The 562390-nt window shown below is 46.1% G+C and overlaps 2 protein-coding genes across 3 annotated transcripts; both read left to right on the forward strand.

Moving 5' to 3' along the window:
- The first annotated feature begins 67918 nt into the window (after positions 1-67918).
- On the forward strand, positions 67919-309983 carry BICC1 (BicC family RNA binding protein 1). 2 transcript variants are annotated; one of them, XM_075934849.2, is made up of 22 exons: positions 68266-68401; positions 68849-69072; positions 149881-149927; positions 187947-188016; positions 258753-258832; positions 263662-263820; positions 264647-264700; positions 265988-266182; positions 268836-269087; positions 276546-276677; positions 279875-280061; positions 283411-283569; positions 283948-284144; positions 284415-284556; positions 287618-287774; positions 289015-289180; positions 292004-292043; positions 292640-292794; positions 295035-295191; positions 303485-303645; positions 304931-305030; positions 307229-309983. In XM_075934849.2, the coding sequence occupies exons 4-22, from the start codon at positions 187950-187952 to the stop codon at positions 307357-307359; spliced, it is 2691 nt and encodes an 896-aa protein (XP_075790964.1). In that variant the 5' UTR covers positions 68266-68401; positions 68849-69072; positions 149881-149927; positions 187947-187949; the 3' UTR covers positions 307360-309983. The 2 variants fall into 2 exon arrangements, with proteins under 2 accessions (XP_075790963.1, XP_075790964.1); XM_075934848.2 differs by lacking the exon at positions 68849-69072 and having other exon boundaries at positions 67919-68401.
- A 5110-nt stretch (positions 309984-315093) lies between these two features.
- LOC142830470 (general transcription factor II-I repeat domain-containing protein 2A-like) lies at positions 315094-316769 on the forward strand. The gene is made up of 2 exons (XM_075935625.2): positions 315094-316104; positions 316734-316769. The coding sequence occupies exons 1-2, from the start codon at positions 315094-315096 to the stop codon at positions 316767-316769; spliced, it is 1047 nt and encodes a 348-aa protein (XP_075791740.2).
- Positions 316770-562390: the final 245621 nt, after the last annotated feature.

Genomic DNA, 562390 nt, shown 5'->3' on the forward strand with positions numbered 1-562390 from the left:
ATTAAATTTCATTTGCCATTTTGTTGCCCAATCACTCAGTTTGGTGAGATCTTTTTGGAGTCCCTCACAGTCTGCTTCTGTCTTGACTATCCTAAACAGTTTGGTATCATCAGCAAACTTTACTACCTCACTGCTTACCCCTTTGTCCAGATCATTTATGAATAAGTTGAAAAGGATCGGTCCCAGGACTGACCCTTGGGGTACACCACTAGTTACCCCTCTCCAATCTGAAAATTTACCATTTATTCCTACCCTTTGTTTCCTGTCTTTTAACCATTTCTCATGTAACCATGGCCATGTAATTTACACAAGAGCCTTTGGTGAGGGACCTTGTCAAAGGCTTTCTGAAAATCTAAGTATACTATATCTACTGGATCACCCTTGTCCGCATGTTTGTTAACCCTTTCAAAGAACTCTAACAGATTAGTAAGACAGGATTTCCCTTTACAGAAACCATGTTGACTTTTGTCTAACAAATTATGTTCTTCTACATGCTTCACAATTTTATTCTTTACTATTGTTTCGACTAATCTGCCTGGTACTGAAGTTAGTCTACAGCCCTTTTTAAATATTGGTGTGACGTTGGCTACCTTCCAGTCATTAGGTATGGAAGCCGATTTAAAGGATAGGTTACAAACCACAGATAATAGCTCAGCAATTTCCCATTTGAGTTCTTTTAGAACCCTTGGATGAATGCTATCCGGTCCCGGAGATTTGTTAACATTAAGTTTTTCTATTTGTTCCAAAACCTCCTCTAATGACACTTCAATCCGGGACAGTTCCTCAGATTCATCACCCACAAAGGACGGTGCAGATTCAGGAATCTCCCCAACGTCCTCAGCCATGAAGACTGAAGCAAAGAAATCATTTAGTTTCTCTGCAATGGCTTCATTGTCCTTGATTGCTCCTTTTATAGCTCGATCATCTAGGGGACCCACAGGATTTTTAGCAGGCTTCGGTGACTCTTTTTTAGGTCTCTTGCTATGCTTTTTAATTTGGGGTATACATTTAAATTGGGCTTCTATTATGGTGTCTTTAAAAAGTTTCCATGCAGCTTTCAGGGATTTGGCTCTAGTCACTGTGCCTTTTAATTTCTGTTTAACTAACCTACTCATTTTTGTGTAATTCCGTTTTTTGAAATTAAATGCCAGGGTGCTGGACTGCTGAGGTGTTCTTCCCACCACAGGAATGTTGAATGTTATTATATTATGGTCACTATTCCCAAGCGGTCCTGTAACGGTTATATCCTGGACCTGATCCTGCGCTTCACTCAGGACTAAATCGAGAATTGCCTCTCTCCTTGTGGGTTCTTGCACCAGCTGCTCCAAGAAGCAGTCATTTAAGTCATTGAGAAATTTTATCTCTGCTTCTCTTCCTGAAGTGACATGTATCCAGTCAATAAGGGGGTAATTAAAATCCCCCATTATTACAGAGTTCTTTATTTTGATAGCCTCTCTAATCTCCCTTAGCATTTCAATGTCAGTATCAATGTCAGTATCGCTGTCCTGGTCAGGTGGTTGGTAATATATCCCTACTGCTAATTTCTTATTATTGGAGCTTGGAATTACTATCCATAGCGATTCTATTGATCATGTTGACTCACTTAATATTTTTATTTCGTTTGATTCTACATTATCTTTCACATACAGTGCCACTCCGCCACCCAGCCGGCCTGCTCTATCCTTTCTATATATTTTATATCCCAGGATGATTGTGTCCCACAGATTTTCCTCATTCCACCAGGTTTCAGTGATGCCTATTATGTCAATCTCCTCATTTAATATGAGGTACTCTAGTTCACCCATTTTATTAGTCAGACTCCTAGCATTTGCATACAAGCACTTTAAAAATTTGCCACTGCTTATTTGTCTGCCCTTCCCTGATGGAACCAGAAGAGTGACTGGGGGGTGGGGAGGAGTGTCCCATCCTTGCAGCAAAACTCAGGGTGACCCTAAGGGTGGCCCGACCACTTCCCCCCCCCCACACTATCCCTCACACAACCCCGGTAGCCCAGGGACATGTGTGGCCACGGTGGGGTCTTCCCTCACGGAGCCAGCCAAGGCACCGGGAGCAGGTGAGGGGCTCAGTGGCGGCCACAGTCACAGGGCTGTGATGCTGCAGTTTACCCAGGAGCAGCTGGCTGTGCCTCTCAGCCAGGCATGGAACAGTGTGCCGTTCTGTGTGCTGCACCCTTAGTGGAGGTGCGGGCTCTGGGCTGAGTCCCTGGGACCCTGGCCGGTTCCAGCTGGCATCCACCCTTCCCCCTGGTCCCGCCGAATGTGTGTGAGCAGCACGGTCCCAGGCATGCCCTGCAGCTGCCTGCCGCAGCCACATGCCACTCAGTCACCAGGCTGCACGTGGTTGCACATGCTGCTAACTGCCTAATGCTACACAGTGTGCAGCTCACGTGGCCTGAGTGACATGCTCTTCCCCTCCCCCCTCCGGGCGCCTGGCTCCCCCCACCGCTCTCCCCCCTTGTGAGTGCAAACTGCAAAGACTCACCGGTGGATCCTTCCCCGGCCTCGGAGGAGCTGCTGGAGGGGGCCTGCTGGGTGGCAATGCTGGCCTCCTCCCCCAAAGCGCTGCTGCTGTCCTCTCCTTCCCCCACCACGGTGGTTCGGATGACGGGGGGGCGCTGGCAGGTGTCCACCGGTACGTCTGGGCTTTGAGGGGCTGGCTGGCCCAGGATGGCAGGCAGCCGGTCATAGTGGGGGCAAGTGTCTGGTCCTGCCCCCTGCCCTCGTTGGCCCCCACCTACCCAAGCTGCAGCTCCTTGACCTTCGCCCGGACTTGGTCAATGTTCCAGGCAGGATGTCCATGGTGGGCCAGAGCCTCGGCCATTCGGCCGAAGATATCGGCGTTGCGGTGCTGGGACTGGGTATCGTGGAGGCCCTCTTCCTCCTGCCAGAGGTCAAGGAGGATCTCTAGCTCCCTGGGGGTCCAGGAGGGAGTCCGTCTTTTGCGGCCCGGGGGGGGGGGCCTCCTGTGCTAGGGGTGCAGATGGCTCAGCACCCAGAGCTGCCATGGCTGGCTCAGATGGCTGCTGGGCAGGACAGGGGCGCCATGACAGACCTCATGTCGCAGGTCTGAGGCACGCTCCTGCCACATGCGCTCAGCAGCCTGCATGTTCTTTTAAGAGCTCGGGTTACCAGAAAGTCTGGGGCTCCTACGGGGTCTCCAGGTGTCCAAACCGCTTTTTTCCGTTTATTCTGCTTTTTCAGAAACGTGTTAGCTAGCTGTCTACACTGGCCCTTTTGCGCAACAGTTTTTCGGAAAAGTCCTTTTTGCCTGAATGGGAGCGGCAAAGCTTTTCCAGAAAAGCAGCTGATTTCGCACAGTAGATCGTCATTGCTTTTGTGGAAAATCAAGCAGCCAGTGTAGACAGCTGGCAAGTTTTTCTGGAAAAGTGGCTGATTTTCCAGAAAATCTTGCCAGTCTAGACACAGCCTTACTGTTTTTAAAGCAATCTCATGGTTTTTGTACATAAAGGGCTCGTCTACATTGGCCCCTTTTCCGGAAGGGGCATGTTAATTTCAGCCATCGTAGTAGGGAAATGCGCGGGGGATTTAAATATCCCCCGCGGCATTTAAATAAAAATGTCCGCCGCTTTTTTCCGGCTTTTAGAAAAGCCGGAAAAAAGCGTCTACACTGGCCCCGATCCTCCGGAAAAAGCGCCCTTTTCTGGAGGATCTTATTCCTACTTTGAAAAAAAAAGCGGCGGACATTTTTATTTAAATGCCGCGGGGGATATTTAAATCCCCCGCGCATTTCCCTACTACGATGGCTGAAATTAACATGCCCCTTCTGGAAAAGGGGCCAGTGTAGATGTAGCCAAGGAGTGGGCAGTGCACATTACTGAATAACGAGTGAGGAGCAGAGATGTAAAGGGCATGAAGGACAGGACAAAGCCTGATTATAGTGAAGATGTGAAAGTTTTAGAGTAGGTGCATGTGTGATAAGAAGTTCTGGTGTAGAAGGTTCTCTGTTCCTTGTATACAGTGGGACCCAACTAAAGTAACCTGGAGGTTTCCATTTTGTAACAGAGACCATAGATCTAGGACATGGTCAGTGTTAATCATTAGCAACACAAGGAAGTGTTTGAGCATGTGCCCTATAGGAGATGTCTCAGAAACAAAAGTCTGACCTTTTCCTTCCACTTCAGAACAGGCACTCAACAGGTTAAAAATGCAGATCCATTTCATAGAGCTGTTGTAAAGTGGTGCAGCCATGAAGAGGGCTTTCCAAAAGACTTTGGGGGCCAGTAATTTAAATGCTCAAAAGTCAAAAGTTGACTAGATATTCATAGAGCTTTGTACCCACTGTTTTGTGTACAGCCAGATTTTCTAATGTGTCTCTGAGTCGTGGAGCTACACTCATTCACACCTGCAGATAATTTGGCCTACTATATCTTCCATTCTACTTCTACCTGTGTGGGCAAAGAAAAGTCAATATATGAACTATCGCCTCATAAACTAGCTATTTTACACATTTTGTTAATGAGTAATAATGCAGAACAGATGCATGCATCTGACGAAGTGGGTCTTTGCCCATGAAAGCTTATGCTCCTACACTTCAGTTAGTCTATAAGGTGCCACAGGACTCCTCGCCGCTCATATAAATAGTTCTTTTTCACATGAGTAGTCTACTGCCCATGGAATTTATTGTGAGTAAGGACTATGAGAAGGTGCTGAGAATTGAATGAAGTGTCTATGATACACACCTGCCTCACAAAAAGTAGATATAATGAAGATTCAACAGCTGATTATATCAAGTAGTTCTGGTCAAATAACTGGCTAATGTAACTGATAGTTAAATTAAATATTTAGCATTATTTCAACACTTTTTAAAACAAAATTCAGAGTTATTGGCAGCAAACATGTATCTCAACTAGTTGGATAAAGCTTTTCCACACCTCTTTGGCAGTGTCTTTTATTTGCCAGGACACTCTAATTTAAACAAAGTATTCAGAAAATGTGTGTTAGCAGGATACTAAACATTCTTTTCTAATGAGAAATAATTCATCTTTTAAAATATCTGTTTTTGTAACATCACTAGGCTCCCTCCTTCCTTGCACTTGTTTCTAACGGGGCTGGCAAATTAAATCAGTTTTTGTTACACTGCAGTTTTGTTATAGAGATTTAAGGAACATATTTGCCTACCATTCTATTCCATTTAATATATTTAAGTAGAAAATGTGATGGTTTCACCATAAAACGTATATAAGCAATCACCATTTTCAATGTTGTACGCTGTTGATGGGAGAACATGGCAGGATGGGAGGGAGGGAGGGAGGAACAGACATAAGGCACAGCTGAGGCAGAAAACATGGAAGTGTTTGAAGAGTCCCTCGAAAACCGGAAACATCTTTTCCCTGAGATGGCTTTCTTGACCTTTGCCCAGAACCAACTCCTTTCCCTGTCAATGGAGTGGTAGTTCTCGGGAGACCTGATGACACACTCCTTCCTTGGTGGTCATTGCACCTTACTGTATAAAAGGAAGGAAGCCGAGATATGGCACTTTTTTACTGGGTTTGTTTACATTTTGTAGAGTCACTCCACTACAGCAATAAAACAATAGTGTTTGCCATGTCATTGTTTGGTTGTCATGCAATTGGACACATGGTCATGTTTTAAACAGTTTGTCTTGCGGTTCTGTAGTTCATAAAAATATTTTGTCAGGCTTTGTAGAACTTATATAAGCAATCATCATTTTCAAGGTTGTACAATAATAAGCTTACTTTACAAAAATAGCTTCAGGGGGTAGCCAAGTCAGTCTATACAGGATAAACTTAAACAACAAATGATCTGATAGAACTTTAGAGACTAACAAAACATGTAGATGGTATCATGAGCTTTCTTGGGAAAAGAGAAAAGAGTTTGGTGGGAAGGAATGGTTGTATCTCTCTCATTAGCACAAGAGGCTCAGCCTCTCTGTCCCAGTCTTTCCACAACTGGAGCAGACTCTGCTTGCTTTAAGGAGTGTGACAGGGTCTGCATGAGCTGAAACATAAGTTACCCTCGCCACAAAATTCTGATCTGGATCTGTATTTTCTACCCCAGATGTCTGGATATGGAGTTTTGGTGTTAGCCTATTACAAAAGTAGAGTTCACTTGCAAAATTCAAAGTTGGTTTCGATTTTGTTCTTGTGTTTTTGTTCTGGCTGGTATACAACCTAAAGATAAACAATTCAAATAAAATAGTTAAAAGAAAGAAATTTAAGGCTTACTGTATTTTTTATTTATAAAAGTAAAATGTTATGACTGGAAGCAATTTGAAGAAGTAATCATTTCCTTGTTGCATGGACAGCATTTAGGACCAATTCTGACTGAGGCATCTAGCATCCTATTATAATAAATTTGATGGATATCACAGTTTTTGATCTCTGCATTTTAAAGTATTTGGACAACATCACCATTTGAGGGCACTGAAGAATACTGTAATATACAACAGTGAAGGACTTGCTGAATTCATGAGTACTGGAGACTAGAATTAATCTTAAATCAGATGTAGGCTTTAAATAAACAGTGATCTATGCTATGCATATAAACTCTAATTGCCTACTTAATAAATTTTAGATCTACAATGCTTACAAACTCTATCAAAATCTATGATTATTCTATTAGCAAGGTTTCTATTTTTAATCAAATTTGAACAAAATTCATTTAATAGTTTGTCATTGTTTAAGTTTAAATGAGATTAATTGCTTTGTATGTTGTTTTCCTTGCTGAAAAAGAAAGCTCTCTCTGCCTTAGCCATTTCAAATATGTTCTAATAAAAACAAGACCTTTCAATATTTCCTGTACATGTTGAACAATTCCAACCAGGTCTATCAATAATTTACCAGCTATCAGATTCTTTTCTGTTTATGAAATAGTACTCTTAAGAGTAGTAAGGAAGGACATAAGCAGTAGCCATATGTTTCTTCTCCAGTTCCAGCAAGACAAATGACCTGAAAATTGCTGTTGCCAGATCTTTTAAATCATATGGCTAAGTACAGGGAATTTGTTAACTTCTTGTATTGGATCCAAGTTTCCAATTATCAACAAAAGATGGCATACCAACCCAATTACTCCTGATATATTCAGTCAAGATATATTCCAAGTAGCCATAGTTGAGTGGGTGTATGTGGTCTGAAATAACAGGGCTCACTGAAATTAATGTAAATAAAAAATGAAGACCATTTACATATCACATACAAACAAATGTGTCCCAGTGTACTGAATGTGCTTTAAACAGGAAGCAACTTTTTGTAGGCATTCTACCAACTTTGATTTCAAGCCATCAAGAACTATTGGAGGTACATTCAGTTGCCAGCTTACTGAAAACTTCTGCAATGGCTTATTTGTCAGAGTAGAACCAATAATATACATTTCTTATATAAGATGATTAAAACGTGCCAAATCAGTTTCAATTACATTTTTGAAAATGATTAATTACAGATGTCTTTTGCATTGCTTTTTCTCATTGCTTTTAAGGAAGAGGCTTTTCCATCATTTGGCCCCATCTAGACGTGGCCAAATGGTGCACATTTGCTCTTCCACAAAAAAAAAAAAACAGCAGAGCAAACTCATTCCCTGGACATGGTGGAGTTTTTCTGGGATACTCCGGTATCCCAGAAAAACCTCCACAGTCTAGATGTACCCTTAAGCTGAAAGGGTCTGTTCAGTGATATATGCCTAAACCAGCTACTATGAGATGGGTGACCAAACTCAGCCCCCTGGAGCTCTTGTTCCCAGCTATTTCCTACTAGCAAGGGCCTTTTCTAGCGCTCTCTCCAATCAATGGAAGCCTTAGCTAAAAAGCAAAGTTTGATTGAATCCTTAACAAAGAGCAGGTGTTAAGCATGACAGAAAAAAATCACAGTTTAACTAAAATCCCTTTTCCCTCTTGATTAACTAAGTTTCACAACTCTTGAGAGCTACAGAAATTGTGAGCTCACCATTTACAACCATGTCCTTAAGGACAGGCAAAATCTGAGTTTCTACTGTGGAAAAAAACAACAACAAACAAAAAAGCCCCAAGCTTTTAATAAACAAAATCTTCTCAGGTCTCCTCTACATATCATAAAGGAGAAAAAAAGTTGGGGGACACCAACCCAATTTTTCTGTAGCTTTGCAGATTATCTTTAAACACAACATGCAGATTTACAAAGGTGAAGGTTGTTCTAATGTCTGTTATCTGCAGTGATTGAATCTGGCTGAATGAGGAAATGAGAAAATCATACTGATGCATTTCTCCTAAACATAAGATAAAAACTAAAGTGTTTTTCCTTATCAGAACGGTGATGTATTTCAGCATAAGAATTACCAATATTAACCTACCTGTAAACCAAGGGAAACATTTTCTCATAGCTCAGGAATCACTGCAATGACAACTCATTTATAAGACAAAGGAATGTTGCTTGCTGAAACTTAACCCTTAATAACAACTATGGAGGGGTCAGATGGAGAAAGTTGTTCAATAATCAGTAGTTCAACTAGTCAGTTCCCCAGTTCATTCTTGTAGTTTGTTTCCATTAGAATATTAATGGCAACTAATCTAGCAAACTGTTTGAACTTTCAATAAACACTCACATATTAGTTTTTCCTTGCCATTCTTACCTTACTGCTGTGGTGCAATAACAATTTGAAAAGATCTTTGTTTACATTTATATGTATATACATGGAAAAAATATTCAAGACTATGAATTAAAATGACCACTTAATCCAAATAAAGCCAGCAGCAACCTTTGCCCACAAACAGTGGTCCATTAAATTAATTTAGGTGGAATTTTAGGGCCAAAAGAGTCAACAGTTTTAATATAACTCACTCACTCTCCACTAATAAACAGTTTCAAACAAAGATTCAGGGTTTGGTATTGTTGGGATTTTGTGTTACCCAATAATAATCAAATGAATCAGATGCCGGGCAGAATCAAGGGTGCTCAATACTTCATTCAATTCAACAAGACTTTATTCAATGTGTACAAAGGGAGAGCCCCTGCTACAAAAATCAGCCAGAGTCCCTAGAGCAAGGAGCTCCTCCCCTTGCTATTTTATATCACATGGCAGACAGGGTGGCTACATCTACACTGGCCCCTTTTCCGGAAGGGGCAAGTGTAGACATACCGGCTACCTCTACACTGGCCCCTTTTCCGGAAGGGGCATGTAAATTTCACCTATCGTAGTAGGGAAATCCGCGGGGGATTTAAATATCCCCCGCGGCATTTAAATAAAAATGTCCGCCGCTTTTTTCCGGCTTTTAAAAAAGCCGGAAAAGAGCGTCTACACTGTCCCCGATCCTCCGGAAAAAGCGCCCTTTTCCGGAGGCTCTTATTCCTACTTTGAATAGGAATAAGAGCCTCCGGAAAAGGGCGCTTTTTCCGGAGGATCGGGGCCAGTGTAGACGCTCTTTTCCGGCTTTTTTAAAAGCCGGAAAAAAGCGGCGGACATTTTTATTTAAATGCCGCGGGGGATATTTAAATCCCCCGCGGATTTCCCTACTACGATAGGTGAAATTTACATGCCCCTTCCGGAAAAGGGGCCAGTGTAGAGGTAGCCGGTATGTCTACACTACCACCCTAGTTCGAACTAGGGTGGTAATGTAGGCATACCGCACTTGCAAATGAAGCCCGGGATTTGAATTTCCTGGGCTTCATTTGCATAAGCCGGCCGGCGCCATTTTTAAATGCCGGCTTGTTCGAACCCCATGCCGCGCGGCTACACGCGGCACGGGCTAGATAGTTCAAACTAGCAAGCCATTCCGAACTATCTGTATGCCTCGTTCCACGGCTTGCTAGTTCGAACTATCTAGCCCGTGCCGTGTGTAGCCGCGCGGCATGGGGTTCGAACAAGCCGGCATTTAAAAATGGCGCCGGCCGGCTTATGCAAATGAAGCCCGGGAAATTCAAATCCCGGGCTTCATTTGCAAGTGCGGTATGCCTACATTACCCCGCTAGTTCTAACTAGCGGGGTAGTGTAGACATACCCTTACATAACAAGTTACATAACATAAACCTCTGGCCAATCATATTTAACATTTCCATAGATGGATTTGTTCATCACATGCTTATACTTCTCCACTCCACATGTTGAGCTCACCTCCCTTCCCTTGGCCTTTTTCTAGAATGTTCCTAGGGTGGTGAGCCACAGCATGCTTCTTTATGCATACATATCTTCTAAATCACATTTTGTTTAAAATGAACACAAGCATACCCTTCAGCTCCCTCATTTGGTTTTAGGGCTAAGAACAATTCTTAGACCCCACTAACACTACTTCCTTGTATTTATTAGGAGCAATAACTGACCTTATCAACACTTAATTAACTGCAATTTTGGTAACAGAATTAAATAATACATTTAACTTTTAATACATGATATCTACAATAAAAATAATAATAATAAGTCCACATACACATTGGCTGTGTCTAGACTGCATCCCTTTTCCGTAAAAGGGATGCAAATTAGACACATCGCAATTACAAATGAAGCAGGGATTTAAATCTCCCCGGTTCATTAGCATAAAAATGGCTGCCGCTTTTTTCCGGCTCGGAGCTTTGCCGGAAAAAAGCGCCAGTCTATTTCTCTTAAAATAAGGAATAAGGGATCTTTCGGAAAAGGCTTTATTTTCCAAAAGATCCGCATCTAGACTGGCGCTTTTTTCTGGCAAAGCACCGAGCCGGAAAAAAGCGGCAGCCATTTTTATGCAAATGAAGCGGGGGGGATTTAAATCCCCGCGTCATTTGCAATTGTGATGTGTCTAATTTGCATCCCTTTTACAGAAAAGGGATGCAGTCTAGACACAGCCATGGTGAGAACACAACCCAAACCCATCCCCATGGAATCTTTCTTCCCGCAATAGCAAACCCTTCTATCCACTGAATCATTGTACCATATTTTCTGGCGTATAAGGCGACTGGGCGTATAAGACGACCCCCTAATTTTCTAGTTAAAACATAGGTTTTTGCCTATACTCGCCGTATAAGACTACCCCTCCCTTAAGAGGCCAACCGGCAGCGCCCCAGCTGCTCTGCCCCAGGGTCCACAACAAAAGCCTGGTCTGCTGGGGGGGGGGGGCACTAGCTCCGCCCCCCCCCCCCCAGCAGACCAGGGACATGGGGAGTAAAGCCGCAGCGGCAGCAGGGTGCCGCGCCTCTGAGGCTTTGCTCTGGCAAAGCCTCAGAGGCGCGGGACCCCTCCGCCTCCCCGTCTTTGCTCCCGGTGCCCCATGTCTGCTGGGGACCGTCTCCAGCAGACCAGGGACACCGCGAGCAAAGACGGGGAGGCGGAGGGGTCCCGCGCCTCTGAGGCTTTGCTCTGGCAAAGCCTCAGAGGCGCGGGACCCCACCGCGGCTGCAGCTTTGCTCCCGGTGTCCCTGGTCTGCTGGGGATCGTCTCCAGCAGACCAGGGACACCGGGAGCAAAGCCTCTGAGGACGCCGGCAGTGGGACAGCCGCGGCGCGTCTGGGCTGTCCCGCTGCCGGCTTCCCCCGAGGCTTTGCTCCACGTCTTCCTGGCCTGCAGACCAGGGAGACGTGGAGCAGCTTTTCTCGCCCCGGAGTACACGGGCGGTGGGACCGCGAGGTCCCGCAGTCCGTGTCCTCCGGGGCGAGAAAAGCCCCGTTCGTACCTGCAAGTCGGGGACTGCCTGTATGTTTATACACGGCGTATAAGACGACCTCCGATTTTTGGGGGATGTTTTTTAGTATAAAAAGTCGTCTTATACGCCAGAAAATACGGTAATTGTCTTACCACTTCTTTTATAATATCTTCCATTAGGCATAACATAATAGGAAGAACGAGATGTTTAAGCAAGGCTTGCCTGCCAAAGTTAATCACCCAAATCCACACCAGGTAGTGGAGTTCTTCCTCACTGTTATAGCATCCATTAAATTAAACATTACATACACCATTAAGTCAGGTCCCAACATTTGAGATAGGGCTTTTCCTGACTCCAGGTTTCCCATACACAAAACCCATCCTTCCAGGATGGAACATTGGTCCCATGGGAAAGCTATATAGTTACCTCTGGCAGAGGCGGCCCTAGACCAGCTGCCAGCAACTGGCGCCCTAGGCAAACCATGCAATTGACACCCCCACCTCCAAACCCCTCAATGATATTGCGCCACCATTTGGTGCCCCATTTAACTTGGTGCCCTAGGTGACTGCCTAGTTCACCTATATGGTTGGGCCGCCCCTGATCTCTGGCCCTTATTAAATACCCAGAATTCTGGATGCTATATAGGTGTCCGCAACATGAATTAACACCCCTCCAAGGATGGAATGACCATCCCAACATGCCCCTGTTATCAATAGGGACCCCTCCCCTGCCATCATCCAAGATGAAGACACTCTGGGTATGTCTACACTACAAAGTTAATTTGAACTAACAGCTGTTAGTTCGAATTAACTTTCATAGGCGCTACACATGCAAACCGCTAGTTCGAACTTAATTCAAACTAGTGGAGCGCTTAATTCGAACTAGGTAAACCTCATTCTACGAGGACTAATGCCTAGTTCGAATTAAGTGCTGTGTAGCCACTTCATTCGAACTAGTGGGAGGCTAGCCCTTCCCAGCTTGCCCTGGGCACAACCAGGGAAATTCTTCTGCCCCCCTTCCATCCCCGGAGCCCTTAAAGGGGCACGGTCTGGCTACAGTGCCTGTGCCAGGTGCAAGCCTGACAGCACCTAGCTAGAAGACCCTGCATCTGGCACGGCACGAACCAGCCACCCACTGCCACCCAGCCCTCCGCCTCTTCCCGGGACTAGGCTGGCAGCTCCCAGGAGCCTGCCTGGGGCTGCAAGAGGTGTGCGCCTGCCTGGTCTAGTGCGGAGATCGTGGACCTCATCGAGGTCTGGGGGGAAGCCTCCAAAGTCCACGACCTCCGCACTAGGCACAGGAAAGTGGCCGTCTAGGGCAGGATAGCTGCCAGCCTGGCCACCAAAGGCCACATGCAAACCCAGGAACAGGTTTGCGTGAAAAATCAAGGTGGTCCAGTAAGACCCCCGACCCTGAGCCCTGAGCTTAGAACAAAAGAACGGCCATACTGGGTCAGACCAAAGGTCCATCTAGCCCAGTAGCCTGTCTGTTGACAGCAGCCAACACCAGCTACCCCGGAGGGGATGGACCAAAGACAATGACGAAGCCATTTGTCTCGTGCCATCCATCTCCAGCCTTCCACAAACAGAGGCCAGGGACACTGTTCCTACCCCCTGGCTAATAGCACTCCATGGACCCAACCTCCATGACTTTATCTAACTTCTCTTTAAACTCTGTTATAGTTCTAGCCTTCACAGCCTCCTCTGGCAAGGAGTTCCACAGGTTGACTATTTGCTTTGTGAAGAAGAACTTTCTGTTATTAGTTTGAAGCCTGCTACCCATTCATTTCATTTGGTGTCCTCTAGTCCTTCTATTATGGGAACTAATGAAGAACTTTTCTTTATGCGCCCTCTCCACACCACTCATGATTTTATAGACCTCTATCATATCCCCCCTCAGTCTCCTCTTTTCCAAACTGAAAAGTCCCAGTCACTTTAGCCTCTCCTCATATGGGACCTGTTCCAAACCCCTGATCATTTTAGTTGCCCTTTTCGGAACCCTTTCCAAGGCCAAAATATCTTTTCGGGGATGAGGAGATCACATCTGTACACAGTACTGAAGATGTGGGCGTACCATAATTTTATACTTCTGCTCCTCCTCCTTCCTCTGGCTTCCCTCTTCCAGCTCCCTTCTCCCAGGTTTTCCCCTCCCCTCTCCCACCTCCTTTTCCCAGTCTCCCCAAAGGTTAATTCCCCCCCCCCCCCAGTTTTGTTAAATAAAGAGAGTTTCTTTTTTTGAACACACCTGTCCTTTATTTTTTACATCAGGAAGGGGGGCTAGGGAGGGGTAAGTGGAAGGAGGTGATGGAGGAATGGGGCACGAGCCACTGGGAAACTCTCCTGCAGCCCCCTGATTGACCCCTCCGGATGGCAGCCTGTGGCAAGTGCAGCCGGGCTGATGGCCGAGTGCTGTGATGTGCTGAGTGTGGGCATTCAGGACACTCCAAGCCAGGACTGCTCTGCTGTCCCTCATCGAGGTAGACAAGTAAGCGGGGAACCCTGAGAACTGTCTGTCCGAGGTGGTGGTCGTGTCCCTTTAAGCACAGCCCTCAGCTAGCCTAAGGCAGGAGCTCCATGCTCTAAGTCCTAATCTGATGCCCTGCCGGCACTGCTTCTGGCTATCCTTAACTTAATTAATGCTGTAGTGTAGACCTACCCTCAGTCTGTATAACAACACAATTCTTCCACACGCCTAGACCAACACTTGCTCATATATTTTAGTAGTTTTTAATAGCTGGCTGAGTATAGCAGTGAGGACCTAACCAATCGTGTTGCTGAGGTAAGGTGATATCTAACTTTGTTTAGACATGAGCCCTACTCTCAACACAATAAACTGTCATCCCTGCTACTAACAAATTCTTTATCCGGTCCCTATTAGATTTGATAACTTGAATAATGGCATTTACAACTGATCAAGTGGCTCTTCCCCAGGCGATTACATCAATAAAACACTAAAAGTCACTGCAACATTATGAAGGTGAGACCTCTGAGAGAATTCTCAAGTCTTAGAAACTGCTGAAAACAATTAGTGGACCACAGAAAATTTCCTACATCAATTTTAAGATGGGAATATCAAATGAAAAACAATATTGGGAATGGCTCTCCAGAAGTCCATTGGGTAAACAGGGATTATTGTGCCCCATGTTGAGTCTCACCCTTTTATACTTTTACTCATGACAGGTGCACCCAACTGGAATTCCAGTGACCCGGGCCACTGAAGGAGTTACCAAGAGAACCGTGTGACGTCCAGTCCAGGCTGATGCAAAGATTTGCTTTCTATAGGCTTTCACCAAGACCTGATCACCAGGCTGCACCTCACATGTGTCCTCTTTGCCAGCCTTTGAGTCTGGTTCAGTTTGGGGGTCCTGTGAGACACACTGAGACAACAATTTGCAATATTCAGCAAGCTGGTCACCCATGACATACAATTCCTCCTGTCCACTGCACAGGTTTCCTGGCGTCCTCATCGCCCGCCCTGTCAGCATTTCAAAAGGAGATAAGGAATGTGGATTAGTAGGACTGGATCTCATAGACATGAGAACCACTGGTAGGTTGGTGACCTAGTCTCTCCCTGTAACAGAAAACATCTGTTTGGTTAGTTTGTTTTTAATGGTTCGGTTAGCTCTTTCTACTAATCCCGAACTCTGGGGATGGTAGGGACAATGGAATTTCTGTTTGATCCCCAGTGCCATGTATACAGTTCATCACCTTCCCTGTAAAGTGGGTACCTTGGTCACTATCAATGAAGCAAGGAAGTCCCCAATGGGGAATTATTTCAGTCATCTGGGCTACGTCTACACTGGTCCCTTTTCCGGAAGGGGCATGTAAATTTCACCAGTCGTCGTAGGGAAATCCGCGGGGGATTTAAATATCCCCCGCGGCATTTAAATAAAAATGTCTGCCGTTTTTTTCCGGCTTTTAAAAAAGCCGGAAAAGAGCGTCTAGACGGGCCCCGATCCTCCGGAAAAAGTAGGAATCGAAGTAGGAATAAGACCCTCTGGAAAAGGGCACTTTTTCCGGAGGATCGGGGCCAGTGTAGACGCTCTTTTCCGGCTTTTTTAAAAGCCGGAAAAAAGCGGCGGACATTTTTATTTAAATGCCGCGGGGGATATTTAAATCCCCCACGGATTTCCCTACGACGATTCATGAAATTTACATGCCCCTTCCAGAAAAGGGGCCAGTGTAGACGTAGCCCAGTATTTTAGCTACATCAGACACAGTGGCCTTGGTCACTGGGAAAACTTCTACTCACTTAGTAAAGTGAGCCACAATCACCAGAACATATTCTTTCTGTCGGCACCTTGGCAGGGGCCCAATGAAATCCATTTATAACTGTGTTAAGGGCTGTGTTGGTCTTGGCTGATGTTGCAGTCTCACTTTCACTGTGGGAGCAGAATTACATTGAGCACACGTTACACACCTCCTCGCATAATCATGCTCGTTCGCATTAAGCTTAGGATGCCACCAGGTGTCTGACATCTGGTGGATAACCCTCCATGCTCCGTCATGTCCCAACATGTGATATGCTTGTATCATAGTTCCCATCAGCACATTTGGTAACATTAATGTGTTCCCTGAACCTCTCCAAGTGTTATCATCACACAGTTTGCCCCCATTATCCATCTATAACCACTTCTCGGTCTTGATGCAGCTTGTTGAATGTCCTGTAATTCAAAAAAATTTGGGGTTTTTATGAGAGGCTGTGTTGCAGCAATCAATTGCGTATCTTTACCTTCCACTGCTGCTTGTTTGGCTAGTCTGTTCCTTTTGTGCGGGCCCTCACTTTTATCACCACTACTTTGATAGGTTTCTGCATGGCTGCATTAAGTTTCTCCACTATCCCCCCATTTTGTATTGGGGATCCTCGATGTACTCGTCAAGAATCCCCGATTTACCCACAAACCCAAATTCATATCTAGAATCGGTATATATGTTTTGTGACAGAGCAGGGGTGCCTATTGGAATCTGAGAGGTGGACGGGCATTAGCCCATCCATATCTAAAGGACCTCCCCCCAGCCTATGGAGAGGGTCCTCTGAGCCCAGGAAACAAAGTAATTACTTGGACAAATAAAAGGAAAACAGGGACGGGTGTGAGGGTCAAAGGGCTAAAACAAGGGAACCGGATGGGGACACCCGAGTAGAGAACACTGGACAGTGCCCACTGCCCCTCGAAGGTCTCGAGAGAGCCAGTGGACGCCGCCCAGTGGAACTCTGCCCAGATAGGTGAGCGGATGCAGCATCGGAAATAGACCCCACAGTCGCAGTTCCCTCCCTCAGCCAACCTCTGCTTCCTGGTCTTATAAATTACCATCTTGGTGATAGCCAGGGAGGAGGTTGACCAGGAGGTCCTGCGACTTTGTGGTGCCTCGGAAGGGGTGTACATAAATTAACAGGTGAGGGTAGAAGTGCAGCCAGAACCTCAACAAAAGGTTCTGGAGGAGCCGAAAGAGGGGCTGTAACCTGGCGCACTCAAGGTACACGTGCGCCAGGTTCTCCCTCTTGCCACAGAAGGGGCAAGTATTTGGAATGGGGGTGAACCACGCCAAATACACACCCGTGCTCACAGCTCCATACAGGATTCTCCAGCTGATGTCCTCGGTGGGCCGCGGAACCAAGGTTGAATAGATACCATCCCACTGGGTCTCCCTACCCTCTATTGATGGTAGGAGGTCCTGCCACTTGGTGTCTGGGTGGGACATGAGGGTGGGGAAATGGAGCGTGTGGAGCACAAGCGTGTACAGGTGACTCTTTGGCGCGGTTCGGAAGGGGACTGGCTGCAACGCGTGTAGCCGGCTCAGGTGACAAGCGGGGAGGCAGTCGGGGAGGTACACAGGGCTTGGGGCTGATGGATAGATCGGGCAGGCCGGGGATGAGGGGCGGGAGGGGTGACCCCTCTCACAGGATCTTGTCGAGATAAACCCAAGCGGTGGGCAGCAAAGCATCCTTTACCTCCTGAAGTATGCACCGGGGAGTACGTAGGGTGGAGAGCCTCATGTGCTGGGCGAGCGCCTGAGGATCCACCCAGTCTCCCCAGCGGTAGTCCAGGAGGTCTCCGACTCTGGTGGTTTCTGCCAGGACAAACCTCCGGCGCACCGAGGGAGACTCCGACACCTACACTTGTAGATGGGGATTGTGTATCAGGGGCTCCGCGAGAAGGTCTGCCCCCACGGTGGCTCCCAAGGACCTGGTCACCTCTAGCAGCTTCCAGGCCCGGAGGAGGTCCTGGTAGAAGTCTGGCAGCCCGGAGGGGTCTCGCAGAAGAACTCTCAAATAAAAGAGCTGCCGGTCATATCGGAGCCCTCAGAAGCGGCGAAGGAAGGCGTGCGCAAACGTGCTCCACGCCGGACTACCTGCATCAAAGAGGAGTCTCTGCAGGGCCCGGAGGCGGAGGACGTGAACCCGCGTGCGCAAACACGTCAGGCCCTGCCCTCCCTCCTCCAGGGGGAGATGGAGAACCCCTGCAGGGACCCAATGCAGTCCTGGCCAGAAGAACCGCTCAACCACCCTGGCCTCTAAACCTTGCCAGTTCTCCGGCGGAGAGGGATGCGTGGCAGAGAGAAAAACGCCGAGATAGAGCAGCGGACCCGCGCTCCACCGGACGGCTTGAAGCGCGGGTGGGAGGAAGCCTGCCTGCCACCCGGCCCCTACCACCAGGCCAGAGCTCTTGACCCAGTTGACCCGGGCGGAAGAGGCCGCCGAGTAAACGACTTGGCAAGCCTCCACCCACGCCAGGTCTCCCGGGTCCTGGACAACGAGGAGCACGTCGTCGGCATACGCCGACAGGACCAGCCTCGTCTCCGGCTCACGGAGCACCAACCCCGTCAACCTCTTGCGAAGGAGACAGAGGAAGGGCTCCATGGCCAGAGCGTAGAGCTGGCCCGACAGCGGACAGCCTTGACGTACTCCCCGCCTGAAGCTGACCGGTGTGGTCAGGGTCCAGTTGAGCTTGACCAAGCACTCTGCAGAGGCATACAGCACCTGGAGAAACCCCACAAAATGGGGCCCGAAGCCGAAGGCCCGCAGGGTGCCCAGGAGGTACCCGTGGTCCATCCGGTCGAACGCCTTCTCCTGATCCAAGGACAGGAGGGCGAACGACAGATCGTCCCTACACCCGAGCTCTAAGAGATCCCGGACCAGAAAGAGGTTGTTGAAGATGGTTCGGCCCGGGACGGTGTAGGTCTGGTCTGGATGAACCACGTCTGCCAGCACAGACTTTAGCCTTAGGGAGATGGCTTTGGCAACGATTTTATAGTCCGTGCTGAGGAGCGAGACGGGACACCAGTTCCTCAGATCGCGGAGGTCCCCCTTCTTGGGCAGCAAGGCAAGCACGGCTCGCCTGCACGATAAAGGGAGGAGCCCGCTCTCCAAGGACTCGGCCCAGACCTTGGTAAGGTCCGGGCCGAGGACATCCCAGAACACGTGGTAGAACTCCACGGTCAGCCCGTCCATGCCCGGGGATTTATTGGTGGGCATGAGACGGAGGGCTTCCGAGAACTCGGCCAGGGAGAGAGGCAGCTCTAGCCGGTCCCGGTCGCCCGCGCCGACCGTCGGGAGTTCGTTCCAGAGAACCCTGCGGGCGTCGGCGTCGGTCGGATCCGGGGAGAAGAGAGAGGCGTAGAAGGCACGAGCCCTCTTGCGCATCTCCACCGGATCTGTGAGGGGGGTGCCGTCCTCTGCCAGAAGGCACACGATGTGTCTTTTAGCCCCCCTCTTTTTCTCCAGGGCATAGAAGAAGAGGGAACCTCGATCCATCTCCCGAAGGAGATGGATACGAGAACGAACAAAGGCACCCCGGGCTCGAAGGTCTTCGAGGGCCCGGAGTTCCTCCCGCTTCTCCCGGTATGCTCCGCAGAGGGGCGGATCCTCGGAGCCGGTGGCAAGCCGCCTCTCTAGCTCTAAAACCTCCCGCTCCAACTGCTCTATGACCGCATCCCTCCGCCGGCTGGCCCCCCGGGTGTAGTCCCGGCAGAAGAGCCGCGTGCGCACCTTGCCCACATCCCACCACTGCCGTGCCGAGGGAAAGGCGCACCGCCACCCGCGCCACGCCAGCCAGAACTCCCGGAAGGACACTACGAAGCCCACATCCTCCAGCAGGCTGTTATTGAAATGCCAGTAGGCCGGCCCCGGCCTCTCCGAAGAAAGAGAGGCCTTCATGGCCACTAAATGGTGGTCCGAGAATGGGGCCGGCCTGATGCCAGAGGAGTGGGCTCGGAAGAGATGATTGCGAGACAGATAAATGCGGTCCAACTGGGATTGGAAAGACCGATGACCCACCACCTGGACGTAGGTAAAAACCGTTTCCTCACCCAGGTGGAGGTCACGCCAGACGTCCACCAGGGAGTGATGGTCTATTATCTCCCTGAGGACGTCCGTGGTGGCCGGGCACTGCTCGGGCCCCGTACGGTCCCGGTCCTCGAGGGTGCAATTGAAGTCCCCGCCCAGAACCAGGCACTCGCCAGGATCCAAAGAGCCGAGGAAGGCAGACGCCCACTGATAGAAGCGGAGCCTCTCCGAGACGGATGATGGGGTGTAGATGTTGACAAGATTTAATATCAGCCCCTCTATCCAAACCCGGAAATGTAGCAGGCGACCCTGCACGACCTCGGCGGTCCCCAGCACCTCGGGCTGCAAGTTTAGGGAGAACAGGGTAGCCACCCCGGCTTGACGGGCCGACAGGTGGCTGAAATAAACCCTGTCCCCCCACTCCAGCTGCCAGCTAGCCTCTGCGGCCAGAGCTGCGTGGGTCTCCTAGAGGAATACGACAGAGTACCTCCCCTTCCGAAGGAAGGAGAGTACCTGACACCTACGGAGGCTGGACCTGCAGCCCCGGGTGTTTAGAGTGGCAATGATGAGCGCCGGCATCGAGAGGGCTGGGGAAGATCCTTCTTGGCGGGAGTGCCAGCGACCCCCGTTGGGCCTCGCAGCAAACCGTGACCGTGCCCAAAGGTAAGAAGGGCGTCACGGAAGCTGCGGACCCGCTGGTAAGCCGCGGCCTCCCGCCGCCCACTCCCTTTACCCTCCCCTAGGAGGGCCCTTACTATTTGTAGGATGAGATGAAAATCTCCCCAGCGCTGAAGGGCGAGAGCGACTTTGTTCTTGGAGCCTCGGATGTCTTCCAAGAAATCACGCATCTCGCCCTTCAGCGCATCTGGCATCGGGGCCTCGGGCCCTCCAATGCCTTGGGGCCAGACTTCTCCCTGAGTCCCGTGACCCATCGACACCAGGTTGCGGGGTGTCTGAGGTCCCTGCTGGGAGGACAGTGGCGGAGGGAGACCGGCCCCAGACGTGCTGGGAGCAGGAGAAATGAAGACCGCCTCCCGGGGGCCAACGTCTAGAGTAAACATGGCAACCCCAGGGGCAGCAGTAACAGAGTAAGGGGAAGAGAAGAGTTCACGCAGGGGATCAGGAAAGGGAGGGAGACGAGTAAGAGGGGTAGGGGGAAGAAGCGGTGGAGGATTGGGGAAGAGACAAGGATGGGGGGGAGGAGGAAGGGGGGCAGGAAGCTCAGTTGGGAGGGGGGTGGAACAGGGATCAGGAGAAGGAGGTGGGCGAGAAGCCTCAGTGAAGGAGGCATCAGGATGCGGTGCCTCCTTGCAGGGCAGAGAATCGGTGGCAACGGTAGGGGTAGTGGTACTCTCTCCAGTGTTGGGCTCCAGTGCCACAGAGAGTGCAGCACCAGAGGCCTCAGCACCGGGGGTGACGGATATTAACGGGACCTCCCTTCCGCTGAGAGCCTCAAGGGTTTCGGCGGCCGCGGCCGAAACGCTGCCGATGGCTGGGCAGACGGTCGCACCGTGGGGCAACTCAGAGGCAGGGAGAAGAGATAGCAACGAGTCGGAAGGGGAAGGAGAGGTCTGTTGTTGTCCTTCCAGGACCTGATGATTCCCCTCTGAGGCAGCCGGGGTCAGCCCCAAAGCCTCCACCTCCTGAGAGAGGAAGGTGAGCCCGCTGCCCGCCACCAGATGGTGATCTTTGTCGGTGGCAAGGTCAGCGGCCACCCCCTCAGCGGAGGTGAGAACAGTGGGAGCATCCCACAGATGCCCCCTCTTGCAGGGACCCCGGGAGGGAGGTGTTCACCTCTCCCGCAACCGCCGCGGTCACCTCAACCGCTTCGCGGTGCTGTGAATCGTTCGAGGGCTCAGAGGGTGGGACGGTTTCAGCGTCCATCCCCATAGGTGCAGGGAGGTTGTCCTCCTCCTCAGTGGGCGGGGTGGAATGCCGAGCACGCTTTCGGCGCCTCCCTGTTGTAAGCTCCCATCCCTCGGAAGAAGGGGGCTGGCCCTGATTGGAGGAAGAGCCAGGGGACAAGGGCGCTGGTAGGAGGGCAAGGGTAGATGAGGGCTGGGCAGCAGGGGAAAGGGATGCCTCCCCCCGAGGTAGGTCCTGCCCGAGTCCCGTCACTGACCCCGCCGCCCTCTCCTCCGCGGGCCCGGCCTTGCCTCTTTTGGCGGTGGCAGCAACAGCACCCGCACGCTCGTCTGGGCCCTGCGGAACCCGAGCGGGATTGACGACGGTCACGGTTGGAGGAGGGGCGACCCCAGGGTTCGGACCGTCAGGGCCACCGGCGATGGTAGGGCCGGTGCCCTCCCGGGCATCGGGGGTCCCGGGTGCCTCTCCAAACCGGGCCAGGGGACAGTCCCTTCGGACGTGCCCCGTCGCCCGACAGCGAAAACACCGGGCCTCCCCCATGGTGTAGTACACCCGGTACCGGGCCCCTTGATGGGGCACCAGAAATGACCCTTCGAGGGCTTCTCCACCACGTCCCGCCGGCAGTAGTTGGATTTGTACCTGCCGGCGAAAGGAGAGGATGTGGCGGAGGGTAGGATCTTTGCAGCCCAGAGGAAGGGGACTCAGGACTGACAGAGGCCTCCCCAGGGTAGAGAGGAAAGGCAGTAGGGCGGCATTGGGGAGGAAGGGAGGAACGGAGGACAAAACCACCCATACGCCCAGGTCCTCCAAAGGCTCGAGGGGAACGTGGACATCCCCCACCGCCAAACCCCTTTCCACCGCCTCCTGGGCGGCGGCCTCGGACGCCAGGAAGAATACCACCTTCCCGAACATCCTAGAGGCCGCCACCACGGCCGCGGGCCCCACCACGCGTGCCAACGCCCGCACGTAGGTTTCCACATGGGGCGAGGCCGCCACCAAGAGACAACGGACCCCGTGCCTCCTGGTCAGGGTGGGAAAGGGGCCGTGGCCGCCGGGGATGGTATTCCGGGAGGCGGCTTGGGAGGCGGCAGGTGGGAGGGTGGCGGCTACCTGGGCGTACGCCCTGGGGCCCGGGACACCGTTGCCCCCAGAGCTGGTGGAAGGAACAGGGGAGCGGGAAGGAGGGGGGGCCGCGGCCAGCAGATGGGTCGCGACCGGGGAGTGAGCCCTCGCCTCAGGAGGTTTTGCCTTCCGGGCGGGGCTCTTGCCCTTCTTGGTCCCCCGGCCCTTCCTACCCCTCAGGGGAAGTTCTTTAGAGGTGACTGGAGGTGCCGCGGCAGAAGCGGTCGAGGCCCTGGGGTCCTCGTCCATTTTCGCCCCCTCTACCATAGTGATGGGGGCCCCGGCAGCCTCAGAGGGGTTCTTGTTTTTAGGGGTGGGCGAGGAAGGTCTGGCAGGGGTGTCGATGGACAACCCCTCCATTGTGGTTATAGGTGGGAAGGAAGGACAAACAAACAAACAATTAGGGGAGGACCAAAAACACCAGGGGAGGGAACAAGGAGGGAGAGGGAGGGGAGGAAGGAGGTTCACCGCTCCCCCCCACTAGGCTGGAAGTGGGGTGGAGGGAGACTGTTCAGAAAGGGGAAAATGTAAGGAGTAAGGAATACAGCTCCCAGCACAGGACGGTAAGAGCGGCTCCTCCAGCTGCACTGGGAATGTGAGAGGGTCATTCATTGAAAGGCATGTGGGAAGTGAAACGGTGTGTGTGTGTGTGTGTGTGTGTGAGAGGCTCAGGCGCCAAATGAGATGACAGAGGGGGCATGGGCACATGGGTAGAGGAGAGGGGATGCAGGCTGTGCGAAGGGGCCTACTCAAGAAAGCAGGAGGGCAGCAAGATACTTCAGGCCGGGGGCGGGGAGAGGAGGGGGGAAGGAAGCTAGTGTGCCCACAGGCACCTGAGTGGCAGGCTCTCTGTACCTGCTGCAGGACCCACCAGAGCAAGGGAGGGGCAGGGAGGCAAGCAGTGGGGCCAAGGAAGAAGATAGCCCCTGCAGCACTTGGGGCTGGGGAGGGAGCAGCAACAGCAGCAGCAGAAATGCAGGGGAGACAGCAAGGAGCAGAGGGAACCACCCCCAGTCCCAGCACCCCACAAAAGCTGTGCCAGCTGCCACCTAGGGGCCCAGATGACAAGAGGCCCCTCACAAACACTCCCTTCCCCCCCCACCAACTTGTGGAGGGGAATTAAGAACCCCAGGAGTTGCTGTAAAGCAGCCCCCTTACCTCCTCCACTCCAGAGGGAGTAGCAGCTGCAGGAACGGTGAAGTTCAGGCCTGCAACTGTGAAAAAGGGGCCAGGCAGTCCCCAAAGAGATGGAAAAAGGGGGTCCCGCTCCCCCCACCAGGGTGAGGCAGCAAAGTCCCCCCTGTCCACTCCCACACCCCCAGCAGCTCCTGCAGCCAGCTGAGGGGTGGGGGATGGGGAAAGGCTGCCTGCAGACAGAGCAGGCAGAAAGAAAGAAGAGGGGACCTGGCCCAGAATGTAGCCAGGGCCTGCCTGCCACAACCCCACTGGCCCCCCCACACACTCCTCCCAAAAAGTGGAGGGAAGGGGTGCAGGGAAGGAAAAAGCACAAGAAGCCCAGACCAGCAGCCTGCTGTGCTCAGTGGAAGAGGGGTTCCTTTTCCACTCCAGTCAGGAGACAGAGCTTGGTGGAAGGGGAAAGAGATGGAGAGAGTCAGCAACCCAGGCTAATTAGGGGCAGCTGGGACAGGGCGGCTGCAAAATCAATTAAGGCCCAGGTGAAACTAATTTGGGCTGCCTGGATGCCTATTTAAGAACTCTCCCTGGGGGCGAGAGCTGAGAAGGTGTTTGGAGAGTTGTGAAAGAGTATGGAGAGAATTGAGAAGGAGTTTGGGAAGCTGTGAAGGAGTTTTTGGAGAGGGGAGGAGTTTGAAAAGAGAAAGACACTGGAGATGCCATGAGAACAGCATCAACCTTGTTAAAGACTACAGAGATACAACAAATCTCAAACAAAGGTGAGTGAGCCATATACTCTGATTCCTAGACTTTGGGACAGTGGGCTGAACAGGGGCCCAGGAATCGGACTGACCCTGCCACAGTTTACAGAATGACCTTTTGCAGCATCATATGCTGCATCTAACACTGTAGTTCTGCTACTTGTGCAGATGCCCCAGGTAAACTGCCATGCACCACCAGCTGCCCTTCTTAAGTACAAACAGCCCATCCTGTGTGTCACTTGCTGCCTACATAGAAGGAAGAACCATCCACATATAAGCAATGGGCGCCAGGTATTTCCGTTTATTTTACCAATGGAAGGTCCATGGACTCTTCCTCAACACAGTAACGATGTGAGTGTCCCTCATCTGGGGTAGGCACGAGAGGGGCAGGGTTTAGCAATGATGCTCATGTACTGAAGGCATTAGCAAGCTTGTTTCCCATTGAGTCCATCTTGCCATGTGGACTGCTGAAGAGTTCTTTCCTGATAAAATAGCAAGGACAGCGTGAGGCATGACAATATTTACATCCTGTGCACCAATAAGTATTGAGGCCTGACTTAGGGCCATAGAAGCTCTTTCCATTTCCTGGAGGCATGGTGGCATTGCCTGAGTGACAGCATCTAGTTTAGAAGAGTAGTATGCTACTGTGCGCTGTTTGTCCCCATGTTTTTGTGTTAACACTGCTGCCATATTTCCCTCACTGACGTGTGTACGATGGAAAAGGCATTAATGGATTAGGAAGTCCCAACCCTGGGGCAGTACTTAGCTTCTGTTTTGATGTGATAAATTAATATTGACATTCAAGTGTCCGTTCAACTGCATCGTGTGGTCCACCAGCACCCTTCAGGAGATCATTAAAGGTCTGGACAATCCTTGAATAATTGGGGATTTGAATTCAGCAGAAATTGAATAGTCCCAACACTTTCCTAACTCCCCTGACCGTAGTTGGTCATGGGCATGCATTAATAGCCTCAGTGCGGTCAACAGTTTAAATGCTTGTACCCTTTCAATATTAGGTACCCCAGATATGATACTTCCTTCTTTGCAATCTGAGCCTTTCTAGCATTACTTTTTACTCCACTGTCTGCCAAGTGCTGCAGGATCACTTTTTAAGTCTTTCATGTGCATTTGGCAATCTGGTGAGGAGGTAAGAAGATCAACATACTATACAACATAAGAAGCCATGTCTGTCAGCTTTGCCAGCACATCAGCTAACGCTCTACGAAACAAAGTAGGTGAATTATGAAAACCCTGGCTTAAGCAAGTAAAGATATATTGCTTCCCTTTAACAGTAAATGCAAACCAAAATTGAATGTTAGAGTGCACAGGAACAGACCAAAAGCCATTGCTAATGTCCAAGGCTGAAAATACTACATGATCACTAGGTACAGTAGAAAGAATAGCACTAGATTCAGCAACTGTGCCTGTCTGCATGAATGTTAATATTTTGATAATCCATGGTAAGCCACCATGATCCATCTGGCCAGATAGGTGAATTACATTTTTGACTGTATTTCTTTTACAACTCCCCTCTTTATCAATTCTTTGACTGTACTTTCTACCGCTACCAGGGCCTCTGGCTTAATCCGATAAGGACATGTGGGAGAGGAGGGTTTCCTGTAATCACCACTGGTGAGACATTCATCAAACCAGAGTCGAGTTTATTGGCTGCCCACATTCCCTGGCAGATCAGGGAGCACCTGCACAATGCACACACGCTCATGTGGAGAAGAATAGATCAGAGGCACGTTAGTACTAGACTCTTGATGGTATTTGCAACAAAGGTGACTCGCCCAAATTTAAATGACACCTCAATTTTCGTAATGTCAGTTCCTATTATTGTACCTTCGGTTTGTTTTGGCACATAATAAAATCACCCCATCCAAAAATGTTCTTCTGCCTCCATCAAAAGGGGCTTTGTCAGGTATGCTTCATACTTGCTCCCCCTAACCCTGTTAAAGTAGTAAATTTAGAAGTCAAAGGTAATCCTGGAATATCAGTTATGGATACTGAAGCTCCCGTATCTATAAGGATTTTACACAACATGCCCCCAACCCTAGCATTTAGATATGGACATGCAGATGAGCCATATTGGCTCACTGCAATGGGGGCTGAAAGCCCCTAATCAGAGGATTTTTTTCATGGCGTTGAGGATTTGTATTAATTGTTCCCAAGACAGTCTCAAGAGGGTCTTTACCCTTGTTACTAGGGTAATTCTTGGACCAATGCCCTGTCTGGTCACATTTCATACACCAATCAGCTCTTCCACCCCCTCTCTTATAACATTCCTTTTTGTGTAGGCCCAAAATTCCACAGTTACTACAATTAACACCTCCTACATTTGCTGCTTTAACTGCAGCAACAAAGCTATCTTCCAAACTCATGTTCAGTTTTCCTTTTCCTGTCTGTCCTCGGGTTTGCATTCTGTGCACCCTGTTCCTGATTGTGTTTGCTAATGTTTGAATCCCATGTTAATAATTTAGCATAACCCGGAGGCTGAAAGCCAGTTTTCAGGGCTGCCTTACACAGGCCACATACCCCGTCAAATATCCCCTCTATGAATACAGCATCTTCACAAGTAGCATTCTGTTGACCCCATACTGTTGATATAACTCAAACTTGTCTTCTACATATTTTTCAAATAGCTCATTTGGATGCTGTTTTCAGTTAGCATATAATGAGTACAAATTAGTACCCGGCCCCAAAGCCACCGTTACAGCCTGTTGGAAATTCCACACTACAGTTTCCTTATCAGCTGAGGAGGCAAAAATAGCAGTTGCCCATGCAGAGTTTTTAAAGCCACCAGCAATTCTACTCCCGGCTGTGCCAGGACACTTTGCTTTTACCATGGTGAAAATATCAAAAGCATGTAAGCCTCCCACTACCATCCACTCGTGTACCTTTTCCCAGAACGGTAGGTTCAGGTTATTAAGCTGCAAAGATGGCAATTCTTTTAACATGCTCCTCAAGTCCGATGGACTCATAGGAGTGTGCTCTAAACAACTAACAGTAGCAGGGTCCCCTTCCCCTTGATTAGGATTAGGAACAGTGTGCATTCCCACTGGAGCAATGAAACCAGATTGGTATCCCCACATTCCGCATGTAGGGGTCCAAGGGTGCTGAAGGACAAGATCTCTTTCCCTGCAAGGCTGCTTCCTTAATACGTTTTTGCTTCTGCTTGCAGTTTTTCTACCTCTGCTACTAACTCTCCCACCCTTCCTTTTAGCATATCACACTTTCTAAGCAGCTGTTCATAATCAACAATTAAACACATACCTGACATTTTGTCATTCTCTTTGCTGTTTTTTTAACCCCATACGCCAACTGGCAACATAATATGGATGTTTAGTTGGGTAATCCTCATGTGTTGGATATCCTTGTTTCAATGCCTTGTCATACCGAGACAGGGCAGATTTTACACCCAACAACCTTACATCTACACTGAGGACATCGTCTTCCTCTGATAAATATTGTGGTTTATAAACAATCAGTATTGTCGACCTATAATGGGGAGTGGTCATCCTTCTTTATTTCAGTCACACAGCCAAAATATCTCAACAAAAAAACTAAAACTTACTACCACAATTATAAAAGCACAAATTATACACTCTTGATACTGTGGATCACTATATCACTTCATCTGTCCACCTTTTTTTAACCTAAATTTTCTCCAATCTCCAAATTTTTAAATACAATTCTGTTTACAGACTAATAACTATTTATTCAAATCAAAACACCCCAGACTGAAATGCCCAATCAGCAGATTAATCTATTTTCCAATTTATTTGAAAAATGAGGAGTAACGTTCATTTGAACCAAGGGGTTTGGGACGAACTAACACGTCCCAGTGTGCACTTCCTGATTTGAAATGGCTGTGATTCAAACTAGTGTGCTGGCGAGATCATGCTAATCAAGCGTGGGATATTTAAATTTTGAATGCTTGCATTTGCATCCTTAGTTCGAACTAGTGCGCAAGTGTAGATATACCTTCTCTTAGACCAGGGGGTTTCAGAGTTTAATAGCAGGCCAACCTGGGTAAGTTTCTGTTGGGCTGTGAGACACTTTGTTGATCTATGGAGTCTTGCAGTTCCTATTGTTTGTGGTTTGCTGTTTTCAGACAATGGGAGCTGTGGGAAATGGTGTGGGCGAGGCTGTTGCTTCCTGTAGCTTCCCTGGGCTGGAAATGGCAAACTGCAGCTAATGGGAGGTCTAGGACTCCATGCCTATGGACACTTAGATAAATACAGTGTCTCGCCAGTGGCTTACTGGGCAGGCCAGTGATCCAACTTTGAAACTCCCTTGCCTTAGATGGTATTAAAGATGGCCAAAATTGTCATTTGGGGGGGGGGGGGGGGGAGGGAGAGGAGAAGTTAGCTAAGATGGGCTGGAGCTGTCATTGCGTTTTTTTTTTTTGTTTTTTTTTAAATAGTCCCATCTTGATTCCTAGAAGACAAATACATGGCAAAAGGGATGAGGAAAAAACAGCAAAGGTAAAAAATGCAAGCTTCTGGCTCTAGTTATAGAATCAGAATTTAAGGCCAGAAGGGGCCATCAAAAGACATCATCTAGCTTCACCTCCTGTGTATCATAGGCCAATAAACTCCCATTAAACCTGACAGCTAAATTAGACCAAAGTACTACAGTCAACAGGACACTAGAGTGTTATGTGCCACAAACAGAGTGTAAGAGGGATCAAGGTGTATTAGTGCCTGATAACTTTGCAATGGCACAAATATTTAAGCATGACATACCCAGATAATCTGGTAAGTAACTGGCACCCAGATGCTGGAGAGGAAGGTGAAAAATCCCCAAGGCCACTGCCACTTTGATCCAAAGGGCACATTGTTCCTGAGCCTACCATAAGATGATCGGTTAGCCCCTGTGCATCTCAGTAAGAACCAGACAGCCAAGCACCTGAGAGAATGCTCACAGCCCTGGCCTTCCCTGCTCAATGTCCCATTTCCAGCCCTGGTCATCCCTAAACCTTGGAAGAAGGAGAGCAAATGAAACCTCCCAGAATACACTGGAGAGGGGGAGGGATATCCCTTCCAGGTCCCTTCAGGTATCATGTTGAAGCATGATCATTTAGGAACATAAGTCAGAAATGAGGTGGATGAGTGCTATTTCCTCTCATTACAAGCCACACCATCATCAAGTTGCACTCATAAACTTGTCTTTTAAAACCAATTAAATTGTTTGTCCACAACTCCAATTGGGAGGCTGGAAATAGTCTTCTAATTTCCAGCCTGAACTTGTGTGCTGCTGGTTTTATCCATTTGTTCTTGTGCCAACACTATCCTTTAGCTCAAGTAGCTCTCCACACTCTGTCATATTTTCCCCTCTTTTTTACAGTCACATGATATTGGTAACTCATAATTATCTTATCAACCCACATATCCAGGTCTCTCTCAGCTCTCACTTCCAGCTGATGAAACTCCAACGTATAACAATCTTCTTGCCCTTCATATCGAATTTCATCCCATTTCTGACTCTCTAGTCTTCACAGTAATCTTGCTGTTGACTCACTAGCAACATTCCTGCTGGAAAAACACAGGCACAACGTACAGTCTTATTTGCCACTGAGACCTCAAACTTGCATCAGACTGTTTAGGGCATTGCTTTTAGCTGCTTGCTTCTGGTCATAGATTTATAGCAGTGTAGCAAAATATGCAGTCTGGGCTGGCTATGCCAGACTCTTCTTAGACCAGAGATAGGCAATAAATGGCAGCAGTTCGCCAGGGTTAGCCCCTATATTTACCTCGACACCCGCAAATACGGACAATTGCAGTTGCCGTTGGCCACTGATTGCTGTTCCTGGACACCTTTTCCTGCATCTCCCATTGGCTGGGAACAGCGATCCACCACCAATGGAAGATGCTATCTACCATATCTGTGGAGGCACAGGTAAATGCAGCAGCAGTGCTCCATCAGGTGCTAACCCTGGGGAACTGGATCTGGCTCATGGGCCTGTATTTGCCCATCCCTGTGTTAAACAGATGGAAAAGGGAGAGAGAAAGGAAAGAAAAAATAAGGCATGGAAAAACAAAAGAATGCACTCGATGGGGCAGAGGAGGAATCATAGGGTTGGAAGAGACCTCAGGAGGTCATTGAGTCCATTCCCCAGCTAAAAGCAGGACCAATCCCAAAAAAATCATCCCAGTCAGGGCTTTGTCAATCTGGGTCTTACAAGCCTCTCAGGATGGAGATTCCACCACCTCCCTAGGGAACCCATTCCAGTGCTTCACCACCCTCCTAGTGAAATAGATTTTCCTAATATCCTGCCTGAATGGCTCAAGATAATGAAGTCCAAAGCAGACTGAAGAGCTTCAAAAGGATCTCACAAAACTGGATAACTGAGCAACAAATGGCAAATGAATTGTAATGTTGAGAAATGGAAAATAATGCATATTGAAAAATATAATCCCAATTATATGTACAAAATTATGGGAAGTAAATTAGCTATTGCCACTCAAGAGCAATATCTTAGAATCATTGTGGATAGTTCTCTGAAAACATCCACTTAATGGGCAGCAGAGATCTAAGAAGCAAATAGAATGTTAGGAATAATATTCTCTCTAATTCTTTAATTTCCTCTATTATATAAATCCATGGTGCACTCACCTCTTGAATACTGTGTGCATATGTGGTTGCCTCATCTCAAAAGATATCTTGGCTTTGAAAAAAGTTCAGAAAAGGGCAGCAAAAATAATTAGGGGTTTGAAACGGATGTCATATGAGGAGGGATTAAACTCAGACTTTTCCACTTAGAAAAGAGGAGACTAAAGGGGGTCTATAAAATCATGATTGATGTGGAGAAAGTGAATAAGGAAAAGGTACCTACTTGTTTCCATAACACAAGAACTAGGAGTCACCAAATGACATTAACATGTAGCAGGTTTAAAACAAACCAAAGGAAGCTTTTCTTCATGCAACACAATCACCTTGTGGAACTCTTTGCCAAAGGACATTATAGCTAGGATGGATAAGAATGGTCTCCATAGCCCTTGTCAGAAGCTGAGAATGGGTGACAGGTGAGGGATCACTTGATTACCTGCTCTGTCAATTCCCTCTGAGGTACCTGGCATTGTCCATTAATGGAAGACAGGATTCTGGGATAGATACAAGGTCAGCCTAACTCAGTATGGCCATTCTTATGTTATTCCCTGTGGTATATCCTAGAAATGTTTAAATTAGATACTAAATCCAATCTTAAATACTCTTTTTAGTATACCAATCTTTATATTGTACTTTTGTGCCTGAGAATAAAGCTTCCAAGATCAGCCTTAAATCTTAAATCTTGCTCTTCCCCTTAAATATGTTTAACGTGTATGTATGTGGGGAGGGTTACTAGAAGACTTTAAATGAAAGGTATTGGGACAAACTCATTCCTCATCGAATCAACAATGCACCCCCAGAATGAATTTGGGCCACTGAATTCAAATGTTACATATGTACAGTAAATTGAAAGATATTTGAATTTGAAATATAAATATAAAATGTCTATTATAAAATGCATAACTAATTTTATTTGCCTAGAATAAGAAACTCCCATGTACTGTTTAAGTTAATAATTAAAAAACCTTTGGGAAAGGTCTTTTAATTATTAACTTAACTGAGTCCAGTTAGTTATTCATCTTAACTTAAAAATTGATTTACCAGGGATAAAGATATGGGAATTTAACTACTTCCTTTCATCTATAAACATCATGGCACTATATCTACAGATAGTAGTATGATGAATCAAGACATGAAAAGTAAAACATCACTAAATGTTATATGATTAAATGCTATGGCTTCATCAAAACTATAACTGTGCTTCATGCCATTAGGCATCAAAGCCTTTAGGCGTCTCTGTGCCCCTTCACTCTATCACATATTTTTGTCAATCAAGTCACATATATACAACTTTTACACATCAGATGAATAATAGTTTTCCAAAACCCTATAGCACTGCTCCAGAGGAAGACTGCAACCTTAGCCATGTCTAGCTGCAAATGCACAAGTGGATTTCTTTCATTGTCTTATACCTCCCTTAAGGTCAGAGATGAGTTGTCAGTGTGAGTCTACACAGCAGCGTTATTTTGGAATAATGGTAATTATTCCAAAATAACAATGCACAGCAATTCCATTATTTTGAAATAACAGATGACTTCTGTAAACCTCACTTCATGAGGAATAATGCCTATTCCAAAATAGCTATCTTGAAATAGCTGTAGTGTGGATGCTCCCCAGGGCTATTTAAAGCAATGACTCCCCAGTACCTCCTTGGGCTCTAAATTGAGGTAGAACATTCACATTAGGTAAGCCTGCATAGACTTCCCTGTAGTGTAGATGTGCTATTTCAGAGTATTTCTTCCAGAATAGCTTATTTCAAACTAAGCGTGCAGTATAGATGTCTACGGTGAGTTTCAGAGTATTTCTTCCAGAATAGCTTATTTCAAACTAAGCGTGCAGTATAGATGTCTACGGTGAGTTTCAGAGTATTTCTTCCAGAATAGCTTATTTCAAACTAAGCGTGCAGTATAGATGTCTACGGTGAGTGTATCAGCCATTAACTGCTCCAACACTAATCTCAGCCACCAAGATAAGAGCAGTGTCAGCAAAATCACTGTTAGCAATCTTGAACAATTAAATTTTGGGGAGATTTTTTGGGGGGGAAGTGACTGGGCAGTAAGATACCTGTTTCCCATTGACTTCGGGAGTTGAATTTGCTCTTTTGAAAATCCCCCTTGAACATACATAGAAACGTACTACAGGCAGTCCCCGACTTACGCGGATCCGACTTATGTCAGATCCGCACTTACGAACGGGGCTTTTCTTGCCCCGGAGCTCACGGGCGGCGGGTCGCCACCTGTGTCCTCCGGGGTGAGAAAAGCTTCTCCCGGTCTCCCTGGTCTGCTGGGGGGGGGGTCCAGCAAAGCCGCTGCCCCCCCCCCCCCAGCAGACCAGGGACACCCGAGCAAAGCCGCCGCCTGGGCGGCTTTGCTCGGGTCTCCCTGGTCTGCTGGGGGGGGGGAGGAGGCGCAGCTAGTGCGCCCCTCCCCCCCCCCAGCAGACCAGGCTTTTGTTGTGGGATGCCTCGGGTAGAGCAGCTGGGGTGCTGCTGGGTTGGTCCAGCTGTTCTGTCCCAGGCTCCAGATTCAGCAGCTGTTGAAACTGATCAGGCTGATTCCAGGAAGCTGGGGGCAGAGCAACTCTGCCTCCGGCTTCCTGTAGTCAGCCCCTGGTCAGTTTCAGTGGCAGCAGCTGAATCTGGAGCCAGTTCCGACTTACATACAAATTCAAATTAAGAACAAACCTATAGTCCCTATCTTGTACGTAACCCGGGGACTTCCTGTATACAAAGCATCACTAAACCTTCACTAAATTTAAAATGAGCTAACTGTATCCTTTGGTATATATGGTTGTGACTATTTTCTTCCACTATTTGATCTGAGGAAGTGGGTCTGGCCCACGAAAGCTCATCATCTAATAAACCCTCTTGTTAGTCTTTAAAGTGCTACATTGTCCTGCATTTTGCTTAAGCCACCTCTAAGGAGCCTGGGATCATGGAAACAGGCATCAGTGCCACATGACAGACTCATGCATGCACTCAGGCAGCATCTGCTCCTGGTCAAGCATGATGATGCAGAGGAGATTGATCCCCTGCATGGGAAGCTGTTGGGGGGGAAGGAGGGAGCCCCAGTAACATTATCTCCAGAAACTGGCCTCTGCCACTCACACCCCTCCTCCGGTGGGCAGGGATAGAATTTCTCTCTTCAGGATGCTGTCAGTGCTGGACTTTGGGCATGTGGAACATGGAAAGAAGCTGAGCTACCCTGTCCCCCTCCCACCAACAGGCTTCTGGCCTGGCCAGCACCTTTCCATGCCTGGTTCTCCCTGTAATATGGAGGTAGTGATGCTCCCCTGGGACACTCATGCCCTGGCAGGAAAGTGCCCTCTGTGTAGGCAACAAATGGTCATGCTCAAAGCACATCACCATTGTGTGAACTGAGACTTTAGGTGTCAGCTTAGTGATTAGGGCCTCATGCTGCATCTCATGGCAAATTACCCACATGCTGATTCAGGACCATGATGAGCAATCCAGACTGGGGACCTCTTTACCCATGCCCTGGAACTCCTAAGAAAGCACAAGATCCTGCCCTCAGCTGACGGGACACCCACATGTGAGCCAGCATCCCCCTCCAGAAGCATGTTGCCATCACTATTTGGAAGCTCATCACAACAGAAAGCGAACCCTCCTTCAGGAACCAGTTCAGTGTGGGGTGATCGACCACTGGGGCCATTCTCATGCAGGTTTGGCTCTCATGCTATTGTCTCAGGAGGGTAGTGAAACAGGTTTGGGGTTCCCTACTGAAGGGGGGGGGAGTTGGACTCTCCATCCCTGTATGTTTTACAATCCTGCCTGCACAAAGCACTGCAGAGACTGGAGTAGTTGGGGGTTGCTCCTGCTATGGGAAGAGACTTAGGTTCAGGGACCTCCCAAGAGCTCTGGCAACCCTATGATTCTGTTTGTATCATCTCACAGGTGGTGAGGGCTATCAATGCCATCCTGCTGCACAGGATTGTCATCCTGGAAGACGCCATCGTCACTGGCTTTGCCACCATGTGCTTCCCCAACTATGGGAGAGGGGGCATCAATGGCACCCATATTCCTATTTGGGCCCCCAACCACTGGGCCTCTGATTACATCAACCAGAAGTGGTACTTTTCAATGATGCTTCATGCCCTCATGGATCACTAAGGATATTTCATCGACATTAAATTTGGGTGGTCAGGGAAGGCACACAATGGCCACATATTCCATAATCCAACCTTTTCAAAAGGATGCATGCCAGCCCTTTTTTCCACAACCACGCTATCAGGGTTGAGGACATGGGCATGCTCATGTGCATCATGAGCAATGCAGCCTATCCCTTGCTTCCCTGGCTTATGAAGCCCTTCAGGGGTCACCTGGACCCCACCAAGAAATGGTTCAACACCAGGCTCAGCAGGGCCTGCATCGTGGTGGAGGGCGTCTTCATCCATTTGAAAGGGAGGTTACAATGTCTCTTCACTCGCATGGACCTCGAAGAATGGAACCTCTCCCAGGTAATGGCAGCCTGCCGTGGCCAGTACAACATGTGAGAGAACAAGGGGGAGATGTTCCTGACAGGGTGGGGGGCAGAGGCAGAGTGGTTGGCCAGGGCCTTTGAGCAGCCATGCACAGCTACTATCTTGCAGGCCCATCAGGGGGCTGTCACATCTTCCCTATAAGGGGACTCTGCATTGCCCCTCTGTGCTTTTCCTCCTCCCACCCCTTTCCCTGTTTCCCTTTCTGCCTTCCTCTCCTCCTCTGTAGATACAATAAACCTGACTTTGTTTGTTTGGAAACAATCAATTTTTTTAAAATTTGGGGTAAATATAACTGGGGTGATACTGGAGAAAGAACCTGAGTGGTGGGAGGAAGAATGGGGAAGATGGTGGAGGAGAGGCCCAGGGCTGGGGCTGGGACTAGTTCCTGCCTTGGGTGCTCCTGCTGCCTGTGCAGGACCCTCAGTGGCCACAGGGTTAGGAGGAGAAGCTGCTAGACTGCTCAGTTGTGGTGAGCAGGCAGTCAATGGCAGCAGTGTATGCCATGCACATGCTATGGTTCTGCTGGGACAGCTGCACTGCACCACCTGGCAGGAGCTCCAAGTTGGCATCCCACCTCTGCTCCTGCCACTTGAGACACTGCTGCAGGGCATGCAGGCAGGCAATGTGTTCCCATTCCAGGCCCTTACAGGGTCATCTGCAGAAGTGGCAGCTCTTAGGAGGATGGTGCGGGAGGTGGTGGATACACCTCATTTTCAGGTGGTCTAGCTGTGAAGGGGTATGTCTACACCACCATCCTAGTTCGAACTAGGGTGGTAATGAAGCCCGGGATTTGAATTTCCCGGGCTTCATTTGCAGAAAGCCGTGTGCCGCCATTTTTAAATGTCCGCTACTGCGGACTCCGTACCACGCGGCTACACGCGGCACGGACTAGGTAGCCTAGTCCGCACTAGTGTCTGCATGGAGTCTGCACTAGTGGACACTTTAAAATGGCGGCGCCCGGCTTTCTGCAAATGAAGCCCGGGAAATTCAAGTCCCGGGCTTCATTTGCAACTCCGGTTGCCTACATTACCACCCTAGTTCAAACTAGGATGGTAGTGTAGACATACCCTAGGAAAGTGAGAAGGCCAGTCATGCCAAGAGACACTGTGCCTGAAGCCTATCATTCCTGTGTGAGCTGATATTGAAAAGTCTTCTATCAGATGATGGCGATGTGCTTTGAGAAAGGTCATCTGTGGGCTGGACAACATGCATTGTCCTGCAGGAGCACAGATGTCCCAGGAAGCCTCATTACCCCCACTCCCCAGGGACAAACAAGCATGGGAAGGTGCCAACCAGGCCAGGAGCCTGTGGATGGGAGGGGGTGAAGGCTGAATACATTCTGCATCTGAGTCATGGCATCCCACAGAGGGAGAACTTATCCCTTACTGCTGGGGGGGAGGGTGTTGTGGGAGGTGTGTGTGAGCAGCAGACACCACTTGCCGTGGAGGGTGGTACTGGAGTCCTCCCCTCTTCTTCCTCCACCCCCAGCAGATTCCTATGCAAGGGCTCAGTGTCCTTCACTTTGTCATACTTGACTGAGAGTGGATGCTGCCACAAGAGTGCAGGCATGAGCCAGTGCTGTGTGTGGCACTACTGAGTGTCCCCATGACCCAGTCTCCTTAGTGGTGGCTTGTGGTCAGAAGGCGTCCCACCACAGAGTTGGGAGTAAGGCAGGGTTTCTAGAAAGCCTGTAAGCAGGAGTGAAAGGCTCATTTGTGGTAGACTCATGGGGCTATCTGCTCCGAGCTGGTGCTCCATGTGGTACAAGTCCCAGGGCAAGAAGGCCAAGTGAGGCACATGCAGCCCTTCATCACCTGCCGCCTCCCCCGATGTGTGTCTAGGGGAAAATAATAGAACTCACCTGATGATCCTTCCCTGGATTTGCCCAAAGTCTAGGAGACATCCTCGGGGTGGAGGGAAGGGGGTACCAGCTCCAGGGACAGGATGACCTCCTGGCTGGCAGGCATCATGTCCTGGCTGACCTCATTTTCATCCTCAACCTCGTCCTCCTGGTGCTCTGCCCAGAAGTCCAGGAGGCTGATGATGGGTGTCTCCAGGCCAGAGTCCATGATGAGGGCAGGGGAAAAGGACTGAACCCCCCCCCCTCCCAGGATGCAGTGCAGCTGACCATAAAAGCAGCATGACTGGGATGCTACCCCTGAGTGGGAACTCCACTCCCTGGCCTTTCTGTAGCCCTGCTTGAACTCTTTGATTTTCATGAGGACCTGTTCCTGGGTGCTCATGTTGCCTTTCTGGCCCCGGGCTTGGAGTCATCCGGCCGTAGACATCTGCATTCCTGATTCTGGTGCAGACATCCTGGAAGTTTGCCTCCTCTCCCCAGACCTCACTGAGATCTAGGATCTCCACTCCAGACCAGGAAAGGATCCTCTTCTGCCCTTGGGCAGGAGCTTCAGAGCTGGCTGGTGGCTCACTAACAGCTCTGGAGGGCTTGGTGAGAGTGCAGGGGTTGGTCATTACTGCAGAATGCAGAAATGGATCCTCAGTGTGGCACAGGGCTGTCAGGGCCTTCCTTGTGCCACAAACTGTTTCTCCTGTGGCTGTACCTTTAAAGGCTGAAGGGTAAGGGAAACTATAGAGGTCTGAGGGGTGTGGACAGAGTGGTCACCAGGGCAGCTGTGAGAAGCCTTGGAGGCCAATTATTTTGAAATATACAGAAGTTCACCATCTACACGCACCCTATTTTGAAATAGGCATTATTCCTTGTGAAATGAGGGTTTATTATCTTGGAATAAGAAGCCTGTTATTTCAAAATAATGAGCGAATGCTATTTCGAAATAACACTGCAGTGAAGCATATCCTCAACCCACTCCCAAGAGCCTGTCAAACAGATATCCTTGTAATATGCCTGGAAGGTAATCAAGTTTCAGCTATCTCAGAACAAGGAAGGGAACAAGTTTCAGAGTCATCACAAAGATTTCCCCCCTCTGCTGTAAGGAGGAGTTCTAGCTTTGATACCTGTGCAGCAGTGGTAGGAAGGAAGATTTGGCTGAAGTTAATGTTACAGATCCAGGCTATGTCTACATTACACTGATTTATCGGAAAAAGGTATTCAAGTTGCACTCTGCAATTTGCATAGGTTTTTCCAATAGTATTTTTGGAAGAGGCTTTTCCGAAATTTGGCCCATCTACACTGGGCCAAATTTCAGAAAAGTCTCCTCTTTCAGAAGAGCCCTTCTTCCTTGTGGGAGAAGGAAGACAGGGCTTCTGAAAGAGCGTGTCTGCTCTTCTGAAAAAAACAAGAAGAGCAGATGCATTCCCTGGATGCGGCGAAGTTTTTCTTTGATACTGGAGGTATCCCAGAAAACTCCCACAGTGTAGATATAGCCTCAGAAGCTGAACCATTATTAAATTGTATTGTTCCTGATTTCAAATAGATGCTAAATAACTGTTGTACCTAATATGCTCTCTTTTTCAAATGGGTTCTATGTCAGATCTTTGGAACAAATTGAGTTCTCTTACATGTGTGCATTCATTTCAATGAGGTCATGTGCATGTAAATGAAAGCAAAATTTGTCCCTTCATAACTACAGATGTTCTTGGCCATTTACAGTCCACAACCTGAAGATAACAATATTTCAGGTTCTTGTCAGGAATGTAATTCAGTCATTTTTCATGCTTCCTGTCTGTCTCTTGTCTCTGAGGACTAGTAACATTTGCTTCAACAGTACAGCTACATTATCCTAGTTTTTTGCCATTACTATACAGTTTCTTCATTAGAGCACGGAGTCATTTCCTTAAGTTTTTGTCTGGCTGCAGCATTTTAGGATAGCATGTAACTGCCAATTATCCTCTTTGATTTGGTTTTAATACTTTTTGGGTACTAGAACCATTTTTGTATCCTTATATCCAAGAGAGCTCATGTAATAAACACTTGGGGCCAGATCTTCAACTGATGTAAATCATCCTAGCATCACTGACAGAGTAACTTTGTAGATTTTATGAAGTTTATATTAGCTGAGGGTCAGGGTTAATCAGAATACAAAGCCTTTGCTGACTACTAGGGCCAAGCTTGCACATCTAAACTCTAAAAAAGAAATGCTAAACGTTGTCTTCTTGAGATGCATTTTGACTGATCAATGATCCTTAGTAAAAAAAGAAATCTCTACTGCTACCTGTCATTGACCTAATTCCTTAGTCCTCTTATCTCTCTCTCTCTCTCTCTGGAGCATGACTTCTTCATTAATCCCTTATGACTGCTTTGGTATAAATTGTTCCTGTTAAATGTATAACACTGGTTCCATACAATATGTTAGTTATATGTTTTTCTCTTAACCTGATCATTATAATCTTTGAACACTGTATCTATCTCTGTACTTGGTCCTGGTGTGACCAGTCTTGGAATACCATGCCCAGTTCAGGTGTCCAGAATTCAAAAATACATTGGGAGGGAAAAAAAGAAAAACTGTAAGAAGGTGCAGTTTTGAAATAACAATGTGAGAATCTACACAGTAATTCCATTATTTCAAAATAATTTAAAAATAGCAGACACCTTATTCCAAACTCCGTAAACCTCATTGCATGAGGAATAATGCCCATTGCAAAATAACTATTTCAAAATAGGACATGTGTGGACACGGCAGCTGAAGTTATTTTGAAATAAGGGGCATCCAGGGAAGCCTACAGCTGCCCTGCTAGCCACTCCATCCACACTCATTAGGACTCTACAGTTTCTCTTTCCCTGCAGCCCTTAAAGCTCGATGATGATAGGTCTGCTGTTGTTACCTGCACAGCGTGTACCATGTTTGTCTTCCTCCCGGAAGAAAGAACGGATTTCATCTGCACGAAGTGCAAGCTGGTTGACATTTTTGAAGAAAAAATTAGAGGACTAGAGGCCCAAGTGTCAACCCTATGCTCGATCAGAGAGGATGACGACTTCCTCGATAGAAAGCAGCGTTTAATCCTTCAAGCATGGCAGGCGGAAGAGCTAGAGAGGGCAATACGTGACCAAGAAGAGAACTGGCAGCATATAAATTCTACAAGGAGAAAAAAGCCAGCATGGGAATCCACCAATGTTATAGAGGTAAGTAATCGCTTTCAGGCTCTCTCCACAGGCTCTGCAGTGCTCAACGCTTTGGAAGGGACCTCACAAGCAAGAAACCGGAAGGGAACACCATCTACTGGAAGGCATGGGAAGCGTAGTCCTAGGGATGGGGGTTCCACGGCCACCACTCCCAAAAGAAAACAACGGGTGGTGGTGGTCGGGGACTCCCACCTAAGAGGGACTGAGCCATCCATCTGCTGTCCGGACCTGGAATCTCGAGAGGTGTGCTGCTTACCGGGAACTCGCATTCAGGATGTGACTGATAGGCTTACCAAACTGATCAAACCTTCGGATCGCTACCCCTTCCTGCTTCTTCACGTGGGAACTAACGATTCGGCCAAGAATGACCTTGAGTGGGTTACTGTGGATTATGTAGCACTGGGAAGAAGGATCCAAGAATTCGGCGCGCAAGTGGTGTTCTCATCCATCCTCCCCATTGAAGGGAAAGGACTGGGCAGGGATCGTCGAATTGACGATGTAAATGCATGGTTGCGCAGGTGTCGCAGAGAGGGCTTTGGTTTCTTCAACCATGGGACTCTGTTCCGGGAACAAGGATTGTTAGGAAGAGATGGGATCTACCCAACGAAGAGAGGAAGGAGCATCTTTGTGGGCAGGCTTGCAAACCTAGTGAGGAGGGCTTTAAACTAGGTTCGTCGGGGGACGGTGACCAAAACCCTGAGGAGAGTGGGAAAATCAGATAACGGGAAGAAATGCAGAGAGGAACAAGCAAGAAAGGAGGACCCCTGATTCGAATGGAGAAGGTAGGTCCATCAACTGGTTACCTGAGGTGTTTGTACACTAATGCGAGAAGCCTGGGCAACAAACAGGAAGAACTAGGGGCCCTGGCCCAGTCCAAGAAATATGATTTTAATTGGGATAACAGAGACTTGGTGGGATGACGCGCATGACTGGAGCGCTGTCATGGAAGGGTATAGACTGTTCAGGAAGAACAGGCAGGGGAGAAAAGGAGGAGTTGCACTATATATAAGGGTGTGTCTAGACTACAGGGTTTTGTCGACAAAAGTGGACTTTTGTCGACAACTATACCTGCGTCCACACTGCCTTTGAGTTATGTCAACATAACGTCAACAGAACTCAGCAGTTTTGTCGACGTATGTAAACCTCATTCTACAAGGAATAACGCCTTTTGTTGACAGAGTTCTGTTGATAGAAGGCATTATTGCATCTACCCTGTCCTTTGCGTCCACACTGTTATGTCGACAAAGCGGCTTGCTTTGTCGACAGAACTGGATGTAGTCTAGACGCTCTTTGTCGACAGAAGCTTTGTCAATAGTATCTGTTGACAAAACTTCTGTCAACAAAAGCCTGTAGTCTAGATGTACCCTAAGAGAGCACTATGATTGCTCTGACCTTGAGTATAAAGAGGGAGAAAAATCTGAGAGTCTATGGGTTAAGCTTAAAGGAGCAAACAGCAGTGATGTTGTGGTTGGTGTCTTCTACAGGCCACCAAATCAGGTGGATGAGGTAGATGAGGCTTTCTTCGGACAACTGAGAGATGCTTCCAGATCGCAGGCCCAGGTTCTCATGGGGGGACTACAATCACCCTGACATCTGTGAGGAAACCAATATGGCAGTACACAGGCAATCCAGGAAGTTTTTGGAGAATCTTGGGGATACCTTCTTGGTACAAGTGCTGAAGGATCCTACAAGGGGCCGTGCGCAGCTTGACCTTCTGCTCACAAACAGGGAGGAACTAATAGGGGAAGTAGAGGTGGGTGACAACCTGGGAAGCTGTGATCATGAGATGGTAGATTTCAGGATCCTGACCAAAGAAAGAAAAGAGAGGAGTAAAATACACACCTTGGACTTCAAAAAACCAGATTTTTTTACTCCCTTACAGTATGTCTATACTGCCACCTAGTTCGAACTAGGGTGGCTAATGTAGGCATTCGAAGTTGCAAATGAAGCCCGGGATTTGCATCTTGCCGAGCGCCGCCATTTTTAAAACCCCGTTAGTGCGGACTCCGTGCCCGCGGCTACACGCGGCACGGAGTAGGTAGTTCGAATTAGGCTCTCGAATTCGACTCCAATTCGAACTACCTACTCCGTGCCGCGTGTAGCCGCGGGCACGGAGTCCGCACTAACAGGGATTTAAAAATGGCAGCGCTCGGCAAGATGCAAATGAAGCCCAGGATATTTAAATCCCGGGCTTCATTTGCAACTTCGAATGCCTACATTAGACACCCTAGTTCGAACTAGGGTGGCAGTGTAGACCTACCCTCAGACACCTGATGGGCAGAATCCCCTGGGATGCTAACATGAAGGGGAAAGGAGTCCAGGACAGCTGGCAGTATTTTAAAGAAGCCTTATTGAAGGCACAGAAAGTAACCATCCCGAAGCGTAGCAAGAGAGGCAAACATGGTAGGAGACCAGACTGGCTTACAGAGGAAATCCCTGGTGAATGTAAGCACAAAAAGTAAGTTTACAAAAAGTGGAAACTTGGACAAATGACCAGGGAGGGCTTTAAATGTATAGCTCGAGAATGTTGTGGGGGTTTTCAGGAAGGCGAAAGCGCAAATGGAATTGCGATTGGCTAAGGATGTGAAGGATAACAAGAAAGGTTTCTACAGGCATGTTACCAAGAAGAAGGTGATCAGAGAGGGTGTGGGGCCTCTACTGAATGAAGGAGGTAACCTAGTGACTGATTATGTGGGGACAGCTGAAGTACTCAATGCTTTCTTTGCCTCTGTATTCATGGACAAGGTGGGCTCCCAGACTAAGGGTACGTCTAGACTACATGCCTCTGTCGCCAGAGGCATGTAGATTAGGCTACCCGACAGAGTAAAATGAAGCGGCGATTTAAATAATCGCCGCTTCATTTAAATTTACATGGCTGCCGCGTTGAGCCGACAAACAGCTGATCAGCTGTTTGTCGGCTCAACGCGGCAGCCATGTAAATTTAAATGAAGCGGCGATTATTTAAATCGCCGCTTCATTTTACTCTGTCGGGTAGCCTAATCTACATGCCTCTGGCGACAGAGGCATGTAGTCTAGACGTACCCTAATGCGATAAGTGACGCAAGATGGGATGAAGATGGACAGCCCTTGGTGGGTAAAGAACAGGTTAGGAACTATTTAGAAAAGCTAAACGTACACAAATCCATGGGTCCGGACTTAATGCATCCGAGGGTACTGAGGGACTTGGCAAATATCATTGAGGAGTCTTTAGCCATTATCTTTGAAAAGTCGTGGAGATCGGGAGAAATCCCGGATGATTGGAAAAAGGCAAATGTAGTTTCCATCTTCAAAAAAGGAAAGGACAATCCAGGGACCTATAGGCTGGTCAGTCTTACCTCAGTTCCTGGAAAAATCATGGAAGGGATCCTTAAATTCATTTTGGAGCACTTGGAAGAGAGGAAAGTGATTAGGAATAGTCAGGATTCACAAAGGGCAAGTCGTGCCTGACCGATCTGATTAGCTTCTATGATGAGGTAACTGGCTCTGTGGACGTGGGAAAGTCAGTGGATGTGATATACCTTAACTTTAGCGAGGCTTTTGGTACGGTCTTCCACAAAATTCTTGCCAGCAAGTTAAGCGAATGTGGATTGGATAAATGGACGGTAAGATGGCTAGAATGCCAGGCCTAGCACGTAGTGATCAACGGTTCAATGTCAGGGTAGAGGTCAGTTTCTAGTTGAGTGCCCCAAGGTTAGGTTCTAGGACCGGTTTTGTTCAATATCTTTATTAATGACCTGGATGAGGGGATGGATTGCACACTCAGCAAGTTTGCGGATGATACTAAGCTAGGGGGAGAGGTAGATACGCTTGAGGGCAGAGATAGGGTCCAGAATGACTTAGACAAATTGGAGGATTGGGCCATAAGAAATCTGAGGTCCAACAAGGACAAGTACAGAGTCCTGCACTTGGGACGGAAGAATAGTTACAAGCTGGGGACCAACCAGTTAAGTAGTAGTTCTGCAGAAAGGGACCTGGGGGTTACAGTGGATGAGAAGCTGGATATGAGTCAACAGTGTGCCCATGTAGCCAAGAAGGCTAATGGTGTATTGGGTTGCATTAAGAGGAGCATTGGCCGCAGATCCAGAGATGTCTAGTCCCCTTTATTTGGCTTTGAGGCCACATCTGGAGTATTGTGTCCAGTTCTGGGGCCCCCCACTACAAAAAGGATGTGGACACATTGGAGAGGGTCCAGCGGAGGGCAACCAAAATGATTAGGGGCCTGGAGCATATGACGTATGAGGAGAGGCTGAGGGAGTTGGGTCTGTTTAGTCTGCAGAAGTGCAGAGTGAGGGGGATTTGATAGCAGCCTTCAACTTCCTGAAGGGAGGTTCCAAAGAGGATGGAGAGAGACTGTTCTCAGTAGTGACAGATGGTAGAACAAGGAGCAATGGTCTCAAGTTGTGGTGGGAGAGGTCCAGGTTGGATATTAGGAAAAACTATTTCACTAGGAGGGTAGTGAAGCACTGGAATGAGTTACCTAGGGAAGTAGTGGAATCTCCATCCCTAGAGGTGTTTAAGTCTCGGCTTGACAAAGCCCTGGCTGAGTTGATTTAGTTGGGATTGGTCCTGCCTTGGGCAGGGGGCTGGACTTGATGACCTTCTGAGGTCTCTTCCAGCTCTATGGTTCTATGATTGTATGAAAGCTGCAGATACAGGAGAGAGGGCATGTGGCAAGAAACTGACCCTGACAATACACATCTCACAGAGCCTCAGACAGAAGCTCCAGGAAGCAACTACTGACCCGATTCCCTGCCTGAACTAGTTCTGAGTGGCCTTAAATGCTAGATAGTGTCCAATCAGTGTGGATGCTATCCTTCAAAATAGCACATCGCAATTTCATTGTGCTTTTTATGTGTAGACGCACTATTTCAAAATATGCTTTTCTGGAAGATCTCTTCTGAAAGAACTTCTTCCCAAAGAAGCATGAAGTGTAGACGTACCCCTGGAAACATTTGTACTGAAATAAACGATTAGACTGTCACCTAATGATCTGATTCAAGAAGCCAGGACTTTAAAGAAACATCCGTGGTGGACTCCTGGTCCCAATGGAATCAAAGACATAGCACTCATGGGCTTCAACTAAGTTATCACCCCAGTGATCATACATCTTATTATAAAAAAAATCACAAGAATTGGCAGAATTGGTATTCACCTGCTGCACCTGAAACAACACAAGCCTCAATTCCCTGTTTATCGTCTCCTCTCACAGCCTTTCGTCTGCTTTGTTCACTGCCTCTCTCTATACGATGTGCCCTTCCTGAACTGGGCTTTATGGCAACCCCTTCAAATACCTCCTCAAGGTTGGCTGTTCCTGTGATGTCCCAGTGAGTGAAATGGAATTTGTGCTTGTGCATAATGTCACATTTGCACACATGCTTACAGATTCAGGCCTTAATCCATATACTATTCAGGGCAAGGATAGCCTTGCCTTATATCTGAAGGTGTGTTTGCACAATTTGGACAGTAGAGTAATACAAATAACAAAATGTAAGGGAAACAGCCTATACTGTGCATGGCTTTCTATGCATTTCTTTACACCATTATCCAAAAGTGAAACTGAGGCAAAGAAAGATGAAGTGTTCAAGGTGACATAGGAAATTTGCAGTCCAGGGAGCTGATCCTAGATCTCCCAAATCATAGACTAGGGCTCAATCATCCTTCTTCACTCAGACATAAGGCTTGGTGCAAATGTTTTATCAGCATGAATGTGGGATGATTGTATAACCAGTAGTGAGCTACACACATCACATTATCATTTTATTTGTATATGAAAATGTGTCCTTGAAAAATGCAGAATTCACAATGATATGGAACTAATGGATTCTTTTTTGTTTTTCGATGGCACCTGTAATACACATCGGGCTTGAAGTGTCTCACTTCAGCCATTTGATTTGTGTGATAAAACTTTCTGCTTGGCTATTTTAGTAGTCATTTTCCCTGCCCTCAACTCAACCATTGGTTAAATCATTGTATTCACACTTGAAAGTAATTCAACTTTGGGCTTAGGAGTGGGTGGAAAGTTTGGAGTAGATTGTTTCTTAAAAAGGAGGGTAATAAAGGAAAGTGTATCCTATTCTCAGCTAAGCCTCAACTACCAGTTAGCTCTGGTCTCTGCAAATGTGATGTAGCATCCAATCAGTGTGGACGCTATCTTTCAAAACAGCTAAGCACTGTTTCAATGTGCTTTTTGTGTAAAGACATGCTATTTTGAAATAAGCTATTTCGGAAAATAAATTCCGGAATAGCTTCTTTCAAAATAAATGTGCAGTGTAGATGTACCCGGAATGATTAAAGGTTTGGGGAAATTATTTCTTATGGAAAGTATGACTCAAGGACCTCTAACTATTTCTCTGAACTCTAAAAATTGACAGAACAGAGGAGAACTGTCTTGGCAGCAGCATGGCTGAGAAGGATCTGGGAGTTGGGCTAGATCACAGCCTCAACATGAGTAAACAATGTGGTGCCACTGCAAAAGAGAAAATGTTAAGTTGCATTGACAAAGGCATACCACAGGAAGTGATATTACTGCTCTAACTGGTGCTGATTAGGCCTTAGAATTGGTGTTGCAGAATGCAAGGAGCTTGCGCAGAAAGCTGAAAATGCACATAGCTGAAATGAGTATATGTATGAAACTTCTTTAAAAAACAAACAATATGTCTGATTCTAAGAGCCCAGTTCTTTAGCTGTGCTGAGGAAGCCATGGTTACATACATTAACAAAACTGAACTGGACAGAGAATGCACACTGTAATCTGAATGGGGAGTACTGCCACTTAACAGGCTGATTCAGAAAATCACTCCTGCATGTGCTCAAGTTCACTCTTTTTCAGGAAAATAAGTAAGCATGTACTTCACTATATACATTGATTGAAATGGGATATAAACAAATGCTTAAGCACCTTTCCTGAACAGAGATGGGTTTCTGAATCAGGGAATAAGAAATGGATTTCCATTACTGTTGTTATACTAATCCACAAAGAGAAGAGTAACAAAATATTTAAAGGTGTAGAAAATATGACCTATGAGGCAAGATTGTGCAGTAAATCAGTTCCCAGTGCTGTAAGTCCAGAGGTGTCCACATTGGTAAGGCACTTACGCTATGTCTACACTCAGGGCTTCTTGCGCAAGAGTTCTTGTGCAAGAAGTCTTGCGCAAGAAAACATCCACACTGCCATGTGCAAGCTGTGCTTTTGCCCAAGAGCGCCCATGGCAGTGTGGACGCTCTCTTGCGCAAGAAAACTCTGGTGGCCATTTTAGCTATAGGGCTTTCTTGCGCAAGAAATCCCTGCTGAGTGTCCACACTGCCCTCTTGAGCAAGAAGAGCTCCTGTGCAAGAGGCTTACACCTATTAAAAAAGAGCGTAGCTCTTGCGCAAGGAGCACTCTCTTACCACGCCGTACTGTACATTTTCTTGCGCAAGAGTGGGAGGGCCATACTTGCACAAGAACCCACAAGTGTAGACATAGCCCTAGTGTGCACTAATTCCACAGTTACTGAATTCTAGGTAAGCCACCTCAAAAAGAAGCACAGAACTTTCTGCACTCTGGATAGAGCACTGGGCCTTTGTCTACACTAGGATGTTATTTCATAATAACCCGCTATAGCCTGTTACAGCTTGCAGAGGGGCTCTTCCTCCTCTAGGCCCATGAGAGTCCCCAAAGTGCTAGGTCTTGGGTCTATACTCAGAAGAGAACTGGGGGAGGAGAGGTTATAAAGTGGTTGCCCTCTTCAAGGCTGGTAGTCATCAGTTCTGGGCCAATGCTCAGACTAAGCCAATAGCCTAACTCTATAAGGCTCTGGCTTGGGGGCAGAGCAGATGGCAACCAAACAGTTAATTAGCAAGGCTCAGGCCCTAGTTGCACAAAAGGACTTTTGCCCGAACGGGAGCAGCACAGTATTTCCACAAGAAGCACTGATTTCTTACATGAGATCGTCAGTGTTCTTGCGGAAATTCAAGCGGCCAGTGTAGACAGCTGGCAAGTTTTTCTGCAAAAGCAGCTGCTTTTGTGGAAAAACTTGCCAGTCTAGATGCAGCCCTGGTGTCTGGGGCCTGATTGAGCTCCTGGGCTGGCTTTTTATAATACTAGCCATGCCTTCTGACTTCTGGTCAGGTGAGTGGGTGAGGCCAGGTTCAGCCTAAGAGGGCTCACAGAGGGGCTCTTTTCCCTCTGGATCAATGGGTGGCCACTTTGCCCCACTACACCCCCCTAATGTCAAATGTATACGTGGAGAATCCATACTTCCAAGCTCATTATTTCAAAGTAACAGGCCACCTAATTTGAAATCTGAACTGCTTTTCTGGAGGAATAATGCTAATTTCAAAATAGCGTGAGTGTGGCTGCACCAGTGCTGTTATTTTGAAATAATTAGCTTCCAGAAGCCTCTCGCAGCTGCAGCTCTGACTGATCTGGCCACACCTGGCATCTCCACTGACGTCCTCTTCCTGCAGAGTTCAAAAAGTCCCAGCAAGAAGAGAAAGGCTTCTCACACGTGGACAGCTTTGCAAGCCCTGTGCAAAAGACCACAACCCAAAGCAAAGATGAATGACCCCAATGCTTCCTTGGGCCCTCCGACGGCTGGTAGCACTTCTGTTGCTCCCATGGCAGCCACTGCCCATGAATGCAGGAGAGCTCCAGCCTGAACTAGGGCAGAGATCCTGGACCTCATCGAAGCCTGGAGGGGAGAGGAGAAGAGACCAACCTCCAGTACCTCTGAACTAGGAAAAGGGATGTACATTCAGGTCACTGCCAGCCTGTCTGAGAGAGGACATACCAGGACCCTTGACCAGTGCCAGATGAAAACTAAGGAGCTGTGACAGGCTTCCCACAAGGCCAGAGAGCAGAGCAGATGCTCTGGGGCAGCAACAAATGCCTGCCATGACTATGACCAGCTTGATGCTATCCTGGGAGTGGGGGATGATCACTTCTCCCTGCCATCATCATCAAGTTCTGCCAGGACACGTCCCAGCATCAGTCTGCAGGAGGGTGGGGAGGCTGAGGACAATGACTAGGAAGAGGAGGCCAGCCAAGAAACCATGCCCACCAGCCAGGAGCTGTTCCTCACTCTGGAGTGGTCCTGCTCCCTCCCCCCCATCCTAGGATGTTTCCCAGGGTTAAAAGGAACCCAACGAAGGTATTTCAGGTGAGCCATATAACTTTTTTCCTGTCTACACACAGAGGCAGGTGATGGGCTACATGGGGCTGTGAAGTCCTCTCAGCCTACTTGGACTGGGGGGTGTAACAGCCTGTACATGCGTGTGCACATGGAGTGCCAGTCTGGAGCACTCAGCTCCATGACTCTTTCACACAGGAACCCCTCAGTCCTTCTTACAAGGTTCTTGGAGAGGCCTGCCTTACTCTGGCCTCTATGGTGGGACCTCTTCCAACAACTAAGGAGGCTGGGATCATGGAAGCAAACAGCAGTGCCGCACATGGCATAGGGTCATGCCTGCACTTAGCATCCACTCCCGGTCAAGCATGGCAATATGGAGGAGACAGATCTCATGAATGGGATCTCTGCTGGGGGCAGGAAGAGAAAGGGAACCCAGTAGCACTTTCTCTGGCAAATGGTGTCTGACACTCACACACACCTCCCGCAACACTTCCCCTCCCTCCAGCAGACAGGGATAGAAATTCTCTCTTTGTGGTGGACCTGATGTGTGTGGAATACAGAAGGAAGTTGAGGTGCTCCTGGCCTGGCTGGCACATTCCCATGCCTGCTTCTCCATGGGCAGTGGCTCTTCTGATGTTCTCGTGGGATATCAGTGCCCCGATAGAAAGGACCCACTTTCTAGGCAACATACGGCCTTGCTCAAAACACATGGCTATCCTTTGAACTGAGACCTTGATTGTCAGCTCAGAGATTAGGGCTGGGCTTCATACACAGTGTCTCCCGTGATGACTGCCCTTGTCACTTTTCTTCATAGCTGGCCTAGCTGTGAGCTTGACATGTCCCTCACCTCTCCTTCCATCTACATGACTGAGCAGGATCCACAAGCAGAAATTCACCAGGGAGGAGCTCAGGCAGGAGGAGATGGCTTGCTTGAAGTCCTTCATCCAGGGGACTTAGGGATGAGCACCAGGCAGACTGGGAGGAGTATTGGGCTGACCAGGAGCAGAAGAAGGCTGCTTGGGACCAGTTGGCATGGCAGCATGATGCCATGTTCTCTACCCTTGCCTTGGTGATGGAACACATGACATTGTGCATGGAGTGGGCCACCAACCACTTCCTTGCCCTCCTCATGGCTTGCCTTCCAAGGTGTCTGAGCCCCAGAACATGGGGTGGTGGGACGTTTAAGGCAGCCAAAGCCTGCAGACCATCCAGAGGTGGATGCCACTTCCAGCCCCATCCCTGAGCCTCCCCCTGGTTCTTTACCCAGTTCCTCCCCTGTTGTATATCCCTCCAATAGAGTCCTGTTTTTTTCACAAAAGATGGCTTTATTGTTTGCTTTGCCGGCGGGAGGAGGGGTGGGGGATGAAAGGCGCACACAGGGAATGCAGGGCCTCTTGTGGAGAGGCATGGGGGAGAGTCTCAGAACTGGCCTTGCATGAAACTCTCTTTCAAGGACTTTTTGATGAGCACAGTCCCTTGCTATGCTCTCTGTATGGCACTGGGATCTAGCCACTCAAATTCCCTGGCCAAATGTTCAGCATCAGCCCCCCACCCTGGCAGAAAAGTCTCCTCCTTTTTTTTTCATGCATTGGGAGTACACAACAGGCCACCATCACGAAGGGGATTTTGTGCTCACTGAGGTCCAGATGGATGAGGAGATTCCTGAACCTCTCCTTTAAATGTCTGAACACATATTCCATGACCATGCGACATCTGCTTAGCCTGGTGTTGAATTGCTCCTTTCTGGAGTCCAGGCTGTCCTTGTAGGGGTTCATGAATTAGGGGACCAAGAGTAGGCTGCATCACCCAGGAATACAATCAGGCTGTGTCTAGACTGGCTGCTTGATTTTCCGCAAAAGCAATGATGATCTACTGTGTGAAATCAGCCGCTTTTCCGAAAAAGCTTTGCTGCTCCCGTTCGGGCAAAAGTCCTTTTTCCAAAACACTGTTGTGGAAAAGGGCCAGTGTGGACAGGTAGCTAACGCTTTTCTGAAAAAGCAGAATAAACAGAAAAAAGTGGTTTGGACGCCTGGAGACCCCGTAGGAGTCCCGGACTTCCTGGTAACCCGAGCTCTTAAAGCAATCGCAGACAGCTGAGCACACGTGGCAGGAGCGTGCTTCAGACCTGTGGCCTGAGGCCTGCCACGGCGCCCCTGTCCCGCCCAGCCAGCATCACAAGCCAGCCATGGCAGCTCCGGGCAGTGAGCCACCTGCACCCCCAGCACAGGAGGAAGATTGAAGATCTCCTCCCCTTCCCTGTCCCAGTTGAAGATCTCCTCCCCCTCCCCCTTGTAAATAAAAAGTCGATTTTCTGTTGATTATTGTGTTACTTATTGTGTTACTCAAGGTAACTGTAAGAAATGATTTGAGATGCCAATTAGCCACCTAAATTTTAAAAAGGGTTAGAAAATGCGGACACCAAATTCTGTATTCTATCACCGGTGGTCCCTTTAAGTGATCATTGGTTTGTGGCGTATAAATAAATACTGAAACTTTTAAGTAAAATTTAAACCACAAACTATATTAACATAGATAACAACAAGCAAGAAGGTTAAAAGATGCACACAAAAGATTATGTAACATAGTCTAGACGCAGGGGGGCGATTGGTAGTGTTGCTGGCAACCTCAATCCTTTGGTCCTTCCGGGCCTCGGGAGAGGAACAGCCAGGAGATCCCTCGAAGATGACTGGAATTGGGTACAATGACTCGAGCCTTCCGCACGAACCATGAATCCTCTTCCCTGTTCTTCGGGACAGCTCAGACAGGCGATGGTGGCCTAAACCCTAGCCTAAACTAAAAAGAAAAACCCTAACTACGTCCGATGCACCCGATGAACAGTCACGATGACGGCCGATGTGCTTGGAACCGACGCTTTACAATTGGGGAGAGATAAGGGGAGGGGGTGGGGAAGGGTAAGGGATGGGAAAGGGTAAGGGATGGGAGGGAGTTGTATGGGGAGACCCAGGCGACCCTACTACGGGGCTTGTGCAAACATGTCCATCAGGGCCTCTCTGATGCGCACCCCATCATGGCACGCCTGGCGGACGGCAGCTGTGTGGGGCTGGTTGAATGTCTGTGCCTCGGCTGCCATCCATGCAGGGAGGAAGGCTTCCCCACTCCGCTCCACAATGTTGTGGAGCATGCAGCACGCGGCCAGTACCTCCGTTGCATTCTGCTCACCCATCTCGAGACGGGTGAGCAAACAACGGAAGCGGGCTTTCAAACGTCCGAAGGCGAGCTCCACCTGATTTCGGGCCCGATTGAGGCAGTCGTTGAACTGGGCCCAGTTCTGGTCCAACTTCCCCGTGTAGGGCCGCATTACCCAGAGTAGCAGGGGGTAGGCCGCATCCCCGATGATGCAGATGGGCATAGGCACATCCCCGACAGTCAAGTCCCACCGGGGGAAGTAGGTGCCCGCCTCCAAACTGCAAAAGAGTCCAGAGTTGTGGAGGATGCGGGCGTCGTGTGCCCGGCCGTACCAGCCCCCATAGATGTCCAGGAAGTGGCCCCGGTGGTCCACGAGGGCCTGCAGAACAATCGAGCAGTACCCCTTCCTGTTCATGAAATGGGCTGCTCGATGCTCCGGGGCCCAGACGGGGATGTGGGTTGCGTCCAGGGCTCCCCCGCAGTTGGGGAACCCGAGGGAAGCGAAGCCGGCCATGGTATCATCCACGTCGCGCAGGCGGATAACTCTTGGGAGCAGGATGTCGGTGATGGTGTGGACGACCTTCAGAAGGGTGCAGAGAAACACAAGGGAACACATCACATACGGCAGGGGTGAGTGTGCGCTCCCTTGGGACCCCCCCCGCCCGTGATTCCCTCTGTCCTCACACATGCACACACACTCACACACAGCAGGGCCCCCCTCACCCTATGGCCCCTCCCCCCACCTGCAGGCCTGTGCAAGGGAGGGATGGCCCACACCACTGGGAGACTCAGCCTGGAGTCTTGGCTGCCCCTGGGGATGGAGTGCAGCACCCTTCCCCCACCCCAGTCCCCCTGGGACTTACCTCCATGATGGTCACACCGACGGTTGATCTTCCCACCCCGAATTGCTGTGCTACCGAGCGGTAGCTATCCGGTGTGGCCATCTTTCACAGCGCGATAGCGACCCTCTTGTCGACGGGAATGGGTGCACGCAGCCGGGTGGTGGCTCTCTGTAGCACGGGGGTGAGCCAGGCACACAGCTCCAGGAAGGTCCGCTTTCGCATGCGGAAATTCCAGAGCCATTGCTGGTCGTCCCATTGTCCGAGGACCACCCGGTCCCACCAGATGGTACTGATGTCCAGTCTCCAGACTGGCCTCACCACCCTGGGGTGCTGATGCCACAGGGACGCCATGGCCTCCCTGGTGAGGGAGTCGAACGCGATCTCTGCCTCCTGGTCCTGGAACACCAGGGCACCGGCCTGCAGCATGAGCTGCAAGCAGTCGGACATGGCCGACAGGGGCCAGAGCAGGCACATGGCCACCCATGGGTCCATGGCAGACAGGGCAGGGCAGAAGAAAGGGTATGTCTACACTACCACCCTAGTTCGAACTAGGGTGGTTAATGTAGGCAACCGAAGTTGCAAATGAAGCCCGGGATTTGAATTTCCCGGGCTTCATTTGCATCTTGCTGGGCGCCGCCATTTTTAAATGTCCGCTAGTTTGGACTCCGTGCCCGCGGCTACATGCGGCATGGACTAGGTTGTTCGGATTAGGCTTCCTATTCCGAACTACTGGTACACCTCGTAGCCGCGGGCACGGAGTCCAAACTAGCGGACATTTAAAAATGGCGGCGCCCAGCAAGATGCAAATGAAGCCCGGGAAATTCAAATCCCGGGCTTCATTTGCAACTTCGGATGCCTACATTAACCACCCTAGTTCGAACTAGGGTGGTAGTGTAGACATAGCCAAAGAAAACTCAGGAAAAAGCAGTTGGGAGCAAAAGGGTGGTGTCCCCAAAAGTCAGAGGGTAACCACCAAACCTGCTATGGCTGTCAGTCCCTGCCAGAGGTCCCAACGCATGGGATCAGGAGACAAACGGCTGTCTGGCAAGACCCTTTAAGCACGTCTCTGAACGGAGCTCCAACCCCGCCCCCGGAAAGGTCTGGTGGCCTTTTGCCCTCTTCAAAATGGTTCCGGGCTTCTGCTTTTGTGAAAAAGTGCATGCCAATCTAGACTCGCTTTTCCACAAAAGCGCATCATTATAACGATAACTCCGGGACCAATCTAGACGCGCTTTTCCAGAAATACTTTTAACGGAAAACCTTTTCCGTTAAAAGTATTTCCAGAAAATCATGCCAGTGTAGACGTAGCCTCATAGAAAACTAGGACTGGAAGGGACCTCAAGAGGTCATCGAGTCCAGTCCCCTGTCCCCATGGCAGGATCAAATACTGTCTAGACCATCCCTGATAGACATTTATCTAACCTACTCTTAAATATCTCCAGACATGGGGATTCTACAACCTCCCTGGGCAATTTATTCTAGTATTTAACTACCCTGACAGTTAGGAACTTTTTCCTAATCTCCAAGGGTATGTCTACACTACCCTCCTAGTTTGAACTAGGAGGGTAATGTAGGCATACCGCACTTGCAAATGAAGCCCGGGATTTGAATTTCCCGGGCTTCATTTGCATAAGCGGGGAGCCACCATTTTTAAAACCCCACTGGTTCGAACCCCGTGCAGCATGGCTACACGGGGCTCGAACTAGGTAGTTCGTACTAGGCTTCCTATTATGAACTACCGGTACACCTCGTTCCACCTCGTTCCACGCTGCACGGGGTTCGAACCAGCGGGGTTTTAAAAATGGCGGCTCCCCGCTTATGCAAATGAAGCCTGGGAAATTCAAATCCCGGGCTTCATTTGCAAGTGCGGTATGCCTACATTACCCTCCTAGTTCGAACTAGGAGGGTAGTGTAGACATACCCCAACCTAAACCTCCTTTGCTGCAGTTTAAGCCCATTGCTTCTTGTTCTAGCCTCAGAGGCCAAGATAAACAAGTTTTCTCCCTCCTCCTTATGATACCCTTTTAGATACCTGAAAACTGCTATCGTCCCGCCTCGGTCTTCTCTTTTCTAAACTAAACAAACCTTATTCTTTCATCCTTCCTTCATAGGTCATGTTCTCTAGACCTTTAATCATTCTTGTTGCTCTTCTCTGGACCCTCTCCAATTTCTCAACATCTTTCTTGAAATGTGGTGCCCAGAACTGGACACAATACTCCAGGTAGTAGTCAGAGGGCCGGATAATCCTTGACAATGCCTCCGTAACATCTCGGATACGGGCCCCCGGCAGATAGCATACCTCCTGAGATGAAATGTCAGGGCGACAGATGGGCGCCTCCATCCCCCTCAGAACAGAGTCTCCGACCACCACTACCCTACGTTTCCTATTCGCAGTGGTGGCAGCAGACCTCCCAGCCTTGGGGGTATGAGGCTTCTCCTTCTCCGTTGTAGGGGGTGATTCCTTATCTCCTGTATAAAGAAGAGTATAACGGTTTCCTAGTACCATGTCGGGAGGGTTCAGAGCAGGGGTGGAGCAGTGCCTGCTGCCAGAAGTAACCAGATGCCAGTGTCCACCCTGAGCCGTGTCCACCAGCGGTGTGCCCACAGTGCTGTGTGGCAGGGCCTGCTCTGTAGGCCACACATGGCCTTGCTCCTGGACATCCCCATCCTCTGGTCTGAGGACTGTTGCTTGCTGCTCACAGAGGAGGGCATGGCCTCCAAGACAGTGTCTGCATGATTGACTGACCCCTCTCCCTCTTTATTCTTCACAGTCGATCCAGCTGTCACAGAGGGGCAATCAACACCATCGGAGGCAGCCGCCCGACCCTGGGGGAGCTGCAAGCACATGAGGGTCCAGGAGGACCTCATGAGGCAGCATGTGAGCGCCCTGCATGACATGCAGCAGACCCTGGTGTAGAAGGTCCAGGAAGATGCTGGGTGGCGGATCTGCATATGGGACCAGCTTGTGCAACGGGGCCATAACATGTGTGCCATCATGCATGAAATGATGGCACACACAGCTGCTGTCCTTGCTCCTGCCTCTCACCCTCCAGTCCCATTCCCGGCACTTCCCATTTTCTTGGTGTAACCTAACCCTCATCTTGCTTTATGTTGTGCTACGGGGAAGCTGCATACCAAATTTGGTGGCACTAGCTCTTAGGCTGTGTCTAGACTGGCCCCTTCTTCGGAAGAGGCATGCTAATTTCTAACTTTGGAATAGGGAAATGCGCGGGGGATTTAAATATCCCCCGCAGGATTTAAATAAACATGGCCGCCGCTTTTTTTCCGGCTTGGGAAAGTAGGAATAAGAGATCCTCCGGAAAAGGGCTTTATTCCGGAGGATCGCGCCAGTCTGGATGCTCTTTTCCGGCTTTTCCCCAAGCTGGAAAAAAAGCTGCAGCCATGTTTATTTAAATCCCGCGGGGGATATTTAAATCCCCCGCGCATTTCCCTATTCCAAAGTTAGAAATTAGCATGCCTCTTCCGAAGAAGGGGCCAGTGTAGACGTAGCCTTACTGTTTAGGAAGAGTTTTTAACAGACTCACAGATAGACAGATGCACATTTCTAAAATGTATAGATTGATGTAGCTATGTTTTTTCTGAGACTTCTAGCTATTATGTATATGTGTGGTGAAGAAAAGAGGCTGAATGAAAAAAGAGAGGAAGGAATGTAGGAAAATAGGAGCAATAAGCCAAAAGGAGAAAATCCTGTTATTCTTTTCTTTGATCAAACTACTAGCCACACAAAAATGGCCATAATAAATTGTATGCCAAAGTCAACTTCAATTGATGTTCTCTCAAGCAATCAGATCCAATATCTACCAACTTCCTCCCATTCTCCCCAGTTGTATCCACATATAATATTATTTTAACCATTAAGAATGTGGTTTTCTACTGAGATTAAGTTCTATGTGTAACTGACATTTTATCCCTCTAGTAAAATATATGGAAGAAATAGAATATTTGTATACAGTACGTGACATTATGCTGTACATACAATTAGTAAAAAAATGATAATCGCCAAAACTATGTGGGTTTGATTTTTTTTTTTGTCAGTTTACATGGTCTTAAATAAAGAAATAAAGGTCTTCATTTTAGTAGAAACTCACAGTATGAAGGGGATTTGCTTCCAATTCATGCAAAATGGTTAAGAACTAAACTGGATAAGTCATTTTGAAAGAAACCCATAAGCTATTTTATTATTTACATGGCTGATGAAAAAATTACTGGTTTATAGAATACTGTGTGATATGTATCAGTTCCAGATATTATTAACTAGCCAATAGCCCGTCATAAAACAGAATTTTTTGGGTCTCTCCTCCATGTCCATCTCTCTCTCTTTCTCTTTTCCTCCACCTCCTGCCTCTCACTCTGGGGACTGTGGAGCCTAAATAGCTGTTTGGGCTCTGCGCTCCCCATGCGGGGGCAAGCAGTACAAGCGGCTATTTGGGCTCCACACTCTCCATGCGACATGGGACCACGAAGCCTAAACGGCGGCTTGCTCCCCTGCGACAGCACGGCTGAGTGGTGCAGGACTCAGCCGACTGCCACAGCGGGAGGGGAAGGAGGGAGGGGAAGGAGGGAGGGGCCGTGACTTACATGGCCAGGGAGCAGGGCTCGGCCGTGTACGTCACCGCCCTGCCCCCCTTCGCCTCCCACCATGGTGCTTGGCTGAGTTCTGCACCGCTCAGCCAGGCCGCCACGGGGGAGCAAGTGGAGCAAGCGGCTGTTTGGGCTTCCCTGCGGTGACCCGGCTGAGTGGCACAGAACTCAGCTGAGCACCATGGAGGGAGGTGAAGGGGAGAGGGCCAGGCCCTACCCCCTGGCCGTGTACGTCACCGCCCCACTCCTCAGCAGAGTTCTGCGCCACTCATCCGGGCCGCCGCAGGGGAGCAAGTGGTGCAAGTGGCTGTTTGGGGTCCGCACTCCCCATGCAGCACGGGGATGCTGCATGGGGTGTGCGGACACCAAACGGCTGCTTACGCCGCTTGCTCCACCATGGCGGCCTGGCTGAGCAGTGCAGAATTCAACCGAGCGCCACGGTGGAAGGCAACAGCGCCCCCCGGAGGCAAGACTTTAACGGTACAGCGTCACAGACATTGGGCTACTATATATATGATAACCTGGAAGAGGGGAAGGATTGCAAAAAGGCTTCTTCCCTGTAGAATGAGGTTTACCAGTTGCGCAAAAACCCCTCTGTTCTTTCAATTTACTGTTGAAAGAACATGCTTGCAGTGTGGATGTAACTCAGATTTTGTCAGAAAAACAGCTGTTTTTCCAACAAAACTCTGTAGTCTAGACATACCCTCAGTCTAACCAAATAGGGCCATTGTTATGTTCTTAAAGGCCTCTATTGCCTGCCTGTACTTCTAGGCATATCTTGGCCTCTATAGCAGCTAAAATGGAGACTGAGATGGAATATCAGAATCTTTTCAACTACAAGCTGATTTGATGTGAGTGTTGACTTCTTCCATATGTGTGGTACAGAGTGGGATTTGGGCAACATCAGAACTTTACACTGGATCACTCCCTTTTTTTATACTGATTTATAAAATATACAGTCAAGTGTGTTTCCCACTCTGGCACTTTGAGTGCAGAAGGTGGGGGCCCACAAAAGACCTTAAAATATCTTGCCACAAAAGGCTTCTGTTTAAAAAACTCCCCAAGATCACAGACTCCTTGACAGCACCTATATACAAAAACCTCTTGAAGCTAGGAAAAAGCATGTGAGAACTTCTCCCTGTAGGGTAACCTCAAGGTCTTTAACCTTCCGTTAGTCGAAAGCTTGAAAACAAACTGTAATTTCTTATTAGCAGATCTTTAGTCTCAGATATGTGCACACAAAAACTATTGGCATTTTTTAGGGCACAGGAATCCTACCATAGTCTTAAAAAAGGTAATTGTATTAACAAAACAAAGAAGCCATACTTGGTAAAGCATACTTGGTTGCTAGGTGTTACAGAGCTACAACAAGAAAAAAAGATTAAAGCACAGATGATTGCTTCCCTGAGATTCAGTTCAGTTACACTGCTCAGGGGGTGGGGGATTTAGCATTGAGGATTTTAACCAAACTAAAAAACAAAGAAAATTACCTGATAGTGTATACAGGCAGTCCCCGGGTTACGTACAAGATAGGGACTGTAGGTTTGTTCTTAAGTTGAATTTGTATGTAAGTCGGAACTGGCGTCCAGATTCAGCCGCTGCTGAAACTGACCAGCGGCTGACTACAGGAAGCCCGAGGCAGAGTTGCTCTGCCCTGGGCTTCCTAGAATCAGCCGCTGATCAGTTTCAACAGTGGCTGAATTTGGACGCCTGGGACAGAGCAGCTGGGGCGCTGCCGGGTAGGTCCCCGCAGTGCCGCACCTCAGCGCTGCGGGGACCAACCCAGCAGCACCCCAGCTGCTCTACCCTAGGTGTCCCCAAGTCAACCGCTGCTGAAACTGATCAGCGGCTGATTCCAGGAAGCCGGGGCAGAGCAACTCTGTCTTGGGCTTCCTGTAGTCAGCTGCTGGTCAGTTTCAGCAGCGGCTGACTTGGGGATGCCTGGGGCAGAGCAGCTGGGGTGCTGCCGGGTTGGTCCAGTAGCGCCGAGGAGCAGCGCTGCGGGACCAACCCGGCAGCGCCCCAGCTGCTTTACCCCAGGCGTCGTCGGCGAGAAAAGCCTGGTCTGCTGGTGGGAGGGTGCACTAGCTGCGCCCCCCCCCCCAGCAGACCAGGGAGATGCGGAGCAAAGCCGCGGAGCACATGGGCAGCGGGACTAGCTGCGCTCCTCCCCACAGCAGACCAGGGAGACGCAGAGCAGCTTTTCTCGCCCCGGAGGATGCGGGTGGCGGGACCGCGATGCATCTGGGCGTCCCGCCGCTCTAGTCCTCCGGGGCAAGAAAAGCCCCGTTCGTAACTGCGGATCTGACATAAGTCGGATCCGTGTAACTCGGGGACTGCCTGTATCTATAAATATTCCCTGTTCTACTAACATCTCTGTTGTTCCAAAATTTAGGTTTCTTTTCTTAGATATAGATATTTCTGGGCAATCAGTGCCTTATTATTGCTTAATCCATTTCTCTCACAGCTCCTGCTCTGACTCTCACACGGAATTTTGTCAGAAAAATGGACATTTTTCTGACAAAACTTGACGAACATCCACACTGCAATAGTGTTCTTCCACAAGAAAATCGAAAGAACAGAGGGGCTTTTCTAATGTTGGTAATCCTCATTCTGCGAGGAAGAAACTTTTTTGTGAAAGCTCTTTCGCAAAAAGGCGTGTGTGGATGGGGAAGAGGGAGTTCTTTCAGGGGAAGAGGAAAGAGGAAAAAAGCACAGGTGGTTGCATTGGAATGGGGGATGAGGGTGCCTGGCTCTGGGGGAGGGGTGCCTGGCATTGGGAGGTACTTATATGTATATATATATTTTAAAAGGTACTTTATAACAAAAGGAAAAATTTAAAAAACAATAGTCTAGTAGCACTTTAAGACTAACAAAACATGTGAATGGAATCATGAGCTTTCATGGGCAAAACCCACTTCTGCCCATGAAAGCTCATGATACCATCTACATGTTTTGTTAGTCTTTGAAGTGCTACTAAACTATTTATTCTTTTTTTTAAGTTTTGCCTGTTACAGACTAACCTGGCTACCCCTCTGAAGCTTATAAAAAAAGGTTGAGAAACACTGCTCTGTACCATTCCTTTTGGCCTTCCTGTTTCCTTTCTCCTTTGGTGAGTTGGGCAGGCAGGAGTTTTGGTAAAAATATATCAGACATGTGCACACAGTACCCGCTCTACCTCAGCTGGTGCTGGATAATCTGAGCCTCAATTTGAAAGGAGTTGGTGTGATGGGCCAGCTGAGGCCCGCACTGGAACCTGCAGCTGGGGCGCCGGCTCCACCGTACACTGCATCAAGTCAGGAGATCTGGCAGCCACCCGACGGGGGATGAAGGGGAGGCCCACAGGCGCCGAGCGAGGATGCCCGTCAGCCACAAGGGGTGGACTGCCACCGATACCCCACCCCCTCACGCCGACGTGTAACCTTGCCCCGGGACCTCGCATCCTCATGTGTGAGGCCACTGAGGAGGAGGGGAAGGACACCGGGATGGCCCTTGGTGCGGTTTTTAAAAAGTGCCGTGAGAGCAGGAGAGGGGGGACGAACTGTGGGGAGATGTTTCCTTCCCCCGCATTGGAGGCAGGAGCCCTCGGACCCGGAGAGATGCAGCGGAGAGGCCAGGACCGACCTCGGAGCGGTAGGCACCCTGGGACCGGAGGCCACCAGGCCAGGGGAGACTAGGAAGCAGCCTGGGCAGAGCGCTTTTGGCACCCGTGGGCTGACGTGTTATGGGGTGGGACCCTGTCATCCGGGTAAGGGTTGTTCCCGAACCCTATAGGGCCCCGGGCTGGGGCCTGATGGAGAGGGTGGGCCCGGGTTCCCCTAGTCCCCCACCCTCATTGTCTCACATATCAACCTTATATCTGACTAAGGAACCTTGGGAGGGGCAGACGCCCCAGTGGTATGTTGTTATGGAAGACGGACCTCCTTGTAGGGGCTGCAGGGCCACAGGGTACCCTGGACAGTAGGCTCGCTGGGCCCTGCTCAACCCAGGAAGGGGGAGTTGGGAACTCACGCCCATATAGCCAGTGTGCCCACGGACTCGGAGGCGGTGGGCTCGCTGGGCCTTACCCCTGTGGTAGGGAGTGGGAGCTCATGCCTGGACAATATCCGCCACAGTTGGCATTATAGAGGTGATAGATCCCCCCATGTTTTGTTGTGGATTTTCCAAAGAAAAATTTCATTGGTCACCCACATCTCCCAGTCATAGCAGACACTTGAGATTAACATGGCTTTCTCAATTTAAAGACTTATACATGTTCGGATTTTGTGATTGTGAACACCTGGTGAGGTAGTCTGCTCAAGGCAAAGCTTGCCTTGAATCTTGACATCTATGGCTTCAGTTGAATGGCTTGAGTGAAATTTGGAAGAGCAACTCAGAGAGACCTCTCTCCGGGTATGTCTACACTACCCCACTAGTTCGAACTAGCGGGGGTAATGTAGTCATCCACAGTTGCAAATGAAGCCCGGGATTTGAATTTCCCGGGCTTCATTTGCATGAAGCCGGCCGGCGCCATTTTTAAATGCCGGCTAGTTCGAACCCCGTGCCGCGCGGCTACACGCGGCACGGAGTAGCTAGTTTGGATTAGGAAGCCTAATCCGAACTAGCTACTCCGTGCCGCGTGTAGCCGCGCGGCACGGGGTTCGAACTAGCCGGCATTTAAAAATGGCGCCGGCCGGCTTCATGCAAATGAAGCCCGGGAAATTCAAATCCCGGGCTTCATTTGCAACTGCGGATGACTACATTACCCCCGCTAGTTCGAACTAGCGAGGTAGTGTAGACATACCCTCCTTTACTTAAGCATAGAATTTCATGGCACCTTGAAGGAAAAAGTCCTCGGGGCAGACAGAAAGCCATGCTTGCAGCGTATCCTCAGCTTTAGGCTGCTTATTGCTTCAAGTGCCTTTAAGAAAGTGATGGTGATTCTCGTGCCATGTGTTAGTTTTATTTAAAAGTTTTTCTGTGTGTTATTTTAACAGGTAAATTAATCTCTTACATTGATAACAATCATGTAGTTTATTGCTGTGTGATAGTATGAAAAATAATTAGGTTATCTAGGTAAGTAAATAGGCAGTTAGGAAGCATTACAGATTGCTTACAATAAATTTGATATGCTTAAAATCTTTTTTACTTTTTATTCATTAAAGCAACAAGTTACTTGTTTGCTATAACAGTGATTTTAAATGCTTGATTGAAATATAGTAATGAAATTCATATTTAGGCTGTATAGCATTTATTTCTGCTGTGTTTTATACAATTTACATATTTTAAGAATTTGATATTTTTATGTAAAAGACATGAACCTAATGAGAATGGGATATGAACAAATTAAAAGAGAAAAAAATATTTAACAGAATGTAAACCACAACAGCTTTATAATTTATATTTGTTTGTAATTAGTAAAATAAGTAATTAATTAAACAATAAATATCCTAAGATGTGGATTATTTACAGTGGTATAGTGAGGAGGGTGTGGGAGCGGAGTTACCCCCAGGTTCCCATGCTAGTGGGGCACCAATTTAGTCCCCTTCCACTCCCCGACGTCTCTCTGCTCATCTGCTCCTCCTCTGCTAGAGGTAGAATAGAGATAGAAATGTAGCCGTGTAGCCCTCTGCTGGAGGGTTAGTGCATGTGGGGCCTGGACCCAAACTGGAGGGGGTGGGGTAAGATGCAGTACAAACTCCCCTTCCCCCCCGCCAGGGTCAGGCTCAGCCATGCACCAGTCAGGGCCCCACCACACAGTGGCGGCCACAAATTTTGCCTCCCCCCAGGTGCATAACAACCTTTCTATGCCTCTGCTGGCATGTCCCTGCAGCCTCTGAGAAAGTCAGAGCAAGGGGTCTCCACATGCTGTCCTTGACAGTGGATACCACTCCTGCAGCTCCTATTGATCAATAATGGAGAACTGTGGCCACTAGAAGCTGTGGGGTCAGTGCCTGGGTCAGTGCCTGTAGACGAGGGGCCTCCTTGGACTCCACTGCTCCGTCCTTGGGGTGGTTGTCTGGCTACTCCCAGGGTACGAGGCAGGATTTGAACCCCATAGCTCTGCACTCCCCTGATAAATGACCTATCTCCTAGGGCCCATTCCACCTCTCTATCTTCAGCAGGTCCTTTATCTTGCCTTTTGAATGTGGGAACCAGCTCCAACCCTGGGGCAACCTGAGCTGGCTGCCAGGATGAGCTTGGAACTCAAGCCCCCAACCCTGTGCTCCCTAGGCAAATGCTGTATCCTCTAGGCCACTACGGAGCCCACACCACCTCCCTCCAGAGGGTCCCTTATCCTGTGTTGGCTCCGGAGTGGCCTAGGGGATTGCTCCCAGGGTGGACGGGGGCGGGGGGGGGGGAGGGGGGGGGGGGGGAGTTGAACCCACACCTATGATCCCTCAGTGCATCCCCTAAGCCACTTCAGAACCTAACCCAAACCACCACCCAGACATCCCTTATCCTGCTTTCCTAATGTGGGAGCCAGCTCCAGTCCTGGAGCAACTAGTGTTGGCTGCCAGGTCACTGGCTGTGTGGGTGGATTGGGGGAGGGGACTCAAGTCCATCACCCTACACTCCCCATGCAGATGCTGTATCCCCTAGGCCACTCCAGAACCCTCCCTCCCTTCAGAAGGTCCCTTATTCTGTGTTGGCTGTCTGGTCACTCCCAGGATAGGCAGAAATGGGACTTGCTGAGAGAAGGTAGGACTCAAGCCCACCACCCTGTGCGCCACAGGTACATGCTATTTCCTCAAAGCAACTCCAATATCCATCCCATCACCCTACATTTAGGGTGTCCCTCCCATACTCTGAACCCTTTGGTCCAAGATCAGAGACTGCACCCCAACTCCCTACCTCAGCCTGGTGAAAGTGAATGAGATTTGGGGAGGAAGAGGAATGGAGTGAGCAGGGTGATGTCTTGGTGTAGGGGTAGGAGCATGGGTAGGGCCTCAGAGAAGGTAGGGAAGGAAGCGGGGTAAGGGTACTTGGGTTTGAGGTAGATCTTACATTGCACTTATGGTTAAAAAGACTGGAGACTACTGTTCTATACAAACAAATAACAAGGAAAACACTCTTGCCCCAAACAGAATACAGATAAGAAAGAAAGGAATGCTAGAGCAGCATTAATGTTCTCTAGACCAGCCAGGGACTATGGACAAAATAACAAAACTCTGCAGCCAGTGGTTTCAAAAGTTACTGTCAGATCTTAAAACATCAAAATGATTGCCAACCACCATTGGGATCTCCCATCATATCATACCCTAGAATCACAGGTGTTAGAGACAGAAAATGTATTTTAAGTCATCCATTTTATCTGCCTACTGGCATATAATGAATTCAGTCCACAACACACATTGTGGAAGAGCAAATACATCAGCTGAAGGCTTGTCCATATGGGAAATGTTTCTAGTTACATTAGCATAATTATAACACTATAGTTAAACCTCTGTAGCTATATCATAGTTTAACCCACTACGTGGATACTTCTATTCTGCAATAAGAATGCCTTTTTTTCCTCAGCTTTGTTTAAACTGCTTTCCAAAGACATATATTAAATCACAATTTACCTTATACTATTAAAACTTTCCCATGTAGACAGGCCCTGAGTATATTATTATATAGCTTTTTTTCTTTTTCCCTTTTTCCCTGATAACCCTTTTAAAATCCTAACTAGCATTCAATCCTAACAGATACATTCTTATTCATAATAATGTATATTATTAAACCTCATTGTATATACTGAACCTTAATAAGCTATTTGCTTAACGGGGCATTTTGAATTTAAAAATCTTGAGCCAGTTTCTTATGCTAATTTGCATCACCTGCTACGTCCCCAGGTGCTGTAAAGAAATATTTTCCTTAATGTACAAGTTACAATAATACTAAAAGTGAAAGGTATTTAAAACTTTAGTTTATGTCCCACTAATAATGTTTTTTGTTTACTTTCTGCATGTGTCTCAGTTTCAACAATGCAAATCCCACCCCAACAGAATGAGGATCCCTTTGCCTCATGATGGGGTTGGTGTCTCCTATGCAGGATAAGTGAAGTCACTTTCAGGGTGTTTGTTATATGTTCTGCACTGTTTGGGTTTTCTAAACTGCAAATGTAAAGTAGGAGTATGTTTTATGAAGGTTGGGTCTTTAATGTTTAGATGGAGGGACCATGCCTTTAATTATATCATTGCTTAATTTGTGTATTTTGGAACAGATTAAGTAAGACCCAGGCAACTAACCTTTTCTCTATTTATCATTGTATATCATCATAATATATGCTCATTTTCTTTTCTTTGATAAACAATATAGTCATTTAAGTCCTGATTCTACAAACATTTAAAATGTGTGTTTACTGCTCAAAAAGACCCAGTCCTGCAATCAGTAATCATATTGACATAGAGTCCTCACTCCCCATGCTCCTAATCCTATTTGCTGACTTATGTGGAGATGTCTATTTCTGCTTGCCCCCATGATGAAGCATCTCCCCAGGTGGGGGTATAGAGTCCCCTCTTTCTTCATAATGGGATGTCTCCACTTTTGCTGGAATCCTCTTGCCCCTTCTTCTGGGATGAAAATCCCTCTAACCCCATGGGTGGCTCCCTCCAGGATAGGGAGCCCTGTGCCATCATGATAGGATATCTCCCCTCTGTGATGGGAATTACCCATATTCTTGTTATGGGGGCTCTTCTCCCCCAACAGGGATTTTTCTATGCCCATTGTGGAGAGTCTCCCTTAAAATAGATACCCCATGATGAAGTGCACCCAGAATTGGAAGCCTATCTGCCTCATGAGAGGAATGTCTTCCCTGGGTTTGGGAAATCCTACTAGCTCATTTTCTCCAAGGGTGGAGCTCACCCTACTCTCCATGACAGACTACTCACCCCAACAGAATGGGGACCCCTTTGCCTCATGATGGAGTTGGTGTCTCCCATGCAGGATAAGAATTCTCATGTTCTGATGAGAGGTCGTTTTGGGATGATACCCCTGACCAATGATGGTGTCTCCCACTCCCTTTTCCAGGGGATCCCCAACTCATGAAGGGGTTTCCCCCCACGATAAGAATATCTCTGCCTTCCCGATAGGGCGTTTCCTCCGGAGGAGGAGATCCGGTACTCCCATTGTAACTTGTTCCCGGCACCCCCATGGAGATGGGGGTCTCTGTGGGATGGTGCTCTCCGTTCCTGCCCCTCATAATGGGGTGACCCGCAGGCTCCAGGAGGGCTGTCTCCCTTCGGGTGGGGATCCATCCGGCTGAGGTGTCTCCGAGTGGTCATCCCCGCCCCACGCCAGTTCCCCCTGCAGGGGTCGCAGACTCGGCATGCCGGCCCCCGTCCGGGGATATCCCCTGCCCCTCCCGGCGGGCCGCGGGCGGCTCCATGGAGGCGGAGATGTTGTGCGGGCTGCGGGCGGGGTGGGGGCGCCGCAGAGCCGAGGCCGGCCCCGAGACTGGCGCACTCGGCAGGGAGCCGGAGGCAGAGGCGGGCGCAGGCAGCAGCGCTGGGACCGAGACTCTGGCAGGCAGCGGCTGGGATGAGGCGCGGAGGAGGCTGTGGGGGCAGATAGCGTCCCGCGGCGGGGAAGCGGCCGAGTGGGGCTCGGCGCTGTGGCAAGGGCGGCCCGGCAGCGCCATGGCAGCGCAGTGCGAGCCGCTGAGCGGCTACCTGCCGCAGGCGCTCTCGGACCCGGGCTCCAACAGCGAGCGCAGCGCCGACTCGCCGCTGCCCGGCTCCGAGGAGGACGCGGCCGGCCCGCGGCCCCTGCGTAGCCCAGAGTGGGGCGAGGAGCGATTCCGGGTGGACAGGAAGAAGCTGGAGGCCATGCTGCAAGGTGAGCGGGGCTCGCGCCGCGGCGTGGCGTGGGGGAGCCGGCTCCCCGCCCAGCCCCCGTTCTGGGGCCGCGAAAGGGGCGCGCTACCTCCCGAGCCCGGGCTGCTGCGGGGGCGGGCACTTGGGCGTCGGGAAAGCCGCGTCCCCGCAGTGGCTCTAGCGGGTCCTCCCGGGGGTGACCAGCGACTGGCCCGGGGCCTGCCGCTTGCTAGACAAGGGCGGGAGGGGCTGTTCCGCTGCGGAGCGCCCGAGGCTCTGCCTCCGCAGGCCCCCCAGTACCCGGGACAATCGCAGTTTGACCCCTGGGGGACAGCATGTCTGCTCTTGCTGGGCTGTCCCGCTCTGCGCTTCTCCTCTAGCGGCCCGGGACGCGAGGAACGGTCCTGAGAGAGGGCGCTTGCAATACCCTGGCTCTGAAACCTATTCCCCACCCCCTGCCCGTTCCCAGCACGTCCCATTCCAGATGTGGATGAGCTCTGCTTTCCGAAGATGTCCGGTCTCGCAGGGGTTGCAAGGGATTCTTTCATGAAGCCGCGGATTGCCTTCATCTGACCCTCGTGCAAAATGGGTTACCCTCAGTTCGTACAAATCTCTCTTAATGCTAATACAGGTGTCAAAGTCTGTCTGACGGTACTACGTCGCAGCTCCGCTGCTTCATCACAAACACCCTAAGTATAAACGCTATTAGAATTACTGGTATTGAAATAAAGCTTTGCTTTACGGTGAACACTGAAGAGTAGGAGGCAATCTTGAATGTTCTGGGCTACTGGAAATACTTAGTCCTTGCAGCTCAGGGAATGCATTTCAGATTTTTTTTTTTTAGAAGTAGGACAGTATTTTGCTGCATAGCAAAGTGGATGTTCATAAAATGGAAGACTTCAGAATTGCACGAAACCATCTAATTTCTGGATTTTTTTTGGAATATCCGAGTCCTTTAAATTGTGATTTGATCTAGATTTTTGTACTGATATGTTATTTATACCATATCACTAAACAATACACCTAAATAATGTAATGCTCTTAAGGCAAACAATTTAAAGGTTAATTAAACAAAAAGATCTTAGTTTTGAAAACAGTAATCTATTAGATTCATGTGACTGTGTTGGATAATGTTAATGTTGGTTTTAGGATTTCTTATGCATTTGACTATTATTTCATGTGATTTTGTTCCAAGATGTTTTGAATTATGTCCCCCCTCTATGAAACTGAAGGAAAAATTTTGAAAAAAATACCATGAATAGAAAGTATTATTTTTAAAGCAGATGTAGCGGGGGTGTCTCCTTCACAGTTGTGTAATATATTTAGTGATTTTGAATATCTTTTGGTCTATTCAAACTGAGCTGCAAACTATACTTACATTTCAGTGAGACTAAAGCATATCTGAATTGAATTAGAGCTATTATGGAAGTTTTAAAAAGTGCTATTTTACTTTCTTAAATATTTAGAACAATACCTACATGATGGTTAATCTAGCTTTTTTTTTTTTTTTTTTTTTTTTTTTTTTAGAGGAGGAACAGGAGTATATTATTAGCATGCACTTATCATGGCCTGTGCAAGCCATGTAATTTTGTGCCACTTATTATTGTGTGATACTCTAAATACTGTATACAGTACTTTATTTTCATTCTTTTTTAACTCTTAAGGCTGCATTTGTCAAAAACCATAACAGAAGACTGAGAGCTTTTCATCATTCATATATTATTTCACAAATGAAAATATTTCTCTTTATGCATGGGATCAGTCATTCTAAGCCTGTAAACATAGTGCTTTTTATTACCTTCTGAATTACTTGAAAGTGCACTGCGTAACTGAGTAAGCAAGGTTAGAAAATGTAATCTTTGACAACAGGAACACAAAATGGAAGGAAAAAAAATCTGGTTTCATACTATTACTGGATTCTGATAATTTATAATCAGTGTACTTGGAATGTTGTAATTTAGAATAATTAAAGATGAAAAATGATAGAACTTGAGGACATGGTAAGGAAGATGTGAATTCCAAATAAATGCACTATATTTCTGGACATGTTTTAGATGAAACATTTTATTTTAGCAAGACTTATGCCAATAGTTAACCAGGTTCTAAATATAAAAGGTGTAGGGTTTTTATTTTTACTTTTTAAAGAATCTGTCAGCTAGAATTGCTCTATTAGTTTCCTGGCAATGTTTTACTCATCATGACTATCACAGAACTTATATTTTAATATTGTTAATACCATTGGTAGTAGTCTGAAGGAGTGGGGTAAGTGAGGGAAAAAGAGGATGCTGAATAAAATAACTGGTGAACTGGATTGTCTGCCCCAAAACTGGGATAACTTGGTGATTATAATGTTTGGAATTTGTTTCAAATGAGATTCTCTCTACAGGGGGTAGGTTAATGTTTAATCAGTTAATATTTTGTTACTAGAAGAGAAATCTCAGTATGTAATAGAGTAACTAGTGCAGAGAAGCATACAATTTTTGTCATAAGTAACTGAACTAATTCTAAATTTGTGCCTATGAAAGATGTCATAAAACATACATTTTGTAAATTGCACAGACACCGAAAAGAGGAAGAATTTGTGAAGAAAGGTCACAAGTTAAAAGTGCTGTACGAAAATTGAAGGTTTTCTTTCACTTTTCCCCACCACATAAACTTCCATTACCTCATCCCACAGCCTGTCTTTTTACTGTCTAAGGTGGTAAGGGTGGGAGGGTAAAACAGATCTCATAAACCTAATCCATACTGACTCTGTAGCTGTCCTATCCAATGGTTAATGCATACGTAAAACTTAACGCAAAAATTGTGATATTTTATGTTGTTTTAGCCTAGCATGCATTTAAATTGTACCTCCACCCATTAGTGTATTGAACAATAGCATATTGAATTCAGAATAACAAGATTTTTTTTGTAAATGTAAAAACTCAGACTTTCATCATATTGAATTAATTTCTAGTAAATTGGTATTGTTGCAGTGGAAAATATTTTTAGGAAATGGAATAGAGACTATAATAAATTATATTTGTCTTCTTCCATCAGATTGCTAGAATTAAGTTTGGTGGAAAAATTCAGAAAAGATGCCATGGAGTAAAGTTGCATCTTAAATTAAAGATGTGTTGATGTTTGTACTCTTTTAATGAGATTCAGTACTTTTAGCTAAGTATCTGAGTACTTTACAAATACAAATAAAATGTCTAGACCCTGCTATGCTACTTTTATAGATGGCTGAGTTAAACACAGACAGTGACTGCCAAAGTGCCATAGCAAGTCAGTGGCAGAGATGAGAATAATACCCAGTAATCTGTGTTCACAGTACTGTGTTTTGGCTTCTAGACATTGATTTTTGTGTGTGTGTTAAAGATGACCATCCATTAAAAGTATAAACTGACTTACCAGGGTATGATATTTGGACCAGAATTACTGTACTGCCTTAGAAACATATCAATAGCCCAATGTTCTTGCTTGATATCCTTAAAATATTTAGAAAAACTCTATTTTATATCCCTGGGGTGGGTGGGTAGGTGTGTGTGTGTGTGTGTGTGTGTGTGTGTGTGTGTGTGTGTGTGTGTGTGTGTGTGTGTGTGTGTGTGTGTGTGTGTGTGTGTGAGAGAGAGAGAGAGAGATTATTTCTGCAGAAAGGAAGTAAGAGTCAAACAGTCTATCAGTGATTCTTTTGGTAGTGACATACCATTGAAAGAAAATCTTTCGTAGTACATTTGATGTAGCTGCAGTTAACTAAATCTTAATGAATGCTTAATTAACGTAATATTTTGGAATGATTTTCTTAATTATTTGTGTGTGTCCATAACAGCTGGACACTAATACAAAAATGAAAAACATTAAACTTACAAAAAGCTGTCCAAAAATTTAGTCTGACCGTAGCTATGAATGCATCTGCAGCCAAGATGGCCTTAAAATTAGTGAATGCAATAAATAAATGAAAAACAAAGCACAAACAAGCAAACTCCAAAATATAGCCTTATATTGGGTGACTTATTTTTTTAGTTTATCATTAATCATTTTGTAATACGATGAAAGGTAAAATGTGCCTTCTATGTCATGCCTCTACACAACTATTGAATGTTGCATACATGTGTACGGTATATAATATATATGTATCTTGTATATTTATGATGTTTTTGAACCGTAGTACCGAGGTCTGATCTGTTCTTATAGTCTGTATAATGTCAAACATGACTTGCCCTCTCTGTGTTGATGATTTCCTAAGTTTGTGGTCTCTCTTGATTAATTTTCAAAAAGGGACGTATACAGACTTTGTAAAAAGTATAACTAAGGTATTCTTAACTCTTGTTTAGGCATTGATTATAACGTTTCATTCAGGAATAATCTGAAATGTTTATATACATCTCTCATACTTCTCTGGTAGTTCTGCTTAGCATTTTTCATTATCTCCTCTCTTACCAAATGCCCAGTGAGCACAATTTTTCTTCTGAGGTTCTCTCATCTGGTTACTTATCCTTGGCTGGTTGGCAGTGTTCGTTGCTCACAAGAATGAATGCTTACAAAATGGGGATACTTTCCTGTAATCTAAATATCAGTTGTTTCTGACTGGTCTACTTTAATAGTGAGACAGCTCTAATATTTCCAACAGTTCAACTTAATAAAGTTACATCTAAATGATCAGATTCCATTTGTATTTTGAATTAATATTTTACTGAAAATAAAATCTGGAGACAGCTTTGTTCAGGATTTACTCTGCATGATTTTGTCTGATATATTGTATACGTCAGCAGCAATTCAAACAAGGTATTTGGTTTTTCTATTCTCTATCTTTCATGTTATAATTAATTAGATAAGGAACATACAGATCTTTGAAAGTTTTCTTCCTATACAGACCACATTCCTATAATAGATGTAGCAGTCAGGTTTTTGCTCTGTCAGTGATGGTAACTGTTCAGCTGTGTGCTTTCATGTTTTTGCTCCCGTTTATTGTGTTGACCCTCCACAATAAGTCAACACAGCAGACTTTAAGGAAGCTCCCAAAGACTACAAAATCAGATAAGGATCGAATGCACCCAGCCAGGTTTATTGTAGACAATGTAAAGTCCTAGCTTCCCCAGACCAAAGGGTCTACAGTTAGGCTAATATATGTATGCCCATTACAATGGACTCAGCTCAGTCAGTGCCAGGGATAACACACTTCCCCCTCGGCTGGACAAAGACAGTTCTTTGGGGTTCACTTTTATACAAAGGTACAAACAAGTTATGCATCACTCCTGACGTATCAGGTTTCTACCTCCTGTTGCTTAGTTGCCTCCCTTACTTCATACAAAGGAGATTTGATCATCATGCTGTCAGTTTAGACCTGGTCATGATCCTGGGTCGGTATGCTGGGGAGGAGGTTGGATGTGTCTTAGTGGAGCCTTCCTTGTGTTAGCATCCTCCTAAAATGTGTTTACAACCTCTAACTGACCTCTATTGTTTTGATACCCTCTATCTTATTTATGCTAATCTTATTAACTAAGCTTTCCTTCCTGCTCGTAACTTGACTTTGATCTGAGCAAAGTCTTGGCTATTGTTCCTAGGCCTCACATCAGACCTGTGATACCTGGGCTTAGTTTCAGGCCCTCATCTTACTAAAATAGTCTGGTTCTGTTTCAGGGATAATACTGTATTCTCTGCTAATACATTTCTATGGTGACCATATATACTAGGAATGTCAGAGTTTAACCAACTGTCAATGGTATCGGTTAAACCAGGGATGGGCAATAATTTTAGATGGGGAGGGGACTTCAGAAATTTTTGAAGTGGCCCCGGACAGGGCCAGCACACTCCTGTGCTTCCTTGCCCACGGACCCTCACTGGCCTGGGGGTAGGAGGAGTGTGTGAAGTCTTCCCCCCCCCCCCCCCAAGAGTTCTGCCAGCAGTTCAGAACAGCTGGTGGTTACCTCTAGGCACCCGCACCCCGGTGGCAGGAAGAGACTTCATGTGCGCTCCCCTCCCCCAGGTCAATCAGGGTCGGGGCGGGAAGCACAGGAAATCTCTTGCTCCCTGCCGTCCAAGAAGCATGCGGTGCTTAGTCAACCACCAATTGAGCAGCAGATGGTGGTTGATTTTAAGCCCTGCATGCCCCTTGCAGGGTGGGAGGAGACTTTGTGCGCTTCCCTCCCTGCCCCCAGGCCTTGGTTGGCTTGGGGGTGGGGAGAGCACACAAAGTCTCTCACACCCTGCCCCCGCCCTGAAAGGGTGCAGGGAACTTAGTTAACTTTGGTGGTTGACTCTAAGCACCATGTGCCACTGATGGGGGGAGGAGATGTTGTGCGCTCCCCCATATCCAGGCCTTGATTGACCTGGAGACAGGGGAGTTGGTAGGGCATTCGCAGGCTGGATAAACCTGCTTAGTGGATCAGATCCGGGTTGCGGAGGCCCTTAACTCAGGGGTGGCAAAAACATAGAGGCAGCTTTCCTGTGGCAGGGCAGCGAAGCGTCCTCCCTGGGATTTGGGTGGGTAAGGGCTACCTGCTGTGCTTCCAGGGAGACTTCGCTACAGCCTGCAGTGCATGTAATCGCTAAGATTTTTAGCAGATACACGGTTACCATATTAAACTGTTTAACAACCCTAATATATACCTATGTTGAATGTGGGACACCTGATAAAATTACTCCTGTTCAAGCAATTCAATGGTAATCAATCAGAATCATGCAGTACAAACATTCAAATTGATTGAGTTCCTGTTTAAAAAAAAAAAAAATACTGCATCATTGGGTTCTTTTCATTTTACCTTCTTATCTTTAGGGTTCACAATGGGATAGGTCACACTCACTCACTCCCATACTCCTCTCACACACAGAAGAGGGATGATTGACTGGCTCGACCCTCTATGTGCTGTGTTCTGGCTGGGCCCATGGGATAGACCCGCCTCTCCTGGTACCTGATGCCGTGTCTTCTTGGGGCAACACATGGTGGGGACTTGCAGGGCCACATGCCTTGCCCCTCCACCTGAGTTCACACCAGAATGTGCCCACAGAAGGCTTAGCAGCCTTTCAGCACTTTGTGGGAGGAATGAACAGGAGCTGCTTCCTGGCCCAAGTCTTTGCAGAGCTCATCAGTTGCCCCCTCCCTTCTCTCTGGCTCCCTTGATATAGGTCAGAGTGCTCAGCTCACCAACAAATGACCAGCAGGTTCTTTGCTTTCCCAACTGCCTCTGGCTGGGCCAGCACCCTGGAAAAGCCCAAGCAAGACTCCAGGCTGAGGCACAGATAAGGAGAAGCCACACCCTGCATGGGCCGAAGCCTCGCACAGAGCTGGCATGTGGAAGCCTCACTGGCCCTCAGCTAATCTCTGGAGAGGCACAGGCAGTAGAAGTGATTTCTCGCCTGTTCACATCCCAACTCTGCAGGCTCCTTTGCAACTCCCCAAGCAGAGGCTTAGCATCCTCTTCACCCACCCCACCCAGGATCCCTTCCTGCTTCCACTGTGTCAAATAGCTACTAACACTACCAGGCTGCTCTGTCCCCAAAAGCACCATTCTCCCTCAGTCACCTCTTTGGCTGGGCTTGCTCAAGCCACTGCAATCAGGTTTAACCCCTTCCTGGTATTATGGACAGGAGGCAGCTGGATTATATCAGTGGTCATCAGCATTTGGAGGTGTCAGTAGCCTTTCGACATTGTGAGAGCAGGAAGGGACAACCTGTTTCCAGTCACATGGGAGCCAGAGAGAAGGGAAGGGGGAACTGATGAGCTCTGCAAAGACTTGGGCCAGGAAGCAGCTCCTGTTCATTCCTCCCACAAAGTGCGGAAAGGCTGACACATTCTCTAGAAATGTATATAGTAAAAGCTGGATTAAAATTGTGCAACAAAATTGATTAACCACCACCCTTTTCAGTATTTTTTTTATCTTGAAATGTTTTAACCTAAGGGGCCAGATGCTTTACTGATTGGCAAAGATAGAAATTTACCACAATTAGAATCTTTTTTTTTTTAAAAAAAAAAAGTATAATAATGAGAGCTACCTAAATTACGCTGTATAAAGGAACAATTTTCCATTCTGGATAAAGATATAATAGTGTGGTAAGCTGAACCTATCCAATAGCATTTACTGTGGTGTTAACATATATGTAGCCAGAAAGGTTTTAGATAATTTTCAAAGCTTTCAAATTCCAAATGTGCTGACTGGACTTTTCTATAAAAAATATATGAAATGATTTTTGGTGACCTGTAGTTTAAAAATGTTCTTGCATTCCGTTGTTAACATTTGTAGTAATATCACTTGCTCAAGTTTCTGTGTGTTTTTTTTTTTTTTTTTAGTAGCACAACAGGCTATCATGGTTTGGCATGAACTGCTGAGTTAAGTATTGCTGGATTGCACATTCCTTTTGGTTATATTATAATCTGTACTTCCATTGGAAAGTGTGCCGTGTTTTGAGTATTTATTTCAGGCTGCTTGGCTCTGTCCCTGTCTGCTGTTTACTAATGAAGCATACTTGTTATTTTCAGACCTTTGTATAGCAGAATTAATTGTGAAGTGCTTCTTAGCAATAGGGAAACATCCACTTTAATGATAAATGGTAGAAAATAGTGAGGGGCATGCTCTGTAGCTCTAAATATCATACAGGCAGTCTCCGGGTTACATGGATCCGACTTACATCGGATCCCTACTTACAAACAGGGTGAGGCAACCCCGCACTAGCTGCTTCCCCCCAGCAGACCAGGGAGACGCGAAGCTAGCGCCCCCCCCAGCAGACCAGGGAGATGCAGAGCGGCTTTTCTCAGCAGACACCTCAGCTTGAGAATAAAGGACTGAGGGAAGTGAGGTGTGGGAGAATAAAACTGAGCTCTGGAGAAATGTTTGGCTAGAGTTTCCCCTACAGTATGTACCAGTTCCGACTTACATACAAATTCAACTTAAGAACAAACCTACAGTCCCTATCTTGTACGTAACCCGGGGACTGCCTGTACTTGAAATATTTTAATTTATTAAAAATAGTTTTTAGTTCTACATATATGAAAGTTATAATGAATATGCTGTCTATAGACTTCCCACTCAGTTAACTGATCTAGTATCAGGAACTGTGTTTGTGATTAAGTGTGCAAGTCAAAAAGATGGATTCTTTGAGACATACCTTCCTTTCCAAAGTTCCCATCTCCTGCATCTAATTCATAGAGTTATGAACATTGATAGTATTCAGAACTACTAGATTGTGATGAAATATCTGAATGAGTTGAAAGAGGAGATGATAATGTATAAGTTTCCTAGAACAGAATCAAATGTTTGTAAGGGTATGTCTACACTTGCAGCCTACTTCGGAATAGGGCTGCAAACGTAGGCATTCAGAATTGCAAATCAAGCCAGGGATTAAAATATCCCACGCTTGATTTGCATCTTCCCGGCTGGGCGCCATTTTTGAAATGTACAAGCCTGGAATAACTGCCTGCGTCTACACGCGGCAGTGAAACGGGCGTTCAAAATAAAGCCCTATTTCGAACTACCTGTTGTTCCTTCTGCAATGAGGTTTAACACGTAGTTCGAAATAGGGCTTTATTTCAAATGCCCACTTCACTTCCGCGTGTAGATGCGGGCAGTTATTCCGGGCTTGTAAATTTCAAAAATGGCGCCTGTCCGGGAAGACGCAAATCAAGCGCGAGATATTTAAATCCCGGGCTTGATTTGCAATTCCGAATGCCTACATTTGCAGCCTTATTCCGAAATAGGCTGCAAGTGTAGACATACCCTTAGGAGGTCATCTAGTCTAATCCCCTGCTTGAAGTAATACCAACCTCAGTTAAATCATTCCAGCCAGGCCTTTGTCAAACCAGGACTTAAAAATCTCTAGGGATGGAGATTCCACCACCATCCTAGGTAACCTATTCCAGCTTCATCACCCTCCTAGTGAAATAGTTTTTCCTACTGTGCAACCTAGACCTACCCCACTGCACTTGAGACCATTGCTCCTCATTCTGTCATCTGTCACCACTGAGACAGCCTCTCTCCATCCTCTTTGGAATCCCCCTTCAAAGCTGCTATCAAATCTCACCTTGCTCTTCTCTTCTGTATACTGAGTAAATCCAAATCCCTCAGCCTCTCCTTGTAAGTTAGGGGGCTGGAGGACATTATAGTTTTTGTTGCCCTCTGCTGGACTTTCTCCACTGTGTCCACATCCTTTCTGTAATGGGGGCCCCAGAATTGGACACACTACTCCAGATGTGGCCTCACTAGTGTTGAATAAAGGGGAATAATCTCTTCTCTAGATCTTCTGGAAATGCTTATCCTAATGCACCCCAATATGCCAGTAGTCCTTTTGACTCATATCCAGCTTCTGTTGACTCATATCCAGCTTCTCATGCACTGTAATCCCCAGGTCCTTTTCTGCTGAACTTCTACTTAGCCAGCCGGTCCCCAGTCTCTGTCAGTGCTTGAGATTCTTCTGTCTCAAGTGAAGAACTTTGCACTTATCCTTATTAAACCTCATCAGATTTCTTTTGGCCCAATCCTCCAATTTGTTTAGGTCACTCTGGACCCTATCCCTACCCTCCAACATAGCTACCTCTCCCCCTTGCTTAGTGTTATCCTCAAACTTGCTGAGGGAACAATCCATCTCCTCATCCAAACCATAATGAAGATGATGAACAATAGCTGCCCTAGGACTGACTTGATGCTGACTGCCAACCAGACATTGAATCATTGAACACTACTAGTTGAACCCGATGATCTCGCCAGTTTCTATCCACCTTCCAGTATCCAAACCATACTTCTTTAACTTGCTGGCAAGACGACTGTGGGAGACTGTGTCAAAAGCTTTGATAATGTCAAGGTATATCACATCCACTGCTTTCCCCATATCAACAGAGCCAGTTATATCACCATAGAACGCAATCAGGTTGGTCAGGCATGATTTACCTGTGGCGAATCGATGTCACCTGTTCCTGATCACCTCTACTTCAAGTGTTTCAAAATGGATTCCTTGCGGACCTACTCCATTGACTAGTCTGTAGTTCCCCAGATCCTCCTCCTTTCCCCTTTTTGAAGATGGGCACTACATTTGCTTTTTTCCTATCATCTGAGACCTCCCCTGATCACCAAGAATTTTCAAACATCCTGTCTGTGGAAAATCTGTGTTGTTCGTTTAGTGTTGTGGTGTCAGATAAACCAATAATGCTTATGCTAGGGTTGTTCACTTTTAAAAATTGTGTGTGTGTGTTTGTGAGAGAGAGACAGAGACCGACCCCTCCCTCCCTCCCTCCCCTCAGGGAGCGGGTTGTAAGGGAATATATATTTGTCACTTTATTAGAGTGGGACGCTGGAAGTAGATGAGCCAATTTGGTTGGTGCTTACCTTAGAGTGTGCAACTGGGTCATATGTTGTTGGGTGGAAAAAGCAGACCAGATATGCCTTTTGGTGGCCTGATAGCAGAACTGCGCTCCCATGGCCATGACACTTTCAGTTCATTGCTTTCATGGCTGAGCCACGCAGGGAGATCAGCTGTTCCTACAGAAGATTTGTAAAAATAGATTGTGAAATATAACTGTTCAGTGTGGCAACTAGGCTTACAAAGAGAAAACCCTTCATTCATTTAAGCAGATACCAACCCTACATTCTTTTCTTGCCTTTTTTCCTCTTGGGAAAATGTGATAACCATGAGCCTTCCATTTTTGCATTAGCTAAGGTTCTTTACAGATCAGACCTAGGAGTCTTCGCAAAGTCTTAATTCACTTTTCCATTAAGAGGATCTGGAAGAAAGACTGTTTTTAAGAATTGAGTTAAATGAAAACTACATAGTAATCAGCACACTAAAGTTCATTCATTAGATTATAATGTATTGAAGGATCTGTTAATTTTTCTACAGTATTTTTCATCAAAAGTAGATGTGTATGCTTCAAAAATGTATCTGTGAAGTTAGTGGATTTCTCTTGAAGTATGCTTTGGTACTGTAAAACATGTTAGACTCTGAAGCTGACCTATTTTTCCTTCATGGCCATTATTGTGTGTGTGTGGTGGGGGAGGGGTGTGTGATACTAAGTGTAAAAATGGAATGGAGCTACTTAAAAATAACTCTTGGCTTTTTTAAAATAAAACCAGTAGTGAAATTACTGGATTAGGAAAAGGTCTTTTTCATTTTTAAAACATTTAAGAAAGAATTAATTTGAGTACATATGTAAACAAAACAGTTCATTCTTTTACTAATCTATAATTCTCTTGTATAAAAATTTGATTCATGTAGTAGTTCAGCTTTCTATTTAATATCTGCTCTTTGTAGCTAGAAGGTGACTTGCCAAAGAAAACAAATGTACCCTTTGCAGATTCTCTATGTTGGCGCCTTGGCAGATCAGGGAAGTCAGGGCACTGGATTCGCCCTGGATTCAACTGATTAAATTTTATCCTTAGAAGGAAGTGATGAGTTTTAACTTTTTGTAAGGAGGTTTTCACTTAACAGTTGAATATGAGGGTTATTTAAACAATTTCATCTGAGATTAAAGGTGATTCTAAGCCTCTGGAATTTAGAAGTATACCAGATAGATCTGGTCTGAATTAAACAGCATTTAAATAATTAAGTAAAACTATCAAGCACAACATGAAATCAGCAAATAGAACTAATTCTGAAATTCCTCTTTTGGTTTAAAATATCCTGCTTGGAGGTACTGTAACAGTCCAGAAAAATATTTCACAAATAATGAAACTATCAAAGATCCAGGTATAGCTACTTAATTTTTATCATCAAGCTTCCAGGGTAGCTGAGTTAGTCTGTACAAGATAAACTTAAAAAACAACAAATGGCTGGTAGCACTTTATAGACGAACAAAACATGTAGATGGTATGATGAGCTTTTGTGAGCCCACTTCTTCAGATGACCGGAGTTTTGAGTTTAGGATGTGCATACCCGAAATAAATAGGGGAGAAGGAAGGAGGGAGGGGAAGGGGGAAAAAAAAGAAGGGCGGGTGGGAAACAAGGAGCAGAAGGTATGGAAATATCAAAGGGAAAAACAGGAAGGCAGAACTGGGAATCAGTAAGCACCTGAAGATTAGGTAGTAAAAATGAAGCAGATAAGAATCAAAGGCAATAACAGGAATCTACACAAAGAACTGTTGGCACCTTCATTGACTGTTAGGTTGATAGTGTCCCAACCATCCCTCATCCTGATGGCCTGTAATTCATCTTTAATTCTACTAGCCAAATACACAGAGAGGCATTGGAATTACAATTCATCCACAAGTTCAGTTCTCATGCTAATGGCCCCAATTGTGATGAGGGATGGTTTGGACACTATCAATCTAACAGTCAATGAACGTGCAAACAGCTCTATGTGTAGATTCCTGTTATTGCCTTTGATTCTTATCCGCTTTGTTTTAACTACCCAATCTTCAGGTACCTTCCTGTTTTTCCCTTTGATATTTCCATACCCTCTACTCCTTGTTTCCTGCCCACCCTCCTTTTTTTCTGTCCCCTCCCCTTCTTCCCTAATTATTTTGGGTCTGCACATCCTAAACTCAAAACTCTGGTCATTTGAAGAAGTGGGCTGTGCTCATGAAAGCTCATGATATCATCTACATGTTTTGTTAGTCTATAAAGTGCTACCAGCCCATTTGTTGGTTTTTAAGTTTAATTTTTGTCACGTTACCTTCCTGTTGTAGAGAAATTTAGGGTTTTCTCTTTATTTTATACTGTATCAGTAGTGAAGTTTAAGATTGCTACTCCAAAATTACTGTTGATACATATTTCTATAGTTTAAAAAAGACTTAAATTGTCTTATTCTTCATAACTTAGAGTTGTGTTGCTTCGATGTTGCTTAATATTTATATTTTTTTCACTCTATTAATCAGGGATCTTTTTCATTATCTGTTGCCAACCACGGTTGATGGCATAATCTAATCTGTCATATCCTACAAATAACATTGTGTGTAGGAGCCTTGAGTATATCTGTTTTTACTGGCTCTATTCTGTTTAGTGTGTAAATATTTATATTACAGTTGAACACAAAGTTTAGCAAGTTAAGGCCAAGTGTCTTAAGAAATGTAAAAAAAAATGTACTTAATTTCAAAGTAAATGGTATTATTTCAATTAAGTGGTGCATTGAAGCATTTTAATATTATGGAAAACCTTAGTCTTCTGAGATGCATTCTGAAGATACTGCATATGACCTGTATGCTAAGATAATTGAGATGCTCTATTGAGCATAAACTGGAATTCTGATATTTGCAAAATAGATGCCCAAACTTAGGCTTGTGAGTGGGTCGCATGAGTGGCCCTCCTTCAGTGCAAGATTGTTGTAACCAAGACTGGATAGAGTAATTTTGTTAACTGCGCGTGCATACCTAAAATTTGCGGGGTTGCCAAATGAAATGTAGCAGTATTTGGGTCCAGAGGGAGCACAGAGTTTCCACAGTCACTGTTGTGTGCAATCAGCATGTGCCTGCCTTCGCATACCCTTGTTTTATGTGTGTGTCACTTTAGTAACATTGGTAGGAAAAAAACCCAATGTGGACAGAAACTAGTGGAATCTGGCAATTGATCAGCATAGGCAACGGTAAAAAAAAAGTCTTGTGGGTCACACGTAGAACCTCGATGGGGATCATTCAGCCTTTGGGCTCCACGCTGCCCACCACTGGTCTAGTGGATATAACATTGGTTGCTAACCAATTCAGTTAAATACTTGTCTAAACTCTAAATAATTTGCTCTAGAGATTAGTTTTGGGGAAGTTCTGTGGCCTTTGTCATACAAGAGGTCAGGTTAGATAATCACAATGGTGTCTTCGGGCCTTTGAATATATGAATGAACATGAGACTGGAAATCAAATTACTTTTACTTTTCTTTGCTGTGTAATCTTGGTGAAAAATGCTGTACAAGGATAAAATATTTGTTGTTTTTGTTAAGTATTTTGTTTGTATGTGTGTAATTAGTGCTGTTTAAAATGTCTGCATATAGGAATTTTGGATATAGACAAAACTTATATAAACACTTTTATGTGGCAGAGGAGAATCTGAAAAAATAGCTTTTCCCATAAATTTTAGATACATGTGGGTACGCTTTTTTTTTTAAAGAAAAGATTTCTTTAGCGTTATATGCACATCAGACATGAGAGAAAAATCTGTTCTTAATCAGATCCATGTGCAAAAACATGAAGTGAACTTTACAAAATCTTTAGGACTTGGTAAACAGACTTTAGAAATACAAATACACACAGGCAGAATTTTTTTGGCATGTTAATTGTGAATAATGAAATATAACTGTGGAGCCTGTAGTGCGGTGTGTGTGTATAACCATATCTGGTAACTTACATTTTGAAATGTCATAAACAATTTAACATACAAGGACTTATTTCTGGGTCCCTTAGAAAGAGCCAGCAAATGCTTTCTTTTGGACTAAGTTTTTTAAAAATGTATTTTGCGACATCCCTAGATAATTGAACAATTTCTTGTAAAAAATGGGAAGTTATTTCAGTAATTGAAACATAATGGATCATTTAAATTTAAAACTATAAAAGTGAGTTCAGCTTATTATGAATGTTTAAATGTAACCAGAATACTTTATTAAAGGATACTTTTAATATACTTTTACCATCAGGATGTAAGGGATAATCAACTAGTCAACTCTTCGATAAGCAAAAGGTTATCGGATAGTTGACACATTAGTTGACTAGTCACTTCCTCCCCCCCTTGCTGCCTCTATCACAAAAAAAGTAGCAAGTGGGGGGAAAATAGGAGGGAGTGCTGAGGGGGAGCCGCTTAAAAGCTGGTTCCCTCCAGCTCCATGGGAAGGAGCAAGGGTGTAGCAGTGGCACTTCCTCTTTGAAATGTACAAGAGCCCTCACTGGGGCTTTTATACATTTCAGAGGTAGAACGTGCACTAGTCCTTATTGACTAATCAAATAGTTGATGGAAATCCCATTGACTATTCAATTAGTTAATCGATATTTAACATCTCTACTTTACAGTTATTCTCTGGTCTTGAAAGCACGAGTGGAAGCACTTGAAACTGTACTCTGTCTTGTGGAATATTATAGTGAATATTGCCTTGTGAGAGATTTAGCGCCAGGAAGATCCAGTGGTGATATCAATACAAGTGCACCTATTTGATGAGTTCCCCTTCTTATGTTTAAATATTAGTGTGATCCCAAGATGAAACTATTTTTCTAATTGGCCTTGTCTCCACTAAAAAAAATTACTGGGCTAAATTTGTTCCTTGGGGCTATTGGATAGCCAGCTTGGGTCCCCACACAAACATTTCAGAATGTGAATTTTTTGATGGCCTGGTCTTTTCATTTTTATTTTGTATGTGCAGAGTATAGCACAGTAGGATCCAGATCAACAGTCTGGGCCTTCTGATATTGTCTGAGAAATAACAGCTCATTTGACAAGAAGCTGAGCATTACTAAAAAGAAACAGTAGACAAGTGAGATATTTTGACATGGCAGAATGACTGTTTTCTTAGCAGAACATAGATGCAAAACCAGAAACGCCACACAAATATAAACGCTTGCTAAGTTTTAAAAACATTTTGACATGGCAGAATGACTGTGTTCTTAGCAGAACATAGATGCAAAACCAGAAACGCCACACAAATATAAACGCTTGCTAAGCTTTAAAAACATAATTGAAAGCTGCTGTTTCTATAAAGTGGTTAGACTTGGGTCTGCTTTCCAGCCAGGCTTATATATCCAGTGAAGAGTTCCTATGAGACTTGTGCTGAGACATTCCTCTTTTCATAGGGTTACACATAGCCAGCTTCCTGCTCATGGCTCAGTGTCTACCTTTGTTTTGGAATACTTCTCTTTCTTATTAATAGGGTGTTTCAACCTCCAGTACTGTCCCAGATGTGAGTAGACCTCTTAACAGTTTCCTTGGAGACCTCTAATCTGGGTGAAGAGAGATGATAGGCTTTCCGTGAAGGAGTTATTTCTTAAAGGGGGGAAAAAGTTGTTCTTTTCTTTTTCCTTTTACAGAGACATCTTGCCTTTCCCTAATCCAAAAATTGGTTTAAGATTTATCCCCCTCCCAATAAATTATACATACATTGGCATATACACATGCATATATATAACCCAAGGTGCCAAGGGGTTTGAAGTAGCAAGGTCCCTTAGCCTTGCTTCCCATGGGTCCTTACCTACCAGCTCCCTGAGTTTACCAAAATCTGCCTTCCTGGATTTCAGGAAGGCAGATTTTGGTAAGCTCAGAGAGCTGGTAGGTAAGGACCCATGGGGAAGAAAGACTAAGGGAAAAAACAGCTGAAGAGAGTTGACAGTTTTTTGAAGGGGCATTAAGGGCCCAAAAGCAAGCTATTCCGCTACATAGGAAAGATAGAAAGTATGGCAAAAGACTGCCTTGGCTTAACCAGGAGATGTTGCATGATCAAAAAATGAAAAAGGAGTCTCATAAAAAGGAAACTAGGACAAATTACAAAGGACATATATAAGCAAGCAATACAGTTATGCAGGGGCAAGATTAGGAAGGCAAAGGCACAAAATGAGCTCAAACTAGCTACAGACATAAAGGGAAACAAGAAGACATTCTATAAATATATTAGAAGCAAGAGGAAGACCAAGGACAGGGTAGGCACACTGCTCGGTGAGGAGGGAGAAACAGTAACAGGATACTTGGAAATGTCAGAGATGCTTAATGACTTCTTTGTTCCAGTCTTCTCAAAAAAGAAGGAATGCCTAGCATTGTGTATGCTAGTGGGAAGGGGATAGGTTTAGAAGATAAAATAATAAAAAAAAAAGTTAAAAATTACTTAGGAAAGTTAGATGTCTGCAAGTCACCAGGGCCTGATAAAATGCATCCTAGAAATCTCAAGGAGCTGAGAGAGGAGGTATCTGAGCCTTTAGCTATCATCTTTGAAAAATTGTGAAAGAAGGGAGATTCCAGAAGACTGGAAAAGGGCAAATACAGTGCCCATCTATAAAAAGGGAAATAAGAACAACGCAGGAAACTACAGACCAGTCAGTTTAACTTCTGTGCCAGGAAAGATAATGGAGCAAATTATTAAGGAATTCATCTGCAAACTCCTGGAAGATATAAGGTGATAGGTAACAGCCAGCATGGATTTGTAAAGAACAAATCATGTCAAACCAATCTGATAGCTTTCTTTGTTAGGATAATGAGTTTTGTGGATAAGGGAGAAGCAGTGGATGTGATATATCTAGACTTTAGTAAGGCATTTGATACGGTTTTGCATGATATTCTTATCAATAAACTAGGCCCGTGGTCACCAACAGGTCAATCGTGATGGACTGGTTGATTGCGAGGCCTCGACCAGTCGATCATGAGGTGTCCTGTCTGCCCCTCCCACCGCTGAGAAGCCCCACTACCTACCTCAAGTAAAAATGGAGGTAGTGTTGGCTTCCCGGGGATGGACAGAAGGTCCCGCAGCTTAGCGCCACATCCGGCGCTTCCGGCAGTGCGGTAGCTGCTCTCCCAGGTGTACTGTGGGAGGGAGCATCAGTGCCCTGAACCACACAGGAGGGGTGAGTCAGCCCCGGGGCAGGTGCGCGCGCTGGGGTGGGGGGTCGGCCCCGGGGCAGGTGCGCGCGGGGCTTCCCTGCACCGGGAAGGTTGGGGCAAGCGCACGTGGGACTTCCATGTGCTGGGGGAGGGGGATCGGCCCCGGGGCAGGCACGCGCGCTGGTTTCCCTCTGGGGGGGGCAATCCTGGGAGGAGGCAGATGCAGGGGACTCTCTGCCTCCACTGGGCTCACAAAAGTATCTCCCCGGACAGCCGTTTCTCTCCTGCTGCGTGCTATAGGACCTCTTGCAGGGACTGACAGCCGTAGCAGTTGTTGTGGTTGCCCTCTGCCTTTTTGGACACCACCGCTTTGTGCCTTTTAGTGCCTTTGGCTGATTTTTTTGATCTAGCTTGTTTTTTGTGCCGTGGAGCCAGAGGTGGCCTTGTGCCTGCTCTGGCCCCTTCTGGTCACTTTGGAGTGCCTGCAGCTTGTGCTCCAGGCTGCTGCACTCCACCACCAGGACCTCGAGGTGCAGATCGCTCTGGACTCCCTCACCAGGGAGGCCATGGCATCCCTGTGGCATCCCCACCCTACCATGGAGAGGCTATTGTGGAGACTGGACACCAGTACGGACTGGTGGGACCGGCTGGTCCTGGGGCAATGGGACGACCAGCAATGGCTCCGGAACTTTCGCATGCGAAAACAGACGTTCCTGGAGCTATGTGCCTGGCTCGCCCCTGTGCTCCAGAAAACGACCACCCGGCTGCGGGCACCCATCCCTATTGACAAGAGGGTCGCCATCGCACTCTGGAAGCTGGCCACCTCGGATAGCTACCGATCGGTGACACACCAGTTCGGGGTGGGCACATCCACCATCGGTGCTGTCATCATGTAGGTAAGTCCCGTGGGGAGTGGGGTGGGGGGAGGGTGTTGCACTCCATGCTCAGGGGCAGGCAAGACTCCAGACTGGGTCATCCAGGGGTTTGGGCCATCTCTCCTTTGCACAGGCCTGCTGGTGGGGGAGGAGGGAGCCATGGGGCAAGGAGGCCATGGTGTGTGTGTGTGTGGGGGGGGGGGGGTGAGCACAGAGGGCATCACAGTGGGGGGGGGGCCAAGGGAGCACACACTCACCCTGCCTTATGTGAATTGTTCCCCTGTGTTTCTCTGCACCCTTCTGCAGGTTGTCCATGCCATCAATGACGTCCTGCTCCCGAGAGTCATTCTCCTGCGCGATGTGGAGGCTACGGTTGCCGGCTTTGCTGCCCTCGGGTTCCCCAACTGCGGGGGAGCCCTGGAAGCAACCCACATCCCCGTCTGTGCTCTGGAGCATCGAGCGGCCCATTTTAGAAACAGAAAGGGGTATAATTGTACTCCAGGTCCTCGTGGACCACCGTGGACGCTTCCTGGACATTTATGCAGGCTGGTCCGGCAGGGCACATGACGCCCGCATCCTACGCAACTCTGGCCTGTTTGGCAGGCTGGAGGTGGGCACTTACTTCCCCCGGCGGGAATTTACTGTCGGGAACATGCCCATGCCTATGCCCACATGTGTTGTGGGAGATGAGGCGTACCCCTTGCTGCCCTGGCTAATGCGGCCCTACACGGGGCGGCTGGACCACAACCGGGCCCGGTTCAACGACCGCCTCAACTGGGCCTGCAACCAAGTGGAGTGCGTCTTCAGGCGTCTGAAAGCCCAGTTCCGTTGCTTGCTCACCAGTCTGGAAATGGGTGAGCAGAATGTCCTGGAGGTAGTGGCCGTATGCTGTGTGCTCCTCAGTCTCGTGGAGCGGAGGGGGGGAGGTCTTCCTCCAGGCATGGATGGCAGGCGAGGGCCAGGCCTATGAACAGCCCCGCACAGCTTCCCTCCGCCAGTTGCACCATGATGGGGTGCACATCTGGGAGGCCCTGACGGCCATGTTCTTCCAGGCCCCATAGTAGGGTCACCTCTGTCTCCCTTTACAACTCCCTCCCATCCCCTACGCTTCCCTCATCCCCTCCCCTTACCTCCCAATAAACAACAACACAGGTTTTTTTTTTTTTTAACACAAACTTGGAACTTTTTATTTACAATGGGGAGGGGGCGATGTAGGATGGGAGGAGGAGGAGGCTTTTAACTGGAAGGGGGAGGAGCTACTGCTGGGAGGGATGGCCCCTGCGACTTCTTCTGCGGGGGTGGACCTGCACATGGGGGTGCGGGCGTGTTGGGGCAGGCAGCACGGGGAGGTGGGCAGGAGCAGGAGGGGCCATTACAGGAGGGGCAGGGGCAGGAGGGGCCATTGCGGGAGCAGGAGGCATTGCTATGGGAGGGATGGTGGGTGCATGGAGGAAGGCCATGCCATAATGAATGGCATGGCCAATGTGTGCGGTGAGTGTGGATATGGCATCCACCATGCGCATGCACTGGGCCTGGAAGGAGCCCCAGGCCTCTGCTGCCACTGCAGGTCCACCTCCACCCACCGCGTGATGGCTGCCTCCACGCGTTCGATGGCCTGCACGTGGCACCGAAGGAGCTGTTCCCGCTGCCAGACCCGCTGCCTTGGTGGTTGGGTGGCTGGGGGCAGGGGTGCTGCTGCTGCTGCTGCCGCAGGGCTGGAGGGTCTCCTGCTTGTGCTTGGTCCTGCTGCAGGGAAGAGAAGAAAGGATGGGTCAGTCGGGCAGCCGAATCATTGTCCCCACACCCCATGCCTTCCACCCCTGAGCCCAGGTGACACCACAGTAGTGTGGCTTGGGCCCACTCGGTTACCCCCCACCTTCCTGTATTGTATGTTTGCATACAGGAGCGCCCCTGGAGTAGGGTCCTCCTCCATGTATTGTAACCACCAGTCTGTGTCCTGACCCCTTGGGGGGTAGGAGGGCACTTGTGTTGTGTTAACCTGTGGAACTCACTGCCAGTGGAGGCTGTGAGGCTTTGGGCTAATCACTGGTGTTTGACAGGGAGCTAGATGAATCCCCACACAGTGCCTGGGAGCACATATGGAAGACGTGGTCTGGGCTCTCATCCCCATCACGTGGGATGTCTCCTGGACGGAACCAGGAGAGTGACTGGGGAGTGTCCCATCCTTGCAGTAAAACTCAGATGGCCCTAGGGCCGGCCCAAGCGCTTTCTCCCTCCCCCTCCTGCTAGCCCTCACACATGTAGCCCAGGAACATGTGTGGCCGCAGTGGGGACTTCCCTCAGGGGGCCAGCCAAGGCACCGGGAGCAGGCAAGGGGCTCAGTGGGGGCCACGCTCACAGGGCTGTGATGCTGCGGTTTTCTCAGGAGCAGCTGGCTGTGCCTCACAGCCAAGCATGGGACAGTGTGCTGTTCTGCGTGCTGCACCCTTGCAGAGGTGCGGGCTCTGGGCTGAGCCCCTGGGGCCCTGGCTGGTTCCAGCCGGCATCCACCCTTTCCCCCTGGTCCCGCCGGATGTGTGAGAGCACCACGGTCCCAGGCTTGCCCTGGAGCTGCCTGCCACGGCCACGTGCCGCTCGGTCACCAGGCTGCACGTGGTTGCACGTGTTGCATACTGCTAATGCTACACAGCGTGTAGCTCATGCGGCCTGAGTGACGCTCTCTCCCCTTCCCCCCTCTGGGCCCCTGGCTCCCCCCCGCCCTTTTGAGTGCCAAGTGCAACACTCACCTGTGGATCCTTCCCCAGCTTCTGAGGACGCACGGGAGACATCGGGGCTGCCAGAGGGGGCCTCTGCGTGTAGGGTCACAGTGCTGGCCTCGTCCTCTGACCTGCTGGCGGTGTCGTCTTCTTCCCCCACCTCGCTGGTCGTGGTGATGGGGCACATGTATGTGTCCACAGGGACGGACTGTCCCTGGGGTGGTGCCTGGCCCAGGATGCGGTGGAGCCGCTGGTAGTGGGGGCAGGTATCGGCTCCTGCCCCCTGGCCCTCGCTGGCCCGGACATAGCCCAGGCGCAGCTCTTTCACCTTAGCCCGGACTTGCTCGAGGGCCTGGGCTAGATGTCCCTGGTGGGCGAGCGCCTGGGCCATGCGGTTGAAGATCTCCACATTGCAGCGACGGGAGCGTGTGTCTTAGAGGGCCTCCTCTTCCTCCCAGAGGTCCAGTAGGGCCTCCAGCTCCCCCTGGGACCAGGATGGGGCCCTCCGTTTTCAGCCCGTGGGGCCTCCTGCACTGGGGGTGTGGGTGACTGTCTCCCCCCCCCCCCCCCCCCCGGAGCTGCCATCCTGCTCTGTTGCCTTTTGGGGATGGCAGGAGCTGCGTGGCAGAGCTCACTGCAGAGGCAGCAGAAAGGCTTCTGCCTCGTGGCCTCTGCAGGCTACGTCTGCCTTTAAGGGGTCTCGGGTTACCAGGAAGTCTGGGAGCTGCCTGCAGGTACGGAGCATCCAAGCGGCCACTAGGGCTTTTTTCCGTTTAGCCTGCTTTTGTGCAAAATGTCTTGGCTGCCTGTCTACACTGGCCTCTTGCGGAAGAACACTTGCACAAGAGCGCTTATTCCTGAGCGGGAGCGTCAGAGTATTTACGCAAGAAACACTGATTTCATACATTAGAACATCAGTGTTCTTGCGCAAATACTCGTGGCCAGTGTAGACAGGAGGCAAGATTTTGCACAAAAGCGGACGCTTTTGCGCAAAATCATGCCAGTCTAGACACAGCTATTACGTTTGCAGATAATATGAAGCTGGGAGGGGTTGCAACTGCTCTGGAGGATAGGGTCATAATTCAAAATGATCTGGACAAACTGGAGAAATGGTCTGAGGTAAATAGGATGAAGTTTAATAAGACAAATGCAAAGTGCTCCACTTAGGAAGGAACAATCAGTCTCATACATACAGAGTGGAAAACGTCTGGGAAGAAGTACTGCAGAAAGGGATCTAGGGGTTATAGTGGACCACAAGTTAAATATGAGTTAACAGTGTGATGCTGTTGCAAAAAAAGCAAACGTGATTCTGGGATGCATTAACTTGTGTGTTGTGAGCAAGACGCAAGAAGTCATTCTTTCGCTCTACTCTGCGCTCATTAAACCTCAGCTGGAGTATTGTGTCCAGTTCTCTCCCATTCTCCCTCCCTTTCACCCAGGCAGGGGCAGAGGGTTGGGGTGCAGGCTCTGGTCTTGGGCTAAGAGATTTGGAGTGTGGGAGGGGCTCTGAGCTGAATCTCAGGCAGGGAGTTGGGGTGTAGGAGGGAGTTCAGGGTACAGGCTTTGTAAGGGAAATTAGGTCCAGGGTGCACAGGGCTAGGGCAGGGGCTTCTAGTGCGGGGGACGAGGGGGTTCGGAGCTGGCTCCTGCTGGACCTTGCTTAGCTCAGGCGGCTCCTGGGTGGCCGTGCAGTGGGTTAAGGTAGGCTCACCTCTGCTCTTGTCCTGCACCACTCTCCAAAGCAGCCAGAAAACTCCCTCCATCCCAAGCCCTGTTGTGCACCCTCCCTCTGCCCCATTCTATGGAGATGGAATACAGGGTGGGAGAGAGGGCACCCTGACATCAGCACTGCTCCTCTTCCTCCCTTGCCCTGCCCAGCACTCAGGAGGCACCCAGAGGACAGGGGGAGCTCTGAGGCAAAGGGCAGGAGGTGCATAGTGGTGGGAGGGGCATCTGAAGTGCTGTGTTTGATAATCTCTTGGCCAAACTAGTCAAGATCACCTGTCAGAGGCTCCATGATCTACCAGTAGATCCCAATCTACTGGTTGGTGACCACTGGTTTAGAACGTATGCAATGGCCTAGCATTCCTTCTCAGAGTCAGAGCAGTGGCTTTCCCTCAGAGTTTTTACTGAGAAACACAACAGGGTGGAATTGTTCATTTGACATCAAAACTGCTCCTACCCCATGCTCGGATTCATCCGTGCTGATGAAGAAAGGTTTATCGTAGTCTGGGGCCCATAATACAGGGTCAGACATAAGAATAGCCTTAAGCTGCTTAAAAGCTTCCTGACACTTCTCCATCTACTTAAGTGCTTTTGGTTGATTTGTTCTTGTTAGGTTTGTCAGTGGAGCAGCAATCTGACTGTAGTGAGGTACAAATTGCCTGTAATATCCTGCAAAACCTATGAGTTACTGGATCTGTTTTTTGATTTAGGGACAGCCAATTTTGGAATGCTTCTACTTTAACCAATAGAGAGTTGATAGTCCCTTTACCCACCTGGTGTCCCAGGTAAGTTACCCTGTATAGGCCTATTTAATACTTTTTAGCCTTAACAATCAGCTGTGTCTCCTTTATGCTCTGGAAAACAGCTTTGAGGTGCTCTAGGTGTTCTGCTCATGAATCTGAGAATACGGCTGTGACAGACACTCCCCTCCCCCCCCGCATGCTTTATGAAATAGACTTATGGACACGAATATACACAGGGCACAACAAACCGCTGATTCTGCTCGCTGGTCGCTCCGTGTGCACCATTTACTGGTGCTGTGTGCATGCGCAGTGCTGGTCTGGTGCATGCACCGTGTGGGGCTGGCGAGTTGCTCTTGCCACAGATTGTCAAGCCCTGAATATACATAACTCAAAGGTGCTTTGAGCAAATTATTTCATGTAACCCATCAATCTTTGTCACGATCTGCTGGTTCTGTTTATCTTTCTTTTATGTATGTATCACTTTTGTGTGTAAAATTAGACACATGGACGGGGGAATACTTTGTGGGTTTCAAATGTGTGAATGAGACACATGGAGGGTGTTACAACTGTTAATCTCTTTTGTCCTTCAGTCTGAGCAGTGGTTGGTAGGGAGTGGTTTCAAGTCCTTAAAAAAAAAATAGGAAAGGAGAGGCCTTGGTCTTTTGGCTGGGCTGCACCTGAAGGAAGGAGCCGAAGACTCCAGGGTGGGGAGACAGCCTTTGTTTGGAGGGGCAGCTGGAAAAGAGGTTTTAGGATGCGTTTGAAGAGTATGTACTGAGGTTTCAGTGTAGAATTAGCCAAGTGTTTTTATTTCTTTTGATTTGTAACTTACTTTGCTCTGCCTGTTCTTGCTTATTACCACTTAAATCCTACTGTTTCCATTGAATAAAATCTTTTTTATTTTCTATCAAACCCAGTGTAAGTAATTATTACCTGGGGCTGGGGGGGGGGGGGACCAGTGTGCACAGTCCTCCTTTCATTGTTAAAGGTGGCTTACCTAATTGTTTGGGGTTTAGTCCCTCTCAGGAGGCTGGGGCCTAAACTGCTCTCTCCTTGGACCTGAAGTGGTTCAGTGTCTGTACTGGTTCTTGGAGCTGGCCCAGCAGCACTGGATGGTTTAGGAGCAGCCCAGCCCATTCCCATTGGCCAGTTTCTAGCAGAAACCGGCCAATGGGAGCTTCTTGTTAGAATAACAGGCAGCTAAAAAAAATCACACCCTCTCTCTTGGGCTCAGTTATTCATGAAGCACATGGCCACGCAAGCAAGCTGGCATGCTGGGAAACATTTTAAGATCTGTAGGTAGGCAGGCCTCTTTGCCAGCTGACAAGTAAGTTTCTTGGCCACAGCCTACTTCTGGCACTCCAGCCCTTTCTTGCCCCAACTCTCTGTCCTCCCCCCACCCCACTCAACATACCCAAATCCTCTGTCCCCCTCTTTCACCCATACCTGCTCTCAGACCTGGCACCCCAATCTCCTTCCCCAGATCACAGTTCCCTCCTACCCTAGGTCACATCCCAAACTCCTGCATTCCAGTCCCTTGCCCTAGGTCACAACCGCCTGCTTCATCCCAACTCCCTCTAAGACTCCAATCTCTCTCCTGCACCCCAAACTCCCTTCTGCACCCAACCTCCATTCCAGACCCAACATCTCCTTTGATATCATGGAAGAGTGCGGCCCTCAATCACTTTCCAAAAGCTTGGTGTGGCCTCCCATCAAACATTATTGTACACCCCTGCCAAAGATAGACGCATCCTTGTCCATCCCCCTCCCAGTGGAATGACTTTCCTAATTGTTCTTTGGTTCTGTTCAGCTTAGCATGGCCACTAAGGTAATCATGAACTAGGCTCAAGAGCTTTACCCTGCTACCAACTGTCTCTGAGGATGCCAGTCCTCCTTGTGCCCACTAGAAAGAGTCTCTTTGTATAAAAGTCCTCTTTCTACCACAAACCTGTTAGAAGAGCTGAGAGGTAGTGAGTTGCTCCAGGCTGCCATACAAGCTCCCTTGAGGCTCTCAGCTGCTTCCTGTTCTGCCTGCAACTGCTCCCTTGATGCTGGAGGTATCAGCTCCCTACTGGATTGTGGGCTTGGGTTTGCTCCTTCTGGAAGTAATGCAGGTGATGTGGGTGTCTCTGCTGACTGTGAACCACTCTCTTCTGGTGCATTGGGTTGTGTTATAGGTTCAACTGCTGCTTTAAACTCTGTGGTGCTTTCTGCTGCTGGTTCCAGTTTTGGCACTGGCTGCTCTGCTAGTCCTGGTTTGGATTCCTGGGATCCACTTTTTTGGATCCGCTGCTGCTGTTGTAGATGCTGGTCTGGGGTCTGGTTCTGCAGCCTGTATCTGGGTCTGTGGCACTGGGATGTCTGTGGATACAGACTGGGTGCCCGTAGAAGGCTCAAGAATGGGGTTAGGTGTGGAGGCCTGCTTAAACTTGCTGCGGTTGAACATTCTCACCCTCTTAGCTTGTCTCATGTGGTTAGCTAATGGTCCTGCAACACCTTGGAGTCTAATAAAAATGTAGATGGTATCATAAGCTTGCCCACGAAAGCTCATGATACTATCTACATTTTTATTAGTCTCTAAGGGTATGTCTACACATCAACATTATTTACTTAGTCCGCATTTACACAGCAGGCAATTATTTTGAAATATCATCAAAATACTGTGAAGCTGGAGGACTTCTTACTCGAACTCCTGTAATCCTCATTGTACAAGGAGTAAGGGAAGTTGGAAGAAGAATGCTTTATTTCAAAATAAGCTCCCATTTTCATAGAATCATTAGAATCCTAGGGCTGGAAGAGACCTCTGGATATCAAGTCCAGCCTCCTGGCCAAAGCAGGACCAGCCCTCACTAAATCATCCCAGCCAGGGCTTTGTCAAGCTCAGACTTAAAAACCTCTAAGGATGGAGATTTCACCACCTCCATAGATAACCCATTCTAGTGCTTTACCACCCTCCTAGTGAAATAGTTTTTCCTAATATCCAACCTAGACCTCCCCCACTGCAACTTGAGGCCATTGGTCTTTGTTCTGCCATCTCTTACTACTGAGAACAGCCTCCCTCCATCTTCTTTGGAACTTCCCTTCAGGAAGTTGAAGGCTGCTATCAAATCCCCTCTCACTCTTCTCTTCTGCAGACTAAATGAGCTGAAATCCCCGAGCCGCTACTCGTAGGTCATGTGCTCCAGACCCCTAATCATTTTGGCTGCCCTTCGCTGGACCCTCTCCAGTGTGTCCACATTCTTTCTATAGTGGGAGAGCTAGAACTGGACTCAGTGGTCTCACCAGTGCTGAGGAAAGGGAAATAATAACTTCTCTAGATCTGCTGGAAATGCTTTTTTTCAAACTGTCATTCTTTTCATACCACCAAACACACAGTCAAACAAATGCTCACAGACAGAAACTTTGATACTCACCCCACCAGCTCACAACACAACCTCCAGAAAGCCACATTTACCTGAGCTCCTCTCAGACGTTTCCCAGGCAAACTCCCCTATTGGCTGCTCATTGCATTTGCTCTGGCTGTCTTTTTATAAAGCTGCTGGCTAGGCCCAGTTCAAAGCCTTGCCTCTAATCCAATCAGCCCCCGAAGGCCCACCTGGAACAAAGCACTCCCAATTCACACTTCAAACATTTCAAACTGCCAAACACACAAAAACAATTTTGAGTTAAGCCCTGCTGTGTAGATGCGCCCTAACATGCTGTAGGACCATTTCTTTTTTATGTTTTTTTTCAGTTACATGCTAACATGGCTGCCCCTCTGAGATGGTATAGGTATCTCTTATCAGTATAGGAATGGGATAATCATCATAGACTGCAAGAGTATCTTTGGATCTCTTCAGGAACACCCTTTTGAACTCCATAGTGTTAGCACTATGCTCCTGATATCCACACATCCCAGTTTTTTCTGTCTGGTAGGAATGCTATGTCTGGTTTCCATCTTAGGGCTCTGAAATGACGACGGATATGTTCAAGGGTAAGCCCCATCCTAATTCTGGCCTCTTGTTTAAAAAGTTCATAACACTGCTCTACAGCCAAAATGCTTCTTAAATAAATGTAGTCAAACTTTATTAATTCTGGGTCACTGAGAACGAAAATGATGCTTAAAATTGTTGATTGGCTCTAGTTTTCAAGATACGCTATTGAGTCCGTATATACGACCCTTGACTTGCGAATGATGGAGGATAAGTGAGTTATAAAGGGAAGGGATCTCAATTTAAACCAGAAATGACTAAAATACATCTTTGACTGGATCTATGAATAAATCCATGACTGGGTTTGGACAGTACTTGCTTTAAGGCAAAACAATGAATGATGCAATCTGAAGCTGGTATTGCATCATACATGATATGAATTGCATCATGTTATTCCTAGAAGTCATGGATGATGCAATCAGAACGAAGCTTACATCACTCCGGTGAAAAAATTTCCCTATATCAGCTCTAGAAATCATACAGTGTCATGCTCTCTTATTTGTCAGTGTTTGATTTTGCAAAGGGACACATTTCTGTTTAGCCAAAGTGAGCAGAGATGCCTCGTACTTGTGTGAACAGTGCAGATAACTTCTGCTATGTTTGTGGTGAAGTGACTTTTGCTTCACAAAAGCGCAGTATAACCACTATGGTTAAGAAAGCCTATCACCTTTATTTTGGCTGCAAAATTGGAGATCAGGACAAGAGGTGGGCCCCACACATATGCTGCAACACTTGTGCAACAAATCTTCGCCAGTGGTTGAACAGGAAAAGGAAATCTATGCCTTCTGCAGTGCCAATGATTTGGAGAGAGCCAACAGATCATACCAGCAATTGTTACTTCTGCATGGTGCCTCCAGTTGGGAAAGGTGTGCCAAAGAAGAAAAAGTGGACTGTGCATTATCCAAACATTCCATCAGCTTACGCCCAGTACCCCACGGAGAAGGACTGCCGGTTCCTGAGGCACCAGAATCATTCTCACTTGAGTCAGACAAGGAAGAGGATGAAACTTCTGGTCCTGAACCATCAATGTCACAGGACCCACATTTTCTCCCATCCTCCTCTGAACCACACCTCATAACACAAGGTGAACTGAATGACCTTGTCAGGTATTTGGAATTACCCAAGAGTAAGGCAGAGCTGTTGGGCTCCAGACTACAGCAGTGGAATCTCCTGGCAGGCGATGTTAGGGTTTCCATGTTCCGTGACCGTCAAAAGGATCTTGTCCTATTCTTCTTCATGGAAGGTGATCTTGTAGCCTGCAACAACATCGATGGTGTGATGGCAGCCCTCAACATCGTTCACAATCCAGATGAGTGGAGACTGTTCATTGATTCATCAAAGACGAGTCTTAAAGCTGTTTTGCTGCATAATGGCAATGTTTTGCCATCAATTCCAGTTGGTCATGCAGTCCATATGAAGGAAACCTATGACAACATGAAACAACTTTTGAAGTGCATAAACTACGACTAACATCAGTGGCAGCTTTGTGGCGATTTGAAGGTTGTTGCTCTCTTGCTTGGTCTGCAGACTGGATACACAAAGTACTGCTGTTTTCTCTGCGAATGGAATAGTCATGCAAGAGATTCCCACTACATCAAGATAGATTGGCCACTCCAACAGTCATTGTTGCATGGGGGGAAAAGTGTTCAGCATCCACCACTTGTTGAATCAAGGAAGATTTTGTTTCCATTCTTACACATCAAGCTGGGTCTGATGAAGAACTTTGTCAAAGCCATGGACAAAACACAAGCAGCTTTCAAGTACCTCCGTGGAAAATGTCCAAGGTTAAGTGAAGCTAAGATAAAGGAGGGTGTCTTTGTTAGTCCTCAGATTCATGAACTTCTTCGAGATGATGCATTTGACCATGCACTGCGTGGCAAGGAAAAGACGTCCTGGAAAGCCTTCCAGTTAGTGGCAATAAATTTTCTCAGGAATAACAAGGCAGACAACTACAGGTTGTTGGTGGAAAACCTCGTCAAGGCATACAAAAGCCTTGGTTGCAACATGTCACTAAAGATACATTTTTTGCACTCTCATCTAGATTTTTTTTCCACCGAACTGCAGAGCAGTGAGCGACGAGCATGGCGAGCGATTTCACCAGGACATTGCAACAATGGAGAAACGCTATCAGGGCAAATGAAGCCCATCAATGGTTGCAGTCTATTGTTGGACAGTGACAAGAGATGCTCCATTTAATGAATACAAGAGACAAGCCAAGAAGCGCCGAGTAGACACTGAATAGGACTAAACTATGTACATAATAGTTTTTTGCCTTTTGTTTCATAATAAATTTTATTTATATAACCCTTTTGCTGATTTTTAAGGTGTTACATAAACAGGACTGGTGAACTATTATCATGTAAAGCAACCATAAACACATGAAAAGACCTAGGTTTACAATTTATGATTAAAACTCTATCATCTACACAATATACATAGACGTAAAATGTAAAAACTTAAATATCTTGGAAACAGTGGCCAATCAGTTGTTTTAATTGTCATATTTGAATTCAGCACATCAAAATACATAATAAATAGTACATTTAGACAACTTCTAAAAAATTGTAGACCACTGTAATCATTCATGTTTCCTCCACGAATTTCAGCTGCCACTTGTGCTAAACATCCACTGAGTTGTGGGCTCTCAACTCCATCATGTACTGATCTGTGAATTTTTTGTACCCTAGACAGGTCCTTTCAAAATTCATTAAGAAGGCCTCTCTATCATCTCCTGTTTTGTACACTGGGTATTTCTTGGATTGGGGAGCATTAGTTGGAGTGGGTGGTTAGTCAGTTTTGCATGGAGTGCCCAGCTTCTTAGCTTTCTCCAGTTGAAATTCCAACTGCTTTGTCTCTACTTCTACTTCCTGATGACTTATTTTTTCTCTCTCCTCTGCTTCTAAGTGCTTCATCTGAAGGAATAACTCTATCTTCTCTTTAGTTAGAGTTTTTCCTATCTTAAAGACATTCTGGTGGTATTGTAAGGGACATGGCCACTATCCTCTGCTCCTGCCCCCACAAGGTTACTCCCCCTTGGCCTCAGAGGGAGATTGTCCTGTTTCTCCTCCTCGTTGTACAGGTCTTCTATGGAGGTGAATGTCTGACCCTCATCTGAGGCTGTTTTCGCCTCTGTGTGTTGCTTAGGGAAGGTTGGTTGCTCCAGGGCTACCCTGCCTGATGCAAACGCACACTCTGGGTTGCTTTCCTGCCCTACTCTAGCTTAGCCATTCAGTTGCCCCAAGAGGTAGGGAAAAAACAAAACAAAAACAGAATAGCTGTTTGGCTTCGCAGATTTAACCTTCTTGCATGCCTTTCTCCCCTCATGTCACAGATTGGTGGGACTGTATCAGCAGTGGATTAAGGTTCCCTCTAAGTTGCGTGGTAGTAAGGCCCTGCAGCTGCTTAAAGAGCCCCTCCTAGACAGGGGCGCAGGGTTCCGTGCATGGAGCTGCCTGGCAGGAGGATAGGCACTTCTCCCTCGGTTGAGGACAGAGCAGCGAGTCTCACCCAGCCTGGAGGAGGGTATTGTCTCCAAAATTATAAAAAGGTCCTGGCTGTGAGTGACATTGGTTGCCCCACTCACTTGCTGACCAGTCTCCTTCTCTTCCTCATCCATACTTTCCTCTATGCTGCTGCACGAGGCTGTCTGAGGAGTGTCCTGGGAGGAACCCATAGACTGGCTAGGGAAGCTGGTCGGGTCACCCCCCCCCCCCAGGGATCCCAGGTAGCCACTCATAGAAGCGGCATGTTTGTGGTGATGATCCAGACTGTTTGCTGCCTTTGTCTTCTGTTATGCCTGCCTCAGCTCCTTTATTTTCATGTGGCACCTGCTGGGTGTCCCTGGTGTGTCCTTACAGAGAACAGTGGAATCCTAAAGCTTGTGACCTTGGTTTCCAGGGAATTGGTGGAAATCTGAGAGGAAGTGGCAAGGAGACTTTTTATATTCAAAGACATTTGAATAATGATACTCACCTTGGATGTTCTGGTTGCCTAATTTTCCTGATAATGGAGTTACTATTGTTGCAGAATTTGTTGAACCTTTCACATTATAAAACTAGTAATTTTTAAGTCTGTATGGGGTTGGAGGTCAGGAGTGATGTAGGATGTGTTAAGAATTCCCCTGGATGAATTTTATATTAACAAGAAAAGTAGTACAGAATGGTAATGTAATTTGAAAAGAAGTGAAGCATGAAGTGTATCTACTTTTCATGAAGTAAAGTATGTTCTTTTTAGTTGTTTTGTACGATGTTCTTTATTTGTAAAAAAGGAACACGTGAAATGATGAAACAGGAAGGTTTGATAGAGAATGAAAACAATTCCTTGAGTATTTCTTTCTCAGATCTGTGTATGAAGTTCACAGAAAAAAATGCAGTACCGTATTTTCCGGCATATAAGGCTACTGGGCGTATAAGACGACCCCCTAATTTTTTAGTTAAAAGATAGGTTTTTGTCTTATACCCCAGTGCCCCTCCGCCTCCCCGGCTTTGCTCCCGGTGTCCCTGGTCTGCTGGAGACGGTCCCCAGCAGACCAGAGGCACCGGGAGCAAAGCCGCAGCAGTGGCGGGGTCCCACGCCTCTGAGGCTTTGCAAACCCGCGGAGGGGCTCGGTCGGTGGGGCATCCCAGGCGCGCCTGGGCTGCCCCGCCGCCTGTATACCCGGCGTATAAGACGACCCGGATTTTTGGTGGATGTTTTTTAGCATCAAAAGTCGTCTTATACGCCGGAAAATACGGTAACAAAGCCGCCAAGGCCAAACATTAAATAATATTTAGGGAGACAGTAACCAAATCCAAACAAATAATAATGGATACAAGTATATAATGTCTAATTCAAACCCTAGTCAGTCAGATAAAATATAAAACAGAGTTCCTTACCATCTATGGCCAGTAAATATCCAAAGACCCTTTCCTCCTTTATCAATTCTGACATTCTAACTATATACATGTTATCTTTGCTGTCCATTGGATATGGATGAAGACATTCTTTTTGGATGAAGACATTTAATGATGCTATATGTGGTTGAATAGTTACAATGTTCCAATGGAGAGCTGGCTTCTTTCCCCAATTGAGGCCCCAATCCAGCACATAAGTATGTATGTAAATAATGCCTTTTGTTCATTGGAGCTATTTATATGATTAAAGTTACTCATGGATATTTTTCAAACATGAGTCCATAGCTTGTAAGATTAAAATCACTACAGCCAGTCCCCGAGTTACGAATGAGTTACGGACCAAACACTTAGCCGTAACTTGACGTGTTTGTAACTCGGATCCCATTGAGTTACATGGTGACTGCACTGTTCATAAGCGAGGATCACGTTCGTACGTCGGCAACCGCATTTACGACTGCTTTGGTCGTAAGTGTGAATGGTCGTAAGTGGAGGTGGTCATAAGTCGGAGACCGGCTGTATACACGTGGGCTACGTCTACGCTGGCCCCTTTTTTGGAAGGGGCATGCTAATTTTGAAAGTGGGAATAGGGAAATCCGCGGGGGATTTAAATATCCCCCGCGGATTTAAATAAACATGTCCGCCGCTTTTTTTCCGGCTTGGGGAAAAGCCGGAAAAAAAGCGTCTAGACTGGCCCGATCCTCTGGAATAAAGCCCTATTCCAGAGGATCTCTTATTCCTACTTCAAAGTTAAAAGATAGATTTTCGTCTTATACCCCAGCGCCCCTCCGCCTCCCCGGCTTTGCTCCCGGTGTCCCTGGTCTGCTGGAGACGGTCCCCAGCAGACCAGAGGCACTGGGAGCAAAGCCCGTGCCTCTGAGGCTTTGCCCGCGCCTCTGAGGCTTTGCCAGAGCATCCTCTGGTCTGCTGGGGACCGTCTCCAGCAGACCAGGGACACCGGGAGCAAAGCCGGGGAGGCGGAGGGGCGCTGGGGTATATGACGAAAATCTATCTTTTAACTTTGAAGTAGGAATAAGAGATCCTCCGGAATAGGGCTTTATTCCGGAGGATCGGGCCAGTCTAGACGCTTTTTTTCCGGCTTTTCCCCAAGCCGGAAAAAAGCGGTGGACATGTTTATTTAAGTCCGCGGGGGATATTTAAATCCCCCGCGGATTTCCCTATTCCCACTTTCAAAATTAGCATGCCCCTTCCGAAAAAGGGGCCAGTGTAGACGTAGCTATGATGTTCTATGTCAATGGTTCCCAACCTTTTTGTACCATGGACCGGCTAACCCATTCACAAACTTTTGATAGACTGGTAATATTCTATTTGCATATTCATTGTGCAAATAAAATGTAACTAGTCCGCCAAAATATGTACTCCTACTCAACCCCCCGTAGCTGCCATGAACAGCTGGCTTCAGCCCGAGAAGCCACCCGCCATACACCCTGGAGTAGCTGGCATGGGCATGGCCTGGCAGTGTGTTACAGTGCGGCACCAGTCAATGGACCAGTGGTTGGGAACCACTGTTTAATGTGAGCTGTGTATCATGCAAGTGATACCAATATGGTTGGTTAGTTAACCATATGTACTGATACAGTTATTTCATAGAGGCATATATCCAGTTATATTGCTTTCAAGAATTTTTCAGAAGTAGAACTTACATCGGGGTCTGCAATAGGATGGTGGCAATTTCCTGGGGTTAGCCAGGGAGGACCATCACTGTTATATTTTCCTTTGCCCACATAGGACTCCCGTTGATTGTGGATTGCCAGTCCTAGCCAATGGAAGCTGTGGGAAGTGATGTTCCAGTCTGCCTCACTTCATATAGCTCTCATTGGCCAGGAGTGGCAATCCATGGCCAATGGGAGCTGCAAGGGCCTGTATATGTAGAGGCACATGTAAATATGGCAATGGCGGCCCACCAGAGGCTATCCCTGACAAGCCGGATCTGGCTCATAGACCAGTATTTGACCATTGCTGACTTACATTGTAAATTAAGCAGAGCTATATTAAGTACTTTGTTACAGGTTTTGGTCGATAACTACTACTAATGGAAATTTACATTATAGGAACATGAAATGGGAAACCCAGCAATGTTGTATTTGACACTACCACATGTTTGTACATTCGATCGTCTCATACATTCTATTATGAAAGGGCAGATAAAACGATCAAAATACACACATTCACTTTTTAAAACAGTTCAAGAATTATACATGCACACGCCTCCCACGAGTTAGAATTGGAATTTTAGGCCCTTGCTCTGAAAGGAACTCCACATTGGCACAAGGGTCCATTATTGGGTAGCCTCATGCAGGACATAGAGGTCCTACTCCATATGTGTGCATGCATGGTGATTGTATATATATGAAAAAACACACAATTTAAACCTGTGACACTGTAGCTTCTTGTGTTGTTCATATTTGATTTGGAGCTTGTTTGTAATGAAGTACTGTACCTAGAAAACTACTGTAAATATTGCCTAATATTGGATCTGTTTCTGGTATGTTCTATGCACTAAATATCAAGTCTGTTATTCTGAATAGCTATAAAATGTTACATATTTAATATTGTCCTGAAGCAAAAAGCACATAATTTATAAACAAAAAGCAAAAACTCAGAAATGTCTATAATGTCTTTGTTTCTCATACAGAAAAATCACAGCTGAAGATTTTTTTGTGGTAGTATAACAGACTTCAATTAGGCCTTTAAAGAGAAAGTACTTCCAGACATAATTTTTTCTTTAAAAGGCTGATTTGAGTCAGTGAAATATTTTCACAAGAACTGCACCTTTAGAATGTTTATGCAAACTTGCATATTATTTTCCAGATACTCTCATTGCTACTCTTGTATGTGAGTGATCACGGATGAGGCAACTCTTGCACACAGTTTCTGAGTTGGTGAAGAAACAGTTGATCAACAGTTTGTAACTATATTGAACTATCGAGTGTCATTTTTTAGTCGGCTGCTTACCTGCATTTTCTTGTAACTTTTGTTTTCAGTGGTGATGTGGCATGGGCATTACTCATTTTAAACTTCCTCACTAGTATGCTATGCCTTTTAAGGTGACAAAGGGATGGAAGAGAAAATGTCATTTTGGTTCTTGAATTGTCTCAGTATTTAGCAGAATAGGTATCCCACAAGTCTTCAGTACTCAGCATTGTACTGAACAGCTCCTCAGTCTTTGGAGCTGGACATCTTAATTTCCAAGACCAGACATGATACGTGGTCATACTTGATCAAACCTGATGTCTGGCTAGTCAAGTATCCTGTCTCCAACGGTGATTAGTATCAGGTGCTTCAGAGGAAAGAGCTAAAAGAATTGTGAGTTGAAAATGTGGGATAATCTCTCCCCAGATTGTCTCACCTCTTAGCTATTAGTGAGTAAGTGGTTTAAGTCATGACGCATGAGTAAGCGTAAAAATTTCAAATTTTTTGTCATTATGATAACTTTGGAACTAAGTTCTTTTCTCTCCCTGTACTTGAGGTATTGCTTCTCTGGGTGGGTGTATCTGTACAATGGTTTTGGGAAATTAAACTCACTTTTCAAAGACTGATGGCATCGATTAGGTGTTCTTGGCTTATCAGCTAAATGTAAGCATGATTTCTAGCTGTTGGTAGTCTACCAATACTAAGCTTTTTCTGCTGGAAATTCATTTCTGTCTTTGCAACCTTCTGAAAAACAGTTGAAAATGTTCGCAACCTCTTTCTTTTGTCTTTGGCTGAAAGTTAGATGTGGTCATGTGTGAGTGTAAAAAATATATATGCATGACAGAAATCTTAAGAGCTACCAGTGAATTAATCAGAGTTACAATTAACTAAAACAGCTCTGCCCATGTATGTGAAATTAACTCTCATTTCTTTGAAGAATATAAATTGGGAGCAATATTGTATGGCAAATTCCATAGTGGTAAAATGTTGTTTTTGGCGTGTGTCATTGGGTTTTTGGCATTCCTTCCAAATCAATGCATTTCCCTGTTTCTTAGAGAAATCAGGCTTTTTTGATAGGCTTTGGGTAGGCATAGAACATATGGAGGCTATTTACCAAGGAATTGTATTTTTCAGGAACCTAAACATATACTGCATGTTTGGTCAAATGTTTTATACTGTCTAAATGTCTATCACTTAATGTAAATTTATCTCTCTAATTTTATCTCTGTTATGTGGTTACACTCCTTTTGTCATGGACTGATCACTACCTGGTCAAATTTAGACTATTGCTAACCTTCCCCTCTGCAGAGGTGAGGGACCGATTAAGATGGTCTGCCCTTGGAGGCTGATGGATCCAGAAGGTTTTCTGAGATCTCTGAGGGATTGTTCGGCCATTATGGCTAGTGATACTGTCAATGCCCTGGTCTACATTATTGAACAGCGAGGTAGCCCAGGTGGTGGATAGAATTGCTCCTAAGCACCCTTTTCGGGATAGTCGAACCAAGTTTGTCCCCTGATTTTCTGGGGAGTTGCAGGCAGCAAAGTGGTCTGTGCGACAGCTGCAACGCTGCTGGAGAACGTGAGCTGAGTCCTATCGATTGCAGGTTAGAGCCAAATTGCAAGCCTATTCTGTGGTGGTGCTGACAGCAAAGAAGAGTTACTTCTCTGCTTGCATCATGTCTGCACAGTGCCATCCAGCAGAATTGTTTCGAGTGGTGCGGGGCCTCTTACAGCCTAGCCCTTGTGAAGAAATGGAGGAGTCTTCAGCAATCCATTGTGACTTGTTTGCAAAGCACTTTGCAGATAAGATTACTCGCATCCAGTCTGATTTGGACTCTGTCATGTAAGCAGGTTATGGATTGTTTTGAGCGCTCTGCGTAGTTGTTTTTCTCTGGATGTTTCAGCTTTTGTGGACCAAGGATATGAACAAAGTGTTTGGGGGAGTGCGACTGACCACATGCTTGTTCAACCCCTGCTTTTTGTGGCTTATTAAATCGAGCCGAGAAGGAATGACTGGTTGGATCCAGGGGATTATTAATTAGTTCCTGCAGTCTTGAAGGAGGCAGTGATAAAACCGTTCCTTAAGAAGCCTTCCTTGGACACACGTGATGTGAATGACTGTCGGCCATTTGCTAATAATCCTTTCTTGAGCAAGGTACTCGAGTGGGCAGTGGCATTTCAACTCCAAGTTTTCTTGGAAGAAACAGATTATCTAGATCCATTTCAGTCTGGTTTCAGGCCTGGTTTTGGAACAGAAATCTCTGTGGTCACCCTGGTAGAGAACCTACGCCAGGAAATAGATAGTGGTGTGTCCCTGTTGATTCTCTTGGACCTCTCAATGGCTTTCAGTACCATTGACCATGGTACCCTTCTGGAGTGACTGGTGGAATTAGGTATCAGAAGCACTGTTTTTTGGTGGTTCTGGTCCTACCTGTTGGGATGCTTTCAGAAGGTGAAGCTAGGGGGCTCCTGCTCAACCCCATGGCGATTGTGCTATGGGGTTCCACAAGGTTCCATCTTGTCCCTTATGCTGTTTAACATACACATGAAGTCACTGGGATAGGTTGTAAGGAGATTTAGAGAGTGGTGCCGTCAATATAAAGATGACACCCAACTCTTTCTCTGTGACATCAGATCCAGGAGTGGTGGCAATCAATCTGAACCAATTTCTGGAGGAGGTGATGAACTGGATGAGATTGAATAGGCTGAAGCTGAATCTTGATAAGACTGAGGTCTCATGGATCACGAAGCCATTTGTCCAGGAATGTGGTGTGTTACCTCTTCTGGACTGGTCATATTTCTCTTGAAAACCGGTACATAGCTAGGAGCCCTCCTGGACCCTTTTTTAACATTTGAAAATCAGATTTCCTTGGTGGTCAGGAGTGCTTTTGGGCATCTTTGGCTGACCTGCCAGCTGTGACCCATCCTGAATAAGAATGACTTGGCTACAGGGATTCATGCTCTTGTCCCATCCCAATTGGATTATTGTAATGCACTCGATGTGGGGCTGCCTTTGAAGAGTCTTCAAAAGCTTCAACTGGTCCAGAATGCAGCTCCTTGAGTTTTAACTGATGCTTGTTATACAGAGCACATTATGCTGGTGCTCTTGGCAGCTGCACTGGCTGCTGCTATGTTTCCGGGCACAAGTCAAGGTCTTGGATATAACTTATAAAGCCTTAAACATGTTGGAACTGAGGTATTTGAGGGACTCTCTTTTCCTATAGAAACCCACCCAGGGACTGAGGTTGGTTGGGGGGAGGCTCTGCTCAGTGTTCCTCCACTTATGGAGATATGTTTGACAGCTCCTGGAGATATGTTTGACACAGAGCAGGGCCTTCTTATCCTTTGCTCCTATGCTATGGAATTCTCTCCCCTAAACCATGCTCCTGGTGCCAGGGTTGGCACTGTTTCGGTCCCAGGCCAAAGTCATTCTTTTTACCTCTTGTTTTATTGGTGTTTAGGTGTGTGTGTTCCTCCTCTTGAGGTGTTCTAGTAGGTTTTACGTCTCTTCCCATTGTGGTCCTGTATCTTCCTTCTATATATAGATTTATTGTGTGTTAATACATTTTGTAAGCCACCTCGAATATTTTAAATAGAGAGGCTAATAATAATTCATTAGCTTTTCTGTTGGAATGGCTTCTTGTGATACATTCATATTTTTATGAGTTTATCTTTAAGATGCATTGGTACGGTATAACCCCTGATTGCCTGGGAGATACTTAGGGCATGTCTTCCCATTGATCTAGCCCATAGTGTTGCAATTGAGCCAATAGAGATCGATTTATTGTGTCAACCACCAAGCACTCTCCAGTTGACTCTTATAATTCACCAAAACAAGAAGACTTAAGTGGAGTTGACATGAGCTTTTGACTTACTCCTGTAACAATAGCACAGTAAGCAGACCTAAGTACGTTTAAGGGTGTCAGACTGTGTTATCTTTAGTGAGTGTAGCTGGTCTTTTCTTTAGCACAGTTTTTTTTGTGTGAATCTTTTAATATACTTTTACCAGATTGATTTATTGGATTTGTCCGTAGTGGGAAATTACATAAAATATGTCAGAACATATTTTTAACCTAACATTATCAATTCTAGTATCCACTCTATGGTTAGTATTGTCATTGAGTAGCTGACATGTTAAACATAAACATCTTTGTGTAAAGAATGATGTTGGGTTTAAATTGGTCTTATAAATTCATGCTCTAATGCAGTAAAATTTTCTAATGTGGACAAGTCCTTAATGTAGCTTGGAGTTTGATGCAGATTCTTATTCATCCTGAGTTCATGTTGTTTTGGTACTGTATTTAGTACTGAAAAAGCATCAATGATACTCATTATTTCCAAAACATGTAGGAAAAAAGTACATGTTCGAGTGAACACCTTTAAAAGATTCTCAGAGTACCTAGTAATAATTGGGTACCATATTGTCTTGACAAGAAAGCAAATTATTTCTAAACTAAATTAAATCATCCACATTAACTTTGCATCTTGCTGTTCAATATTTGTGTGTGAGGAAATGTTATATCATTTGGCTTATAGCTCCCACAGAGGAACTGTGGGCAGAAGTAGTCCAAAACTTAGTTCCTTACTTTATCATTTGTTTTTCCAGCTTTTGGCAGAAATCAGACATTCTTTGTTTTAGTTTTTCACTTCCCTTCACTTGACATTTTATATGGCTTAAGTTTATAATACTTGTTCTAGTTTATTTGGTATGAACTTAATGATTTTGATATATCAGCATTTTAGAGCATTTTTCTTCCTGAAGCTTAAAAATGAAATTATGGACCTCGAATATAAAATTTAACACTAAGGCAGCAAGACAAAGCAAGCAGATAAATCAAAATTAAGATTGACTAGCTTCAAAACTCCGTCTTTTTGTGTACTCACAACCATGAAAGTAGTGAATTCTCATTAAAGTTTGCTATCCTGGTTTGTATTATAGCTTTGTATAAACAGAATTTTATAGTATTTTTGACTTTGTTGTTTTCATGTGATGTATGAAACACAGTTTATTTGATAGATGAATCTGTACAGTTCTTCATTCAACAAAGTTTACTATGTTTACGGAGGGAAAAGGGAAGTAGGATAGTTGGGGAGAAGGAGGCATTGTTACAACATGTTACTGCCTGTGTAGATAGGTCTAAACAAGGTTGTCATGTCCCTGGTCTTATAGCCAAGGAAACAGTTCCCTTGATCAGGTAAAAGATTAGAATTTGGAAGATTGCCTTACTTCAAGGTTTTGAAAAAAAATGTATAATTTGTTTATAGACTTAAAACTGTTACCACAGAAGCATATAGGATATACTTTAAGTTTTATTACACTAAAGAGCCAGTCACATTCCAGAAATGTTACAATGTAGAGCTGGAGTCTGATAATTTAATGACAGCTTTCATTCTAGAATTCTAAATTTGCATTAGTTGCACAGAAGTCATTGTCAAAAAAGGCTTTATGCTCAAATTCTGCTTTGCATTTTAAGAAATAAATTGCTTAAAATGGTTGATTTGTATCTAATGTAATAACATACTGATTAGCACTGGTGACTCCTTAGATCAGGGGTGGGCAATAATTTTTTGTTGGGGGCCACTTCAAAAAAATTCAAAGTTTTGAAGTGGCCCAGGCCGGAAGGGTCAGGGCCAGAATGCTTCTGGGCTTCCCCACCCCCAGACCATAATTGGTCTAGGGGTGGGGAAGCCCCTTTGCCCCACCCTTCCCACTTGGCACCCATGCCTCTGGCAGGGCAGGAAGAGGCTTCACACATTCCCCCACCCCCAGGCCCTGACTAGCCTGAGGGCGGGGGAAGCACGGGAAGCCTCTCACTGCCCTGCGAACAGCGCATGGCACTTTGAACAGAGTGCGACACTTCAAAGTGCTGTGTGCTGCTTACAGGGCGGAAGGAAACTTTGCACGCTTCTCTGCCCCCAGGCCCTATCTGGCCTGGGAGCGGGGGAGCGGCTGGGTCTCTGCGGGCCATATCAACCCACTTAGCAGGCCGGATCCAGCCCACGGAGGCCCTTTTGCCCACCCCTGCCTTAGATCTAAAGTTTAGAATTGTAGGTTTCTGATTGGTATCCCTGCTAAACTATCTTCGGAAACGGATTAACAGACAAAGAACCCATGTTGGTTCAGTTGTTCATATTCCAAACCTTCTAGCTCTTCTTTGGAATAAGTGCTTAATAAACATTGATCTATCCTCTGACCAGCCACCCATCCCTGAAAACTTGAGTTAAGATATGCATTCAAATTGCAAAAAATCCTGTGGCACAAACCCTCTATTATATGAAACAAAAAACAGGACTATGTAGCACTTTAAAGACTAACAAGATGGTTTATTAGGTGATGAGCTTTCGTGGGCCAGACCCACTTCCTCAGATCAAATAGTGGAAGAAAATTGTCACAACCATATATACCAAAGGATACAATTAAAAAAATGAACACACATGAAAAGGGCAAATCACATTTCAGAACAGCAGGGGGGAGGGGGAGAATCTCTATGATAGATGAGACATCTGGAGTGTATCATACCTTCTCTTTCCAATCATTATCTCTGGAATATATTGCATGCTTGTACAATCCTAAATAATTCTCCTCTCTCTGTGGTTTTGACACCTTCAAGAACTGGCTTTTAGATGTAGCCTCATTCTCTTAATCATAGAACACTAGAGCTGGAAGGAACCTTAAGAGGTCATCGAGTCCAGTTGCCTGCCCTCATAATAGAACCAAACACCATTTAGACCAGCGATGGACAGCCTAAGCTAGTGAGTGAGCCACATGAGTGGCTCTCCTTCATCTTACTGGGCAGCAAGAAGATCTCCTGGGATAGGGTAATTTTTCCAGCTGCACTTGTGCACCTTCAATTTGCAGGATATGTTGATTGAAACATAGCAGCACTTTGATTGGATACAGAAGAAGCACATGACTTTCAATGTTGCGTGCAATAGGGATGTAAAATTCCATTTAATTGGTTAACCATGGACAAGGGCTGCTCTGGCTGGCTGGAGCAGCCCTTGCCTGTGGTGGTGGGGAGGAGTGGTGACGGGGGCCACCACACAGAGGGTCTGTTCTGGTGGGCCCCTGCAGGGATGGAACAGCTCTTGCATGCTATGGGTGGTGAGCTGCTCCAGCCCCTATTGATTAACTGGAACCATTAAAGGTGAGATGTACCCATTGATTGGTTAACCATTCACATCCCTAATGTGCAGTAGAGATGTAAACAACTAATTGACTAGTCAACTAGTCACTCCCCCTCTTGTTGCCTCTATCAGAAGGAGGTAGCAAGAGGGGAGAAGAGGAAGCGGAGCCCCGGGCTCCATGTGGCATTTCAACCTTTGAAATGTACAAAGGATTCTTGTACATTTCAAGGGTGGAAAGCCGCACTAGTCCTTATTGACTAATTGAAATTTAACATTCCTAGTGTGCAGTCAGTGCACACTTTAATTAATGTGCTCTTGCTTTACGTGCATGTCATTGCAGTAATACTGGGAGGGGAAAAAAGCTATGCAGCCACAAACTACAAGAATCTAACAATCCTGTGCGTGAGCCGTGGGAAACAAAATGTCTCATGGGCCATATGTAGCCTGAAGGCCACAGGTTGCCCACCACTGATCTACACTGTTCCTCACAGGTGTTTCTCTAAACTGCTCTTAAAGATCTTCAATGATGGAGATTCCACAACATCCGTAGGCAATTTATTCTAGTGCTTAACCACTCTGACAGGAAATTATCCCTAATGTCCAACCTAAACCTTCCTTGCTTTAGTTCAAACTTATTGCTTCTTGTCCTATCAACAGAGATTAAGGAGAATATTTTCCCCTTCCTTTTTTGTAACAACCTTTTAGGTACTTGAAAGCTGTTATCATGTTCCCTCTCAGTCTTTTCTTTTCCAGACTAAACAAACCCAGTTATTTCAATCATCCCTTATAGGTCATATTTTCTAGATGCCATTATCTAAATCATCGATTAAAACAGAACCAATCCACAAACTGATCCTTATGGAACCCCATTTATGTCCTTCCAGTGTTGATAACTGCCCTGGAAATGGTTATCCAATCAGCTATGCATCCAATTTATAGTAAGGATGTTAAGAGCTGATAATTGGCTAATTGTGTCAGATACAATTTTTATCGACTACACGATTAGTTGATAAGGGAAGGTGCTTAGTCCCAGCTTGCACCACGTCCAGGAGCTTCCCCCACTGCACCTCTGAAGTTTAAATGTAGTAGGAGCTGAGCACACAGGCAGCCTGGCTCCTACTACATTTAAACTGCAGAGTTGCAGCAGGGGTAGCTCCCAGCTGCCTGCCCAGCCAGAGTAGCCCCTGTTCATGATGCTCCAGGCTGGCTGTGGGCAGAGGCTGCTCTAGCAGCGTCCCCTGTCCGCTGGGACACCCTATGGACAGGGGCTACTTTGTGGCAGCCTCTCCTACTCCCCCTTCGCTGCTGCCTCTGATAGAGGCAAAAGCATGATGGAGGGGCAGCCATGGTGTAGACAGTGCTGGGGGAACCAGCTTTTAAGCTGACTCCCCCCGCCTCCCAGGATTAGCACCTGCTTCTCCCCGCCCCCCCCCCCCCCCCTTGCTGCCTCTGATACAGGCCTCAAGATAAATTTTTATAATTTTTTCTATGTATGGAATGATTAGATGATTTCCATTTGGGTGATAATTTTAAATACATTTCAAAACAATGGCTTTTTAAACTAATCTTAAGATAGGCCCCTTTTGCATGGGCCAGCTGCACCATATTTGAAACATGTTTAGAGAGAACTGTGTTTAAATAGAATACATACTTGTTTTCAAACATGATTCAAATCCCACTGGTAGACAGAGCCTTACTGTCTGATGTTCTGGAAAAGTCATGTAGCAGATGGACTTGAAATCAGATTGTTTTTGGCTGTTGAAAGTTTACCCTCTACTGCCTCTAAGCCAGCTGTCTGCTTCCTTAAACACAGCTTTTTGAAAAATTCGTTCTTGTTTTGTTAGCTCGAGGAATGTGCTGTCTATTTTCTATATATTTAGTGTTTCTATAATTTTTGTCTTGATATTTTTCTAATTGAAAGGACACTTGGTTCTTTCAAGTTTCAGTCATTTAAGAATTTTTTAAAATTTTAAATTCTTCCTCAATACAAAAGGCAACATATGAGGCTAAATGTTTTTTTTTGAGTTGAAGGATTGGGAGCCAAGACTTAAATAGCTCTCTGTCATAAAATGTCAGAATGCAATTGTATCACTTAAGTGACTACTCTTTGTTTTCTTGTTGGTTTGGCATTCTAGCAAAGTACTATTTTGATGCTTCCCTATTCCAGTCTTTATACAATTGTTTTACACTTTGTAAGTGTGTATAACATTGGTTCAAGGATTTGAACTCTGATTGATAAAACATCCTTTCCTGTTCAGAATTAAAATTCTGTGATTCTTTATTGTGTGAAAATATTGTGATTCGGATGGAGAAGGTAGGACGATCAACTGGTTATCTAAGGTGTTTGTACACAAATGCGAGAAGCCTGGGAAACAAACAGGAAGAATTAGAAACCTTGGCCCAGTCAAAGAACTATGATTTGATTGGAATAAGGGACACTTGGTGGGATGACTCACATGACTGGAGCAGTGTCATAGAAGGGTATAAACTGTTCACGAAGAACAGGAGGGGGAGAAAAGAGGGAGGAGTTCCATTGTATGTAAGAGACCAGTATTTAGAGGGAGAAAAGACCATTGAGATTCTATGGGTTAAGTTTAGAGGTGGAAGCAACAGGGGTAATGTTGTGGTTGGGGTCTGCTATAGACCACCGGATCAGGTGGATGAGGTAGATGGGGCTTTCTTTGGACAACTGAGAGAAGCTTCCAGATCGCAGGCCCTGGTTCTCATGGGCAAATTTAATCACCCTGGACATCTGTTGGGAGACCAATAGAGCAGTACACAGACAATCCAGGAAGTGTTTGGAGAATGTTGGGGATAACTTCTTGGTACAAGAGCTGAAGGAACCGACCAGGGGCCATGCGCAGCTTGACCTGGTGCTCACAAACAGGGAGGAAGTAGTAGGGGAGGTAGAGGTGGGTGACAACCTGGGAAGCAGTGATCATGAGATGGTAGATTTCAGGATCCTGACCAAAGGAAGAAAGGAGAGTAGCAAAATACACACCCTGGACTTCAGAAGAGCAGACTTTGACTCCCTCAGAGAACTGATGGGCAGGATTTCTTGGGATCCTTATATGAAGGGGAAAGGAGTCCAGGAGAGCTGGCAGTATTTTAAAGAAGCCTTATTGAAGGGACCGGAAGAAACCATCCCAATGCGCAACAAGAAAAGCAGATATGGTAGGTGATCAGATTGGCTTACCGGGTGACATCCTTGGTGAGCTTAAACACAAAAAGGGAGCTTACAAGAAGTGGGAATTTGGACAGATGACTAGGGAGGAATATAAATATATTGCTCGAGAATGCAGGGGTGTTATCCAGAAGACAAAAGCACAATTGGAATTGCAGCTAGCAAGGGACGTGAAGGATAACAAGAAAGGTTTTTACAGGCATGTTAGCAATAAGAGGGTGATCAGAGAGGGTGTGGGGCCCTTACTGGATGAGGGAGGTAACCTAGTGACAGATGATGTGGAAAAAGCTGAAGTACTCAATGCTCTCTTTGCCTCTCTTCACGGACAAGGTCAGCTCCCAGACAAATGCACTAGGCAACGCAGCATGGGAAGGAGGTGGACAGCCCTTGGTGGGGAAAGAACAAGTTAGAAACTATTTAGAAAAGCTAAACATACACAAATCCATGGGTCTGGATTTAATGCATCTGAGGGAGTTGGGAAGTGTCATTGCGAAGACTATGGCCATTATTTTTGAAAACTCGTGGATATCAGGACAGATCCCATATGTTTGGAAAAAGGCAAATGTTGTGCATATCTTTAAAAAAGGGAAGGAGGATGATCCAGGGAACTACAGATCACTCAGCTGTACCTCAGTCCCCAGAAAAATCATGGAGGGAATCCTCAAGGAATCCATTTTGAAGCAGCTTGGAAGACGGGAAAGTGATCAGGAATAGTCAACATGAATTCACGAAAGGCAAGTTGTGCCTGACCAATCTGATTAACTTCTATGATGAGGTAACTGGCTCGGTACATATGGGAAGGTCAGTGGATGTGATATACCTTGACTTTAGCAAAGCTTTTGATATGGTCTCCCACAATATTCCTGTCAGAAAGTATGGATTGTATACATGGACTTTAAGATGGATAGAAAGCTGGCTAGACTGTCGGGTCCAATGAGTAGTGATCAGGCTCAATGTCAGGTTGGTGGTCAGTTTGTAGGGGAGTGCCCCAAGGAGTTTTTCTTGGACCGGTTTTGTACAACATCTTTATCAATGACTTGGATGAGGGAATGGATTGCACCCTCAGCAGGTTCGCAGATGACACTAAGTTAGGGGGAGAGGTACATACACCGGAAGGCAGAGTTCAGAGTGACCTAGAAAGATTAGAGGATTGGGCCAAAAGAAATCTGATGATGTTCAACAAGGACATCACCCCATTGTGCAGTATCCTGTACTTGGGATGGAAGAATCCCAAGCATTGTTACGGACTGGGGACCAACTAGCTAAGTAGCAATTCTGCAGAAAGGACCTGGGGATTACAGTGGATGAGAAGCTGGATATGTGTGCTCCTGTAGCCAAGAAGGCTAATGGCATATTAAGATGCATTAGGAGGAGCATTGCCAGCAGATCCAGAGAAGTGATTATTCCTCTTTATTCGGCTCTAGTGAGACCACATCTGGAATATTGTGTCCAGTTCTGAGCCCCCCACTATAGAAAGGATGTGGATGCATGGGAGAGGGTCCAGCGGAGGGTGACCAAAATGTTTAGGGGGTTGGAGCGCATGACCTATGAGGAGAGACTGAGGGATTTGGGATTGTTTATTCTGCAGAAGAGAAGAGTGAGGGGGGATTTGATAGCAGCCTTCAACTTCCTGAACGGAGGTTCCAAAGAGGATGGAGAGAGGCTGTTCACCAGGAGCTGCCTGCGGTGGGCTGCAGCAGCTGCCTGCGGTGGGCTGCAGCAGCTGGCGCCCCACGCAGAATCTGCGATCGGCGCCCTCGCCTGCACGGCCGTCAATGGGCCATCAATGGGGTGATGTCATCATCGAGTGCCCCTGGAGCCTCCTGACGTCATCATTGGGCACCATTGAAGGCGGCGCCGTAGGCGACGGCCAAATCGGCCTATAGCCACGGGCCGCCTCTGCTGTTCACAGTATTGATGTATGGCAGAACAAGGAGCAATGGGCTCAAGTTCCAGTGGGAGAGGTGTAGTTTGGATATTAGGAAAAACTATTTTCCTAGGAGGTTGGAGAAGCACTGGAATGGGTTACCTAGGGAGGTGGTGGAATCTCCATCCCTAGAGGTTTTTAAGTCTCTGCTTGAGAGAGCCCTAGCTGGGTTGATTTAGTTGGGATTGGTCCTGCCTTGGGAGGGCTGGACTTGACCTCCTGAGGTCTCTTCCAGTTCTATGAATCTATGATTCTAGTTAGCTGATTTTTATCCAGACTTGGTTAGATTCTGTAAATCTCAATGAGATCCAGGAATTAACCAGTTTGCAGCTAAATGCTTCCTATATTTTTTTTAAAAATGTTACATATTAAGTCCCAGAGGACTTTAAGCCCCCTTGTTAGTCTGTATCTGCAAAAACAATGAGGACTCCTGTGGTACCTTAAAGACTAACAGGTTTATTTGGACATAAGCTTTCCTGGGTAAAAGCTACTTTGCCAGATGCATTGGAGTGGAAATTAGAGTGTCAGGGATCTGTATGTGTACTAGTATATGAAAAAGTGTATTACTTATTAAGTGTAGGACCAGTGTTAACGAGGCCAGTTCAGTCAGGGTGGATGTGGTTCACTCCCAGCAACTGATGGGGAAGTGTGACTACCAAAGGAGGGGGAAAATTGCCTCTGTAGTGAGAGAGCCATTCTAAATCCTTATTCAGTTCTAACTTGGTTATGTTAGATTTGCAAATGAATTGCAGCTCTTTGTAGTCTGGTTTTGAAGTTTCTTTTGCAGAATGATGACTACTTTTAAATCTATTCCTAGATGACCAAGGAGATTCAAGTGTTCCCCTACTGTTTTTTTCTATGTTACTTTTCTTGATGTCTGATTTGTATCCATCAGAGATGTGTTGCTTATCTGATGATTGTTAGTCAGTAGCAGCCCATGCAGGCTGACAGTCAGCACCTTTGCGTAGGGCTGGAAGCGTCAGCCGAGGGAGGGGACGAGACTGGAAGCCAGCAGCACATCACCGGAAGTGAGTTGATCCAGCAGCTGGAGCAGCCCTCCCTACTCCCACATTTAATCAGTTAACCTGTTAAACTTAATGTTAAACCAGTTAGCGAATTAAATGGGATTTAACATCCCTACTGGCCATTAACCCTTTGGTGCAGAGACTGTTTGGGCAGGCCAATGTAGATGGCAGAGGGGCATTGCTGGCACATCATGGCATATGTCGTGTTAGTAGAGGTGCAGGAGGATGAGCCCTTGATGGCGAAGCTTATGTAGTTAGATCTTTTGATGGTCTTGCTTTGCTTGTTATAGATTGTGGACAGAGTTGGTAACAGAGTTTGTTTCAGGCATAAACTGCAGTGGGGCATGTTGCAGGTTCCTGGGTTAGAGTTTCTGTGGTGTGGTGTGCGGCTGCTGGTGAATATTTGCTTCAGGGTGGGGGGGCTGTATGTAGGCGAGGACTGGTCTGTCTCCCAACATCTGAGAGTGAGGGATCCTTTTAGGTTGTAGAATGATGTGCTAGAGGGGTTTTAGGTGATGGTGTTCTGTTGTTTAACTTGCTGGGCCTGCCCTGTGGTGGGTGACATCTGGGTTCTGTCTGGCTCTGTCAGTCTGTTTCTTCACTTCCCCAGGTGACTATTTAAGTTTTAAGAAATCTTGATAAAGATCTTGCAGGTGTTTCTCTGTCTGGAGGGTTCAAATAGAAGCATTGTATTTTAGGGCTTGGCTGTAGACTGTGGATTGTGTGATTGTGTCCTGGATGGAAGGTAGAGATTTTAGGTAAGAACAGTGGTCAGTTGGCCACTGACTGCCCTCCAGTATGTAAGCTGTGAGCAAGAGGCAGGCCCTGTTCACAGAAGTTAGCAAGAACAGGGCTGATATTACAGAAACACTCCTATCTAAGAGGTACTAGGCACAGGCTGTAAGCACATTCCACAGGGGTTGTAACAGAACACCTTCTTGAGAAACATCTTGATACCAGCACACACCCCACAAATAACATACATACCGACCTAGGTTCAGGACGCGGTCTAAATTGACAGCATGATGGATAGTAGGTGAACCCCTCAAGGTAAGGGGCAGTAACTAGCTAAAAGAGGGTGGTAACCTGATACATCAGGAGTGACGTGTAACTTGTTTGTACCTGTGTATAGAAGTGCACCCCAGAGGGTGATCGTTGTCTTGACTGTGGGGATACGCTAGAATCCAGAGCTTTTCACTGGGCATTAGTCCACTGTCATGGCTTACATAGGTGTAGTGGTGAGTCTGTTCTCTGACAGCTATTATTGTATGATGCTTGGCAATAAACCTTCTTGGGTGCTTTCAATCCTTATCTGATTTGTGGTTGGGGGCGGGAGGAACTTTCTCGGAGTCTGTTGTGTTGACTAATTGCGCATGGTTAATGCATTAGACGGGAGTACACACATGCATGCATGCAGCTGAAAGTTTACCATCATTGACGAAGTAGAGATCTGTCAGGGACTCATCAGGATGACCCTGCCTGACTGACAACAGCATATTAGGGTGCATTTGGAGGAGCATTGCCAGCAGATCTAGAGAAAGTGAGTATTTCCCTTTTTTCAGCACTGGTGAGGCCACATCTGGAGTATTGTGTCCAGTTCTGGGCTCCCCACTATAGAAAGGATGTGGACGCATTGGAGAGGGTCCAGCGGAGGGCGACCAAAATGATTAGGGGGTTGGAGCACATGACCTATGAGGAGAGACTGAGGGATTTGGGTTTGTTTAATAAGAGAAGAGTGAGGGGGAATTTAATAACAGCCTTCAACTTCCTGAACGGAGGTTCCAAAGAGGATGGAGAAAGGCTGTTCACAGGAGTGATGGATGGCAGAACAAGGGGCAATGGTCTCAAGTTACAGTGGGGAAGGTCTAGGTTGGATTTTACGAAAAACTATTTCACTAGGAGGGTAGTGAAGCACTGGAATGGATTGCCTAGGAAGGTGGTGGAATCTCCATCCCTAGAGATTATTCAATTCCAGCTTGACAGAGCCCTGGCTGGGATGATTTATTTGGGGTTGGTAACAGAGTGCATCAGAGCACGTCAGCAGCTCTCACATAGACTTTCAGTGCAGCAGTTTGCTGCATGTTGCTATTCAGGCCCCTGTAATCTGAACTGTTGGGCAGTGTAGTCCTAGCCATAGTTATGCTTTATATAAAAGTAAGGTTTAAAATCTTTTGCCTTTCAACTCAACAACCATTTCCTCACTTGAGTGTATCAGAACATCCCATTTACTTTCTTTGTCATTTATTTTGCATATCTGCTAGAGGGGTCATTGTTTCAGTACGAATTTCCCTTGTCTAATACACTATAAATGAAATCTAGACCAACTGCTGCACTCTACTCCGAGATTAAAATTCCAGTTTATTAATTTATTTCAGAATGTGATACACATGCACGATCAGACATTTCATCTGCTTCAGATTTAGGGAACACAACATAAGTATATCAACATGTGAAAAGATACTATTAAAATGTAGAGCATTAATCAAGAGATGGGGGTGTAAATATATGTATATTTTGAATGTTTGTGTGAGTGTATTACTTTGTACACACAAAATTATAGTAGGTATAGAACACTGAAACTGTATACAGCTGAAATTAGATGGTAAGGAATCCAGTATTTGAAGTAGGATGGAGGCTAGATGATGCATAATATTCTTTTTAATCTATAATTTCTGTGGTTTACTATGTGTGTGAACAATCTCTAGGAAAGAATATATATCTAAGGTGATCCTTTTTTTTTTCAGTCTAGATGAGTAAGGCTAAAAATAAGAGGTCATTGTCCGGAGGTCCCTAGTTACAAATTTAGCATCTGAACTACTTGTACATTCTCTCCTACTAAGGATTGGGGAAATTTATATACCTGCCAAAATAAGAGTTGACATGCTCCATCTTTTAAGGGGAGAGGTTCTAATCTGGAAACGCAAGTTTGGGATTTTTTTGTGGGTGATAAATGAGTGAAATGAATATGTTGGATAAGCAAGTGCTTTCTGAATTTATTGGACAGTAGGGGGCTTGTCAATGTCACTCCACCTCATGGCTTATCAAAGAGCAATATCTAACTTTGTAACCTCAACAAGCTTTCTCTCTGTGTGTCTGTGTTTTGGTTTTGTGCTTCTATTTTATTTGGGATATTAAGATTGTAGATCTTTTTTTTGAGGCAACAGATTTTTTTTTTTAAAGAAAATCTCCCCACATAGATCAAAGTTCACCTCAGATCTGCACAATGTTTGTCCATTTGACAATTGTCCACTCTGACAGTGTCTCAGTGTAGGGACAGAAAGATTTCTTTGTGACATAGAGCATCTAAACTGCAAAAAAACAGACAAACTTGTTGCTGTGTAAGACGTTATCTTTAACCTAAACTTGGCTCCTAACCTTTAACTTCACATCAATGAATGACTCATAACAGGCAAGGCTATCAGAAGAGTATATATTTATCTGAAGCTGTAGCGTTTTTGTTGAATTTTTTTTTTAGAAGCTTGCTACATTTTCTCTTATTAATGTACTATACAGTATCTTTTGGTATGCTTATGTAAGAAAAAGGAGTGGCTAGCTTTGGAAAAGGGTTGACTACTAAACAAATGGAAAGACTCTCTTCAGTCCTCATTCTGTTGCAAGCAGAGCTTTGGTGTGTGACAGTTTATCAAAGTCAAAATTCTTCCTCTCCCCAATCTCATTCTTTCTACCTTGGATACTTATGAATAGAGCGGAACCATGGCCATGAAATACATATCATGGACCAGAGCTGGAGAACCTTTTTTAGTTCAGGAGCTGCTGACCCACAGAAATATCAGTTGGGGGCCGCACACAAATGAGAAGCCCCTCTGAACACTCAAAACCAACTTCACTAATGTAGCCGCTGACTGAGAAGGAGACACTCCCCACATTCCTCTCACACCAGAGCCTAGGGGGGCCCAGGCTAGTAGATTTTGTCTGCTCCAGTCCCACCGTAGGGGCATGCTCCTAAGTGCTAGGTGGGGGAGCCCTGAGTCTCGGGCTCTGGATCCGGGAAAGCAAGGGGCTGCTTCACATCTGACCCCTGCGCCTAAGGTTTCCCACCCCTGTCCTGGACTGTGAAATCTGATTTTGTGTGCGCTTTTTACCCTTTACTAAACAGATTTCACAGTGGAGACAAGTATTTCTCAAATTGGGGGGTTTGAACCAAAAGGGAGTTGGGGGTATCACAAAGTTATTTTAAAGGGGTCACAGTTTTGTCATGTTTACTTCTGTGCTATCTTCAGAGCTGGAGAGCCAGAGAGCTGTGACTACCAGCTGGGCATCCAGCCAGCAGCAGAGTAAGGGTGGTAATACCATACCATGCCATCTTTCCTTTTTTTCTGAGCTGATTAGGCCTTAGTTGGATTATTGCATCGAGTTCTGGGCACCACATTTCAAAAAAGATGTGGAAAAATTGGAGAAGGTCCAGAGAAGAGCAACAAAAATTATTAAAAGTCTAGAAAACATGAGCTATGAGGGAAGACTGAAAGAATTGGATTTGGTAGGTTAGAAAAGAGAAGACTGAGAAGGGACATGATAGCAGTGTTCAAGTATCTAAAAGGGTGTTACAAGGAAGAGGGAGAAAAAATGTTCTCCTGGGCCTCTGAGAATAGGTCAAGAAGCAATGGGTTTAAACTGCAGCAAGGGAGATTTAGGTTGGACGTTAGGAAAAACTTCCTGTCTGTCAGGGTGGTTAAGCACTGGAATAAATTGCTTTGGCGGATTGTGGATATTTAAGAACGGTTTAGACAGACATCTGTCAAGGATAATCTAGACGATGCTTGGTCCTGCCGTGGGGGCAGCAGACTGGATTTGATGAGCTCTTCAGGTACTTTCCAGTTCTAGTGCTCTTAAGATTCTATGATTCTGTGTTGCTGTCTTCCCAGCTGTGCGGCCAGAGAGTGGTGGCTTTTGTCAAAGAGCCAATCTCTGAAGTAGCAGCACAGGAGTAAGGGTGGCAGTACCATACCAAACCATCCTTACTTCTGTGCTGCTACTGATGGTGATTCTGCCCCCAGATATGGGCTCTGGATCAAGCAGCTCCTGCTCAGACAGTAGTGTTGCTGCCAGCAACAGCGTTGAAGTAAGGGTAGCCATATCGCAACCCATTACATAATGGCTCCTCATGGCATTTGAAATCGGCAGCACAACAGAGCCCGGGGTCAGCAGGACCATGAATTTGATAGTGCTACTTAAAAAATAATACATGTTCCTTTGTATCTACCAAGATCCTTTTTCATTATGCTAAGGGACACAGAGCCATGACAATGGGTACTTCAGCCTCTGTCTTCTACCTCTTCCCTTCACTGAGTGTTTTGTTAAGGAGCTCAACCCAGTGTCCTTTCACCTCGCAGGCCATTCTGGCCCTGTAGGAAGAAAGAAGACAGGAAGGGCCAAAAAGGCTATTTCTGCATGTACCATCTGAGCAGCTTAGTCCAGGTGATTTGCTCTGGCCTCTCTCTCTATGCAGGAAAGTAAATGGGCAGAGAAGGAAAAACGGCATGCATGAGGAAATGGTTCCCTCTCTCCTGTATCCATGGAAGAAACAATGGCAGAAGGGCCATGTGCCAGTTGGCAGATCTCATCAAAGTCCCTGGAGCTTCCAGCAGCAGCTAGAATCTTGATTACAGAGCATAGCTTCCTCCTCCCCATCAGCGTCTCTTTGGGACATTAGGCAATGCATGATATACCAGTGTAAGAGAGTGCACTTTCCTGTGCTGCCACCTCAATAGCAGCTTTCTTAGGATTTCTCCTACTGATATCTCAGGCTGCAGCCTCCAAGGAAAACTCAGACCCATGTGTTTGAGGTTTATCCTATGCAGAAGAGGAATAGAGCTTGAGAGTCCATCCTTGAAACCTAGGTCAGTATCTTCCTTGAGAGACCCAGAGTGTGTCAGGAATGGTAGACAATAAGTACAGCCCCTTTAAAATCAGGGAGATAGCTAGTTACTTGGGACTGCTTTGGGACAGTCTTTGAGCCCAGTCTCACCCTGTGTCCAAGGCAGGATAATAGGGATGAACTTAAAAAACAATAGACTAGTAGTGCCTTAAAGACTAACAAAACATGTAGATGGTATCATGAGCTTTCATGGGCACAGCCTGGAATCTTCAGATTCCTAAGTCACAACCTAAATTAAATTAATCATTAGAAGGATCTTGGCCTTTGGAAGCATGGGAACAAGAAGGTACACAGCTTTATTTAATCACTTGGTTATTTTCCTTGATATTATTTCAACTATCATTTTCTCTTCAGCATTCATAAGTGGTTTGTTTAGTATGCGCACAAATATTTCTAAACATTTAGGCACTTAGAATCATAGAGTTGGAAGAGACCTAAGGAGGTCATCAAGTCCAGTCCCCTGCCGAAGGCAGGACCAATCCCAGCTAATTCAACCCAGCCAGGACTTTGTCAAGCCGAGACTGAAAAACCTCTAGAGATGGAGATTCCACCACCTCCCTAGGTAACCCATTCCACTACTTCATCACCCTCCTAATGAAATAGTTTTTCCTAATATTCAACCTAGATCTCTCCCACTGTAACTTGAGCCCATTGCTCCTTGTTCTGCCATCCATCACTACTGTGAACGGCCTTACTCCATCCTCTTTGGAACCTCCCTTCAGGAAGTTGAAGGCTATCAAATCCCCCCTCGCTCTTCTGTTCTGCAGACTAAAAAAACCTAAATCCCTCAGTCTCTCCTCATAGATCATGTGCTCCAGCCCACTAATCATTTTGGTCGCCCTCCGCTGGACCCTCTCCAATGCATCCACATCCTTTCTATAGTGGGGAGCCCAGAACTGGACACAATACTCCAGATGTAGCCTCACCAGAGCCGAATAAAGGGGAATAATCACTTCTCTAGATCTGCTGGTAATGCTTCTCCTAATGCAACCTAATATGCCATTAGCCTTCTTGGCTACAGAGGCACACTGTTGACTCATATCCAGCTTCTCATCCACTGTAATCCCCAGGTCCTTTCTGCAGAATTGCTACTTAGCTAGTTGGTCCCCAGTCCGTAACGATGCTTGGGATTCTTCCATCCCAAGTACAGGATACTGCATTTGTCCTTGTTGAACCTCATCAGATTTCTTTTGGCCCAATCCTCTAATCTTTCTAGGTCACTCTGAACCCTATCTCTGCCTTCCGGTGTATGTACCTCTCCCCCTAACTTAGTGTCATCTGCAAACTAGCTGAGGGTAAAATCCATCTCCTCATCCAGGTCATTAATAAAGATGTTGTACGAAACCGGTCCTAGAACCGATCCTAGGGCATTTTGCAAGAAACAGGCTGCAAACTGGACATTGACCCTTTGATTACTACCTGTTGGACCCAACAATCTAGCCAGATTTCTACCCATCTTACAGTCCATTTATGTTATTTATGCTCCCATAACTTGCTGGCAATAATATTGTGGGAGACCATATCAAAAGCTTTGCCAAAGTCAAGGTATATCACATCCACTGACTTTCCCATATCCACAGAGCCAGTTACCTCATCATAGAAGCTGATCAGATTGGTCAGGCATGACTTACCTTCGTGAATCCATGTTGACTATTCCTGATCACTTTCCCCTCTTCCAAGTGCTTAGAACGGATTCTTTGAGGAGCCCCTCCATAATTTTTCCAGGGATTGAGGTAAGGCTGAGTGGTCTGTAGTTCCCTGTATCGTCATCCTTCCTTTTTTTAAATATGGGCACTATATTTGCCTTTTCCAATCATCCGGGATCATCACGAGTTTTCAAAGATAATGGCCAAAGGCTCTGCAATCACATTTGGCAACTCCCTCTGTGCCCTCGGATGCATTAAATCCAGACCCATGGATTTGTGTATGTTTAGCTTTTCTAAATTGTTCCTAAGCTGTTTTCTCCACCAAGGGCTGTCCACCTTCTTCCTATGCTGCGTTGCCTAGTGCATTAGTGTGGGAGCTGACCTTGTCTGTGAAGACAGAGGCAAACAAATCATTGAGTACTTCAGCTTCTCCCACATCATCTGTCACTAGGTTACCTCCCTTATCCAGTAAGGGCCCCACACCCTCTCTGATCACGGTCTTACTGCTAACATGCCTGTAGAAACCTTTCTTGTTACCCTTCACTTCCCTTGCTAGCTGCAATTCCAATTGCGCTTTCACCTTCCGGATAACTCCCCTGCATTCTTGAGCAGTATATTTATACTCATCCCTTCCACTCCTTTTAAGCATCATTTTTTGTGTTTAAGTTCACCAAGGATTTCCCTGGTAAGCCAATGTGGTCACTTACCATATTTGCTTTTCTTGTTGCGCATTGGGATGGTTTCTTCCTGTGCCTTTAATAAGGGTTCTTTAAAATATTACCAGCACTCCTGGACTCCTTTCCTCTTCGTGTAAGCATCCCAGGGAATCCTGCCCATCAGTTCTCTGAGAGAGTCAGTCTGCTTTTCAGAAATCCAGGGTGTGTGTTTCACTACTCTCCTTTCTTTCTTTCTTTGGTCAGGATTCTGAAATTTGCAATCTCATGATCAGTACTTCCCAGGTTGTCACCCACCTTTACTTTCCCTACTAGTTCCTCGCTGTTTGTGAGCAGCAAGTCAAGCTGCGCACGGCCCCTGCTCGGTTCCTTCAGGACTTGTACCAAGAAGGAATTCCCCAACATTCTCCAAACACTTCCTGGAATGTCTGTATCCTGCTGTTTTGGTCTCCCAACAGATGTCAGGGTGATTCAAGTCCCCCATGAGAGTCAGGGTCTGTGATCTGGAAACTTCTCTCAGTTTTCTGAAGCAAGCCTCATCTACCTCACCCACCTGATCCGGTGGTCTATAGCAGATCCCAGCCACATCATCACCCCTGTTACTTCCGCCTCTAAACTTAACCCATAGACACTCAACATGTTTTCCTTTCTCTATATACTTGGAGCTCTGAGCAATCATACTGCTCTCTTACATATAATGCAACTCCTCCTCCTCTTCTCCCCCGCCTGTTCTTTGTGAACAGTTTATACCCTTCCATGACAGTGCTCCAGTCATGCGAGTCATCCCACCAAGTTTCCATTTTTCCAATCAAATCATAGTTCTTTGACTGTGCCAGGGCTTGTAATTCTTCCTGTTTATTTCCCAGGCTTCTTGCATTTGTGCACAAACACCTCAGCCAACTGATTGCCCTACCATCTCCATTCGAGTCAGGGGTCCTTCTTTGTTGCTCGTTCCTCCATGTGTTTCTTCCCCACATTCGACTTTCTCTGTTACCTCAGGGCTTTGGTTACCATCCCCCAACGAAGGTAGTTTAAAGCCCTCCTCACTACATTTGCAAGCCTGCCTGCAAAGATGCTCTTTCCTCTCTTGGTTAGGTGGATCCCATCTCTTCCTAGCAATCCTTGTTCCCAGAACAGAGTCCCATGGTCGAAGAAACCAAAGCCCTCTCTCCAACACCACCTGCACAACCACGCATTTATTTCCTCAATTTGACGATCCCTACCCGGATCTTTTCCTTCAACAGAGAGGATGGACGAGAATGCCACTTGCCCTTCAAATTCCTTGATCCTTCTTCCCAGTGCTACATAAGCTGCAGTGACCCGCTCCATGTCATTCTTGTCTGAATCATTAGTTCGTATATGAAGAAGCAGGAAGGGGTTCTTGCCTTATTCTGAGTGGACTGAACTACAGATTCAAGCAGTGAAATTAAATTTAATTTCTCATCCAAAAGACATCATGATCAGGAATATCAGTGCTAATTACTTGAGGGAAACATTTAGCCATCTCGGTTTCTACAACAGCTAATTGACGAGCTTTCTTGAATATGTAAATAACTGAGATATTTAATAGGGGCTGTCTATACATTATGTAATGCACAATGGAGTGAGCAGGATCTTATTTTTGTGTTTATTTTAGTTTTACAAGAGTATCTTGACATCAAAAATATTAATTTATGGATAGCCCCAGGTAAGCTATTAAAGCCAGCATGGGTAGGAATGGTGTGTTTCGCCTCTGTATGGTGTGTCTGGACTGTTGGTCTGACCCAGTATGACTGTTCTTATGTTCTTAAGATATCCATTTAGTATGACCGGACTTGTTCTCAATGTGTGAAATGTGCTTTACTAAGTGGTGCTGAAAAATAGCTACAGGTAAATGACTTTTTTTTTTTTTTTTTTTACCTTTTGATATGATGAGAAGGTTGTCGGATGTTCAGCATCACCAATGAAATGCATTGTATGAGCAGCACCTCCATAACCCAGAAGGTGTAGGTACTAAATTATTCACAGAGCTCAAGCAGCTTTCATATTAGCTGTGTTGGTGAGTCACAACCAAAATAACCTGTTAGACTGTAATTTTAAACTAGTCAGCAATATATTGAGTTGTGTGGTGATGCTCAGTTGTATGTTGGAATGAATAACATTTTGTGTTTGGAGTTTGTTTTTATGAAGCTGGTGAAACCCTTATTGTCAATGTTGCTCCATTTAGAGCAGGGTTGGCAAGAAAATGGCAGCAATTCACCAGCATTAGCCCCTAGTGGGCTGCTGTTGGAATATTCTGGGCCTCCAAGGCATGGGTGATTATACCTTTCATTGGCTGGTAACAGTGATCTACAGCCAATGGGAGCTGCGATCCTCTGTACCTGCAGAGGTGCAGGTAAATATGGTGATGTGGGGGTCTTCCAGGGGCCAACCCTGGTTTACTGGATCCAGCCCTCTGGTGAGTATTTGCTCACCCCTACACTAGAGGCATTAAGGCACTTTTGCAATAGGAAAACTACATTGTCAGCTTCTCAAAGCCATTTCTAAACTGGTAAATTGTATACAGCATATGAAAAAAGTCTAGCATATAAGGATTTTGGACTACATGGAATTATGGATTTTGGATACTGCTAGCAAATTTATAGTGAAGTTTGCAGTTCTTACTATTGGATATTTTATTCAAAAACTCCCAGATGACATGGAAGGGATGGGGGTCTGTTATGCCCTTCTCCCTGCAGCTTAAACAACTATTTCATAAGCAGCGGAAGGAGGAGGAAAAGAGCAGGAAGTAATGAGTTGCTACAAAAGCACCTCATTAGCATAACATTTTTGAAATCATCAGCAAGATTTGTTTGGGTATTCTTGTATGTATGAAGAAGATTATTGAAGAGAGGGAAGAAGTGTGAGAGGAGTTATTTGTGTTGGCATGTAATGTGGGCTGTTAGCTTTGTTAATGGTGGGGAAGGTGTTAAAGGGTTCTAATAGCTATGACAGGTTTGCTGTCTGGGAAGAGGTTTAGTGGGTGTGCACCTTTTCTCTTTGTGTTGGGGGAGGGGAATTAATGACTGAACCTTCCTTTTCTTCTCTGGTTCTCTTCTCAATTAATTCGTGTGTGTTGACTTGTAAGTTTATATTGTCAGCTCTTGGGGGCAGAGACCATATCTTTTAAAAGCTTCAGAGGGGTAGGTGAGTTAGTCTGTAACAAGAAAAACTTAAAAAACAACAAATAGTCTAGTTCTCTAGTAGCACTTTAAAGACTAACAAAACATGTAGATGGTATCATGAGCTTTCGTGGGCAAATCCACTGCTGGACTTGTTATACTCCGGTCATCTGAAGAAGTGGGTTTTGCCCATGAAAGCTCATGATACCATTTACATGTTTCATTTGTCTTTAAGGTATTTAATTTGTTGTGTGAACTATGATGTTTGTTGATGGCTTGGTATATGAATAAATCTGTGTATAAAGTTTGTTCTAGAGGATTCCAACTGGTTGAGATGCTCAACTTTCAGTTATTTTACCTTTTTCTGAGCAGATAGTTTATTAGGATCCTTCCTTCTGAGAGTCAGTTAAAGAACTACTGTGACATCAAGTTGGGATTGGTCCTGCCTTGGGCAGGGGGCTGGACTTGATGACCTCCTGAGGTCTCTTCCAGCTCTATGATTCTATGATAGTAACAGTACTCTGTCATTATCATACAGCAGAGTGAGTGATCACACTTACATAGACCTGCGTGGCATTATGATGCAATTGAAAAGGTTCTCCACTGCCTACAACAGGACAGTCTTGCTTGAATATTTGACCAGGATCAAAGAAGTGGACAACTGGTCAGCTTACCCAGCTGAAAGTGTCCAATGGGATTTGTTACCTTGGAGCCACGAGGCCCTCTGGCAGCCCTTATAATGTCTTGTAGAAATGGAACTTTTAAAAACCTTAGCTGACCCACCTTAGATTATAGCTGACTCAGAGGACAGCTACTTCATTTTACAGCAGCTTTTAAATTTTACATTTGATCTGCATTAAAACACAAACAAAACTTTTTGAATGTATAAATAGAATTGTCAAAATGTCTATTTTCAGACTCAAATCTGAGTTTTTTTACTTATAGATGTTACTAGTTCACATACACTGTTTATAGGCCTGCTTTAATCAAGGCCAATTGTTTGTTCATTGAATTGAAACAATTGGTATAGAAGGCTTAACCTTGGAGAGGTTTGGTTTTTTCTAGAGAAATACAATCTGTTTAATGCCAGTGCTTTCTTTTTATCTCCTATATTGCCTACTTATAAGTTATCTTATGTTTATAAAATAACTTAAACTACATTTCCTCAAGGCCATGAAAATATTACAATTAGAAACTAAAATCTTAAGTCAGGGTTTTTAAACCTGAGTCCCTCAAATTCTTACTTATACCCATATTTATGCATATAATAAAATGGAGCATGGAGGAAGAAGCATTAAACATGGACACTACAAAGAGTATGAAAGTGAAAAATGTAAAAGAAGTAACCAGAGATAGTTTGAGGGGTAGCCGAGTTAGTCTGTAACGCAAAAAACGTAGACAACAAATAGTCTGGTAGCACTTTGAAGACTAACAGAACATGTAGATAAAGCTTCAGAGGGCTAGCCAAGTTAGTCTGTAGAGGATAAACTTTAAAAACAACAAATAGTATAGTAGCACGTTAAAGACTAACAAAACACGTAGATGGTCATCTGAAGAAGTGGGCTGTTGTGCCCACAAAGCTCATGATACCATCTACATGCTCTATTAGTTTTTAAAGTGCTACCATACTTTCTTGGGCACAGCCCACTTCTTCAGATGACCAGAGTGTTGGAGGTCCAGAACCAAGAATAAATAAGGGAAGGAGGGGAAGAGAACATTGGGTAGATAAGTTTCAAAGGGTTAGCTGAGCCAGTCTGTCAGACTAAATAGTTAAAAGAGGTTGATAAGAACCATTAGTTTGCATTAGGACAGGAAGAGTACTAATACCAGATTCTACATGGACATCAAGAACCATTGGCACCTTCATTGTCTGGGTGGTTGATAATGGCTCGCACACTATGCCCATGAAAACTCACGTTACCATCTACATGTTTTGTTAATCTTTAAAGTGCTACTGGACTTTTGTTGTTTTTTTTAAGTTTTTCAGAAATAAATAGGTAGTCTATTCATATGTCGGGGAAGAGTCTAACAAATCTCAGGATAAAGTAACAGTTACTTCTTCGAGTACTTGTTCATGTCGATTCCAGTCAGGTGTATGTGTACCACGTGCACGTGTACCACGTGCACAAGCATTAGAAAGTTTTCTCCCCCTAGCAGTTCTCATAGGGTACGTCTAGACTACATGCCTCTGTCGCCAGAGGCATGTAGATTTGGCTACCAGACATAGTAAAATGAAGCGGCGATTTAAATAATTGCCACTTCATTTAAATTTACATGTCTGCTGCGCTGAGCCGACAAACAGCTGATCAGCTGTTTGTTGGCTCAGCGCGATAGTCTGGACGCGCGGGTGTCGACATCAGAGGTATTTGTCTTCTGGGATGAGGTTTACCTGGGTGGTCGACAAATACCTTTGATGTCAACACCCGCGCGTCTGTCTGTTTGCAGAGAACATGATTTCTCACTTGCACAGCCTGAAGGACTCCAGGGCCACTTTTAAATCCTGGGGAATCTACACCCCTGCACCTTAGAGGAAGTTCTTCAAGCTCCAGGTCCCTGCCTGCTGCTGTTCCAGGCAACTAAGGCAGGACTTTTCTAGGCACACAGGGCGGAATCACCGGAGAGGCTAACTTCACTCCTAAATAACCTCCGGGCTTAAAGCCCAACTTTGAGGATGCCTCTGATTATGGAGCACCAGTTTTCAAACAGGATTCTTTCACATTTGTTAACCAGTTTATCCCTTTTCTACCGTGCCTGGGACCAGGTGCTCAGGACCCAGCGGTCTGAGTCATAGTAGGGGCAGGATACTCTATCCAATTCCACTCCCTCCCAGTCCATTTTTAAGGACCCTTCTCACAAACATCTTATGCAGGAGTTGCATACACTCCTTGCACTGGGCACTATAGAGGAGCATACAATGTTTCCTTATTCCCAAGGCCAAGGGCAGGCTCGGCTCAATTCTTGACCTGTGGAACCTCAAAACTCTTATCAAGAAATTCAGGATTTCGATGGTCACCCTAGCCACTATCTTGGGGACTGGTATGCCACTCTCACCTGGAAGGACACACACTTCCATATTTTATTGTCCTAGCCCACAGATGGTTTCTTAAGTTTGTGATCAAAGACTGCCACTATCAGTTTACAGTGCTTTTGTTTGGCTTCTCCACAGTTCCCAGGTATTGGCAAAATACATAGCAGAAGTTGTAGTCTTCCTCCAGCCGTGTCAGGTGTATGTATGTCTACCTACGCCTAGATGACTGGCTTAACAGGGGCAGGTGAAGGGAGCATATTGCCCATATTGCCCTGGTCAGGGCTGTCTTTGTGGACCTATGCCTCATCTTGAATGACCCTGGTTCCAACTCAAGAAATAGACTTTATCGAAGCCCCATTGGACTCCCTCCCCCCCCCATGGCAATGACCTCCCTGCCAGAGGGCTGCTGGCTGCTGCTTCCATGCCATGCTGGACCTCATCCATGCTTTTCAGGGGTTGCACACATCTCCTGGGTCACATGGCAGCCTGCACCTGCACCTAGGTGGGTTCAGCATCTCAAGGTACTCCTGTGCCCACTGCAGTCATGGCTGTGAGTTCAATCCTTGAGGAGGCCATTTAGGGATTTGGGGCAAAAATCTGTCAGGGATAGTACTTGGTCCTGCTGTGAAGGCAGGGGACTGGACACGATGACCTTTCAAGGATTGAACTCACAACCCTGGGTTTAGCAGGCCAATGCTCAAACCACTGAGCTATCCCTCCTCCCATATGGTTAACCCATCTCTAGTGGCAATGCTCAGACCTGGTTCATGAGGTGCTCTTAAGCCTTCTACCTGAGTTAAATGAAAAAATTTTTCCATCTGATCTTCACAACTGGGATTCCTCCCTCAGCAAGCCACTATCCCCATTGTCCTTGACTTACTCCTGTACTTGAAACACCAGGGTCTAGCTGTCTTGTCTGTTATGGTCCACCTTACAGCTATCTCCATTTTCAACCCAGGGGTAGGGAGTATATTACTTTGGAAATCCTACGGTGGAGCAATTCCTCAAGGGACTTTACAGGTTGTCCTTTCATAAAACCTGAACCTGGTCCTCTAAGCTTATGGGACCCCTATTCAGCCCCCTAGTTACTGCTCCTTGTTGTATCTCTCCTGAAGAGTGGGCTTCCTGGTGGCCATCACCTTGGCCAGAAGTGTGTCTGAGCTCCGTGTTCTCACTTCAGAACCAAAGACAAAAGACAATTCTTCTTTGAGGAGTCCCCGTGGGTGCTCCACCTTAGGTATACCAGCGCCACAGAGCCCACCAGTCAGACATTGTTAGTAGCAGTGCTTCCCCGGCTGGCCGCACACACTAGGCTCTGGTGCGAGATGCCTAGTGTGTGTAATATGCATGCATGGCCAGCTGCTCCTCAGTTCTTCTCTGACCGCCAACGGGTCTCCCTCACATTCAACCTTCTCTGTTCATTCAGCCACTCAGCTAGCATTCACTTCAACTAATAACCAACTAAACAAAAGCTATTCATTTAAAAACAACAAACAAAAAAATCCACAAGCGGCTGCCATCATTCAAGATATTACTTAGGTCATGCCTGGCTCCTCTGGCTTTAAAAAGTATTTGGGCTGTGGTCTTTCTATAACTGTAGCAGACGGGCACTCTCTGTGTGTCCACTGTCTGGGACAAGACCACAATACAGTGTTGTCAGGACTGCAAGAAACTGACTAAGCACACAAGGAGAGCCAAGCAGCTATAACTCCGTGTGTTGAAGATGGAGACAGCACTGAAACCTCCTTCAGATGCTTCCCTAAACTCTCCCCTTAGTCATAGCCCGGCAGAGGCAGAGGCAGAGGCGGGTGAGAGGGCTATTCCTGCTAAAAGTCCGAGCACCAAACTGAAATCTCCCTCAATGAGGAAGAGGTCTCGTACTTCCTCCGGGTCTATATCCCCGGCGAGGAAAGTGAGAAATTCAAGGCTTGACAGTGCTGCTCCTACACCATCAAGGGGGGCAGTTAAGAGTTCAGGTTCCGGCTCCCATAAAAGCCGCGACCACAAATAGGGATCTTGTTCCTCCTCGCACAGCGGGACCAATGCATAAAGCCGCCGCTTCAGCACCGGCTAGAATGCCAGCAGAAAAAAAGCGGGTGCTGACAACCCCACAATCTGTGGTGGCATCGTTAGCAGCACACATGCCATCTACTGAGTAGCTGGCACTGACCAAGAGCTCAAAAGCACCCGGCATGCTTCTGGTGCCTTATGCATTACCGGCACCGCCCCTCTCCCCCACGCGCTATACCACCAAGGGGGCCCACCTCTTGTGTTTCCATAGTTCATCACAGTGGCGGAGCTCTCTATAGCATCAGTGCCAGGAACCCTGCTTTTTGGCACCAATGGCACCCCAGCTAGTTCTAAGTACTAATTTTCTACTACTCTTGGGGCTTTATCACCATGCTTCAATGACTTTGAAGAGGAAGACTTATCTCAATCTACTCTGCCTAAGAGCTCCTTTCCGAAACCGGTACTCCCCCAACAGTGACAGCAGCACCGGAGACCACCATTCATGCCACTAAGTTGGCCATATTGGAACCTATGGGCTACATTCAGACAACAGCCCATTCCCCAAGCGGGGCATCATTTTCATATATCTGCAAAACCTAAACCTCCTAGCTTACACTCGCTACACAGGTCTGAATTCTCTGAATGTGAAGATGACATGGAGACCGCAAGAATGGAACAGCCCTTATGCTCCCCTTTACCTATACAGTCTTCTCCTTCCTCGTCAGCAGAGACATTTATGCCCCCATTAATAGCAGGTCCGGGGGGATGATTTTAAGTCCTTTCAGGACCTTTTTAAGAGAGCAATTAACAAACTAGAAATATTCCTCTCCAATCCTCCGGATATACAGCTTAAGTTAACATCCTTCGTGCCTCAGCGCAAATCACACTCACAATACCCATGAATGAGGCATTGATGGACCCTGCTAAGCTTCTATGGAATACGCCAGCAACAGTCCCACGAACATCAAAGAGACTTGATAGAAAATATTGTTGCCCCACAGAGTGCGGAATTTCTTTTCACCCACCCCCCTCCAAACTCGCTTATTGTAGAAGCTGCAAATCAAAAGGGTAATTAGCAGGCCATGTGGTCAACCTCTTATGATAAAGAATGGAAGAGGCTCGATGTCATGGGCAAGAGAGCATACTCCTCTGCCAGCCTCCAACTACGCATCGCCAGCTACATAGTGCTTCTTTCCAAATATACACATCATATCTTTGATCAATTGTTGACTTTTATTGAAATTCTACGAGAGAACAATACAGAGCTCTGATGAAGGAGGGCTCCTTAATCTCTAGAACTGCTCTTCAGTCTGCCCTCAATTCCGCAGATACAGCCTCCAGATCTTTGGCATCTGCAGTGGTCTTGAGACGTGCGTCCTAGCTCCAACTCTCAGAAGTCCAGACTGCAGTTGAAGACCTTCCATTTGAGACGTCTCAACTCTTTGCAGACACCACAAATACCACTTTTCGCTCTGAAAGGCTCGTGTCACTCTCCAAATGCTTCGCATCCAATCTCCTGCCAATAGGAGGAAGCAGAACAAACAATTTAATTGCAGATACAAACTGACGCCTTTCAATATAACAAATGATGTACAAGACAGCCCAGACATAGACAATCATCAGAACAACCCATCACTCACTAGGCTCCAGTATGTCAATCATCTAAAGCCTTGGTTGAGGATTGGACTGCCCCCATACATCCAGGGCAGCAATCCAAGCCTTATACCATACTTGGCTCTAGACTAGCAGCATTCTGTCCTATCTGATGATCAGTTATGACCAACATATGGGTTCTCAGGATCATCAACACAGGCTATGTAATTCTCTTTACCTCCAACTCCCCCACCTCCAACCACCATCCCCGTTCCTCTTCAGGGACTCCTGTCACGAGATGGTGCTCATGCAAGAGGCACATTGTCTTCTGCAGTTGGGGGCCATAAAAGAGGTACCCTTCAAGCACAGAGGAAAAGGGTTTTACTCTCACTATTTCCTCACAATAAAGAAAACAGGGGGTTGGAGACATATACTAGATCTCAGGAGACTCAATCAGTACGTCCAATACCAATGATTCAAAATGGTAACTCTTGCCACATTTATACCCGCTCTCGAGAAAAGAGATTGATTGTCCACCCTCAGCCTTCCACATTGCAATACACCCCTCAGACAGACGCTTCCTCAGGTTCACAGTGGTGAACCAACATTTCCAGTACAGACTACTGCCCTTCGGCCTATTGACTGCCCCAAGGGTATTCTCAAAGGTCTTAGCAGTGGTCGCTGCCCTCCTCAGAACAAGAGGACTCACCATCTTTCCTTACCTTGATGACTGCCTCACCATATGCAACAGGCACTGACATTTACCAGGGCACTTTTCGACAGGCTTGGGCTGTACATAAACCCAGCAAAGTGTGCACCTGACACAGACTCTAGACTTCATAGGGGCTCACCTGGGCTGTGAAACAGCAATCGCTTCGCTCCTACAGCCCAGATTCACAGAAATCCAAGACCTCATGCATCTGGCACAATTCAGCCCCTGTATAACTGCTAGACAGTGCCTGCTCCTCCTTGGTCACATGGCAGCTGCAACCCTTATCGTGCTGTATGCACACCTGCATATGAGGCTGATGCAGATTTGGCTCAGTGTACAGACCATGTGTATACTGCTGAACAAATCTCTCAATATGCTATACAGCATAAAAGTATCCCTTACCTGGTGGACCCATCCCAACAATGTATGCACAGGGATTCCATTTCAGTGGAACTCCCCTTCCCCCGATGCTCACAATTACCACAAATACCTCACTAACAGGCTGGGGGGCTCATCTACAGGATCAGTTAGTCCAAGCCAGGTGGAAACCATGCTAACAATGCAGACACGTCAACTTGCTAAAGCTCAGAGCAGTCCGGCATGCATGCATGCATTTCTCCCACGTAATACGCAACAATGCCATCCACATACTGACAGACAATATGACAACAATGCACTGCATCAACAAGCAGGGTGGCATCCTCTTTTGCCAACTCTGTCAGGAGGCAATACAGTTATGGGAATGGTTCATTCCTCGCTACATTAATCTCATAGCCACATATATCCCAGGCAAAGACAATATGTTAGTGGATGATCTCATCAGGAACTTCTCCCTCAACTATGAGTGGGAGATCAACAGATGGGCCATCAACCATCTGTTTTGCAGAAGGGGGGTCCCTACAGAGGACTTTTTTGCCACACACACAAACTTACTGTGCCCTCATTACTGCTCCAGAGTGGGACTGGACTCTGGCTCTGGCTCCTTGGGGGATGCGTTTAGCATCGCATGGGACACAGTCCTAGTATATATATTTCTACCGATCCCACTCATCCCAGAGAGTGATACAAAAGATAAAACAGGACAGGGCCAAAGTGACACTTCTGGCACCAAGGTGGCCAAGACAGACTTGGTATCCACATGGTCAGGTGTCCACCACATCGCTTCCCTCCTGTCCCGTCACTGCTCATGCAACAGAACGGGAAGATCCATCACCCTGCTATCCGGTGCCTTTGCCTACATGCATGGTTCTTTGTTGGCTAACCACAACAGAGATCCACTGTCCTATAGAAGTTCAAACCATTCTCACGAACAGCTGCATATCTACAACAAGAAAAACTTCTATACCCAAAGTGTCACTGTTTCACCAGCTGGTATTCATCTAGACTTATAACCCCACTTAGAAATCCCACTCATACTTACCTACTTATTACATCTTCACAACTTGGGTCTACCCTTCAGTTCTATCAGGATCTACCTCGCAGCCATATCCACGTTTCACCCACCTATACCAGATCACTCCATTTTCTTTCACCCATCAGTCAAGAGATTTATGTGAAGTCTGCACAATACTTTCCCACCAACTAAAGAACAAGTCTCTGCATGGGACTTTAACCTAATACAAAGGCACTAATGGACAAACTGTCCAAACCACTAGCAACATGTTCCCTCCTGCATCTATCCATGAAGGTGACCTTCATATTGGTGATTACCTCTGTGCAAAGAGTGGGAGAGTTGGGTGCACTAATGACTGACCCATCCGATATGGTCTTCCACAAGGACAAAGTGGTCCTCCAGACCCATCCTAAATTCCTTCCCATAGTGCTTACTTCATTCCATTGTAATGAACCAGTTTACTTACCTGTCTTCTTCCTCAAACCACATAGTGATGACAGGGAAAGGGCTCTGCACACCTTCGATGTCTGCAGGACAGTGGCCTTCTACTTGGAATGAACATGCTTGTTCTGCAAAATGCCTTATTCGTTCGTCTCATCCACAAAGAGATCTCAGGGATTACCAATTTCTAAACAGAAACTACCCAAGTGGATCTCAGACACTATAAGACTGGCTTATACCATTTTCAGCAAACAGCATCCTTCGACCATATGTGCCCATTCAATAAGGTCAGTGGCTACCTCCACTGTCTTCCTCCTCAGTATCCTCACAGACGAGATATGTAGCGCAGTCACATGGGCTTCCACTCACACTTTCACTCACCAGTAGGCCATTCAGTCATATGCAGATATACTCGATTTGGCCACTCAGTGCTTTCAGCAGCTGAAACAGGCCTTTCGAAGCACTGATACTGCTCTGTAGTCACCTAAGATGGAGCACCCACGGGGACTCCTCGAAGAAGAAGGGAAGGTTACTCACCGTGTGCAGTAACTGGAGTTCTTTGAGATGGTTGTCCCGTGGATGCTCTACCGCCCAACCTCCTCCCCTCTGCTTCGGATTCTGCTTGTGTCCGGATCAGAGAAGAACTGAGGAGCTGGCTGTCCTCGCATGTGCATTACACACATTAGGTGTCTTGCACCGGAGCCTAGTGCATGCATGGCCCACCAAGGGGACACTGCTACTGACAATCTCTGACTGGTGGGCGCAGCGGTGCTAGCATACCTATGGTAGAGCACCCATAGGGACAACCATCTTGAAGAAATCCAGGTACTGCGCAGAGTGAAGCCTGCCTAAGGTGCTTTTGAAATTTTTTATAAACCAGGACATCTTTCTGTCAGTGTTCTTTCCAAAACTCGATTGCAATGATAGAGAAAGGGCTCTCCATTCATTGGGTATAAGACATGCCCTGGCATTTTATATTGACCTCACAAGACTATTTCGCAAATCCACACAACAATTTATTGCATTCGTAGAGGGAATGAAGGGCCTTCCAACATCAGGTCAGAGATTTTCTTCATGGATCCTGCATCAAGGTCTTTTATGAGCTAACCAAGGTCCTGGTGCCAGCAATAACAGCCCACTCCATGAGAATGCAGGCTTCTGCTGCAGTGTTTTTGGCACAGGTTCCTATTCAGGACATCTGCAGGGCAGGTATGTGGCTGTCCAATCACACCTTCATGTCTCACTATGTCATTCATTACCCAGTAAGCACAAAACGATATGGCCTTTGGCAGAGCGGTCCTGCAATCAACAACCAGGTGATCCCCAACCCCTTCTCCAGGAGAACTGTTGGAGTGCACTTGAGCTATTGGAAGGCATATGAGCCATCACCTGAAAAAAATTGATTACTTACTTTTCATAACTGTTGTTGTTTGAGATGTGGTATTCATGTCTATTCCAAATCCCACTCATCTCCTCTCTGTCGAAATAATTGGAGATGAAGAAACTGAGAGTGTGGGGGTCATCAGTGTCCTATGTATTGTGCCTTGAAGGTGCCACAGCTTACCCGACGGGTACAACTAAGGGGAAAAAATACTCTGATGGTGCACATGGTGTGCACACACACCTATTGAAACGGATGTGAGCAAAACATCTCGAACAACAGTTGTGAAAGATAAATAACTGTGCAGAAAAAGGAAAAATAAGAAAATAAATTGAATTCTTGGATATTGATAAGTTGAGAAGTGTTATTATCAATTCATATTACATTGAGTGCCATGGATGCAAATTCTACCTCCTGTTATCTAAAGGTTAAAAATGGTGGACATGAGCTGCTGCATGAAATTGACCAAACACTTACAGTGACTCTACATTTAAAACTTAAATTTAAACTATATTATCTTGATTTTTGTTCCTTTAAAACATGCCCTATAGTGTAACAGAAAACTGTTTGGAATTAAAATAACATTTAAAGTTGACTTTCAAATAATTTTTTGTATGATGTAGGGAGAATTTACAATTGTGCTTTTTCAAGATTCAGTAATTAAATAGACTCGCCCTATAGTTCATACATACCATAATCGTTAACACCTGATTCAACTTCTCACTGTTTTTATTGGACAGAGCATTTATGATCCTGCATGTCTCGAAAAGGGAAAATATTATATAAAATATTGCATGGTATAGGGAAATTATAATAAATATAGACGTACTACTTAAAATATGAAATGCTTATTATGCACATTTAAATAGTCATTTTCAGTAGTTTGATAATTATTATTGGCATTTTATGTAAAATGAAAACTGCTTTGGTAAAGGATAATAGATTACTTTATACTGGAATACAAATCTTCTTAATATTTCCGAAAGTTTGAGAGTTTGTTTGTCCCGAAAGATCTCCAAAATGGTAAGAGCTAGAAACACCAAATTTGGCACGGTTACTATTGATTTCCTAACTTAAATAACTGGATTGGTTATATCTCGAAATCGGTTCCCTCAGAGTACCAATTGGGCCCATTGATAATTAGCTTTTAGAAGCGCCTGATTATAGGCATTTGCTGAACTCTTCAGTTAACCATGTCACATAAACTGCAACTACGAGATCCTAGAGGAGAAAGCATGTGGGCACCTACAGCACCATCAAGGGAAAGCCCTTGGGGGAGAGGCTGCAGTGGGGCAGAGAATCAGCAACCTCTCCTATACCTGGCAGGTCTCCAGGACAGAGCCAAATGTGGCTAATGCTGGCTGGGATCTATCCTTGCTAATTGTGGCTGGTAGAAGCCTCCAGCTATCACAGCCTCTCAACATCTTCCCGCAGCCGGGCTCCGACTGAACCCCTTCTGGAAATTAAAGCTGCTTCCCTCCCTCCAAACCCAAACAAGCCATCCCACCACTCGCCTTCCTTTGGGCTGCGTGCGTTCTACTGCAGGGCTGTGTACGTTATCAGCAAGTGCCACGGGGATTATGCGCTTTGCAGGATTCAGCTCACAGTACAAAGAGGAGGTAAGTTGGAGGTCAAGGTTTTGAGCACTGTGGAGCCTGAGGAGGACACGCTACACTGAGAACAGCCTATTCTCATTAGAATAGGTACGTTCAGGTGCTGCATGTTCTGATCATCTAGATATCACTGATTGCACCTGGTCTGAAGGTCTTTCGCTTTGTCTGATCAATGCAACCAGTCTAGCTGCCGCTAGGAAGTCCATTCAGGTTGCCCCGTGGAGCATGCACTGAGGCACTCGGGGAGTGGCTACTTGGGGAGCAGCAGTGCTTTGCTGCTGCTGCAGAGCCTAGGAGACATTCCCTCTATTTCTCAGGGTTTCTGGCAAGGAGGCTGCAGCCATTGCTTTACATAGATGGGCCTTCCTGATTTGTGGGGATTGAGAAAAGAGACCCTATGGGATTTGTCATTTTGTAAGCACATCACTAGCTATGTTAATTTCTTAAAGTAATATATCAGAGAAAAGTATTTCCAATAGAATATGCTATGTTAATGTAATTGACATAGTTCATTCATCACATGTTTTACAATATTTTTCCCGGGTGATGCAGGGTATTTCTGCTAGTAATTAATATTCTGTCTTCTAATTGCAAACCATTAACACTAAGATTTGTAAATTAAACAATTTCTTAATCAAGAGTAGCTCAATGCATAGATGCCTTTGTGTTTGTTAAAAACATGGGCTGTTCATGTATTTACAACACAAAGATAGGCTAGACCAATGTGTTATTACTGATCTGGTAAAACTTGTGATTCTGGATCAGTCAGGTCCCGAATGTGCCAGATTCTATCTAGAAAGAGTGAGTTTGCTCGACCATGGGAGGTCAATTACCGTCCCTTTGCTGAAAGACTCTGGGCTCTCCTGAAGTTTTTCAGCAGACTTGGCTGGACTCTCCACTTGGCTGCCAGGCTTGCCAGCCCCAGAACCCCTGGGGCTCTACTGCTCTTGAACCACCAGGGCTCCACGGACTGCCCTGGGGCTGCCAGGGCTCCATGGACAGCTCCAAGGCTGCTAGGACTCTACCTACCCCCAGCTGCCAGGTAATTGGCTCCATGTCCAGCCCTGGCAGCTCTGCTCCTGGCTCTGCTCCCTGCTGCCCACCTCCTGGGGTTCTCAGGTCCAGGGACTCTCTTGTCCATCAAAATCTGTGTTCTGATGTTGCCAGACCAGAGACTCCTGGACCAGAGAGGTTCAACCTGAAGTATATGTCACTGGAGTTGCAGAAAGAATTATTTTCCTTTACTACACGAATAATGTTCATGATAACTAGCCCCATCCCAATAGGAAAACTTATGACTTTAAAGAAGGGTCTCCAAACAGCTTTGGAATTCACTCTTTGGATTCCTGGGTCTGGAATTCAAGAATATTCTGTGTGGAAGTGGGATTGACAATATTTTTGATTGACACTGGAAAATATTTACTGTGGAAAGAACATTTGTGGGAAGTAAATTCTAAAGGTTTTTTTTTTAGTGACAAGGTAGGTGTGGTAATACCTTTTCTTTAAACCAACTTCTGTTGGTGGAAAGCTACATAAAACTCTTCTTCGGGTCTGGCAAAAGAAATCCGTGTCTGAGTAAAATACAATTTGGGAACGATTGTTAAACATAGTGGGTAATTCATCTTGTAGGAGGCAACTTGAAAAGAATTGGGCAGGGAAAGATTAACAGTGCGGTATTTAAGACTGAATTTTATTTCTTAAAGATTAGAACATCCAGAGTTACAATTATTTTATGATTTTTTCAGGTTAGAAAAAGAGAGTGAGATTAGGTTGCAGTGAGCTAACTACTTTCCCCCCTAAAGTATAGTCACTAATTAATGCTTGATTGACCCTAGTGGTCACTTAGCTGAAAATGAGACTCCAAAAAGTTTCCATTTGATTAAGTTGATTTAAGAAATCTGTAACTTTCTGAAATATTGTCCTGCTTGCTGCTTTCCTTATAAACTGTGAGAGACTCTTTTGAAAGAGAAAAGGAGTTTGAACAAAACTTACCTTCAGCAGTTTCTCAGTTGTGTTCCCCATGCTACTTACACATTTTTAAAATAGTGATAGAAATGTAGCTGTGTTAGTCTAGGGTAGCTGAAACAAAATACAGGACTATGTAGCACTTTAAAGACTAACAAGATGGTTTAATAGGTGATGAGCTTTCGTGGGCCAGACCCACTTCCTCAGATCAAATAGTGGAAGAAAATAGTCACAACCATATATACCAAAGGATACAATTAAAAAAATGAACACACATGAAAAGGACAAATCAAATTTCAGAACAGAAGGGCGATGGGGGGGGGGGGGGGAAGGTAAATGTCTGTGAGCTAATGATATTAGAGGTGATAATTGGGGAAGCTATCTTTGTAATGGGTAAGATGAATTTTAGCATGAATAACAGTTGACACTTTACGCCGGGGTCTTAACAAAGACTCTAGTTAAGTGTAGAATTTTAGCATGAATAACAGTTATCTTATCCATTACAAAGATAGCTTCTCCAATTATCACCTCTAATATCATTAGCTCACTGACATTTACCTTCCCGCATCCCCCTTCTGTTCTGAAATTTGATTTGTCCTTTTCATATGTGTTCATTTTTTGATTGTATCCTTTGGTATATATGGTTGTGACTATTTTCTTCCACTATTTGATCTGAGGAAGTGGGTCTGGCCCACGAAAGCTCATCACTTAATAAACCATCTTGTTAGTCTTTTGTTTCATTTTTAAAATAGGAGAGCCTAGCACTTGTATTACTTGGGAAACTGTTGCTGTCATGCTTTTTAAATTTTATTTTGCTTTTGTTTTGGGGAGAAAATGGTTGTGTGTTAAAGTTATAGCTATTTGAAAGCTGCATATGTCACATGTACAAAATAAAACATACTTGAGTTAATTAATAGGGATGCAGTTAAAATGTACACATTTTGCATGAATTCTAAAGTTAGTGAATTCTAATTAGGAATGTAAAATCCCATTTAATTGGTTAAACAGTGAAACATTGTTTAAAGGGTTAACTGATTAAAGCTGTGGGAGGGGGGGGAGGGAGAGGGCTCCAGCCTGGCTGGGGTGGAATGACCCCACTGAGGCTGGGCTGGAATGTCCCTCCTCCCGATGAGGGCTGCTCTGGCTGGCCGATCAGAGAAGCTCCTGCCTATGGTAGGGGGTGCTGAGTGGGACCCTCTACGAACGGGCTGGGCTGGACACACCATGTCCTTGTTGAACTCCATCAGATTTCTTTTGCCCCAATCCTCCAATTTGTCTAGGTCACTCTAGACCCTACTCCTGCCTTTCAACGTATCTACCTCTCCCCTAGCTTAGTATTATTCTCAAACTTGCTGAGGGTACAATCTATCCCCTCACCCAGGTCATTCATTAAAATGTTGAACAAAACCAGCCCCAGAACTGAATCTTAGGGCACTACTCATGATACCAGCTGTCAACCAGACATTGTTGAGCTAGATGATCTAGCCCACTTTCTATCCACCTTATTGTCCGTTTATCCAATCCATACTTACTTAACTTGCTGGCAAGAATATTGTGGGAGACCGTATCAAAAGCTTTGCTAAAATCAAGGTATATCATATCCATGGACTTTCCCATATCCACAGAGCCAGTCACCTCATCATAGAAGCTAATCAGATTGGTCAGGCATGAGTTGCCCTTGGTGAATCCATGTTGACTATTTCTGATCACTTTCCTCTCTTTCAAGTTCTTCAAAATGGATTCCTTGAGGATCCCTGCCATGACTTTCCTAGAGACTGAAGTGAGGCTGACTGGTCTGTAGTTCCCTGGATTCTCCTCCTCCCTTTTTTTTTTAAAAGATGGGCACTACCTTTGCCTTTACTGAGTCATCCTGCCATGAGTTTTCAAAGATGGCCAATGGCTTTGCCAACTCCCTTGGCACCCTCAGAGGCATTAGATTCAGCACCAAAGATTTATGTATGTCCAGCTTTTTAAAATAGTTCTTAACCTTTTCTTTGTCCACTGAGGGCTGCCCACTTCCTTCCCATAGTGTGCTGCCTAATGCAGTAGTCTGGCAGCTGATCTCTGTAAAGACAAAGAAAAAAAGCATTGAGTACTTCAGCTAATACTTAATAACCAGGACGGGTAGGAACGGTGTCGCTAGCCTCTGTTGGTCAAAGACTGGGAATCAATGACAGGAGAAGAAGAGCTTGATGATTCCCTGTTCTGTTCATTCCCTCTAGGGTATCTGTCATTGGCTACTGTCAGAAGACAGAATAATGGGCTAGATGGACCTTTGGTCTGACCCAGTATGGCCATTCTGATGTTCTCACATCATCTGTCAGTAGGTTATCTCTGTCATTTAGTAAGGGTCCCACAGCTCTGATTGCTAACATGCCTGTAGAAACCTTTCTTGTTATCCTTCACGTCCCTTGCTAGCTGCAATTCCAACTGCGCTTTGGCCTTCCTGATAGCTTCTCTGAATTGTCAACCAATATATTTATACTGCTTCCTCATCACCTGTCCAGGTTTCCACTACTTGTAAGTTTCCTTTTTGTGTTTAAGCTCACCAAGGATTTCACTAGTAAGCCAAGCTGGTTGCCTACCATATTTGCTTTTCTTATTGTGCATTGGAATGATTTGTTTCTGCACCTTCAATAAGGCTTCTTTAATATACAGGTCTCCTGGACTCCTTTCCCCCACATGTTAGCATCCCAGGGGATTCTGCCCATCAGTTCCCCGAGGGAGTCAGTCTGCTTTTCTGAAGTCCAGGGTCTGTATTTAGCTACTCTCTTTTCTTCCTTTGGTCAGGATCCAGAACTTGACCATCTCATGATCACTGCTGCCCAGGTTGCCATGCACATCTACTTCCCCCACTAGTTCCTCCCTGTTTGTGAGCAACAGGTCAAGTTGCACAGGGCCCCTGATTGGTTCCTTCAGCACTTGTACCAGGAAGTTATCCCCAACATTCTCCAACACCTGCTGTATTTGTCCCGGAACAGATGTCAGGGTGATTGACATCCCCTATGAGAACCAGGGCCTGCGATCTGGAAGCTTCTGTTAGTTGTCTGAAGAAAACCTCGTCTATCTGGTAGTTATAGCAGACACCAATCACATCATCACCTCTGTTGCTCCCGCCTCTAAATTTAACCCAAAGACTCTTAACAGGCTTTTCTCCTACTGGAGCTCTGAGCAATCATACGGCTCTCTCATGATAAATAGCAAGTACTCATAGGAAATAAATTAAATGTTGTTTTATATATGTGATATACACTTGGGGAACATAGAACTATAAGCCACTGTGTTTCCCTTCTACTTCAGCAAAAGAGCTTTATTGGAGCTTTTAGTGCCACATCAGTTTGCCTTACTAGCAAATTCCTTGAGACTGTTAGTTTAAACCTTGACTTGCAGGTAACATTCAATGAAACCCACTTCCCTAAAAACATCTCGTTGCAGCATCTAGCCCTTTTCACTGATCATTTACAGAAATTATCAAGTCTGCTGCCTCCAAAGAGATTGCACATGCCAGCCTATCAGGTTAGCAGAGGACCTATATTTTCCTTTAATACACAACTCTGAGATGCTTTACAGTAAAAGTAGGCACACAGTTATTAATGAAGAACATGGATTAAGTGATACTAAGCAAGAGAAGGAGACAGATATGGTTACAAGCAAAACAAAAATTATGCATGCTCCAATGTGTAAAATTTAATTTTAGTTGTCTATATTTTTTGGCTTAGCAGCTTTTTCACATTGATCTATCAGCATCTCCAGCTTTGCAGGCAGGAAGATCCATCATTGCCAAAAATCAGAGGGTGCTGATCCTTGTGTTCTCTCAGTGATGGATAACAGAGATGTCTTCTTTCTTCAGTTTTTTTAAGCCCAGAAATCCTTTGAAATGTATTCTTTGAAAAGTTAACAGAGACAGAAATCCTCTTCCATGTTGGTTTTTGGTCTAGGTGTAAGCGCTTCATCCTCTGCTTATCTTGCTTTCTGGATTAGCTTGATCCCCTTGTTTGCCTCAGATGCAAATAAGCTCTCATTATCTTTTGCTTGCAGTCATGTCTTGCTGTTTCTCATCTTTATGTTAGCTTGATCTACACAGAAAGGGAAATCAACTTTCCGTTGCCAATGGCAGGCTTGTTTATCAACTGTTTCCACAATATGTTTTCCCCCACTTTTTATTGGTAGCCCATGCATATATCATACACTGGGCATGAATATCATTGTATCACCAGTTCATATGTGATACCTCCAGCCTACCTAAACTGAGAGACGGGGCAGGGACACACCCCCAGGACTATAGACACACATTGTAAGAAACACAGGGTGAGATCTTTTCCCAGAATTCAAGTACATGGCCCCTTTGGGAGCTGAACATTAGATAAAACCATCTTATGTTGTATGGAAATGTGTATGGTGGAAGCTCATGAGGTTTACTCTGTCAGGGTAAAGAGAGATGTACATAGACTCCTTGCCCTCACCCCCAGGTAACAGTTATTTACACTGGGTTTATTAATAAACAAAACTGATTTTATTAAGTATAAAAATATAGGATGTAAGTATTTATAAGAAGAGCACACAGAACAAAGTAGGTTACTAAGCAAAATAGAACACACAAGCTAAGCTTAATACACTAAAGAAACTAGTTACATATAATATCTCACTCTAAAAGTTCTAATAATCTTCCCAGACTAGACATCCTTCCAGCTTGTGCCCTGTTCCTTCCCCTAGTTCAGTTTTAGTTGTTTCTAGCAGTCATCTTGGATGAGGTAGCCAGGGAGAACTGATGACTCCTCACTCCTCACCCTTAAATAGGATTTGCCTAAGGTTCTTTGTTTAGGTTTGACTCTCCCCTGTCCCTAGGGTTGCCAGATGGTTTAACAAAAAATATCGATTCTCCCCTTCCCCCCCACCCCCCCAAAAAAACACTGGGGAAAAAATTCTATGGGGGGGGGGGGAAGGGGGAGACCAAATTTGTTAAGAAAAAAAATGGCCCTGTGCTCCTCACATTGTCCGGACGGGGGACCCGAATAACGGACAGTCCGGGTGAAAACCGGACACACTTTAAGATGGATTCCAGTATCAGGTGACATGGTCACATGTGTCTGCAAGGCCTGTTTCCGTACTTCATGGGCTGACCCACACCAAAGGAAAGTTAAACTCCATTATTTTTTGCTAATGGGCAATCACAGGCCTTTAATGTAAACAATGGAAATGACCCAAAGCAAAGTGACCCAAATTAGTGAATATGCAATTAGAGACACAGTTCAATATTCCTAACTTGGGCTACAAAAATGATACATGCATACAACTGGGATAATCATATTCAGTAGATTACAACCTTTCCAATGGTCTCACATGAAAGTGTCTCACATAAGGCATATTCCAGTTATGCCATATTTATATTCATAAGCATATCCCATAAAGAATATGGACTGCCTCTGCACATATGGCCCATAGTAGAAAGGCAGAATGTGAGAGTATTATATCTATTCTGTATGTGAACATTACTCACATGAAAAGCAGAATGACCATTTAAAGTTTTTTCTGTAACATTGTAATGAAGTTTAAGGAATATGTAGTTCCAGGGGGAATTCCATTGTAACTATTTGACTGGGAATAATTAACTTTGTTCTGGAAGATCCAGCATGTTTTATGTGTGAATTAGTAGAAGAAATAAATTACGAATATATATCACATCCTTTTATATATCTGTACCTTGACATTTATTAAAGTGTTAACTAAAAATATTTGAATTGTTTACTTCAGAAATTCACTATAAATACAGCTGTTTCATCATTTATTCACAGCACAAATACAATTAATTATACAGGGGATTCAAAAAGACTTCTGGTATTTGTGGTGGTGCATTGACAGTTAAATGAACCAGGAAGTGTACCTTGAGGATTACATAAAGGATAAAACATTTAAGATAAAAACTATTTAAGGTTGGCATTTAAAAATAGTTTATTTAAAACTAGTTAGTAATATTGTTGAACATGTTTCAGGGTTTAACATAATGGTCATTGTTGCTTTGCAGTTTACTACTAATCTTGATCGGTAAACCCTGTGTCTTTCTAGCTGTAGACATTTTTTCAGTAGAGATCAAACACTATTGTTTGCACAATATGAATGAATGAATGATTAGACTGAGGCTACAAACTAAATCTTTCCTTTTTAACTAAAAGCCTGAAACCATTCTCATTGGTTTCAATAGGCACTAAATATAGCCCTCTCCCAGAACTTAGATTTAAGTCTAGAGATAAAGGACAGTATGAATTTATTGTTCTACATTTTTGTGTCACTTTATGAATTGTGTTTGCATACTAAATAAGAAAATGAGTAGTTGAATTATTATTGGTTTTGATTTAACACTGATGCAAAACATTAGTGAAATAAATGTGTATGTGTGTGAGAATTTATATTTCAGTAGTACTCTGCTGAAATATTAAAAGTTTGCAGCTATAAAACTATTTCTTAAATTTATTGTAACAAATTTTATTTTATTTACAGCTGCTGCTGAGGGCAAAGGCAAAAGTGGAGAAGACTTTTTTCAGAAGGTAAAAAACCTCTTTGCTATAATCTTACCATTGATAAGGCCAGTAATTCAGTACATTATTGTGGGACAAATTATACTTCACATTTTAGTGAAATTGATATTTAGTTTAGAGTTTTCTCTCATGAATATGCTTATGAAACTTTCACAATATTCCTTAATTTCTTAACTATGGTAATTATTAACATTTTTTTTATTGTTACTATGGAGGTAAATGGGCAACGAAGGACTGGCTGTCCATGCTTACCCCCACTGCTGGGCTGAAGAGGCCCTCACGTTGCAGAGAGGGGCTGCTCTGGCTGGGATGGTGCAGGCCCTGCCTGTGATGGAAGGGCACACCAGTCTAGCTGCGGCGGGCGAGGAGACCACTCTCCAACCTTCTGTCCCTTTAAAACACTATGTTTTAAACACTATATTTAGCTGGTTAACCAGTTAATTGGGATTTTCCATCTCTAATTGTTACTAGAGCTTTGTAATATAACTTATATTTGGTATCATATGTACAGCATATATTAGATTTAATGTCAACATATTACATGGTATGTATCAGTACTAAACTGTATAGTAAGTGTGACCCTTGGTGTCTAAGTCAGCCCTTACTAGAAATGCCAAGGTCAGAACAGGCTGCAAATGATCCCAGGACTGGTGGTAACACTGAAGTTAAACTCCCCAGCACAAATTGTGCTTTATGGCTGACTTAGAACAAAGTTTCCTCAGATCCCGTCCCCTTTTACCCCTCCTTTACTTACGCTACATCGATGACATCTTTATTATCTGGACCCATGGCCAAGAAACACTGGATGCATTCCGCAGAGACTTGGACAACCTATACCCCACCATCAATCTCAGCCTGGACCATTCAACACGAGAGATCCATTTCCTGAACACCACAGTTCAAATCACTAATGGAAGATTAAATACCCCACTCTACAGAAAATCTACTGACTGCTACACTTACCTACATGCTTCCAGCTTCCATCCACGACACACCATACGATTATCGTCAAGCCCTTAGGTACTACTGCATCTGCTCTAATCCCACTGACAGAGACCAGAAACTTCAAGATCTCTACCAAGCATTTGTAAATCTCAATTACCTACTGGGGGAAATAAAAAAAAAAACTAATTGAAATAGCCAGACGAATACCCAGAAACCATCTACTTCAAGATAGGCCCAAGATACCTAACAATAGAACACCACTTGTCATCACCTATAGTCTCCAACTTAAACCCCTCCAACGCATTATCAATAACCTACAACCTATACTGGAACAGGATACTACACTCCGAGAGGCTCTGGGAGACAGAACTATAGTCTCCTATAGACAACCACCTAACCTCAGGATGATTGTTACCAATAATCACAGGACATACCACATTAATACCAACCCTGGAATTTTCCCTTGCAACAAACCCCGTTGCCAACTTTGTCCACATATTTACTCTGGTGACACCATCACTGGACCTAACCATGTCAGTTATATGATCAAGCACACATATTCCTGAAATCATGTGCCAACAGTGTCCTTCTGCTATGTATATTGGACAGACTTCTCAGACACTTCGCCAAAGAATTAATGCCCACAAATCAGACATCTTGACAAGAAAAAAACAGTTGCTTTTCATTTCAGCTTACCTGGACATAGTTTTAATCACCTTTCTACATTCATCTTGCTTCAAAGATACTTTAACACCAGATTACAGAGGGAAACTTCAGAACTTTCTTTCATCCTTATATTTGACACTATACGAATGGGCCTTAACAAAGATGCTAATTACCTTAAGCATAACAAAGATAGCGTCCCACTTATCACCCTGATTAGCCATTCATTGACTCAAATAGATATTCCCTCCCTCCCTCCTGCTCACTTCACCTTCTGTACTAAGTCTGATTTGTCAGTTTAATAACATGTTCACTTTTTTCATTGTATTCCTTTGGTATATATGGTCATGCCAATTCTCTTCCAGAATATGATCTGAGGAAGTGGGTCTGACCCACAAAAGCTCATTACCTATTAAACCATCTTGCTAGTCTTTAAAGTGCTACATAGTTTTTACTTTTGTTTTAGCAAGATCAGACTAACATGGCTACCTCTCTATTAGAATTCAAATTGTGCTTCTGACACCCCCATTAGTGATCAAGAAGCAAAAACAGATATCACCTCTCCCCCTTGCTTGCATTTCCGTTCTCTGACTCTCAATCAACATATAGGTCCAATACAGTGAGAAGTTATTTAAAAAAACTCTGTTCACATATACGAAATGATCTTCAAACTCCAAAGGGTCAGTCATGTTATCAGATCAATACCATGCTGCTAGGCAATCTTTTAGCAACTAGAAAGAGAAGAACAAGAAGAGAGATGGTAAAGCAGTCACATATATATTAAGATTCAAAGTCAATGTATCAGGTGCTTAGCAGGATTGATGAATTTTCTGGCTTGAAAGTCCCTCTGGAACACATCCCCAGTTAGTACTAGGGGTGCAAAAGGTTAACCGGTTAACTGATAAGGCTCACTCTTTAATGGGTGAGGGATACCACTTTTGTTTAACTAGTAGGGGCTGGAGTAGCTCTCGGCTGCCCCGGGCAGGAAACTGCTTCAGCCCTATGGGGAACACCGGAGCAGCCCCTGTTCGTAGTGGGCCCGGCTGGTCCCTTCTCTCCTCCTCTCAATCACAGGTTACACGCTAGCTCCCTTGGAGCCCTTGCCGGCCCCGCTTCTGGGGAAGGATCTTTGCTACTTCAGTGAAGCCTCCTCCCTAGAAGTGGGCCCAGCAGCAGGGCTCCCAGGGATGTGGTTCTCAGCGGGAGCCCTTGCCAATCTCGTTACTGGGGAGGTGATTGATGCCAGTAACAGCCTACCGGACCTGCTCCCAGGGAGGCAGTTTCGCAGCAGCAGCAGCCCTTGCTGTTCCTGGGGAAGCAGTTTCACGGCAGCAGCCCATGCTGTTCCTGGGGGGGCAGTTTTGCAGCAGTACTTTCTTTGTTTCAAACACAAACTTGTAGTACATGGCATTGAAAGGCCCTAGAGTTCTGTCCAAAGGCCTACATTGCTAAGTCATAAGGTGAAGTCCTTGGCTCTTTTCAAAGGATTCGTTGTACAGCTGATGTCCTTTGATGGGCCATCAAATAGGCTAGCAGTGCTGATGCCAATCTGTTTACTGGTGTCATATAGATGCACAGCACAGTCGTGAAGTAAATATATACCCTGTGTATTTGTTGTTCATAATACAAAGATGATATAAACATAAATAAGTTTATCAGATTTTTTCAAATTCTAACATTTTTGCAGATACTTTCCATGGCATATCTGGCACAATTAACTAGTGAAGTCAGTGGGCTTATCGGTTAATCCTATCAACTACACACACCCCCCTTTCTGCCTCTGAATCAGAGGCAGCATAGGGAGGGGGAAAGGCAGGCGCTGAGGAATTTGAGATCTGAGGAATTGTCTGAGATTGAGGTGCCATTTTGGAAAAAATTAATAAATGTTAGAGTAAAAAGTTACCGGGACCAGATGGCATTCACCCAAGAGCTCTGAAAGAACTCAAATGTGAAATTGTAGAATGGTTAACTGTGGTTTGTAACCTATCCTTTAAATCAGCTCCTGAACCTAATGACTGTAAGATAGCTAGTGTGATGCCAATATTTTTAAAAGGGCTCTAGAGGTGATCCTGGCAGTTACAGACCAGTAAGCTTAACATCCGTACTGGGCAAATTAATTGAAGCAGTATTAAATAATAGAATTGTCAGATACATAGATGAACATAATTTGCTAGGGGGAACGTCAACATGGTTTCTATAAAGGGAAATAGTGTGCTGTGCCCACGAAAGCTCAGGATACCATCTACATGTTTTGTTAGTCTATAAAGTGCTATCAGACCATTTTTTCTGTAACAGACTAACTCGGTTATCCCCTGAAGCTTCTGATCTACTAGAGTTCTTTGGTGGGGGTCAACAAGCATGTGGACAAAGGGGATCCAGTGGATATAGTATACTTAGATTTCCAGAAAGCCTTTAACAAGGTCCCTCACCAAAGGCTCTTAAGTGAAGTGAGTTGTCATAGGATAAGAAGGAAGGTCCTTTCATAGATTGATAACTGGTTAAAAGCCAGTAAACAAACAAAGGGTAGGAATAAATGGCCTCCAGTTTTCAGAATTGAAAGAGGTTACTAGTGTCCCCCATGGGTCTGTACAGGAACCAATCCTATTTAACCTATTTATAAACCATCTGGAGAAAGGGGTAAACAATGAGGTGGCAAAACTGCTCAACATAGTTTAGACCAAAGTAGACTGTGAAGAGCTTCACAAAATTAGGTGATTGGGCAACAAAATGGCAATGAATTTTATTATTGATAAATGCAAAGTAATGCACATTGGAAAAAATAATCCCAACTGTACATACCAGATGATAGGGTTATTTAGCTATAACCTCTCAAGAGAGAGACCTTAGAGTCATTGTGGATAGTTCTCTGAAAACATCCACTCAGTGTGCAGCAGTAGTCAAAAAAAGCAAACAACATTAGGAATCATTAAAAAATGGATAGAGGATAAGACAGACTATTTTATTGCCTCTGTATAAATCCATGGTATGCCCATATCTCAAATACTGTGTACAGATATGGTTGATTAATCTTATATATTGGAATTGGAAACAGTTCAGAAAAGAGCAACTAAAATGATTAGCGGTTTGGAATGGGTCCTGTGTGAAGAGGGATTAAAAAGCCTGGGACTTTTCAGTTTAGAAAATAGTCCCTAAGGGGGGATATGACAGAGGTCTATATAATCATGACAGGTATGGAGAAAGTGAATAAGAAAAAGTTATTTACTTGATCCCGTACCAAAAGAACTAGGGGTCACCAAATGAAATGAATAGGTAGCAGATTTGAAACAAACAAAAGGAAATTTTTTTTCATGCAGCGCATAGTCAACCTGTGAAACTCCTTGTTAGAGGATGTGGTGAAGCCCAGGACTGTTAAGGGTTCAAAAAAGAGCTAGATAAATTCATGGAAGTTAGGTCTATCGATACTTTAAGCCAGAATGGGTCTGTTTGTCAGAGGCTGGAAACAGATGACAGAAGAGGGAATCTTGATGATTACCTGTTCTGTTCACTCCCTCTGGGGCATCTGGCACTGGCTGCTGTTGGAAAACAGGATATTGTGCTAAGCGGACCTTTGGTCTGTGGTCAGGGAGCCAGCTCCTGTGAAGCCGCCTGCTTCCCCCCTACTTTCACAGAGGCAGCAGCGCAGGGGCGGGGGACAGGTGGGAGCTCGCATTTACAGGGAGTTGGCTTTTAAGCTGGATCTCTGTGTGTGCTGGCCCTGCAGATCTGCATACCCCCTTGCTGCCTCCCACAGAGGCAGCAGAGGAGGGGGCAGCTGGGAGCTGGCTTTCCATGCCAAGCTGCCTGCCTTCCCACCCGTTGCTGCCCACATTGGCAGCAGTAGGGGTGGCGGATAGGTTGGAGCCAATGCTTGGGGGAGAGCTGCTTTAAAAGCTGGCTCCCTGCAAGCACCTATTCCCATGGAGCTGCCTTTCCCCCCACACACTTACTCCTACAGAGGTAGCAGCGCAACAGGGGGCAGTAGGAGCTGGCACACATGGGGTGTCAGCTTTTAAGCCGTATCTCTGTGTGTGCAGGCTGTGCGTAGCCACCTGCTGCCCCTCTCTGCACCCCAGTGCCTCTGGTAGGCAGCAGCATGGGGCAGGGGGGTAGGTGGAAGATGGTGCACATTGGAAGTGACTTTTAAACTGCCTCCCCGTGCTCATATGAGCTTCCGCAGAACTGCCTGCCCCTCATGCTGCTGCCTCTTTATCAAAGGCGGTGGGGGGTGGAGCAGGTGGGAGCTGGCGCTCACAAGGAATAGATATCCAGATTGAACAACATACAAAGCATACTATACATTATTATCAGTATTATAATATGGATTATGGTAATAATGTATAGTATGCTTTGTATGTTGTTCAATCTGGATATCTATTCCTTGTGAGCGCCAGCTCCCACCTGCTCCACCCCCCACCGCCTTTGATAAAGAGGCAGCAGCATGAGGGGCAGGCAGTTCTGCGGAAGCTCATATGAGCACAGGAAGGCAGCTTAAAAGTCACTTCCCATGTGCACCATCTTCCACCATTTTAAACTAAAATGAAGCATTTTAGTAGGCTAACACACCATAAATGCACATTATGGGAGCAGAGCGGGGGAGAGAGGTATATATCTGTTAAGTAAATTAAATGAGTTTATATTTTAAAATGAATCTAAGTTAAAAATCTGTTTTTATTAAATCGTCATTTTTTAGCTTTTGCAAATCCTTTTGTAATTTATTGATTGATTCTACAGAGCAGCTGTCTAAAGTTCATTTCTTACCTTTACAAAAGCATTCTGAGTCCAGGTGAGATTGGATTTTCCATGTAGGTGAATAGTATAATTGTTCACTTTTCAATTAGTAGCAATCCCCACACTTCCTTGTCGTTGCTAGCTAGTTTCTTTCTGAGAGTCTGTAAAGACAATATAACAAAGGTGAAAGAAGTTAGTTACTGAAGTACGTTCTGGTCTCTAAATGTATTTTCATCATTGTCACTGAAATAATATACATTAATTTCTGTGATATTTTGAAGATCAGCAGGTTCTATCATCACTGCCCTGCAAGTCCAATTTTTTCCTTCAATGTGTGGAATGAATTTTGTTATGTTTTCAAAAAAGAGCGAGATGAAATTCATGGAGTTTAGGTCTATCAGTGGCTCTTAGCCTGGATGAGTAGAAATGGTATCCCTAACCTCGGTTTTTCAGAGGCTGGAAACGAATGACAGGAGAGGGATCACTTGATGATTACATGTGCTGTTCTCTCCCTCGGGCATCTGGCTTTGGCCGCTGTTGGTAGACAGGATATTGGACTAGATGGACTATTGGTCTGACCTCGTATGGCTGTTCTTATGTGCACCAATATTGAGGTAATGTACAAATATATGCCACCAGTAGAAATAAAAAAAACACAAACCCAGACATTTTGTTTTAAAAGCTGTAATAGGGATAATTACTCCAGCCAAGGCATATTAGAACTCACTGCTCAAAGTACTAAATTTAAGCATGAGAAAGAAATAAAACTATGAAATGCACAGACTCGTCAAAAAACTAAAATAACACACTTTGAAAGAATAAATTACAGACAATATATGTACAATGCAGGAAATACCAAGAAATAACAAAATAACATGAATATGTGTTGAGGTGTGAGCATGAAAGAAAACAGACTGTGTGTGTGTGTATATGATAGAGGCTGTGGGCATGTGAGTCGCACTCTGTCACTCTCTGTGGGTTAGACACATAGAGCAGAGCGCGTGTGTGAGTGTGCTGGCTGCTGGGGAAGTCTGAGAGACTGTGCGCTGTCTCTTTAAGATACTTACCAGAACGCTTGTTCAGATGGCAGCAGCTACCAGCAGGTCCGACCCTGCTCTGCAGAGATGGTGTACGTGGTCAAGAGGAAGGTGAGAGGACAGGGACACCCTGATGTTAATGCCTCTCTTTCTCCCAGTCTGCACAGCAAGCAAGAGGGTCCTTGGTAATGTTCCCTCTAATTTTTTCCATCCATGTGCAGAATAAATTTTATGTATCCGAGGCATGTGCAGATGTACACCGTCAATAGACACGCAAAGTGTCCGCTATGGATGCTCTGTTCATCAGCTAGGCAGCATGTGAATTTCTCCTAGGTGGCAGCCCAAGTGTACTGCTTGCAGAGCACAGTGGTCCCAGGAGTAGCTGGTCAGGGATTCCAATGCAGGAGCATTGTGGCTGCAGAGCAGTGGGTAGGAGCACCTCTTGATTTCCTCTTGGGTGGCTATGAGGCTTAGAGGGAACATAGCATAAAGCAGTGTTTCTCAACCAGTGGTACGAGTACCCTTAGGGATACTTGAGAGAAGTCTAGGGGCTACGTCAACACAACTGAAATTTGGAGAAAACTGATATTTTGTTTGTTTTACAGCTCTTCATTATTTTTGTATTTTTTATACCCAAAAATTTCATTGCCTACCTAGATATGATTAAGACGTTTAAAAAAATGTTGCAATAGTAGGAAAAAAATGTGTGTCTGCAAGTTGTAGGTAATGGAGGTATGTATAATTTTTATTTTTTTTAACAAAGATTCAGAGATTAAATAGTAAGGGAAAGCAAACATTCACACATGTGACAAGAAATAAACATGAAGACCCAAACGCAGGGTTACACTTGAATATTAGGGATGTTAGGAATTGTGTAGCTGACAAAAATTTTGTTGGTTACACGATTAACCAATAAGCGGTTCTGCATTTAAAGGCGAATGAGAGCCAGCGAGCAGGCATGCTGACTCAGTCTTGGCTCATGTCGAGTCTGGCAGCTACCCCGTTGCAGCTCAGAGCCTCAGTGAGGGTAGCTGCCTGGGACCTTGTGCGAGCCAGGACTGAGTCAGAGTGCCTGTCTGCTGTCTCTCTCTCTCTCCTTTAAATGCAGAGTTGCAGTAGATTTAACTGTAGCTGCCAGGACCTGGTGCGAGCTGGGACTGAACGAGCATGCCTGCACACTGGCTCCCAAAATATTTTAAATGCGGACAGACCCCCCCCCCCCCGCACTGGTGGTGGGGAAGGAGGAGGTTGCGTGTAGCCAGTAGCGTTAACCGATAAGCGAATATTGCATCCCTATTTCATATTAGATGAAATCCCACTTTAATATGTTTTACCTATTGCCTTTCACTGCATACTCCCACATGTAGTGGGGATCTAGCCTTCACACATCAGGGCAGGTATTATAGCCAAGGGGGAGACAAACCCTCTCCAAACAGCTAGGTGTGTCCCTGTGCATGCTAATCCTGAGGTCCCTCTGTCATATCCTGCTCTTTCCTCATGGCTGCTGGTCTTCCCGTCCTTACTCACCCTCCCCCCCGAAGCTGGCTAGGTGAAGGCCGGCGGTCTGTCACCCTTTTTTCCTTTGCTGTTCACAGTTATCACAGTAGAGTGTTAACAAAACTAAAGAAACAGTCCTTCAGGTTTTTTATATGATTTGTGACTGTTTCTGAAACTACCCAGACCCAATCAAAAAAACAGTTGCCAAAGTTTTCACTCTTAACTTTGAGAATACTGCAATGTGGTTGGTTGAAATGGAATTTTGTCCTTTGTTGGTATTTTTAAATGTAATAGATAACAGTGTAATAAAAGAATATATGAAGATTTACCTCATGACTTTCTCTTCAAGAAGCAGTATTTTTTCAAGGTTATCCATGAACAGGTTTGTAATCAAATGATGGGAAAATAGTAGTAGTTGAACAGAAAATGTAGTGAGTAAAAAGGAAATAAGTATTTTTAATCACATCTAGGGATGTAAAAAGTTGGTTAAGTAGGTAATTGAAGGTAATTTCACTATAGAAAGGATGTGGATGCATTGGAGAGGGAGCTCAGGGCAGGGGATTCAGGTATATGATGGGCTCAGGGTTGGGGTATTTTGGGGGGCGGGTGCTGGAACATTGTGATGCTGTGGCCAGACGGGGGCTTGGCCCCAATTGTGGCCTTGTTGGCCAGGCTTCATTTTTAAACAAAATATTATTCCCAACACAAAACGATTTAGCATTGTCTTTATTTTGGGGGAGGGGGTGGGGGGATACCTGTTTGGGGTCAGTTGAGAAGAGAGATGCAAAAGAACAACCTCTCCAATCCTCCCCAAGCCTCACTGATGTGGCCCCAACTGAGACACCTCAGTGGAGATCTGGCCATGGCCAGCTGCTCAGGCAGCTGCTTTGCTCCTCTTTGCCTACTGAGGTGGCACTGCGCTCCATGTGAGCTGGAGCAAAGAGGGGCAGCTGCCTCACCAGCTGGACTGGAGCAAAAAGGAATGGCTGCCCGTCCAGCTGGCTGTGGTGTTTAGCCCGCTGAGGCTGCGGCGCGCTTCACGTGGGCTGGAGCAAAGAGGGGTAGCCTCCCGAACTGCTGGAGCACAGCACAGCCTCAGCGGGCTGAATGCCATGGCCAGCTGGCTAGGCAGCTGTCCCTCTTTGCTCCAGCCCAGGTGGCCGGGGCATTTAGCCCTCTGATGCTGCCCCAACAGATTCCATCACACACCGTTCCCACTACTCACCTTCTGTTCCACGGGTGCTGCCCTGCAAATGAAGAGCGCAGATCTAAAATGTCTTTGTACAGCCGCACAGGCATGTAATTCAGAGGGAACTGAAGATCGACTTACGGAGATGCCGCGATCGACCAGTCTTAAGTGGTGAAAAATACCAAATAATTTCCATGAGAGTACCTTGCAAACCCAGAAAACTAATTTGTTGCCGCAATAACTTGAGAAAACTGATTTAATGTGGCAAGAAGAAAAGCATAGCTTCACAAGGCATAGCTTCACAAAGCAAAGTTTTTGCATAATGCGCCGTGGGGAATTTGCATTAATCTTCCCCTGTATTATGCCGTAGGAAATCTTAACACTTCATGTCCCAGAAGTCCATTATTGTCTGGCACATTTTCAAAAAAGTCCTTTGAACTTCCAGACCTCACGTGAAATTGCTCCCCTAGATAAGTTACATGCAATAATTGGAGCACAATAATTCATAAAGTTTGCATTTAATATAGTGGACTCAAAAAAATACCTAAAATCAGTTCAATAAGGTTTTTGAAGGATTTTGCAGGAACTTGCCATATCTGTTGTTGGAAAGAGTCAGGCTTTTGAAATGGAACAGTCAAGGGGGACTATAGCCTCTGCGGGCCCCTGGGCAATGTGGAGGGGGACTGGCTCTGTGCCCCCAGAAGGGTTGGAGACCTCAGGTGGAAGGGGTGGGGGCAGCATGGGAGGCACTCCCTCCAGCCCTCAGAGTTACCCAGAACACATAGTAGGAGCCCCAGGTCACTTGCCTTGGGGCAACTGCCCCCTCTTCCTCTGACTACGGTGGGCCTGGGCACTCCAAAGGCAGGAGTAGCTCTGGCGGCAGCTGGGAGCCAGTGGCGGAGCCAGTGGCAGACCCAGCTGCAACCCCAGCCTTGGCAAAGCAGGGAGCTGACGCAAGCTAGGCACTACTCTATTGGGCTGGAGTTGTCCCCTGTCTGGATGCTGCTTAATCAGTTTACCGGTTAAACCTAATGTTTAACTAGGGCTGCCAAATGGTTTAACAAAAAATACCAAACGCTCTCCTGCCCCCAAAAAATGACCCACTAGGAAAAAATTCTGTTGAGGGGGAGAAAGGGGGGGGGCCACCAAAATTGTTAAGCAAAAAAAAAAGGCACTGCGCCTTTAAATGGCCCTGCATTCCTCACTCCCCCACCAGACACAGCAAGGGAAAATGGTACCTGCTGGGCTTCCATCCAAGGGAAACCGGAAATACCAGACATTTCACATGTCTGGTATTTTCTGTGTTTTTTTAAACCAGACAGGGGACCCGAATAACGGACAGTCCGGGCAAGAACGGGACACCTGACAACCCTATGTCTAACTGATTAACCAGGTTTTTACATCCCTAATACTGACAGCCATTGACTTTGCTTTACTTGGAATATATACGCTAATAGTAGATTTTGTACCTGCTTGAAATGTCAAGAGAGTTCAAGAGAGTTCAGCTGACTTAGACAATTTCAAAAAACTTGGAGAACTGTCACGCACATCAGTAAAGTTGAGTGCCACTTGTCTATGTACAGGAAAGTCTATAGAAAATCAGTGTTTAATGTGTATTTAGCTAATACTATGAAATCTCACTGGTAATCACAAAATACTTATTGAATTACTTGCACAGGTATATACCTACAAAGGGTTACTAGAGTCTCTTGTAATATTTAATTACATCTGACTTTCACCATAGATAGAGGAAGTTGAGTTAGTATTGCTAACCCATCTATCTGTCCCTTTGGAGTTATTTTGCTTCTTCCTGCCTGAGAAATCTTAGGTTTAGTGGTTGATTGTTTACTATTAAACCAAATTACTTTGAGTATATTGTCATTCCCCCCAAATAAATAATCTGAGTAATGGGATGTGAATATTTAACCAGTTAACCAATTAAATAGGATTTTATATCCCTAATCTGGATATAGCCTCTCATCACCAAAATCGGTGCATTCTCTCTGTCAAAAACTCTGTTCAGGATTTGGTGATCTTGCTCCTTAGTTACTGCATATTTTCGCTCCCTGGCCCTCAATAATAAATTTCCCTATTCTCTAGTCCATCCAAAATTTTACTGTCAAATAATTGCTTACCTGGCACTGTGATTGTGTGTGGAGTATGCACTACAGACTCTCAACTGCATCATCTATTCCTGGCATAAAATTCTGACTCCTGATTTTGCCCTTTATGACTCCTCCACACTTGTCTTTCTGCTGTTGCCTTCTTTTATTCCCCTCTTCTCAAGATCTTTCTTGAAACCAGTCTGTCTGTTGGTTTGCCCTTTTTCTGTCTTTTCCCCAGGTTTGTTTATTATTTCCTTCTTTATTTTCTACCATAATGTCTCCAAATCCTTCTTAATCCCTTTTTCAAAACCTACTACCCCAGTGTTGGTTATAAGCTATAGTTCTAAGCAAACAAATAGTAATTTAGAGGAAAGAAAGCAAGGTAGGAGGCTAGGTTACAAAATGGCCTAGTAACATGATTGTTTCTGACTTGCCAGATCTTTCAGTTTTATCAAGCTAATGGCAGTAATGTGACTGACAAACAAACCCTCTCACCCATCAAGATTTACCTTTAGCACTTCGGAAAGAGCCAGGGTCTGGTGGCCTTCAAAGAGATGTCTAAATGGCAATTAGACACCTGCAGCTGGCCCAACCCAGCTGCCTCAGACATGTGGGGCCAAGGATAAGGGGCTGTTGAACTGAGGGGTAGATATTCAGGCTTGAGATGGAGCCTGGGCTCTAGGACTGCCCCTTTTGTAGGGTTATCATAGGATACTAGGAGTGGAAGGGACCTCGAGAGGTCATCGAGTCCAGTCCCCTGCCCTTATGGCAGGACCCAGTACTGTCTAGACAATCCCTGATAGACATTTATCTAACCTACTCTTAAATATCTCCAGAGATTCCACAACTACTCTAGGCCATTTATTCAAGTGTTTAACCACCCTGACAGTTAGGAACTTTTTCCTAATCTCCAACCTAAACCTCCTTTGCTGCAGTTTAAGCCCATTGCTTCTTGTTCTGTCTTCAGAGGCCAAGATGAACAAGTTTTATCCCTCCTCGTTTTGACACCCTTTTAGATACCTGAAAACCGCTATCATGTCCCCTCTCAATCTTCTCTTTTCCAGACTAAACAAGCCCAGTTCTTTCAGCCTTCCTTCATAGGTCATCTTCTCTAGACCTTTAATCATTCTTGTTGCTCTTCTCTGGACCCTCTCCAATTTCTCCACATCTTTCTTGAAATGTGGCGCCCAGAACTGGACAGAATACTCCAACTGAGGCCTAATCAGCGCAGAATAGAGTGGAAGAACGACTTCTCATGTCTTGTTCACAATGCACCTGTTAATGCATCCTAGAATCATGTTGGCTTTTTTTGCAACAGCATCACACTGCTGACTCATATTTAGCTTGTGGTCCACTATAACCCCTAGATTCCTTTCTGCCGTACTCCTTCCTAGACAGTCCCTTCCAGTTCTGTATGTGTGAAACTGATTGTTCCTTCCTAAGTGGAGCACTTTGTATTTGTCGTTATTAAACTTCATCCTGTTTACCTCAGACCATTTATCCAATTTGTCCAGATCATTTTGAATTATGATCCTATCCTCCAAAGCAGTTGCAACCCCTCCACGCTTGCACATTTAATAAGCGTAATCTGTATGCCGATATCTAAATTGTTGATGAGTTCTAGAGTGTAGGCTCAAGCCCGAATGTCTGAGCTGCAATGAAACAGCCTCTGTGCACCTTAGCCAGAGTTGGCTGGCAGGGGCCAGTTGAGGGTTTTAATTAGAGTATAGACATCCCTCAAAATAAAATAAGATATATCAATTCAGCTTATTTGAGTTAAATATTTTTGAATAGCAGTTTAAAGGTGTAATATTGCAATGAAATCTTGAGGATAGTAGTGTAGTAGTTAGCTTTCAAGGGGAAATAATTGAATTGTTTGTAATTACTGATTTTAGAGATGTGAAATATGGAGATCCCATGGGAGAAGTACTGCAATTAAATACACATGTGCATAAAAAGAGAATACAAGCATGCATTGCATTCAGAAAGCATTTAATTTATATGTAGACAATTTTATTGGGTTTTGAGGAAACTAAATAGGTTTTAAGAATAGAAATGGGTAAATAAAAATAGCATAAGAATAAAGCAAGGTGGTTGATAACTTACTTTGAACATGAAAAGTTACTTTGCATTTGAAAGCATTTTGGCAAGTTGGCAGGCAACTGAATATATAAATGTCCTTTCAAAATTGCCAATAGTTGCTAAGTGAACTAAACAAATAATTCTTCACTGAAATAATGTAACCTTTACTAACTGGTTTCTTAGTTTAAATGTTATGATTCTGGCATGAAATCAGATAAGCTCTAGTGTTTTTGAACTGAATGCTTAATAATATATTGTTGGAGAAAACAGTTTAATAAGCAGAATTTGTGTTTTACGCCACACAGTTTTATACTTTGTATTTGTATTTAGTCACTAGTGGATTGTTAAAAACTAAAGCACAACTACAAGCAAAATCCAAATCCATCTACTTCAAGGGAAAATAAAACTGAGTACTATAAAATCCATTGCCAATCATTGTGAAAACAATTAAGTTAAATTTGGGTGATCTTTTAAGATTTTAAAAAAATATGATGCAAACAATGCTATGTGGACTCATTATTAAATACAATTTAATTGATTATGAGATTGGAGTGATTTTTAGTGACCATGAGGTAGTGTTTTTTTTTCTCTTAAGTCACATGGGTATTTTTATCGTTGATTTGAAATCGAACAGATCTGGTAAAATGGTTGTTTGCAATGTGTGATATTATAATGGTTCGTTTTATGTGTATAATGAATTAATTTTTAAATGTTGCTTTTTTAAAATTGACACTCCTGGTAAGATGTCTTATTTGAATTTTACAAAACTGTTATAGGCAAAAAACAAAACCCCACAACAAAACAAAACAAAACAAAAACACCACATATTTCAGAAATAGGGGCCTTAATTTTTCAAACAGTTAAATGGGGATATAAATTTACTCATATGAATCGTCCTGTTTGGCATACGGTAGTATTTAAAGTTAATTTCTCAAGTTGCAAAAATATACACAATTAATGTATTTTTTATTAAATGTGTCTATAGTGTCATCTTTGTCATTTTGAAACAAATTGCTTCAGGGTTAACAATGGAAAATTATTTAAAGTTTCAATGAGTTGACGGATTAATGTGACTTTTTTAATGCACATAAGACAGTTTTGTTACAAGTTCCTAAGTCCATGTTTAAGCACCTATGATTAATATTTTTAAAAGTACCATAGTAATTTAGGACCATAAGTTTCATTAACTTCAAACCACAAATTCTGACGTAGTATTGCCTAAGCTTTTCAGCTTCTTTTTGTTTATTTCGTTGTTTTGGAAGGTGGTGTTGGTTACCACTACAGTATAAGCTATGTTGTGGCTATGTTCTATAGGGCACTACGGATTACGTTGACCTAGCTTATATCAGCATGTAACAACTGTAGTTATAGATTGCTTGTGTGTGTGTATATTTGTCTCCTTGTATTGGCAGTGTACTTCCTAAGCAGGAGTAAGTTTAAAAAACAACAAATAGTCTAGTAGCACCTTAAAGACTATCAAAACATGTAGATGGCATCATGAACTTTCGTGGGCACAACTTACTTCTTCATCTACATGTTTTGTTAGCTACATGTCTTTAAGGTGCTGCTAGACTATTCATTGTTTAAGTTTTTCCAGTTAGTCTGTAACTCGGCTACCCTTCTGAAATGTCTAGGCAGGAGTGTTTGATCTGATTGAATTGTCAGTTTGAGGCATTGTGGAACAGCTACTGAAAGCCACCGACAGTCGATGTAAGTAGCATTGTGTTGACAATGACATAGCATCGACCTACTTACATTAATTTAAACAATTAAATCAACAGGGACTTTAAATTGCTTTTGGAGGTGGTGTTCCTGAATTGATATAGTGTTGTACTTACGTTGGTGGGAACCAAATTTAAGTGAAGATACTTCCATGGCTAGATTGTGGTGATGCAGCTTACATCAACCTAACCCTGTTGAGTAAACCAGGCCTAAGGAAGTTGATGAGGACCTGATCTTACCTTTTTCACCACAGTGAAGCTGCTAATCAGCCATGCTACAGCCCTCATAGATTTCTCACCTGAGCTGTGGCTGTTGCCAGGAATGTCCACTTTGCATCTATTTCTATTTGATGCTGATTTAGTACCACAGGCCTCTCACCCCCTCAGGAGTGGCATACAATCTGGTCAGCAGAGATATTATGTGAAGGTCATGTTTAATTGTACAAACTCAAAATTATTATTCAAGGATTTGGCTTTTCTTCAGGATATCTAATTGATTTACTACTGTTAGCTGAGAATTCTTATACCTAGAACAGAGGTTCTCAAACTTCAGTGCACCCTTGATAACCAAAATGACTAAACAACCACTGGAATAGGGACCAAATTTTGAACCTTCCTGAGCCCTGCCACCCCCAGCGGGAGGGACAAAGCCCAAGAACCACCCACGGCCTACCTAGGTCCCACAGTGGGGGGGGGGGGGGGGGAGAAGGGAGAACCAGGGTCTAAGTAAGCTGAGCTCTGCCACTCAGGGCTGCACTCCTTGGGCTTTGGCCCTGGGGAGTGGGTTTTGCGCTTCAATTTCAGCCCCAGATCTCAGAAAATCCAGTGTCAGTATTTATGACCCTATTAAAATGGAGTCACAACCCACTGGGGGAACTGTTGACCTAGAATAATTCTAACAATTAGAAATCTGTTTCAAATAATTGGGGCAGTTAGGATAGTTGAGGTTCCATTGTATGTCATATTCCAAAATGTGAGTAAATGCTATAATACAGTAATGTTTCTAATAGCTATTTTCCTTTGGGGTAGGGAGAGAATTGTTCTCTACTGGATTGTTAAAAGCTTGACTTGTTTATTATTCTGAAGGTTCTTTATAAAGCTCTTTAAGTTCTTCTGTTTCTACTTTTCCAAATATTTCTTTGCTTACTTGAGTTCTTTCTATACTATTTAAGAAGTTTTAAACAATGTAGAATAATAGAACCATAAGATGAGACGTGAATTCAAGGACTATCTAGTCTAACCCTCTGCCAACATGCAGGATTTGTTGTCTAAATCATCGAAGACTGATGGATATCTAGCCTGCTTTTGAAAACCTCCAGGAAAGGAGCTTCCAGAACCTCTCTAGGCAGCCTGCTCCATTCTCCTACTGTTCTTACAGTTGGGAAGTTTTTCCAGAAAATTTGGATTAAATCTCTGTAGTTTGAACCCGTTACCTCTTGTTCTGTTTTGTGGCAAGAGAGAACAACCTTTTTTCTGTGTTTTTTATGGCAGCCTTTCAAATATTTGAAGTTTGCTATTATGTCCCCCACTTACTCTCTTCTTTTTCAAACTAAATACAGGTTGGAGCTTTTTGGTCCAGCACTCTCGGAACCTGACCTCTCCCGAACGAGGAAATTTGCTGGACCAGAGGAGGTCCCCTGCTACCCATTCCCCAGACTACCTTTCCTTTCCACTGCCATCCCCAGCCATCCACATTCTCCACCAGGCTGCTATGCCAGCTCCAGCCCTGCTATGAGGGCTGCTGTGACCCTGGCCCCTGCTTTGCTATCAGGGCTGCCACGTCTCCATCCCCAACCCTGCTATCGTGGCTGCCGTGTCTCTGGCCCCAGCCCCGCTACCGCAACTGCCATGAATGCCATGTTACCAGCCCTGTTCCTGGGGCTGCCATGGCCCCTGCTGTGCTTACCGAGTTCTCCAGCATCAGTCCCAGCCCCAGCTCCACTGGGCTTTGAGCTGCCACTGGGGCTCCCAGCCAGAACTCCCTGGTCCAGGAGTCCTGGGATGTGGAAGTCCCAGTTTTAGGAGGTCTAAACTGTATACTCAGTCCACTCAACCTTTGCTCCTGTGACTTTTGTTCCATCCCAAGAACCATTTTTGTTGCTTTCCTCGGTTCCGTTCTGGCATTTCTATGTCCTTTCTATATATTGGTGACCAAAATCAGACACATTGCTCTAGCCGAGGCCTTACCAGCACTTACTAAGAATGTTTTATTCATAATAAGTTTTAAATATACTTATGAAAGGGAAAGATGATTCATGAATCTTTGGAGGTTTAATAGAGATATAGAGAATTACAAATAGCAATAGTAAGAACCTTTATTTTGTTGTACATATTGTACCAAGATATCTAAATATAGCAGATTATTTGATTGTACTACTTCACCTACAAATGTTAATATGTACCTGTTTGAAGACTTACTTGCAACGGTAAGAACTGTAAAATAACCCTTCCAGTGAAATGATTTCTTTATGAAAAAAGCATTTTTGCCTTGTTTTTAAAGGGTATAACTTGTCATTTACTTTTCTTGGCTACACTATTTTGCTATTGCTGGACTTCATTCCTGGCTGTGCTGCTGATTTGCTATGTAATCTTATGGTAGTCTCTTAACCTTCTGTCTTAATAATTGCATCAGTTGTGAAAAGGGATACATTGTTGAAATTATTGTGAACCACTTGAATGGAAACCTGTGTGGAAATAATGGTATTACAAGCCGGTATAGAATTTATGAATATAAAAATGGATTACCCTGAGAATAAATAGTGATAATGCTACAGAAGATTAATATTTATTTGAAAACGTGGCTGTTGGAAAGATACATTGGGCCTCTTACCTCTCCTGAAATGGCTCCTCTCTTCCTTCTCAAAACTGAAAAAGGCTTTCTCTTTGAACTGTGCTTTCATTGACAATCCTGGCAAATGACATAGTGTGCAGATTCCAGTGTCCTTTCAGGAAGGGCCAGGCAAAAAATCTTGATGGTCAGTTATACATGTAGGCGGTGTATGCATGGCTAACATGCCTTGCAAATGTTTTAACAAAATGATGATTCCATAGTGGTCCTGAATGTCAATGGATTGGCATGGTCCTTTGAAATAACATTTTAAAGGGAAGATGAATATAGGGATTCCAGAGGAGTGGGGAAACCACTACAGTATTTATTTTAGGATCAGGGAGCAGATATCTGGGAATCAGAAAGGACGGACGTGATTAGTGGTCAGAGTCATCAGGGATAAAGTGTGCTGCTTCCAGCCAGGATGCATTATATGGTTAAAAAAGTTTTGAATCTTATTTAGGACCGAGTGAGTAACAGAAACACTGCTTCGATCAGTCTTAATAGAGGATTTTTCTCTTGTATATTGTTTGGCCTAATGATTTCAGTTTTAAAAAAATCCTTTTTTATTGACTTGTTCGTAGTTAAAATATATACAAGTGAAAGCATGAGAACTTTAGAGAAGATGCATCATTGCCTGATCTTAAGGATTCAGAGAAAATGTAAGTTTATAATTGAGAAAGGAATAATAAGCAAATCATAACACTGAATCAATGCACAAATGATGAATGGCAATTGATTGAGTTTAGTTACTGGAACCTCAGTAAAATGCAGTTGAACTCTACATACTCCTGTATTTTTTTCCTTCTGATTTGAACTTTTATGCATTGAACACCCCAAGCAATATTATGCCCAAATAAGCAATTGCCTTTATTCCGACTACTCTGTATCAGATGTCTAGCTTGGTATGGATTTACCTCCTAAAGTTAAGAAATTGTGGGTTGTCCACTAAGAATCCTAATGTGAATATTTTAGTTTAGTGATGATGCATGTTTGGTAATCTTAGTCAGACCCTGAATTTGTATCTGCCATAACTTATGTTGCAGCAGGTGTATATAGTCATCCAAATGTGTGTACGATTCTCTATTGTTGAGCCAACATCCTGTCCTTTTGCCACTCTTTTGCATTTTCCTTGATAGAGATTTCTAAGATGCTAATCACCAGGAATCCTCTTTAAGCTTTCGAAGCAATGTTTAAGAGGACAGTAGTATTTCGGGAAGAGACTAAGTTAATTGAAAGGAAACAGTGGAAGTTATATAGAAAATATTTAGCAAAACAAATACTGTAATACCAGTAAAGCTACAGTGTGCAATTCTGATGGCTTTATAAATTTTCAATTCCTTCTTTTGCTTGTTAAATAATCAATTTTACCTTATTGTGTTTTTCTATATGCTAAACAGTTTTTAGTTTCAAATTTTATGGATACATTTTTTAAAAGTACTTGGTATTTGAGGCCCATGTTTCTTCGTCTCCCAATTTAATATTTCTAAGAGACATGAGATTTAGGGGTCTCAGTTTAGACACCAAAATTACAAGGCACTTTTGAACATCTTGGCCCACATCTTTTTATTTCATCATTAACGAATGAGTTTAAATTTCTGCCAAGAATTTATTTAAATTTTCTGAATCCTGTGTGTGTGTGACAGATATTTGTGACATAAATTTTGTGTGTGTGGCCGGGAGAGTGTGTGTGGCATTGGGAATGTGTGAGGCACCAGAAACGAGGTATGAGACAGACTGTGTGTATGGAGGATGTGGGATGAAGCATGGTTTGTGTGCTCTGGCTGCTGGGGTAAGTTTCTAAGGGTGTGTCTAGACTACAGAGTTTTGTCGACAAAAGTGGACTTTTGTCGACAAAACTATACCTGCGTCCACACTACCACTGAGTTCTGTCGACATAATGTCGACAGAACTCAGCAGTTTTGTCGACGCTGGTAAACCTCATTTTACGAGGCATAACGCCTTCTGTCGACAGAGTTTCTGTCGACAGAAGGTGTTATTGCATGTAAACTGTCCTTTGCGTCTACACTACCATGTCGACAAAGCAGCTTGCTTTGTCGACAGAACTCAATGTAGTCTAGACGCTCTTTGTCGACAGAAGCCTGTAGTCTAGACGTACCCTAAGAGACTCCATGTACTGTCTCTTTAAGAAAAGGAAAGCTGTTTTGCTCTGTTTCCCCCTCCCCATCACATCTAGAGTTGCCAGGTGTTCGGTATTGAACCGGACAGTCTGGTCTTTGAACTTTGTGGCTGGTAAACAAATTGAGAAAATACTGGACATATTAATTAAGTTTTTCTGCTTTTCCCGGGCCCGGCTTGGTGCCCGACAGAAGCGTGCTTGGGATATGCAGCAATTAAAGGGGCCACAACGGTATTTCGGCCCAACCTCCTGAATCGTCTCTCCCTACCCTTCCCCCCAATCTCCTGGGTTACTTCACGGCATGTCTTATTTATTTATGTATTTATTTTACGCTCAACAAATTTTTATCAAATTTTTGTCCAGTTTTTTTTAAACCATCTGGCAACCCTAATCACATCATAGGATTGGAAGAGACCTCAGGAGATGGTGATTAAGGGCAGTTTGGGGGAAATGTACATACATTTTACAACAATATTGAATGACCTGTGTGATGTCAACTATTGTTTGAGACCTTACATACCATTCTTAGGAGAACCAGAGCAGATGAACCACATTGAGGAAATTCCCATAATCCCTATACATCCCCTTGCCAGTTGGCATTCAGGGGTTCTTGTATCACAGTGGTCATGGGCAGTGTTTCTGGCTGGGTGGGCTACCCAGCAAAGATTCAAATGATGCCCAGCAGATTAGCAGAAAGTCCACAGCTGACAGCAGCCGGCACTGTGTGTTTCTACTGGTGGTGCACATCCACACATGCCTCAGTGAACATAACACAATGTATTTAGCACATGGATTGAAAAAATTAGAGGGAACCTTAGTCATGGGCTTCAGTTTTCTGAAATAATCCACCTACAGTAGAGCTCTGCACAGATACAAAATTCTGTATCAGATTCCACCAAAGTGATCTGTAGATATCTGCAAATTAGCAGGATTCTAGATAAAAATTTTTTATCCACAACTATATTCACAAAAATGAGCCTGTCACAAAAATGACAAACAGAGGCTAGGACAGCATTTCTACCCATCCAAGCTAATAGCCCTTGAGGCAGTCCTACCAAAGACAAAAGAGGCAAATGGACAGTATGGCGCATTGCCGCAAAGATGCTGCTTCTGCAGGCAGCTGCATTCATTTTAAGAGGGGGGGGCGGGCCTGACCAGCCTCCCATGCCAGACTGTGAGATCCTCCCAAAACAGTCCGGGTAGCAATGTGTGGAAAGTATGATGGAGGAAGAGAAGAATGGTCAGCAGGCAAGTGGGTACCCAGTCTGACTGATGGTCTAGACCTTTTTTATAATCTTGAAGATAATCCCCTCCTCCTAGGATGTATCAGAGTCAGGCACTAATCCTGGGGAGGACACTTCTGGTGAGTTGACATTTTTTATATTGCTACAAGTGTGTTAAATAACTGAGTGCAATTCATGGCATACTCTGCACCTACACAGCCCAAGGGGCCCAGGACAGAATGTTAATATGTCTGGAGATGGAGCAGGAAACCTCCATGAAGCTCTTTAATCCTCACTTCTTTAATCCTTCTCACAAGGTTTCTGGGGAGGCCAGCCTCATTCTGTCCTCCACAGTAGGACACTTTCCCAAATCAAGCCAGCAAGAAGTGGTCTGGCATCATTGCAGCACCAAGCACTGCAGCATAAGGATCAGGTTGTTGGTCACATTCAGTCAGCATCAGCTTCCTATCTCTCTGTGTGACTCGGAGAAAACTGATATCTCACATGGCAACCTGGATGAGGGAGGGGAAGCCATCAGCTGCTGCCTCTGCTGCTAGCCCCCATTGGCCCATCCCCAGTGAAGCATAGCTTCAGCCTCTGGGGCCCCTCCCTCCCTGCCTCTCTCTCTCGCCCTCACCACCCGCAGGCTCCTGCAGGAAGGAGGAAAGTAGTGCTCTCTAGGAAGCTATGTATGCCGAACACCAAGAAGTGCCGCATGAGCCTGCTATCCTACCCTGTCGGCACAACTGGACCTCGTCCCTACTCCTGTGTGCAGGCTCCTGTGAGAAGGAGGATAGTCGCATGCTCCTGGCAAGCGGGGTGTGGCAGACACAGTGGTAGAAAGTCAGCTGCCACCCTGCTTGCACACCTGGAATCCATCCCGCTCCCACCCACACGATCATGCCCTGGCAGGTCCTTGGCATTGCTTGCCACCAAACAGATTGCAGATGATCTTCTGAGAACTCTGTTGTGTACCTGCTGTATAGTGGCCACTTTGAAGCATAATTTGTCCTGGCACAGAACACATCTCCCTGTCTTTGGAGAGACCATCATTGTATGTTAACAAATTAGATTTTGGGCTCCACAGTACATCTCCTGTAATGTGCACCCTTGTAACTTTTTGTTTGTGGGAACAGTACTGAGCCTGCAGCGTTCCTCTAGTTCCATCAAGTGTCTGTCTTCCACAATGCTGAAGGCGAAAACTAATAAGGGGAAGACATGTTCAAGGAGCAAATGTAATCTTCCCATTTGGACAGGAAGCACATAACTGAGTGGAGGAATATGCCATTGGAGGAGATGTGAGCAGAGCGTCAGGAAAGGAGCATGTGCAGGGAATTGCAAGTGAATCACTGGGAGACAGTCTTGTCATTCCTAATGTCTATGATGGAAAACATAGCGGCTTTCCAATAGATGTACCTTGACAGACTGCCTCCCACCTATTGCAGACCAACTTTCTCTCTTCATCCAGTTCCTTAGCCTCCTCCCCAGGACATGGTGGGGGGACTCAAGGGCAACCTCACACTCAACCTCCAGGGAAGCAGCATGAGGCAAAAGGCTGTACTCCTAGCATTTCTGATTTTAGCTCCTGACCCAAGAGGTTCCCACCATGGACTCCTTTTCTGTCCTTGCCATGCTCCTTAAATAAAAATGCATGATGTCTGAATAATAGTCTCTTTATTGCTTGTATTACAGGGAGAGGGGTTCTAGGTACACACCCTGAATGCAAGGTCACTTCGTTGAGACCAATATGCATGGCTTTCAGAACTGGTCATTCATGAAACTTTGAAAGAAACTTTGAAAGAAAGTCACTCTGATTTTCACTGCCCCATGCTGTGCCCTCCTAATTGTCCTGATGTCTCCCTGCTCAAAATCTCAGTCTGGGTGCTCTGCCTCGGCCCACCAACCCTGCCAGGTAACTGAGAATCATAGCGCTGGAAGAGGCTTCAAGAGGTCATCAACTCCGGCCCCCTGCCCGGGGCAGGACCAATTCCAACTAAATCAACCCGGCCAGAGCCCTGTCAAGCCAAGACTTAAAAACCTCCAGAGATGGAGATTCCACCACCTCCCTAGGTAACCCACTCCAGTACTTCACCACCCTCCTAGTGAAATAGTTTTTCCTAATGTCCAAACTAGATCTCTCCCACTGTAACTTTAGACAATTCCTCCCTGTTCTGCCATCCGCCACTACTGAGAACAGCCTTTCTCCATCGTCTTTGGACTCTCCCTTCAGGAAATTAAAGGCTGCTATCAAATCCCCCCCTCACTTCTCTCTTCTGCAGACTAAACAAACCCAAATCCCTCAGTCTCTCCTCATATCATGAGCTCCAGCTCCCTAATCATTTTGGTCACCCTCCGCTGGACCCTTTCCAGTGTGTCCACATGCTTTCTATAGTGTGGGGCCCAGAACTGGACACAATACTCCTCACCAGAGCCGAATAAAGGGGAATAATCCCTTCTCTAGATCTGCTGGCAATGCTCCTCTTAATGCAACCTAATATGCCATTAGCCTTCTTAGACACACTGTTGACTCGTATCCAGTTTCTCATCCACTGTAATCCCCAGGTCCTTTTCTGCAGAACTGCTACTTAGCCATTCAGTCCCCAGCCTGTAACAATGCTTCGGAGTCTTCCTTCCCGAATGCAGGATTCTATACTTGTCCTTGTTTTGAACCTTATCAGATTTCTTTTGGCCCAGTCCTCTAATTTGAGTCACTCTGGGCCCTATCCCTGCCTTCCAGCGTATCTACCTCTCCTCTCTAGCTTAGTGCCATCTGCAGACTTACTGAGGTGCAATCCATCCCCTCAACCAGGTCATTAATAAAGATAATGAACAAAACCGGCCCTAGAACTGATCCTTGGGGCATTCCGCTAGAAACTGACCACTAACATGACATCGAGCCGTTGATCATTACCCATTGGCAGGGCTCTACAAACTGCGGCAAGAGCTACTCATAGCAGTGGTGAATGGGGCGCATGGAGCGACCGGCTGAAATCTACTCGCCATGGGCAAGTAGAAACAGCGGTTTGTTGAGTCCTGCCCATTGGGCCTGACATTTTAGCCAGCTTTCTATCCATCTTACAGTACATTTATCCAATCCACACTCCCTTAACTTGCTGTCAAGAATATTATGGAAGATCGTATCAAAAGTTTTGCTGAAGTCAAGGTATATCACATTAGCTGACTTTGCCATATCCACAGAGCCAGTTATCTCATCATAGAAACTAATCAGATTCGTCAGGCATGACTTGCCCTTTGTGAATCCATGTTGACTATTCCTGATCACTTTCCCCTCTTCCAAGTACCTCAAAATGGATTCCTTGAGGATCCCCTCCATGATGTTTCCAGCAACTGAGGTAAGGCTGAGTGGTCTGTAGTTCCCTGGATTGTCCTTCTTCCCTTTTTTAAAGATGGGCACTACATTTGCTTTTTTCCAGTCATCCGGGATCTCTCCTGATTTCCACGAGTTTTCAAAGATAATGGCCAAAGTCTCCAAAATGACATTTGCCAATTCCCTCAGTACCTTTGGATGTATTAAATCCAGACCCATGGATTTGTGTGTGTCTAGCTATTCTAAATAGTTCCTAACTTGTTCTTTCCCCATAAAGGGCTGTCCATCTCCTTCCCCTCCTGCGCTGTCTGAGAGCTTACCTTGTCTGTGAAGACAGAAGCAAAGAAAGCTTCTTTAGCTTTTCCCACATCATCTGTTACTAGGTTACCTCCCTCATCCAGTAAAAGCCCCATACCCTCTCTGATCACCCTCTTATTGCTAACATACCTGTAGAAACCTTTGTTACCCTTCACATACCTTGCTAGCTGCAATTCCAATTGCTCTTTTGCCTTCCTTATAACTCCCCTATATTTTTGAGCAATATATTTATACTGCTCCTTAGTTATCTGTCCAAGTTTCCACTTCTTGTAAGCTTCCTTTTTGTGTTTAAGCTCACCAAGGATTTCCCCAGTAAGCCAATCCGGTCGCTTATCATATTTGCTTTTCTTGCAGCACATCAGGATGGTTTCTTCCTGTGCCTTCAATAAGGCATCTTTAAAACACTGCCAGCTCTCCTGGACTCCTTTCCCCTTCATATAAGCTTCGCAGGGAATCCTGCCCATCAGTTTTCTGAATGAGTCAAAGTCTGCTTTTCTGAAGTCCAGGCTGTGTATTTTGCTACTTTCTTTCTTTGATTAGGATTCTGACATCTACCATCTCATGATCACTGCTTCCCAGGTTGTTATCCACTTCCCCTCCTAGTTCCTCCCTGTTTGCGAGCAGCAGGTCAAGCTGCACATGGCCCCTGGTCGGTTCCTTTAGCACTTGTAGCAAGAAGCTATCCCCAACATTCTCCAAAAACTTCCTGGATTGTCTATGTACTGTTGTATTGGTCTCCCAACAGATGTCAGGGTGATTAAAGTCCCCCAGGAGAACCAGGGCCTGTGATCTGAAAGCTTCTCTCATTTGTCTGAAGAAAGCCTTGTCTAGCTTATCCACCTGATCTGGTAGTCTATAGCAGACACGAACCACATCATCACCCCTGTTGCTTCTATCTCTAAACTTTACCCATAGACTCTTAACAGGCTTTTCACCCTCTGTATACTGGAGCTCCGAGCAATCATACTGTTTTCTTACATACAATGCAACTCCTCCTCCTTTCTTCCCCTGCCTGTTCTTCCTGAACAGTTTATACCCTTCCATAACAGGGAACCAGTCATGCAAGTCAACCATCTTGTTAGTCTTTAAAGTGCTACATAGTCCTGTATTTTGTTTCAGCTATACCAGACTAACACGGCTACATTTCTATCACCAAATCTCTGTTATTCCAATCAAATCATAGTTCTTTGACTGGGCCAGGGTGTCTAATTCTTTGTTTGTTTCCTAGACTTTTTGCATTTGTGTACAAACACCTTAGATAACTAGTTGATCGCCCTACCTTCTCCATCTGAATCAGGGGTCCTTCTTTGTTGCTCGTTCCTCCTTGTGATTCTTTTCAGTGTCTGACTTCCTCACTTACCTCAGGTCTTTGGTCACCATCCCCCAACCAACCTAGTTTAATGCCCTCCTCACTAGGTTTACAAGCCTTCCATGAAGATACTCTTTCCTCTCCTGGTTATGTGGGTCCCATCTCTTCCTAGCATTCCTTGTGCCCGGAACAGAGTCCCATGGTTGAGGAAACCAAAGCCCTCTCTCCGACACCACCTGCACAACCACGCATGTACTTCCTCAATTTGACAACCACTACCCGGACCTTTTCCTTCAACCAGAAGGATGGATGAGAACACCACTTGAGCTTCAAATTCCTTGATCCTTCTTCCCAGCGCTACATAATCTGCAGTGACCCACTCAAGGTCATTCGTTATATCCTACATGGAGAAGCAGGAAGGGGTAACGATCCGAAGGATTAATCACTTTTGGAAGACTCTTGGTCGCATCCTGAATGTGAGCTCCCGGTAAGCAGCACACTTCTTGAGATTGCAGGTCTGGACGGCAGATGGATGACTCAGTTCCTCTTAGGAGGGAGTGTGACGGACCGGGCCATGTCTGGGCACAGATGAGGGCGTCCGCTCAGAGCGAATTACTCAACTTTGGGGCTCCTTACAGCCCCCAGACTGGTGACCTCTCCAGACTGGCCACAAACCAGTCCCACAGAGCGCTTCAGCTGCCTGCCTGAAGCCTCATGAGCAAAACCCCTCCAACACCCCAGCAATATCCGTGCCCTAGATGGCCCCGGGCCTCATACACAGTGGGGGGCCTAGCACCCAATCCCACCTACCCCGAACAAGTTCTGTCCGGTCCCAAGAAACCAGCCACAGATCCCTGGTCAATTTACCCTTTGGACCTTACCCACAAATCATGCTGGGCCAATCCTTTAGCATCTAACATCTAAAGGTTTATTATTACAATAAAGAAAAGCATGAGAGTAAGGTTGTTAAAGAATAGTACATTACATGCATCGAATCTCCCAGTTCTCCATGCAGGCTCTAGCAGAGATGTTACAGCTGCTGGTTTAAAAGTCCTTGTTGCACATCCTAGGATCAGGATGGGTCCACAGGTCTTTCTGGCTCTTTGATCCCTGCATTGCTGCCTCTGGGATGAAGTGCTGAGCTGAAGACCAAGATGGAGTCCACCACATGGCCTATTTATCCCTCCCTCCTGGTCTCTTCTTGGCTACAGCAGGTCACCTGGCCCACGTCTTATTCCTGTGTTCCCTGCTGGTAGCCCTTAGGTATGAGTCACCGCTCATTCTTTAAGTGTGTCCTTGGCCCATTGAGTGCCATTGTCCCACAGGGCCGTGCTGATTAGCATGTCCATAGGCCGGGCTCTGCCCAATGCTCAATCACATGCAGAGAAATATTCAGTATCCACACAGATTACAGATTCCTAACTACACACACAGACATTATACAATCACATGAACAGCGTACATAGGATTAGCAGACAGAAAGCTTCTATTCAACACCCCATATGGCCCCCTCTTATACAATTTTTGGGGCCAACACCCCCATGAATGGGTGCAGCAGTGATCTGGCTGCTTCCCTCCAATTTGGTAACGTGACAGGGAGTCCTTGAACACTGCTATCCGTCGTCTTCTTTTAGGGGTGGTGGTTGTGGAACCCCCATCCCTAGGACTATATGTCCTATGCCTTCCGGTAGATGGTGTTCCCTTCTGATTTCTTCCCTGAGAGGTCCCTGCCAAAGCATTCTCCACTGCAGTGCCTGTGGAGAGAGCCTGAAAGTGGTTACTTACCTACAGGAATGGGGGATACCTGAGTTGGCCACCTTCTTCTTCTTCTAGAGGTTACATGCTGCCAGTTCTCTTCCTTGTCCTGAACTGCCCTCACTGGCTCTTCAGCCTGCTGTGCCTACAGGTTTAAACGCTGCCTTCTATCGAGGAAGTCTTCATCATCTCTGATGGAACGTTGGGTTGATACTTGGGCCTCAAGTCCTCTAATTTTTTTTCTAAAATGGCGACCAGTTTGCACTTCGTGTGGATGAAATCCCTTCTATCTTCTGGAAGGTAGACAAACATGGCACATGCTATACAGGTAACAACAGCAGACCTATCACCATCCATACCTGCCTGCCTTCTGAGAGAATCCTCAGATGTCTTCAGATGCCTCCTTGAAGGGCAATAGAGAGAAAAGAAAAAAAGAATCTTCAAGGAAAAGAGCACCAAACACTATGGGAATGTCTGAGGGTGAATTCCCAGGCAGACTCCCACGTTGGCCGCTGCCCTGTTCGCTGCTCTCTGCATTTGCTCTGGCTGCCTTTTGTAGATGGCTGAGGCTAGGCCTGGCTGAAAGCCTTGCCTCTGATGCAATCAACTCCCAAAGGCCCACCACAGCTCAGGAAGTTTTGATATAGTTTAGTGAAAAGATTTAAAGAATGGTAAGTGTATCGCGCCCCCTTCCTATTTCCCTTCCAAACTCCCCCTCTCAACTCCCTGTTATCAGTCCTTGTTCGCAAGCTCTCTGGTCGCTGACTCACTTCTATATAAAGCCCTGGACTGCCTGATAGCCCCTGCCCCTGCCCCTGATTAAGGCTCAATCAATGAGCAGAGGCTTCTAGATTTCAAACTTCCTCCTTGCTCTCTCTCAGATGATGGAGCACACTGCAGGCTGCCACCACAAAAGGAATGTTGCCTTCACTGAGGTCTAACCTAGTCAGTAGACTCCTAACCCTTCCCTTTTAAATGTCCAAAATCACATTCCACCTCCATTCTTCATTTGCTCAGCCTGTAGTTGAACTGCTTCTTACTGCAATCCAGGCTTGCTGGTGTACAGCTTCATGAGCCATAGGATCACAATTGGTATTTCCACATCTCCAATTCTAATTTTCTGGTCTGGGTAAAATGTTCCAGCTTGCAGCTTTCTGAAGTGGCAGGAGTTCGTTAAGCTTCACACATCATGCACTTTTCCTGACCATCCCACATTGATGTTGGTGAAATGGCCCTTGTGATCTACCAGCACCATCATTAAGTACCCCCTTGTGGTTTATGTACTCCTTGAGAAGGTAGCTGGGTGCCAAGATGGGGATGTACATTCCATCTGTAACATCCCACCGCAGTTAGGGAACCCCATCACACCAAAGCCCTCTACTATGTCATCCATCTTTCCCAGAACACTATCCTTTGTAGCAGAAGAGTATTGATTGCTTTGGCTACTTATATAACAGCAGTCCCCACTGGTCATTTCCCCAGTTGGAACTGATTCCCAGCTGACTGGTAGCTGTCTAGCATCTCGTGTTTCTGCTCTTCAGGGTGAGGGAAAACATTTCAGACAGTTCCATGAAAGTGGCCTTGCACATTTGAACGTTTTTCAGCTACTGCTGATGATTCCACAGCTGTAGCACTATGTGGACCTACCAGTCTGTGATTGTGTGATGGCATCAGAAAGTGCATTCCACACTTTCTAAAGGATTGAAGGCTGGCAGTGTTTCCAATTTACTCAGCTCAAGGGCTTGCGTGAACAGCACGTCCATGGTGCCTCAATATTCATCCTCTTTCTGGAGTGGCATGTGTAGACTCTAGACATACTCCACCATTAGGCACACCAAGGTGATCACTAGGGATGTTAGTGTGTATTTGTTCACACAATTAACTAATAAGCCTAGGCTTATTGCTGAAAAAAATCCAGTGGATACACATTTATGCAAATATACATTAATTAACATCCCTAATGATCATCAATGCTTTGATGCACAATGGGAATGCATGAAAGGGTCTATGTTCATACAGCTATGACATCTGCCCAGGTAACCAGGGACAAAAAGGGTGAGACAAGACTGTTTCCCATTGATCTCAAGCAAGAGGAAAGGGGGGAATATATGAGTGCATTATGGAATGCTGATGACATGAACCCAGAACCACCCAGTGCACAGCTTTGAACCTTGTGCATCGTTCTCAAAATCAACATCAGTCTTCCTACTGGGGATGCACTACTTTGAACTACCTTGAATTCTTGTGCATAGTGGAGACATGAATCTTTGACTTTACAAAATTGGGTGGTAAGAAATTCACCTTAATGAATTTGACCTTATCTCATAGTGTAGATATGGCCTTAGTTAGCATTAATTTGTGCTGTTAAGCATTTGACAAGAATGTGGGAGAATGCAGTTGTCCTTGCTATACACTCTTCAGCTCCAGAACTTGAACTTTATCTTCTGTCTACAGAATGGTTCCTCTAAAACTGGAGGGATAGGAAGGGCATAGCACCACTGTTTTCCTTTCTAAATTTGAGTAGAACCTGCCTATGTTTTAAAAGGGTTTGAAAGATTTTTTTTTTAAACTTGGTACATTCTAAAAGTGCGACCACTTCAAATAATGAGTGAGATTTCAAGCAACTGAATTTCAAATTGCTTTGTTGACCAGTCTTTCCTTTTGTGGAGCTCAATGCATACAAATGAAGTCAATGTGAGTGACAGATTTTGTTGATCTAAATTCAAATTTCTTACCAGTAGATTTCTTCACATCTGGACTGGAAGCTGCTGAGAAATATGTATATATTCCTGATAGAATTTCACTCTGTTGGAAATGTTTTCCTCCAGCTGAATTTTATTATCCCATAGTTGCTGAAACATACAAAGTGTAGTACAGTAAGTCCTGTCTGACATTTTCAGTCTTTCCACATGGTCTGCTAATGTAGAAATTCTGATTGTACAAGAATTCTATTATTGATTTGGGCAGCAAAGAGAATACGTTTAGGAATTCTTAAATTAGTTTTTTGTTTCTGGATATTGCTACAGGTTGTACCTCCCTTAACTGGGACACTCTGGTCTAGCAATATCCATGGTCTGGCACAACCAGGGATATCCCTGGATCACAGAGCCCAGGAACATGGAGGTCTGGCAGCAGGGCAGGAGCGTGATTGGGGGGACCGGCGACTCAGCTGGAAGCCCAATGTGGGGCAGGCACAGCATGGTGCGGAGTTCTAGCCCCAGTGGCTGCGGAGCTCCAATTACAGCCAGGGAACTGCAACCCCAGGAGCAGTCAAGGAGCTCTGGACACAGCCAGGGAGTTGCGATCCCAGCAGTAGTTGTGGAACTCTGGCCCTAGCCCCTGTTGGGGCCATGGAGCCCTGACTGTGGTGCCAAGCGGCTGTAGAGTTCCGGCCATGCCACTCTGGCCCTGGCAGTAGCGGGGCCAGTAGCAGATGAAAGCCCCAGGGCTGGGGCAGCAGCCGGCCAGGCTGCCCTAATCTGGTGGCATTAGGGGAGCATGAGCCAGGAGTAAAGTGACCTCCCCTGGTCTGGCAAATCCCTTAGTGCAGGACTGGTCAAGTCCTGAGGGTGCTGGACAAGGGAGGTCCAACCTCTACTATAAGGGATTGATTGAATGTTGGTATTTGTGGTTCTCCTAATGTATTAGTTTTCCTTTTTCAAATGCTCTGGCTATTTCTTTTTGAAATTTAAATTTTTATTTTTATATATTCATTTTACATAGTGCTGAGATTGCCAGACCACTGGAGGTCACTGTTGATGTGTGGCATTTTTTTCCAATTTCTAAGTACATTTTTTTCTTGTCAAAATATCCAGCTCAATAAACAAGTATTTTTAAAAATACTCGTTTATAAAAAGTATTCAGAAGCATTACTGTATCAGTTGTGTTGTTTGAGTTACAAAAATTTTGCTGTTAGTGTAATTGAAAAGGTAGCCATTGAAACTATGAAATATCATAAAATACTAGGACTGGAAGGTACCTTGAGAGGTCATCGAGTCCAGTACCCTGCCCTCATGGCAGGACCAAATACTGTCTAGACCATCCCTGATAGACAGTTATCTAACCTACTCTTAAATATCTCCAGAGATGGGGATTCCACAACCTCCATGGGCAATTTATTCCAGTGTTTAACCACCCTGACAGTTAGGAACTTTTTCCTAATGTCCAACCTAAACCTCCCTTGCTGCAGTTTAAGCCCATTGCTTCTTATTCTATCCTCAGAGGCGCCAAGATAAATAAGTTTTTTTCTCCCTCCTCCTTATGAAACACTTTTAGATAGCTGAAAACTGCTATCATGTCCCCCCTCAATCTTCTCTTTTCTAAACTAAACAAATCCAATTCTTTCAGCCTTTCTTCATAGGTCATGTTCTCTAGGCCTTTAATCATTCTTGTTGCTCTTCTCTGGATCCTCTCCAATTTCTCCACATCTTTCTTGAAATGCGGTGCCCAGAACTGGACACAGTACTCCAACTGAGGCCTAACCAGCGCAGAGTAGAGCGGAAGAATGACGTCTCGTGTCTCACTCACAACACACCTGTTAATGCATCCCAGAATCATGTTTGCTTTCTTTGCAACAGCATCACACCATTGACTCATATTTAGCTTGTGGTCCACTATAACCCCTAGATTCCTTTCTGCCGTACTCCTTCCTAGATAGTCGCTTCCCATTCTGTATGTGTGAAACTGATTGTTCCTCCCTAAGTGGAGCACTTTGCATTTGTCTTTATTAAACTTCATCCTGTTTACCTCAAACCATTTATCCAGTTTGTCCAGATCATTTTGAATTATGCTCCTCTGGAGCAGTCGCAACCCCTTCCAGCTTTGTATCATCTGCAAACTTAATAAGCATACGTTCAATGCCAATATTTAAATCGTTGATGAAGATATTGAACAGAGCCGGTCCCAAAACAGACCCCGCGGAACCCCACTTGTTATACCTTTCTAGCAGGATTGGGAACCATTAATAACTACTCGCTGAGTACGGTTATCCAGCCAGTTATGCACCCACCTTATAATAGCCCCATCTAAGTTGTATTTGCCTAGTTTATTGATAAGAATATCATGAGAGACCATATCAAACGCCTTACTAAAGTCTAGGTATACTACATCAATCGCTTCTCCCTTACCCACAAGACTCGTTATCCTATCAAAGAAAGCTGTCAGATTGGTTTGACATGATTTGTTCTTTACAAATACATGCTAGCTGTTACCTATCACCTTGCCACTTTCCAAGTGTTGACAGATGATTTCCTTAATTACTTGCTTCATTATCTTCCCTGGCACAGAAATTAAACTAACTGGTCTGTAGTTTCCTGGGTTGTTCTTATTCCCTTTTTATAAATGGGCACTATATTAGCCCTTTTCCAGTCTTCTGGAATCTCTCCTGTCTCCCATAATTTTCCAAAGATGATAGCTAGAGGCTCAGATACCTCCTCTGTCAGCTCCTTGAGTATTCTAGGATGCATTTCATCAGGCCCTAGTGACTTGCAGACATCTAACTTTTCTAGATGATTTTTAACATGTGCTTTTTAAATTTTATCTTCTAAACCTACCCCCTTCTAACTAGCATTCACTATGTTAGGCATTCTTTCAGCCTTCTCGGTGAAGACCGAAACAAAGAAGTCATTAAGCATCTCTTCCATTTCCAGGTTTCCTGTTACTGTTTCTCCCTCCTCACTGAGCAGTGGGCCTACCCTGTCCTTGGTTTTCCTCTTGCTCCTAATGTATTTATAAAAAGTCTTCTTGTTTCCCTTTATTCCTGTAGCTAGTTTGAGCTCATTTTGTGCCTTTGCCTTTCTAATCTTGCTCGTGCATTCCTGTGTTGTTTGCCTATATTCAGCCTTTGTAATTTGTCCTAGTTTCCATTTTTTTATATGAATCCTTTTTTATTTTTAGATCATGCAAGATCTCGTGGTTTAAACCAAGGTGGCCTTTTGCCATATTTTCTATCTTTCCGACGCCACGGAATAGCTTGCTTTTGGGCCCTTAATAATGTCCCTTTGAAAAACTGCCAACTCTCCTCAGTTGTTTCTCCCCTCAGTTTTGATTCCCATGGGACCTTACCTATCAGCTCTCTGAGCTTACCAAAGTCTGCCTTCCTGAAATCCATTGTCTCTATTTTGCTGTTCTCCCTTCTACCATTCCTTAGAATTGCGAACTGTATGATTTCATGATCACTTTTACCCAAGCTGCCTTCCACTTTAAAATTCTCAACCAGTACCTCCCTATTTGTTAAAATCAAATCTAGAACAGCTTCCCCCGGTAGCTTTTTCAACCTTCTGAGAAGAAAAAAAAAGTTGTCTCCAATGCAGTCATAGAGCTTATTGGATAGTCTGTGCCCTGCTGTGTTATTTTCCCAACATGTATCTGGATAGTTGAAGCCCCCATCACCACCAAATCTTGGGCTTTGGATGATTTTGTTAGTTGTTTAAAAAAAGCCTCATCCACCTCATCCACCTCTTCTACCTGGGTAGGTGGCCTGTAGTAGTCTCCTAGCATGTTCTTTACTCCTTTTATCATAACCCAGAGACTCTCAACACTTTCATCTCCTATGTCCATCTCCATTCCTGTCCAAGTGTGTACATTTTTAATATACAAGGCAACACCTCCTCCCTTTTTTCCCTGTCTATCCTTCCTGAGCAAGCTGTACCCTTCCATACCAACATTCCTATCGTGTATTATCCCACCAAGTTTCTGTGATGCCAACAATGTCATAGTTGTATTTATTTATTAGCACTTCCATTTTTTCCTGCTTATTACCCATACTTCTCGCACTTGCATATAAGCATCTAAGATACTGATTTGATCTTGCCTCCCAGTTTTGCCCTGACCCTTCTTTCTCTCTGCCATTATAGACCACGTTCCCTCCCATTTCCGACACATCTCCCAGGTCTCCATGTTCTCCACTTATCTGTGGGCTTTGCTCACCTGTCCCCGTTGAACCTAATTTAAAGCCCTCCTCTCTAGGTTAGCCAGTCTGTGTCCAAATAGGGTCTTCCCCTGCTCGAAAGGTGAACGCCATCTCTGCCCAGCAGTCCTTCCTGGAATTAGCATCCCATGGTCGAGAAAGCCAAAGCCCTCCTGGAGACACCAGCTTCGCAGCCATGCATTCACCTCCAGGATGCACCTGTCTTTGCCCTGGCCCCTACGTTTGAGAGGAAGGATCAAAGAGAATACCACCTGTACTCCCAGAGCCCTGTAGTCACTCTTGATCCACTCAGTGTCACACTTCACAGTATCATTTGTGCCCACATGGATGAGTAGCGTGGGGTAGTAGTCAGAGGGCCAGATAATCCTCGACAATGCCTCCGTAACATCTCGGCTACGAGACCCTGGCAGACAGCATACCTCCCGAGATGAAATGTCAGGGCGACAGATGGGCACCTCCGTCCCCTTCAGAAGAGAGTCTCTGACCACCACTACACTACATTTCCTATTCGCAGTGGTGGCAGCAGGGCTCCCAGCCTTGGGGGCATGAGGTTTCTCCTCCTCCTGTTGTAGGGGGTGATTCCTTATCTCCTGTATCAAGAAGAGCTTAACCGTTTCCTAGTACCGTGGCGGGAGAGTTCGGAGCAGGGGCGGAGCACTGTCTGCTGCACACCTTTCGCATTGGATGGTCTCCCCAGCCTGGATATCAGTAAGTGGAAATTGCAAGCCACAGTCCCTGCAAAACCACACCAGGATTTGGGTAGAGGCATCCATGCTCAGGCGCTCTGTCTGGCTACAGGCGTAGGTGGAGGAGACAGAAGCAGTGCTGGCGCAGGTGTTGTAGGCCTCCCTCTGTGAAACTCTCTCTTAAACTCCCCAGTCTGCAGTCCTTTATCTTCCTCGCTCCCCTGGTCGCTTTGCCTCTGGCTTTTAAAGCCTGCTTGCCTAGGTCTGGCCTGCCCCCTCGTGAGTCACAGAGGGGAAGGCTGATCAGAGGCAATCAAGGGAACAAATGTCAGGCACTCAGTCCCATCTGCCACAGCAGCTGAAACTGAAACTGCAGTCACCTGAAATCAAAATTCAAACAGTCGAGCAAACTCACTCACACCAAAAGCGAGTACTCTCACTCTAACCTGGTAGCCTGTTCAGCGGCAGTATCTCTTGCTCTCCCTCTTAAACTCTCCTGTTTGCAGCTCCTGTCCCCCCGACACACACAAGAAATATCACAGATCATTATTAAATTGTAATCTGGAGAGCACAATAGCAAATCAGTTGCTGAACAGTACGTAGCCTCATCATTTACTGGAGTAAATTGATGTAGCTCCTAAAAAATAGTTTTTAAAGCCAAGAAATTGTCACTATGAGACTGATCCATCTCCCACTGAAGTCAGTGGGTTCATTCCATTGTCTCTAGTTAGGGTTGCCAGATGGTTTAACCAAAAATACCGAACACTCTCCCCCCGCCCACCTCCACAAAAAAAAACCCACCGGAGAAAAAATTCTGGTGGGGGAGTTAAGGAGGAGACCAAGGTTGTTGAGAGGGGGAAAAAAAGGGACCCCGAGAGTTAAGCAAATAATAATAATAATCAGGGTTTGACAAATAATACAATCTACTCGCCTGTGGCGAGTAGATTGTAACCCGGAAGAGCTGAGTTTGGGTGATCTGCGCATGAGCAGATCGCTGGACAGTGCGACTGGCGAGCAGGGCTTGCCGCAGTTCGGCGAGCCCTGATAATAATAATAATAAAAAAAACCCAGCATGGCCTCTTTAAGAAATGCTAACAGGCTGCCGGCAGCCATCCACCATCTTGTCTTCCTACTCCGGGCTAGACAGCTCCCCTGTGGAACCAGGTAATCACGCAATATTTTGGCCTCCTGACCGGGAAAAAAATCAAAAGATACTGGACATTTTTCCGGTATTTTCTGAATTGTTTTACTAGACAGGAGGTGAAAATACTGGACTGTCCGGGTCAGTACCGGACATCTGGCAACCCTATCTCCAATGGAAGCTGCATGAGGCCACTGATGTGAGACTTGGTTCCTTCAAGCTGTTTTGAATAAGAAGAGATCAACCTCTCTCACACACACTCTCCCCAAAACCCCATGAGCTTTAACTATAATATATAAATATATTCACTAGGGCACATATTAATCTTTTTACATGATTTCATCACAAAAATATAGAATGATTGGAGAAAAGTTGAATTTAAAACCTTTTTTTTTTTTTTTAACAGATTATGGAAGAAACAAACACACAAATTGCTTGGCCATCCAAGCTGAAGATTGGAGCAAAGTCAAAAAAAGGTATATTTGCTTGTTTTACTTTCATATTTTTTAAAAAATTGATTTTTTTGTGAAAGTAAACCCACTGAAATAACATTTAATTGAATCACAGACGAGGTGATTTCTTATATTAGACCCTGAATACTTGTTTTTTTTATTTTTCTTGGGTGTTTGTTCTCTACTCATTTGAATTGCCTTGTAAATTTTAGAGATTTGACTGACATTTTATAGCAAACTAGTCTAGAACTTCATGTATTTGAAGCTTTTGACTAGTCGTCAATGTAATCATGACTATCTCTACGATTTTGTCTAATATTTTAATGTTCAAATTAAGATAATCTACAATTTATGGAACTGGATACTGATTGTGTTTTAAGACTGTAGCTCAAGGAATCAAACTGTTGTTGGAGTGTGTGTGTGTGTGTGTGTGTGTGTGTGTGTGTGTGTGTGTTTGAGAGAGAGAACACTGACTTCCTACTGCTACTAGAGTAATCCTTGAATTAAATCTGTCAGAGTGCTGAGGGCATTTTGGTTGATGCTGATGCACAGATGAAAGTGAACATGAGAAAACCAAGGTATATTGTCCATAATCTGTTTGAAATGTAAGGGAAATATATGTCAAAAGGGGAAAATATTGGTATTCTTTTTCAGTGTTGTAAACAATTAAATGCAGAATAACCACAAAAAGTAGTTGATGGAGGCAAAGTAGAAGATGTCAGAAAATGGAGTTTGGCTCTCATTTGCAAAATCTTAAAAGCTCTGATAAATTATAGACTCTTAAACCAAATTGGTCACATTCCCTTACCCTTTTGAACAGAGAAAGAACTCATGAGCGGTTAAGAAGGTCTGTTCATAAAGGCTCAGGATGTATTTTTTTGAGCCAGAGAGACTCAGCCTAAGAGAGTTCCGCCCCCCCCCCCCCCATATGCTGCAAGGAGACAGATTGCATTCATGTATGTTCAGGAATGCATACCACTTGAGGAAAGAGTAGCCAGAAAGAAAGCATAAGGGAAAAATTATGTAGTGGTAGTTAGAAATGAGGATTGCATAGGTAGGAAAGGAATGCTTATAATCAGTGGTAAAAAGCAAAGTCTCCATGAAGACCTTTTCTCTATCCAGGTCTTCTTCTGCTTACTTTAGTCTCATGATATGACTTTTTCAAGGTGCTAGTCTGAGTTTTAAAAGAGATGGGGATATTCCATACTTTTTAACCAAATTTAAAAAAAAGTAAAGGAAAAGCAATACGTGTAATACCATTTGGATGTTAATGAACTATTTGCTATTGAAGTCTTGTATGCAAGATTAATTCAAATCTGCCTAATACCCACAGATATAGGAGGAAATCTGGCAGAAAGCCATGAACAGAGGGTATAGAGTAATAGATTGCGTTCAGGACTGTGTTTTGAAGTTGTCATGGCTAACTGTGCGGCTGTCTGTTCGGGTATGTCTACACTACCCCGCTAGTACGAACTAGCGGGGTAATGTATGCATACCGAACGTGCAAATGAAGCCCGGGATTTGAATTTCCTGGGCTTTATTTGCATAAGCCGGCCGGCGCCATTTTTAAATGCCGGCTTGTTCGAACCATTCCGAACTATCTGTACGCCTCGTGGAACGGGGTATGTCTACACTAGCGGGGTAGTGTAGACATACCCTTCTTGAGTTAGAAGGAATGCATCAGGCCCCATACCTGTCTGGATGGAATTCTGTAGTTCACCCCTTTTAAAACTGTGAGAATTCACTAAGTCGAATTGGCGCTAGATCCACAGTTTTTTTTCTCTATGGGAGCCTGTAATAGCATACATTTGCAGTGGGACAGAAACAGTTTATTTAAAACAATGCCTGATTTATTTTGCCCAACAGGTGGATTCACAGTGCTCTGAGAAACTGATTTTAAAATAAGACACCTGCACACACACTTCCTTACCTAAGCTTAACTAGGAATGTGAAAGGTTAACTGTTTAACCGGTTACCAGTAAGCATTAGGCTTACTGGAATGCTTCTTAGGTAACTTGTATCACAGCCAACTGTGGTAGGCTGGATCAGCCCTAGCTGAGTCCAGCCCGCTATGGGGGACTAGTAGGCAAGGCTGCACCTGCGTGGGCCAGCAGGACCCCGCCTGCATGGGGGTGTCATGCCAGCCCTGGCCTTGGCCCAGAGGGACTGTGGCCCCTCGCGTGGCCAGGCATGGTATCAGCCCAGGCTGTAACCTGCCAGCAGCCCAGCAGTGTCCCGACCCCAGCCACACAGGGCAGGCAGGTAGGTCTCTGGGGCTTGTCATCCCCAGCCCCTGGCAGGCCAGCAGGACCCCTCCATTCCTCTCTTGCCCAGGTTGGTGTGGCGGAGGCTGGGCAAGGGGTTAACCAGTTAACAATTTTAACTTTTTTTACATCCCTAAGCTTCACTACTCTATCCACAGACATCTCAGGAAGACTGGGCTTATTCTCAGTCTCTGAGACGGGATGATCGAGAGCATCCTAAGGTACTTGCAGCGCTATCCCTGTTGGAATATTTGACTGTCAGCCTTTTTGCACATACATCCTGGCCAGTAACTCTAAACTCACTCCAAATTCTTCACTCGATAAGGTCTGTGAGCATTTTGAGTTCTGTTTTTCCCAGCCTTAGTCCTGGAAAGAGTAAAATAGCCTTGCCTTGATAGGATCCAGGTGAGTATATTCTCCCACCAATTGATGGTCCATTTAACTCCTTTGAATCTGGGTACCCAAGAAGCTGTCATATCTATGTTATTGTACCTTTCCTGCATGGTTGTTTGTGATGGGGCTGGCCAGCCCCGCACTGAACAAGGGGGTGGAGAGTCCACCTATTGGGTAGAATACGCCCCTCCCCCACAGCCCTGCTGGGCATGCTTGCAGTGCAGCCCAAGTATAAAAGGCTGCAGGTTGCTCAGTTGGGGCGGGCTGCTGGAGGGGAAGGAGTTCCTCTCCAGACACAGGAGTCACAGCCATTGCAGCTGGAACAAGAGGTGCTGGACCAGTTGCCCCTGCCGCTGTTGTCTCCGGGACGAGCCAGATTGCAACACCGGCTGCGCTGTGCAGCCCCCCCTAGACACTGGTGCTGCCTCGGCCCCTGCTGTCTCCCAACCCACACTTGCCAATGGTGCTGCTGTAGCTGGACCCACATCCACAGGTGGGACCTCTGTCAGCCAGGGCGAGGGGGTAGGAAGCAACCCAAGGTGGGGACCAGGAAAGGCCGCAGCGGGTTCAGAGAGTTTCAGGGAGAACTCCTCGCTGAGCCTGTGGTGGGAGCCACCCGCCACTGATAGGGCCCTGGGTTGGGGCCCGGTGGAGAGGGAGGGCCCGGGCCCCTCTACCCCTTCCTCCCAGATCCTGGACAACAAGGGATCCCATAAAGGACTAGGCCGTGGGGCCTATATGTAAAGGACTGGGCCGCTAGGCCTGTTTTCAGAGGACTAGGCCTACAGTTAAAGGACCAGACCTTGGTGTTTAAGGGGGCGGGACTGGTGACCCCACCACATTGTTCAACAACCCTTTCTAGCTTTGATTTAGCTTGATGTATCTGGGGAGGGTAATGTCACACAAACAGGGAAATATTTACACATAATAGCATGGGAAAGAATACAGTTCATTTCATGGGAAGCAATACTAAGTGTAGGTGACTTTTTAACATCTTAATGAATTAGGTGATGAAATAAATGTGCATTAATGAAGTTTACTTATGACATTAAATTAAAAGAAAGGGTGAATGCTAGTGAGAAGAGAAATACAAAGAGTCCTAGGAGACTAGAAACCTGATAAAAAAAAAAATGACAATGAAATGCAGCTTGAAAAAAATGCAAACTAATACAGCTAGGGAAATATCATCTAAACCACGCACACATAATGAGAAACATGGTAAGTCTTAATGCCAAAAGAAACGTAGAGTAGTGGCAGAATACAAATGAAACACTTCTGCAATGTCTTAAAAATTAAAAATGGTATGGTTTTGTATTCTTGTTCAGTTGTCATATACATGGGAGGTTGTGTGCATACACACAAGCTAATGAATTATAGCAAAAGTTTGGGGGAGAACCTACATTTTAGATAGGATGGCCCACAGTTTAATAGTCCATGCTGTTTCCCATGCCATTTACATTTGAATAAATTGCTTAATTTTCAACCACAGTAATTGTTTCTATGGAAAAATAATACTGGTGAAGTGTTTGATGTGTCTTGACATCATTTTATAACATTTAAGAGCTGGAACAAAGGAGTAGAGTCAGAACAGTGTAACCAGCCACTCAGTGTTCAGAGACATTTGACAGTAGCCCAGGGATGGGCAATAATTTTCATGGGGGGGAGAGTGGGGCAGTCCATGATTTTTGGTAAGCTGTGAGAAGCCGTACATGTCATCTTAATGAAATTACATCACCATCTACTGCAGGGCTGGGTAAGATACGGCCTGTGGGCTGGATCTGGCCCACCTAACAATTTGATCCAACCTGTGGATTGCATCTGGCCACTTACTATTTATGTTCTGCTGCCAGAGACACAGAATTTCGGCTCCCAGTTATGGTGCTACCCTAGCAGCGGCTACAGACCCAAGCCTTTTAAATAGCCACAGCAGCCTTGGGTGGCTGCTAGGCAATGTGGTAGCAGTGGGGCAGGAGCCCTTTAAATAGCATGAATTAAGAGGTTGCCAGGCTCCCAGCCATACTACTACCGCGTTCCTGGCAGCTTCCCAGGGTTGCTGCATCTGTTTAAAAGGCTTGTGTCTCCAGCCGCTACCAAGTAATACCACGACCGGGAGCTGCGAGCCCTTACAGTCCCACTGCCTGAGCGACCTCGTACAAATTCTGAAGAACTGGCAGGACATAAATAGTAAGCGGAGATATACAGTCTGCGGGTGGATCAAATTGTTATGTGGTCTGGATCAGGATCCCTGCTGTAGCCCATTTTCTTGACTGGAAAATGAGTCCCTAATAAGCAGTCACTTTATTAGGAAAGAAGAAGAATAACCCCTACAGAAAAGAAATGTTAATCTGCAGACTGATAGGCAGAAGTCTTTTAGCAGTTTGAATGGTGATAAATGTGATGCAGGGTATCTTATGCTCTGTTCTAGCATTTAATTCTTCACCAAGACCACATTAGTAAAGATGACCTGAAATTTTGGTAGATTGGTACTAGGGATGTAAAATTCTGTTTAATTGGTTAACCTGTTAAACATACTGGGTTCGTAAACTGACTAACAGGGAGAGCAGATGGGAGTGTCGCGCCAGCCTGGCTGGAGCTGCTCCCCCTCTTCCCCCCACCTGCTGCTAGGCTGGAGTAGCCCACTTCCCACCGCAGGCAGGGGCTGCATCATCCAGGCTAGAGCCAGGAAATACAACCTACTTCAAAGTAGGAATAAGACCCTCCGGAAAAGGGCACTTTTTCCGGAGGATCGGGGCCAGTGTAGACGCTCTTTTCCGGCTTTTTTAAAAGCCGGAAAAAAGCGGCGGACATTTTTATTTAAATGCCGCGGGGGATATTTAAATCCCCCGCGGATTTCCCTACGACGACTGGTGAAATTTACATGTCCCTTCCGGAAAAGGGGCCAGTGTAGACGTAGCCATACAGAATGGGAAGTGACTGTCTGTGAAAGAGTATTGCAGAAAGGGATTTAGGAATCATAATGGACCACAAGCTAAATATGTGTCAACGGTGTGCCCCTGTTGCAAAAAAAGAAACATAATTCTGGGATGCATTAACAGGAGTGTTGTAAGCAAGACATGAGAAGTCATTCTTCCGCTCTAGTGTGCGCTGATTAGGCCTCAGTTGGAGTATTATGTCTAGTTCTGGGCACTGCATTTCAAGAGAGATGTGGAGAAGTTCTGGAGAAGAGCACCAAAAGTAATTAAAGTTTTAGAAAACATGAGCTATGAGGGAAGACTGAAAGAATTGGGCTTGTTTCATTTAGAAAAGAGAAGACTGTTTTCAGGTATCTAAAATTGTTTTTGAAGGAGGAGAGAGAAAAATCATTCTCTGTGGCCTCTGATGACAGGACAAGAAGCAATGGGCTTAAATTGCAGCAAGGGAGATTTAGGTTGAACATTATGAAAAACTTCCTAACTGTCAAGGTGGAAAAGCACTGGAATAAATTGCCTAAGGAGGTTGTGGAATTTCCATCACTAGAGGTAGTTAAGAGCAGGTTAGAGCGATATCTATCGGGGATGATCTAGAATGGTGCTTGGCAGAGAACTGGACTTGATGATCTCATGAGGTCCCTTCCAGTTCTAGTATTCTATGACCCTTATGGCCCTGATAACCTTTATAATCAGGAAAATATCATGATTCCTTACTGCATATACATATAAGGTGACAATATTTCCCTATACTGAATACTGGTAAAATTGCTTGTATTCAAACAAGTTCAACAAATGTTACATCAAGTTGACTAAGCCCCTGTTAAAAAGAAATACTGTGTACCGTATTTTCCGGCGTATAAGGCGACTGGGAATATAAGACGACCCCCTAATTTTCTAGTTAAAACATAGGTTTTCGCCTATACTCGCTGTATAAGACTACCCCCCCTTAAGAGGCCAACCGGCAGCGCCCCAGCTGCTCTGCCCCAGGGTCCACAACAAAAGACTGGTCTGCTGGGCGGGGGGGCGCACTAGCTGCGCGCTCCCCCCCCCCCAGCAGACCAGAGACATGGGGAGTGGTGCCGCGCCTCGCCGCTGCTGCGGCTTTGCTCCCGGTGCCCCTGGTCTGCTGGGGACCGTCTCCAGCAGACTAGGGACACCGGGAGCAAAGCCGCAGCCGCGGCGGGGTCCCACGCCTCTGAGGCTTTGCCAGAGCAAAGCCTCAGAGGCGCGGGACCACTCCGCCTCCCTGGCTTTGCTCCCGGTGTCCCTGGTCTGCTGGAGACGGTCCCCAGCAGACCAGGGGCACTGGGAGCAAAGCCGCAGCAGCGGTGGGGTGCTGCGCCTCTCCAGTGGAAAGAGGTAACTAGTGGTATCCCCCAATGGTTCGAACTGGGACCAGTCCTATTCAACTTATTTTTAAATGATCTGGAAAAAGGGTGAGGTGGCAAAATTTGCAGATGACACTAAACTACTCAAGATAGTTAAGACCAAAGCAGACTGTGAAGGGCTTCAAAAGGATCTCACAAAACTAAGTGACTGGAAAATGAAATGTAATGTTGATAAATGTAAAGTAAAGCATATTGAAAAACATAATCCCAACTATACATTTAATATGATGGGGGCTAATTTAGCTATAACTACTCAAGCGAGAGATCTTGGAGTCACTGTGGATAGTTCTTTGAAAACATCCACTCAATGAGCAACCACAGTCAAAAAAGGAAACAATGCTATGAATCATTAAAAAAGGGATAGAGAATAAGACAGAGGATATTTTATTGCCTCTATGTAATACCATGGTACACCCACATCTTGAATACTGTGTACCGATGTGGTAGCCTCATCTCAAAAAAGATATATTGGCATTGGAAAAGGTTCAAAAAAGGGCAACAAAAATGATTAGGGATTTCAAATGGGTCTTATATGAAGAGAGATTAAAAAGACTAGGACTTTTCATCTTAGAAAGGAGGAGACTAAGGGGGATATGATAGAGGACTATAAAATCATGACACGTGTGGAAAAAATCCATAAGGAAAAAATATTTACTTGTTCCCATAGCATAAGAACTAGGGGGTCACCAAATGAAATTAATAGGTAGCAGGTTTTAAAGAAACCAATTTTTTTTTCATGCAGCTCTCAGTCAACTTATGGAACTCTTTGACAGAGGATATAGTGAAGACCAGGAATTTAACAGGGTTCAAAAAAGAACTGGATAAATTGATGGAGGTAATGTCCATCAATGGCTATTAGCCAGGATGGATTGGAATTGCGACAAGAAATGGATGACATGAGAAGGATCACTTGATGAGTACCTGTTCTGTTCACTCCCTCTGGAGAATCTGGCACTGGCTATGTTGGAAAACAGGATACTGGGCTAGATGGATCTTTGGACTGACCCAGTATGACCGTTCTTATGGTCTTATACACGATTAACTGATAAACTTGGGATTATCAGTTAATCATAACAACTATAAGCCTCCACTCTCCCTTGTTGCCTCTGTATCAAAGGCAGCGGAGGCCAGTGCCTGTGGGGTGCCAGCTTTAAGCTGGCTTCCACTCATATTGACTCCCGCGAAGCCATCTTCTCTCCCTCCCCCTGCTGTTGCCTCCCCTAAGCAACAGTTACCATCTCCTCCCCCAGTGTATAAATGTGTATCTGCTGAAAATTTCAGTGGATACACGTTTAGAAAAATAAATGCACTTTAACATCCCCAGTAGATAGGGCATGGCAGTGAGAGTCAGGGGACCCAGCTAGGCTCTCTGGTACTGCTGATAAGGTATAGTATTGGAGGAACCAATGCACAAAATGAGTAGAAAAAGACTAAGTCACTTAAAATCATTGAGCTGGAAGAGACCTCAGGAAGTCATCAAGTCCGGCCCCCTGCCCAAGGCAGGACAATCCCATCCACTTACCCTCTTGGTTCTTCATCTGTGAAATGATGATAAAGCTTTGTATGATTATTATTAAGGATAGTAATTTTATAATAGACAATAGCACATTGGCTGCATTCCTCCCTAAATAGATGATTCACAGAATATTTTATTTTTGGACCTTCCAACTGTTTAGAATGTGTGAAACTTGCCTATCAAAGATACTGTTTTTAACAAAATTGCTAAAATATCCTGTATGACTTCACAAAAGCCAGAATTTCCTGCTCTAACAAGTAACAGATGCTTTAGTGTGTGTTTGTTATGGGGAGGCCCTGAAGATAAAACATTTTGAAATACATGTTTGTTTATTTTCCAAACAAATATATATTTTTCCAAACACTAAAATAAGTTTTGAAGGAAACCATGTGTTCAGATTTTCAGTTAAAAGTTGTTTGCAAAATGGAGAGAATGAGAAGTGAGTGACCGATGTTAGTAATGATAGGATGATTAAGGGATATAATGAATATACTTTTTTCTTTTATTTTCATTGACTTTACTTGTACATGTTTAGAGATAGTGAATGATGGTAGTAGAGTTGTTTTACTGAGCATTGTACTTAAGACCAAGTCATATTTCTTGAAGCACATATTGCATAGGCTTCAGGTCTTTATTAATTGGGAGATTAAAGATCTGAACAGGTATTACTGCTTTCTCTGCCTTCATTAATATGGTTGTATTCTGTGGAGGTGAACTTCTTTAAAAATAGAAAAGAAAAACAGTCTTTCTACATGTTTCATTAGTATTTAAAGTGCTACCAGACCATTTGTTGTTTAAGTTTTTCCTTGAAGAATAGTTCATGCAGCAGGGCTTGGACATTTAAAGCTCTGACCTGGTGAGACTAGCCAAGATGAGAGGCTGGAGGAAGATGCTCCTTCACAAACGGCAGGTAACAGAGAACCTAGAAGCATGAGCAGAGTCAGAGTACAGGGTGGGCTCTAGATACTCCTTATTCCAGCTCATCAGTTACTCATTTCCAGTGGCTGTATTCCCCTCTGCCAGCTTTCTCTCTCCATTCTTGCCCTGCACAGCACATCCCATTGCCCAGAGCTCTTCCTGATCATCAAAGACCATATTTCCAGTTCATCCTTCTAACCCTGCTCTCCTACCTTAGTGGTTACTTAAGAGAAGAAAGCTTATTTCCATATCTACTGTCCAGTGGAAAGACAAGCCTGCATTTTTGTGTTTACATTGGGTGCATATAAATTTTCAAAATTGATAAATCATTCCCAAGGTGGGGCAAGAAATTCCTGTAATGGCTCAAAAAGATTGTATAATTATATGCCACAATTATTACGCTAATATAATTATTTTGATGTTACATAAGAGCATAAGAACGGCTGTACTGGGTCAGACCAAAGGTCCATCTAGCCCAGTATCCTGTCTACAGACAGTGGCCAACACCAGGTGCCCCAGAGAGGGTGGACCGAAGACAATGTTCAAGCGATTTGTCTCCTGCCATCCCTCTCCAGCCTCTGACAGACAGAGGCCAAGGACACCATTCTATCCCCTGGCTAATAGCCTTTTATGGACCTAACCTCCATGAAATTATCTAGCTTCTCTTTAAACTCTATTATAGTCCTAGCCTTCACAGCCTCCTCTGGCAGGAGTTCCCTAGGTTGACTACACGCTGTGTGAAGAAGAACTTTCTTTTATTAGTTTTAAACCTGCTCCCCATTAATTTCATTTGGTGTCCTCTAGTTCTTCTATTTAGGGAACTAATAAATAACTTTTCTTTATCGGCCCTCTCCACACCACTCATGATTTTATAAACCTCTATCATATCCCCCCTCAGTCTCCTCTTTTCTAAACTGAAAAGTCCCAGTCGCTTTAACCTCTCCTCATATGGGACCCATTCCAAACCCCTAATCATTTTAGTTGCCCTTTTCTGAACTCTTTCCAAGGCCAAAATATCTTTTTTGAGGTGAGGAGACCACATCTGTACACAGTATTCAAGATGTGGGCGTACCATAGTTTTATACAGGGGCAGTAAGATATTCTGTGTCTTATTTTCTATCCCTTTCCTAATAATTCCTAGCATCCTATTTGCCTTTTTGACCGCTGCTGCACACAGTGTGGAAGTTTTCAGAGAACTATCCACTATAACTCCAAGATCTCTTTCCTGATTTGTCATAGCCAAATTAGCCCCCATCATACTGTACGTATAGTTGGGGTTATTTTTCCCCGATGTGCATTACTTTACACTTATCCACATTAAATTTCATTTGCCATTTTGTTGCCCAATCACTCAGTTTGGTGAGATCTTTTTGGAGTCCCTCACAGTCTGCTTCTGTCTTGACTATCCTAAACAGTATGGTATCATCTGCAAACTTTACTACCTCACTGCTTACCCCTTTCTCCAGATCATTTATGAATAAGTTGAAAAGGATTGGTCCCGGGACTGACCCTTGGGGTACACCACTAGTAACCCCTCTCCACTCTGAAAATTTACCATTTATTCCTACCCTTTGTTTCCTGTCGTTTAACCAGTTCTCAATCCAAGAAAGGACCTTCCCTCTTATCCCATGGCCATGTAATTTACACAAGAGCCTTTGGTGAGGGACATGGTCAAAGGCTTTCTGAAAATCTAAGTATAGTATATCTACTGAATCCCCCTTGTCCGCATGTTTGTTAACCCCTTCAAAGAACTCTAATAGATTAATAAGACATGACTTCCCTTTACAGAAAGCATGTTGACTTTTGTCCAACAAATTATGTTCTTCTACATGCTTCAGAATTTTATTCTTTACTATTGTTTCGACTAATTTGCCCAGTACTGAAGTTAGACTTACCGGTCTGTAATTGCCAGGATCACCTCTACAGCCCTTTTTAAATATTGGTGTCACGTTGGCTACCTTCCAGTCATTAGGTACGGAAGCCGATTTAAAGGATAGGTTACAAACCACAGATAATAGCTCAGCAATTTCCCATTTGAGTTCTTTTAGAACCCTTGGATGAATGCTATCTGGTCCCGGAGATTTGTTAACATTAAGTTTTTCTATTTGTTCCAAAACCTCCTCTAATGACACTTCAATCCGGGACAGTTCCTCAGATTCATCACCCACAAAGGACGGTGCAGATTCAGGAATCTCCCCAACGTCCTCAGCCATGAAGACTGAAGCAAAGAAATCATTTAGTTTCTCCGCAATGGCTTTATCGTCCTTGATTGCTCCTTTTATAGCTCGATCATCTAGGGGACCCACAGGTTTTTTAGCAGGCTTCCTGCTTCTAATGTACTTAAAAAACTTTTTGTTATTTCTTTTTGAGTTTTTGGCTAGCTGTTCCTCAAAATCTTTTTTTGCTTTTCTTATTACATTTTTACACTTGATTTGACAGTGTTTATGTTCTTTTCTATTTATCTCACTAGGATTGGACTTCCACTTCTTAAAAGATACCTTTTTGTCCCTCACTGCTTCTTTTACATGGTGGTTAAGCCACGGTGACTCTTTTTTAGGTCTGTTGCTATGTTTTTTAATTTGGGGTATACATTTAAGTTGGGCCTCTATTATGGTGTCTTTAAAAAGGTTCTATGCAGCTTTCAGGGATTTGGCTCTAGTCACTGTGCCTTTTAATTTCTGTTTAACAAACCTCCTCATTTTTGCGTAATTCCCCTTTTTGAAATTAAATGCCAGGGTGCTGGACTGCTGAGGTGTACTTCCCACCACAGGAATGTTGAATGTTGTTATATTATGGTCACTATTCTCAAGCGGTCCTGTAACGGTTATATCCTGGACCTGATCCTGCACTCCACTCAGGATTAAATCAAGAATTGCCTCTCCCCTTGTGGGTTCCTGCACCAGCTGCTCCAAGAAGCAGTCATTTAAGCCATTGAGAAATTTTATCTCCGCTTCTCTTCCTGAGGTGACATGTATCCAGTCAATATGGGGGTAATTAAAATCCCCCATTATCATAGAGTTCTTTATTTTGGTAGCCTCTCTAATCTCCCTCAGCATTTCAATGTCAGTATCGCTGTCCTGGTCAAGTGGTCGGTAATATATCCCTACTGCTAATTTCTTGTTATTGGAGCATGGAATTACTATCCATAGCAATTCTATTGAACGTGTTGATTCACTTAATATTTTTATTTCGTTTGATTCTACATTATCTTTCACATACAGTGCCACTCCGCCACCCAGCCGGCCTGCTCTATCCTTTCTGTATATTTTATATCCCGGTATGATTGTGTCCCACAGATTTTCCTCATTCCACCAGGTTTCGGTGATGCCTATTATGTCAATCTCCTCATTTAATATGAGGTACTCTAGTTCACTCATCTTATTAGTCAGACTCCTAGCATTTTCATACAAGCACTTTAAAAATTTGCCACTGCTTATTTGTCTGCCCTTCCCTGATGCATTGGATTTCTTTGTATGCAGTTGTTTGTCTGCTCTGGCCCATGGTTTGTCCTCTCCCCTCCTCTCTTTCTGACTACAGCTTAGAGAATCTCTATCAATGGATTCTCCTCTAAGAGAAGTCTTCCTCCGATGTACGTACATCTCCGCACCAATCGGCTTTCCCCCATCTCTTAATTTAAAAACTGCTCTACGGCCTTTTTAATGTTTAGTGCCAGCAGTCTAGTTCCACCCTTGTTTAGGTGGAGCCCATCCTTCCTGTATAGGCTCCCCCTCTCCCAAAAGTATTAATGTTAACACCATTAATATCATTATTTTGATATTTAAGAACGGTCATACTGGATCAGACCAAAGGTCCATCTAGCCTATTTTCCGACGGTGGCCAATGCCAGGTGCCCCAGAGAGAAATCATTAAATGATCCCTCCTCTGTGTTCCATTCCTGCTCTGACAAACAGAGACTAGAGAAACCATCCTACACATCTTGTCTATTAATAATTGAAGGACCATTAATTTATCTAGTTATTTTTTGAATACTGTTAAAGTCCTGGCTTTCACAGTGTCCTCTGGCTAAAAGTTCCACAGGTTGACTGTGTGTTGTGTGAAGAAATGCTTCTTTTGGTTTGTTTTAAATCTGCTACATATTAATTTCATTTGGTGACCCTTAGTTCTTTAGTTATGAGATCAAGTAAATAGTTTTTCCATATCTACTTTCTCCACACCAGTCATGATTTTATAAAACTCTATCGTATCTCCCCTTGGTCTCCTCTTTTGTAAACTGAAAAATCCCAGTTTTATTAATATCTCCTCAGATGTCAGCCATTCCATTCCCCTAATAATATTGTTGCTCTTTTCTGAATTTTTCCAGTGCTAAGATATCTTTTTTGCGATGAGGCAACCACATCTATATATGCATTATTCAAGATGTGGGCACATCATGGATTTATGTAGTGGCAATAAGATGTTCACTGTCTTATTCTCTATCTCTTTTAAATTATTCCTAACATTCTGTTCAGTTTTTTGACTGCTGCTGCACATTGAGTGGATGTTTTCAGAGAACTATCCACAATGATTCCAAAATCTCTCTTGAGTGGTAACAGCTAATTTATTCCCTATCATTTTATACATGTACTTGGCAATATATTTTGCAATATGCATTACTTTGCATTTTCAACATTAAAATTAATTTGCCATTTTGTTGCCCAATCACCTAGTTTTGTGAGATCTTTTTGAAGTTTGTCACAGTCTGCTTTGGTCTTAACTATCTTGAGCTGTATACTGTCATCTGCAAATTTTGCCACCTCACTGTTTACGCTTTTCTCCAGATCATTTATGAATGTGTTGAATAGGACTGGTCCCAGTATTGACCCTTCTGAACACTTACCATTTATTCCTACCCTTCGTTTCCTACCTTTTAAGCAGTTATCAGTCCGTGAGAGGACCTTCCCTCTTATCCCATGATAGCTTACTTTGCTTAAAAGCCTTTGATGAGGGATCTTGTCAACAGCTTTCTGGAAATCTAAGTACATTGCATACATTGGATCCCCCTTGTCCACATGCTTGTTGATCCCTTCAAAGAATTCTAGTGGATTAGTGAGGCATGATTTTCCTTTACATGTTGCCCCAATAAATTACATTCATCTATGTGTCTGACAATTCTGTTCTTTTCTATTGTTTCAACCAAGTTGACCAGTACTGAAATTGGATTTACCAATCTGTAATTGCCAGGATCACCTCCAGAGACCTTTTAAAAATTGGTGTCGCATTAGCTATTTTCCAGTCACTTGAAGCTGATTGAAGGATAGATTACAAACCACAGTTATTAGTCCTGCAATTTCACATTTGATTTCTGCTCCTCATGACTGGTTTCTGTTTAATTTATCAATTTGTTCCAAAGCCTCCTTTAATGACATGTCAATCTGGAACAATTCCTCATTTTCAGGAAACCCTGTCTAATGTCTGATCTTTTCAACACTTTCATCCTCTCAAGCAATATTCTTCCATAACATTTCACTTACGCTGAAAGCAGATATTGTATTAGTAATGAATGGGAAGAGTAATATACTTTTCTGGACATTTTAGCTATTCAATTAACTAAAGTCTTTTCACAGATTAACTCTTGAAACCTGATCCTCATCATTTTGCCTATGAGGTTTAAATCCACAGATAGAGGGACCTAAAGAATGTCCAGGAATGCTAGAGAAGCAGAACATGAGTTAGCAGGAAGCCAGGAGAGCCAATAGAAACAGTGTGGGTTTTAGAATTGAAAGCAATTACCTTCCTGTTCCTGTCTTTGTGTGACCAAAGAAGAACATGGGAGACATGAGTTAAGTCAAGAAACTGAGCATGGAGAATCCAGCTACATCCATGCCTAGGGAAGAATTAAACCTTGAAACAACAGATATCTGAGTAGAATAGGGAATGTTTAGTCAGACAAGATGAGGTTATTTTTTTATTTTTGGATTTGTTGGACTTCTTTATGCTGAGCATGTGTAACTACTGCACCCCTTATACTGTAACATTCCAAAATGAATCCCAGGGAAGCAATTCTCTGTTTTTAATTCCCCTTTTTACTTGCTCTGTGGCACCTACTAATCAAGTAATGATTTACCAAGTGTGTTTTCTTTGTTTTGTTAATAAAAAATAATCTTTTTAAGACCATAGTATGTTTCCTCTGTCTTAGAAGGCAGGAGGTTCTATATGCATGTGCGTAAGACTGCAAGTCATACTACTAGGAGAAATTACATTTTTTCAAGCTGTCTCCAGAGGGAGGGTTGAGGAGTTTGAGGGTATCCCACAGGAAGAAATTCCTAAATGCTCTTTCCTGGGTTCTCAAAGGGCATTTTGCATTTGGGTGGTGGCAGCAATACCAAAGGCAGGTGAGGGTAAGAGGCAACCAGTGGGCCGGATCCAGCCTGCCAAGCCGCTGGGTCCAGCCCAGGGCCCACCTCACTGGGGCCCTTAGGCAGAGAGAAACTGGAGCTGCTTTAAAGGCTTGTTGTTCTATGCTCTGGATGCTGGGGAGAGAGGATGGAGGCTTTTCATGCTGTCCCAGCCCCAGCAAAATCTATCCACTCCCATTGGCCAGTTTCTGCAGCGGGTACAGCTCGGGGAGCCACTGGGGACAGACCACCACACAGACAATAGTAGCTAGCTGTCCGTTTCTCCAACCCTGCTGCTCCAAGGGGGTTATATCTGTCCCGGTCCCCACCTCTGGCCCCTTGCTGTTCCCAGCGGTCATTATACAGTATAACTCGTTCTGCTACCAGAGCCCTCCCTTCCCATTTTATGAGAAACAGTTGGATTCCAGGAACATCTCATTGTCCTGGCACAACCAAACCTTGACCTTGCTTTAAGTTATGATAACAGGAAGCTGCATAACAAATTTGGTGGTCCTAGCTCTTAACATTTAGAAAGAGTTCTTGAACACACACAGAAACAGACAATCTCTCTCAAATACATACTAGATTTGCACTAGCGGGTATATTTTGTACTGGGATATTTTTAAGTTTTAGGTACTTACTATCAAAGATGTGTTTATTTTGTAAAATATAAATCAAGATATGTGGGACATAGAGCTTACAAAATTTACATAAAATCCATTTGAGATTAGAGCATTCCAGTATATGACAACCAAGCCACTGTGTGATTTTATATATTGTCTGTAGTGTTCCTAGAGCTTTGAGGAGACATTTTGTGATATGAGTGAAGCTTGCAAGAAATGCACTAAAATGTGAAGTTTCTTTAAAATACTAATTTAAGTGTATAAGTACTGAGACTTTTTTGTGTAATCTCATCCTACCTTACAAATCCCCCATTTTTTTCCCTTCTCTTGTTAAATAATCTCTACATCATAGATCTGTCTCTTCTGTGACAGGAAGAATTTTTTAGTTAATGTATGTGAAATGTTCAACAAGCTAGTGTATCCAGTATAAATATTTAATCATTGCTTAGCTTGTGGTGATAGCCATGCGATAAACTACAGGCAGTCCCCGGGTTACGTACAAGACAGGGACTATAGGTTTGTTCTTAAGTTGAATTTGTACGTAACTCGGAACTGGCTCGAGATTCAGCCGCTGCTGCTGAAACTGACCAGGGGCTGACTACAGGAAGCCCGAGGCAGAGTTGCTCTGCCCCCAGCTTCCTGGAATCAGCCACTGATCAGTTTCAACAGTGGCTGAATCTGGAGCCTGGGACAGAACAGCTGGGGCGCTGCCGGGTAGGTCCCCCCAGGACCAACCCGGCAGCACCCCAGCTGCTCTACCCCAGGCGTCCACAAAAAAAGCCTGGTCTGCTGGGGCGGGGGGGGGGGGGGGGCGCAATAGCAGACCAGGGAGACCCAGAGCAAAGCCGCAGAGGCGGCGGGGTCCCACGCCTCCAAGGCTTTGCTCCGGGTGTCTCTGGTCTGCTTGGGGTGTCCCTGGTCTGCTGGGAGGGGTCCCCAGCAGACCAGGGACACCCCGAGCAAAGCCGCAGAGGCGGCGGGGTCCCGCGCTTCCAAGGCTTTGTTCCGGACCCCCCCAGCAGACCAGGGACACCCGGAGCAGCTTTTCTCACCCCGGAGGACGCGGTGGCGGGACCACTGCACGTATGGGTGGTACCTCCGCCGTGAGTTCCGGGGCGAGAAAAGCCCCGTTCATAAGTGCGGATCCGACATAAGTCGGATCCGCGTAACTCGGGGACTGCCTGTACATATACAATTCACCCTTGACTTTCACTCTTGTGTTCTTCTCACTGATCCTTATTATAAACTACCGAGTTGCAGTTTTTAAAAAAAATCAACTTGGTCAAAAATGTTTCCTTCCCAAATGTGGAATTGACACCAAAATTATATTGAACTGCTACACACATGAACAATATTCTGTCCTACAATAGGTAAGTGGGAGTCATTGTCTCATTTACATCAGAATTAGGAAATAGAAACGTTATACCACAGGAAAAGAACACACTGTTTTATGGTGAAGTACACAGTTGTTGTATCTTAAGTCCTTGAACTTCCTGAATTTTTGTACTTTACAGTTAACATGTACATAGAATCATAGAATACTAGGACTGGAAGGGACCTCAAGAGATCATCGAATCCAGCCCCCTGCCCTCATGGCAGGACCAAATACTGTCTAGATGATCCCTGATAGACATTTATCTAACCTACTCTTAAATATCTCCAGAGATGGGGATTCCACAACCTCCCTGGGCAATTTATTCCAGTGTTTGACTACCCTGACAGTTAGGAACTTTTTCCTAATGTCCAACCTAAACCTCCCTTGCTGCAGTTTAAGCCCATTGCTTCTTGTTCTATCCTCAGAGGCCAAGATGAACAAGTTTTCTCCCTCCTCCTTATGACACCCTTTTAGATATCTGAAAACTGCTATCATGTGCCCCCTCAATCTTCTCTTTTCTAAACTAAACAAACCCAATTCCTTCAGTCTTCTCTCATACGTCATGTTCTCTAGCCCTTGAATCATTCTCGTTGCTCTTCTCTGGACTCTCTCCAATTTTTCCACATCTTTCTTGAAATGCGGTGCCCAGAACTGGACACAATACTACAATTGATGCCTAACTAGCACAGAGTAGAGTGGAAGAATGACTTCTTGTGTCTTGCTCACAACACACCTGTTAATACATCCCAGAATCATGTTTGCTTTCTTTGCAACAGTCATTGCTGACTCATATTTAACTTGTGGTTCACTATAATCCCTAGATCCCTTTCTGCCGTACTCCTTCCCAGACCGTCGCTTCCCATTCTGTATGTGTGAAACTGATTGTTCCTTCCTAAGTGGAGCACTTTGCATTTGTCTTTATTAAACTTTATCCTATTTATCTCAGACCATTTCTCCAATTTGTCCAGGTCATTTTGAATTATGACCCTATCCTCCAGATTAGTCGCAATCCCTCCCAGCTTGGTATCATCTGCAAACTTAATAAGCGTACTTTCTATACCAATATCTAAATCGTTGATGAAGATATTGAACAGAACCAGTCCCAAAACAGACCCCTGCGGAATCCCACTTGTTATGCCTTTCCAGCAGGTTTGTGAACCATTAGTAACTACTCTCTAAGTACAGTTATCCAGCCAGTTATGCACCCACCTTATAGTAGCTCCATCTAAGTTGTATTTACCTAGTTTATTGATAAGAATATCATGCGAGACCGTATCAAACACCTTACTGAAGTCTAGGTATACCACGTCCACCGCTTTTCTCTTATCCACAGACTCGTTATCCTATTAAAGAAAGCTATCAGATTTCTTTACATACAGGAAATACATATTTTAAGTAATTTTCAGCAGTTACATACTTTTATAATTTTATTTAATTTGTCATTTTTCTGAGGTTAGATGGTTGGTCATACGTACCTGGTACTCTAGCTTTAGAGATAAAACTAGTAAAATGAAAATGTAAAAAATACGCAAATATGCACACTAAGAATAACATAGCATAATTTTTTTCTCTTTCTGTGTTAGGGATATAGGTGGGACCTCCCTGGTCTGTCAATCTCGGGATCTGAGTAGTCCCAAATGACAGTTTTCTGGACCAGGAGAGATTAAGGGTCCCTTTGCATCTGTTGGCCCTGTTCCCTGCTGCAGGCCTATTGCCACCAGTCCTGCTGGGGCTGTGCTTTCCATCCAGGGCTAGGGCTATGTTCCCCAGCCTGCTGACTCTGGCTGGGGTTGCACTCCTGGATGTCAGCTCTGCTGACTCTGACTCAGGCAGGACTATACACCCTGCTATGCCGGCCTGTCCACAACTGTGCTGGTCTTGCTGCCTCCAGTGAGGTGGAGCTGCACTCCTTGCTGTGCTGGACCCACTGCCACCATAGCTGTGCTCCAGGGCAGGGCTGTACTCTTCACTACTAGCCCGGGTGAGGTGGGGGGAGGCTGTACTCCCCACTGCGCCAGCTCTACCATCACCAGCCCAGATCCTGAATCTGACCATCTGGGGCTCTCTGGTCCAGTAGTATCCATGGTCCTTCAGACCAGAGAGTCCCGGATTTTAGAAGTGCAACCTGTAGCAGCAGCATTCATGCATTACTCAAACAGGATCAGTAGAACTTGCAACCACACAACATGATTATGTTTTTATTTCAAACGCTTTTTTCCAAAAAATCTTTTTTTAGAAAAGATTTAATTGTCAGTAGCGTTTCATTTCAGATTCTTGAAACTTCTTTAGGATGGAATATTGATAATTCTGCATTTTGATCATTTACTTTTTTAGTAGAGGAAAATCCCACATTTGGGAAAGCAAGCAGAAGATACAGTTTTTCAAAAAAGAACACCTAAAAGGCTATTGGGATTGCTTTACAGTTTGCATTGTTACATGAAGTTCTGGCAGAGAAGAATAAGATAGTAGTGAATGGTATGATAGCCATGTGATAAATAATTGCATTTATCTTGGCCATGTCTTAGGTTTGTATCTGGTAAGTCTAGCTTGTGGAGAATCCATTGGGTGGATTAAGAGCAAGTTTACCCAACAGTGGCTAGGAGAAAGGGACATTGTTAGCTTGTGCATAGGCACGGCCTTAGGGCAAGGCAAGCAAGGCGGTTGCCGGGCAGTGTGCGACCCTGAAGGCTCCCGGCCTCTCCTACCTGTCTGCTCGCTTACTGCCCTAGTTGGGAGCTGTCTAGCCATGCAGTGCAGTTAACCACAACATGTCACCTTGGCCCCACAAACTCTTTGGCCGGGCCTGCTTGTGCAGTTGCTGTCAAGCTTCTTGGCCCCTTTGGGGCCAAATCCACAGGGTGGCAAATGTCTAACAGAATACTTCTCCATTAATCTCAAAGGTATATTTATGATATTGCACGATATTTAACTTTTTAAAAAGATATCTATAGCTCATGTATTTAGTTTTCCCTTAAAAATATATAATATAAAAGCTTCAGAGAGGTAGCCAAGTTAGTCTGTAACAGGAAAAACTGAAAAAAACAACTATTAGTCTACTAGCATCTTAAGGACTAACAAAACATGTAGATGGTATATATAATATTTTTTGCACTCTATTGCCTTAAACCTTACCTACAGATAACAACAAATTATGATCCAAGTTGCTATGTTCAAAGTAGCGATGTAAAAAGTTAACCAGTAAACCTTTTCCCTTTACTGGTGAGGATTACCAGTTCTGGTTAACTGGTAGAGACTAGAGTAGCTTTCCACCTGCCCTGGGAAAGGGGTTACTCCAGCCTTGCAGGATCCACCACAGGCATGGATTGCTTTGGCCAGCCAGAGAAGCCCCTGTCCATCGCAGGCCCAGCCTAACTCCTGGTTCCTACCCCCTGCTGCAGGTTACATGCTGTGGCTCCCCGGAAGTGGGGCCAGCAGGGATTGCCAGCACGTTCTAGGGGAGCTGGCTGCAGAGCCTACAGCAAAGCCTTCCCAGAAACATGGCTGGCAGGAGTTGCTGCTGCTCTCCTCTGCAGACTGGAGCCTGCCGTCCTTGCTGGCCACACTCCTGGGGAGACTTCACTGCACGCTCTGCAGTATAAAGCTAAACAGGGGGCCACTTTTATGGGGTAAGAAATAGGGATGTTAAATTTTAAATAATCAGCTAATCGATAATCAATGGTCCATTGACCACTGGATTAGTTGATAAGGGGGGCGTTCGCTTTCCCGCTGTGCCTCTGCCTTTGAAATATACAGGGAACCACTGCCTCTCTTTTGAAATGTACAAGAGCCACGGGTATCTCCTGTACGTTTCAAAGCAAGAGAGGCAGCAGGAACTCGCATCAGCAGGGAGTAAAGTAGTCCCTGCTGGCATGAATTCCCATCTGCCTCTTCCTTTGAAATGTACAATGGCGACAGGCAGCTCTTGTACATTTCAAAGGGAGAGGAGCAGCAGTGGGACCAGCATGAGCGGGACTTTTTCCAATTCCCACTCATGCCATTTCCCCGCTGCCCCCTGCCTCATCTGGCCCCCACAGAGATATGCTGATGGGGGAATCAGCTTTTAAGCCGGATCTCCACAGCACCCGCTCGTGCTTCCCCCTTGCTGCCTCACTCTAATAGAGGCAGCAAGGGGGCGGGGGAAATCACTAATTGAGTTGGTACTCAATGACCCAATAGGCATTTACTCATTGGGTAGCTGTCTAGACATTTACATCCCTAGTAAGAAATGTAGTCAATCTCCACACTCTTTCAGTTTTTTTGAATGAGATGTCATGAAAGATTCCAGTTAGCATTAATTGGAAAGTTGTTTTAGAGCAGTAGGCATCTGTCTGCTATAACAGAGACCCCAACTAATTTTACACATAAGTCTTCAAATACCTCTAGTAGTGTACTTTTAAACTCGCTCCTTATGTTTCTTCAATTGCTATGGAGAATTAGATCACAGAATGTAAAAAAATGAGGCAACACCATATGAGATTGGTATGTCCCATGGATTTTGATGTCCTTATATCTAAGATTATATTCCATATTTGTGCTCCAATTGTATAATTTCCAAACATGCTTAAAGGGAAATACATTAACAACTTTTACCATAAGTGAAATAAAATGAGCCAGCAGCTGTGGAAACAGTTTAAACTGCATGGTTGTGGTCTTATCTCTCATGCTTTTCTGCATACTTAATATGTATCTATGACTACCTGCTAGGCAGCTGAATCCTTTAGTTTGGCATGCCCTGGTCAGAACACACTAATGGAAGGAGAACTCAAGACTACTGGTTTATTGAGGACTATTCTTTTGTGAACAGAATTTTTTACAGCTATTTAGCTTGGGTTCCCAAGGTATAAAGTGTAGATCTGATTTTATAGCAGTTCAGTAAGAGTTTTTAAAATCCTGGCATTTAAATGGTTTTTTCTTATTGGTCCCCATGACAACAGAACTGTTGGTCTAAGTATTCTGTCAGCTTTGCTACAGATTATGCAGGAAGCAAAATTCCTTTACATCCTTTTGGATCCCCACTTTAACAAAAAAAAATCATTCTGATGTTAAGGTGTCTTACAGTCTGATAACGTCATTTTTAATGTTTGCATACTTTTAAATTAAACTTTTTATTAAATCAGTAATATTGTGTGTGCATGCCAATAGCTGAGAACATGCAAAGCCAATGTGATTTCTTGAGTGAATTTAAGACCACTTGAAGAAAAAAATCTTGCCCATTCAGCATAAAATAAAAAGCTCAGGAGAGGTGATGCAGTCTTCTGTGCATTTCTTAAAATAATTTAGTAAATTTAACTTCCAATAAAGAAAACCAAATACTTAAAAATGTAATTATAATTTCTTGGTTTCCACACTGCTAAAAAGGTAACAAATTTAAAGAGTCAACCATTTTCCGAAACCTTCAGTTACTGGATGGTAAAAGCTGGTGTTCAGTGCCTTTTTGAAACTTTCACATTAGAAGATGTGCATTCTTTTGGGACTCAATCCTGCAAGGTGCTGAGCATTCTGCTTTGCATTCAGCAAACACTTACGCACATTGTTTAACTTGAAGAAAGGCTATATTCCATTGTTATCAATGGGACTTAGAAGTCATTTGCTTAAAGTTAAGCAACTATTTTTCTATATTTGTGTTAGTTGTTGTGACAGGAGCCTCTCTGGAGCAGTTTAGAAAAATACTGACAATTATTCAGAATTTTCTGATTTGTTAAAATGTTTTGAATGAATGGTTTGTCCCTGATTTTCTGCCAGCAGTGGCCCAACTGGCAATCAGCTTGCTGAGCCAGGAGCCTCAGAGCTAGGGAGTTAGCATTCCCAGGGTTTGTGGTTTCCCTTTAGCCTACCAGGTTCCCTCGCTCTCTGAAATGGAGTCAGGGACCCTGGAGTTGGTGGTGAGGGGAACCTAGGCCCATCCTCTACTCCAGGTTCCAGCCCAAGGACCCTGTGAAAGCAGCTGCCTGCAAATGTCTAATAACAGCTGTGTGACAGCTACCATCCCTGGGCCATTCCTCACTACCCTCTCCAGCACCTTCCTTATCACTGGTTCTTCCTACTGGTACCTGCTTGTGCTTTCTCCTCTCACACTCTTCACAACACCTGCTCTCCTCAGTTGCTTCCTCACATGCTGATCAAACAGAAGGGAAGCCTTTTTAAACCAGTCTTAATTGACTCTTGGGTGTTCTGATTATTCTGGTTTCCTTGAGTCTGGAAGCCTCTTAAATGGTCACAGATGTTGTAATTGGTCTGATTGCCATTGATTCTAGCAGTTTCCTGCTGGTTCTGGATTAGTCCTTGCCCTTTACCCTGGGAACAGGGAGCTGTTTAATCTGAAGATAATATATTTCCCTCTACTACTCTCCTGTAGCCTTCTGGCCTGACTGTCGTATATATAAAATATAGTATTGGAAGAGACCCTGCTTGACACAGTGAGAGAATAGATGTCACACAGTAGATAGCTAGAACTATAGTAGAGATTTAGTTGAGCAAGCCAGACAAACATCATCACATTCTTCACAACTAAAACACGTGCACCCAGTTACTACTTGTGACTCTAGAAAAACAATGTTTAACTTCAGCACTTTATAGGAATGAGTGCAAGGTTTAGGTGGCCCATAAATGAAAAGGTCTGTAATATTCTAAAATTCTATTCTCCTGCTTTTCCACTAGCCCCATCAGAATGTGTCTCCCACAGGCACTCAAAGCCTCAGTGATTTCCTGAAGCTCTTCCACTGACTGTGGGAATTAAACTCATGTACTTGGGAACAGAAGCATTATCAAGTGGCTTATGATCCATGGCAACTAACCAAAACAGATCATATTTCAGTTATAGACTAATAAATATTCATAAACTGGAATTGACATACAATTAAAATATGTAAAATAATTTGAGTAACTTCAACAAAAAAAATTGAGGGAATCACTCTGGAGGGATTCTATAAGTAGAACAGAGCTAAATTCATAGACTTACTCATTGAGAAATACTCTGATTTTTAGTTCCTAGCCTACAATGGATGCTGTGTAAACAACAAAAATAGCTGCCTAGTTATAGGATAGAAACCCAGAAGTCATCAAAACCTCTGAACCGAAGGCAAGACGTAAGCATTTAAACCACTATCAGAAGAAACAGACACATTTGCACTTGGAAAACTGATTTTAATCAAATTATCCTCTGCGCAAAGCAGTAAAAATAAAGGCAAGACTGCTACATATATTTCCATACATTTGAAATAGATTCTTAGAAGCAAAATTATCAGAAGTTTTTATGAGTTCATGCAACATAGATATGAATTGCACTAAAGTTTCATTCTGTCTTGTGGGATGAACTTTTCCTGTAAAACTAAAAAAGAGAACTGAATACAGAGGGCCAAGGAATATGAAAACATATGATCACAAGCAGGTTTTTGGATGCAAGGAAATAATGATTCATTGTTTTATCGTAAATGTAGTTAGTAATTCTGACATAACCTGCCTTCAGTCTGCATGGCTGCTTTTCAAACATCTGTAGCAGTATGCTTCTGCTGGTCAGGAAACTGGCTAGCTTTTGCAACCGGAATGAACCCATGCATAATCAGTGGGAGAGTCTGATGGGAAGATCAGGTTTATAGGTCAATACATTCCTTATATGTACATGATCTGGTGATAATGGGGGGAGACTTGTTGGAGTGCAATAAAGGAAACACAGATGGAGAGGTGCTGCTGAATTCTGAGGGGAATGACGGTGGTGGGGAAGACTTTAGAAGAGAAGGAAAAGTGATTCAGGAGTGAAGCACTGGAAAAGCAAGAGAGGAAAGAGCAATTGGAAAGTAGATGCTGCTTTTGAGAGATGAGAAGAGCTAAGCAAAACCAGTAGCAAGACAGAGACAGAAGGAACAGAACATGAGAAGACAGAGGATGGAGATAAAGGAAAGTAATTAGAAGATGTTTGTTGTATATTGGGTTGTAGATATAGATCTTGTTGTTATGGTAACTGAGTAGGTCACTGGGGTCAGCCCAGCTAGTCTGGGCTTGTTCTGGTGAATTCTGTGTTATGCAATAAAATGGACACTTGCACCTACTCCAGCTCTCTGCCTTTCCACCGATTTCTTCCTATACTCTGAAACTCCCCACGACATAACAATGTTACAAGAGGGAGAAGTATGCCAAACTGATTAAAACAGGCAATATGTTTTATGAAGTGGAGAGAGACGATTGTAGGCAGTGGGAAGCTGGCCTAATGTGCCTGAGTTTGAGAGTTGGAAACTAATATACATCTCTGGGAAGCTACAAAATTTCAATGATTGTACCAGCTCTTTTAGCTCATTTAAATTAGAATTTTAAAATGTCTATTATCTTGTGTTTCCTCACTTCACTTCCACGAAGACCTTATTTTAGTTGCTACTATGTCCAGGTGTGTTAAAATATAACAGCTGTCTTCCTATTAGGTAATTTTTTGTAATCCCAGCTTCTCCTTCAAACGCTGCCATGTGTGCCATTTCAGGTGTGCATAGATCTCTTGAGCCCTAGTACCTGGTTGGCCCAGGCAAGCATCCTGTGCCTCCTAATACCAGACACCAAGGCTGTACAGGGCGAATTGCCCTCTGTTCCCTCTCTCTACCTTGGCCTAAGATGGAGTTCTAGCATGCCAACCTTGGCTGTTTTGTATTCTTATAGCTAGTTGTAAGTGAACTTGCTTAGTCCTGAGTTCCTATGCAGTGCTTGGACCTATACTTCCTCATCCGGTGGTCCCTTTAAGACCAGGGCCCTGAAGGCGGACAGTCAAACAAACAGTTCCCAAGGTCAAATGATGGCCCAGGCCCTGGTTCAGGGTGGGGCAGGCAAATGAACAGCTTTCATAGCACAAGCAGGAAGAGGAAGATTGCCACCCAGTCACTGGAACACAAGAAGAAATTCCAGTTCATTATTTCAAAGGGTCATTTATTGGCTAAGACTGCTGTTGGTGCATCCTTGGTTGCTGTGGATGCTATATTAGTTACATGCAGAGTATCATGGCTCTGATTTTTGGGGATTCCCACAGAAGTAAGAGAATGCTGTTGAGGGACTTGCCTTTGTTGATTGTAGAATTTTCTTGGAGACTACAGATAAATTCTTGCCTGCACTAAATGACTCTAAAGCTACTTTACGTTCCCTGGACATATATATACCTACTAATAAGATCTGGTTAAATGTGTCAGACAGCTCAGAAATTGTATTGTTCTCAATTCTCTGTATTACAGGATCCATTGAATCACCAAAGAAAAGACCTATGTTTTAGAGAAAAAAGGCCATCCACCCTCCACAACCACCCAATCATCTTCTAAGCCTCAATCTTCTGAGGCTGGTAGAGAGTTCTAATCTTCCCACATTTCTGGTTATATGGGTTCACCCATTTCCCACCATCCTCCATTTAAAGGCCACTTATTGTATTTCCAACATGCCTGGAGGCAGTTTATTACAAACAAGGGGGGTCATAATATCAGGCTGTATCCTCCAGCTTGTCACTCTCTTCAGCTCCCCTTCATGGTCCTCCTTCAGGGACTCTTCCCACGCAGTTGGATTAAGACAGGAGGTATATTCTCTCCTCCAGCTAGGAGCAATTGAGCCAATCCTTCCATCACAGGGGCAAGGGATTTATTCTGTTTTTTTATACCAAAGAAAGGAAGGGAGGTGGAGATCAATCGAAGACTTCTAAATAAATTTGTAAAGTCTTATCAGTTTAGGATGGTGACTCTGGCAGCTTCACTGCATACGGGGAATTAGATTTCAGCCCTTGATCTACAAGATGCCTGTTGTTTCCATATAACAGTATACCTTTTCACAATAAATATCTACAATAACAGTAGATCAGGATTGTTTCCAATACAAATTCCTTTTCTTCAATCTCTGCTCTTCCCCAACGATGTTCTCCCAGGTCCTGGTGATAGTGGCTAATTATCTCCAACAGAAGGTGATCCAGGTCTTTCCATACCTCAGTAACTAGCTGCTGAAAAAATGCAATTTTCCATCCAGGTGGCCCTTGATCTGTTCCAAGAGTTGTGTCTTCAGTTAAATGTAAGGAAATCCATATTAATCCCCATAAAAAAGATACAGTTTATAGGGTGTCTTTGGACTTGTTAACAACTAGAGCCTACATAGTCTTGTGAGGTTTGATATGGACAATTTAGAGGAGTCCTCAAACCACTATAAGGAACTGTCTTCAACACCTGGGGCACATGGTAGCTTACACGTTTGTGATTGATCATCCAAGGCTGTTTTCAGTGTTGGCTCAGAACAATATAGTCTCCTGTCACGTGCCTTCAATGGACAGCTGATGTTTCCTTTACAAGTGAAGAACTCTCTGGATTGGTGGAAAGATCAGCTCAATATCTGTGTAGGTGTAGTCTTCTGTCACCCAACTCCATCGCTAGTTTTAACAGATACATTGCTGTTGGAATAGAGAGTTACTCTGTGCTGTCTTGACTGAAGGCAGATGTACAACTTAGAAACTAGTCTCCACAACTATTTAATGCCTACTTCTATTTCTTACATCTCATTGGCAAATTCGATTAGGGTCATGACAGGCAGCGTGTCCTATATTAACAAGCAAAGAGGAGCAAGATCCCCCTCTCTGTGCATCAAAGCCATAAAGTTGTGGAACTGGCGCATAGCTCATCAGATCCAAATTTCAATGGTCTAGCTCCCAAGCATTCAGAATGTCACAGCTGCTGATCTCAGCAGGCACTTTACAGGAATATGAATGGAGGATAGACTCAAGAACTCCATCGCAAGTTCCAAAGAAAGGGTGCTAAAAATGGATCTTCTGCATCTCCAGGAACAAATGCCCTCCTTTTCATTTTCTTTTATAGCGAGAGAGAGAGAGATGTAACTCTGCAGGAATCCTGTTTTCATGTCCCGGATGTTAGAAGGGCTCTGGCCTTCTACTTGGATAGGGCCAATCAATTTGAGATCACCTAAACTGTTCATCTCTGTCTCAGATATATCTAGGGGATCAATATGTTCTGCTCAGAAACTACTGAGATGGATATGTGGATGTATTATTACTTACAATGAATCAGCAGGCAGACATCATCCTCAGAGAGTGCTAAGATATTCTGCCCGGTTACAAGCAACATCCACAGCTTTGCTTAAAAATGCGCCTGTCTTTGAGATATGTTTGGCACTACATGTATTTCAGTACATACATTTTTTTTTAAGCATGGCAGGAGTATCCCCCAGTGGCAGGCAGGCAGTGTGATCCCAGATCCAGATAGACAGATGGCACATGAACCATGGCCCCAGTGCCTCCAACCCCAGTCCTTATATGCACTGACCCCAGCCTGCCTGGTGACACCCTCTCGGTCCACATCCAGGCTTTTGGGGAGTTACAGCCTTCCTTTGCCTATGCTGTTCTCTATTCATGCTCATAGGGACGCTACTCAAAGAAGGATGAAAGATTATTCATCTTGTGCAGAAAATCAAATTCTTAAGAGATGTGTTCTCCCTATAGGGCTCCACTAAATGTAACTTCCTTCCCCTCTACTTCAGACTGTAGTCTGTGGAGACCTGTGGCTAGAGAAGGAACTGAGGGTGGTTTGCCCACACATCCCTCTCTAGCCTCCGTACCCCACATATGGAGTCATAAGGCACATGTTCAGGCTGAATGGGCACTGGACAGAAAAAATTCCAATCAAGGGCTCAAGAGGTTCATGTACACCTGAAGTGGAACACTCTCAGAGGAACACATCTCAAAAAAACTGCAGTTACTACACAAGATGGGTAACCACTTCTTTCAAATAATATAAAGCATTAATCTCAGTGTCTCATAGTTTGATAGAATATTGGTGATTGTTGCTAAAAATCATGACAGAGCTGAAGTGTGTTGGAGGTGAAGTTATTTACAGCAAGAAAGTAATAGGGAGAATCAAATTTAAGTGTGGCTGTCACCTAATTTATTAGGTCCACATCCCGTGCTATTCCTTACAATGGAAGCAGTTTCTATTACTCCATGCTCAAGGGAAAGTGCAACAGCTAATGATGTTAAATGTGGTTCATGTGACTTCTCTGAGACATTGTATAGCCAAACCTTCCTCTAGAGCTTTTAACGCCACATTTGTGGAACAGTATTGAACTTGGTTAGATTGCCCAAAAAATCTTCTATATTTTCTCTCTCAATAATGTAGCTGTGAATGCTATTATCAACTGTGTCTATTCTGTGCGGAATTGTAAAACAGATTTCAATTATTAACAAATATGGAGGTGTGGCCACTTCACAGAGCAATCTAAACTTTTGAAATGTAATTAATTCATACTGAAAAACTCTGCACAAAGGCAGCATCAGCTGTTCAGTAAACTCTTGCTTTTGGCCCAGTTTTTGAGCAAGGTTGAATGAGGCCCAGGAAAGTCGAGTTATTTTGCATAATCAAAAATGACTGATCTAGATTCAAAGTTGGAAGCCAGGATTTTTCACTTTCTTTTGTTTGTTCCGACTCGTAGATTATATGTGCTCCTGAATGTTAGAATGCTTAGATTTCAGAAACCTTTCTTTCTACATGATATAGCAAATGTACATTGGTGAAAGAAACTACAGTATGAGAGTCACTTCAAAGCATAGCACTGCTCCTGCTATCTAAAATATTGGCATTAGAAAGTTAGAGAAGCTTCTTCACATGTATTCAAGTCGCCTTAATCATGAAATATTTATTAGAAACTGGTTTTGAAAACAGATCAAATATAGTCTATACAGGAGATCAAAGTAGCCTTCCTGATTTACCTTCTTTTGGCCTTGAAGATAGGTTTCCTCAGTTTACATGAGCTAAGACTAAATAATGTAAGTAAGAAAAATACAGCTAAAATGGCATACCAGAGAACAGCAGCCTTTTCCTTCTTAGTCAGGGGTTGCATTGCTAACATGATAGGTTATGATATTGCTCCATCACAACCAGGGCAATACTGGGAATCCCACAAACCACCGTGCTATACTGTTGGAAGAACAGAGTACAATGTGTGTAGTAAGCAGTTGTTGACAGGCTGCCTATTAACAGAAGGAATTGATCTACAATGAGTTTGAGTTGTGGAGACTGGGAAGCCCAGTCATTGAAATGAAATATTTTCCTTCATTGGAAGAAATCTCCATGTGATTTATGATGTCACGATATTAATTCCATTAATTTCAGCAATTGTAGTACAGGCAGTCCCCGGGTTACGTACAAGATAGGGACTGTAGGTTTGTTCTTAAGTTGAATTTGTATGTAAGTCGGAACTGGCGTCCAGATTCAGCTGCTGCTGAAACTGACCAGCGGCTGACTACAGGAAGCCCGAGGCAGAGTTGCTCTGCCCTGGGCTTCCTGGAATCAGCCGCTGATCAGTTTCAACAGTGGCTGAATTTGGACGCCTGGGACAGAGCAGCTGGAGCGCTGCCGGGTAGATCCCCACAGAGCCGCACCTCAGCGCTGCGGGGACCAACCCGGCAGCACCCCAGGTGTCCCCATGTCAGCCGCTGCTGAAACTGATCAGCGGCTGATTCCAGGAAGCCGGGGCAAAGCAACTCTGCCTTGGGCTTCCTGTAGTCAGCTGCTGGTCAGTTTCAGCAGCGGCTGACTTGGGAATGCCTGGGGCAGAGCAGCTGGGGTGCTGCCGGTTTGGTCCAGTAGCGCCGAGGAGCGACGCTGCGGGACCAACCCGGCAGTGCCCCAGCTGCTCTACCCCAGGTGTCGTCGGCGAGAAAAGCCTGGTCTGCTGGGGGAGGAGGGGCACTAGCTGCACTCCCCCTCCCCCCCCAGAAGACCAGGGAGACGCGGAGCAAAGCCGTGGAGCACGCGGGCAGAGGGACAGCCGCGGCGCATCTGGGCATCCCGCCGCTCCAGTCCTCCGGGGCAAGAAAAGCCCCGTTCATAACTGCGGATCCGACATAAGTTGGATCCACGTAACTCGGGGACTGCCTGTAATTGCAACTCAGAAACATCCAGTGTGGTCACTGCTCTAGTGAAGTGAAAACTCCTGAGTTTGGCGTGGTATACTACACTTTTGAAGTCGTACTGCAGCAAGATGCACTCAAGGACTTTCAGTGTGACGTATCAGTGGTCACATAGCTTACTGCATGGCATTCTGGTGCACTGTAGATTTATACCAAGAATTGCCATATAATCACTCGTGTGTAGATCAGCCCAGTGAGTTAGGAGTTATATAATGTCTTAGTCTAGTGGCTTTGCAAACATTTTGCAGTGCTAGTGGCTTCCCCAACAATAAACTTTGTTTTTTTTAAGGGTGAAAGATAGGCAACAGGTATTCTAAAAATAAAGAGGCAATGATGAGTTCCACTTAAGCGCATGTCTAAGGATGAATTGAGAAATATCCATCAAATGAAATATTTTGTAACAACCCAGATAGAATTCAGGTTGAGGGAAAGGGAAATAAATTATAAATATATCTACTGGGGTGGGGAGAGAGAGAATAAGAAGACTTATGCTCTTGATCTTTCTCAGTAAGACTTTTTTTGGCTCATTGTGGAGGAGAACAAATGAGATTCTGTAACTAAAAAGATTGTAGGGAGGGTTAAAAACTAACATGTTATAGCAGCATGTCAATTAACCATTTAAGCAAAAATGGTATATATAATTCCAGTGGATGAAGTTATAAACCAGTTAACAAAAGTTAAAAGTAAAGGGATAAAAAGGGGATAACACTACGTTTGAAGAAAGATAATACTTCTGCTCAGCTGCTATATTTTTATATATACTTTAGTGTCTATGCTGTGGTTTGAATAGGATATTGGTAAAGGGAGAAAACTCTCAAGTGATCAATCTCTTCAATTTCCAACTCTGCAAGAATCCTAGCTGGTTCTTGGATAACTTCTCCTTCTTCTTATATGGTGGAGTGGCGCCCACTGGCCCGGAGGCACAGAAGAATCTCTGGGAGCCATTTTGGGCCAAATCTAGCCCCCCCCCCCCAGTCACCTGACCGGAAGCCAGGAGGCGTGGCCAGGACTATAAAAGCCCAGCCTCTGGAGGGACCAGAGGTCTGTCCCACGCTCCCTGCCTGGGAAGCTGAGGACTGACCTGGGCCGCTGGGTGTGCTTGACCTGGAAGGCGGACCTGAACCCCCATGCTGCCCTGCGCTTGAGATCAGGCCTAGACCTTTGGCTGGGCCTGACCCACAGGACTGGCCTAAACGCCTGCACCAGCCTGCACCCAGGGACTGGCTGGGACTGCCGGACCTGCAAGGGCCTGAGAACTGGCCTGGACCTTCAGCCGTGCCTGACCCAGATGACTGGCCTGAATGCCTGCACCAGCTGGTGCCAGAGGACTGGCTGGGACCCCAGGACCTGAAGCAGCTGACAACTGGCCTGGATCACCCTGACCCCAGCTGGACCTGACCACTCTCAACTCCCCAAGAGACCTGCTGGAAGCCCAGGTATGTGCCGAGGGGGAGAAAGGAAGTGGCCCAGGGATTTCTGAGGACAGTTAAGTGCCTCAGGTCAATTCATTTCCAGCTGGAGCCCACACTGACCCAGCAGCAGACTGAGCTACTACTATTAGGGCCCTGGGCTGTGACACAGTGGAGTGAGTGGGCCTGAGTCCCCCCTGCCACCCACCTGTTGGATGGCAGTCTCTCCCCTCCACCACCGCAAGCGAATTGCCTGCACCTCTCCTGAGCCAGGAGACAAACTATTTCAGTTCTTAATTGTGTTTTGCTTGCTGCCCCCACATGAAACAAGGCCTGGGCTACTGACTGTATTTGTTGCCCTGCCCTAGGGTCTGGGCCTGTTACCTGTGTTTGTTTACTGCTCACCTGAAGCAAGGCTTCAGCCATTGAACTACTGTTTACCTCGACTGTTTGTTTCCCCGCCCTGTATTACGGCCAGAGCCCCTGAACTCACTATATACTGTTTGTGGCTCCGTCCTGAACCAAGGCCGGGGATCTTGAACTAACTGGGCTTGTTTGCTGCCCCACCCTGACCGAAGACCAGGATTCTGGATCTGTGTATGTTTGCCTGTCACCCACCTGAAACAAGACTGGGCTTTCGAACTCTTTGCCTCTTGCCCCACCCTGAACCAAGGCCAGGTTTATTGAACTACTGAACTGAGGGTTTAGTTTAGTGTCCACGGTAGTGGGGCAGAGTGGCCACCCACTAGCCCGGAGGCGGAGTAGCCCCTCCGGGAGCCCAACCTGCTATATTATGGTGGAGAACATGGGTACCAATCCTACTGCCTCTCGCATGCTAAGCAAGGCCGGGCTTCTGAACTCTTTGCCTGTCGCTTGCCCTTCACTGAGCCAGAGGCAGAGCGGTCCCTCCCGGAGCCCAACCGGCTACACGTTGGCATCTAATAGATATGGCCTAAGTATCGGAAGTACAGCTACAGTTGACTTCAATGGGAACTAAAAGCACCTTTGGGTGTAACCTCTAGTTAGGAGCCTAATGTTATTTGGTCATATTAGAAACTGTTGGCCTTAGTGATCTGTTTCCATCTGCTAGTTGGGAGCAACAACAACATAAGGAGATGTCAGAGAAAATTAACAGGTTGGGAAAATGTTTTCTAGATTATCTTTTCTAATTTCTTTTTGCCCCATACTCAAACAGTTCAAACCATTTGTATCTGTACGATTTCACAGCTCTACTGTCAGCTGTCTGACAAACAATGTTCAAAATTTTTAAACAATTTATAAGAATTTTACTGATTGTGTGCCTACTCCTGGTTATGCCAGGATCCTCGCTACAGGAAAGCTGTGCGCGCACATCCGTGCTCTCTCCCCTACAGTGTACGTATGCAGCTGTCTATGTGAATTGGGAGAACTCTAAGCAGTTGCTCAGCAGCACTTCTGTTGGGTCCAGGAGTAAAGAGAGAGTGAAATTTTGACTGTTGCACTGGGTGCTTCTCGGCGGTGTTGTGGGTGCAAAAGGAAGCTTGCAGAGTGGATGAGGATAGGTGTATTCCACTGAGCTAAAGCAGGGGCAGTACATGTGGTTGGCTCCCCATCTGACACATCCACCTAATGCTGCACTGGAGAAGAGGAAATACTGTAAAAAAACAAAAACAAACAAAAAAAAACCAACATACTGGTCTATAACTAGAAAAGACCTTGCACAGTGCACAGTACAAATTTGCTGAGCCAAGTGGGGAATTACAACCTTATTTTGAAGAGAACAGTAGTACCAATTTGTTGAGACTGGGCATTTCCAACTCTCCAATTCTAATTTTCCAGTCTGGGAAAAAAGTTCCAGCATGAATCTTTCAGAAGAGGCAGGAGTTCCTAAAGATGCACATGTCATGCATCTTTCCTGACCATCCCACATTGATGTCAGTGAAACAGCCTTTGTGATCCACCAGTGCCTGCAGCACCATCAAGAAGTACCCCTTGCAGTTTATATACTCCTTGGCAAAGTATTTGGGTGCCAGGATGGGGAGGTGCATTCAGTCTGTTGCCCCACCACAGTTAGGGATCCCTATCGTGGCAAAGTCCTCCATCATGGCATCCACGTTTCCCAGAGTCACAACCCTCTCTAGGAGAATGGTATTGATCACCTTGGCTACTTGTATAACAGCAGCCCCCCTGTAGATTCCTGCACTCTGAATTGATTCCTACCTGACAGGTAGGCTGTGTCTACATTGGCATGATTTTGCACAAAAGCAGTTGCTTTTGCGCAAAAAAATGCTGCCTGTCTACACTGGCGGGGAGTTCTTGCACAAGAACACTGACGTTCTAATGTGTGAAATCAGTGCTTCTTGCGCAAGAACTATGATGCTTCCACTCAGGAATAAGCCCTCTTGCACAAGAGGCCAGTGTAGACAGGCAACATGAATTTCTTGTGCAAGAAAGCCCGATGGCTAAAATGGCCATCAGAGCTTTCTTGCGCAAGAGAGCATCTACACTGGCACGGATGCTTTTGTGCAAAAGCACATCACATGCACAAAAGCACATACCAGTGTAGACGCTCTCTTGCGCAAATACTTCAACACAAAAACTCTTGTGTTAAAAGTATTGGCTCAAAATCTTGCCAGTGTAGATGTAGCCATAGTGTCTAGTGTTGCGAGCATCCACAGGGCAATTGCCACGTGCTTTTCCACTGTCAGAGTGGCTCTCATTCAGGTGTCCAGCGCTTCAGAGTGGGGGAAAGTAATTCATGAAGTTCCAAGAAAGCAGCCTTGCACATTCGGAAGTTTTGATGCCAATGCTGATCATCCCACAGCTGCAGCACTGTGAAGTCCCACCAGTCTGTGCTTGTCTGACATCACCAGGAAGGGCATTCTCCACTGTTTCCAAAGGTCCAAATGCTGGCAGTGTTTCCAGTTCACGCAACTCACCGGCTTGCATGAAGAGCATGTCCATGGTATCCCAAGATTGAGTCTCTTGCTGGAGTGCCATGTATATGTTCTGGACATACTCCACCTTAGGTGCAACAAGGGCAAAAAAGAGTGCGACAAGACTGTTTTCCATTGGTCTTAAGGAGGGAGAGAGTAGAGAAACACAATGAGACATGGATGACATGAACCTAAAACCATGCACGGCCCAGTTTTGGTCGCAGGGTGCACTAGGAGCATAACCCAGAATACAAAGTGGTACAGGCACTGTGTGATGGTGCATCGCTCTCAAAGTCGACAGTTTCCCTACTGAGGACATTCTACTTCAAACTACATTGAACTCTTGTGCACAGTGGGAACATGGACATTTGACTTTACAAAAATGGATGCCAAGAAATAGACATCAATAAATTCAACTTTATCTTATAGTGTAGACATGGCCTTACATTGTAGTCACTGTTCTCAGGTTCACAAGGTGCTCTTAGTTAAGCGTAACTTGTGGAGGAAACAGAACAGGGGACAGTAAACAAGGAGGAGAAGAAAATGAACAAGAAATAAAAAATATAAAATGGGTGAAGGGAAGAATGTGGCATAGAAATCAGAACTTGGAAGATCTGGTTATAGAAATAAGGGATGCTAGATATCATGTAATCAAATAGTCATGTAACCGAATGAAATCTTAGTGGTTACATGAGTATTCGATTGTCCCCAGGGACGGGGCCAGCTAGTGCAATCTGGCCCCATTCTCAGGGAGCCCCCTACCAACCCATGCTGCTACATCTCTATCAAGGTAGCAGTGCGGGTTGACAGGCAGCAGCTGATCCACCAGGGGAGCCAGTTTAAAAACCAGAGTCATACAGAGGCAGCAGTGTGGGTGTTTTGAGTTCCCCCCGGACAGAGGCTGCTCTGCAGCAGTAGCCCCTGTCTGCGGGGCGCTCGGACTCCCCCCCTCCCCCCAGACAGGGGCTGCTGCCACAGACCAGCTTTTGTCGACCCGACTGTGAGCCTGGGCCACTGCAAACAGAGTATGCTTTGTGATTACCTCCCTTGCCTCCTTCTCCTCCCCCCTCCCTGCTACTGCCTCTGATAGCAGCGCAGGGGGTGGAGCAGGCAGCATGGCAGAGTTGGTGCTGGGCGGAACTGGCTTTTAAGATGGCTCTCTCCAGCACTGGCTCCTGCCCCCTCCCCCTTGCTGCCTCTGTAGGAGGCAGTAAGGGGGAGCAGGCGGGTCCATGGATCTGGCACTTGTGGGGAGCCTGTTTGATAGCTTGTTTCTTGCACATATTCACTCCAGCTTGTCTCCAGCTTGTCTCCCTCACCCCCAACCTTATGCTCCGTCTGGTTACAGCCAGTACATGTTTTGAGAAGCAGGCTTTTTAATCAGCTGGTCATGAGCACTTGGCATTTTGATGCAGGAGTATCGGGAGTGCTGAACAGTTGGATGCCGGACTATCGGAATTTTACTGTACTGGAAAAATGTGACTTTGGTGCATGTGCACAAGGCTGGTTTTTGTGGATAAACAGAGGGACAGAATCTTTATTTTAGGTTTCATTAAAATTGCTCCAACTACTCACTTTCCGTTTTGCTAAAAACAAAGTTTTGAGCTGACCCACAAACTACTAAAGGTTGCACCTCTCTAAACTGTGACTTTGTGGTCCAGCAACATCTATGGCCCAGCAGGACCACAGATGAATGAGGGATCCCAGGAGCTGGGAGCCCAGGGTCTGGTGGTAGTGGGAGTGGGGCTACGCCAATCTGACTGGCAAAGGGGGGTGTGGTTGTGACCACCTGGGCAGCCACAGGGTCCGTGCAGCCCAGCTGAAGCAGCCCGGCCAGGGACACTACAGCCCACCAGGGGCTGTAGTGGAGCCGGAGCTGCAGGCTTCTTGTATAGTGTTGGACAGGGCCGCAGCTGCTCGTCATCACATCTCGGGGGAAGGAGGGGGCAGGGCATGGCTGCCCATCGTCAGAGCCGAGGAGGCTGTGGCCACCTTGCAGCTCTCCTGGAGCCGTGTGTTGCCCAGCAGCAGGGCTCGGGTTGCAGTAGCAGGGCGGGGCCAGGCAGCTGGCTGGGGTCGGTCAACAGGTAGTCCGGCAGGGGCAGAATGAGCCAGTGGCTGGGTGGAGTGGCAGCCGAAGGGTCATGGCAGGGAATCTCCCTGGTTTGGCAAATTCCCTTCTTTGGGACTGGTCAGGTCCCGAGGGTGCCGAACACTGGAGGTCCAACCTGTACATACTATGTAGTATTTTCTGTCTTAACAACTGTCTTTTGTAATAGCACTTTGAAAATCCTAAACATTTTCCTTGAAGTGTTACTAAGGCCATCAGCACTTAGTCTAGTGCAAATCAAAATTTAAAGCAAGTCTCCAGCTGACATCATGTTTATTGTTTAGAATACCAGATGCATTACAATATGTACTGCAGCCTTTGTACTACAAGCTACATCTGCTTTTTGTTAAATTTCTCTCTAAAAAAGACAACCAGAGTAGTGTTTCTCAGTCTGAAGAAAAACTGAATGGTTTTAAAAATTAAAGAGCAAGTTTTGTTGCCATCACAAGCTTTTGTTCCTTTCCTTTCCTTTCCTTTCCTTTCCTTTCCTTTCCTTTCCTTTCCTTTTTTTTTTTTTTTTTTTTTTTTAGAGTTGCCTCACGTATAGGTGATCTCTTCCCTAGTTGCATGGTATAAATGAAAAGAAATTAACAGTAGGAAAGATGAGCCCATGATGCAGGGCTTGGTCCCTCTATTCTATGCTGAATTACGTCCATGCTGACCAGTCACACATGCCTCCATCCACAGAATGTGTTTGTGCTAGGAGCTTACAGCAACATATGTTAAATGAATCTTCTCTAGACTGTGCGCCTGTTGCCTGGCCCGCTACATAAATGACCCTGGGCTGGTATTTGAAAGGGTAGCATTTAATTCCCTTATACTTAGGGGTGCAGTGGGAGGGGGACAATTTAGGAGATTACTTTCAGAAATTAACAGCAGTCCTATATTTTCTGATTGTTTTCATTCACTCCTTACATTTTTGTCTCCAGTTAGATTGTAATCTGTTTTACAAGGACAGTTTTGCTAAGGGTGTGTATGTATGCACCTAGCACAATGGTCCCTGATCTTTCTGTAATACATTATGATTATTTGTCAGTCATCTGAAAAGATTATAAGATTGTAAGTGGTTATAAGAAAATAACACATAGCAGTGTGGTTCTAAATGACCTGTAGAGATAAAATCCAGGAAGAAGGTGGCAATGTAGCCAAAATATTTGAGGCTGTAAAAGAGCTACAGCTGAACATTGCTCTTTTTGAGCAGGAGAGGACGATAGAAAGTTTACCTTGAATTCTGTGGGGAGCAGAGCTCAATTCCCCATAAAAAGTACAGCAGTGAATTACTACATTTTTGTCAGAGCAGCAGAGCGTAATCTGGGGTGAGATGCAAATATAGACTTTTTATAACAGAAATAAACAAGGAGCTCAGCATCCAAGGAGAATTTGGCAATAAAAGAAGTAGAATCTAAAACTTCAAGCGTAGTCAGAGCCAATCAGTTTGGGGTCCAGGAGGGCCATTTAGCCTGGGCCTCAAGCTCACAGGGTGCCTCCAGTTTAGACACTTGTTAATATTTTGGCATTTGATAAGTTTCACAAATTGTTTGTTTGTGCGTTCCTATCAGACCAAAATGTGACACATCCACTCAGCTTAGAACTGCAGCTTTACACAAATAAGAGACATGGTTTGGTAAAAGACATCGTTTTTTGTTAACTGATACAGATTTTGTCATACTAAAGAGTTAAAATTGTTCATAAAATATATCGATTCTGATGGCACAAGATTAGATTGTGAATGTGTCCTCTCGGATCAGCTGATTATATAAACAAACCAACAGTAGTGGCTAGTTGCTGGATCAGTGACATTTGGCCTCAAAAGTTGGAAGTGGCCCTGGCCTCTCTGGACTTTTGAGAAGGCCTGAGCCCAGTAATGTAGAGTGATGCACAAACACCATTGTGGTTAAGGTACTTCAGAAAGCTCCAGATGATGTATCAAATATTAGCCTGCTCCTGCACTCCAGAATATGCATTTAGTTTATTTTTTCCACATATTTTACAATGAGTTTACATGATTGGTCTATTTCTGTGATGGTGCTAGCCTTTCAATCATAAGACCATAGTTTATCTCCATATCTTTCTTACAGTTGGGCTAGTCTGCAAGGCAGTGCTCTTATTCTGCTTTCTGATTTTGTGGAAACAGGTAATTGTTTTTTCACAAGGCTGATACTACAGGTTGGCCTCTTTCTAGCAGAGTGGGAGAAGACGAGAGCAGCCTCTGATATAAAAGACGGTAGTGCTATGTGAAAGAGCAAACACACCTGGCAGTAATTGAGTTAAATTTTGTTGTATCAAAGTGACTATTCAGAAACTATAGAAACTTTTAACTTTAGAATATATCATTCATATATAATTCTTAAAAAAGCAATCCAACCTACATAATAAGACAAACAAGGGAATTCAATTTTTTAAAATTGACTTTTTATGTTTTAAATAATAAGATGGAATTTCATCTTAGAATTCACATCTATCATCTGTCATGTAACTTGTTTTTGCTAAGTTGATAAGCAAAAGATTGATCCAGTTTCTGAGTATGTATTCCTTGTATTCAAGCATGTTGATTGATTTTTCTTCCAGACAATAATCCAAATGCTCTTCTAAAAAGTCTGATCTGAAGAAGTGGGTCTGCACCACAAAAGCTCATCACCTAAAAAAACCATCTTGTTAATCTTTAAAGTGCTACGCGACTACTTTTTTTGTAACATGACTAATAACTTCTCAGAGTTGTGTGGTACATCAGTTGCTTCTAGATGTGTGATAGAGTTCTGTGTATACCAGGAGGTTGGAAGCGAACAAAGTGGGTAATCCACGCACTGGACTCTAGGCCTTAGGGAGGTTCCCTTTAACATTCACATTTTTGAATGACTAAGGAATTTTTGGAAAAATTTAAAAAACAATGAATAATCTAGCAGCACCTTAAAGACTAATAAAACATGTAGACAGTATCATGAGCTTTCATGGGCCCAACCCACTTCTTCAGATGAATGGAGTTATTAAAGGTCCAGTTTCTAAATAAATAAATAGGGGATGAGAGGAAGCGAGAAGGAAAAAGAAGGGGGGAAAAAGAAGAAAAAAAGGCAAAAGAATAGTCAATTAGTGCTCATGCTACATGAAGCTGGTAGAGAAGATGCTAAGGGTTGTTAAGTACCCATTGTTTGTTTTTATGTCATTAGGATGTGGAATGCATTAGGCCATCCAGCCAATGTGGTCCAGAGTGACCTACAAGGATTAGAGGGTTGGTCCAAAAGAAATCTGATAAGGTTCAACAAAAGCAAGTGTAGAGTCCTGCACTTGGGACAGAAGAATCCCGAGCATTGTTACAGACTGAATGGCTAAGTAGTAGTTAAAATGTGTGTTCTGTGTGTTGCCTTTTTGGATATCTGATCTGTGCCCATTAATTCTTTCTCATTGAATCTGTCCAGTTTGGCCAATATACATGGCAGTGGGGCATTGCTGGCATTTGATGATAGCTAGATCATATTAGTGGATGTGCAGTTAAATGAGCCTCTGATGTGGTTGGTTTAAGTGGTTAGGTCCTGTGATGATGTCGCTTGTGTAGATATGTGGGCAGAGTTGGCACTGGGGCTGATTGCAGGCATGGGTTCCTGGATGAGTATGATGGAGGTGCACTGCATGTTTGCTGAAAAGAATTTGTTTCAGGTTGTGGGGTTGTCTGTAGGTGAGGACTGGCCTGTCACCCAAGGCCTTTGAGAGTGAAGGGTCACTTTCCAAAATAGTTGTAGATTGTTGATAATACGTTGGCAGGTTTTAAATTGTGGGCTGTAGGTGATGACAAAGTGGTGTCCTGTTGTTTTCTTGAAGTAGCTGATGTCTGAGTACTCTTCAGGCTGTGTCGACCGGTTTTTTCACTTCTCTGGATGGGTATTTCCATTTTAAGAATGCTCTATATAGATCCTGTAGGTGTCCTGTGGGATTGGAGCAAATCCAGTTGTATCTTATAAGGACTTTTTATTAGGGATACCACAGAAATAAATACTCCAGATATGCTAGGGAAACTCAGCTAACAAGTTGCTAATTCAGCCCCTCAGAGCAGTCCAGTATGTTGATGATGTATAAGTAGGGTTCTACCAAATTCACAGCTGTGAAAAATGTGTCATGGACCATAAAATCTGGTCTCCCACTGAGAGAGAGAGTCTGATATTCTGTGTGCTTTTACTCTACACTATACAGATTTCACGGGGGAGACCAGCATTTCTTTAGGGGTCCTGTCCCTCCAGGGAGTTGGAGTCAGGGGTCAAAGCAGTTACTTTAGGGGGCACAGTACTGCAACCTTACTTCTGTGCTGCCCTCAGAGCTGGGTGGCTGGGGAGCAGTGACCCAGCTCAGAAAGCACCATCCCATAAGCACTACCACAGAAGGTAAGGGTGGCAATAGCAAATCATGTCACCCTTACTTCTGCACTGCAGCCTTCAGAGCTTGGCTACCAGCCAGCAGCTGCTGCTTCCTAGCTGCCCAGCTTTGAAGGCAGACTGCTGCCAGAAGCAGCAGAGAAGTAAGGGTAGCAGCAGAGGTATGGCCACTACTTAGGATCCAGGCCTACTACTCCCAGCCCTGGCTCTGACCCTGTCTACCCAAACCCCACTCGGCACCAAGAGTGGGAAGTGGAGCAGGGTAAACTCCAGGCCTTGATCCTGCTCCCCTCTGAGAGCAACCGGTAGCGTGACAGGGCAAAGGTTCTCAGCAGAAGCACCCCAATGGGCAGAGTGGGAAAATTCCTGAGTGTCAGGTGGGGAGTGCTGAGTAGGCATATTTGTGCCCCCCCTACTTTTAACGGGCTCCTCTCCCATGCCTAACTGGATGGGGGGAGAGAGGTGCCCCTGTCAGGGCCCACCCACTTACCCCATCCTGGCTGCGCCACTGAATCATAGAATTGTAGGTTTGGAAGAGACCTTAGGAGTCATCAAGTCCAACTCCCTGCCCAAAGCAGGACCAACCCCAACTAAATCATCCCAGCAGGGGCTTTGTCATGCCAAGACTTAAAAACCTTTAGGGATGGAGATTCCACCACCTCCACAGGTAACCCATTCCAGTGTTTCACCACCCTCCTGATGAAATAGTTTTACTTAATATCCAACCTAGACCTCCCCCATTGTAACTTGCTTTTCATTCTGTCATCTCTCGCTGCTGAGAACAACCCCTCTCTAGCCTCTTTGTGAGGCTGCTATCAAATCACCCCTCACACTTCTCTTCTGTGGACTAAATATACCCAAATCCCTCCGCCTCTCCTCATAAATCAAATGCTCCAGCTCCCTAATAATTTTGGATGCCCTCTGCTGGACTTTCTCCAATGAGTCCACATGCATTCTGTAATGGTGGGGGAGATGGAGAGGAAGCCAGAATTGGACTCAATACTCCAGATGTGGCCTCACCAGTGCCGAGAAAAGGGAAATAGTCACTTCTCTAGATGGGCTGGCAATGCTCCTCCTAATGCAACCTAATATTCCATTCGCCTTCTTGGATACAAGGGCACTGTTGACTCATATCCAGCTTCTCATCCACTGTAATCCCCACACCTTTTTCTGCCAAACTGCTGCTTAGACAGTTGGTCCCCAGACTGTAATAGTGCTTGAGGTTCTTCTGTTCCAAGTGCAGGACTCTGCACTTGTGCTTGTTGAACCTCATGAGATTTCTTCTGTAAAAAAACTTCTAATTTTGCTAGATCACTCTGGACACTATTCCTACCCTTCAGCATATCTACCTCTCCCCCTAGATTAGTGCCATCTGCAAATTTGCTGAAGCTGCAACTCATTAACAAAGATGATTAACAAAATTGACCCTAGTCCTGACCCGCCTTGGAGAATTCGGCTTGATACCGACAGTCAGTCAGACATTGAACGATTGAGCCCGACAATCTAGCCAGCTTTCTGGAGTGCCAGTCAGTCCATTTATCCAATCCATGGTGTAGACGGAGCTTGGTCCTGCCTTGAGAGCGGGGGGCTGGACTCGATAACCTCTCGAGGTCCCTTCCACTCCTATGCTTCTATGATTCTATGATTAACTTGCTTGCGTAGATGTGTGGGCAGAGTACCTTACAGTCCATTTATCCAATCCATACTTCCTTAACTTGCTTTCGAGATTACTGTGGGAGATCACATCAAAAGCCTATACACTATACAGCACTCTACTAAGTGCTTCAAAATGGATTCCTTGAGGATCCCCTCCATGATTTTTCCGGTGACAGAGGTGATGTGGACTAGTCTATAGTTCCCTGAATTGTCCTTCTACCCTTTTTTAAAGATGGGCATTACATTTGCCTTTTTCCAATTTTCCGAGACCTCCCCCAATGGCCACAAGTTTTCAAAGATAGTGACCATTAACTCTGCAATTACATCAGTCAACTCCCTCACCACCCTTGGATGCCTTACATCTGTCCCCATGGATTTGTGTATGTCCATCTTTTCTTAATAGTTCTTAACCTGTTCTGTCTCTGTCAAGGGTTGCCCACTGTGATGGACCAGGCCGAGTCTGGGCACAGCTGAGGGTGTCCGCTCAGGGTGAATTGCTCAACTTTGGGGCTCCTTACAGTCCCCAGACTGGTGACCTCTCCAAACAGGCCACAAACCAGTCCCACAGAGCGCTTCAGCAGCCTGCCTGAAGCCTCACGAGCAAAACCCCTCCAACACCCCAGCAATATCCGTGCCCCAGATGGCCCCGGGCCTCATACACAGGTGGGGGGTCTTAGCACCCAATCCCACCTACCCCGAACAAGTTCTGTCCGGTTCCAAGAAACCAGCCACAGATCACTGGTCAATTTACCCCCTGGATCTTACCCACAAATCACGCTGAGCCAATCCTTTAGCATCTAACAACTAAAGGTTTATTATTACAATAAAGAAAAGCATGAGAGTAAGGTTGTTAAAGGATAGTATATTACATGCATCGAATCTCCCAGTTCTCGATGCAAGCTCTAGTAGAGATGTTACAGCTGCTGGCTTAAGAGTCCTTGTTGCGCATCCTATGATCAGGATGGGTCCACAGTTCTTCCTGGATCTTCGATCCCTGCACTGCTGCCTCTGGGATGAAGTGCTGAGCTGAGAACCAAGATGGCGTCGACCACATAGACTCTTTATACATCCTTCCTGGTCTCTTCTTGGCTGCAGCAGGTCACCTGGCCAGCGGCCTATCCCTGTGCTCCCTGCTGGCAGCCCTCAGTCTTTAGGTGTGTCCCTGGCCCATTGAGAGCTATTTTCCCACAGGGCCTCACTAATTAGCATGTCCATAGGCTGGGCCCTGCCCAATGCTCAACCACATGCAGGGAAATATTCTGTATCCATACAAAGTACATGCTTATAATTTCACACACAGACATTATACAAACACATGAACAGCGTACACAGGATTAGCAGACAGTAAGCTTCTATTCAACACCCCACATGGCCCCCTTTTATACCATTTTCTGGGGCCAACACCCCCACCTATGGGTGCAGCAGTGATCTGGCCGCTTCCCTCAAATCTGGTAACTTGACACCCACCTCCTTCCCATACTATACTGCAGGGCTACTCAACATGCAGCCTGTTTGTGGCCCGCAGTGCAGTTTAGGTTTACGTGGGGCTCAACATGGGGTCTATGGGTGGGATCCTTTGAACATGGCCTCCACCAGGAACATGCTACACAACAGCGAGGCATCTCCCAGGTGGGGTGAGCACTGAAAAACATAAGTGCATGAGCTGGCTGTAACAGATGGTTACAGAGTGTTGGCATTTTTAGTCCCCAAAGGAGGAGGAGTGAAGTGCTCCAGGGCATTGTGGGAAGTGTTGGCTGCTTAACCTTCTGGGCAGAGCCTGAGAGGTGCTGACTGGCTCACACTGGCTACATTTGGGTCTGGCTCCATGGCCGGGCAGCCCTGTCTCCATCCCGCATGGAGCAACAAACTCCCACATGGTGACGTCAGCCCTGCTGGAAATCCTGACTGGCGCTCCTGGGCACCTGTATTATTTTGCCTCTCATATCTGGCCTGACTCACCCAGTTCCCTGCCTGCCACAGGTTGGAGCACTCTGGCCTGGAAACTTTTCTTTTTACAGTAAAATCACTCCAAGAAGCGTACAACATGAAGCTTCAAGCTAAACACCCAAAATACTGGTATACAATTTTCTTTTTAATAAGCATTAAAATGGCAACAAAGAAGAGATGCTTGTTAGATGAACACAGGGTTTTCAACCCTGTTTTAGGAATTTGCTTTTGCAGAGATAAATGGAAAATCAATGTGTCGTCTCTATCAAAAGACTTATCGCTACATTAAAGAAAACAAACTGCAACAGCACTATGAATCTTGTCACCCTCAGTTTAAAAAACTTGTAGCCACCTGACAGCAACATTTAAGAACTAAGATACGTTCCTTATTGGAAGGTTTCCATACTCAACAAGATATTCTGTTTGCAAGTTAAAGACAGCGATGCTGTTACAGAAGCCTCCTTCAAAATGGCTTGGTGCATGGCTAAATCAAAAAGACCTTTTATCGAAGGTGAATTGATGAAGCAGTGCTTCGTTTGGACTTTAGTGAATCACTTTTTGCAGAATTTAAAAACAAAGAAGATATAGTTAAACAATTATCAAAACTGCAAGTGTCTGATTCAACTGTAGCAAGACAAATTGAAAGCATTTCAGCGGTTCGTTTTCTAAATTGCTAAAAGACATTGAGTATTTCAGTCTGGCAATGGATGAATCTGCTGATTGTTCAGACATAGCTCATAATCTGGGTGCGTTTTTTCAAAGGCAAAAAGTATGTCGAAGAAATTCTAACTTTGCTACCTTTGACGGGGCAAACTAAGGGAGAGGACATTTGTTCTGCACTGATGGCATTTTTTAAAGGATCAGGAAAATGCATTGATTTAAAAAGCTTACTTCGGTAACAACTGATGGCGCTCCCTCCATGGTTGGAAAAGAGGAGATAATTTCTTTGCTGGAGGAATATCCACAGTTTCCAGATTTCTTTTCATACCATTTCATTTTGCACCAAAAACAGTTATGCAGCAAACTGAAGAAAGGATTTCTCAAGAGCACAATGGATAGTGTCAGAAAAATCGTCAACTTCATTGTTGCAAATGTCTTGAAACAGAAAATTTTGAGCTTTAATGGAGGAGTACAAAACACAGTATGGTGACTTGGCAATGCTTGCAGACGTTAGATGGCTGAGTCGAGGCAAAGTGTCAGATCAGTTAATAGATCTACTGACTGCTGAACTGAGTGCTTTTGGAGGCAAAGGATTGCCAGGATTTACTGTCGTGTTTAGACGAAAAGAAATTCCTATTAAATGTGGCTTTTCTCATTGATACCACGCATTACTTAAATGTACTCAATCGTAAAGTTCAAGGCAAAGAAAAAACCTGCCTTCTCTGATATGCCATGTTTCTGCATTTGAAACAAAACTTGCCCTTTTTGCAGATCAGTTTCATGAGAAAGGACTTAACTCATTTTCCCATCCTCAATTCGAAGTGACACAGCTGAATGAACATGCATCTTTTTTGCCTGATTTTTTTATAGAGTACATCTCAGAGCTGAAAACTGAATTTTCTTCTCATTTTCTAGATGTCAAATCCCTGAAGACAGTTCTTGAATTTACTGAAAATCCATTTTTAGTTAAGGTAAAGGCAGTCTCACCTTCAGCAGTGAAGTTTGGTGGGCCACATCTGAAGAAAAGAGGATAGGGTTGCAAACAATAGTATTCTAAAAGCTAGGCATAAGGAAGGGGATATTGAAACATTTTGGATAACCTATGTACAGGAAAGGGATAGAAATGTAGCCGTGTTAGTCTGATGCAGCTGAAACAAAAAACAGGACTGTGTAGCACTTCAAAGACTAACAAGATGGTTTAATAGGTGATGAGCTTTCGTGGGCCAGACCCACTTCCTCAGATCAAATAGTGGAAGAAAATAGTCACAACCATATATACCAAAGGATACAATTAAAAAAAATGAACACATATGAAAAGGACAAATCAAATTTCAGAACAGAAGGGGGATGGAGGGGGGGAAGGGAAGGAGCCCCCTTCTGTTCTGAAATTTGATTTGTCCTTTTCATATGTGTTCATTTTTTTTTAATTGTATCCTTTGATATATATGGTTGTGACTATTTTCTTTCACTATTTGATCTGAGGAAGTGGGTCTGGCCCACGAAAGCTCATCACCTATTAAACCATCTTGTTAGTTTTTGAAGTGCTACACAGTCCTGTTTTTTCTATATACAGGAAGACATGTACCCCCTGCATTACTGAAATGTGCCAGAAAACTGCTAACTTGCTTTGGGTCTGCGGTGTCTGTGAAAGTTCATTCTCCTCCATGGGAATCATCAAGTCAAAACTGCGCACCTCTTTTACTGACAGACATCTGACCGACAGTTTCCATGCTGCTACAAGGGAATACAAACCTGATGTGAAACAGCTGGTGAAAAGTTTGCAGACATAATCAATGTGAAGATTGTATTTTTCTCCAGTAAATTCCAGTACCGTACTCGCAGTTTTTGTTTTATTTGGTAAAATTGTGACGCCAAAACAAAAAAGTAGTCTATATAATGGTTGATATGTGTTTTTGTAGTTAAATTCCTGGACTGTCATTGCTCATTAAAAGTGCTGTCATATGGGCGGAAATAGGACAAATATTGCGTTTTATTAATATCAGCAGAACTAACTTAAATGGGGCCTGTATGTTGTGTAGTCTTGCTTTAATCTTTGTGTTCATGCATGTCAAAGAAGCTATGCTTATGCAACCACACTTAAGTTGTGGCCCTTGGCATGTGCTGTGAGTATCATTTTGGCCCCTGGGGCTTCCAAAGTTGAGTAACCCTGCTGTGCTGCCTAATGCAGTAATCTGGGAGTTAACCTTGTCTGTGAAGACAGAGGGGGAAAATAGTATTAAGGACTTCAGCTTTTCCCACATCTTCTGTGACTAGGTTACCTCCCTCCAGTAAGGGTTCCACATCTTTCTTGATCATCTTTTTATTGCTAACATTCATGTAGAAGCCTTTCTTGTTACCTTACCCCCCCCATGTTAACTACAATTCCAATTGTGCTTTCAGCTTCCTGATTGCACCCCTGCATTATCGAGCAATGTATTTTTACTCTTCCATAGTCATCTCTCCAAGTTTCCACTTCTTGTAAACTTCATTTCTGTGTTTTAGCTCACCAAGGATTTCACTGCTAAGCCAGGCTCGTTGCCTACCATATTTGCTTTCCTTACTGCACATTCCTGTGTGTTCAATAAGACTTCTTTAAAATACAGCCATCTCTCCTGGAGTCCTTTCCCCTTCATGTTAGCATCCCAGGGGATCCTGCTAATCAGTTCCCTGCTTTTCTGAAGTCCAGGATATGTATTTGCTGCTCTTTCTTCCTTTGGTCAGGATCCTGAACTCAGACATCTCATGATCACTGCTGCCCAGGTTGCCACTCACATCTACTTCCCCTACTAATTCCTCCCTGTTTGTGAGCAGCAGGTCAAGCTGCTTGTGTCCCCGGGTCAGTTCCTTCAGCACTTGTACCACGAATTTTCTGGATGGTCTGTGTACTTCTGTATTGGTCTCCCAACACTTGTCCAAGTGATTGAAATCCCCTATGAGAACCAGGGCCTGTGATCTGGAAGCTTCTCTTAGTTGTTTGAAGAAAGCCTCATCTACCTCATCTACCCGATCTGGTGGCCTATAGTAGGAATGTTCAATTTAGCTTATAGAATCATAGAATGATAGAACTGGAAGAGACCTCAGAAGGTCATCAAGTCCAGCCCCCTGCTCTAGGCAGGACCAATTCAAACTAAATCAACCCAGCCAGGGCTTTGTCAAGCTGAGACTTAAACACCTCTAGGGATGGAGACTCCACTACTTCCCTAGGTAACCCATTCCAGTGCTTCACTACCCTCCTAGTGAAATAGTTTTTCCTAATTTCCAACCTGGACCTCTCCCACCACAACTTGAGACCATTGCTCCTTGTTCTACCATCTGTCACTACTGAGAACAGCTTCTCTCCATCCTCTTTGGAACCTCCCTTCAGGAAGTTGAAGGCTGCTATCAAATCCCCCCTCACTCTTCGCTTCTGCAGACTAAACAGACCCAAGTCCCTCAGCCTCTCCTCATAAGTCATAAGCTCTAGCCCCCTAATCATTTTGGTAGCCCTCCGCTGGACCCTCTCCAATGCGTCCACATCCTTTTTGTATTGGGGGGCCCAGAACTGGACACACTACTCCAGATGTGGCCTCACCAAAGCCGAATAAAGGGAATAATGACATCTCTGGATCTGCTGGCAATGCTCCTCTTAATGCAACCTAATATGCCATTAGCCTTCTTGGCTACAAGGGCACACTGTTGACTCATATCTAGCTTCTCATCCACTGTAACCCCCAGGTCCTTTTCTGGTTGGTCACCACCTTGTAACTATGCTTGGGATTCTTCCGTCCCAAGTGCAGGACTCTACACTTGTCCTTTTTGAACCTCATCAGATTTCTTGTGGCCCAAACCTCCAATTTCTCTAAGTCATTCTGGACCCTATCTCTGCCCTTAAGCGTATCTACCTCTCCCCCCAGCTTAGTGTCATCCGCAAACTTGCTGAGGGTGCAATCCATCCCCTCATCCAGGTCATTAATAAAGATATTGAACAAAACCGGTCCTAGAACCGAACCTTGGGGCACGCCACTAGAAACTGACCACCATCCTGACATCAAGCCATTGATCACTACCCGCTGGGCCCGGCCTTCTAGCCATCTTTCTATCCATCTTACCGTCCATTTATCCAATCCACATTCCCTTAACTTGCTGGCAAGAATATTGTGGGATACCGTATCAAAAGCCTTGCTAAAGTCAAGTTATATAACATCCACTGACTTCCCCCTGTCCACCGAGCCAGTTACCTCATCATAGAAGCTAATCAGATTGGTCAGGCACGACTTTCCCTTTGTGAATCCATGCTGACTATTCCTAATCACTTTCCTCTCATCCAAGTGCCTCAAAATGGATTCCTTAAGGATCCCTTCCATGATTTTTCCAGGAACTGAGGTAAGACTGACCGGCCTATAGTTCCCTGGATCGTCCTTCTTCCCTTTTTTGAAGATGGGCACTACATTTGCCTTTTTCCAATCATCCGGGATTTCTCCCGATCTCCACGACTTTTCAAAGATAATAGCCAAAGGCTCCTCAATGACATTTGCCAACTCCCTCAGTACCCTCGGATGCACTAAGTCCGGACCCATGGATTTATGTACGTTTAGCTTCTCTAAATAGTTCCTAACCTGTTCTTTACCCACCACGGGCTGTCCATCTTCTTCCCATCTTGCGTCACTTAGCGCAGAAGTCCAGGACCCGACCTTGTCCGTGAATACAGAGGCAAAGAAAGCATTGAGTACTTCAGCTTTCCCCACATCATCTGTTACTAGGTTACCTCCTTCATCCATTAGGGGCCGCACACCCTCTCTGATCACCTTCTCCTTGTTAATATACCTGTAGAAACCTTTCTTGTTATCTTTCACATCCTTAGTAATTCGCAATTCCATTTGTGCTTTCGCCTTCCTGATAACCCCCCGGCATTCTCGAGCTATACATTTAAACTCCTCCCTGGTTATTTGTCCAAGTTTCCACTTTTTGTAAGCTTCCTTTTTGTGCTTAAGTTCACCAAGGATTTCCCCTGTAAGCCAATCCGGTCTCCTACCATGTTTGCCTCTCTTGCTATGCGTCGGGATGGTTTCTTTCTGTGCCTTCAATAAGAGTTCTTTAAAATACTGCCAGCTGTCCTGGACTCCTTTCCCCTTCATGTTAGCATCCCAGGAGATTCTCCCCATCAGATCTCTGAGGGAGTCAAAATCTGCTTTTCTAAAGTCCAAGATGTGTATTTTACTACTCTCTTTTCTTCCTTTGGTCAGGATCCTGAAATCTACCATCTCATGATCACTGCTTCCCAGGTTGTCACCCACCTCCACTTCCCCTATTAGTTCCTCCCTGTTTGTGAGCAGAAGGTCAAGCTGCGCACGGCCCCTGGTCTGATCCTTCAGCACTTGTGTCAAGAAGTTATCCCCAACATTCTCCAAAAACTTCCTGGATTGCCTGTGTACTGCCATATAGGTTTCCCAACAGATGTCAGGGTGATTAAAGTCCCCCACGAGAACCAGGGCCAGCGACCTGGAAGCTTCGCTCAGTTGTCCGAAGAAAGCCTCATCTGCCTCATCCACCTGATTCGGTGGCCTGTAGCAGACACCAACCACAACATCACTGCTGTTGTTTGCGCCTTTAAACTTAACCCATAGACTTTCAACAGGTTTTTCTCCCTCTTTATACTGGAGTTCGAAAAATCGTAGTGCTCTCTTACATATAGTGCAACTCCTCCTCCTTTTCTCCCCTGCCTGTTCTTCCTGAACAGTCTATACCCTTCCATGACAGCACTCCAGTCATGCGAGTCATCCCACCAAGTCTCTGTTATCCCAATTAAATCATATTTCTTGGTCTGGGCCAGGGCCTCCAGTTCTTCCTGTTTGTTGCCCAGGTTTCTCATATTAGTGTACAAACACTTCAGGTAACCAGTTGCTTGTCCTATCTTCTTCATTCGAAACATGGGGAAGCATTCCTCCTTTCTTGCCCCTTCCTCTCTGCATTTCTTCCCGGTATCCAACTTTCCCACTCCCCTCAGGGTTTTGGTCACCGTCCCCCGACGAACCTAGTTTAAAGCCCTCCTCACTAGGTTTGCAAGCCTGCCCGCGAAGATGCTCCTTCCTCTCTTCGCTTAAACAACCAAACGATTAGTCAATAAGTGGGGGAGCCACAGCGGGGTTAGTTTCTAGCCCGGGAGCTAACCCCACTGTAGCTCTGCCTTTTAAATGTATTTTTTAAAAGGCAAAAGCGCTGTGGGGGGACCCAGCACGAGCCAGGAATTGGCTGTCCTGGCTTGTGCCAGGTCCCCCCACTGTGCTTCCAATTTTTAAATGTATTAGGACCTGCCAGGCTCTTAATCTATTTAAAAAGCAGAGGCGCAGCATCTGGGACAAGGTGCGAGCTGGGAATCCACTGATACCTGTCTCATGCTCAGTCCCCGCTACCCGCTTCCTTCCCTGCCCCCTGTGGAGATGGTGTTGGGGGAACCCGCTTTTAACCCCGCTCCCCCTTACACCGGTTCCTGCTCCCGCCTCCTTGCTGCCTCTGATGGAGGCAGTAAGGAGGGGGGAAGCAATTAGTCACTTACATCCCTAGTCCATAGTAGACACTGATCATGACATCACCCCTGTTTCTCCTGCCTCTAAACTTAACCCAAAGGGCTTTTCTCCTGCTTTATACTGCGTGATGATGAAGCTTTTTAGCAGTCATACTGGGTTTTTTTTTAACATACACTGCAACTTCTCCTCTTTTTCTCCCTTGCCTGTCCTTCCTGAGTAGTTTATAGTCTTCCATGACTGTGCTCCAGTCATGTGAATCATCTCACAAAGTCTGTTATTCCAATCAAATCATAGCTGCTTGTGACTGTGCCAGGGCTTCTAATTCTTCCTGCTTGTTTCCGAGGCTTATTGCATTCGTACACAGACACCTTAGATAACTAGCTGATTGCCCTACCTTCTCAGTACAATTCAGGGATCCTTCTCTGTTGCACCTTCCTCATCTTTCTTCCTGCTATCCCACTTCCACACTTAGCTCAGGGCTTAAGTTAGCATCCCAGTGAACTTTTAGTTTAAAGTCTTCCTCACTAGATTTGCAAGCCTGCCTACAAAGATGCTTTCCCCTCTCTTTGTTAGGTGCATCTCATGTCTTCCTAGTAACTCTTGTGGCTGCAACAGCATCCCAGGGTAAAAAAAACCAAAGCCCTCTCTCTGTCACCTGCACAGCCACACATTTACTTGCAAAATTCGATGATCCCTACCTGGACCTTTTCCTCCAACAGGGAGGATGGACAAGAACACCACTTGCACCTCAAAATCCTTGATCAATCTTCAGTGACCTGCCCAAGGTCATTCTTGGCAGTATCATTAGTTCCTGTGTGGAGAAGGAGGAAGGGGTAGCGGGCCGAAGGCTTGATCAATTCCACTGTGCAATAGTCTTGCTTGGCCCCTCATCTCCTTTTTGGGTCAGGTCACCCACAATTACAGCTGATTCAAATAGCTGAAATAACAAAATTTAGTATTTTTAATATCCTAAGGCCATGAAATTGACCAAAATGGACTGTTAATTTGGTAGGGCCCTATGCATAAGGAAAACTATGTCTCATGGGGCCCCTTGGGCTGTTAAAGCCTGGAATATTTGCTCCAATCTATCTTTTTGTAGGTAACGAGTCACCGAGCTGCAGAAATTCTAGACTGAACTCCTTGTGACTCTTTGGTACCGTTCTGCTATTCTTACAGACAGTTATCCCATGTCTTTTGCTTGCTGCCCTGTATCTTTCTGCTATTGCTTGCCCGTGGCAGCAATAGGCAACAAGATGTTTCTTGACCCAGTAGTTGAGGTGCATGCTACCCAGGCTGCTTCTAGCCTACTCTCTCAAAGTTTTTGGATCTCTGCTGAACCTGATGCCTCCTGACTTAGGAGTATTCTGGGGCTGAGACTAAGGGGATGTTTATTTGCAGTGTAAACATTTGGCTCAGGCTGCAGCCCAAGCTCTGGGACTCTCCTACCTAGTAGGATCCAAGATCCTGTAAGTCTTCACCACAATTAAACAATCCCTTAGCTCAAACTTGAGTCAGATGATATGGGCCAGCCATGGGTTTTTAAGTGCAATGTACTCATTCCCTGGGTGCCTATAGATCAGTCATGTCAAACATGCGACCTGATCGAATTTTTTTGTGCCCCCCTACTACATTTTTATAAAGGTTCTAAGTGCTGCACCCCAGCATCTGCTCATGGCTGACCACTCTGTGCATGGCATCCCAGCGCCTCCTCACAGCCAGCCTCTCGGCACACAGCATCCCAGCACCTGCTTATGGCTGGCCATACTATGCATGTGCCCTAGCGCCTGGAGGCAGCAGCAGCTCCAGGACCCAGGCATTAGTTTAAAGTGGGGAGGGGGAAGGCGGGAGTCGAGGGGGGTGGCGGGGGTCGTTAAAAAATGGGTGTTGCTAAAAAATGAATTATGTACCCAGCAAAACAGGACAAATAGACTCTTGGGGAGGAGGGGACATGGATGCAGAATAAGGCACCCAACAGAGATGTGATATTTAAATTCCAGGGCAAAAAAAAAAAGAATCAGCATGTACCTGGTTTACACTGTGTTTCTTTAAGAAAATTCAAAGGCTATTGTTTGCCAGTCTGAAGCAATTATTGAGAGATATGAGTCTCTCCCTTATTGTTTTTGAACCTGTCATATTTGTAGTCTGGGACAGACCTGAATTTTTAGAACTATAAAAAAGCCATAATCGTCATAAGTTTAAAAAAAAAAAAACTGAGACAACCATACCAGAGATCAAAAATCTGTAGTGAAACAGACACTTCCAAATTGTGCTAATTTATTTCTCAGTTCAGTTTAATTTTAAAAAACTCACAAGACATAATAAGGCAGTAGTGTTATTCGATTAACCATTTTCTATACTTGTTTGTATTTCAACAAAACATATATGTATCATATAAAAAATTTAAAAGTACCTTAAATTTATATTTAAATTAAAAATTATTGAATATGAGCAAATAAAAATTTTTACACATCAAATTATTGTATTAGATTCAAACGACCTGAAAAAAATATAAAATATACCTAAAACATAATCTATAATAATAAATAATTAAAACTTTCTGATAGAGGTACATTTTCTTTGGTGGCCCTGAAAGAAAACTGGCCACCATTTTCTTTGGTGGCCAGTTTTTGTTCTTGTGGCCCTCAGTAGGATTCAAGTTTGACATGCCTGCGGTAGATGGCGTGTTTCTCGAACAAGTTATCTAGATCCTCGTTTATCCACTATTTTATAAGATCTGCTGTCAGGTTTTTGTTTGTTTATTTGTTAGTTAAACATGTACTTAACAGTGTACAGATTCTGGAGATAAAACAAAAAACACTGATGATACTTTGCTGTGGCTTGCAGAGAGGATCTATTTTCATATGTTAATAATTGACTTTATACTGTGCTACTTGACTCACTCTAGAATATAATTTTGCTTGCCACTATCTTTATCCAAGATTGTGCTTAAGGCATTTGCTTTTTTGTGCTACATAGTTATACAGGCTCCAAAAATTATTGTCCAACTATTTTTAACAGATAATTAAAGGATAATAAAATTCAAACGCAAATTTCCAGGAAATGTAAGTAAAACTTTGAAAAATATCTCTCCCAAGCCCAATGGAAGTGTCTTTGAGCAAAGGAAATCAGGGCATTTTTTTAAACAAATTAAACCTAAAAAATGTCAATTTGTAGGATTAATTACCCAGCTGCTTAATGAACATCCAAGTATCTCCCACTTAATTTTTTTTTTCATGTTCTGTCTGGTTTTGTTGCGGTTCAAGTTGTATTAGGTTGTATTAGGTTTCAGTATTCTCAGCTGCATGATTTCTCCCAAAGACTGTTTTCTGGGCACTGACATGAGGTTAATTGTAATCATTCAGGCTGCAAAGCTCAACCATATTTGTCATGTCTAGCAGTGAGAAAAAAAAACACTGGAATGCGGTTAGCAGGAGTAATAAGGCATCAGGAAGCATAATCAACAGAGTCTGGAATCATAAAGATTCAAACTAAATGCTCTTGGGATAGATAATTATAATGGATACAACTATGAAGAACATTAGGTCTCAGGCACTTAGATTCAGCTACACTGAGTTTTTGCAAATGTAAAATTTAAAATTAATATCATTTGCCTTCTTAAACCTCTAAATCTTCCAAAAGTTGGAAAATGACAACTATGGTTAGCTGCATTAAGGATTAAATTACTTTAAAATGCTGGTTTTTTTAAAGTATGTTCTTTTCTACTACATTTATCCTATTTTCTTTCCTGCATTGTGGCCCTTTGTTTTATGCTGTGAGATGTATAGTGGAACTGAGCCTTACGTAAACAAACTAGAATTTATTTTTCCCATACTTGGTTAATAAGACATGGCAGTGTTTGCATCATGCTAAGATATAGCTTCACTTTGGCCACGGCTAGACTATGGAGAAGATTGAAGCTGCAATGGTCATTTGATTTAGTGGCTCTAGTAAAGATCCACTAAATCTAATGATGAGGATGCATCCATCAATGCTGAAACTCCTGTTCCTTGTGAAGAGTAAGGGAAGTCAACGGGAGCATTTATCCTGTTGACCTCCAACTGTGAAGACAATGCTGAAATTTGGCTTAAGATACGTCAACTCCAGATACATTTTTGACATAGCTGAAAATGTGTACCTTAAGCCAACCTTCAGCTGTAGTCAGAGTTGTTGACTCAAGTCCCACGACTTGTTGACTCAAGTCCCACGACTTGAACTCGAGTCTGACTTAAGTCACCTAGGTGACTCGAATTGAGACTCAACTCGGATTCGTTGTTTGTGACTTGAGACTTGCTAATTTTGTTAAATCAACCTGGTGAAAAAATTGTCCGAAAATGCCAATATTGATGGCTTGTACAAAAGTGACTTGACATTTTTTAAATTAAGACTCAACTTGGGACTTGACTTGAAAGTGACTTTAGGGACTCGAGACTCGACGTGAACTGTAGTGACTTGAGACTCGACTTGGACTTGACAATGATGACTTGAAGACAACACTGGCTGTAGTGCAGACCTGGCCTTTGGTTAGTTAGTCATGCATGAGGCTGAGGCTGGAGTAATCTTTTGATGGTAGTATTCCAGCATGACACATTTATATTACAAATGAGCTATATCCCCATCAATATTATTTGTGGGAAAACATAGTAATATGTAATTAGAGCTAGTTAAATGTTATGCAAAAACTGGTTCTGAAAAAAAAATTATGTAAACTAAAGAAATTGGAATAAAAAATCTAGCCCTTTAATTATTGCAATTAATTGATTCTTCTTTCTTCTTTTCAGGTTTTCTCCTTCTCTGCTTTGGCCGTCTTCCTCTCCCTTCACATCTGGCCATTTTTGACTGTCTTTTTAAATTACTTTGTCTTTGATTCTGTTAACAATTACTTGACTGTCTTCTGCCTGTTTTATAGAAGTCTTCTTTTCAACTTCATTTTCCTTGTCACTGGATCCAGATATCCAGTCATCAATACTTTTTTCTCGAAAAATATTAAAACATACAGGTAATCAGTTTCAGCTTGCTTAATATTTCTGGCTACTTTTTATTCTTTTTTTGGAATTCTAAAATTTTCTCTATTTTGTGTCACTGTGCCTTGGTATGTCGATGCCTATTGACAAGCATTGTAGAATTTGCTAATATGTTTTATAATGAAATTATTACTCTTTTTGTAGGGACTGATTATGCAAATGTTATTTTTGGCCACAGGCTCACACTAAACAGCTACATTACTTAGTGTGCTCTTTGGATATTCATTTTTTTATAAAAATCTTGTGACTTATACAAGAAATGTTTCACAAACACACAGTCATTTTTTGAAAACTGTCTGCCCAAATCTAAATGCCACAATGTATTTCTTCCAGCACTTAGCAATGTCTCCTTTTGTTCTTGTGGTCTCTTTTGCAAGAATCTGAATAATACTTTGACCATTTTCTTGCATAGTAGGGGAGTAACAGCAGACTTCAATGGGCACAGGATTGTGGTATTGCAATATTTCCTAGAGTCTAATGTTCTTACGAATGGGTTTTTGTAACTTTTAAAGATGTTTCCTTTTAAACGTACTGCTTTTCAGTATTTCATCTTTTTTATATATTATTAAGACCTCTATTTAGCATTTCTTGTTTATTCATTATTTTATAGATCCCATCAGTTTACTTTTGTCTTCTTCATCTAAATAGTCCTAATCTTTTCAGTCTTCCCATGTGGAAATAATTTCATGTCCCTAATAATTTTTGTATCCCAATACTGATGCCCTCTTAATGAGATGGGATGATTGTGTGAAAGAGAAGATTCCTGTGTTTGTACGGTTCCTAGCACAGAATGGCTCCAATCCCAAGTGTTTAGATGCTACTGCAATATAAACATTTAAAAATAACTAATTGTAGCATTCCAGGTAGGGGCATACTTAGGGGAGTCACCAGACTCACTGGGGTCCTGGGCAAGGTCGGTGGGGAGAAGGGGTTGACTCTGTGCCCCTGGAAGGGGTGTGGCTGGGTCAGGCAGCACTCAGGACTGCCCGCAGCACACTGCCTGAGACTCCGACAGTGGCCGGGAGCACTGAACCCTTTTGAATTGCTGGGTCATGAGGCAGTTGTCCTGTTTCCCCCCCACTGTTGGCAGGCCTGGGCATACCTTGTGCTTACATGAAGGTATTTATTTTCAGCAATATATTGTTCTTAATGTGTCTTAATATGTTGTTTTTTCTGGGTCACTGTTGATCATCAAGCACATGTTTTCATTGGAAGGATATTTTCATCCTCGAGAACACCTTATTGTTTCTTCCTAAATAGCTCCATGTGTATAGGTAGTTAAAATTATACCTAGACAACAAAAACTACTTCAGATTTCTCAATACTGAATTTCATAAGCTCCTTGTAATCCAATTGTCTGGCTTTTTAGAAATTTCTGGAGTTTCTCAAAGTCCAATATAGTTGTGACTAAACTACCGTATATTCCGGCGTATAAGACGACTTTTGATGCTAAAAAACATCCCCCAAAAATCGGGGTCATCTTATACGCCAGGTATACAGGCGACCCGCCGCCCGAGCCCCTCCGCGGCTTTACAAAGCCTCGGGGGAAGCCGGTGGCGCTTTGCTCTGGCAAAGCCTCAGAGACGCGGGACCCCGCCGCTGCTGCGGCTTTGCTCCCGGTGCCTCTGGTCTGCTGGGGACCGTCTCCAGTAGACCAGGGACACCGGGAGCAAAGCCAGGGAGGCGGAGGGGCGCTGGGGTATAAGACGAAAACTTTTAACTAAAAAATTAGGGGGTCGTCTTATACGCCCAGTAGCCTTATACGCCGGAAAATACGGTATATGTTCTTTTTAAAGCATTCACAATGTTTTATCTCCAAACAAATGATACATAGTCCCTGTTGAGAAGAACTAGCAATCTAAATGTAACTCTTTGTTAGAAACTTTGGTTGGGTAGGGGTGTGCTTATTTATGTTTCCATATTGGCAAAAGCTGTGGCTTGCCAGCATAAAAATGCTTTTGCTGAAATATCTTCTTTCACTTGTTGTACAAGATACACTCTCAGAAGCACTTTTTTGGAAGTGTATTGTGCATCTGTACATGTAGACTTCGCCTAAGACAGGACACAAGAGGCTGGAGAGCACAAAGATTACAATCAAGCTTATGGAATTAAGTTGGTTATATTTGAGAGATTTTACTTGAATTAATTTTGGAAATGCTTTTTAAAGGGAGAATATAGATGAGGTCAAAAGGGTGAGGGAGGAGGAGAAATACCAGGGGAGGAAAGTATGCAAGGAAAAATGAGCTGTATGAAAGAGATAAATAACATTGTGGATGGAGAAGATAACACGAAGCAGCCTGCTGCAAGACAGACATGAGGCTTCAGACTAGGTTGTTACCTTGTCTCTGGAGTCCTGGAATATTCATTATTCTCCTGAAAGCATATATATTCTGGTATCTGTAGAGCAGGGGAAACCATATGAGAATTTTTGGCGGTACTTCTTTAGAGTGCTATCTAGGAAGAACCTTTGGAGAAGATAACTGGTGGTGATAGTTACTGCTGGAGCTGGCTGTCCTTTAAGTGGACTGATGTGGGTTGTGCATGCAGCTTCTTCTGTTTATATATTGAAACTTAGTTTTAGGGTTGCAAGCTTTTATTTGTATTCTTTTGATGGAGTGGATGCTTGGAGGGGCTAAATTGGTGAGAGGATTAATAAATACTCAAGGCCACGGATTATGGGAAAAAGCAAAGAAAAATAAATTGAGGTAGAAGAAAACGAGGAAGGGAAAGCACAAGAGATAGTATTTATGTATGGAACAATTAAAGGTTTTTAATTATGGGAAAGATGGGAAACAAAAAACCCCATGTCAAATTAAGCAAATAAAGCAAATGAAAAAAAATCCCCAATACTCAGAGTCCAAATTTCAGAGCTAAGTGAGTGTCAGGAAGCTGTGATGGTCTATAGATGAGATAAAGGGCAGCTGGATGGTCCTGACTTGTACCTTATGCCATGGCTGTGGCTGGTGCTAGCTGCTTGTGGAAAAGAGCTGTGAAGGGTGTAGGGCTTTTCAAATGCCACTTGCTTGAAGTTGATTAAGGGAGATGGAGATAGCTGGGTCCAGTTCACAGGATTAGTCGCCAGGTCCAGAGGTAGCCTGGGGCCTTGACTTACTTTTTCTTCTCTTGTTTATACCTGTGCATCATTGTAAATTGTGCCCAGTTCACTGTTCCCCCTCTGTTGCATGCTCATTAAGGAACACTCTTCAGGCAAATCCTTTCCAAGTTATTGCCACAGATGCCCCAGTGCAGCCAGCATTGGCAGGGCCAAGTAGAAGAATGCAAGCCCAAACCTCACATTCTCCTGGTTTCAGTTCAGCTACAGAAAAACATGAAAATGCCATTTCCAATGGGGCTACAAGAAGGTGGAAAAGGATGGGCACAAAAGCAGAGAAGACAATGTCTGTGCTAAGTCATGAAGCACTGGAAGGGTGGGTGGGGGAAACAGCAATCTGCTTCAAATAGGGAATCTGCTTCAGTAAACTGAAGAAAGTTGGGAACCACTTCCAGTGGTGGTTCTTATATTAGTGTAACTGTAGCTTCTACCATTTCATGTAATACATTTCGCTGCTCGTTGAATAATATATTGAGTAGTCCTGTGGCACCTCAGAGACTGACAAAATTATATATAGTATCATGAGTTTTTGTGGGCAAAACCCACTTCTTCACATGAGCTGGAATGGAAAAAAAGGGAACCCAGAATTTATAATAGAAAAAGAAGGGAGGGGGGGAAACTACCTGTCAGTTGTAGTGCAGGTACTAATGAGGTTGAGTGGGCTGGAAGTATCTCATATTTAGCTTTTGATGTCTATAGGGTGTTGGATATATGGAAGGCTGGTTTTATAATGAGACATCCAGTCAATGTCTTTGTTGATTTGCATATGAAGGTCAATTCCGCACTCTGTCTCTATAATTAGCTTGTGAAATTCCTTTGCAGAAGAATGGCTACTTATAAATCCATGATTGAGTGTCCAAGCAGGTTAAAATGTCCCCCTGCAGGTTTCTGTGTGTTACCGTTTCTGATATCTGACTTGTGTCCATTTATCCTTTGTCGCAGAGACTGTGCAGTTTGGCCAATATCATGGCAGAGGGGCATTGCTGGCACTTGATGACATAGATCAGATTAGAGAATGTGCAGTTGTATGAGTCCCTGATGTTGTGGCTTACCTGGTTAGGTCCTGTGATGCTGTCACTTGTATAGATATGTGGACAGAGCTGGCAATGGAGTTTATTGCAGGGGTAAGTTCGTGGGTATGATGTCTGAGGTGTGATGAGTGGCTGCTGGAAAGAATTTGCTTCGGGATAAGGGATTGTAGGAAAGGATTGTCTTGTCTTCCAAGGTTTGTGAGAGTGGGGATCGTTTTCCAGGATAGGTTGTAGGATTGCCAATGACGTGCTCAAGGGGTTTAAACTGGGGGCTGTAGGTGATGACTAGTAATGTTCTGTTATTTTCCTTTTTGGACCTGTCTTGAAGAAGCAGATTCCTTGGTACTTGTCTGGCTCTTTCAATCTATTTCTTCACTTTTCTAGGTGAATATTTAAGTTTTAAGAATGCCTGATAGTCTGGTAGGCATTTGTCTGTGGAATTAGAGCAAATCCAATCTAGTTGTATCTTGTGGCCTGCCTGTAAACAGTGGATTGTGTGATGTGTTCTGAATGGAAGCTAGAGACATGTAGGTAAGAACAGTGGTTGGTAGGTTTCTGGTATAAGGTGGTAGAAATGTGGCCATCATTTAATTGTACTGCAGTGTCAAGAAAGTGAATCTCTTGTGTTGGCTGGTCCAGTCTAAGGTTCATAGTGGGGTGAAAATTGTTGCAATCCATGTGGAGTTCTCTAAGGGTCTTTCTGTTGGTTCATATAATGAAGATGTCATCAATCTGGCATAATTAGAGGAAGGAAGCTAGAGGGTGAGAGCTCAGAAAACATTTTGTTCGAGGTCAGCCATAAAAATGCTAGCATATTGTGAGGCCATATGGATGCCCATAGTAGTGCTTCTGAGTTGAAGGTGTAAATTGTTCCCAAATTGGAAATCGTTGTGAATGAGGACAAAGTCACATAGCTCAGCCACCAGGTGTGCTATGCCATCATTGGGAATAGTGTTCCTGATAGCCAGTAGTAAGTCCATCATCATGTGGAATCTTGGTGTAGAGAACTTCTGTATCGATGGAGGTCAGGATGGTGTTTTCAGGAAGATTACTGATACTCTAGTTTCCTCAGGAAGTCAGTGGTGTCTTGAAGGTAGCTAGGAGTGCTGGTAGCATAGGATCTGAGGAGAGAGTCAACATAACTGGATAATCCTGCTGTAAGTGTGCTAATGCCTCAGATGCTGGGACATCTGTGATTTCCAGGTTTATGGATCTTGGGTAGCAGATAAAATACTCCTAGTCAGGGATTGGGGAGGGGAGGGTGTATAGATCTGGTCTTGAGTTGTAGCAGGGAGTTTTCATGAGCAGATGGTGTCATTTCTTTTAGTATTCCTCAGTGGGATCAGAGGACAGAGGCCTGTAAAATATGGTGTTAGTGAGTTGTCTGGCAGCCTCCTGTTCATGATGACAGCAGCATCCCCTTTGTCAGCCTCTTTGATTATATTAGAGTTGTTTTTGTGGCTGTAGATAGCATTGTATTCTACATGGCTCAAATTATATGCCACACGATGATGGTTGTTCATGTCAGCCTATGCACATTTGTAGAAGCAATCAATGTAGACGTCCAGACTCTTCTTATGTTGGAAATGTTCAGGACACTTCCAGGACAACTCCAGCCTCATTAGCACCAGCACTACAATTGACAGGTACATTTCCCCCCCCCCCCCCCCCTCTCTCCTTTTTCTGTTATAAATTCTGGGTTCATTTTTTTCCCCACTCCAGCTCATATGTATTTTGCCCACAAAAGCTTATGATACATATATTTTGTGTGTGTGCGCATGTGTGTATACACAACTTCCCCTCTGAGACTGAATTAAATATGCAGTTCTATTACCTATAAGCCTCCTTCCCCCATTCTTCAAGAGGGGAAACTCCTGTTGACATTGGATTAATCCTTGAAGTTCTTTTAGTATCCCCCACTGAAAAAAAGTATCCCCCACTGAAACAGGTTATACTGAAAACCACATTTTACTTCATTTTGGGAAGGGTGGAAGTATTACTGCCATTATCCAACACTTAAGAAAAATCTTTTCTGGATTTATAATATTTACTGGAAGATTTGCCCAGCATTGCCCGGGTCCTTCAGGGCAGTGGGCTGGTGATGTGGGGGTGTGCAGGAATCAGGGCTGGAGGTTGGGAGCATAGGGTGTACAGGAATCAGGGTTGGGGATTGAGGTGGGGCTCAGGGCAGGAGTCTGGGAATATGGGGGTGCAAGATTGAGAGTTAGGTGATGAGGAGGGGCTCAGGGTAGGAGTCCCATCCAGTGCAGCTTTATCCCCTCTCCCAACAGCTAGCAAGACCTTTTCTCCCTCCATATTGGAAAAATACCTACATGAGAAGCTACCAGATACTAAACAGCTCTTTAATCGAAGAGAGGCATAAGAAGAACCAGTTGCTGATATCTGAAGAAAAACTCAAATTATAAATTAGGCATACATTTTAATAGGAATGTAAAAGACTAGTTGAACAGTGGACTGACTACCTGATAAGCCTAGATCTGTATCAGAGGCAGCAAGGGGAGGAGCAGGAGCCAGTGCTGGGGAGAGCCATAAGAACGGCCATACTGGGTCAGACCAAAAGTCTATCCAGCCCAGTATCCTGTCTGCCGACAGTGGCCAATGCCAGGTGTCTCAGAGGGAGTGAACTGAATAGAAAATGATCAAGTAATCTCTCTCCTGCCATCCATCGCACCCCTCTAACAAACAGAGGCTAGGGACACCATTCCTTGCCCATCCTTGCTCATAGCTGTTAATGGACTTAACCTCCATGAATTTATCTAGTTCTCTTTTAAACCCTGTTTTAGTCCTTGTCTTCACAACCTCCTCATGCAAGTTCTGCAGGTTGACTGTGCGCTATGTGCAGAAGAACTCCTTTTATTTGTTTTAAACCTGCTTCCCATTAATTTCATTTAGTGGCCCCTAATTCTTATATTAGGGGAACAAGTAAATAACTTTTCCTTATTCGCTTTCTCCATACCTCATGATTTTATATACCTCTATCATATCCAAGCAGAAAAGATCTAGTCTCTTTAATCTCTCCTCATATGGGACCCATTCCAAACCCCTAATCATTTTAGTTGCCCTTCTCTGCACCTTTTCTAATGCCAGTAGATATTTTTTGAGATGAGGAGACCACATCTGTACGCAGTATTCAAGATGTGGGCGTACCATGGATTTATATAAGGGTAATAAGATATTCTTCGTCTTACTCTCTACTCCTTTTTTACTGATTCCTAACATCCTGTTTGCTTTAATGACTGCCACTGCACACTGCGTGGACGTCTTCAGAGAACTAGCCACGATGACTCCAAGATCTCTTTCCTGATAAGTTGTACCTAAATTAGCCCCCATCATATTGTATGTATAGTTGGGGTTATTTTTTCCAATATGCATTATTTTACATTTATCCACATTAAATTTAATTTGCCATTTTGTTGCTCAGTCAGTTAGTTTGGTGAGATCTTTTTGAAGTTCTTCACAGTCTGCTTTGGTCTTAACTATCTTGAACAGTTTAGTATGGTCTGAAAATTTTGCCACCTTACTGTTTCCCCCTTTCTCCAGATTATTTATGAATACATTGAATAGGACTGGTCCTAGGACTGACCCTTGGGGAACACCACTAGTTACCCCTTGCCATTCTGAAAATTTACCATTTATTCCTGTCCTTTGATTCCTGTCTTTTAACCAGTTCTCAATCCATGCAAGGATCTTCCCTTTTATCCCATGACAACTTAATTTACTTAAGAGCCTCTGGTGAGGGACCTTGTCAAAGGCTTTCTGGAAATCTAAGTACAGTGGAAATCTAAGTACACCCGGTAATCCGACACTGTGCTTTATCCGACCCTGCAAAGTCCCCAGGAGCTGTCCACTTCTCAGTATTGCTAAAGAGAAGATACTGGTTTTTAGTTCTAGTAGTTTCAGTATCTGTGCTCCTCTCACAAGTGATAATTGCAAGATTTAGAATTACATCAGTAAGGTACAAAATATTCCCATGAAATTCCTCTCCCTGATGGAAAGAGAGAACTGAGTCTCAAAGAGCAACTTCTATAAACTAGAAACATATACTTATTTGTAATTACATTGTATTGTCATTGTGGGGAAACCTTGTAAACGAATGAAAATTAAGATTCTTATCTTGACAGATTTTCTAGTCTGTGGGAAAATGCTGTTTAGTTTGAAAATTTCTATTGGTAGCTTAGTTTTTCTTCCTTGGTTTTTTGGAAGAAATTGAATACATAATATAAAATACTTCATTTTCATTTTTTTTAGGGAACAAAAATAAAGGCTAAAATATAATAAACTAGAAAAAATTGTGAACACGAGCAAAATCTAAAACCACAATAGAAATGAGAAATGAAGAATCTCCAAAATCTATTTTCACCTAATTTTTCACGTTTGTAAACAAAGACAGGCATAAAACTAATACTAAGAATTTTAGGAGATACCAAGATGGTGGCCTCAATTACCTCTTGTCATACTGGTCAGAAGTGTGTTGAAATATTAAAAAAAACAAACTCTGTTTTTCAACAAAATACAAATGCTCTTTTTATGTCACCTCTAAACAGATACTTGTAACATTCTTATGGTGCTGATATCTTTGCTTCTAAGAACTATTGCTTACAGCAGCATATTCAAACATTTTGCGCTAAAAAATATTTAGACTTCTTCTTAGAATCATAGAGCTGGAAGAGACCTCAGGAGGTCATCAAGTCCAGCCCCCTACCCAAGGCAGGACCAATCCCAACTAAATCAACCCAGCCAGGGCTTTGTCTAGCCGAGACTTAAACACCTCTAGGGATGGAAACTTCACTACTTCTCTAGGTAACCCATTCCAGTGCTTCACCACCCTCCTAGTGAAATAGTTTTTCCTAATATCCAACCTAGACCTCTCCCACTGTAACTGGAGACCATTGCTCCTTGTTCTACCATCTGTCACTACTGAGAACAGCCTCTCTCCATCCTCTTTAGAATCTCTTTTCAGGAAGTTGAAGGCTGCTATCAAATCCCCCCTCACCCTTCGCTTCTGCAGGCTAAACAGACCCAAATCCTTCAGTTTCTCCTTATAGGTCATGTGCTCCAGTCCCCTAAGCATTTTGGACCCCCTCCAATGCGTCCACATCCTTTCTATAGTGGGGGGGCCCAGAACTGGACACACTACTCCAGCGGTGGCCTCACCAGAGCTGAATAAAGGGGCCTTCTTGGCTACAAGGGCACACTGTTAATTAATATCCAGCTTCTCATCCACTGTAATCCCCAGGTCTTTTTCTGCAGAACTGCTACTTAGCCAGTCGGTCCCCAGCCCATAACAATGCTAGGTCACTCTGGACCCTAACCTTGCCCTCCAGCGTATCTACCTCTCCCCCTAGCTTAGTGTCATGTGCAGACTTGCTGAGGGTGCAATCCATCCCCTCATCCAGGTAATTTATAAAGATGTTGAACAAAACTGGTCCTAGAACCGATCCTTGGAGCACACTGCTAGAAACTGACCACCAACCTGACATCGAGCTGTTGATCACTACTGGTTGGGCCCAACATTCTAGCCATCTTACAGTCAAGTTATCCAGTCCATACTCCCTGAACTTGCTGGCAAGAATATTGTGGGAGACCGTATCAAAAGCTATAGGTATATCACATCCACTGATTTTCACATATCCACAGAGCCAGTTACATCGTCATAGAAGCTAATCAGATTGGTCAGGCATGACTTGCCCTTTGTGAATCCATGTTGACTGTTCCTGATCACTTTCCCCTCTTCCAAGTGCTTCAGAAAGGATTCCTTGAGGATCCCTTCCATGATTTTTCCGGTAACTGAGGTAAGGCTGACAGGTCTGTAGTTCCCTGGATTGTCCTTCTTCCCCTTTTTAAAGATGGGTACTACATTTGCCTTTTTCCAATCAGCTAGGATCTCTCCTGATTTCCACGAGTTTTCAAAGATAATGGCCAAAGGCTCTGCAATGACACTTGCCAACTCCCTCAGTGCCCTCGGATGCATCCGGGTCCATGGATTTGTGTATGTTTAGGCTTTTCTAAATAGTTCCTAACTTGTTCTTTCCCCAGCAAGGGCTGTCCACCTCCTTTCCATACTGTGTTGCCTAGTGCATTAGTCTGGGAGCTGACCTTGGCTCTGAAGACAGAGGCAAAGAAAGCATTGAGTACTTCAGGTTTTCCCACATCGTCTGTCACTAGGTTACCTCCCTCATCCAGTAAGGGCCCAACACCTTCTCTGATCACCTTCTTGTTGCTAACATGCCTGTAGAAACCTTTCTTGTTACCCTTCACATCTGTTGCTAGCTCTTGTTATGCCAAACTTAAAATGAGGAAAAAATAGAGAAAATGCCCTTTAAAAATTGTGAAGGTGCTGTTGTGGAAAGTCTGCAAAATCAGGATATCAGAGTTTCTGTAAATCCCATGAGTGCACACCACTTTTTTAAATTGTTTTCCATTAAAAAATCAAAAATCTAATTAGAACTAAAACGTCTTATTCGAACTCAAAGTGTTTAATTTTTGTTAGCTCAGTGCAATTTGGCAGAGAATTCTTGGTGACTCCATCATTCCTCTTTGTGGAATATTTTCAAAACATGTAGAGATAAAATTTGTTTTCTCTTGTATTTGGTACATAGCAGCATCTAAGCATTTTAAATAGTATTTGATTTGTAAACTTTTTGTACTCAGTTGAAAATAAAGGATGTTATAATTCTGGGTACGTCTAGACTGCAAGCTTCTTTAGAAAGAGAGCATCCCCACCTCAAAACTGGATCAAAAAAGCAATCTGCTTTTTCAAAAGAGTGCTCTCTCAAAAGCCCTGATTGCTATTCACAGAATGGCCACCAGGGTACCTGTGCTTTTTTTGGCTGCCTCTTCTTTCGTAAAATGTCCCCGTTCTGCGTCCACACACACCTTTTTTTGAAAGCACTCTTCCTTGCTCTTCCTCGTAATTTGAGGTTTACCAGTGTTGGAAAACCCCCTGTGTTCTTTCGATTTATTTCAAAAGAACTCAATTGCAGTATGGACAGAGGTGAAATTTCTTCGAAAAGGCAGGTTTTTTCGAAAAAACAATGTAGTCTAGACATACCCTGACTGTGTAACATTTCTGGTGATAGAGGAAAGGTAGATTTAATCTGATGGTGTATCTGTTTCTCCTTTCCATTGAAAATATCAATGTCCATAGGTGTTGCAGAATGTTGCCTTTGTAAAGATGCAGTACTCGGTGTAATCATAGTAGTATGCATTACGAAACAGTGGATTTAGAAGTTCCTTGAGCAAGTTTAAATTCCACTATCAGAGAAAGGGCCATGCTACACTGAACAGGCATAGTCTCAGTTTTAAGAAAAAGGAGACAAGACAGGATCCAAACTCTGAAATCCAGGTCTAACACTTGGAAATTCAAGGTTTTGTTTGGTTTGAATCCATTTCTGTTTGTTTGGGAATATACGATGATGGTAGTTCATATTTCCAGACACCAGATAGTGTTACCTTTCTACATAAGGTGTCATTTTCAGTTAATGAACACTGAGGTTGGTTCCTAATCCCATTTTAACATCCATGAGCCAGATTCTTCATTGACCATTTTGACTGCATGTAAGTGTTTCAGAATTTAACTCCTTGGTAACTTATTGATGTACATCATTTTTCCTCATTTCACTGTTAATTAAAACCTCTTAGGGTCAATACTTACGTTTTTACATCCAAGCATTTTCAGTCTGATTAGGCAAAAACTTCAGTAGGGTGATACTCAGTATTGAATGCCTCCTAAATATGTAATATATATTTTGTGCATCTATTAACTGTTAGTAATGGCTCAAGGGAAGGAGTTTATGTCAATTTCAATGTTTTGTGTTGGGTTAGGTGACCAGTAACAATGTAGAGATCAAATAACCATGTTAATTGCATAATTAAGAGTGGGTAGGCCTCCACAGATTAGTTTCTGTGTGCTAGAAGCATAAACTGGCATATAAAAGACTGGTATCAAATGGCTACGAGTTTCCTATTGCTAGCATTTAACAAGAGAAACCTTGGTACAGTTTTGTTGCATGTCTACACTATAGTAGATTACTCCTGTGATACTGCAGATCAGTGGATAATCTTGCATTTTTAAAAACCTTGTGCATTACTAAGATATTATATAGCACAATAAATCATAAGTTAATGCTATTGAAACATATTGATATTAACATGCTGCAATAATTGTTCAACTGCAAACGGATTTGATTATCTAGTTCACCTCAAAACTTCAACATATCTAAAGTTCCCTTTTAAAAAAAAATAAACAAAAGCTTTTTCAGTTATTTAAATGCTTGATAGTGAAAGAGTAAATATGTTGTTAGATTTTTTTCCCCCCATATCACTTGTTTACTGATCTTTATTTCTTTATTTAGATCCTCATATTAAAGTTTCTGGAAAAAAAGAAAATGTTAAAGAAGCTAAAGAGAAGATCATGTCCGTCTTAGACACAAAAGTAAGAAAATTAGTTTAAAAATGGAGACCTAAGCCTAAATCCTGTGTGCAGGCCCATTTTTCTATGCCATAGTGATGCTAAATTCTGGAGGACTTACAATAAATTTAAAAGGCAGAAGTTTTGATTAAAATTTTACATTAAAATTATATGGTTAGTATAACGTCCTTTGTGGAGTGGGGGTGTAGATACTGAATGCAGTACACTTCCATTTGAACCTGTTTTTTAGCTCTGCGCCATTCACATTTGGGGAAGGGTGAGATTGTCCTTATTCTGTTAGCTAAAAACTTAAACTGAGTTTTATCTTTAAAAAATTCAGTCAAACTCCACTTCAAGTAGTGGATTGTGTGGCCAATTATGTCGTAAGGGAGTGTGGAAAGCATGGCGTATTTTCCTAATTTTTAGATTTCAGCAATAAGTCATTGAGCATGAGGAATTTGAGTATAAAGGGGTTTGCTAAATAAATGGGTGGGGCTATGTTATATTCACAGATTTAAGTGTTTCACAATATTAGAAATTGGCAGATCATTCTGTCTGCATTCAGATATTATGGTGATCTAAACATTATATATGTAAATGTTTAGCTAGGTGTAGGACAAATGCTAATATAACAGAAAAACAGACCAAGAACTCAAAGCTTATTTGGAAAGTGGAGTTGATATTCAAAATGCAAGGTAGTGTTCAAAAGAAAAGTCTAAGGCAATCTCACTGAGTACAAAAGGAAGAGTCAATTTATTATTCAGGCTCAAAATGCACATATTCAGCAAGATAGTTTTGCCATCTTTACCTAAATACACTTTTTCTCCCTTATTTTCAATGCTGCTGCTAGCATTTCAAAGCTAGTAGTAAGACATATGCTATTAAGTATTGACTTCAAACTGATTGAGATCTCTCCAGTTTGTAGGGTAATTTTTAATTTTATGGAGGTAATCTCCTCTGCAAATCTTTTCAAAGATAATCTTCTCTTCTGTACGGAAATGTGCTTTAGGGCTGAAAATTCCATGATGGTCCAAGAGATAGCTAGATCAACTGGTACTCAGGGACTTTTAATTATGAAGGCCCAGGTCTTGCCACAGATACACTGGAGAGAACTGTGTACTCTGTTTAAAATTACAAGTCCAATTATCTCTGGCAATTTTAAAGTCCAAGCAGGCTTATAAAAGATAAATATAAATGCTGGATGATCATCATGTTAAATGTATAACTCGATGCCGGGGGGTTATCAGGAAGGCGAAAGCACAATTGGAATTGCGACTGGCTAAGGATGTGAAGGATAACAAGAACAGTTTCTACCGTCATGTTAACAAGAAGAAGGTGATCAGAGAGGATGTGGGGCCCCTACTGGATGAAGAAGGTAACCTAGTGACAGATGATGTGGGGAAAGCTGAAGTACTCAATGCTTTCTTTGCCTCTGTATTCACGGACAAGGTGGGCTCCCAGACTAATACGCTAAGTGATGCAGGATGGGATGAAGATGGACTGCCCTTGGTGGGTAAAGAACAGGTTAGGAACTATTTAGAACAGCTAAACATACACAAATCCATGGGTCCCGGACTTAATGCATCCGAGGGTACTGAGGGAGTTGGCAAATGTCATTGAGGACCCTTTGGACATTATCTTTGAAAAGTCGTGGAGATCGGGAGAAATCCCGGATGATTGGAAAAAGGCAAATGTAGTGCCCACCTTCAAAAAAGGGAAGAAGGACGATCCAGGGAACCATAGGCCGGTCAGTCTTATCTCGGTTCCTGGAAAAATCATGGAAGGGATCCTTAAGGAATCCATTTTGAGGCACTTGGATGAGAGGAAAGTGATTAGGAATAGTCAGCATGGATTCACAAAGGGAAAGTCGTGCCTGACCAATCTGATTAGCTTCTATGATGAGGTAACTGGCTCTGTGGATGTGGGAAAGTCAGTGGATGTAATGTATCTTGACTTTAGCAAGGCTTTTGATACAGTCTCCCACAGTATTCTTGCCAGCAAGTTAAGAGAATGTGGATTGGATAAATTGACAGTAAGATGGATAAAAAGATGGCTAGAAGGCCGGGCCCAGCGGGTAGTGATCAACAGCTCGATGTCAGGATGGAGGTCGGTTTCTAGCGGAGTGCCCCAAGGTTTGGTTCTAGGACCGGTTTTGTTCAATATCTTTATTAATGACCTGGATGAGGAGATGGATTGCACCCTCAGCAAGTTTGTGGATGACACTAAGCTAAGGGGAGAGGTAGATACGCTTGAGGGCAGAGTGACTTAGACAAATTGGAGGATTGGGCCACAAGAAATCTGATGAGGTTCAACAAGGACACGTGCAGAGTCCTGCACTTGGGATGGAAGAATGCCAAGCATAGTTAACTGGTCGGTCCCCAGCTTGTAAGTAGTAGTTCTGCAGAAAAGGACCTGGGGGTTATGGTGGATGAGAAACTGGATATGAGTCAACAGTGTGCCCTTGTAGCCAAGAAGGCTAATGGCATATTAGGTTGCATTAAGAGGAGCATTGCCAGCAGATCCAGAGATGTCATTATTCCCCTTTGTTCAGCTTTGGTGAGGCCACATCTGGAGTATTGTGTCCAGTTCTGCCCCCTCCTCCCTACAAAAAGGATGTGGACACATTGGAGAGGGTCCAGTGGAGGGCAACCAAAATGATTAGGGGGCTGGAGCATATGACTTATGAGGAGAGGCTGAGGAAGTTGGGTCTGTTTAGTCTGCAGAAGCGAAGAGTGAGGGGGGATTTGATAGCAGCCTTCAGTGAGGTTCCAGAGAGGATTGAGAGAGGCTGTTCTCAGTAGTGACAGATGGCAGAACAAGGAACAATGGTCTCAAGTTGTGGTGGGAGAGATCCAGGTTGAATATTAGAAAAAACTATTTTACCAGGAGGGTAATGAAGCACTGGAATGGGTTACCTAGGGAAGCAGTGGAGTCTCCATCCCTAGAGTTGTTTAAGTCTCGGCTTGACAAAGCCCTGGCTGGGTTGATTTAGTTGGGATTGGTGCTGCCTAGAGCAGGGGGCTGGACTTGATGACCTTCTGAGGTCTCTTCCAGCTCTATGATTCTATAATCATCAAGCTGGAAACTTTCCTTATGTTGGACCCATAAGAAATGGCACTCATTTTGAGTTGTAGTGACTATTCAGTGGGCTACCTTCTTACGCCTCAACACCAATGCAAATACGAGAATATATTTTGAAGTCACAAGTGTTCAAACAATGAGCTGATCTCGATGCATTTTTAGTTTTGTCTGTCATAACTATCAGATTTCTCAGCTCAGAAACTCCAGTTTTAGTGTACTTTGTTGATCTCATCAGTTCCTGGTGCCTTGATAAGTTTTGGGGGAGGCCTTGTATTGAAATTATGGGCTCCAGTGTTTAATTGCGTATGATGATGGTGGAGACGAACATGCAAGGAACCATATAGCAACGTAAGGAGAAAGGTTAGGGTATGGTGGGAAAAGGAGAGAGACTGCTTGCTGATCTAGAGATCAAACCTCAAATACATTAACTGAAATTTACATACTCACCACACATTCATTCTTCCATATAGCAGGGAAGCAGCAGGTGGGGACCTACTTGGGAGACAAGGAGTTCCTCATATTGCCTGGAGAGCAGGAAAAGGAATATAAATTGGAGGCAGGGAGACTTGTGTGTATGGTTGTACGTAAGTTACAATTTGTCAGATCTGTAAGAAATAGCTGTTCTAATATTTTGAGTAAAAGAGAAATTGGGAAATACCCCTTTTGAGAATTGGCCAATCGGCCTGTCGAGCTGTTTCATGTAGGTAGTTTGTTAGCACATTGCATCTTTCTATAGCGCAGTGTACTGCATGTTTGTGGCAAAGGGTCAATTTTAGTTTGTTGAACATTAGGGACACTTTAACCTGCTATGAAATGAGTGTTGTACTGTTAGGGATTCTCCTTACCTTGAGTTTAGCTTCCTTTTTCCTGCTCCCCAAGCCAAATGGATAATCCTGATGCCCCAATATACGTTTTACAGTGGTCTAGCTACACAGAAAGTCCCAGAAAACAATTGTTTTTTAAATTATTTTTTTAAACCGTGAGTTTATTATTTTGTTATATTCTATTTTTTAAATGTTGGTTTTAATAGTCTGAACCACAAGTACTGAAGCTAGATCCTGTATGAGGCCATACATTTCTGAAATCTCCCTCGCCACATCAGATTTGCACACTTCTTAATATGAGCCTCTCCTGTGCAGTGGCTGTCATTACTGCCTAGCTGTATGGTGACCTAGTGATCACCAAACTGAGGTCATTCTATATAATTAAACCATTCCTTATAGTTAACAAGGCCAAATTGTTTTCATCAAACTACTTTGTGCAGATTTGTATTTAAAATGGCAGAGTTGTAGATCCAACCCCCCAAAAACCCACCCCCTCACATTATTGAGAATCCTGAAATATGAAAGTTATGGTCATAAGAGAATTAAAATAGTTTTTCTAGCTCTTTATTTGAAAGTTTGAAAACTCAACTGCATCTTATTTTGAGTAAACTAAAACGCCTCGGTACTTCTGTTGATATTTCTTAACCTAGTGCAACTCTCATTGACCATTCTTTAAAAAGTGTTTCGTGAACCTGATGGCATAGGAATCAAATGTATTTAATTCCACGCTGATTTCCTTATCAGAAAGAAATTATTCATGGTTTAGCAATTAAACAAATCTTAATTGACAACATTGACAACTGTCTTAATTGAGGATAAGCCGTTTTTAAAATATTCTGATGACCTCTTTATATGTATAGTTATATAAATATAATTTAATACAAAATACTGATGCTAATCTCTTCCATTCTGAAGACTCCAATAATAAATAGATGTTTTGACCCTTAGAGTAATCGAGTCACCCTGAAGATGGATGTTTCACATACAGAACATTCTCATGTGATTGGCAAAGGTGGCAATAACATTAAAAAAGTGATGGAAGAAACAGGTTGTCACATCCATTTTCCAGACTCAAATAGGAATAACCAAGCTGAAAAGAGTAACCAAGTAAGTATTTCTTATTGTATGTATATTTTCAAGTATATATGCCTAGAGAATTGTTATGGTGGGGCTCTGTCTGCTGGAGCTGTACCTTCAGACCAGAAGTCAGCAACCTTTTCAAAACAGAGCCAAACTACATAAAAATTCAGAACAAGTGGTCAAAAAAATCTGTACGAGAATGACCATTTGCATGACTGAAAATATACAACTTAATATTTTTGATAATCGACATAATGATTACTAATAGCACAAATAAAACATTTTACTCACAGACTTTATTTAAAGATACTTGTACTGCTGCATCCGTTTGCACATTTCTTTGAAGTTTACATTATAACTGGTCAAATCCAGCTTTATGTGCACATTCAGGCTGCAGGAAGGGTGGGGAGAAGGCATGTAGCTGATAAAATTAACCAATAAGCCCAGGCTAATTATATAGTTGACTACACAGTGATATCCCTAGTCATTATAGTATACTAATAATTTGTTCGGGCATTTTTTAAGACATGTAAATAACTACAATAGAAACTATGGTTCCATATCAACCTTAAGATCTACAGAATAGTAATTGCAAAATTAGTTCTGAATGGCTATTACGGTTTCTTCAGTTGCTTATTTGAAATTTTCAGAATGTTGTAGATTTGTGGCATAAAAATCAATATATAAAAATAGCCCTTTACTGGAGGGATTCAGTTTTCAACTACTGTTTTAGAAAATACCTCAGATGCCAACCGAAATATAATACATATACAAATAACAAATACTTGGAGACTTTTTCAGTTACTTTATATGAAAACTTAATACTGTGCTGTCTGTGTCCTGACTTTTCCAGGTATCTATTGCAGGCCAGCCAGCTGGAGTGGAATCTGCCAGAATTAGAATACGGGTAACTGTATTTCACTAGCTCCCATGCATCTCAAAGACATTGGAGGTAGAAGAAGTCAGGGGATAAGGGTGGAAAATTATCGTTCAGTTCCAAGTATTAACCAGCTCTGTGTTGTGATCTCTATGCATATTGTAAATCCCAAAATTGCAAGAAAATAATATCAGCTATATTCACAATGAATATTAATTTGTTTTCATTATTTTAATTATCTGATTTTAAACAATAATGCAAAATATGCATAAAGGACTCATGAGTTCTGTATGTGTATGTTTTGAGAATGTTGGCATCCATCTGGATGAAATACAAAACACTGAAGTGACCTATGTTTAGTCACCTTATGCATCTAAACCAATTTAAAGCCTGAATTTAGTGTCATCTATATTAACTAGATTTAATCTTGCAGTCCTTATACTAAAAATGATTTAGTTGGGGTTGGTCCTACCTTGTGCAGGGAGTTGGACTAGATTATCTCTGAGGTCTCTTTGAACCCTAATACTTTATGATTCTATCATTAAGAACAATGTGGTAAATTCGCCCTCTGCTGACTACTTTAAAATTCAAGCTAATTGATTGAATTTTAATTGCTATATACAGTAAGTGTAATTAACGTGGTACACTGTAGCAAAATAAAAGTTCCACCAACACATTCTGCACTGATTTCCTCCTTCATAACAATGTCTTCTGATTTTTTATGAATCTCTCACAATTGTGTGTAAATGGGCACTGTATGTTAAACCTTATGATATTATGAACATTTTAATGTTCTGTACTTTTATATACATTAAGGCTGCATGTTTGTTGTGACATAAACTATGACTTATAGGACCTTTCCCTGAAAGTCATTAATTTTATAATCCCAGCCATCCCACTATGGAGCAAGATCCCTGCATGAATTTCTAGAAAAGTAGTTCAACATATAGTATGTAGGAATAGAAGAGTGTGGGAATGTGACATGTTGTTTTTGCTTGGGGATTTTTTTCCCCACATTTATTTGCAAAAAATCTCTCTGGCTTCTTGCAGTTTTTTTTTCTAACAACGTATGACATTCCCACTTTTTTCCCTGCAGGGTAATGAGGTTTTATTTTCTATTTGCTTGTTATAGCAAACAACTTGCCTTGGATTATGTCAACAAACTGACTTTTCTGTAAAGGAAGTTCATGGAGATTGTAGATAGTCTAAATGTTATCCCAGCAGAAGATAGAAAGTTCTAAAGCGTTATTAAAGTAGTGGTAGCCTGAGTAAATGTTATAGTGCTTTCAATACATGCTATGCTTTTTCTCAATCTAGGAACTGCTTCCTTTGGTACTTATGTTTGAATTACCCATAGCTGGAATTCTCCAACCCATTCCAGATCCTAATTCTCCCACAATTCAGCATATATCACAGACTTATAACATTTCAGTTTCCTTTAAACAACGTTCTCGAATGTACGGCGCTACTGTCATTGTCAGAGGGTCACAGAATAATATTAGTGCCGTGAAGGTAATACATTTAAAGAAAGCTATTTCAGATGTTCTGAGTGTATTAAACTAGGGTGACCATATCTCCCCATGCCAAATATAGAATAGCAAGTGGGAGGGGCAGCTGATGCTTGGGGCTTCATCCTTGCAGTGGTCAAGGGGTGCTGCTGACACTCCAGGGAAAGAGTAGTCACCTGCGCTCGGGGCCCAAGCTCCACAGGGCATGGGGAGGGGTGCTGCTTACACTCTGGGGGGAGGGGAGCTGCCAGTGCTCCAGCCCACACGGGATGGGGAGAGGGGAGCTGCCAGCACTCAGGGCTCCAGCCCCAGAGTAGTTGGGGCAGGAGCCACCAGCCCAGTGGCTTCCGTGGCTCCGAATGCCGGCGGCTCCTGGCCGACCCTGCCCAATTGCAGGGATGAAGTTCAGCCCCATAGCATGCAGGATGGGGAGGGGAGAGGAGCCGCCAATGCTGGAGCTTCAGTGGCTGAAGCCCTGAGCACTGGCAGTTCCTCCCCTGCTACAGGGGAAATACAGGAAAATGGGCCCATTTAAAAAAAAAAAAAAAAGTCAGGATGCTGTAACAGCTCTTAAATATGGGACTGTCCCAGGACAAATGGGACAGATGGTCACCCTAGTTAAAACTTAGTTGCTTAAGTGGTGTCTTGTTGCACAGATCTGCTGGGGAAGGGCTGATAAAACAGGATTTGTGTGTGTACAAAAAAATGTCAGTGTGAAACTTAATTTTATATGTTTACTAAAGTTTAAATTTTAAAAGTCTCAGAGGGATAGTTGTGTTAGTCTGTAACCTAAAAAATGAGAGGTCCTGTAGCACCTTAGAGACGAAAAATGTTATATAGTATCATGAGCTCCCATGAGCATAACCTACTTCTTTGGATGAGTGGAGCAAGAGGCCTCCACTTGCTCCATTCATCTGAAGAAGTGGGCTATGCCCACAAAAGTTCATGATCCTATATACAAATTGTTAGTCTCTTAGGTGCTACAGGACCCTTCATTGTTTTTAAGCTTTTTTAATCTGTTAGGGTATGTCTACACTACCCCCCTAGTTCGAACTAGCGGGGTAATGTATGCATACCGAACTTGCTAATGAAGCCCGGGATTTGAATTTCCCGGGCTTCATTAGCATAAAGCCGGCTCCGCCATTTTTAAAAGCCGGCTTGTTCGAACCCCGTGCCGCGCGGCTACACGCGGCACGGGCTAGATAGTTCGAACTACGTAGCCATTCCGATCTATCTGTACGCCTCGTTCCACGAGGCGTACAGATAGTTCGGAATAAATACGTAGTTCGAACTATCTAGCCCGTGCCGTGTGTAGCCCCGCGGCACGGGGTTCGAACAAGCCGGCTTTTAAAAATGGCGGAGCCGGCTTTATCCTAATGAAGCCCGGGAAATTCAAATCCCGGGCTTCATTAGCAAGTTCGGTATGCATACATTACCCCCCTAGTTCGAACTAGGGGGGTAGTGTAGACATACCCTTATAGACTTTAGGCAGGCACTCTGGTAAATGATTAATAATATCACAAAATAAAAATGAAAAACAGCTATACCAGAGCAAGAGGCCAATCTTACCTAACTCCAAAAGCAGCAAATAAGCAAAAAATATAAACAATGAACAAACCAAACCCTAACCACCTGAGCCCTCCCCAAATGCTCAAAAGGTTAACAAATTTGGGCTATTTCATGCAGAGGGGGAAACAGTTAATTCCCAGTTTAAGGGGCTGGTTACTCAGTACGTGCTGCTGACTACCTCTTAAGCAAAAAGCAAAGGATCTCTGGTTTGAGTATTTCTGTGGATGACAGCTTTGGCAGCATGACATAGGGAGAGAAAATTAGGATGTTCAATGACAAATAGTGCTCCCAGAGACCCATTCTGACTATCCTATTATATTTATATTGTACATATTTCTTTTTAATCGTGGATACATTTTCCTCTGTCTCTTTATGTCTGAAAGTTTTAACTTATTTAATAAATACTATTTATATTTAATAAATATTATTTGATGATTATGTTTATTATATGTTACATTAGTTGGCACGGTTGGGGGGGAGGTGGGGGATTTTTTGGGTTTTTTTGGTTTTGGTTTGTTTGCTGGACATGATTGCAGACTAGCCACAAAGAGTAACCAGGAAGGGCAAGAAGTCATACCTGTGCATATGGTGTCAAGTAATAGGTCCCAAGTCAATTAGGGCTTTATAGGCCAAAATGAGGATCAAATCTTACAACTGGATTTGTTCACATATGCTCCTCTTGGCTTCAGTGTGGTTGCATGTGGGCACAGGTTCCACCGATGTGGAACCAGGGGCAGGATTGAGTCCAAGACATTACAGGCCAGATTTTCAAATGTATTTAGGGGCCTGGGATACAGATGGGAGCTCAGTAGCATTTTCCAAAGTACCTAACTCCCTTTGATTTCAGTGGCCAAAAATCCTGAAAACTGTACTTTGTGAACACAGGTCAAGTTATGTAAAGTCCAGTTCCTTGTGAATTAAAAACAAAATTATATATTTTGTTTTTTTACATTAGTAAAACCTCCTTACTTATTCTGGAATGTGAAATGTGTGGTGACTAAAGCAAATGTAATCTGCTTACTTTGTATCCATTGCCTTGTGGTTTGGTTGTTTCTGTGTAATGTGTTCTCTCTCATTTGTCTGCATAGGAAGGAACAGCAATGCTTCTGGAACACTTGGCTGGCAGTCTGGCCTCTGCAATCCCTGTGAGCACACAGCTAGATATCGCAGCACAGCATCATCTCTTTATGATGGGTCGAAATGGCAGTAACATCAAACACATCATGCAGAGAACTGGTGCTCAGATCCACTTCCCTGACCCCAGTAACCCACAAAAGAAATCCACTGTCTACCTCCAGGGCACTATTGAGTCAGTCTGTCTTGCCAGACAATATCTCATGGTAAATATTTTAGTGATATTTGTATAAAAAATGTCAAACAATTAAAAGAAAATACCCAGGTGGTCTGCAGGTGATAAGCTTTCTACTCTGTGGCAGGAGCTATAGTTATAGCTAGAACTCTTGGGGCTGCTGAAAGCAGACATGTGGGGAGAGCCCTTTCTGGAGCTAGAACACTCTAGCTAGAGGAGGGAACCCAGCAGCCCTGTGAACCAGTCAGTCTCCCTGTGATGAAGCAAAAAAAATCAACAATGGTCTTGTAGCACCTTTGGAGACTAACAAAAATATATAAATAATATCATGAGCTTTTGTGGGCACAACCCACTTCAGATGACAAATATGGAGCAAGGGGCCTAGATTTTGAAATATAAAGCAGAAAAAGAGGAAAGGGAAAAGAAAGGTATGGAACTGTTAAAGTGTCCATGCTACATGAGGCTCATCGAGTAGACTGTAAGTGCCTGATACTTAGTCTTTGATGTCATTTGGGTGTTGAATATAATGGCCATTCCAGTTCATGACTTTATTCAAACTGTGCAAGATATTATCAAATTTGCATATGAATGCTAGTCCCACAGATTCTCTCTTGATTCCTGAAATTGTTTTGTAAGAGAATAGCCACCTTTAAATCCATTAATGAGTGTTCTGGCAAGTTAAAATGTTCTCCCACAGGTTTCTATGTGTTACCGCTTTGAATATCTGATTTGTGTCCATTAATCCTTTGTTGAAGAGACTGTCCAGTTTGGCCATTATACATGGTGGAGGGGTATTGCTGTCATAAAGCAGTTTAATGAAACTGACATTGTTAATTGCCTGTTTTTTTTTTCAGGAACACAATATTTCAATGTGTTTTATGCAGAATTATTGGGGATCTCTGGATTTCCTTCACCAGGAAACTTGCTTTTGTTCCAAATCAGAACAAAAGCAATATTGTGAATAAGAATATCCCTTGGGAACCAAATCTCTCTGAGCTTTGGCCAGTTCTAATTATCAATACTATTTTTAACAAAACTAACCATAAGTATCAACATGGACATTAGGTTAGGTGTTTAATAACAAATTATTATTTCTGCATGAGGCATATTTGTGTTTCACCTCACTGAAAACAAAATGGACTCGGTTTTTTTAAAATGAAATAACTGATTCAACTAGTCACATCATCGCAATCTTAATGTTTTTAAGCTTTACACTTAATTACAGTTGTTACTAGTGAGTGTTTTAAGGCTTAACTTCAAGCACTTTGTAGTAAAAATAATCTTTAGTATAGTGTTCTTTATACATTAGTCATTCTTTCTGAGTTTAATAGAGGCTTTTTAGGGGGATATGGAGCATGATCTAGAGCTATGACTAGGTGTATTATGTTAGGAGTTGGATTATATCTCATGTAACAAAGAAAATCATATTATCAAGACTAGTTACAGAAATGTGGGAATATCACTTGTAGATGTAAGCTCTTCGTTTTAGTTCAATATATACAATATGTGAATAAAAATAAAAAATGAACTCTGAAATTTTTTTGATAGAAACTTAAGTATTGTACCGTTTTTAACTCTTCTCCCTTCCTTTATCACCCCGACATGCATACTCCAGTCAGCAATGACAGAGAGAATGGCCAGAAAGAGAGCATAAGTGTAGGTGTGTACATGGCTCTCTATATTACAAATACAATGTGCGAAGAGTGACTGTAGACATATAATTTATTCCTGAATTGACATTCTTATAAATATTGAGAGAGAGTTATTCTATGTATAGCATCAGTGAACTTCGAAGAATGCTGCTCCCATTGTCATTCAAGCACAAGAAAATAGAGGAGACAGTAATGCCCTAAAACACTACATAACATATAGTATAAATACCCTTTGCTACCTGGAAGAAAGAAAGATCAGAAACTATTGAAAGGTTTTTAGAATATTGCAAAATTCAGTTTCCTGGTAGTAAAGCTGGTAATTTCTGTAATGCTGAGTTACCAGTATGCTGACCTAAACTGAAAAACTAGCTGAGATTTAGTCTGTCCAACCTGGCATTGTTCCTCATATTTTAAACATTTACTCCCATTTCTATTTTATACCTATAACATTGTTTTTAAAAGCAAGTTTTACATTACAAACATCCATTCATCTTTTATATAGTCAAGTTTCTGTATTTGCTAGATAAGACAAAATTGAACATGGAACATTGAACATTTTAAATTGGAAAAACTGAGTGTGTGTATTACAGGTATTTACTAATGTAAAAGCTTTTAACTACTTTATGCCATGAGTGTGGCCGAATTGCCTGTGTTCCATAAAATTTATTTACAGCCACCTGTCCTGGCTCTCAGAGTTCTGTGCTATTGTTTAGCTCTAATTTACTCCTAAATGTCTACTAAAATCCCAGGTCATGTCTAAACTAGGAAATTATTTTGAATTTACTAAAATCAATTTATGGACTCCCAGTTTAACAAATTGGAACTTCCATGTCTTTGCGATAGGGAAGCATCAAAATTAGTCTGAGGAATTTCTGTTAACGTGGAATTTCTGTTAACGTGAACCTCTGATACAGAGCCCCAGGAAGTGCTCTGGGGAGCTGCAGGAGGCTCCCAGAGGCCAATTAGTTCGAATTAGGGCATTGGAGCATCCATACTAAAGTTTTTTCAGACTTACATGTTTGGTATTAGCATTATTCCTCATGAATACCAGGAGTACAGAGTTTGAATTCCACGGCCCCTTATTCTGGGAATAAGTGTGGATGCATGGCTTACATATTCAAACTTGAGTGGAGGGGGTTATTTAGGACTAAAGGTACGTCTACACTGCAGCGCTAATTCGAACTAACTTAGTTCGAATTAGTTAATTCGAACTAAGCTAATTCGAACTAACGCATCTAGAACTAAAAACTAGTTCGAATTAGTGTTTTGCTAATTCAAACTAGCTGATTTTTGCTAATTCCACACTGATTGGACGCAGGGGGGCATTTAAGGGCAGCTGAAACCGGTTCTGGCAGGGCATCAGGTCAGTAGTTGCTTTGTGTGGCTGCTGTCTGAGGCTATCTCTGAGGCTCGAGCTTAAAGGGACCCCCCCAGACAGCCGGTTCTCAGCTTTTCCTGCTTCCTTGCCAACCTCGCCAAGGGACAGCAAAGCGTTGGTCTCTGTGCCCGTCTGTGTCGGTGCTTCCCTTTGGGGACACCGCCGCAGGTGGCAACATGGAGCCAGAGCTCGCCCTGCACCTTCTGGTGCACTTTCTGGACTTGCTCCTGCAAGCCTGCCACCAATGGCTCGAGGCTGCCTGGCACCACCTGGTGCACGTCAGCCCCCTGCCTCTCCACCTGGCCGCCCTGGGGGCCGTGGAGGAGCCACGGCGGTGCCCCGGCACCGGCGTGCCCCGCCGCATCTGGCGTCTGCACACCAGCAGCGACTGGTGGGACCGCATCGTCCTGGAGTGCTGGGAAGACGGACAGTAGACCCAGAACTTCAGGATGAGGAGGGACACCTTCCTGGAGCTCTGCGAGTGGCTCGCCCCTGCCCTGCACAGAAGGGACACTCACATGAGGCCCGCCATCCCCCTCCAGAAGCGGGTGGCCATTGCCCTCTGGAAGCTCTCCATGCCGGACAGCTACCGATCCGTCGAGAACCAGTTCAGTGTGGGGAGATCCACCGTCGGAGCGGTGCTCATGCAGGTATGGCACTCGTTGGCCACTGCGCTGGAGGGGAGGGGGGCTGCGAGGAGGGGATGGGCCACCCCAGGGACAAAGGGGGGGCGGGAGGAGGCGAAAGCGCCCCACACCGGAGGGGTTGGTCTGTCCCGGCCGTACTACACGCCGCCTGGGGGGTTGCTTCCAGGAGTGGGGCGCGGGGCACTGCCAGGGCACGAATGCTCCCAGCCACCCGGGCGCCCCACTGATTGGCGCTTTGCTGTGTCTCTCTCTGCAGGTGGTCAAGGCCATCAACCGGGTGCTGCTCCACAGGCTGGTCCGCCTTGCCGACCCGGACGCCGTCATCCGGGGATTCGACGCCCTCGGCTTCCCGAAATGCGGGGGGGCCATCGACGGGACGCACATCCCCATCCGTGCCCCGGAACACGAGGCGTCCCGGTACGTCAGCCGCAACGGGTACTTCTCCGTGATCCTGCAGGCCGTGTGTGACCACTGGGGACAGTTCACGGACATTAATGTGGGCTGGTCCGGCAAAGCACACGACGCCCGGGTCTCCTCCGCAACTCCTCCGTGTGCCAGCAACTCCTCCGTGTGCCAGCGGCTGCAGGACGGGACCTTCTTCCCCGACCGCCACATCAGGGTCGGGGACGTGGACATGCCCGTGTGCCTGGTGGGGGATGCCGCCTACCCACTGCAGCTGTGGCTGATGAAGCCCTACACGGGGCACCTCAATCCCTCCCGCCAGGCCTTCAATGCCAGGCTGACCAGGGCCTGCATCGTGGTACAGGGGGCCTTCGGGTGACTGAAAGCCCGCTTTCGATGCCTCCTCACCCGTCAGGACCTGGCCGAGCACAACATCCCTCCCGTGGTGGCAGCATGTTGTGTGCTCCACAATTTATGTGAGCGAAAGGGGAAGGCTTTCCTGCCAGCCTGGATGGCTGAGGCTGACTGCATGGCTGGACACTAAGGTCAGCCCCGCACCGCCGCTGTCCGGGAAGCCCAGTGGGGGGCCGTCCGGATCCGGGAAGCCCTGTGGGAGAGCTTCCTGGTGGAGGAGGAGGACTGACCTCTCCCTGCATGCCCCACTGGGGCCTTCTTCCACCCAACCCCCTTTCGCCTCCCTACCTACTGTCAAATAAAGACACCTTTTTTCAAACAAAAATGTCTTTTTATTTAACATAACTGGGGTGGGGGGTGGGAGGAAGAAGGGTGGGAGAGGGGAGGGGAAAACCTGGTACTAGGGAGCAGGAAGGGGAGGGAAGGGAGGAAGGGAAAGGAAAGCTCAGTGGTGGGAGTCCGGCTGCTTCTCCCGTCTCGCCACACTGCGGTCCGGGGGCGTTGGTGGGAAATGGTTGTGGAGGGTGGGGCAGGAGGGACGGGGGGTGTGGAAGAAGCAGGTGGGGGAGCAGGGGGAGCAGGAGGAATTGGGAAGCGGTCCAGCAGGCTCTGGAGGTGGCCTCGCAGGGCACGGCCCTGCTCCTCCAGGGCCTCCAAGCTCCTCCGGCGCAGCCTCAGGTCCTCCTGGACCCAGTGGTCCTGGAGACGGAGCTGTTGCTCCAGGAACCGGAGGTGCCGCCTCTGGTACTCCTCCTGGTTCCTGGCTCTCCTGCTTGCCCGGGCACGGGCAGCTGCTGCAGGCGGGGTGGTGCGCCCTGCAGGCCCAGGTGCTGCGGCTGTGGTGAAACAAAAACAGCGGTCAATTTCCCCAGGGGCCCAGGTGTGTGAAACCCAGCTCCCCTCTGCAAGGCCAGGGCCCCTGCAGGATCCCCAGCTGCTGCTCCGTGGTGGGCAAGGCCCAGGCGCACGGTCACGGGGCTCCCTCTCGCCCCAGCCCCCCATACACATAAGGGGAGCACGATGGTACTCACAGGTGGATGCCTCCCCGGCCTCGGACGACACAGGCGAGTGGCTCTGTGGGGTGCCTCGGGGGTCCCAGGTCCTGGGCAGGCTGCTGGCAGGCTCCTGGCTCTCGGAGCCCTCCTCCTCCTTCTCCGTCTCCTGGAGCGGTCCCTCTGCCCCGGGGTCTATCACGTCCCGGGGGGCAGGGACGGCATGAGCCCCCAGGAGGCGGTCCAGAGCCAAAAACTGGGGGCACGCCTCCGGGTCAGCCCCTGGCAGGCAGGCCCGGGAGTAGGACTGCCGCAGGTCCTTGATTTTCCAGTGCACCTGCTCCCAGCTGCGCTGGTGGCCCCTGGCGGCCAGGCTGGCAGCCATGCGGCCATAGACTTCCTGTGGCTAGTGCGGAGATCGTGGACATTGGAGGCTTCCCCCCAAACCTCAATGAGGTCCACGATCTCCGCACTAGACCACGTGGGCGCCCGCCTCTTGCGGCCCCGGGCAGGGTCCCGGGAGCTGCCAGGCTGGTCCCGGGAAGAGGGGGAGGGCTGGGTGTCCTCGGGTGGCTGGCTCATGGGTGTCAGGTGCAAGGTGTTCTGGCACGGGTGCTGGCAGCCTTGCAACTGGCACAAACTGTGTAGCCAGCCTGTGGCCCTTTAAGGGCTCCAGGGCCGGGAGGGGGGCAGTAGAGTTTGCCTGCTGTTGGCCAGAGTGGCCACCAGGGCAAGCTGGGAAGGGCTAGCCTCCCACTAGTTCGAATTAAGGGTCTACACAGCCCTTAATTCGAACTAGCAAGTTCAAACTAGGCTTAATCCTCGTGGAAGGAGGATTACCTAGTTCAAACTAAGCGGTCCGTTAGTTCGATTTAAATTCGAACTAACGGAGCGCTAGTGTAGCGCCTATGAAAGTTAGTTCGAACTAACGTCTGTTAGTTCGAACTAACTTTGTAGTGTAGACATACCCTAAGGTACTAGAATAGACCACACCCCAGTAAGCAATGGAAGTGTTGGTAATGCTGCTAGACAAGGGTTACTTTCCATGGTCCTACAAAATTTCGGGTTCAGCAACAGTCAGGTCCTAAAAGTGCTGGACTAGAGAGAGAAGTTCAACCAGTTTAAAAAAAAAACATGTGCCAAGTGTTTTTTTTTAAATGGAGGTCTAAACTTAGGGCAGCAAAATCCATGTTCATGCACAGTGCTTCTCAAACTTTTGTAGTAGTGACCTTCTTTTACAAAGAAAGCCTCTGAGTGTGACACCTCCTCCCCCAATTTAAAATAATTTTTTTGCGTCTAAGATTATTAATAAATGTTGGAAGTGAAGCAGGGTTTTGGGAAGGAGTTTGACAGCTTGTGACCCCTCCCCCCATGAAATAATCTCATGATCCTCTCAGGGGTCACAAACAACCTGTAGTTTGAGAATCCCTGTTAAAGCACATTTCTTAAAAAGTCAGATTTCTCAAAAGTGTTGTGTACTTACCACTACCAAAGCAACAATTTCAAAAGTGAAAGGTTAGGTTTTAAGGAAATGAACTGACTGGAGTCTAGGTAATTTGAGTGTTCTTCCTTTGACTTCCTGCTGTATAGACAGCACCAAAAGCCAACTTAAGCTATTTTGTCTTCAGCTTCGTAATTGATTTTAAGGTTAACAACATGATCAAATAATGGTACTGCTAGCTATTCTTGTGACCATAGTTTATGGCAATTTGACAGTACACTTTTACAAAAGTCAACCCTTCCAACATCCCTAATTCAGGATAGTGAATGTGTATAAGATGTGAGTTAAATCTCTGGTCACTATAAGGTGAGATTCTTTTTCAAATTGTCAAGCTCTCTGAGTGTTGGGGTTGTGGGAAGTAATACTTCTGAAAAATTTCATTCCCACTATTTCAGTCAGATCTGCTAGGATCTTGAGCTGCATAGGACATGAAATATTGATGTTCATGTTCCAGTGCTGTATTTGGTAGAAGAGTAGTTTATAATTTGGATTCAACTTTCCAGGGTTGCCTTCCTCTTGTGCTGATGTTCGATATGAAGGAAGAAATTGAAATAGAACCAGAGATTGTAAGTCAACTAATGGAACAATTAGATGTCTTCATCAGCATCAAGCCAAAGCCAAAACAACCAAGCAAGGTTGGTGAAAGCCTAACACATTTTTCAAATTAGGAGGTATGTTCTTTGTACACAAAATCCCTAGAATGCCATATGAAATTCTAGCAGACTTACCTGGCATTGCACACATCCCTTAGGACAGGGACTGGCAGTGTGGAGGGTGCAGGAGTCAGGGCAGGGCCTTGGGTATGAAGGGGGAGGGCTCAAGGCAGGAGTCAGCGTGGCAGGTTGAGGAGGGCTCAAGGCAGGGGTTGGGATGCGAGAATGAGAATTGAACGGTGAGGAGAGACTGAGGGCAGGGGCTGTAGATGCAGGAATCAGGGCAGGAGGTTGAGAGGAGGGGAAACTGAAGGAAAGGGAGAAGTGTTTAGGGCAGGTGGTGGCCTGCGGAGGTGGAGACTGTGCATTCTGCCCACTGGCTTATCCCTGGTGGGGGTGCAGAAGGGTCAGTGCAGGCTGGTCTCACCAATGCTGGCTGGAGGGGGGTGGTCAGGATAGGGGGAGGCCACATAGCCTCCCTGGTCCAGGGGACAAAGGAAGGAACATGCAGGCTGGTCCCAGTGGTGCTCCTCAACCCCTAGCCTTGGGAAACAGGCTGGCCCCAGTGATGCTCCCCAGCCCCAGTCTGGGGGGCAGAAGCGGAGGAGGATGTGCAAGCTGGCATTCCCTGGGCCCAGTTCAGGAGGACAGTGCACCTTGGCTCAGGGACTAGAGAGAGGGCCATGCAAGCCAGGCCCCAGTGGTGCTCCCTGGGTCCAGACAGAGGGGCAAAAACCCGTAGTGCAGGGTGCAGGGCAGGCAGCAGGCAGGCTGTGGCTCTTCCAAGAGGTGGCAAGACTGCTGACCAGTAGGGCTTTCCCCCCATCCAGCACTGAAGTGAATAGCTAGGGGGAGGAGTTTGAGGCATTGGGGCCACTTACTCAGTCCAGTGGCCAACAAAATGGTGAGCCCTAGCTGGCCACTCTCTTGATGTGCTATAGCTGTCCCCAGTGGTCACTCTGCAGTATAACTGGCCCCCTCCACAATCACTGCTCCCACTGGTCATTCTGCAGTATCTCTGTCTGTCTGATCAGCCTACCTCCCTTTCCATGCTATGGAATACAATCCCATTCCAGTCACTTTCCATTTTCCTGGCACAACCAGTCCCTGACTTTGCTTTAAATTAGGAGAAAAGGAAACTGCATTCCAAATGTGGTGGTCCTAGTCTTACCATTTAAGAGGAGTTCTTGAACAGATGGACTCACAGATAGACAGACACATATTTCTCATATATATAGAACACGTTATTCCTGGATATTGCATTACAAAGAGCCATTCAGTTTTGTTACACCTTTGTCTAAACTTTGCTACTGCACTAGTGATGCAACCAAATTTGGCTCTATTAAAGAAAGTGCCATTCTTGGATTTCAGTGAAGTTGTACATATTAGGAGTAGAATTTGGTCCATCAGTTTTAAGCTGAGAAATAGTTTCCAATCAAAATACATTTTTCAATTTAATTATACACACGATAAAAATGTTTCAAATGAATGCTCCCTACTACACTAGCTTGTGTTCTGCAGCAGTTTTTTTGTTTTGTTTTAAATATTTGACAAAATTTGGATAATCTGTTTTGTCTAAATGATGGATCCTGCATATCCTTAGGAGAGAGAGTACAAGTCACAAGTAAAACTACTCTTGAGTTGGTTTACAGGATCAAATCTTAGAATCATGGGCTTTCATGGGCAAAACCCACTCCCTCAGATGCATTGAAGTGGAAATAACAGAAACAGAGAGAGAGAGATAGCAGCAGCAGAAGTACCTGTCAATTGTAGGATCCATGCTAATGAGGCTAATTAAGTGGGCTGGATGTGTCCCTAGGTAAATTCATGGATGTTAGGTCTATCAATGTCTTTTAGCCAGGATGGGTAGGAATAGTGTTTGTCAGTGTCTAAAAATGGGTGATGGGAGGGATCACTAGATGATTACCTGTTCTGTTCACTCCCTCCAGGGCATCTATCATTGGCCACAATCAGAAGACAGGATGTTGGGCTAGATGAACCTTTGGTCTGACCCAGTATGGCCATTCTTATATTCATTTCTGATGTCTGATTTGTGTCCATTTATCCTTTGTTGCAGAGACGGTCCAGTTTGGCCAATATACATGGCAGAGGGGCAATGCTGTCCCTTGATGGCATATATCATATTAGAGGATCTGCAGATGTAAAAGCCCCTGATGTCATGGCTTATATAGTTAGGTCCTGTGATGGTGTCACTTGTATAAATGTGTGGACAGAGTTGGGAACAGGGTTTGTTGCAGGGATAGGTTCCTAGGTGAATATATCTGAGGTGTGATATGTGGCTGCTACAGAGGTTTTGCTTCAGGTTAGAGGATTGTCCTCTCTCCCAAAGCCTGTAAGAGAGAGGGATGATTTTCCAGGATAGTTTGTAGATTGTCAGCAGTTTTGATTCCAAATGTTTCTACATTTCATGTCAATAAAAAGGAATATATCATTTTCATTTTGTACTCCTAGACTTCTCTCTTGGCTTCAGCAGATAGCATTGAATGCAAATAGAAAAACATGTTTTTGTTTGTTGCATGAAACATGTTTCTTGTAAATATAATGAGAACTAAACATGAGACTCTTATATCTAACTACTAGCTCACTTGGAAGCTTACATTAGTTGTTAGTGTCATTCCATCATCAGAGTCAGGCCATAATAATTCTCGCTAACTTTTTTATTAACTGTGTTTAATTTAAAAAATGAACAATATTCTTGGAACACACTTCACTTCTAAAGTTGAACAACAACATTATGAAAAATTTTCTACCCTTGCTTCAAAGTGCTGAATACCTTAATAACCACTTATGAATATTGTGTTTCTGCAATTTTATGTTGTTTTCTTAATTTACCATGGTATGTCTTCATTATATAGATTATACTGGCATAATGGTTCTGGCATACCCCATGGTGTACTGTAGAAGCAGCCAGCACTGATCAGGAAATGTTTTTTCTATTGGTATAGGAAGAGCCACCTCAACAAACAGAGTTGGCTATGTTGACAGAAGCCCTCTTCCATTGGCATACCTGCATCTGCACTGAGGTTCTGATGATACCTCTGACCAATGTAGCTATGCTGACACGACTGTGTAGACTAAGCCTGTAGCTCTGAAATACTCTTTTAAGACTTGTATTTTCATTGTTATATTATACCTATATATCAATCTCTTCTTTTCAGTCTGTAATAGTAAAAAGTGTTGAACGAAATGCCTTAAATATGTACGAGGCAAGGAAACGTCTCCTGGGACTTGAAAGTAATGGAGTCACCATAGCAGCAAATCCATCTACAGTTTCATGCCCTGTTGGCCTCTCGTGTACTGGTTTGGACATCTTGCCCACAGCAGGGTTAGGACTCACTGGACTTGGTATATATTTTATTCTTGATTTATAATGTTTGCAACACAGTTCACACATATTGGGAAGTACTGGACCAGCTACACTTTTGAATTCTGAGTAGCATTCAAGGCCCACTTTGATGTTTTAGGAATATTTGTCATTGTAAACATTCTCCAATATTGTAGTAATGGGTAGTGGGGACAGATTTCTGTACAGCTTCTGGAAGGTGGAGAAGTTTAGAAATTTGAAAATTACACTCTACATTAAGCTGAGTGGTTAGAGGAGGTACTCCTTTTTAGGTAGGATAATACATGACAGAGAGCATTTATAAGTCAAGTGTGACATCACATTTATGGCTTTCAGAGAATCCCTTATCCAACTGAATCCTTTTACTTCTGTAGGTATTCTATGGCTTGTCAAATTGAAACTTAGGTGTATGAGCAGGAAAAAGACTCCTTGACTACAAGGTAGCAGTTTGCCATTTAATATTACTTACAGGTTAGCCTTAGCAATCTTAGTAATTTTTGTTTGACTGTAATAACTAAATATTGAATGGCACTGTTTCTTCAGAGAGACAAGGTTGATGAGGTAATATCTTGTATTGAAAAGAAGTTAGCAGAATAAAAGATATTACCTTGGCCACCTTGTATCACTAATGCCTGGGATTGACACAGCTACAGCAATACTGAAAACTACTGTTTGTTTACTTATATGTTGTTGGCATTTGTCTGTCAGTGTAAAGCATAATCCAGGAATGTTTATATTTTCTGTCTTTTTCCAGAAAAAAATATTTATCCCATATGTACTCGAGTAAGGAATTAGCATTTTGTGTTTAGAAGTTATAACAGCTTGATCTCTTTTAGATGTATTATGCTTTCCCCCTATACAGGCAGTCCCCGACTTACGCGGATCCGACTTATGTCGGATCCGCACTTACGAACCGGGGCTTTTCTCGCCCCGGAGCTCACGGGTGGCGGGTCACCACCCGTGTCCTCCGGGGCGAGAAAAGCTTCTCCCGGTCTCCCTGGTCTTCTGGGGGAGTCCAGCAAAGCCGCTGGACCCCCCCAGCAGACCAGGGGGACAGGAGCAAAGCCGCCCAGGCGGCGGGGGTCCCGCCACCTGGGCGGCTTTGCTCTGGTGTCCCTGGTCTGCTGGGCAGGTCCAGCGGCTTTGCTGGACCCCAGCGGCTTTGCTGGACCCCCCCCAGCAGACATGGGGGACAGGAGCAAAGCCTTGGAGCACGCCCGCAGCGGGACAGTCCAAGCGCACTTGGGCTGTCCTGCTGCGGGCATGATCCAAGGCTTTGCTCTCCGTCTCCCTGGTCTGCAGGGGGGACGGGGAGCAAAGCCTTGGAGCACACCCGCAGCGGGACAGTCCAGGAGCGCTTGGGCTGTCCCGCTGTGGGCGTGCTCCAAGGCTTTGCTCCCAGTCTCCCTGGTCTGACCAGCAGACCAGGGAGATGGGGAGCAAAGCCTCGGAGCACGCCAGCAGTGGGACAGCCGCGGCGCGCCTGGACTGTCCCGCTGCCCGCGTGCCCTGAGGCTTTGCTCCGCGTCTCCCAGGTCAGCAGACCAGGGAGACGGAGCAAAGCCGTGGAGGACTTGAGCGGTCCCGCCACCCCCGTGTCCCTGGTCTGCTGGGGGTGGGGTGCAGCTAGTGCCCCCCCCCCCCCAGCAGACCAGGCTTTTCTTGCCTACCCCTGGGGTAGAGCAGCTGGGGGCTGCTGGGTTGGTCTCGCAGCGCTGCTCCGGACCAACCCGGCAGCACCCCAGGTGCTCTGCCCCAGGCGTCCTGATTCAACCGCTGCTGGTCAGTTTCAGCAGCGGCTGAATCAGGACGCCTGGGGCAGAGCAGCTGGGGTGCTGCTGGGTTGCTACAGTAGCGCCGAGGAGCCACGCTACTGGAGCAACCCAGCAGCACCCCAGCTGCTCTGCCCCAAGCGTCCCCAAGTCAGCCGCTGCTGAAACTGACCAGGACTACAGGAAGCCCGAGGCAGAGTTGCTCTGCCCCAGGCTTCCTGGAATCAGCCACTGATCAGTTTCAGCAGCAGCTGACTTGGGAACGCCGGGGTTTCTTAAGTTGAATCTGTATGTAAGTCAGAACTGGCATCCAGATTCAGCCGCGGTTGAAACTGATCAGTTTCAGCAGCGGCTGATGCCAGTTCCGACTTACATACAGATTCAACTTAAGAACAAACCTACAGTCCCTATCTTGTACGTAACCCAGGGACTGCCTGTACTTGGATTCTCAAACCTCCTCCATGCAGAACCATCACTGACAGAGAAGTGGTCAAATGAGCCATATTTTCTTATGACTCAGAATCCCGCAATTCTTTATGGTTGCATCCCAGAATCCATGGTTATGTCTGGGGTTGCAGCTGGAGTCTTGGCTTGTGCCATCTCTACATTTTTTACCATGTTTCTCACCCATACTGCCAGTACTTTATACAGTTACAAAACATGGAGAGTTTTGTGCATGGATGGTGGATGCTGAATGGGATTGTGGATTCTTAAGGGTAGTGAGGTTTACTGATGGAGGGAGGCAGCACGTTCTTCCCAAGTGAGGCCATGCTGCTTCCTCACACTTTCCTCCTCCACGTTTGCACACCCTGTGCTCCAACAAAGGCACAGCTGAAAGAAAGTGAGGAGCTGGCTGAGAGTAAAAGGGCTGCAAAGTAGCTTTTCCTTCCGCATCATCTTTAATCAGTACTTCCCAGAAACAGTAGAGGGAAGAGAAGAGAGAGTAGCTGCATTTAGCAGCTGCATGAGCAGCAGTAGCAGGCCCACCAATGTGGGGGAGGCAAAGGGGCAGTTGCTCCTGTGCCTGGTGATTCCAAGGTGTCCAGAACTCCCAGCTGCTGCTACTGCAAAGGAGGCTGGAGCCCCAAGCCCTTGAAATCACCACCGGAACATTGTGCTGAGTGTTAGTGGGACGACGCACTGCAGTCTGTGCAACACTGAGTGCCAATTGTCCCTGCCCCATCCACCCAAGGCCCCAACCCTTCTGGGAGCGCAAAGCCACCCTCCCATACACCTTGCTAAAGGGCCCACAGAAGCTGTCAGCTCCCCTGAGCAGCAGGTAGATTCACTGAAGTACCATAGTGGTGGGAACCAGGGCATTAGGAGGAGCAGAGCTTCTCCTTCCTTTTGCTTAGCTCCCGCAAGTCATAGTAGGTGATGGTTTTTGGTGACTCCCCTTGCCCCACTCACATGTACGCACTTCAGAAATCTGTGTCCTAATTTAAGTGTGTGCTTTCTCAGCAGAAATAACACTTCCATTTTTTAAAAATCAATTCTGTCACGACTTATTTCTGTTTTAAAATGTTCTTTACAGTTCCTGTATAAATATATATATAAAGAGATATGATTGTTTTGACAGGTCTCTTAGGTCCTACTGCCTTATCTGTCAACACCTCTACTGCTCCAAACTCTCTCTTGAATGCCCTTAATAGTTCCGTTAGTCCTTTACAGAGCCCAGGTTCAGGCACACCCAGCCCTACGTTGTGGGCAACATCTCTTGCCAATACAAGTGCCACAGGTCAGTAAAAGTTTAATATAAATGAAATTAGTTCTTAATTTGTCACTCAAAAGAAAAACATAAAAGAGAGACCCGTGTGTTCTTTAGTCTCATACAAGGAAAGAATTCTACAATGTATATTCTTGTAAATACATAAATATCCAAATATGAAAATTTTTAAGTGAACATAGTGGTGCTTTTATAATGTCATAAATGCTTTTTTTTCTGAAAAAAAAGTGTTAGGATACAAATCAACTGTTGAATAGTGCTTTAAGTAATTGGGTTTGATCATTTTCAACATAATTATAATTCAAATTTTTTTTGTAAAGTTCAGCTTTTATTCAGCCTGATGTACTCAACTTGTCAGTGAACTAGAATATTACTTAATTTTTGTAACAGGTTTTTCTGCCATACCACATCTGATGATACCATCTTCTGCCCAAGCTGCTTTAACTAGTATTCTTCTATCTGGAGTGCCTAATTATAGTCAGAATACTCCATCTCCCCCTCCTGGCTTGACTCCCGTTGACATTCATGTGAATGGCATGCAATCAGAGAGCAAAAAAGGTTCAACTTCTTTAAATGGTCATGTAAAGGTAAGTGGCATGATCTTGTCTGGAAAAATTGATCTCTGTTTGCACTGAGCTTCCTGTGAAACACTCTAGGGAAAAACTAATTGCTTTTATCCATCATGACACTTCATGATCATTTATTTCAAACTGTAATAAACGTGCTTAGAAAATGTAACTTGAAAAACATTGTCAAATTATCCTCCCTAAATCCATGTACGAGTAGCCTGCCTTCCTGAAGAGAAAAGGGAGTAAAAAACCAAGATACACTTAAACACGTTTTTGTAATAATTTCAGACATCAAGTATCAAGTATGCTACACTATCTGCCTCATCATTAGGAGAAAATGTGTTGAGCACAAACCACAGTGATCCATCAAGGCAGACAAATAGCCATAGCACCTCAGAACAAGTGACTACCAAGTCAGATACAACAGAAGGTAAGATTTAGCATTTGACCTGTATTCTTCTGGTAGGTAATAGTATTAGTTTTACAGCGTTTATGCATTTTACAGAGAAATTATGAAAGGTAAGATTAATTTTTGTGTCATCACTTTATTCTCAGCCACACTGGAGGAAAGCATGCCCACCACTAACATATATGGTGTCCCATTGATTACATATTGTCTGCACATTAAAATTGCACCACTTTAACTATACCACTAGTTAAAACTAGTATGGATGCAGATGAACTGGTTTAAATTGGTTTACACCACACACAGTTTATTCCCATGTGGAAGAGGAGTAAGCTATATGGACGTGAGCACATTTGTAGCGAAGTAACTGCATCTGTGCACTGGTATAACTATCTATCTACAGTAAACTTCCGATAATCTGGCACCTTTAGGATCCAGTGGGTGCCGGATTATCAAATATGCCGAACTATTGAAAGGGAGGGCTATGAGGGGTCTGGGATGGAGTGGGGGGGATGCGCCCCTCAGCGCTGCGGGACCAACCCGGCAGAACCCCAGCTGCTCTGCCCCAGATTTCCCCAAGTCAGCCACTACTGAAACTGATCAGCGGCTGACTCCAGGAAGCCCGGGACAGAGCATCCCAGCTGCTCTGCCCCGGGGTTCCCGGAGTCAGCCGCTGGTCAGTTTCAGCGGTGGCTGAATTGGGGAAGCCGTGGGCAGAGCAGCTCCAATTGTCCAGCACTTCCGGGTTCCAGATGGTGCCGGACCATCAGGCGTGCCGGACCACTGGGGGGCGGGGGGGAGTGTGAGTGTGTGTGTAAAAATCAATAAAAGTTTTTCCTGACAGATGACAGAATCTTCCTGCTGGGCGACAAAATGAGGTCGTCATGTCATCAGTCTCTCTCCGCAAAGCGAAAGCGGACAGAGATAAGGGGTTAGGCGAGCGTAGCAAACAGTGGGTACAGCCCCCTAGTAGTTGTTAAGACTCAGCTCCTTACCCTACTTACTTCTATTAGTACTAACTGTTGTATAGTCTAGGCCTAATGGACATTAAAACCAGGCAATTTTTTGAGTGGGCATCTTGTGAAATCTCATCTGCAATACTGTGTACACTTCCAGTCACATTTTTCAAGGAGGAGAAGTTCAGACTGGAACAACTGCAGGGTTGTTGGGATGATTGGGGAATGCAGAATCTACCTTTGGAGAGGAGACTGAAAGATCTTGTCTGTCTTAGCCTCGCAAAATTAAGGGTAATGGGGGAATATGACTTCCCATTCTAAATAAATCATAGAGGTAAACGTTAGGGAGAGAGAAGAACTAATTAAGCGAACACAAAAGCCTTTTTATCTATCAATGGAGTAACATTCTTGAATAGAATCCCAATAATAGTAGGGCATGAATAATCTAACTAGTGCTAAAATAGAGCTTGATAAATTCAAGTCAAGGATTATAAAGCCAGGTTGCTTGTGATAATGCTGGTGAGCGGAGACTGGACTTGATGACCCAGAGATCCTAGCCAGTCCATGTTCCTGTTTCAATATTTTACTTAATTTAATTTAGTTCTTTAGAGTTTACAAATTTAATATAGTTATTTTTTATCTTTAAAAAATCAACTTTTTTAAAGGTATTAAATAAGATTAATCATAGGTTATCATAGAATCCTAGGACTGGAAGGGACCTTGAGAGGTGATCAAGTCCAGTCCTCCACCTTCACGGCAGGACCAAGCACCGTCTAGATCATCCCTGATAGATGTCTATCCAACCTGCTCTTAAATATCTCCAGTGATGGAGATTCCACAACCTCCCTAGGCAATTTATTCCAGTGTTTAACCACCCTGACAGTTAGGATTTTTTTCCTAATGTCCAACCTGATCCTCCCTTGCTGCAATTGTTTTTGTGCATACAGATTAAACTCCCTAGTATTTACTGACATCAGGCAAAACTAGTCTTTTATCTCTTGTTAGGTTCATGGTCACCCCAATAATGACATAATAAAATGTATTTACATCAATAAAAAATAAAAATATTTGAGTAGTGAAAATTTAAACACAAGTCTTTTGTGCCTTTAATTGTTGATCATTATGAAAGCAACACTAGTTTCTCATGGAGAAATTTTTCAACTTGAAATTGGGCTAAATTTTTTTAAGTAACTGGCAATTTTTGGGTGCCTCAGTTTTTGATTGTATGGCTCAAAATACTTTAAAGGGTTCCAAATTGTTAGAAAATGCTGAATATCCAGCTTCTGGAAATCATACCCTGTAAGGCAAGGCTACTCAACATGTGCCCATTGGCCTCGTGTGTCCCATGGCCCGTTTATTCGTGGCCTGCGGTGTGATTTGGGTTTACATGGTGCTCAACACGTGGCCCACGTGTGGGGTCCTTTGAACATGACCTCCACTGGGAACACACTATATAATGGTCTTCTGTTGATATGTGTTTTAATAGTTAAATTCCTGGACTGTCATTGCTCGGTAAAAGTGCTGTCATATGGGTGGAAATCGGGTAAATATTGCATTTTATTAATATCAGCAGAACTGACTTAAGTGGGCCCTGCATGTTGTGTAGTCTTGCCTTAATCTTTGTATTCATGCCCATCAGTGTGAAGGAAGCTATTTGCATAAACATTTGCATGTATATGCAACCATGCTTAAGTTGCAGCCCTCGGCATGTGCTATGAGTATCATTGTAGCCCCTCGGGCTTCCAAAATTGAGTAGCCCTGCCTTAAGGTGTTTCATACGGTCGCCAAAACTGAAGTCAACCAAAATCACCACAAATTTTAAACCTTAGGTTATTGGTTTTGACATTATTTGCTATGACATGGCTAACATTGCACATAACTTGAAAATATATCCCTTAGTTTTATAGTACACATATGATATGAGTGTGTGCTCCTAATTATGCAAACATGTTATTGTGTGATTTCTAACTGTGAGAAAATCAATACATCCTTTAAATGCTAGCCCTTTATATGCCTTTACATGTGAAATAGTTTTAATTCTATTTAAATTATTGCTGCTAATTTTCTAAATATACTGTACACCAAGGTTATTAGCATATGAAAGGACTCTTTTTTTCTCCGTGCTGTAGGTTGCAATGATGCTTTTGTAGAAGTGGGAATGCCAAGAAGTCCATCACATTCAGCAAATGCCAGTGATCTGAAGCAGATGATGAGTTCTTCCAAACAGTCCTGTACTAAGCGGCAAACAGTAGAATTACTACAAGGAACCAAAAACTCTCATTTACAGTATGTCACACTCATGGGTATAGAATTTAGTGATGCCTTATAATAATATTTAGTATTTTTTAACTTTTTCATTTATTTAAATCAAACTAATTTTGAATCCTACTTAATTTAATTAACTACTATTATTTGTTTTATAACAATCCCTTTAAGTTGTTAATATTGTAAACATTTTTTACATCTAAGAATTCTTCCCTCTCAATCTACCGACCAAAAGCCACCCTTCCTCCCCTCTGCTTTCTCCAAGACTGGCTCTCCAAGGAGCTTTTGGTACATACAGCTGTTTACATTTTTTTGTTTTCTTTTGTAATACTAGTGGATTTTCTTAGCTATCTTTCATTTGCAGTTATAAATACAGTGCTTGAAATTTGTTTTCTTAATGAAAAATAGCTTCTAATGGAAATACTTCTACATTTTCAAATGCTTGATTAAAAACAGAAAAATAGAAGTGGAAAAACCCCTTTAAATCATTTTTTCAATGCAGGTGTATTCTCTATTTACTTGTATATTGTAAATATTATCATATTTTGTCCAATCTAGTTTTAAATTGTTTATACGAGTCATCCACTACTTTTTTTTAGAATCTAGTCATAATAGTCATTGTTAGGAAATAATTTCTTTACTCAGCCAAAATGTTATCTTGCTCAATTAGCTTATTTCTTGTGATTTTTTTGTGATTTACAGTTGCTTCTACTCAGTAGTCTCAGCACATATCTCATTCTAGCTACACAGCTTTAGAACTTCGTAGACGATTCTGATACTCAAACTCAAATATCTACATATACATATATGGAGTATTTTCTAAGGCTATTCTTGAAATTATTGTTTCAGCTATTCACAGGATTTTAAGATAAATTTTGATTCTATTGAGATTAAACAAGGTGAACAACATCTGAATTGGAGAAAAAAATGGAATCTGGTGTGTGTGTGGGGGAAGGGGAGGTATGTATTAATGAATCCCAGAAAAACATGCAGCCATGGAGAATAAAGAAGTGAGCCTTGAAAATATATTATCTTTAGTTAACACAACATATGTCTGTAAAAGGAAAGTTGAGGCCTTAGAAAATGTTTCTAAAAATGTAATGTTTGTCTAGTGGTTTTTCTTCAAACTTACTGCTAACGTTTTTGGGGAAAGTAGTTCATTCATTCACTTCACTGAATGTTCACTGTTTAAAACAAAGAATAGTGATGGATTGAAAGCATTATAGACAATTCAGAAAAATAGCTTCCTTTACTTTTCCAGCACCACAGAGAGATTGCTTTCTGATTCTGAGCTGAGTGCTTCTGAAGGCCCCGTGGCTGATAAAAAAGCCCCTGGGAGTGAACGAGCAGCCGAGAGAGCAGCAGCTGCTCAACAGAATTCTGACAGAGTGCGCCTTGCTCCACCATCATCATATGCAAATATGCAGGTACCTATTCATACACCCAAATCATAGAATCCTAGGGCTGGAAGAGCCCTCAGAGGTCATTGAGTCCAGCCCCCAGCCCTAAGCAGGGCCAACCCTGTAGTTAGGGCTTTGTCAAGCCGGGACTGCAGGGATGGAGATTCCTCCCAAGGTAACCCATTCCAGTGCTTCACCACCCTCCTAGTGAAATGGTTTTTCCTAATGTCCAACCTAGACCTCTCCCACTGCAACTTGAGACCATTGCTCCTTGTTCTGTCATCTGTCACCGCTGAGAATAGCTTCTCTCCATCCTCTTTGGATGCATGTAAACTAGTGCATTGTAAACATTGATAAATGTCCAGTGCAAATAATAATTAGTAACTGGTTTGGCTGGCTACATGACTTGTCAATATTTTCATTATAAGCATCAAACAGTATTATCCACTTCACATTTGGAGGTGATATTTCCTCTCACAATGTAGTGCATTTTAAAACTGGTAATGTAAAGCATAAGTATTATCTTACATCTAATGCTAGACAAAGAGAAATGTAACTGTGTCTAGGAATATGTACAAATGAATCCAGCTACTATTTGATTGTAACAGGCCTTACCTGATACAGTAAACTTTAGGACCCAGGGGGTGCCGGATTATCAAATATGCCGGACTATTGGAAGGGGGGGCTATGAGGGTTCTGGGGGAGGGGGTTGCCACCCCAGACTCCTTATATTCCCCCCCCCTTCCGATAGTCCGGTATATCTGATAATCCGGCACCCCTGATTCAGCCGCTGCTGGTCAGTTTCAGCAGCGGCTGAATCGGGGACGCCTGCGGCAGAGCAGCTGGGGTGCTGCCGGGTTGGTCCGGTAGCGCCGCCCCTCGGCGCTGCGAGACCAACGCGGCAGCACTCCAGCTGCTCTGCCCCCGGCTTCCCCGATTCAGCTGCTGGTCAGTTTCAGCAGCAGCTGAATCAGGGAAGCTGGGCGCAGAGCAGCTCCAATTGTCCGGCTGCCTGGAGCACTTCCAGGTTCCCGATGGTGCCGGACCATCAGGAGTGCCGGAGCATTGGATGCCGGACCAATGGAGTTTTACTGTAATAGCAAAAACAGAATGCTTTTATATAAAATCCTGGTTTTTGAACTTTTGAGGTTACTAGGTTTTTTGGGTTATATGTGGATGTGAGGTATTTTGTAACATGATTTGATGGAGAGAGTTATACAGTCTTTTCAAGTACGCAGTTGAATACAGTTGCAACTTTCCTTTCTAGCTGGATTTGTCCAATCACGTTCTTGTATATGCACACCAAAGAATGTATTACAGAGCAATAAAACCTGCTATTCAAACAAAAAAGATCCCTGGAATATTCTTCTCAAAATTCTGACTAAAGAAAAGAATAAATATAATACAAATATAAGCAGAGAATAAACTTAATTTAATAGAAATATAGGTCTGAAAGAGACTTCAAGAAATTATCTAGTTCGTTTCTCCTTGCTCAGGAAGAATTAAGCATACCTAGACTATCTCTTCAGATGCTTGGCTAATCTGTTCATATAAACTTCCAGTTACAGGGATTCTACAATCTCCCAAAATAATCTGTTCCAATAATTAATTATCATGATAGTTAGAAAGATTTTCCTAATATTTACGCTACTCCCATGCTCAATCTGTATGTGCATGCATGTGAAAACGTTACGGCTTTGAGAATGAACATGAATATTAGTTGTTCTACAAAGAAAGACTACTTGAGACTTTTCATAAGACATGTCAACATGCATTCTTCTATTTGTCTGTTAGTGAAGTCCTGCTGGTGATTTAGGATTTGTTTATACAGGCTCATTCACCAGCAAAGCTATATTGCTAGAATTATACAGTTATAGTTATGCCAGTGTAACTCCCCGTGTAGACACTTATTTCAAAATAAATAGTGTTCTTTTCCAGTTTAGTTTAGTTTAGTTTAGTTTAGTTTAGTTTAGTTCACCAATGTCTACACAGGTGTTATGCTGCCATGCCATGAAGTTGTCCATATAATCATAGCAGTATAGTTCTACTGGTAAATTTCCCCCTTTAGATGAGCTCTTTACACAGGCCTCTGCAGTAAATAGATGGTCAATCGGTGGTTGAAATTCAAAGCCTTTACTTTAATCATGATCAAATTTCTAATCTTCCAAGGGGAAAAGTCCTGTACAACTTCAGATATCCCTTAACTTGGTAAGTTTGATTAATATAAGTGTGAACAATGCATATTTGTATGAACAGATTTACTGATCTATAATGGGGAATACAAGTGTAATTTACTAAAGAATTGGCATAAAAATTATATACATTGTATGACTCCCATTATGATGAGTAGTATAACAGCATATTGTCCTGTATTATATCAAGCTATTTTTCTGAATAAGATACTTTAAAATGAAAATGGAAAAGAATCTAAATGGTATGCAGAAAAATGCTGCTTAGTATAGTTGCATAATTATCTGTTGTTCTATTATAAGTAGACTTATTTTCTCTAGGGTTTTAAATACTCAGTCAACAGGCAATTCAGAAAAAAAGTCTCAAATAATGCCTCATAAAAACACCACGTATGCACACTTCACATACTGCTATAACATTACTCACATGAAAGTGGGAGAGAATAATTTACAGTACTAATTAGCTAGCTTTGAATTAATATTTGATGTATGTCAGGCTTTTATTGGATGACTGTTATGTTGTTGTGCAGTGCTTAACATTCTTCCGAGATGAATTCATGGACCGTGAAGAAAACCTTTGTTTTTAGAAAGAGCTGTGTACTAGAATGACATTTAGTTAAAGCAGCAATTAAGGCATTTTTTTTGTCTGTTTAATTTTTAGGCATTTGACTATGAACAGAAGAAGCTATTAGCAACCAAAGGTATGTGGAGAAACAGTGACTTCTAACATTTATCAGTATATGTGACAAAGAAACTCTCCAAGAGTCAGATTTGTAGTTTTTAGCTAAAGTGAAAAGTTAAGTACAATGAACTCAATATATTTGTCAAATGTATTTTGAGGATATTTTGATACCAGTTTATAGAATATTATCAGTACAAATACAGAAGTTACATTATTAGAATTATATAGAAGGCTAGTAACAGAATATATCTGTAAAATTCTGCCACTTACATTAATCTTGGGGATGAATTAGTATCAAACTAATTTTAACAAGCACATTGCATTCATTTTTCTCTTTTGGAAAATGGTTATGATTTTCTTTAAACATCATGGGCCTGATTGTCTTAGCTTCTGCACAGTGTTTACTACTTTGTAGCTTCTATGGACTTGTTCCTGTCTTACAAGGGTCTGAAAAAGAGTGGGAATGAGGCCCTCTTGGAAATCTGAGATGCTGAGAATGTGGGTTAACATGACCTGTCTGTGTCCAGAATGTCAGTGTTTGGCCTGAAAGATGCATTTATTTGTTAATGTTCTGGGCTTAGTGCTTTTAAATGTCTTTTTCTTTGCATTTTTAAGCTATGTTAAAGAAACCTGTTGTAACAGAAGTGAGAACTCCAACAAATACATGGAGTGGCCTAGGATTCTCCAAATCGATGCCTGCAGAAACCATCAAAGAACTAAGAAGAGCTAATCACGTATCGTACAAGCCATCCATGACAACTACGTATGAAGTATGTAAAATTACAGAATATTTTAAATGTTTTCCATAAATTCAGTAGGCATTTCTTATATTTAAATGTGTATATGTTTGTAAAAATCTTGTGAGACTCTTACCTGAATTAGTGCTTGAAGATGCTGCATAATCTCTTCCAGCAAAAAGCTCCTTATATCTTGGCATACTGGAAACATCCAGTCCATCCATAAAATAATGGTAATCCCATTGTTAATATTTTTAAAAAAAATCTGTTTCCAGAAATTGATCTTGTGGAGCAAATTAAAAATATCACAGGAGTGGGTAATGTACTAATTAGTGAAGTATGAAAGTATTAGTTTGAAAGTAAACTGTAATAGAGCTTACTGCAGGTTAGTAGAATGATGAATGCAGGGAGTTCTATTTGCACTCCCTTTTGTCCCTGAGAATTGCTGCATTGGTATTCACTCCTGTACAAGGAGAGTGGCACCTCCTTTCTTAGGAAACAGCAGCTATAAATTTCAAAGAGGCCTGAAGTCAGAGGCTGCACAGAGAAGGCCCTGTCCTCTACTTAAACTCCATTTTTGTACTAATTCTGACAATTGTTTTGCATTGCATCATGCTGTTGTAATCCTGTCCAGCCCCACCACAGCCGACCTCTTTATTTCCATCTTCATTCATGTTGTCTAAATTCTAGGTAGGTGGGCTCTTTGGGCAGGGACATTCTTATTTGGGTACAAAACACATATTGAACCACAATAAAGGTGTGGCTTGGTGCTTCCCCTTTGGTGTGCATAAAGTCAAGGTATATCTTTCAGCTACATGTGGGAAATTTGCAGTATTGTATCTATGAACCAGAAAAACAAGAAGAAGAAAAATGTAAAGCAATCTCTGCCAATTTTCTGAAAAAATATCCTGCTAACATTACTTCTCAGCTATCAGACTCATTTGTCTTTGTATATTTGTTAAGCTGTTTCCTATTTTCTCCAAACCATTATACGTTCACTGTTTCTACAAGTTTATTAGCAAACACATTATTCCAGAAGAAAAAGGTTTTGAGCCTTAGTCATTTGGAGTCTGACCAGGCACAAACCACATCCTCCGTTCTTTCTACTGCTAAATTCTTATTTTTTCAGTGACTCCAGTTCCCAGTTTGGTATGTGCTGTTGTGCAAACATCTGGTGAAAATAAAAACCCTGGCACTCTTATAATATGTTCCTTGCTTCCCTTTGGCTTTTTTCAAGACTTTGTTATTCATAGCAGAAAGCACTGCTAATCACTTTATCCTTTACATTTTCATTCTTGATGTGGTCCAGAAGATATATGCTAAAGCATTGTTTCTCAAACTTTTTTTCTTTTATAAAGTACCCCTAAAAAAAAAAAAACATTATAAGTACCTACAGTTTTCGGACGCACAAATTTTTTTCTACCATTGCAACACATTTGTTTAAACAACTTAATCGAAGCCAAGGCAAGCAATGCTTAAATTTGACACTTTACGCCGGGATCTTAACAAAGATGCTAATTATCTTACCCATTACAAACATAGCTTCCCCAATTATCACCTCTAATATCATTAGCTCGCAGTCATTTACTTTCCCTCCTCATCCCCCCTCTGTTCTGAAATTTGATTTCTCCTTTTTATATGTGTTCACTTTTTTTTATTGTATCCCTTTGGTATATATGGTCATGTCTATTTTCTTCCACAATTTGATCTGAGGAAGTGGGTCTGGCCCACGAAAGCTCATCACCTAATAAACCATCTTGTTAGTCTTTAAAGTGCTACATAGTCCTATTTTTTGTTTCAGCTAGACTAGACTAACACGGCTACATCTCTATTACTATAAAGCAAGCAATGAAATTTTTGGTTGTAAAAAGTACAAAAATAATAAACCGCTATAAAACTTAAAGCAAAAATTCAGTTTTCTCCAAATTTCAGTTGTGTTGACTTCTCTCAAGTCCCCATAAAGGTACTCGTACCTCTGGTTGAAAACACAGTGCTAAAGCACTGCTTCTCAGTAAATAGCAATTGTCTCACTATATGAAGCTTGGTTTTTTTAAAGGTAACTTTGCTTAAACTTTTTCATAGAAACAGAAGTTTCTGTCTAAAATGCATAAATTGTAATAATTCGTTGGTTCATATTTAACTGTAAACAGCATATTTAAAATTATTGAAAAGCTGGTGTGTTTAACTGAGCTGCTTCAGAGAAACAAATTGTCAAATCACAAATCAGTGTAACATTTCTGTTTCTGCAATAATTTCCTTGTGGTCCCTTGCAGGGTTCATCAATGTCTCTCTCATGTTCCAGCAGTCGGGAACATTTGGGAAGTGGTACTGAATCTGATAACTGGAGAGATCGTAATGGTATCAGTCCTTCAGGTCACAGTGAATTTGTCTCATCAATTGACAGTCCCAAAAGGAAACAAAACAAATCAAGTAATTTCCTGTTGATATATTTAATGAGGATATACAATCCATGGGATTTGGAGAATTACATTTTGCTTTAATCCTGGGGTCCTGAAATTTGAAAAATAATACTAAGTGGTTTACTTTGAGGAATTGAAAATACTTAATTGTGTTAAAGATTTTATATTTGAAAAAGTGCAAAGTAAATAAAAATCTGTATAATACTACATAACATTTAAAATAATTCAAATGTAAAATGTCTAAGGTTAAGTAACATTGTAGAGAGCTTAGAAAAAAGTTATACTATCTTAGGGTCTTTTACTCGCTGCAAAAATTCTGTGAAATTCTCTAAGAGCTCATCCTTGGATTCTCATGATTCTAGTGTATTACACAGATATTGTAAAACTAACAATCTGATCAAGTCTACCTAATTAAAGTTACGACTTCTTCTAGTTACCAACCTATGATGAATTTTAATGCATAAATATTTTGATTTTTAAATAGGATTCACCAGTACATTAGATGAGCCTGGCAGATTACCTTGGCCACCTATTTGCTTGAATCCAGATTTTAAATTAGTTTTGTATGGAAGCTATTTTATATCCAAATGTAGTTTGCAACTGGTCTCAGTCTCATATGGAAACATTAAGCTTTGTTTTTGTTTTGGGGGGGTTTTTTGGCCAGGCGGGAGGAAGCGGTGGAGCAAGAAAGTGGAGAATAGAAGATTTTAATTTATAAGTTTCACTGCTGCCGAGAGGGTGTATTTGGACATAAATAATCTGCTGTTCTTTATTTTAATTATATTTGTGTTATGTTTTTCCTTAATCACTGCTGAAGGAGCCTAAATCTCAGGTTTATTTGATAATAAATCCAGTAAGAACTGCACTTTTTTAGATGAAATACTGGCTGGGCCTCACTGGTCCAGCGCTCTTAGGACCTGACTAGTTCCGAATGAAGAAGTTTGCTGAACTTCTGTGTTCAGAAGTCTGCTTCTGGCTTTCCAGTCCACCACCCTTAAATGCTCCTGGCTCCTCTCTCACCCCAACTGCCCCCCCCCCCCGCCTCCAGGCCCCCTCACTGCTGCCCCAGCCAAGCTACTGCTATGCTGCTGCCAGCCTCCAGTTCTGGTGGGGCTGCCACAGGCTCCAGCCCCTACCCCAACCCCAAGCCCATGCTCTTGTGGGCTGCTGGGAGCTTAAGCCCCACACTAACACAGGCTGCCAGGGAATTCGGCCATGGCCCAGCCCCTGCCTGCCTGGGATTCTGGTTCTGGCCCCGCATTATCATGGGCTACTAGGGGCTCCATCTTCCGCTTCAGTTCTGGCCCCAATTCTGTGCTGCCGGGGGCTCCAACCCCACTCTGCGCTGTTAGCCTTCCTGCCCCTAGGATCCTTGGTCAAGTAACTTCTGTGGTCCTGCCTCACCATGGATGTTGCTAGACCAAAGAGTGCCAGTTTTGGGAGGTGCAACCTCCAGTTTAACTTAATGAAGAAATGTTCTTTCCTGGCATTCCTTAATCAATCATATGGTATTAACTGCATATGGTAGTTCTATGGTGAACATAGTAAAGTGAGCTTAACTTATCTTCAGCATCAAGTTCATCTAGTCTCTTAAAGTCATTTGTTTAATAGGGAGGTCTTAGCATAATCAAAATAATTTTAACTTTAAAATGAAATAAGACCAAAGTCATTAAGGCTAAAAACTGTTCAGCCCATAGAAGCAGTAGCTTTTTTCTCTGAGTCTGAAACATTTGGGAAAATGTATATCCTTTTGTTCTGATTAAAAAATTGCCTTTCTTCCCCACATGTGGTGCATAACCTTTTTATGGCCAGTAGATGATAAAAAGAAAACAACAACTGTGTATTCTGGCTTATACTGTTTGGAGTATACAAACTTGAAATTGTAATTTTAATTCTTCACTTTTACTAATAGAATTTAAGCATTTGGACACACTGTACAATTCTTCACAAACTTGGGCCCATCCAGTAAAGTAGTCTAAGGTTCCAACATACCTTCTCTAAAATACATTCACAGTTCAGTAAACAACAAGCAAACATTTACTGAGAGCTAAATAATTCCACTTTGTGTAGTCAGGTAAGTCCTCAGGAGGCAGCAGCATGTCTTGCTGAGGGCGTCTTTTCATCTTACTCTCTTCACTCTGACCAATAGCCCTCAGACCAGGATGTAGGGCTTCCACATATAACAACTCAGTGAAATTAATGGCATATAAAATAATAATGCAAAGGGATGGAATTGCACACTTTGATTGAGCTGTGCTGCTATGTGCTAGAGTGTGTATCATATGGCTCTGGCTCTTTGGTTACAAGCAATACTGGTACTAATGGCCCTTGTTTTCAGCGGTTATCATTTTGACAAATTTAAACTGTTCAACCTGCCATTCTTTACTACTGGTATCTGTCTCAGGAACTGTAGGAAGGGAAAGACTAAGAGGCAGGAGCATAGAGGTTTAATAGGAGCAGGAGCCAAGTTGGTGGATAGAAGCAGCGAGCGGACACGGGAGCAAGAACCGGGTGATGGGGGCATAGATAGGAGCAGGGTGTGGAAGTAGCAATAGATAAGGAAGTAAGAATAGAATAGAACCAGGGAGGGACTGCAGGACTTGGGCAGAAAGATCTATAATTACTAACATATTGCCTATGCACAATAGTTCAGTCTCCTTATTCCTCTGCTATCTAGAAAATACCTGTGAAAGCCATTGGCAGTGTCTCTCTTTGTCCTCTAGCATGAGACCCACATAGAAAATAACAGGAAGCAGTAGAAGGTTGTTACTCTTATCCACTCAAGTGATAAAAGACTGAGCTGTGGATATGCCTGCTGATAGATCCATATGGGTGGTCAATGTAGTTCCACATTATTTTCAGAACACAGCTCCACTCGTTAGTTCCAGCTGTGAATAGTAAGCACATCTGCAAATCAGACCTCAGAGGTCTCCAGTTGGATAGCCAGAAAATGAGACCGAGAAAGTGGCAATATAAAAATTCTGGTTTCTGTGAGGTGGCTTGCCCAATTTTCTGCATGTGGTCATTTTGTCTCTTTCATTCTCTGCTCTGATTTCCACAAGTGCAGAACGCTCACTGCAGCAGTTAAAGTTGATAAGAGCTGTGCTTTGAACATTTAACATTTTGTGATATAGAAATGCTTCTCAAATTGGTTATACAGTAGAGTCCCTATCATCCAACCTAAACGGGACTGACACATGGTCGGATTACCGAATATGTCGGATGATACGGACTCTACTGTAGAGAGCAACGGAACAGCTGATGCCGCTCCTGCCGGGACGAAGCGTCCCCAGCAGAGCAGCATCAGCTGTTCTGTTGCTCTCTAGGAGCAGCTGCTACCGTTCCTGCCGGGACGCTTCCAGGCAGGAGCAGCAGCAGCTTCTCCTAGAGAGCAAGGGAACAGCTGATGCTGCTCTTTCCAGGGACATCCCCCGCAGGAGCTGCTCCTAGAGAGCGATGGGGCAGCAAGTGGGGCCATTCTGCTGGCCCGTGCTGTGTCCGACCCTGCAGCTCCCGGGGACTTTGTCCCCGGGAACTGCAGGGTCAGATAAAGCGGAGTGTCGGATTACCGGGTGTCGGTTAATTCGGACTCCACTGTACACAATTAGTTCACTCTTTTGACCTTACCTATTTCCTGTGGGTAAAGTGAGGATAATGTAACTACCTCATCTGAGGGAGTAATGTCTGTAAAGCCCTATGTACTATGATGAAACCATCATAGAAAAACCTGGATAGAAATTAATAAAGCTGCATCTTTTTGAGTGGTGTCCCTGTGGGTGCTCCATTTTAGGTGCTGGGTTGCACTGGTGCCATAGATCAGAGATTTTTCCAGCAGTGGGCAGATAGGACACGCATATGCCATAGCTGTCTCATGGTGTTCATGCCTTCACATATCTCTTGCATGGCCCAACCTTCCTCATTACGTGCGCTCCCATCTTCGGCTACAGATGGAGCAGTACAGCACTGTCCTCACGCAGCGCTAGCTGCACTGAACAGAATGGAATGCAGCTCCAACCAGATGAGCACTGCTATAGTTCCTCACCCAGCAAGTTATAATGATCTCATTGAGACTTCAGTCCCCACTCCTCAGCACCAACCAGTCACCAGCCAAACCTCGGACTGCTCTCCATCGTTTCCTGCTCCAGCCTCCACCCCTAACAAGGCACATAATCTGAAGAAGCCTCCCGAACTCTTCAGTTTAGGGTAGCTAACTACTCAGCACTATTGCAAACTACACCTACTCAAATGACATTAAGCTGGAAGAACTTCTGGATGATCTCCCAGAACGGAAACACCCCTGTTTCCTAAAGCCTGTTATATAGGAGGGACAGACAGTAGCATGCACAGCACTTCTGTCGACACTGGACATCGCTGATTCAGCTGCTCAAGTGATGCACGGGTGATGACATCTTGGTGCTGATTTTCAGGGATCTGGCTCCAGTCCTCCAATATGATCTGCAAATCAAGGTGAAGGGACCTGTCTTTTGATAGAAATAAGCTGTTTTCTGCAAAAACTGGAATGGTCCTTCATGCAGTGAACGACTCTCATGCCAACCTTTGTATGCTCGGAATATGTAACTTGCCAACCAAGTCTAAATGCTGCACACTTTACCAAAAACCCAAGGAACAAACTTTCCATTGCCAACAACAGAGGCATTTTGAACCTAGGAGATCCAAACATAGATCACAAAGGAGGAGACCACCTCATGGCCAGTTGTCATCTAACCAACAGTTTTCAAGGTTTGGTCAATGGCCTGCATGACCTCACAGTATCAACAAAGGAGGAGACCACCTCATGGCCAGCACTTATGCCTATGTTACCATTCTTGGGCAACCATAACAACAGATCGGTGGGTACTGAAAATTGCATGGGCAGAATATGCCATACCCTTCCACTCCATTCCTCATACCCTACCTCCTTCTCTTTCCCTCTCCAGGGTCCACAAAACATGGTCCACAAAACAAGGGAGCTCTTTCAAAGACTGGGGTTTCTGATAAATGAACAAAAGATGACTGTCGAACCAACTCAACACCAAAGAGTTTATTGAAGCCCTACTAGACTCCACCTACACCAAAGCACCTACCACAATGCTTCATCATTCTAGTCATGCTTATAAACATTATGACAATCAGACCCCGCATTTCAATACTGACCTCCTACCAATCCTGTGACACATGGCAGTGACCAATTATATTATCAAATGTGCCATACTCTACATGTGGTACCTATAGAGGTAGCTCATGACAGTGTACATACCCACAAGAGATACTCTAAACAGATGAGTCACAGTGCTAAGCAGTGTGTTCTCCTCCCTACAATGGTGGATTGGCCCAGAAAACATCCTGCCAGGCGTTACCTTTCACTAGGAAACCCTATCTGTAGACATCACAAGAGACACATTACTCCTAAGGAGGGGCATTTATCTCCAACAACACATGACACAGGGCAGGTGGACATTCACACACATCACCCTCCGAGAACTGCAAGGCATGCTAACACTTTTGCCCCCCATATAGAACAAAACGATACACCTACTTACTGACAACATGACATGCATGTTTTATAACAGACAAGGCAGTGCCAAATCTTATTCCCTGTGTACAGAGGCTATTCACCTCCAGAACTGGTGCATCCACCACAGTATAATTATTAAAGCATTCTATTTGCTAGGAATATAGAACACCATGGCAGACACATTAAACTGCTACTTTTAAGATGACTGTAAGCGGGAAATTCAACACCATGTCCTACCATCTTCTACAAATGGGGGCAGCCACAAGTAGAGCTCTTTGCTTCCCGCAAGAACTACAAATCTCCAAACCTCTCCCCCCCCCCCCCCGAGCAAGACGAGCACAGTGATCTCTCGAGGGCACTCTTCTAATCCCCTAAAATGAAACGCTGCTCTATGCATTTCCACCAATGCCACTGATTCCTTGAGTAATCCACAAAATACGCAGACAATGCATGCATTATTCTGATCATCCTGAGATGGCCCAGACAGACACGGTTCCCTTACCTCTCTTGCTTTGCACTATGTCCTCCGCAAACTCTTCCACAATGTCTGGATTACCTGTCACACAACAACAGCTGAATGCAGAAGCTTCACTCAAGGCATGGCTCCTCAGTGGTTCCAAAATGAAGAAACAGCCTGTTCAGAGAGAGTAAAATTTTCTTAACCAGCAGACGATCCACCACAAGAAATTCTTATCTCCAGTAGTGGAAGAGGTTCTCAGTCTGGTGGTTGGACAAACAATTCAATCCGAATGAAACACCACTACCACTCATCCTTGAACTGAAACTGCCGGGCCTAGCCCTTGTCTCACAAAGGGTCCACTTGGCTGCCATGACTACATTCCATATACAGGTTGATGGCTCTTCTGCCTTCGCACATCCACTCACCAGACGGTTCCTAAAAGGCATTCAGAATTTGTATGCTTCAGTCAGACAGCCCACCCCAACATGGGACTTCAGCCCTAGCTGGGATGATTTACTTAGGGTTAGTCCTGCTTTGGGTAGGTGGTTGGACTCAATGACCTCCTGAGGTCTCTTCTAGACCTATAGATTCTATGATCTAACCATGTCCTCAAAGCCCTCACCTGAGCACCCTTCAAACTGCTAGCCATTTGCTCACTATTACACATGTCCATGAAGAACTCATTCCTAGTACCTATAACCTCGCCAGAAGTGAAATCTGAGCACTCTTAGCTGATCCTCTGTATACCACATTCACTAAGGAAAAAATAATATGATCACACAGAATTTACTTACCGAAAGTTACCATCTCCTTCCACATCATCCAACCCACAAATTAGCAGTGTTCTATTCAAAACCTCACAAAAACCAGTAGAAAGCAATCCTGCACAATCTAGATGCACAACGAGCGGTGGTATTCTACATAGACAGAACAAAATTGTTTCACAAATCATAGTGACTATTTTTGTCTATAGCAAAATGTGCAAAGTGATCAGCAATCACCACATAGTGCCTATCCATGTTGATCTCTACATATATACATACGTGCTATGCTTTCCGAGACAAAGCACTCCCCAACTAACCTAAGACCTCACTCCACCCGAGCCATGGCAGTCTTCCTACATAGTGTCCCCCAGCTGATACCTGTCGGGTGGGTATATTGATCTCAGAACACACTTTCACAAAGTGCTATGGGCCCATTCCTAACATATCAGTGAGCCTAGCTATCTCTACTTCAGAGTCTAGATCCTCAACTTGAAGGTAGAGGAGGAACAGAGGAAGATTGGACCACATGCTCAACATGTTAAGGTGCAAACACCACAAGGCAGCTATGGCACATGCACAGCTCAATCAGCCACTGCTGCAAAAATCTCTAATTGGCAGTATCAGCCCTACACCTACAATGGAGCACCCACAGAGATACACATCTTAGAGAACCATTGTTACGACACGAGGGGAATAACCTTTTCTGTGCAGGATTTGGATGGTGTGTGGTAAATAACTGAACATCATGGGGACACATACTGAATGATGAGGAAAATAAGACATTTTGAAAAGCTGACCATTCTAAGCACTCAGTGGAGGTACAGATGGGATAATGGCTTGTTATCATGTAAAGTCTGTATCATAATACATGTACAAAAGGGAACTGAATTAAGTTTATACAACCTTAATTTTGGTATTTACTAATTTTTTAGTGTTTGACTTTATAACTTTAATGGACTTTAATATAGTTTTGGGGTATGTAATATTTATTCAGATAGTCCAGATATTCCCAAACCTATTATTTGAACAAAAAAAGTGGAATAGTTGCTAGATCACATGGCTCCTTTGCTGACACTTTAGCAGAATCTGCCATAGGATTCCATCCCCAACCAAAGCTAAAGGAGCTGCCTACATTTATGCAGAGGATGGAGAGGTAGGAAGGAGATTCATGTTCATTAGTCTTCTCCAGCATTGGGTAGTTGCGGGGAGGAAATAGAGAGCTGTTTTTCTCTGCCTTTACATTTATTAAGTCCTGAGCCCCATTTCTTTTAAAGTTAATTAAGATGCAGCCTGTGCTTTAAAAAACATTCTTGTGTCTTTTATCATTCTCTGCATGGTCTGATCAATAATAATAGAGTGTATTCCAAAAATAGCCATTAGAATTTCATTAATGAAACGTTCTATTGCAATTCAGCTGGTTTCTACAGATTGCTATTCTATTAAACAACTGGGTGGAACAATCCACTAAATAGAATTTGAGGTAACTTGGTGATTAAAACATTTAACTAAAATATGTTGTTTCAAGAGAATGAAATGTCAGTTGTACATTCTTTTTGCCTTTCAGCTGAACATTATCTCAGCAGCAGTAATTACATGGATTGCATTTCCTCGCTGACAGGAAGCAATGGCTGTAACTTGAACAGTTTGTTTAAGGGGTCTGATCTCCCTGAGTTGTTCAGTAAGCTCGGTTTGGGCAAATACATTGATGTATTCCAACAACAAGAGGTCAGTCTTTGAGGCATTTTTGTTTCTGCTGTGTATTTTACAGTCCTTTGTGTGCCCTGAATTAAATCATTTAGCCTCTCCTAGCTGCAATATTTTCACTGACTATTCTGTCAAGCGGTTCTTGAATTTAGAAGTGACCATTCTCCTTCATTAAAACTAACTGTACATGTTTCCATTCAGTTATCTTGACATATGAATAACAGAAAACTTCAGTATGGTGTTTGTTGTTAAACACTTTTGTGCATATGCCATTGAATTCAAGCAGAGGGGGACACATTCAATTGTGGTATATTGCTATTAATATGAATAATTATGTTTGAAATAAACTTTCCTTCGAATGAATAAATAAATGATTGGCTCTGGGAAAAGAGACTCTTGTGTGCAAATAAGTATCATTAATCAACACAATTAGGCCCTTACCAAATTCATGGCCATAAAACACATCATGGACAATGAACTCTGGTCTTCGCTATGAAATCTGGTCTTTTCTATTTTACCCTATACTAAACAGAGTAAACAGGGGAGATGAACATTTCTCAAACTGGGGATCCTTACCCAAAAGAGGGCAACAGTATGTTGAAAGGTTATTGTAGGGAGGGTTGCAATATTGCCACCCATATATCTGCGCTGCCTTCAGAGCTGGGAGCCAGAAAGTGGCAACTGCTGAGCAAGGGCCCAGCTCTGAAGTCAGCAACACAAAATTAAAGGTTGTAATGCCCTCTCCAATAACCTTCCGCCCCCTTCTCCCACCCACACACACACACCCCTCTTTTTGGGTCAGGATCCCTAAAGTTACAAAAGAGGGAAATTTCAGATTTAAATAGCTGAAATCATGATATTTAACAATGTTTAAATTCCTGTAACTGAAATTTACCAAAATGGACTGTGAATTTGGTAGGGCCCTAAACATAATTTGCATGTGTCTTTAAAAATGGTACCTTTACTTTTTAGTTTATTTGCCTCAAATAAAACAAAAGATATCTGTATAGTAAAGTTTGCTGCATAGATGACATTTCTGATATCTATTTCCCCTCTAATCAACTCAACTGTCATTGATTGGAATTTGGTAATTGTTGCTTGTTCTAAGCATTTTAGAATGGGTTTGTAGAATAAATGGAAAAAGAAAAAAAGTTAAGGGCACTTTGTTTTTAGCAGCTACAAGTACCATACTCATGGTTAATTGTTGTGAGAAATAATTCTCAACCCAGGAAGTAACTGGTTGCTTAAAGATTGTGGGCTTGTACATTATTTGAAATTAACCATTTTAATTTGCTTTTTTCCATAGATTGACCTGCAGACCTTCCTTACTCTGACAGATCAAGATTTGAAAGAGCTAGGAATTACTACTTTTGGTGCCCGACGGAAAATGCTACTTGCAATCTCAGGTGAATAAATAACACTGTAATTTAAAAATAAATGGTAGGTTTTTTTCTTGGTCATTTGAGTTGTTTGGTTTGCATTGTCATTAGAAGAGCTCAAAGGAACTGTATCAGGATGGAAATCTGGCCCACAGAAAGAATATCTTATCTGCCACTCTTCATAATATAAAAAGGCAGCTGTGAAAGTTTCAGACAGTGTAAGACCCACATAGGTTCCACACATCAGGTGAGATTCCAGCTACGTAGTTCTGTACTGAACTATTAAAATTACAGCAGTGCAGAGAATGGTTAATTCCATTTTGCAAAGGATTTCAAAGAAAATTTTCAAAATTCCCTGCAAAAGGGAAAAGAACTTGGAGGTGCTGATTCCAAGACACTTCATCTGGCATACTCTCCTGAACCTCGGAATCTTGGGAGCCTGGCCTACTGAGTAGCTGCAAGATTGAGAGTCAAGACTTCTGCGCTGCTAAGGAGCCAGGCAAATAATCAGGTATGCATTGAAACCTGCATAAAAGGCCTATTCTGGTGGTAGTTGGAACTACAGCTGAATTAGCTATATGAAACATTTCCATTTCAACAAATGGACAAATTCTGGTGAAAAAAATGGTTTGTCCAATTTTTTTTCCAAGTAGCTGTAGTTAATCTGTTTTAAATCTTAATACAATAAATGAAAATCGAAGTACCACTTCTGAAGATACACAACAGAATAGCAATGATTAACATGAACATGAGCAAGGGGCTGGAATCACTTAAGATTTTATTTCATATTTTGAATAGAGTAATGCTTGAGATTCCAGATATCCTGCAGCAAATCTTTTTCCATCAGAGGTTGTAAGTTTTCATCTAATATTTCATGGAGCATGACATTTATTAAATTTGTTGATGTCATTCATGAATATATTTCAAATTATGTCCTAAAAAATAAATAATGGTTTCATAAGAACAGTCATATTAATCAAAAGTCTGATGGAATCACTGTCAGAAAAGATTGTACCTGTAATCGAGCTTTTGTTAAGTATAACAAGGGACTACAAAAAGTGCTTTATATCAGTGATGGACCTTACACCATTAAGTATGGGAGGATAACAGATCCTTATTATAAAAACATTGCTATGTGTTAAAAATAGTAAATGTGCTTTGGGGAAATAAACTTTTCCAATTTCAATTATTTATAGTTAGTATGCAGCAAACTCTGTTGCTTCAGATTATGTAATGTGCACAGTGCTGCTCAGTATGGGATGTTCACATGATGTTTCTTTTTGTGAAAAATGTACAAGCTTTACATGGGATTTTTAAGCACTCCAGCTGGGATCACTTTTTTTACATTTTTGCTGTGGCTTTTCCTTTTTGCTGAGAATTTGCATACAAATGATTGCAGCAAAATATTATCTCTTTAGGCATGCTGTTTAATCCTAGAAACCCCTCAGGAGAATTAATTTCAAACTTCACCTGTCTGGAAATAAACATGGCCTATCTCTGCATTAAAGCGCTCGCTTGACACCATCATTGAATATAGAACTGCAGCAAATTATGACAATTATTTTCCTATATGTATCCTGAACCATAATTTTTTATAGAATTTCACAGCATTCTTGGTGTTCTGATTAACTTGATGAATGTCTACAGTTTTCATTTAGAGTTATGGCTCCCCATTTGCAATGGTATAGTCCTGATGTAATACAGGTTGTATCTCTATAAACTGGAACTCTCTGGTCCGGCAACATCCATGATCCAGCAGGACCACAGATATTCCAGGATCAGAGAATCCCTGCGCACTGCAAGGGATGAGGGGGGTCTAGGATCCCAGAGCAATGCAAAGGGCGGGGTGATGCGTGGCCCAACTAGGCTGCGGGGGAAGTGGAACCAGGAAGCTGGGCCACACAGCTTAGCTGGGTTTCTGGGGTGGTGGGGTGGGAGTTGGCACGTGGCTTAGCTGGGCTGTGGAGGTGGGCCAGGAGATGGCACACAGCTCAGTTGGACTGTGGGGTAGAGCTGGTGGTTCAGCTAGGATTGCAGGGTACGGGGGCAGGGCAAGGACTAGAAATCACCTCCCCTAGTCTGGCAAAATCCTTCATCTGTGATCAGTCAGGTCCTGAGGGTGCTGGACCAGGGAAGTCCAACCTGTAATGAGATTGCATTATTTAGAATAGTGTTGCTCCTTCATTTCCCAATATTAACATCCAAATCTGCTGTTTTCCATATAGAACTGAATAAAAACCGAAGAAAGCTATTTGATCCATCAAATGTACGTGCCTCATTCCTGGAAGGTGGAGCTAGTGGAAGACTGCCACGTCAGTATCACTCGGACATTGCTAGTGTCAGTGGTCGCTGGTAGCACTAAAATGTGACTCTCAAAGTGGATTGTAAAGATGGACTTGCCAATCCTGTGGACAGCTTTCACTGCATACCACCCTCTGCACTTTGGGAGTTTGAGTATTAAGGACCAAAGCATTTTGTCTGCACAAATACTTGTGCCAAAAAAGAAGACACTTGTATGTCAGTTTTCAGAACACCAAATGTGGATTATGTTTTACTCTTGTAGATTGGACAGCATTTGCAATAATAAGAATAATATAGGGTTCTTCGTTTAGTATTTTATTATCTATAACTATATTGTATGCACTGATTTTTTACTTTATTGAATGAAGGGAAAATGAAGAGCTGGAATGCCATAGAGCATAACTTTTGGCTTTATTAAGGTGGAATTTTCTGGTACTGCTTAAAATAATTATTGAGGTCTTTCTGCACTTTACATGTTCTGTTTTCTTATCCTGTGGGAAATTATTATTTTCTTTCAGTTCCATACAAAATATTATATTGGCACTAATCAAATTTTGTCAGGTGATCTGCAATAATCAAATCTCCTCTCTATAATGGTATTAGGAATCAATGCTTATGCAAACATGTTCCAAAATCAAACCGCTTGCAAGTGGACAAATCCTATTATCCTTTTATGAAGCAGCCTAGCGGTGCTTACTATGAAACTAGTTCACTGTAGCAGATTCAATGAAAGACCAAAATTGAACTTGCAATATTAAGCCTTTGCAGTCTTCATATTTAACTGCTACCAATAATGCTAAAACTGATTTTAATGGTTCTTTCAAAGCAAAGGACTATTTTAGTATACTGCCACTAAAGGACATGTATTATTTATATAAAACTTTTATTTTTAGACTCTGTACACCTACAATATACATCAGTTTAAACTGAGATCTACTACTAATTTATGGTAGAAAATGAAAGGCATTCATCAAACTAGAGTTCTGGGCCACCAGTTTGATTAAACAGACAACTAATCTAATTTGACAAGACAGCACTGTTGCCATGTATTATGTTAAGCATATTACTTACATGACTATGCATGCAGCAATTAAGCAACAGCTGTAATATAATCACTTTTGTTTAATATAGATTTGTGATCGTCAGCTATGAAAGTGCTTAAAAGTCCAAGATGAACTATTTCTGGTAAAGAAGTTATAGTCAACAAAGAGTCCATGTTATAAATGACTAGCGCTAACTATTGAATTCTCATACTGTGAAAGTCCAAAAAATCTGGAATATTATTTCTGTGTCTTTTCGGGTGTTCTGTTGTGGTTTGATGAAGGGTTCTCATATAATGAAGGAAATGATTAAGTGCCTCTTTTTCTGCAATGAAATATGAAGTTTCCAAACATTAATTTGTTGAAAAGAATTCCCCAAAGAAATATTGTGACTTGTACAGTGTTACTTATGTTCAGTGTACAAGGCTTTTAAGATGGACACAAACCACTGTCAGGGGCTCTTAACAGAAATCATTAGAATAATCATTTACAGTAGTTGGTTTTTATGCAAAAATGGGGTAAGAAATAGTTTCGACACTTTCTGTGGATACATGTAAGATGAGGAAAAACTCAGTTTGAGAAATTTGCACATAAAAGGGAATTGTTAAGCGGTAATTGCTTTGAAGACATAGACGATGAAGCAGTAATAGAATGACTTGTTGCAATTAGCAAAAATTAACTGCTCAGTATGGGGTTCAGCCATATCCACTTAATGGTGTATAGTGGAATAACTTTCGCTGCAAATAAAATAGCAGCAAACTCTCCGTATTTAATATTGCAGGACAATGCAGTTTGCAAGCACAAAGCTATAAGCAACAAAATTATACATTCAAATGCCCAAAGTCTATGAACATATCAGATACGTGATGTGTAATTCAGGCATGATTGAATTCATCAAACAACTATGGAAATAATTACTCTTCTGCTTATTTTTATATTTGTGAGTAGTCACATTGACACGAGGTTACTTATTTGTTTAAAGTTGAGCAAGACCTAGGTTTGAAAATCAAGGCTTCTATAAACTTGATTGTTTACATTTAAAATTAGATTAAATGTTATCAGATCCACTTAGATATTATTATAGTCTTTGCCTACATTAATATTTTAAGTTTAAACACTTTGCTTCTGCAAAAACTCCATGTCATATGATTTCATTTTTTTCATAAATATGTAACAAGCATTTTTACAGTATTATATTAGAAAGCTGAAAGTCTTACAATATTAAGTTGATGTGGTCTTTTGCTGAGCAGTGCATATATCATCTAGACCAAAGTGAAGAATTTCCCTGTAATAACATTATTTTTAGTGGGGCTGCACACAAAAAACACACACTGGAAAACATTTTTCTCACTTCTTTAAATTCCATGGAGGGAATATGACAATGCAATATACAGTGTTGTCAGTGTTATGTTATGCACAAAATATTTGAATTGCTAGATTAAAATGTTAGTTTTAAATCTGTGCCTTAATAGTGACCAGTTATCTGTAAATATAGAGCAGATACAGATTGTATTTTTGTGGGTTGTCCTTTTAGTGATTTTTTTAAATGAAATATGGAATTAAAAATATTAAAAATGGGATTTTTTTCAAAACTAATCATTTGTTAAATGGAAAAAATAAATTTATATAACCCTCTGTATTCTGCTTGGTAAGTTTAAATTATTTTTATTTAGATCTAGATGTGCTTGCATGTTAAGGAAACACAAAAGCTATTCTCCTTATATTGGAATATAAGTTGCTTTTTGTATTTCCCCACTGTATTAGCTATAACTGATTGTTCCAGAACTTGTTTTATATTATAAATAGTGGCTTCTGCTACTAATTCTGAATCCTTTTGAGGACTGTACTTGTGAGGGGGTACGGTCATAGGGGTGGCTCCTGGGACGCTGACACGGCCACTGCCACTCACCTTCCCTCTCTCTGGGGCTCCTCACCGCCTAGTCCTGCTGGGCCAGCTCCACTGGTCTCCCCCAGCCAAGGCCCCAAGCTGAGGTCCCTGCCCCCACCGAGAAGCAGTACAGACACTGAACCACTTCAGGTCAAAGGAGAGTACAGTATAGGGCTCAGCTTCCTGGGACACCATTCCCCAGATGGGATCAAACCCCAAAGAATTAGATAAGAGTAAGCCTCCTTGAGCAATGAAAGGGGGAATGTGCACATTGGTTCCCACCCTACCCACCCACGGTAACAATTACTTACACTGGGTTTGATAGAAAATAAAAGTGATTTTATTAAGTAGAAGTAGTAGGATTCAAGTGATAATAAATGAGAACAGGCAGAACAAAGTAGATTACAAACAAAACGCCTGGCTAATTCTACACTGAAGCCTCAGTACAAATTTACTCAAACTCACCCTAAAACCTCTTTTTCAGCTGCTCCTCCAAACCAGGGCTGTCTCCCCACCCTGGAATCTTCAGCTCCTTTCTTCAGGTGCAGCCCAGCCAAAATACCAAGGCCTCTGCTTTCCCTATTCTTTTTGTTAAGGAATTGAGGCCACTCCCTACCAATCCCTGATCAGACTTAAGGACAAAAGAGATAGTTTAACAGTGGTTCACCAAGACATCCAGGGTAACACTCTCCATGTCTCTCATTCACACATTTAAAATCCACAAAGTGTTCCCCACTCTATATGTCTAATTTTACAAACACACATGATACCTACATCAAAATAAGATAAACAGAACCAGCAGATCGTGACATGACGACTGATGGGTTACATGAAATAATTTGTTCAATGCACTTTGATTCATGTATGTTCATGTCCACAAGTCCATTTCATAAAGCATGGGAGAGGGGTCTGTACACTACAATCTGTGTAATTAGTACTGTGAAACTGAATTGGGTTATCTCCAGTCCGGTTCATAGTAGGTTGCAATGGCTTCTCCGTAGTTAATGTGAGTCATAGTTTTAGTTTCAGGCACCAACAATTTTAGGTCTCGTCACCAGGACTGTTTATTTTCTGCATTGTAGCCCTTGTACTATCCCTGACAATGGAGAAAAGACAGGACATGGGCCTAGTAAACAGCGTAATCATTGTTTATTTGGGACACTAAACATAATCATTGTATCTCTCTCAAGCTTTCTGGCTTGCAGACTGAGGAATATAGCCTTCTTCTGCAGTATGCATCTAAACCCTGACTCAGATTTGACTAGCATGGAAAAGATGACTGACTATGCTGTTATCCTGACTATGGTTGCTCGTCTTTTGAATTGTTTAATTATATTAAGAGAAATTAGCCATATGGAACACATTAACAGCATTACGGTAATATTATTTTTGATATATTTTAATAATCTATGTATAAAAACCAACTTCATCTACAGAATGAAACCCCACTTTGGGTTGCTAGTAGTTCAGAATCTTCTGCACACCTGAAAGGGGTTTCTAAAATAGATGGAGAGAGGCTGTTCTCAGTGGTAGCAGATGATGAATGAGGAGCAATGGTCTCAAATTACAGTGGGGGAGGTCTAGGCTGGATATTATGAAAGACTATTTCCCTAGCAGGGAGGTGATGCACTGGAATGGGTTACCTACGGAGGTGGTGGAATTTCCATCCCTAGAGGTTTTTAACTCCCAGCCTCACAAAGCCCTGGCTGGGATGATTTAGTTGGGATTGGTCCTGCTTTTAGCAGGGGGTTAGAATCAAAGACCTCCCCCACTACAGCCTGAGACCATTGCTCTTCATACTATCATTTGTCACTATTGAGATACAATGATTATTTGTCACTCTCTCCATCCTCTTTGGAACCTCTCTTCCGGTAGCTAAAGGCCAATAGCAAATGCCCCCCCCCCCCCCACTCTTTTCTTTTGTAGACTAAATAGGCCCAAATCCCTCATCCTCGCCTCATAAGACGTGCTCCAGCCCTCTAATTTTTGTTGTCCTCCGCTGGACTTTCTCCAGTACGACCACATCCTTTTTGTAACGGGGAGGGGTGGTGGTGGTGCAGAATTGAATGTAATACTCCAGATGTGGCCTCACCAGTGCTGAATAAAGGGGAATAATTGCTTCCCTAGATCTGCTGGCAGTGTTCCTTCTAATGCATCCTAATATACCATTTGCCTTCTTGGATACAAGGACACTCTCTTGACTCATATCTAACTTCTCATCCACTGTAATCCCCAGATCATTTTCTGCCAAACTGCTGCAGAGCCATTCAGACCCCAGCCTGTAACAACTTGGGATTGTTCCATTCCAAGTGCAGGACTCTTGTGCTATTTGAACCTCATCAGATTTCTTTTGGCCCAATCCTCCAATTTGTCCAACTCATTCTGAACCCTACCCCTACCCTCCAGCATGTCTACCTCTTCCCCCAAGCTTAGTGTCATCCACAAACTTGCTGAGGGTATGAGCCCATACCCTTATCCAGGTCATTAATAAAGATGTTGAACAAAACCAGCCCTAGAATCGACCCTTGGGGCACTCTACTTGAAGCCAACTGCCAACCAGATGTCAAACTGCTGATCTCTACTCATTGAGCCCGACAAGCTAACCAGCTTTTCTATCCACCTTACAATCCATTTATCCAATCCATACTTCCTTAAATTGCTGGCAAGAATACTGTGGAAAACTGTATCAAAAGCTTTGCTAAAGTCAAGGTATATCATGTCCACCACCTTCCCCATATCCACAGAGCCAGGTACCTTGCCATAGAAGGCAATCAGGTTGGTTGGGCATGACTTGCCCTTGGTGAATCCATGTTGACTATTCCCGATCACTTTCCTCTTTTCCAAGTGCTTCAAAATGGATTCCTAGAGGATCCCCTACTTGATTTTTCTGGGCACTGAGGTGAGGTCTGTAGTTCTCTAGATTGTCTTTCTTCCCCCTTTTAAAAATGGGCACTACATTTCCTTTTTCCTATCCTCCAGAACCTCCCCCGATCACTTTGAGTTTTCAAATATAATGGCCAATGGTTCTGCAATCACATCAGCCAACTCCCTCAGCACCCTTGGATGCATTAGATCCATCCCCATGGATTTATGTTAGTCCAGCTTTTCTAAATACTTCTTAACCTGTTCTGTCCCCACCAAGATTTTCCCACCTCCTTCCCATACTGTGCTGCCTATGGCAGCAGTCTGGGAGCTGATCTTGTCTGTGAAGAGAGAGACAAAAAAAGCATTAAGTGCTTCAGTTTTTCCCACATCTCACTAGGTTACCTCCCTCATCCAGTAAGATCCTCCTCCTTCCCTGACCACCCTCTTATTGCTAACATGCCTGTAGAACCGTGGTCCCCAACATGGTGCCCGCGGGCGCCATGGCGCCCGCGGGGGCATTTATGTGCGCCCGCGCCAGCATTTTAAAATTACGCACATTCACCCCTGTTTAAAGCAGCGTCAGCAGCCTGGGGCTCACAAGAGGGTCCGACGCGGCACTTCGGAGGCTCGAGCCCTGCCCCCACCACAGCAGGCAGTCCGCGCAGGTGCTTCAGCAGCTGGAGCAAACCCCAGTCCGGCCGTGAGGCAGCAACAGTCCCCCTCCCCTCACCTACAAAACAGCCGTGGCGGGGCCCTTTGTGGTGCAGGAGCTGCGAGCCGGCAGGGGATGGACCCTCATGGCCGCTTCCGCCCCCCCCGCACAAGCCCATTGGCCGGACCTGGATAATGGCAGCTGCGGGAACCTACCAATCCCCAAGCACATGGCCAGGTAGCTCCTGTGGAAGAAACAGGAGAGAAGCGTGTATCTGGCTGGTAAGTGTCCAGCCCCCCAGCTACTCCCACTCTGACAATTTACCCACAGAACTCTCCTCCCAGACCCTGCACCCCAATCCCCTGCCCTCAAGTGTAATCCAAATCCCTGGCCTGACTCCCTCCCCACCAGTAAAATACCTGGTATTTTCAGTTTCTCATCTGGAAAGCCACTTGGGACATTCTTCCCCTGCCATGTGGAAGGGAGTGTGAGATTTAAAGGTGCCATGATTTTTTTTTGGGGGGGGGGGGGAGAGGGTGCTTTTTTTTGCTCAGCATTTGGACATCCCCCCCCTTTTATTAATGCAGATTTTTTAAAAATGAATTACAATATAATTAAAATAAAAATTATCCAACTAAATTAAGTTTCTATCAAATGTACCCAATTCACATTTAATATGAAAATAGCCTTCAATTTCACATTTGACGCCTTTTTTCTAATTTTTCTCCAAAGGGGAGCCCGTGAAACTGTGATGCCCTGGCCCTGCAAAACTTTCATCTGCCCCTTACTGATACTGCTGTTTTATCGTGCTTTGCGATTTATTATTTTTATAACATTTTGCCCAAAATGAGTGGTTCAAATAAAAGACAGCGTACATATTATTTCAACGCAGAGTGGAAAGAAACCTATTGTTTTATTGACAATAAAGGGAAATGTGTTTGCTTATTGTGCGGTGGTACTGTTGCAGCGCCAAAAAAACATAATGTTGAACGCCATTTCCAAACTAATCACAGCTCTTTTGACATTAGCCATCCACCTAAATCTGAATTGAGAAAGGTTTGATTTGAGTTGATTAATTTTCTTCTATCTGCCCAGCAATCTGTTTTCACTAGACAAGTAGTAAAGTCTAAAAGTGCTACTATTGCTTCCTTTAAAATTGCTCATCTGCTCGCAAAGAAGAAAAAACCCTTTCAAGATGGAGAATTGTTGAAGGAAGCATTTTTGACTGGTGCTGATTGCCTGTTTCAAGGATTTTCTAACAAGCATGAGATTTCGTCAGCAATACAAGACTTGCAGTTATCAGACAACACGGTTACGAGGAGGATACATGCAATTTCAAGCAACATGCAAACTCAGCTAAAGGATGACTTGGAAATATGTGACTGGTTTTCACTGCAGTTCGATGAGTCGACAGATATATCAGATACAGCGCAGTTGGCAGTTATGGTGAGGATGGTATTTAGTGACTTCACCATAAAAGAAGAGTTACTAAAAGTATTGCCTATGAAAGGGCGAACAAAGGGTGAGGACATCTATAATTTATTCAAATCATACGCAACATCAATTAGTATGCCACTACACAAGCTGTCTGCGATCACCACTGATGGGGCACCAACAATGATGGGCTGCACCAATGGATTCATTGCACTCTGCAAGAAGGATGAATCCTTTCCAAAATTTATGTCTTATCATTGCATTATCCACCAAGAAGCTTTGTGCATCAAAGTTCTTTCTTTTCAACATGTCATGAATGTCGTTATTAAAATAATTAACTCTATTCGAGCGAAACCTTTGCAACACCGACTTTTTAAGGCCCTGTTGGAAGATATTGATGATAAACAATCTGATCTTATCTTGCATGCAGAAGTACGATGGCTGAGCAAAGGTAAAGTTCTTGCACGTTTTTTAAGCCTTCTTGAAGAGATCAAAGAATTTCTGAAGTCCACAAATCAGAACTTCGAGCAACTAGAAGACTCCAGCTGGTTAATGGACTTGGCTTTTCTTGCTGACATAACTGACAAATTGAACATTTTAAATCTTGAGCTCCAGGGAAAAGACAAACATGTGGCTCAAATGATAGGTTCTGTAAAATCATTCAAAGCAAAACTGATCTTGTGGATGTCACATATGAAGACAAAGTCTCTTGTACATTTCCCAAGCATGAAGAAAATGGTATGTGACAGTGATTTTAACCCATCACCATTTGTTATCCATATTCAAACACTTCTGGAACAATTTGAAAAGAGATTTCAACATTTCACCATCATTGAGCCTGTAGTTGCCTTTCTTGTGAATCCGTTTACTTCCCAAATAGAGGTAACAGACATGGCTACATCAATTGCGAGTCTCATTCAAGTAAGAACAGAAGAAGTGGAACTGGAGATTTTGGACCTTCAAAATGATATTGTTCTAAAATCCTGTGCAACAGATGAAAAGTTTTGGAATCTGGTTGACCAAAAAAAGTTTCCTGCCTTAAAAAATGTAGCATACAAAATAAAATCTTATTTTGGTTCTACTTATCTATGCGAAGTTCTGTTTTCAACAATGAACTTCATAAAATCAAAGTATAGATCTAGGCTTACAGATGCTCATCTTGATGATTGCTTACGAACAGGAATATCATCCTACTTACCCAACTACGAAAAATTGGCTGAAGAAATGCAGTGCCAAAAATCACACTGACTTTATTAGAAAAACCACATAAATTACCGTGGTTTTTTTTTCACTATTTTCCATTAGGTGCTGATGAGCGCGTATGATTAATTTGTGTTTAACTGTTTTTCATATTTGTTTGTTTATTGAAAGCCAGATACAAGTGACAATACAGAGAATATTTTTTAATTAACCATAACTGGCTATCTATGTTAAAGTAAGAATAATAAATATATCTGGACCAACAGTTCAACAATGTTTTACTTTTTTTAAATAAGATAAAAACTGTTTATGATATTTATTTTGTAAAAATTCTTTAATTTCTCTTACAGGTAGATAACAAAGAGCAAATTCACATGGTACGGTGAAAGAGTAATGGCCGAATAATTTAATTAATACCTTTTACATGTAAAATTACCTTTATCTTATGGATTCATATATTATGTAATATTAAATATTATGTTTTCCGTATTATTTAATGTACAAATACAAAATAAGCCTTGAAAAATTGTTGGCGCCCGCCACACTCTTCGGAAAACATGAATGTGCTATTGGACACAAAAAGGTTGGGGACCACTGCTGTAGAACCTATATTTATACTCCTCCCATGTCACTTGTCCAAGTTTCCACTTCTTATATGCTTCCTTTTTGTGTTTAGGCTCACCAAGGATTTCACTGCTAAGCCAAGTTGGTTGCCTAATTTATTTGCCTTTCTTACTGCTCATTGGAATGGTTTGTTCTTGTGTGTTCAAAAAACTTCTTTAAAATACAGCCTGCTCTCCTAGACTCCTATCTCCCTCATGTTAGCATCCTAGGGGATCCTGCCCATCAGTTCCCTGAGAAAGTCAAAACCTACCTTTCTGAAGTCCAAGGTATGTATTTTGCTGCTCCCCTTCCTTCCTTTGGTCAGAATCCTGCAGTCAACCATCTCATGATCACTGCTGCCCAGGTTGCCACCCAAATCTACTTCCCCTACTAATTCCTGCCTGTGTTTGAGCAGCACATCAAGCTGCACATGATCGCTGTTTGGTTTCTTCAGCACTTGTACTAGGAAGTTATCCCCAACATTTTCCAAAAACTTCTTGGATTATCTGTGTACTGCTGTATTGGTTACCACAACCAGAGTACACAATTAGCTGTTACCATTCAAGATAGATCTTACAGTGGACAGATCTCTGAAAACATCTACTTAATGTGCAGTAGGAGGCAAGCAAGCAATGTTGGAAATCATTAGCAAATGGACAGATAAGACAAAAATATCATATTGCCTCGCCATAAATCCATGCTATGTCCATATCTTGAGTACTGAATGTAAATCTGGTTACTCCATCTCCCAAAAGATAATGGAAGATGGAAAGATACAAAAAAGGGCAACAAAAATTACCAGCTTCTATATGGGGAGAGATTAATAAAACTGGGACTTTTCAGTTTGGAAAAAAGACTACTAAGAAGAGGTATGATAGAAGTCTATAGAATTATGACTAGTGTGGAGAAAATTAATACGAATGTGTTTACTCTTTATTACACAAGAATTAGGGGTCACCCAATGAAATTAATAGGCAGTGGGTTTAAAATAAAAAGGAAGTATTTCTTTACACAACACGCTGTCAACCTATGGAACACTTTGCCAGACAATGTTGTGAAAGCCAAGACTATAGCAGGGCCCAGAAAGAACCAGATAGTTTCTTGGAGCATAGATCCATCAATGGCTATTAGCCAAGATTTGCAAGGATTCAAAACCATGCTCTGAAGTGTCTGCAGGCTCTGTTTGCTAGAAACTGGGAATGGGCAATGGGATAGGTCACTCGGATCCATCTGGATTATCTGTTCTGTTCCTTCCCTCTGAAGCACCTGACATTGGCTACTTTTTGGAGACAGAACACTGGGATAAATGGACTAATCTGACCTAATTTGACCATTCTTATTATGTTTTCTTAGGTATGCACCTATTGGCATAATGCTATTGTATTTTTTAGGTAATGAATATTCACCAATCATTCATGGATTTAATAATTGATGCTACTATAAGTGGTCGCACTAATCCTGCATTGATGTACAGTAAATGTGTTTAAGGGGAAGTACATCATTTGTTTTTCTACATGGGGCTGCTCTGGAAAATTAATCCAATTTAACTGTATGAATTTGAAGTGAATTCAAAATCAAAACCAACTTTATCCAAGTGAATCAGTTATGGTTAAATAAAATTAAGGCCACTTCACTTCTGAATGAGTGTGTCCCATATAGGTTTACTACTGTTAAACTTCCAAATGACACATAAGGCTATTATCTAAACTACATTTTTTTTGCGGGATACCAGAGATAGCTTGCAAAAACTCCACCACGTCCAAGTTTGCTCTTCTGCTTATGGTTTCATGAGGCATAAGGGCTCTGCCGAAAGAGGAGGCTGTTCTGCCATTTGACCCAGTCTTCCGAAAAAAAAAGTGGAAAAAGCTAAGCAAAATGCAGAGCGCATTTTGTGTAGCTTTTTCTGCAAAAACATCAGAGTCTAGACCTAGCCTTAGATAATTTGATTTATTTTCCCGAGAGACCCTGTATAGACAAACTCTTAATTTCTTTAGATGTACATTAGGGAGATCTTTCACATGTGCAATTTGGATCAAGTCTTTTCCCCTCTGAAGTTTTTGGGAGTTTTGCCATATGCTTCAGTGGCACCAGGATTTGTTCTATAATGTACTTTTCATCTGATATATTTTCTTGCCAAGCTTCTGGCTATTAAATTTTGAACAGTTGTATAGATGCTTAGTGTTCAAAGTTCACTGTGCACAAGGACCTCAAACTATATACATTTCCTTTATGTTTTCCATAATTTGAAAATATTATTTTAAGGTTTTGTGCTTAACTTTTATTTTATGTATGGTGCCTCTGATAATTGGCACCTGTGTAGACAGGCTTTTTATATACAGGCAGTCCCCGGGTTACGTACAAGATAGGGACTATAGGTTTGCTTTTAAGTTGAATTTGTATGTAAGTCGGAACTGGTACATATTTGGGGGACGGGACTGGGAGCTGGAGTTAGGTGGAAAAGACCCTGATTCTCATACAACTACTTTATTCTAAGAAAAACATATACTGTTTTGACATGAATGTTTTTTTGGTCGATATTTTAATTAAAAATTGATCATAAGTTTCAGTGTTTCATGCTATATCCAAATCTTCCTTTTGGGGTACCTGAAAGATCCCAGTTATTCATTTAATAGTCAGAATCTTTGTTTTTTATAACTAAAAAAAGTTTATTCAATGCATATTACTGTTCCAAATAGAATTTGCTACAGATTGTTCAGTGAAATGGGTATTAAGTGTAATCAATAGTCATTGGAGAGCACAGTGAAATATTGATACAATCAAAGCTGCTGTTGTATTCTGCTGAGCAGAAAATGGAAATCCCTTCCTGTGAAGTGTGTGTATGAATTTACCCACATGATTAATTTTAAACAAAAATTCTGTGTTGGGAACAGGAGTTTAGCCACAGGTGGGACCTCATTGTCCACTCACCCACTTTGCAACCAGACCCATCCCCTCGGGGCTTACCCTGCTCTGCTCCAGCCAGGGTGTGGGGTTGGGGCTTATCCCCTCTTCCCTTCTGTCCTGCTCCTCCCCATTCTTGCCCACCCAAACCACTGGGTAATTTTTCAGCTTCACCTCTGCCAGGCTGGAAGGGACTTGTTAATTTCACGTGACGCTAACAAGATACTTGCAGCTCTAGTGCTGAAGAGGGAAAGAGCTGTTGCTCCCAAGGTGGGGACTGTAACACAATGGGTCTCACTGCCTGCTGCTCCTGCTGTTCCCTAGGAAATTAATTTTTCCGCTCTGGGGTGCCCCCTTTTGGCTGGTGTCTTGTTCCCCCCAGCAGACCCGCATCCTCCGAGGCGAGAAAAGCCACTCCGCGTCTCCCTGGTCTGCTGGGGGGAAGTGCCCCCCATGCCGCCAGAGGTGGCGACAGTGGGAGAGGCACCCCGCACTAGCTGCACCCCCTCCGTTTGTAACTAGGGATCCGACGTAAATCGGATTGATGTAACCCGGGGACTGCCTGTACAGAAAATTTTCTTTGCAATCAAGTTGGTGAACTATAGAGTGATATGGCAGGACAATTCTACATCAAATTAATTTTGTAAATCTCTGGTCAAATTCCCACTGAAGTTTTCGCCACTGCAATGTTAACCCATGCCATTTCTATTTGATATTCTCTTTAATGGGGGATTTGATATATTTATTATGAGAATTTGCTTAGGGCTGAACCTCTATTTTTATTCTTTATTGTAGCACTACTTTGTTTATGAAATCATGTTCTGGTACCCATACAAAAGAGAATAAATAATTGTATAGAAGCAAAATAACCCACAACCAGCCTGTTAGTTGTATCTGAACTCTTCCAGGCATTAGTGGATATTAATCCTCAGATCCCATCTGGGGATATGAAGCACGGTATAGATGATTACTTCCCTGAGGTCACTCAGGTAATCTGTGTTTCGCATTGTAATGATTGATTACAATGTAATCAATAATTGCTGTTAGCCTCTGGTGAACACCCATGTGTCCCAGGCCAGCTTGGGAGAGCAGCTCACAAACTCCAGCTATTAATTCTCAGCTTTAACATCTATGGGGTAAAGCAGCAGAGAAATCAATGGAGAATCTTCATGTCAGGAACATGCTTCCTCAGTTCAGTGTAGGAAGAAGTGCTTTTCTTGTGTGTGTGATGTGATAGAACGTATTGCAGGATTTATTTCCTGAAGCTTTTTTGAATTTGTGGTGTGAATTAGAGGTTTGGGATTTTTTCATGGTGGGGAGGATGTCAAGGAAAGTGTGTATTACAAATCAAATTACACCAAAATGACAGTCTTTTGTCACATTTGTTTCCTCTGTGATACGCCAATCATAAGAGGATTCGACTATTCTTAATTAGAAGAGGTCTTTCCTCCCCCTTTGAAAATAAATAAGGTATTGAAAGGCAGAAAAAGTAAGAAAGTAAGCTTTACTTGCTATTTTCATTTCATTATAGTTCATTTTATTAGATGGTAAATGTTTACAATTGCAGTAAATGTACAGTACTGGGAAGAAAATTAATTGTAGCTTTCAGGCAAATAGGGCTTTCTAAAAAGATGAGCCCAGAACAAATGTACCATATTTTCCGGCGTATAAGATGACTTTTTATACTAAAAAACATCCCCCCAAAATCAGGGGTCGTCTCATATGCCAGGTATAAACATACAGGCAGTCCCCGACTTGCAGGTACGAACGGGGCTTTTCTCGCCCCGGAGGACACGGACTGTGGGACCTTGTGTACTCGGGGGCGAGAAAAGCTGCTCCTTGTCTCCCTGGTCTGCAGACCAGGAAGACGCAGAGCAAAGCCGCGGAGGGGCCCCGGCAGCGGGGCAGCCCCGCTGCCCGAGCCCCTCCGTGGCTTTGCAAAGCCTCGGGGGAAGCTGGCAGCGGGACAGCCCAGACGCGCCGCGGCTGTCCCACTGCCGGCGTCCTCAGAGGCTTTGCTCCCGGTGTCCCTGGTCTGCTGGAGACGGTCCTCAGCAGACCAGGGGCACCGGGAGCAAAGCCGAAGCGGCAGCGGGGTGCCGCGCTTCTGAGGCTTTGCTCTGGCAAAGCCTCAGAGGCGCGGCACCCCACCGCTGCTGCGGCTTTGCTCCCAGTGCCCCTAGTCTGCTGGGGACCGTCTCCAGCAGACCAGGGGCACCGGGAGCAAAGCCGGGGAGGCGGAGGGGTCCCGCACCTCTGAGGCTTTGCTCTGGCAAAGCCGGGGAGGCGCGGGACCCCGCTGCAGCTGCGGCTTTGCTCCCAGTGTTCCTGGTCTGCTGGAGACGGTCCCCAACAGACCAGGGGCACCGGGAGCAAAGCTGCAGCAGCGGCGGGGTCCCGCGCCTCTGAGGCTTTACCAGAGCAAAGCCTCAGAAGCGCGGCACCCTGCTGCCGCTGCGGCTTTGCTCCCCGTGTCCCTGGTCTGCTGGGAGGGGGGGGGCGCAGCTAGTGCGCCCCCCCCCCCCAGCAGACCAGGCTTTTGTTGTGGACCCTAGGGCAGAGCAGCCGGGGCGCTGCTGGTTGGCCTTTTAAGGGGGGGGGTAGTCTTATACGGCGAGTATAGGCGAAAACCTATGTTTTAACTAGAAAATTAGGGGGTCGTCTTATACGCCGGAAAATACGGTAATATCCTATTGAGAGTCCTTGTTGGTCTGTGAATCCAGCTTAAAGGCACATCTTTAGCTCACCTTACTTTACTTGTTCTGATTTGTGAAGTGCTTTGGAAAATGGGCTGCTACTATAAAAGATATGAATACAACCATTTCATTATTTTAAAGAGATTTTATAATTGTGAATATTCACGAATTTGAAAAAATAGGGTATTTGACTGCAAATTGTCTAGCTTTTCATGTTATCCTTTCAAAGTAGTCTAAGAGGAAGTGTTTTTAAAATTCTGCGGAATTATTGAAATTCCATTTAAGGAAATAAAGTGAATAAAGTATCTTAGAATTTGAGTTAGCTAATAAACAAACAAAAAGTAATTACCCAAAATCATCGTGAGCCAAAGTAGAGAAGAACTACCTTCAATAGCAAATTTTGCACTGAGCACTGTTTGTGTGATACACAGTAGTAGAATTTTATGTTAGTTAAAAACCATTCCTATGTCAACAGTTTTCCCACTCAAGTCTGTAGGGGTTGGACTATTCACTATGCAGAGATGTACATAACAATCCCAGATGTTGTTCAATCAAAACATCAAGAAAGATAAATAGCTTGTGAAGAATGCTTGAAATTTCATGGAAACTAACAGACGAAAAGGCGGAACATAATAAAGAAGCAGTTATATAAAGGCTGAACACTTGCTGTTTGTAACAATACATGATGAATATTAAGGAAAACATTGTTACTGATAATTAATAATCCAAGAAACATATGATTTAATTTAGACTATTAGACATGTATGCTATTATAAAAGGCATGAAATTAGTAGTCTGAAAGAAGGAAGGTTTGGAGGGGGCTGCATTTGACTTTTTAGTGGGCAAAGGAAAAATGCTAAAATGGAAACTAGCTAGGAATGAAAACAGAAAATGACACATGCATGGGCAATGTAGAACCTACAGGGAAAGGGAAGTTTATTACCTATTACCTGAGAGCTAATTGCTGTACTCATTGTTCAATAATTTTAGCAAGTATTCAATAAGAAATTGTACAGATGTTAAAAAATCTATAATTGACGAGCAGAAATAATGAAGACTAATATTAAAGATATTCTGCTTAATCTCCATATGCATACTAAAGCCTGCTAAAAGTAGCACATGAATGTATGAAAGCAAAATAAGATGGAAACAGGACAAGTGAAAGTGAGTACTACAGAACAGTACATTGGGACCTCCTCAAGAATGCCTTCACTATCTGACAAATAATACATTTTCAAATGTCTAGAGTAAATTAGGTTTCACCTCCACATGGGCAGGCGCAGAGGAGAAGCTACTGATCAGCTGGAGCGCGGGGCAGCCTCTTTCAGCTGAAGCCACAGTCAGCTGGCTGGGGTGTTTCAGCCCTCCCGACCTCCCAGCTCCTACCATTCCTTGCAGCTACTCACCTGTGTTGTTGCTTGGTGAGTAGCTGCTCCTCAAACGAGGAAATCTAATGTAAATGTACTGTGCAGGCGCGCAGTTCAGAGAGGGCTCAAGAGCTACTCTTAGAGCCCCTGAGATCTACCGGTAGCTCGCGATCTACTGGTTGGTGACCACGGGTATAGATAATACTCACACACACTCCTGAGAGAACTCAGGGTATGTCTACACTACAAAGTTAGTTCGAACTAACATCCGTTAGTTCGAACTAACTTTCATAGGCGCTACACTAGCGCTCCGTTAGTTCGAATTTAATTCGAACTAACGGAGCGCTTAGTTCGAACTAGGAAAACCTCATTTTACGAGGATTAAGCCTAGTTCGAACTAGCTAGTTCGAATTAAGGGGTGTGTAGCCCCTTAATTCGAACTAGTGGGAGGCTAGCCCTCCCCAGGTTTCCCTGGTGGCCACTCTAGCCAACACCAGGGAAACTCTACTGCCCCCCTCCTGGCCCCGGAGCCCTTAAAGGGGCACGGGCTGGCTACGGTGCCCGTGCCAGTTGCAAGCCTGCCAGCACCCAGCCAGCAGACCCTGCACCTGGCACAGATCGAGCCATCCACCCGATGCCCCCCAGCCCTCCCCCTCTTCCCGGGACCAGGCTGGTGGCTACCGGGAGCTTGCCCGGGACCGCAAGAGGTGGGCACCCGCCTGGGCTAGTGCGGACATCGTGGACCTCGTCCACGATCTCCGCACTAGGCACAGGAAAGTGGCTGGCTTGGGCAGGATAGCTGCCAGCCTGGCCACCCAGGAGCAGGTGTGCAAGAGAATCAAGGGGGTCCACTGAGACCCCTGACTCTGAGCCCTGAGCTTACAATGGCTGTCCTGGGTCAGACCAAAGGTCCATCTAGCCCAGTAGCCTGTCTGCCGACAGTGGCCAACCCTAGCGACCTTGGAGGGGATGGACCGAAGACAGTGACCAAGCCATTTGTCTCGTGCCATCCCTCTCCAGCCTTCCACAAACCTTGGGCAGTGACACCACTCCTACCCCCTGGCTAATAGCACTCCATGGACCCAACCTCCATGACTTTATCTCACTTCCCTTTAAACTCTGTTCCAGTTCTAGCCTTCACAGCCTCCTGCAGCAAGGAGTTCCACAGGTTGACTCTTTGCTTTGTGAAGAACAACTTTCGGTTATTAGTTTGAAGCCTGCTACCCATTCCTTTCCTTTGGTGTCCTCTAGTCCTTCTTTATGGGAACTAACGAAGAACTTTTCTGAATGCACCATCTCCACCCAATTCCTGCGTTTAGAGACCTCTATCCTGTCCTCCCTCTGCCTCCTCTTTTCTAAGCTGAAATGTCCCAGTCTCTTTAGCTTCTCTTCATATGGGACCTGTTCCCAACCCCTGATCATTTTAGTTGCCCTCCCCTCTCCCAGCCTCTCTCTTCCCCTCTCCCACCTCCTTTTCCTAGTCTCCCCCAGTTTTGTTCAATAAAGACATATTTCATTTTGGAAGACACGTTATCTTTATTTTGTACATCAAGTAGAGGGGCTAGGGAAGGGTAAGTGGAAGGAGGTGAGGGAGGAATGGGGCACGAGCCCCCGATGGGGAGGACTTGGCTGGCTCTGTGGGCTTCTGGGGGTGGAACCTCTCCTGCAGCCCCCCAATTTCCCCCTCTCCCCAGATGGCAGCCTGCGGCAAGTGCAGCCGGTTTGATGGCCGAGTGCTGTGATGTGCCCAGTGTGGTCACTCAGGGCACTCCAAGCCAGGACTGCTTTGCAAGCGGGGCACCCCTGAGAACTGTCTGTCCGGGGTGGGGGTCGGGACCCTTTAAGCACAGCCCTCGGCTAGCCTGAGACAGCATCTCCATGCTCTAAGTCCTCCTCTGATGCCCTGCCGGCACTGCTTCCGGCCATCCTTAACCCCGGTTCAGGGTCCACTTAATGTGGACGCGCTAGTTCAAATTAGCAAAACGCTAATTCGAACTAGTTTTTAGTTCTAGATGCGTTAGTTCGAATTAGCGCTGTAGTGTAGACATACCCTAAGTTAGGTAGTGTCCTGCATGGGACTTAACTTAGGGATGAAGTATGCCCCAGTTTGAATGTTTGACACCATGTTTAGAATGCAAGTGCCCTATGTCAGTAAGTGACCTGCATAACAGCTGCCTGAGGTGCTTAGGAGAGGAGCCCATCAGTGATAAGTGCCACATTTGCAAGTCATTCAGGCTTTGAGGAAAGAAAAACAGACTCACCTCAGGGTACTCCTAATGGAGTTTACACTACCTCGACCTTAAGTGCTGTGACTTTGGTGCTGGGCACTCAATCAGTGCCTTCGTCAGGTCAGCACTGTTCCCCCTTGCAGTCCTCAGCATGCAAGATAAAGACATTGGTGCAGGGGCACTCCCTGACATCTCACAAGAAGAAGATGGGGGAGAGCCCAGACCTTTGGCAGGCAGCTCAACAACCTCTTCCAGGAACCAGCGGTTAGCTCAGGCAGAGCAGACAAGCCTTTCTCCTCCTGATCCAGTGACAGTGAGTAGCAATAAAAACCTCTGGCACATGCAGAAACCATCTCCAGCAGACAGCAGCAGCTTTCATGCAGCGTAGGGCATCTTGGCCTTGCCAATGCCAGTAGCACCTGTTCAGGCAGCAGTAGCACAATCCAAGGGACAAGCCCATGTTGGGTCTGGCATGGGCATCATCATCCTAGCAGCCCTGGTCCCCTTCTAAGATAGAGTCTCACAAGAACTCCCCAACACAGAATCTTCAGGTTTCAGATAATGGGAGGCACATTACCCAAATGCCCTTCCATTCCCCCATTCTGGGTGAGGGAGGGAGGACTCAGTGACATTCATCCTAGCCCTGGTAAGCATGGGCAGAAACCCAGGGCTCCTGTAGGACACACCGCAATTGGTCCTTGGCTACCCAGAGACGACTCAGCCCACCAATGCTTATGGTCTTCGTTATCTGGGCACCAATCTCTGGCCAATCAATCTTCCTGATCTAGGAGGTCTACAGGCATCAGTCCAGATCCTGGCACCACATAAGCATTGTTACCAGGGGGATCAAAGTGGATATGGGATCGTTGACAGGGAAGTTTGAGAGGGAGCAAAAGAGATCTCCCCACTGAATGGACCAGATGAAAGTACCAGCTTTGGGGTGAGTGAGTTTGCTTGACTGTTTCAGGTGATTTCAGTTATTTCAGTTACTGTGTCAGATGGGATTGTTTGAGTCTTTGTTTGTAAGAGGGAGTTCAAATATGGTTAGAAAGACCTGTATCACCTGCGCCAGCACTGCTTCTATCTCCTCCACCTGCACCTGTAGCCACACAGACCACCTGACCATGGATGCCTCTACCCAGATCCTCTGTAATCTGGTATTAAAGTCTCATTGTGCTAAGATGCATGTTGTCAGGTCTTTAAGGGAATGGCCAGTTTGATTAAAACATTTTACTACAACACGTGTCTTACTGCAAAGAGACTTTAACACCAAAGAGACTTTAATAGAGGGAGACTTCAGAACTTTTATTTATGCTAAAATGCAACACGTTGCAAATGGGCCTTATACATAGACGATAATTACCTTACACACTACAAAGACAGCCTCCCCACCTTTTGATATATGTAATAACTCCAGATTAGCCACTTAATTGACTCTTAAAATAAGCAATTTCCTCCTTCCTTGTCTCTTCCTTGTCCCCTCACCCCAACCTTCTGTTCTATGTAGCTGATTTGTAAGTGAGTAATTTTAATTTTTTCATTGTATCCCTCTATTATATAATGGTCATGCCAATTCACTTTCAGAATATGATCCGAAGAAGTGGGTTTGCCCCACGAAAGCTCATCACCTAATAAACCATATTGTTAGTCTTTAACGTGCTACATGACAGCTTTTTTTTTTTTAACCAATATTCTTGCCACCAGGTTAAGGAAGTATGGATTGGATAAATGGACTATCAGATGGATAGAAAGCTGGCTAGACTGTCAGACCCAACAGGTAATGATCAACGGCTGGATGTCAGGTTGGTGGTCGGTTTCTAGCAGAGTGCCCCAAAGATCGGTGCTAGGGCTGATTTGGTACAACATATTTATTACTGACCTGGATGAGGGGATAGATTGCACCCTCAGCAAGTTTGCAGATGACACTAAACTCGGGAGAGGTAGATAGGTTGGAGGGCAAGTATAGGATCCAGCGTGACCTAGACAGATAAGAGGATTGGGCCAAAAGGAATCTGATGAGGTTCAACAAGGATAAGTGTAGAGTCCTGCACTTGGGATGAAAGTATCCCAAGCACTGTTACAGGCTGGGGAACGACTGGCTGAGTTGCAGTTCTGCAGAAAAGGACCTGGGGATTACAGTGGATGAGAAGCTGGATATGAGTCAACAGTGTGCCCTTGTAGCCAAGAAGGCTAATGGCATATTACATTGCATTAGGAGGAGTGTTGCTAGCAGATCTAGAGAAGTGATCTTTCCCCTTACTCAACACTGGTGAGGCCACATCTGGAGTACTGTGTCCAGTTCTGGTCCCCCCACTACAGAAAGGATGTGGACGCATTGAAGAGAGTCCAATGGAGGGCAACCAAAATGTTTAGGGGGCTGGAGCACATGACCTATGAGGAGAGGCTGAGGGATTTGGGCTTATTTAGTCTGCAGAAGAGAAGAGTGAGGGGGGATTTGATAGCAGCCTTCAACTTCCTGAAGGGAGGTTCCAAAGAGGACGGAGAGAGGATGTTCTCAGTAGTGACAGATGGCAGAACAAGGAGCAATGGTCTCACGTTACAATGGGAGAGGTCTAGGTTGGATATGACAAAAAACTATTTTACTAGGAGGGTGGTGCAGCACTGGAATGGGTTACTGAGGGAGGTGGTGGAATCTCCATCCCTAGAGGTTTTTAAGTCTTAGCTTGACAAAGCCCTGGGTGGGTTGATTTAATTGGGATTGGTCCTGCTTTGGGCAGGGGGCTGGATTTGATGACTTCCTGAGTTCTCTTCTAGCCCCTTGCCCAAAGTAGAACCAATTCCAATTAAATCAACCCACCCAGGGTTTTCTCAAGCCAAGACTTAAAAACCAAGCCAAGACTTTTATATGTTCTATGAAAACATTCTACAAATATAGTAGAAGCAAGAAGACAACCAAGGACAGGGTAAGTCCATTGCTCAGTGAAGCAATAACAATAAACAGACACAATAACAGAAAATGTGGAAATGGCAGAGTTGATTAATGAGTTTTGTGTTTCGGTTTTCACCAAGGTTGGTCACGACTGGGTGCCTGACATATGAATGCTAGTGGAAATAGGGTAAGTTTAGATGTTAAAATTGGAAAAGAACAAGTTAAAAATTACTTAGAAATGTTAGATGTCTTCAGGTCACCAGAGCCTGTTGAAATGCATCCTAGAATACTCAAGGAGCTGATAGAGAAGGTATCTGAGCATTTAGCTATCATCTTTGAAAAGTCATGGAATTCAGAAGACTGGAAAAGGGCAAATATACTGCCCATCTGTAAAAAGAGAAATAGGAACAACACTGGAAACTACAGACCAGCCAGCTTAATTTCTATGCCAGGAAAGATAATGGACCAAAAATAATTACGGAATTCATCCTCAAACATCAGGAGGATAAAAAGGTGATAAGTAACAGCCAGCATCGATTTATAAACAACAAATCATGTCAAACCAATTTGATAACTTTTCTCTGATAGAATAACAAATCCTTTGGATATGGGGAAAGCGATAGATGTGGTATACATAGACTTTAGTAAAGCAATTGATACAGTCTCACATGACCTTCTTATCAATAAACTAGGGAAAAGCAACCTAGATGTAGCTACTATAAGGTGGGTGCATAACTGTTCTCAGAGAGTTGATATTAATGATTCACTGTCATGCTGGAAGGGCATAACAAGTGGGGTTCCTCAGGGGTCAATTTTGGGACCAGTTCTGTTCAGAATTTAGATGATGGCATAGAGAGTACACTTATAAAGTTTGCAGATGATAACAAGTTGGGAGGGGTTGCAAGTGCTTTGGAGGATATGATTCAAAATTATCTGGACAAATTAGAGAAATGGTCTAAGGTAAATAGATTGAAGTTTAATAAGGACAAATGCAAAGTACTCCACTTAGGAAGGAACAATCAGTTTCACACATACAGAATGGGAAGTGACAGTCTAGGAAGGAGTACTGCAGAAAGGTCATAATGGACCACAAGATAAATACGAGTCAATAGCGTGACACTGTTGCAAAAAAAGGAAATATGATTCTGAGATGTATTAACAGGAGTTTTTGTGAGCAAGACATGAGGAGTCATTCTTCCATTTTACTCTACGCTGATTAGGCCTCAATTGGAGTATTGTGTCCAGTTCTGGGCACCACATTTCAAGAAAAATGTGGAGAAATTGGAGAAGGTCCAAAGAAGAGCAACAAAAATGATTAAAGAAAACATGAGCTCTGAGGGAAGACTAAAATAATTGGGCTTCTTTAGTTTAGAAAAGAGAACACCAAGAGGACACATGATGGCAGTTTTCAAGTACCTAAAAGGATATTACAAGGAAGAAGGAGAAAAATTGTTCTCCTTGGCCTCTGATGATAAGATAAGAAGCAATGGGCTTAAATTGCACCAAGGGAGGTTTGGGTTGGATATTAGGAAAAACTTCCTAACTATCAGGGTGGTTAAACACTGGAATAAGTTGCCTAGGGAGGTTGTGAAATCTCCATCACTGGAGATATTTAAGAGCAATTTAGATAAAAATTGTCAGGGATCATCTAGAGCTAATGCTTGTTCCCAGGGACGGCCCGAGCCCTTTTGCCCACCCTCCCAGGGCGCATGGCGCATGCGTTGGCCGGCCACGGTCACTGGAGCGCAGCCCAGGGCCCGCCCCCAGGGTGCACGGTACATGCACTGCCCAGCCCGGCCCAGCCCAGCCCAGCCAGTGCTGCTGGCATGCGCGCCGAACTGTGCAGGGCTCCCTGGCCGTGGGGGGAAGAGGGCTGCTAGCCGGTGCCCCTTAGAGCTGCCATCAGGCACCCTCCATCGGTTGGCACCCTGGGCAACTGCCCAGCTCACCCATGCCTCAGTCCGGCCCTGCTTGTTCCTGCCATGAGGGCAGGGAACTAGACATGCCCTCTCAAGGTCTCTTCCAGTTCTGGTGTTCTATGATTGGAAAGTATCAACCACCAGTTTCCAAGGATCTGGAGTTTGCAAGTGCTTAGAGAAACTGAGATGACCTCTCAAACATCTCACTGAACACTGGATGCTTGGAGGCCTTCCTCTACCAAGGTACCCAGGAGGAAGTCTCAGCGGCTGGAACTGAGAAATGTCTACCTCTGGGTTAAGTTCTAGCACCGTCCTTGTCCATGATGCCACACCTTTGGGATGACCTCAAGGACAGTGGTGAGTGCCATGATTCCCCTGGAACTCAATGAGGGTTCACTCAATCTAGTCAACCAGCATGCTTGATTGGAGTGCCAATCAACCTCTAGGGCTTATCCCCCCAAGCATGGGTGAGACTCTGAGAGAGGGTCCAGCACTACACCCAGAGGCTCCAGTGAGCCAGCAGTCTACCTCAGAGGAAGAGGGGATGTTTCTTATGGCACCGACGTCTGCCTCAGCCTCCCTGCAGGAGGCCATTATGAGCCTCCCTCACCTAGTACCAAGGGAGGATGCCAAGGCAACTAATCTGGGGCTCCAAGCAGAGGCGCTGAAGGAACCAGTGAAAGGCTCTCTTTGATATGCTGAGCTTCCCATCATCTATTAGGGTGGCCCTACCCTTGCATGAAGGGATCTAAAAATCACCGTGACACTATGGCAACTCCCCTTCTCCCTCCTGCCCATCTCCAAAAGGACTAAGAGAATATATTTTATCCTGGCAAGGGACGATGACTACCACTACACCCCCAACCCCAAGTCCCTTGTGGTGGAGGCTGTTAACCAGAAGGAAAGAGAGGAACAGCTGGATGCAGCTGTCGGTGAGGTGTGGGGAGTCATGAGGCCCTGCACCCCCATCCACAGTCAGCAGGTACAATGGGAGAAGTATTAGGCCACAGGGATACAGAAAAGAACAGACTTGTTAGTACAGGAACCAGAAGCAGTCAGTAAAATCTATCTTGGGGAAAGGGGGCTCAGAGCCAAGGGCTCTGCTCCCATCTCTGCACCCCAAGCCAGTTGGGACTCTTACATTTGTCACCCCTGCTCATCTCTCCTTTCAGCCAGGTCTACCTCTGGCCTTTGTCCTACTTTCTGGGCAAAAGTGTCACCTGGTCACACACCCCTCCCAAGCTCAAGTTACAAGAACCATCAGCCATTGCGTAGATGCAGGAAGCTATCACTACCACTCCCATCTTGCTATTGCTGAAGTGCTCAGGGAAACTGAGGCCCACAGCCAGGTTTACTACAGGACTGTAGAAATTACATGCATCCTAACAAGAGAACCAAGCGAATAAAATCCCCGCTTCATCACAGCAGCACCTAAGGACAATAAAATCGAAGAGGCTGGACTCATTTTACTGAAAGGTTCATTCCTTTGCTAGTCTAGTGTACTGGGGGATAGCCAACAAGCCTTCCTTGGCCACTACAACTTCAATATGCAGCAGGCCATGGTTAACCTCGAGGAGGTGCTCCAAGAAGATTCCAGGAAGGAATTCAAAGTAGCCAGAGAGGCCCTCCAAGCAGCTTCTGGCAGATTCGGCTGTTTGCATGATGGTATCAGCCATTTCAATGCATCAAGCTTCCTGGCTGGTCGTCTCCAGCTTATCAACAGCAGCTCAGCTGTCTGTACAAGACCTTCCATTCAGTGACTATTGTCTGTTTGTTGAACAGACAGATTTAAAATTACGCAGGCTTAAGGACTTCGGTACTACTCTTAAGATCCTCCGAATGTATGTCCCCACCACTACTCAGAAGCAGTTCAAGCCCCCCACACCTTAGCAGTCAGGGTAGACAACCATGCCAGGAGCCTCCTGCCAAGAACAGAAAGGGCAACAAGCACTGGCGAAGTCAGATCTTGGCTTCAGCCCACCCTAGGCAAGGGGCAAAAGAAACAATTCTGAGAGTGTACCTGAGAGCAACATATCAGACTTGTCCATGGACCCCGTCTCCCTTCCCTTCCATTTGGCAATCGCCTTTTCCATTTCCCATACATCAGAACATTGAGTCCTGGGCACTATTTTTCAGGATTATACCCTCCAGTTTCTTTCTACCCTTCAGTGCAGTGAGGTCCCATCAGTGCTCAAGTGGGTCTATCCACAGCTTCAGGATTCTGTCTGAGACCTCAACCTAGTCCTCTCTCAGATCACCTGGCCACCTTTTGAGCCCCTCACTTCCTGTTCCTTGCCCTGCCTCTGCTGGAAAGTTGCCTTCCTGGTGATGGTGATTTCAACAGGACAGGTCTTGGAGATCAGAGTCCTGGGACTTCCCTGAATTATTTTCTGCTTCAGATCCAACAGCTGTGATTCAACTAACACATCTCTTAAGAAAAAAATCCAATCTTGATTTTAAAATTTGCAATTATGAAGATTCTACCATGCTTCTGGTAAGTTGTTCCTACTGTTAAAAATGTGCACTGGCTTTCTAGTCTGAGTTTGTGTAGCTTCAATTTCCTAATGTTGGATTTTGTTATATCTTTGATAGAAATTTGATAACAGGGAGCTGTTCAATCTGTTCCTCATATAGGTACTTACAGACTGTGATTGTCACTCCTTAACCTTCTCTTAGAAAAGTTAAATAGATTGAAGTTCTTTAGACTTTCATGATAATTAATGTTTTTAATCCTTTAATCATTCATTTGGCTCTTTTCTGAACCCTCTCCAATTTATCAACATCCTTTCTGAAGTGTGGACACCAGACCTGGATGCTGTAGCAGTTGAATTGGTGCCAAATACAGACATAATATAACCTCCCTTTTTCTATTTGAGATCCTTCTGTTTGTATATACAAAGACCACATTAACCCTTTTGGCTACAGCATTGAGGCTACGTCTACACTGGCCCCTTTTCCGGAAGGGGCATGTAAATTTCAGCAGTTGTCGTAGGGAAATCCGCGGGGGATTTAAATATCCCCCGCGGCATTTAAATAAAAATGTCCGCCGCTTTTTTCCGGCTTTTAAAAAAGCCGGAAAAGAGCGTCTACACTGGCCCCGATCCTCCGGAAAAAGCGCCCTTTTCCGGAGGCTCTTATTCTTACTTCAAAGTAGGAATAAGAGCCTCCGGAAAAGGGCACTTTTTCCGGAGGATCGGGGCCAGTGTAGACGCTCTTTTCCGGCTTTTTTAAAAGCCGGAAAAAAGCGGCGGACATTTTTATTTAAATGCCGCGGGGGATATTTAAATCCCCCGCGGATTTCCCTACGACGACTGCTGAAATTTACATGCCCCTTCCGGAAAAGGGGCCAGTGTAGACGTAGCCTGAATGTATGTGTTCAGGTGATTACCCCCTATGATCTCCAAATCTTTTCCACAATGACTAATTCAAAACTCCAGTCATCTGAAGAAGTGGGCTGTGCCCAAAAAAGCTCATCTACATGTTTTGTTAGTCTAAAAAGTGCCACCAGACCATTTGTTGTTTAAGTTTATCTCATGATAAATTTCCTCGTGTCAGGACTGATTATTTTAGGAACATCCATCTATCTTGTCTGTTTATCCCATTATTTAAAAATGATATCATCCTTTCTCTGGCCCATACATAGTTTTTGTACTTATTTAATTGGGACAAAAATTATATGTAGACAAGCCCTGAATGCTAAAAGCCTCTATTCTGCCCTCTAGCATCCTGATAATCCTCTGATCTCCCTAACAATATGTACAATGTATGTGTGTTTTCTCAATACAAAAAATCTCTGGACTACTGAAAACTCAAATTGAGGAGAGAATATAAGTCTTAACAGCAACATAAAGAACTCTAGAGTTTCTACACTGTCTGTATTTTTAGGTTTATTTAAAAAGATTTATGTAAAGGAACTTGCTGCTGAATTTCTCTTCTAAGTCACCTTATTGCTGCAGAAACCAGAAACATGATAAACTGAATCTAAATTCCACAGCAATGTTTGGTTTCCTCAGCAATAAGGTGAATAAAGATGGCTGAAGTGTACTTATGTTTGAAAGTTAAGCTTTTCTTGAAAAAAATAGGGCTTTTAAAATAATGTCATTGTTCAGTCTAATTGTGCTTACAGTTTTGGGGTCTCATGTCCATATTTAGGCCACAATTAGTATGCTAACAATAAGGCCTTTTCCTGGTAATATAATTAATTGAAAAAAGAGCATGTTATTATGAATTTTATCAGCATTTAGTAATAAATACAATAACTCAAACCTGTTCCAGGGCTTGCTTTGTCAACTGTGTATGAATATATGAATCTAAACTAGTATTAGCAAAACAGGGGCAGAGTGATGGAGAGGGAAAATCCCTGCATTTCAACATATGGTTCTGGATTCTGCACAAACAGAGAGTGAATGCTTCATACATATGTGATATAACAGTTCCATATGTTTGTTTAACGTTCAGAAGCATTCTACAATGATGAGGTTAGTGTGATATAATCAGAGCTCAGCTCCTGGAGCAAAATAAGGCATTATTCGTGTGTGTTGTAAATAGTAAAAATTGAAACAAACCATCTTTATTTCCAACCTGTGCTTATTTTGCTACATTTTGTGCAAACACAGCCATAAACATGAACATTTTAAAAATCTGATAAACGAGTCATTGTCTATTTAAAGGCACCAGTACTACTGCATGACAGAGCTAGAGATATTAGAGAGTTTCTAGCAACAGGGTTGGAACTAAGCATAGCTTTCTCAACTCCCCTGCTGTGGCAGCAGATGGAAAGGTTGTCAGGAACTGCTTTGATAGTATGCTGTACTTCAGAGGACAGACTGCACTGGATGACTTTCTGATTAATTAAATCGAGGTAAGTGCATTAGTCAGGGAAGAGAAGAACAACAACTAATTCTGACAGGGTGAGTGGAACGCCAGAGACATGCCAAAGTGACCACAAACATGTTACAAACAGTTAATGGTGTTTGGAGGGTTTTCCCTGCTTTTGACCCTCTGTAACTTTTTTCCCAGGCCAAAATATAAGAAGCATAGGTTTCCATTAAATGAATAAACAAAAAACATAAATTTCAGCTTTTTGCCAGCTTCTGAAACACTTGCTGTTTCCTGGGGTTTATTAATTGTCTGCATGGGGTCCAGTGCAACCCCCTGGCTTCCCCCACTGCAGGTTACACACTGGCTCCCCAGCAGGGTTGGCAGGGGCTGCTGGCCCCACTCCTGGGGAAGCAGCTTCCCCCACTTCCCCAAGCTGGTGTGGCTCAGGAACTAGCAGGGCCACAGGGCTGGCACCCCCACCACCTGGAGTTGCATGTCTGGAGACACCTTGCTGCGCCTTCCCCACCATCACTGTGGATGAGTGTAGGTGGGTGCAGCACAGACTTCTGCTGCTGGCACCGGCCCTCTGGCTGACTAGTCCTCCTGCTCGCTGCCGGAGCGGCTCCTCCAGCCATGTGGGGTGCATGAGACCCCACGCGCTCTCTCACACATTCCCCTTGCTGTCCACATAGGATTGAAAGGGTTTGTTAAGTCTGGAAAAAAGAAGATTGAGAGGGGACATGACATCAGTTTTTAAGTACCTAAAAGGTTGTTATGAGGAGGAGGGAGAAAAATTGTTTCCCTTAACCTTTGATGACTGGACAAGAAGCAATGGACTTAAAATGCAGCAAGGAAAGTTTAGGCTGGACATTAGGAAAAACTTCCTACCTGCCAGGGTGTTAAACACTAGAATAAATTGCCTAGGGGGTTGTGGAATCTGTCACTGGAAATTTTTAGGAGCAAGTCAGACACTTATCAGTGATGATCTAGATTAGTGTTTCCCAATTTTATTTGGCCATGGAACCCTTTTAAACTCGGAAGAATATTGAGGAACCGCTAGGGAAAATTTATAGGGGGGGAAGCCTCCAGACCTGAGTGCCATGATTCCCCCCTCCCCCCCCCCCCCCGTTATTGTTTCATTTATGGTTGGAAAATAGTTCATGATGTGTGTGTATAAATCACAAAGATGATCTGCAATGTCCTGGCCAGGAAGAAGAGTACAAGAGAAAGCTTGGGGCGGAGTTGTCTGGCCAGAAGGGAGGGTACAGGAGGGTCTTAGGGCAGGGTGTCAGAGCAAGCTGGGAATGTGGGCTCTTGGCGGGGTGAGGGGGATATGGGTGTGGGGTCTGGGCATGAGGGGGCACGCTTATCTGGCTTGGCACCCTGATGCAGCAAGAAAAGCCTCCAGGCAGCATGCTTTTGTTCCTGGGGGAGGAGGGAGAAAGGGAGCTCAGTCTCTCCCCCCCCCCCCATGCAGTGGGGAACCCAGCTCAGCTGCAGCACCAGGTCATGCTTCCTGCCGGAGGGGGGGGGGGGGGGAAGAATAGAAACCCCGATCTTCCCCACCAGATCAAACTCTGCCACTTCCACAGCAGGCTGGGGAGGAGTGCAGGGGAGAGAGAGCAGCAGCACATGGGGGGCAGCAGAGCCCGAGCATGCTCCAGGGGCGGGGAGGGGGCAGAGCCCGAGCCGGGTTCCACACAGGCGGCAGTTTTAAAACTCTGTGATCTGAGAGCAGCTCATCGGCTCCTGCCACCCCTCCCTCTCTCAGCAGCAGTGGCCGCTGTAAAAGCTGCTGCCTGCACATGAGGAGGAGGGGGCTACAAAGCACCGGGACAGGGCTGTCCTGCGGGGTGAGGAGGGGCCGTGCTGTGCGCGGGGTGGGGCAGCTGCAGTAGGTGGTAGAGCGGCCAAAACCACATGCCCCCAGAAGCCTGTACTCACTGGCAAAGCCCCAATGGGAGCTACCTACGGGTTCTGCAGGGGGCAGGGGAGCAGAATTTTCACAGAACCCAAATTTCCACCTGATATTCCATTTTTTAGAGGGACAATCCTATATGGAAACCCTCCTGCAGGGGTCTTGACTTTTTATTAAAAATGCACAAGTTGTCCCAGTTTCTTCTTCCTCCTCCCACAGTGGCCCTGCCCCAAGCACAAGAAGCAATTTCAAACATTTCTAGAGATCATGGGGTATTATTGATGGTTTATACCCCACTTTATACCAGCCCCTAACAGACTTGGTAAAAGCTCAGAGCCCCAGCATATGGTCTGATGCAGTGGAGACGGTGTTCATGGACCTATGGACTAACCTTTGCAGCAACCTCATACTAATAGCCCCAGATTATACTAAAGAATTCATCCTGCAAACTGAGGCAGCCAAGACAAGCTTGGGGGCAATCCTGTCACAAATGGTAGGGGAAGAGGAACATCAGGGCTGTGTCTAGACTGGCAAGTTTTTCCATAAAATCATCTGCTTTTGTGGAAAAACTTTCCAGCTGTCTACACTAGCTTGAATTTCATGTAAGATTGTCAGTGTTCTTGCGGAAATACTGTGCTGCTCCTGTTCAGGCAAAAGCCCTCTTGCGCAAATCATTTGCGCAAGAGGGCCAGTGTAGACAGCACAGTACTGTTTTGTGCAAAAAAGCACCGATGGCTAAAATGGTGATTGGGGCTTTTTTGCGCAAAAGCGCGTCTAGATTGGCATGGACGCTTTTCCATAAAAAGTGCTTTTTGCGGAAGAGCGTCCGTGCCAATCTAGATGCTCTTTTCCGAAAATACTTTTAATGGAAAACTTTTCAGTTAAAAACATTTCCGGAAAATCATGCCAGTGTAGACGTAGCCCCTGTGTTATACCTTAGCAGGAAGCTGCTCCCGAGGGAATGTAAATACACCATGGCTGAGAGGGAGTGCCTCACCATGAAATGGGCTAGGGAGGCACTGAGGCTACATCTACACTACAGGGCTACATCTACACAGTGGGTTCTTGCGCAAGAGTTTCTGTGCAAAAAAATCTTACACAAAGAGCCATGTGCTTTTGCACAAGAGGGTCCATGACAGTGTGGACACTTTCTTCTGCAAGACAGCTCTGATGGCCATTTTAGCCATAGGGGTTTCTTGCGCAAGAAACCCCTGTTGCCCATCCACACTGCCTTCTTGTGCAAGAGGGCTTATTCCTCATGGGGAGAGGAATCACTCTTATGCAAGAAGCCCTCTGTTCGACGCTTTACTGTAAATTTACTTGTGCAGGCATGCACATGCAGAGTAGATACTTCACAAGCTTTAGTGCAAGAATGGCCGTTCTTGTGCAAAAAGCCTGTAGTGTAGACGTAGCTCAGGGTTTTTGCGCAAAGCCCATGGAGCATCCACACCTCAGTCGCATTTTAGCAAGTAAATTTACAGTAAATCAAAAGAACAGGGTGTAGGTATTCCTCTTTCTATGAGAAATAGCTCCTTTTTGCTCAAGAGTTCTTGTGCAAAAAGTTGTGTGTGGATGGGTAACAGGGGTTTTGCACAAAAAGAGCCTATCCATAAAAGCACAGGTGCTCTGGTGGCTATTCTGTGAATAGCAATCTAAGCTTTTTTTGAGAGAGAGTCCATGCAGTCTGGACACGCTCGTGCACAAGAAGTTTTTGCAAAAGATCTCTTCCACAAAAGGCAAGAAGCCTGCAGTGTAGACGTAGGCTGAGATACTGCCTGCTTGGGCATCGATTTGTCCTGGTGATGGACCATGCCTTGCTTTAATGGATGCAGCGGAACAGAGAAAAAATGCCAGGGTGACCAGATGGTTCATATCCCTCTTCCAGGTACACTACAGGGCAGGGAGCTACCACAGTAACACCAATCGCCTGTCACGCATGCACTGCCTTACTTCCCAAGTTGCTGGCCCCCTAGTGTTGACTAGGACTCATTAAGAGCTGGCCTGCAGCAGCAGGCTAATGGGATACCTGCAGCCAGTTAGGCCTGCTGGTCCACTATAAAAGGTTTCCCCTCAGGTAAAGAGGGGGGAGGAGAGGAGTGATGGAGCAGAGAGAAGGCAGTATAAGATGGAGGGGAACCTGAAGGCCACAACCAGGAGAAGTTCTCACCTAGTGGACCAGGGGACAGTAGCATGGGAGTGGTTGGGGAAGTGGCCCAGGGAGAGGCTACTATTCTATGAAGATAAGGCCAGGAACCCCACTAGTGGCCACTTATCAGGGTGCAAGCCCCCACCGTGCCCCCTGACTGTCCTCATCTAGCCCCTCTCAGGGCAAGTTACAGTCTGTATGGGTTGCTCATCATTGGCATTTGTCTCAACGGCTCGGCTTACCTAGTCGGCCTCATGATCCACCCACAGCCCAGGGGCTTTGTCTCCAGCCCCTAGCCAGGGGGAGTCTTGGCTGGCCCTCTTCCAGCCTTTGCTGGCTATCCCCAGCTTGTCTCCCTCCAAGGAGCTCCTGCTTCCTCTGTAGTCAGCCCTCCACTCACTCTTTCAAAGCAGACCGTGCTTCTCCATTTATAGCTGTCAGCTGGGCTCTCACTCGCCCTAATAGCTTCAGCTGGCCTCTCTGTTCCTAGCCCTGGCTCGGGGATTGAGTCCTGGTCTAAAAGGGCCAGTGCAGGGCAGGCGCCCTGTCACACCACTACTTAGGGGCTTGAGCCAGAACTCAGAATAAGTGAGCAGGACTGGGTTCTCCCCAACATTCCCCAGGGTTGGTGGGCTGCTACTGGGGAAAAAGGGACTTTTGGACCATGGAAGGGTTTGCCCATTCAAATTAGTGACTTGCTTATGAAGAAAATGGCTCATTAAGAAGAGAACTCACACCTCTGGGAGAAGCCAGAGGCAGTGGGAGGGTCACTGTGAGCCTCTCAGACATATCAAAAGTCCGTCAGGAAGTGCAGGACCCAGGAGCTGCCACAGTGCTCTAACCACTAGGGAATTAGGTATTGTGCACCAGGATTCTCTCGACCTATTCTACTGAAGCTGTTCCATTGTGTATCAATATTCAGGTAGTCAGTCCCTGGGGGTCAGTGGACTGAATGCGCTCCTTCCCAGCTGAATGTGTGGCCCACTGAGCTCTAGAGAAGTTTCATACTCTCTTTGGACTGATGAATATTTAAGCTTTCACAGCAGAGCTCTGCCCCAGAATACTCTGCAGTCCAGTGCCTATCATACCTGCCTCAGAAAAGGGAAGACCCAAGTTCTAATTCCTTTTCCATATTAGGTATAGGGAGATTGGAACTGAACTCGAGTCCCCTGAATCCTAGGGTATGTCTACACTTGCACCCTCTTTCGATAGAGGGATGCAAATGAAGACATTTGAAATTGCAAATGAAGCCGGGCTTCAAATATCCTGTGCTTCATTTGCATAATCACGTTATGGCACTATTTCAAAATAGCATTATTTTGAAATAAAACACACGCTGTAGGTGCCTTATTTCGAGAGAAAATCCTTCTCTCTAAATAACCCTTATTCCTCATAAAATGAGGTTTAACAGTTATTTAGAGAGAAGGGTTTTCTCTCAAAACAATGCATCTACACAACGTGTTTTATTTTGAAATACCGCTATTTTGAAATAGTGCCATAATGCGATTGTGCAAATGAAGTGCGGGATATTTAAATCCCGGCTTCATTTGCAATTTTGAATGTCTTCATTTGCATCCCTCTATCGAAAGAGAGTGCAAGTGTAGACATACCCCTAGGCAGTACACTAATCACTGGGTTAGAATAGTTAGAAGGGTGAGGATACCCCCATGTTCTCCTCCCAGCTGTTTTATTTGGGGTTAGGCATGATCAGAGAATGTGTACGGGCCCTGCAGACAAGATAAGCTGGGGCTACATAGTTTGGGGAGCCCGCTGTGGAATAGGCATGAGGCACACTGTGAGGCTGAGGTGCTGAGCATGCACTCGCAGGCATTTATGTGTCTATGGGATGTTTGGAGCAAGGTGTGTGGGGGGGGGGGGGCTGCCCCATGCCACTGTAAGGGTTCCATGCCACTGGAAGGCTTGGACAGAAGGGGCAGGAGCTTGGGCAGTCAGCCGTTAGCTCTGCTCAGACCACAGTGTGACCCTCAGAGCTACACAGAGCGGTGCTCCGGCACTCGTGGCAATTCAAAGGGACCAGAGGCTCTGGCCACTGCCACTGTCATAGTGGCAGTGGCCAGAGCCTCTGGTCCCTTTGAATTGTCATAGTGGCAGTGACAGAGCTTAGAAGCTCCGGGCCTCTTTGAATCTAAAGACCCGAGGGCAATTGTCCCGTTTGCCCCATCTCCCCATGTTGGTGGGCCTGGTCCTGTCATAAACTTAGGCTGTCTACATTGGTGCAATCTTGCTCAAAAGCAGCCACTTTTGTGCAAAAACTTGCTGCCTGTCTACACTCGCCGAAAGTTCTTGCACAAGTACACTGACATTCTAATGTATGAATTCAGTGCTTCTTGCACAAGAACTCTGATGCTCCCTCTTAGGAATAAGCCCTCTTGCACAACTGGTCTTGCTCAAGAGGCCAGTATAAACAGGCAACATTAATTTCTTATGCAAGAAAGCCCTATGGTTAAAATGGCCATCAAAGCTTTCTTGAGCAAGAGAGCGTCTACACTGGCATGGATGCTCTTGCGCAAAAGCACATCCCTTGCGCAAACGCACATGCCAGTGTAGACACTCTCTTCTGGAAGAGTTTTTACACAAGAACTCTTCTGCAAAAGGAGTTCTTGCACAAGATCATGCCAGTGTAGACGTAGCCTTAGTGTTAAAAGTATGTCTTTTGTGGGCTTCGACTGTCATTGAGAATGTGTCCTTGAAACCATTCCCCTTTGACAAAGTATCCAATCAGAATTAACTGGAGTTGGGCAGAGTCGATTTTCTTGGGCCAAAGGAATTGCTTTCCCTTCTACCATGTACTTAAACAAAACACAGCAATGAACTTGTACCCCCACCCAAATACTAGGGTTGTTGCAGCAGCTCATAGAACCACAGGGCTGGAAGAGACATCAGGAATCATCGAGTCCAACCCCCTGCCCAAAGCAGGACCAACCCCAACTATATCATCTCAGTCAGGGCTTTGTCAAGCCAGGACTTAAAAACCTCTAGGGATGGAGATTCTATCACCTCCCTAGGTAACCCATTCCAGTGCTTTCCCACCCTCCTAGGGAAATAGTTTTTCCTAATTTCCAACCTAGGCCTCCCCCACTGTAACTTGAGACCATTGCCATCTGCCATTACTGAGAACAGCTTCTCTCCATCCTCTTTGAAAGCTCCCTTCAGGAAGTTAAAGGTTTCTATCAAATCCCCTCCTGCTTCTCGTCTACAGATTTAACAAGCTCAAATGTCTCTGCCTCCCCTCCAAGTCATGTGTCCTAGCCCCCTAATAATTTTTGTTGCCTTCTGCTGGACTTTCTCCAATGCATCCACATCCTTTCTAAAGCAGGAGGCCCATAATTGGATGCAATACTCCAGATGTGGCCTCACCAATGCCCAATAAAGGGGAATAATCACTTCTCAAGATCTTCTGGAAATGCTCAGATTTCTTCTGGCACAATCCTCCAATTTTTCTTGGTTACTCTGGACCCTATCCCTGCCCTCCAATGTATCTACCTGTCCTTCTAGCTTAGTGTCATCTGCAAACTTGCTGAGGGTGCAATCCATCCCCTCATCCAGGTCATTAAGAAAGATGTTGAACAAATCCTGCCCTAGAAGAAACCCTTGAGACACTCCACTTGATACCAACTGCCAGCCAGAAATCCAGTTGTTGATCACTATCTGTTGAGCCCATCAATCTATTCAGCAATCTATCTATCTTACAGTCCATTTCCAATCCATACTTCCTTAACTTGCTGACAAGAATACTATGGGAGACCATATCAAAAGCTTTGCTAAAGTCAAGGTATATCATGTCCACTGCCTTTCCCATATCCACAAAGCCAGTTACCTTGTCACAGATGATCAGGGTTGGTCAGGCATGACTTGCCCTTGATGAGTCCATATTGACTATTTCTGATCACTTTCCCCTCTTCCAAGAGCTTCAAAATGGATTCCTTGAGGATCCCTTCCATGATTGTTCCAGGGACTCAGCTGAGGCTGACTGGCCTGTAGTTCTATGGATTGTCTTCCTCCCCTTTTTATAGATGGGCACTTCATTTGCCTTTTTCTAATCATTTGGGACCTCCTCCAATCACCAGTAGGAATAAGAGATCCTCCAGAAAGCGGCTTTATTCCGGAGGATTGCACCAGTCTAGACGCTTTTTTTCTGGCTTTTCCCCAAGCCGGAAAAAAAGCGGCGGACATGTTTATTTAAATCCGCGGGGGATATTTAAATCCCCCGCGGATTTCCCTATGCTAACTTACCTGATTTGCATCTCTTTTCCGGAATTTGTGGCCAGTCTAGACGTAGCCCATGACTTTTCAAATATAATGGCCAATGTCTCTGCGATCACATCAGCCAACTCCCTCAGCACCCTTGGATGCATTAGATCCAGCCCCATGGATCTGAATATGTCCAGCTTGTCTAAGACTTCTAGCTAAGTGCCTCTGACCCCATGTTAATCTCCTTCCTGCTTCAGGTTTGATATATTAGCTTAATTTCTTTAACATATTTTAATACTGACTACAAATTTTTATGTTTACAATTTGCACCAAGAATACATGTAATCATATTTCATTCTCTGACTGAAATATTAAAGAAAGGACCAATACATCAGCCTGTTAATCTGAAGAATGATAGTGACCTTCAAAATTGGAACTTGGGCAATATTCTTCTGGAGAACAAAAACCGTAAAAAGCAATAGTTTTGGTAAAATTATTAAACTCTGAACATTTAAGATACAACATTTGAAGGTTTTTTTATTGTCCTCCTATGTGGGTTATGACAGCTGTCCAAGGCAGGATGAAGTCATCAGAAGAAAGCGTTTGTTTTCTAATATCTGTGTACTGAGGAGCTCTAGTAATTTCACAAGAGTAAAAATGTGTTTTGAGTATTATGGCTCCTATTACATTAGACAATCTGCCCACAGCATGGGTCTTTCCAAATAGCCCTGCTGAGTTCCTGGAATGTGAGTATCTCAGCTGATTGCTTGCGGTCTCCAGAAATGGGCTGTAGTCACATGGCCAGGCTGGTGCCACTGATTATTTCTGCCTTCTCTAAAGACAATAGAATGAAAAAGTCACAATAAACTAGATAGCAGCTCTCTTTCATGCTAAAATGTGGGACAGGATGGCTTTGAAGTATCATTACTATTCATCAATAGAAAGTGAGTACAGGCAAGAGAGACCAGAGAGTGTGCCCCACAATATAAGGAATATTCCCATATTTTTTTACCTGATTCTTTCACACAGATTGTTTAAGGTTCAGTAAAGAAATAACATACCCCCAAAACCAACCAAACCCATACATGGAGGAGGGAACTATTCAGCATTCCCTGTGCAATTTAATAATCCTAAATATTGGTTTAAAACATTTCACAATCACACACTGGCATAAGTGAGTTATGATCATGGCCAATTCCCCTCCCACACATGAGCAGTCTCAAAGGTAATAGAGCTCTGAATGCCGGACAGTTAATGCTCTGTTGGAGAATGCTGCTCTTTGTTGGGAGGTGCTTTTGTTTCAGGGCTATGATTTCATAAAAATTCTTGGGGGGAGGGCAAATTTGTGTTAGTATCTTTGCTTCTGCCTTTTTGCTGATGCTATGGCTGCTTGGAAGGGGCAGGAGGTTAGCAGCCTGCCCCATCCTGGAAGTGGGCAGGGATATGGGGAGCTGGTCCTATCCCAGGAACTTGGAGGGAGCAGGGCACAACTTACCAATGGCTGACTGAGGCAGGGATTGGGGCTGGGTCTACATGCTGGCTGGCTGGCGTGGTGATGATGACAACATGGCACTTAAGTGCTCCAGTCTACCCCACTCCACAGCACTCTCCACCAGCAGCGCCAGATAAATCAGGAACAAATCAAGGTCCGGCCCTGCTCCCAGCCCTCCCCACCTCATTAGCCCTATGGTAGTTTATTAATATTTAATATGCTGTTGTGAATAGTACATTTACTGGACAACCCTCTTGGCTGCCTCTTCTTTGGGCTTTTGTTAATAGCTGGGATTTGTCAATTCTTCATCAAAGCTGAATGTCTCTTTTCTTTTGCCATCTCTGTGGTGGGGATGGGAAAGTCTCATACAGCACAAGGGGATGGCAGTCAGCTCTGGGACGTTGCTGTATGGCATTCTTTCCACTATAACGCACTCTCAAGAGGAGCTCTGAGAGAATGGAGTGTAATTTTTCCTCTGTAGCTGTCGGCAGTTAAAGAAATGCTGTCAGCTCAGAAACGGCACTCAAAAATCATTGGTGGTTTTAGGTTGGAAATGTATTCAGAATTGCAGTGTTTTTATGCTAATTTTCATGCAAATAAAAGATTTTGAAGCCTGCATGTTGATCTACCAGCCCATGAACTATGGAATCCATGTACAATCGCCTCTCCCCCTAAGAATCTGCTGCTCTAAGAAGGCTGATTCCTCTCTCCTTCAGAAGAGATCCCCAACCCAATCTCTGAAGACAAAGAGCAGTTATCCAGCGACGGGGAGGCCCCAACCTGCTCCAAAAGCCCTCCCAAAGCAATAGCTCTAGGAAGGGTGGCTGGGTGGCTCCTTCCATTGCCACCTCACATAAGGGCAGCAATGCAGTGGGCCAAAGAGGTGTGTCTATACGTGCCTTGAGTCCTGGGTTGTCTTAACTCAAGTGTGGTCTGGAACTTGGGCCTACACTAGCTAACCTACCAGTATCTGGGCTGTACAATGCAGCAGAAAATCTAAGCCATCCTGCACCTCCACCCCTACAAAAAATCTTGAGAAGTCTTGATTTTTAAATGAAATAAAAAGGGAGAAGAGGATGTGAAACATCATACCTGGAATTTTTGGCACAAAGTAACATTACCAAATCCTTTGAGACAGGTTTGGACATAAGGATTGACAATGGTGAAATAAGCATGTATTATATAGGCTATATGTGCCCCACTGGTAAGTCTGAGTGCATCTCTGTCCATTGTCTGTGATCTATAGACCATGAGTCCTCCAGACATATGACAGATCCTTAATCTATGTCAGACAAGACAGAGACTGTCAAATACATACAACTGATATAATTTGTTTTGCTGTAATGATGGCTATTTTTATAATTTAAAAAAGTGTAAACCACTGAAATGCATAAATCATCAGAAATTAGAATACCCAGTGAAATGCTTCAGTACCATGCCAACTACACAAAATTCACAAAAAGTGTATACTGTGGATTACAAAGCAGAGAGGGTTATTTATACACTGACTTTGTTTAGTCATAAATCTCCAAGAAACAGGACTGTAATTCTTCAGGTTTTTCCAGTCGATATGACTGGAATTGAAATGATTTCTTTCTCCTACATTTTCCATGGGTCTCTGAGGTCTGAACAGTATTTACTTTGGTTAGTTTTATTTACTGATTTACAATTTCTACCAGTGTTTTGGCACTCCTCCTTCTTTGAGTGTGAACAGTTCACACATCAAATTCACCCGTAGTGGAATTCCAGAAAAGTTAACATTTATATTCACATGGGCTACGTCTACATTGGCCCCTTTTCCGGAAGGGGCATGCTAATTTTTCAGATCGTAATAGGGAAATCCGCGGGGGATTTAAATATCCCCCGCGGCATTTACATAAAAATGTCCGCCGCTTTTTTCCGGCTTTTAGAAAAGCCGGAAAAGAACGTCTACACTGGCCCCGATCCTCCGGAAAAAAGCCCTTTTCCGGAGGATCTCTTATTCCTACTTCGAAGTAGGAATAAGAGATCCTCCGGAAAAGGGCTTTTTTCCGGAGGATCGGGGCCAGTGTAGACGTTCTTTTCCGGCTTTTCTAAAAGCCGGAAAAAAGCGGCGGACATTTTTATGTAAATGCCGCGGGGGATATTTAAATCCCCCGCGGATTTCCCTATTACGATCTGAAAAATTAGCATGCCCCTTCCGGAAAAGGGGCCAATGTAGACGTAGCCACAGATTTCCACCAGGGATGAATTTATCTTTGTATGTTTGGGTTTTTTTTGAAAGTTTGGAACATATTGCAAAGCTTGAGTAGGAGCATTTTGGGATACAGGATTAGCTCCATGCAGACTGTTACTTAGGGTATGTCTACACTGCAAGTGTCTTTCGGAATAAGCTTTTCCAGAAGATATCTTCCAGAAAAGCTTATTTCAAAATAGTGCATTTACACACAAAAAGGGCAATGAACTAACCATGTGCTATTTGGAAAGATAGCATCCACACTAGTTCAGGCAGGGCATTAAGTCAGCAGTAACTTGCAGAAGCTGCTACCTGAAGCTCTGTGAGATGTGTGCTTAAAGGGACCCCCTTGGACAGCCATTTCTCAGGTTCTTCTGCTGCCTACCTCTCTGAGGGACAGCGAAGCATTTCCACTGCATGCTCTGGTTGCCCTGCCTATGGACACAACAGCACTCTTTGCCATGGAGCCAAAGCTGCCTCTGAGCACATGATGGCCCCATACTGCCATGCTGCAATTTCTGCAGCAATTTGTGCAGGCTGCTTTCATGGCTGTGCATGAGCTCGACCCCGAGTTCATCTTTGAGAACCTCTGCCTGTGTTCAGGAGAAAGGCCCTTGCAACAGCACCCCATGGTGGAGCAACACTTCTGGAGGGTGGACGCCAGTTCTGACTCGTGGGACCAGCTGGTCATGGAGTGGTGGGATGAACAGCAGTGGCTCTAAAACTTCCGCATGAAGAAGGAGACATTCTTGGAGCTCTGTGCCTGGCTTATCCCTGCCCTCCATCGACAGGACACCCAGATGCGACCTGCTGTCCCTTCTGACAGTTACCGGACTGTGGGAAACCAGTTTGGTGTGGGGAAGTCAACTGTCAGGGCCCTCCTCATGCAGGTATGGTGCTCTTGGACTGCAGGCCATGGTGGCGGGGGGGGGGGGAGAGTACTGGAAAGGGGGATCCTAGGGAAATGGGCATTGGGGGTGTAGGGTGTGGGCTGGGGGTGGTGGTGGGGGAAGCTCCATCCCCAGCGGGGTCTGCAGTCCTGCATTCACGCAACCATGCGGCAGAGCAGGCGTCATAAGGTGTTTGTGAGGGGGAAGGTGGGGAAGGATTGAGGACCTCCCAAGGGCTCTGATACCCCATTTGAACCTCTGTTTTGTTTCTTTGTTTGTCTCCTTATGCAGGTGGTGAGGGCCATTAACATCATCCTGCTGTGCAGGGTCATCCATCTGGGTGACCTGGACCCCATTGTCACTGGATTTGCTGCCCTGGGCTTCCCCAACTGTGGGTGGGCTATTGATGGAGCCCACATCCCCATACAGACCCCCGACCACCGTGCAGCACAGTACGTCAATTGCAAGGGATTATTTTTTATGGCTCTGAAGGTCCTGGTTGACCACTATGGCCACTTCACAGAAATTTTGACCAGCTGGTCAGGGAAGGTGCAAAATGAGCTGCCTGGGCTTCTATCGGGGCTGCACACACACCTGTGCCTGGCAGCACTGTCCTCAGGAGCGGGTGCTGCCTCAAGAGTGTAAGCATGCCTGTGTGCGGTGTTTGGCACTCCAGAGTCTGTGTGCATGCGTGTGTGTGTCCTTGTCCCCAGCCTCCTTCCAGCAGTGACTCATGGTGGAAGGGTGTCCCCCCCAGCTCAAAAGTGTGGGCGGCCTCCCCAGAGCCTGTGAGTGGGATACCAGGGGTGCTCTGGTGCTCTTTAGGAACTCCTGCCTCTTTCAAAAGATGTAGAATGGCTTTTTTTCCCCCAGACAGGAACATTAGAATTGGAGATGTGGACATGCCTACTGTGATCTTTGGTAACCCAACCTATCCCTTGCTCCCATGGCTCAGGAAACTGTACTTAGGCAGCCTGGACCCCAGCCAGGAGGTGTTCAACAACAGGCTGAGAAAGTGCAGAATGGTGGTGGAATGTGCATTTGGAATTTTAAAGGGGAGATTCAGGAGTCTCCTGACTCAGTTGGACGTCAATGAATGCAATATTCCCTTTGTGGTGGCAGCCTGTTGTGTGCTCCATAATCTTTGCAAGAGCAAGGGGGAAACTAGGGTTGGGTGCTGAGGCAGAGCGTCTAGCCAGAGAGTTTGAGCAGCACGAAAAGGAGAGCACAGCAAAGGGTAGCACAAATCCGAGAGGCCTTGAAGGACAATTTTATGCATGGCCAGTTTTGAGACTCTTATATGTTGCTTTCAACAAGTTGCCCCTGCATTTCCCTTGTTTGCTTTTAATCCCCCACTCCATCCCTGTAGTTTAATAAAGGCATTATGTTAAGCTTACCCCTTATCTGTTAGTCAGTGTTGAAGGCCTCTGTACAGACAATGGAGATGTGTTCCATGCAAGGCCAAATGTTTCCTTTAAAGTGAGCACTTCACAGCAGGTGCAGAGTTCTCAGGGGAGCATCGGCACTCAGTCGGTTCAGAGGCAGGCAGGCATAGTAAAGGGCAACCAGGGCAGGAGCCTGCAGGCAAGAGGGGCAGCTTTCCACTATGTCCAGCACATGGCTTCCTAGGGACATAGCTTCTTTTCCAGCCCGCATGGGGTAGGGTTGTGTATCCAATACATGTGGCCTCCCGGGAAGAGTGCAAATAGGTTTCCCTCCTCTTTTATCCATGTTGCCATGAGAGATATCAGTCTCCAAATCATACAAAGTGATGGGGAGTGGATGCTGACTGAATGTGGCCATAAACCTAGGCCTTATGCTGCAATGCTTTGTGGTTCAATGAGGTCAGAACTGATGACTTGACAAGGGAAAGTGTCCTACTGTAGAGGACAGACTAAAGCTGGACTCCCCAGAAACATTGTGAGAAGGATCAAAGAGTTCCTATCTGAGAGCTTCATAGAAATGTGCAGACAAGACAGCTGCTCCATCTGCAGACACATTAATAAGCTGTTCTACACCCTCTCCCCACTGTATGTAGGCACAGAGCGCACTGCACATCATACCAATTGCCTTAATCTGCTTGTACAGGTTGGATCTCACTGGTCTGGCACCCTCAGGACCTGATTGGCCCCAAATGAGGGGATTTTCCAGACCAGGAAAGGTCCCTGCCATATGCCCTGTGCTGGCACCGGGTTAGGGCTTCAGCCTGTCCCCATTGCTGCCCCAGCTCCTTGGGGCTCTCTAGATGCTATTGGTCCCACTTATGCCAGGGCAGAGTGTGGCTGGTGCTGTGCAGCTGCCAAGGCTGGGCAGAGAGCTGGGACAAATCTCCCTGGCCTCTGCTGAGGCTGGATCTCCACGGCCACTGCTAGGGCCAGAACTCTCTGCTGTGCTGCCTGTTCCTGCTCCGCCCACTGGGTTGACGGTGCCTCCTAAAGCACTCCTGCCTCACTGCTGGACCTCCCTTTTCTTGGGCTCTGTGGTCCAGGAGCATCCCTGGTCCATGATGGACCACAGATGTTGCTGGACAAGGGAGTCCCTGTTAAGGGAGGTACAACTTGTAGAAAAAAAATGGTGAACTCTCCAGAAGTGCCCTCTCCAGAGTTGGTGCTGGACTGGGAGACATCCTGGGAAGAGAGAACTGTTTCCAGCATCATGAACAGCTCTTGGCTCTCAGAAATTTCTGGCTGTCCATGGTCCTCCTCCTACTCTTTCTTCTCACCCACTGCTACAATGCTGTCTGTCATGCTGACACCAGGTATCTCTTGGCCAGACTCCACGGTCACTCTGGGGAAGCTGGCTGCCCCTCCTCCCAAATTAACGTCAGCTGCTAGTAGTAATGGTATCTCTGAAGTATTGCATCAGAATGTCCACTCATCTTCTTCCCCTTCTGGGGGACTGCTTCAGCTGCTTAATTTTGACTCAGTACTGCTGGGCGTCCCTGTTAACCACCAGGAATCTTAAGATCTTCCTGTAAATGACTGCATTCCTCTTGTTGGTTCGGAACTTGGAGAGAGTGGACCTCACACCTCAATGAAATCGAATATCTCCCAGACACTCCATGCTCATGCTCTTCTGCACCCCTGGGAACTAGAGCCCAGGGGAGCAGAAGTATTCAGAAGCATTGATCAAAGTCATGTTCCCATGTGACCTGGTGTGCTGCTCATTCTGAGATGAGCTTGCAGTGCTGACCACATAGCAAATACTATTCAAATTTTCCAGGGACTTTTTCTGCTCACCTGGAGAGTAGTAGAGGTACACATTCCATTAGACTCAACTTTCACCAACACTGCCCTAAACTACCATAAACTTGATCATGCCAGCTCGGGAATACAATTACTCCCAGTGAAAAGCAGAAGTACTGAAATGGACTTCAGCAACCCTTAAGGTTGACCAACAGGCTTGGTAGTATGGATGCATTGTTTAGAAAATCAACCATATGTGGCTATATTCATTGTAAAGTCCTAGTGTAGACCACGTCTAAGAGACTAGACAGACTATCTCCCTAAGATTCAGGACTTTGATGGAGATGTAGAAAACCAGGATGACCAATATAAAAACAAAATTAATCCAAAAAAAGCCAGAGGAACAGAAGATACAGTGGAAAAAGTCCAACAACAAAAATGATGAGAGGGCTGGAGCACATGACCTACAAGGAGAGGCTGAGGGATCTGGGCTTATTTAGTCTTCAGAAGAGAAGAGTGAGGGGGGATTTGATAAGAACCTGTAACTACCTGAAGGGGGGGGTCCAAAGAGGATGGAGAGAGGCTGTTTTCAGTAGTGACAGATGGCAGAACGAGGAGCAATGGTCTCAAGTAACAGTGGAGAAGGTCTAGGTTGGATATTAGGAAAACCTATTTCACTAGGAGGGTGGGAAAGCAATGGAAGGGGATTACCTAGGGAAGGCGAAATCTCCATCCCTACAGGTTTTTAAGTCCCAGCTTGACAAAGCCCTGGCTAAGGTGATTTAATTGGAGTTGGTTCTGTTTTGGGCAGGGGATTGGACTTGATGGCCTCCTGAGTTCTCTTCCAAACCTATGATTCTATGAGCACGTAGGGTTTACTAGGAAGTGTTCAGTCAACAATGTGGCTAGCTGCCATGACTACTCTGCTCCTGAACTCCTGGCACTGACCTCAGCTGTGACTTGGCTCTTGGCTCCTGATGGACCCCCAGAATCTTAACTCCTAGTAATTATGCTTTGTCTGTCTCCGTCTCTGGTTCTAACCCTTAATTAGACATCTGACTCAGACTCTGCCTTTGTCCCTCAGGCTTAAAAGTGACTTTGACACCTTCTCTAACCCCTGGGTTCAATTCCTGGCTCCCAAACTCCTGCCACTTATCCTGTCTACCTTTGCCCATGGCTCTGACCCTCAAGGAAGGGTTCAACATTAAAGATGTGTTTTACTGAATTGGTATGGTTATTATTTACATGCTTAAAGCTAAGCCCTTGTCTGAGTGCTTTGCTGGACTGGAGCATATGCCAGGTAGCCCAGGATTTTCCATAGCTGAAACCCTCTGTTCTGTTTCCCTTGGATATGAATTGTCTTCTTTTGTTTTGCTTCTGTTTTTGGTGTTTGTTCAATTTAAAATTTGATTTTGTATATCATTTGCTTCCTGTGCTTGAAGTTCACTACAACATCCTTGCACTCCCCGGCTGCGTCTAAGAGGCTGACAAAGGAGGCGCTGTAGCCATCATGAACAGAACAGGAGGCTCTGCCAGACAACTCACAAACACCAGAATCTACAAGCCTCTCTCTGATCCCACTAAAGAATACCAAAAAAATCCTAAATCATCTGCTCATGAAACTCCTTGCTAGTACTCGGGACCAAATCTGCACATACACACCTGCAAATCCCCAACCAGAAGTTTATCATCTGCCACCCAAGATCCACAAGCCTGGAAATCCTGGGCGTCCCATCATCTCAGGCACTAGCAAACTTACAGCAGGATTATCCCGTAATGTTGACTCTCCCCTCAGAACCTATGCTACAAGCACTCCTAGCTACCTTCAAGACACCACCAACTTCCTGAGGAAACCACAGAACATAGTAATCTTCCTCAAAACACCATCCTGGCCATCATGGATGTAGGAGCTCTTTACACCAACACTCCACATATGGATGGATTCCTGGCTGTCAGGAACACCATCTCTGAGGACATCACTGCACACCTGGTGACTGAGCTCTGCAACTTTTTTCTCACCCACAACTATTTCCAATTTGGGAACAATTTGTATCTTCAAATCAGTGGCACAGCTATGGGCACCCGCATGGCCCCACAATATGCCAACATCTTTATGGCTAACCTTGAACAATGTTTCCCCAGCTCTCGCCCCCTAGCACCTTCACTTTACCTGCGCTACATCAATGACATCTTCATCATATGGACCCACAGAAAAGAGACCTTTAAAGAATTTCACAAGGATTTCAACAACTTTCACCCCCACCCCCATCAACCTCAGCCTGGACCAGTCCATACCAGAGATCCACTTTCTTGACACTACAGTACAATTAAATGATGGCCACATTGCCACCACCTTATGCCAGAAACCTACCAACCGTTACTTACCTACATGCCTCTAACGTCCATCCAAGACACATTTCCTAATCAATTGTCTACAGCCAGGCCCTAAGATACAACTGGATTTGCTTCAATGTCACAGAGACAAATACCTACAGGATCAATATCAAGCATTCTTAAAACTCAACAGAGTCAGATGAGTACCCTGGCATCAGCTTCTTCAAGACAGGCCCAACAAAGAAAACAACAGAACACCACTGGTCATTACCTACAGGCCCCAGCTTAAACCTCTCCAACACATCCTTAAAAATCTAGAACCTATCCTGGAAAATGATTTTCCCCTCTCAAAGGCCTTGGGGGACAGGCCAGTCCTCACCTTCGGACAATCCCCTAACTTCAGATAAATTCTTTCCAGAAACCACACATCACACTTCAAACATCCCCAGGAACCCACCCCTGTAATAAACTCCATTGCCAGCTCTGTCCACACATCTATACAAGTGACACCATCACAAGATTTAACCACATAAGCCACAACGTCAGAGGCTCATACAACTTCACATCCACCAGTACATGCATCTGACGAAGTGGGTCTTTGACCACGAAAGTTTATGCTCCAACACTTTGGTTAGTCTATAAGGTTCCACAGGACTCCTCACCACATCCACCAATGTGATCTATGCCATTAAGTGTCAGCAATGACCTGCTGCCATGGATATTGGCCAAACTGCACAGTATCTGCAAGAAAGAATTAATGGACACAAAACAGATATTCGAAGTGATAACACACAGAAAGCTGCTGGGGAACATATTACTCTATCCAGGCACTCACTAATGGCTTTAAAAGTGGCTATTCTCTTATAAAGTAATTTCAGGAATCAACTAGAGAGAGAGGTTGTGGAACTAGACTCCATATGCAAATTTAACACTATCTCTCATGGCTTGAACAAGATATGAACTGTATGGGCTGTTATATTCAACACCCAAATGACACCAAAAGCTAAGTATCGGATCCACAGGGGTTGAGAAGCGCTAAAGACCCTTCTTGCTACCTCTGCTGTGATAGAGGACTTCATTATGGTTCCTCTGGTAGAGATGAGCGTCCCATGCTATTTACCCCCCAGCTAGGACTGGGTGACAGCATAGGGACAGAGAGGTGGAGGTGGAGTGCTGTGGGGTGCCAAGGCCTTGAATTGCCATAATCTAGCCCTGACAAAAAAAGGAGTACTGCCACAAAGACCATACTTGCATCAACAGCTATAATCTGCTCCACCAAAAAGGTGTTGCTCACTTTCTTTGAGCTCATGATTCTGTATACTTTGGCTAGTCTCTAAGGTGCCACAGGAGTACTCGTTTTTTAGGGTGCTTCACTAGCAATGGCTATCATATTTTCAACCCACCCATGGCTAAAAGTCTTCTCCCCAGCCTAGAGACAAGTTATTGAGCCCAGAACACAACTAAGTGCAGGGGATAATGAAGGTAGAAAAACTGGAACAGGTGTGAGGGACAAAGAGCCAAAACTAGGGAATGGAACTGGGACACTGAGCAGAGAATCCCACCACTCTCAAAGGCTTACACTGTGTGATGGGGTGGCCCACCCCGCATTCAAGCCCAGGGAAACCACCTGGCACAGGGGGTGGAGAGGACCCCACCCAGGCAGCCCTACTGGGCATGCTCCCAGGGGAGCCAAGGTATAAAAGGCTGCAGGCCTGCTCAGAAGGGGCAGACTGCCATCGGAGCTGGAGCTAGTGCCCAACCTCCTGAGCCACAGACCCGACTGCTAGAGGGAGTTGCCAGGACCGCTGAATGCACTGCTTCCAGGCCCAAGCCGGGCTCACCCCCAACGATGGAGCCAACCCCCCGTGACCCAGGCGCCAGACCTGCCACCGCAAACCCCAACGCTGACTTGGGAAGTGCTGCTACCCCCACCTGCCTCGCAACAACAGGGGGACCACTACAGGCCGGGGGAAGGGGGTAGGAAGCGACCCAGGGCAGGGAGCTGGAAAAGCCCCTGAGGGCTCGGCGCGTTGCGGGGAGGAACCCCCGCGAGCCAGTGGTGGGAGCCGCCCACCACTGATAGGGCCGTGGGTCGGGGCCCGGTGAAGAGGGAGGGCCTGGGTCCCTCCTGCCCTGAACCTTGGTGAGTGGGGGCTCAGCTAAAGGCCTAGCCCTCAGAGCCTGTGTACTTTAAGACTAGGCCAGTGGGCCGTATATCCCCTAAGACAGGGGCATTGTACTGTGAGACTAGGCCAGTGGGCAATATTTCCCTTACTACAGGGGCATCGTACTTTGAGACTAGGCCCGAGTGGTCTAAACAATGCCCTGGACTTGAGCGGCACCCCCCGAGGGGGGGGTCAGCCCCGACACATTGCAAGAAGGTTGTCTTACTGGAACCTCGGAAATGGGAAGGAAATGCAGGAAGGTAGTGGAAGGCAGATAGACTCATAGACTTTAAGGTCAGAAAGGACCATTATGATCATCTAGTCTGACCCCCTGCACAGTGCAGGCCACAAAATCTCACCCACCCCTCCTAGAATAATCCTCTCACCTATATCTCAGATATTGAAGCCTTCAAATACTTTGAAGACCCCAAGAAGCAGAGAATCCTCCAGCTGTGATCTGTACCCCATGCTACAGAGGAAGGCGAAAAACCTCCAGGGCCTCTGCCAATCTACCCTGGAGGAAAATTCCTTCCCGACCCCAAATATGGCGATCAGCTAAACCCTGAGCATGTGGGCAAGACTCATCAGCCAGACACCCAGAAAGTTCTCTATAGTAATTCCTATCATCCCTCCATTGACCTATTTACCACTGATAATGAATGGTCAATTAGTTACCAAGATCATGTTATCTCATTAAACCATCCCCTTCATAAACCCATCTAGTTTAATCTTGAAACCAGATAGATCTTTTGCCCCCACTACTTCCCTTGGAAGGCCGTTCCAGAACTTCACTCCTCTAATGCTTAGAAAACTTTGTCTAATCTCAAGTCTAAACTTCCTACTAGCCAGCTTATATCCATTTGTTCTTGTGTCCACATTGGCATTAAACTTAAATAATTCCTCTCCCTCCCTGGTATTTATCCCTCTAATATATTTAAAAAGTGCAATCTGTCCCCTCTCAGCCTTCTTTTGGTTAAAGTAAACAAGCCAAGCTCCTTGAGTCTCCTTTCATAAGACAGGTTTTCCATTCCTTGGATCATCCTAGTGGCCCTTCTTTGTACCTGTTCCAGTTTGAATTCATCCTTCTTAAACATGGGAGACCAGAACTGCACACAGTATTCCAAATGGGGTCTCACCAATGCCTTATATAATGGCACTAACACCTCCTTATCCCTACTGGAAATACCTCGCCTAATACATCCCAAGATCGTATTAGCCTTTTTGACGGCCATGTCACAATGGCGGCTCATAGTCATTCTAGAATCAACCAGGACTCCGAGGTCCTTCTCCTCCTCCGTTACTTCCAACTGATGTGTCCCCAGCTTATAACTAAAATTCTTGTTATTAATCCCTAAATGCATAACCTTACACTTCTCACTATTAAATTTCATCCTATTGCTATCACTCCAATTTACAAGATCATCCAGATCTTCCTGTATGATATCCCGATCCTTTTCTGAATTGCCAATTGCTCCCAACTTTGTGTCATCTGCAAATTTTATTAGGACACTTCCACTTTTGGTGCCAAGATCAGCAATAAAAAGATTAAATAAAATTGGCCCCAAAACTGATCCCTGAGGAACTCCACTAGTAACCTTCCTCCAACCTGACAGTTCACCTTTCAGTATGACCCGCTGTAGTCTCCCCTTTAACAAGTTGTTTATCCACCTCTCAACTTTCATATTAATCTCTATCTTTTCCAATTTAACCAATAATTCCCCATGTGGTACTGTATCAAATGCCTTACTGAAGTCGAGGTAGATTAGATCCACTGCATTTCCTTTATCTAAAAAATCTGTTACTTTCTCAAAAAAGGAGATCAGGTTGGTTTGGCACAATCTACCTTTTGTAAAACCATGTTGTAATTTGTCCCAATTGCCATTAACCTCAATGTCTCTAACTACTTTCTCCTTCAAAATTTTTTCCAGAATCTTACATACTACAGATGTCAAACTAACAGGCCTATAGTTACCCGGGTCGCTTTTTTTCCCTTTCTTAAAAATCAGAACTATATTAGCAATTCTCCAGTCAAATGGAACAACCCCTGAGTTTAGAGATTTATTAAAAATTTTTGCTAATGGACTTGCAAGTTCATGTGCCAGTTCCTTTAATATTCTTGGATGAAGACCATCTGGGCCTCCCGATTTACTCCCATTAAGCTGTTCAAGTTTGGCTTTCACCTCGGATATGGTAATATCTACCTCCTTATCCTCAGTCCCATTTGTTAACTTACCATTATCCCTAAGCTCTTCATTAGCCTCATTAAAGACTGAAGCAAAGCATTTGTTCAAATATTGGGCCATTCCTAGATTATCCTTAACCTCCACTCCATCCTTAGTAATTACTGGTCCTACTTCTTCTTTTTTTGTTTTTTTCCTATTTATATGGCTATAAAACCTTTTACTATTGGTTTTAATTCCCTTTGCAAGGTCCAACTCTACCTGACTTTTAGCCTTTCTCACTTTATCCCTACATGCTCTAACCTCAATAAGGTAGCTTTCTTTACTGATCCCTCCCATTTTCCACTCCTTATATGTTTCTGCTTTTTCTTAATCACCTCTCTGAGATGCTTGCTCATCCAGCTTGGTCTAACACACCTGCCTATAATTTTTTTCCCTTTTCTAGGGATACAGGCTTCTGACAGCTTCTGCAACTTTAACTTAAAATAATTCCAGGCCTCCTCCACTTTAAGATCTATAATTTCTTTAGTCCAATCAACTTCCCTAACTAATTTCCTTAATTTACTAAAGTTAGCCCTCAGATTTATTTTTGTTTATCCTTCCATTTAATTTAAACTGAATTAGCTCACGATCACTCGAGCCAAGGTTGTCTCCTACAACCATTTAATCTATGAGATCCTCGCTACTCACCAAAACCAAATCTAAAATAGCATCCCCCCTTGTTGGTTCAGCAACTACTTGATGAAGGAATTCATCAGCTATCACATCTAGGAAAATCTGAGCCCTATTACTATTACTAGCACTTGTTCTCCAGGCTATATCTGGAAAGTTGAAATCTCCCGTGATTACACAGTTTCCATGAGTATTTACTTCATTAAAAACATTAAAGAGGTCTCTATCCATATCCAAATTGGATCCTGGTGGTCTATAACACACCCCAAGCACTATCCCAGGGAGGATCTGATAGTTTTCTTCCCCAATGTGATTTTTGCCCAAACAGACTCTGTCTTCTCCATTCCATCACTTTTTATTTCTTTACAATCTACCTCATCTTTGATATACAATGTGACTCCACCACCTTTACCCTTATTTCTTTCTTTCCTAAACAGCACATACCCTTCAATACCTGTACTCCAGTCATGCCTAGTATTCCAACATGTTTCTGTTATTCCTATAATATCTGGTTTCACTTCCTGGACCAATAGCTCTAGTTCCTCCTTTTTGTTACCTAGGCTCCTCGCATTGGTGTACAAACATCTTAATTTTTGCTGTTTGGCCTCATTCACATTCTTTACCCAATTTGGCATAGATGTTATACCTCCAATATGACCTATTAGACTAGTATCCACCCCACCCTTTCTCATGTTCATTCTCCTACCCCCAGCTATATCCTTTCTTACTTCATTTTCCTCCCTCTCAGTGTTAAAATCTGGCGTAGAGATTACCTTGGCATCTCCCAACCATCTCCCCCAAATTCCTAGTTTAAAGCTCTCTTAATAAGTTGAGCCAGCCTCCATCCTCGAAGTCTATTTCCCTCCCTACTTAGGTGAAGTCCATCTCTAGAGAACAGTCCTCTGTTCATAAATGCCTCCCAGTGACCATACATCCCAAAGCCCTCCTTATAGCATATCGAGAGATATGTTATCTCTGGAACGTTCAATGCTCCCTTTCCCACAAGCTGAGAAGGGGCCACCCAAAGTTCATTAGGCACACCTGAATCTACTGCCTGAAACCTATTAAACCCTCCTTCTCTAGTGATGGACAGGGAGGAGAGAGAGGTCAGCAGTTACCAGGCTAATAGCAGCAGGGAAGCAGCTTCACCAGGGCTGTGTCCAGACTCAGGTGTTTTTTCAAAAAAAGTAGCCTTTTTTCGAAAAAACATCACCTGCGTCTAGACTGCAGCTGTGTTCTTTCGAAATTAAATTGAAAGAATGCGGCTTTTCTTTCGACGGCGGTAAACCTCATTTCACGAGGAAGAACGCCTTTTTTCGAAAGTGCTCTTGAATGCCAACAGCGCTTTTTAGAAAGAGATCATCCAGACTCACTCGTTGCTTTCTTTCGAAAAAGTGGCTTGCTTTTTTGAAAGTACTGCTTGCAGTCTAGACGCTCTTTTTCGAAAGCGGCTTTTTCGAAAGATACTTTCGAGGGCCACAATCTCTGCACTAGACCAGCCTCTTTCACTTAATTCGAAAGATACTTTCGAAAAAGCCTCTTTCAAAAGAGGCTTGCAGTCTAGACATAGCCCAGGAGAAAAGGCTGTGTTCCTTCTCACAGGGGAAGGAGACAAGTATGAGTGCTGGCTAGGGGAAGGACTGGCATCCTGACAATGAGAAATCAGGAAAAGGTATTATGCTTTGTTTGCAGTATGGAACAATTTCCCTTTTTGTGTGGGAAAGAACACTCTGCAGGCTTACCTCAGGCCTTCCCTGAAGACACAGCTAAGGGCACATGGAAGGGGGAAAGCAAGCTCTATCTGAGTGGGGCTGACTACCCCAAGCCCACCATCACCTGAGAGAGGCAATGCTAAGGCTGGGGGGAGAGAAGACAGGCCTCATTACACAAGTAACATAGGGTATGTCTACACTACAGCACTAATTTGAACTAACTTAATTCGAATTAGCTAATTCGAACTAGTGCATAGACCTCAAAACTAGTTCGAATTAGCGTTTTGCTAATTCGAACTAGCATGTCCACATTGAGTGGACCCTGAACCGAAGTTAAGGCTGGCTGGAAGCAGTACCGGCAGAGCATCAGGTTAGGACTTAGAGTGTGGAGCTGCTGTCTCAGGCTAGCCGAGGGCTGCGCTTAAAGAGACCCGACCCCCACCCCAGACAGACAGTTCTCAGGGTTCCCCGCTTGCTTGTTTAACTCAATGAGGGACAGCAAAGCAGCCCTGACTTGGAATGCCCTGAGTGCCCACACTAGTCACATCATAGCACTCGGCCATCAGCCCGGCTGCACTTGCCTCAGGCTGCCATCCGGGGGGGTCAATCGGGGGGCTGCAGGAGAGCTTCCACCCCGAGGAGCCTGCAGAGCCACCCCAGTCCTCCCCATCGGGGGCTCGTACCCCATTCCTCCCTCACCTCCTTCCACTTACCCCTCCCTAGCTCCCCTTCCTGATGTACAAAATAAAGGACACGTGTGTTCAAATAGAAACTCTCTTTATTTAACAAAACTGTGTGTGGGGGGGGGGGGGGGGGAGATTAACCTATGGGGAGACTGGGAAAAGGAGGTGGAAGAAGGGAAGAGAGAGGGTGGGAGAGGGGAGGGGGAAACCTGAGAGGAGGGAGCTGGAAGGGGGAAGCCAGGGGAAGAAGGAGGAGGGGAAGTATAAAACTATGGAACGCCATTATCTTCAGTACTGTGTACAGATGTGATCTCCTCACCCCAGGAAAGATGTTTTGGCCTTGGAAGGGGTTCTGAAAATGGCAACTAAAATGATCAGGGGTTTGGAACAGGTCCCATATGAAGAGAGGCTAAAGAGCCTGGGACTTTTCAGCTTAGAAAAGAGGAGACTGAGGGGGGATATGATAGAGGTCTATAAAATCATGAGTGGTGTGGAGAGGGTGCATAAAGAAAAGGTCTTCCTTAGTTCCCATAATAGAAGAACTAGAGGACACCAAATGAAATGAATGGGTAGCAGGCTTCAAACTGATAAAAGAAAGTTCTTCTTCACAAAGCAAATAGTCAACCTGTGGAACTCCTTGCCACAGGAGGCTGTGAAGGCTAGAGCTAGAACAGAGTTTAAAGAGAAGTTAGATAAAGTCATGGAGGTAGGGTCCATGGAGTGGTATTAGCCAGGGGGTAGAAATGGTGACCCTGGCCTCTGTTTGTGGAAGGCTGGAGATGGATGGCACGAGACAAATGGCTTGGTCATTGTCTTCGGTCCATCCCCTCCATGGTACCTAGTGTTGGCCGCTGTCGGCAGACAGGCTACTGGTAGACAGGCTACTGGGCTAGATGGAACTTTGGTCTGATCCAGTATGGCCGTTCTTATGTTCTAAGCTCAGGGTTCAGGGTCGGAGGGTCTCACTGGACCACCTTGATTTTCATGCAAACCTGCTCCTGGGTTTGCATGTGGCCTTTGGTGGCCAAGCTGGCAGCTCTCCTGCCCTAGACGGCCACTTTCCTGTGCCTAGTGTGGAGGTCGTGGATGATGGAGGCCTCCCCCCAAACCTGGATGAGGGCCACAATCTCTGCACTAGACCAGGCGGGCGCCCGCCTCTTGCAGCCCTGGGCAGGCTCCTTGGAGCTGCCAGCCTGGTCCCGGGAAGAGGCGGAGGGCTGGGGGGCATCGGGTGGCTGGCTCATGCTGTGCCAGGTGCAGGGTGTGCTGGCTGGGTGCTGGCAGGCTTGCACGTGGCACGGGCACCGTAGCCAGATCGTGCCCCTTTAAGGGCTCCGGGGCTGGGAAGGGAGCAGAAGAGTTTCCCTGGTGGTGCCCAGAGTAGCCACCAGGGCAAGCTGGGAAGGACTAGCCTCCCACTAGTTCGAATGAAGTGGCTACACAGCCCTTAATTCGAACTACTTAATTCAAACTAGGCGTTAGTCCTCGTAGAATGAGGTTTATCTAGTTTGAATTAAGCGCTTCACTAGTTCGAATTGAGTTCGAACTAGCGGTTTGCCTGTGTAGCGCCGATGAAAGTGAATTTGAACTAACGGCTAGTAGTTTGAATTAACTTTGTAGTGTAGACAGACCCTGAAAGACAATTTCCTTTTCTGATTAATGCACCCAGCTCCTGCTGCCATAACTACTGATTTATCAGTGTTCCTGTTGTTATTCCTGAATTATAGATGTCAAGCATCTTGATGGCTTCACACTCAACTGAGCTCACAGGATTGTCCAGTGCTCCATTTGGATTGTGCAAATTACTGGGAAATATTTGGGAATGTCTCTTAATATTGCCTTTTCTTATAGATAAAAACTGCACTTCTATCCGTTTTCCCCTGCTTAGTGAGTTATAATCATACTCAGGCCAGATTTGCAGCTGAGATGTACTGGTATAGTTCCATTTAACTCAGCAGAGTGAAATTAATGTATTTCCATGAAGCTACATCACTTCACACTGCCTGAGAATCTGGCCCATCTGCTGTACAAGTAAATATTCAATACACTTGGAGACTGCAGTGCTACCATAGTGGGCCACTAGATGGGACACTTGCATTAGTTTTCTGGGAATATAAATAGTTAACGGCTGGTGCTTTTGCTGGTAATGAAGCACATTAAGCCAGTTTTATACAAGAGATGCATCATGACGCCTCAGATCTTTGTACATCATTCTAACAGAGACATCAGAATTCCCTTGAAAGGTGAATCAGTAGCTGATGTGCTCGTCAGGTAGGTGTTTTGTGCAATCTTCTTCAGCATCATTTTTGTAGGCACTGTCTTTGGACAAAGGCTCTTCTGAGAAGAATGATACTGCACTGGAAAGTCTGCTCTCATTCACAGGCATGTCACATTCTCAGTGCAGCATTCGGGGAATAATGGTGTAATCACCGGTCTGTGAATAAGCAGATCTCTTGGGAGTAGCTACAGTCCCTTAAAAAACCCCAAACAGCATCTTGACTCTTAACCAAAGTGACAAACATTAGGCAATCTGAGTGACTTTTATGATACTGGTTAAAGTTGCAGATCAGCAATGTGCAGACCATGGGAAAGGCCTTTGCTGCTGCAGTGTGTCAAGTATACTTTGACTTGCTGCAAAATACCTCAGTCATAGGAATTTACAGTACCTTATATGGAATAAATATGTGTCCCATTAACATGCATGATTTTTTCAGACTAATACTATCACAAAGTACATGATATAGATCAGCGTTTCTCAAAGTGGTCCACAAAACCCCCTTGAGAAACCTGTTAACTGGCCGCTCCGGTGTGTTTACTTACCGGCGCTGTGGCCACAGAGCCTCAGAGCTCCCATTGGCTCCGTTTTGCTGTTTGCAGCCAAGGGGAGCTGACGGCCACTTTAAGGAACACTGATAGCCTTGAAAGCAGTTTTTTCACATCTTTTAGGCTTTGTCTGAATAGAAACGTACTACTTTGTACCAATATGATTAATGCAGTACAATCCACTCAATGTGAGAATAGTTATACTGGTATAACTGCTTAGACTAGTACAGCTAATCAGTATGGAAAGGATAAGAATAAGGCACCTTTATTTTGGTATGAATGCATCCACACGAAGAGTACATTTACCAGCAGCATTATTTCGGAGTAATTCATGTTATTCCAAAATAACATAGTCTGCATCTATACTATAAGCAGTTATTTCAACATAATGTTGAAATAATGTTGAGCTGGAGGAATTCTTACTCTGACTCCTGTAACCCCCATTTTATGAGGAGTAAGGGAAGTCGGAGAAGAGTGCTTTCAGACTTCCTGCTGTGTAGTCAGCGCCAAAAGCTGAAATAAGCTATTTCGACTTAAGCTCCATAACTGATGTAGATCAAGTTGTGTAGCTTATTTCGGCTTTAGCCCTGTGGTGTAGACATGCCCAAAGTATTGTGTCAGTATAACTATTTCAGTTTGGCACCTAGGATGGGGAGTGCACACCCCACACTGAAAGAGGGGTGGCTAAGATTCTGTGAGCGGAAGAAGCCCTGCCCCTTCACCCAGATTGGGCATGCTCCAAGTGTTGGCGCAGTATAAAAGGCAGCGGAGCAGCTTAGACTGGGCTGACCAGTGAAGGAGAATGACCTCCTGTCAGAGCTCCTGAACTGCTGCAGCCAGCCACCCCAGCGGGGAGAAGACAGCCACAGTGCAACCCCAGTGGAATTCCAAGGAGAAGTGACTGCCGGAGAGCCAGAAGCCCTAGCTACCACATGGGACATTGACCCAAACCAAACAATAGGAAGTAGCCCAGGAAGGGTGCAGGAGCAGCCTCTCCCACCCCGGTATCCTCGGTATGTTTCGGCTGGTTTCCCTGCCGAGAGAGTGGCCCTGCTCACAGGGCCCTGCATTGGGATGCAGGGGAGCAGGGTGGACCTGGGTCCCCCTATTGGGGTGCTAGTCCCCAACCACACAGACCCTGGTTATTCAGCCCTACGGCCCTGAACTGAGGGCTACCATTTATTGACTGTGGCTAGTAAGGCATATTGCCCTGAACTGAGGGCTACTATTTACTGCTTTCTTTGCCTCTATCTTCACAGACAAAGTTAGCGCCCAGAATAATGCACTAGACAACGCAGTATGGGAAGGAGGAGGACAGCCCTTGATGAGGAAAGAGCAGGTTAGGAACTATTTAGAAAAACTAGACATACACAAATCCATGGTGTCACTTTATTGGATTGTGAGGTTGGTGGTCGGCTTGATGTCAGGTTGGTGGTTGGTTTCTAGTGGAGTGCCCCAAGGATAGGTTTTAGGACTGGTTTTGTTCAACATCTTTATTAATGACCTGGATGAGGGGATGGATTGTATCCTCAGCAAGTTTGCAGATGACACTAAGCTAGGGGAAGAGGTAGATATGTTGGAGGGCAGGGATAGGGTTCAGAGTGACCTAGACAGATTAGAGAATTGGGCCAAAAGAAATCTGATGAGGTTCAATAAGGACAAGTGCAGACTCCTGCACTTGGGATGGAAGAATCCTAAGCATTGTTATAAGCTGGGGACTGACTGGCTAAGTAGCAGTTCTGCAGAAAAGGACCTGGGGATCACAGTGGATGAGAAGCTGGATATGAGTCAACAGTGTGTCCTTGTAGCCAAGAAGGCTAATGGCATATTAGGGTGCATTAGAAGGAGCATTGCTAGCAGATCTGGGGAAGAATTTTATCCCCTTTATTCGGCTCTGGTGGGGCCACATCTGGAATATTGTGTCCAGTTCTGGGTCCCCCACTATAGGAAGGATGTGGACATATTGGAGAGAGTCCAGTGGAGAGCGACTAAAATGATTAGGGGGCTGGAGCGCATGACCTATGAGGAGAGACTGGGGGATTTGGGTTTGTTTAGTCTGCAGAAGAGAAGAGTGAGGGGGGATTTGATAGCAGCCTTCAACTTCCTGAAGGGAGGTTCCAAAGAGGATGGAGAGAGGCTGTTCTCAGTAGTGACAGATGGAAGAACAAGGAGCAATGGTCTCAAGTTATAGTGGGGGAGTTCTACGTTGGATATTAGGAAAAACTATTTCACCAGGAGGGTGGTGAAGTAGTAGAATGGGTTACCTAGGGAGGTGGTGGAATCTCCATCCCTAAAGGTTTTTAAGTCTCTGCTTGACAAAGCCCTGGCTGGGTTGATTTAGTTGGGATTGGTCCTGCTTTGGGCAGGGTCCTGGACTTGATGACTTCATGATGTCTCTTTCAGTGCTGTGATTCTATGACTTGGGCTAGTAAGCCATATTGACCTATACAGAGAGCTACCATTCACTGACTCTGGCCAGTAGGCCATACCGCCCTGGACTGAGGGCTATTTATGGACTCTAGCTAGTAGGCCATACCGCCGCAGACAGGGGGGGCTATGTTTTGACTCTAACCAGTAAGACATACTACCCTGATCTGAGGGATATATATACTTTGGCCATTGGGCCACGCTGCCCAGTGAGCCAGGCTGCTTATGGATTCCGGACTGGTGAAGTGTTATGGATTATAGTGGAAGTCAACCCCTTTGTGGCCAAGGACGCAGCGTCAATAACCCTGAAATGTTGTTGCCTCAGTGCTGGGGAATGCTTATGCCACCACAGCACCACTGACTAGAATAGAAATATTAGTACTGTCATTGGTCAGGTTTTCGGGTTCATCTCAGTGGGTTCCTGACAGGTCCTCTACTCCATCAATGATGATAAACTTTTGGCATGCATGTGCGTCTAGCATGTTAACCATGTGTGCAGTAGTCAACACAACTAACTCTGAGAACCCCCCCAGAGGCCACAGATCAGATAAGGATTGAAAGCACCTGAGCAGGCATATTGCCAAACAACATATAATAATAGTTATCAGTGAACAGACTCACTGCTGCACCTTATGTAAGCTGTGGCAATGGACTAACACCCAGTAAGCACCCTGGATTTTCAACTCCCCCACCCCCAACATCAGTCAGCGCTCAGCCTTTGGAGTGCACTTTTATACACAGGAACAAACAAGTTATACATCACCGACACATCAGGTTGCCACCCTCTATTATCTAATTACCACCCGTTACCTTGCAGAAGGTGGGTGAGGGGTTACTTACTGTCCATCGTGCTGTCAACTTCAAACCAGTCCTGAACCTAGGTCAGTATGTATTTTATTTGTTGGGAGGTGATTGGTACCAAGATGTTTCTTAGCAAGGTGTTCTGTTACATCCCCTCTGAAATGTTCCTACAGATCTGTGTCTGGTACCTGTGCCTGGTACCTTTTGGCGTCTTTATGCTTGACCTGGCTTATAATATTTCTCTTTAGCCAAGCCTCTTTCCTACTTGCAGTTCTACTGAGCCAAACCTTACTCCTGAGCTCACTAGGTTTCAGGCCTGCTGATTTTATGTTACAGGCACTCAACTTACTACAGATATAAAATCTCTTTGTAGTGCAGTCAGCAGAGTTCAGTATCTCATTCATTTATCATAACTGATGCATGCTTTTATAAAAGGTCAGCTACCCTCAGGGGCGGCCCGTGAGCCTAGGCGAGCTAGGCAGTTGCCTAGGGTGCTGCTGCCCCGGGAGCACCCACTGATGATGTCACGGCCATTGATGGCCATGCAGGCAGGGGCAGTGATTGTGCCGCCCCACCTAGGGCACCAGCTGCTGCAGCCGGCCTCAAGCCGCTCCTGGCTACCTTGAATCAATGATAGCTAAGAAAAGAACAAACAGGTAAGAATATGTTAAATGTGTTTGTACACCTTATAATTATCAGTAGCTGCTCTAGATATGCTGCCCACAAAAACAAGACAAGTTTCATCCGTCTACCTACTATCATACACTTAATTTCAGAAACAAAGCTATATCTTTTAAAAAATATATTGCATATGACTCATAGAAGGAGGCCGATTCTAAAGGATGGAGACTGGGAAGTCAAAGGGGTTAGAAAAAGAAAATATCAGCAAGCAACAATGAGTATCAGTCAGGGTTGAAAGTAACTTAAATTTCTTACATGTATTGTTGCACTGCCCCAGCTGGGAGTGCCTCAAGGCAGGAGGTGGGGGAGGGGGGAAGGTTCAATATGACAGCATCAGTAAGAAATTTGTGTGGGGTAGAATGCAGGGGGCTCAGGACATGGGGTGGGATATGGGGGTGTAGGAGTCAGAACATATGGTTGAGGTGTGTGTGGAAGAGGGATGAAGTCAGAGTTGGGGGTGTGAGGAGAGACTCGGGGCAGAGGGTTGGAGTACGTGCAATCTAACTAATTGGCTCTAATCTAATCATCTCCTGTGTTACTTGCTCACTGCAGTCTAGTGAGCAAGTAACACAGGAGCCAATAACTATTGATAATTGTGTAATTGTGTAAGTTAGGTGGAGCATGGAAGGACATAGGGAGGCCCCAAATAGAGATTGTAAGCCAAAGTGGAACATCTTAATAAGAAATGTCTTGGTACAAAGACTCCCTAAAAACTAATGCACATACCGACCTAGGTTCAGGACTGGGTCGAGATTGACAGCATGAAGGCTAGTAAGTAAGCCCCCCTTCCGTAAGGTGAGGGGTGGTAACTAGGCAACAGAAGGTGGTAACCTGGTACGCAAAGAAATGATGTAAGTTGTTTGTATATCTCTATAAAAGGACTCCGCAAATGATGCACACTGGCCAACCTTGGGGGGGGGGGGTGCACTTGGCACCCGAATGGCAGGTGTCATTGCCTAGACTTACAGAATACACAGTGGCTTAACTTTGACTAACCAATGTTAATATTTGTTACATGTTATCTGTTAAATGGCAATAGGCCTGCTATGTGTTGGTACAATGTCAATGTGGGTCAAAGGCGCAGTGGTGTAGCATTGTAGGATCTCTGCTACCAACTGTTAGGGTATGTCTACACTACAGCACTATTTCAAATTCACTTATTTCAAATTAGTTAATTCGAAATAAGCTATTTCGAAATAACGCATCTTGACCCAAAAACTAATTCGAAATAGCGTTTTGATATTTTGAAATAGCGCATCCACACTGATTGGATGCTGGGTTGCATTTAAGGTCAGCTGAAACCGGTTCCAGCAGGGCATCAGGTCAGTAGTTGCTTTGTGTGGCTGCTGTCTGACTCTATCTGAGCCTTGTGCTTAAAGGGACCCCCCTGGACATCCGGTTCTCAGCTTCTCCTCTTGCTTGCCTACCTTGCTGAGGGACAGCAAAGTGTTTCCTCTCTGCCTGTCTGTTTCAGTCATTCTCATTGGGGACACCACAGCATTTGGCACCATGGAACCAGAGCTGCCCCTGGGCATTCTGGTGCAGTTTTTGGATTTGTTGCTGCAAGCCTGGCAGTAATGGCTGGAGGCTGCCTGGCACCATCTGGTGCATGTCAGCCTCATGCCCCTCCCCCTGGCATCCCTGGGGCCATGGAGGAGCTGCAGCAGCGCCCGAATGCCAGTGTGCCCTGCCGCATCTGGCGTCTGGACACCAGCAGCGACTGGTGGGACCACATTGTCCTGGAGTGCTGGGTGACCAACAGTGGACCCAGAACTTCAGGATGAAGAAGGACACCTTCCTGGAGCTCTGCGAGTGGCTCGCCTCTGCTCTGCTGCAACAGGACAGTCGCATGAGGCCTGCCATTCCCCTCCACAAGCGGGTGGCCATCGCCCTGTGGAAGCTCGCCACGCTGGACAGCTACTGATCCATCAGGAACCAGTTCGGTGTGAGGAAATCCACCTTCAGAGCAGTGCTCATGCAGGTACGGCACTCACCGGCCACTGGGCCGGGAAAAGGAGGGGCTGCAAGGAGGGGATGGGCTGCCCCAGTGAAAACAGGGGGGAGAAGGTGAAAGTGCCCTGCATGTGAGGTTTTGGTCTGTCCCTGCCGTAATACACACCGCCTGTGGTGGTCAGGATTGCTGCAGGGGTTGCTTCTGGGAGTGGGGTGCGGGGCAATGTCAGGGAACGAACATTCCCAGCCACCTGGGCACCCCAGTGATTCTTGGTTTTGTGTGTCTCTCTGCAGGTGGTCAAAACCGTCAACCGGGTGCTGCTCCGCAGGGTGGTCTGCCTCACCAACCTGGACGCGGTCATCTAGGGGTTCGGCACCCTCAGCTTCCCCAACTGCGGGGTGGCCATCAACGGGATGCACATCCTCATCCATACCACGGAACACCAGGCCTCCCTGTATATTAATAGGAAGGGCTACTTCTCAGTGATCCTGCAGGCTGTATCTGACCACTGGGGCCAGTTCACGGACATCAATGTGGGCTGGTTCAGCAAGGCACACGATGCACAGGTGTTCTGCAACTCCTCTGTGTGCCAGAGGCTGCACGCCAGGACCTTCTTCCCTGACTGCCACATCAGGGCTGGGGACGTGGACATGCCCATCTGCCTGGTGGGGGATGCAACCTACCCCCTACAGCCCTGGCTGATGAAGCTGTACATGGGGCACCTTAACCTCTCCCGGCAGACCTTCAATGCCAGGCTCACCAGGGCCCGCATTGTGGTGGAGGGGGCCTTCGGATGCCTGAAGGCCTGCTTCAGATGCCTCCTCACCCGCCTCGACCTCACCGAGCACAATATTTCTCCCATGGTAGCAGCATGTTGTGTGCTGCACAATTTATATGAGCAGAAGGGGGAGGCTTTCCTGCCAGCCTGGATGGCTGAGGCGGAACACTTGGCTGGCCTGTACACTCAGCCCCACACCAATGCTGTCCGGGAGGCCCAGTGGGGGACTGTCCAGATCCAGGAAGCCCTGCAGGAGAACTTTCAGGTGGAAGAGGACTGAACTCTTCCTGGCATGCCTCACTGGGGCCTTCTTCCACCCTCATCTCCTTCCCCTTTCCCCTCCCTAACCCCCTTCCTAATGTAAAAGAAAAACACCTGTTTTTGCCAAGAAATATGTCTGTTTATTTCACAGAGCTGAGGTGGGGGAAGGGGGGAATGAGGGTAGAAAAGGGGAGGGAGAAACCTAGCAGGAGGGAGCTGGAAGGGGCAGGCAAGGGGAGGAAGGGAAAGGAAAGCTCAGGGTTCGGGGTCTTGCTGGCTCTTCCATCTTGCAGCACTGTGGGTGCGGGGGTGTGGTAGAGGAGTGGGTGTGGAGGGTGGGGCAGGAGGGATGGGGGGCAGAGGAAGCAGAAGGGGTAGCAGGGGTGGGAGGAGGAGCGAGAGCTGGGGCAGCCACAGGGGCTGGAGCAGAAGGAGGCAGGAACCTGTCCACCAGGGTCTGGCAGTGACCTCGGAGGGCACATCCCTGATCCTCCAGTGCCTCCAAGCTCTGCTGCCGCAGCTGCAGGTCCTCCCGGACCCCGTGCTCCTGGGTGTTGAGTTGCTGCCCCAGTAGCCGCAGGTGCTGCTGCTGGTAGTCCTCCAGGTTCCTGGTGCACTTGCTGGCCCAGGTGCAGATGGCTGTTGCAGGAGGGGTGGTGCACCCTGCAGGCCCAGGTGCTGTGACTGTGGTGAAACAAGAGCAGTGGTCAGTTTTCCCTGGGGACATGGTGGGTGAAACCCAGCCCCCCTCTGCAAGGCGAGGTTGGTGTGTGGGGAACGGGTCAGGGCCCCTGCATGACACCCAGCTGCTGCTCCATGGTGGGCAAGGCCCAGGCGCATGGTCCCTGGGCTCCCTCTCCCCCCCGCCCCCACATAAGGGGACCATGATGGCACTCACATGTGGAGCCCTCTCCGGCCTCAGATGACACAGCTTATGGGCTCTGTGGGATGACTCGGGGGTCCTGGGTGCTGGGCAGGCTCCCTGCAGGCTCCTGCGGCTCCTGGCTGTCGTCGTCCTCCTCTTCCTCCTCTTCCCCTGTTTCAGGAACTGGGCCCTCTGCCCTGGGGTCGATCACCACCCGTGGGACACGGACTGTGTGAGCCCCCAGGTTACAGTCCAGGGCCTCATAATGAGGGCAGGTGTCTGGGTCAGCCCCTGGTTGGGAGCCCCTGGCGTAGGGCTGCTACAGGTCTTTAATTTTGCAGCGCACCTTCTCCTGGCTGCGCATGTGGCCTCTGGTGGACAGGCTGGCAGCCATGTGGCTGTAGATGGTTGCATTCCTGTGCCTAGTGCAGAGATCGTGGGCATTGGAGGCCTCCCTCCAAACCTCAATGAGACCCATGATCTCCGCACTAGAGTAGGCAGGCACCCGTCTTTTTCAGCCCCTGGCAATCTCCTGAGAGCCGCCAGCCTGGTCCTGGGAAGAGATGAAGGGCTGGGTGGCAGCGGGTGGCTGTCTCATGGTGTGCCAGCCGGGTCTGCTGGCTGGATGCTGGCAGGCTGGCAACTGGCACAGGCACTGTGGCCAGAATCTGCCCCTTTAAGAGCTCTGGGGCTGGGAGGGGGGCAGAAGAGTTTTCCTGGTTTGGCCCAGAGTGGCCACCAGGGCAAGCTGGGAAGGTCTAGCCTCCAGCTAGTTCGAATTAAGTGGCTACACAGCACTTAATTCGAACTACTTAATTCTAATTTGGCGTTACTCCTTGTAGAATGAGGTTTACCAAGTTCGAATTAAGCGCTTTGCTAGTTCGATTTAAATTTGAACTAGCAGTTTGTATGTATAGATGATATTAAAGTTAATTCGAACTAACGGCTGTTAGTTCGAGTTAACTTTGTAGTGTAGACAGACCCTTAGAGCTTTGCATTTGACAATAAACCTGCTTGATTGATTTCAAACCTTGCCTGCATCTGTTGTTTCTGGGGGCTCTCAGAAATCTCCTGTGTTGACCCAAGTGCACGGGGTCTAACACTCTAGATAAAGGGAGCACTGATAGTTATGCATGCAGCCGAAAGTTTATCATCACCGACAGAGTTAGAGATCCTGTCGGGAGCGCACTGGGAGAACCCTGACCAGATGACATTGAAACGCCGACAGTACGGACCACTGAAGTATGACAAAACTTATTGCTGAGGAGGGCAGATTCTAGAGGATGGAATCCAAAGATGTGTAAAGGATGTGTGTCCAAACTTGCCACTAGGACTATGCACATCTCAATGTCTTTGATAGCTGGAGTAAATAAACTCAGAGCTCTTTAATGCCTTTCCTTAGATGAAGCAGTATCTGCATAACATACTATCCCAGGCTTGCTGAATGAAAAATCTGAGAGCTTTCCCCCTCTACTCATAGCAACATCACTTCATGATATAAACCTTATGTTTCTGGCAGAGCCTGACTGAGATGTGACATAAAGTGGTTCCAATGTGCCAGAATGCTAATGCTAGTCCTAGAACAGACATCGCTGCCTAGGATGTTGACAAGAACTGGTAAGTATCCCTGTGAACAAGAAAACATCTTGCAGTGGCATGATCTGATACCACGGAATAATTCAGAGGGCAGAAATTATATCAACCTTGCTCTTCTGTAGTACTTTTTATCCCTAGAGCTAAGAGCTTCACTAAGGAGAAAAATATTATTCATATTTTAAACTTGGGAAATTGAGGCATGGAGATGAAGTAACTTGCTCAAAGTCACCCAGCAGATCAGTGCAGAGCCAATGCAAAACCAGTTCTTCTGAGTCCAATTAAGCTGAGTTCCTATCCATTGGAACACATTGCCCCCCATACAGCTGTAAAGGGTTCACTTACCCCGCATTGGATGGAAAAGGGTTAACTCCTCATTGTGGGCTGAGGAAGTTATGCCCCCTCACTCCTAGTAGGGATGCACCCAAACGCAGTGCAAGTACAAAAGAGGCAGCCTAACTCACTCTGGACCGACTGCTGGAGAGGAAAGTTGTCTGGTGCAGGTGCCTGCCTAGGAGTTGCTGTAGTTTCCAAAAGCAGAAGCCAGAGATAACGAGACCCCAGCAGACACCATGATATCTGAAGATACCCCAGGGACTTCAGAGCCATCAGGACTAGCCCAAGCAGAGGAACCTGGGAACCCAGTAGTCACCTAAAGCACAGATGCAGGAGTCACAGTAGGAAGTAGCTCAGAAAGGGACTGTCCGTTTTCCCATAGATGGTGTGTTGCAGTTGGATCCCAGGTGGTACAGTGGTGAAATGCTGCTGCTTTGCTGGGACTTGATGGAGTAGGGAGGGCCCAGGCCCCTCTGCTTAGCCACCAACTCCACCCCCTTTCCGGCCACACCACCCTATAAAGCAGGGTATCTGTATTGACTCTGGCCATGAGGCCCTGCTGCCTGGAAAACCAGGGTGATTATATTGATTTTAGCTGCTAGGTCTCTCTGCCCTAAGAAACTGGGTATTGCGAGTGACTCTGGCCATTGGGCCTTGCTGCTCAGCAAGCTTGGGGTATACTTATTGACTCTGGCCTCTACGATTTACAGCGCTGCAGAAAAGGATCATTTGGTTGACGTTAGCTTCATTGCCTGCAGAGAGAGGGAAGCTTGAAGGACAGGCTGCACACATCTGGCACTGGACACACCCCCATGACCCCATCACACAGGGGAAGAACCTTATCGATGGAATGGGAACTCATCTTTGAGGGACAAGATATAGGAAGGGAGCTTGCTGTGTTTGCATCTTTGGTCTGTTCCAAAATCTTGAACTAAACGTCACCCATATTTATACCCCATTTGTTTACAACAAAGCAGATTTTCCTATATTATCAGAAGTCTGTCACTGCTTTTCTTATCTAGTTTTCTGCATATTTTGAAGGACATCTCAACTAATTGTACCAGTTATCCAAACTGTGTCTAACCATTTATATTGCGCATTGCTTCTGGTAGGTTCTGCATACACAAAAACAGAGCCACATGAAGTTCACTGGCTAGTAAGTTTTCACAAGAAAGCTTAGTGTGAGTACAGAGCACTGTGGGGAATGCAGTTCATAGTTATACAGCTTAGCATAAATGAAAAATTTTGAGAGCAAATCATTTTGGTTAACAATATTAAAGAGTTAAGGCTGCTTCCTTGTACTTACTACTTGTACTTGTGCTGCTCTATAATGCCAGCTTTATGTTTGGGTAATCATAGGCAGTGCAGTGGCCCTCTGCTTTCTTCTCTCCCTGGCTTCAAAAAGAGCTCTTTGCGGTGATTAGCCATGCAAGTCATTTGTGAGAGCAGAATCTTAGGCTGTTGCAGGTAGGGAGAGCTGCTCCCATCCCACAGGAGCACTTACGTTTATCCTCCAAGTGCATGGCCTGGTGCTGGCTAGACCTTATTCTATAGACACAGCGTGAGAGAAAAATGTCTGAGATTGACAGCTTCTTTAGTCCCCCAGGGACTTTCTGAAATTCTGCATATGAATGATCATTTTTAATAGGATAATGTCTGCTTAAAATCTCTCCTTCTTGGGAAATGTTTCACCACAGCTCTTATAAATAACATTTAAGATTATGGCTGAAAGAGAGTCATGAAAAATAATTACCTCGTTTGTTTAGTTTATACATTTTACAGCTTTTTGCCAACACTCAGTTTCACTGTTTTCCATACAAAATCTGTCAATTTCCCCCTTTATTTTTATGGGGTGAGAACAGTTAGGAAAATATTATTGTAACATGACTGAAATTATGGACAACTTTAATACCTGATAAATAACTGAAAACTGAAAGTCGATGGCAGTGTTCCTTTAAGACCCGAAGTATGGTTGATTCAGAATTATACAGGTTGAACCTCTATCGTAAAGCACCCTCAGGACCTGACTGGTGCCAAACCAGAGAATTTGCCAAACTATGTGAAGTCGATATTATCTAGCAGCATTACCAACAGTTTCACTGCTTGCTGGGCTCTTCGAAGCCATTTAGGGGTAAATTAGAGCTAAATAACAGCACAGAACCCTGAGAGTCAGGACTGGTGGCTATAAACAAAATGTATGGGACCTCAGGACATCCAGTAACTAAAATCATGCTGGACCACAGATGTTTCTGGACCATAGAGTGCTACATTAGAGAGGTTCAGCCTGTACTGAGTTTCACTCAAACTCCCCACAGCTCAAGAGGACTGATATAATTACTGCATTTACAGTTCCATTGTTGCTTTGAAGAAACTTCTTGTTGCTATTAATAAAGAGTTAGTCAGAGAACATTTCCCATTTGATTTAGAATAACATCTAATTCATATCTTTGTTTTCAAATTTCTTGACTTCTAATACTAGAACAATTTGCATAGTCAATTACAACATTTGCTTCTTCAGGTTTGACATGCAATTAGAACTCCAATCAACCACCTAGCCTTTACTTTCCAATGTTAGCTAGTGTCTCTTAATTGCTGAGGTTTGGCTGATTTCCAGATTGAATAAATTTTGGGCAAGGTAAGTCCTAAATGTATAGGTACTGTGGCTAAGCCATTGTGACAGAGTAGCAGGAACCTAGAACTTACCTTATTCTGGTCACTGACTACATCTAAAATACAGCCCTCTGTCGGCAGAGGGATGTAAATTAGACGTATCGAAAATGCAAATGAAGCCGGGATTTAAATAGCCCATGCTTCATTTGCATAATGGCAGCCGCTGCTTTCTTTTGAAATGGGGCTTTTTGAAAAAACCAGCAGTTTAGACGGGGCATTTTTGACAGGATTGCCCCGTTTCGAAAGATCCTCTACTCCTCAAAAAATGAAGAGTACAGGATCTTTCAAAACGGGGCATTTCTGTAGAAAATGCCCCATCTAAACTGCCAGGTTTTTTTTTAAAAGCCCAGTTTCGAAAAAAAAAAAGGCGGTCGCCATTATGCAATTGAAGTGCAGTATATTTAAATCCTGGCTTAATTTGCACTTTCAAAATGTCTAATTTACATCCCTCTGCCAACAGAGGGCTGTAGTTTAGATGCTGACAGAGGGGTGTAGTTTACATATAGCCTAGGTACTAGCTGTTTCCACAAGGAGTGGATTTAATTGGAGAATGAATGCTCAGAGACTTAATTAGGTAGAAAGCTGATAAACTAATGAGAACAATCTACCTATCCCTGGGAACAGCTGAAGGACTGGAAAAAAGTGCAATTGGTGAGACTCATAGGGACTAGGGAATCCAGAATCAAGAGCACATTGCAAAGTAGGCTGTGGGGAACCATTCTTCCAATTGTATGTTGCTGCACAAGGCTGCATTGGTGAGCTGGTGGAGAGGAACCAATAAATAGCACACTAGTGTTTTATACACTTGGAAGCATCCAACCAATTTGTGGTTGTCACAAGAATGAAAAATGGATCCTGTTACAAGCCCTAAGACTGCACTACTCTTAAAGCCTACATTATGCAAAGTACAAGCAAGGGTTGCATTGGCAACCATGTAACCAACATCATAGTCCAATTAACCAACTAACCAAAAGAGAAAAGTTAGGGTCAAACAGGCAGTGGAAGTTGGTTGGGGTGATAATGAAAGGTCAGTTATTGCATGGCATTAGGGACCTGATGGTAGACTTTTAAGAGTGGTTTTGACTCAAAATATCACTTGACCACCTTGCCATAGCATACATAAACCACAAGGGGTACTTCTCCATGCTGCTGCAGTTGCTGGTGGATCACAAGAGCCATTTCACTGACACCAGTGTGGAATGGTCAGGACAGGTGCATGACACCCTCATCTGTAGGAACTCCTGCCTTTTCTGAAAGATGCACGCTGGAACTTTTTTCCTAGATCAGAAAATCAAAATTGACAAGGTGGAAATGCCAATAGTGATCCTTGGCAACCCAGCCTGTTCCCTTGATCCTGTGGCTCATGAAACCACATACGGGCAGCCTGGACCACAGTAAGGAGCAGTTCAGCTACAAGCTGAGCAACTGCAGAATGGTGGTTGAATGTGCTTTTGGGTCTTTAAAGGGAAGATTTAGGAGTCTGCTGACTAGGTTGGACCTTAGCAAATGCAACAGTTCCTTTGTGGCGGCAGCCTGATGTGTGCTCCATCATCTGTGTGAGAGCAAGGGGGAAAGTTATCTGGATTTTGAGCTGCCAGTCACTAGGGTGATAAGAAGTGCACTGAATGGGCAGTGCAAATCTGAGAGGCTTTGAAAGGTTTTATGAATGGCCAGTTTTGAGATTCATGCATGTTGTTCTCAACAAGGGCCTCAACAAACATTCACTGTGTTTGCTGTAATCACCAAGCTAGTCCAATCTCCCTCTAGAATTGCATGAAACTGGTCATAGAGGGTATGTCTACACTACAGAGTTAGTTCGAACTTAATTCGAACTAACGGAGCGCTTAGTTCGAACTAGGTAAACCTCATTTTACGAAGATTAAGCCTAGTTCGAATTAGCTAGTTCGAATTAAGGGCTGTGTAGACCCTTAATTCGAACTAGTGGGAGGCTAGCCCTTCCCAGCTTGCCCTGGTGGCCACTCTGGCCAACACCAGGCAAACTCTATTGCCCCCCTCCCGGCCCCGGAGCCCTTAAAGGGCCACGGGCTGGCTACACAGTTTGTGCCAGTTGCAAGGCTGCCAGCACCCGTGCCAGAACACCCTGCACCTGCCACACTATGAGCCAGCCATCCGAGGGCTCCCAGCCCTCCACTGCTCCCCAGAACCAGCCTGGCGGCTCCCAGGAGCCTGCCCGGGGACGCAAGAGGCGGGCACCCTCTTGGTCAAGTGCGGAGATTGTGGACCTTATCGAGGTTTTGGGGGAAGCCTCCAATGTCCACGATCTCCGCACTAGCCACAGGAATGTGGCAGTCTACGGCCGCATGGCTGCCAGCCTGGCCGCCAGGGCCACCAGCACAGCCGGGAGCAGGTGCGCTGCAAGATCAAAGACCTGCAGCAGTCCAACTCGCAGGCCTGCCTGCCAGGGGCCGACCCGGAGGCGTGCCCCCACTTTCACGCCCTGGACCGCCTCCTGGGGGCTCATGCCGTCCCTGCCCCCTGGGACGTGATAGACCCCGGGGCAGAGGGACCGCTCCAGGAGACGGAGGAGGAGGAGGAGGAGGAGGAGGGCTCCGAGAGCCAGGAGCCTGCCGGCAGCCTGCCCAGGACCTGGGACCCCCGAGGCACCCCACAGAGCCGCTCGCCTGTGTCGTCCGAGGCCAGGGAGGTGTCCACCTGTGAGTACCATCGTGCTCCCCTTATGTGTACGGGGGGCTGGGGCGAGAGGGAGCCCCGGGACCGTGCGCCTGGGCCTTGCCCACCACGGAGCAGCAGCTGGGGATCCTGCAGGGGCCCTGGCCTTGCAGAGGGGAGCTGGGTTTCACACACCTGGGCTCCTGGGGTAATTGACCGCTGGTCTTGTTGCTCCACAGCCGCAGCACCTGGGCCTGCAGGGCGCACCACCCCGCCTGCAGCAGCTGCCTGCCCGTGCCCGGGCCAGCAGGAGAGCCAGGAACCAGGAGGAGTACCAGAGGCGGCACCTCCAGTTCCTGGAGCAACAGCTCCGTCTCCAGGACCACTGGGTCCAGGAGGACCTGAGGCTGCGCTGGAGGAGTTTGGAGGCCCTGGAGGAGCAGGGCCATGCCCTGCGAGGCCACCTCCAGAGCCTGCTCGACCGCTTCCCAATTCCTCCTGCTCCTGCTCCTGCTCCTGCTCCTGCTCCTGCTCCTGCTCTCCCTGCTCCCCCTGCTGCTCCCCCTGCTCCCCCAGGTCCCCCTGCTCCCCCAGCTCCCCCTCCTGCTCCCGCTCCTGCTTCCTCCACACCCCCTCCCTCCTGCCCCACCCTCCACAACCATTCCCCACCGAAGCCCCCGGACCCGCAGTGTGGCGAGATGGGAGAGGCAGCCGTACTCCCACCCCTGAGCTTTCCTTTCCCTTCCTCCCTTCCCTCCCCTTCCCTTCTAGCTCCCTCGTCCCAGGTTTCCCCCTCCCCTCTCTCACCCTCATTCCTCCCTCCCCCCACCTCAGTTATGTGAAATAAACAGACATTTTTATTTGAAAAACAGGTGTCTTTATTTTACAGTAGGTAGGGAGAGGAAAGGGGAAGGGGGGTAGGGTGGAAGAAGGCCCCAGTGGGGCATGCAGGGAGAGGTCAGTCCTCCTGCTCCACCTGGAAGCTCTCCCGCAGGGCTTCCCGGATCCGGATGGCCCCCCGCTGGGCTTCCCGGACGGCGGCAGTGCGGGGCTGACTGTAGTGTCCAGCCATGTGGTCAGCCTCAGCCATCCAGGCTGGCAGGAAAGCCTCCCCTTTTCACTCACACAAATTGTGGAGCACACAACATGCTGCCACCACGGGAAGGATGTTGTGCTCGGCCAGGTCCAGACGGGTGAGGAGGCATCGAAAGCGGGCTTTCAGTCGCCCGAAGGCCCCCTCCACCACGATGCGGGCCCTGGTCAGCCTGGCATTGAAGGCCTGGCGGGAGGGATTGAGGTGCCCCGTGTAGGGCTTCATGAGCCAGGGCTGCAGTGGGTAGGCGGCATCCCCCACCAGGCACACGGGCGTGTCCATGTCCCCGACCCTGATGTGGCAGTCGGGGAAGAAGGTCCCGTCCTGCAGCCGCTGGCACACAGAGGAGTTGCGGTACACCCAGGCGTCGTGTGCTTTGCCGGACCAGCCCACATTAATGTCCGTGAACTGTCCCCGGTGGTCACACACGGCCTGCAGGATCACGGAGAAGTCCCCCTTGCGGTTGACGTAACGGGACGCCTGATGTTCCAGGGCACAGATGGGGATGTGCGTCCCGTCGATGGCCCCCCCCCGCAGTTGGAGAAGCTGAGGGCGCCGAATCCCCAGATGACAGTGTCCGGGTCGGCGAGGCGGACCACCCTGCGGAGCAGCACCCGGTTGATGGCCTTGACCACCTGTGGAGAGAGACACAGCAAAGCGCCAATCAGTGGGGCTCCCGGGTGGCTGGGAGCATTCGTGCCCTGGCAGTGCCCCACGCCCCACTCCCGGACGCAACCCCCCTGGTGGCGTGTAGTACGGCCGGGACAGACCGACCCCTCCGGTGCGGGGCGCGTTCGCCTCTTCCCGCCCCCACTTTGTCCCTGGGGCAGCCCATCCCCTCCTCGCAGCCCCCCTCCCCCCGGCGCGGTGGCCGACGAGCGCCGTACCTGCATGAGCACCGCTCCAACGGTGGATCTCCCAACGCTGAACTGGTTCCCGACGGATCGGTAGCTGTCCGGCGTGGAGAGCTTTCAGAGGGCGATGGCCACCCGCTTCTGGAGGGGGATGGCGGGCCTCATGCGAGTGTCCCTTCTGCGCAGAGCAGGGGTGAGCCACTCGCAGAGCTCCAGGAAGGTGTCCCTCCTCATCCTGAAGTTCTGGGTCCACTGTCGGTCTTCCCAGCACTCCAGGACAATGTGGTCCCACCAGTTGGTGCTGGTGTCTAGACGCCAGATGCGGGGGGGCACGCCGGTGCCGGGGTGCCGCCGGGGCTCCTCCACGGCCCCCAGGGCGGCCAGGCGGAGAGGCAATGGGCTGACGTGCACCAGGTGGTGCCAGGCAGCCTCGAGCCATTGGTGGCAGGCTTGCAGCAGCAAGTCCAGAAAGTGCACCAGAAGGTGCAGGGCGAGCTCTGGCTCCATGTTGCCACCTGCGGCGGCGTCCCCGAAGGGAAGCACCGACACAGACGGGCACAGAGACCAACGCTTTGCTGTCCCTCAGCGAGGTTGGCAAGCAAGCAGGAAAAGCTGAGAACCGGCTGTCCGGGGGGGGGTCCCTTTAAGCTCGAGCCTCAGAGATAGCCTCAGACAGCAGCCACACAAAGCAACTACTGACCTGATGCCCTGCCAGAACCGGTTTCAGCTGCCCTTAAATGCCCCCTGCGTCCAATCAGTGTGGACGCGCTAGTTCGAATTAGCAAAACGCTAATTCGAACTAGTTTTTAGTTCTAGACGCATTAGTTCGAATTATCTTAGTTCGAATTAGCGCTGTAGTGTAGACGTACCCACAGACGGGCACAGAGACCAACGCTTTGCTGTCCCTCGGCGAGGTTGGCAAGGAAGCAGGAAAAGCTGAGAACCGGCTGTCCGGGGGGGTCCCTTTAAGCACGAGCCTCAGATAGCCTCAGACAGCAGCCACACAACGCAACTACTGACCTGATGCCCTGCCAGAACCGGTTTCAGCCGCCCTTAAATGTCCCCCTGCGTCCAATCAGTGTGGACGCGCTAGTTCGAATTAGCAAAACGCTAATTCGAACTAGTTTTTAGTTCTAGACGCGTTAGTTCGAATTAGCTTAGTTCGAATTAACTAATTTGAACTAAGTTAGTTCGAATTAGCGCTGTAGTGTAGACATACCCAGAAACAGCATGTTTGTTGTGATTCACCAGACCATCCATGTGTCTTCTTTGTTTTGTGATACATTATTTTAACATGACACTTCTGGGGATTCCTGGAGTAGCCTTTGGCCACCATGGCCTTTGCGATCTTTCCATAGACACTGGGGTTTCCTTTGCTGGCTCAGAGCTCAGAGAGAATGGATTCCTCTCTCCACACCTTGATGAGATCCTAGATCTCCTGCTGATGCTATTTTTCACCCCAGCAGCTGGAGCTCATGGGACTTGAAGTCATGGTCATGTGTGCTGCTCAGGTGGGCTGCCTACTCTGTGGTGTGCTAACAATGCTGGCTACACAGGAGATGAAATTCAAACTTCCCAGGGCTTTTCCTGTTCCTCTGGAGAGCAATAGAGGTGCAAATTCTGGCAGGAGCAGTCAGAGCAGGGCACTGAGGGATGATTCCCAGAGACCAAGAACTTCGACTTTTGCCAATGCTGTGTCTACACTACCGTAAATTTAACCAGGAAACGTTGGTAATTGCATTACTCTTTGTAAAGCAGGAGTACCCAAAATCAACTTCAGAGGTCTATGAGACAGGCTTAGTAGTGCGGACTCATTGTTTAGAAAATTGACCTTATGTGGCTAAATTTGGTTTAAACTCCTAGGCTACATCTAGACTGGCAAGATTTTGTGCTAAAGTGTAAGCTTTTGCGCAAAAACTTGCCTGCTGTCTACTCTGGCCGCTTGATTTTGCGCAAGAGCACTGATGTTCTACTGTCCGAAATCAGTGCTTCTTGTGCAAATGCTTTGACGCTCCCGTTTGGGCAAAAGCCCTTTTGCGCAAATGCTTTTGTGCAAAAGGGCCAGTGTAGACAGCAAAAGCAGACTAAATGGAAAAACCCCCTGTGGACGCTTGGAGGCTCCATAGCCACAATCAGCTCTCGGACTTCCTGGTAACCCAAGCCTCCTTAAAGCAGACACAAGCTGCTGAGGTCACAAGGCAGGAGCCATTTTCAGACCTCTGGCCACAGCTCTGCCATGTGGCCCCTGCTGTCCAGCAGACACCCCCCCAAGCACGATGGCAGCTCCAGGTGGGGATCAGCCACTGAAACCCCCAGCACAGGAGGTACCCAGGGCCAGAAAAAAAAGGGCCCCATCATGGTCCCCGGGGGAGCTGGAAGCCCTCCTGGACCGCTGGCAGGAGGAGGAGGCCCTGCACGAGACCCTCTCCCGGCGCTGCAACGCCAAAATTTTTACCCGCATGGCCCAGACGCTCGCCCAGCAGGGTCATCCAGCCCGGACCCTGGAGCAAGTCCGGGCTAAAGTAAAAGAACTGCGCCTGGGCTATGTGCGGGCCAGCGAGGGCCAGGGGGCAGAAGCCGACACCTGCCCCCATTTCCAACGGCTCCACACAATCCTGGGCCAGCCAGCACCAGAAGCACCGGATGTCCCAGTGGAAAACAGCATGCGCTTCCCCCTCCCGTCACCAGGACCACCGAGGCGGGGGAAGGAGACACCAGCAGTGCGTCGGAGGATGAGGCCAGCACTGCCACCCTGCAGGCCCCCTCTGGCAGCCCCGACGTCTCCCGCGCATCCTCAAAGTCTGGGGAAGGATCCATCGGTGAGTGTTAAACTTTGCACTCACAAGGGCGGGGGGAGGGGGAGCCAGGCACCCGAAGTGGGGAGTTGGACAGTACATCACTCAGGCCACGTGAGCTGCACGCTGTGTAGCATTAGGCAGGAAGCAGCACGTACTACCACGTGTACCCTGGTGACCAAGCAGGATGTAGCCACGGCAGGCAGCTGCAGGGCATGCCTGGGACTATGCTACTCACACACATCTGGCAGGGCCAGGGGGAAGGGTGGATGCCGGCTGGAACCGGCTAGGGCCCCAGGGACTCAGGCCAGAGCCCGCACCTCCGCAAGGGTGCAGCACGCAGAACGGCACACTGTCCCATGCCTGGCTGTGAGGCACAGCCAGCTGCTCCTGGGAAAACTGCAGCATCACAGCCCTGTGAGCATGGCCCCCACTGAGCCCCTCGCCTGCTCCTGGTGCCTTGGCTGGCTCCCCGAGGGAAGTCCCCACTGCGGCCACACATGTCCCTGGGCTACGTGTGTGAGGGCTAACTGGAGGGGGAGGGGAGGAAGTGCTTGGGCTGGCCCTAGGGCCACCTGAGTTTTACTGCAAGGATGGGACACTCCCCAGTCACCCCTGGTTCCATCCAGGAGACATCCCACGTGATGGGGATCTGAGAGCCCAGACCACATCTGCCATATGTGCTCCCAGGCACTGTGTGGGGATTCATCTAGCTCCCTGTCAAACACCATTGATTAGCCCAAAGCCTCACAGCCTCCACCGGCAGGGAGTTCCACAGGTTAACACAACACAAGCGCCCTCTCACCCTCCACGGGGCCAGAACACAGACGGGTGGTTCCAATACATGGAGGAGGATACTACTCCAGGGGCGCTCCTGTATGCAAACATACAACACGGGGGGTAGGCGGGGAACTGAGTGGGCCCAAGCCACACTACTGTGGTGTCACCTGGGCTCAGGGGTGGAGGGCATGAGGTGTGGGGACAGTGTCTGGGCTACCTGACTGACCCATCCTTTCTTCTCTTCCCTGCAGCGGGACCAAGCACAAGCCAGGGACCCTCAAGTCTTGCAGCAGCAGCGGCAGCAGCAGCACCCCCAGCCGCCCAAGCACCGAGGCAGCGGCTCCGCCACCGGGACCAGCTCCTTTGGCGCCACGTGCAGGCCATCGAGCACGTCAAGGCAGCCATCACTCGCTGCATGGAGGCAGACCTGCAGTGGCGCCAGGAGGTCTGGGGCGCCTTCCAGGCCCAGTGCATCCACATGGCAGATTTGATCGCCACCCTCACCGCCCACATTGGCCATGCCATCCACTATGGCATGGCCTTGGCCCATGCACCTGCCGTCTCTCCCCTAGCACCCCCCCTGTCCCCTCCTGCAATAGCTCCTCCTGCTCCTGTCCCTGCCCCTCCTGCTCCTTCAATGGTCCCTCCTGCCCCTCCTGCTCCTTCAATGGTCCCTCCTGCCCCTCCTGCTCCTGCAATGGCCTCTCCTGCCCCTCCTGCTCCTGCAATGGCCCCTCCTGCCCCTCCTGCTCCTGCTGCTCCTGTTCCTCCTGCCCAACTCCCTGTGCAGCCTGCCCCGATGCGGCCTGCCCCCCATGTGTAGGTCCACACCCGCAGGAGCGCTTGCAGGGGCCACCCCTCCAAGGAGTATCTCCTCCCCCTCCCAGTTCAAGGTCTCCTCCCCCTCTCCCCATTGTAAATAAAAACATACAAGTTTTTCTGTTGAAAACAAAACTGTGTTGGTTTTTATTGGGAGGTAAGGGGAGGGGAGGGGGAAGAGTTGGGGATGGGAGGGAGTTGTATGGGGAGTCTGAGGCGACCCTATTATGGGGCCTGTGTGAACATGCCCGTCAGAGCCTCTCGGATGTGCACCCCATCCTGGTGTGCCTGGCGGATGGCAGCTTTGTGGGGCTGTTCAAACGTCTGTGCTTTGGCTGCCATCCATGCAGAGAGGAAGGCCTCCCCACTCCGCTCCACAATGTTGTGGAGCACGCAGCACACGGCCAGCACCTCCGTTGCATTCCGCTCACCCATCTCAAGACGGGTGAACAAACAACGGAAGCGGGCTTTTAAGCGGCTGAAGGTGCACTCCACTTGATTCCGGGCCCAGTTGAGGTGGTCGTTGAACCAACCCCGGTTATGGTCCGGCCGCCCTGTGTAGGGCTGCATTAGCCAGGGCAGCAGGGGGTAGGCCACATTCCTGATGATACAGATGGGCATAGGCACGTCCCCGACAATCAACTCCCTCCGGGGGAAGGAGGTGCCCGCCTCCACCCTGCAAAACAGTCCGGAGTTGCAGAGGATGCAGGCGTCGTGTGCCCTGCTGGACCAGCCCGCACAGACGTCCAGGAAGTGGCCCCGGTGGTCCACGAGGGCCTGGAGAACAATCGAGCAGTACCCCTTCCTGTTCGTGAAATGGGCTGCTTGATGCTCTGGGGCCCGGACGGGGATGTGGGTTGCGTCCAGGGCTCCCCCGCAGTTGGGGAACACGAGGGCAGCGAAGCCAGCCAGTGTAGCATCCACATTGCGCAGGCGGATGACTCTCGGGAGCAGGACATCGTTGATGGCGTGGACGACTTGCAGAAGGGTGCAGAGAAACATAGGGGAACACATCACATAAGGCAGGGATGAGTGTGCGCTCCCTTGGGCCTCCCCCCCGTGATTCCCTCTGTCCTCATGCGCGCACACACACACACACACACACACACACCACTGCTCCTCCTTCCCCCACCAGCAGGCCTGTGCAAGGGAGGGATGGCCCAAACCCCTGGGTGATCCAGCCTGGAGTCTTTGCTGCCCCTGGGCATGGAGTGCAGCACCCTCCCTCCCACCCCACTCCCCACTCCTCCTGGGACTTACCTCTATGATGATGACACTGATGGTGGATCTGCCCACCCCGAACTGGTGTGCCACCGAATGGTAGCTGTCCGGGGTGGCCAGCTTCCTTTTCTCAACAGGGATGGGTGCCCGCAGCCGGCTGGTGGCTCTTTGGAGTGCAGGGGCGAGCCAGGCACTCAGCTCCAGGAACGTCCGCTTTCGCATGTGGAAATTCCGGAGCCATTGCTGGTCACCCCATTGCCTCAGGATCAGCCGGTTTCATCAGTCTGTACTAGTGTCCAGTCTCCACAGTGGCCTCTCCACCCTGGGGTGGGGATGCTACAGGGACACCATGGCCTCCATGGTGAGGGAGTCCAAAGTGATCTGCGCCTCCTGGTCCTGGAACAGGAGGGCACGAGTCTGGAGCAGCAGCTGCCGGCACTCCAAAATGGCCAGCAGGGGCCAGAGCAGGCACATGGCCACCCCTGGTTCCATGGCAGACAAAATAAGGGAAAAGAAAAAAAACCAGGCAAAAGCACTAGGTGGCAAAAGGCAGTGGTGTCCAAAAGGCGAGGACAACCACCAAAACTGCTACGGCTGGCAGTCCCTACAAGAGGTCCTAAAGCACAGAGCAGGAGAGAAATGGCTGTCAAGGGAGATCCCTTTAAGCACGTGTCTCAAAGGAGCTCCAGCCCCCACCCCCGGAAAGGGCTGGTGCCCTTTTGCCCTTTGCAGAATGGTTCCGGGCTTCTGCTTTTGCGCAAAAGTGCGACGCCAATGTAGATGTTTTGCGCAAAAGCGCATCGTTATAATGATAACTCCATGCCAATCTAGATGCGCTTTTGTGCAAATATTTTTAACGGAAAAACTTTTCCGTTAAAAGTATTTGCGCAAAATCATGCCAGTCTAGACGCAGTCCTAGTGTAGAGCAGGTCGGAGTGACCCTCCTCCTTCAGGCTAATAGAGAGGGGTGTAAGTAACCTCCACTTCCCCTTAGAAAAACTCCGTGGCAGGGAAGGGACAAACTCTCTAGGGAGGAGAGAGATGGGGGCTGGAAGATTCTCCTTTATCTAGAAACTTGAGACGATGAGAAAACTCAATAGAAGAGGCCTGTTTGTAGAGCCCAGCATGGATACAAATGTTTGTCCACGGATATACAACAGTATCTGCTGATCCACCAGTCTCTAATCTCAGGAGATGATGTAGCCAAAGGTGATGAGCATAGTGCTGCTGCTTCTAGGGGCCAGGCTCCTGAGCCAACAGCTCTACCCAGCTGTGAGGCTGTACCACCTTCACTCCTGCCACCAGGGGGTTGTACCATTGAAGACAGGAGAAGCAGCTACTGGCAATGCTGGGTGCAGTAGAGGTCACTGGCTTCTAGAGGTGGGGGCATTGCACTTATCTCCTTTGGCCACCATATCTCCTGTGGATCAATAGATACTGATGTCTGTCCATGGATTTCTGCATCTGCAGATAAAGATTTGTATCCACACAGGACTCTACCTGTTGCTCCACTCCACAATCTAATGGGTCGGTGGTGGCTTGAGGATAAACCCCCAGATCTACTACAAGGTGGAAGAATTGCTCAGTAGGACAGTTACTGGACTGACGAGCCTCAGGTAGCCTCTCTGTATTCCCCTCCTGGCTGCACTTTTACATGTTGCTCAAGGAGTGTTTGTGTGTGGAAATGGAGTGGTATCTTCTCCTTTTTCCCTTCTTGCCCTTGGACCAAGAAGGGGAGTGTGTTTGCAGGCTTTCTCTGGTGGAGGGATCTTGACGGGAGCAGCCAGATCAGTGCTGCACCCATAGGTGGGGGTGTTGGCCCCAGAAAATGGTATAGAGGGGGGGCCATGTGGGGTGCTGAATAGAAGCTTATTATCTGATAATCCTATGTAAGCTATTTATGTGGTTGTATAATGTCTGTGTGTGTAGTTAGGAATCTGTAATCTGTGTGGAAACTGAATATTTCTCTGAATGTGGTTGAGCATTGGGCAGAGCCCGAGCCTGTGGACATGCTAATTGGCGAGGCCCTGTGGGACAATGGCGCTCGGTGGGCTAAGGACACACCTGAAGCATGAGGGTGGACACCTAAGAGTAGCCAGCAGAGACAGGCTGAGGACCAGGTGACCTGCTGCATACAAGAAGAGGCCAGGAAGGGGGTATGAAGAGGCCATGTGGTCGATGCCATTTTATTCTCAGCTCAGCACTTCATCCCAGAGGCAGCAGTGCAGGGATCAAAGAGCCCGGAAGACCTGTGAACCCATCCTGATGCTAGGATGTGCAACAAGAACTTTTAAACCAGCAGCTGTAACATCTCTGCTAGAGCCTGCATCGAGGACTGGGAGTTTCGATGCATGTAATGCAACCTTACTCTCATGCTTTTCTTTCTTGTGATAATAAACCTCTAGTTGTTAGATGCTAAAGGATTGGCCCAGTGTGATTTGTGGGTAAGGTCCAAAGGGTAAATTGACCAGTGATCTGTGGCTGGTTTCTTGGAACCGGACAGAACTTGTTCGGGGTAGGTGGGATTGGGTGCTAGGACCGCCCACCTGTGTATGAGGCCCGGGGCCATCTGAGGCACGGATATTGCTGGGGTGTCAGAGGGGTTCTGCTCAGGAGGCTTCAGGCAGGCTGCTGGAGCTCTCTGTGGGACTGGTTTGTGGCCTGTTTGGAGAGGTCACCAGTCTGGGGACTGTAAGGAGCCCCGAAGTTGAGCAATTCGCCCTGAGCGGGCGCCCTCAGCTGTGCCCAGACATGGCCCGGTCAGTCACAAGGGACACAGGCTGTTATAGAACTGTGTAATAGGGAGGTTTGCAGATGCCTGGGTGATAAAAAAGGCTGGAAGGGTATTAAAAATTACTCTAGCTGTCTTTATAGTATTATATATGAATTAATACTGCTCAGCTACACAGAAGCAGTTTAACATTGTACACTTAATGGTATCCACCACCTGATAAAAAGAGAGATCATTTCTCTATTGGGCCCTTATTTTGCTCCAATAAGATGTGTATGCAGCAAATGACTAAATGAGAACACAGAAATCCCAGCTGGGGGTTATGTAAGGCTTCTTTTTTCAAACCAGGAGCTCGGATAAAGAATTACTACATCTGTACTGCTGTGCCTTTGTGGGCAGACCCCAGACAAATGCCCACTTGTTCATGACATAAAATGCCCTAAGTCCAAATTGAAACACATTTGGCATTTTTGGCTTGCCTTTCAGTTACATTAGTAACACACACAGCTGCAGGCTGAATAGGGACATTCTATAATTTAGCTGATATGGAAGTGGCAGTACATGGCACAGAAGAAGCCAATAGAGGAACCCTGTCAAAGTTTCAGTGAATCACAACCTATTCTTCCAGAAATTTCCACCCTGTATATGTCAAACTGCCAATTGCCAAGTTTGGGGCAGTTTGAAGTTCCTGCTCTGTTCTGAACAGCATATGCAAACCCTCAGGGTGCATTGATTTAAATCAAGTTACCAAAAAAGCTAAGACTGCTTGTGCTTAGCGTGTACTTTGTTTTGGAGTAAGCCCCATTGTGCTCATTGGCACTTCTGTTTTTGAGAAAACAAATAAAACATGTAGGCTACATCTACACTGGCCACTTTTCCGGAAGGGGCATGTAAATTTCACCAGTCGTCGTAGGGAAATCCGCGGGGGATTTAAATATCCCCCGCGGCATTTAAATAAAAATGTCCGCCGCTTTTTTCCGGCTTTTAAAAAAGCCGGAAAAGAGCGTCTAGACTGGCCCCAATCCTCCGGAAAAAGTGCCCTTTTCCGGAGGGTCTTATTCCTACTTCAAAGTAGGTGGGATATTATTCCACCTTTACCACTTCCTGCAAATGCCCATATTCCTACTTCAATTCCACTTTGAAGTAGGAATAAGACCCTCCGGAAAAGGGCACTTTTTCCGGAGGATCGGGGCCAGTCTAGACGCTCTTTTCCGGCTTTTTTAAAAGCCGGAAAAAAGCGGCGGACATTTTTATTTAAATGCCGCGGGGGATATTTAAATCCCCCGCGGATTTCCCTATTACGATCTCAAAAATTACCATGCCCCTTCCGGAAAAGGGGCCAGTGTAGACGTAGCCTTAGAGTATCAAGGTATTGCAAGAAAACATGCCCTACATAGTAGCTGTTAGATCAGAGAGAAACAGATGGTAGAAATAAATCTTTGAAAAGAAGGGCTCAATTAGTCTTAATTAAGTATAATTGTTACAAATATATGGGCATTTGCAGGAAGTGGTAAAGGTGGAATAATACATTAAATATATTGGTTTACAACAATGTCTTGTTAGTAGTTCCTGGAACATGAAAACTTGAAATGGGGAACTCATATTAAAGTACCTGCTATAGGTTGGCTAAAGGCTCTAGTGCTTTTAGGGTATGTCTGCACTTTTGTTAGGCTGGCTTGCCAGCTAACTTGGGCTAAGGGGCTGTTCAGCTGCAGGGTAAACTTTCAGGCTTGGGCTGCAGCCCAAGCTGTGAGATCCTCCCATTCACAGGGTCCTAGAGCACAGGTACCAGCCTAAGCTTCAATGTCTACACCATAATTAAACAGACCATTAGTCTGAGCCCTGTGAGCCTGAGTCAACTGGGATAGGCCAGCTCCATATCTCTATTGAAGTTAGACATATCTTTACAGCTTCTGGGTGCTGTGCAGAAATGTGGCTGCCAGGCCCTGTATCTGTTTCAAAACTGGAGGGGAGGTAGGGAGCTTCAGGAGCTGCCCCCACCTCCAGCACAATCTCATTGGCCAGTTTCTGGCTGGAAACCAGTGAATTGGAGCTGCTTGTTTGAATAACAGGCAGCGAAGAAGAACCATAACTCCACCATGAAGCCTCTAGGGGTTTCATGCCAGTCCCAAGCCTGGATAAAGGAGGAGGGTTGGTCAAATGAGTGTCAATGCGCTGATTATAAAACAAAAATACAAATGAAATCTGATGCCAGTATAACTAACTCAGGGAGGTGTATAAGATGTTTAGGAAAATTAATAGGAAGTGGCAGCCAAAGCAGATGACGATCAAAGACGAGAATGACAAGGTGCTCATGAACAAGGAGAAAGTTGTACAGTGATGGACGAGATATTGCACGATGATGGATTGCACCTTCGGCCAGAGGCGAGGGGGCGGCCCCGACAGGGGAGCAGCGAGCACCGCACAGGTAACAAGAAAATTATGGGTCAATGGGAACCCCGTAGAAGCTATATTAGACTCGGGGTGTGGGCAGACCATTGTCAGGAGGGACGTAATATACCCGAGGCAAGCGAAGGGCCCCACCGTAGCCCTCCGGTGCGTCCATGGGGACGTCCACCACTACCCCACGATGCGGGTGCAGATCAGGGATGGAGAGCAAGAAGAGGAATGCATAGTGGCGGTGGGCCCCAAGTTGGCATACCCACTTCTGGTGGGGCGGGACTGGCCAGGGTTAAAGAGACTCTTAAGCCAGTGGGGTGAGGTAAGCCCCACTGGGAGGGAAGGGGATTCCGAACAGGGGACGCTGGTAGCCCAGGGGGAAGAGGAACGGGGAGAGCCGGGTCCCCCACAGATAGCCGAAGGAACACCGGCATTCGCATGCCTAGAAGTGGAGGAGGGAGATTTCTTTACACAGCAGCGGGAAGACCCCACTCTGCAGACCGCCTGGGCCCAGATTCGGACGACAGAGGAACCCCAACAAGGAGGACCATCAAGCCAATCTGGAGGGCCCCGGTTCGAGGTAAAGGGGGACCGCCTGTACCGGGTGGCGCAGGGAGACCTTCCCGGGGAGTAACGGTGGCAGCTCCTAGTCCCGCGGCCGTACCGCTGGAAGGTCCTGGAACTAGCCCACGAACATCCGTGGTCCGGGCATTTAGGGACGGAAAAGACTCAACAGAAGGTGCTACAGCGGTTTTACTGGTCAGGGGTGTACCAAGAGATTAAAAACTTCTGCACCTCTTGTCCACAGTGCCAGAAGACATCCACCAGTCGAGCACCCTCGGCCCCGTTGGTCCCCCTTCCCGTGGTTGGGACCCCATTCGAACGGGTCGCGCTGGACCTGGTGGGGCCCCTAGATAAATCCGGGAGGGGGCATAGCTACATCCTGGTTACTGTGGACTATGCCACCCGCTGGCCCGTGGCGATACCCTTAAAGAAAGCCACGGCTCCGATAATTGCGGAGGCACTGGTAAAACTATTCTCATGGGTCGGGTTACCCAAAGAGTTATTAACAGATCAAGGGACGAATCTAACGTCCAAAGTAATGACGGATTTGTGCAAGGTGTTGCAGATCAGAAAGATTCGGACATCAGTGTACCACCCTCAAACGGACGGATTAGTGGAACGTTTTAATCGCACCCTAAAGGGGATGCTGCGGAAGTTTGCACAGGACGACCCCCGCGAGTGGGACAAGCTACTCCCGGCCTTGATGTTTGCTGTGCGGGAAGTCCCCCAGGCGTCCTTAGGATACTCCCCATTTGAGTTACTATACGGATGGCGACCCCGAGGCATCCTAGACCTGGTAAGAGAAGGGTGGGAAGCCACCACCTCTACCGCCCTAAGGATTGTCCAGTACGTGAGTAAGCTGAAGAAAACCCTGCACGAGTTGGCGGGGTGGGCGCAAGGGAACCTAAAGAGAGCACAGGATAGGCAGAAGAAGAGCTATGACAGGAAGGCCCAGGTGCGGGAATTCGAGCCCGGCGACCAAGTCCTCCTAGTACTGCCCAGCGGGGACTCTAAACTGCTAGCCCACTGGCAAGGCCCCTTCCGGGTATTAAGAAAGGTGGGGCCCGTTGACTACGAGGTACGGGTGAATAGGAACAGGGGGGAAACGCAAATTTATCATGTGAACTTACTAAAGAAATGGAACCCCCGGGAGGCCCTCTTAGTCGACCCCCGGCCAACAGACATCGAGTTCGGCCCATGGGGGGAGCCAGAGGTCAAGGTAGACGGGATAAAGGTCGGAGAGGAACTCTCCTGCCCGCAGCGGGACCAGTTACATCGCCTTCTGGAAGGGCTTAAGGAGGTGTTGACGAGTCGTCCCGGGCAGACCACCCTGGTGCAACACGAGATTGAGACAGAACCCGGCAAAGTAGTGCGGGATAACATGCGCCCGCTTCCCTGGAAGCTGTGGGGCACCGTAAAGGAGGAGCTCCAAGCTATGTTGGGGTGGGGAGTGATCCAAGAGTCTCATAGTGAATGGCGGAGCCCTATTGTCCTGGTACCCAAACCCGATGGGTCGACAAGGTTCTGCATAGACTTTAGAAAGTGAATGCCATCTCCTGCTTCGACGCATATCCCATGCCACGAATAGACGAATTGCTGGGCCACCTCGGAAGAGCCACCTACCTGTCAACCCTCGACCTGACAAAGGGCTACTGGCAAATCCCGTTGTCAGCAGAAGCCCAAGCAAAGACGGCGTTCGCCACTCCCTTTGGGTTGTACCAGTTTAGGACTATGCCGTTTGGACTGCGGGGGGCCGCAGCTACATTTCAGAGGCTTATGAACCGCATTCTTAGAGACCATCAGGACTATGCGGCCGCATACATTGACGATATCATAATATTCAGCGAATCCTGGGAAAAACACCTAGAACATCTGACGGTGATACTAGAAGCCCTAAGACAGGCAGGCCTAACGGCCAACCCAAAAAAATGCCAGTTTGGAAAAACGGAAGTTTCATACTTGGGGTACACGGTGGGGAGAGGGAAACTTAGACCCTTGGTAGATAAAGTGCGGGCCGTCCGGGAATACCCCACCCCCACCGCGAAAAGGAAGGTAAGACAATTCCTCGGCTTGGCAGGATACTATAGACGGTTCATAGCTAATTTTTCATCGTTATCAGCCCCCCTCACAGACCTCACCCAGAAAGGACAACCCGAAAAAGTAAAGTGGACGCCGGCCTGCGAGGCAGCCTTCCGGGAGTTGAAAAAGCGGTTGGTATGCGCGCCAGTGCTGGCACAGCCAGACTTTGACAAACCTTTTATCTTACAGACTGATGCATCAGAAGCCGGATTAGGGGCCGTCTTGACACAGGAGGAGGGGGGTGACGGGCACCCTATCTTATATCTGAGCCGCAAACTTTTTCCCCGGGAGAAGGGGTACGCGACGATAGAGAAGGAGGCCCTGGCCCTAAAATGGGCAATTGATTCATTACGCTATTTTCTTTTAGGGGGGAAATTTACCGTGGTGACGGACCACACTCCCCTCCAGTGGATGCAGAATATGAAAGAGACAAATCCTCGGATATTGCGATGGTACCTCAGCCTACAACCCTACCAATTCCAGGTGACACATCGGGCAGGAATCGCGAATGGGAATGCGGACTGCCTGTCATGAATAACCGAGACACTGGGGGGTGAGACGGTAAGGAGAGCCCCAGACTTGAGGGGGAAGGTGTGTGGCGGGGTAGCCCCACCACTCTCGGAAGTGGCCGTGGCACGGGGGCGTCCCAAGCCAGGAAGGACGCTGGCAGAGTCCGGACGCCAGGGCGCTAGGGAGGACAGGCGCCTGCTTGAGACCGCGCCGCGGGTGACGTCATTGGCGCGCCTCGAGGGCAGGGCGCCGGCCGATGACGTAGGGCGAGACGTCATCTTCCCGCACCCGGCGGGAGGTTTAAAGGGGGATTTTGAGCCCGCGGAGGGAGAGAGGCAGAGGAAGGAAGGAACGGCTCCGGAGGAGACGGGGCAGACCGGGTACTGGCGGCCCTGGGTGAGGTTCAACCCAGGGGGCCAGGGCTAGGGGGGGACGCTGGCTGGGGGAAAGAAGTGGCCCAGGGCGGGGCCGCGGAACCTGTGAGCGGGGGAGTTTAGGGTTCGCAGATCCCCCCCGTTGTGAGTGAGGACAAGTGTCCTGACTCTAGGGCCCTGGGTCGGGGTCCGGAGCGAGGGCGGGCCCGGACCCCCTTTCCCCCCGCCCTCCGTCCGCCAGTTGGATAAGCAGCGACGTGGCCGGGGCTGTAAGGGGCGTGACGAGACTAGTCGCAATTGTGGTACTGTTGGGGACCAGAGGGGCGCGCCCGGAGGTGGGGCGGCTGGGGGGGGTTTCCCCCCCTTTTTCCGTCCACGGGGCGTCCTACAAATGGACAAGATCTGTGCTAGTGACAATACACATGAAAGGAAGTGCGTTGGAGTGCAAGAACTACAGAACAATTGCCTTAACAAGTCATCTAGGCAAGGTGCTGATGATGATACTGACAGAGAGATTGAGATCGCAGATAGAAGAACATCTAGCAGATAAGCAAGTGGGATTCAGGAAAGACAGAAGTACCATATAGAAGATATTGGCACTAAGACTAATAGCAGAGAAAGCTTGGCGAAAGAACAAGAACACCTAAAATTGCTTCGTCGATTTTCAGAAGGCATTTGACAGTATAGATCAGAAAGTGACTTAGGCAGTGTTGGAGTCGTACGGAGTGGATAGCAGACTGATACAGTTGTTGAAGGATATCAACAATAATGAGGAGGCAGCAGTGAGAACATGCAGAGAGTTGGGAAGCTGGTTTAGAACAAATAGAGGTATGAGACAAAGAGATCTAATATTGCTAAGTATCTTCATCACACACCTAGAGAGCGATGGACAAAATCAAGGAAGAGGTAGAAGGGATATCAGTGCACAGGATGAGAATTAACAATTTGAGGTTCATGGATGATATAGTTATCATTGAAGAAGATTAAGAGAAGCTAGAGAGAACAGTGCAGGTGCTAAATGAGAAAGGGAAGTCATATGGACTGATTATGAATATTGATAAAAATGAAGACGATGGTATTTGGAGATAAGGAAATAGGAAGAAAGATCAGTGTAGATGGGATCGGACTAGAGAACATGGAGAAGTTCATGTATTTGGGGAACAACATGATGTTTGATCTAGACTGTAAGAAGAAAATAGCAACTAGAATAGCGAAAGCAAGAGTGAGTCTGAAGGCAATGAAGAAGATGTAAAGCAATTAGCTTAGGAATGAAATTGAGCATCTTGAAAACTTGTGTATTTAGCAGCATGTTGTACGGATGTGAGACATGGGTGATTGTTACAGATTCTCCCCCGGTGGGGCAAAAAACCCTATACTTAGCGTACCTACCCCACAGCTAATTGATAGTCCCAACATACACAGCAATAGTCTTTGTCAAGTCTCTTAGCCCGGTCCCTTGTTGCCCCTATGCACAGCGGTAGGGAGGCCTGGACCCACCCTTGCTCCAGGCCTCAGCCCAGGACCCTGAGAACAGGCACAACTGCTACCTGTTCAGCTGGTGGGGTTGTTCTGCAGCTCACCGACCTGTGGGCAATCTTTCGCCCTGTCCTGGGCTATTTCATCTCCTCCTGCTGGACCCCGCTAGGTTAGCCCATCCAGGTTCAGGTTCTGGCTTGTGCTGGCCCTTTCCCTTTCCACTCCCCTCGCCCGGCATGTGAGCCGCCTTTCAAAGCCGATGCCCCCAGGCTGGGACGCCGGCACATTCCTGCCGATCCACTGGCTGGTGTGAGGTGCCCCTACTCGGGTGCACGCTGCCGCTGCTGTGCACTCCCGGCACGGCCTCTCGCGCCTCGCGGTGCTGGGGCTAAACATCATTTCAGTGTAGGATGCAGGGTCCACTGCGCGGGTCCCCAACACCCCATCACACACCTCCCACCTTACATCTCTGACTCCTTCGTCCTTCACAGCCTCTTCCTCAGCTAACCTCGAAAAGAAGTCCGCATTAGCGTGTTTACTCCCTGGTCGGTGCACCACTTTGAACCTGTATGGTTGTAAGGCTAGGTACCATCTCATTACTCACAGGTTTGTCTTTTTCATTGACTGCGGCCATTTCAAAGGGGTGTTATCGGTCACCAGTAGGAATGCACTTCCTAGCAGATAGTAGTGTAGGGATTTTATCACCCACTTCACTGCCAGCGCTTCCTTTTCCACCGTGGCGTATGCTCGCTCCCTAGGGAAAAGTTTCCTACTTAAGTATAATATGGAGTGTTCTTCCCTCTTGGTTTTCTGCACCAAGATGGCCTCTAGCCCTACGGCCAAAGTGTCCATTTGAGCAATAAAGTCTTTAGAAAATCTTGCTGCACTAACACCGGTGCCCTCATTAGACAAGTTTTCACACTGTTCCAACCATCTGACTTTGTTAGGTTGCAACCCCTTTGTCAAGTCGGTGAGGGGGGCAGCTATGGTTGCGAAACGTGGTATAAACCTGCGGTCATACCTGACCAGGCCTAAAAATTGCCAAACTTGCTTCTTTGTCAAAGGAGCTTTGTACTTAGCCAGGGCCTGTACCTTACCAATTAGCGGCTTCAACTGCCCCCTTCCCACAGTATACCCTAAGTATGTGACTTTGTGCTGTCCTATGTGGCATTTTGTGGGGTTTGCTGTTAGGCCTGCCTCTTCTAGTGCCTACAACACCGCTTCCAAATGCTGCACGTGCTCCGCCCAACTATCACTATAGTCCACAATATCATCAATGTACGCTGTGGTATAGAGGCAATGATCTCGCAGGACCCAGTCCATCAACCTCTGAAAGATCGCTGCTGCCCCATGTAACCTAAAGGGCATAGTCTTAAACTGAAACAACCCAAAGGAGGTGGAAAATGCCATCTTCTCTTTGGACATCGGCGTTAGAGGGATCTGCCAGTATCCCTTAGTCAAATCCAGAGTAGATATATACTGTGCCTGTCCTAGCCTTTCCAACAACTCATCTGTCCGGGGCATAGGGTAGGCATCAAAACTGGAGATCGCATTAACATTTCTAAAGTCCACACAAAACCGGATTGACCCATTGTGTTTTGGTACCAGCAGTATTGAACTTCTCCAATCACACAGGATTCTTCAATTACCCCCAACTGTAACATTTCCTGCACTTCTTCCCTCACTGTTTCCCACATCCTCTACAGTAACAGGCGCACCATGTCACATACCATCCGCCCAGGGCTAGTGACTATACGGTGACTCACCACCTGTGTTCGGCCAGGTACTGAGGAGAGAATGGTCTCGTATCTCTGGGCAAGCCTCACCATGTCCTAGCGTTGGGCCAGCTTCAAATCTTCTCTCATTTCTACTGGTGAGTTCCGACCTAGGTCACCCCCCCAAGGTCCTACTTCCACCTCCTCTGACATCGGTGCTATCATTAGGATCTCCTGGGGTCTTCACTTTTATAGTAAATACACGTGGTATATCTAGGACCTCCTCCTTTTTCCTGACACCCATACCTCATAATCTACACCCCTATCCTTCGGATAATTTCAAAGGGCCCCTGCCATTTTGCCAATAATTTTGATTCCTTTGTAAGCAATAGCAGGAGCACTTTATCTCCCAGTTTGAATTCTCTCAGCTTAGCATCTCTATTATCATAATGGGCTTGGTGGTCTTGGGCCTGCAATAGATTTGCTTTTGCAAACTTCCCCAGCCCCTGTAACTTTTCCTGCAAATTCAGGACATATGGTACCGACCCCTGCACTCTAGACTTTCGGTCCTCCCATGTTTCCTTGACCAGGTCCAAGATTCCTCATGGCTGTCGGCCATACAAGAGTTCAAAGGGGGAAAACCCTGTTGACGACTGGGGTACCTCCCTTACTGCAAACAGCAGAGTGGGTAGTAACTTATCCCACTCCCACAGGTCCTTGTCCGTAAACTTACGAAGCATGCTTTTAAGGGTCTGGTTGAACCGTTCCACTAAGCCATCCGTTTGGGGGTGATATATGGTGGACATCTGGAGAGCCTTAATGTCCAACAACCTACACAATTCCTGCATCAATCACAAGGAGACATTAGTGCCCTGATGGGTCAGGATCTCCTTGGGGAATCCCTACCTGGGCAAAGATCTTAACCAGCTCATTGGCGATCATAGGGGCTGTAGTATTTCTCAAAGGCTTGGCCTCCGGGTACCGGCTGGCATAATCCACGAGGACCAGAATATACTGGAAGCCCATTTTGGATTGCTCTAAAGGCCCCACTAAGTCCATGGCCACTCGGTCAAAAGGGACCCCCATCACCAGGAGGGGTACTAAGGGTGCCTTGGGCCCCATCCGCACCTGCATTTGCTGACAGTCTGGGCAAGACTCGCAGAAATCCTGGATTGCCCTATGAACCCCAGGCCAAAAAAACCTCTGGGTCAATCGCTGAAGGGTTTTCTCCCTGCCTAGATGGCCCACCCTTGGGTTTGCATGGGCGAGTTCCAGGATTTTACTCCGATAGCATGTGGGTACTAGTAACTGATGTATGCTCCCCTGCCCCTCTGTCTCTTGGATCACCCTATACAGCCGGTCCCCTTGTATCTCAAAGTGCGGTCCTTGGAATATTTGTTGCAGGGTCTCCCCCTTTGATTCTTCCTGACCTGCCTGCTCCCAGGCTCTGGCCATCAAGGGGTCCTGCCTGTCACCCAATCTGGTTCCGCTACCTCTCCGCAATGCACTGGCCTTTCATCTCGCCCTTCCGGGGTCACCAGCACATCATCTGCCAGCTGCTTCCCCTGTTCCTATAGGCTTTGCTGGATCCACCCGGTCCACTCATGTAAACCCAGGACAATCTCGCCTCATGAACACCGGGTACGGTAACTTCGAGGCCAATGCCACTGAGACAACCACCTCCTCCACCTCATCCTGTATCCATACCCACAATGTCGGGTATGGCCGGACATCTCCGTGGACACACTTAACCCATGCTGTAGTACCTGTAGGCTCTGGCCTCGGGACCAGATCCACTCAGACCATGGTTTTCCCACACCCGGAATCAACCAGGGCCATAACAAGTATCTCCTCTACCTTTATTTGAGTCATTACTCTGGCCACATCCTGTGGATGGGCACCCGAGGTAACCATTTCCATTTGCCCATAGGAACAGTACATAAAAGGATAGTCCCTCTGAAAGTGTCCCTCTTATTCACACTCAAAGCAATGGCCTCGAGGGCCGGCCTCCTCTTGGGTCGGTTGGCCTAGTTCTCCTAACCGAGCCCCCCTTTTGCCTGAAGGCTCCGTAGACCCTTCCTTAGTGGCTTTGGCTGTCCTGTATCCCCTTCCCTTACCCACAACGATCCAGGGTTCGGGGTCTCTGAGACCTCTGCAGGCCCTCCCCAGTCCCATGTGCTCCTTTTGAGCTTCCTGCCCCTCTTGGCTTACCCTGGCTGGTGTCTCCACCACTAGGTAATCTTCCATAAGGGATATCACATCAGCCACGGTTGGAGGACAATGTCCATGCACCCATTGGCAGGATCTGCAGGAATTGCTCCAGGACCACTGTATCTGCCAGCTATGTAGTTTTATGCCATTCGGGCTCCAACTACCTTCAGGCTAATTCATGCAGCTTTTGGGCTACCACCCGAGGTCTAGCTCCTGGAGGATATTTCTCTTGCCTGAACTTTTGTCTATAAGTCTCCGGGGTCACTCCAGCTTGGTCTAAAATAGCCTCCTTGAACTTGTAATAATTCAAAGCATCCCGGGGGGCTAAGCCCTGGTAGGCCATCTGTGCTGGTCCCATTAAATAGGGGGCTAGAAGGGTAGCCCAATGTTCCTTAACTTTTCCAGGAATTTTGTGTGAGAGGTCGACTAATGCACTTGTCTGTATAAAATATGCACCATGTGGATCTGAAGAATTTTAAACATGTCTCGTTTGCTTGTCTTTCCCATGTAGCAATCTCCAATCTTGGAATGTTTTTATTTATTTTCATGCGAATATAGTGTCCAGCAAAAACCTTAGGAGCAGCAATACATTTTAAACTATACACAAATAATTAAAAAAAATAATACAGACAGAAAACTGGCTTGTCCTCAACAAACCTCTCATGAAAGCAAAAACAATAAACTAGCTAAACTACCTACTTCAGGGGTGGGCAAAATGGCCTCCGTGAGCTGGATCTAGCCCACCAAGTGGGTTGATCTGGCCTATGGAGACCCGGCTGCTCCCCAGGCCCCAGGCTAATTGGAGTCTGGGGGCAGGGGAGCCTCTGAAACTTTCTCCCATCCTTCAAGAAGCACACTTCAAAATGCTACTTTCTCCTTGCAGGGCAGGAGGAGCTGTCACACACTCCCCCACCCTCAAGCCCTGATTAGCCTGGGGGCAGGAGGAGGGTGCAAAGTTTCCTCCGCCCTCCCCCCCCACCCTGCGAGGAGTGCACAGCACTTCAAAGTGCTGCACACTCACTCAGGGTAGGAGGAGACTTTGTGCGTTCCTCCTGCCCCCAGGCCCTGATTGGCCTGGGAGTGGGAGAGTATGAAAAGTTTCTTCCTGGCCTGCCAGGGGCAAGGGTGACTAGTGGGAAGGGGGGAGCAAAGGGGCTCCCCCATCCCCAGACCAATCATGATCTATGGGTGGGGTAGCCTCTTCTGGTTTAGGCCCACTCCTTCCAGTTTAGGTCCTGCCCCCATGCGGGATGGCCCTGGGCCACTTCAAAAAATTTTAAAGTGGTCCCTGGCCAAAAATTATTGCCCACCGTGATCTACTCCTTTCTCTCCCTATCCTCACCAAAGGCCTTGCATGTTATGAAGGTCATGGAATTTGAGCTATTCTCGCTGCAGTGTCAGGAAAGTAGTGAATTCAACATAAAAAACCTTCATAGTTAATATCCTTTCAGGATATTAGGCTTGTAGTGGGGCTCTATTTGAAAATATGGGAAGGTGGGTGGGCATAGCCCACCCACGTTCTAAAGGCTCCTCTCCCAGCCTTGTGGGAGGGACGACTGGGCCCATGTCCAACTAATCATGGGGACAAATAATAACTAAAGAGTCAGGGGGTGTGGGTCACAGGTTTAAAACGAGGGAACTGGATGGGAACACCGAGCAGAGAACCCTGGACAGCGCCCACTGCTCCTCAAACCTATCGATGGAACTCTGCCCAGAGATGTGAAACCAGGGAGGAATGTAAATAGGCCCCACAGTCGCAGAGAACCTCCCTCGTCCAGCATTCTCCTCCTGCTATTGTAGATGGCAGCTTTTGCTAAGGCCAGGAGGAGGTTGATGAGGAGGTCTCACAACTCTGTGGGGTCACGGATAGGGTGTGCATAAATGAAAAGGAGTGGGGAAAAGTGCAATAAGAGGTTCTGGAGGAGCCAGAATAGGAGCTGCAACCTGGCGCATTCAAGGTAGGCATGCGCCAGGTTGTCCCACACACTGCAGAAGGGGCAGGTGTCCGGGACAGGGGTGAATCATGCCAGGTACACACCCATGCTCACGGCTACATGCAGGAGCCTCCAACTGATATCCCTGATGGGTCGCGGGATTAAGGTGGAATATACACGGTTCCCCACACTCCACAGGTGTTAGATAGTCCCACCACTTGCTGTCGGGCAGGACACTAGGGTGAGGAAATGTAATGTGTGGAGCATGAGCATGTACAGATGTTCTCTTGGCATGGTTCGGAAACAGACCGGCTGCAAATCCTGAAGCTGGCTGGGGGTCCTGGGATTGGGAAGTTGGGGAGACCCACGGAACAGTGGCCCGATAACTAAAGACGGAGGGTTTGCAGGAAGGGAGGGGCAGGGAATACCCTTTTGCAGGGACCACTGCAGGAAATTGAGAGCGGGTTGCAGCAAAGCTGCCTTTACCCCCTGGAGTAGGCGCAGGAGGATTCAGAGGGTAGAGAGCCCCATGCACTGAGTGAGCACTCAGGGATCTACCCAGTCCCCCCTGTCATAGTCCAGGAGGTCTCTGACCTGGGTGGTTTCTGCCAGGATCAGCCTCCAGCGCACCAAGGGAGACTCCGCCACCTGCACACACAAGGCTGGATTGTGGAGCAGAGGCTCCGCAAGGAGATCTGCTCCCTTGGTCGCCACAACAGACGTGGTCACTGAGAACAACTTCCAGGTCTGAAGGAGTTCCTGGTGGAATTCCGGCAGCTCTGAGAGGTCTCACGGATGGCCCCTCGGGTGGATAAAAAAGAGCTGCCGGTCATATTGGAGCCCTCGGAGGCAGCGGAGGACGGTGCACGCCAAAGTGCTCCATGCTGGACTACCTGCACTAAAGAGGAGTCTCTGCAGGGCCTGGGTGGAAGATCCAGACCTGACTGCACACGCAGACCAGGCCCTGCCCCCCCTCCTCCAGGGGTAGAGGCAGAACCCCTGCAGAGACCCTGTGCAGTACTGGGCAAAAGAACTCCAAAGCTGTCCTCTGGAGCTTGGCCAGGACTTCTGGGGCCATGGAGGGAGAGATACTGGAGCAGTCCTGCCCATCTCTGCAGCCGCTCACCCACCCTGGCCTCCAAACCTTGGTCTGGCAGAGAAGGCTGTGTGGTGGATAAATGAATGCCCAGATAGAGCAGCAGACCTGCACTCCACCTGATGGCCTGAAGCGTGGGTGGGAGGGAGCCTCCCTGCCACCCATCCCCGACCACCAGGCCAGAGCTCTTCACCCAGTTGACCCGGGCGGAGGAGGCCACCGAGTAGATCGCTTGTCAGGCCTCCACCCACACCAGGTCACCCGTGTCCTGGACTGCGAGGAGGAAGTCATTGGCATATGCCCCCAGAACCAGCCTCAGCTCTGGCTTTTGGAGCACCAACCCCGCCAACCTCCTACGGAGGAGACAGAGGAAGGCACCCCTGATCAGATCAGTACTCCCCACCCTGAGTACTCTGACCGGCTCATTCAGGGTCCAGTTGAGCCTGACCAAACACTCCCCAAGGGCATACAGCACCTGGAGAAAACCCACAAAACGGGGCCTGAAGTTGAAAGCCTGAAGAGTGCCCAGGAGAGACCCATTGTCCACCCTGTTGAACGCCTTCTCCTGGTCCAGGGACAGGAGGGCGAATGACAGACTGTCCCTACATCCAAGCCTAAGAGATCCTGGGACCGGTACAGGTTGTCAAAGATCCTACGGCCCGGGACGGTGTAAGTCTGGTTGGGGTGGATCACGTCCACCAGCATGGACTGCAGTCGCAGCAAGATGGCCTTTGCTATGACTTTATAGTCCGTGCTGAGGAGCAAGATGGGACACCAATTCCAAAGGTTGTGGAGGTCCCCCTTCTTCGGCAATAAGGCAAGCACAATTCACCTGCATGGAAGAGGGAGGACCCCGATCTCCAAGAACTTGGCCCAGATGGTGACGAGATCTAGGCCGAGGAGAACTCCACAGTCAGCCCGTCCATACTCATAGACTCATAGACTTTAAGGTCAGAAGGGACCATTATGATCATCTAGTCTGACCCCCTGCACAGCGCAGGCCACAGAATCTCGCCCACCCCTCTTAGAATAATCCTCTCACCTATGTCTCAGATATTGAAGCCTTCAAATACTTTGAAGGCCCCAACATGCAGAGAGTCCTTCAGCTGTGATCTGTGCCCAATGCTACAGAGGAAGGCGAAAAACCTCCAGGGCCTCTGCCAATCTACCCTAGAGGAAAATTCCTTCCTGACCCAAATATGGCGATCAGCTAAACCCTGAGCATGTGGGTAAGACTCACCAGCCAGACACCCAGAAAGTTCCCTATAATGAATGGTCAATTAGTTACCAAGATCATGTTATTTCATCCAACCATCCCCTTATCATAGAATCATAGAACTGGAAGAGACCTCAGAAGGTCGTCAAGTCCAGCCCTCTGCTCTAGGCAGGACCAATCCCATCTAAATCAACCCGGCCAGGGTTTTGTCCAGGCGAGACTTAAACACCTCTAGGGATGGAGACTCCACTACTTCCCTAGGTAACCCATTCCAATGCTTCACTACCCTCCTAGTAAAATAGTTTTTCCTAATATCCAATCTGGACCTCTCCCACCACAACTTGAGACCATTGCTCCTTGTTCTGCCATCTGTCACTACTGAGAACAGCCTCTCTCCATCCTCTTTGGAACCTCCCTTCAGGAAGTTGAAGGCTGCTATCAAGTCCCCCCTTACTCTTCGCTTCTGCAGACTAAACAGACCCAAGTCCCTCAGCCTCTCCTCGTAGGTCATATGCTCCAGACCCCTAATCATTTTGGTTGCCCTCTGCTGGACCCTCTCCAATGCATCCGCATCCTTTTTGTAGTGGGGGGCCCAGAACTGGACACAGTACTCCAGATGTGGCCTCACCAAAGCCGAATAAAGGGGAATAATGACATCTCTGGATCTGCTGGCAATGCTCCTCTTAATGCATCCTAATATGCCATTAGCCTTCTTGGCTACAAGGGCACACTGTTGACTCATATCTAGCTTCTCATCCACTGTAACCCCCAGGTCCTTTTCTGCAGAACTACTACTTAACTGGTTGGTCCCCAGCCTGTAACTATGCTTGGGATTCTTCCGTCCCAAGTGCAGGACTCTACACTTGTCTTTGTTGAATCTCATGAGATTTCTAGTGGCCCAATCCTCCAATCTGTCTAAGTCACTCTGGACCCTATCTCTGCCCTTAAGCGTATCTACCTCTCCCCCTAGCTTAGTGTCATCTGCAAACTTGCTGAGGGTGCAATCTATCCCCTCATCCAGGTCATTAATAAAGATATTGAACAAAACCGGTCCTAGAACCGAACCTTGGGGTACTCCACTAGAAACCGACCGCCATCCTGACATCGAGCCATTGATCACTACCCGCTGGGCCCGGCCTTCTAGCCATCTTTCTATCCATCTTACCTGGGGTTTTATTGGTGGGCATTAGATGGAGGGCTTCCGAGAACTCGGCCAGAGTGAGAGGCAGCTCTAGGCAGTCCCTGTCACCTGCGCTGACTGTCGGGAGCTCGGCCCAGAGCACCTTGCAGGCATTGGCTTCAGTTGGATCCAGGGAGAACAAACTGGCATAGAAGGCCCTGGCCCTTCCATGCATCTCCTCCAGATCCGTGAGGGGGGGTGCCATCCTCTGCCAAAAGGCAGGTGATGTGCTTTTTTGCCCCTCTCTTTTTCTTCAGCATGTAGAAGAAGCAGATGCCGCGATCCATCTCCCGAAGGAGACAGATGTGGGATCGAACAAAGGCACCCCGGGCTCAGTGGTCCTCGAGGGCCCAGAGTTGCTCCCATTTCTCCTGGTATGCCTCATGGAGGGGTGGATCCTCGAGATCGGATGCCATGCTTGCTGATAAACGGTGACCCAGTCTAGGCCCGCGTTTGGGGCATAGACATTGACCAAGTTCAACGTCAGCCCCTCCATGTGGGCCCAGACATGCAGCAGGCGGCCTGGGACATCCTCAGCAATCCCTAGCACCTCGGGCTGTAGGGCAGGGGAGAACAGGGTGAGTACCCCAGCTGTGCGAGCGCTGAGGTGACTAAAATGCATCCCGTCTCCCCCCACTCCAGCCAGCCTTGGTGGCTGAAGTTGTGTGGGTCTCCTGCAGCAAAACCACAAAGTATCCCTGCTCCCGAAGGAAGGAGAGCACCCAGCTCCTGCGGAGACCCACCCTACAGCCCTAGGTACTTAATGTCGCAATGGTGGTGTAGTTCATGATGAGGGCTGGTGTGGATCCACGTGGGCAGGGTGATTGTTTGTCTTCTGCAGGTCCTGCAACAGGCTGCTCCCCGACCTGAAGGTGAGGAGAGTGTCGCAGAATTTGAGGGTCCACCGGTAGGCCACGATGTCCTGCCTCTTGGTTCCTCTCCCCTCCTGCAAAAGGGCCCTTGTGGACTCCAGGATGGAATGGAAATCCCCCCAGTGCTGATGGGCCAGCTCCACCTTTCCCTTGGCCCCAAGGGTGTCTGCAATGAATTGGCAGAGTTTGGCCCCCAGCGCTGAGGGGTTACCAGGCTTTTCCTACGTCTGGGCCCTGGGACAGACCTCGCGGGCCACGGAGATGGGCAGATAGGGATCTGATCCCTGGCACAGTGCCAAAGGCGATGGCACCGAAATGCCCGTCCCTGACCCCGGTGAGGGAGGAGGCAGCAGAGGGATTAAGGCAGCCCCTATGGAACTGGGGACTGGAGATACGAACACCACCCCAGAGAGCCACCAGCAGATAGTGGGAATGAGGCAGCCATCATGGGGGTGGCCATAACAGTGGGATACGAGGGCAGTTGTGGGGGAGTAGGCATCACAGGGGGGGTGGGAGGTGGGGTAGGATGGGGCACGATAGTGGGGGGAGCAGGTACCATAGTAGGGACGGGGGGAGGCTCAGGGCCAGATGGTAGGTCGGGAGCAAAGGGGAGGGTAATGGTAATGGCAGGATAGGGATAAGGAACAGGGGAGGACTCAGGGCTGGAAATGGGCTCATAAAGGGTGGGATCGGGACTAAGGGTGTGAACGGGGGGGTATGTCTACACTACAGCGCTAATTCGAACTAAGCTAATTCGAATTAGCGCAGCTAGACTTAAAAACTAGTTCGAATTAGCGTTTTGCTAATTCAAACTAGCATGTCCACACAGAGTGGACCCTGAACCGGGGTTAAGGATGGCCGGAAGCAGTGCCAGCAGGGCATCAGATGAGGACTTAGAACGTGGAGCTGCTGTCTCAGGCTAGCCGAGGGCTGTGCTTAAAGGGACCCGACCCCCACCCTGGACAGACAGTTCTCAGGGTTCCCCACTTGAAAAGCAGTCCTGGCTTGGAGTGCCCTGAGTGCCCACACGTGGAACATCACAGCACTTGGCCATCACCCCGGCTGCACTTGCCACAGGCTGCCATCCGGTGGGAGAGGGCGATCGGGGGGCTGCAGGAGAACTTCCACCCCCAGAAGCCCGCAGAGCCAACCCAGTCCTTTCCATCGGGGGCACGTACCCCATTCCTCCCTCACCTTCTTCCACTTACCCTTCCCTAGCCCCCCTTCCTGATGTACAAAATAAAGAAAACGTGTGTTCAAAAATAGAATCTCTCTTTATTGAACAAAACTGGGGGAGACTGGGAAAAAGAGGTGGGAGAGGGGAAGAGAGAGGGTGGGAGAGGGGGGGCAACTAAAATGATGAGGGGTTTGTGTTACCGGGTCCCCAGAGGTCACCCCAAGTTCGGGTGCCCCACTCGTCTCGTGACTAACTGCCTGACCGCGGCCTGTGGCTGTAATCGCTGGCAGCCTTGGCTCCACTGGGCCTGAGGGGGCCGGGAAGGGGGCTCGGGCCCTCCCACACTCCGAGCCCCGACCCAGGGCCCTAAGACAGGGACGTCGGTCCCTAGATAGTGGAGGGGGTCGAGTTCCCCCAAACCCTCCACTCGCGGGGTCCGCGGCCCCACCCTGGGTCTCTTCTTCCCGGCTTAGTCCCCGGGGATTCCCCAGCTGGGGAATAGGTTTACCCTCAGTCCCTTCCTCTGCCGAGGGTCCGTGGGCCGGGGGTCTCTTGCGCTTCCGTCGTCTGGCAGGGGTCTGTCCTCCTCGCCACTCCTGGCATTCCCCCTCTGGCTGGGGCTTTCGCCCTTTTGAATTCCCCGCCCTGCCGCCTGGGCGGGTCTTCCCCTGGAATCTGCAGACCCGACCTCCTGGGCGTCCCGCTCGTCGCCCTCCAGGATGTCATCCGGCCATGCCGGAGCGTCCTTGCGGCTGCTGGCTGTTCCTCCTCCGGCCCTGCCTTCCAGATCCCCCGCAGCCTGACCTCCCCCGACCACCCGCCTACCCGGCGGGCCGCTCTCGGTCCCGGATCCTGGCTCCGTGCGGGGGAGTGCGGGCACGGCGCCTGCCCCGTTGCAGTTTGGAATAGGTCCCATATGAAGAGAGGCTAAAGAGACTGGGACTTTATAGCTTAGAGAAGAGGAGACGGGGAGAGGGGGATATGATAGAGGTCTATAAAAGCAAGAGTGGTGTGGAGAGGGTGCATAAAGAAAAGTTCTCCATTAGTTCCCATAATAGAAGGACTAGAGGACACCAAAGGAAAGGAATGGGTAGCAGGCTTCAAACTAGTAACAGAAAGTTCTTCTTCACAAAGCAAAGAGTCAACCTGTGGAACTCCTTGCTGCAGGAGGCTGTGAAGGCTAGAACTAGAACAGAGTTTAAAGAGAAGTGAGATCAAGTCATGGAGGTTGGGTCCATGGAGTGGTATTAGCAAGGGGGTAGAAATGGTGTCCCTGCCCAAAGTTTGTGGAAGGCTGGAGATGGATGGCACGAGACAAATGGCTTGGTCATTGTCTTTGGTCCATCCCCTCCAGGGTACCTAGGGTTGGCTGCTGTCGGCAGACAGGCTACTGGACTAGATGGACCTTTGGTCTGACCCAGTACAGCCATTCTAAGCTCAGGGCTCAGGGTCGGGGGTCTCAGTAGACCACCTTGATTTTCATGCACACCTGCTCCTGGGTGGCCAGGCTGGCAGCTCTCCTGCCCTAGACAGCCACTTTCCTGTGCCTAGTGCGGAGTTCGTGGACAAGGTCCACGATGTCTGCACTAGACCAGGCAGGTGCCCACCTCTTGCGGTCCTGGCCGTGCTCCCGAGAGCCACCAGCCTGGTCCCGGGAAGAGGCGGAGGCCTAGGGGGCAGCGGGTGGCTGGCTCATGCCGTGCCAGGTGCAGGGTCTGCTGGCTGGGTGCTGGCAGGCTTGCACCTGGCACGGGCACCGTAGCCAGCCCGTGCCCCTTTAAGGAGTCCGGGGCCGGGAGGGGATATACTAGTTTCTCTGGTGGTGCCCAGAGTGGCCAGCAGGGAAAGCTGGGGAGGGCTAGCCTCCCACTAGTTCGAATTAAGGGGCTACACAGCCCTTAATTCGAACTAGTAAGTTCAAACTAGGCTTAGTCCTCGTGCAATGAGGTTTACCTAGTTCGAACTAAGCGCTCCACTAGTTCAAATTAAGTTCAAACTAGGGGAGCGCTAGTGTAGCGCCTATCAAAGTTAATTTGAACTAACGTCCATTAGTTCGAATTAACTTTGAGTGTAGACATACCCAGGGTGAGGGAAGGATCGGGACAGTGAAGAGGACCAGAACTTTGGGCAGAGTCTGGGGATAGACCCTTCAGGTCCGTGCCACAGGGCTGCGGTGCCTCCTGAATGGGAACTGGGGGTGGAGGGGCCGGGGTGGGAAGAGGGTCCACGCCGACACCGGGCTCAGATGGAGAAGCAGAATGCACATCTGCTGCCTTGGCATTGGCTACAGATATATTCAGAGATGTTCGATGTTGTGGTTGGTGTCTGCTACAGGCAGTCGAATCAGGTGGATAAGGTAGATGAGGCTTTCTTTGGACAACCGAGAGAAGTTTCCAGATCGCAGGCCCTGGCTCTCGTAGGGGACTTTAATCACCCTGACATCTGTTGGGAAACCTATACGGCAGTACACAGACAATCCAGGAAGTTTTTGGAGAAAGTTGGGGATACCTTCTTGGTACAAGTGCTACAGAATCTGACCAGAGGCTGTGCACAGCTTGACCTGCTGCTCATAAACAGGGAGGAGCTAATAGGGGAAGTAGAGGTGGTTGACAACCTGGGCAGCAGTGATCACGAGATTGTACATTTCGGGATCCTGACCAAAGGAAGAAAAGAGAGTAGTAAAACACACACCCTGGACTTCAGAAAAGTAGATTTTGACTCCTACAGACACCTGATGGGCAGAATCCCCTGGGATGCTAACATGAAGGGGAAAGGAATCCAGGACAACTGGCAGTATTTTAAAGAAGCCTTATTGAAGGCACAGAAAGAAACAATTCCAATGTGTAGCAAGAGAAGCAAGTATGGTAGGAGACTGGAGTGGCTTCTATGATGAGGTAACTGGCTCTGTGGACATGGGAAAGTCAGTGGATATTATATATATTACCTCGGTTCCTGGAAAAATCATGGAAGGGATCCTTAAGGGATCCATTTTGAGGCACTTGGAAGAGAGGAAAGTGATTAGGAATAGTCAGCATGGATTCACAAAGGGTAAGTCGTGCCTGACCAATCTGATTAGCTTCTGTTATGAGGTAACTGGCTCTGTGGACATAGGAAAGTCAGTGGATGTTATATACCTTGACTTTAGCAAGGCTTTTGATACGGTGTCCCAGCAAGTTAAGGGAATGTGGATTGGATAAATGGACGGTAAGATGGATAGAAAGATGGCTAGAAGGCCGGGCCCAGTGGGTAGTGATCAACGGCTCGATGTCAGGATGGTGGTCGGTTTCTAGCGGAGTGCCCCAAGGTTCGGTTCTAGGACCGGTTTTGTTTAATATCTTTATTAATGACCTGGAGGAGGGGATGGATTGTCCCTCAGCAAGTTTGCGGATGACACTAAGCTAAGGGGAGAGGTAGATACGCTTGAGGGCAGAGATAGGGTCCAGAGTGACTTAGACAAATTGGAGAATTGGGCCACAAGAAATCTGATGAGGTTCAACAAGGACAAGTGCAGAGTCCTGCACGTGGAATGGAAGAATCCCAAGCATTGTTACAAGCTGGGGACCAACCACTTAAGTAGTAGTTCTGCAGAAAAGGACTTGGAGGTTAAAATGGATTATAAACTGGATATGAGTCAACAGTGTGCCCTTGTAGCCAAGAAGGCTAATGGCATATTAGGTTGCATTAAGAGGAGCATTGGCAGCACATCCAGAGATGTCATTATTCCCCTTTATTCGGCTCCGGTGAGGCCACATCTGGAGTATTATGTCCAGTTCTGGGCCCCCACTACGAAAAGGATGGATTGCACCCTCAGCAAGTTTTCAGATGACACTAAGCTAGGGAGAGAGGTAGATATGCTGGAGGGCAGGGATAGAGTCCAGAGTGACTTAGACAGATTGGAGGATTGGGCCACAGGAAATCTGATGAGGTTCAACAAGGACAAGTGTAGAGTCTTGCAATTGGGACGGAAGAATCCCAAGCATTGTTACAGGCTGGGGACCAACTGGCTAAGTAGTAGTTCTGCAGAAAAGGACCTGGGGGTTACAGTGGATGAGAAGCTGGATATGAATCAACAGTGTGCCCTTGTAGCCAAGAAGGCTAATGGCATATTAGGTTGCATTAAGAGGAGCACTGCCAGTAGATCCAGAAATGTGATTATTCCTCTTTATTTGGCTCTGGTGATATTGTGGACATCTGGAATATTGTATCCAGTTCTGGGCCCTCAATTACAGGAAGGATGTGGATGCATTGGAGAGGGTCCAGCGGAGGGCTACCAAAATGATTAGGGGCTGGAGCATATGATCTACAAGGAGAGGCTGAGGGAGTTGGGTCTATTTAATTTGAAGAAGAGAAGAGTGAGGGGGATTTGATAGCAGCCTTCAACTTCCTGAAGGGAGGTTCCAAAGAGGATGGAGAGAGGCTGTTCACAGTAGTGATGCATGGCAGAACAAGCAACAATGGTCTGAAATTACAGTAAGGGAGGTCTAGGTTGGATATTAGGAAAAACTATTTCACTAGGAGGGTGGTGAAGCACTGGAATGGGTTACCTAGGGAAGTAGTGGAGTCTCCATCCCTAGAGGTGTTTAAGTCTCGGCTTGACAAAGCCCTGGCTGGGTTGATTTAATTGGGATTGTTCCTGCCTTAGGCAGGGGTCTGGATTTGATGACCTCCTGAGGTCTCTGGATTAGGGGCTATGATTCTATGACTCGGGGATCGTTTGTTGCCATGCCCTGAACCCAGGCCTGGCCCAGCTGTAAACTGACTGTGTTTGACTGTTGCCATGCCCTGAACCAGGGCTTGGCCTATCACCAGAAAGGGGCTTTGTGGACCTGCGACCAACTCTGAATCCGGGCAGGGCTTGTATAGATAAACAGACTTTGTTGTGTGCCACTCGCCTGAAGGAAGGCCAGGCAGGGACTCGTGACGTGGGCTTGGCTTAAAGGGACAGTGTAGTGTGGCGGAGTGGCTGCCCACTGACATGGAGGAGTAGAAACACCTCCAAGAAGCCAAGCCGGCTACAGGCTTTTTAAATATGAGAAAACATCCTGTCAACCACCTCTGTGTTTCCCAGCATTCCCGGGGCTTCTGACTTACCTTTGCACCAATTGAGTGCCAATCCTTGCTGCAAACTCCACCGTCTCCCTTGCAAAATGACGGATCCCACAATTCTCTCTCATGTTGTAATCAATATGCTCAGAACAACTATGCAGCACAACTATGTCTGGATTTGATATTTGACGAGAATGATACTGACGAATTGGCTTTGCATTGGGCTATCACAGATCACCTGTGCACCATAGACCATCACTTTGGGGTGAGGGTAACCAGGATGGAGAGGCAGGGTCGCACTGTCATGCAGGTGGGGGATGAAGGGTGGTGGCGGCAGAACTTTCGGATATGTAAAACATCCTGCCTGCTGAGCTGGCCCCTGCATTGAAGTGCAAGGGCACCCGCACAAGAGCTGCACTCTTGGCAGAGAAGCATGTGACCATTGCTCTGTGGAAGCAGAGCCTACTGCCACCATTCAGGTGTAAATCAGGTTGGCCTGGAGAAGCACATTTGCCAGTGTTCAGGGTAATCAACTGCATGTTGCCGTGTAGGACTGTGATTCTGGGAAATGGGGAGGATATAGGGGCCAGCTTCACTCACATAGGCTTTCCAAGTTGTGGCAGGGCAGTCGATGGCACTCACATTCCCATTGCAGCACCACTCTACCTTGCCTCAGAGCATGTCCGTCTCCATGGCACTCCAGGCACTTGTGGATCAGTGTGAGCAATGAATGTGGGGTGGTCTGGAAAGGCGCATGATGCATGCCTGTTTAGAAAGCTGAATGCTGGGATTTTTCTCCAGATCAAAAAATTACAGTGGGAGATGTGGGAATGCCCCAAAGTGATCCTAGGTGATGTGGCCTACCCCTTCCAGCCCTGGCTCATGACGCTTTACACAGGGCACCTGAACAGCAGTAAGCAGTGGTCAACAATAGGCTAAGCAGATTCTGCATGGTTTTTGAATGTGCCTTTGGCAGACTGAAAGTGAGATGGAGGTGTCTCTATGGCAGGCTGGACCGTCTGGATGATCATATTCCCAAGGTGATGGCTCCATGCTGTTGCTTACGTCATTTGTGGGGGAGTGAGGGTGAAGCATTTGGCCATGAATGGAACAGTGAGTCACAGCGCCTGGATGCAGTTTGAGCAGCCAGACACTCCTGCTGTCAGAGGAGCCCATAGGGTGGCCAGCAATACCAGGGAAGCCCCGAGGAACCACTTTGACAATGAGGGGCACTGACATTTCTGTGCATTGGGGTTGCTTCCTTGCCTCATCCCAATCCTCATTCTGAGCGAGGCATTCCCAAGAATCCCAAAGGGTATTTCAAGTTTCTGCAGGGGCCAGAGTGATTGATGTGGGTTGTGTCACACAAAATAAACTCAGGTCTTTAAACATTTGTTTTTATTGATGTCATTCAGTCAGGATGTTCAGTGGAAAGGAATGGTAAAGGTTATCGGAAAACCTCACAATGGTGTTAACAGCAGGACGTTAAAATCACAGCTGCTTTCACAGGGAGAGGAGTGGGGGGGAAACATTACTTGATTGTGAAAATGCGTGTCTGGGCAGAGAGAGAGGGTTACAGGGTAAATAATGTTTTATGTGGCTACCATGAAAAGAGTTCTGTACGTGCTGACACTGGGGCCTCTGGTACTGGTTGCTCTGCATCTGGAGAAGATTCTGCAGTATCTCATTTTTGCCTTCCATGAGCTGTAGCATGCACTGAGCAGTTTGTGTTTTCACTTTGACCTTAGTAGATCTTTTCTCTTCTCTTTCTGTTCTTGAAGTGTTGAATGACATAACATGTCTTTAACCAGATCTTCTCTGGCCTTCCTGAGTTTTTTCCTTAGCTGATGGAGTCTGTCTGCTGATGAACATGCATGACATTTCAAGGTCTGGTCTGGAAAAGCAACCATTAACAATGCAGTGATGGTTTTGCCCTGATAAAGATTGTAATGATTCACTAATGTGCACATCTCTGAACAACAATTCCCACTTTTCTTTTTACCATAGAGGCAAAGACTGCTCTCTCCAGACCCAGTGGTCATAGTGAGTTTTAAATGTGGGTTAAAAGGGGGGTGGGTTAATGTTGGGTCTGGGTTCCCCAAGGAAGTACAGTCTGGACAGGTGCAGCAGGTGCACATGGGGACAATTTGTAATAATCCTACACTTGTCCACAGGCTGTCAATACTGACATATTACTCCTGAGAGTTAACAGGTGAATGCGAGCTGAGTGTCTCTGTGTTAATGGAGGGCATATTGCTCCTTATGCAGCTGAACTCTGTGTCTCCGTGGTTCCAGCAGCACAGTGTGAGGAATGGTTTGGGAGAGTGGCGTACTATGGTGGTGGGGAAATGGCAGCCCTGCCGTGGAGTATCCATGAGAAAATGGATAAGTACACCAGGCAAAGCTTTGACACCATTTCCCAGCAAGGTTCTCTGGATATCTGTGTACACACCCATGCTGTTTGGACTTGGCGCAGGCACAGGCAGGGCTCAGCCAGCTCCCAGAAAGACAGCCTCCATTTGCCCCACACTGTCGGCCACCATCCCAGCTGCAAGAACAACTTTCCAAGTTGCCACCTGCCCCTTCTCCACCCCGCTGCAACAGCAACTTTCTATTTTTGCAGCCCACCCCACTGTCACACCATTGCAATACACAATAGCTAACTGCCCCTCATGGATGCTGCAGCCCCCCTCCCTTGGCTGCACTGGAACAACAAAATGCCCCACATGTCCTTCACTCCCCCTCCCCTAGCTGCACTAGTGCATCTTAGTGCTCTGGGCTGCCATGCCCTCCCCCTTCCTCCCGCTGCACTAGAACAACTTTGCGCCCTGATGACCCCCAAGTGCACCGCCCATCCCACCTGCACAGCAACATACCCCATCTCTTCCCTTGCTTTATGTCCCCACGTCTCTTCACTTCCTTTATGCTCTACATCCAGTTCCTGAGAGTCCTCATAAACATCAGGACTCAAGAACAATTCCTCACTGCCTGGTGCGCTGGTTGCCACCAGAATGACCCTAAGTTCCTTGTCTGTCTCTGCCTCTTCAGCAATCACTTCTGCCTCCAGGACAGGTGTTTCTGATGACTCTGTGCTACTGGAAGTACTATGGGAAATATCCACATTCTGGTTGGGTATGGTTGTGGGGTCTCCACCCAGGATCACATCCAGTTTTTTTTATAGAAATAGCATGATTTGGATGCAACACCAGAGCAGCTGTTTGCTTCCTTCACCTTCTCGTATGCCTGCCAGTGTTCCGAAGCCTAGTCTGAACTACCTAGGCCGTGCCACGTGTAGCCGCGCGGCACGGAGTCCGCACTAGCAGACATTTAAAAATGGCGGCGCCCGGCTTTATGCAAATGAAGCCCAGGAAATTCAAATCCCGGGCTTCATTTTCAACTCTGGTTGCCTACATTGCCACCCTAAGGAAGGTTTTCCCTACTAAGTGCGCACACAACCTGTGGAACACCTTACCAGAAAATGTGGTGAAGGCTAGGACTTTAACAGGATTCAAAAAAGAGCTAGATAGATTCATGGAGGTTAGGTCCATCAATGGTTATTAGCCAGGATCAGTAGGAATGGTGTTCCTAACTTCTGTTTCTCTGGAGGTGGGTGACAGGGGAGGGATCATGTGAGGATTACTTGTTGTGTTCCCTCCCTCTGGTATTGGCCACTGTCTGACCTGGTATGGCCATTCTTAAGTTCTTATTTCCTTTTTTATTTATTTACAATTTTTAATGGTATATTGGCAAGTATTTTAACTAATGCAAAATGCATGCTATAATTACTACATAAATGGTAAAATATATGATGTTCCAACATGGAGTTTAATGATCTTGATAAATTACATATTTAAAAGGCCATATAAATTATATTAATGGAGAGTTAATTACTCCACCCCAGGGATAGTACTTCTAGTGTCATGGCGGAAACATGACCAGAAGCAAAGGTACTTATGTGATTCCCTCTAAGAACTCTCTCCACTGTCCTCTACCAATAGGGATAGGTTTGGGCCCCATAGGACTCCCCCTCCCATCCTGCCCCTCCCGCCCATGCAACTATACTGCAATTTCATTAACACAGGCCCTAGACCTAGGGTCCTAGATCTACAGTGCTAGAGTTCCACCCTCAATTCAAGATGAGATCCAGAAACCTGGGAATCAGTGATTAAGAGATGGTAGATTTCAGGATCCTGACCAAAGGAAAAAAGGAGAGCAGCAAAATACACACCCTGGATTTGAGAAAAGCAGACCTTGACTCCCTCAGAGAAGTGATGGGCAGGATCCCCTGGGATGCTTACATGAAGGGGAAAGGAGTCCAGGAGAGCTGGCAGTATTTTTAAAGAAGCCTTACTGAAGGCACACGAACAAACCATCCTGATGCACAGCAAGAAAAGCAAATATGGTAGGTGACCAGATTGGCTTAACAATAAAATCATTGGTGAGATTAAACACAAAATATTGTGCAATAAATATATTGCAGGGGAGTAATCAGGAAGGTGAAAGTGCAATTGGAATTCCAGCTGACAAGGGATGTGAAGGGTAATGTGATGGGGGGCGAACCAACCCTGCACTAGCCAAGGGGAGAGTAAATTGGCCTGCTGGGCTGAGAAGACCCCTCCCCCACAGCCTTGCTGGGTGTGCTCCAACTGTGGGGCCGGTATAAAGGCCAGGGAAACAGCTCAGTTGGGGCTGACCTCCGGAGGGGAAGGAGCACCTGTCGTCGCATCAGAGCAGCTGCCGCTGCTTCCTGAGCCAGAGCAGCAGACCCAGCTGGTGCTGCAGCCACAGCCACCGTGCTGGCTTCGGCTGCCCTGACAGCCATGGCCTGCTGCTGCCACTGCCACCACACCGGATGCCACTGCCATGCAAGCTGCTAGACCAGCTGCCACTGCTGCACCAGCCAACACTGCTACCACAGCAGGGTCTGCATGCATAGGTAGGGCCTACGCCAGCCAGGGGAGCGGGGTAGGAAACAGCCCAGGGCAGGGAGCAGGAGGTATCTCGGCAGGCTCGGTGCATTTCAGGGGGGAACTCCCCGCCGAGCAAGTGGTGGGAACCACCCACTACTGATAGGGCCCTGAGCTGGGGCCCGGTGGAAAGGGAGGGCCAGGGCGTCCTACACCCCCTTTACTAGCTCTGGGTATGTCTACACTACAAAGTTAATTCAAACTAACAACCGTTAGTTCGAATTAACTTTGATAGGCGCTACACATACAAACCGCTAGTTCGAACTTAATTCAAACTAGCAGTGCGCTTAATTTGAACTAGGTAAACTTCATTCTACGAGGACTAACGCCTAGTTCGAATTAAGCAGTTCGAATTAAGGGCTGTGTAGCCACTTAATTCGAACTAGTGGGAGGCTAGCCCTTCCCAGCTTTGCCCTGGTGGTCACTCTGGGCACAACCAGGGAAACTCTTCTGCCCCCCTCCCGGCCCCAGAGCCCTTAAAGGCTTTTGATATGATCTCCCACAATGTTCTTGCCAGCAAGTTAAGGGAATGTGGATTGGATAAATGGATGGTAAGATGGATAGAAAGATGGCTAGAAGGCCGGGCTCAGCGGGTAGTGATCAATGGCCCGATGTCAGGATGGCGGTCGGTGTCTAGCGGAGTGCCCCAAGGTTCAGTTCTAGAACCGGTTTTGTTCAATATCTTTATTAATGACTCAGATGAGGGGATGGATTGCACCCTCAGCAAGTTTGCGGATGACACTAAGCTAGGGGGAGAGGTAGATACGCTTGAGGGCACAGATATGGTCCAGAGTAACTTCGAAAAATTGGAGGTTTGGGCTATAAGAAATCTGATGAGGTTCAACAAGGACAAATGCAGAATCCTGTACTTGGGACAGAAGAATCCCAAGCATTGTTACAAGCTGGGGACCAACCAGTTAAGTAGTAGTTCTGAAGAAAAGGACCTGGGGGTTACAGTGGATGAGAAGCTGGATATGAGTCAACAGTGTGCCCTTGTAGCCAAGAAGGATAATGGCATTAAGATTGCATTAAAAGAAGCATTGCCAGCAGATCCAGAGATGTCATTATTCCTCTTTATTCAGCTCTGGTGAGGCCACATCTGGAGTATTGCGTCCAGTTCTGGGCCCCACACTATAGAAAGCATGTGGACGCATTGGAGAGGGTCCAATGGAGGGCAACCAAAATGATTAGGGGGCTGGAGCATGTGACCTATAAGGAGAGACTGGGGGATCTGAGTTTGTTTAGTCTGCAGAATAGTAGAGTGAGGGGGGATTTGATAGCAGCCTTCAAGTTCCTGAAGAGCGGTTCCGAAGAGGATGGAGAGAGGCTGGTCTCAGTAGTGGCAGATGGCAGAACAAGGAGCAATGGTCTCAAGTTGTGGTGGGAGAGGTCCAGGTTGGATAGTGGGGAAAACTATTTCACTAGGGCCGTGTCCACACTCAGGGCTTCTTTCGAAAAAAGTACCCTTTTTTCGAAAGAACTTCCCCTGCGTCCAGACTCAAGCCGCGTTCTTTCGAAAGTAAATCAAAAGAACGCGGCTTTTCTTTCGACGGCGGTAAACCTCGTTTCACGAGAAAGAACGCCTTTTTCGAGGGAGATCCGTCGAAAGAACGTGAGTCTGGCCGGGGGGAGCCCTTTCTTTCGAAATTATTGGCCTCCAGGAAGAAGCCCTGGTGGATAATCTGGGGCATGGGTTGCACGTCTGTGGTTCCTGGCTGCAGCCATTCCTTAAAGGGACAGGCGCACCCTCACAGCCACTTGTTGCAGACAAGGAGCCAGAGCACACGGCGACCTTGCTGCAGCATGTCCCAGCCCCAAGAGCATCCTGGCCCTTCCACCGAGCCTTCTGGGGACCCAGCCAAGGGCTCCAAGCGCCGGGCACCATCCTGGTCCGGCGCAGAGATAAAGAGCCTGCTGGAGCTGTGGGGAGAGGAGGAGGCCTTACAGGCCCTCAAAAGCTGGCGGCGAAAGGCCGAAATTTATGGCCGCATGGCTGAAGCCCTGGCCCAGAAGGGCCACTACCCCCGCACCCAGGACCAGGTGCGCTCCAAGGTAAAGGAGCTGCGGCAGGGCTACGCCAAAGCCAGTGAGGAGAGCTCCCGGTCTGGGGCAGCCTCCCAGTACTGCCCCTACTACCCCGAGCTGGACCAGATCCTGGGTGGCAGTGCAGAAGCACGCACACCACGGAGGTTCGTGCAGTCCGGACTGGCAGACCCGGTGGTGGACGCTCCAGAGCGGGAGCTACAGCAGTCTGGAGACGGGGACATGGGCCCAGAGGAGGAGGACACCGAGGAGACGGCGACCCTCACCCTGGAGCCAGTCACCCAGACCTCTGAGGCCTCCCAGGCGTCATCTGGCGCGGGAGAGGAAGCAGCAGGTGAGTACAGTGAGGTTGTGTCACACCCGGGGGGGGGGGGAGGTAGGTGGGTGCACAGTGGGTGATGCACAAGGGAAACCTGTCATGCTCAGGCTGATGCCCAGGTCACACACACACACACAGTGTGACCTTCAGAATGTCTGCTTCCCCTGTCTCAAGGGAGAGGGCATGCCCTTTTGGACAGCTGTTGCACACATGACTGATTGTGATAGAAATGTAGCCGTGTTACTCTGATCTGAGGAAGTGGGTCTGGCCCTGGAAAGCTCATCCCCTAATAAACCATCCTGTTAGTATTGTAAGTGCTACAGAGTCCAGTTTATAGGACTGATTGTGTCTTCTTCTTTTCCTCCACAGCCGGACCAGCCGTGGAAGAGGGCCACAGCACCCCAGCCCCACCTCCATCTCCATCTCCACCTCGGAGACATGGGAGCCGCAGACACAGGCGTGTCTACGCCGACATCCTCCGGCAGCACGTCGAGGCTGTGCAGGAGCAGAACGTCATCCTGCTACAGAGGGCGGAGGCAGAGGAGTGGTGGCGTGATCGGCTCATGAATGAGCTGGTCCTGCAGCGCACGGTGCTGTACGCCACCCTGAGGGAGGTCAGTGGCTTGCCTGCTGCTGTGCCTGGTCCTGCTCCTCCAGCACCCCATGACCCCACCCCACCAAACCCCCCTTCCACAACAGCATCCCTTTCCCCCCTTGGACCTCCCTCTCCCCCAGCCCCCCCAGCTCCCCAGCCCCTCTCTCCCCCTGGCCCTCCTCTCCCCCAGGCTTCCACGTCCCAAGAGCCCCCCAGCAGCCAGCCAACCGACAGGTGCATCACCCGATCCCGTAGCCGGGGAGCACCCCAAACACGAGGCCAAGGCAGGAAAGGGAAATCTGCCAAGCCCCATTCAACCTGATCCCCTTCCCCCCTCCAGGTTTCCAGTCCCCTTCCCCCCTCCAGGTTTCCAGTCCCCTTCCCCCCTCCAGGTTTCAATCACCCCCATCACCCCAGTTAAAGCACAAACAAAGGGTTAAACGAACTGTTTGTTTATTGTATATAGTTTGGCAACAACAAAAATGAAAATTTTTTTTGTTATGTTTGCAACATTGTTTGATAATATGTACAAAATTATAAATAAGTAAAGAGAACATTTTATTTTGAAACACACCCTGGTGTAAGTGATGTGTCCAAACTGGGTCAGGAGATGGGTTGTGGAGGGAAGCTTCTATTGGGCCAGGGCCCAGTCCCCAGGCAGAAGCCCCTCAGTGCACTCAGTGGCCTCCACTGGAGAATTGCTCCCGGAGGGCCTCCCAGATGCCAACTGCAGACCGGTGAGCCTGGCGGATGGCAGCTGTCCGGGGCTGGGCAAAGAGCCTCTCCTGGGCATCAGCAGCTCTCCCCCATCCTGGTAGGAAGGCCTCCCCTTTCCTCTCCACGAGGTTATGGAGGACGCAACACGTGGCCACCACCTCGGGGATGTTGGTCTCCCCCATGTCGAGGCGTGTGAGCAAGCACCGGAATCTGCCCTTTAAACGGCCAAACGCACATTCGACCTGGTTGCGAGCCCGGTTAAGATGAGCATTAAACTGCTCCTTGCTCGCATCCAGCTGGCCGGTGTAGGGCTTCATCAGCCACAGCATCAGGGGATAGGCGGCATCAGCCACTATGCACACCGGCATGTGCACATCCCCAACCGCAAACTGGCGATGGGGGAAAAATGTTCCTGCCTGAAGCCTCCGGTACAGGTACGAGTTCCTGAAGATGCGGACATCGTGTGCCTGCCCTGACCACCCAACACAAATGTCCGAAAACTGTCCACGATGGTCGACCAGGGCCTGGAGGACCATAGAAAAGTAGCCCTTTCGATTGATGAATTGGGCTGCTCGATGGGGTGGTGCACGGATGGCAATGTGTGTCCCATCGAGTGCTCCTCCGCAATTGGGGAAGCCGAGGGCAGCAAAGCCGGCCATGACGCTGTCCAGATCCGGTAGACAGATGAGCCTGTTGAGCAGCTCCGAATTGATGGCCCTCACCACCTGCAGAACGAGACAGACAACAAAGTGTTAGAAGGGGTGCCTTATCTCTTAGGAGGAGAACCCACCGCCCACCTTCCCTCTCAACCACCCCGGGAATCCCCTCCTCAGAACCCCCCCCCCCACAATTCAGGGTGAGTGGAGGAGCTCCCTCCCACTCCCACTCCCACTCCACTTTGCCCTTCCGGACAGTCTCCCTTCCCCCCACCCCAAACTGTGACTGTCCCCAGACAATGACTTACCTCCATCAAGACGGCCCCGACAGTAGATCTCCCCACGCCAAATTGGTGTCCCACGGAGCGGTAGCTGTCGGGGGTTGCCAGCTTCCAGAGGGCAATGGCGACCCTCTTTTCCAGGGGGATGGCGGGCCGCAGGTGGGTGTCTTGCCGTTGCAGAGCAGGGGTGAGCCAGGTACACAGCTCCTGGAAAGTGGTCTTTCTCATGCGGAAGTTCCGTAGCCAGTCTTGGTCATCCCAGATCTCCATCACGAGCCGGTCCCACCAGTCAGAGCTGGTGTCAAACCTCCAAACACGCCTGTCCACGAAAAAGTTTGGAGGCAAGGGCAGTGAGGCTGCCGGACGGGGGAACCCCTCGTCCCTCTGGTCTGGGTCCAGCTCGGGAAGGAGCCTCATGATTGTCTCACGAAGATGCAGCAACAGCTGCAGTATGGTGGTGTGGGGCCATCGCCTGCCCAGGGGCAGCTCTGGCTCCATGCCAAAAATAAGGGTCTGCAAGCAGAAAAACCTCACAAGAAAAAAGCTGCTGGGGTGTCCCAGGAAGCTGAGCACTCCAAAGCAGCACTGCAATGCCTTGCAAAATTCCTCAAGGGACAGCAAAGGCAGCTGCAGGAGCAGAGCAACGGGTGTTCAGGAGTGTCCCTCTCACCACGCGTCTCTGCAAAGGGCAGGCAGGCAGCACCCGGAAGGAAATGCTGCCCCCATGCCCTGGCAGAAGCAGTTCCGGGTGGCTTTGAATTTCGAAAGAGCGTCCAGCAGTCTGGACGCTCTTTTTCAAAATAGCGGATCGATCTTTCGATCCGCGCATTGTAGTCTAGACGCGCTCTTTCGAAAGAGCCTCTTTCGAAAGAGGCTCTTTCGAAAGAAGCCTGCAGTCTAGACACAGCCCAAGAGGGTGGTGAAGCACTGGAATGGGTTACCTAGGGAAGTAGTGGAGTCTCCATCCCTAGAGGTCTTTAAGTCTCGGCTTGACAAAGCCCTGGCTGGGTTGATTTAGTTGGGATTGTTCCTGCCTTGGACAGGGGGCTGGACTTGATGACCTTCTCAGGTCTTTTCCAGCTCTATGGTTCTATGATCCTATGCAGTAAAGACAGGGACCCTATTGTTTTAAATGAAATATGTTCTCTGTCCTAAAAAACACAGACAAATTTACTATTTATTTTCTTTTAGACATACAGTACAAAAAAAGTAATTTGGAAATGAACAGTTAAATTGAAGACAGCTTTGATGGCAAAAGAAATTCAATGATCAGTGTGATCTCTAGCAATCCTGATAATTATTTGAGAGGTTTCCTTTGAATGCCCACTTTTACTTGATAGCTAAAATACACTAATTCTGCTACTTTTCCTAGTTATTAAGTTATTGCTTAAATATGGTTTGATTTTTACAAAAACTTGAAATAACACAAGACTCAGTAAGAAAGGCTGAAAAAGAAGTCTAATTTAGAACAAGACCGTAAAAATGGTGGGGGAAGTGGGGTGCTCAGCCTCATAATCAGTGGTGCAAAGGCGCCATAAGTAAAAATATTAAGATGCAAAAGTAAAGAGCGTGACATGTGCTAACCTAAGGAGGGGGGTGACTAACTATTATTTTTACCCTGGACACAAAAATAGCTAGTTATGGCACTGATTTAGAAAGTTATGTCAGAAGCCATAAATTAAAAAAGAAATGTAATAGAATGAAGGTAGCTTTTAAATCTTACTGGAATACAAAAAGATTATACTGGAGTATGAATTTAAATAAAGATGTTAGCACACATTACAGGCAGTCCCCGAGTTACGCGGATCCGACTCATGTCGGATCTGCAGTTACGAACGGGGCTTTTCTCGCCCCGGAGGACGTGAGCGTTGGGGCGCCCAGATGCGCCACGGTCCCGCCGCCCGTGTCCTCCGGGGCGAGAAAAGCTGCTCCTTGTCTCCCTGGTCTGCTGGGAGACAGCCACGGCGCGTCTGGGCTGTCCTGCTGCCCGCGTCCTCCGCGGCTTTGCTCCGTGTCTCCCTGGTCTGCTGGGGGGACCCTGGAGGGGATGGACCAAAGACAGTGACCAAGCCATTTGTCTCGTGCCATCCCTCTCCAGCCTTCCACAAATTTCGGGCAGGGACACCACTCCTACCCCCTGGCTAATACCACTCCATGGACCCAACCTCCATGAATTGATCTCACTTCTCTTTAAACTCTGTTCTAGTTCTAGCCTTCACAGCCTCCTGCAGCAAGGAGTTCCATGGGTTGACTATTTGCTTTGTGAAGAAGAACTTTCTGTTGTTAGTTTGAAGCCTGCTACCCATTCATTTCCTTTGGTGTCCTCTAGTCCTTCTATTATGGGAACTAATGAAGAACATTTCTGTATGCACCCTCTCCACCCCACTCGTACTTTTATAGACCTCTATCATATCCCCCCTCCATCTCCTCTTTTCTAAGATGAAAAGTCCCAGTCTCTTTAGCCTCTCTTCATATGGGACCTGTTCCAAACCCCTCATCATTGTAGTTGCCCTCTCCTCTCCCACCCTCTCTCTTCCCCTCTCCCACCTCCTTTTCCCAGTCTCCCCCAGTTTTGTTCAATAAAGAGAGATTCTAGTTTTGAACACAATTGTCCTTTATTGTGTACATCAGGAAGGGGGGCTAGGGAGGGGTAAGTGGAAGGAGGTGAGGGAGGAATGGGGTATGAGCCCCCGATGGGGAGGACTGGGCTGGCTCTGCGGGCTTCTGGAAGCTCTCCTGCAGCCCTCCAATTACCCCCTCTCCGCAGATGGCAGCCTGCGGTAAGTGCAGCCGGTTTGATGGCCGAGTGCTGTGATGTGCCCAGTGTGGGTACTCCGGGCAATCCAAGCCAGGACTGCTTTGCAAACAGGGCACCCCTGAGAACTGTCTGTCCAGGGTGGGGGTCGGGTCCCTTTAAGCGCAGCCCTCGGCTAGCCTGAGACAGCAGCTCCACGCTCTAAGTCCTCATCTGATGCCCTGCCGGCACTGCTCCCGGCCATCCTTAAGCCCGGTTCAGGGTCCACTCTGTGTGGACATGCTAGTTCAAATTAGCAAAACACTAATTCGAACTAGTTTTTTAGTCTGGATGTGTTAGTTCGAATTAGCTTAGTTCGAATTAACTAATTCAAACTAAGTTAGTTCGAATTAGTGCTGTAGTATAGACATACCCAAGGTACTGCAGCACCAACCAGATTTCACATGCTGTGCCTGGGTCCCAACCATCAGCCCATGTTCGGGCTCTCTACTGCCTCTGGGGGTCCCAGCTGCTGGCTGCATCCACTGTCATTCCCAGGATCCTGGCTTCTGGAGTGTCCTCTGCAGTCTGAGTGTCTCTGCTGCAAGCCTCGGGGCCCCAGCTATCTGCCCCATAGCCATCCACAGCTGTGGCCCCAGCCTAGTTCAGTGAGATGGCTGGACAGGGTAAGTCAGGAGACTGGGGTGGGTCTAAAGTTGTTCCAGCACCACTGCTGCAGCCGGTTGCAATTTGACAAGTTTCCTTTTGATATGAAATTGGAAAGAGTCATTTTGAATTTTCCCCCAGATAGTAAAGCTATTCTCAAACCTGCTTCCTTTCCTTCTTTGTTGAAAAGCCTGTCCTGAGCCATTTTCTTTTCTAACACCATCGATAATGCTCTGAAACCACTTTCTTTCCTCTTTTAAACTATTTTCTTTTACTTACTGGTCCTACCTTCTATTCTAGCTCTTTTTTATCTGCCTCGGTTTCCAAGGAATGCGTGTCTGCTTGCGCTGGAGGTGTTTCTCAGATTGCCTTAATTCCAGAAACAATAATGGCTACAAACAGTCTTTGGGAACAGATTGTTAAGGGGCTTCTATCAACTTCATTAAGCTGTAAAACATGCTTATATTATTTTGTCGTATCTGTGGGGATTAAAGCCCTGACAGTCAGCAAGGTACGCAAGTATTTATAATTGTAATCATATCAGTAATACAAAATCAAAGAGATGATTGCTAACATGCTTAAAGTAACAAATATGATTAAATTCCTTTCTGAATTGGAGCCTAAATTCCTGCTTCCTCTATCAGAGTTTCAGATATCTACTCAGGAATAAGAAATAGCAGGCCCGGAGGTGCGAAGGGTGTGAACACCCCCTCCCACGGTCCTTCATGTCAATGTGAGAGGCTCTATGACCAACTTCCTAGTGGTCCATGGCTTGAGCTCAGCTCCCCTCCTCCCCACAGCATTAAGCCTCACTCTGCTGCCCCCCCCCCCCCCACATGGTTGGAGTGCCAGCACCGGCTTCCTATGGGGGGGTGGTGTGAAGGAGGCAAAGAAAGCCCTGAGCCTTGCTACATGATCCAGCTTGTGGGAAAGAAGTGCATCCTCTCCCCCTCTCCCAGCTGGGGAACAGTACCACACAAGTGCACTGTTGTTCCCCCAGCTGGGGGAGGGGGAAGAAAACGTTTCTTTCTGACAAGCCAGATCATGCAGCAAGGCTCAGGGCTTTCTCCTCCCCTCCTACTCATCCAAGCAGGAAGCCAGCACTGGCACGCCGAAGAAATTGGGCCAATGGGAGCAATGAGAGGTGGTGCTTGGAATCAGCACAGGGTGAAAAAGCAAGTAAGTGCTCCTCAGCCCTTCATGCCCAGACCAATGTACCCCATCCCCCTCATGTACCACCACTCTGCCAAGAACCTATACCCCAGACCTGCTCCTGCCTCCTCCTCCCTGGCCAGACATCCTACGCCCAGCCCGATCCTGCACCCTCCTCCCTGGCCAGACACTCTACGCCCAGCCTACTCCTGAACCCATTCTTGCTCTTGCACCCTCCCTCCTGGCCAAACACTGCACTCTCCCTTGCTCCTGCCCCCTCCCTCCAGACAGATATTCTACACCTGCACCCTTCTTCTCATCCAGACTTCACACTTTCACCCGCTGCTGCACACCACATCCTGCCCAGACCTTGCACCCTCATCCCTGCCTGCACCCCACCTCCCACCCAGATCCTGCATCCCCATTCCTCTTGCTGGCAGACCTGTCCTGCACATTTTTGTCCCAACCCCAGAGCGTAGAGGGATCCACAAAATCCACTAACCCTGGAAGCCCTGAACCTCAGTTCTCTCTGTCCCTCTCCCTCTGCCTCTCCCAGTGGGGCTGGAGCACCAGTAGGTCCTGGATTCTCATGTGTGTGGTCCTGAGGGGGAAATCTTGCTCCCCTGGGGTACAGAGCCCCCAGAAGGGTTCAAGGCCGGAGGTCAAATCAAATCAGTGAGGCAGGAGAGAAACCTAGAAGGAAAAACTTTATGATGCATGCATGCAGGCTGTCACACCAAGAGTGAAAGCAGCCCTGAGAGACAGATTCAGGGATTCTTTATACAGTATGTTCAGACAGTTCAGTTGTTGATTGTTTTTCTTTAACATATCAAAGTCTCAGCAGAAGTTCTCTGAGATGTTTCTGTTCACACCAGGGCTGTGTCTAGACTGCAGGCTTCTTTCGAAAGAGCCTCTTTCGAAAGATCGCGTCTAGACAGCAGGCGGATCTTTCGATAGAGGAAATCCGCTTTTTCGAAAGAGAGCACCCAGCGAGTCTGGATGCTCTCTTTCGAAGACGGCCTCTTTACATTGTAGAACGCCTTCTTTCGAAAGAGGAACTTTCGAAAGAAGGCGTTCTTCCTCGTGAAACGAGGTTTACCGCCATCGAAAGAAAAGCCGCGTTCTTTCGAAATAATTTCGAAAGAACGCGGCTTGAGTCTGGACGCAGGGGAAGTTCTTTCGAAAAAAGGGCACTTTTTTCGAAAGAACCCCTGAGTGTGGACACGGCCCAGGAGTGCTAGAAGTAAGTTTTACAGAACAAAGCCACATCAGAATTTGAGTGGAGAAGTCTACAAGGCAAACTGTGACAAAGATAAGGGTTTACATGACAAATTGTGACAGACTAGGAGTATCCATGAACTTGAGATAGGCATTGTAAGGGTTTTGATTAGAGTTAATTTGATTTCTCTCTGATACAGGGAGAGAGGTCTGGAAAACTTTTAACCCTTACAGCAGTTTTCTTTTAGACAGTTTTGATTTTCTGCCCAGTCCCCCCCTTTAGACATAATTGGAGTTATTTGATTTTTCTCCCACAGTCCCCAACTGATTTTTCTGTGGGTCAGTGGCCCATGACCCAAAACGGTTCTCCACCCCTGCTATAATCAAGGAAAATGAGGGAACATTTTGTGTTGGACATAAATTAATATTTTACTTTATTTAAAATGAAGTTTGATAAACTAACATGAGAAAGTTAAAGCGTTTAGCCTGTTTAATCATGTCAATTAATATTTCCTTTCTTACTTGTTAAACTGTTCTCCCTAGCTGCAGCACTAGCAAAATGGCTCAGGTGTAATTATGTAATTAACGGTGACATTCCATTAGCAGCTGGCAGTCCAGGGTGCAAGAGAAAGAATGGGTTCAGGAGTAGGCTCGGCGTAGGGTGTCTGGTGGGTCACAGGTTAAAAAAATTGAGAACCGCTGTGCTAGGGGAATGGGACAGTGCTGTGTTGTGGGGGAATGGATGGGCAGGGCAGGCAGTGAACAGCAGGGCCAGGATAACGGTGCCCCACACCCACAAGGAGCAGCCCTGGCCTGGCTCCACTGGCTGGAACCCTGCCCACACTCACCCATCACTGGCCTAACCGATCAGGTAGAGCAGCAGCAGGAGAGACGGCTGAGGGAGCAGGGGGCCATGGTGGCTGCATTGCCTGCTATGATCCCAGAAGGTAATTTCTGTAAGACCTTTATTGCTGTATACATTTGTACAAATATGTTATATATTTGTTATATATTATAAGAAAATCATTTTACCAATCACTGTTTCCACTCATTTTTTTCATTAACCTCTTATAAACACTCATTGCACGACTATTTCAAACTCCTTTATATTTTAAAAAAAGGACAGTCCACTTTTACAAAAAAGCGCATGCGCACGTGCGCGCGGACGGACACACACACAGATATTCCTGTGTACGGGCCTGAATAGTGCCATAAGACTTAAGTGACTAACTACATTTGTATTTTTCTACTAACAGAGATCAGTAATAATCTGCAGATCTTCACTGGAAGAGTTGATCCATTTCTCAGTCCCTAGCATATGTATTTTTGGAGAAGAGAGATATCTGTGCATTCTGGATTTGAACAAACTTTGCAATGTCTGGCAAGAAAATATGAGGTAGAATAGATGCTGATTGGAAGCATTCTTATATTTATCAACATTAGCTAAATCAGCTTTATGTAAATTGTGTAGAATTAGGCCCAGGCACCCATACTAATTGGAGCATAACGTTATATTCAGCTTTGTGATTTCAGTGGAGCTGACACAAGGATATGTTATTGTCAGCATACAGTAGCTTCTGAAATGTAGTTAGAAGAATTTTCAATATTTACAAAAACTGTGGTTGATAGCTTAGTACAGTTGAATTCTGATATGTGATTTCTATGGAGGAAGGTTTTGTTTTTCTGATTAATGTATTAAAATATGTATGAAGTATGCAAATTGAGATGTTAACTTCATTCTCAGACAGCTGCAGCAGTTCTAAATGTGAATTTGTTGGCTCACAATAGTTTGTCAACACACTCATTTTTAGTTGCTAATTCCAGGCTGAAGCACCCCTTTGTGTAACAACAGAATAACTAGTGGTCAGATGATTTCTGACTCCCTCGATCTCATGAGTTTATGAATAGGACATAATGAAAGTTGGGACGAAACAAGGAGTGATATGTACTTGATTACGATAGTAAAGAGAGTTCTTTCTATCCCATAATAAATTGCTAACAATCTACCACTGAGCTGCAACACATTGGTAGGGGAAAACAACTATGAATAAAATTATTAGAGAACATTTTGATCTGAATACATGTGTATTCTAGGTCAATTAAAATAAACATGCTCTACATTGCATTAGCAAAGTTGTAGGGAAAATAAAGCAATCCTATGTCACTCAAACAAATCCTCATTTTGAAAAGAACATTTTTAATCAAAGTTGTTTGGAAATGAGAAATTAGTGGTGAGGATGAGAGGAGGTAGTTTATTTTTCACTGTTAATCTTGGTAGTTTCAGAAGAAACGAGCGCCATTTTTCCATTTAAATAAATACAATCTGAGAAATGGTAAGAAATGTAAACAGATCTAGTGGCTGTAATTATGATTTATTATTATTTTAATAATTTAGGAGAGGCACTTCTGTTCCCTGAATTGACATTTGCTCTTTAGCTTAAGGACAACATGAAGAGCATCACTTACCCAGAGGCTATGTCTAGACTACAGTGTTTTGTCGGAAAAATGGCCGTTTTTCTGACAAAACCTGAGTTATGTCCACACTGCAAGTGCATTCTTTCAACAGTAAAATGAAAGAACAGAGGAGTTCTTGCACAATTGGCATTCCTCTCTCTACGAGGAAGAAGCCCACCAGACCAAACTGGTCTCCAGCCTTCAGAACCTTCTCTCAACTGTGGTGTGTGGCAGCCAGAGTGGAGTAGCTGCGGTCACAGAGAGGGTCCTCAAAAGGAGCTTGGTGTCCAGGTCCTCCAGGAACAGGAAGGAAGCTGGCAGGAAGTGCTGCAAAAACTGCAACATGGTCGTGTGGGACCATCGCATGCCCAGGGGCAGCTCCAGTTCCATGGCACACAAAGGAAAAAGCTGTGGTGTCCAAAAAAAGAAGAGGGCAACCACAGCAGGCACTGCTGAAGCTTTGCTGTCCCTCGAAGGGGTAGGCAAGCAGGCAGCAGAGACAGAGAAATGGCAGTCCAAGGCGGTTCCTTTAAGCACATGTCTCTGCAGGACTCTGGCAACAGCACTTGAGAGCAACCGGTGACCTAAAGCCCAGCTTGAACTGATTCCAGGAGGCCTTATATATGAGGGAGCATCCAGTCAGTCTGGACGCTCTCTTTTGCAAAAGCGCATTGCTGTTATGGTGCGCTTTTGTGTGTGGCTGCTGTCTTGCACAAGAAGTTTTTTTGGAAGATCTCTTCTGATAAAAGCTTCTTGCGCAAGAAGCCTTCATTCGAGATGTAGCGAGAGTTGCCTACAACCCATAGTGAGATGGAGGAGTTTCAAATAAACTCCCCAAACCTCTCAATGTCATCATACTATGATGTAGTGCTGGTACGTTGCTGGTTGCTATGCTTGGGCTGTGGGTGATCCCTACTGGCCTGAGTCTGTAAGCACTGAGGGGGTGAGGGGGTCACCTGAGGAACCTCAGGTCACGTAGTGACCCAACCGGTTCGTACGTGTCGATGAAGTGGCTGAACAAAGGAAGGGAGTGGTTTGAAGATGAGTCAGTTGGCTGGGGCAAACATGGAGAGAAGAGGCTAAGCAGAGTGCTGGGAGTCCAGGGGCCTAGGCTCCCCTACCACAAGGGGTGTGACTAGGCTGCCTGACCCTGACTCCTGTAACCATCATGTCTATGCTGTGCGGTATCTTGGAGAAGCAATAAACCGTCTCTATTCTACTGGCTGGCAGAGTCTCATCTTGCTGTTACAGGGGTGCAGGATCGGGGGGTCCCCGACGTACCATCACACATACTTTGGTATAGAAGTGTGTGACAGGATGAATCTACCCCGCACTGTAGAGCAGGGAGTTACCTTGGCCTAGCTGGCTAGAAAAGCGACACCCCCACAGTCCTGCTGGGCACGCTCCCAGAGGGGCCAAAGTATAAAAGCCCAGGGAGCCACTCAGTTGGGGCTGGCCACCAGAGGGGAAGGAGCATGGTCCAGCGCTCCTGCACAGCCTCTGGAGTAGCCACAACCACAGCCGCCTGAGGGATAGCAGCCAAGGAAGCAACTGCCTGAGGAGCAGCACCAGCCACCTCAGCCACTCGAGGAGCCACCCCAGCAGCCAGCAGCAGCCACCACCTCAGCAGCCCCTGGAGCAACAGCCACTGCAGCTTTACACCCAGATACCCCAGGAGCAACAGTGCAAGCCCCAGCGACAGCCCTGACCCAGGCGGCTGACTACCAGGCTGTGACCTGCCAAGAAACACCCAGGGAGTGGAGCAACTTGTCGGGAGTGGTAGGAAGCAGCGATGTCCGCACTAGCCCAGGAAGGTGCCCGCCTCTTGCGGTCCAGGGCAAGCTCCCGGGAGCCGCCAGCCTGGTCCCGGGAAGAGGGGGTGGGCTGGGGGACATCGGGTGGGTGGCTCTGTGCCGTGCCAGGTGCAGGGTCTGCTGGCTGGGTGCTGGCAGGCTTGCACCTGGCACGGGCACCGTAGCCAGCCCGTGCCCCTTTAAGGGGTCCGGGGCCCGGAGGGGGGCATAGAGTTTCCCTGGTGTTGGCCAGAGTGGCCACCAGGGAAACCTGGGGAGGGCTAGCCTCCCACTAGTTCGAATTAAGGGGCTACACACCCCTTAATTCGAACTAGCTAGTTCGAACTAGGCTTAATCCTCGTAAAATGAGGTTTACCTAGTTCGAACTAAGCGCTCCGCTAGTTCGATTCAAATTCGAACTAGCGGAGCGCTAGTGTAGCGCCTATTAAAGTTAGTTCGAACTAACGTCCGTTAGTTCGAACTAACTTTGTAGTGTAGACATACCCTCAGAGGTTGTGTCTAGACTGCACCCCTTTTGCGGAAAAGGGATGCAGATTAGACAAAGCACAATTGCAAATGAAGCGGGGATTTAAATCTTCCCCGCTTCATTTGCATGAACATGGCTGCCACTTTTTTCCAGCTCGGGGCTTTGCCGGAGAAAAGCGCTAGTCTAGACGGGGATCTTTCGGAAAATAAAGCTTTTTCCGAAAGATCCCTTATTCCTCTTAAAATCAGGTGCAGTCTAGACACTGCCAGTATGTTTGTCTTTATCACCAGAAAGATGGAATAAAGAGCACTGTCACAAGGGACCACGTGGTGCTCCTGCAGACTTGCCTGCTATGATTATTGAAGTGGCTGAATAGGGATACTGAATGAGTTATCCTGAATGCACTGTTCTAATCAGATTGCATTATTCAAATCAACTAAAGGCACTGTTTTCTGGTGGCCAGCAACTGATACTGGTGAACTGATGAGTTGCTGAAAATGAGGTGTATGATTCACCACCATGTGACTCTAGTTTACATTCCATCACAAAATGTATTTCACCAACAGCATGGTGATTCTTACCTTCCATTTCCTAAAAGTAAAGATCTATATATTTTGTCATACCTGCATGTCAGCCTATTCAATGGTCTGTGTGGCAACACAGCAGTCTATGTCTATAGTGAATTGCTTTGATTAGCTATGTTTCAGATATATCTTTTTGCTATTCATAAATGAGCTCTGTTTTAAATGCCCTTGAATTATATCCCAGCTAGTTTTAGGATCAGTGTGTGCTAGTGATCTTATTTGTTCATTGGGTATCCAGATAGATGATTGTGTCCGATAAGTATTCACCATTTTTAATACCAGTTTGCCTTCCACATATAGATGCTCACTTGTGGAATGAGGGCTGTAAAATGTTTCCACATACACTCAGGAAATAAGTTCAGTGAGTAGCTGGCTGAACACATACAAATGGGCGAGGAAAGGTGAATTGTTAGAAATCTAACAGTTTATTTAAGTCTTGCATTGAGGATGTCTTCAGCTATCTTTGCCAATTACCACTTCCCTGCTGTAACATCCGCTTCTCTCAAAAATAAACATACAGAATGGAGAAAAGAATAGTTATATTGAACCCAATATTTGCTTGTAGAAATGTAATACACCATCCTGGGATTATTTCTCCGGAGTTGTTTTTCCTCTTCTAAGAAGAATTTGCATTTGCTAGCACTTTGCTCTCAAGGTCTTTTCCAAACCCATGAGTTTTCACTCAAAAAGGCTACAGCTACCACGTGTAGACAGGGCCAAATGTTGGAAAAAAACATTCTTTCGCAAGACCCTGTAAACCTCGATCTTTTCCCTCCTTTGTCTGAAAAACAGGAGCAGTTTCTTTCAGGTATTATGGGAGATGGAGGACACTTCTCTCTAGTCCGTCAGGTTTTATTGCTTTCCTTGTTTGGGAATTTGGAACAAATGTCTGAGCTTGTTAAATGTGTTCTTTTTTCTGTTTGTAACTAAAGCTGTTAGCCCAGGGCGCCTCCCTGAGTATCTAAATCTTTCCATCTAGCCACTTTACTATACTTACAACTGTAGTTTTCTTCTGATAATAAAAGATTTTTCTTTTTCTAATTTACCGGAATTGGTTGATTGTTCTGTCCTTAAACTCAGTGTCTAGTTACAAGGGCAGAGTCCAGTGTTGTCTTTGAATCCCCTCTGTGTTACCCACCAGCTCTGTGATTCTTGGGGAACCAGAACATGGTCACCTGTCAGCCTTGTGCTCTTGGGGAGCCAGGGAGTGACATTCATGGAAAACCATCCCCCTCCCTCAGGCCTCGGCTAGAATAAAAGACAAAGCAATGAAAAGGCCAGGGAAGACACACCTAAACTGCTTCAGACAAGGGTGATACAATTAAGGAAACACCCCAGCCTCATTTGCATTAAAGATGGAACAGAGTGACATCTCATTAGCATACAGAATGGAGAGCAGCTCTTCGAAGGCAGGAACCGCAGTGAACTATGGGACACCGAAAGCAGAGAAGCACTGCCTGATGGGAAATCCCAGCTCCAGATGCTAATGAACCCAGGCCTGCTCACACCCAAATTAGTCATTATCAGACCAATTCTAGTAACGATCCTATTGACATCTAAAATACTGAAACTGCCTAGTTGCATTGTGAGCTCCTTCAAGGAACATCACCCATAACCAGGGGTGATCTATCTCTATTGTGTCTCCTCTTTCTCTTTGAACTATCCCTATAAAAACACCTATCTTTGCCCCAAGAAAAACTGTTCTGATACCTGGACTTAAACTGCATCAGTTCCATTGAGACTTCTTCATCTCCTGTCTGATCATGCTGGGGGCTCTGTTCTGCTTTTCTCCTGCCCTCTGGACCCCCGGCTACCATCATCATCTGGGAACCCCGATCAGTGCAAGCTCCAAGGAGTGGTGAGGTCTGTCTCTCATCAACTATCTCTCTAAGCATAGCCTCCTGACCCTGCTCTGTGTAAACTGTTATATGGTTACCTAACATTTGTAATCAGTTTCAATTTAGATTTAATATTGTAATTGTTAGATTTAATATTGTAACTTTTTGATATCTAGTCACTACTCAGAAATAAATCACTTTCATTGTTAAGCTGGTTGCTTCTCTCTCTTTCTTTCTCTTTTGCTCACTCTTCCTGAAGGGGTGTTGTTTTGGCTTCCCCATTCACTCTGCAACAACGCTTCTTGTACCCAAGCAAAAAAACCCTGTAGTGCCCAAAATCCTGTGGGGTTTGCTCATCGTGTGGTTTACCAGTGAATGACTGTGGTGTGAAAGTGGGGATAGGGGGTGCTGAACCTGGGAGCTTATGAGGATGGCAGCTTAAAGTGCTGTTTAATCCAGCCCACGGAGTCCAAAGGCACATGAGGGTACAGTGTGGCATTGCTGTGAAACCCAGCCAGCTGAGTCCAGGGACATATGAGGGGGTCAGCTTGTGAGTGCTGAGTACCCAGTCCTCTCAGACGTGCTCTAATTAGTGGGTATGAGTGTCTGTGTGTGTTGCCAAGGTGGTAAGAACCCCATCCTGAGGAACCTAGTTCCTGCAGGAGAGCTCTAGTGGGAGGGAGAATTGGCAGCAGGGAGAATTCAGCTCCATATGAGAGCACAAGCACCAACAGCACATTGACAGAATTGTTGACCTTCCCCCAGCCCCATAAGGGTAACCCTGATAAATGAGCATACCCCAGAGTATTGGGCAAATCTGGTAACATCTGTTTTTCCCAACTCCAGATAAAATGGAGGTTGGGGCAGGGGAGAGTTTTACCTTAGGGAGGAGGTTTCCCAAGTGATCTTTTCCCTGGTTTTCCTGGAATTACTTGGGTGGTGGCAGGGAATTTCTCCAAAATCCAAGTATTAGGATTTTTGGGGAAAGTTTTGGTACCAAAACCTATAGAGACAAGGTTTTGGAGAGCTCTTGTGGGCTCCCACTTCTGCGTTTGTCGTGCCAGAGTAGGGAACAGTTTTGACAGGAAGTCTGTGGCCTGACTTTGGGTTCAAATAGTCCTTACACTCGCTGTATTGGGACTTTCACACCACTTTCCTGAGGGCAACCCTAGCTTTGTGCCACTATGGATGCCAGTCCAGTGACCCTACAGCAAACAGCTATGGTCTGCTATCTTTTATTCTGTGCTGTCATCTTGATCTATGTCCAAATTAGCCTGTCTCTAGGCCCTTTCCCCAGGCCATCTCCAGGCTCTTTCCTCCATAGTCTCTTCTACCGTCCCTAGTATTAGCTAGGCAACATCACGTTCCCCTCTTGCCCCCTCCAGTGTATGATAGGAAACATCTATTCTCCTAAGTCTGCAACAAACACATACATCAATTTGTGAAACATTCCCTGTTCTCCCCTTTCACGCCTCTTGCTCTGGCACGGCACTCAAGTTTAGGAAAGGCTTGGAGGCAGACACATAGAGTGAACAACTGCACACTTAATTGTAGCCCTGTGTATCTAGGGGCATCAGTCTTGGTAGAGAGCCTCAGCTTTATTTGAACCAGGCTCAGTTCTCAATTTTCCTGAGATGTTACTGAAAAAAATCTTTGTAGAGTCCAAAGAATTCAGTCCAGGAGCAAAGCAGAGAGCAAGGGATTCCTCTCTAATTGATCTAGCATGCAAAAGAAAAGGGATATGATTAAACAAACCATCCTGCTAGTCACCATGCATCTTTCATTTGTTATTCAGTAATCAAGGATTAAACTTCTCTAAGGCCAACATTTTTGTAATAATCTTTGATTCTGAGTGCCTGTCTTTCAGCAGTACTGAGTACAGAAAGCTTGAGTACGAGGGAGTACCTCAATTAGACAGTGACTGCTCACGTCTGAAAACCAAATAAAAGTTTTCCCAAGCAGGGTATCCCAAAAAATGAGCACACTTTCAAAAATTCTCTCCCAGGCTGGAAGTATATGGGAGATGTTAATTAACAGGGAGTATGTTAGATAATTGACTGCAAGTGGAAGACTCTAGAAGAGGCTCCTAAATTCTGTTTTGCTTAGTTAGATGAGTTCTCACTCACAAAAGAACCATGATATGTTTTATTTTTAAATATAACATAATACAAACCCCATGAATCCAAAATCCCTCATACTATTAACTTCCTCTGTTTTGACTTGTACTTCTCTGCCAGACTGTTCAGTTAATGATAATCCATCAATAAAAATGCACAAGTCCAAGATGGCAACTATGTTTCACTGTATCCTTTTAGGAATTTCATATAGGTGTTTAAGAGAAAAGGCAAAACAGAAATATCTGAGACTAACGTTCCTTTCCTTGTAGTTTGCCCATGCTGCAGCTTTAAAGATCTGTTGTTGTGATTGTTCCCAGCAATTCAGTTCAGTGAAGGCTTTCATATTCAGTACGCTGCATTGTCTGCAGGGAGCTTTCTTTACAACACTTCTAAAGGAGAAAACTTTAGACAGCTGCAGGGTTCAAAAGGAAAGTGATAAAATAACTCTGAATTAATCCATTCATTCAAAGGCCATTGAATTTTAATGCACAGATTTAATGAGACTGGACATTAAATAGCTAACAAGTATAAAAAAAATTTCCTCCAACCCATCACCTCCCTGAACTGGTTGCAGGCACAGTCTCCCTACATATGTAGGTCAACATCTATTCTAACATTCTTTATTTCTAGTGAAACTAGAGAGCAGAAACTGAAGAGATGTTCCCCCCTCCCCTCTCCTCCAGCGCACCTGGAGGATGATTTTAGTGCACCTACTGGATGGATGATTTTATTCCAGAGATCATTGGATTTTCTTATTAGGAGGCTGAAAGTTAAGTTCTACCACTAAGTTTTATCCTCAAAGCCACTACTTCTATTCTGGCACTATAGGTTATGGCTGCAAAGATGAGGAATGAAGGTGCAGTTTAGATGTATAAACTGTTTATAGTCTTTACAGATGCATTGTGATGCATGGCCTATGAATAAAAAGTATTACACTATATTTGACAGAGACGTTGCCATACAGTAATATGTGCAGCTAATGTAGGGATGTTAAATTGGAGCATGCATTTAGGGAATACTGGTCTGTCCTGGGATAGCTAAAACATTGCCTTGTGTCCTAGGCTCAATGCTGTGAACAGCACATCAAGAGTAATGTTCAGGGAGACAGAGCTTCATCAAGGACAGCAGGACAAACTCCCATAAGAGGCAAGAACCCTCAATAGTTTCCATTCCATGCATACAATGCATTCCCCCCAGCTGCCTTCACCCACATAACGTCAGAGAATCACTCATGAGCAAAGCCTCCATGTCCAATCTCTCTTCCTGCTCACTTCTGCAGCCGAGGGAGAGAAAAAGTACACATACGTGATAACATGCCAGTTGCAGTCTTATGCTTATAGGATTATCTGATTTTCCGGGAAAACTTGCAAGCTGTCTACACTGGCCGCTTGAATTTCCGGAAAAGCAATGATGATCTAATGTAAAATCATCAGTGCTTTTCTGGAAAAACTATGCTGCTCCCGTTCGAGCAAAAGTCTTTTTCCGAAAGACTTTTGCCCGAAAGGGCCAGTGTAGACAGCACGATAGTGTTTTCCGCAAAAAAGCCCGATCGTGAAAATGACAATCGGGGCTTTTTTGCGGAAAACCGCGTCTAGATTGGCCACGGACGCTTTTCCGCAAAAAGTGCTTTTGCGGAAAAGCATCCTGCCAATGTAGACGTGCTTTTCCGAAAATGCTTTAACGGAAAACTTTTCAGTTAAAAGCATTTTCAGAAATTCATGCCAGTGTAGACGTAGCCATGGTGTATAGATACCATAGTGATAGTAGGCAAACAGGAGCAGCAAACAGGGAGTTTTGAAAGGGAGTTCTCCTGGTAAAGGAGGAATAAATATGGGACCCTTGAGGTAAGTGGCTATCTGTAGTGTGTGTTTGTGTGGGGGGGGGGGGAGGTTACTTGCTGGGTGCTGAGCTTGTGTTTGACTGTTTGGTTTGTTTGTTTGAAGGATCGTGTGCTGTGGCTGGCAGCTGGAAGCTGTGAGCTTCTAAGGTTTGAAATCTAGAAGCCTCTGTTAATTGGCTGAGCCTTAGTCAGGGGGCAGGGCTACCAGGGCTTTATAAAGCTGTGAGTCAGCGACCAGGGAGCTTGCAAGCACGAACAGCAACCAGGGATTTTTGAGAGGGAGTTGGGAAGGGGCTAAGGTACTCTTGCCCGTCTTTATACTTTAGTTTAAAGGTTTTAATAAAGACTTCCTGTTTTAACTAGAAACCTAGATCAAACTCATTGATAGGAAAAAATACAGACAGAAGCCCAGCAGCAGACTGGGGGCTATCCTGTTTACTGCGTCAAGTGTAACATGCATGATTACCTGCCCTGTGGGATGGTGGTATATATGTGCACCCATTACAAGGAAATCCTGACCCTGAGAGACTGAATTCGAGCTTTGGAGGCCGGGCTGGCTGACCTGGAGGAGCTAAGGGAGGTAGAGAGATATGATGATGAGACTTTCCGGGACACTGTAGTCCTGTCCCACCTCCAGTCTGAGAGCCCCAGTGCGCTTAAGGAGGATGAATGTCTCGAGGAAACAGAGCATTCAATGGGAGCACAGTGAAACCATCACATAGTTGGGACCTTCCTTCCAAAGGATGTTGCGGTATCCTCACGCACTAAGGATACCTCTGATGGGGAGGGAATGCCAGTTAGGAAGAGGCAGGTGTTAATAGTGGGTGATTCAATCGTTAGAAACATAGATAGTTGGGTTTGTGATAACCGGGACAACCGTATGGTCACTTGCCTGCCTGGTGCAAAAGTTGCGGATCTCTTGAGGCATCTAGATAGACTTATCTGTAGTGTTGGGGAGAAGCTGGTGGTCATGGTACATGTAGGTACCAATGACATAGGGAAGGGTAGGAGAGATGTCCTGGAGACCAAATTTAGGTTTCTAGGAAACAGACTGAAATCCATGACCTCTATGGTGGCATTCTCGGAAATGCTTCCAGTTCCATGTGCAGGGCCAGGTAGGCAGGCAGAGCTTCAGAGTCTCAATGCGTGGATGAGACAATGGTGTAAGGAGGAGGGGTTTAGATTTATTAGGAACTTGGGACACTTTTGGGAGAGCGGGAGCCAATACAGGAAGGATGGGCTCCACCTAAACCAGGGTGGAACCAGACTGCTGGCACTAAACATTAAAAAGACCGTAGAACAGATTTTAAACTAAGAGATGGGGGAAAGCCGATTGGTGCAGAGAAACACGTAAATCGGATGGAGACTTCTCTTAGAGGAGAATCCATTGATAGAGAGTCTCTAGGCTGTAGTCAGAAAGAGAGGCGGGGAGAGGACAAACAATGGGCCAGAGCAGACAAACAACCACATAAAGGAATCCAATGCATCATGGAAGGGCAGACAAATAAACAGTGGCAATTTTTTAAAGTGCTTCTACACAAATGCTAGGAGTCTGACTAATAAGATGGGTGAACTAGAGTACCTCGTATTAAAGGAGGAGATTGACATAATAGGCATCACTGAAACCTGGTGGAATGAGGAAAATCTGTGGGACACAATCATACCAGGATATGAAATATATCGGAAGGATAGAGCAGGCCGGGTGGGTGGTGGAGTGGCACTGTATGTGAAAGATAACGTAGAATCAAATGAAATAAAAATCTTAAATGAATCCACATGTTCGATAGAATCACTATGGATAGTAATTCCATGCTCCAATAATAAGAATTTAGCAGTAGGGATATATTATCAACCACCTGACCAGGAGAGATACTGACATTGAAATCCTGAGGGAGATTAGAGAGGCTACCAAAATAAAAAACTCAATAATAATGGGGGATTTAAATTATTCCCATATTGACTGGGTACATGTCACTTCAGGAAGAGAAGCAGAGAGAAAATTTCTCAATGGCTTAAATGACTGCTTCTTGGAGCAGCTGGTGCAGGAACCCACAAGAGGAGAGGCAATTCTCGATTTAGTCCTGAGTGGAGCGCAGGATCAAGCCCAGGATATAACCATTACAGAACCGCTTGGGAATAGTGACCATAATGAAATAACATTTAACATTCCTGTGGAGGTAAGAACACCTCAGCAGTCCAGCACTCTGGCATTTAATTTCAAAAAGGAGAATTACCCCAAAAGGAGGAGGATAGTTAAACAGAAGTTAAAAGGCAGTGTAACTAGAGCCAAATCCCTTCAAGCTGCATGGAAAGTTTTTAAAGAAACCATAATAAAGGCCCAACTTAAATGTATACCCGAAATTTAAAAAAAATAGGAAGAGACCTAAAGAAGAGCCACCGTGGCTTAACCACCATATAAAAGAAGCAGTGAGGGACAAAAAGGCATCTTTTGAGAAGTGGAAGTCAAATCCTAGTGAAATAAATAGAAAGGAACATAAACAGTCAAATCAAGTGTAAAAATGTAATAAGAAAAGCAAAAAAAGATTTTGAGGAACAGCTAGCCAAAAACTCAAAAAGAAATAGCAAAATGTTTTTAAGTACATTTTACTTACTTAAAAAAATCAGAGAGTCCCTTAGATGATCGAGATATAAAAGGAGCAATCAAGGATAATAAAGCCATTGTGGAGAAACTAAATGATTTCTTTGCTTCAGTCTTCACGGCTGAGGATGTTAGGGAGATTCCCAAATCTGCACCCTCCTTTGAGGGTGATGAATCTGAGGAACTGTCCTGGATTGAAGTGTCATTAGAGGAGGTTTTGGAACAAATAGAAAAACTTAATATTAACAAATCACCGGGACTGGATGGCATTCATCCAAAGTTTCTAAAAGAACTCAAATGGGAAATTGCTGAGCTATTATCTGTGGTTTTTAACCTATCCTTTAAATCGGCTTCCGTACCTAATGACTGGAAGATAGCTAATGTGACACCAATATTTAAAAAGGGCTCTAGAGGCAATCCTGGCAATTACAGACCAGTAAGTCTAACTTCAGTACCAGGCAAATTAGTTGAAACAATAGTAAAGAATAAAATTGTTAGGCACATAGAAGCAGATAATTTGTTGGACAAAAGTCAACAAAGTTTCTGTAAAGGGAAATCATGTCTTACTAATCTCTTAGGCTACGTCTACACTGGCCCCTTTTCCGGAAGGGGCATGTTAATTTCAGCTATCGTAGTAGGGAAATCCGCGGGGGATTTAAATATCCCCCGCGGCATTTAAATAAAAATGTCCGCCGCTTTTTTCCGGCTTTTAGAAAAGCCGGAAAAGAGCGTCTACACTGGCCCCGATCCTCTGGAAAAAGCGCCCTTTTCCGGAGGCTCTTATTCCTACTTTGAAGTAGGAATAAGAGCCTCCGGAAAAGGGCGCTCCGGAAAAGGGCGTACCGGTAGTTCGGAATAGGAATCCTAGTCCGAACTACCTAGTTCGAGCCCCATGTAGCCGCGCTACACGGGGTTCGAACCAGCGGGGATTTAAAAATGGCAGCTCCCCGCTTATGCAAATGAAGCCCGGGAAATTCAAATCCCGGGCTTCATTTGCAAGTGCGGTATGCCTACATTACCCCGCTAGTTCGAACTAGCGGGGTAGTGTAGATATACCCGAGGAGACTGAGGGGGGATATGATAGAGGTCTATAAAAGCATGAGTGGTGTGGAGAGTGTGCATAAACAAAAGTTCTTCATTAGTTCCCATAATAGAAGGACTAGAGAACACCAAATGAAATGAATGGGTAGCAGGCTTCAAACTAATAAAAGAAAGTTCTTCACAAAGCAAGTAGTCAACCTGTGGAACTCCTTCCTGAAGGAGGCTGTGAAGGCCAGAACTATAACAGAGTTTAAAGAGAAGTTAGATAAAGTCATGGAGGTTGGGTCTATGGAGTGGTATTAGCCAGGGGGTAGAAATGGTGTTCCTGGCCTCTGTTGAAGGCTGGAGATGGATGGCACAAGACAAATGGCTTGGTCATTGTCTTCAGTCCATCCCCTCCAGGGCACCTAGTGTTGGCCGCTGTCAGCAGACAGGCTACTGGGCTAGATGGACCTTTGGTCTGACCCAGTATGGCCATTCTTATGTTTTTATGTTCTAAGCTCAGGGCTCAGGGTCGGGGTCTCACTGGACCACCTTGATTTTCATGCAAACATGCTCCTGGGTGGCCAGGCTGGCAGCTATCCTGCCCTAGACGGCTACTTTCCTGTGCCTAGTGCATAGGTCGTGGACGTTGTAGGCTTTCCCCCAAACCTCGATGAGGTCCATGATGTCTGCACTAGACCAGGTGGACGCCCGCCTCTTGTGGCCCCGGGCAGGCTCCTGGGAGCCGCCGGCCTGGTCATGGGAAGAGGCAGAGGGCTGGGTGGCAATAAGTGGCTGGCTCTTGCCGTGCCAGGTGCAGGGTCTGCTGGCTGGGTCCTGGCAGGCTTGCAATGGGCACGGGGCCGGGAGGGAGGCAGACGAGTTTCCCTGGTGGTGCCTAGGATGGCCACCAGGGCGAGCTGGGGAGGGCTAGCCTCCCACTAGTTCGAATAAAGTGGCTACACAGCCCTTAATTCGAACTACTTAATTTGAACTAGGCGTTAGTCCTCTTAGAATGAGGTTTACCTAGTTCGAATTAAACGCTCCGCTAGTTCGAATTAAGTTCGAACTAGCGGTTTGCCTGTGTAGCACCCATGAAAGTTAATTCGAACTAACGGCTGTTAGTTCAAATTAACTTTGTAGTTTAGACATAACCCCTTCAAAGAACTCTAAGGGTAACAAATATAAAGACAAGGATAGTAATAGAGATGTAGCTGTGTTAGTCTAATCTAGCTGAAACAAAAAACAGGACTATGTAGCACTTTAAAGACTAACAAGATGGTTTATCAGGTAATGAGCTTTTGTGGGCCAGACCTGATCGAGGAATTTGATCTCAGATTTGAACTGAGGAAGTGGGTCTGTCCCACGAAAGCTCATCACTTAATAAAACATCTTGTTAGTCTTTAAAGTGTTACATAGTCCTGTGTTTTGTTTCATGCAGGCAAGGGGGATCTAGTAGATATAGTATACTTAGATTTCCAGAAAGCCTTTGACAAGGTCCCTCACCAAAGGCTCTTATGTAAATTACATTGTCATGGGATGAGAGAGAAAGTCCTTTCATGGACTGAGAACTGGTTAAAAGACAGGAAACAAAGGGTAGGAATAAATGGTACATTTTCAGATTGGAGAGGGGTAACTAGTGGTGTCCCCCAAGGGTCAGTCCTGGGACCAATCCTGTTCAACTTATTCATAAATGATCTGGAGAAAGGGGTAAGCAGTGAGGTGGTAAAGTTTGCTGATGATACTAAACTTTTTAAGACAGTGAAGACAGAAGCAGACTGAAGAACTTCAACAAGATCTCACCAAACTGAGTGATTGGGCAACAAAATGGCAAATGAAATTTAATGTGGATAAGTGTAAAGTAATGTAATGCACATTGGAAAAAATAACCCTCGCTATACGTACAGTATGATGGGGGCTAATTTGGCTATGACAAATCAGGAAAGAGATCTTGGAGTTATCATGGATAGTTCTCTGAAAACTTCCACACAGTGTGCAGCAGCAGTCAAAAGGGCAAATAGGATGTTAGGAATTATTAAGAAAGGGATAGAAAATAAGACACAGAATATCTTACTGCCCCTGTATAAAACTATAGTATGCCCAAATCTTGAATACTGTGTACAGATGTGGTCTCCTCACCTCAAAAAAGATATTTTGGCCTTGGAAAGGGTTCAGAAAAGGGCAACTAAAATGATTATGGGTTTGGAATGGGTCCCATATGAAGAGAGGCTAAAGCGACTGGGACTTTTCAGTTTAGAAAAGAGGAGACTAAGGGGGGATATGATATAAGTATATAAAATAATGAATGGTGTGGAGAGGGTGAATTAAGAAAAGTTATTTATTTGTTCGCATAATGGAAGAACTAGAGGACACCAAATGAAATTAATGGGTAGCAGGTCTAAAACTAATAAAAGAACGTTTTTCTTCACACAGTGCATAGTCAACCTGTGGAACTCCTTGCCAGAGGAGGCTGTGAAGGCTAGGACTATAACAGAGTTTAAAGAGAAGCTAGATAATTTCATGGAGATTAGGTCCATAAAAGGCTATTAGCCAGAGGATAGAAATGGTGTCCCTGGCCTCTGTTTGTCAGAGGCTGGAGATGGATGGCATGAGACAAATCGCTTGATCATTGTCTTCAGTCCACCCCCTCTGGGGCACCTGGCACTGGCCACTGTCGGCAGACAGGCTACTGGGCTAGATGGACCTTTGGTCTGACCCAGTACGGCCATTCTTATGGGCCTTGAATAAGAATCTAAATAGCACAGAAGAACAAAAAACCTCCTCGCATACTGTTTTTCAGAACCAAACTAAACATTTAAAACAAAGATGCCAAAACATATTGGTAAATATATGGCATATCGCCTACTGTGGGGATGAGTCAGCTTTTGAGCCAATGCTAGCTGAGATTAGGAAGCCCAGTATTCTAGTGGTGCTCTGTTTAAGACAAGGAGAACCACTTCTGAATAAGATGTCTCCTCTACCATTTTCTGTAGAAACCGAAGTGTTAACCCTCAATTTCATGATCAAATTTCAAATATGAGTAACTCCATTATGCCTTCATAACATTCCCCTGGAGTTTCAAATAGATGATGCATTTTTCACTTTCTCTCTGAGGTAGCTTTCTGTTTGTTGTTTAACAGACATGTTTCCTCCTGGAGGCAGCTACTTTTCAGTGTTGAGCAGGACAACACAATTCCTGTTTACACAATTCCTGAACTAAGATAAAAGGAACTACTTTAATGGAAGCACGTTTTGTCTAGTGTTTATACAATGGTGTATGAATCAGTCCTCTAGCACAAACCCAGCTGCTATATTTGTCTCCTTTCTTTTTAAGTTGGAACTCATGTTATTTTTAGTTACATTTTTCACATTTTGTGATATCGTTATTGAAATATGTCCTTTGGGGTTCTCTCTTGTATTTAAATCTCAGGTTCAAGAAGGATTATCAACTTTTACACTCAAGTATCTAAACTTTTCAAGCTGGAAGACACATATTGTGAAAGAAGACTATACCCACATCCCAAATATTTTTCTCCAAATATTTAAAGGTGTAATGATCACCTTCTACTAGGCAACACAAAAGAAACACATAGCAGTTATGTATGTTCAATATTTTTTAGATACCCACTGAAATCATGCAGACCAGCAAGTGGGTCTTTAATGAATTCTTCCCCACTTTAGTGTCCAGCCCATTTTCCATTGAAATGGAGAGAAACAGCACCATGAGCTATAGTGTGAATTATATCAGGCCTCTAGAGCTCCACTTCTTTCACTAAGCTGCTGGGGAACAACTGCATTGGGTCTAAGTGTAAACATGTACACAGATAACCGATGGGCTCGTCTGTTAACTTCACAGTTACACGCAGTTGTCCCTCCTCACCCTCATGAGTTGATGTAACTTAGAGAACTTTTGGAAGAAAAAATTAGACAACTGGAGGCCCAAGTGTCAACCCTATACTCCATCAGAGAGTATGAAGACTTCCTTAATAGAAGGCAGCATTTAATCCTACAGGCACAGCAGGCAGAAGAGCCAGAGGGCAGTACAGGACCAGGAAGAGAACTGGCAGCATGTAACTTCTAGAAGAGGAAAAAGGCCAGCACAGGAATCCCCCAATGCTATAGAGGTAAGTAATCACTTTCAGGCTCTCTCTACAGGCTCTGTGGTGGTGAATGCTTTGGAAGGGACCTCCCAAAGAAGAAACCGCAAGGGAACACCATCTACTGGAAGGTATGGGATGCATAGTCCTAGGGATAGGGGTTCCACGACCACCCCCACAAAAGACAACAACAGGTGGTGGTGGTCGGGGACTCCCTCCTAAGAGGGACTGAGCCATCCATCTGCCATCCGGACCTGGAATCTCGAGAGGTGTGCTGCTTACCGGGAGCTTGGATTTAGGATGTGACTGAGAGGCTTGCCAAACTGATCAAACCTTCGGATCACTACCCCTTCCTGCTTCTCCACATGGGAACTAACGATATGGCCAAGAACGACCTTGAGCGGGTTACAGTAGATTATGCAGCGCTGGGAAGAAGGATCAAAGAATTCGGAGTGCAAGTGGTGTTCTTGCACAAGTACTCGCAGCCAGTGTAGAGTACTTAAGAGGGATAAGGGATCTTTCGGAAAAGGCTTTATTTTCCGAAAGAGCCGCGTATAGACTGGTGCTTTTTTCTGACAAAGCTCCGAGCCAGAAAAAAAGTGGCAGCCATTTTTATGCTAATGAAGTGGGGGGAATTTAAATCCCCGCTTCATTTGCAATTGCGATATGTCTAATTTGCATCCCTTTTACGGAAAAGGGATGCAGTCTAGACACAGCCGCACTGATTTCACACAGTAGAACATTAGTTTTCTTGCGCAAATACTCACGGCCAGTGTAGACAGGCAGCAAGATTTTATGGAAAAGTAGCGGCTTTTGCACAAAATCTTGCCAATGTAAACACAGCCTAGGAGAGTGCTGAAGCACTGGCATGGGTTACCTAGGGAAGTATTGGAGTCTCCATCCCTAGCCATGTTTAAATCTCGGCTTGACAAAGCCCTGGGTGGGTTGATTTAGTTGGGACTGGTCCTGCCTAGAGCCTTCTGAGGTCTCTTCCAGCTCTATGGTTCTATGATAACCATGAGGACCCTAAATCATGGCATTCTCCCCAGGATGCATCAGAATCTCCAAAGCTCTGTTGCTTGTGAATTTGTGAGTTCTCATTAGGGATAAATCAAATCTCAATTTTTGGTAAATTTGTGTCTTAAAACCCTTGGCTGAGGCAAAATTAAAAAAGAAATCATGAACAGGCAATAACTCATAAGAATGGCCAGACTGGGTCAAACCAAAGGTCCATCTAGCCCAGTATCCCATCTTCTGACAGTGGCCAATGCCAGATGCCCCAGAAGGAATGAACAGAACAGGGAATCATCAGGTGATCCCTCCCCTGTTACCCATTTCCAGCTTCTGACAAAGTCTAGGTGCACATAGTAGAATAGAGACTAGGGGCACTCATAGTAGAACACACCACATCTTTCCCTCTCTCAAAATAAACAGAAAGGCATCCTCTTAAAATAAAAAAACATGTTTATTATTCTCCTGGATGTAACCTTGTCTTGTTTTGGAAGCTCAGAATTTCTTTGAGAAGCAAGACTACCATGGCTCATCCCCATCACACAGGGCTTCACATCTTTCAGATGATTTGTCCTTTGCATAATCTGCTGCCATCAGCAGGATTATGCATAAACACTGAAGGTATCTTGTGAAAATCCAGGTTATAATCAAGGATGTACAGTATCCCATGGATTAAGAAAGCAAAAATATGAAAGAGGTCTGATGTCAAAGTCAATTCTATATGGCCTTTCACACCCAATATACTTTAATCAGAAATTATTCTGTCATTAGAAAGCTCTAAGGATAGCTCCTAAAAGCTTAGTTGTTAATCACAGATGTATTCTCTGGGAAACAGGACAACTGTCAATGTTGTTACTATGTGTTACTATGGGTTCATATCATTTGTCACTTCCAGGCTTGGATTACTGTAATTCATTGTATCTGAAGCTGAATGTAAGGAGACGTTCAAGCTCCAGCTAGTAAAGAATGGGGCTGCCCAACTTCTCCTTGTTTTAGGACACCATGAGCTCATTAAATCCATGCTAAAGTCCCTTTGCTGCCTCCTTGTCAGTTTCTGATGCCAGTTTACAGCCTGGGTACTAATTTTCAAAGCAAGCAATAAAGCAAGCCCCAGTTAAATCAAAGACTGAATTGGAATCTATGAACCAACGTGACGGCTGAGCGCCTCTGGGACAGCAAGCATCACTAAGCCCAGTATCATGAAGGTGAGAAATGTCAATAAAACAAACACTCTCAATCAAGGGAATCCACCTATGGAATGAGCTTCCAGAGACCACCAAGAAACCCCAGAGTCTGACCATCTTTAGGAAGACCTTTTCTAAAGGAAAGATTCCAAATATAAGAAAGACACAACACTGACAATTTATTTTATTCCTAAACACGAACAAGTGGTCATAAATAAAATCTGATCCAAAACAAATAAACTCCCTACTCTAAGCATTGTTTTCACAACAGAAAGGGAGAAGTGCCACAGACTATGTGGAAGTCACTTTAAATTGTTGGAGGCCAAGTAATTTTAGTTTTAAGATTACTAAAAATATTTAGTCTAGGGAAACAAGAAATGGTAGACTCACTTCTGCTGCTGCTTATTCCTCTTACTACCAACACATGCAAAATCAAAGTTAGACGGTGTAATTATCAATACAGGTTATTTATGAGACCATTTTAGAAGTGACTCCGACTCACTATATTAATCACAGGAGTTTGTTTCACAGAGCAGAAGGGTAGGGGATACCAAGACTAAAAACCAAGCAAAATAACCATAATTATGAACCCTAGCTATGTTGCTGTTAAAGAAAAGCAAACATTAATCAACCACCACAAATGACAATACACAGATGATAAACTGGTTACTTCTGGTACAGCCTCTGCTCTGTTAAAAACTCTTCAGAGGGAGAATGTAACAAATTACACTTTTGTGAATGGACCACCCATGATACTTGCTTCCTTCAGGGATTTAAAACCAAATTATATGGTTTCCTAAGTTTATTGTTAGCACATCTCAGTAGCTCATAAACATATACATGGTTTTATGTGGGCAAAAGGATTTCTTATGTCACAGGGTGGGGTTTGGTTTATCTAATAGGTGATAATTAGGGAAAGAAGATAAGCCACCTCAACTAAATGATATCAAATGAAAGATTTAAAACTTAAATCAAAGTTTAAACCACTTATTTTAAATGAAGCCATTTAGGAAGCTGTCTTAAGACAGGCCAGTTACAAATATTAAGAATCTGAAATCTATTTAAATGGCACTATTTCTCTGTTCCCCAGGCTGTGTCTAGACTGCATCCCTTTTCCGTAAAAGGGATGCAAATTAGACATATCGCAATCGCAAATGAAGTGGGGATTTAAATCCCCCCCACTTCATTAGCATAAAAATGGCTGCCACTTTTTTCCGGCTCGGAGCTTTGCCGGAAAAAAGCGCCAGTCTAGACGCAGATCTTTCGGAAAATAAAGCCTTTTCCAAAAGATCCCTTATCCCTTTTAAAATGAGGCGGGGGGGGGGGGGGGAGGGGGATTTAAATCCCCGCTTCATTTGCAATTGTGATGTGTCTAATTTGCATCCCTTTTACAGAAAAGGGATGCTGTCTAGACACAGCCCCAGTGTTTAGCTCCTTTCTCCTCTACAGTAGCATGTGTTCTAAACACATCATTTTCATATCCCAATAATATCATCATAAGTGTTTCAATGCTAATTCCTTGGTGTAACATTGATGTCTCACTGCCTCCTGCTGGTCACAATGGGAATTAGCTCTTCAGTCCTGGAGTGCTCCCTTCTAGCTGGTGTCTCCTCAGCTGTTACCCTTTCATTGGCTCTACTACTCTGTGTTAGGGATTGGGTCCCTCCCAGACTGCCCTGCTACGGTGCCCCTACACACTGGACCCCAACCCACCTTGTCTCAGTGACCCACTGCCAGTCCTCATCTAGCCTTTTACCTCAGGGGCAAACTGCAGACTGTAATGGCCACTCATCTTTGGCAAGGGGGTATGGACCTACTCCTTTCTGCTGTCCTGGCTGCCTCCCTGCAGTCCTAGTAGTCTCAGACCCTATAGCCTGGGAGCTCTATCTGCCTTTCCCCAACCCTGCTCTAACTCTGGAAGCCTCTAGCTTCCCTAGCAGCCAGGTCCCTCCTGGTCTGCAGCTGGAACAAGAGTGAGTGAGTCTCTCCTCCCCTGCAGGAGCCTTTATTTGTACTGCCCTCAGCTAGGCCCTAATTAACTAATATCTGCCACAGCTGCTGGCTCCACAGCTCCACCCCTCTTCCAGGGCTGTTTTAACACTTACAGTGCCAGTACAGGGCAGATGCCCCATCACAGTTGGTAAATGGAAGTTAACTGAACCACTGTCAATCTATTAGGGATGTAAGAATTTAACTTATTAACCAATAAGCTGATGTCCACACCAGGGGTTCATCCTTACTGCCAGCCTGGTGCCAGGTGCTCTGCTATGGTTACCTGCCATCTCAGTATTCCTGCTGCAGCCCCATGCCAGGACTCTGCTGACAGCCAACATCCTGGAGCCCCAGGGTCCATCCAGGCTGCCAGCCCCGTACCCAGATCCATCGTGGAGTCCACCTTGCTGTGGCCCAGGTCCCTCCAGGTTAACGGCCCCACAACTGGACTCCAAAATAGCTGTCACTGCCATGGCCAGCTGCCTCCTGGGATCCTCACTGCTACCTCATGACTAGTCCCTGCTGCCACTGTGCCTGGGGGTCTGCTACCACTGTGCCTGGGGGTCTGCTACCACTGTGCCTGGGGGTCTGCTACCACCCAGCATCTCTGCTGCCACATGCCACCATACCTGGGGCTCTTGTGGCCTGGCATCCTGACATGGCCAGGGTCTCTCTCCGTCTGGATTGCTGGCCTCATGCTGAGTGTCCCTCTGGGCTTCTGGCCCCATGCTCAGGGTCTGCTGTCCCCACAAGCTGGGGCTATATGCCATCTGGCATCCCCACATACCCAGAACCGTTCTGGGCTGCTGCCTCCAGGCATCCATTCCTGCCATACCTGTCACTCAGCTATCAATCCTCTGCCTGGGGCCACTGCTGCCGCTGGGCATCCCAGTGCATCTGGTGTCCTTCTAGGCAGCCAGCCTGTATCCAGAGCTCTGCTAACTGCCCAAGCTGGGACTCTGTTGCCGCATCGCATGCTTTCCCAGTGTATCCTGCATCTCATCTGTAAGCTGGCACCTGGGGTCTCTACTAAAAATGTTCCAGTGCCAATGGCTCCCAAGGAAGCAACCACACATATGTTTTATCTTTAAGTGCCTTAACAACAAAAACAACCAGTCTTCTATGTAAAAAATAAAACATTTTGTAAACAGTTTACATAATGTCCATGAACTGTCCAAACCCAAACCCACAAAACAGCCTATTAGAATTTCAATTCTACTGCTTATTTTTTTTCCCCTGAAGTAATTATTTTCTAATTCATTTTCTATTACATTCTCCTGCATTTTGGTGTAACCTTCACCTAAAACCATCACTATAGCACTCATTTTGTTTTGGTTTGGTTTTGGCACTGGCTCTATTGCAGGGGAGGGAACCTCAGGGCAAGGGCTGGATATGGCCCCCAGCTTTGCCTGGAACCAGTCCCTTAAACTCCTGCCTCCCATCATTAGGGAGCTCATACTAGTGCTTCAGCCCCCCCAGTGCCCCACCGAGCAATTGGAGAACACAAAATCTACCAGGCTGGCTCCGTCTAGGCTCTGGTATGGGAGGGGAATGTGCAGAGTGTCTCCTCAGTCGGGGGCCACGTCAGTGAGGGTTTTGTTTTGTTTTTTTGCTTCTCACTTGTGTGAAGCCCCCGACTGATTTTTTTCTGTGGGTGGGTGGCCCTGGACACAAAAACGGTTCCCAACCCCAGCTCTATTGGCTCACCTGGTTCAGCACTTGTAAGTTCAGCTGTAGCACTTGGATGTTCTTTTTCTAACATCCATGCAAGTTCCAGAAGCTTTGACTTAACAGCAATCTGAACAGGAGGAGAAGGAAACCACATGGCTACATCTAGACTGCCATGATTTTCCACAAATGCTTTTAATGGAAAAGTTTTTCCTTTAAAAGTATTTGCGGAAAAGAGCGTCTAGATTGGCATGGATGCTTTTGCGCAAAAGCACTTTTTGCAGAAAAGTGTCCGTGCCAATCTAGACGCGGTTTTGCACAAGAAAGCCCCGATCGCCATTTTCGTCGGGGCTTTTTTGTGCAAAACAATACCGCGTTGTCTACACTGGCCCCCTTGCGCAAAAGCATTTGCGCAAGAGGGCTTTTGCCTGAACGGGAGAAGCATAGCATTTTCGCAAGAACACTGACAATCTTAAATGAGATTGTCAGTGTTCTTGCAGAAATTCAAGCGGCCAGTGTAGACAGCTGGCAAGTTTTTCCACAAAAGCAACTGCTTTTGCAGAAAAACTTGCCAGTCTAGACGCAGCCCATATATTTATGGCATGCATCTAACAAGGAGGCATTCAATGCAAATTTGGGAGTTATGGCAGGATCAGTAGGTTTCATGCAATGCTCCAAAGAGCAACAGCAGCTTTGAAAGCAGCAACTTTTCCATTTTCAACAGAGGCTTCGCTTCTGAGGTAAGTTTGGAGGAACCTTTGCAAATTGGATAAATGTTTGAAATTGACACTGACTATTCAACAGACATGGTGGTTGTAGTGCACTCTAAAAAGAGGTAAGTACTGCTAAGACATCCTCTATTAATTGCCAGTGCTCGTCTTGCAAGATGAAATGTTGGGACATCAGATTGTTTTGCTACAGTGCTATCTGAAATCCCAGCTGTTATAGCTACGCTGATCATACGTGTCTGATTTTCCAGGACAGTTCCAGATGTGAATACTGTGTCCTGGTGTCCCCATCAACTAGTAAAATGTCCTGGAAAGTCCCACCAGATAAGCCAGAAATGGAGTTTGATAAACTAATATGCGAAAGTTAAAAAGCTTAATCTGTTTAATAATTTAAATTAAACCATTCTCCCTAGCTGTAGCACTAGCAAAACAGCTTGGCCATAATTAAGTAATTAATGGTGAGTTTCCATTAGCAACTAGTGGTCCACAGAAAGGTTTACAAGCCAGGTGGTTTACAAGCCAAAAAGTTTGAGAACTACTGATCTTCAGAGCAGGTTGTCATGACTTGTGTCTTTCTGAACAAGCCCTTTTTGAACTCTGAAGAGGTGAGATGTTTTGACTTCTAGTTTCAATGGATTTGTTCTTCTGTCCTTCAGCCGCATGTTGCCGAGTTAGCTGTGACAATGCATTTCTAAGTTATTCCGACACACAGTGAAACCTATGCTAAAGACACATGCAGTGAGAGAAAGTGCTGCTATCTGAAGAAGTCAAGTCAAAGTCTCTCCAATTTTCTTCAAAGATTGCCTCTACCAGACAGTGGGGCTTTGACTGATTGGTCCTTTATATTTTTGAAGGGTTACTAAATGTGAACTGGATCTTCTTGGGTAATATCAACAGATTGCTTTGGGCCCAATCTGAGCTTGAAGTTTAAATTGGATCAAGCACTTTGTAAGTAGGTTGGGAATTGGTCTCATTTGGCACTTATTAGGTATTATTTACATAATATAGACATTGCCATAATGTTATTGACATATACATTTCTCAGTAGCTTTACATATAAAATAGCCCAGGCCCACTGATCTCCATGGGAAATGTACCTTTCAAGCAGTGCTGGGGAGGGTTAGCGACATGGTCTTTTCCACCCTGTAATTGTCATGTCTAGTTCAGTATCGTCATTCTGGCTTGTAGAAATGGAGGACACTTAATAGTTTTGCAGTAACTTCAAAAAATCCTGTTGCAGTACATCTCATTGGGGATGTAAATTTACATTAATCAGTTAACTGTTTAATGTTAAGTCACACTGGGCTGCCACCAGCTCCCAAGCCCCCTCCAGAGCAGCCCCTGTCCACAGCAGACTGGACTCCACATGGAGAGAGGCTGCTATGGACACTGGCACAGTCCCTGCTTGTGAGGCCTTTAGATTCCCCACAGACAGAGGATGCTGCAGATGAGAGCAATCCCTGTCTGCAGCGGGCCCTCTGTGGGACTGGAGCAGCCCCCTTTCTGCAGCAGGTGGGGAGCTGATCCAGCCCCCTTTGATTACCAGTTAATTGGAACCAGTAAGCATCATCCATTAAGAGGACTAAGGATGCGGTCCCATGAAATTGTGGGATAGTTCCGGATGACTCCCAGGCTCTGAGTCAAATGGGGCTGCATGTACACTGCAAAGTAATAGGTCTTGGATCATAGAATCACAGAGCTGGAAGAGACCTCAGGAGGTGATCAAGTCCAGCCTCTGCCCAAAGCAGGACCAATCTCAAAATAATCATCCCAGTCAGGGCTTTGTCAAGCCGAGACTTGAAAACCTCTAGGGATGGAGATTCCACCACCTCCCCAAGTAACCCATCCCAGTGCTTCACCACCCTCCTAGTGAAATAGTTTTTCCTAATATCCAATCTAGACCTTTCCCACTGTAACTTGAGACCATTGCTCCTTGTTCTGCCATCTGTCACTACTGAGAACAGCCTCTCTCCATCCTCTTAGGAACCTCCCTTCAGGACACTGAAAACTGCTATCAAATCCCCCCTCACTCTTCTCTTCTGCAGACTAAATAAGCCTGAATCCCTCAGCCACTCCTCATAGGTCATGTGACCAAGCCCCCCCTAAGCATTTTGGTTGCCCTCTGCTGGACCCTCTCCAATGTGTCCACATCCTTTCTGTAGTGGGGGCCCCCAGAATTGGATGCAATACTCCAGATGTGGCCTCACCAGTGCTGAATAAAGGGGAATAATCACTTCTCTAGATCTGCTGATAATACTCAGATTTCTTTTGGCACTATCCTCCAATTTGTCCAGGTTACTCTGGACCCTATTTCTGCCCTCCAACCTATCTACCTCTCCACCTAGCTTAGTGTCATCCGCAAACTTGCTGAGGATACAATCCATCCCCTAATCCAGGTCATTAATAAAGATGTTGATCAAAACTGGCCCTAGAACTGATCCTTGGGCCACTCCACTTGAAACCGACCACCAACCAGACATTGAGCCATTGATCACTACCCATTGGGCCCGACAATCTAGCCAGCTTTCTATCAACTTTACAGTCCATTTATCCAATCCATATTTCGTTAACTTGCTGGCAAGAATATTGTGAGAGATCATTTCAAAAGCTTTGCTAAGGTCAAGGTATATCACATCCACTGACTTCCCCATGTCCACAGAGCCTGGTACCTCATTATAGAAGCTAATCAGATTGGTCAGGCACAACTTGCCCTTTGTGAATCCATGTTGACTATTCCTGATCACTTCCCCTCTTCCAAGTGCTTCAAAATGAATTCTTTGAGGATCCCCTCCATGATTTTTCCAGAAGTGAGGCTGACTGGCCTATAGTTCCCTGTATTGTCCTTCTTCCCTTTTTTAAAGATGGGCACTACGTTTGCCTTTTTCCAGTCATCAGGGATCTCTCCCAATCTCCACAAGTTTTCAAAGATAATTGCCAAAGGCTCTGCAGTTACATTTGCCACCTTCCTTAGTACCCTTGGATGCATTAAATCCAGCCCCATGGATTTGTGTATGTCTAGCTTTTCTAAATAGTTCTTAACCTGTTCCTTCTCCACTGAGAGCGGTCCACCTCCTTCCCATACTGTGCTGCCTAGAGTAGTAGTCTGGGCGCTGACCTTGTCTGTGAAGTCAGAGGCAAAAAAAGCATTGAGTCCTTCAGATTTTCTCATATCATCTGTCACTATGTTACCCCCTCATCTAATAAGGGCCCCACACCCTCTCTGATGACCCTCTTATTGCTAATGTGCCTGTAGAAACCTTTCTTGTTACCTGTAGTGAGGTGCCTAGTCCTGCAATCCTCCCAAAGGGGATCTCTTCCCATCAGGCCCAGAGGCCTAGTCTCTCAAGGTCAGGCCCGGAGGCCTAGTTTCGCAACTTCTAGTCTGGGAGCTAGTAAATGGGGAACAGGGGGGCCTGGGTCCTCCCTCTCCACCCGGCCCCAGCCCAGGGCCCTATCTGTGGTGGGTGGCTCCCACCACTGGCTCGGCGGGGAGTTCCCCCCTGAAATGCACCGAGCCCTCCGGGATACCTCCTGCTCCCTGCCCTGGGCTGTTTCCTACCCCGCTCCCCTGGCCGGCATATGCCTCACCTGTGCATGCAGATGCTGCTGAGGTAGCAGTGTTGGCTGGCACAACAATGGCGGCTGGTGTGTCAGCTGGCGCAGCAGCAATGGCTGGTGCAGCGGTGGCAGCTGGCACGGCTGCAGGCTGTGGTTGGCAGGGCAGCAGAAGCCAGCACGGTGGCTGCGGCTGCAGCGCCCTCTGTGTCTGCGACTCTGGCTCAGGCAGCAGCAACAGTGGCTGCTCCGGTGTGACGACAGGAGCTCTTTCCCCTCTAGAGGTCAGCCCCAACTGAGCTGTTTCCCTGGCCTTTATACCGGGCCTGCATCTGAAGCACGTCCAGCAAGGCTGTGGGGGAGGGGCCTTCTCAGCCCAGCAGGCCAATTTACTCTCCCCTTGGCTAGTGCAGGGTTGGTTCGCCCCGTCACATACTCCCTCCCCCTTATGAGGGGTTCCCTGTGGGGAGGGGGGTTCCTCCTCCCCTTCCCCTGGGCCGCAATAGGAGAAGAAGTCTGCATTTGCGTGTGCCCTCCTTGGTCGATGAGCCATCTGAAAGGAGTAAGGCTGCAAGGACAGCGCATTATTCGGGCATTGGTGTCCTTCATAGTTTGTAGCCAACTGAGTGGGGCATGATCAGTAACTAAGGTAAAAGAACTGCCCAGCAGGTAATATCGAAGGGCTTCAATGGCCCATTTTACTGCCAGCACCTCCAGTTCTATTGTCGAGTATTTGGTTTCCCCGGAATATAGCTTACGGTTGAGGTAAAGAATCGGGTGTACTTCTCCATCCGTTTCTTGCAATAACACGGTTTCCATTCCTACTTCAGAGGCATCGGTGTGGAGGACGAATGGCCTTGTAAAGTCAGGCTGAGCCAATACTGGTTCTCGGAGCAATAGGTCTCACAGGGTCTGAAAGGCTCCTTTATACTCTGCAGACCACTCCACCTTCGAGGCCGTTGGCTCTTGGTCAGGTCTGTGAGGGGGGCAGCTAGGGTGGGAAAGTTAGGCACAAATCTGCGGTAATACCCTGCCAGCCCAAAAAACTGCTTCACCTGCTGCCTTGTGGTAGGGGTAAGATAGGGTATGTCTATACTACAAAGTTAATTCGAACTAACAGTTAGTTCGAATTAACTTTAATAGCGTCTATACATACAAACTACTAGTTCAAATTTAAATTGAACTAGAGGAGTGCTTAATTTGAACTAGGTAAACCTCATTCTACAAGGACTAACGCCTAGTTCAAATTAAGTAGTTTGAATTAAGGGCTGTGTAGCCACTTAATTCGAACTAGTGGGAGGCTAGCCCTTCCCAGGTTCCCCCTGGTGGCCACTCTGGGCCAAACCAGGAAAACTCCTCTCCTCTCCCCCAGCGCCAGGGCCCTTAAAGGGTAGACTCTGGCCAGATGGCACTTGCCAGAGACAGCCCTGCCAGCAGTCTCTGCCCCTAACCCAGTGGCCCCACGATGATCCAGGGAGCCAGTGACAGCCAGCTGTCCCCCGCCCAGTCCCCCAGCACCCAGAGGCCAGCCACGGGCCATAGACGGCACGCGCCCTCCTGTACTAGTGCGGAGGTCATGGACCTCATTGAAGTTTGGGGACAGGCCCCCAAACTCCATGATCTCCGCACTAGGTGGAGGAATGCGGCCGTCTACAGCCGCATAGTGACCGCCATGGCCCAAAAGGGACACAGGCGCATCCAAGAGCAGGTGCGCCTGAAAGTGAAACAGCTGCGGCAGGCGTACGCCAGGACCACCAGGGGCGGTGCCGCAGCAGGGCCTGCCATCTGCCTCTTATTCCCCGCCCTTGACTGACTCGGGAGATGGGATGGTCCTTGCCAGCCCAGGAGGCAGCGAGCCAGGACCAGAGGGCCCTGACCTGGGAGCACCGGAGGGGCCACCGCAAGCAGTTCCAGCACCGAAGTCAGCAGGGTCATCTGGGGAGGCCATACCGGGTAAGTGCCAGCACTGTCCCCTGCCCGGAGGGGGCGGGGGGAAATGGGGACGGAGATCAGGGACTGCACGTGTGGGCCATGCCGCCCACGGATCATGCATCCACCTATACATGTGCCACGCCACCCTTGGGCAGGTGGATCCAGCTGTGTGACACCCAGGGGCCGTGGCTCAATAGACACATACATGTGTGAAGAGACCTAACATGCTCCCAACCCAGGGGCAGGACCCAGCAGGATGCCCCCTCTACAGAGAGGCAGGGGACACCTCCCCCCAACCCGGCCACACTATACACGGCACAGGGACACGGGTGCGGTCTTGGGGCAGCTCCCAGTCCCGGGGAGAGCCAGACATCCTGACCATGGCCTCTGTACAAGCACAACAGCTCTGATGGTGCGGGACACTGTCGCCCTCACGTCACGGGGTGGGGGGGGGGAGGAGGAGGGGCTGAGCATCATCCACTGTGTCCCTAGGGAGAACTGACCACTTCTCTTCTTTCTCTACAGCTGCACCAGCTGCTCGTGCAGGGCACCCCACCCCGCCCGGGACATGCTCCTGCACCCGCAGCCTGCTCCGGAACACCACCACAGAGCAGGAGTACTGGGACCAGCACCTGGGGTCCCTGTGAGCCCTGTATCACACCGTGGAGGCCTGGATGCGGGTAGACCTGCAGCTCCGCCGGGAGCAGCTGGCTGAGGACCGAGCCAGAAATGCAAACCTGCAGGCCCTGCTGCAGAGCATGGTGCCCTGTGCCAGTCCTGCGCCTGCTGTCCCCCCCCCCAACTGTCCCTCCTCCCACTCCTGCCCCCCCCCGCCTCTTCCTCCTCAACCCCCACACCCTCCTTTTCCATGTCCACACACCCCACCAGGGCTGGCTTTAGGAAGTGCGGGACCCAATTCGAATCCCAGGATTTTTTGTTGCGCAAAAAAAAAAAAAAAACCACTCATCCACACAAGAAACCACAACCACACACAAATATCACATCAGAAGTAGATTTGATATTATGCAAAATTTTACACAAAATTAAATCAGTTGCCTTGTGTGTAGGTCAAATATTTTCAATTACAAACTATCCAATTTTTTCAATAAAGTTTAAAGTTTGATTTTTAAAAAGTTACCAGAGAGCGTTGCAGTTTTCTGTTACATTGATTTACTTTTTAAATAGCAAAAATTGAGTCTTTGTTAAGAAAGTGTCAGTTGTGTGGTCAAATTCCAGTCCTTAGTGATTTCAGCACCAATGATTTCACAAGGTAATATGGTACCTCACCACCATTGCCTCCTTTGCACTGCCCTTCAATACATTGCCTGCATGTTCAGTCCAAGGTCAGTCTACACAAGATTTTATCAATGATTTTTGCTCAAGTGATCACTGAGACAAGACAAGGACTCTCAGTTGATTCTAGTCAGCTCTGCCTTTAAACACTGGGGCTGCGTCTAGACTGGCAATGCTTTTGCGGAAAAACTTGCCAGCTGTCTACACTGGCCGCTTGAATTTGCCCAAGAACACTGACGATCTAACATAAGATTCTCAGTGTTCTTGTGCAAATACTATGATGCTCCCGTTCGGGAAAATGCCCTCTTGCGTAAATGTATTTGTGCAAGAGGGCCAGTGTAGACAGCTAAAAACTGTTTTGCGCAAAAAAGCCCCGATGGCGAAAATGGCGATCGGGGCTTTCTTGCACAAAACCGCATCTAGATTGCAGAAAAGCGTCCATGCCAAAAAGTGCTTTTGCGCAAAAGTGTCCTTGCCAATCTAGACACTCTTTTCTGCAAATGCTTTTAACGGAAAAACTTTTCCGTTAAAAGCATTTGCGGAAAATCATGCCAATCTAGATGCAGCCTGGATGTAAAGTGTCAGATATAATTGAGGACTCCCAAATAGACTCTACACCACCAGAAATAAAACTTGTTTCCATCTTCTATGACTTTCACTTAGATGTGACTCACTATCCTCTGCTTAGTGTTCAAGTTATGGTAGACCCTAAGCCAGTTCGTATTAAGTTCAGGTCTTTTAATCATACAATATGGATAACAACATTTCATTCTCCCAGCTCCAAGTCTTAAGTGAATTTCAACCCAAAAGAGCCAAAATTGATCACCTTGACACAGCAAGTGTGTCTACTGATCTCTGTGGTAAAGTAAGTTGTCTATGTAAATAAGGTCTGCTCGTGAAGCCTTTTCCTACAGTTGATTAACAGATGGCAGTAGATAGCTCATTCAGACCACTAGCTGATAATAGTTAGTCACCCTAACCAGTCATTAACCATAGTCATGGACTCACCCTACTCTCCATTGTCTCTTATGATTCTCTGATGACCTGTGACAAAAAAGGAGGGTGGAAACGGAAACTGAAGGGAGAGACCTCTCTAAATTCACCAATCAAAGAGCGGTATTGCCAACCCAAAAATCACAAGGAACGCCTACATAAAGTTATGAGAATGGTCTACAAATCATAAGATATTTTAAAAATAAAACATGCTGGATTTTTATTGGCCTTTTGTTTGAGTATTTAGAGTTAATGTTTTAAAGCTTTCCTCCTTAGCTGTAAGGCCCAGAAGTAGAGATAACTGTTTTTAAATGAAAGCTGAGATTCCTACATAATCAACTGACTCCAGGCCTTTAGAAAAACACCTAGGCTGTGTCTAGACTGGCCAGTTTTTCTAGAAAATCAGCCGCTTTTCCGGAAAAACTTGCCAGCTGTCTACACTTGCTGCTTGAATTTCCGCAAAAGCACTGACTTCCTATTGTAAGAAATCAGTGCTTCTTGTGGAAATACTATTATGCTCCCGTTCAGACAAAAGTCCCTTTTGCGCAAAGCTTTTGCGCAAAAGGGCCAGTGTAGACAGCTCAGATTTGTTTTCCACAAAAAAGCCCCGATCGTGAAAATGGCAATCGGGGCTTTTTTGCGGAAAAGCATGTCTAGATTGGCAAGGACGCTTTTCCACAAAAAGTGCCAATCTAGACGCTCTGTTCCGAAAATGCTTTTAACAGAAAATTTTCCGTTAAAAGCATTTCCAGAAATGCATGTCAATCTAGATGCAGCCCTAATGTTTTGAGACTCATGGTAAAACAATGGAGGAATTCTTGTAAGCCCATGCTTTGCCCACAGTATAAATAAAAACAACAACAACATCTTCTCCACTAAACATCCTAAAGAGATACTGCAAGTGGTGAACTGAATTCAACAGCTCCTGATATGAACGGGTATCAACTTAGTTTTTCATATTTGAGATGGGTTACCAGGAATCATACATGACAATATGAAATCTTTCACAAAGCACCTATAATTTTGATTAATTTTATATTATTTTCTCCCAGGGGCAACTGACCCCTCCAGCCCCCTCACTACGCCACTGTCCCTCCTCCTGCAGATCTATCATCTTATGCATGTGCAAGATCTGTGAGAGCCGTCCCATGAATCTGCAGTTAGTGTCTGTGGTGCCTGCTTCTGGGTGGTGTCTCAATGCTGCCACATTCACCTCCAAAGAGGGGGCTTCCCAAAGCAGGCCCTTGCTGCTGACCCCCAAGGCATCCACAGGTCCAGTCTCTTTTCAATGGGCTCACTTCCCAGGGCTCATTGATCTTGGATCTGCCTTCCATCCCCTCTCCAACCTTTGAAACTGCCCAGGGGTGCTCACCTTCCACCTTATCCATTCCTACCTCATTCACCCCACAGGGACAGTCTCTGCCTCACTTGTCCTAGGGACTATTTTACCAAGACATAATACAAAGTTTCCATGTAAAAGGACTCACTACAAAGCTAAAAACTTCAATGAGAAAATGCTTAATACAGAGACATGTCTACATCTGCCGCAGGGAGACACCTCTGCCTCACCTCTCTCCCGCAGAGTCTACAGCCCCATTGCAAAGCAGGGGAGTGGAAGGAAAGAGGCTGAGGCCCATCAACGGGACTGAAGCAGTCATGAGCAAGCCATCCCGGGAGCCATTCTCCTGCCCATTGCTGGTGCAGTGTTGCTTCAGGCACGCTGAAATGCAGTCACCTCTAGGGTGGGCTGGACAGCTGTTTAACACCTGTACAAGGTTTCAGGCAAGGGGCAGTGCAAGCTGCCTTCCTGCAGAGCTACTGTGCCCTCCTGGCTTAGGAAAAAAATAAACAGGAGGATTGGAAATTAACCCTCCCAGTCTCACGTCCCCTAGGCAGGGAATGAGCCATCTATATTAGGCCCCAGCTGAAGTATCATGTCCAGTTCTGGGCACATTTCAGGAAATGTGGAGAAACTCCAGAGAAGATCAACACAAATGAGAAAAGGTCTAGAGAGCATGAGATATGAGGCAAGGCTGAAGAAATTGGCCTTGTTTACCTTGGAAAAGAGAAGACCAAAAAGGGACATGAGAGAAGTTTTCAAGTACCTAAGGGTATGTCTACACTACAACGTTAATTCAAACTAACTTAGTTCGAATTAGTTAATTCGAACTAAGCTAATTCGAACTAACGGATCCAGACTAAAAAACTAGTTCAAATTAGCGTTTTGCTAATTCGAACTAGCATGTCCACATTAAGTGGACCCTGAACCAGGCTTGAGGATGGCCGGAAGCAGTGCCGGCAGGGCATCAGAGGAGGACTTAGAGCGTGGAGATGCTGTCTCAGGCTAGCCGAGGGCTGTGCTTAAAGGGTCCCAACCCACACTCCGGACAGACAGTTCTCAGGGGTGCCCTGCTTGCAAAGCAGTCCTGGCTTGGATTGCCCAGACTACCCACACTGGGCACATCACACCACTCAGCCATCAGCCCGGCTGCACTTGCCGCAGGCTGCCATCTGGGGAGAGGGGACAATTGGGGGGCTGCAGGAGAGCTTCCACCCCCAGAAGCCCGCAGAGCCAGCCCAGTCCTCCCCATCGGGGGCTCGTGCCCCATTCCTCCCTCACCTCTTTCCACTTACCCTTCCCTAGCCCCCCTTCTTATTGATGTACAAAATAAAGATAACGTATCTTCCAAAATTTAATCTGTCTTTATTGGACAAAACTGGGGGAGACTGGGAAAAGGAGGTGGGAGAGGGGAAGAGATAGGCTGGGAGAGGGGAGGGCAACTAAAATGATTAGGGGTTGGGAACAGGTCCCATATGAAGAGAGGCTAAAGAGACTGGGACTTTTCAGCTTAGAAAAGAGGAGACAGAGGGGGGACAGGATAGAGGTCTCTAAAAGCAGGGGCTGGGTGGAGAGGGTGCATTCAGAAAAGTTCTTCATTAGTTCCCATAAAGAAGGACTAGAGGACACCAAAGGAAAGGAATGGGTAGCAGGCTTCAAAGTAGTAATAGAAAGTTGCTCTTCACAAAGCAAAGAGTCAACTTGTGGAACTCCTTGCTGCAGGAGGCTGTGAAGGCTACAACTAGAACAGAGTTTAAAGGGAAGTGAGATCAAGTCATGGAAGTTGGGTCCATGGAGTGGTATTAGCCAGGGGGTAGGAGTGGTGTCCCTGCCCAAGGTTTGTGGAAGGCTGGAGAGGGATGGCACGAGACAAATGGCTTGGTCACTGTCTTCGGTCCATCCCCTCCAGGGTCCCTAGGGTTGGCCGCTGTCAGCAGACAGGCTACTGGGCCAGATGGACCTTTGGTCTGACCCAGGACGGCCATTGTAAGCTCAGGGCTCAGGGTTGGGGGTCTCAGTGGACCCCCTTGATTCTCTTGCACACTTGCTCCTGGGTGGCCAGGCTGGCAGCTCTCCTGCCCTAGATGGCCACTTTCCTGTGCCTAGTGCGGAGATCGTGGACAAGGTCCACGATGTCTGCACTAGCCCAGGTGGGTGCCCGCCTCTTGCGGTCCCGGGCAAGCTCCCGGGAGCCGCCAGCCTGGTCCCAGGAAGACGGGGAGGGCTGGGGGGCATCAGGTGGGTGGCTCGATCCGTGCCAGGTGCAGGGTCTGCTGGCTGGGTGCTGGCAGGCTTGCACCTGGCACGGGCACCGTAGCCAGCCCGTGCCCCTTTAAGGGCTCCGGGACCGGGAGGGGGGCAGACGACTTTCCCTGGTGTTGGCCAGAGTGGCCACCAGGGAAACCTGGGGAGGGCTAGCCTCCCACTAGTTCGAATTAAGGGGCTACACACCCCTTAATTTGAACTAGCTAGTTCGAACTAGGCTTAATCCTCGTGGAATGCGGTTTTCCTAGTTCGAACTAAGCGCTCCGCTAGTTCGAATTAAATTCGAACTAACGGAGCGCTAGTGTAGCGCCTATGAAAGTTAGTTCAAACTAACGTCCGTTAGTTCAAACTAACTTTGTAGTGTAGCCATACCCTAAAAGAGTATCATAAGGAAGAGGAAGAAAAATTGTTCTGCTTGGCTTCTGAGGTTAAGATGAGAAGCAATGGGCTTAAATTGCAGATATTTAAGACCAGGTGAGACAGACACCTGTCAGGGATGAGCTAGGGCAACTCAACTTTGGAAGCCCCAGGGGCCAAACTGATACTTACAGAACATGCTGAGGGCCTCAACTTAAGTGTGATTGCATATGCAAGCAAATATATACAAATAGCTTCTCTCACACCAACAGGCATGAATATAAAGATTAAGGCAAAACTACACAACACACAGGCCCCATTTAAGTCAGTTCTGCTGATATTAATAAAATGCAATATTTACCCAGTTTCTACCCATGTGACAGCACTTTTCATGAGCAATGACAGTCCAAGAATTTAACTACTAAAACACGTATCAACAGAAGATCATTACACTGACTATTTTTTGGTTTTGGCTCCCACTCGCCGGCCACGTGTTGATCCCCACATAAACCCAAACTGCTCTGTGGGGCGCAGACAAACTGGCCGTGGGCAGCATACCACATTAATAATAAATATTTTTAAACCTTTACCTTTTCTCTCTGCTGCCATGTCTTCTCTCCTTGCTCCATCATCTCCCCTGGTGTCTGCTGCCTCCCAACTCCTCACCCTCTTCTACTGTCCTGACTCCTGCCCTTCTCACTGCCCTCAGCCCTCCTGCAATCTGCCCCTCTCCACCAGCCCTTCACTCTCCCTTGTGCCCACTCCCCCAGTAGCCCCACTCTGATAAAGTGAGGTACGCCTCTTCATCCCCTCTTCCAACACCTCCATCTACATACCTGCCCTGCCTCTCTCCTCTGGTGCTGGTCCCTCCCCTGCAGGGATCTGCCCTTCTGCTTCATCTGAGAATCCCCTGGCACCTGCACCTTCCCTTAGCCCTGCATCCTCCTGGTGCCTCCCCCTTCCCTTACTGCCCCACCTCCTTTGCCCTCTTTTTCCCTGAAGCCCACCCCCTCACCACTCTCTGCCCCATTCCCCTCTGTGCCCTCACACACAACTTGCTCCATCCCCATCTTTCTCATGCTCCCCCTTCTTTCAAGCCTTCTCCCAGCACCACCCCTATAGCCCCCAATGCCCTTCCCCTCTCCTCTCCTAGCATCACCCTGTCCCTCTCCCACTGACACCTCCCCTCCTGCCCTTTCCCTCATTGTCTGCACTTGGCCCCCTGCCATTTGTATCTTGGTACATATCCCTTTCTTCCCCTTCCCCTCCCCTCAAGCCCCTTCCCCAGACCCTCCGCCGCTGAACAACCCTCCCCAAGCCGCTTCCCCAGCCCCTCCGCCGCTGCACAACCCCCCCAAGCCGCTTCCCCAGCCCCTCCGCCGCTGCACAACCCCCCCAAGCCGCTTCCCCAGCCCCTCCGCCGCTGCACAACCCCCCCAAGCCGCTTCCCCAGCCCCTCCGCCGCTGCACAACCCCCCCAAGCCGCTTCCCCAGCCCCTCCGCCGCTGCACAACCCCCCCAAGCCGCTTCCCCAGCCCCTCCGCCGCTGCACAACCCCCCCAAGCCGCTTCCCCAGCCCCTCCGCCGCTGCACAACCCCCCCAAGCCGCTTCCCCAGCCCCTCCGCCGCTGCACAACCCCCTTCCCTATCTGCCGCGTGCCGGGGCCGGAGTCTGCACTCAGGCCCCACAGTCCGAACCTGGAGGCAGCCACGCGGCCTGCCTCCGAGCACTTTGAAAATCCCGGGTGTGACGTCACGGCATGGCACGCCACGTCCGGGCCCCCACCGGCAACCCGCGCATGGGCAGTAGCAGCGGCGAGGGGAAGCTACCCAGAGCCGCGCATGGGACGGGACAGTCCGGGGCCGGGGCCGGGGCCGGGGCCTGCTCCGGGCAGAGCCAGGGGAATGACCCAGCTCCGCATAGTGCTGGAGCAGGGCCCCGGCTCTGAACTGTAATGCCGGCGGCACTTCCGGGTTCAGGGGCGTGGGGCCCCCTTAGGCGCGGGGCCCGATTTGGCCTAAGGCCGGCCCTGCCCCCCACCTCAACCTCCTTAGTCTCCACCCCATCCCCCGGGGACGCCGAGGCCCTCTTCCTCACCGTGCTGGGGGCAGTTGGTCCGGCGAGACCCCCACCCCTGATCCCTGAGTTTCCTCTCCCCCTTCTTCTTCTGGCTTCCCCCTTCCAGCTCCCTCCTCCCGGGTTTCCCTCTCCCACCCTCTCTCCTGCCCTCTCCCGCCTCCTTTCCCCCGTCTCCCCACAGTTTCATTCCCCCTCCCCAGTTGTGTTGAATAAAGAGATTTGTTATTTTTGAAAATATGTGTCTTTTATTTGACATCAGGAAGGGGGGTTAGGGACGTGGAGGGAGGAGAGGGAGGAATGGGGCACAAGCCCCCGGTGGGGCAGACCGGGGAGACTGTTAGCTCTCCTTAGGATGGAAGCTCTCCTGCAGGGCCCCCTGGATCCTGACATCCCCTCGATGGTCCTCCTGGATGGCAGCCAGGCTGCCAGCAACGTGTCCACTAGATGCAGCAGAGTCCCCGGGGGCAGGGCTGGTTCCATGTTGCAGAGTGCTGTGGTGCCCCGAGTGAGGGCAAGTAGAGCACTCCAAGACATAAATGCTTTGCTGTCCCTCATCGAGTTAGACAAGCGAGCGGGGAATCCTGAGAACTGTCTGTGCGGGGTGGGGGTCGGGTCCCTTTAAGCACAGCCCTCGGCTAGCCTGAGGCAGCAGCTCCACACTCTAAGTCCTAACCTGATGCCCTGCTGGGACTGCTCCCGGCCATCCTTAACCCCGGTTCAGGGTCCACTCAATGTGGACATGCTATTTCGAATTACCAAAACGCTAATTCGAATTAGTTTTTAGGTCTAGATGCACTAATTTGAATTAGCTTAGTTCAAATTAACTAATTTGAATTAAGTTAGTTCGAATTAGTGCTGTAGTGTAGACATACCCGTAGTCTCAGAGGGTCTGCACCTTGTCTACTAAAGGCCGCACCCTCCCTTTTTCCATGGTCTACCCTAAATGTCACTTCTCATTTGCCTAGGTGATACTTGGCTAGATTCGCCATCAACTTAGCCTCTCCCAGGGCCCTTAGCACCTTTTCTAAATGTTGAAGGTACTCCTTCCAGATACCTCTGTACATGAGAATGTCATCGATGTAGGCCGCCGCATACCCATCATGCGGGCCCAGGACTCGATTGATCAGGCACTGGAATGTGACAGTGGCTCCGTGCAGACTGAATGGCATCATTGTGAACTGGTACAGACCAAAGGGGGTAGGGAACATCGTTTTCTCCTTTGTGGCGGGGGTCAAGGGGATTTGCCAATACCCCTTTGTAAGATCTAGTGTGGAAATGTACTCATTCAAGCAACTCGTCTACCTGGGGCATAGGATAAGCATCAAACCACAATTTCACTTTTTGAAAATTGACACAAAACCGCACCAACCCGTCTGGCTTGGGAACCAATACGATGGGACTTCTCCACTCACCTTGGACTCTTCGATGACCCCAAGGTTCAGCATTTCCTTCAGTTCTTGGAGCACAGTTTCCCACATCTTCTGGGGCTGGGGCCAGTGGTTGTCTCTCACTTTCTGGCCTGCAAGGGTGGCCATGTGGTGACTCAACAATGGGGTTCTCCCTGGCTGATTCAACAAGACATGCGGGAATTGAGCGATCAGGCTTTGTTCCTGTGGCCGTTGCTCCTCATCCAGGTCCAGCCTGAGGTCTACTAGTGGGTATTCCCCTGAGGAGCTGACCTGTGGCCCAAATTCTGCCTCTGGGATATAAGGAGCTATCAGCATGGCTTCTTGCTCCTTCTAGGCCTTTAGGAGGTTTATGTGATATAAGCGGGTCTCCTTGTGCCTCCCTGGGAGTCGCACCTCGTAATCCCCAAGTCCCACTTTCCAGATCACCTCAAACAGACCTTGCCATTTTGCTAGTAGCTTGGACTCAGTGGAAGGAAGCAGGAGCAACACCCAATCCCCCGGTTGGAAGGTTCGTACCCTTTCTCCCTTGTTGTATTCCCATGCCTGTTCCCCCTGGGCCTTCTGTAAGTTCTCTTGGTCTATTCATCCCAGTTCTTTTAGCCTCTCCCTCAGGTGGATCACATAGTGGAAGGACCCCTGAGCAAGGGTCTCTTGTTCTTCCCAAGTTTCCCTCACCAGGTCCAGGATTCCCCTCGGTCTGCGGCCGTACAACAACTCCAAGGGGGAAAACACTGTGGAGGACTGAGGTACCTCTCTCACTGTGAAAAGAAGCGCTGGCACCCACTTATCCCATAGACGGGGGTCATCATCCATGAATTTGCGTAGCATGGTCTTCAGAGTTCTATTAAAATGCTCCACCAGCCCATCAGTCTGTGGGTGGTACACTGAGGTGTTTAGGGTGTGTATGTTCAATAGGTGACACAACTCAGCCATGAGCGTTGATGTAATGTTTGTCCCTTAGTCAGTTAGGATCTCCTTCGGAAGCCCGACCCTTATGAATACCTTCAACAGCTTCAATGGGTAGAATATATTTATTCCCACTCGTGCTTCTTTCCAGTGGGCCCACTAGATCTAAACCTATACAGGGTCCCTACCACTGGGAGTGGCACTAAAGGTGCCCGTGGGACCCTGCCTGAGCCCATATTAGGCATTCTGGGCACAAGACGCAATAGTCAGCCACCTCCTGATGTATCCTTGGCCAAAAGAATCACTGGGCCACCTTATGTAGGGTCTTTTCCCAGCCCAGGTGTCCAGCCCACAGTATAGCGTGGGCGAGATGGAGAAACAGCTGCCAAAATCATTGGGACACAAACAGCTGATAGATGTCTACCTGGGTCTGTGGGTCCGGGACCAGCCGATACAGGATGTCATTGCGGATTTCAAACCAAGGCCCCTGTGTTCTAATAGATGACCGCAGCTCTCCCTGACAAGGGGTTTCCACCTGGTCCCAGGACTGGATGAGGGTCAGATCACTCCTCTGCTCCTCACGAAAGTCCCCTTCTAGGTCTATGCCAGCCTGTTGGGGCTCTACATTCAGAGTGACCATGAGGGGCCAGTCCCTCTCCCTTGGGGCTCCTAAGCTTCCTTCTTCTAGGTCTGGTGGTTTCGGGCCTGCCAAGGCTGCCTGGGAGGGGGTCAGGGCTTTTCCCCTCACATGTCAGGTTCCCGTCCCACAAGAGATCTGTGAAATAGGGCCAATCCTAGCTCAACACCATAGGGTATGTCAAGTTCTACTACGGTACGGTGGTCCTCATGCGGACCTATTGCTAGCTTCACCCAGGTTGCCAGGTACAACCTCATGTCCCTGTGGATACAGTACAGCTGTATCTGTGTGCCCCAACGGCCTGGCTTGGAGATTAGCCTCTCCCGAATCAGGACCCACAAACCGAGTCCACTAGTGCTATTGTCTCCAGGCCGTTCACTCTAACGGGAATCACTATTTTTGCTCGGTCTTTCTTCCACACTTGTGCCCCCACCACCAGTACCTGTCTGTAGCTACAATCCATGAATGGGCCCTCATGCTTAAAATAACCTTCCTGGCCACACTCATAACAAACCATATGGTTCGGACCTGCCGAAGTCACATCCCAGGGAGGGGGAGGGGTCCGCCTCTCCCAGGGTGGTTCCATCTCTCCTCTCCCTGGGATTCCCCATCCGAGCCCTCTGAATGGGCTGCCCTTGCCAAGTCAGGCCGCTCTCTTTGGAGTAGCTGGTCCTTTTCTGGGAGTATGGCAAGTGCCCTGCTCTTGCTCCCTTCTCTGAGCTGAGCAGCCTCAGCTTGGCCTTCAGGGCTTCCTCCGCTGCCACATAATCCTCCATGAGCAACATGGCGCTGGCATTGCTTAGGTCCTTCAGAGTGGAGGGCTGGGTATGTGGGGGGTGCAGGAGGAGGGGCTCAGGGCAGGGGGATGAGGGCATGTGGGAGTGAGTGCTAGAGTCAAGGTTTGAGGGTGTGGGAGGCTCAGAGCAGGTGGCTGTGGGAGTGTGGGGATTGCAGGAGTCAGCAGAGATGATGAGGGTGAAGACTCAGTGTTGGAGGCTCAGGGCAGGGATCTTGGGGGTACAGGATCTGGAGGGGATTGAACTGGCTGAATGGCAGCAGTGGCTCCGTAGGACTGACTGCGATGGGGACCACGCTGGATGGATGGTGGCTTCCTGGAGGTAACCATGACAGGGGTCATGCTGGACAGGCAGCGGCTCTCCGGGGTTGGCCATGGTGGGTTCATGCTGGCTGCAGTGGGAGCTGTGCTGACTGGGTGACAGCTCTCCAGGCTGGCCATGGTGGGGGTTGTGGAACATGTCAGAGGGCAAGCAAGAAGCTTACCTTAGTCCCTGATTCCTGCTGCCCCAATGGGATTATAGCTGTCCTGGTCCCCATCTCTGGCCCCTTGCAACTCCCATGTGGTCATTGTACAGTATAACTCTCCTTGCTAGCATCCCCCTCCCTTTCCGTGTTATAAAAAACAGTCCCATTCCAGGCACATCCCATTGTCCTGGCCCAACCAAACCCTGACCTTGCTTTAAATTATGGTCAGAGGAAGCTGCATATGAAATGTAGTGGTCCTAGCTCTTACTGTTGAATAAATGGCTTGATAGACAGACTCGCTTGCTTACTCACAGACAAACTCTTGAAATATATCATAGAATCATAGAATCAAAGGGTTGAAAGAAACCTCAGGAGGTCGAGTCCAGCCCCCTGCCCAAAACAGGACCTTTTCTGCTGAACTGCTATTTAGCTAGTCGATCCCCATCCTGTAACAATGCTTGGGATTCTTCCTTCCCAAGTGCAGGACTCTAAGTAGATGAAGATTTATTTTTCTAATTATTTTAGCATTTATATGGCATGTATGTGATTCATTAACACTTCACCCGTCATTACTATTAGTATCACATTTGGAACATTGTGAATTTTAAGCTAATTTGACAGATATAATTAAAAATACAATTTTAAAATAAGCAACCTTCATCCTCACAATGTCCTAAGATATGTATTTAGCTAATGTTTGGGGGTTGTTTTGAACTCACTGCACACTGCTCAGGTGACTACAAGCTACATTTACATTCTAGCAAGATACCATTATTTGATTATACCACTTTAAATAATGCATGACAAAATATAAAGTGGTAGTCGAAGTAATAATGATAATTACTCCAACCAAGACAGTTTAGGCATTTTAGAACAGACAACTCAAAGGATTAAATTTAAGTGAGAAAGAGAAAATGACGGGTCAGTCAAAAAACAAATAGTACTATAATCCTTAACTAATAAAGAATTAATACAATTATAGAAAAATATTGTGTCTTGTGCATATTGATAGGCAGTACCAAGAAGTAATCACCCTAATAATAACAATAATACTACAAGTGTGTGTGCTGGGGAAGTATATGAGGGAGACTATGTGTGTGTGCACCTGACTCACTCTGGGGAGGTAGGAGACTGTAAATAGCTCCCAGCCTATTGGTGCTGCTCTGCTCTGGTGCAAGCCTTGCAGTTTCAGGGGGCAAATGCTGCCCTGGCCCTACACTGTGTCCATTATAAAAAGTGGTAGGCATGGCCTCTTGGCCCTCCCAATGCCAGTGGCCCCTATTTCTATAAAGGTTCTAGCACGCTTGGTTAGCACACTGTCTCTTCAAGCCCAGGACTCAGCAACCTGAACATTTGCTCAGTATAGCAGCAGGTGCAGCTCCTACTTCTGAGCCCAAGGTACCAGCAGAGACCCACTTGGGCATGGCCCCCTCCAGACATGAGGAAAGTTCCTCCATGTCCTGCCAGCCACGGTTCAACTTCTCAAAGGAGAGGAGACTGTCATGGAGGCGGGAAGTGAGTGGCTAAAGAGTGGCATATGCTGGATGGGAACCCAACTCTGAGAGAGGGACTAGACAAATTTTGGGATATCTGTAGCTCCACAAGTCCCTCCTAACACTGCCCCTTCCAACTTCCTGCTGTGTAGACAGTGCCAAATGCAGACTTAAGCTATTCAATTGACATAGCTCAAATTGTATAGCTTAATTTGACTTTTGCCCTGCTGTGCAGATGTGCCCTCAGTGAATACATGAGGAAATGATGTATCACTAAAATAAAGTTCTGTAACCCCCTCTTTCCTTTCTGGGTTACTTGGAAGCAGGCCACACTCACCTGTGTGCCTGGGCACCTGATGTTTTAACATTAAAGGAGATCCTGAGAGCCTCAGTGGTGATGTTGGATAGTTGAGGATCCCCATCTGCCCGCTTGCTGCAGTCCCTTGCTCCTAAAGGAATATTCAGTGGTGGTACCGCCACCTGTCTGGCCCTGTACACACTTAGTGGTGTGTCTTGGGAGCATCCAGGAATAAACTTATTCCAGTAATAATCTGGATCTATCTCAAAAAACAATTATAAATACTATATATCTAATTGATTAAATTAGAATTAACACACCTTTAATTAACAACTTAAAGAAACAGGGTTTAACAGACTAAAATTGAATAAAATGAATTCACAAAGTACACAGAAAAAACCAAAACATACCTAACTGGCATTTGCACTGTCACCATGTATCCCACCCCTGAGTGTGCATCTCTGTGGCTTCAGCGTCCCAGATGCTTGCGTGGGTGCACTTGGAGGTCTGCAGCTGGAGTAGAGACAGCACTGTGCAAGTTGTGTGTGTGTCAGTCCAGGCAGGCAGCCAGCTGCACTATCCCTCTGACAGTGGAGCAGGCCCCTCCAAATGCCAGCAGCTCTGCTTCTCTGGGCAGATCACTCTGCCTCTCTTCAGACCCAGAGACATTTTGTCTTATGAAAGGAGACTCAGGGAGCTTGGCTTGTTTACCTTAACCAAAAGAAGGCTGAGGGGGGACATAATTGCTCTCTTTAAATATATTAGAGGGATAAGTACCAGGGAGGGAGATGAATTATTTAAGCTCAATACCAATATGGACACAAGAACAAATGGATATAAGCTGGCTAGTAGGAAGTTTAGACTTGAGATTAGACGGAGGTTTCTAACCATGAGAGGAGTGAGGTTCTGGAACAGCCTTCCAAGGGAGGTAGTGGGGGCAAAAGATCTATCTGGTTTCAAGATTAAACTAGATGAGTTTATGAAGGGGATGGTTTGATGAGATAACATGATCTTGGTAACTAATTGACCATTCATTATCAGTGGTAATAGGTCAATGGAGGGATGATAGGAGTTACTATAGAGAACTTTCTGGGTGTCTGGCTGGTGAGTCTTGCCCACATGCTCAGGGTTTAGCTGATTGCCATATTTGGGGTCGGGAAGGAATTTTCCTCCAGGGTAGATTGGCAGAGGTCCTGGAGGTTTTTCACCTTCCTCTGTAGCATTGGGCACAGATCACAGCTGGAGGATTCTCTGCATCTTGGGGTCTTCAAAGTATTTGAAGGCTTCAATATCTGAGATATAGGTGAGAGGATTATTCTAAGAGGGGTGGGTGAGATTCTGTGGCCTGCATTGTGCAGGGGGTCAGACTAGATGATCATAATGGTCCCTTCTGACCTTAAAGTCTATGAGTCTTCTGTGCTCTGTCCCAGGCAGCACTTTCCCAAAAAGCCACAGTTACTCATAGTTGTCTTCTATGAAGGCTCTCCTCAGCCACAGGCACAGCCAGGAGCTCTCCAGTCCAGGGACAATCACCAACAGCCTCTGAAGCAGTCTGCTAGATCCAAGCCCCAGCAGGCTTCCAGCAGCAGGTTCTCGCTTCCAGTAGCAGCTCCTGAACTAGAAAAGGCTCCACACCAGCAATCTGGCTCTTCTCTCCAAACTGGAGTCCTTTTGTCTGCTCATTTGCTCTTGGGGCACAGCATCCTACTCTAGTGTACAAAGAAGGTTCTGACTCACCTATGTGAGTGTCTATCTCAAGGAGTATCATCTCTCTCATCCTATATTTTGGGGTAGTTTTAGCACAGTCTCGACTTTGCTTAGTATGTTTGGGTGCAATCACTGTTCAAATTTCAAAGATAATTCATGGAATAAGTAATTGAAGAACCCTGTGTTTGCAGGATGAACAGTCCACAGTTATTGTAATGGTAATTCATCTTGTTATAGAGCTGTTTCTAATGGTTTTCACTATGCCTACATCTACACAATGGAGTTTTGTCCAAGGTACACGTCTGCTCTTCCGAAGTTTTTTCTGAAGAGCAGACATGCTCTTTTGGAAGCCTTGTAAACCTCGTTTTACGAGGAAGAAGGGCTCGTCTGAAAGAGGAGGTTTTTCCAAAATTTGGCCCAGTGTAGACGGGCCAAGTTTCAGAAAAGCCTCTTCCGAAAAAAGAATTGGAAAAAGAAGTGTAGTGTAGACATAGCCAAAGTGATCAGGTACTAGTGTTGTACTCTGAAACATTTCTTCTAAAGTGCTTGCAGGTTTTGTATTGATGGATTTAATGAAAATTGAATCTGTATGAGTCACAAGCCAAAAGTGGTGTAAAAACATAAAGGCTGTGTCTACATTGGCCCCTATTCCGTAATAGGGATGCAAATGTAGCACTTTGGAATAGGCAAATCCGCGGGGGATTTAAATATCCCCCGCAGCATTTGCATTAACATGGCTGCCGCTTTTTTCCGGCTTGTAGATAAGCCGGAGAAAAGTGCCAGTCTGGACGCGATCCTCCGGAAAATAAGCTCTTTTCCGGAGGATCTCTTATTCCCACTTAAAATCCCCGCGGATTTGCCTATTCCAAAGTGCTACATTTGCATCCCTATTATGGAATAGGGGCCAATGTAGACACAGCCATTATGTAAATAATATAAACTTGGCAACATCAGTATTTTCCATTTCAATGTACAAGCCAACTTTACTGACTGGAAGTGAACCAGAAACTCTGGTCTCCAAACAGCTGTATTTTCTTTAATGAGTTCCTTATGTTGCATGTGCACTTTGCAATGTTCAGCAGGGGCTACAATTTCAATAATGTTCAAACATTCTGGGCCTCCTCTTAGTTATGCTAACATGAATTAGGAGTAGCTCTACTGGATTTGGTGGAGTTATGCCACAGTAAGAGTTAAATCAGTGCTACCATATGCACATTTGAAGTGCCCTATTTAAGACCACACATTGATACAGTGGGAAGCTACATAAGTTAGTCTAAGGTCTATATGTGGATGTGTAAAGGTCCTATGGAAGTCACATCAAAATGGCAGGTATTAAATTCCTTAGTTGGATAATTGGACAGATACTAATTAAATTGATTGTTATTCCTGGAAATAACAAAAATGTGTTTTAGAAAAATCAGAAATTGTTCAGTAGGGGCAGATTCTATCACCCTTATACATGTTGTATACACCTCACTCCATTGAAAGACCCATGCTTGGACAGAAAATTTGTGTCTGCATCTGCAAAAATGATTTGTGGATATCTGCATGGACATCCACAGATGTAGATACCTGAGGAAACTGTGCAGATATCCCCAGATTTGCAGGGTTGTAGATACAAAATTTGTATTTGCATCTATATCTATATCCACAAAAATGAGCTGTGGATAGCCACATCCCCATCCACGGATGCAGACACGCAGAGCAATAAAGCAGATATCTGGAAATATACAGGGTCTCTCCCCATTAACTTCAGAGATAACTTAAAGAGTAAGGATTGTGAGTACAAGTTGTCAAGATCTGTCCTCTACTCCTCAGTTAGCCATCCTGCCTAATATCAAGGAGTCCTTTTTCACATGAGTAATCCCATTGATTTGGAGACTGCTCATATGAACCAGTATAACAGAAGCTGGTCTACCCTCATTCAGTTCAGTAAAAATGATAACATTAAAAATGTATTGTCTATCAGATATGTAACAAAGCGTTAATAATAATTTACACCTTTAAAATGCCTTTCATTTAAGGTGCTTCATCAACCGTAATTAAAAGCTACAGCTCCCTTTGCAGTAAGGAAATCTTATTCCCCAATTACTATCAACTCAACTGAAGGAGAAAACACTTGATTTGCCCAGTGTCAGGCAAACAGTGGCAAGGCATTGTATAGAATATAACAATCCTAAAATCTTAGTCTGATAATGTAACAACTAAGCAAAATGAATCCCTGCTAAATCACTGCTCAATTTCTAATTGTATATCAGAAATGTTCTCTCATATTTTATTGTCTAGCTCTTGGAATGCTGTTATAGTAGGAGGACCACACATAAAAGGTATTTGTGCAAATAAAAATGTACTGGGCTGATCAGTTCTAGATTTCACAGAGAAGCCCCTTTCCAATCACTGTATAGAAATCTGAGGCTACGTCTAGACTGCAGGCTTCTTTCGGAAGAAACTTTTCTGGAAGAGATTTTCCAAAAAATCTTCTTCCAAAAGAGAGCGTCCACACTGCCAAAGTGCATGGGAAAAGATATCTGCTTTAAGCTGTGATTACTATGGATGGAGCGGCCACCAGGGCACCTGTGCTTTTTCCTCTTTCCTCTTCTTTTGAAAGAACTCCCTCTTCCCCGTCCATGCATGCCTTTTTTTGGAAAGATCTCTTTCAGAAAAAGGCTTGTTCCTAGTAGAAAGTAGATTACCAACACCGGAAAAACCCCTCTGTTCTTTTGATTACTTTTGGAAGAATGCGATTGCAGGTTTTTGTCGGAAAAACAGCCATTTTTCTGACAAAACTCTGTATTGTAGACATACCCATAGACATAACCAGAGTGGCAGTCTGAACTTTTTGGTCTCATCTTTGGAATGCTTATTGTGGTACTGATTCAGCTTCTGTTTTCTTATGTGTATTTTTTTTTGCATGAGTTTTGAGGAGTATTTTAATTCTCGCATGCCTTTCTTTGGCAGTGAACTCTTGCATACACCCTCATAAGCATCAATACTTTTCTTATAAGGACTCATAATGAATCCAGCAGTTGTGCCAGCACAACCAATCACTCTTTCTATCTTGTTTGTTGATTACATTTTTTGTTTCAGCTCAGATGCTGGTTCCTGCATGCAGCAGCTAAAGTAACATTTCTCTATCATCTAACCTCCTATAAAGTTTTTTAGTACAGAGGTTCTACTCTTTCTTGGTCTTTTTCCCTTTTTATACAGCCAGATCCAGCCATGCTAAAGTTCCCATGGCTGGGCATATCCATTCTTCTCTCAAAGCCTTATGACATCTCTCCTTTTACTGTTTGTCTCATGGTTGCTTGTTTTTCTGTAGTTCATACTTCATTGCTCTTCTTGATCATATCTCACCATGGCCAGCTCTCTGCTATATATTCCTTCCCAAATAAGGTGCCTTTTCAGTCTTAGCTCTTGTATATGTTTTGTAATGTCAAATAAATCTTCTTCCAAAAGCAGCATTTTGGATGCTTGTTCAACTTGCCATCCTGCCATGTATCAAACTTCTCACCAACTTTCACTCTGTAAGTCCTTTCATTATGTGCAGTATTTGCCTGAGAGCTGAGGTAAAATGCATATACAGCAAGCCTTGAATTTCAAAAATAATTGGTTAGTGACTTGCAATTAACCTCTGCTGGTGCAGACCAGCTGAGGATGCTATTTTTAAAATCTTTCCTGCAGAATATGGAATAGTTTGAATTCCTGGGGAGCTGAACTTGAGAGCAAAGTATGTATTTTCTCTTGCTGTGATGTTGTAATGGGAACAGCTGATGCTCATAGCAGAACTCAGAGATATATACTTAAGCATTGATCTTTTCCAATCAATGTCATTTGATTAGATTATGATAAAAATGCTCCTCATTATTTTAGTATCAAAGACTCTGCAATGGGCATTATGTCATGCAGTGGAAAAGTATCAATAAGCCCCTATAAGCAGAGATGGCAGGTTCATATAATTTTAGGTGGTGCCCAGAACAAGTCTAAGTCCCTTTCCCTCTTCACCCCCACCTTCCCCACATATTTGCCTTGTCAGGTGAGGACTCTGGCTCTCGGGTGGGGCTGGAGATTAGGGGTTTGGAGTGTGGGAAGCACTCAGGGCTGGGGCAGAGGGCTGGGGTGCTGGGGGTAAAGCTCTGGAGTACAGAAGAGGGTTTGAAATGTGGGAGGAGCTCAGGGCTGGGGCAGAGGGTTGGGGGCAGACTCTAGGGTGCAGATGAGGGGTTTGGGGTGTGGGAGAGACAGGGCTGGGGGCCTCTCCTCTCTGCACTATACACACTCACCCAACCACAGGCAGAAAGGACTCCACATGGAGTTGCCTGGGGGTGGGGGCATGGGCTAAAGGTGAATGCCCAGCTGAGGAAGGCAAGTCCCAGATTTGCCCCTTCCGCAACCTCCCCCTCACAGAGCCAAGCTGGGCCCACACTGCAGCAGCCAGTCCCAGTCCCTGAATCTCTTAGCCTCTCCCTCCCAGTGGGCGGGACAGCCACACCTGCCTTTTGACCAGGCAGCCACACCGTGCCCTGTTCCTGCCCAGCCAATCAAAGAGCGGGGCAGCTGTGATGCAGCCCAATCCTTGCCTGTTAGCTGGAGGTCTAGGCAGCTGCGCTGCAGACCCAGGGCCAGGCAGCCATGCCATGGCCCCAGCCATCCAGAGCATGGGCAATAGTGGAAGGCATGTCTTCTCTTGCCTATGTTACTTGTCATCAGTGGGGGGGGGAGAGGAGTGCCATGTGTCTCCTTCCCTGCTTCCTTGACAGATGCAGCAGTGAGCTTCCCACTGGCGCTGCTCCCTATAGCTAGGCTGCAGTGCAGTGGCCAGCCAGGGTGAGCACTCCAAGCAGAGCTGCTTGCTGCAGGAAGGGCAGGGTGCAGGGCAGGTGTCTCAGGTAGGACAGCTTGCTGGGACACAAAAGGGAGGAGTAGGGAAGGGGGAGAGCAGGTGGGGCTGAGGGAGAGACCCATTCTGACCTGGGTGGAGTGGGGCTTCTGGGGCCCTGACACTGGTGGAGCCTGGGTACCATGGGCCCATCCAACTTGTTGCCTATGTCTTTAGGTAGCTCCAAGAATCCCCAGGGTTGTTACGTGCACAGTCCTGTTGAGTGTCAAGCTCTTTTTAATATCAATTTCTGATTAACCAGGGCCTTAATGTCCAGGGCTCAGATAAGCATTCAAAGTGTGAACACTTACCCAGGCCTTTGGAGGCCTCTACATCCATCACTTTCAGACAGCTGCCTGCCCTCACGACGCTTCCCTGGCCCGCATCTGCCATGTGGGGACCTGCTGCTGCCTCCTTTCTCAAGTGTTCTGGAAAGCAAGTTTGGTTCCCCATCCTGGTGTATTTCACTCCCTCTCCATTAGGGGGTCTTCACCCACTTGTATGTTTGCTTGCCATTGGGAGGGTGTGTGTGACTCCTTGTCTCCCCCAGGGTCATGTCCCCTGGTGTGTTGCTAGGTTTCCCATTCTACCCCAGCATGTGCCAATCATTCGCTTTCCTCCTCCAGGTGGAGACTGTGATCTCGGGTTGAATGGAGAATTTGATGACCCTTTCCCAGAGATATAATGTCACTTATTGCAGAGACTAGGAACAGGTGGTCTTGGACCTGTGTTGGATTTTTGGATATGAGGTTTAACACAACTCCAAATTTAAAACGCATGGGCATTTTTAATATAACCATTAATCACTGGGCCGCTTGTCTCTCCATTTTCCAACCTGGGTACTTTTGACAGTCTTTGGCTATGAGAGTGACCACTCCTGGTCTGCCTGTGCACAATCACCAGCATGTAAATTATTCCCAGATAAATTTGATGACTATTATGGCCAGCCATGCTTGAATAACACTGTAGAGCATCACCAGCAAATTTCTAGTCCTAGTTTTTCCCTCAGAAATGTGTGTCTTGAACTGCCCAGCTCTCTCCTTGGCAATATAAGATCATGTAAAGCCCAACATTTCATTGCTAGAAAATGATATGCACCCAAGACTGTTATCTCAAACTAGCCAATAGCCCGTCATAAGATGGGATTTTCGGGTCTCTCCTCCACGTCTCTCTCTCCTCCTCCTACTGCCTTCCCCACTCTCTCTCTCTCAGCTCTCCGCCTCCTGCCTCTCTCTCCATCTCTCTCTTTCACTTCTCCTTCCCATCCTGTCTCTCACTCGGGGGACCGCGGAGCACAAATGGCCATTTTGTCTCCTCACTCCCCATACTGCATGAGGAGCATGGAGCCCAAACGGTCGCTTGCACCACTTGCTCCTGTGTGGCGGCTGGGCTGAGTGGCACAGAAGTCAGCCGAGTGCCACTGCGGGAGGCGAAGGGGGGCAGGACGATGATGTTCACAGCCAGGGGGTGGGGCCTGGAGCTGCTGTCATGCCACACGTCACCACCCTACCGCCCTTCGCCTCCTACCGTGGCGCTCGACTGACATCTGCACCGCTCAGCCAGGCCACTGTGGAGGAGCAAGCGTAGCAAGTGGCCATTTGGGCTCCCCCGCGGTGGCCCAGCTGAGCAGCACAGAAGTCAGCTGAGCACCATAGCGGGAGGTGAAGGGAGATGTAAAGGGGGGCAGGGCAGTGATGTACACGGCCAGGCCCTGCCCCCGGCTGTGTACGTAACTGCCCCACCCCTCTTCCCCTTCCGCCGTGGCGCTCAGCTGACTTCTGCACCACTCAGCCGGGCCGCCGCAGGGGAGCAAGCAGTGCAAGTGGCTGTTTGGGCCCCGCTCTCCCTATGCAGCACCCCCAAGCACCACGGCGGGAGGCAAAGGACATGACTCAGGCAACAGTGCCGCCTGAAGGGAACAGCCAGGGAGGCAACAGCGCTGCCCAGAGGGAACAGCCAGCATTTCAGAATTACAGAGTCACAGACATTGGTCTATTATATATATGATAGAGCTCCTGAAACATTTCAATCCAGTATACTGGTTTAAACAAAAACAAATGTATTAATTATAATAAGAAATATTCTAAGTGATTACAAATAATCATAGAACTGGAAGGAACTTCAATAGGATATCAAGTCCAGTGCCTTGCACACATGATAGGATCAAGCATCGTCTAGACCATTCCTGACAAGTGTTTGTTTAATCTGCTCTTAAAAATCTCTGCTCATAGGGATTCCACACACTCTGTAAAAAATGTATTCTAGGCCTTACCCACCCCAAGAGGAAATTTTTCCTAATGTCCAACCGATACATTGTTCTCTGCCCATTGCTTCTTGTCCTCTCATCAGAGGTTAAGAACATTTTTTCTCCTTCCTCTTTGTAACAATCTTCTCCTTTATAGACTAAACAAACCCAGTGATTTATCATAAATCATATTTTCTAGACTTTTAATATTTTTTGTTGCTCTTCTAATTTGTCTACGTCTTTCCTGAAATGTGGCACTCAGAACTGGACACAATACCCCAGTTAAGACCTAATCAGCAGAGAACAAAGTGAAACAATTACTTCTTGTTTCCTATCTACCACATTCCTGTTCACACATACAAGAATGATGTTTGCTTTTTTTTCAATCTGTGTTACACTGTTGACTCATATTTAGCTTGTAGACTCATAGTCTACTATGACCCCTAAATACCTTTTCTCTGTACTCCCTCCTAGGTAGTCATTCTATAGTTTGTATGTGTGCAACTGATTGTTCCTTCCTGAGGGGAGTTCTTCACACCTGTTTTTATTGAATTTCATCCATTTACTTCCAATCAGATTGTTCTGAATTATAATGCTGTCCTCCAAAGCACCTAGAACCCCTTCAAACTTAGTATTATCTGCACACTTTAAAAATGTATTCTCTATTACATTATCTAACTTGTTGATGAAGATATTGAATAGAACTGTACTAGTTTGTTAATGAGAATTTCCTGTGAGATTGTTTCAAAAGCCTTACTAAAGCATATTTACCTCTTATGCTGCTTCCTGCCTATCCATAAGTCTTGTTACCCTGTCAAAGAAAGCTATCAGGTTGGTTTGACATAATTTGTTCTTTACAAATCCATGCTAGTTGTCACCTATCACCTTATTATCTTCTAGATGTTTGCAAATGGACTCCTTAATTATTTGCTCCATTATTTACCTTTTTATAGCTGGACACTATATTTGTCTTTTTCCAGTAGACTGGAATCTTTCCCATATTCCAGGACTTTTTCAAAGATAATAGCGAAAGGATCAGATTTCAATTCAGTCAACTCCTTGACTATTCTTGGACACATTTCATCCGGCTCTAGTGACTTAAAAATTACTTAAACAAGTTAGTTGTCCTCAACTTGTTCTTTCTCTATTTTAGCATCTGAACCTATCCCATTTTCTCTGGCATTCACTATTTTAGGCATCCAGTCCTTCTTGGTGAAAACTGAAACAAAGAAGTTATTAAGCACCTCTACCATTTTCTGTTATTGTTTTCCCCTCATCATTGTGTAATGAACCTACCCAGTCCTTAGTTTTCCTCTTGCTTCTAATGTATTTGTAGAAGGTTTTCTTGTTGCTCTTTTTGACTCTAGCTAGTTTGATCTTATTTTGTGCCTTGGTCTTTCTAAATTTACCCCTACATACTGGTGTTATTTGTTTATATTCATTATTTGTGATTTGACATAGTTTCCACTTTTTATAAGATTTTTTTCTGATTTTTAGATAATTTGAGGGCCCTGGATTAAGCCATAGTGATCTCATCATTTTTCCTATCTTTCCTATGCAAAGGAAAAGTTTGAGCTTGTGTCTCTTTGAAAAATTGCCAACTGCCTTCAGTTACTTTTCTTCTTACACTTGCTTTCCATTGAATTTTACCTAGCAAGTCCTTGAGTTATCCAAAGTCTGCCTCCTTGAAATCTATTGTCTTTATTTTGCTGTTCTCCCTACCATCATTCCTTAGAATATGAACTCTGTCATTTCATGATCACTTTTACCAAGCTGTATTCCACTTTCAAATTGGCCACCAATTCTTCCCTGTTTGTCAAAATCCAGTCTCGAATAGCCTCCCCCAGTAGCTTTCTCAACCTTCTGACATAAAAAATGTCACCAATTTATTCCAAGAACATGTTGGATAATCTGTGTCCTGCTGTGTTATTTTCCCAAGATTTCTGGGTAGTTGAAGTCCCCTATCACTACCAAATCCTGTGCTTTGGATGATTTTGTTGTTTAAAAAAAGCTTAATCCACCTCTTCTTCTGGTTAGGTGGTCTGTAGTAGACCCTACAATCACACCACCCTCGTTTTTTTACCAGTTTTATTCTTACCCAGAATCTCTACAAGCCTGTCTCTTGTTTCCATCTCAACATTTATGCCTAATGAAGCATAAAAGACAGAATTGGTACCAAGAAAACAAAGTAAAATGCAACTAATGTATAAATTAACAAGCTAAAGGAGTCAATGCAGAATTCTGTCATCGTATGTTTATAGCCATCTTATTGGCTGAATCTTTCAGTCTGGATCCCTTGCCCGGTCCAGTGACACTTACTTTGTTCTTCGGGTATTGTCACTGTCATAAGTAGAGATGGAAGGAGAGAACTGTTCCCCATTATTACACTTTTCCTTGTCTTTGAGATTCATCTGCAGTTGGAGTGGAATTTGTGGAGACAGGAACCTCCAGCTCTTTCTTTGCCAAGATGTACATTCCTCAACCTTACCCCTCTTCCTGCCAAAAAGTGGTTATTTAGCCAGGTGATAGTTCATTTGATTTCAGCAGAGACATTATTTTTTCCTTTTCTCTCTAAGGCACTATTTTGTGGCTGCTTCCCTAGATTTGGAATATGTCTGAGTAACACTACACAGTAGAGTCTTATAACTTTACATACAATCCTGCCACACATATTTACCAGAACGATAATGATCAGAAAATTATAAGTTTTAAAATTATATCTTATAAGGCATAATTTGTACAAAATGTATCATAGTCTTGAAAAAAGGGAGAACATAAGGTTATAGACTCTCATAATCACCTTCTATGACTTTCCTTAAATAGTTGGGTTTTTTCCACTAACAGCTTGTATTCCTTTCCTTTTATTTAGTTGTGATTTTTGTGTCCTTCCTTTTTGTTGTTGTTGTTGTTGTTGTGTTGCTTCAAGAGTACAAAGTTGAAGGTTTCTTAGCTAATTGTTTTTTTCTCACTGATTTCATTAATTTGTGTTTAAAATGTTACCAAGTCCTAAATAACTATTCAGTGGTGGATAGAAAACCTGTTATTCCAGATCCTGTGTTATGTCATTCTCTTTATGGCTTGGGCATACATGAAGTTGTTTTGCTCAGTCAGGCACTCTTTCCCTAGAACAATTTTCACAGCCTGCATTTTGTGAGCATGCAAGCAGACATGTGCTGTTTTCAGTGCAAGTGCTTGTTTTGCCAAACTGCACTCTTCTCCCTTCCCTGCTGGGACTCTTAATTGTTGAACTTTTGAACTAGAAATAGAACCTTGTGATCTTACAAAAAGGAAACAAGCACTTGAGCTTCATTTCTTTTAAAAAGTGCTACAGCTTTGCTATAGTTGTGTAGGAGAACAAAGCCAACAGAGAAACACTCTATCCTGGCTGGATAGAGAAATAATGACAAATAAAAGAGCCTTTTCTCTCAAGCGTCTACTCTTTTCCTCACTCACTGTCTCAGTTATGAGCCACTTTCTATATGAGTTTCTTCTTTGCTGCCAGTATTTTGTCCTATTTTATTTTGACTTGTAAAACTGTGTAATAATGTCTGCCAGGTAGGTATTCCACTAAAACACAGACCCCTTAGGATATGGAGTTTAAAATAGCGAAGAGCAGCCACAAAGAGTGTCTCTCCTTCACCTCAGTGGGTCACAGCAGCCTGCAGCCCACTAGGGTTCCACTTGTGGCCCTGTGGCCCCCCGGTCTGCCTCCCCTTCCCCACATGTCTCTTCCACACATGGGCACCAGGGCCCCACATTACTTGCTCCTTCCCATTCCTCCCAGCACTTTTGGAGCACCATGAATCGACTAATTTGTGCTCCTCCGTCACCACTTGTTCCCATCCCTCCCAGAGTTTGAAGAGCTGTGAAGAGGAGGAGGAGGAGCAGGGAAGGAGCACAAGTCAGACAATTTGCGCACTCTGGGAGGGAGGGGGGGAAGTCATTGGAAGTGTGGGGCCCCAGTGCATGAGAGTTGCATGAGGGAGGGAGCAGCTAGAGGTTGGCACAGTTATGCTACAAACACTGTAATAGTCTGTATGAAACAGAAAAAGTGGCTGGCTCAGTTAGGTTATGGAGTTTGTTGGGGAAAAGAGACAAAATAATTAATTTGTATAGTAATATTTGTTTTTTATCCAAACCTGCAAACAACCTATCATTTAGGAAATCAGCTGGTTTATTATTTACTATATGAATAAAATAATATATTTGTATATATAGCAAATATTTGTATGAAATATCAGACTAACACGGCTACATCTCTATCACTATTCTACATGCAAGGCACTACATTTAGCCGCTTGGAATGGAAATCCATCAACCATACGAAGAAACTTGCACAGATACAGACAGACATCATCTTTCTATCCAAGTGCAAGAAGATGGACATTGTACCCAAAGGACTGAAAGTGAACAATCCATTAAGATCAACATACTGCACTGACTACAGTGAAAGACTCTGCCTCACACTATCCAAGAAATTAAGAAACCACCTGATAAGTATTTTATACAAGAAACAGAAAACCATCAAGAATGACATTTCTAACTTAGATCATCTCATCTCAAGACAAACATCCACACCGACTGACACCTTGCAAGACTTTTGTTCCACCAGACAAGAAATCTACTATACACACTTCTATTCCCTACAACAAAGAAAAGACAATACATTTTCTAATCTGCTCCATACCACTGGCTACAACAGCAACTGCCTCAACCCACCGGATAATATTGTTAACCTCTCCAGCTACAAACTCAATCCAGCAGAAAAGTCTGTCTTGTCCCGGGGTCTCTCTTTCTGCCCCACGTCCCCCACAAACTGGATACAATTTTGTGGTGACCTTGAGGCTTTTTTTCGCCGCCTCCGTCTCCGAGAATATTTCCAAACCACCACTGAACATCAGTCTGACCTACCAGATCCCCCCTATCAACACCAAAGGAAAAATAATTCTATATGGACTCCCCCTGACGGTCGGAATTACAATCTGGATTTCTATATACACAGCTTCCGCAACAACGCACAGACTGACATTATTCGCAAACGACAACAAGCAACACACAATCTTAGCCACGCTGAACACCATGCCATCCAGAGTCTCAAAAACAACCTGGACATTGTAATCAAACCAGCTGACAAAGGGGGTGCTGTGGTCATTATGAATAAGGCCGACTATAACCAGGAGGCAACCAGACAACTCTCGAACACCACATTTTACAAACCTCTCCCCTCTGATCCCACCTTGGACTACCAAAAGAAAGTACACTGTCTCCTTAAAAGCCTCCCCACAGCTACTCGGGAACAAATCCACACAGAATCACCTTCTGACCCCTGACCAGGATTGTTCTATCTACTTCCCAAGATCCATAAACCTGGGCACCCCGGACGTCCCATCATCTCTGGTATTGGCACGCTCACTACTGGTCTATCCAGCTATGTAGACACTCTTCTCAAACCCTTCATAACCAATACCCCCAGCTATCTCCGAGACACTACTGACTTCCTAAGGAAACTACAAAACATCGATAACCTCCCCAATAATACCATCCTTGCCACCATGGATGTAGAAGCTCTATATACCAACATCCCACATGAAGACGGATTACAAGCAATTAGAAACACTATCCCAGAGGACACTATTGCCAACCTGATAGCAGACCTATGTAACTTTGTTCTCACCCACAATTATTTCCAGTTTGAGAACAACTTATACCTCCAGATCAGCGGCACAGCCATGGGTACACGCATGGCCCCACAGTATGCTAACATCTTTATGGCTGACCTAGAACAACGTTTCCTCAACTCCCGTCCCCTTTCACCCCTCCTCTACCTACGGTACATCGATGACATCTTTATGATCTGGACGCATGGCCAAGAAACACTGGAGATATTCCACAGAGATTTCAACAACCTACACCCCACCATCAACCTCAGCCTGGACCATTCTACACGAGAGATCCACTTCCTGGACACCACCGTACAAATCAACAATGGAAAATTAGACACCACTCTCTACAGAAAACCCACCGACTCATACAGTTACCTACATGCTTCCAGCTCCCATCCAGAACACACCACACGATCCATCGTCTATAGCCAAGCCCTTCGATACAACCGCATCTGCTCTAATCCCACTGACAGAGACCAGAAGCTGCAGGATCTCTACCAAGCATTTATAAACCTCAACTACCCACCCAGAGAAATAAAAAAGCAAATTGAAAGAGCCAGACGAATACCTAGAAACCATCTACTTCAAGACAGACCCAAGAAAACCAACAATAGAACACCACTTGTCATCACCTACAACCCCCAACTTAAACCTGTCCAACACATTATCAATAAACTACAGCCTATATTGGAACAGGATACCATACTCCAAGAGGCTGTGGGAGACAGACCCATAGTCTCCTATAGACAACCACCTAACCTCAAGATGATTCTTACCAACCACCACAGGACATACCACACTAATACCAACCCTGGTACCTTCCCTTGCAACAAACCCCGTTGCCAGCTTTGTCCACATATTCATTCTGCTGATACCATTATTGGACCTAACCAAGTGAGTTATAAGATCAAGAACACATATTCCTGCGCATCCAGAAATATAATCTATGCTATCATGTGCCGAAAGTGTCCGTCTGCTATGTACATTGGACAAACATCTCAGACACTTCGCCAAAGGATTAATGCCCACAAAACAGATATCAGACAAGATCACAAAGAGAAAACAGTTTCTTGCCATTTTAACCAGAAAGGACACTCTCTCAATGACTTAACCACCTGCATTCTGCTACAAAGACCTTTTACATCTGCACTTAAAAGGGAATCCTCTGAACTGTCATTCATGTTAAAATTCGACACTTTCCAAAAAGGACTCAACAAACATTTGAACTATCTCACCCATTACCAAGATAGTTTCCCCAATTATCACCTCTAATACCATTAACTCACAAACCTCCCACTCTCCCTACCTCTAATATCATCAATTCACAGACACTTACCTTCCTTCCTATCCCCCCCCCCCTGCATTCCCCTCCTGTTCTGCAATGTGATTTGTCCTTTTCATATTTGTTCATTTTTTTAATTGTATCCTTTGGTATATATGGTTGTGACTATTTTCTTCCACTATTTGATCTGAGGAAGTGGGTCTGGCCCACGAAAGCTCATCATCTAATAAACCATCTTGTTAGTCTTTAAAGTGCTACATTGTCCTGCATTTTGCTTCAGCTACCCCAGACTAACACGGCTACATCTCTATCACTATTTTAAATATGATATTTCTTTTTATTATTTGGTTGAAACAACTTCCGTAAAATCAGGTCAGATTGACAATTTAACCTCAGAATGCTATGCTACTAGAATGCAGCAGATAGGAAATATCAAATCAAATCAAATCTTAGTCCAAGCTCACCCTAGTCATATTGAGATGACTATCAGGATGCATGAGGAGTTCTAATCTAATAGTTTACTTTATAAACAGATCTGTGATGGATTTCTTCTCACTTGATCTAAACATAGCCCAGAACTCCTTGTGTGCCGTCTTTGGAATGTTGTCTACATTTGATGAGATATTATTGCTTTTAGAAGGGAAACTGAAGACAAATTATGTCTTCATTTCTTAGGAGAAAAAAAAGAATAGTCAATTTAACTCAACAGATCTTGGATTGGTCACTGAGGGTTTCCATTTAAGTTTATTTAGTGAATCTGTAGATTGTGCTTTCTAATTCATTTCACTAATGGGTAGAACAGATCAAATGAATTCAGTCCGTCCATCACCAATTCATCAGTAGGTTATGTGTGCTATGGAGACACTCCTGTACAACATACTGAACTGATGATTTACCTGTGTGACCAATCATGCATTCCTTCATTGGATGCAACGCAACAAAGAGAAGAATGCAAGGGTGACCAGATGGTTTCTGTCCTTTCAATCCTTCCAGTTCACCATGCAACACTGATCTGGAAGCCATCATGGCAATGCATATGGCCTGTTATGGGCACATTTCCTGAAAACCCAAGTTGACAAACCCTATGATGTTGGTGGGCGGGGGGGGGGGGAGGGGGGGAAAGTGCATATGTGACAGGGACAGTCCAGAGAGGTACAGAAGAGGGGTAGAAGGGAATTATATTAGCCCTAGATTGTATAAGTCTCTGTTCCCAAGGCAAACTAACAAGGACTAATCCAGAACCAGCAGGATCTTGCCAGAATCAATCAGGGCAATTAAGTCACCTGGAGCCAATTAGGAGGTTTCCGGACTCAAGTAAGTTATACTAATCAGAACAGTTGGGAGACTGGTTCAAAAAGGTTCCCTTTCTGGTAGCTCAGATTGTGTGAGGAGTTTGAGGAGAGAAGAAGCTATGAAGCATCTGAGAGGAGAGAGTGAAAGAAGGTACCAGAAAGAAGAACCTGTGCTAAGGAAGGTGTTGGGGAAGGCTGTGGGAAAGTGACCCAGAGCTACACAGATGTCATACAGCTGTTACCAGAGAGATTACACATAGCTGCTGTTAAAGAGTCCCTGGGCTGGTACCCAGAGTAGTGGGCAGGCCCAGGTTCCCCTCCCCTGACCAACTCCCCATTTTGGTACTAAAAAGAGACTGGCTTTGGTACAAGGGTTCCTATCCTGTACCACTTGGAGGGGCCACAGAGACTCTGAAGTTTAGTTTCCCCTCTTTTTTCCATGTTGGCCAGTGACAAGAATAGCTAAAAAAAAAAGCAAGCTAGTGTCTAAACTGAGGGCTGCTGTGAGCCTCTGAGGAAAATAATCATCCTAAAACTGGTATCCACCCAGGTTGAGGAGGAACTTTGTCTCAATTTGCAGAGGGATTGGAAATTTTTTTTTAAAAGCAGAGGGTTTGGGTTTTTTTCCATCACAATGGATGCAGTAGTACAGGAACTAGTACAAGCTATAATAGCTCAGCAGAAAGCTACCTGAACCTAGGTGAATGCCTAACAGGAGGCAGAAAGCCTGCAGCAGGAGACCAGTCAAATGATGAAACAGGCAGCCTAGTATTGAGTCCCCAAATCAAAAATAGTGGCCTGGTGAAATCCCTGACACCTCTAACATCTAGTCCTGGGTGGGAAAAGGATGGAAGGTCACGAGTATTTTACCCAAGTTGAGTGTGGAGGATGACGTAGAAGCCGACTTATTCATCTTTGAAAGGATTGCAGAACATGACAATTGGCCTAAAGCTCAGAGGGCTAGCATCCTCACCTCTTTGCTGCGTGAAGAAGCCCCAAAAGGCCTACCATGACCTGCCCACTGAAGCAGCTGCAGGCTACCCTCAATTGAAGGCAGAAATCTTGTCCAGAGCATGAGTAACAACTGGAGTGTGATCCCAATGGTATAGTGAGTGTAGACATCAGGAAAACAATCCCCCACATTCTCCTTTATATGGCATCATCCACATTGCACAAATGTGGTTATGACCTGAAGCCCATAACTCCGAAGAGATGCTAGAGATTTTGGTCATTGATCAATACATGAAGGTTCTACCACCAGACCTACATGTCTGGGTAAGCCAGAATGATCCCGCCACCTCTGAGGAGGTGGTTGTAGTAGTGAAAAGGTAAAGGGCCACACTTCGCTACTAAAGCAAGTCTGTTAATGGACCTGATTAAAGATTGAGGTCCTGACATGGTGAAGTGAACCAAATCAGCAGAAACAGCATTCACAGAGCTACGTACAGCCCTCTGCAGTAATCCTGTATTTATAGCCTCAGCATTTAAGAAGGAATTCATTCTGCAGACAGATGCGTCCAAGGTAGGATTCTGAGCTGTCCTATCACAGAGGATCAGAGATGACCAACACCTGATCCTCTAACTCAGTAGAAAACTCCTGAGAGCACAGAAATATGCAGTGGTTGAGAGGGAATGCCTCGCTGTTAAGTGTACGCTCCAACTGGGCCAGTGATGACCGACCATGCACCCTTTCAGTGCATGCAGTGCAACAAGGAGAAGAATGCAAAGGTGACGAGTTTCTGTCCCTTCTGTAGTAGATCAGGACAGTGATGCAGTACACTCAGGATTCACTGGGGTGACATCCTGACAGGTCTCCTGCTCCGTCAGTTATGATAAATGTTCAGCTGTTTTTGTATGCTTCCTCCACGTATCATGCCAGCTCTGCATAAGAGGCTTCTAAAGAGCCCCCAAAGACTACAGACTCAGATAAGATACAAAGGCACTCAAGTCAGCATTACTGTTGAATGAAGTACAGTAATTGTAGCTGGTAATCAGACAGTTCCCGAGCCTCCATGGACACGGCTCAGTCAATAGTATGGGTTCACTGTTGCCCCGTAGGCTGGACAAAGAGTTAAATTGAGGTACCACAATACTTATAGACTGAGACAAACAATTTATGATACATACCTTATGAGCATATTACTCATTAATGACCCGTTTGGTACCTCCCTTTGTACTTTCCTCCAGAGAATTCCTATTCTCCACCTGTTACTGTGCTTTCACTGCTGCTGTTTCAGACAAAACATCACTATTCATCAGTTTTTGTCAAGCTATTTTATTGTGTGCTAAGTTGGGGTGTCTTTGTCCTGTCCTGGTGGAATGTTCCATGTGGTTTTAGCAGTGCTAGCAATACTGGTCCCAGACACTGACTTGCAGGCAAACATCTGCTTTTGACAGGGCCTGTCTGTTGCTCATAGCATAACTCTTGCTCACTTTGGTACAGGTCTCAGGCCTTACACCAGCCCATGCTTCAGGCTTTTTCTTTCTCCTATGTTCCTCTACTTTTTGTTTTTTTCTGGGGCGATGTTTACCCATCCTCCCAGAAAAGCACAGTGCATGCACTGAAGGTGACTCAGTGCTCTAAACACTGTTATGTGACCACCTTGCTTTGCCATCCATATTCATGCCCCATCTGTCCTTCAGTCTGCACATTCCCTCATATGACTGACGGACAGATTCTATTTGCCAATTGTGTTAAGTCCTTTATGGTGGGACTGGGAATGGTCAGGCCCAGGACTTTGATTGGGGAATGTAGTTTCATGACTGAACCTTGGAGCACTCCCAGATAATTAATATAAATGGATAATGTGGACAAGATGTATATCTTTGTATAGGTGAGTATATAGGTATGTATGCATATGACACCACCTTATACCCAAGCATAACCATGTTTTCTTCCAAGATGATGTGGTAGCCTGTCCCTTTTCATTCTCTGCCACAGATAGCAACACTCTCCTATTAGGGCTGTTACAGTTACCTTTATTAGTTAGAGGCTGAATGTTTTGCAATACTGGGATAAGCATTGTTACAACGTGTCCCACAGGACCATGTGTATGAGAAGTAAAACAAAAATTTGTGGTAGTGACATTACAAATGAGGCTTTTACATATAATTCAAGATTCTGGACAAGCCCCCACTTATAATCATCACAAGACAGATTTGAACCTAGAACATCAGGAGCTTAGTATAAGGACCTGCGATAGCCTGAGCTGTAAAGCCAGCTGGCTCTCAGTGTAGTGTTCTCTTGTTCTTATCTGTTGTTGCAAGAGGTCTAAGTGCTATTACATGGGACAGTGAACCACACTAGGGCTATGTCTACACTGGTGGCTTCTTGCGCAAGAACATCTTGCGCAAGAAGATTGTGGTGACACTGACGACCTTGATCTTTTGGTCCATCCGGGCCTCAGGAGAGGAACTGCCAGGAGATCCCTCAATGGACGAAGCTGTGGCTGGCGACCTTGATCCTTTGGTTCTTCCGGGCCTCAGGAGAGGAATTGCCAGGAGATCCCTCGAAGATGACTGGAATTGGGTGCACTGACTCGAGCCTTCCGCACGAACCTCGAATCCTCTTCCTGTACTTCGAGACAGCTCGAACAGACAATGGTGGCCTAGAATATCCCTAAACCTAACCCTGAACTAAAAGAAAACCCTAGCTACGGCCGACACAGCTGACGAACAAACTCGACGACCTAAACCTAAATCTAAACCTAATCCTAATTGGTAGGTACAAGCCTTCCACTTGACCTGACCAAACCCTTAACAGACAAGAGTACTCTGCTCTGAACTAGACTGCTCATACATATTTCATGTAACAATCATGAACATTCTACACAACATCCCCCTCTTCCCCAAACTGTATTGTTGTGTATTGGGAGGTAAGGGGAGGGGAGGGAGTTGTCCAGGGAAACCGAGGTGACCATACTCTGGGGCCTGTTTAAACATGTCTGTGAGGGCCTCCCGGATGCGCACCCCATCCTGGCGCGCCTGGCGGCTCTGTGGGGCTGTTTGTAGGCCTGGCCCTCCGCTGCCATCCATGCGGGAAGGATGGTCTCCCCGCTTCACTCCACAATGTTGTGGAGCACACAGCACGCAGCCAGCACCTCTGTTGCATTCTGCTCACCCATCTTGAGGCGGGTGAGCAAACACGGGAAGCGGGCTTTTAATCGGCCAAAGGCGAGCTCCACTTGATTGCAGGCTCGGTTGAGGCGGTCATTGAACCGGGCCCGGTTGTGGTCCGGCCTCCCCGTGTAGGGCCGCATTAGCCAGGGCAGCAGGGGGTAGGTCGTGTCCCCGATGACACAGATGGGCATAGGCACATCCCTGACAGTCAACTCCCGACGGGGGAAATAGGTGCCTGCCTCCAGCCTGCAAAACAGTCCGGAGTTGCGAAGGATGCAGGCATCATGTGCCCTGCTGGACGAGCCCACATAAATGTCAAGAAAGCGGCCCCAGTGGTCCATGAGGGCCTGCAGAACAATGGAGCAGTACCCCTTTCTGTTCATGAAATGGGCCGCTCGATGCTCCGGGGCCTGGACGGGGATGTAGGTTGCATCCAGGGTTCCCCCGCAGCTGGGGAACCCGAGGGTAGCAAAACCGGCGATGGTAGCATCCACGTCCCACAGGCGGATCACTCTGGGGAGCAGGACGTTATTGATGGCATGGATGACCTGCAGAAGGGTGCAGAGAAACACAGGGGAACACATCATATAAGGCAGGGGTGGGTGTGTGCTCCCTTGGCCCCCTCCCCGTGATTCCCTCTGTCCTCATGCACACACGCACGCACACACACACCACAGTCCCCTCGCCCTACATGCCCCCCCCCCCAGCAGGACTGTGCAAGGGAGGGACAGCTTGAACCCTGGGTGACCCAGCATGGAGTCTTGGCTGCCCCTGGGCATGGAGTGCAGCACCCTCCCCCCACCCCACTCCCCACTCCCCCTGGGACTTACCTCCATCACGACGGCGCCGATGGTGGATCTGCCCACCCCGAATTGGTGTGCCACCAATCGGTAGCTGTCTGGGGTGGCCATCTTCCAGACTGCGATGGCGACCCTCTTCTTGATGGGTATGGGTGCCCGCAGCCGGGTGGTAGCTCTCTGGAGTGCGGGGGAGAACCAGGCACAGAGCTCCAGGAACATCCGCTTTCACATGTGGAAGTTCCAGAGCCATTGCTGGTCGTCCCATTGGCCAAGGACCAGTCGGTCCCACCAGTCTGTACTGGTGTCCAGTCTCCACAGTGGCCTCTGCACCCTGTGGTGGGGGTGCCACAGGGATGCCATGGCCTCACTGGTGAGGGAGTCCAAAGCGATCTGCCCCTCCTGGTCCTGGAAGAGGAGGGCACCAACCTGGAGCAGCAGCTTCAGGCACTTGAAAATGTCCGACAGGGGCCAGACCAGGCACATGGCCACCCCTGGTTCCATGGCACAAGAAACAAGGCAAGGAAAAAATAACCCTGGCAAAAGGCAGCGGTGTCCAAAAGTCAGAGGGCAACCATCAAACCTGCTATGGCTGTCAGACCCTGCAAGATGTCCTATAGCACAGAGCGGAGAGAAACGGCTGTCCGGGGAGATCCCTTTAATTACATGTCTGAAAGGAGCTCCAGCCCCCACCCCCGGAAAGGGCTGGTGCCCTTGTGCCCTCCGCAAAATGGTTCCGGGCTTCTGCTTTTGCGGAAAAGTGCACCACCAATGTAGATGCGCTTTTCCGCAAAAGCGCATCGTTATAAAACGAACTCCGCGCCAATGCTTAAAAGCATTTCCGGAAAATCATGCCAGTCTAGACTTAGCCTACATGTGAAACTGCTGAGCTGGAATTTATATGGAATTTATTTGGAAAAACTTTCACAGATCCAGACAGACATCATCTTTCTATCCCAGTGCAAAAAGATGGACATTGTACCCAAGGGACTGAAAGTGAACAACCCATTACGATCATCATTCTGTACTGATTATAGTAAGAGACTGTGTCACACACTATCTAAGGGTATGTCTACACTACCCTCCTAATTTGAAATAGGAGGGTAATGTAGTCATACCGCAATTGCAAATGAAGCCCGGGATTTGAATTTCCCGGGCTTCATTTGCATAAAGCCAGCCGGCACCATTTTTAAATGCCAGCAGTTCGAACCCCGTGCCGCGCAGCTACACGCGGCACGGAGTAGCTAGTTCGGATTAGGCTTCCTAATCCGAACTAGCTGTACTCCTCATTCCACGAGGAGTACAGCTAGTTCGGATTAGGAAGCCTAATCTGAACTATCTACTCCGTGCCGCGTGTAGCCGCGCGGCACGGAGTTCGAACTGCCGGCATTTAAAAATGGCTCCGGCCGGCTTTATGCAAATGAAGCCCGGGAAATTCAAATCCCGGGCTTCATTTGCAATTGCGGTCTGACTACATTACCCTCCTATTTCGAATTAGGAGGGTAGTGTAGACATACCCTAAGAAATTAAGGAACCACCTGATCAGTATCCTGTATAAGAAGTAGGAGAGGATCAAGAATGACCTCTCTGACCTTGAAACTCTCATCTATAAACAAGCATCCACACCAATTGCCGCATTGCTGGACTTTAATTCTAGTAAACAAGAAATCTATAATACACACTTCTACTCCCTACAAAAAAGAAAAGACAATAAACTATCTAAACTGCCCCATGCTACAGGATACTACAACGGTGTTAGTGGGAATTTATTTCTATTAAGAAATGCACTGAAACAAAATGGAGACTGAATTTAAAAGGACAATCCAAAATGGAGTTGTGGTGCATGATGGGACTTTAAAATGGAACCCAACAGACTGTGAGGACTTTTGCTGCCAAAACACCCTCTGCACATGGCACGTGTCCATGCACACCGCACCAGTCGTCTGTGCCCAGCACCACATGTTTGCACACAGCACCACGCCCTGCTTTGCACTCAAGACCATTGGAGTTTCCTGCCTTGGATTCTATAAAACCTAGAAGTCTGAGGAAATCTGGTCCGCAGTTTCTCACTACACCTGGAGAAGGAGTCGTGTCACAGAGGAGACCGTGGTGAAGGCCCAGTCTAACCTGCCTGGTTCTACTCCTGCCGCCTTCAGGATGCTTCGGCCCACACTGTGGCGAAAACCCAGTACTGTGAGCCCTAGCTACCTGATATCCGACCCAACATGATCAGGACCGCATAGAGCCTCCGGCATCAGCTGTGGTGAAGGCCCTCCTGGTGTTCAACATCGCTCTTCGGTTAAACCACGCATCTGTCAGCTGTGCAAGCAGAGGCTAACATCATCTCGAACGTCTCTACTTCACCAAGGACACTTCAGTGCTCCTCCCCTCTCAGCTACCTTAGCGAAAGGGTTGCAGGTCCTGAACATCAGCTGCCTCTGACAGACTGAGTATAACATCAGTTATTTCATTCCTGTCTTCTTTTATTTTCAGAGTGTGAGGGGTTGGTTATTGATTTAATGTTGTGTTTATTACCTGTTGTATTCAATACAGTTTTGCATTTTTCAAACAAAAGATCAGAGTCTGTGTTTATTAACATCTGAGAGATCCACTGGTGATAGATACAGTGGGTTCCAGGCCGGATCTCCTTCTGGGACAAAGGCATTTACCACCTAGTCAGCAGGCCCAGTCTAAATTGGTTTACTAGTGCGCCTTTGCTGGTAACAATGGCAACAACCTCAGCCCACCGGATAATATTGTTAACCTTTCCAGCCACAGACTCAGCCCAGCAGAAGAGTCTGTCTTATCCCAGGGTCTTTCTTTCTGCCCCACCTCTCCCATGAACTGGGTTCAATTTTGTGGTGACATTGAAGCCTTCTTTTGCCATCTCTGTCTACAGGAATACTTCCAAGTCACCAATGAACATCAAGCTGAACGACTAGATTCCCCCTATCAACACCAAAAGAAAAGAATTCTATGTGGACTCCCCCCAACGGTCGTAGTTACAGTCTGGATATCTATATTCAATGCTTCCGCAACCGTGCACAGACTGACATTATGAGCAAACAACAAGTGACATATAATGTCAGCCACGCTGAACACTATGCTATCCAGAGTCTTAAAAACAGCTCTGACATTATAATCAAGCCGTCTGTCAAAGGGGGTGATGTGGTCATTATGAGTAAGTTGGACTATGAACAGGAGGTATCTAGACAACTCTCCAACACTACATTTTACAGACCTCTCTCCTCCTATTCCATTTTAGAATACTAAAAGAAACGACACCACCTTCTTCAGGAACTCCCTGATGCTACTTGGGAACAAATTCACATAAACATGCCTTCTGAATCCTGGCCAGGATTATTCTATGTACTTCCTCAAATCCATAAACCTGGAAACCCCAGACACCCCATCATTTCAGGTATTGGTACATTCACTACTGGATAATCCAGGTATGTAGACTCCCTCCTCAAACCCTATATTACCAACATTCCTAGCTATTGCTGAGATATCACTGACTTCCTGAGGAAATTATAAAATATCGATAACCTTCCTGATAACACCATCCTTGCCATCATGGATTAGAAACATTAGCAATTAGAAACACTATCCCAGAGGTTGCCATGTCAAATCTGGTGGCAGATCTATGTAACTTTATTCTTACCCACAATTATTTCCAATTTGGGGACAATTTATACTCCAGATGAGCAGCACAGCTATGGGTACCCGTATAGCCACACAGTACGCTAACATCTTTATGGCTGACTTAGAAAATTTCCTCAGCTCCCGTCCCCTATTAGCCCTCTTTTACTTATGCTACATCGATGACATCTTTATCATTTGGACCCATGGCCAAGTTACACAGAATGAATTCCACTGAGTGAATTCCATTTGCACCCCACCACCAATCTCAGCCTGGACCATTCGACACGAGAGATCCATTTCCTGGACACCACAGTACAAATCACTGATGGCAAAATCAATACCACTCTCTATAAGAAGCCCACTGGCTGCTACACTTACTTACATGCCTCCAGCTTCCATCCAGGATGCACCATATGATCCATTGTCTATAATCAAGCCTTTAGATACAGCCGCATCTGCTCCAATACTACTGACAGAGACCAAAAACTTCAAGGTGTCTACCAAGCATTTGTAAAACTCAATTACCCACCAGGTGAAGTTAAAAAAAAAACAGATTGAAAGGGCCAGACGAATACCCAGAAACCAGCTACTTCTAGATAGGCCCAAGAAAATCAACAATAGAACACCACTTGTCATCACCTACAGCCTCCAACTCAAACCCCTCCAATGCATTATCAATAACCTACAACCTATACTGGAACATGATGCTACACTCCGAGAGGCTCTGGGTGACAGACTTGTACTCTAACCACCTAACCTCAAGAAGATTCTCACTAACAACCCACAGGGCATACCACATTAAAACTAACCCCGGAACTTTCCCTTGCAACAAACCCCGTTGCCAGCTTTGTCCACATATTTACGCTGGAGACACCATCTCTGGACCTAACCATGTCAGTTATATGATCAAGGATTCATATTCCTGTACACCCAGAAATGTGATATATGCCATCATGTGCCAGCAATGCCCCTCTGCAGTGTATATTGGACAGTCAGTTCGCCAAAGAATCAGTGCTCATAGATCAGATGTCAGAAATCTCCACACACACACACCTGTCAGCTAGCATTTCAATCAAATTGGCCATTTCCTTAAAGACCTGACAACATGCATATTACAAAAAAGAGACTTTAACACCAGATTACAGAGGGAGACCTCAGAACTTTTATTTATAGTAAAATTTGACACACTGCGAATGGGCCTTAATTGAGATGATAATTATCTTACATATTACAAAGACAGCCTCCCCACCTTAATTGTATTTTTTCATTCATTTGTTCATTTTTTTAATTGTATCCTTTGGTATATATGGTTGTGACTACTTTCTTCCACTATTTGATCTGAGGAAGTGGGTCTGGCCCACGAAAGCTCATCATCTAATAAACCATCTTGTTAGTCTTTAAAGTGCTACATTGTCCTGCATTTTGCTTCAACTACCCCAGACTAACACGGCTACATTTCTATCACTATTCCCCACCTTTTGATATTCATAGTGACCCCAGATTAGCCACTTAATTAACTCTTACAGTAAGCAATTTCCTCCTTCCTTGTCATTCTCCCCCTCGTCCCCACCTTCTGTTCTATGTAGCTGATTTGTCAGTTTGTAATTTTTTTACTTTTTTCATTGTATCCCTCTGTTATATAATGGTCATGCCAATTCACTTTCAAAATATGATCAGAAGAATCTGCCCCACGAAAGCTCATCACCTAATAAACCATCTTGTTAATCTTTAAAGTACTACATGACTGCTTTTTTTGTTATTACCATTAATAATTTTCTATTCTAGGTATTCTCACTTCTTATCCACATTTACTCTGATTGAATTAACTCTACTGTAACACACCCATCTCTGTATCCTGTAGAAGCTGTAGAAGCTATTTTATGTTTAGCTAGAAGCCATCTTGTATAACAGAAACCATTTCAGCTTTTTGTCTTTGCACGTAGGCCAGAGTGAACTTTCTATCACCCCATGCACCAGGCCAAGACAGATGTGCTATTGGAATGTATTAATTGGGCTGGTTCAGAGAGGAGAGGTACTCCCTCGTACCTGTCCACCATCTTGTTGATAAGGCTTTGTTTTTCCTAGTTTAATTGATTATTTCTGTAATTGGATGCCCTGACGTCAGACTGTTTGGTTAAGGGTATAAAGATACTAGGATTGATTGTATTAAGCAGCTTTACTGGGCCCAACTTTGCTGGGACCACGTTTGGCTCACTTTGCTTTACTGATCAATAAAGCAATCAGTTGTTAGCCGCCTAAACAGAGAGGAGAGTGTTTTTGCTTCGACAATCCCTACTCCAGTGATCTTCAACCTTTCTACACCCAAGATCACTTTTTAAATGACAGAACAAGCCAAGATCTACCGCCCCACCGCTTCCTTGAAGCCCCTCCCTCTCTATTCTCCTCCTCTCCATCACTTGCTGTCCCCAACCCCTGTAGGAAGAGGTTTTTCCAACATTTGACCTGTCCAGAATGGACCAAATGTCAGAAAAACCCCTTCTTTTGGAAGCCACCTTATTCCTCGTGGAAAGAGGAATATAAGGGTGACCAAAAGAGCCTGTTTGCTCTTCCACTAAAAGAAGCAGAAGAACAAATGCATCCCTGGATGCAGAAGTGTTTTTCTGGGATATCCCCGGAATCCTGAAAAACTCCTGCAGTCTAGCCGTAACCTCGCTGTGTTGAGACAGGATGTGTAGGCTCTGGGGTGGGAATGAGGGATTTGGGTGTGGGAAGGGGTGAGAGGTGCAAGCTCTGGGAGGAAATCTGGATGTAAGAGAAGGTGGATAAGGGGATGCTGGCTCGGGGAGGGGGCGCCAGGCTGAGCAGTGTTGGGGTCAGATGTAGGGTTAGGGTACTAAGCAAGCCACAGACTTCTGGATGTGAGGGTTCAGGAATTTGGGTTGGGGTATGTGAGGGGCTCAGGGCAGGGGGTTCCAGTGTTTCACGAGGCTTACCTGTGCCGATGAAGAAAGGCTTCTTTGTCGGCGCGTCGCGTCCAGACTGCCCCGATCTGCCGACAAACAGCTGATCGGCAGATCGGGGCAGCCATTTAAATTTAAATGAAGCCGCGATTATTTTAATCGCGGCTTCATTTCCCTCTTCCGATCTGGCTAATCTACATGCCTCCGTCGACGGAGGCATGTAGTCTAGACACACCCCGTGTGATCTCACATGGGAATTAATGGTGGGCCAAGCTCCATGACAACAGATGGAGATACATAGGGAGATCAGTAAAACTGGCCAAAGACAGAAGGGGCAGTTTTTGTAGCACTGGAGAGAAGCAGTGGGGCATGTCCTGTTCTCTTTTGGTTCTGTAGTTTGTTTGGTTCTGTTTAGTTTGTTTTCCTCACATATCCCAGAGACCTTTCCTCACATATCCTGAGGACATTCCCTCACCTATCCCAGGGACCTTCCCTCAATTATAATAACATATAAGAGCATAAGAATGGCCGTACTGGGTCAGACTGTCTGCAGACAGTGGCCAGCACCAGGTGCCCCAGAGAGGGTGGACCGAAGACAATGATCAAGCGATTTGTCTCCTGCCATCCCTCTCCAGCCTCTGACAAACAGAGGCCAGGGACACTATTTCTATCCCGTGGCTAATAGCCTTTTATGGACCTAACCTCCATGAAATTATCTAGCTTCTCTTTAAACTCTGTTATAGTCCTAGCCTTCACAGCCTCCTCTGGCAAGAAGTTCCACAGGTTGACTACGTGCTGTGTGAAGAAGAACTTTCTTTTATGAGTTTTAAACCTGCTACCCATTAATTTCATTTGGTGTCCTCTAGTCCTTATATTATGGGGACAAATAAATAACTTTCCTTTATTCACTCTCTCCACACCACTCATGATTTTATAGACCTCTATCATATTCCCCCTCAGTCTCCTCTTTTCTAAACTGAAAAGTCCCAGTCACTTTAGCCTCTCTTCATATGGGACCCATTCCAAACCCCTAATCATTTTAGTTGCCCCTTTCTGAACTCTTTCCAAGGCCAAAATATCTTTTTTGAAGTGAGGAGACCACATCTGTACACAGTATTCAAGAAGTGGGCGTATCATAGTTTTTACAGGGGCGGTAAGGTATTCTGTGTCTTATTTTCTATCCCTTTCTTAATAACTCCTAACATCCTATTTGCCTTTTTGACCGCTGCTGCACACTGTGTGGAAGTTTTCAGAGAACTATCCACAATACCTCCAAGATCTCTTTCCTGATTTGTCATAGCCAAATTAGCCCCCATCATACTGTACGTACAATTGGGGATATTTTCTCCAATGTGCATTACTTTAGACTTATCCATATTAAATTTCATTTGCCATTTTGTTGCCCAATCACTCAGTTTGGTGAGATCTTTTTGAAGTTCTTCACAGTCTGCTTCTGCCTTCACTATCTTAAACAATTTAGTATCATTCGCAAACTTTGCCACCTCACTGCTTACCCCTTTCTCCAGATCATTTATGAATAAGTTGAACTGGATTGGTCCCAGGACTGACCCTTGGGGGATACCACTAGTTTACCCCCCTCCATTCTGAAAATTTACCATTTATTCCTGCCCTTTGTTTCCTGTCTTTTAACCAGTTCTCAATGCATGAAAGGACCTTCGCCCTTACCCCATGACAATGTAATTTACACAAGAGCCTTTGATGAGGGACCTTGTCAAAGGCTTTCTGAAATCTAAGTATTCTATATCTACTCGATCCCCCTTGTCCACATGTTTGTTAGCCCCTTCAAAGAACTGTAAGGGTATGTCTGCACTACAGCACTAATTTGAACTAACTTAATTCAAATTAGTTAATTCGAAAGAAGCTAATTCGAATTAGTGCATCTAGACCTAAAAACTAATTCGAATTAGCATTTTGCTAATTCGAAATAGCATGTCCACACGAGTGGACCATGAACCAAAGTTAAGGCTGGCTGGAACCAATGCTGGCAGGGCATCTGGTTAGGACTTAGAGCGTGGAGCTGCTGCCTCAGGCTAACCGAGGGCTGTGCTTAAAGGGACCCAACCCCCCATCTTGGACAGACTTGTTCTCAGGTTTCTCTGCTTGCTGGTCTACCTCGCTGAGGGACAGCAAAGTATTTGTGTCTCGGAGCGCTCTGCTTGCCTTCACTTGGGACACCACGGCACTCTGCAACATGGAATCAGCAGTTCCCATGGGACTCTGCTGCGTCTCATGGACACATTGCCGGCAGCCTGGCTGCACTCTCTGCAGGCTGCCATCCGGGAAGACCATCAAGGGGATGTCAGGATCCAGGTGGCCCTGCGGGAGAGCTTCCACCCTGAGAAGCGCTAACAGTCTCCCCAGTCTGCCCCACTGGGGGCTTGTGCCCCATTCCTCCCTCTCGTCCTTCCACTTACCCTTCTCTAGCCCTCCCTTCCTGATGTAAAAAAAAAGACACGTATTTTCAAAAATAACAACTCTGTTTATTCAACACAACTGGGGAGGGGAATGAAACTGTAGGGAGATGGGGGAAAGGAGAGAGAGTGGGAGAGGGGAGGGGGAAAACTGGGAGGAGGGAACTAGAAGGGGGAAGCAAGGAGAAGAAGGGAGAGGGGAAACTCAGGGATCAGGGGTGGGGGTCTCGCCAGGCCAATTGCCTCCCAGCACGGCGAGGGAGGGGGCCTCGGCGTCCCTATAGGAATGGGGTGGAGAGTGCGGAGGTTGAGGAGGAGGGTGTGGAGGTTGAGGAGGAAGAGGTGGGAGGGGGGCAGAAGTGGGAGGAGAGACAGTTGTTTGGGAGGCAGCAGGTGCAGGACCGGCACAGGGCACCATGCTCTGCAGCAGGTCCTGCAGGTTAGCGTTTCTGGCTCGGTTCTCAGCCAGATTCTCCCAGTGGAGCTGCAAGTCTTCCCGCATCCAGGCCTCGACAGTACGGTGCAGGGCTCGCAGGGTCCCCAGGTGCTGGTCCCAGTATTCCTGCCTTGTGGTGGTGTTCTGGAACAGGCTGTGGATGCGGGAGCATGTCCCGAGTGGTGTGCCCTGCACAAGCAGCTGGTGCAGCTGTAGAGAAAGAAAAGAAGTGGTCAGTTCTCCCTAGGGACACAGTGAATGATGCTCACCCTCCCCCCCCTCGCCCTGCGACGTGAGGGCAACCATGCCCTGCACCATCAGAGTCGCTGTGCTTGCACAGAGGCCATGGTCAAGATGTCTGGCTCTTCCCGGGACTGGGAGCTGCCCCAAGACTGCACCCATGTCCCTATGCCGTGTATAGTGTGGGCAGGCAGGCGGGGAGATGTCCCCTGCCTCTGTGTAGAAGGGCCTGTGAAGGGAGGGAATCCTGCTGGGTCCCGCCCCAGGGTCGGGAGCTTGTCAGGTCTCTTCACACATGCATGTGCCTATTGGACCACGGCCCCTGGGTGTCACGCAGGCTGGATCCACCTGCCCAAGGCATGTGCTCGCATGTACACAGATGGCTGCATGATCTGTGGGAGGCATGGCCCACATACGGTCCCTGGTCACCCTCCCTGCCTTCCCCCGGGCAGGGGACAGTGCTGGCACTTACCCGGTATGGCCTCCCTGGATGACCCTGCCAACTCCTGTGCCAGAACAGCTGGCGGAGGCCCCTCCAGTGTGCCCAGGTCAGAGCCCTCCGGTCTTGGCTCACTGCCTCCCAGGCTAGCGTGGACCGCCCCACTCCCCAAGAGTTGGTCGAGGGTGGGGAAGTAGGGACAGGTGGCAGGCCCTGCTGCGATGCTGCCCCTGGTGGTCCTGGCGTATGCCTGCCGCAGCTGCTTAACTTTCAGGTGCACCTGCTCCTGGGTGCGCCTGTGTCCCTTTCGGGCCACGGTGGCCGCTATGCGGCCGTAGGTGGCTGCGTTCCTCCACCCAATGCGTAGATCATGGACGTTGGGGGCCTGCCCAGGAGGGTGCATGCCGTCTACAGCCCCTGTCTGGCCCCTGGGTGCTGGGGAACTGAAAGGGGGATGGCTGGCTGTCACTGGCTCCCTGGCTCATTCTGGGGCCTGCTGGCAGGGTTGTCTCTGGCAAGTGCCATCTGGCCAGAGACTACCCCTTTAAGGCCCTGGGGCTGGAGGAGAGGAGAGGAGTTTTCCTGGTTTGGCCCAGAGTGACCAGCAGGGGGAACCTGGGAAGAGCTAGCCTCCAGCTAGTTCAAATTAAGTGCCTACACAGCCCTTAATTCGAACCACTTAATTCGAACTACTTAATTCGAACTAGGCGTTACTCCATATAGAATGAGGTTTATCTAGTTTCTATTAAGTGCTCCGCTAGTTTGATTTAAATTTGAACTAGCGGTTTGTATGTATAGCCACTATTAAAGTTAATTTGAACTAATGGCGGTTAGTTCGAATTAACATTGTAGTGTAGACCTACCCTAATAGATTAGTAAGACATGATTTCCCTTTACAGAAACCATATTGACTTTTGTCCAACAAATTATATTCTTCTATGTGCCTGATAATTTTATTCTTTACAATTGTTTCAACTAATTTGCCCGATACTGAAGTTAGACATACCGGTCTGTAATTGCCAGGATCGCCTCTAGAACCCTTTTTAAATATTCGTGTCATGTTAGCTATCTTCCAGTCATTAGGTACAGAAGCCGATTTAAAGGATAGGTTACAAACCACAGATAATAGTTCAGCAATTTCCCATCTGAGTTCTTTTTTAACCTTTGGATGAATGCCATCTGGTCCCGGTGATTTGTTAATATTAAGTTTTTCTATTTGTTCCAAAAACTCCTCTAATGACACTTCAATCCAGGACAGTTCCTCAGATTCATCACCCTCAAAGGAGGGTGCAGATTTGGGAATCTCCCTAACATCCTCAGCCGTGAAGACTGAAGCAAAGAAATCATTTAGTTTCTCCGCAATGGCTTTATCATTCTTGATTGCTCCTTTTGTATCTCGATCGTCTAGGGGACCCACTGGTTTTTTAGCAGGCTTCCTGCTTCTAATGTATTGCGTTTTGAGTTTTTGGCTAGCTGTTCCTCAAAATCTTTTTTTGCTTTTCTTATTACAGTTTTACACTTGATTTCACAGTGTGTATGTTCCTTTCTATTTATCTCACTAGGATTGGACTTCCACTTCTCGAAGGATGCCTTTTTGTCCCTCACTGCTTCTTTTACATGGTTGCTAAGCCACGATGGCTCTTTTTTAGGTCTCTTACTATGTTTTTTAATTTGCGGTATACATTTAAGTTGGGCCTCTATTATGGTGTCTTAAAAAGTTTCCATACAGCTTGCAGGGATTGGCTCTAGTTACTGTGCCTTTTAACTTTTGTTTAACTATCCTCCTCATTTTTGGGTAATTCCCCTTTTTGAAATTAAATGCCAGGGTGCTGGACTGCTGAGGTGTTCTTCCCACTACAAGGGATGTTAAATGTTATTATATTATGGTCACTATTCCCAAGCGGTCCTGTTATAGTTATCTCCTGGACCTAATTCTGCACTCCGGTCAGGACTAAATCAAGAATTGCCTCTCCCCTTGTGGGTTCCTGTACCAGCTGCTCCAAGAAGCAGTCATTTAAACCACTGAGAAATTTTCTCTCTGCTTCTCTTCCTGAGGTGACATGTACCCAGTCAATATGGGAATAATTTAAATCCCTCATTATTATTGATCTTTTTATTTTGGTAGCCTTTCTAATCTCCCTCAGCATTTCAATGTCAGTATCACTGTCAAGGTCAGGTGGTCAATAATACATCCCTACTGCTAAATTCTTATTATTGGAGCATGCAATTACTATCCATAGTGATTCTATCAAACATGTTGATTCATTTAAGATTTTTACTTCATTTGATTCTACGTTATCTTTCACATACAGTGCCACTCCGCTACCCACACGGCCTGCTCTGTCCTTCCGATATATTTCATATCCTGGTATGATTGTGTCCCACAGATTTTCCTCAATCCACCAGGTTTCAGTGATGCCTATTATGTCAATCTCCTCCTTTAATACGAGGTACTCTAGTTCACCCATCTTATTAGACAGACTCCTAGCATTTATGTAGAAGCACTTTTAAAAATTGCCACTGTTTGTCTGCCCTTCCCTGATGCCTTGGATTCCTTTATATGTGGTTGTTTGTCTGCTCTGGTCCATTGTTTGTCCTCTCCCCTCCTCTCTTTTTGACTACAGACTATTGACTCTCTGTCAATGGATTCTCCTCTAAGAGAAGTCTCCATCCGATTTACGTGCTTCTCTGCACCAATCGGCTTTCCCCCATCTCTTAGTTTAAAATCTATTCTATGGCCTTTTTAATGTTTAGTGCCAGCAGTCTGGTTCCACCCTGGTTTAGGTGGAGCCCATCCTTCCTGTATAGGCTCTCCCTCTCCCAAAAGTGTCCCCGGTTCCTAATAAATCGAAACCCCTCCTCCCTACACCATCGTCTCATCCACACATCGAGACTCTGAAGCTCTGCCTGCCTACCTGGCCCTGCGCGTGGAACTGGAAGCATTTCTGAGAATGCCACCATAGATGTCCTGGATTTCAGTCTCTTTCCTAGCAGCCTAAATTTGGTCTCCAGGACCTCTTTCCTACCCTTCCCTATGTCATTGGTACCTACATGTACCATGACCACCAGCTCCTCCCCAGCACTACACATAAGTTTATCTAGATGCCTTGATAGATCCACGTAGATCACACCAGGCAGGCAAGTGACCGTACTGTTCTCCTGGTCATCACAAACCCAACTATCTATGTTTCTAACGATCGAATCACTCACTACTAACACCTGCCTCTTCCTAACAACTGGCGTTCCCTCCCCCTCAGAGGTATCCTCAGTGCGAGAAGATACTGCAACATCCTTTGGAAGGAGGGTCCCAACTATGGGATGGTTTCCTTCTGCTCCCATTGAATGCTCTGTTCCCCTGAGACTTTCATCCTCCTTAAGCACACTGGGGCTCTGAGACTGGAGGTGGGACAGTGCTACAGTGTCCCGGAAAGTCTCATCAACATAGCTCTCTGCCTCCCTTAGCTCCTCCAGTTCAGCCACCCTGGCCTCCAAAGCTCGAACTTGGTTCTGAGGGTCAGGAGCTCCTTGTAACGGGTGCACACATCCACCATCTGCCCACAGGGTAGGTAATCATACATTTTAAACTCAACACAATAAACAGGATAGCCCCAGGGACCATTTCTCACGTATCCCAGGGACCTTTTCTCCTGTATCACAGGGGCCACAAGGGTATGTCTACATTGCAATAAAATATCCACATCAGTGAGCTTCAGAGCCCAGGCCAAGTCACTTACGCACTTCAGAACCCAGGCCACTTACGCATCCCTGGAATACTGACCATGCCAGTACATCTGGGAACAGCACGGACACAGGCCTGCTGGTTTGACCTGGCCTCCACTAGTGTGACTTTGCATGCATGGCACATTTGAGGTTATGCCATGGGGTGGAGATGAGAGGCTGCCATTTTGAAGAACTCACCACTCTGCCTCTACTATGTGTGGCCTTGCATGCACTGTGTGTGCCAGGTCAAGAAGGTAGTGCTGGAGCAGCACACTATTCAATATGTTGTTCCGTGTCTGGTACTGGACAAAACTATATCCAGATTTATCTCAGTACCTGGAGAGGAACACACATTGCAAAAGCAGGACTGAATACAAATGACCTGCCTAGGTCAAGTGACTTTGGCAGTATGACTAAAAATAGCAGTATAAACATTTGGGTTCAGACTGGGCCTGGGCTCTGAGACCCTCCCTCCCAAGTCCAGCCCGAACCTGAATGTCTACACTGTTATTTTTAGTCCCGCAGCCCAAATCTTGCAAGTTCTGGTCAGTTGATGTGGTCTCTGAGAATCACTACTGAAGGTCTTTTAATGAAGTTTAGACTTATCTTCATGGTGAAGACACAGCCTCCCGTAATGAAAGGTGCAAATCTGAATGGTGCACTTGCCACAGATTATTTCCTTTCAGTGCCCCCTGGTTTCAAATAACCATAGTAAAAGACAAATAAAGAGCTTCTTTCTTCTAATGCCAAATAAGGAATTTTGTTAAAATAATATCTTGTCTCTCTGCCCCACTGGAGAATTATTGCTTAGAACATTCCCTATCTCTAACCCCTTCCTTTCTGGTTTCCTGCCACAGCTTTAAAGAAATAGTGTCAATAGCATCATATTTGGCATCTTTAACTAATAGAGCAACACTATAGCTACACGAACTCCAGCTTAGCCCATGTTTATCCATGTTGAGAATTTACTAATACCATAATTATTAGACAGAACTACACAACACTATACAAAGTATATACCTAATGGTCTTCTATGGTTTGGACATAGATATCACATCCCATTTTTATGCTCATGAATGAAGCTTTAATTCAAATGTAATGCTATATGTATTACTACTGTCCACATGGACCCATTTTATCAAAATGTTGTTTTATCCATCCCTGCCCATAGTACAAGTGGCCTGCTCATGTTGTTTGATTATATCTTTTTCTATACGTTCTCTTCGAGCTTGGTTAAGGGCTCTCTTGTGATTTTCAAATTATTCTCTGACAAAGGTAGGCAACTTGAAAGAAAGAAAAGAAACTGAAAAAGCAACAAGTCTCTTTTCCTTTAATCAGTGTGAATTATCAGTGCTATCTGAATAGCAGGTACTGTAAAAGCTTTGGTTTCTTTGATGCAATTTTCTGTCTATTACATTAAAATTATTTTAAACTGATTATGAACAACAGCTGCCCATAGATGATTAGGATTCCTTAAGGAGCATTTATCCAAGCTCAAATCTCTTATACAATTAAAATCCTCCTTCAATTAGATCTAGGCTTTGAAATTCAGGTAGATTAAAACAAAAGCTCCTTAAATAGACTACAGCTAGTGAGATATTCTATTGTGTGGAAATGGTGTATACACTCAAGGACATGCACATATACACAGGAGGGAGAATATGATGCTGTGCTTCAGTGTAATGGTTTGATTGGAATGAGTGCAAGAAGTCCTCTTATTCACTAGTGGTGAAAGGAGTTCATTTGAGAGATGCAACCTAATGCCAATAAAATCTTTATATAGCCACACAACTATATATTCCATATATGTTTAAATACATGAACAGTGATCTTCTGTCAATGGAAGTTGCAAGAGGCTGACCCTGCAGACATGCAGGTAAATGAAGTGGCTAGCAGCCCAATAGGGACTAATCTTGGCAAAACAGCATCCAGCCCTTGAATGCTGATCTGAACTGATGTAATTATTTTAAAACCAATTATATTTTGTCCTGCACAAAATTCCCTAGCAATGCATTCCAGATGTTGACTGTGTGTTGTAGGAATGCTTCCTTTGGTTTGTTTTGACCCTGCTGCTCATTACAGTCTCTTAGCTTATTCCTGGCTTAAAGTGGAGTTCACATCTGTTCTTATCCCACCAAAATCAACAGTTTTTCCCAGTACCCTCAGAAATCTTTGCTAACTCGCAGACTATGTCTACACTGCACCTGTTTTATACAAAAAATATGCAAATGAAGCATGGCGATATTCCACGCTTTGCCTCATTTGCATATATTTTGTGCAAATGGGGGCAGTGTAAACATAGCCTGCCTGAAATACTTGTGGATGCTAATTAGCTTTCTGTTGAATTGGCTCAATCAGTATATGAATCAATTCATTGGTTTTCAATTTCTGACGCAGGGCCTCCATTGCCCAATGATTTAGGAATATCTAGTCTTTTTCAAATGTGAATTTTTGACAGATTAAGATCCATCCATCACCAGAGTATAAGATGATGGATTTAAACTGACAGTGAGCGGTTCATATAAAACACACACAATAGAGTTACAGTGTGATAGCTGTGTTAGTCTGATTTATGAAAATTTGTTAGTCTGGCCTGTCTATACTATACTAGACCAAGAAGATCAGTTTAAGGTATGCAACCCCAGCTATGCATTTTGCATAGCCTTAAGACAAGCCATAGTGGCATCCACACAGCAGGAGGCCAATGGGAGCAAATGCTCCCTTACTTCTCTCAGGAGCAGTACAGGACACCAGCAGAGGATGCCCTCCATGTTTTATTTATGGGTCTAAACTAGACCTGCTAAATCAAATGTTAGAGGATTAGCTGTGTTACTTTCTGTGCGCTGAGCTTGTGTTTGTCTGTGTGTTTGGTTTGTTTGTTTGAAGGAGTGTGTGCTGTGGCCAGCAGTTGGAAGCTGTGAGCTTCTAAAGGTTTGAAATCTAGAAGCCTCTGTTCATTGGTTGAGCCTTAATCAGAGGGTGGGGCTATCAGGAAGGCCAGGGCTTCATAAATCAGTGAGTCAGCAACCAAGGATCTTTGCGAACAGGGAGTTTTGAGAGGGAGTTTGGAAGGGGAGTGGGAAGGGGCTGAGGTATACTTGCCAATCTTTATAGTTTAGTTTAAAGGTTTTAATCAAAATTTCCTGATTTAACTAAAAACCCTATCAGTAACCTAGGTAGCTGTAGGAGAGAATGCAGGCAGAAGCCCAGCAGCAGAGTGGAGGCTATCCTGCTTATTGCACTCAGTGTAGCATGGATGATTACCTGCCCGATGGGTGGGTGGCATATTTGTGCATTCAGTGCAAGGAGCTCCTGACCCTCAGAGACCACATACAGGCTTTGGAGGCCAGGGTGGCTCAACTGGAGGAGCTGAGGGAGTCAGAGAGGTATATTGATGAGGCTTTCTGGGACACTGTAGAATTGTCCCACCTTCGGTCAGACAGCCCCTGCACTGTTAAGGAGGATGAAAGGCTCAGAGAAGGAGAGCAGTCAACGGGAGCAGAGGGAAACCTTCCCATAGTTGGGACCCTCCTTCCAGATGTTGGGGTATCCTCTCACTCTGAGGTTACCTCTCGGGGGGAGGGAACTCCAGACATTAGGAAAACACAGGTGTTAGTAATGGGAGATTTGATCATTAGATATGTAGATATCTGGGTTTGCGATGATCAGGAGAACCATATGGTGACTTGCCTGCCTGGTGCGAACATTGTGGATCTCTCGAGGCATCTAGATAGACTTATATGCAGTGCTAAGGAAGAGCCCATGGTCGTGGTATACATAGGTACCAATGACATAGGAAAGGGTAGCAGAGACATCCTGAAGGCCAAATTTAGGCTGCTAGGAAAGAGACTGAAATCCAGGACATCTATGGTGACATTCTCAGAAATGCTTCCAGTTCCACGCGCAGGGCCAGGTAGGCAGGCAGAGCTTCAGAGTCTCAATGCATGGATGAGACAATGGTGTAGGGAGGAGGAGTTTCGATTTATTAGGAACCGGGGACACTTTTGGAAGAGGGGGAGCCTAAACAGGAAGGATGGGCTCCACTTAAACCAAAGTGGATCCAGACTTCTGGCACTTAACATTAAAAAGGTCACAGAGCAGATTTTAAACTAAGAGATGGGGGAAAGTTGATTGGTGCAGAGGAGCACGTCGATCAGACAGAGACATCTCTTAGAGGAGAGTCTATTGATAGGGATTCTCTAGGTTTTAGTCAGGAGGAGAGGATGGAAGAGGATCGAGTATGGGCCAAATCAGATGGAAAACATTCACATAAAAAAGAATCTGACACATCAGAAGAGAAAAGACAAATAAACTGTGATCATTTTTTAAAGTGCTTGTACACAAATGCTAGAAGTCTAAAAAATAAGATGGTTGAACTAGAGTGTCTCGTGTTAAAGGAAGATACCGATATAATAGGCATCATAGAAACCTAGTGGAGTGAGGACAATCAATGGGACACAAAATACATTGGAAGGACAGAACAGGCTGTGTGGGTGGTGGAGTGGCACTGTACGTGGAAGATAACACAAAATCAAATGAAGTAAAAACCTTAAATGAATCAACATGTTCCATAGAATCACTATGAATAATAATTCCCTGCTCTAATGAGAATATAACAGTAGGACTCTATTATCGACCACCTGACCAGGACAGTGATACTGACACTGAAATGCTAAAGGAGAGTAGAGAGGCTACCAAAATAAATAACTCAATAATAGAGGGGGATTTTAACTATCCCCATATTGACTGGGAACATGTCACCTCAGGACGAGATGCAGAGACAAAATTTCTTGATACCTTAAATGACTGCATCTTGGAGCAGCTGGTACAGGAACCCACAAGGGGAGAGGCAATTCTCAATTTAGTCCTGAGTAGCGTGCAGGATCTGGTAACTATAACAGGACCTCTTGGGAATAGTGACCATAGTATAATAACATTTAACATTCTTGTGGTGGGAAGAACACCTCAGCAGCCCAACACTGTGGCATTTAATTTCAAAAAGGGGAACTATGCAAAAATGAGGAGGTTAGTTAAACAGAAATTAAAAGGTACAGTGACTAAAGTAAAATCCCTGCAAGCTGCATGGACACTTTTCAAAGACACCATAATAGAGGCCCAACTTAAATGTATTCCCCAAATTAAAAAAGGGTATGTCTACACTACAAAGTTAGTTCGAACTAACTTAGTTCGAATTAGTTAATTCGAACTAAGCTAGTTCGAACTAACGCGTCTAGAACTAAAAACTAGTTCGAACTAGCATTTTGCTAGTTCGAACTAGCAAGTCCACATTGAGTGGACTCTGAACAGGGCTTAAGGATGGCCGGAAGCAGTGCCGGCAGGGCATAAAAGGAGGACTTAGAGCATGGAGATGCTGTCTCAGGCTAGCCGAGGGCTGCGCTTAAAGGGTCCCGACCCCCACCCCGGACACACAGTTCTAAGGGGTGCCCCGCTTGCAAAGAAGTTCTGGCTTGGAGTGCCCTGAGTGCCCACACTGGGCACATCACACCACTCGGCCATCAGCCCAGCTGCACTTGCTGCAGGCTGCCATCTGGGGAGAGGGAGTAATTGGGGGGCTGCAAGAGAGCTTCCACCCCCAGAAGCCCGCAGAGCCAGCCCAGTCCTCCCCATCGGGGGCTCATACCCCATTCCTCCCTCACCTCCTTCCACTTACCCTTCCTTAGCCCCCCTTCTTATTGATGTACAAAATAAAGATAACGTTTCTTCCAACATTGACTCTGTCTTTATTGAAAAAAAACTGGGGGAGACTGGGAAAAGGAGGTGGGAGAGGGGAAGAGAAAGGCTGGGAGAGGGGAGGGCAACTAACATGATCAGGGGTTGGGAACAGGTCCCAGATGAAGAGAGGCTACAGAGACTGGGACTGTTCAGCTTAGAAAAGAGGAGACGGAGGGGGGACAGGATAGAGGTCTCTAAAAGCAGGGGTTGGGTGGAGAGGGTGCATTCAGAAAAGTTCTTCCTGAGTTCCCATAAAGAAGGACTAGAGGACACCAAAGGAAAGGAATGGGTAGCAGGCTTGAAACTAGTAAGAGAAAGTTGTTGTTCTTGACAAAGCAAATAGTTAACCTGTGGAACTCCTTGCTGCAGGAGGCTGTGAAGGCTAGAACTAGAACAGAGTTTAAAGGGAAGTGAGATAAAGTGATGGAGGTTGGGTCCATGGAGTGCTATTAGCCAGGGGGTAGGAGTGGTGTCCCTGCCCAAAGTTTGTGGAAGGCTGGAGAGGGATGGCACGAGACAAATGGCTTGGTCACTGTCTTCGGTCCATCCCCTCCAGGGTCCCTAGGGTTGGCCTCTGTCGGCAGACAGGCTACTGGGCTAGATGGACCTTTGGTCTGACCCAGTACGGCCATTGTAAGCTCAGGGCTCAGTGTCGGGGGTCTCAGTGGACCCCCTTGATTTTCATGCACACCTGGTCCTGGGTGGCCAGGCTGGCAGCTCTCCTGCCCTAGACGGCCACTTTCCTGTGCCTAGTGCGGAGATCGTGGACGAGGTCCACGATGTCCGCACTAGCCCAGGAAGGTGCCCGCCTCTTGCGGTCCAGGGCAAGCTCCCGGGAGCCGCCAGCCTGGTCCCGGCAAGAGGGGGAGGGCTGGGGGGCATCGGGTGGGTGGCTCTGTGCCGTGCCAGGTGCAGGGTCTGCTAGCTGGGTGCTGGCAGGCTTGCACCTGGCACGGGCACCGTAGCCAGCCCGTGCCCCTTTAAGGGGTCCGGGGCCGGGAGGGGGGCATAGAGTTTCCCTGGTGTTGGCCAGAGTGGCCACCAGGGAAACCTGGGGAGGGCTAGCCTCCCACTAGTTCGAACTAAAGGGCTACACAGCCCTTAGTTCGAACTAGCTAGTTCGAACTAGGCGTTAGTCCTCGTAAAATGAGGTTTACCTAGATCGAACTAAGTGCTCCGCTAGTTCGATTCAAATTCGAACTAGCGGAGCGCTAGTGTAGCACCTATTAAAGTTAGTTCGAACTAACGTCCGTTAGTTCGAACTAACTTTGTAGTGTAGACATACCCAAACATAGTAGAAGAACTAAAAAGAGCCACCGTGACTTAACAACCATGTAAAAGAAGCAGTGAGAGATAAAAAGACATCTTGTAAAAAGTGGAAGTCAAATCCTAGTGAGGTAAATAGAAAGGAGTATAAACACTGCCAAATTAAGTGTAAACATGTAATAAGAAAAGCCAAAAAGGAGTTTGAAGAACAGCTAGCCAAAAACGCATAAGGTAATAATAAAATGTTTTTTAAGTACATCAGAAGCAGGAGTCCTGCTAAACAACCAGTGGGGCCCCTGAACAATCGAGATATAAAAGGAGCACTTAAAGAAGATAAAGTCATTGCAGAGAAACTAAATGAATTCTTTGCTTCAGTCTTCATGGCTGAGGATGTTAGGGAGATTCCCAAACCTGACCCATCCTTTGTAGATGACAAATCTGAGGACTTGTCACAGATTGAAGTGTCATTAGAAGAGGTTTTGGAATTAATTGATAAACTTAACAGTAACATGTCACTGGGACCAGATAGTATTCACCCAAGAGTTCTGAAAGAACTCAAATGCAAAATTGCGGAATTATTAACTATGGTTTGTAACCTATCCTTTAAATCAGCTTCTCTACCCAATGACTGGAAGATAGCTAATGTAATGCCAATATTTAAAAAGGTCTCTAGAGGTGATCCCAGCAATTACAGAGCAGTAAGTCTAATGTCAGTACCGGGCAAATTAGTTGAAACAATTGTAAAGAATAAAATTGTCAAACACATAGAAGAACATAATTTGTTGGGCAAAATTCAACATGGTTTCTGTAAAGGGAAATCATGTCTTACTAATTTATTAGAATTCTTTGAAGGGGTCAACAAACATGTGGACAAGGGAGATCCAGTAGATATAGTGTACTTAGATTTCAGAAAGCCTTTGACAAGGTCCCTCACCAAAGGCTCTTATGTAAATTAAGTTGTCATGGGATAAGAGGGAAGATCTTTTCATGGACTGAGAACTGGTTAAAAGACAGAAAACAAAGGGTAGGAATAAATGGTAAATTTTCAGAATGGAGAGGGGTAACTAGTGGTGTTCCCCAATGGTCCATCCTAGGAGCAATCCTATTCAAAGGGGCAATGTTAGCAGATGATACTAAACTGCTCAAGGTAGTTAAGACCAAAGCAGATTGTGAACTTCAAAAAGATCTCACCAAACTAAGTGACTGAGCAACAAAATGGCAAATTAAATTTAATGTGGATAAACGTAAAGTAATGCAGATTGGAAAAAATAACCCCAATTATACATATAATATTCTGGGGGCTAATTTAGCTACGACTAATCAGGAAAGAGATCTCGGAGTCATCATGGATAGTTCTCTGAAGACGTCTACACAGTGTTCAGTGGCAGTCAAAAAAGCAAACAAGATGTTAGGAATCATTAAAAAAGGGATAGAGAATAAGATGGAGAATATATTATTGCCCTTATATAAATCCATGATACGCCCACATCTTGAATACTGCGTACAGATGAGGTCTCCTCATCTCAGAAAAGATACTGGCACTAGAAAAGGTTCAGAGAAGGGCAACTAAAATGATTAGGGGTTTGGATCAGGTCCCATATGAGGAGAGGTTAAAGAGACTGGGACTTTTCAGCTTGGAAAAGAGGAGACTAAGGGGGGATAGGATAGAGGTCTATAAAATAATGAGTGGTGTGGAGAAAGAGAATGAGGAAAAGTTATTTACTTGTTCCCATAATACAAGAACTAGGGGCCACCAAATGAAACTAATGGGCAGAAGGTTTAAAACAAATAAAAGGAAGTTCTTCTTCACACAGCGCATAGTCAATCTGTTGAACTCCTTGCCTGAGGAGATTATGAAGGCTTGGACTATAACAGGGTTTAAAAGAGAACTAGATAAATTCATGGAGGTTAAGTCCATTAATGGCTATTAGCCACGATGGGTAAGGAATGGTGTCCCTAGCCCTGTGGTCATCAACAGGTCAATCACCAACAGGTCAGTCCTGTCCGCCCCGCCCCCATTTCCCTCCCATCCCCGGGAAGCCCCACTACTTACCTCGTGAAAATGGAGATAGTGTCGGCTTCCCGGGGATGGACAAAAGTCCCGCAGTTTAGCGCCAGTTCCAGCGATTCCGGGTGTACTGCGGGAGGGAGCATCATCTCCCTGTACTGCACAGGAGGGGTGAGTCAGCCCTGGAGGAGGGCGCGCACGGGGTTTCCCTGCACTGGGGGGTCGGCCCCAGGGCAGGCGTGTGTGTGCGGGGCTTCCCTGTGCCACGGGTGCAGAGCTGGTTTCCTTCTGGGGGCGGGGGAATCCTGGGAGGAGGCAGATACAGGGGACTGTCTGCCTCCACTGGCACCCCACTCCCGAGCCACAGAATTCTGTCCCCACTCCCCTGTCCCCAGCCACAGAATTCTGTCCCCACTCCCCTGTCCCCAGCTACAGAACTCTGTCCCCACTCTCCTTTCCCCAGCTACAGAACTCTGTCCCCACTCCCCTGTCCCCAGCTACAGAACTCTGTCCCCACTCTCCTTTCCCCAGCTACAGAACTCTGTCCCCACTCTCCTGTCCCCAGCCACAGAATTCTATCCCCTCTCCCCTGTCCCCACTGCCCTGTCCCCAGCTACAGAACTCTGTCCCCACTCTCCTGTCCCCAGCTACAGAACTCTGTCCCCACTCCCCTGACCCCAGCTACAGAACTCTGTCCCCACTCTCCTGTCCCCAGCCACAGAATTCTGTCCCCTCTCCCCTGTCCCCACTGCCCTGTCCCCAGCTACAGAATTCTGTCCCCACTCCCCTGTCCCCAGCTACAGAATTCTGTCCCTATTCCTGTCCCCACTGGCACCCTGTCCCCAGCTGCAGAAACCTGTCCCCACTGGCACTCTGTCCCCTTCTGCAGAGCCCTGTCCTCTGCCCTCCCAGCACCCTGTTCTCTCTCCCCTTCCCCCAGCCGCAGAACTCTGTCCACACAAAATGTATAATTATAAATGCTTCATTTTAGATTTAAATAGCATGAATAAAAAACCAGACCATTTATTTCATAACTGTAAACACGTGATTTTAATTTTCTACATCACATAATTTAAAAATAAACTGTTTATCAGAGTATGTAAGTAAGGGCTGGGGATAGCAAATGATGGACAGGAGGAGAATAGAGAAGGCGTGGCTTCAAGGAAGGGGCGGGGCTTCAAGGAAGGGGCGGGGCGGTAGATCTTCGCCTGTTCGGAGATTTAAAAAGTGATCTTGGGTGTAAAAAGGTTGGAGACCACTGTCCTAGCCTGTTTGTCAAAGGGTGGAGACTGATGACAGGAGAGAGATCGCTTGATCATTACCTGTTCTGTTCACTCCTTCTGGGACACCTGGCATTGGCCACTGTTGGCAGACAGAGTACTGGGATGGATGGACCTTTGGTCTGACCCAGTATGGCCATTTTTATGTTCTTATGAGTGTCAATTTTCATGTAAGTATACACGTGCCCTTTCTAAGTATACACGTGCCTTGTTGATTATACATACCTTGAAAAGGCATTTTAGGCATGGCTATTATATTTTCCTTGGGTCCGATGCAAGTAACCACAAGATACTTTGTAACAGATTCACTTCCAAGGCAATCTCCAGAGAAAGTCCAAGTTCTTTATTCAGCTTCTATTTGTACGAGGAAGCACGATTTTGTCACTGGAAACGCTGGCTAGGAAAACAGGCACATTTGACTCCTTTGGAAATGAATTCTAAAGTGGGGGAATACATTTGGGGTGCATAAGCCCTGGTTCTCATGGGCAACTTTAATCACCGTGACATTTGCTGGGAGGCCAAAACAGCAGTACACAGACAATCCAGGACGTTTTTGGAAAATGTTGGGGACAACTTCCTGGTACAAGCGCTGAAGGAACTGATCAGGGGCCATGTGCAGTTTGATCTGCTGTTCACACACAGGGAGGAATTCGAATGGGAAGTAGATGTGGGTGGCAACCTGTCCAGCAGTGATCATGAGATGTCAAGTTTGGGATCCTGACCAAAGAAAGAAAGGAGAGCAGCAAAATACTACTGAAAAGCAGACTTTGACTCCCTCAGGGAACTGATTGGCAGGATCCCCTGGGATGCTAGCAGGTGGGGGAAAGGAATCCAGGACAGCTGGCTGTATTTTAAAGAAGCCTTTTGAAGACACAGAAATAAACCATCCTGATGCTCAGTAAGAAAAGCAAATATAGTAGGTGACCAACTTGGCTTAGCAGTGAAATCCTTGGTGAGCTTAGCACAAAAAGGAAGCATATAAGAAGTGGAAACTTGGATAGGTAACTAGAAATAGTGGAGCCCTTTTTTCAAATTTGGTAAACCTCATTCCACAAGGAATAACGCCAAATTCGAAATAGCTAAATCGAAATAAGCTCTGTGTAGACACTTATTTTGAAATAGGGGGCCTCCAGCCCTTCCCAAGGTGCCCTGGTGGCCTCTGGGCACAACCAGGAAAACTCTTCTGCTCCCCCACCCCAGCCCCGGAGCCCTTAAAGGGGTAGACTCTGGACACAGTGCCAGTGCCAGCTGCAAGCCTTCCAGCACAGAGCCAGCAGTCTGTGCACCTGGCCCAGCATGAGCCAGCAAACCTACTACCCAGCCCTCCACCACTCCCCAGGAGCAGGCTGGCAGCTCCCAGGAGCCTGCCAGGGGCTGCAAAAGGCAGGCGCCTTCCTGGTCTACTGCAGAGATCATGGACCTCATTGAGGTTTGGGGGGAGGCCTCCAATGTCCAAGATCTCTGCACTAGACACAGGAACATGGCCATCTACAGGCGGATGGCTGACATCCTGGCCACCAAAGGCCACATGAGCACCCAGGAGCAGGTGTGCATGAAAATAAAAGAGCTGCGGCAGGACTATGCCAGGGCCTCAGGTGGCAGCTCCCAAACAGGGGCTGACCCGGACCTCTGCCCCTATTATGATGCCCTGGCATCCTGGGGGGTCAGACAGTCTGTGCCCCCAGATGGTCATTGATCCTGAGGCAGAGGGCCCTGCCCATGACACCAAGGAGGAGGAGAAGAAAGAGGAGGACAGACAGGAGCTGCAGGAGCCTGGAGGGAGCATGCCCTACACCCAGAACCCCCAAGCCATCCCAGCAAGCCTGTCACCAGTATCATCCAAGGCCGGGGAGGCCTCGACATGTGAGTTCCGTCACTGTCCCCTTATGCGGTGTCGGGGGGCGGGGGGGAGACCAGGGACTGTGCCTGTGGGCCTTGCTCACCATGGAGCATGCAGCAACCAGGGGCCCTGGCCTGTTACCCACATGCATGTATGTATGAAGGCACATGACATGCTCCTGACCCCAGGGAGGGACACTGCACAATGCCCTCCCTCCACAAGCCCCCTCTATGCAAAGGCAGGGCACATTTCCCCTCCCCCCCCCCCTGCACACCCACACTATATACAGCACAGGGGCCAGCTCACACTTCCGGGGATAGCAGGACATGATGGTGTGGAGTCCTGCCATCCTCGCCTTGCAGAGCGCCTCTGGGTTTCACCCACAGTGTCCCCAGGGAGAACTGACCACTTCTCATGTTTCTCCACAGCCGCAGCAGCTGCGAGTGCAGGGTGCACCACCCCGCCCAGGACATCCTCCTGCACCCGGGCCCTCAGCAGGCTGACCCAGAACCAGGAGGGATACCAGCGGCAGTACCTGGAGCTCCTGTGAAGGAAGACCTGCAGCTGCGGCGGGAGAGCTTGCAGGAGCTGCTTGACCAGGGGCGTGCCATCTGCAACCACCTGCAGACCCTGGTGCAGAGATTGCTGCCTGCTGCCACTCCAGCCCCTGCAGCTGCCCCAGCTATTGCTCCTCCTCCCACTCCTGCTCCCCCTCCCACTTCTTCCTTCCCCCTTCCCCACCCTCCATACCCACTCCCCCCCGGGGATGCCAAGGCCCCTGCACCCGCAGTTCTGGGAGACAGGTGGACCAGCCCTGAGCTTCTCCCACTTCCTCCCCTTGCCTCCCCTTTCCATCTCCCTCCTCCCAGGTTTACCCCTCCCCTCCCCCACCCTCATACTCCCCTCACCCCAGTTATGGTCAATAAAGAGAGTTTGTTTTTGGCAACACACGTGTTTTTATTTGACATCAGGAAGGAGGGTTAGGAAGGGGAAAGTGGAAGGATGTGAGGGTGGAATAAGGCACAAGGCCCCAGTGGGGCATGCCAGGGAGACTTCAGTCCTCTTCTGGGTGGAAGCTCTCCTGCAAGGCCTCCCGGACATGGACAGCCCCCCAGTGGGCCTCCTGGCTGGCAGCCATGAGGGACTGTGCACATAGGCCAGCCAAGTGGTAGGCCTCTGCCATCCAGGCTGGCAGGAAAGCCTTCCCTTTCCTCTCACACAAATTATGCAGCACACAACATGCTGCCACCATGTGTGGAATATTCCACTCAGAGAGGTCCAGGCAGTTGAGGAGGCATCTAAAACGGGCCTTCAGCCAGCCGAATGTCCCCTCCACCACAATGTGGGCCCTGCCGAGCTTGGCGTTAAAAGCCTGTTGAGAAGGGTTGAGGTGTCTGGTGTAGGGCTTCATGAGCCAGGATTGTAGTGGGTAGGCAGCATCCCCCACCAGGCACACAGGCTCATCCACGTCCCCGACCCTAATGTGGCGGTCCGGGAAGAAAGTCCTGGTGTGCAGCCTCTGACACACGGAGGAGTTGTGGTACACCCACGCATCGTGTGCTTTGCCGGACCAGCCCACGCTGATGTCCACGAACTGGCTCTGGTGGTCAGACACCTGGGATGACCGAGAAGTATCCCTTCTGGTTGATGTAGAGGGAGGCCTGGTGGTCTGGGGCATGAATGGGGATGTGCATACCGTCAATTGCTCCCCCGCAGCTGGGGAAGCCAAGGGTGCCAAACCCCTCGATCACCGTGTCCAAATTGGTGAGGCAGATGACTCTGCAGAGCAGCACTCTATTGATGGCCTTGACCACCTAAAGAGGGACACACAAAACCACCGAGAGTCACTGGGGTGCCAGGGTGGCTGAGAGTGCTCCTTCCCCACCACTGCCCTGAGTCCCCACTCCCAGGAGCAACCACACCTGCAATACTGGCCACCTCAGGCAGTCCGTAGTGTGGCTGGGACAGACCAAACCCTCCTGGGGAGGGGACTTTCACCACCTCTCCCGCTTTTCCGTAGGGCAGCCCATCCCCTCCTCGTACCCCCCCCCCATCCTGGCTCAGTGGCCGGAGATTGCCATAGCTGCATGAGCACTGCTCTGATGGTGGATCTCCCCACGCTGAACTAGTTCACCATGGATTGGTAGCTATCCAGCATGGAGAGTTTCCAGAGGGCAATGGCCACACGCTTGTGGAAGGGAATGGCGGGCCTCATGTGCGTGTCCTGTCACCACAGAGCAGGGATGAGCCACTCACAGAGCTCGAGGAAGGTGTCCTTCTTCATGCTGAAGTTCTGGGTCCATTGTTGGTCTTCTCAGCACTCCAGGATGATGGCCACTATCGGCAGACAGGCTACTGGGCTAAATGGACCTTTGGTCTGACTCAGTACAGCTGTTCCTATGTTCTTATGGTCCCACCAGTCACTGCTGGTGTCCAGATGCCAGATGCGGCGGGGCATGCTGGCGTCCGTGTGCTGTTGCTGCTCCTCCCTGGTCCCCAGGGGGGTTGGGAAAAGGGCCTGGGGGTTGGGCTGCAGCAGATGCTGTCAGGCAGTCTCTAGCAATTGCAGCCAGGCTTGCAGCAATGTGTCCAAAATGAGCACCAGAGTGCCCAGGAGTGGCTCCGGCTCCATGGTGCCTAGTGCTGTGGTATCCTGAGTCAGGGCAACCAAAGTAGACAGAGAGAAAAATGCTTTGCTGTCCCTCAGTGAGGTAGGCAAGCAAGCAGGGAAAGCTGAGAACCGGCTGTCCAGGAGGGTCCCTTTAAGCACAAGCCTCAGATAGCCTCAGGCAGCAGCCACACAAAGCAACTACTGACCTGATGCCCTGCTGGAACCAGTTTCAGCTGCCCTTAAATGCAATTCAGCATCCAATCAGTGTGGACGCGCTATTTCGAAATAGCAAAATGCTATTTTGAAATGCATTTTGTGTGTAGATGCGTTATTTTGAAATAACTTATTCTAAATTAACTATTTCAAAATAAGATATTTTGAAATAATGCTGTAGTGTAGACATACCCTGTATTTTTGCAAGTAAAAATGTACAGTGATTGTAGCTTAAGGGTGATGTTTTCAAAGGGGATTGTACTCTGCAAGCCACCTCCATTTAAGTATGCAAATGATGTTTGTGCAAACAGGTTCAATGGTTATATTGCTAACTTGCTCAAGTGCATAAATGAAAAACAGTTAACACATGCAAATAACTGCATGTGCAAAAGTGATTCACTCTGGGGCTATGTCTAGACTGCAAGCCTCTTTCGAAAGAGGCTTTTCGAAAGATACTTTTGAAAAAGCCTCTTTCGAAAAAGAGCGTCTAGATTGCAAGCGGAAATTTCGAAAAAGCAAGCCGCTTTTTTGAAAGAAAGCAGCGAGTGAGTCTGGATGCTCTCTTTCTAAAAAGCCCTGTCGGCATTCAAGAACGCCTTTTTTCGAAAGAGCACTTTCGAAAAAAGGCGTTCTTCCTCGTGAAATGAGGTTTACTGCCGTCGAAAGAAAAGCCGCGTTCTTTCGATTTAATTTCGAAAGAACGCGGCTGTAGTCTAGACGCAGGTGAAGTTTTTTCGAAAAAAGGCTACTTTTTTCGAAAAAAGCCCCGAGTCTGGACACAGCCTTGCAGTGCAGTTAACCCGCTTCCTTCCCTGAGGCAGTGATTAGCTACATCTTGCAGCTTGTGATGGTGTTTGGTTTATTTGCAGTTGAGATACCTGTGAATGGGGGCCATTCTCTGAAGGAATGTATTTATTTATTTGTCCATCATTTCTATATTATGTGCAGCACTGATCCTTAAAAAGTAGGTCTGGTCCCATGGGATATTTTTACTTTAATTAGGGTGACTTAAAAACCCCAACCACTTACATTCAATAGAATAATTTACCATTTCTCTTTTTCAGCTCTCATTTCCTCTCCCTTTTTCTTTTCTTCCATATATTTTCCTAATATATTTTCCGAAATCTCTTTAGAATTGGCTATTTATTTACTTTTTTTTGCTTTGTTTGACTCATCTGCTTTCTATTAAATTTTTCTCCTGTAACTATCACCTCTTTCCCCATGGCTATGTCTACATTGCAGGGAAAAATTGGAAAAATTTACGCAAATTGCAAACTGTCTACACAGGGCCAAATTCAGAAAAAAACCCTCTTTTGGAACATCCCTTCTCCTTATAGAACAAGGTTTACAGGGTTGTAGAAAAAGCGTGTCTGCTTTTCTGACTTTTTTTTTTTTTCAGAAAAGCAGACACGTTCCTTGGACACAGCAGAGGTTTTCTGGTATCCCAAAAAAGCTCTACAGTGTAGACATATAGCCCATTAGTTTTTCATTTCTATAACACTTTCCAACACTTTTATGTATTTGGTGATTTTAATTTAGCTCTTGTACTTTGCATTATTCTGTGTATTTATTTTAATTCCTTTGCCTACATTTTCTTCTCCCTCTTTTCTCTGGTCCCTTCCTTTTCCTCCCAGCTTATTCTTCCCCACAAGGACACGATCCATTGAGATGCTAAATGTCCTCCACTCCCATTGACTTCAGTGGCAATGGAGTGTGCACAGTTCTTTGTAGCATCAAGACTCATGTTAGAAAATGTGTCCCAAACACACACAATCCGATTGTACCCACTTTTTGGAGTCTAAAGAACTTCCATGGTCCTACAGAAGCTAACAAAGAAAAACAAAAACTTTCTGGCTCTGAAATTGGTGTGCCCTATCCTCTGGAACACTGCATAGTCATGCATTTGCTCCAGAGTTAGAGCGAAAGATGTATATACTGTGCTTATATTCCTGCAGTACAGTGTGTGCAGTGACAGGGAGTCAGGTGCCAAAGGGTCAAACCCAAAGCCAGTGGATAACTTATATGTAATGAGAAAATCATGACCACTGGAAACTGAGCAGTTTGGTTACACCACAGCCTACCATGACTGGTACTAGGGACCCTGAGATTCTCTGCAAAAAGGAAGGAGCACTGGGTTCTATGAAGAGTCTGAAAAGCACATTAGCCTAATAATGCAAATTTTAGGCCTATATCTGCCTAATTGTTTGCTGTGAACAATGGCTTTTCAATTTGTTTTCTGGTCCTCTCAGCAACTTTGTCTGGCTTTTTGGCTAGTTACCAGGATAGGTGGAGCTGGTGATTTTCCTTGTGAGACGGTCAGGCTATAGTCCTGGCTTCAGAAACACCTCTGTTCTCCAAGGTGAGCCTCAGAGAAAGCTAAGGGAGGAGCCCAGGACTGGATGAACTGAGTGACATGAGCAGGGAAAGGAAAAAAGGAGGGAGACGTGTCTAATACCAGCAAACAGGGCAAGCACAGTTGCTGAGTAAAGGGGCCATCCAGCCCTGCCTGAGTATTAGGTATTGGGGTGAAGGGAGCCGGGAAAACTGAAGGGAGAAGAGGAAAGGAAGGATAGGGAAATGGGAAACGGAGGGACTAGACACAGCAGATGGAAAAATAGACCAGGAGAACCAAAATGAGAGTTGGAGGAGGGGGAAAGATGGATAGTTGGGGAAAAAATCAAATTGATAGGAGAAGATAAAGGAGGGAGGAAGAGTGGTGGAGAACTGACAATGGTAAGGTGATTGATGTATTTGCATAGGGATAATTGGGGGATTTGGATGGCTTATGTGATGGAGGGTGTCCACTTCAGACTTTTAAAATTTGCATATGCAATTTTTATGTGCAGTTTTCTTAGGCTTTTTCCTTTGTCAGTGAAGGCTGATTTTGTCAGGTTCCACAGGGTTGTTATTTTAAAAGGTTATAATAATTTATAATAAAATTGCAGTCCTTTCCCACATCTCCATCCATACTCAAAGTAATGGAAAAAGTTTGGAAACTTTCCTAAAACCAGCATTCAAAGCCAAGTGTTTTTAATAATCCGGAAAGAGATTCACTGTCTATCAGTTCAAGTTTCCCATCAGTTCATAAATACATGACTGCTTCTGTGGTATAAGTAAGTTTTACTGATGTTTTAAAAATTGTTTCTTTAATTGTATGCGTATGTAAGATGGGGCGAGGGGAATGAGATGATGCCCTCTTTTGGGTGGAAGGCCATGCCTGCTCTCAAATATGTATCATAAGCCCAAACACTGCTATAACTCAAATAATAATATTTTTCTTTGTATATCGCACCAAACCCCAACAATTAAACTCTTGGAAATTCCAGATGCTCAAGTATAAGAGGATTTTCTAATTGGGCCTTGTATTATACAGGTTATTGTTCACGTAAAGCTGTGTGCACTACAGGATAGAAGGTCAGACCTACTAATGTGACCTTACCTTGAAAGGTAGAATCCTGTATTTTGGAATTTAAGAATATGAATCTTATGCCTCCTTATGATTGTAAAATTCTTGGTGATCACTGACACACTTGAAAATAAAGATTAAAGAATACTGCCAAAGTAGTACATATACTCAACTAAATTATCACATCACATTTTATCACCTATCCTCCAGATTGGCATGGTTAAGAACTTGCCTTGGTCTGTAATCTTGGGTAGAGACTGGGTGGGCTACCCAACCCTCATGTGGGAAAGACCAGGACAATGACTCAGGACTGTTAGGGTCCAGATCCAGCTGGGAAAGAAAGCAGAAGGGCTGGGAGCCATGCTAAAGAGACCTCAGAAAAGAGTCCAGAATACCCCAGATGTGAGAGACCTGCAGAGAACATATCAGCAGGAGTTGAACGAAGCTAATTTCTCCAGACAGAAAGTTATTAACTAGCTGGTTCAGATAGAGCAGGATTTGTTGTATTCCTTCCAGGACAAGTGGTAGGAACAAGGCTTGGCTTTCCAGGAAGCATTACCCCAGGTCCAGAGGGAGAAAGATCAGAGAGCTCAGCAGAATACAAAGGAGACCAAGACAGAAACTTGAGCTGAGCAGGATACCAAACGGATCCAGACAGAGGTCAAGGTCCAACAATATATTGTGAGAACCCAGGCTAACATACTCAGTGGTCTGATTAGCAAAGAGGTCCAGACAGATTCACGCCAGCTAGGAATAGTTAAAGAGAAGGGCTGAGACAGAAAGCATGGCTCTAGGATAGGGAGTGGAAAAGTACAAGCAAGCTTTGTGAGCTCCCTTCTAAGAGAGGATGATTTGCTAAAAAAAACTGCAGCCAGCAGAAGAGGAAGTAGAGGATCTCAAGTTTAAGAATGAGTGTAGAGAATCAACAAGTATAGTGCTTTGGCCACGTGACAGGGCATCCCAAGGACAAAACCAAGAAAAGCTGCAGACCTTGGAGGACGATCCGAGAGTCAGCGGGAATGCGCGTAATCAAGAGTCCTGAGCCAACAATAACAACATCTGCCCGAGTCAACGACCTTCGAGAATGCTGTGTTGGGACTGTGAGAAAGCACAGTTTGTGAAAAGCAGGATGTAGACTTTTGGGAAGTTGAGAGGGAATAAAGATAGTTGTAATCTTGGAATAAAATGATTTCGTGCTTGCACCGGCCGGAGTCCGTGCCTTCATACATCACAAATGGCGCCTGAACAGGGCTTGAAGTGAACGAGTGATTCGAACCGGTGGTGTATCCGCAGCTGGATGGAGGATAAGCTGTTGAGAGGAGCTCCCGAAATTACTGACATCACCATTCACAGGACGAACAGGTGAGCAGCAGCGGACAGAATAACAGTATGGGGCAGTCTGCCACAAAAGAGCGAAAACTGCAGCTTGAGATCTTGCAGCGCATTGTGAAGGAACAGGGGTTTAAGGTTCCCCCTGTACAGCTGGTTCAGCTGTTGGTTTGGATACGAGACCATTGCCCGTGGTTCCCGGAAGGGGGTTCTTATGATTTGACCTTCTGGGAGAAGGTGGGCAAGGAATTGAGAACCTCTGAACATCTTGCATTATCCCTCCCAAAAGGGATCATAGTAACGTGGCGAACTGTTTATACAGCCATATGGGCATTGCATCCCGCCGAGTGGGTCCTGAAGGAAGCGTCGGCAACATTTGATCTCAGGCCATATCAGGACCCAGAGGATCCCTCGTCCCCTCCCCCAAAACCCCTCGGGGAGGATTGTGAGCCAGTGTACGCCACGGTCCCGGTCTCCCCGGAGCCTAAGGACTTGTGCCCCGGCCCTGAGGACAGTGAATCTGAGGACGGCGGGCCCGAGGACCCCTTTGACACAGGGACGGCGGTGGTTGGTGTAGGGCCTGACTCGTACCCGTCACTCGAGCCCGTCAAGGCCCTGGCAGCATCTGCGCCGACGGCGGAGCAAATTTTACAGACTCAGAGGCTACGAGCTGTTTCTCGGTCCTCGATTGTAGCCCCTCCGCCTTTTGCTCCAGCATTAGCTCCCGCTTCTTCATACAGGTCCGCAAGCCACACGGTCGCTCCATATGGGCCCCCCTTGGCGGCGCCCTCACATAATGAACAGGTAGGGGTTTTATCTGAATGCCTACGTGAGGCTCTTCGGCAAGGAGATGTGCAGCTTCTACAAGCTTTTCCAATTGTATATGCGCCCCAACGGCCCACCCGACATGAGGCTTTGCCATATGAACTCGTAAAAGAGTTGCGCAAATCTGTGAAGGATTATGGGTTACAGGCTTCTTATACGATGAATTTGGTTGCGGCTATTTCGGAATCATATGTTATGGCCCCTCATGATTGGCGTGCGCTATTACGCCTGCTACTTAGCCCGGCGCAGTATGCAGTTTGGGACACCAAGTATCGTGACGGTGTTACGTCACAAGTTATGGATAATATTACCAATGGGGTAAACGTTGGCATGGATGAACTTATAGGGCAGGGCCAATATGCTACTCCTCAGGCTCAGATGAATTGCTTGGTATTTACGCAAGCCACATCGCTGACCCTTCGAGCCTTACGACAGGTCCCTGATGCGGGCCGAAGGGACACATCTTTTGCTACGGTCTGCCAGGGCCCCCAGGAATCCTATGTGTCATTTTTGGATAGGCTCCAAACTGCCACCAACAGGCCATTATATACCATTATATAGATGACATTCTTTTTGCCACCGCTGATCAAGCGGCCCTACAGGCTTTATATGATTTGGCTTCTCGACTGTTGAGACAATATGGATTGTGTATCGCTGAGGAGAAAGTTCAAGCTGTGCCCCCTTGGAGATATCTGGGATGGAAACTTTATGAGTCTGAGATCTGCCTGCAGCCGTTGAAAATTGCCACGTCCATCACCACTTTAAATGATCTACAGAAACTTTTAGGTACCATCAATTGGATTCGGCCAACCTTGGGGGTCACTACAGAAGAATTGTCTCCATTGTTCCAACTTTTGAGGGGCGACTCTGATTTGTCCTCGCATCGTGCTTTAACACCCAAAGCTGTGGCCGCATTACAACACGTAGCGGAAAAAATACAGACGGCCTTTGGTCACCGCCGAGATGCGTACCTTCCAATTCGACTATTTTTAATCTACCACACGTTTCAGCCTTATGCATTGATTGTCCAGTGGGACAACAGTCCCGTGTCCCCAAACTTATCTTTGAGCACCTTGGAGTGGCTTTGTCTTCTGCACTCCTTTTCAAAAATGGTTACCACGGCAACGGATATGCTGGCTCGTCTCATCTCTCAGGGTCATGTCCGTTGCCAACAACTCACCGGAGCGGATCCTTCTGTCCTTCATATTCCTGTGACACGCGCTGTTTTTGATTTTTGGCTGTCTCAAAGCCTTAGTTTACAGATTGCGCTGGCCGATTACTTGGGGCGGATCGAGTATACCTTGCCATGCCATCGGCTATTACAATCTTTGCCACAACTGCCTCTGCAGCCCCGGACCATGCTTTCTCATATCCCCCTCCCTGGCGCACGCATTGTATTTGTTGATGGCTCAGGGAACACAGGCAAGGCTGTAGTTGTGTGGAGGGAGGGCGATGATGCCCCCTGGAACTCGGATGTTTCTGTGTGCAAGGCTCAACCCAAATTGTTGAGCTCGCCGCAGCTGTGCATGCTTTTGAACTATTTTCGGAGGAACAGTTAAATCTTGTAGACTCGGCATATGTGTCTGGTATAGTACAGCGTTTGGAGAGCTCCTTTCTCAAGGAGGTCAATAATCGCCTCCTCTTTCAGCTCCTTTTGCAATTGTCACACCTTTTATTGGCTTGGACACACCTGTACTTTGTGGTCCATATTCGCTCACATACCACTTTACCGGGGCCCATCACGGAGGGTAATGCTGTGGCTGATGCCCTGACTATGCCAGTTGTCCGGCCCAATGTGTTACAACAAGCATGACTTTCACATGATTTTTTTCACCAGAATGCTAGATCATTAGCTCAGCAATTTTCCCTTACTAAACAGCAGGCGCAAGATGTAATTCATGCCTGTCCGGATTGCCGGTGTCTATCCGCCATACCGGTACCTAGCAGTGTTAACCCGCGAGGCCTACGGGCCAATGAACTTTGGCAGTCTGATGTGACCCATTTTTCCGAATTTGGCAGATTGCGCTATGTACATGTTACTGTTGATACCTTTTCCCACCTTATTGTTGCTACTGCCCATGCGGGAGAAAAGGCTCGTGATGTTGTTCGGCATTGGTTACATTGTTTTGCTGTTATAGGTGTTCCAATTTCTGTTAAAACTGATAATGGTCCCGCTTATATCTCCCACAAAGTTCAGTCCTTTTTGCAGGATTGGGGTGTAAGCCACACCACAAGCATTCCACACTCCCCCACAGGCCAGGCGATTGTTGAACGCACGCACCGCACTCTCAAGACCCTTCTTGATAAACAAAAAAGGGGGAATCCAGTGGGAATGACCCCACAGGAGCGTTTGGACAAAGCTATGTATGTGTTAAACTTTTTAAATCTTTCTCATTTGTCTTTCACGGCAGCACAGCGCCACTTTGGGCGAGACTCTGCGTGGCCGGAGCTGCCACAGGTTTACTACAGACACCTGGAATCCGGACAGTGGCAAGGTCCCGTTCCATTAATCACGTGGGGATATGGGTATGCCTGTGTTTTTCTTCCCTCAGGTCCCTATTGGCTTCCTGTGCGATTTGTTAAGCCAGCCAGGATTGGTACGCCATCGGCGCAAGAGATTCAACTCAAGAATGAAGGGACTGCTGTCGATCCATAGCGACAAATCCATGACGGTCACCGCTGCATTTTTGTGGTTCCTGTGGAGCAGTTTCTGTGTGCATACTGCGACAGCACGTTTGTATTGGGCGCACATCATTGATCCCCTCGTATTCAGGCCTGTGACGTGGTGGGATCCCTCACCGCCCATCAGTAACAATGGTACCGATTGGATGGGAGGGGTGTGGATACCCCCTACAGCGGAACAGGAAACCGAGGTTGTTAATGTTACCAATGTCACCTTTGTCAATGACCTCCCATCGCTTTGCTTTTCTACCCTTTGTGACTCAGGTTGTGTGCCCATGCAGCCACAGTTGCACCTAGTGGCGCGGGAGCATGACGGAAGGGTTAACTATGCCTTACTGAGCATTCCTGGGATGCACAAAAGCGGTAATGACTCTTGGGAGCTGTATGCCCCTGATTTGCCCCGCTGCATGATAAAGAGGATATCAGCGGACGCGGCACCAGTTTGGCAGGCATGTCGTGGTACTCCGGGGCGAATTTGGCACGGTTGTGGATTGGGGCCCTCACGGTATGCTGTGGGATAAAGTGGACAATCGCACTGTCCCCTTCGGCCGGTAAAATCATAGCCTTTCGTGGCATGGGGGAGGCTCTGCCGGTCCTGTGTTACAATTTATTACTAATGGGGATAACGCCACGGCCTCCACGTTACATAAGGGGGTGTGGTGGATAGGGTTAGCATTTATGGGTTATAATCTAGGGAGTTTGATTTTAGAGAATTATACATCTAACTATATTAAGCAGCAAGATAATAGTGTTATGGTTTGTACTTTGCATCCATATGTTTTTGCCTTGGCAAAAAATGCAAGTTTTAAGAGATGTAATTTTTTCATTCTTGTTATTTTGTTATGTTGTCTGAGGTGCGATATAAGATCTGCATTTCCATGAGTGATAATGTAACCTTTGTGTTCCCTCTTTGACGACACCCTGAGTTATGGATTCCTGTTAACCTAAGAGGTACTAGGCACAGGTTGTAAGCACATTCCAGAGAACACCTCATGAAGAAACATCTTGGTACCAGGACACACCTCACAGATAACAGGAACACACCAGCCTAGGTTCAGGATAGGGTCTAAACTGACAGCATGATAGTAATCCAAACCCCATGTACAAGGTAATGGATTTATCTAGGTACGTCAGGAGTGATGTGTAACTTGTTTGTACCTGTGTATAAAAATACACCCCAAAGAGTTGTCTTTGTCCAGTTGAGGAGGCAGTGTGTATCCCTGGCAGTGACTGTGCTGAGACCATTGTCAGGGACTACATATGCATAGTGGTTCAGTAGAGTCTACTGACAGCTACAGTACTATTATATTTTGTTTGACAATAAAGTTGGCCTGGTACCTTCAATCCTGGTCTTTGGGAGCTCCCAGGGACTCTGTTGTGTCAACTACTTGCGCAAAGTCAACCCTACACACAGGAAGAGCATATGCACACAGCTGAATAGTTATCATCATTGAAGGAGCAGGAGACCTGTCAGGATACCATACCAGTGCCTCCTGACTACTACAGCAATTTGAAAGCACATACATGTAAGCCAAATTTAGCAATTGGACAACCAATAAAATCAGTCATAAATAACATCTTAGGATTCTGCTCATAGTCCTTCAGTCTATAACTTAGAAAGGTACAGGACAGAGGTGAAATTTTCCACTTTGTTCTTATCTTTGAGAATCTTCTATCTTAACTTGTTCATAATTCAGAGAATAATTTGCATAATGCCTTCTGTTTCTGCAAACATTCTTGCCAGATAACCTCAATGGAATGTGTCTGAAGAGCAAATACAAATGAGGCCTGAACAAGGAGAAGTAAATTCACAAAGCTTGAACAAAAATCAATAGAATTTTTATTGCAGTATTTCCTCACCTCTGTTAAGGTCTAATCCAAAATACACTGAAATCAATGGAAACACTCTTAGTCATCATCTTCAAGTGACTTTTGCAGACAAGGAAAAGGTCCAATTTTATGTGTAGTAATAACAGTTGTCACAAGGAAGATTCCTTTATGGTTCTATTTCATCCTCATGTCTAAGTCTTACAGAATACAGTAAAACTCCAATAGTCCGGCATCCAATTGTACGGCACTCCCGATAGTCCAGCATCAAAATGGCAAGAGCCTGGTGAGTGAGCTTCAGCAAAAAAAGAGTCACAAGGCAACAGCGGCAGCAGCTGAACCAAGCAAAACCGGACGAGACCTAGTCAGTCTGCCACTGGTATTGTGTGATGCTGGACAGTGCTTGTGCTACAATAAAAAGGGTTAAAAACACTGTATATACTGTATATATATATAACCAGTTTATGTACCTCCTGATAGTCCGGCATATTTGATAATCTGGCACCACATAGGTCCCAAAGGTTCCAGATTATCAGAAGTCTACTGTACTAGAATAATTGTTTTTCTTCTGTATCTTCCTCCCAAAAAAACCACTCACCTCAAATACCTGTCAGCCACCCTGATCCCTGAATAATACTTACTCTCTGGCTACGTCTACACTGGCCACAATTTCCGGAAAAGCCATGCAAATCAGGTAAGTCAGGATAGGGAAATCCGCGGGGGATTTAAATATCCCCCATGGATTTAAATAAACATGTCCGCCACTTTTTTTCCGGCTTGGGGAAAAGCCGGAAAAAAAGCGTCTAGACTGGCGCGATCCTCCGGAATAAAGCCCTTTTCCGGAGGATCTCTTATTCCTACTTCAAAGTGGTCAGTGCTGGGCATTGTGGGACAGCTGCTGGGGAACTGGTCATATCGATTTAAGAGTGTTGACATTTGTGCTTCATTTACTTCAATACATCAGCAATGACTCAGCACTGCTTGGTAAGTGATTACTATGACAATGAAATGGAGAGCTTATGCTAGTGATAGACAAATGTAAGTGTAATACATGCACAACTAGGTTGATGCAAGGTGGCTTATATTGACCTAACCCTGTAGTGTAGAACAGGCTGCCCTGATGCTCTTTGGTTGTAGGATTGTTTTTATTGGCTGGTATTCAGTCTATTACACTCATATTCTTTCAAAGGTAAAATAAAAGTGTACAATATATTTTGTAGTACTGGCTATGGACAAACCTTTAGCAATGTGCCATCATTCTCAGGCGACAGCTCATTTGTTAAATGTAAACAGCCTGCGCATCCCCCCTCTCTGTTTTTATTCCCAGCATCTCCTATAAATGCTATATAAATTATCTTTTACATTATTTACTACACTGACATCTTCATCTGTTAAGTTTTCATAACAGATTTAATTTGAATGAATTGGTCTGTTTGGCTACGTCTACACTGGCCCCTTTTCCGGAAGGGGCATGTTAATTTCAGCTATCGTAATAGGGAAATCCGCGGGGGATTTAAATATCCCCCGCGGCATTTAAATAAAAATGTCCGCCGCTTTTTTCCGGCTTTTAGAAAAGCCGGAAAAGAGCGTCTACACTGGCCCCGATCCTCCGGAAAAAGCGCCCTTTTCCGGAGCGCCCTTTTCCGGAGGCTCTTATTCCTACTTCAAAGTAGGAATAAGAGCCTCCGGAAAAGGGCGCTTTTTCCGGAGGATCGGGGCCAGTGTAGACGCTCTTTTCCGGCTTTTCTAAAAGCCGGAAAAAAGCGGCGGACATTTTTATTTAAATGCCGCGGGGGATATTTAAATCCCCCGCGGATTTCCCTACTACGATAGCTGAAATTAACATGCCCCTTCCGGAAAAGGGGCCAGTGTAGACGTAGCCTTAATGTTTTATCATCATTTAACTCATTTAATATGAAAGCAAATAATGTATCATTGTATTTCTGATTTTAACCAAATTATTGTATTTAATAACGACTAGCTAGATAATGTATTTTGTTTCTTTGATGATTATGTATATTCCTTCCTATGAAAAGACTATCATCTCAATGAGCAACAGAATTCTGAATGTTGCAAAACCATGTTTTAGTGTATAGATAATCCTTACTTATCAAAAGTGAAGTTTGTATTTCGATAACATTACAAAGTAAAAAATTGCAAAAACTGAGCCTGGTTACTCTCTCTAAATCAGAAGACAATACAAAATGTAAATGAATGCATGTTAGAATAGAAAGAAAGCACAAATATTAGCAAAGTGATTGCTCCTGGAATGGAATGATTGTTTAATACACCAATAGGTTATTTAACCATCTGTAGGAAACTTGAAATATCCTTTCTGGAATTTAGATGACTTTTTACTGCACAAGAAATCTAAATCATGATGTGACTCTGCATAGGGCAACGAAAAGGAAGGCAAAGAGTTTCCTGTGTCCCTTCTAATCTTTTCCATCCATGTGTGGATTTTCTCCATCCATCTGCAGAATAAATTTTTATGTGTACTGAGGCATGTGTGAATGTGTATCACCAGTAGAAACAAAAACTTAGTCTGCTAATCAGCTGGGTAGCATATAAATCTCTCCTGAGTGGTCACACAAATTAGCAGGAACAGTGGTAATTTCCCAGTTTCCAATGAAGCATCTCCCTGTCTGGATACCGCTAGATAACACTTGCCTAAGATGAGTTATTCTCAGTACTGAGTTGTTATTGAGTTAGGGGGCAGTTTTGTCATATGGTCCACAAATCCACAATATAGTGTACTGTTCTTTACTATATTTTCAACAAATTTCCTTTTTCTGAAATTAGATTTACTGGCAATAGAAAGGGAAAACTGAAGAGAGCAAAATAGGATTTTATAGCAGGACCATGGCTATTGCTGGATCCCTGGCCTTGGCTGGCCAGGTTCAGAAGTGCAGCCCAATCCAGGCTGGTGGCATAGTGGGAAGCACAGACTTGGTCGGGACTGGCAGCAGGAAGCGTAGCTCCAGTCAGGGCTGAGGGCAGCAGGGCCAGTGAGTCATCAGGGCCTGCAGCTGAGCACGTAGCCTGGACCAATGCCAGTGGCGGAAAGCACAGCCCTAGCCAGGCTGGAGGCAACAGGGTTGGACCCCGGCTGGGGCTGGCATGGTGTGGTGGCGGAGGCAGTGGGGTAGTGATAGGGAGTGCAACCCCAGCCAGAAGCAGAGCCCACGCCTGGGTGGAGAGCCTTAACCTCACCTGGTGGAGCAAACTCCATGGTTTGGAGCCACTCATATCCCGAAAGTGCCAGACCAGGAAGGTCCCACCTATATTAAGTCTCTTTGTAACTCCTAAAAGAACAATACAATAAAATGGTATTTAACCAAAAACAAGGAGCAGCAGGAGCTGCTGCCAACATGTTCCTGTGGCCTGGGGGAAGTGTGTGTGCAGTCCCGTCCTTAAGTGTAAGCTGTGAAAGTATTAACTCATTTTGTGAAACTTACTAGAGATCAGTGAAAGCCAGCTCTCCAGTTTTGTTCACAAACCTCCTGATTATTGGGTCTTTTTTTCTAGAAAGTCTCTGCCACATTATCACAATTAAGTCAGATCTGAGAACTTCACTACCTGATGCCTCATGCATTGCTATCAAGTATGATCACTCTCGTTTAATAGATTGTCTGTTGTTTTGTGCATGTTATTAGAAGAGAATCCCAGCCTTCTTTTCTTTTCTTTTCTTTTCTTTTCTTTTCTTTTCTTTTCTTTTCTTTTCTTTTCTTTTCTTTTCTTTTCTTTTCTTTTCTTTTCTTTTCTTTTCTTTTCTTTTCTTTTCTTTTCTTAAGAAAGACTTTGGATCTCATGGCCAAGTTTTCCACACTCCCATAAGGTTTGTTTATAGTCACCAGTCCTGGCTCTCAGTCTTCTATGCTGTTACTTAGCTCTAATGTATCCATAAATGTCTTCTAATAACCGAGCAAGCAGTGGAGGCATAGGTAGTGCTGCTAGACAATATTGGCCTCCTGTGGTTCAGCAAACTCTCTGATTCGGAACTGGTCAGGTCCTGAGGGCTCCAGACTAGAAAGGCTCAACCTGTACATGTGAGTTGATACTAGTGTCTCCCACTGTGTCCATGAGCCCAGACAGAAACTGGGATCCTACAAAAGACATGAAACTGAGTCCTCACCCTGACATCCCAATATTCTCACACTGGGTTGCCCATTCCACTTACACCCGCACCCTTGTGCTAGAACTCTGCCTCCCTCCCCCTTAACGCCTATGTCCTTGCACTGGGCTCCTGCCCCCGCCTAGAGTAACCAAAAGTGAAACCCATCAGCCCCACCCCACTGGCTGCAGAAGTGCCTCAGCTCAGGTGACTCCCTGTCCAGTATGATTTGCATTGTGGTGGAGGCAGCCAGTGCGGCTTCTCAGACTGAATGGCATCCTCTGTGGCCAAGACTCTGTGGGCCCTGGGGTCTGGGTCCTGCTGGGAGCTGTGTGTGAAAGTGAGTCTATGTGTCCCTGACAGCCATGAGAGCCAAATTCAATCACTTTTTCAAAATATTTTGTTGGCTGCGTTGTGGAAGTGCTCAGGCCACAGATGTCCTCTGAGCCAGGAGTTTGAGACCTGGGCCTAGAACAACATCTTTGTGACCCACCCTGCAAATCATGGTCCCCAGGGTATGAAACAGCAGCAGTGTGGTATGTCTCACGTTTCCTCGCTGCGTATGATATGTGCTCCAAAATGCTGTCTCCAAAACTGCATTCAAGGTGCAGTGCATAACAGGTTCATGTCCTCAAGTGAACTCCAAACATCAGTGTTTGGACATAGCCTATTTATCTGTTGCTGAAAATGTTAAAAGCCAAGTAGATGGATGGTGTGGTAAAATTTCTGCAAGCTCTCACAGACACAATACTGCACTGTCTCTAATCTTGTGCTGCCACTCTCAGCCTTTCTCTTATGTAATGTTGACCTACATGTCATGTGTGACACTTTTGCTAAACACTGTCTGGTATAATCTGTCATAGAATAGACTTTCTGCTTATATGCTGAGACTTTGTCTCCTTTGACAAATACACATTTGTTTGTTCTCCCTGTTAGACAACCAGAGCACAGTACCTCTCAGGTAAGAGAAATATTAAGGAAAGTGCTGTGTGCTTTGAGACACTTTGGGGTGAATTATTCCCTGACATGACTCCATTAAAGTAACTTTTTCCCCTGGATTTTAAAAAAATTCTTTGATGCTCCTCTTCTTATGGGGCTGTAAACTGACATGTATTTCTGAAATGCCCTCATAATGCTGCCATAGCCAGATCTAGAGAGTATGCTCCATGCTTCTGAAAAGCAGAGCTGTAGCAGGTTTGACTGCCCTGATAATGCACTGATGTTCACCTGTATTTGTGACAACCATTTTTTCTTCAAAAGGGCATAATAGTTTTGGTATAAAAATAGATATACATAAACTGGAGGCAGATTGCTAAAAGGCAACTGAGAGGCTAATGGCCTTGGAGAATTGGAATATACCCAAGGCTGACTGTTCTCAGAACTCAGTACAAAATCCATATTTTCTTGAAAGTTTTCCTTGGGTAAAGAAAATAGAAAGAAAAAAAGAGGAGGAACAGGCTTGTAGGGGAGGGGTAATGTGGTGATGGAAATGGGAATTCTCCAGGTATTCAAGAACAGGACCAACTTCAAATTAACTGAAAGTTTCAATACTGTGTTTGAAGACTTGGTAATATTACTATGGGAGCTGTATAAATGTTTTTCATCACTGAAGCAAGTAAAAGTTAGCCTTGCTATCCAGAGAGTTTTGTGTAGTGTGAACAGTAAGAATAGCATGGGGGCAAGGAGAGAGAGTGAATAGGTGTGACACAAATGCCTGCCACAATTGAAACAAATAACCAATGAGTGCATTTGTTCAGGGGTCCCATTCATTCCCCGTCTTACTCTACTTCTACTCTCATTTAGCCTCTATTTTCACTTTTTCCATCTCTATTGACTCATGATGTCCCTCCGCATTAATTTCATTTTCTGTATCCAATATGGCTTCCCTGGTGCTGCTCACTCCCCATTTCTCTCTTCTCCCCCTCAAATATTCTCCATTCTCTCCCTGCTGAATGCCACACCCCTTCACTTTCAGCCTGGGAGAGAAAAGTGAAGGAGAGAGACAGAAAGCGAAGGGGAGCCGGACAGAAGGATAAGAACATGGGAGCACCATAGAGCTTCCCCCCCATATCCTGCATTGAGAGTACCAGAGGCCACCATGGGAAGGGGGCCCCAGCTCATGGCACAATTGAAAGTGCTTATTGAGGAGGGAGCCCCAGAGTCCTCTCCCCTAAACTGGTGTTCTTGTAAGCAACTGGGGAGAATCACAGAATCATAGAATACTAGGAGTGGAAGGGACCTCGAGAGGTCATTGAGTCCAGTCCCCTGCCCTCATGGCAGGACCAAGCACCGTCTAGACCATCCCTGATAGACATTTATCTAACCTGCTCTTAAATATCTCCAGAGATGGAGATTCCACAACCTCCCTAGGTAATTTATTCCAGTGTTTAACCACCCTGACAGTTAGGAAGTTTTTCCTCATGTCCAATCTAAACCTCCTTTGCTGCAATTTAAGACCATTGCTTCTAGTCCTATCATCAGAGAGAACGATATTTCTCCCTTCTACTTGTGACACCCTTTTAGATACCTGAAGATTGCGATCATGTCCCGTCTCAATCTTCTCCTTTCCAAAGTAGCCCTAGAGCCCAGTAGAAAGCAGCTTCCATGTGGCAAGCCCTCCCTGGGCATGGAGCTTGCTGACCGGGTATAGCTCCTGGTGAACCTTGGGGAAGGACTGGAAGACTGATAGAGCCTTTTGCTTCTACAGGTTGAACCTCTCTAGTCTGGCACCCTTGGGACCTGACCCGTGCTAAACCAGGAAATTTGCCAGACAATGGGAGGTCAATATTATCTAGCAGCATTAGCAGCACCACCACTGCTTCCATGGCTCTTAGTAGACATTTAGGGGTAAATTAGAGTTAAACACTAGCACAGAACACTAAGGCTACGTGTATACTAGGTTTTTTTGTGGAAGGGCAATGCAAATGAAGCGCTGATTAGCATTTTCATGCGCTTCATTTGCATAGTCTCTTCCAATCCATTTTTGCACAAGAGGTTTCTGTGCAAAAACATGCAGTGTGGACATTTCCGTTTTGTGCAAAAAACCCTTTTTGTGCAAGATCCTTATGCTTCTCTTGCGCAAAAACAGATCAGAAGAGACTATACAAATGAAACGCACAAAAATGCTAATCAGCGCTTCATTTGCATTGCTGTTCCGCAAAAAAACTTAGTGTAGACATGGATGTTGCCAGACTAGAGAGGTTCACCCTGTGGTCGCCATTTCATATCCAGCAGGTTGGTGGTCAACCACAGACATATGAATGTTGTGTGGTGGCCTCTATGAAATGAGTTGGTGGTCTGAATTGATATCAAATGAATCAGTGACAGTACAGGCAGTCCCCGGGTTACGTACAAGATAGGGACTGTAGGTTTGTTCTTAAGTTGAATCTGTATGTAAGTCGGAACTGGCGTCCAGATTCAGACACTGCTGAAACTGACCGCCAGTTCTGACTTACATACAGAATCAACTTAAGAACCCCAGGCGTCCCCAAGTCAGCTGCTGCTGAAACTGATCAGCAGCTGATTCCAGGAAGCCCGGGGCAGAGCAACTCTGCCTGGGGCTTCCTGTAGTCAGCGCTGGTCAGTTTCAGCAGAAGCTGACTTGGGGACGCCTGGGGCAGAGCAGCTGGGGTGCTACTGGACCAACCCAGCAGCACCCCATCTGCTCTGCCCCAGACGTCCTGATTCAGCCGCTGCTGAAACTGACCAGCAGCGGCTGAATCAGGACCTGGGGCAGAGCAGCTGGGGTGCTGCCGGGTTGGTCCAGTAGTGCCCACGGGCGCTGCAGGACCAATCGGCAGCGCCCCAGCTGCTCTGCCCCAGAGTCCAAAACAAAAGCCTGGTCTGCTGGGGGGGGGAGCACACTAGCTGCGCCCCCCCCCAGCAGACCAGGGACACGGGGAGCAGAGCCGCAGCGGCAGCGGGGTGCCGCGCCTCTGAGGCTTTGCTCTGGCAAAGCCTCAGAGGCGAGGGACCCCGCCACGGCTGCGGCTTCAGTCTGGGTGCCTGTGGTCTGCTGGGGACGGTCCCCAGCAGACCACAGGCCCCCGGACTGAAGCCGCAGCCGCGGGGGGGTCCCGCGCCTCTGAGGCTTTGCCAGAGCAAAGCCTCAGAGGCACGGGGAACCGCCGCTGCTGCCGCTCCAGTCTGGGTGCCTGTGGTCTGCTGGGGACGGTCCCCAGCAGACCACAGGCCCCCGGACTGAAGCCGCAGCCGCGGGGGGGTCCCGCGCCTCTGAGGCTTTGCCAGAGCAAAGCCTCAGAGGCGCCGGGAACCGCCGCTGCTGCCGCTTCAGTCAAAGCGGCAGCAGCGGCGGTTCCCCGCGCCTCTGAGGCTTTGCTCTGGCAAAGCCTCAGAGGCGCGGGACCCCCCCGCGGCTGCGGCTTCAGTCCGGGTGCCTGTGGTCTGCTGGGGACCGTCCCCAGCAGACCACAGGCACCGGGTCTCAAGGGGCAGCAGCAGCGGTTCCCGCGCTTCTGAGGCTTTGCTGTGGCAAAGCCTCAGAAGCGCGGGAACCCGCCCGGTGCCCCTGGTCTGCTGGAGACGGTCTCCAGCAGACCAGGGGCACCGGAGCAGCTTACAAACGGGGCTTTCTCGCCCCGACTTCCGGGGCGAGAAAGCTCCGTTCGTAAGTGCGGATCCGACATAAGTCGGATCCGCGTAAGTCGGGGACTGCCTGTATTCCAAAACCTATCGCTACCACTAAGATCTGTGATGTAAATGCCAATGTACAAGGAAATGGGTTGATATCAACTCTTTTCAAAACAGACAGTAGGAAACCACATTCAGACACTACCAACCTGATTTTGAATTTAAACCAACAACCTAGAGCTGAAAAGCTCTGTATCCTATTATTATTCTAGTAAGACATCTAGATCTCCAGAATATTTATTCTTTAAATTGCATTTATTGTTTTTTGTGGCAGAGAGGAGCTGAAATTTTTTAACCAAATATGCTACAGTGCTATAAAAAGTTTGTCAGTAAACTTTTTTCTATGGCTTTATAGACATATCTTCTACTTTTTTCATCCTTTTCTGAAAATATGAAGCCTCATTTCCAACAAAATTAACTTTGGCACACCTCAAGATTTTTTTCTTTATTCATATTTCAGCAATGCAAAGAGATAGTATATGAGAATAATAGGCTAATTAGCCCATTAAAGGTTGGATAGAGCCATAATTACAGAATAAGTCAGACCTGGGAGAAATTTGAGTGGTGGCTTTATAAAGAATGGCAGGAAGTTAGAATGAAGGAGGGAAGCCCAAGAAACTGTAGGGAATATCCCAAGACCAAGAGAGCTGCACAAGAGAGGAGCTTCGGAAGAGGGAGGGCTTGGAACTAGAAGTTTGTGGGCCAGAAGGCTAAACTCCAGGTAGGAAGAGCTAGGAGGTTGGGTTGTGAGAACAGACTGGCACAAAAGAAGTGCTATGGCTGTGAGAGAAGACACCAGAATTAAGTGTGGATTATTACATGAGGATGGACTTTATTTTGGAACTCAGAGCATTATTAAGAACTTGCTTTTGTTATGAAAACAATCCCCCGAACAAGGACTGTTACCTGCCTGAAAGCCTGTGTGCAGCTATTCAGAGACCTGTCAAAAGGGGCAGGATATCTGCAAAGCAACCCCTTGCTCAGTGAACAACAACCTAGCTACCATGTTAAATGAATTTCTCATCCTTATATCTTGCACTCTAATCTGTAATAATTGCTCTGGTCTCCTCATCCTGCCAAGATGGTTGTGGACAATACTACTTCCACTGAATTGCTATAAAGAACTTGGGCTATGTCTACACAACAAAATTACATCAACCTAAGTAGTGGACACTACACTTCTTGTGTTAGTGGCACATATTGTCACGATAAGCATTGCTATGAATGCAAAGTAGAGTACATGTAGGTAGTTAATCCCACTGTGCAACTCACCAACATCCAGCAGAGGGTTTCTTGACAAGTTTTGCATTGCCTCATGGGGCTGAAACAAACACAGAGGAAAGTCTAGAAGCATGAGACTTCCATTACTACACAGTGTTTTTCCATCCCATAATTTCATTAAAAACTCATAATATTTCCTGCTTTTACAATGCCTGCAAAACCGTGTCTCCCTTCTGGCTGGCTGCCAGCTCTGATAGGGGCACGAAACCTGCACAGCTCTGTGTTATTGTCTTGAGCATTGCAAGCACAGGGCAACTGATCCTGTCATACACCTGGACCTCTGTTCTCCAGGTGTCCCTAATCTGGGAACACTCGTGGTAAGGAGGAGGAAGAAGCTCTGCCTGCTGCAGTTTCCTCTCCCCCACACTGAAGAAGCAGCAGCAAAGCAAAACATTTCCCCTGTGGTCTTTCCTGGCTGCTACCTTGGGAACAGCAGGGGGCATGGATCCATATGTTCCCACAGGAGTAGGGCGCCTGGTAAATGCCCTACTCCCAAACCCTCATTCCCACAGCACCCTCACTCGCCAGGCAAAATCTTTAATTTGACATACTGTTTCCCAGAGCTGCCAGATCAAAGAGGTTCAGTGTATTTGCAGAGCTGCAAGAACAGTGGTGAGAAATATTTCTTGGGGGCTAGAAGAAACAATTCAAAGTTGGTGGCATTCACAGAGCAGCAGCTGAGGGTGGAGTGCTGTTTCTGGGCCCAAGAAACAGGTAGTGACTGATGGGTCATATTGTCACGCAGGTTTGGGATAACAAGTAGTGTCTGCAGAACTTTAGGATGTGTAATGCCACATTCCTAGATTCATGTGTCAAACTTGCCCAGCCCTTCAGTGCAGTGACACCACAATGAGAGCCATGCTAACATCTGAGAAGTCAGTAGTGATTGCACTTTGGAAATGTGCTAGTCCTGTTTTGCAAATGTTTGGGAGTCAAGTTAGAGCGGGATGGGGAACTTAAGACCTGGGGTCTGGATGCAGCCCCCGGCTTGCCTGGCGCTGCAGCCCCCCCTGCAACCTCCCACAGGGCTGGAATGCAATCTGTTAGCCTGCCCCCCAGGTGTCCCTAATTTGGGAACAAGGAGCAATGGATAGTGTCTTTTTCCTTCTCAGTTAGGGGGTTTGGGTGGGGTTTTTTGCCTCTGTGTGGCCTCTGCGTGGCCCCCTACCCAAAAACATTCCCCACCCCTGATTTAGAGTCAGGAAATTCACCACAAGGGCGATTGTCGTGCCAATGTGCAGAACCATTAATCACCTCCTACTATGCGCAATCATGACATTGGGCAATGTGCACAGCATAGTGGATGGTTTTGCCTCAGTGAAGTCTCCACAATGCAGTAGGGTGATAAATTGCACCCTTATTCCTATTTTAGCAGCAGACTACATTGCCACAGAAAGGCTACTTTTGGATGTGCAAGTCGTGCACTGGTGGAGCACTGCTTTTGTCAACACAAATGGGCTGGTCAGGGAAGGTGTATGATCAACACATCTTTAAGAACACAAGATAGTTCATAAAACTGCAAGCAGGGATTTTCTTTCCCAACCAACAGTTTACCAATAGGAACTGTCAGATGCCAATAGTGGTCTTGGGAGATGCTTGAGCTCCATCCCCACCATGGGTACGTGAGGCTTGGGGCTTGCCCCAGCAGCAAGCAAGCCAGCAAGCTTTGCAAGCTGAAGGGTACCAAGACTCAGAGACTTGCCATAGGGCTGAAGCATGTGTGCTTCCCCCCTGCTGTGGGGGAAGGAGCCATGAACCTCACTTGTGGACTGGATCAAAGTAAGCTGAGGCCCCATTTACATCTGTGAACTGTAGGTTCCCCACCTTTGAACAACAGGCTTAGTAGGTGCAGTGCAGAATGGCAGCTGAATGTGCCTTTGGTCGTTTGAAGGGTCACTGGTGTTGTCTATTTACAAAATTGGACTTTGGTGAGGAAAAAATCCCAATGTTTTCAGTTGCCTGTTCTGTCCTGCATAATATCTGTGAAGCAAAGTGGGGAACGTTTCTGCCAGACTGGAAGGTGGCAGTGGAGTAGATGTCTGCTGAATTTGAATTGCTAGATACTTATAGTAAAAGACCTCAAGATGGAGCTATGTGGCTCAGATTGGTTTTGCTAGAACATTTTAATAGTGAGCTAGAGTAGCATGTGCTCTATCTGGTCTGGTTCTTTTGCAGTCCCGTATTAATTTTGCCATGAGTGCTGTGTGCATAAGAATATCACTGCTAATCCACTTATTAATATTATCTGAGAATGGTGTTTTGGATCCATGACAAAATGAAGTAACTGGAAACCTGGGAGTGTCAGATTTGCTCATTACCAGCCAGCATATAAACTAGAGATATGAAGATTTAACCGGCTAACTGATAAACCTCACCCTTAATGGGTGAGGCTTATCAGTTAAGGTTAATCCATGGGGCTAGAGCAGCTTCCCACTTGCTGTCGGCAGGGGACTCGCTGAGGACAGGGGCTACTTCAGCATCCCAGCAGGTGCAACTCCTGCCTGCAGTGAGGGGTAGGAGTGTTCTAGCCCAGTGGCGGGAGGCACTCCAGCTAGTCTGGAGTTCTCCCCGACCCCCCCGACAGCTTACTTCCCCTTAATCTGTTAATCGGTTGAACAGTATGTTTAACCAGTTAGCCAATTAAATGGGATTTTACATTCCTAGCATCTACTAAATGAATAAAGATAAATTATGTTCAAAAATAGAATTTAATTCTGTAACACGAACCAAACATTTAGAACTTTATAAAATGTAATAAATTAAGAGAGCATAAGTCATGAAGCAGTAGGGACAACCTTTCCATTTCATGTACACATACAAAATCTTGTCTGCTTCACAAGTCAGCATATGGGCATCTGTGATTGTCTTAGTGTTCCTTGAGGCAAAGTGGTAAGGGTAATGCAGCATTCCATGTCATGTCGAAATGTATGGATGTCCCAATACTGAGTTGTCTATGGGCTGCAGATGAGCATGGGATTCTTGGACCTGCAGGTCTACCACAGTCCACAGTATCTGTTTGCTGCCTTAGAAGCCCCATCATGTTCTGGTGATGCTCCCTCTCCTTTTCTTGAATGGATTTCCAGGCTTTTTTCCTTTCTGCTCTTTTCTTCTCTATGCTGTCTGCAAGGGTCTCCATGCCCTAATCTCATTCTCTGATGCAGCATCTCCTGGAGCATGTCAACACCAGTTCTTCTCTTTATTCTCTTTATCTGGTTCAGGCCTTCCATAGATGGGGAAGAGTAAACTCTTATGGCCACAGTGGTAATAGCTGCAGATGCAACCTATAGAGTGTAAAAATCATTGTCAGTGTATGCATGACTGAAATCAAAATTCAGTATGCTGAACTCAATCCCTTGATCCCCTAAAGTTGTAGCACTACATTCTCTCTGGGTATGTCTACACTAGCCCCCTAGTTCGATCTAGGGAGGCTAATGAGAGTGACCGAAATTGCAAAAGAATTGCGGGATTTAAATATCCCACGCATTTTAGAAATTGACTAGCCCAAAGTAACTGCCAGAGTCTACACGTGGCAGTGAAACAGGATTCCGAATTAAAGCCCTAAATCAAATTAGCTGGTAAACCTCATTGCAGGAGGAATAACAGCTAATTCGATTTAGGGCTTTAATTTGAAACATGGGCAATTACTTCGGGCTAGTCAATTTCTAAAATGGTGACCGGCCGGGAACATGCTAATGAAACGAGGGATATTTAAATCCCGCACTTCATTTGCAATTTCGGTCGCCCTCATTAGCATCCCAAATCAAACTAGGGGGCTAGTGTAGACATTCCCTCTTTTATTTAAGATGGATATAGCATGGTGTCAGTTACAGAACCAGCCATGTTGTGCATGACCCTGGGGACAGGATTGTGGGGGAGCTGACAACCATTAGTGTATATGTAAAGGGTAATGGGATTGATATAGGCACGGTTTTCCACAGGTGATGGTGATTTTAATTGATTTAACACTCCTGATGGTAACAAAGGCAGAGAGAGTACAGCGAGTGCTTGTGTCCTGATGCTACCTAAGCCCATATGCTGCTAGCCTGTGTACTGTAATGGTACCTGCTGAAGTAATCAGTGAATAATGGGAAAATGTCCTAGCACACCAGACAAAATAAGGCAGCCCTCCCCAGGAACCTCTAGCAGAGGATTGCAGTGCACCTCCATGAAACTTCCATTGGAGTATTCATGGGACATCCCTATGCACATAAGCAAGCTGCTCTTCATGTCTTTGCTGTACTGTTCAGGGGAAAGAAAAACTGATAGTAACTCTCTCTCTCTCTTGCTTGTTTCAATACCTCTTGTAGCACAAATACAAACAAATAAAGAAAATCAACCCTGCTACTTTGGGGGTTCCATCCTGGTAGTTTTAAAGCAAAAACCACATGTACCAGGAATTCCTTCCCCTTCATCAGACTCATCCATGCACAACTGTTAGGACTAGCTGGACTAATATTATGTCCTGGTTCACTGTGGGGCTGGACACTCCCCCCCCCCCCAATTCTGTCCTCTATATTTCTTCTCTTCTTACTTGTCCATCTCTTTCTCCTCCTTTATGGTGGAGGCTTTAATGGACAAGACTATTGCATAGAGTGGTGCAATCTCAGCTAAGGATAGCACACAGCTTTTTCTAAAAGCAGCAGGTCTGCAGCTCTGCACCAGGTAGATTGTTGTCCTCCCTTGTCTTTTAGTACATCTGCCCAAACTCTTTGGCTTTGGTAGTCCTTCTTCTCTATGTCCTGAGCAGTCTGCATAGACATGCCAATGTTTCTAAGGCTGGATCAGAGCTGTGACAGCACAGCCTTTTCTCCCCGCACACTGGGAAGATTCAACATCTGTATACTCCAAACAGGAGTATATCTGTAGTGGGGAGACACTGTGGCCAGGTGGACAATTGCACACAACACAGGGGAGGTATACTTATGAACCTAAGCAACAAGGACAAGGAATTAAAAGAAAAAAAGTGGGACTTTAGAAAGAGGCAGCTAGCTAGCCTTTTGGCAACAGAGTTCACAGCAGTGACCAGAACCAGTAACTGTTAATGTAAGCAACACAGTGTCTACACTGATATTTCATCAGCCTAAGTATATTGACTTTGATGTTTTCTTCATACTACTCACAGAAGCTGTGGCGGGGTGCTGCAACCTCGCACTCAGGAGGGCCAGGGAGGCCCAGGAAAAGGGACTCTTGGGTAGGGATGCCCATGGGGCAGCTGCTGGAGCAACTGCGTAGGGTCCATGGGAGGGGGACACCCGAACCCGACCAGATTCCGGTGCTGAGAACGCCAGCTGGGCGAGAGGGTGGCGCACGCGGGTGACGTCAGCACTGCACGACTTGGCCCCAGGGTGCCAGGTAAAGATGACTTGGCCCCAGGGTGCCAGGTAAAGACAGCCAGGCGACATCGGGCAATGACGCCACATGCCAAGATGGGAGGGGGGCATTGAAATGTAGGCCCAGAGACGCTGGAGAGGAGGGGAAGGACCTCACAAGAGCCAGGACAGGAACTCAAGGAAGAGGAGGCCCGATGCCGAGTGAGGTAACTCAGACCCCGGGATCGTTGGGGGGATGAAGGGGCTGAGGCAGCAGAGTAGGAAGTGGCCCAGGGCGGAGCTGTGGAACCCAAGAGCAGGTGAGTTTAGGGGTTATTACCCCACCCACTGGACAGGGAGTCGTCTCCCTGCCTTAGGGCCCTGGGTTGGGACTCGGGAGAGTGGGCAGGCCTGAGTCCCCCACCCCACACCCCGTAGTGCCCGAGGCACGACCAACCAGTGTGAGGAAGACCAGAGCTAATTTGGGACGGGATACACTGTGGTGACTCAATGGAATTTGGGTGAGAGTGGGGTTACAGAATAAAGACGCCTTTAGAGAATCCGACACGGTGTTTTTGACCTTGTAGATGTGGTGGAGAATGTGGGCATCGAACCCAGCCCTGTGGGAGAGCTAGGAAATTGAGATGAGACCCCACAATTTAATGGTGACTTTGTTGTAGAGGTCCAAAGATGGAAGTGAGCAAGCTTCTGGACAGCCAGAGACAGCAACAACAACAGCAGACCCAGCTTGTTACAACAGATGGCCGTGCAGTTCCAAGAACAACAAAGGCAGCTGGTTAGCGAATTATGAGAGATGGCGGAAGGAACAAGCGGACAGCGAGTGGGGGGAGACAGTGTAATAAGCGGCTAGGAAGGGCTGAACATAGGCAGCCAGCTGCTGATAAGGCTATCGAAGATGGGACCATAGGACGAACCGGAAGAGTTCCTAGTGACATTTGAAAGGGTGGCCATGGCAGCAAGATAGCTGCAGGAACATTGGGCCACTCTGCTGGCCCTGTATCTATCTGGGCCCGTGCATCTGGCTTATTGGGGGATGTCAACAAAGGATGTGCTTTGCTACTTTGAGGTAAAGGAAGTGATCCTGGACCAGTTGGACATGACCCCCAAAACATATTGGTGACGCTTTAGGGACGCAAGGTACGGGCCAGGCGAAACACCCAGGGCGGTCACGCAACAGGTGAAAGAGGCGGGAAGGAGGCGGCTGGAGCCTGAGAACAGCTCCGCCATGCAGATAGCAGAAAAGGTGATACTGGAACAATACATCCAAATCCTGACACCTGACAGGCAGTGATGGGTCTGGCGACACCTCCCCAACACCCTAGGGGTATGTCTACACTACCCTCCTAGTTCGAACTAGGAGGGTAATGTATGCATACCGCACTTGCTAATGAAGCCCGGGATTTGAATTTCCCGGGCTTCATTAGCATAAGAGGGGAGCCGCCATTTTTAAATCCCCGCTGCTTCGAACCCCGTGCAGCGCGGCTACACGGGGCTCGAACTAGGTAGTTCGGACTAGGTGCCTATTCCGAACTACCGGTACACCTCGTTTCATCAGCCTCTCCTCATAAGTCATATGCTCCAGCCCCCTAATCATTTTGATTGCCCTCCGCTGGACCCTCTCCAATGCGTCCACATCCTTTTCGTAGTGGAGGGCCCAGAACTGGACACAATACTCCAGATGTGGCCTCACCAAAGCCGAATAAAGGGGAATAATGACATCTCTGGATCTGCTGGCAATGCTCCTCTTAATGCAAACTAATACGCTATTAGCCTTCTTGGCTACAAGGGCACACTGTTGACAGTTATCCAGCTTCTCATTCACTGTAACCCCCAGGTCCCTTTCTGCAGAACCACTACTTAACTGGTTGGTCCCCAGCTTGTAACTATGCTTGGGATTCTTCCGTCCCAAGTGCAGGACTCTACACTTGTCCTTGTAGAACCCCATCAGATTTCTTGTGGCCCAATCCTCCAATTTGTCTAAGTCACTCTGAACTCTATCTCTGCCCTTAAGTGTATCTACCTCTCCCCCCAGCTTAGTGTCATCCGCAAACTTGCTGAGGGTGCAATCCATCCCCTCATCCAGGTCATTAATAAAGATATTGAACAAAACCGGTCCTAGAACCGAACCTTGGGGCACTCCGCTAGAAACCGACCGCCATCCTGACATCGAGCTGTTGATCACTACCCGCTGGGCCCGGCCTTCTAGCCATCTTTCTAGCCATCTTACCGTCCATTATCCAATCCACATTCCCTTAACTTGCTGGCAAGAATATTGTGAGAGACCGTATCAAAAGCCTTGCTAAAGTCAAGGTATATCACATCCACTGACTTTTCCATGTCCACCGATCCAGTTACCTCATCATAGAAGCTAATCAGATTGGTCAGGCACGACTTGCACTTTGTGAATCCATGCTGACTATTCCTAATCACTTTCCTCTCATCCAAGTGCCTCAAAATAGATTCCTTAAGGATCCCTTCCATGATTTTTCCAGGAACCGAGGTAAGACTGACCGGCCTATAGTTCCCTGGATCGTCCTTCTTCCCTTTTTTGAAGATGGGCACTACATTTGCCTTTTTCCAATCATCCGGGATTTCTCCTGATCTCCACGACTTTTCAAAGATAATGGCCACAGGATCCTCAATGACATTTGCCAACTCCCTCAGGGTATGTCTACACTAGAAAGTTAGTTCGAACTAACGGACGTTAGTTCGAACTAACTTTCCTATGCGCTACACTAGCGCTCCGCTAGTTCGAATTTGAATCGAACTAGCGGAGCGCTTAGTTCGAACTAGGAAAACCTCATTTTACGAGGACTAACGCCTAGTTCGAACTAGCTAGTTCGAACTAAGGGCTGTGTAGCCCTTTAGTTCGAACTAGTGGGAGGCTAGCCCTCCCCAGGTTTCCCTGGTGGCCACTCTGGCCAACACCAGGGAAACTCTATGCCCCCCTCCCGGCCCCGGACCCCTTAAAGGGGCACGGGCTGGCTACGGTGCCCGTGCCAGGTGCAAGCCTGCCAGCACCCAGCTAGCAGACCCTGCATCTGGCACGGCACAGAGACACCCACCCGATGCCTCCCAGCCCACCCCCTCTTGCCGGGACCAGGCTGGCGGCTCCCGGGAGCTTGCCCTGGACCGCAAGAGGCGGGCACCTTCCTGGGCTAGTGCGGACATCGTGGACCTCGTCCACGATCTCCGCACTAGGCACAGGAAAGTGGCCGTCTAGGGCAGGAGAGCTGCCAGCCTGGCCACCCAGGAGCAGGTGTGCATGAAAATCAAGGGGGTCCACTGAGACCCCCGACCCTGAGCCCTGAGCTTACAATGGCCGTCCTGGGTCAGACCAAAGGTCCATCTAGCCCAGTAGCCTCTCTGCCAACAGCGGCCAACCCTAGGGACCCTGGAGGGGATGGACCGAAGACAATGACCAAGCCATTTGTCTCGTGCCATCCCTCTCCAGCCTTCCACAAACTTTGGGCAGGGACACCACTCCTACCCTCTGGCTAATAGGACTCCATGGACCCAACCTCCATCACTTGATCTCACTTCCCTTTAAACTCTGTTCTAGTTCTAGCCTTCACAGCCTCCTGCAGCAAGGAGTTCCACAGGTTAACTATTTGCTTTGTCAAGAACAACAACTTTCTCTTACTAGTTTCAAGCCTGCTACCCATTCCTTTCCTTTGGTGTCCTCTAGTCCTTCTTTATGGGAACTCAGGAAGAACTTTTCTGAATGCACCCTCTCCACCCAACCCCTGCTTTTAGAGACCTCTATCCTGTCCCCCCTCCGTCTCCTCTTTTCTAAGCTGAACAGTCCCAGTCTCTGTAGCCTCTCTTCATCTGGGACCTGTTCCCAACCCCTGATCATGTTAGTTGCCCTCCCCTCTCCCAGCCTTTCTCTTCCCCTCTCCCACCTCCTTTTCCCAGTCTCCCCCAGTTTTTTTCAATAAAGACAGAGTCAATGTTGGAAGAAACATTAGCTTTATTTTGTACATCAATAAGAAGGGGGGCTAGGGAAGGGCAAGTGGAAGAAGGTGAGGGAGGAATGGGGCACGAGCCCCCGATGGGGAGGACTGGGCTGGCTCTGCGGGCTTCTGGGGGTGGAAGCTCTCCTGCAGCCCCCCAATTACTCCCTCTCCCCAGATGGCAGCCTGCGGCAAGTGCAGCCGGGCTGATGGCCGAGTGGTGTGATGTGCCCAGTGTGGGCACTCAGGGCACTCCAAGCCAGAACTTCTTTGCAAGCGGGGCACCCCTTAGAACTGTGTGTCCGGGGTGGGGGTCGGGACCCTTTAAGCACAGCCCTCGGCTAGCCTGAGACAGTATCTCCACGCTCTAAGTCCTCCTTTTATGCCCTGCCGGCACTGCTTCCGGCCATCATTAAGCCCTGTTCAGAGTCCACTCAATGTGGACTTACTAGTTCGAACTAGCAAAACGCTAGTTCGAACTAGTTTTTAGTTCTAGATGCGTTAGTTCGAACTAGCTTAGTTCGAATTAACTAATTCGAACTAAGTTAGTTCGAACTAGCGCTGTAGTGTAGACGTACCCTCAGAAACCTCAGATACACTAAGTCCGGACCCCCCATGGATTTATGTACGTTTAGCTTTTCTAAATAGTTCCTAACCTGTTCTTTACCCACCACGGGCTGTCCTTCTTCATCCCATCTTGCGTCACTTAGCGCAGAAGTCCAAGAGCCAACCTTGTCCATGAATATAGAGGCAAAGAAAGCATTGAGCTGCGGCAGGCCTATACGAGGGTCTCCCAGTCAGGGGCTGACCCAGAGGCCTGCCCTCACTTTGAGGCCCTGGACCATATCCTGGGTTGGTCAGATGATCCGTGCCCCCCTGGTCATCATTGACCCTGGGGCAGAGGGCCCTGCCCCTGACACAGGGGAAGAGGAGGAGGAGGAGGAGGAGGATGGCAGCCAGGAGCCTGCAGGGAGCCAGCCCTGCACTCAGGACCACCGAGCCTTCCCAGAGAGCCTGTCAGCAGCCTCATCTGAGGCCGGGGAGGCCTCCACATGTGAGTGACATCATGGTCCCCTTATGTGGGGTCGGGGGGGGGCGGAGTGGGAGCCCAGGGACTTTACCCCGGGGAGAGACACTGCACACTGCCCTCCCTCCAGATGCCACCTCAGACACTGCACATCTTCCCTTCCCCCCGCCCCCCCACCATACTGTGGGCAGCAAAGGAGCTGGGGTGCAGTCCTGGGCCAGCTCACATTCCCGGGGATAGCAGGACATGATGGTGTGGACACCTGCCATCCTTGTCTTTCAGAGGGGGGCTGGGTTTCACCCACTGTGTCCCCAAGGAGAACTGACCACTTCTCTTGTTTCATCACAGCCGCAGCACCCGCACCCTGAAGGAGTTCCAGAGGAAACAGCTACGGTTGCATGGATGGCAAGTCCACAGCCAGGAGCAGTGGGCACAAGAGGACCTGTAGCTGTGGCAGGAGAGCTTGAGGGAGTTCCGGGAGCAGGGCCGTGCCCTCCGAGAGCACCTGCAGGCCCTGGCGGACCACTTGCTGCCTCTTGCTGCTTCAGCCCCTGCGGCCGCCCCAGCTATCACTCCTCCTCCCACCCCTGCGCCTCCTCCAGCTTCTTCCCCCCCTACCCTTCCTGCCCCACCCTCCACACTCACTCCCCCCCAACGCCCCTGCACCCGCAGTGCTGTGAGACAGGAGAGCCAGCAAGACCCTCAACCCTGAGCTTCACCTCCCCCTTCCTCTCCTTGCCTCCCCCTTCCAGATCCCTCCTTCCAGGTTTTCCCCCTCCCCTCTCCCGCCCTCATTCCCCCGCTCCTCCCACCTGAGTTATGTGAAATAAAGACTTTTTTTGTGGCAACACAGGTGTTTTTATTGTAGATCAGGAGGGGGGTAGGGAGGGGAAATGGGAAGGAGGTGGGGGAGGAATATAAGGCCCCAGATCCCAGTGGGGCACGCCAGGGGGACTTCAGTCCTCATCCACCTGGAAGCTCTCCCGCAGGGCGTCCTGGATGCAGACAGCCCCCCGAAGGGCCTCCTCGCTGGCAGCCATGCAGGGCTGTGTGTACTGGCCAGCCAGGTGGGCAGCTCTGCTATCCAGGCTGGCAGGAAAGCCTCCCCCTTCCTCTCACGTAAATTGTGGAGCACACAGCATGCTGCCACCATGTGCAGAATATTGTGCTGGGAGAGGTCAAGCTGGGTGAGGAGGCACCTAAACCGTACTTTCAGTCGACCAAAGGCCCCCTCAACCACGATGCGAGCCCTGCTGAGCCTGGCATTGAAGGTCTGCCGGGAGAGGCTGAGGTGTCCCGTGTAGGGCTTCATGAGCCAGGGCTGTAGGGGGTAGGCCGCATCCCTGACCAGGCACACTGGCATGTCCATGTCCCCGACCCTGATGTGGCGGTCAGGGAAGAAAGTCCCAGCATGCAGCCTCTGGCACACATAGGAGTTGCGGTACACCTGCGCTTCGTGTGCCTTGCTGGACCAGCCCTCACTGATGTTCATGAACTGGTCCTGGTGGTAAGACACGGCCTGCAGGATCATGGAGAAGTATCCCTTGCAGTTATTGTAGAGGGAGGCCAGCTGGGTAGGGGCATGGATGGGGATGTGCATCCTGTCGATTGCGCCTCTGCAGTTGGGGAAGCCGAGGGCGCTGAACCCCTGGATGACCGCGTCCAGGTCAGTGAGGCAGACAACTCTGCAGAGCAGCACCCTGTTGATGGCCTTGACCACCTGCAGAGAGACACACAAAACCAAGGGTCATTGGGGCACCCGGGTGGCTGAGAGTGTTTTTTCCCCGCTACTGTCCTGTGCCCCACTCCCAGGAGCAACCCCTGCTGCAATCTTGGCCACCGCGGGCCGTCTGTAGCATGGCCAGGATGGACCAAACCCTCCCGGGGAGGACACTTACACCACCTCCTCCCCGTTTTCCCTGGGGCAGTGCACGTTCTCCTTGCAACCCCTCTGTCCTTGCCCAGTGGCCAGTGAGTGCTGTACCTGCATGAGCACCACTCCTATGGTGGATCTCTCCATGCCGCACTGGTTCCCGACAGATCAGTAGCTATCCAGCGTGGAGAGCTTCCAGAGGGCGATGGTCACTCGCTTGTGGAAGGGAATGGCAGGCCTCATGTGTGTGTCCCGTCGCTGCAGAGCAGGGGTGAGTCACTCGCAGAGCTCCAGGAAAGTGTCCTTCTTCATCCTGAAGTTCTGGGTCCACTGTTGGTCTCCCCAGCACTCCAGGTTGATATGGTCCCACCAGTCGCTGCTGGTGTCCAGACGCCAGATGCGGCGGAGCACGCTGGCATCCGGACGCTGTTCCTCTAGGGCCCCCAAGGCGGGCAGGGGGAGGGCCAGGGGGCTGGGCTGCAGCAGAAGGTGCCGGGCAGCCTCCAGAAATTGCTGCCAGGCTTGCAGCAAGACATTCAACATGAGCACCAGAGTGCCCAGGGGTGGCTCTGGCTCCATGGTGTCGAGTACTGTGGTGTCCCAAAGGAGAGCGACCGAAGCAGTCGGAGAGGAAAATGTTTTGCTGTCCCTTGGCCAGGTAGGCAAGCAAATGGGAAAGCTGAGAACTGGCTGTCCAGGGGGGTCCCTTTAAGCACGAACCTCAGATAGCCTCAGACAGCAGCCACACAAAGCAACTACTGACCTGATGCCCTGCTGGAACTGGTTTCAGTTGCCCTTAAATGCGACCCAGCAGCCAATCAAATTAGAAAAATGCTATTTCGAATTAGTTTTTGGGTTTAGATGTGTTATTTTGAATTAGCTTATTTCAAATTAACTAATTCGAAATAAGTTAATTTGAAATAGCACTGTAGTGTAGACATACCCTAAGTGGCTACGGGTCAAGAAAATCAGAATGTTGGTGTACTATCCCCAGACCAATGGGCTGGTCGAAAGGTTCGACTGGACCTTGAAGACTATGTTACGTAAGTTTGTCCGAGAGGAGCCCTGCAATTGGAATAGGTTACTACCAGCACTCACGTTCGCGATCCGTGAAGTGCCCCAAGCATCAGTCGGGTATTCCCCCTGCGAGATGTTATACAGCCGTTGGCCCAGCGGCCTATTAGATCTAGTATGGGAGGAATGGGAGGGGCAAGATTCCCCAAGCTGGGGCTCCATTCAATATGTAGTCAGACTAAGGCAGAGGCTGCGAGCCTTAGGGGAGTGGGCCAGGGAGAACTTGTAAAAAGCCCAGGAGACCCAGGCCCAGCAGTACAACCGGGCAGCTGAAGTGAGGGAGTTTGAGCCTGGGGAGCAAGTCCTGGTGTTACTCCCCATGGAAGAATCTAAGTTGCTGGCCTGGTGGCGGGGGCCCTACAAGGTGGTAAGGAAAGTTGGAGAGGTGGACTATGAGGTCCAAATAGACGGGAAAAGGAAGGCCACCCAGATCTACCATATAAACCTATTGAAAAAGTGGGAGCCTAGGGAAGCGCTCCTCATTGACACCCAACCTACGGACATGGGCTACATCTACACTGGCCCCTTTTCCGGAAGGGGCATGTAAATTTCACCAGTCGTCGTAGGGAAATCCGCAGGGGATTTAAATATTCCCCGCGGCATTTAAATAAAAATGTCCGCCGCTTTTTTCCGGCTTTTAAAAAAGCCGGAAAAGAGCGTCTACACTGGCCCCGATCCTCCGGAAAAAGTGCACTTTTTCAAAGTAGGAATAAGACCCTCCGGAAAAGGGCACTTTTTCCAGAGGATCGGGGCCAGTGTAGACGCTCTTTTCCGGCTTTTTTAAAAGCCGGAAAAAAGCGGCGGACATTTTTATTTAAATGCCGCGGGGGATATTTAAATCCCCCGCGGATTTCCCTACGACGACTGGTGAAATTTACATGCCCCTTCCGGAAAAGGGGCCAGTGTAGACGTAGCCATGGAGTTTGGCCCGTGGGGAAAGGAGGAAGCAAAGGTTGATGAAGTATGGATGGGGGAAGAACTGGACCCCGAACAGTGGTGCGAACTACAGGAACTACTCATCAGGTACCAACAGGGGCTAACCAGCCAATCAGGACAGACGGACCTAACGTATCATGAGATAACCACGGAACCAGGCCAAAAGGTACGAGAAGCCCTATGCCCCCTTCCCCAAAAGCTGTGGGAAACAGAGGGTATGTCTACACTACAGCACTAATTCGAACTTAGTTAGTTAGTTAATTTGAACTAAGCTAATTCGAACTAACGCATCCAGACTAAAAAACTAGTTCGAATTAGCGTTTTGCTAATTCGAACTAGCATGTCCACATAGAGTGGACCCTGAACCGGGGTTAAGGATGGCCGGAAGCAGTGCCGGCAGGGCATCAGAGGAGGACTTAGAGCGTGGAGATGCTGTCTCAGGCTAGCCGAGGGCTGCGCTTAAAGGGACCCGACCCCCACCCCGGACACACAGTTCTAAGGGGTGCCCCGCTTGCAAAGAAGTTCTGGCTTGGAGTGCCTGGAGTACCCACACTGGGCACATCACACCACTCGGCCATCAGCCCAGCTGCACTTGCCGCAGGCTGCCATCTGGGAAGAGGGGGCAATCAGGGGGCTGCAGGAGAGCTTCCACCCCCAGAAGCCCGCAGAGCCAGCCCAGTCCTCCCCATCGGGGGCTCGTACCCCATTCCTCCCTCACCTTCTTCCACTTACTCTTCTCTAGCCCCCCTTCTTATTGATGTACAAAATAAAGATAATGTTTCTTCCAACATTGACTCTGTCTTTATTGAACAAAACTGGGGGAGACTGGGAAAAGGAGCTGGGAGAGGGGAAGAGAAAGGCTGGGAGAGGGGAGGGCAACTAACATGATCAGGGGTTGGGAACAGATCCCAGATGAAGAAAGGCTACAGAGACTGGGACTGTTCAGCTTAGAAAAGGGGAGACGGAGGGGGGACAGGATAGAGGTCTCTAAAAGCAGGGGTTGGGTGGAGAGGGTGAATTCAAAAAAGTTCTTCCTGAGTTCCCATAAAGAAGGACTAGAGGACACCAAAGGAAAGGAATGGGTAGCAGGCTTGAAACTAGTAAGAGAAAGTTGTTGTTCTTCCCAAAGCAAATAGTTAACCTGTGGAACTCCTTGCTGCAGGAGGCTGTGAAGGCTACAACTAGAACAGAGTTTAAAGGGAAGTGAGATCAAGTCATGGAGATTGGGTCCATGGTGTGGTATTAGCCAGGGGGTAGGAATGGTGTCCCTGCCCAAAGTTTGTGGAAGGCTGGAAAGGGATGGCGCGAGACCAATGGCTTGGTCACTGTCTTTGGTCCATCACCTCCAGGGTCCCTAGGGTTGGCCGCTGTCGGCAGACAGGCTACTGGGCTAGATGGACCTTTGGTCTGACCCAGGACGGCCATTGTAAGCTCAGGGCTAAGGGTCGGGGGTCTCAGTGGACCCCCTTGATTTTCATGCACACCTGCTCCTGGGTGGCCAGGCTGGCAGCTCTCCTGCCCTAGACGGCCACTTTCCTGTGCCTAGTGCGGAGATCGTGGACGAGGTCCACGATGTCCGCACTAGCCCAGGAAGGTGCCCGCCTCTTGCGGTCCAGGGCAAGCTCCCGGGAGCCGCCAGCCTGGTCCCGGGAAGAGGGGGTAGGCTGGGGGACATCGGGTGGGTGGCTCTGTGCCGTGCCAGGTGCAGGGTCTGCTGGCTGGGTGCTGGCAGGCTTGCACCTGGCACGGGCACCGTAGCCAGCCCGTGCCCCTTTAAGGGGTCCGGGGCCGGGAGAGGGGCATAGAGTTTCCCTGGTGTTGGCCAGAGTGGCCACCAGGGAAACCTGGGGAGGGCTAGCCTCCCACTAGTTCGAATTAAGGGGCTACACACCCCTTAATTCGAACTAGCTAGTTCGAACTAGGCTTAATCCTCGTGAAATGAGGTTTACCTAGTTCGAACTAAGCGCTCCGCTAGTTCGATTCAAATTCGATCTAGCGGAGCGCTAGTGTAGCGCCTATTAAAGTTAGTTCGAACTAACGTCCGTTAGTTCGAACTAACTTTGTAGTGTAGACATACCCAGAATGAGGAGCAATGGTCTCAAGTTGCAGCGGAAGAGTTTTAGTTGGATATTAGGAAAAACTGTTTCCCTAGGAGGGTGGTGAAGCACTGGAATGGGTTACCTGGAGAGGTGGTGTAATATCCATCCCTAGAGGATTTTAAGTCCCGGCTTGAGAGAGCTTTGGCTGGGATGATTTAGTTGGGGTTGGTCCTGCTTTGGGCAGGGGGCTGGACTCGATGACCACCTGAGGTCTCTTCAATCCTATGATTCTATGCTATGGTTCTCAAGAGAGGTGGTGGTATTAAGTCAGCATAACAAAGCAGTTGTGTTGGCAAGCATAATATTTAAAAGCAGATGTATCCACAGTTAGGATGAGATAATGAGCCTTGCATTGACTGAACCAGGTAGTGTAGATCAGGCCTGTATTGAGCCCCTATAGTTCACTGTAATTCTGTGTATTTTTGGAGTGTTATTAGTGTCATGCTTGTTCAGAAATAGAAAATTGCTACAAATGTGTGATTGTGACCCTTAAATAAGAAATCACATTGTGTGGAAGAGGGAAAGAATGAAGTTTCCTATGTCCCTGTAGTGATATCTAAAATTTGTCTAGTGAAGAAAGCAACACAAACTGCACTTTACTGACTCAAAATGGAGGAAATTGCATTCCTCACCTTTGTGTTGGAGATGCAGCTTCTGGAAACAATACACTATCTTGAGTCTCTGTGTCCCACAAGGGCTGTGATAGGCTGCAGTGTTAAGAGGCTTGGTTGAATTGAAGATAAAAGTAAATGCAAAATTCTGAACCGTGCTGTGAGGGTATTAAACTCCTACCTAACCTAAAGAGGGTTGTTCATAGGGTTAGTCCTTTCTCTTCCTGAACTCCCAGAAAGCTGTAAGGGGCCATGTGGAAGAGGCAAAGGCCAGAGCAGGAGCAAAAGGCCTGGAAGAGCGCAAGGGAAGGAGCATAGCATCGCCCAGGCACCGGCAGACGTGGTGTGCTAGTGGCACCAAGACCACTGGCAGAGGGAATAGCGAGTCTGCTCCACAGCAGTGGTTCCAAGCAGAATGGCCTTTGGCTCATGCCTAGCGGCTGTTGC

This window comes from Pelodiscus sinensis, chromosome 8 (assembly GCF_052426305.1).
Source record: "Pelodiscus sinensis isolate ZL-2025 chromosome 8, ASM5242630v1, whole genome shotgun sequence".
Lineage (NCBI taxonomy): Eukaryota > Metazoa > Chordata > Testudines > Trionychidae > Pelodiscus > Pelodiscus sinensis.

What these genes read in the sequence shown, in the direction of transcription:
- LOC142830470 (XM_075935625.2), top strand. Translation starts at nt 315,094, where the DNA reads ATGCAAACTCAGCTAAAGGATGACTTGGAAATATGTGACTGGTTTTCA. An exon ending in CAATTGCGAGTCTCATTCAA is followed by an intron (nt 316,105 to 316,733) that starts GTAAGAACAGAA and finishes TTTCTCTTACAG; the next exon opens with GTAGATAACAAAGAGCAAAT.
- BICC1 (XM_075934848.2), top strand. Translation starts at nt 67,951, where the DNA reads ATGGAGGCGGAGATGTTGTGCGGGCTGCGGGCGGGGTGGGGGCGCCGC. An exon ending in TGTCCGTCTTAGACACAAAA is followed by an intron (nt 258,833 to 263,661) that starts GTAAGAAAATTA and finishes TTTGACCCTTAG; the next exon opens with AGTAATCGAGTCACCCTGAA. An exon ending in CTGCCAGAATTAGAATACGG is followed by an intron (nt 264,701 to 265,987) that starts GTAACTGTATTT and finishes TTCTCAATCTAG; the next exon opens with GAACTGCTTCCTTTGGTACT.